This window comes from Schistocerca cancellata, chromosome 5, assembly GCF_023864275.1.
Source record: "Schistocerca cancellata isolate TAMUIC-IGC-003103 chromosome 5, iqSchCanc2.1, whole genome shotgun sequence".
NCBI classification, from domain to species: Eukaryota; Metazoa; Arthropoda; class Insecta; order Orthoptera; family Acrididae; genus Schistocerca; species Schistocerca cancellata.
The window spans coordinates 125232446-125763531 of NC_064630.1; the positions used below are offsets into that span (position 1 = coordinate 125232446).

Sequence of the window (531086 nt, forward strand, 5' to 3'; positions counted from 1 at the left end):
ATTATAGCTATTGTTGTGTTGGCAGAAGAGCCAACACCGTGTTACTAGAGGGACCGAAATGCACGCGTTTTAGCTCACGCAGGCTGGCGTGAAGAGGGAAGAACTATACTGACGTGAGGTCTGGAACATGACAAGGAATTAGAATTCCGAAAGCGGACGTAATTAGTTTGATACTTAACTTTAATCCATTAATGATGAACGTCGCTCTTGACGGTACATGATTCACAATATTATCTGTTCAGAAAATATTCTTGGAGAATATGGCGCCTTGCTAGGTCGTAGCAAATGACGTAGCTGAAGGCTATGCTAAACCGTCGTCTCTGCAAATGAGAGCTTATGTAGGCAGTGAACCATCGCTAGCAAAGTCGGCTGTACAACTGGGGCGAGTGCTAGGGAGTGTCTCTAGACTAGACCTGCCGTGTGGCGGCGCTCGGTCTGCAATCACTGATAGTGGCGACACGCGGGTCCGACGTATACTAGCGGACCGCGGCCGATTTAAAGGCTACCACCTAGCAAGTGTGGTGTCTGGCGGTTAACACCACAGCTATCGCACCTGAGTCCGATTGATTTGAAAGTGGGTGCAGGGTGTATGTGAAGTGGTGCAGCGGGAGAATATTTTGTAATAACTGTCTATCCTGAGTGTGAATAGTTACCTTCCTTTTCTGGGAAGCAGTTGTAGGTAGCGCTAGTGATGGACTGAGAATTGGTTCACCATTCTACAAAAAATGTTCAGTAGAAACAAGCAGTACCAATTACCTCAGTGAATCATTAGTTCGTGGATTAATATAATTCCAACAAAAACTATATGCCGTTTATGTTTCGTCATTTAAAAACCGAAAGTCATCAAAGCAAACTCTTTTCCACTCTAGAGCATTCGTTTGCAAACTGTGTGGCGCGCCCGCCGAGGGGGGTGTGGGTACGCATAAAAGGGGGCGCCACCGGGGCAAACGGTACCAACGCGTTACTTTATTAAAAAAAGTAGCTATTTAATACAGACAAATGTGGTAGTATTTACGACGAACTCTCCGCTGGGTTCCCAGTGTTTCCTATGTACTCTGGGATTCATTTTCGTCTAAGATCATCAGCCTGAATGTAAGCACAGTAACTGACCACAGCGAATCCGACCGCTGGAATTCGTAGCGTATGAGTACAGTAGGTGTGCGAAAACTTGACCGGTCGTCGTACGTCGGCCCGATTCGCACACTTCGAGCCAATTGTCTTCTGTATAGGATTGCTCGTACCTTCAACGACATATGTATTAATTGTTTCTAAGCAGCTTTGGCACTGGGGTCTTAGTTGGACTGAGTTGCTCAATCAGTAACGATCAAACAAGCAGTTTAGTCAAATGGTTCAAATGGTTCTGAGCACTATGCGACTTAACTTCTGAGGTCATCAGTCGCCTAGAACTTAGAACTAATTGAACCTAACTAACCTAAGGACATCACACACATCCATGCCCGAGGCAGGATTCGAACCTGCGACCGTGGCGGTCACGCGATTCCAGACTGAAGCAGTTTAGTCGTGTGTACTTTTAATGTGAACGTGAACTATTGACTTGTAAAGCAATTTTTTCTTATTTCGTCGTGAGTTTATCGAAAAAACCGGTTATACAGTGATGATTACATTGAATACCATTTTGTTACCGTACAAGACAATGGTGACGACGAGCCGCAATGTGATTGAGCAGTGATGCCGTGTGACCTTGTCATCTCGGGCGGCATTTGTGGACTAAACATAGCGCTTTAAAAGGTAAGCCGATGGTATGAAGCTGAAAAGTACTGATCCATTGCTCAGTTTTCTGAAAAAGCGATCCTAGCTTTCTATGACTTACCGCTACACATAGCAAAGTCTATTAAAATTCGTTTTGTCGGAGAAACACTTGGCAAACCCTGTTTGTTGAAAGCCGCTGATGTTCTTGGACCAGAAACTTCCACAGATAGCACTTTCAGACAACACTGTGGAGCGTCGCTTTGATGATATGGCCGAAGGCGTAACGGATCAGCTAGTGCAGGCCTTGAAAAAACCAGAATTTTTCGCAATACAGGTGCTGTAAATTGTTGCCAACTGTTAGTTTTCGTTCGATACACAAAAGGAAACAACTAAAAACGAGACGCTATTTTTTACAGAGGTAAAGACTACTTCAAAAGCAGTTCATCTAATGACAGCGATATCTGAATTCTTTTGCAACCCCAAACATGAATTGTGGCAAAATCTGATCGGCGTATGCAAAGACGACTACCTGTTAATGCTTAGACCTCGCTCAGGATTCGTTCAGATGGTCAGAGAAAAGAATCCCAACATTATTTAACTCACTGCGTTATACGCCGCCAAGTCTTGCCAACTACATCTACATCTACATGGATACTCTGCAAATCACACTTAAGTGCCAGGCAGAGAGTTCATCGAACCACTTTCACAATAGTTCTCTCTTATTTCAATCTAGAACAGCGTGCGGAGAGAACAACACTTACGTCTTTCCGTGCGAGCTCTGATTTCCCTTATTTTACTATGATAATCGTTTTTCCCTATGTAGTTCGTGGTCAACGAAACATTTTCGCATTCGGAGGAGAAAGTTGGTGATTGAAATTTCGTGAGAAGATTCCGCCAGAACGAAAAACGCCTTAGTTTTGATGACGTCCGCCCCAAATCCTGTATCATGTCAGTGACACTCTCTCCCCTATTTCGCGATAATACAAAGTGTGCTGTTATTCTTTGAACTTTCTCGATGTAGTCCGTTAATTCTACCTGGTAAGGATTCCAGGCCGCACAGTAGTAGTGCAAAAGAGGACACACAAGCGTAGTGAAGACAGTCTCTTTAGTAGATCTGTTATATTTTCTAAGGATTCTGCCAGTAAAACGCAGTCTTTGGTTTGCCTCCCTCACAATATTTTCTATCTGTTCTTACCAATTTAAGTTGTTCGTAACTGTAATTCGTAGGCATTTAGATGAATTTACAGCCTTTAGATTTTATTGATTTATCGTGTAACCGAAGTTTAACGGATTCCTTTTAACACTCATGTAGGTGACCTCACACTTTTCATTATTTAGGATCAACTGCCAATTTTTGCACCATACAAATATCTTTTGTAAATCGTTTTGCAATTTGTTTTGATCTTCTGATGACTTTATTACACGATAAACGACAATATGATCTGCAAACATCCTAAGACAGCTGCTCAGATTTTCTCCTAAATCGTTTATATAGATAAGGAACAGCAGAGCGCCTGTAACACTGTATTGGAGAACCCCAGAAATCACTTCTGTTTAAACGATGACTTTTCATCGTTTGTTAATTTATTTGGTATAAGTCTCTCAATTGTTGTCGATACTATTTCTTTGAATTCAAGCCACATCCAATATACACTTACATTGTTAATTTGGAAGAAGTGTAAATTGTCTCTCTGGAAGGCGTCAAGTGAATTTTTATCTGATTTTATGAACAGGCATATTTTTCGTTTATTTTTGAAGGATTTGGGGGTTATAGTGTTCAGCCTCGCTACGACAACCTTGTGTTCACTGGTCCCTGTATCCCTTTTGATGCCCTTCATTAGCTCAAGATTATTTGTTGCTAAGAGGTCAAGTGTGTTTTCATAATCGTCTACTATTTGCGTGGGCTCATGAACTAGATTCTCGAAATAATTTTCAGAGAATGCGTTTAGCACAATTTTTAGGCGTAGCTCCGTGTTTAAACATGTATTTTCGCCAACATATCGAGGGTAAATTAAAGTCATCACTAATTACAATTGTATGAGTCGGGTATGTCTTTGAAATTAAACTCAAGTTTTCTTTGAACCTTTCAGCAGTTGTATCATCTGAGTTGAGAGGTCGCTAAAATGAACCAGTTATTATTTTGTTGCGATTGCCCGGAATGATCGCTGTCCATACTACCTCACAGGAACTACCTACTTCAATTTCGCTACAAGATAAACGACTTCTAATAGTAACAAACACGCCACCGCCAATTGTGTTTCTCCTATCCTCTCTGAACACTGTTAGGTCCTTCGCAAAAATTTCAGCTGAACTTATCTCCGACTTTAGCCAGCTTTCAGTGCCTATAACGATTTTAGCATCAGTGCTTTCTATTAGCGCTTGGAGCTCTGGTACTTTCCCGACACAGCTACGAAAATTTACAACTGTTATACCGATAGTTCCTGAATCTACGTTCTTCCTGTGTTTGACCTGCACCATTTGAGACTGAAGCCCTTTTGTGTTTCTCCGAGACACTCTAACCTAAAGAGCCGCCCAGTCCACGCCACACAGTCCCTGCTACCCGTGTGTACTATAGGTCTACAACCAGCCCTGCCGACTACACTGCAAATGGTGAGTTCTGCTTTCATTTCACAAGCAAGACTGGCAGCCTTTATCACTTCTGTTAGCCGCTCTAACCCAGAGAGAATCTCTTCCAATCCAAAGCGACACAGATGATTGGTACCTATGTGAGCCACCACCTGCAGTTGGCTGCACCCTGTACTCTTCATGGCATCCGGAAGGACCCTTCTTCGTCTGGAACGACTCCACCCAGTATGCACACGGAGTGCACATTGGCTTTCTCCCCCTCCTTGGCAGCCATGTCCCTAAGGGGTCCAGAATGCGCCTAACACTGGAGCTCCCAGCTACCAATAATCCCACCCTCTGTGTTTGCCTGGGTCTTGCAGACTGAGAGGTTTCCTCTGAAACAGAATAAGCAACTGCATCTGGCTGAGGGGCAGTGTCAGCCACAGACAGCACTTGGAACTTGTTTGTCCGACTAACCTGGGAGGCCTTATGTGCGGCCCCCTGGCAAGTCTTTTGCCGCCGACCACGGGTGAGGAGTCAACCTCAGTGCGAGCAGTGACTGAGCTGGTCAGTGGTGTGGATCGATCGGCAGACTCAGTGATGCCCACCCATTGCAGCTTTACGCTGTGTAACCAAAGTCTTCAGAGCTTGGAGCTGAGAGCCGAGTGCCACCACCTCGGCAGGCATCTGCATGCAGCAATCACTGCCCCTGACCTTCGAAAAATACACTACACAGACAAACGAAGGACAATCGACATGCGCTAAGGAACTTTAGTGTAGACAGAGAGGAAAACGCAACAACTGTGTCTCATAAATTAGCTTAATACGCAGAGATTCAAAAACTGAGCTACCAAAGCACTCAGGTGAGGCTACATAATTCGTTCCTGATTAGAAACTTGTAATACGTATACATATGCCACAAAATCGGTTTACTTTCCAACACCATCGAAAACGCGATAACTGTATATTTTAAATATTAGAATAACACGCAAAACTCCTAGAAACTAAACTACAAAAGCACACATGTGAAACTGTACAATTCACTCCTGGTTAGGAACCCATGAAATGTCACAAAAGCGGTTACTTCGCTGTTGCTGCTTCTGTCTCAGCCGGCTGCTGCTGCCTGACTAGGTGACTAACGTCAACAAGCGATCACTAGCTTTCAAAAAAAAAAAAAAAAAAACTCAACGACGTCTTAAAATTATGCATCAAAACCGTAAATTGTGTTAAAAAAGAGTGCTCTTTATGGCCCATTGTGAAGATCTGGAAACAGGACACAAAAAATCGCTATTTCATACGGACTTACGCGGCATATCAAAATGAAATATGTCAGCTACATTATTGGAGATGAAGTGATTCAATTTTTGGAAATTCAAAACCAAACTGAATTGTGTGAGAAACTCAGAAAGCCAAGAGTTCAAATTATGTTGGCTTATCTGTCACATATTTTCGATTCATTGAACTCACTGAACTTGAAATTGAAAGGTGGAGATTCAAACATAATTTATTATTGATTGTGCACTGATAAGTTGTAACTTTGAAAAAGTAAAATTGTAGCCTGCAATCATTCCTGTTTTTTTCCAAATTATTTGTAATCCCGGAAGAAGCACTCTTTGTGAGGGTCTCTGAAGCAAACTGATACTACGATTAAAATAGCAAATCATGTGCAGCATGTAACTGATGAACTGAAACGCTACTTCCCTGGTTCGTGCGATAATAACATTTACAGACTGGAAACAGTTCATTTTCATCTTGACATACACGAGCTGTCGGAGCACCGCAAAAAAGTCTTGGAAATTATAAACGGTTCTGCAGCCAAATATGACTTTCAAAAGATGGATAAGTCATTATTTTGGGTAAAATATCTGAAAGTTTATCCCACCATAGCAAACCAAGCACTGCAACTGTACTTACCACTTTCAAGCCCTTATTTGTGCGAAAGGATGTTTTCAGCAGTTGTAGTGATGAAAACGAAATACTGAAGCAAACTCAACATTGCTAGTGATTTACGTTGTGTACTTTCTTCTATTCAACCAAGAATTGAAAATCTTTACTAAAGTATGCAAGCTCACCCATCACATTGATTTATTTGTTTTTTATTACCAAATGTATTTGCTAATCGTACATGCCTACAATAAAATATTTATATTGTAAAGTTCATAATTTTTTTCTCTTATTACTCTTAGCAGCGCGAATGGCTGCTGCAGAAACTTGTAATACGTCGTACAGTATCGCCTCCATTCGAAGCACTTTTTGTGAGCTGTCTTCTGTTCCAGACTGCTCGCATTCTTGCCGAACTATTAGCATTTGCTATTTTTCTTCTGTTCATTGCGGTGTATTCCAACGGACTTAATTATTTTCACAATATTTAGCACAAATAAGCGCCGCATTTGAAACTGGACATCTCTGTATGTATAGAGCCTGTAGAGAATAAATATATTTGTCGAAGAATTTTTAATTTAAAATCTCGATTTAGAAATTTATAAGGGATACAAATAAGTTTCTTAGTTTCAATGGAGATGTTGCAATAACTTACACAGGCGTAACAGGTACTCTCTTTTTCTCATTTGAATTATGACCAAATTGAAGAGTATGTAAATTTATGTTAATTCGGTTGAACTAATTGTTATTTTAGAACTGAAAAATTTTGGATATTTTTGGAGGGTTTTATTTCATATAATTTTGTGTAAAATACAATACAATACGCCTAAATCATTTTCTTCCCATGTTCATGTTAAGATGTTAGTCGACAAAGGAAAAGTGTTTCCTCCTCACCCGCAGAAAGTACACTAGGCACGTTTTTAGAGGCATGTCAGAACTAGTCTGAACATTTCGTATCGATAAACCTTTTATTCGATTGGCGCCCGTTGTCAAAATCTTACTGCTGTGGCACTAAAGATGCGAGGCAAGTGGGGCCGTGTCGTGATGAATTGCCTGGCGTTGGTAATTTAAATAATAAGGAAATGAGCAATTAATTACTAGTGGTAATAACTACGAGGGTTGACTGAAAAGTAATGCCTCCACCTTCGTAACTTTTCGACAACTGGCAGAATTGTTGTGCGGCAGGTACTGGCTTGTTCCGTAGCCTCTTCTCTACAACTCCAATTGGCGGGAAGCCTTAGCATTGAACGGTTGAGTTGTTACAGTGTAAAGTATGGAACCCTGCGCAGACGATCGGTCAATGTGATTTGAGCAATTTGCAGTCATTCTATTTTTGACATCAGAAGGCACAGGCGCCGACTCCATGGGGCCTGGGGGGGGGGGGGGGCGCAGAGCCTCAATTATTAGTTATTTTATGCTTTGCAAAATCACAGAATTATGTTCGAATCTTTTACTTTCCTTGTTTGACGATATTTTCCTTGATAATACATTCAGTAATGAGTTAAGACAAATAATTATTCCAGTAGTAAGCAGGTTAACTGAAAACGAGTGGTGTGAATCATGACAGTGTTACGGTGCTGCAGGCACACTTAGAATTTGTTCCAGTGCGCGCACCTTCGGTTAAAGTCTGGCGGCAGCGCTGCGGCCGCGGCGACATCAAAAGGACTGGAGCAGAAGCGCCTGGAACCTTCCGCCTTGTTGATGATACGCCAAGTCAACCTCCAACAATTACTGTGTCGTCAATTGTTTCGTCGTCTTCAGGCGAGAACCGTTCACAGCCGAAACCTGGACAATCCGCTAAGAGAAGATCATTTCAGAAGTCTTGTTTGATCAAATATACACTCCTGGAAATTGAAATAAGAACACCGTGAATTCATTGTCCCAGGAAGGGGAAACTTTATTGACACATTCCTGGGGTCAGATACATCACATGATCACACTGACAGAACCACAGGCACATAGACACAGGCAACAGAGCATGTACAATGTCGGCACTAGTACAGTGTATATCCACCTTTCGCAGCAATGCAGGCTGCTATTCTCCCATGGAGACGATCGTAGAGATGCTGGATGTAGTCCTGTGGAACGGCTTGCCATGCCATTTCCACCTGGCGCCTCAGTTGGACCAGCGTTCGTGCTGGACGTGCAGACCGCGTGAGACGACGCTTCATCCAGTCCCAAACATGCTCAATGGGGGACAGATCCGGAGATCTTGCTGGCCAGGGTAGTTGACTTACACCTTCTAGAGCACGTTGGGTGGCACGGGATACATGCGGACGTGCATTGTCCTGTTGGAACAGCAAGTTCCCTTGCCGGTCTAGGAATGGTAGAACGATGGGTTCGATGACGGTTTGGATGTACCGTGCACCATTCAGTGTCCCCTCGACGATCACCAGTGGTGTACGGCCAGTGTAGGAGATCGCTCCCCACACCATGATGCCGGGTGTTGGCCCTGTGTGCCTCGGTCGTATGCAGTCCTGGTTGTGGCGCTCACCTGCACGGCGCCAAACACGCATACGACCATCATTGGCACCAAGGCAGAAGCGACTCTCATCGCTGAAGACGACACGTCTCCATTCGTCCCTCCATTCACGCCTGTCGCGACACCACTGGAGGCGGGCTGCACGATGTTGGGGCGTGAGCGGAAGACGGCCTAACGGTGTGCGGGACCGTAGCCCAGCTTCATGGAGACGGTTGCGAATGGTCCTCGCCGATACCCCAGGAGCAACAGTGTCCCTAATTTGCTGGGAAGTGGCGGTGCGGTCCCCTACGGCACTGCGTAGGATCCTACGGTCTTGGCGTGCATCCGTGCGTCGCTGCGGTCCGGTCCCAGGTCGACGGGCACGTGCACCTTCCGCCGACCGCTGGCGACAACATCGATGTACTGTGGAGACCTCACGCCCCACGTGTTGAGCAATTCGGCGGTACGTCCACCCGGTCTCCCGCATGCCCACTATACGCCCTCGCTCAAAGTCCGTCAACTGCACATACGGTTCACATCCACGCTGTCGCGGCATGCTACCAGTGTTAAAGACTGCGATGGAGCTCCGTATGCCACGGCAAACTGGCTGACACTGACGGCGGCGGTGCACAAATGCTGCGCAGCTAGCGCCATTCGACGGCCAACACCGCGGTTCCTGGTGTGTCCGCTGTGCCGTGCGTGTGATCATTGCTTGTACAGCCCTCTCGCAGTGTCCGGAGCAAGTATGGTGGGTCTGACACACCGGTGTCAATGTGTTCTTTTTTCCATTTCCAGGAGTGTACATGGCTAGAAAATGAAGCATCTACCGAAAAAGTATTTTGCGCATCCTGCAAAGAAGCAGATGCGAAAAATCTGTTATAATTTTTTCAAAAAAAGAAGATGCATTTACTTCTGTAAGGTTTTCTAACTGGAAAAAGGCTTTGGAAAAATTCTGTCTTCATGAAAATAGAAGGTGGTCTGAAACTAAATTCTATCGCTAACCGAAGTGTGCCCTCGCAATTGAATGATATAGTGATATGAAGAAAGGCCGTTTAACTCTTGAGACAATTTTCACTGCCGGCCGGAGTGGACGAGCGGTTCTAGGCGCTACAGCCTGGAACCGCGCTACCGCTACGGTCGCAGGTTCGAATGCTGCCTGGGGCATGGATGTGTGTGATGTCCTTAGGTTAGTTAGGTTTAAGTAGTTCTAAGTTCTAGGGGACTGATGACCTCAGAAGTTAAGTCCCATAGTGCTCAGAGCCATTTGAACAATTTTCCCTACCGTGCAATTTCTATGCCGACAAGGACTAGCAATTAGAGGGCACGCAGATGTAAACTCAATTTTTTTCAATTGTTGGAACTCCGAAAGAATGACATACCTGAGTTTCAAGATTGGTTAGTGCGTTCGAAAGTCTGTTGAGAAAGGTATTGGCTTCAAACAAGAAGACTGAACATTTTTCTATTATGGTTGACGAAACAAGTGATCCTTCGATTCACGAACAAGTGCCATTTTGTATTCGTACTGTAGATGATTCCTTAATCGTCAACAAAGACTTTATTGGCTTATACAAGACCCCCATCACTGAATCACTAACTCTGTTTAGTATTTTAAAAGACGTTTTTGCTCGTTTTGATTTGTCAATGGATAACATAAGAGGACAGTGCTATGATGGTGCCTCAAATATGAGAGGTAAGTTCAAAGGACTAAAAAAGCTAGTTTTTGATATACAACCAAAAGCACGTTATGTGCACTGCACTGCTCACAGTTTAGACTTGGCAGTTGTAGACAGTCTCCCCCATCTTACGTCTATGAGGGATATTATGGTTTTAGCCAAGAACTTCATAAACACCGTAAGGGAATCCAACAAATGGATGGGGCTTTTCAGAAACAGGCGCAGTGAACGCGCCAATGACCAAGATGGTCTACAACCCCTTTGCCTAACTCGATGGACTATGCGAGCTTCTAATATCTTGAGAATATTGAAAAACTTTGAAGAACTTCTAGAGTTTTTTGGAACATTTTCTGCAGAGGACAAAACAGAGGCAGGTTACAAATGTGCAGGCTACATTGAGTCAATGTTACAATTCAAGACTTATTTCTTTTTATGTCTTTATTGCCATGCAATGAACCCAGTAGAGGATGTCAATGGAAAAATTCAGTGTCCTCATCTAAGTGTTGCTGATCTGGAAAAAATATATGATGGCTTGATTTGTATATCGAATGAAAGGCGTGACAGTTTTGAACACTTTTGCGAATTGTGTTTAAAAGAAATACCTTCACAAGCTGATGATCCTTCGCTTTCTCGGAATCGAAGTGTACCAAAGAAGTATGAAAACAACGAAGCCAGATCACCGCACACTTTCAAAACCCCAAAGGAATACTACTAAGCTATTTACATTGAAGTTTGTGAAACAGTGCAATCTTGCATTACTGACCGGTTTGCTTCAACTGGACTCACACAGGTCATTGCAGTTGAACAAGAGTGCTTGCTTTTAGTAAACAGAGGTGAAACAAATTTGGAAAAGTCAACTGACTTTTTCAAAAATGACCTAGACATTGAGAGACTTCGCTTACACTTGAATATGTTAGCCGATATCGCTAATAAAAAACAACTGGTCTTAAAAAACATGTGTGAGGTAAGGAAGTACATTACACAAGAGCCTGCAGTTGTAGAAATGGTATGTGAAGTGCATTACGCTTCTCCAAGTAGTTCCAATCACGACAGCAACAGCAGAACAGTCATTTAGCGCCCTTAAGACTTCTGAACTCATATCTCCGATCAACCATAGGACAGAAGCGGTTTTTTACAACTTGGCTGTTCTTCATGCCCAGCGGTATTTTTAGGATGAACTGGATATCCGACCAGTCATCAACGACTTCATATTCAGTAATCCAGTCAGATGGTCGACATTTGCACCTTTCTAAAGACACTCTAGCCCTAATAATGGCATTTAGTGCAATATTAAAAATATTTATAAAATAGAGAATTAAATACATACATAATGTTAAATTTTCACTTTCGAAATATCAGTACTAGTTTAGTACTGTATTACTAGATTACTATAGTACTGTATTAGTTATTTTCAAATACTTAAATATTTTTAGGCTGTAAGACCCAATTAAAACCCGCTATTTATATACTTTTTGCCTGAAAGTATTTGGCATACTGTATTAACTTTATTAACTGTATTAAAGCAATAACTTTGAGATATTGTTTTTATTTAATGAACCCTGAGTCTTATTCAAAGTAAGCTTAAATTATCTATTTCACTTATTAATCAAGTGCTATTGCTGTGCCACTGCAATATTTTATGTTTTATTCTTTTAATGATAGTTTAGGATTTATTTAAATGTAATTTCGGTCTTTTTAGAGCTATATATTCACTGCTCTGTAATAGTCTATAAGCACGATTATTACTGCAAATTAAATTAGCTTTCAACGAAAATACCGTGCGTGTTTATGTTTTGTTTCTTTTTTCAAAGCCAAAAAAAGTGTCAGGTTTGTCGAGTTATCGAGAGTCCAGTTTCCAGGGTTCTAATGTTGATCATAGACTCTAAAATGCTTTTAAAAACTTTAAAACTCACTATATTTCATCTAAATTTTGAAAATTTGCCCCAGTATCCCCCTCTCCCCAATATTTTTTATAAGCTGGCGCCCCTGGCAGAAGGTGTCACCCCAAGGAGATTCATCAGAGAATGAAAGATTGAGGCGGGAACATCAGACTTGCGTAACAGACAAATAGTTGGACGTCCTGTGACAGCAACCACCGAATTTCACAAGCAAAATGTTGACAGAGTGATTCAGGACGATCGTCTTATCACGCAGAGAGAAATTGCAAGCACAATCGGCATTTCACAAGAACGTGTGGGTCACATTATTGCTTTGCTTGGCTATCGGAAGATCTTTGCACGATGGATACCGCAGATGCTGACTCCTGAAATGAAAGCGCACAGACTTCAAATTTTCCAGGAACTCCTCTCCCGTTACGAGAATGAAGAAGTCGTTGAATGATGAAGACGTTGAATGATGAAGACGTTGAGAGAACTGTGAGACTGTGGTTGCGGAAATGGAGTGTCGACTTCTTCCGTGACGGCTTCAGAAATCTTGTTCATCGTTGGCAGAACTGTAACCAATTGGCTGGTGATTATTTGGCAAAGTGAATATTGGTAATTGAAGATCACATTCTAAGGAATATTTCTGCATTTCATATATATTAAGATATTCTCATCCAAACCTAATTAACATGACCTAAAATGCTCAACACGTTTTTGAAATGTCCTTCTTGTCTACTAATTGCTTAGTGCTACAACACCTTTAAAACAGTTTCATTTTTGTTGATACATTGTGAGCAACGTATTTGAAGATGAGCGTCTATCTGTATAACGCGCAATCCCGAATCTCCGTTTCTTCTGTGTCAAATTCATACGATCGCAGCTTTTTGGTATGATGCGCGTGTCGGTTTCAGCTCGGAACTGGAGACATAAACATTCCCCCTCTCACGTCATCCCACACTGCAGCGACGCTGGTACTCTCCCTCTTTCCTCCACGTGCGTGCCCTTGAGATAAAACACTAACTTCCATTGTTCGTACTGTAACAAATACTCCACCGCTCATAATCCAATGAATACATGAACATCAGTATAAATTTGTGTTGAACTGTGAAGTGTACTACTCATCGCACTTACCAGTATTGCAAGATGAGATTTTGTCCCAAAACGAACTGAGGAAACAATTTTTAAGAACGGCGTCGTTGTTATGATTGTTGGACGCGCAATTGTAGTGTGTGGCTTACCTCAAAGGCGAGCGTGATGCAGATGTGCAGTTGTTTAGCTGCCATGTTCATGAGAGAGGGAATGTTCACTTGGCTCCACATCGGTGCTGACAACCCACCTCCTACGAAACGGGACTAGAGCTCGTCGGCCAACCGAAACCTATTACCTACCAAGGGAAGTGTGCTCAATTTTAGACGACGATGAAACGTCAATAAGAACAATGCTGTAATTTTGTGTGGTTTCAGACTTCCTGCCCAAATTGATTGAAGGGAGGTTTTAATGTGTTTATGGATGAACGGTTCATTCTGTTAATTGCGAAATCAGCGAGCTTTATTTACACAGTTAACTGCTTTAGCAATGCTTTAAATATACGACAACAGTATGTTATAAGCTCAAACATAAACTCAACAGAGAACGCAGCAGGTAAGCGTAACAGAAATCCAAACGGTGTTTTTATCGATGTGGGAACGAATTCGCTTCGAAGCAACAGCGAGGAAGCGACTGTAAACCACACAAGGAACCTCATCCGAACAGCCAAAAGACTCTACTCGACTTACGGAATAATAATAAGCGGCGCTGTGGACAGGAGATCGGTGAGTGACAGCTATGTGCAGAGAATAAACAGCAAAATTAAGGAACAGTGCAATAAACTAGGAGTCGTTTTCATTTGCAAGTGCAAAGTGTCTTGCCAAAGATGGTCTACATCTGAATACGTTGGGCTAAAAAATATTCAGTAAAATGTACATAGATACTTGCCAGGTCATAAAAAATAAGGGAAACTGATAAGTAGTGATGGGGGTAAAAAAACTTGTGTAGCATTAAGGAAGACAAAACCAAACCATTATCTGCCAAGAAATGTGCTAACGCCAATAACTAACATTCAAAGTAGATATGTTATCCACTAGAATATAAATAGTTTAAACACTGAGCTTCAAGCAATAAAAGATCCAAAATACACGAATTGGAAATCATTCTGCCTGAATGATCAAATATTAGAGTTGTTTGTTTAAATGAGCACTGGTTTACTGAGGACCCAATTAAAATTTTGAACAAAATAGGGAACTTCAGATTATCAAGTAGCTTTTGCAGAAGAAACAAGTCATGTGGAGGCTCATGTATACTTCTACATAGTGATGTAAATTATGAGGCCAGAAATTGTTTTGATTATTTAAATGAAGAATGTGTGTTTGAAAGCTGTTATGTAGAAATAGTGGACTCACTAGTAAATGTTATAATAATCTCAATATACATAATTCCAGGGACGTCAACAACAGCACTGTTCTTATCTAAGCTTCAGATTATGCAAGAAGTCCTTCGTGGAGAAAAAAAAGAAAAAATTGTAACAGCTGCTGATTTTAATATTGATATCACATGTGATAGTAGCTACGCTTCAAGATTCACTGACTTAGTTACGAAATGCGGTTTCAATTTGAATTTCTTTCCATCTGCCGGAGACAATGGGTAATCAGCAACATGTATTGACAATATTCTAACTAATTATGTATATGAAGATGTGTATAAAGTTTGTTAGATCTAGGTATTTCAGGTCACTGCATATTGTTTCATTGAGGTTCCACAGGCAGCCAGGAACATTTCACGTATGAGAACCCAAATGAGCAGTAACTTTAACAAAGAAAACTTGCTAACATTTAGTGTGAAGCTAAAACATAGCCTTTTGATCATTGTAACTCAAGTGATGAAAACGTTGAGAAATTCCTAATTAGTTTTCTTGGTGCCTTTAATGAAACATTTCCATCTAGACTCTGCAGCAATAAAACAACAAATACATTAAAGTGGATTAACCAGGGCATTAAAATTTCCAGTGTAAGGAAAAGGCAACTGCACAGAGAACTAAAATATAATAAAGATATTGATGTCATTAAGTACGTCAAACTCTATAAATCCATATTTAAAAGAGTTGTCAGGGCAGTAAAACAACCGCCAAATAACAGGCTAATTTTAAATCATAAAAATAAGACGTGTTCTGTGTGGTCAGTCATAAAATCTGAGTTACGTGTTAAAGTCTGTAACCAAGAAATTTCAAAAATTGACATTGAATGAAATACTATTGTAAGTCCAACTCAAATACCAGAGTACTTTAATGAATTCTTCATAAATGTTGCAATGTCTGATGTATATGTAACAGATTATCACAACAAAATAAATCTCTTTGGCCTAGGTGAAAAATCGGAAAACTTTACAAAATTCTTAAAAGTTTCTGTGGAGGATGTAGAAAATGCTATTCTAACATAAAGAAACAAAAAGTCTGCAGATTGGGATAGAATACCCACCAAATTTATTAAAACGGTACGCCATAGAATTGCAACCCACTAGCTCAAATAGTAAATCAACATTTTGAAGAGGGCTGTTTCCCAGAGGTACTGAAATATGTGGAAGTCAACCTACTCTTCAAGAAGGGGTCAAGAGAAATCAGGGGATGTTAACGTCCTATCTCGATTCTCACAGCCCTATCTAAAATATTTGAACAACTTGCTGTTGCACAAATCCAAAGCTTCATTGCAAAATATTCTGTTATTCTAAACTTTCAATTTGGTTTTCAGCAGGGGAAAAAATCATAGATGCAGTAAGCAGTTTCACTGAGAAAGTAAGTACATCGTTAGACAAGAGAAATAAGGTGGCAGGAATTTTCTGCGGCGCCACAAAGGCGTTTGACTCTGTAAACCACGTATTGCTTGAAACTTCCTGGCAGATTAAAACTGTGTGCCCGACCGAGACTCGAATTCGGGACCTTTGCCTTTCGCGGGCAAGTGCTCTACCATCTGAGCTACCGAAGCACGACTCACGCCCGGTCTCACAGCTTTACTTCTGCCAGTATCTCGTCTCCTACCTTCCAAACTTTACAGAAGCTCTCCTGCGAAGGAGAGCTAGTTCTGCAAAGTTCGAGCCTCGGTCGGGCACACAGTTTTAATCTGCCTGGAAGTTTCATATCAGTGCACACTCCGCTGCAGAGTGAAAATCCCATTCTGGCCACGTATTGCTTGCTTAAAAAAAAAAAAAAAAAAAAAAAAAAAGGAGTTCAAGTGGCTCTGAGTGTTGTGGTTGGCAGGAGAGCCAACGCCGTGTTACTAGAGGAGGCCGAAAGGCACGCGTTTTGGCTCACGCAGGCTGGCGTGAGGTCTGGAACAGGACAAGGAAATTAGACTTTAGAAAAACGGACGTAGCTGGTGGAATACTTAACTTTAATCCCTTAATGATGAACGTCGGTCTTGACGGTACATGATTCACAATATCAATAGTAACTGATAATGGCGCCTTGCTAGGTCGTAGCAAATGAGGTAGCTGAAGGCTATGCTAAACTATCGTCTCGGCAAATGAGAACGTAAGTAGGCAGTGAACCATCGCTAGCAAAGTCGGCTGTACAACTGGGGCGAGTGCTAGGAAGTCTCTCTAGACCTGCCGTGTGGCGGCGCTCGGTCTGCAATCACTGATAGTGGCGACACGCGGGTCCGACGTATACTATTGGACCGCGGCCGATTTAAAGGCTACCACCTAGCAAGTGTGGTGTCTGGCGGTGACACCACATTCCTCCCCCGCAAATCGGCGTACGGTTGTGTTATAAGGCTTCAGCCCGCCGTGGGGAGGACCCCACGTTGACGTATGCGACGAGGTGGGGAGCCTAACAACGGGCGAGGCTGTGCCACCCGCACCCTGCCATTCGGACCGCAGGGAGCTAGGAAACGCCGGAAAACCTGCTCCAGGGTGCACGCCAACATGCGGTGTATGCGCCCGTAGAGAGACAGGAGGGGCCGAAGGGTCGACCTCCATCGGGCCGGGGCACCCGACGGGCGAAGACGACATATGGTCCGGAGCGGGCAAGAGTTCCATGACGGAGGACAACTGGTCACGGGGAGCGATCGGCGGCACGTGACCCAGGGAGGCGCCCGGCGGCTGCAGCGACGCGTCCACTACGGGCGTCGCCGGCGGGAGAACAGGCGGCGGCGGCAGCGCGTCGCCATGGGGCAAAATGGAAGGCAGCGTCGGTAACACCTGGGGCTAAGGCGAGCCAGTAGATGGGTCCCCAGGGCGCTGACCGGACGGCACCGTCGCTGAAAGCAGACGGGGAGCGGCAGATCCCGTGCGACGACAGAGGCGCAGCTGATTGAGATGCCGACGCACCTCACTAGAGGCCCCCAAAACCAGAAACATAGCGCGGCCGAGGCAGCGAAGAATGCGCCCTTCGAGCCAACACCGGGAACCTCGATAGTGGCGATAGTAGACAACGTCGCCTGGAGCAAAAGCAGGTGTCTGCCGCTGCACAGGAACCTGATGCGGCGGATGTAGCAAAGACATCAAGGTTCGATGAGGGCGACCGTGGAGCAACTCAGCCGGCGAGCGACCATCTCGGGGCTGAGAGCGATACGAGGACAAAAAGAGCAATAACGCGTCCTCCCGAGAATGTGACTCTTTTAACTTCAACATCTGTGACTTGAAAGTCCTGACCAATCGTTCAGCGGCACCATTTGACTGTGGCGAAAACGGCGCGGACATCAGATGTTGAATACCATTGGCCTTGCAGAATGACTGAAATTCTGCGGACATGAATTGTGGGCCATTGTCGGAAACAATAGTCTGTGGAAGACCTTCAATGCAAAAGATAGCAGATAACGCTTGGATGGTGGCAGATGACGTCGTGGAAGACATTCGGACAACAAAAGGAAATTTACTGAATGAATCTACCACAACCAACCATCGAGCATTCCAGAATGGACCAGCATAATCGATGTGTAAGCGTTGCCAAGGGGAAGTGGCTTTTGGCCATGCAAAGAATTTCCGCGGTGGTGCTGATTGTTGTTCGGCACACACCATGCAAGAAGAGCACATATTCGTAATCGCGGCATCGATTCCGAACCAAGTACAGTGCTGACGAGCAAGTTGTTTCGTTCTCACTACACCCCAATGTCCTTGGTTCAAAAATGGTTCAAATGGCTCTGAGCACTATGGGACTCAACTGCTGAGGTCATTAGTCCCCTAGAACTTAGAACTAGTTAAACCTAACTAACCTAAGGACATCACAAACATCCATGCCCGAGGCAGGATTCGAACCTGCGACCGTAGCGGTCTTACGGTTCCAGACTGCAGCGCCTTTAACCGCACAGCCACTTCGGCCGGCAATGTCCTTGGTGGAGAAGCTGTAAGATAGAGGACTATAACGAACGTGGGACCACGACCCTGGACTGATCATTATCAGAACGCAACAGCAAAACACCACGTCGAACAAAAAGTCTCTCCTTGTGAGCAAAAAATCGGCGAACCAAAGGGTCCCTGATCCGTGACTTTGACAAGGGCCATTGCGTAGCAACAAAACGCAGAACGGTAGCAAGGACAGGGTCGGCAGCTGCGGCTGTAGCTACACGACGAAAATCAATCGGAAACGATTCGACCACGTTATCGGTATCCGCATTAATGAAGATGCAAGCAAGTTCGGAGGAATCGAATGCCCTATCCTCTGCAACAGGCAAGCGGGACAACGCATCGGCGTTTCCATGCTTAGCAGTGGACCGATATAAGATATCGTAGTGGTACTGCGAGAGTAAAATAGACCAGCGAATGAATTTCTGCGCTGTACGTGGAGGTACAGGTTGGTTGGATGAAAAAGCGATGTCAAAGGTTTGTGGCCTGTGATTATGGTAAAGTGACGACCACACAAGAAATCCTGAAACTTAGTAACACCAAATACGAGAGCCAATGCTTCTTTCTTGATCTGTGAATAATTTCTTTGCGCAGACGAGAGCAATTTGGACGCAAAGGCAATAGGGCGATCGTGCGATCCATCTTTGTGCACAAGCACAGCACCGATCCCGAAATCCGATGCATCCACCATCAACAAGAGGGGCTTCTGGGGATCGAATGGCGTAAGGCAAGTATTGGAAAGCAACGCCGAATTCAGCTGGCGAAAGGCGTGTTCGCATCCCGTCGTCCAGACGAACGGAACACCTTTACGGCGTAAGCGATGAAGCGGAGCTGAAATGGAAGTGGCGTGTGGAACATATCGGTGATAATAGTAGATTTTTCCCAGCACACTCTGTAGCTGCTTAAAATTCTGCGGTGAAGGCAAGTCTTGTATGACACGGAGGTGCTTGGGACTGGGATGTATGCCTTGGGCATTGAGTACATGTCCCAGGTATGGCAAGTCACGAGCAAAAAGCACACATTTGTCCTTCCGTAAGCGAAGATCATTTTGTCGCAAGACCTGAAATAATGTTCTGAGATTGGCCAAATGTTCTTCTTCCGTCTTTCCGGAGATCACAATATCGTCCAGAAAATTTGCTGCAGTAGGGACCGACGCACAAACAGTTTGTAGATATTGCTGAAACAATGCAGGGGCGGATGCACACCCGAATGGCAGTCGTTTGAATTGATACAACCCAAGATGCGTGTTAACCACCAAAACACGCTGGGATTCTTCGTCTACCGGTGTTTGCAAGTACGCATCTGCGAGGTCCAACTTCGAAAAATATTTACCCGGGCACAGTTTGTCAAAAAGATCTTCCGGGCGGGGTAAAGGAAAAGTTGCACTCACTAGTTGTGGATTCACTGCTGTCTTGAAGTCCACACAAAGTCTAAATTTTCCTGAAGGTTTTGGCAAAATTACTAAGGGTGATGCCCAGAGAGAAGCCTGCACACGTTCAATTACACCTTGTGATTCCAAATCGTGTAATGTTTTTACGACCTCATCACGTAATACATGGGGAACATTGGGCGCTCTGAAAAATTTCGGTTGCGCATTTACTTTCAGTTCCAAATGTGCTTCATAGTTCTTAGCGCAACCGAGGCCCAGTGCAAAAATGTCTGCAAATTCTTCACATGGACGAGAAACACTGTCTGAAGGCACAGTCTGGGTCACTGATAGGACCTGATTTACTATAGACAAGTTAAACAACTGAAATAAATCGAAGCCAAGCAAGTTCACTGCAGAAGAAGAACGAAGGACGTAAAATGACACAAGTTTTGTTTGTCCTTTGTATGTTGCAAGAAGGCTGCACTGTCCTAACACAGGAATCTCTTGACCTGAATAGCTAGTTAACTTAACATTTGCGGCACGCAACGGAGGTGTGCCCAGCAGTTTGTAAGTGTCTTGATTGATCATTGAAACTGCAGCCCCGGTGTTGAGCTGGAATGGTATCACTTAGCTGTCAATGTCCAAGTCCACAAAAAGTTTATTGTCCTGCTGACGACAAGAGCGACTGTCTCGTGCAACGTGAACTGACACTGGTACATAATCACTTGCGACTTGATGGGATTTCCGGCAATGTCGATGCACGCTATTTGTGGGATGAACACAGTCACTGTTAGAGAGAGTGGCACTGAGCGGAGTGGAATGAACTACATGAATTTCCATGGGCGAAGTTTTAGGAGCCTGAGTATCCTTGGTTCAATTCCGATTCCAGCGCGAAGCAAAGGGCCTGGAATGGTTTTGAGCATCCGATCTGAGCTTTTTCTGGCAAACACTCTGAACATGTCCTTTTTTATTACAATAAAAGCAAATAGCTTGGCGTGACGGGCAATTCTCACGCGAATGTCTAGTAGTGCACCGCGGGCAGGATTTGAGCACTGCATTTGCTTGCCGGTGTGGCACACGTGGCTGAGAGCCTGGCGGCAGCGGCGCAGCCGGGCGCGAGGGCTGTTTACTGCTCTGTACAGCTCGCCCGGCAGGCCGGTTAACCTGACACACAGCTGGTGAAGTTTCAAATGATTCCTGAGCAAAGTCAAGTGTGTCCTGCCGATCCAATATGTCCATCACTTGTTGAAGGGAGGGATTGACTAGTTTCAAAATCTGTTCCCTTATATGAACATCAGAAACGTTCTGTGCAATTGCATCACGTACCATAGTATCTGAATAAGGGAGTCCACATTGACACTCAAAAGCACAATCCCTAGTAAGGCCTTGCAAGGTTGTAACCCACTCCCGATTAGTCTGACCTACCGTACGTTTTGTACGAAAGATACCTTTTCGCAACTACATTGAGTGATTTTTTGAAATATGCATCTAATGCAGACAAAATTTCTTTGTAGGACAGAGTTGCTACGTCGCGTCGGGGAAATAATTTGTCTATCACACGGTACGTTTGTACGCCGACCGATGATAAGAGATAAGGCTGCCGCTCGTTACCTTGAATTCTGTAGGCGGCGAGATGGAATCCAAATTGGCGTGGCCACTCTGTCCAGCTTTCCAGTGCAGCATCAATAGGTCAAAAAGTTGGTGCAACTGCGTGTTGTGGCTGCGTTAGCAGTGGAGCGGCTGCTGCCGCATCATTTTGCATCGCACGTTGACCCTGGACGAGCTGTCCAACGGCATCCAGTAAGGCCTGCATCTGCTGATTCTGTAAGCGATAAAATTCGGACAGTATATCTGGAGATTTTGGCGAAGCCATTACACAAGTAAATCAGGGCAACATCGATAAAAACGCTGTTTTGCGTCATCGTCAATGTTGTGGTTGGCAGGAGAGCCAACACCGTGTTACTAGAGGAGGCCGAAAAGCACGCGTTTTAACTCATGCAGGCTGGCGAGAGGTCTGGAACAGGACAAGGAAATTAGACTTTAGAAAAACGACATAGCTGGTGGAATACTTAACTTTAATCCCTTAATGATGAACGTCGGTCTTGACGGTACATGATTCACGATATCAATAGTAACTGATAATGGCGCCTTGCTAGGTCGTAGCAAATGACGTAGCTGAAGGCTATGCTAAACTATAGTCTCGGCAAATGAGAACGTAAGTAGGCAGTGAACCATCGCTAGCAAAGTCGGCTGTACAACTGGGGCGAGTGCTAGGAAGTCTCCCTAGACCTGCCGTGTGGCGGCGCTCGGTCTGCAATCACTGATAGTGGCGACACGTGGGTCCGACATATACTACCGGACCGCGGCCGATTTAAAGGCAACCACCTAGCAAGTGTGGTGTCTGGCGGTGACACCACACTGAGCTCTATGGGACTTAACTGCTGTGGTCATCAGTCCCCTAGAACTTAGAACTACTTAAACCTAACTAACCTAAGGACATCACACACATCTATGCCCGAGGCAGGATTCCAACCTGCGACTGTAGCGGTCACGCAGTTCCAGACTGTAGCGTCTAGAACTGCACGGCCACTCTGGCCGGCGCATGTTTGCAAACTTGAAAAGTAGGGCATTAGCGACAGTGCCCTACAATAGCTTAAATCCTACTTATCCAACAGAAAGCAAAGAGTTAGCGTCTCTACAAATGGTGCATATTATTTTTCTGACTGAAAAAAGAAATATATATCAGGGTGTTCCACAAGGCTCCATATTAGACCCAGTCCTATATCTCTGCTATGTTGATGACTTGCCATTAAATATAAGCTCTTCATCAGTTCTGTTGGCAGATGATACTTCTGTCTTAGTTGAAGATCAGGGTTCAGAAAAAATTCCCAAATCTGTGATCAGTACCCTCAGTACCTTAGAAACTTAGTTTCAGCTAAATGGGTTGAATCTAAACATATCTAAGACTCACATAATGCAGTTCAAAACCAAACAGTCAAAATGTGAACAGTTTAAGATTTTACACAATAACCAAGATATAGAAGAAGTTGACTCAGTCAGATTCTTAGGTTTAAATGTAGATAAAAATTTGAGCTGCCAGGCACACACCATTGAATGCCTAGCAAACAAACTGAGCAGCTTTTCATTTGCAGTTCAAATATTATCAACTGCAGCTAACATGGACACACGAAAAGTAGGATATACAAGCTACTTTGAGTCCATTGTTAGGTATGGTAATGTTTTTTGGGGTAACTCAACAATCATAGTGTGAATACTAAAAATACAGAAAAAAAATCATTCGAAATATGTGCATTGCAGATCACAAAGAACCATGTTGACCATTATTTAGAAAACTTAAAATATTATCACTGCCATCCTTATACATATATGAGATTATTACATTTTTGTACACCAGACATGAATTATTTGAGGGAAACCATTTTGTACATTTACATGATACTAGAAACAAAGAAAATTTTATGTTACCCACCCATCGCCTCAGAATGTATGCTCAGGGACCTCAATATATGGAAATGAAAATTTGTAATAGATTAAAAGGGAACACGTTGATGCAGATGAATTTAGGTTCACTTAAAAGAAAGCTATATGAGGTGCTGACACTGAAGTGTTATTACTCGGTTGATGTATTCATGCAGGACAAACTGGAAATTTGAGCTGGATACAATTCGTTACATATTCCAAGATATATCCTTATAGTGTTATTATTGATTGTAGTGCTATTAGTTATTAATGTAAAATTCATTGTAACTGCATTATAAATTTTTGACATGTCTCCTGTATGTAAACCAAATGGATTGACAATGTACGTCATGGGATCAATAAAACACAATTCCATAATGAAGCTCTGTCTGAACGAAGCTGCATAAATATTTAGTCAGATGTTGATAAGATTTCAAATTGGTACAAAGATTGGCGACTTTCTTTAAATGTTAAGAAACGTAAAATTGTACGCTACACAAGGCGAAAAAACGTTTGGTCCCATGACTGTAGTATCAGTGAGTCAGTGTTGGAATCGGCCAACTCTTACAAATACACTTTGAAGGGAAATGTAAATGGAATGATCACATAAACTGAGTCGTAGGTAAAGCTGGTGATAGACTTTGGCGACTTTCTTTAAATGTTAAGAAACGTAAAATTGTACGCTACACAAGGCGAAAAAACGTTTGGTCCCATGACTGTAGTATCAGTGAGTCAGTGTTGGAATCGGCCAACTCTTACAAATACACTTTGAAGGGAAATGTAAATGGAATGATCACATAAACTGAGTCGTAGGTAAAGCTGGTGATAGACTTTGGTTTATTGGTAGTTGACTGGAGAAGAACTATCAGTATACAAAGGAGATTGCTTACAAATTACTCACACGACCCATTCTGGAATATTGCAGAAGTGTGTGGGACCCATATCAAATACGACTTCAAGGGATATAGAACGTATACAGAGAAGGGCAGCACGAATGGTCACTGGTTTGTTTGATCAGAGCATGAATGTGACAGTGATGCTGAAGAAACTGAACTGGCAGACTGTTGAAGACAGACATAAACAATACCGAGGAAGCCCAACTTTAAATGACGGCTCTAGGAATATATTACTCCCTCTGCGTATCACTCTCATAGGGATGGTGAGGACAAGATTAGATTAATTACAGCACACAAGGAGACATTTAAACAATAATTCTTAACACATTCCATACGTGAATGGATCCCTAGTAACTGGTATAGTGGGATCCCCCTTTGTCATGTACTTCACAATAGTTTGCAGAGTATAGATGTAGGTATGTGTGCAATTTTATAATGTATAAGTATTGTATTTGTGGATGGTATATTTGTTTTTTATTTTAATAATAGCGACTACTCATATCGCTTTAATAAGAAAGGGTACTGGTGACACAATGAATAGAATGCAAGTTCAGTCATGTAATACGCGTTATATGACGAACATCTACACAAAGTTTGATTAATATCGGACCGGTACTTCCATTTTCGTCAGTGTAGTAATAAAATAAGCATTGCTACTGCGCACCTTATTTGAGTGCAACGTTTGGTTAAAAGAAAGAAGAGAGATACGGCGGTGGCCAAGTTTTCGACGACCCTGAAGGCATGGCCATTTCGACCGAAGGAGTTCGTCTCGACTAATGAAATATATCTCTCGGTGACAGCCCATTCCGCGACGTTCGTTATCTGGCGTGCGCGTCGTGGTGGGGGCAGAAGCAGAGGTGCGGACTACCTAGTGTAGAGAGACGCCGACGCTGAGGACTCTGCAGGTTACAACCAACAACCATGCAAGGCGGAGCGTTGGCACTGCTGATCGTGGGAACGGCCGTCTGCGTGCTGGCCGGCGCGGGAAGACCGCGGGGGTGGCGGGGGCAGCTGCCGACCGCCGCTGCACACCACATGCCGGAGTAAGTGCTGCCTCTCCAATACAAGTCACTACAAAACATTGCTGCCCATGCCCATGGTAACCAGCCAGCGCAGTAGCGTACATAAAAATGTCATATGCGAGCTCTAAACGCGCAGTGTATCAATCGTTCACTCGACGAAGTCACTCAATTTGGTGGCTGATAGCTGCTGCTGTTCAGACAAAAGTCGAAAGACGTTATGTGACTCTCAACGATATTCACTTACTACGGGTAAAGAGTATGTTCACTGAACATATCAGAGTACTTAAGACTGATGACCTCACTGTTTGGTCCCCTCTCTCAAACCAACCAACCAAGGTGTTTAAACTGCAATGACGGAGAAAATCACAACACCAAAGAGTAATTAAAGTAGAGTAATGTAATTTCGGGAATGCATTTGTTTAGGTAACATATTTGAGTGACTTACACAGCAATATCACAGATTAATGTAACCGCGAGACAAGTCATTGCGTATATGAAATGCTGGTACATTAATAACTGGTGTAACCGCCAGAATGTTGAATGCAAGCATATAAACGTACACGGATTTTGGTGTACTGGTGCCGGATGTCAGTTTGTGGGATGGAGATCCATGTCTGTTGCACTAGTTCGGTTAATACAGGGACGGTCAATGCTGGTTGTGGATGACGCTGGAATTGTCGTCCGGTGACGTCCCGAGCGTGCGCGACTGGAGACAGGTCTGGTGATCGAGCAGGCCAAGGCAACGTGTCGACACACTGCAGAGCATGTTCGGTTGCAACACCTGTACGTCGGCGAGCGTTATCCTGTCGGAAAATATCCGCTGGAATGCTGTTCGCGAATAGCAGCATAACAAGTCGAATCACCAGATTGACGGACAAATTTGGAGCCAGGGTGCTTGGGCTACCACGAGAGTGCTCTTGCTGTCATAGGAAACCGCACCCCAGACCATAACCCCAGGCGCAGATCCACTGTGTCTAGCACGAAGACAGGTTGGTTGCAGGGCCTCAAGTGGCCATCTTCTAGCCAACAAAAGACCATCACTAGCACCGACGTAGAACCAGTTTTCATCGGAAAATACCACAGAGCTCCACTCTGCCCTCCAATGAGCTCTCACTCGGCACCACTAAAGTCGCAAACGGCGGTAGTTGGGGTCCGTGGAATGCACGCTACATGGCTTCTGGCTCGCAACTGTCCTTGAAGTAACTGATTTGTAACAGTTCGTTGTGTCACTGTGGTTCCAACTACTGCTCAAATTGCTGCTGCAGATGCAGCACAGAGCTATATGCCGAACACAATAGTCTTCCCTCTCAGTATACCCACGTGGCCGTCCGGTGCCCGGTCGTCTAGCGATCGTACAATCTCGTGATCACAACTGTCAGAAGTCATGTACAGTAGCTACGTTCCTGCCAAGTCTTTCTGCAGTATCGTAGCAGGAACATCCAACCCTATTCCACGACCTCGTTCGAACTCAGTGAGGTGCTGACAGTGGCGTCTTTCTCGCCTTACAGGCATACTTGACTAAGAAACTTCCTAGCAGATTAACACTGTGTGCCGGACCGAGACTCGAACTCGGGACCTTTGCCTTTCTCGGGCAAGTGTTCTACCATCTGAGCTACCCAAGCACGACTCACGCCCCGTCCTCACAGCTTTACTTCTGCCAGTACCTCGTCTCCTACTCCGCTCCAGAGCGAAAATCTCATTCTGGATACTTGACTAACATCAACTCCCCCCCCTCCAATCTCAGATGTAATTTAACGCTACGACCGGTACAAACCTGATTTGCATCTTCATAGTGGCGCTACTAGACCCACTCTTAAGCTACTGGTGCGAAAGTTGACAGATCTTTCAGGTGTACATACATGCTTGCATCTTTAGTTTATGTCGTATAGCTCCGTCTTGGTGTTGCATTTTTTTTCGTCAGTGTACTTCTAACTCACAAGGAAACATCACCAACCTAACCTCATATTTTAAGGATAAAAAAGCACACTAGTAAGATATCAGCCACAGAAATCTGTTCCTCCCGAAAATTTGGGCCATAGTTCTGACAGTACGCCATTATAATCTGAATGTAGAGCTTTTAAACATGCGCGCACCTACTGTCACTCGCTTAGCAGCCTAAGGCACGAGAGCTGAGGCTCTACAGTGGAGTGAGTAAGACATTTGTGAAATATTGCTTTAACATGCCCTGTTCACTGAGTCAAAGTGTGCGATTTTTGACCTGTAGATAGCGCCAGAGATCTCTTTGCGATGAATATTTTTATGTTTCGATTCTCCAATGCAGTGTGAATGAGTGAAACGAATGAGTGTGTCATAAAGACGTAGCATAGCGGTGTTTAGTTATTAACATCGCTGTTGTGCGTTATTTTCTTGGATTTTAAACCTGACTCTGTTAAAGTGAAGTTCATTTTCGGGAGAAGCACTATTCTTCAACACGACTGGCATCATTAAATTGCAATCGAAAATCGTTAAATACATTTCATAATAATGCTTCAGTTGCTCAGGTTTATTCATTTTGATTTTGACGCGTATATGTAGCTGCAGACTATCAACACGAGAGTACTGTTAAAATAATGTTGGATTTGTATTACTTACCTGTTTTTCTGCATACAATAACATACGAAAAGATTTCAAAACACGTTGGGCAGATATATCCATCTCCCTCTTCCTCTTTCCTCGCCTTCGAAATCACGCGAATAGGAGCCAGGAGGCCTCTGGTTATTCCGATCCACAGTACTCTGCGCTCGGGCATTAGCCGGCTGTAACGATGCGGAGCGAGTGACAAACAACCCGCGCCCGCTAAAGCTTAAAAGCTGTACAACAGACGGTCAAATTACGGTCCACATTTTCGTGCGAGGTCGATTTCTGGGGCTGATATGTTGCAAATGTGCTTTTGTTCTTTAAAATATTGAGTCGAGCTGGTGACGATTCCTTATCAATTGCATACAATATTTCTCTAATCTTTAACTCCGAATGTTACGTTTACATTCGTTTATAAGTACGTAGACGTAATGAACACATTGTTTTCTGCTATCTAAGACTGACAAGGTTAGTTATGCACAGAAAGCCGTCGCTACGACCGAGGCCTATCGACTTCTACGGGTACAGATACTCCTTTAAGCCACCCGACAGATAGCCTTCTTACAAGGAACGCCTTCTTTGTACGGTCGCTGATGACCGCGCGGTTGAGTGCCCAACAAACCGAACATCATCAAGGAACGCCTTGAGTGCGAGGATCGTAAAAGGCCAGTGATGTGTACGGCATTCACGCCCCGCAATTTGTCTACTACGCAACCACAATGTTGGTACCTAATGGCAAAAAGAGGAGGGACTGGAGGTATTCACTGGCGAGCACAGTATGAGGCTACGAAGCAGTTGAACTGCTTAGTCGACGAAGAATAACGGTGCTAAAGTGTTGCAAAGCAGACCAATAGCAACGATAAGCAAAGTGAACATTTCATTAAACACTACTGGCCATTAAAATTGCTGCACAACGAAGATGATGTGCTACAGACGCGAAATTTAACCGACAGGAAGAAGATGCTGTGATATGCAAATGATTAGCTTTTCAGAGCATTCACACAAGGTTGGCGCCGGTGGCGACACCTACAACGTGCTGACATGAGGAATGTTTCCAACCGATTTCTCATACACAAACAGCAGTTGACCGGCGTTGCATGGTGAAACGTTGTTGTGAAGCCTCGTGTAAGGAGGAGAAATGCATAACATCACGTTTCCGACTTTGATAAAGGTCGGATTGTAGCCTATAGTGATTGCTGTTTATTGTATCGCGACATTGCCGGCCAGTGTGTCCGTGCGGTTCTAGGCGCTTCAGTTTGGAACCGCGTGACCGCTACGGACGCAGGTTCGAATCCTGCCTCGGGCATGGATGTGTGTGATGTCCTCAGGTTAGTTAGGTTTAAGTAGTTCTAAGTTCTAGGGGACTGATGACCACAGATGTTAAGTCCCATAGTGCTCAGAGCCATTTTTGTATCGCGACATTGCTGCTCGCATTGGTCGAGATCCAATGACTGTTAGCAGAATATGGACTAGGTGGGTTCAGGAGGGTAATATGGAAAGCCGTGCTGGATCCCAACGGCCTCGTATCACTAGCAGTCGAGATGACAGGCATCTTATCCGCTTGGCTGTAACGGATCGTGCAGCCACGTCTCGATCCCTGAGTCAACAGATGGGGACGTTTGCAAGACAACAACAATCTGCATGAACAGGTCGACGACGTTTGCAGCAGCATGGACTATCAGCTCGGAGACCATGGCTGCAGTTACCCTTGACGCTGCATTACAGACAGGAGCGCCTGCGATGATGTACTCAACGACGAACCTGGGTGCACGAATGGCAAAACGTCATTTTTTCGGATGAATCCAGGTTCTGTTTACAGCATCGTGATGGTCGCATCCGTGTTTGGCGACATCGCGGTGAACGCACATTAGAAGCGTGTATTCGTCATCGCCATACTCGTACTAGCGTATCACCCGGCGTGATGGTTTGGGGGTTGCCATTGGTTACACGTCTCGGTCACCTCTTTTTCGCATTGACAGCACTTACATTTCAGATGTGTTACGACCCGTGGCTCTATCCTTCATTCGATCCCTGCGGATCCCTACATCTCAGCAGGATAATGCACGACCGCATGTTGCAGGTCCTGTACGGGCCTTTCTGGATACAGAAAGTGTTCGACTTCTGCCCTGGCCAGCACATTCTCCAGATCTCTCACCAATTGAAAACGTCTGGTCAATGGTGGCCGAGCAACTGGCTCGTCACAATACGCCAGTAACTACTCTTGATGAACTGTGGTATCTCGTTGAAGCTGCATGGGCAGCTGTACCTGTAAACGCCATTCAACCTATGTTTGACTCAATGCCCAGGTATGTTTGACTCAATGCCCAGGCGTATCAAGGCCGTTATTACGGCCAGAGGTGGTTGTTCTGGGTACTGATTTCTGAGGATCTGTGCACCCAAATTGCGTGAAAATGTAATCACATGTCAGTTCTAGTATAATATATTTGTCCAATGAATACCCGTTTATCATCTGCATTTCTTCTTGGTATAGCAATTTTAATGGCCACTGCAAGATGAGTCAGCGGAAAACGTGGTGTCATATACACTTGACTTTGTGGACAATATACGTGTGGAGTACAATGATGACGACACGTGCTTAACACGTGAAAGTGATATTGAAACAAGTGTCGAGCCATGTAGTTCACCATCCTTGTCGGACAGTGAGCCACAAATCCCGTCTCCAATGAAAATTAGTTAAGGACAACCGTTGTCCAAGCAGCGGGTCCTAAACATAATTGCGTATATGGAGGATCATCCGCAGTATAGTAAACAAACAATTATGAACACCTTTCGAATAAGTCCGCAGCAATATAAGCATGTAGTGCACAAGAAAAATTACGGACATTCAAGGGAGAATAAGGGGTATTTGTTACCAAAACTGATGTCTGCGAGTTTCATGGATACTCGACACAATTTACAGGATGTGCAAGTTAGTGACTTACTACGTTATGCACGCCAAACTGGGCGTGACATACAGTATGTGATCGAAAGTATCCGGACACCTGGCTGAAAATGACTTACAAGTTCGTGGCGCCCCCCACCGGTAATGCTGGAATTCAATATTGTGTTGGCCCACACCTAGCCTTTATGACAGCTTCCACTTTCGCAGGCATAGGTTGAATCAGGTGCTGGAGGGTTTCTTGGGGAATGGCACCCCATTCTTCACGGAGTGCTGCACTGAGGAGAGGTATCGATGTTGGTCGGTGAGGCCTGGCACAAAATCGGCGTTCCAAAACAAAAGATGTTCTAGAGGATTCAGGTCAGCACTCTGTGCAGGCCAGACCATTACAGGGACGTTATTGTCGTGTAACCACTACGCCACAGGCCGTGAACAGATGCTCGATCGTGTTGAAAGATGCTAAGAACAACACGCACACACCCATGCCCGAGGGAGGACTCGAACCTCCGGCGGAAGGTTGAAACATCAATGTAGGCCTGTGCTGTGATGGTGCCACGCAAAGCAACAAAGGGTGCAAGCCCCCTCCATGAAAAACACGACCACACCGCAACAACACCGCCTCCGAATTTTACTGTTGGCACTAGACACGCTGGCGGATGACGTTCACCGGGCATTCGACATACCCACACCCTGCCATCGGATCGCCACATTCTGTACCGTGATTTGTCACTCCACACAACGTTTTTCCACTGTTCAATCGTCCAATGTTTACGCTCCTTACATCAAGCGAGGCGTCGTTTGGCATTTACCGGCGTGATGCGTGGCTTACGAGCAGCCACTCGACCATGAAATCCATGTTTTCTCACCTCAAGCCTAACTGTCGTGGTACTTGCAGCGGATCCTGATGCAGTGTGGAATTCCTGGATAGATGTCTGCCTACACATTACGACCCTCTTCAACTGTTGGCGGTCTTCGTCAGTCAACAGACGAGGTCGGCCTGTACGCTTTTGTGCTGTACGTGTCCCTTGACGTTTCCACTTCACTATCTCACCGGAAACAGTGGACCTAGGGATGTTTAGGAGTGTAGAAATCTCGCATGCAGACGTATGACACTAGTGTCACCCAATCACCTGACCACGTTCGAAGTCCATGAGCGGAGCGTCCCATTCTGCTCTCTCACAATGTCTAATGACTACTAAGGTCGCTGATATGGAGTACCTGCCAGAAGCTGGCAGCACAATGCACGTAATATGAAAAACGTATGTTTCTGGGGGTGTCCGGATACTTTTGATCGCATAGTGTAGATTACAGTGATTTCAAAGGTGCAGTGGATGGCTGCATAACTTCAAACTATGCTACACAAATGGAAGACTTACGATAAAAGCTAAGTGACAAATTGACGATGCAGAGTAAACCGTGGGATCAGCCAGAAAATTTTTGGATGACATAAACAAACTTATTCCGTGGTTCAGTAAGGAATTTGTTTTCACCTTCGACCAATCGGGATCTGAAGAGGAAATGCACGTAAATGGTACCCTGGAAATTAGAGGTACCAAGAGAGTTGTATCGAGATCGACGTAACATCAATACTTTAACGCATTCGTATACAATTAAGCTGACTGTTAATCTGGATGGTATAATGCCTGGAAAGTTATTTAATGTGCTGCGAGTAGTTGGAGGTACTCTGCCCCATATCAGTCATTCTCGTGTGCGTGATTTTGCAAAGGCAGTAGGAAACATTTACGTCACTGCAAGAGTGGGAAAACGGGCGTAAGAGAACTGCAACTATGGTACAAGCACTGTTTTTGGCCAGTAATTGGTTAAAATAGCTTGCTTTTGCTTGATCTCCGGTCTGCATTTAAAAATTAATCCTTGAGAGAAAACTATCTCTCCAGAAAACTGTGTGACATTGTAGTTCAAACCACCTGAAACCACTGGACAAATTCAGCCTCTGGATTTTTTTTCCGTACCTATAAAACATATTATCGCAATATCTGCAGCTACACCTTAAAGGATAGACAGTTTCACGATAAGCTCCACGACAGACTGTTTCGTATTCGGTTACATGCCATCACTTCCATCAATTCTCATCACTCCGTTACACCAGTATGTTTCTATATGCAAGCCTTAGGAGTGAATACCTAGCTGAACGAACTGCATGATTTGCAGTCCACAATGAGTTCTCCTTCGATCTTGCTTTGCGATCAGTGTAGCGCGCCATTTTCATTCGATGTTCATGGTGCAAGTTAATGGTTTGTTTTGAACGTTTCTTGTAAGCCAGTGATATTCATTTTCTAAAGTTTAATACACACATCCCATACAAAATTGGTCTCTGCACCTCCCCCCGAACACATTTTCTGTCTCCCTCCTGAGGCACATAGTCAGTCATTAGCGGCTAATATTTTTCCTGTCATACAGTTAACGCAAGACTTTCAAATGAACCTTACTAAAGATTGATTTTGCTACCTCGTACTCAAGGGGTTGACTACTTATATTGCGCGTATTGTAACTTAAACCAGAGAAATTCCCCCTCACACTCCCCTCAGATTTAGTAGTAAGAGTGTCCAGTGGACAGCTTGTCAAAAACTGAAGGGAGATTAAGCTTGAAAACAGGACGAAAGTGTGCTGAACTCTGGAAAAAAAGCGAAAACAAGTTCAAGATGTGCAACACCCAACTGATTGGAAGAGCCTCGGCGTCGTGGTTATACGGTCACGGTGTTGGATTGCGAACTAGGAGATCCGTGTTCAAATATCGGTTTTTTCCCTCGTCCCCCTTTTTTTTTTAATAAAATTATGAACTGTCCGTCCGATCTCTGATGTCTCTGTTCTCTTTTTGTATTCTTGGCAGTTGTCATACTATACATTGCGAACAGAATGAGTCGTTTGGTAAGAATATACACTTAATACGCAAAGAAACAGATACACCTGTCTAATATCGTGTAGGGCCCACATGAGCACGCAGAAGTGCCGTAGCACGACCTGGAATGGACTCGACTAATTTATGATGAAGTATTGGAGGGAACTGACACCATGAAGCCTGCAGAGCTGTCCCTAAATCCGAAAGAGTAAGAGGGTGTGGAGATCCCTTCTGAACAACACGTTGCAAGGCCTTCCAGATATGTTGAATAATGTTCATGTCTGGGGAATTTGGCGGCCAGCGGATGTGTTTAAACTCAGAAGAGTGTTCCTGGGGCCACTCTGTAGCAATACTGGACGTGTGAGGTGTCGCATTGTGCTGCTGGAATTGCCCAAGCCCATCGGAATGCACAATGGAGGTGAATGGATGCAGTGATCAGACAGGATGCTTACATACGTGTCACCTATCAGAGTCGTATCTAGACGTATCAGATGTCTCATATCACTCCAACTGCACACGCCACACACCATTACAGAGCCTCCACCAGATTGAACAGTCCCCTGCTACCGGCCGAGGTGGCCGAGCGGTTCTAGGCGCTACAGTCTGGAACCGCGCGACAACTACGGTCGCAGGTTCGAATCCTGCCTCGGGCATGGATGTGTGTGATGTCCTTAGGTTAGTTAGGTTTAAGTAGTTCTACGTTCTAGGAGACTGATGACCTCAGAAGTTAAGTCCCATAGTGCTCAGAGCCAGCCAGTCCCCTGCTGACATGCAGGGTCCTTGGATTCATTAGGTTGTCTCCAAACAACCGTACACGTCCATTCGCTCGATACAATTTGAAACGACACTCGCCCGACCAGCCAACATGTTTGCACTCATCAACAGTACAGTATCGGTGTTGACGGGCCCAGATGGGACGTAAAGCTTTGTCGTGCAGTCATCAAGGGTACACGAGTGGGCCTTCGGCTCCAAAAGTCCATATCGATGACATTTCGTTGAATGGTTCACACGCTGACACTTGTTGATGGTCCAGCACTGAAATCTGCAGTCATCTGCGGAAGGGTTGCACTTACGTCACGTTGACGATTCTCTTCCGTCGTCGTTGGTCCCGTCCTTACAAGATCATTTTCCAGCCGCAGCGATGTCGGAGATTTGATGTTTTACCGGATCATGATATTCACGGTACACTTGTGAAATGGTCATAAGAGAAAATCCCAACTTCATCGCTCCTCGGAGGTGTTGTGTCCCATCGCTCGTGCGCCGACTATAACACCACGTTCAAACTCACTTAAATATTGATAACCTACCATTGTAGCACCAGTAACCGACCTAACAAATGCGATAACACTTGTTGTCTTATATAGGCGTTGCCAACCGTATCTCTGTATTTGAATACTCATGTCCATGCCAGTTTTTTTGGCGTTTCAGTGTACTTACACGTCTCAGTACAGACGTTCCACATACTTGCTCTTACATATACCATAGAAGCGGTAGCATCCAATGTTGCTAACACTTAGAGGCCCTAACTGTGCGAAGTGGCCTTTTATTACACATAAAACAGTCTGTTCTGATCCAGTTCGGAGTAGAAAACAGTTTAAAAGAATTAACTTCTTGTCTCGGACTATTTTGGTAAATTTATCAGAGCTGAATGTGACGAGACTTTGTTAAATTTATTGTTACTTTACAACCAGTCACAGAGGAACAGGATTTTGAATCAATTTGAATACTATGTGGTGTTTATATGAGTGATTCAGTAGAAGAAACGAAGTACAGATGTTAACGTCATCGACACTCCACAGTTGTTACTGATGGATGGTCTGTCATGGTACAGCCATGGCCTCGCAAATGTAGTCAGCGTAAATGCGCTTTATGGTCACTCAGACGTCAATCACACATCTACATTTACGTTACTCAGCAGCTCAGACTTAGTACGCTACTGCCCATTAAAATTGCTAAACCACGAAGATGACGTGCTACAGACGCGAAATTTAACCGACAGGAAGAAGATGCTGTGATATGCAAATGATTAGCTTTTCAGAGCATTCACACAAGATTGGCGCCGGTGGCGACACCTACAATGTGCTGACATGAAGAACGTTTCCAACCGATTTCTCATGCACAGCAGTTTACCGGCGTTGCCTGGTGAAACGTTGTTCTGATACCTCGTGTAAGGAGGAGAAATGCGTACCATCACGTTTCCGACTTTGATAAAAGTCGGATTGTAGCCTGTCGCGATTGAGGTTTATCGTATTGCGACATTGCTGCTCGCGTTGCTCGAGATCCAATGACTGTTAACAGGATATGGAATCGGTGGGTTCAGGAGGGTAATTCGGAACGCCGTGCTGGATCCCAACGGCCTCGCATCACTAGCAGTCGAGATGACAGGCATCTTATCCGCATGGCTGTAACGGATCGTGCAGCCACGTCTCGATCCCTTAGTCAACATATAGGGACCTTTGCAAGACAGCAACAATCTGCACGAACAGTTCGACGACGTTTGCAGCAGCATGGACTATCAACTCGGAGATCATGGCTGCGGTTACCCTTGACGATGCATCACAGACAGGAGCGCCTGCGATGGTGTACTCAACGACGAACCTTGGTGCACGAATGGCAAAACGTCAGTTTTCGGATGAATCTAGGTTCTGTTTACAGCATCATGATGGTCGCATCCGTGTTTGGCGACATCGCGGTGAACGCACATTAGAAGCGTGTATTCGTCATCGCCATACTGGCGTATCACCCGCCGTGATGGTATGGGGTGCCATTGGTTATACGTCTGGGCCACCTCTTGTTCGCACTGACGGCACTTTGAACAGTAGACGTTACATTTCAGATGTGTTACGACCCGTGGCTCTATCCTTTATCCGATCCCTGCGAAACCCTACATTTCAGCAGGATAATGCACGACCACATGTTGCAGGTCCTGTACAGGCCTTTCTGGATACAGAAAATGTTCGACTGCTGCCCTGGCCAGCATATTCTCCAGATCTCTCACCAATTGAAAACGTCTGGTCAATGGTGGCCGAGCAACTGACTCGTCACAATACGCCAGTAACTACTCTTGATGAACTGTGGTATTGTGTTGTAGCTGCATGGGCAGCTGTACCTGTACACGCCATCCAAGCTCTGTTTGACTCAATGCCCAGGCGTATCAAGGCCGTTAATACGGCCAGAGGTGGTTGTTCTGGGTACTGATTTCTCAGGATCTATGAACCCAAATTGCGTGAAAATGTGATCACATGTCAGTTCTAGTATAATATATTTGTCCAATGAATACCCTTTTATCATCTGCATTTCTTCTGGTGTAGTATTTTTAATGGCCATAGTGTATTTGGGGGAAGAGCTAACCGTCAATGTTGGTAAGGTCATGGCCATTTTCACGTTATGTGATGAAGCATGGAGCACCGGACCTTGTTGCCTATTCGTGGTTTCACAATTCTACAACAACTTTTCCACAGACGCTCCACTCGCACTGATTTTTGTGGTTGGAAGAAAGTGCTACTGTTGTAACTGGCGCCCATCTGTATTCCTTTTGGCGTAAACAACGATATCTGGTAGCATATAGTCATTCGTGACCGACTATATTAGATACTCAAAGGTCACATTTCCACTTTAAAATTTTAGTTCTCACTAATTTTTTTAGCATTTTAAGTTTGTGTAGCAGAAACAGTAATTTGAAGTTTCATAAATTCATTTTTCATGTCTCAGCTATGTATATCATTTATCAGCACCTTGAGGCGAATTTGTTAGAACTATGTACAAACGTAAGTTACAAAATCGAAGGAAATACATGATGACCATCTGGATGACATCAAGCATGAAGGGATGCAATAATGCTCACGTTGGTTACTCCTGTCAAGGTACATTCAGTTATTACAGTGGATCCCATGGAAGACCAGATAAATGTCCCCCATAGCACAATACTGCCCCCACTCGTCTGTGTCGTGTCGCAATAGGTGGGTGTTTTCGGCAGCCATTCGCCTCTGAAACGATCTATCTTGACCCCGACCATTGACCATTGACAAGTAACATCAAACGTCCAGAATGAAATTTTCACTCTGCACGGAGTGTGCACTGATATGAAACTTCATGGCAGATTAAACGAGTGTGCCGGACCGAGACTCGAACTCGAGGCTTTCGCCTTTCGCTGGCAAGTGCCCTATCGACTGAGCTATCCAAGCACGACTAACGACCCGTCCACACAGCTTTAATTCCGCATAGGTTGCATGGGGGCTTTAATTTATATATATATATATAAGGAATGCAAATATTTTTTTGTGGCTGTCTGTCCGATTACGCAAGTCTCGTAAACGGCTGGCCCTGACTAGTATTAGTACGCAATCTGACTGCTTAGAATGACAACAAGAATGTAAGAAAATTTTCGTTAACACAGTTCATTAATTAAGTCCCCAGCAACTATAAAACCTACGAAACCAACAAAGCACAAGTGTAGCTGTTCTGTATGTGGTAGTATGACTCAACGCACATCTGGCACGGTTCTTCTTCAACAAGACAAGAATTTTTAAATACCAATTAAACTGACGTGATAAAAGAAAATTACAAATACTATAATTGTGCAAGAAAACCAAAATTCCACTCTAATACAAGAACACAAGCCAGATGCTTTGTTGACTGAACCTGTAATGACACATTATTCAGGACACTGAAAGAATAAAAGAACATAGTGTTGTATTACCTTCATATATATTGACGAAAAGCACTCAGATCATTACAATATCTCCATTGGAATAACATCTGCTATCTCTCCCATCAAATAACTGCATAAACATGGAACAACACTCTCCACTACCACATCTCACTCCAACTTCACGACAAGCAGTGTCCACCACAACTTCTCGGCAAGAACTGCTTGCCGCTACGTCTCAATAATCACTGCCAGTGGAGGCGGCGGAACAATACTCTCTGGCGCGATCTCTGGCGCTGTGGCTCAGTGTAGCCACCTTTCATATGCCCCTCCTCCACGGGCTAGAATTTGATGGTATTTTTGCCAGCATTGGTGGTGAAAATACCACCAAATTCGTCAAAGAAAATACAGAAAAAAATAAAAGATAATGTTAATATGTAAATATCATATAACTAGATAAAATTTTGGCTTTGCACTGACCTTTCAATAGCCTAATATATAAAATACAGTAAGGAATACAAATTCTTTCATACATATGACTTTACATAATAGTTTACACAAGTATTATGTGGTTAAACAGTTCAATCAATATCGTCAGCAATGACGAATATGTACAGGTAAGAGTCTCATAACTTTTCACAAACAGTAATACACAAAAAATCAGATTATACAAATATTCACATAAAATGCTTTCCCAACAGTAGTTGACAGTTCCAGCAGTAGCACCCAGCAATGTTGAATAGGTGCAGACACCATCAGGTGACATCATTTCAGTAGAAGCAGTCCATCAGTGGCACCCAGCATTGTGGAGTAGGTGCAGACAGCATCAGGTGACATCATTTCAGTAGAAGCAGTCCATCAGTGGCACCCAGCATTGTGGAGTAGGTACAGACAGCATCAGGTGACATCATTTCAGTAGAAGCAGTCCATCAGTGGCACCCAGCATTGTGAAACAGGTGCAGACAGCATCAGGTGACATCATTTCAGTAGAAGCAGTCCATCAGTGGCATCCAGCAATGTTGAGTAGGTGCAGACACCATCAGGTGAATCATTTCAGTAGAAGCAGTCCATCAGTGGCATCCAGCAATGTTGAGTAGGTGCAGACACCATCAGGTGACATCATTTCAGTAGAAGCAGTCCATCAGTGGCACCCAGCATTGTGGAACAGGTGCAGACAGCATCAGGTGACATCAGTTCAGTAGAAGCAGTCCATCAGTGGCATCCAGCAATGTTGAGTAGGTGCAGACACCATCAGGTGACATCATTTCAGTAGAAGCAGTCCATCAGTGGTATCCAGCAATGTTGAGTAGGTGCAGACACCATCAGGTGACATCATTTCAGTAGAAGCAGTCCATCAGTGGCATCCAGCAATGTTGAGTAGGTGCAGACAGCATCAGGTGACATCATTTCAGTAGAAGCAGTCCATCAGTGGCATCCAGCAATGTTGAGTAGGTGCAGAAAGCAGTCCATAATATTCACTATCACTGATCACACTGTTCATCAGCAGAAATTAAACATGTCCTAGTGGCACCAATCATGTAGAAAAAGTACAAGTAACAGTCCATAATATTTACTATCACTGATCACACAGTTCATCAGCAGAAATTAAACATTTCTAAGTGTCACACATCATGTTGAAAAGTGCAGGTAACAGTTCATAATATTCACCATCACTACTCAGACAGTTCAAGCATGAACAATAGTTTGAATACACATACAAATGCTTTTACACTAAACTTACAAATCATAACAAACACACAAATGATGTCAGATAATTGTCATATTAACTATTACAAATACACAAATACCAGTAAACCTATAATATTTATGGGTGTCAGTGCAAGCCACTACAAACAAATAAAATAATATTTAGGAAATAGGTGGGTAGGATTAGGAAAGGAAAACACACAAAACACACTCACTCATCTTTCATCCACATTAAGTACTACTGTGTAATTGAATAGTGTTACTGTGTAAATGCAATTCTGTCAAAGGTTTGATGTTCATCATGTGTATCAAGTGGTAGTGGCAGCAATGTATAACAGTCAATAATAGTTAAGTCAACGTCATAGTCATCATGTCAAGACCAATGTTTGCCAAGCCAAACAAAAATGTACGGTTGCTGAAAAACTGTCAAAGTGCCAAGATATGCAAATACTTTCTCTCTTCAAAAAAAAAAAAAAAAAATTTACTGCTTAGTGATTTAACAAAGTGTGTGTAGACAATCTTCCTTCCACTTTAGTGTTCTAGTCTGCTATCTTCATCCTCCTTGTTCCATATAGACCAACAAAAAAATATGCACCTCACTCACTTTACCTCTTATCCACCAAAACTCCAACAATCATCCACTTCACACAATCTCAATACCTCAATAATATCTCTTCAATACGTCGATACATATAAACCTTATCGCCAATATCATTTCACTTCCATAACAACTCTTTCCCATAGTCAGTCTCCTCGAACAAGTACGGATAAAATCCTAATGCAAACCTCATCATCCCATACAATCCGAAGACACACTGTCAACACACAACCTCTGTGTAATCCATCTGAGCCAAAATCTTCTACTCATTATGAATTATAAACAAAGAAATGCATACATGACCTCTAACAGACTTAGTTCGAATAACTCTCAGTAATTAAGTACGATTACGGAGTGTGAGTGATTATAATATTTCACAGTGTGTACACCATTTCAAGAATTATGGCAAACAGAAGCAAACATGTGGAGTATTTCTTGTGTCAGGTGTCACTTCCTATTTCAATTGCTCACGAAGAATGCAGTGTAATAACTGTCAATGGTCTAAACCTAGTGTTGGTATGTCATGTCGTTAGCTTCCTTCCTATTAGCATAAATTTATACAGCTTCCATAAAACCTCAGCTCATGTGACTTCTATGAAATTTCTTGTACTAATGTTGTTCGTCGAATTATAGCAGTTCATTTTCCTATCTTAAAAATATAAAGCACTGAGCGTAAGCAAAACAAGCAATAGCGAGTAAATATACCAGTAGAGAACAGAATGTCAACAAGTGGATGCAGCACAAATCTTACAACGAGGCTCTGCCAAGCGAACAATCTATAACTAATACCATAGTGTAACCTAAACTCTATGTTCATTCACAGTATATCAGCATTTCTATATACCAAATTAAAGAGTAGTTATGACGACAAACAGAGATGTATAAATATGCAATCCATACGCATAGCAGCAAACATATATCTTACGTACTAAACAGGTCATTAGCATCATACAATCATAAGCAAATAATGTTCATATGTAATCTTAATAAGTAAACATGAAGGCGCAAGCAGATAAATCACAAAGTATAACTTACATACCTAACCACATCAGCACAATTAATCAGGTGACAATTATAATTTAAATAAATAAGCACAGCAGGCACATAATAAAAAAAATATGACATCAGTGAAAAAGCAGTGCAGTCAAGCGATGCATAATATACACAAGTTACAACCCAGTTCATTAATAATCATTGTCAAAATCAGTTAACGTACGCAAGCACGTCGCTTCACAAGTAATTTCATAGAACATGTAATTAGCACAAAGTATGAATCACGTAATCGCGAGCAGTAAATTACGTCTAAACTACGTACCTAAGTGGAAATATGTTACCTGAAAAATAAACTCAATTAATAATTACCTTTTTAGTTTATTACTTTCTTCTTCGAAATGACATTTTTCCTGAAATTTTCTCGATAGCAAGTCATCTTAACGTCGGACACGCACAGAATTTACCTGAAGTTCTTAAATATTTTATAGAACCGTATCCTGAAAAATACTGAATGTTAATAACATAATTCATCAAGTCATTATAGCTTTATACTGATTTTATTCGGAGAAAGACTGTGTATTTGTTTACGGCTGTCAGTGCATTCGCACCGAGCGCTCGATCAGCCGTAGGCGCGTGACGTAGAAAGCAACTGTTAGCGGTCAACGACTGCCTTGTGCGGCGCGCAGACTTCACTGTTGCTTTGAGTATGTGCCGCCGCCAAAACACAGCGCGGTATCCTTGTACTCTCCGCATGTTTACATGTAGCTGTTAGTTTCTCACAAGTATGTCATTCTACAAAAATTTTTCAAAAGTATATCATTCCACAAAAATTTTAACGTTAGATATATGATGTATTCCCTTAGAGCGTCGTGATTTAAGAGTTTCTACTTCTACAGTGTTATCATGAATAATTTTGCGAATTCTATATGGGCCGTTATAAAGCAGAAAAAATTTGCGACACAAGCCTTTTCCTTTGTGAGACAAACGATGAGACTTAATTAACGCCTTCTGACCAACTGACAAGATTTTTGAACGACCAGGACGCTTAGCTGATTTCTCTCTTCTAGCAGCCGCAGATGCAATATTTTGTAGAGCCAGATTCACAACTTCAGAATGCCGCAGTTTCCGTGAAGGCGGAAAAGGAACGATTTCAGAAATGCGATTTGTCGGTGCTTTATTTTTTAATATCAGTATAGGCGGTAAAGAAGTTGAATCATTAGGGAGTTCATTCAGAATGTTTTGAAAAATATGAAGCTACTGATCCCACATTCTGTGATTCTGATGACAATAAAGACGACACAATTTATTGATTTCCTTCATCCATCTCTCTGAAGCGTTAGATTGGGGGTGAAAAAGTGAAATGAAAATTGGTTAATTTTACGACGCTGTAGAGTATGAAGCCAAATTTTAGAATGAAACTGTGATGCATTATCTGATATAACCTTATCAACATGACCCACTTCTTTAAGAAAATGTTTGATGAAAGCGTTAGATACTGAACGAGCTGTTGCTTTGCGTAACGGTGTAAAACACACATATTTTGATGTCAACTCCACTGCTACGAAAATGTACGCAAAACCATTAGTAGATCGAACCACTGGACCGAACAAATCGACTGCAGCCATGTCCTTTAATTTCGCTGGAATGATAGGAAACAACGGTGCTCTGTGAGAAACTGTTGGCGGCTTAGCCTTTTGACATAATTTGCATTTGGCCAGAACAGATCGAATACGTTTTTCCATATTACTGAAGTAACAATTTTCTCGCAATTTATGAAAGCATTTTCTGGGACCAAAGTGTGCATGACTGAAATGCGTATACCAAATCAGCTTATTAACCCACTCATCAGGAATACAAACTAACCAAACAGAGTTGTCGACCGATTTTCGTTTGAAAAGAATGTCATTGCGAATTAAATAATGCTGTCTAATCGCTACGCTTTCCTTTCTCCTCCACTTCTCCTTAATGTCCTTCCAGATTGGATCCTTATTTTGATCCTTAGCGATGTCCTGGAGCGAAGACGAAATAAAGTTCTCAAACGCAACACCTTGAATATACATCAAACAATAATTGTTTTCCTTGCAGTCCTCTTCAGCACTTTGTTTCAAACCCATAGGTGCACGTGATAAAGCATCAGCAACAATATTTGAAGAAAACAATGTAAACAATACTTAAGTCAAATTCCTGTAGGTACAACGCCCATCGTGACAATCTGCCATGAGTTAATTTTGTCGACATAAGAAATTCCAGAGCTCGATGATCGGTGTAAACCTTAGTATGTCTGCCAAACAAAAATGTGCGAAATTTTGTAAAAGCCCAAACAACAGCCAAAGCTTCAAGTTCCGTAATCGAATAATTCTTTTCTGATTTCGAGAGAACATGACTTCCAAATGCAATAGTCTTTTGTACTACAACGCCGTTTTCTTCTATCTCTTGAAATAAATGTGCACCTAGGCCTTTGTATGATGAGTCCGTCGCCAAACAAAAATCTTTAGATAAATCCGGGTGTGAAAGAAGTGGAGCAGCAACTAAAGCATCACGAAGTTGTTCAAATTCTGACTGAGCTTCCTCATCCCAACACCAATTAGATTTCTTTCCAGATAGTTCACATAAACGAGGTGTGGCCAAATTGTCCAATCTAACAAAGCGTCTAAGAAAATTACAGACACCAAGGAAACTACGAACATCACGTTTTGTGGTAGGAACAGCATAATTACGAATAGCGTCTAATTTTTCTGGATCAGGAAGAATACCTTCTGCAGAAATAATGTGACCGAGAAATTTCACCTGAGAACGACCAAATTCAGATTTTTCCAAGTTTACTGTAATGCCAACTCTTGCAAAGATACGTAACAATGAATCCAAAATTTTGTTGTGCTCACTCCAAGAACGTTTAGCAATAAGAATGTCGTCAACATATGAAGTAATATTGTCACGAAGATAAACAGGTAAAATTTCATTTAGGCTACGAATGAATGCCGCTGAAGGTACAGTAAGTCCAAACGGTAATTTCCGAAACTGGTAACAGTTACCAAAGGCTAAAAAGGCAGTATATTTTCTACAATCAGGGTGGAATTCTATTTGCCAAAAACTTGTGCGCATATCAATCGTGGATAAAACTTTAATTCCATGTAAATGTTGAAGAAGTTCATCTAAATTTTGTGGACGGTCAGTTTCAGGAATGATGATATTATTTATCTGTCTGGAATCCAGAACCAAACGAATTGACCCATCCTTTTTAAGAACAACGTGTAATGGGCTAGTATAAGGACTGACTGCAGGCTCAATAATGCCCTGATCTAACATGTACTGAAGTTCATTCTTAATCTTGTCTCTGTAAGCCAAAGGAATAGCGTACGTTTTCCCACGAAATGGTGTGTGTTCTTTTACTTTAAATAAATATTGTAAGCCTTGTACAGTTCCTTTGTGATGTCTAAATACTGTAGCATGTGAAGTCAAAATGTGGTGCAGCTCTTCTCTTGCAATGTCATCTGGCACTTCAGCTTTCTTAACCTTTTCATTAATTAATTCTTCGCTATTAATTATATCATCCATCGCGTCTCTGTATCTATTGTCATTGTCATGAATAAACACACTGTCGTCATAATGCTCAACGAAAACATCAGAAGTAAGAAACCTTAAACATTTTGTATCTGACTCAGATCTTGTTAAACACTCGAAAAATTTCAAACATTTCGGCATTCCGGCAACAGTCAAATTCACACTCCCTTCTTTAAAGTTCAAAATTGCCTTATGTGCGTTAAGAAACTCCATACCTAATATAATTTGTGTACTGAGCAATGGAACAATAATAAAATTAGCAGAAAATTCGTATCCTTGACAATTGAAATTTAGGTTGGTCTGTTGTTTAACTTCTACACCTTTTCCAGAAATCGCTCCTCGAATTGTAGTTTTAGAAATAGGTAACACAGGACAGGCAATAGTTCTTTCACATATACGAAAAACTGATTCACTAATGACATTCAATGGGCTCCCAGAATCTAAAACTGCAGTGAACTTATTCTTATCCACACATACTTCAATAACAGGATGTAAAAATGCGTCTACATTATTTTCCTTTTCGTCTAACAAAATGTCTCTCATGTCTTCCAGGCGTACGTAGTGTAAAGTCGTAGTGTCATTACTTTCTGAACCGTCTATATTGCTGCCAGAAGCCGAAGCTGCAAGTCATTGTCGATTGTTTGCGTCACGTCTTTGAGTATTCGCGTCATTCCGCGGATCCATTTCTATGATTTGCACTTGTCTGTTCTGTCACGTGGAGGATGCCAATTAGGTCCCTCCTGTCTGTTAGATACAAATTCTTGGTTGTGTCTGTTATTAATATTTCTGCTTTCCTGTCTGTCTGCATAACTACTTCTTGTGTAATTTCGACTGTCACTTCTGAAATTATTGTTGTATCTACTACCCTGGTTATTTCTGTAGTAAGAATTTCTATTACTGTATGAATAATTTCTGTCTTGATGATACCGATTACAGTTTCCGTATGATTGATCATTCCGGTAGGAATTACCGTTATTATAATTGTCTGTGTAATTTCTGTTAGAACGTCTGTTATTGTCATAAGGCTGGTATCTATTGTCCTGTCTGTTACGTCTGTCATTCTCTAAGTTACCCATATAACGCCCGTTCCGATCACTATCCCTTTTCTCTGAAAATCTATTGTAATTACTGTTACTGAAAAAGTTACAAGAAGTGCCGTCATCGTTGTCATACTCAAGTTCTTGCAACAAAGTCTTAAAAGTCTCAATGTCGTCTTTACATCTTCCGGCTAAAGCAATTTGTCTTATGGATTGTGGCAGCTTAGTTAAACAAATGCGAATTAATTCAGTCGGGCTGTAAGGGTTGGAAAGGAACTGATTCTTTCGAATCATGTCTTCAAAATGTTCCGCTGGCGTGCGGAACTCAGACTGTTTGAAATTACGCTGCATAATAAGACTGCGTTTGACTCTGTCTTGCGTGTTTTCGGACCAATATGCCGATAGAAATGCATGATAAAAATCATTTAGGCTATTACAATCTCTAATGAGTGCGCGCATCCGCGTCGCCGGTTCGTTTTCTAAATATCCACACATAAATTCCAGTTTGTGACTTAGTGGCCAATTTCGTGGGAGTGCGTACATAAATTGATCTAACCATGCACATGGATGTATGTCATTCTTAGAATTGCGGAAGATCTTAAATTTCCGAACAGTCAAAAAGTGTTTATAGTCAAAGTTTTCGCCTCGTGGCGACAAAGACCTACCGCGTCTGTCCCAGTCCCAATGTCGATTATTGTTAAATTCACGCGCCTGGCGCTCTCTTGTTGCAGCCCGTAAATGAAACAAATTATTTTCTTCAAACCCCTCTGGTATCTGTGATTCTAAATTTCCTTTGCCGTCTTTTCCTACGATTTCGCCTTCAATTTGTTTGACTTGCTTTTTTAATGCCTCAAATTCCCTTTTCACGCGTTCATTAAATTTTCCCTGATTTTCAACATGTTTATTTATGCTCTGGTACTCTTCGGTTTCTGAAAATGGCAATGGAGCTGTGTCATCTGAATCTCTGTCCCCATTTAAACTAAGATTTGTCAATTTATCTGAAATCTCCTCCACTCTTTCCGATAAGTCACCAATTTGTTCTTTCTGTTTATTTACGTCTTCCGTAAGTGTCGCGACTCGCGTTTCAGTATTAACGCATTTAGTAGTTAACTGTTCATACTGTTGTGTTAGGTTATTTAATCTGTCATTTGGTACGGATTCCTCGATTCTCTCAAATATTTCTTCCTCATCTTTTGCACGTTGTAAATTTAACTCTGAAAATTTCTGTACTATCACGCGATCTCTTTCTTCCTGTTCTCTATCCTCTTCCCTTTGTCTAATCTCTACTGCACTTAATCTATTATTGTGAGAATTCAAAATCGGTTGTACTTCTTCTCTGTTTCTTTCTTTAATTCATCTTTCATATTTTTGAAACATGTCCCTATTCGTGAGTCTAACCGTGTTTCCATTGTTCCCATCTGTGTTTTTAATTCAGATCGAAACTGCTCCATTGTTCCCCTATCTGTTTTTAATTCAGATCGTAACTGCTCCATTGTTCCCCTATCTGTTTTTAATTCAGATCGTAACTGCTCCATTGTTCCCCTATCTGTTTTTAATTCAGATCGTAACTGCTCCATTGTTCCCATTTGTGAGTCTAACCGAGATCCCAAATTTAATATTGCACTCATTAACTTCTCCGTGTTAACTTGTTCAAAATTCTTTTCGCCCCTAACATTTCCCGCACAACCAGTTTCGCTCGTCATAGCTGTAAAGCTATCTGTGTTCGATACTGTTCCAGAATCTTCTGTCGTTAATCTCGGATTCTGTGAATTTTCTGATTGCGAAAAATTTTGAAATGGTTCCGGACTATTTTCCCGACTTATTACATTGTTTTCCACTTCATTATCCATCATACTGTTGTCCTGTGTTGGCGAGTTCGTCATGTCAACAATTTCGTTATTCTCACTATTCATCATTTTTGCCTTTTTTATTGATCACGTAATCATTTACAAAATATACAAAACTCGTCACTATATGAAAATTACACACAATGACTCTTTATCTCCAACAATACCATTTACATGAAATGTTTCCCTCAAACACGATTAACGAACAATTGAAATAATTGCACTAGATTGTCAAACACGTATACAAGACAACAAAATTAAATTATGAAATACCATTAGAAGAATGACAATTACCAAATCTACACATGCAATCTAGACTACAGTTACTAAACTACAAATTACTACAACAATACTACTGTCTACTATTTTTACAATCAGAAGATTCCAAGGGACGATCCGAAGCAGCGGTCGCCACGTGCATGGGGGCTTTAATTTATATATATATATATATATATATATATATATATATATATATATATATATATATATATATAAGGAATGCAAATATTTTTTTGTAGCTGTCTGTCCGATTATGCAAGTCTCGTAAACGGCTGGCCCTGACTAGTATTAGTACGCAATCTGACTGCTTAGAATGACAACAAGAATGTAAGAAAATTTTCGTTAACACAGTTCATTAATTAAGTCCCCAGCAACTATAAAACCTACGAAACCAACAAAGCACAAGTGTAGCTGTTCTGTATGTGGTAGTATGACTCAACGCACATCTGGCACGGTTCTTCTTCAACAAGACAAGAATTTTTAAATACCAATTAAACTGACGTGATAAAAGAAAATTACAAATACTATAATTGTGCAAGAAAACCAAAATTCCACTCTAATACAAGAACACACGCCAGATGCTTTGTTGACTGAACCTGTAATGACACATTATTCAGGTCACTGAAAGAATAAAAGAAAGTACCTCCATATATATTGACGAAATGCACTCTGACCATTACAATATCTCCATTAGAACAACATCTGCTATCTCTCCCATCAAACCACTGCATAAAACATGGAACAACACTCTCCACTACCGTATCTCACTCTGACTTCACGACAAGCAGTGTCCACCACAACTTCTCGGTAAGAACTGCCTGCCGCTACGTCTCAATAAGCACTGCCAGTGGAGGCGGCGGAACAATACTCTCTGGCGCGATCTCTGGCGCTGTGGCTCAGTGTAGCCACCTTTCAAGGTCCCGAGTTCGACTCTCGGTTCGCCACACAGTTTTAATCTGCCGGGAAGCTTAAGATTAAACGTGATTCATCCGACCAAGCGACGCGTTTACATTGACCCACGGCCGAATTACGATGATCCCATGAGCCCTGCAATCGCAGTTGACTACGTCATTGAGTTGACATGGGGATTACGTAGAGCTCGACTGCTGCTAAGACCCACGTTCAACAAAGAGCGCTGAACGGTCTGCTCGAAAACACTGATGCCTGCACCAGTGCTGCACCTTGTCGCCTGATGTGCAACGGATCGCCGCCTATACTGCGTTATCGGATCGCCGCCTATACTGCGTTATAGAGCGGGCAAACCACCGACTTCCACATTCAGTGATGAGGCAAAACGCCTTGTTGCCTACTCGTGGTGTCATTATCGTACAACCAGTTTTCCACACATGCTCGTGGCAGGAACCCGAGAACAGCCGGTCAGTTTCTCTGAGATAATTGTTCTCAGGCGACAGAACTTAGCAATCTGCCTAAGTCGCTTATGTCAGTGGACTTCCCCAACTGCGGCTCATATTGTGGCTAGAATGATTCCCCATTCGTCCCTTCTTCGTTTGTGCAGGGTGTCCCAGGATGAATGGTCAATATTCAGGGGTATGACAGGAGCGTTAATTCGGAGCAGAAACGTCTACTAAACATGGGTTCTCACACTCATACTTTAAGATCTATGAGCACTTCCTCATCTTCGATACTGCGAAACAAATCTCTCCTACCATAAGCTTTTTGCCTTCCAGATTTTGGGGAGGAGGTGGTATGGACCAAACCAAGAAAAAATTGTCAAGTAAACATGGGCTGCAAAAGAGACGTTTCATGGTAGCGAAGATGAACAAGTGCTCATGATCTTACAGTATGCACTTTAGGGCCCTTGTTTACTGGTTTACTTGACACTTTTTTCTTGTTTTGGTCCATACTTCCACATCTCAGAATATAGAAACCAAAGAACTTGCAGTAGAAGAGATTGTTTCACAGTATCGAAAACAAAGAAGTGAGCATGTTATTTTAAACTGTGGAAAACTGCAGCCAAATTTTCAGATTTTGAATGAAATGATAAACACTGGGTGTAAAATACTTTTATTAAAAGCCACGACAGGTTTCGCGTCAACTGTGTACGCATCCTCAGATGATGTGCGCAAAAATTAACAAATAAAAAAATTTGTAGAAAGACTTCTTAATAAATAAGAGAACTCAAAGAGATTCTTTGTAACAAATCATAGCGGTAAGGCATGTAGTCCATGGTTAAAATGAAAGGGACAGCATAACCGTGCCACGAGCAGGAACGTGGTTGAGGCTGCCTCTCCTGCTGCCGCTCAACCACGTTCCTGCTCTTGGCATGGTACTGTTATCCCCTTCGTTTCAACTGTGGACTAACGCTTTACGCGCACCGTGTGTTTGTAGCTTGACGTGAGCGATGAGGAGTAGCTCTAAGCCTTTTCGCTACGACTTGTTACAGAGAATCTCTGCGACCACTCTTCAGCTATTACTGTATGATCCTATTTTTCAGTATCAATTTATTTTTCGGGTCATTGTTAATAATTCTTTGTAAAAAACATTTTCTTTGTTAATTTTCATACAGATCACCTGTCTTTGCGGCTGCAGCTGGTGCGGATTATTTCGTTCCTGTCATATCCCTGAATACTGGTGATCGCTCCTGGGACTCCCTGTATACTTTCCTTGTCGTTTCATATGCCCACAACGCCATAAGGCGCATTCACTCTCCCTATTGGCAGTGGCCGTTACGTTTTGGCTCATCAGTACATATGGCTGTTTCATAGCTTAAAGGATGATACCGTTAAGTATGTTTACTATTAAAAACATGCGTTAGATGCTGTAAGGTATCGCCAAAACAAGTCAGGTGAGAAAAAGTTCTAGTTTCAATTTAAGAACTGTCCAAAAGACATGATGTTTTCGTCATGTCTCAGCCACTTTCAACCATGGGCGCCATTCTGTATCGTTCGTACCGATCGGTGCAGTAGGTTAGCCTCGGCAGTGACGTCATTTTCGGTTCTTTATCCGAAGTTTTTATTCAGTAAGCTTCTGAGACCTGTTACCGATCGGTCCTCATGCCGATTTTTCAACTGTACCGAGAGGTTTTGGATTTCGGTATGGCCCTCTCGTTCGGTTCAGTGTGGTTTATTTAGACATAGAATTTGTTATTTTAAACATATTGAGCGGTTTTAGCTTCGGATTTAGTAATTGTGTTACTGAAGAATCACCAGGATGCATCTAGGTGGAAAGTGGGTTCATAAGTGACTATTTTCCTTCGTTTGAAATATGGTTTGTATTGTTGTTACTGTGAATAGTTATGATATAAAAAACAGCTTCAGTCAATATTCTCACAAAATACATGTTATTTTTACGTAATTAAGAGTTTAAAAATCATTAAATTTCAAAAGGTTGGCTCCGCTTCCGTTTATCACATGAGTGTTAGCTGAAATTACTAGTGACTTCATGTACTTTCTTTTGCAAATGGTTTACTCATTGATTATCCACACTGTGTATAGAAAGCAAAAACACTGACAACGCTTAGTATGTTGTGTGGTATGGCAAATTTATAAAATTTCAAGCGGAAACCCATGTCCTCAAACCATAGTTTACACGAAGCAGTGCATCAAAGTTTGAGAATATTAGCGAAAAAGACTCCCCCCCCCCCCATGTACCATGGACCTTGCCATTGGTGGGGGGCTTGCGAGCCTCAGCGATATAGATGGCCGTACCATAGGTGCAACCACAATGGAGGGGTATCTGTTGAGAGGCCAGACAAATGTGTGGTTCCTGGAGGGGGCAGCAGCCTTTTCAGTAGATGCAGGGGCAGCAGTCTGGATGACTGACCGATCTGGCCTTGTAACACTAACCAAAATGGCCTTGATGTGCTGGTACTGCGAACGGCTGAAAGCAAGGGGAAAATACAGTCGTAATTTTTCTCTAGGGCATGCAGCTTTACTGTATGGTTAAATGATGAAGGCGTCCACTTGGGTAAAATATTCTGGAGGTAAAATATCCCCCATTCGGATCTCCAGGCGGCGACTACTCAGGAGGATGTTATTATCAGGAAAAAGAAAACTGGCGTTCTGCAGATCGAAGCGTGGAATGTCAGATCCCTTATCGGGCCGGTAGGTTGGGAAATTGAAAAAAGAAAATGGATAGGTTAATGTCAGATATAGTGGGAATTAGTGAAGTTCGGTGGCAGGAGGATCAAGACTTCTGTTCAGCTGAATACAGGTTTATAAAGACAAAATCAAATAGGGGTAACGCAGGAGTAGGTTTAATAATGAATAAAAAAATAGAAATGCGGGTAAGCTACTACAAACAGCATAGTGAACGCATTATTGTGGCCAAGATAGATACAAAGCCCACGCCTACCACAGTAGTACAAGTTTATATGCCGACTAGCTCCACAGATGACGAAGAAATTGATGAAATGTATGATGAGATAAAAGAAATTATTCAGATAGTGAAGGGAGACAAAAATTTAATAGTCACGGGTGACTGGAATTCGATAGTAGGAAAAGGAAGAGAAGGAAATGTCGTAGGTGAATATCGAATGGGGATAAGGAATGAAAGAGGAAGCCGCCTGGTAGAATTTTGCACAGAGCATAACTTAATCATAGCTAACACTTGGTTCAAGAATTATGAAAGAAGGCTGCATACATGGAAGAAACCTGGATATACTAGAAAGTATCAGATAGATTACATAATGGTAAGACAGAGATTTAGGAACCAGGTTTTAAATTGTAAGACATTTCCAGGGGCAGATGTGGACTCTGACCAGAATCTATTGCTTATGAACTGTAGATTTAAACTGAAGAAACTGCTAAAAGGTGGGAATTTAAGGAGATGGATTCTGGATAAACTGACTATACCAGAGGTTGTTTCAAGGAGAGCATAAGAGAACAATTGACAGGAATGTGGGAAAGAAATACAGTAGAAGAAGAATGGGTAGCTCTGAGAGATGAAATAGTGCAGGCAGCAGAGGATCAAGTAGGTAAAAAGACGAAGGCTAGTAGAAATCCTTGGGTAACAGAAGAAATATTGAATTTAATTGATGAAAGGAGAAAATATAAAAATGCAGTAAATGAAGCAGGTAAAAACGAATACAAACGTCTCAAAAATGAGATCGACAGGAAGTGCAAAATGGCTAAGCAGGGATGGCTAGAGGACAAATGTAAAGATGTAGAGGCTTATCTCACTAGGGGTAGGATAGATACTGCCTACAGGAAAATGAAAGAGACCTTTGGAGAAAAGAGTACCACTAGTATGAATATCATGAGCTCCGATGGAAACCCAGTTCTAAGCAAAGAAGGGAAAGCAGAAGGTGGAAGGAGTATATAGAGGGTCTATACAAGGGCGATGTACTTGAGGACAATATTATGGAAATGGAAGAGGATGTGGATGAAGATGAAATGGGAGATATGATACTGCGTAAAGAGTTTGACAGAGCACTGAAAGACCTGAGTCGAAACAAGGCCCCAGGAGTAGAGAACATTCCATTGGAATTAATGACGGCCTTGGGGGACCCAGTCCTGACAAAACTATACCATCTGGTGAGCAATATATTCTAAACATTCTGCGTGGTGCCTGTTTGTTCTATATCGTGTCTCCCTACCACTTTCGCGCAACGACCCTCTGAGCGTGTTTTTTAGGGAATTGACTAGTTTGAACCTGGGACCTTTGCTGGTAAGGAGGCGTCAGACCACACATGACATGTAGAATTCAGAAGTTCAGTGAGACTAGCGATGATATAACCAAATACTTAATGATTTCAGCGTCAGTTCCACTGCACTCCCTGTAAAGGAATCTTAATACTAACTAAATTTAGTGGAAGGGGTTCAAGGCTTTCCTATTTTTAGTTAGCTGGTAAAATAACGTCGAAAAAGCAGTTTACCATTGGAAATTTTATTCTACTCACAAAACATCACTTATAAATTGCACTATTGATAAAAGGAAATGTTTTAATACAGGATGGTAAAAACCAACAGCGTTCAACAAAAATGTGAACGAATATTCCCTGAATGGGTTTCCAAGTTCTACAATGGATCGAAGGATGACCTATGCCATATGACATCTATAATCTAGGTTTAAATTAAGTTTCACAGAAGAGAAAACTATCAAAATGGTCTACAGTGACCCTCAATTATCTTTATTACTTATCTAACTTGTCGTAAATTACAGTGGCTGGTGTGGCTTCTCAATAACTATATAACAGAAAAATCATCGCGTTTCAGATTTTTACTTCAAGTGGCAAATGTGAACACCATGAGCTTTAATTGACGATCGACACTAGTATTACGCAAAAAGGGGGTGTAACACATGAGACTTCTGCAGTTCTGAGTGCAGCCATATGCGCTCAAAAATGCGGCATTGCGGACGTTCATTACCTTGTCGGTGTTCGTCAGGGGGCGCGGACAGCACAGCTCCGCTCACCTCGCTGTCTCGGAAGCAACTCCCCAGCAACTCTCTCCTAACGTCTCCTTACTATAATTTACCGAAGTTGGTTTAAAAAAACTATCTGGCTGTGTTTTCATCTGACCAATCAGGGTCTCAATGTTAACCTTAAGCTCCGCCTACAAAAATTCTGTCTATCCAATGAGAAACGTTATACTTTTCGTGGTGGGGCAATGTTTTTAAAGTTTGCAATGTAACAGACACGCGAAAAAGTCTCACGCTAAAACTTGCAGCTGGTGTGGTCCTTTTAGCGTTATCGTAAGATCTATACTGTTCTTCTGGAGGGCTCTATCTTTTAACATGGGCTGGGGGGTGGTCCTAACGTAACAGAGATGCGAAAAAGTCTCACGCTAAAACTTGCGGGTGGTGTAGCCCTTTTTGTGTTATCGTAAGATCTATACTGTTCTTCTGGAGGGCTCTAGCTTTTAACATGGTCTGGGGGGTGGTCCTAACGTAACAGAGACGCGAAAAAGTCTCACGCTAAAACCTGCAGGTGGTGTGGTCCTAGCAGTTAGCTGGCGACGTGGGTGTCCGTCCGTCCCTTATCGTAGGGCCTTCCAGCTTAACACGGTTCTGCTCTCGGCTTCTGTTCTCGTTTCTCCCCTCGGAACTGCGATTGTCTCACGGTGGGAAGGTATGACATGCATTTAGGCATTCTTGTGTTAGTCTGTGGTATTCCATTTGCTCACTCGTTACTCGTATTACTTTGGTTAATTTAATGTCACGATTTATTCGGAGCTATGTGACATACTACTGGATTTGCTTATCATGTCAGGGTTTTCCTGGAAGGTGTTGGATTTGCCTGACACCTTACAATATATGACTCAGGTGAAACACCCTCAGACTTCAAGAAGAATATAATAATTCCAATCCCAAAGAAAGCAGGTGTTGATAGAAGTGAAAATTACCGAACTATCAGTTTAATAAGCCACGGCTGAAAAGTACAATTCTTTACAGACGAATGGAAAAATTGGTTGAAGCCGACCTCAGGGAAGATCTGTTTGGATTCCATAGAAATGTTGGAACACGTGAGGCAATACTGACCCTACGACTTATCTTAGAAAATAGATTAAGGAAAGGCAAACCTACGTTTCTAGCATTTGTAGACTTAGGGAAAGCTTTTGACAATGTTGACTGGAATACTCTCTTTCAAATTCTGAAGGTGACAGGGGTCAAATACAGGGAGCGAAAGGCTATTTACAATTTGTACAGAAACCAGATGGCAGTTACAAGAGTCGAGAGACATGAAAGGGAAGCAGTGGTTGGGAAGGGAGTGAGATGGGGTTGTAGCCTATCCCCGATGTTATTCAATCTGTATATTGAGCAAGCAGTAAAGGAAACAAAAGAAAAATTCGGAGTAGGTATTAAAATCCAGGGAGAAGAAATAAAAACTTTGAGGTTCGCCGATGACATTGTAATTCTATCAGAGACAGCAAAGGACTTGGAAGAACAGTTGAACGGAATGGATAGTGTCTTGAAAGGGAGGATATAAGATGAACATCAACAAAAGCAAAACGAGGATAATGGAATGTAGTCGAATTAAGTCGGGTGATGCTGAGGGAATTAGATTAGGAAATGAGACACTTAAAGTAGAAAAGGAGTTTTGCTATTTGGGGAGCAAAATAACTGATGATGGTCGAAGTAGGGAGGATATAAAATGTAGACTGGCAATGGCAAGGAAAGCGTTTCTGAAGAAGAGAAATTTGTTAACATTTAAGTGCCAGGAAGTCGTTTCTGAAAAGTATCTGTATGGAGTGTAATCATATATGGAAGTGAAACATGGACGATAACTAGTTTGGACAAGAAGAGAATAGAGGCTATCGAAAAGAATGCTGAAAATTAGATGGGTAGAGCACACAACTAATGAGTAGGTACTGAATAGAATTGGGGAGGAGTTTGTGGTAGAACTTGACTAAAAGAAGAGATCGTTTGGTAAGACATGTTCTGAGGCATTAAGGGATCACCAACTTAGTATTAGAGGGCAGCGTATAGGGTAGAGGGAGACCAAGAGATGAATACACTAAGGAGATTCAGAAGGATGTAGGTTGCAGTAGGTACTGGGAGATGAAGATTGCACAGGATAGAGTAGCATGGAGAGCTGTATTAAACCAGTCTCAGGACTGAAGACCACAACAACAACAACAACAGCGGAAAAGTTTCTTCGTATTATGTTGGGTGTGCTAATCAGTAATGTAACCTACTGACAATCAGTTTAAGGCAGATACACCGACTGTAGCTCCGATACACTTAGTATGCTGAGCGGCACGGCGCACAGGTAATTTTTCGGGCAGGAAATCATGTTCGGATGTTCATGGTTCGAGAACTTGATGGGTATGGTGATGAGTGTGCGTTCCACATTTCTTTAAGAACCCCAACAAGACCACCAGGCTGCTGAAACTTTTTTTCCTCTGTTCTTTAGAGGAGAGCATTACTCAAAGAAGCGGCAAGAATTATCAGTTTACGAATGGGGCAATTTAGAACAATCAAATTGCCGCGATATGGAGAGAACGTGCATTGAGGATGCACAATGAAGTGCATCACAGGAAAATTCTCTTTAACCTATTGAATTCCATCCTCATTTTTATCTGCAGATCTGCGTGGTCTTAGGCCGTTGTGTACACTGGGGCACATCATTGTTTGGAAACAATCCGATCAGACCTTCACAGATTTAATTGCAAAATATTTAAAAAAGCTCCGGTAATGATCGGAATGAACACTGGGGCACTTAACTGAAGATAAATTAATGAAAGGAAACTAATTATTTCCGATCGTTCGTGTCCGAATAATCTGCCGTCAACCTCGCCTACTTTTCCCGTAACATGTGAACAAAACAGCATAAATGATTAAAAGACAGGGTAATGGCTTTAACGGAGCCGACAAAACAGATAGATTTAAATAACCTTTGTCATACTAATATCGATATACACTTACATCCGCTCAGCTACAGCTCCACCGACGGAAATACGATAGTACAAGCAGAAAATAAAAGAAAATCGTTTTCTTTATTTTATTCATTTTTTCTCAGCAGCTTTGCTTTCAACATTTTTACAACTTCTGGAAGTTCCAGTGCGTTAAATGCAATGTTTGAACATATATCAAAATCACAGTTCCTTCTGTAACTACATTATCAATTATGAGAACAAAAATTTAGAGCAAAAAAATAATTAAACACTTAACAGTGCAATAAATTGCAACACGGATTCAAAGTACAAAGTAAGAATGAAAATACAACACTTTTAGTTAAAAAATTCTTTACCCTATTTCAAACGTGGTTTACCCCAAAACTATTCCAAATTAGATCAAAATCAACAAAAGAAGCCATGGGTTATTCGAAGAACAAAGCCATCTAGTAGGACGAAAAGTAAACTGTACCTGTCAGTCTCCAACAACTCTGATGTTGACGCTACAGCCCATTACAAGATATACTCCAAAGGACTGAAGACAGTAACTCAAACATCAAAACAAGTGCATTGCAAGAAAAAGATAGTATATCAGGTAGCAAAATAAAGTCAATAAGGGATATAGTGAAGCAGAAAACTAGTAGAAGCAGAGGTAAAGAGGAGCAGAATTGTAACAGATGAGTACAGTGTCGCAAAACGTTTTAACAAGATTTCATATCTGTTACCGAAAACATGGAGTTGTCAGATTTAGTAGACATTGCCACATAATATCTCAGACTAGCCGTTACACATAATTTCACTCCAGCAGAAGTAATAGCCACCATAAAACCTTTACATTCGAAATATCCTAGTAGTTGTAATAAAATATCAAGAAAGTTTAATAAAGAGTGTTACTCTGAATTTATTAACATCAAGCTATGAGTGTAACAATTGGATTGAGGAAGAGGCCATTCTCGATTGTTCGAGCATAGACAGGAACAACCCTTTCCTGACGATTATCACCACTGACGGTCCTTTTGGCATCAACCACATGCAGTTCAGTTTTTCCAAGCCACACATGCCACAATCGCCCCCTTTATTTTCAATCCTTTCTTTTGACTGTGAGCTGGAGAAACTTTCTTTGGTTCATTCGTACGGAATGGACATTTTGATTGTTGGGCTTTGGATAAAGTTTTACTGGAGAAACATCTGTCGACAAAATGGGCATCCGTTTCCACTTTCCTTAAGGGTTAGCATCGCAGAAACCGACAGACATTAGTCTTTCACAAAAGCCTGAAGAGCAACACTATTTGTTTTTCTGACAGCATCGGTTATGTAGGCTGGACACAAGCATGTTTTCCCCATGACAGTCTACGAATAAAATCTTTTACAGTTGTTCAACCGATGGTTTTCTGTCTTTGCTAGTAATCGTTCGACGTCAATTTTATCATTTACATCTGATTTTGCTTTTAGTGTTTGGTGCGAGTTTTGTTGGTTGTCCAACTCTGGTGCTATCACTAACATTACCATCACTTCTATTAACCCTAAGTTTATCGGTTTTCGGATCAACACCAAATGACTGAGCAGTTTTGGTGTTAGACATTCCACTGGCATGGAGGTCTTGAGTATGGGGACGACCATCTTCACGTTTTGATCCCATTGTTCAGTGACGTCCTTAAAAAGGACGAAAAAACAAATAAGATTAGAGCAGTTTACAGACAAAGTTAAAAGTTTAAATAAGAAATGTGTAAATCCATTATACTGAAAAAATTAAACTTTTACAAGATTCTTTTTTATCTCCTTTACTAAAATTTAGAGACAATACTAATTATTTTTCTATCCTTTCAGTAGGTGAAAACATAAGAAAATGTAAAAAAAAAATTGAATGACAAATTTTCATTAACTTACGAAGCAGAGGTGTGTTAAATTTATGAAAATGATCTGCTTAGAAGAAGTGCACTACCACAACAACGCTTGCCAATAGCAGGCAAACAACTGTGGGAATGTGTTCTCTATGACTCACCAAGTAATACAGGCTAACATGTAGCTCATACAACCAGCACCGTGTGTTGGTGTAAAGTGGCACTATCTCAACAGAGCATAGAACCTTGGTGGCTTTGTTAGTAACAAGTGGAGAAACTTTCCATCCACCCTGTATGTTGTACAGAACTGAATATAGTATTTTTCTAAAATTTAGAGAAAGTTCATTTTCGAAGAATCACTTAATAATTCTTTGGAAAAGTCATTAACAATCATTTCTGTGGCTTTCTCCCTAACGAGATACATTATAACAGTAGTATTGTCTGCACAAACTACCAATTCTGCTTATTGAATGTTAAATGTAAGGTACTCTCACACATATGTATAATGTGTGTGCGTGTGTGTGTGTGTGTGTGTGTTTCAGTGACTATGCGCTTACTATTCAACCAGCAGAATTTCTGCAGGTCCAGAAAAATGTAGACACTCTTTGATAGATAACATCTTTGGAACAAATTGACACATGGTTACAATTTTGCGTCTTAGCGTAGTCCATTGTTTTCTCAGCAGATCTTGAAGCGCATTTTTCAGCGGAAGACTGTGCAGCAATGGATGAGTATGATTATCGTTTGAACAACGCAAGGCCGTGTTGAAGAGGTACTGGAAGCACGAAAACATGATGGAGTTGCAACGGCAATGGTGTAATGTGTACGGAACTCAGCCACCAACATGTACAACAATTTAAGGTATTCGGGATAAATCTGAAGCCGACGGTTCTGTTCAGGGTGTTCATAAGGACAGATCTGGCTGACCGAAAATATTAACAAGTCCAGTTTCCCGCCCTGATGTGTTGCAACATTTTACTAGGTCACCTCAAAAATCGGTGAAGCAGGTTGCACATGAAGCCGATCTAGACAATTCTGGAGGCTGCAAAGTGGAAAGTTTAAATTTCAAGATCGCTTCACGATATGAATGAGGAGGACCCGGTTCGAAGGATGGAGTGCTGCGAGTGATTTGAAGGCATGCTTCATGAGCATGAACGGTTTGCAGAGATGGTTATCTGGTATGTCGAGGCGCAGTTCAAACTGAATGGTAGTGTAAACCGTCACAACTTCGTGTACTGGACTCCTGAAAATCTTCAGTTTCACGTGGACAAACATATTAATCTACCGGGTGTGCGTGGTGTAGTCTGTCATCGCGCGGTTTGATTGGCCCATTATTCTTTGAAGGTATCATAACTGGTGAGGTGTATCTTCATATGCTGCAAACATCGATTTTTACCTTCAGTCTGAGACTTGTTTGGAAATGAAAGATTTTTACCTACAACAAGATGGCGCTCCGTCTCACTACCACAGAGATGTCACAGCCTACTTGGATGAAAATCTGTCTGGACGATAGATAGGTCGAAGAGGAGCTGTCAGCTACCCACCACGGTCTCCAGACCTTACATCTCTTGACTTCTACCTATGAGGGACCTTGAAAAATGAAGTTTATCAACAGAAGCCAGCTACACTAAACGAGCTGCAAGAAACCACCGAGGCGTCCTGTGCGGCCATCGCACCAGTAACACTGACAGCCATAGTTCGATCAACATTTCAGCGCCATCGGCTTTGTTGGCTGCTAATGGGGATCACTTTGAACGCAAGAATTGTAAATTGAACTCTAGGACACGGTTTGTGATTTCTCCCCAATTACTAAAATTTTCTACCCTGCTAACAATGTTCGAATTTTTCAGCACAACTTTTAGCATTGTTGTGTTAAGCATGATTCAGACCAGCTGCATGTAAAGTCATCGTTTCCATGAAGTTCGAGTTTCTCTAAGAGTGTGCACGTGGTCGGTGGGAACAAGCTGGACTTGAGCCGTTAGTTAACTGGAAGGAATAATGAACGAAGCGGGCTTGGCTAGGTATAATTGATGGTAATAAATACGTTTTGTCCTCGTGGAAACTTGAAATATGGTGCTTAAGTGGTTTTTTCCTACTTTTTTACTACGAGTTGTTATTCTGTTTTGTTTTTTTGGGAGAGACTGTTGGTGGGTGTTGCTAGAAACAACCTGGTGGCGATGTAATGATTGTTTGTGCTTTACGTTTTCCAATCTAATAGCCAGAAGTGAGTCTTTCTGAAAGTATTTGGATTGTTAGAGGGCATTTGTTAATGCTAAAGCGTAATGAGAATTTTAATCCTGTCTCGCAGTTAAAGCGAGGCTGGTGACTCTTTTCTAGACTTTCTGTTATTGTTTTCCCCATTTGATTAACAACGTGGTAAATAATATGCCATCTAACTCCTGTTCACTCTCTTTTGATGTCACATGCATCTCTCACTTAAATAAATATTTCTAGTCACAACTTTATTTACAAGAAGTTCGTGCAAATTTTATTTGAATGTGAAAGCATAAAAAAAGAAATGTATTTTGTAACTGTTTTTTTGATTTGTTGTATATTTATTCAATTTTGGAGTCTTTCACGTGATATTCGTCCTGTAATATAGTGGATACTTATTCCTTCTTACCCCATAACAAACATACTAACGTCTGGGCTTTGTCGCTTGTCACTAGCTTCAAATCAAGGTCATTCCAAATATCAAGTAGAAATTATTCACCGTGAAATGAATAAGGAAAATGCACGGTACTTTTGAATGGGATCTGTCTGTACTAGTGATGTAATGACGCTCAAAAATCAGTAGAGTGCTTTATGCGCGAACTACGCCATACCACAGTCACATGAGCTGCGTGTCTGTGTGGTTGGGGACAATAATTCTGTTCTGTGCATCAGAACTCCACGTACATAGCAGCTCAGTGATAACCACTAAGGACAGTGCCTCTACAGAACTACATTGCTACAAATTCGCATGAAATGACATGTGACTATTCACGTCCGCGTCCAAATGACGACATAATCCCCATATAGTTTGATACTATCTCGGCCTAAGGCATCCCTTTCATTGATATTTGATGGATGAAGACAGGTTCATTGTCTTCGCACTGCGTTTGGCCGTTTTATGAGCTAAACCATTACTAACCCATGAATAAAGTGAACCCTTTTTCATCTGCAGTCCAGTGCATACGTTTGGCTGCTCACTAAAATGCCTGTTTTTTTTTTTCACTTTTGGGCCTAACAAATACATAAATAGACAAGTATGTGCAAAAGTACCCAGTAACTGTTAAACGTTGGAGAGACCAGTAGAGTGCAAAGCTGTAGGAACAAACTAAGATTAGAATACCGGTTCCCAAAACAGCTTACGAATAGGTACGTAAAACTGGAAATAGTAGGAAGAGATGGACAGTATCAGGCTAATCGCAAAAAAATGGCGCATTTCCGTAAACATCAATCGCGAGTTGCAAGTTTTAATGTTTCTCGAGTATCGCTGCAATATATACCAATTTCCTTTTATTTTCATGAGGCAATCACTTAATATTTACGCCAAGCACATAATAAATTGGATCAATTTGCTCTCCATGATATTCGAAATGTACCATCCGGCATAACAGAGTAACAAGTGACGGAGGCACAAGGTAAACATGAGTATGTTATCGAGAGATTCACCAGATTACAGCAAAGCCAAGGTGACTGAATCTCCGGATGAAGCGTTGGGTAGTTAGTATCCTCTTTGTAGAGATAAGATGGTTTTGTCTGCCATGATGGATTAAGAAATGAAAGATCGAGTTATTTCACTACCTAACATCTGCATTTGAAAGACAGCTGAGCAAACACCGAAACTCTCCCAGTTACATGTTATTGCAACAGTTGTTGCAATCACAAGGCCAAGAACACATCTCACGTGTATGCCAGAAATTACTCTTTGTTACAGAATGTTGTTAAATCAGCACTTGCGTGTAATAATATTAGATACATATTTCTGATTGTTGCAGGTGACTACAAAAACTTTTCCTGACAAGAACATGGAAATTGTCAGTAATATTGTGTCTGTGAGTGCTGAAGCTGGTAGTGTGGACAAGTAACATACAAAAGTGGGTCCTCATAGTCTCTTCACCACGTGACCAACTAGGCGATACTAAGGTTGTTGCACAATTCTGGACACTATATAGACAAACGTAAACTGACGGAAAAAAGCCAAAAGTCCAAAAAATAATCAATGTAGAGTAATTAAATTTTTGGAATACATTTGTCTAGATAACATATTTAAGTGATTAGCTTTACACAGGTTAATGTAAATTAACTGATCACAGGTTAATGTAAGTGCAAGGTAAGCCATTGCAAATGTGAAATTCTGGTACATAAATAACCAGTGTAACCGGCAGAATGTTGAATGCAAACGTGCATCCATTGTGTTGTACAAGTTCATGATCTCATTTTGATGGATGCAGTTCCATGCCTGTTGCAACTGGTGGGTCACACAGCAATGGTCAATGCAGTTTGAGGATGACGCAAATAATAGGGTAAGAAGACACCACCCCACTCTGCATTGTTGTCAAATTTATTCAAGATGGAATGGGGGCACCACCCCACTCTTCACTGTTGCCCAATTTGTTCAAGATCACCCCACTTTGCATAATATCAAAATTGATAATCCCTCGTTGACCTGTTGTTCTGTTCCATGTCACTCCTCCCATTCCCCTTAACCTATTGTACAGTTCTCACTCCATTCTGCATGGTTGCCAAATTTATAATCCCCCTTAACATATTGCTCTGTTAAGTGGTTTTCCATGTCACCTCCTCCTCCGGTCGGAAATGCCCATCCTTTCTCCACTCCAGAAACCCTGCACATTTCTAATATCAAATTAATTGACTATTTAATTATATTGATAAAAAATTTGGTGGGAAATACCTCATACACTCTGATGACATTATGGGTTGTCCTCTCATAGTTAGGTCAAAATCGTTACTATCTCCACTGGGAATTACCCCAGCCCTAACCGCCCTCCCCCACTTCTCTGTCCTCTCCTGCACCTGGAAACTGGCGGGAAAATGACTCAATCTGTAATGGAGAGAAAGGAGCTCATGATACAAAATTGAAATCAGTGTCAGTTATGTAGCAGAGGATACACTGTTTATTTATAAAATTCAATTTCCAGGGGTTGTATCTCTCTATATCAGGGCTTCACAACATACGTGGTCACGGAGCAAGCTGTGAGAAGCAAGGAGCGAGCACGGAGCAGCATGAGCACGCTACCCCCACTACCGGACCAGAGCGGAGAGTGGGGAGAGTCACGTGGGGCACACAACAGCTGCCGCCAGTCAATGTAAATCCGCGGCCACCTGCAGGGATATCACTCACGAATTATTACTGTGACAAATGAAACAAATAAAGGAGAATGTACACGTGCCACATAATTTTATTAGCTTAGTGTATGCCTCTACATTCGTATTAATTTGTGAACTGTTACACAATAAAAGGTGTCACTGAAGTGTGGGATTCTCTGTTATCTTGTACTTTTTGCCCTTTACAATTGCGTCTATGTTCGGAGTATTTGTTCTTGTGCATCGTAGGCGCAGCGTGCAGTTTAAAATTCGATCAGACAATGCGTTTCTCAGGCGCGTCTTGTTACGTTTCATTGCAGAGAACAGTTATCCACAAACATCCATGGAACTGAACATTGATATTATTGTAGCCGCCAGTTTGTGCAAATGAGGAAATCTATCCTGAGGGAAGTGTCTGTAAAATTCCAAAATGTTTTTCTTGTTCTGAAATTTGCTCTGTATGCTCTGTCACACTGCAGGTCAATAATTTCTAGTTGCAGCTCAGGACGAATCTCTTCAATATTCGCTGAATATGGAAAGGAGAACAGATCAGAATCACTGTCTACTGCTGTCAGATCTTGAAAGCGTTGATCAAATTCTTCCTTAAGGGCAACTAAACTATGTGAATAACGTTCACAGTCTTTGTGAACATCTTGCTTGGATGATAATTTAGGAAAATGAGCTAGATTTCCTCTTTCCAGCTGACTCACCCAAAGTGTCAATTTCACTTTAAAAGCTCGTATTCGATCTATGAAATGAGTAATTAGCAGATCTTTACCTTGTAGTGAAATGTTCAAAGCATTCAGATGGCTAGTTAAATCTGCTAAGAATGCGAGATCACATTTCCATGTAGGCTCTTTCAATTCAAGAACACACATGTTATTTATTTCCATGAACATATTTATCTCATCTAATAGGGAAAAATTCGATTTAATAATTCGCCACGACTAAGCCAGTGGACTTCGCTGTAATAAGGCAGGCTACCATACTGGCTTTCTACATCCTCAAGAAAGCTTTTAAATTGTCTGTGTTGTAGCCCATGCTTCCTTATATAATTGGCTGTACGAACAACAACACTCATCACATTTTTTAGAGTGATACTCTTTGCACATAAGTTTTCCTGGTGGATCACACAGTGAACGCCCCTTATTTCATTCAGCACGGTCAGTTTTTGCATTTTCTCCTTCAACAGCGCAACGAAACCTAAGTTTTTCCCTGTCATCGCAGGTGCACCGTCTGTAGACACTGAAACTAAAGAATTCCACGACAATCCTATATTTTCAACACTTTCTTCAACACTACTTAAAATATCACCTCCGGTTGTAGTGTTCTTCATGGCTACTACATCGAGGAGCTCCTTCCTCACCTGAAGAAATATGGAAAGCTGCGCTGTTCCAGTGATATCAACACTTTCGTCCAGAGGTAGAGAATACGCCATAAAATCTTTATAGATATTTGCAAGCTGGCTCTGGACGTCGTCTGCCATGTCCTGTATGCGATGCATAATGGTCATGTCAGATAATGGCACAATCCGAAACTGTTCAACTTGAGATGGACACAAATGTTCCGCTGCAACTACCAAACATCTTTTATTAAATCGCCATCAGTGAAGGGGTCCAGTGATTTTGCTAAAAACAAAGCAATTTTGTAGCTCATTCTGAGAGCTGCCTCAGTTGATTTTTTCTTCGTCATCCAGATCTTCTTCGGATAGCTTCCTTTTAAGTTTAATAACTTCCTGTGCACGATCTGGTCCATCACATTTTCCACTTCCATAGTCTTTCGCGTGGTACGACATATAATGTCGCTGCAAATTAAATTTCCTAAAAGAATTCAGCGTTTTGTGACATACTAAACATTTTGCAACACCATCTTTTTCTGTAAACATACACAATTCCTCCCAATGAGGGTGGAACTGCGAAAGCATGGTTGGGGTTACACAACGGCGACTTGACATGATTCTTAACCAGCGAAGTGACTGTTATAGCTGATCGTAGTACTTTTAACGTTACACAGTCGGCGCGAATTCAATAGGCATGCTGCGGTCCTATTCATACACGCGCGCATTTCCCCTCCCTCTCCTCCCTCCCTACTCCGCAACCTTGCACCTGCTCGCGAGCACGTGCCTGAGCAGACGCGAGTACTCGCGCTCAAAACCGGCCAGTTGTTAAGCCCTGCTCTATATGGAGGGAAAAGCTCACATCTAGCAACTACATCTCATAATTATGTAATTACACTGCTGCAGTTGCAGGCATTGTTTGTTGGAAAATTTTCATATGTATGTTCACCGGGATCGACTGAGCTAGTGCACAATGCCACCACCAGAGGACATCCCACCCCCTATCCTTCACCTCCTCCCTCTCCACCCCTCACACAATATAACTGGCGGGAAAAATCGCTCAATCCGCACTCAGTGGACGGACTGAAAGAATCTCACGACAGGAAATTGAGTTACATTGCAGAAGATACAATAACATATTGTTTATTTATAAAATTCGATTTGCATACCAATATACAGGGGTTGGATCTCATTATTTGGAGGAAAAAGGACGTCCTAAGGGGTGAATAGCTTGGACATCGATAGCTGTAAGGGGCATGAAAGATTTTATGTGGAAACTATGTCCATTCATAAGAAGGATATAGTTTTACGTGAATTGATATTTCCAGGGCCACAGTCATCAGGAGGAGGCATTTGCACTACTTCGCTGATTGTCAAATGTCACCAGAAGGGCTGGTAAATATGTGGCTGGTTTCTTAGGATGACACTACTTTTTGTCTGGGTGCATGGTGGAGGTAGAGAGAGGCCAGCTTAAGATGCAAACTGACACTGATCCTTCCAGACTGGTGGGGTAGGGTACAACAATGCGGTTGACCTAACCATATTTTTGTCTGGACAGGTGAATAGCGAAATAATACTCAGTATGTGTTGCCAGCCTTCGTGATCGCATGTGTTACCAGTGTTCTTCGATTTTTACATGAAAATGTGAGAAGATTCAATATGTCGAGTGTTTGCACTGGACGATTATTCCCCCCCAACCCCCGCATAACAACTGATGTAAATTGACCTGTTGACAGCTGAGTGGTCACGGCGGTGGTCTCTGTGTCCTCTGAGCATCTGGGAGATAAACATGCCGCTGCCAGCATAGCCAATGCGTGGCGGTGGCTCACGGTGGTCTACAGAAGTTTCTGCAATCTCTGACATCTATTCATGATAGGTACTATGGAATGGATTGTGGTTTAAGTGTACGTGTTTACTAAATACCTTGTCCACATGGCGACAGTGCTATGTGTGGCGTTGAGTGTTTCTCAGTACTTCCCAGGGGATTCTGTCTTAGAGAGGAAAGTTGAAATGGTATTTGTTTAAATAACGGTGGATTTGTTGTTGATACTATTATATCACACAGTAGCCCCTTGCCCCCCCCCCCCCCCCATCTTCTACCTGGTGTAGCCGAGAGAACCAACTTGGAAATTCTATACTGGTAGTGCTTTAGAAAATACACATAGTGAACCTATATGTGTTTAGGAACCACACGATCATGACAGTATAAATTCCCATCGAAATATGAAGTTAAAACTATCATTCTATACAGCACTGCTTAAAATCGTGGCCTCAAATTCCCGATTGATCAATTTATTGTTTCCAATAGTCGTACTGCGAGCACACTCCAGTCAAACCCCTGCCCCATCTATTGCAAATTATTTAAGGACATAGCGCAATTGACTTGAAATTTGAAATTCTCACTACCATTTTCATCTACCTCCAATGTAATGGATTTCCCGCGAAACGACCTAACTGTGCCAGTATCCACCAATAGGAGACAAGGACAATCCAGAAGGAGGAACAGTAGGGCAGCTGAAGGATCGAATCCTGGATAGCCCAGAATTTCCCGCAAAAATGCCAGTCGTAGTATCCACCAGTGGGAAGCAAGGAAAAACTGCTACACACAGAGGGTATCGATTTAATTAATTAGTCAATTGATTTGATTGAGTGGGAGTAGCGCAAATGGACTATTTCCAAGACATTTACAGCCCAGCATTTGGGGGGGGGGGGGGGGAGGCACGGGATTTGCCAGGTATCAACTACTTTGTTCAGAACAAAAGAGGGGTTAGTGTGGTTACCGGTGGCATATGACAGACACTCGCTGGTCAAGGTGTAACCTCTTGAGAGAGACAGACAGACAGACAGAGAAAGAGAGAAGAGAGAGAGAGAGACCATTTGTTTCGACGGGAATTTCCGAGGCATCAGTATCAAAGAGTTGCAGTCACCTGATGCTTTGTCCAATGGGAAGTAACCCAAAGGGCGAGGGGGTATGGGAGGAGGGGATTGGAGGGAGGAGGGATTGAGAGGTTACTTCTATGAGTGTCCTCTGCTGTTGGCATTGTGAACTAACTCAGTCAGTATCCACACAGCAGGGCTAGCACATAGAGCAGCTGCGTCAACTGTCCTGGTGTGTGGAAGGTGTGTGTTTGGGACCAAAACAGGAAGTGAGTCTGGTATCAAATCTCAAGGGAAGCCAACATCCATTATCATGCATTCCTCCACATCCAACCATTGCCAGTCCACCACTTGGGACTCAAAGTGTTGCCAGAGGTCCAGTGCCTGTGGTGTGGTGCCGCGCACATGAATACATGGTTGGGAGGTTTTTTGCCACATATGTTTAGTGTGATCCGTAACAGTGTAATGTGTGGTGAGCATTTATGTTGACATCAATTTCATGACAGTAATCCTTTTCGATCAGAAAAAAGTGATTTACTTAAGTATTTAATCATGTCTTTTCGATGTATTTTACAGGACCTGCACCTTCGAAAATCAAGTAAACTGTGGAGAATGATGAGCTTTTCCCGCCAAATAAAGATATCCAACTCCTGTGAATTATGCAAATTAAATTTTATAAATAAACAATATATTATTATGTCCTCTGCAATGTAGTTCAATTTCCTGCCGTGGGATCCTTCCAGTATATCCACTCAGCACAGATTGAGCGATTTTTCCCACTAATTTTTTTGTGTGAGGGGTGGGGAGGGAGGAGGCAAAGGATAGGAGTAGGATGTTCTTTGGTGGTGGCATTGTACATTAGCTCAGTCGATCACTGCATGTCAAGGCGAAGACACATATGAAAATTTTCCAACAAGACAATGCCTCCAATCCACAGCAGTGTAATTACATAATAATGTAGTTGCTGGATGTAAGCTTTTCCCTCCAAATACAGAGATCCAACCACTGAAAACTGAATTTTATAAATAAAGAGTATATCCTCTGCTACATAACTGACACTGATTTCAATTTTGTATCATAAGCTTCTTTCTCTCCATCACAGATTGAGTCTTTTTCCTGCCAATTTCCAAATGATGGAGGGCCCAGGAGAGTGGGGGAAGGAAGTGAGGGCTGCGGGATTCCTTAGTGGAGGCAGTAAAAATTTTGACCTAACTGTGTCAGGAAAGTCCTTGACATTGCAAGAGTGGATGAGATATTTCCCTCCAATTTTTGATCAGTTTAATTAATTATTCAATTTAATATTGGAAGTGGTGCAGGTTTTCTGGAAGGGAGGAAGGCTGGGGATTACTGAGAGGGGGAATCGGTGATATGGAAAACCACTTAATAGACCAATAGGTTAAGGGGGATTATAAATTTGGCAACTATGCAGAGTGGGGTGAGAACAGAACAATAGGTTAAGGTGAGGGGTGACATGGAAAAGAACAATCAGTCATGGGGTATAATCAATTTGGCAACCATGCGGAGTGCAGCAGTGCCCTCATTCAGTCTTGAACAAACTGGCAACAGTGAAGAGCGAGGTGGTGGCTTCATTCCATCTTGAATTAATTTGACAACAATGCAGAGTGGGGTGGTACTCCCATCACCCTATTACTGGCACTGGAGTTGTTGTCTGATGATGTACCACATGTGATCAATTGGAGACACATCTGGTGGTCGAGCAGGCCAAGGAAACATTTCAAGAGGATGTAGAGCATGTTGTGTTACAACAGTGGTATGTGGACAAGTGTTATCTTGTTGGTAAACTCCGCCTGGAACGTTGTTCATGAATGGCAACCAATCGCCTTGAAGGTATTTCTGGCAAACATCAACTCAACAAGTCCAGTCTCAAAGCCAACTCATGACCGTTACAGCGTGTATTTACAGCAAACCTAACTTGCATCCTCATAGTGGCGCTACTAGCATCACTCTTATGCGACTAGCGCGAAATTTGAATAGACATCGTCTTTCGGAAGTAAAAACACATCTAGCAACTTTCATTTATGTCACACGACTCCTTCTTGGTGTTGCGTTTTTTCTTTATTTTGTCACCGTCTGTATATATTGGCACCAAATTGCATCACAATTAAGCTCAACGCCCACTGTTGACGTGTCAAACGTTGGGAAGGCCGTTACACCCCATCTTGCTAACATTTCACCCTTTCATTTGACGCTCTGCGCTGCAGGGCAGAACCATGACACCCAGCGCTGAAATCATGCATGTTACTAATGGGTGGTCGAGAAAAACATTTCAGGCACATTGCCACTCAGAATCGACATGAAAAGGCCTCAGGAGGTGGCATAAATGGCGTCAGTGAAATCACACCTTCCATTGAGGCACTGATTCCCTTGGTGGCACTGGACAAGACTCTGATGAAATTTGGTGGCAATGTGACATCATTCACCCACCTTACACTTCACGTGATCTTCTGAGCTGTGGCCTTTTTCAGATGTGTCAAGACCTTGCTGTCTGAAGAGTGCTGAACTGGAGGGTGACGTAACAGGATGCCACGCTTTAGTACCATTACAGAGGGAGGTTGTAGGCAGCTTAGTGCCAAATTCGATTGCCACCTTCCATTCAGTCACTGATGAAGGTGGAACAGTACTGCAGCTACTCTGCATGAGTGCAAATGGTCAGAGTACACAGAAAACGCTTTCCCCTCTCACACTACCCATTTTTTCCTTTTTTTTTGTGGCACTTGCCAAGTTCTGTAGTGGGATCTTACACCACTGCATGTGCATTTGTAATGCTCCTTTCTTCAGAGCTCCTGTAGCTTTGCACCATGTCCTACTTGCTTCCTCGTTTAGAAGCTGCACATTGTTAAGCCCCCTTTTTAAACGATCGAATTTATTGATTTATTGTCTGTATTGCTTAGTCAGACAGATGACTCTATTGCAGCGACCATAGTATTTCAGGCCAGTTCACACTGGTCGTCACGGCACTGTCACATCACAGAACTGTCATGTCAAGGTGTATTCACACTGCCCGTCACATCATGGCACGTCAAATCAATTCCAGTCACGTGATCTCAGCTCGCATGGCTATCCTCAACTGCTTTTTTTTTCCCGCGGGAATTGCAATCTTCACAAGATAATTTTCAACTGTTTTAAGTGCGAAGAGCACATACACAACGTGGTAGCTTATATACATGGATGCTGGAGTCCACTTTTGTACAAAAATGAAATATATTGGACTCAAAAGGTTTGCATCTTGTAAGGGTGGCTTGTATATCAGAGAAGGAAGACAGAAGGGCAAAACAACACAAAAAAGAGTGTGGGTCCAAAAAAAGTCACTACATAGGGCAGACAGGGAATTTCACACTACACAAAAATCTCTAGGAAGAGGAATCTTCATTTTATATTTTAGAATGTCGAAGGATTAACTTTTTCATTTGTACAATCAAACTACAACCAAAATTACTAAAAGAAACACAGTGTTACGAGCTGCCATCACATCCCATGAAAAATTGGTTTGTTTGAATAGGATTGGGGAGAAGAGAAGTTTGTGGCACAACTTGACTAGAAGAAGGGATCGGTTGGTAGGACATGTTCTGAGGCATAAAGGGATCACCAATTTAATATTGGAGGGCACCGTGGAGGGTCAAAATCGTAGAGGGAGGCCAAGAGATGAATACATTAAGCAGATTCAGAAGGATGTAGGTTGTGGTAGGTACTGGGAGATGAAGCAGCTTGCACAGGATAGAGTAGCATGGAGAGCTGCATCAAACCAGTCTCAGGACTGAAGACTACAACAACAACAAGGTTAAGTTTCGTTGTTAGTCCAGTGTAATTTTTTTTTTTTTTTTGTGACAGTCATATCTCCCTCAGTACCTTTCCCTTTAAGATTTATAGATTTTCTTTACTTAATGTATTTGGCGTTTAATAGTTCAAGTGCCTTATTTGTACTGGGTTAGCTAGTGAAACCATATACATATTGGCCATTGATGCCTGTTAAACTGTTTCACACACATCCAGTGAGGCACTTAACAATAAAGAAGCCTGCCACAGGCACATATTTAAACGATTTGCAGTGTCTGAAGGATTCAGTCCATTTCTTTGTTAACACTACAAATGCCTGCCAACATATAAATAAATTCCACCTACTAATCGATGTGATTCTACCCATATTACTTTTTTCACTTCAAGTTTCAGTTATATTGCAATGCATTTTATTATAAAATGTTACATAACTTACCGCTATGTATCAAAATCCACTTAATAAATGTAGTAAGAGCAGTTATGGGAACTGTCTGCTGTGCAGTTTGGCAAAGTGAGGTTATGAGGGGCTATCCTTTTTGTGAAAAAATCTAAATACAGTAACAAAATGTAGGAACAAGCAATGATAATAGACTTTATTAATGACCAAAACAAAATCCATAGTGGACATTCGTGTGAAAAGTCGTGTAGTGAATTCTCTGTAGGCCTACCCATGAGAACTGAAAGTATTGTATTGTATTGTATTGTATTGTATTTTATTGATCCAGGCAATCATAGTATTGTACAGCTGTACATATGATATTGGATAGGTCAAGAGAGCTATTTACAAGTAATTTTTACAAATTGATTTCTACATTATTTTGTAGCAAGGAAATTATCTATCTTAAACAAAACAGTTAATACAAATTTTTACAAATTGATGTTTACATTATTTTGTAGCAAGGAAATTATCTATCTTAAACAAAGCAGTTAATACAAATCATAGAACTGTAAGGTTGTACATATGATACTGGACACGTCAAGGGAACATATTTACAAGTAATATTTAATAAATTGATTTTACATTATTTTGCAATGAGGAAGTTAGCTATCTTTAACAAAACAGTAAATACAAATGTTGTATGGTAAAATACAAACAGCCAATACAAATGTAATAGTAAAGTAGTCCAGTGTATTTCATAGACATGCACAGTATATAGTAATCCAGTATATTTTATAGACATGCACAGTATATAATTTTCAGACCTAATTGAACATTTCTCATACTGTTTACATTTTTAACCCCTTTCAAAAAAATGATCAACTGCATAAAAACAATGGTCCAAGAGATATTTTTTTAACTTATGTGAGAAGGCTCTTGGGTTCTTTGTTGCTTTGATTTCATTGGGTAAATTATTATACATTTGTATCCCAACATTTAAAACACTTTTTTGGTAGCAGGTAGTTCTGGACTGAGTCATGTGTAGGTCAGATTGCTGCCTTGTTGCATAGTTATGAATATCTCCATTGAATTTTAGTGTGCAGTCATTGTTTAACAGGTATGACTTGACAAATGAGACGATATTATAAATGTAAGCAGAGGGCAGTGTCATAATGCCATTTGTTTTGAAATGTTGTCTGCATGATTCGTTATGTCTTAGATTACATATTATGCGTATTGCCTGTTTTTGCATTTTGAAAATATATCTACCTCCAGGTGAGTTCCCCCAAAATATGATTCCATACTGTAATGTAGAATGGAAGTAAGCATAATATACATGTGTGAGAACAGATTTTGTGACTGATTTTTTGAGTATTCTTAAAATGTAACACACAGTTGAGAGCTTTTTTGAGATATAATTTGTGTGAGTCTCCCACTTAAGATTTCCTTCAAGCCATATGCCAAGAAACTTGACAGAGTCCACACACATAAGCTCTTGGTTATTTAGAATCACATCAGGCATTTCTTGTTTTTGGGATGAGAGTCTGAAGTTGATGTACGTTGTTTTCTGTATGTTTATAATCAGTTTGTTCTCATTGAACCATTTGCTGAGTGACGACATAAGCGGTTTAATTTTTAGGTTGAGGTCCTCTGTATCAGTACCTGTTATTAGTATACTTGTGTCATCGGCAAATAGTGTGGTATGTCCTGTAGCAAGTATAGTTCCAAGTGTCTTCCATACATTTCAAAACACATACATTTAATTGCTCAAGAAAGTATATACGAGCAAACACATCAAACAAAGTCTAGAACTCAATATAGCGTCTTTTTAATTCATTATTTATCTTTTGTTTTCTTGCTGTGAAATAATATCAAAAATAATTTTTCCTGTCAAGTAATTCTGTCTTTTTAACTGTTGAAATAATTTTCATTAAAACATGTTTATCTATTTAGGTTCTTATTCATGCATACTGTAGGCTGTTTCTCTACAAAATGCAAATACCTTTTTGCTTTCAGATTTTCGTCTTTCTTGTAGGAGGTCACTGCAGGGATAATACCAAGGCCTTGTGCAACCTTTTTAATGTGTCATGAAAACAAAGCAAAGAACACAAGAAAGATTAAGAACAAACGAAAGCACAATATCCATTTCTACAAGACGAATGAGCTCAGCCAGAATAGGTTCACTTCAAGCGTTAGCAGACGCCGACACTTTCTGCTGTTACTGCGCATGTGCAGCGGCAACATATTCGGAAATAGAACTCCACACTCGGCACAATTATTGACGTCACAGAAACATTTGCTGCTAATATAGCGGGCACGAAAGGTGCATGCATTTGGAGTAATCGATTTTGACCAGAAAGCCGGTAAAACGGGTTTTAGCAACCTTTTCCTGGCTCCTGAAATACACTGCGGGAACAAACTTTTGCCCCAGAGGTCACCGTGGATCCTACACCCCTCAAGGGATGCCGGCTAACTTCCGGAATTCGTGAACTCCAGACGTCTCCATGGAATTCTTTACATTCAGGCCTTCCAGTGCATCCAAAACATGAGCAGAATGAAGGCGTTTTCATTGGCCATTTCCAGCTCCCAGTAATAAGCTTGGAATTTCTAAAGTCATTGGGGGAAGAAGCAACAAAACAGTTATTCAATTAGATGCAGTAGAATCTGACAGACTGGTGACTATCACCAGACTTCCAGAAAACTACCATCTACACAGTCCCAACGATAGCAAGGGCAGTTATGTGTGAGAACTACCACACAATCAACTTTACAGTCATGTATCCAAGACAAGAATAATATACTGAAGAATGGAAGGGAATATTGAGTATCTCTTAAATGATAGTCGGTTTGGCTTTAGGAAAGATAAAGGCTCCAGAGAGGCAGTTCTGACATATTTTGTCATAATGGAAGCAGGACTGAAGATAAATCGAGACCAGGATTTGTCAGTCTAAAAAACGCATTCAACAAAGTAAAATGGTGCAAGATGTTCGAAATTCTGAGAAAAATAAGATAAAGCCATAGCACAAGGTGAGCAATATAAAATATGTGCAAGAACGAAGAAGGAATAATAAGACAGGAAGACCAAAAATGGAGTGCATGGATTGAAAAGGGTGTAAACAGCGATACAGTCCTTCGGCTCTGCTGTTTAATCTACACGTCAAAGAAGCAATGATGAAAACAAAAGTAAGGTACAAGAGTGCAATTAAAATTCAGGCTGAAAGGATATCAATGATAAGATTCGCTGATGACATTGCTGTCTTCACTGAAAGTGAAGAATAATTACAGAATCTGTTGAAATGAGTGAACAGTCTAATGAGTACACAATATAGACTGAGGGTGAACCAGAAAAAGACAAAAGTAATGTGAAGTAGCAGAAACGAGAACAGTGAGAAACTTAACGACAGAATTGGTGATCATGAAATAGACAAATCTGGTGATCATGAAATAGACAGATTTAAGGAGCTCTACCTCCTCCCATGAATCATGCACCTTGCCATTGGTGGGGAGGCTTGTGTGCCTCAGCCATCCAGATAGCCATACCATAGTTGCAACCACAACAGAGGAGTATCTGTTGAGAGACCAGACAAACATGTGATTCCTGAAAATGGGCAGCAGTCTTTTCAGTAGTTGCAGGGGCAACAGTCTGGATGATTGACTGATCTGGCCTTATAACATTAACCAAAACAGCCTTGTTGTGGTGGTACTGCAAATGGCTGAAAGCAAGAGGAAACTACAGCCACAAAGTTTCCCGAGGACATGCAGGTTTACTGTATGGTTAAATGATGATGGAGTCCTCTTGGGTAAAATATTCTGGAGGTAAAACAATCCCCCATACAGATCTCCGGGTGGGGACTACTCAGGAGCACGTCATTATCAGGAGAAAGAAAACTGATGTTCTACGGATTGGAGCACGGAATGTCAGATCCCTTAATAGGGCTGGTAGGTTAGAAAATTTAAAAAGGGAAATGGATAGGTTAAAGCCAGATATAGTGAAAATTATTGAAGTTCAGTGGCAGGAGGAATGAGACTTCTGGTCAGGTGAATATAGGGTTATCAATACTAAATCAAATAAAAGTAATGCAGTAGTAGGTTTAATAATGAATAAAAAAATAGGAGCGCAGGTCAGCTACTACGAACAGCATAGTGAATGCATTATTGTAGCAAAGACAGACAGGAAGCCCATGCCTACTTCAGTAGTACAAGTTTATATGCCAACCAGCTCTGCAGATGACGAAGACATTGAAGAAATGTATGATGAGATAAAAGAAATTAGTCAGATAGTGAAGGGAGACGAAAATTTAATAGTCATGGGGGACTGAAATTCGATAGTAGGGAAAGGAAAAGAAGGAAAGTAGTAGGTGAATGCGGAATGGGAGTAAGCAATGAAAGAGGAAGCCACCTGGTAGAATTTTGCACAGAGCGTAACTTAACTAACACCTGATTTAAGAATCATGAAAGAATGTTATATGTGTGGAAGAGGCCTGGAGACACTAGAAGATTTCAGATAGATTATATAATGGTAAGACATTCCCAGGGGCAGATGTGTACCCTGACCACAATCTATTGGCTATGAACTGTAGATTAAAACTGAAGAAACTGCAAAAAGGTGTGCGTATTTAAAGAGATGGGACCTGGATAAACTGAAAGAACCAGAGGTTGTAGAGAGTTTCAGAGAGAATATTAGGGAACAATTGACAACAACAGGGGAAAGAAATACAGTGGAAGAAGTATGGGTAGCTTTTGAGAGATGAAATAGTGAAGGTAGCAGAGGACTGAGTAGGTAAGAAGATGAGGGCTAGTAGAAATCCTTGGGTAACAGAAGAGATATTGAATTTAATTGATGAAAGGAGAAAATATATGAATGCAGTAAGTGACGCAGGCAAAAAGGAATAAAAATGTCTCAAAAATGAGATTGATAGAAAGTGCAGAATGGCTAAGCAGGTATGGCTGCAAGACAAATGTAAGGATGTAGACACTTATATCACTATGGGTAGATACCGCCTACTGGAAAATTAAAGAGACCTTGGGAGAAAAGATCACTACTTGTATGACTATCAAGAGCTCACATGGATAACCAGTTCTAAGCAAAGCAGGGAAGGCAGGACGGTGGAAGGAGTATATAGAGGGTCTATACAAGGGTAATGTACTCGAGGACAATATTATTGAAACAGAAGAGGACATAGATGAAGATGAGATGGAGATACGATACTGCATGAAGAGTTTGACAGAGCACTGAAAGACCTAAGTCGAAACAAGGCCCCAGGAGTAGACAGTATTCCATTAGAGCTATTGATAGCCTTGGGAGAGTCAGCCCTGACAAAACTCTACCACCTGGTGAGCAAGATGTATGAGACAGGCGAAATACCCTCAGACTTCATGAATAATATAATAACTCCAATCCCAAAGAAAGCAAGTTTTGACAGGTGTGAAAATTATCGAACTATCAGTTTAATAAGTCACAGCTGCAAAATAATAACACTAATTCTTTACAGACGAATGGAAAAACTAGTAGAAACCCACCTCAGGGAAGATCAGTTTGGATTCCATAGAAATGTTGGAACACGTGAGGCAATACTGACCCTACGACTTATCTTAGTAGATAGAATAAAGAAAGGCAAACCTACATTTCTAGCATTTGTAGACTTAGAGAAGGCTTTTGACAACGTTGATTGGAACACTCTCTTTCAAATTCTGAAGGTGGCAGGGAGCGAAAGGCTGTTTATGGTTTGTACAGAAACCAGATGGCAGTTATAAAAGTCGAGAGGCATGAACGGGAAGCAATGGTTGAGAATGGAGTGAGACAGGGTTGTAGTCTATCTCCATTGTTATTCAATCTGTATATTAAGAAAGCATAATGGAAAAAAGAAAAAAATGGAGTAGGCATTAAAATCCATGGAGAAGAAGTAAAAATTTTAAGGTTTGATTGATTGATTAATTTATTCATCCATTTTCATCTACAGCTGCACAATGTGCAAGGGATATTTGGATTTTGTGTTAATTATTAACAGTTTTACATATAATAAATCTTTGTACATAATAACACACATTAATAGATCAATTAATGATGAATACTTAAATAAATGTTGTTACGCTATATACAGAGACATAAAATACAAATGTTCTTCTGAATGAGGCTACATTGAGTAAACACACAAAAATTTAGCTTTGTAGGTATTCATTTACTGCGTAAAAGCAGTGATCAACCAAATATGACTTCAGTTTTCATTTGAAGTGACCAATGTTTTGTATGTGTTTAATGGTATCTGGTAAGGCATTGTATAGTTTGATACTAGGATGGATAAGGCTGTTTTGAAATAACTTTGTGTTGGCGCTTTGAACATGTACCTCCAACTTTTGTCTTGTATCATAGCTGTGTATTGTGTGATTTTGAGTGATGAGTGGTCTTTTTGTATGTAAGTTTTGCTTTAAATACATTATATTTTCAAGTATATATATGCAAGGAAGTGGCAGGATCATCCTTTTTTGAAACAATGGTCTACATGATCTGCGATTATCTACTCCTTCCATTATTCTTATAATTTTTTTTTTAATTTTGAATGTTTTGATGGCATCTCCAGAATTTCCCCAGAACATAATCTCATACCAGAGGTGAGAGTGTACAACTGCATAATATACACACTGAAGGGTGTTGTAGCTGGTATAATTTTTTAATGTATGCAGCACAAAACAAGAAGTACTTAAGTTTTTGTTCATTTGCTCAAATGTGCTTTCCATTTCAAGTTGTCTTGTAGATGAAGTCCAAGAAATTTCGTACAGGCTGTTTTGGCAATTGTCTGTCGATACAGCTCTAGTTTGGGTGATATCAGATTTTTTGTTTTTGGTGTGTGTATACCCATAGCTACAGTTTTTCTGTGTTTATTATTAAGTCATTGTCATCAAAGTAACATGTTAGCCTGTCAGTGGATACTTTTAGGTTTTTTACAAGAGTTTCTTCTGAGTTTCCTGTAATGAGAACACTTGTATCATCAGCAAATTGAAATATTTTACTGCTGTCATTGCTTATGTTTAGGTCATTTACATAGAGTCAAGAACAGAACAGGACCCATTACTGATCCATGTGGCACTCCATATTTAACAGTCACTAGCTTAGAATTATATTTCCTAATGACATTGTCCCTTTCTTGATCTATTTCCACTTATTGTTCCCTGTTCTTAAGATAAGAGCTGAGCCAGTTGTTAGCTGTTCCCCTAATGCCAAGATTTTCTAGGTTTTGTAGCAATTTGTCATGATTTATGGTGTCAAATGCCTTTGACAAATCTAAACATATGCCCATGGTAAGTTTTTTGTTGTCTAATGCTATCAGCGCCTCTAATAGAAAGGAGTGAACTGCTGACTCGGTTGAGCGGTTTGCTTTAAATCCATGTTGCTATTCTGACAGAATGCCATTATCCTCTAAGAAGTCTGTTAGCCTCTTATTGAAAAGCCTTTCTAATATTTTTGAGGAAACAGACAGAAGTGCCAGTGGTCTCTAGTTGGAAATAGCATCATTGTTTCCTTTCTTGTATAATGGCTTTACTTTTGCTATTTTCAAACATGAAGGAAAAGTTCCTGTAGCAAAAGATAGGTTACATAGGTGGGTTAAGGGCTCAGTAATCAAGTCCCCACACTTCTATATAATGAAACCAGGTATATCATCTACACCTGCAGAGTGTTTCATTTTGAGACTTTTTATTGTAACCCATACTTCTTCTACATTTGTCGGGTACAGAAACATTGATCTGCTTGAGACTTTTTTCCCTGTTTCTGTATGCTGTTTGCAGCAAAGGACCTGGAAGAACAGTTAACAGAATGAACAGTGGCTTGAAAGGAGCAAAATGAGGATAATGGAATGCAGTCGAATTAAGTCAGGTGACGCCGAGGGAATTAGATTAGGAAATGAGACACTTACGGTATGGTAGTAGACGAGTTTTGCTATTTGGGGAGCAAAATAACTGATGATGGTCGATGTAGAGCGGATATAAAAAGTAGAATGGCAATGACAAGGAAAGCGTTTCTGAAGAAGAGACGTTTGTTAACATCGAGCATAGATGTAAGTGGCAAGAAGTCGTTTCTCAAAGTATTTGTATGGACTGTAGCCATGTATGGATGTGAAACATGGACGCTAAATAGTTTGGACAAGAAGAGAATAGAAGCTTTCGAAATGTGGTGCTACAGAAGAATGCTGAAGATCAGATGGATAGATCGTGTAACTAATGAGGAGGTTCTGAATAGAACTGTGGAGAAGAGGAATTTGTGGCACAACTTGACTAGAAAAAAAAATCGGTTGGTAGGACACGTTCTGAGGCATCAAGTATTCATCAATTTAGTATTGCAGGGAAGTGCGGAGGATAAAAATTGCAGAGGGAGACCAAGAGATGAGTACACTAAACAGATTCAAAAGGATGTAGGTTGCAGTAGTTACTCAGAGGTGAAGAAGCTTGCACAGGATATAGTAGCATGGAGAGCTGCATCAAACCAGTCTCTGGACTGAAGACCACAACAAAAACGACAAGGAGCTCTTCTATCTTGCAAGCGAAAGAAACCGTGACAAGTAAAGCAAGGTGGAGATAAAAAGTAGACTAGCACAGGGAACGAGGGCATTCTTGGCCAAGGGAAGTCTGCTGGGACCAAACATAGGCCTTAATTTGAGGACGAAATTTCTGAGAATGCATATTTGGAGTGGTAGTTGATCGTGGACTGTAGGAACAGTAACACAGAACTGCAGTGTCTGAGATGTGGTCCTACAAGAGACCAAACATAGGTCTTAATTTGAGTATGAAATTTCTGAGACTGTCCTACAGTGATATGGACGGCTGAATGCGTCCTGAGTCGCCAACATCTCACTGCCATGGATGAGTTACTTCCACATCTCGGATAATAAGAAAGCTTCGAGAATTTATCATACATCATATGTGCCACATTGCGTGCTATCATTTGCAGGCAACTTCGTTTCAATGTCGTGAATCATTTATGAGATATGACGATGGTTATGTCCACTTGATTCGCGATGTGCAATGACGTGATTGGGCGTGTCTTGCGGGACCGTCTTTCGGAAATAAAACCAATTACTCGGCAACGAAATGAGGTATCCTTCTGCTCTCAGTTTTAACTAAAATTTCGATATTATCTACGTTTCATTCACTGCAATGTATTAGCTACAGTCAACTATGCACAAAATCAGCGCAATGTGTTTTTACCTCTGCAAAATCTTTAAACTTTTGCACAATGTTTTCCGTAATTTGACGCAGCACAGTAACTACGGCATATAACGAATAGAAATTCAGTCCTTTATCAGTCGAAGTTATTAAATTGTGAGATGTGCAAAAATTAAATTTCTTCACCTATAGTTTTCAAAAATTCGGATGATAAGTACTACTTCACATTGCCTGAAACGCTGTCTCTCAACGAAGGCAATGAGTTATTTAATTTGATGCAGCACAGTAAGTATGATGGACAACGAAAAGAAATTCAGTTGTTTATCGAGTGAAGATATCAGACTGTAAGATGTACAAACATCAATTTTTTTTCACTTAATAGTTTTCGAAACATCGGATGACAAGTATTTCATATCGGTCGGAACATTGTCTCTCATCACAGGTAACTTTTTACTTAATTTGATGCAGCGCAGTAAGTATGACGGATAATAAAAGAAATTCAGTTCCTTACCGAGTGAAGATATCATACTGTAAAAAGTGCAAAAATCAAATTTTTTCATCCAACAGTTTTCGAAAAGTCGAACTATAAGTGTTTGATATCGGCAGGAACGCCATGTCTCAATACAGGCACCAGTATTTGGTGAACAGTGTAACCATTAACAAAAACATGCTCAGTACAGAATGCAAAAAGCTATCTGCAGTCGTGAAAGGGATAAACCATGATGGACGAAGGAAGGTGGACATACAAAACAGACTTGCACAGGGAAAGAGGGCATGCCTGGCCAAGAGCTGTCTGCTGGGACCAAACATAGGCCTTAATTTGAGGATGAAATTTCTCAGAATGCATATTTGGAGTGGTAGTTGATCATGGACTGTAGGAAAAGTAACACAGAACTGAAGTGTCTGAGATGTGGTCCTACAGAAGAACGTTGGAAACTAGAAACTAGGTGAATTGATAGTATGTTAAGGAATGAGGGTTTTTTTTTTTTTCGGAGTTGGGAAGAAAGGAACGTTTGGAAAACACTGAAAAGGAGAATGGGCAGAATGATAGGTCATGAGTTAGAGCGTCAGGGAATAACCTCCATGGTACTGGTGGGAACTGTAGAGAGTAGAAACTGTAGGGGAGAGACTTAATACATCCAACAAAGAGTTGAGGATTTAGGGTGCAAGTGCTACTATGAGATGAAGAGTTTGGCTTAGCAGGGAAATTTGTGGTGGGCTGTGTGCATCAAACCAGCCAGAAGGTTGATGACACAAAAAAGTGCTGCTTCTTGGCAGGACTTTTATAAATTTTCTGTAACCAGTGTCAGAAAAAACTGGACATCATGGGGAAACTACTTGCCCTCGAATTCAGACTGATAGGCTCTGACTGTAATGCATTTAGGAGCATCAGGGAAAGCCTGGCCTGTCATCTTCCCCCTGCAACCAGGAACTGGCTGAGGCGACTACAATGTTGCAAAGAGTAGCAATTACAATAGTGCATAGAGTAGCACACATGGGTCATGAGGAAAATATAAGTTATACATTCCCTAAATTACTGTGAGAATTCAACAATGATTCAGATTTCACAACACAATCTGTTTTCAACAGTCGAATCTACAATATTTTCAAGTATGTAAACCTTCATACTCCTTATTCCCATGAATTTCACCAGACTTTCAGCTTCAGTTATTGATACTATGGATGACAGATTAAGCCATACATTTTTTTACCCAATTAATGGGTCAGAGGTAGCCAGTTCTCCTGCAAAAAGTACTGTGTAAGCTTGTGAGTGCCCTATTTACTTACTATTGCAAATGGTTAGCAGTTTACATCCCTGCTGGTATGACAGTAAATTGTTCTGTCTGTGTGTTTGTTAAATTCACTCACCCTAGCATTATTTCAAAGTGCAGCCATATGCCACATCTCTTCCTTATATTACCTGCAATTTCACTATGCTATACAGGTGGATGGTGTGCTAAACAACATTCCACAAGTTATGAACTTGACTATATTGTAAAATTACTCAGTTATACCATTCCCAGTTCTATAAACAACACTTTATTAGCTTTATAAGTGGCTAAAGCAGACTGTTGGCAAGCCATTACAGTAGATATCAGCCTCAATATTTCATGATAGTTACACAAGCATCTCCGCAAACTGGCTGAAGGAAGACAACAATGTGGTGGATGTCCATGCCTCGTCACAGAACATGGAGCTTGGAGGACTGCCTGCTCTGTGAAGTAAGATTGACGGTCTTCTGTGGTTGATCTCACACAGTAAAGTGCTGGTGCAGCCACAAGTGTTCTACATTTAAGCCTTGTTGAACATAGGGCTCCACATTGTATGATCCCTACATGTTCCCATGTTGACCCAGTGACATCATCAATCAAGACTGTAGCTGGCTTGGGATCATTGGCATTGCACTGTGGGTTAATAGTAACATGTCACGTGGTTGGATGAATTATGTTTCCTGTTATACCAGGTTAATGGTCATGTCCATGATATGCTGTCATCCAGGCAAATGGCTGCTCAACACATGCATCAGGTCACGCACACGAGCTGTGGAAGACATTCACCTGGCATTGCATGGCGTCGTGACAATTGTGCACTACGTAAACATTGTTGCAGACCACCTGCATCCCTTCATGCTTGATGTCTTCCCGATGGTGATGACATCTTGTAGCAGGATAACTGTCTGTGTTACAAGACCAGAATCATGCTACAGTGGTTTGAGGAGCGTGGTAGTGAACTCACACTATAGTGTTGGCTACCAATCTTGCCTGATCTGAATCCGATGGAACACATCTGGGATGCTATTGGACATATAGGGGACCAGCACCTAATCATCGGTGTAGGAAACCAAGGACAAATTTGGAAAGGGGGCTCAAGTTCACAGAGAATAAATAAAAACTTAAACGTTTGCCAACATGATTGTGATCTTGTCAATGATAGTATAGGTTTTGGAAGAGCAGCTGAATGAATGGGTGGTATCTTCAGAAGAGTTTACAACATGAACATCAACAAAAGTAAAGCAAGGGTAATGGAATGTAGTCAAGCTGGACCAGGTGATGCTGTGGGAATTAGTAGTTTAGAAAATGGGGTGCTAAAAGTAGTAGATGAATTTTTCTATTTGGGCTCAAAATATATAGTGACCAAAGTAGAGAGGACGTAAAATGTGTACTTATATTAGCTGGAAAAGCATTTTGGAAAAAAAGCAGTTTGTTACAAAGGATATAAATTTCAGTGTAGAAAGTATTTTCTGAAGGTGGACTATATCACTGTATGGAAGTGGAACTAAAACAATAAACAGCTCAGACAAGAAAAGGATAAGAGTGTTTCAGTGCAGTGCTGCAAAAAAAGCTGAAGATTGGATGGTGGATAAAATAACTAATGAAGTGGGGAGAAAAGAAATATTTGACTCAGCTTGACTACAGAAAACTATCATTTGAAAGGAAACATACTGAGTCATTTCAGTATTGGTAGTTTGTGCTTCATATAGCGTCTATAAATTTCTAGACATCAAGGCTCTAGGAAACTTGATGTAACATCACATAACTTCAACGTTTTTGTATTAATTTCTTTTATCATTTTTTATGTTCATAAAATGTTAGCTTACTTGAAGCTGTTAAGTACTTTTCCTGTAAATAATCAGCTTTGGTTGACAGCTCTAAGTAGAGAACAGAGTTAATTAATTACATAAACAATCAAACTTCATAATTATTAAGTCAGAAATGACTATCTTTCAATGACAGTATAATCAAAGTTTGGCGATATTGGAGAATAACATTTTCAGTCAAAATATTTAATATTTGCATGTATATGAAGTTACATTCATTTCAGATGCAGGTTTCTGAAATATTTATTGTTCATGAAATAAAATATCCACAATATTTTTCTCTAGTAAATCTTCTCAGGTCAATGTTTATTGTCTGCAAGATACAGGGTTAAATTCCTCTATGAGTATGACTGCATAAAACACCAATATACTCTGTGTGAAATGGACATCTTCCATTAACCAATGTTTTCATTGCATCAGTTACAGGTCCAATTAGGAAGATTTTGATTTCAATATTTTTTAATTACTAATAAAGCACAATGAGGTTCTTGATAATGCAGATCCCACCTTCTCACTTCTGCTGGCTGTAGGTTCAAACATGGCAGTGGCCTGCACAGCTAAGTACCATTTTCACAGAAAACTACAATGCCACATTGTCACGTACAACTCCAAATGAAACAGAAAATAAAATTATTTGTTCATTTGGAAATAAATGTAACATAAACACATTGAAATAATATTTTATAAGTATTTACTTGATGTAACTCATATGGGGAAGACATCAGTGTTGCTATCAATAATTGTAACAGCACAAAATGTAGAGGATAAAAATTGTTGCATGTGGAAACTCATCTTAAGGCTTGACTACTGTAAGCAAGTTAAACTGGATGTAGGTTACAGCAGTCATTGAGAGGCAAAAAGGCTTGTACAGGAGAGCCCAGCCACAGACTAACATAAACAGTCACTACAGACACTGCTGTGAAAGTTATTATTATTTGACTGTTGGAACAACACTAGCATTCTCGTGGTGAGAAAGCCAGCTGTAAGCTTGATGTTTGTTTTTACTTATATGTGTACTTAATTAAATATATAATCACTATATTTTTGCATTCCAGTCATCAGTAAATTATCAAGAGATGCAAATTGATTGCGACATAAGCTACAGCTTATTCATGAAGAAATACTTTGGAATATGTGGACAGTTGCATCTAACTCAGCTGAATGCAATGTAATATAAACACAGCATTTTATGCTTGACAAGTGTATATTTCTTCTGCTGGCTGTTCTTAGTATGATAGCCACCTTTTTTGATGTGGAGTTTTTTTGTATGGAGTCTAATGATGCACACTTTTTTGCACTTTCTTACACTTCACTCTACTTTCTAATACACAAATATTTTTGTAAATGTCATTATTCTTTCTCTTCAAAAGATGGCTGTGTTGAAGTTCTTACCTTAGAGGTAGCAAGAAGTGGTTTCTTCTGTGTTGGGAAACTGTATTATCGCTTTTGACATTTAATTATCGTGTCTGTGTGGCTTTTTTTTCCAGCTACAGTTATGGTTGTTTATTTGGTACATTAAATAATGCAAGTATTGCATTCCATACAATTTTCCTACATGTCACATTCAGTGATTTTGCTGTTAATGTAGTTAGCAAAACTTCACGTTGTTGGGTAGATATACAATGTCTTTCTGCAAAGATTAAGATAACCTTATATTTACTAGTCAGTTTTTGTTCTTAAAGGAAAAAAAAACATTCTTCAGTAAATATTTGTATGTTACAAATGCATTATAATTAAACTGTTCTGTACTGTAGTGTGTCATAACTAACAGGGTCCTCAGGAAACTAAAGAGGGACAAATGCTGTGTAGTTTTTTAGCAACTGCCAATTTTTATTATACTTCATATGTTACTTTTTGTAAAAACTATGTTCCAAATCAATGTAAATGATACTATTTGCACTTATCTGATATCGTATTCAGAAGTGTAGCTTACTGTCCGTTTGGAGCACTGCTGTCTCAGTGTATAACAAAAATGAACAGGAGTGTTGTGACTGCATGCATCAGACTTGGTCTAACATAGACAGCTGAATCAAACCAGTCTCCAAACTGAAGACCACAACAGCAACAACACCACCACCTTATGGTTATGACCGAATGTTGAAACACAACCCATGACTTGTAATTGATTATACAATGAAGAATTTCATCGCATTACATTGTGTTGTTTGCAATTACCAGTAAAAATGCCATTCTGGAAACTGACATGTGTGCTTGCACTCTTGTCAGGCTGGTGCGGCAGCTGCACCAGACAGATGGGCCAGTGCAGCTGGTGGTGGACACGGATGCCGGTGCTGATGATGCGGTGGCACTGCTGATAGCACTGGGCACACCAGGTGTCTCTGTGGAAGCCATTACCTGTGCCAATGGCAACACAGCGCTTGACAATGTGGTCGCCAATGTCCTCAAGACGCTAGACACCGCGGGCAGGCTCGATGTAAGTACACTTAGGCCAGTTCCTACAGCCCATCTTCCCAGCATACAGCAGAACTCTTGCTCGATGCAACCTGTCTTTGCTGCACAGGTGGGAAGTCCCACATTTGGTAGCAGAACTGCTGCCTGTCTGAGTGTTCTCAATGTGGAACTTTTCATTTCCATAAAGTTTCTCACTCAGGGAGCAGTTGTAGTTGCTGCAAGTGTTGTAAATGTGAACAAATTCAAAATACAGAAAACAAAAGAATTGTTTCTATACAATATCTATTTCTGTCAATGACACCATGTTTGCACTTACTTTTTTTGGTTTCCAGTCCTCCAAGTAGTTTGATTTAGGCCATCATAACATTCTCTGCTATGCCAGCCTTTTCATCACAGAGTAGCACTTAAACATGATGTTTGCAATTACTCATTGGATGTATTCCAATCAATGTCTTCCCTCTCAGTTTTCACCCTCTACAGGTAGCCCTAGTATCATGGAAGTTATTCCCTGATGCCTTAACACATGTTTTATCACCCTGTACCTTCTTCTAGGCACACATTCCTTTCTTCACCAGCAACACAGAGAAGCATCACATTTCTTATCAGTTCCCCAAATTGTCAACATCTTTCTACAGCTCTGTGCCCTAAATACTTCGATTCTCTTCTTTTCCAGTTTCTCCACCTTCCTTGATCCACATTGATCCAATGCTGTGCTCAGGATAAATATTCTCAGGAATATTTTCAATATGTTCATGCCAGTGTTTTATACTAGTTGACTACTTTTATCTGGGAATGCGGGAATGCTTTCTTTGCATGTGCTACTCTGTTTTTTATGTCCTCCTTGATTTTTCCTTTGCTTCCAGGCAAGAGAATTCCTTTATTTCATATACTTTGTGGTCTCCAATTTTAAGTTTATCAGCAATTTCATTTCTGCTACTCCTCATTACTCTTGTCTTTCTTCAGGTTACTATTACACTGTATTCTCTGCTCAGCAGACAGTTCATTCCATTCAGTATGTCACATAATTCTTCCTCACTTTCACTCACTCAGTATGTCAGGTAATTCTTCCTCACTTTCACCTAGGACATAAATGTGAACAGAGAATCTTATTCATTGATATTGTTTTACCCTGAATTTTAGACCCATTCCTAACCTATGTCTTATTTCCATCATTACTTCTTTGATGTATAAATTGAACTGTAGGAAGAAGGACTGCATGCCTCTCTTATATACTCTTTGATCGGGGCACCTCAGTCTTGGTCTTCCATTCTAATTCTTCCGTCTTGATTCTGGTATATTACATGGCTTTCCCTATGGCTTACTCCCAATTTTCTCAGAATTTCGAACATCTTGTACATTTTACGTGGTCAAACACTTCTGATATGTTGACAAATCCTATGAATGTCTCTTGATTTTTCTTAAATCTTGCTTCCATTATCACACGCAGCGTCAGAACCGCAGCTGTAGTGCTAAACTGATCATCAGCCAGGAGCTCCGCAGTTTTCTTTTCTATTCTCCCATATAGTATTCTTGTCAGTAACTTGGGTGCATGAGACATTAAACTGGTTGTGCTCTAATATTCACACTTACCTGCCCCTATTATCTTTGGGATTTTGTAGATAACATTCTATCTGTCAGTATGTCAACAGGCTAATATATTCTACATGTCAACTTGAAAATTCACTTGATAGCTGTTTTTTTCAGTGATCTTAGAAATTCAGAATCAGTGTTATCTTTGCTTTCCTCCTGATTGGATCACAAGTCTTCCAAAGCTCTCTTAAACCCATACTCTAATATTGGTTCCCTTATGTCTTGTCTTACATTTCGACTCCCACTTTTTCTTCTATCATTTCATCAGAAAGCTCCTCCACCTTGTGGAAGCCATTGATGTATTTTTTTTCTTCACTGTGTTTAACAGTGGAATTCCTCTTGCATTTATAATGTTGACACCCTTGCCTTTAATTTCGTTGAAGGCTGTTATGACTTTTCTATATACTGAATTTGTCCTTCCAACAATCATTTTTCTTTGGTTTCTTTACATTTTTCCTGCAACCACCTGTTCAGCTGCTGTGATTGTACTTTTTAAAGACATCATTTCCTCTTCATATGAACTGTTTATTGTGGTCTGGCAGCATTTACAGCCTCAGAAAATTTCAAACATACATCATCATTCCTCAGTACTTCAGCATTCCACTTTTTTCCATGTTGATTTCTCCAGATGATTCTCTTTAAAATTCAACCTACTTTTCATCCTTGCTAAATTGCAGTCTGAGTCTGTGTCTGTTAGTTGGTATGCCTTACAATCCATTATCTGATTTTGGAATCTCTTCATTACCATTGTGTAATACAGTTGGTATCTCCTCATGTTTCCAGGCCTTTTTCAAGCATTCCTGATCCTCTTCTGATTTTTGAAGAGTTATTCCATATAACTGACTGAAGTTACTGCAGAATTCTACTAGACTTTCTCCTCTCTCATTTCTACTACCAAGCCCATATTCTTCCGTAACTGTGTCTTCAGTTCCTTTTCCTATGACACTGCTCCAATCTCCCATGATAATTAGATATCATGCTACGTTACCTGTTCATTCCATTCATATTTTCTCTATCACTTCTTCTGCTGCTTTTGGGATCAGCATGTACACCTCAAATAAGACTCCCAGGCTGGTCACAAACCTGGTCAATGTTTATTGTATTTATGGTAGTTGCCATTATAATAGTGTTCACTCAATTCCAAACAGCAATCGTTTTCTTGCATGGATATGTGTGTTCCATGTTCATTTCAACACAGTACATTTCTCATAATGCTGAGGGGTCAGGTTAATTTATATTGTTTAACAAGAATTGGTTAGGTTTTGGTGATGATGTCTACCAAGAGTATAATGCCTAACTAGAGTGTCATACCAAATTTAGTGTTCATAGCTTTTACTCCAGGGTCAATCTCAATCTCAACCAAATGTCAATAAAACACTTACAATTTCCAAATTATTACTCAAAAGAGCACAAAACTCAGACTCCTGCATGTCTAGTCATCCAGAATACAACACCTCTATCAAACTGATAGATCAGTATACAGTAAAGTTTAAATAATTGGAAAAATATTTTAAGTGGTCCTGCAAGGTGGGCAATGGCTTACTGATTGGCTGTGTCTGTAGAACACTCCTGTACTAATGGTCAAATAGACATCGTATCCTCACAGGTAGGCATTCAGCACTTAGTGACTGATATGGATCAAATGAAAAATCTTTGCTCTGAAAGACAACCACGTTGAAGATATGAAGAAGGCACATGGAGACACTCTGAGGCTACCACAAGATCAAGGAAAGAGCAAAACTGCATGTAGGTTTATTGTTGGCTTACTTACATTTATTTTTATATTTATCTTATATTCTATATTTATGCAGAAGAAAACCAACACACACACACACACACAACTCTTCATCAGGAGTCAGCTCTCCTTCACTGGTACCAAGGGCACAGTTACATTGTCCCAACCACCATCAACCATTTGACATCCACTGCTCAATAAAGTCTTCCTTCAGACATCTTCAGGCATTGCAGTCTTCAGTTTGTTGCTTCTACCAAGTTTTCTAATGTCACCTACCAGCTTCTGCAGTAATCCACCACATTACTGCTCATCTTATACTGGTGCCACTGTCATGGTTAGCTCAACATTTTGTGAGCTGCCAAGATGACCCACTGCCATTCAACACACCCACGGCATGGGGCTGACCGTCAGGTGGCGGCACGATCAAACACCAGAAGACCACACCGCCCTCGGTCCTGCACCTGCCGATGATGGCCAATGCCACCTTGAGACACTGAAAAAATTATGTTCATACAGGTATAACCCCAGAGCAGAGCAGTCTCTCTCTCATTTCACTATTTTATTTCCGCATAGTAACTTGACTCTGTTCCCTGGATGCGTTGTGATTTGTACTGTGGACATGGCCAGAATTTGTACTCTAGACCTATATGGAATAATGGAACTGTATTTGCATTAAAATGTTTAGAACTTCTTGCATGTTCTTATTTGTGTGGTTAATTACAAAATGAGGAGTGACAGGAGCAACTGGACCTTTCACAGATTTCTTGCTGATTTGATGATGGTGATCAATGCATCCCTGGAAGTTGTGCTTCAACATTTGTTGCTGCAGCAGCAGCAGCAGCAGCAGCAGGGAAGTCAGCAGCATTTGGAACTGCAACAGTAGGAACATATGGCATTGTTGGTCAGACTACTAGCAAAGTCACACCAACTGCCAGCTCAAATTGGTGATCCCTGATGTCTCAGAATGTTTCCTATCAACTGATCCCTGATCTATGCCACAGTTTTCTTTTTTTGTGTTCAGTACCTCCTCATTAGTTAACCTTCAGCGTTCTTCCATAGCACCACATTTCGAAAGCTTTTATTCTCTTCTTGTCTGAACTATTTATCACCCACATTTCACTTCCATCCAAAGATACATTCCAGACAGATATCTTCAGAAACAACTTTCTAATACCTAAATCTATATCCTGTGTCAACAAATTTCTCTTATTCAGAAACACTTTTCTTGCTGTTGTGAATCTACATTTTATGTCCTCTCCACTTCTGCTATTGTCCGTTATTTTGTTTCCCAAATAGTAAAACTCATCTACCACTTTTAGTGTCTCATTTCCTAATTAACTCCCTCAGCATTGCCTAATTTAATTCAACCACATTCCATTATTCTTGTTTTGCTTTTGTTGATATTCACATTATATCCTTGGAAGGACAGTCTCCACTTGGTTTTTGGCCTCACTTCATTTAGCGTGGGTAAGCAGCTTGTCTTGGCTACTGATGCATTCCAGTTTTGGATAGCAGCTGTGCTGCACCATTGCGAACTCGGTTCAGAGCAGCTGATAGTCTTCACCTCAAAGAGGCTCAAAGTGGCACAATGAATTATTCTCAAAGCAAGAAGGAGGCCCTTGCTATTATTTATGCAATCAAAAAGTTTCATGTATTTTTGTATGGTGTAAAGTTTTGTCTTGCCACAGACCAAAAGCCATTAGCCTGTCTTTTTCGCCTTGCTGCCCACCAGGCAAACAAGATGGCCCAAGGAATGCAATGATGGTCCATTTTCCTCAGCTGCTGCCGCCTTCATGATATTCACATCCAGCTGACACATCCAGCACACCAACACGGATGCTCTCTCACATCTTCCTATGGGTCCCAACCATGGCTTCAACTGGGAGGAAGTTCTTTGCTTTTATCTTTATGAGAAAGCTCAAAAGGCAGAGGATGGTTTTGCTATTTTGGGCTCTCATACCTCTCACACAAGTAGCCTGAATCCTATTTTACAACATGTGCAGAAACATATATATTAGGCGTGGCCTGAACACTTCCAGCCTTCATTTCAGATCCTGTCCATAATTATTTTGTGTTGTGCCACAAACTGAGTCATCGATGGGATCATCATGTTGACGACAAAACATGCCATGCCACAGGTAGTCATTCTTGGTTCCCTCCAGTGAAAAGTCCATTGGCTCTTATACCACAGTCACTGGGTGACTTAATGGACAAAGAAGCTTCCTTGCCTCTATGTCTACTGGCTGTGTGTCAAACAGAAAATTAAACACTTAATTGCTGTACATCCCAGGTGTACACGTCATCTGGCTGCCCCAAGGCAATGTTACTCACTGTGGCCAGCACCTAGACAGCCATAGAAACAGGTCTACCAGTATTTTGTGTGCCCCTTCTTGGATGCACTTTGGTTGCTTATCATTGATGCTTACTCCTGTTCCCCATACATTGCCAACCGTTGTTCTATGATGATGGTGTCTACTGTGTATGCCTGCTCCTGAATCTTCTCTATTGAAGGTCTTCCTCTTACCCTGATGACAGAAAACAGGCCACAGTTCACCTCTCAGATCTTTTAGCATTTTTGTTCCAAGTCTGGTATCCAATGTATCAGGGTGCCCCTGTTTAACACACAGATCAGTGGGAGAGCATAAAATCTTATTCAGGTCTTCAATATTAAGATGAAGTAGTACATCAGAGACACTCCAGCAGAAGCCATGCTTACGCATTTTCTAAGTTCTACAGGACTACTTCTATTAATGAGAAGAGCCCAGCAGAGTTGCTGCAGGGGTGCCTGCCATGCATAGTGCTTCACCTCTTACTGCTGAACCCTCACCTGCTTCGTGCACTTCTGCTGCTGCACTACACACTAGGGTCCCCCACCAGGGCTTCCACTTTTGGCCACCATGAGCAATGGATTCTGGCAATCTTCACAGTCAGAGAGGTGACAGGCTGGTGGTCCACCAATGCAACCTCCTGCTGTCAACATCTAGCCCCCCTCACTTGCCTCCATCCATTCAGGTTCCCCCATCTAGTCTTGCACTTTTGGCTGCAGTGAGCATTCATAAGAGTGAGCATACATAAGAGTGACAGGCTGTTGGGCCATTATCGCAACCAGTTATGCTCACAGGTGGTGGGTCGGACTCCAATGCCCCCACAATCACCTTCCAATCCGACCACCTCTTGGAACCAGATTTTCTGTCCTCTCCACAGCCTCTTGGAGCATCTCCACTTTCCTTGGTTCTGCCATTCTCCTGCACTGTACTCCCTCTGGTCTCCAGCCCCCTCATCTGCTGTCTATTCCAGCTCCTTGCTGGATCATCAGTGGCTGGTATTGAACGTGGTTCTAGCATGGACAGAGCTGTCAGGTGGACTGCAGGAGCCACCTCAGCATGTTCCTACTCCTGCCCCTGAGAAGCCGGACATTCACATAGCTCCAATCTATGTCAGCATTAGTGCCCGCCGGTGGCTGACATCACGCTGCAGGGCATCTGACCACAGCAGGATCACCACTAGGGTCACTTCCAGCCCTACCCTCCAGTTACCACAAACAGGGCGCTTCTGTCAGGGCCAAGGTTGGTGGTCTCGGTCTTTGAGACCAAGAAGACCACGGATGTTGCCTTCTTGTGTACCATGAGATAGTCCCCATTGTGGGGTAGCGAGGCCAGTGTCACACTGATTCACCTTCACTAACCCCCTTACCGCCCTCAAAGGGAGAGGAGTGTGTGTGTTACCACTCATCTTGTACCAGCGCCACTGCTGTGGCTACAATATTTCTCGAGGTGCTGAGACGAGCCACCACTATTCAACTTGCTCGTACCAGCACCAGACAGTATGACACCACCCACAAGGCAGCAGCACAATAAAAAATCAAAATACCACACTGCCTCAAGTTCTATACGTGCCACTGATGGCCAATGCCACCTCAAGATACTGATCAACAAACTAATTTCATGTAATTCTGGAGTAGAGCAGTCTCTCTCTCATTTCAAAATTATATTTCCTTGTAGCAGCTTGACTTTGGTTTTGGGGCATATTGTGATTTGCATTGTGGACTTGGTCTGGCTTTGTACTTTGTACTTATTTATGTGGGTAATTATAACACCTACCATTGCCTCAACCATTTATCATGTCTTAGAATCCTGTGAAGAACTTTCTTCATTCATGTAAAACCCATACAGCAGATGCATGTACCACAACCTCCATTCCATTCTCATTGTGGCCAATAATTACACCTTCCACTCCAGTTTTTCCCTGACATTTATTTCCCTGTCTCTTCTAATAATTCTCAATGTGTATCTGCTCATTTTTGAAAGGATTTCACATTAAAAGTCCATATCTAATTGCCTTAAGTAAAAACTGGTAATGCACAATGATTATTAACTTTACAGTTCAGACATGAAAAAATCTCCTGGCGATTTTTACTCTTTGTTCCTTTCTCTTGCCATTCATTCAGTCGATTTCCTTGACTGTCATGAAAACACAGTTTCATAACATGCTCCTATAGGGCTATAGTTAATGTGTACTATTTTGCTCATAGTGTGTATCATACATTATTTTATTCTTATTGCAATTGATGATCATGCCTACTTCCAAATTTGTTCTATCATGTTGCATCATAATGATGAGACTATTAATAAAGAATGAACACCTTGAGAATAAAACTGTACATATTAACAAAGATTCATCTGATTTGGCTAAATAGTTCATGCAATATTAATGTATTATTTGCCAATCACAATCACGGTCTATCTTTCCTCTCTTCCCTGCCTCTAGTCTTCACTCTCCTGGCTGGCTGCTCCTCTTTCTTATGATCCATGCGATAGTCAAGAATTACAGCACACAGCTACAAACAAGCAGTCCTCCAACATGGTCAGTGTTACAGATTCCAGTGTATGCGGGTGCCTCACAGTCTATTCTGGAGACACCTGAGTCAGACAACTACTTCGGCGAGGATGGGTTTGGTGACATCGAGTACCCAAATGCACCAGACCCTGCTGAGTACTTGCAGAAGGAGCATGCTGTTGATGCTCTCGTTAGGATAGTCTCAGAGAATCCAGGTAAGCTTATCATTCTTGTTCACTCAAGAACTTGAGAAATACACTCCTGGAAATTGAAATAAGAACACCGTGAATTCATTGTCCCAGGAAGGGGAAACTTTATTGACACATTCCTGGGGTCAGATACATCACATGATCACACTGACAGAACCACAGGCACATAGACACAGGCAACAGAGCATGCACAATGTCGGCACTAGTACAGTGTATATCCACCTTTCGCAGCAATGCAGGCTGCTATTCTCCCATGGAGACGATCGTAGAGATGCTGGATGTAGTCCTGTGGAACGGCTTGCCATGCCATTTCCACCTGGCGCCTCAGTTGGACCAGCGTTCGTGCTGGACGTGCAGACCGCGTGAGACGACGCTTCATCCAGTCCCAAACATGCTCAATGGGGGACAGATCCGGAGATCTTGCTGGCCAGGGTAGTTGACTTACACCTTCTAGAGCATGTTGGGTGGCACGGGATACATGCGGACGTGCATTGTCCTGTTGGAACAGCAAGTTCCCTTGCCGGTCTAGGAATGGTAGAACGATGGGTTCGATGACGGTTTGGATGTACCGTGCGTTATTCAGTGTCCCCTCGACGATCACCAGTGGTGTACGGCCAGTGTAGGAGATCGCTCCCCACACCATGATGCCGGGTGTTGGCCCTGTGTGCCTCGGTCGTATGCAGTCCTGATTGTGGCGCTCACCTGCACGGCGCCAAACACGCATACGACCATCATTGGCACCAAGGCAGAAGCAACTCTCATCGCTGAAGACGACACGTCTCCATTCGTCCCTCCATTCACGCCTGTCGTGACACCACTGGAGGCAGGCTGCACGATGTTGGGGCGTGAGCGGAAGACGGCCTAACGGTGTGTGGGACCGTAGCCCAGCTTCATGGAGACGGTTGCAAATGGTCCTCGCCGATAACCCAGGAGCAACAGTGTCCCTAATTTGCTGGGAAGTGGCGGTGCGGTCCCCTACGGCACTGCGTAGGATCCTACGGTCTTGGCGTGCATCCGTGCGTCGCTGCGGTCCGGTGCCAGGTCGACGGGCACGTGCACCTTCCGCCGACCACTGGCGACAACATCGATGTACTGTGGAGACCTCACGCCCCACGTGTTGAGCAATTCGGCGGTACGTCCACCCGGCCTCCCGCATGCCCACTATACGCCCTCGCTCAAAGTCCATCAACTGCACATACGGTTCACGTCCACGCTGTCGCGGCATGCTACCAGTGTTAAAGACTGCGATGGAGCTCCGTATGCCACGGCAAACTGGCTGACACTGACGGCGGCGGTGCACAAATGCTGCGCAGCTAGCGCCATTCGACGGCCAACACCACGGTTCCTGGTGTGTCCGCTGTGCCGTGCGTGTGATCATTGCTTGTACAGCCCTCTCGCAGTGTCCGGAGCAAGTACGGTGGGTCTGACACACCAGTGTCAATGTGTTCTTTTTTCCATTTCCAGGAGTGTAGGATGTTGCCTGTCACTAACCTTTCTGTTCTGAACAAGACAGTCATAGGATTAATCATCAAAACAGATGATAAGTGAAACAGTGGAGAAAATCATTCACACTCTTTTCCTTTTCCAGCTTAATTCATTTATTCAGTAGCCATTTGATGTCCCATTATTACAAATGATATGTTTTGCATGAGTATCTGGTGTTATTATGATTGTATAATTTCATTTACTTGGAGTTATTTACTGCTTTATTAGAGTGTGATAAAGCAGAATATAAACTCCTCCCCCCATGGAGTACGGCTGATTTGGGGGGGGGGGGGGGGCGGGGGGGGGGGTAAGCATGTTGAGTGCAGAATTTAATCCTCTAAGTGCCAGTGCATGGGGGAGCAACACAGGAGCACTATTCATCAACCGGATGCATGGGTGTGGTCACAGCTGGAGGCAACAATGTTTGTTGTTTAATGCAGGGTGGTGAAAAGGGTTAACGTTCCCCTGGCATGTCCACCACAGTGTCTGGAGCATGTGTGACTGGATCATCATGAGTATCCAAGATGGTTTCAAATGATGAATGGAGGCTACTGTTGGCTTGTCATGCAGTAAAGTGACAAATGTGTTGTCTCCCCTTTGGAGAACTTTGAGTGGTCCTGAATATGGTGGTTGCAGTGTTAATCTTATGTTGTTGTCTCTTAACCTTAGGTAGTCACAACATGCGAAGACATTATGCACAAAAACATTTGGTACAGCATAAGGTATTGTCAGCAGTGTGCAGATCTGTGAAATGTGTTTTAATGCTCTGCTGACTAGTTCCAGTAAGTACAACATGTTTGGTGGTTCAACAGGTTCAACAAATTCTGCTGGGAGATGTAAAGCTTCACTGTACAAGACTTCCACTAGTCATGCCTGCAAGTCCTCTTCGAAGGAAGTGCATATGCCCAACACCACAAAAGGAAGTGCATCACACCATTGTCCACCATGGCACATTAATGCTGCCTTAAAGAGTCCAATGTCACCACTTCACCAACCCATTCCTTTGGAGGATGGTAGGCCGTGGAGCAAAAGCACCTGATGCCACAAAACCTGCAGAGTTACGTGAACAAGGCTGACCCGAATTGACAGCTCTGACCAGTGATAATCCCACCCAGGCAATAAAATCTAGATATCCACAACTGAATGAATGTTTTACCTGTTAATTCTGTGGTGATTTCTGCCAATGGTGCTGCCTCCACTCACTGTCTCACACAATCAACCACTGAGAGAATATGTCTACAATCATTTTACTCCAGAAGGAGCACAATCAAATAAAAGTGCCTTTAGGGATGTCAAACTGGTCCACTGACACGCTACACATACTTGTGTCTTGTGTCCACTTTTTTCTTTACTTCTGGCCTCATGAAACAGATTGTTACCAATTTCGTTGAGGGACATATCCCGTCCCCGGTGACACAATTGGTGCAAGTGATTGAAGATGTGTTTCCGCATAGTCAAAGGAACCAATGGGTGAGCCCTGCCCTGCAAAATGATGCAGCAAATCTGATTCTCCAATCCGGTGAGCAAATGATGTTCAAGCTTAAGACTGGTGTTCACACTGTGCGAAAGTTCTTGGATTTGTGGGTATTATTCCTGTGCCACTGCAATATCCTCATAACCTATGTTCTTGTACAATGCATTGATTCATGACAGCCACAACATTTTTGTCTCCTCTGATATGCTGTCTGTCAGTTGTGAACTGATCAATGTAGTCAAGATTTTGAAATCATCTTGGTGAAAAGACACTGCCTGAGATTCTTATTGCTTCTGCTGGCAGGCAATGATCTGTATGGGAGCTGCGAGTTGTCTTAATTTATTACTACTTTGTGCTGTTCTAGCCTATTAAAAACCACGTGGAGGAGTTCCTCTTGTTCATCTGGGGAAGATGAGAAAACTAGGATGTTGTCTAGGTAAACAAATTGGAGTAATAACTTGTCAATGAAGCTCTGCTAGGTCTGTACAACATTTTCTAACATGTACAGCATAAACAAAAAGAGATGACAGCCATTTTTAGCACATCTTTGCTCAGCACAGGAATCTGCAAATATTCTTTCTTGCAGTCAAGCTGAAAATTGTGGCACCTGCCAATGTGTGGGAAAAGTCTTGGATATTCAAGATTGGATATCTTTTGGGTATTGGCTATGCATTCAGAAGCTGACAGGTCAACAAAGTATGTACAAGCCACCATGTTTTTGGTATTAAATTTATGGGTGAGGCACATGAACTGTCCAATGACTACACTATTTTTGCACTATTTCCACATGCAGTAACTCATCTGTCAGTTTTTAGCCACATGCAGTCTATGTGGCACTAGGTGCTGCAGTTTAAAATGCACCCGCCATCCTGGTGTAGTGTGTATACAATGCACAGAACTGTGTCTGACTCCCCACTGTGGACCATGTCCACGTAGCAATTGTTTGATATAAGCATCACATAATGGGGAGACTTGTACACTTTGAATACATACTGACTGACTTGAATTCTTCTTCTGCTGTCTGTATTTAAGTTTTAAATGCTGCATTTTCCTCCGATAGTTGAATTCTTTCACAGTTGACTGCTTGATATCTTGCAATCATGTCCAGCAGTATGAGATTCAGTGTGTGAAGTTCTTAGGAACTGGCATATCCATTTACAATTTCACATGAAGTGGTTTGCCTAAGTACTTTTGTCACTGAGTCCGGCACAAGGCGAAAACGGTCAAGGAAATCTGCACCTAAGATTGATTCAGTCATGTCTGCTATTATGAACAGCCATGTGCACTTTGTCGCCAGTCAGAAATCTACTATTAATTTAACAGTTCTGAACTGTCATACTGATATTTCATTATCTGCTGTCAGTTGTGTATGTGAAGATACTGCTGTCAATGGTGGAGATCTGCCTGGGATGACACTAACTGCTGATCCTGTATCTGCCAATAACCTTTTCTTTGACATGTGAACAAAGACGTGGAGTTGGGCAACGTCTGTAGGAATAGGCAAACTGGTGTGGCATTTATTCTCATGGTTTGGGCATCTTCATTTTGTTGGGTGGTCCAGTGCTTCTACTGTGGACCACTGTCAGAGTTTGAGAACTCGCAAGGACTTGAACAGTTGCGTGCTCTCCTGCTGAATCATGTATGAAACCAGCAAAAACAAGACCATGCCCCCACGTCAACTGTCACTCTGTCGTTGTTTACAGTGGGAATGGGGATGAGTTGCGTGCATCTGCATTTGGCATCCTGCACTCGGTTGTTGTCAGTGGTGCTTGTGCTTGGTCAGTGTCCAGTGTCATTGTGCGTTCATGGCTACTGTGGTGGGATGGATTGTTTTGAAATCCAAGGCATTGCTGTGTCTTGAAATTGCTTTTTGTTGTCTGTGTTGGACTGCATAATGACTGTCTGCCAAATTTAGCTTAATATCAATTGGGACCTGTTCCCTCTATATTAGCACTGACTGTAGTGAGGGAGGTAATCTTAATATCCAAACAGACCACAGTACAACATCTGGGATAATGCTAGGGTCCACTACTGCTTGCAGATGTCCCCAAAATTGCAAATGTGTTTGTGGGTCAATCTTATTTTCATACAAAACTTCACTTAGCTGTTTTTCCAGTGTTTTAACAAAGCACTGTAGAAGTGCACCTTTAGCTGCGGTGTATCTGCTGGTAATGTATGGTACACTTTTGACGTCACTGACTAAATACATGTACTCAGAGATGTTGCTCAATAATGCTGAAAATTTTGATGTGTCATCTATAATGCCATGGCTCTGTAGGATTGCTTCAGCAATATGGAACCACATGGCTGCCTGGTTGGATTGGAGAACTAATAGTAGATGAGTTTTGTAACTTTTGCTATTTTGGCATCAAAATAACTGATAATGGCAGAAGTAGAGAGGATATAAAATGTAGAATGCAATGATGAGGAAAGCATTTCTGAAGAACAGAGATTAGTCAATATTGAATGTACATTTCAGTATTAGGATGTCTGTTCTGAAGGAATTCGTCTGGAGTTTAGGCTTGTTTGGAAGTGAGATGTAGACAATAAACAGTTCAGGCAAGAAGAGAATAGAAGGTTTTGAAGTGCGATACAACAGAAGAATGCTGAATATCATGTTTGCCAGTTACATCATGTTTGCCAATAAGGAGATACTGAATAGACTTGGGAAGAAAAGAAATTTATGGCATAACTTGACAAAACAGGGATCGGTTGGTTGGACAAATTCTGAGGTATCAAGGGATCACCAGCTTAGTATTTGAGGAAGTGTGGGGGTAAATACTGTAGGAAGAGACAAAGATATGATTATAGTAAGCTCATTCAAAAGATGTAGGTCACAGTAGCTGTTCAGAGATGAACAGGCTTGCCCAAGATAGAGTAGTGTGGAGAGCTGCATCGAATCACTCTTCAGACTGAAGATCACAACAGTGATGACGATGATGACAACAACAACAACAACAACAACAACAACAGAATCTGATTACAATAAAGAAGTGGAGATATTATGTTAAAGTTGCCAGCATATCTTTAATATTTAACTTAAATTTAACCAATTATCAGTGAACTGCATAATGAAGTCCAGATGTAAAAAAAAAGGGTTGACTTTGGAGAGGAGCATCATGTTTGGCCTGAAGAAACAGGAAAATGAGTTGCCCATCAGATGTGTTATGAAAAAGACGTGTTCTGCAATTTCTATGTATGTTAATTTATTGCATAATTTTAGTGCCCATGTTGAAACTTTAATGTGTTTGATCCACAAGTGGTGTAAGAAGTAAAACACAGTGAGGAAGATTGCTGAAACTAGTTGCCTATTCTTAATTTCTTACAATTAACATGATAAAAGCCATTAGGGAAATTTCTGCAAAGCTGCAATTGAAAATCTGGGATACTAATTGCACAGTTTTGACTCCTATGAGATCTTCAAGAACAAAGCTAAGTATGTTGTGTTCCCTTATTTTATTGGGATAGAAATGGAGTCCATAGTGCTGAACTCATGTCAGGCATGATGAAACATGCAAATTTCAGTGAGACTTTCAGGGGAAGTCACAATTACCTTCTGTAGACTCAGATGGATACAATTCATGACTCACATGTCTTCTTCCCCAAACATAGCTTGTGCTGTCAAATGAATACTTTGTAATGAATATGTATGTCAACAATATCAAATATATGTTGCTGTTACAGACTTCAGTCTGAAGGCAGGTTTGATGCAGCTCTTTGTGCTAATATGTCTTGAGCCAATCTCTTCATCTCTGAATAACTACTGCAACTTACATCCATTTGAATCTGCTTACTGTATTTGTCTCTTTGTCTCCCTTTTTTAACTCCACATTGTCCTCCAGTATTAAATTGATGATTCTTTGATGTCTCAGAATGTGCCCTATCAACCAATACTTTCTTTTAGTCAATTTATGACACAAATTTATTTTCTTCCCAATTTCAGTACTCCCTTATTAGTTAGACAACCTACCCATTTAATGTTGAGCATTCTCCTCTAACAGCACATTTCAAAAACTTATATTCTTTTCCTGTCTCAACTACACGTCATCCATATTTCATTTCTGAACAAGGCTGCAGTCCAGAGACATACATTCAGAAATGACTTCTTATGAGTTAAATTTATATTGAATGTTAACAAACTCAGCCTTCTTGGTAATTTTTGCTTATTATCACCAGTCTGAATTTTCTATCCTCTCAATTTCAGCCATTACCAGTTATTTTTCTGCCCAAACTCTGCAACTCTGCATGTACTGCCAAAACTCATCTGATGTTTTTACTGTCTCATTTTGTAATCTAATTCTCTCAGCATCAGGAAATTTAATTCAACTACACTGTATTTGCTCATTGTATAGGTTGAATAGCATCAGGAACAAGATAAACTACCTTTTCAACCACTGCCTAACTTTCTTCATGTTCTACAGTTTTTATACCTGCAGTCTGGATGCTGCACAAGTTGCAGGTTGCCTTTTGCTCCATTTATTTTGTCCCTGTTACCTACAGAATTTCAGAGAGTGTAGTCCAACCAACAATGTCAAAAGCTTTCTCTAAATCTACAAATGTTATTTTTCCATCCTTCCATAAATAATTTGTGTCAATATTTCGCAAGCATAATTTATTAAACTGATGGTTCAGTGGTATTCATACCTGGCAGCACTCACTGTCTTTGAAACTGGAATTGGAATTATTACACTCTTCTTGAAATCTGAGGGAATTTCACCTGTCTCATGTAACTTGTATACCAAGTAGAATAGTTTTATCATAGCTTGCTCTCTCAAGGATCTCAATAATTCTCAAGGAATGTCATTTACTCCAGGGGCTTTGTTTCCACTTAGGTGTTTCAGTGGTACACAGGTACAAAATTTATTCATTACTTTTACAACATGCTGTATTGCACTGCTAGATAGGAAACTGATTCTTAGTGTGCTTGTAAGCAATTGTAGTGTTATACTGGGAAAGCCCACTTCCCACACCACAAGCACTGCTCACTCTCCAATTGGCAGCCCGATTATAACTGTCACTGAAGGAACCAACACATTCAAAATGGCTCTGATCACTATGGGACGTAACATCTGAAGTTATCAGTCCCCTAGAACGTAGAACTACTTAAACCTAACTAAACTAAGGGCATCACACACATCCATGCCTGAGGCAGGATTTCAACCTGCGACCATAGTGGTTGCGCGGTTCCAGAATGAAGCGTCTAGATCCATTTGGCCACAATGGCCAGCTCCAAAACATTCAAGTCACAAGTTACACCTGCCCAGTTGGGGCTATTGGTGAGTCACAGCTGCCACATGGGATGGTTGGGATGGAATGTTCTGAAGGAACAAAGACACTACAGGTGCATAAGTAACATCCAATGTTTTATGGCTGCAGAGTGTAGTGGCTGCAATGGAATGTTCTGAAGGAACAACGGCATTGGAAGAACACAATCGCTGACCACATTTGCTCACCCCTAATACAAATTACTTGGAGAGCAACTCTATTTGCTACTTTGTGTGAGGCAGAAGGGACATATTCAGCCTTACTCATGTATTCATAACAGAAATAGGCCACTTCTTTTGAACACTATGCAGAACTTTTATTATTGAAACACAGAGATGACAAACACTTAAAATTTTCCATTCAATAAAAACTTAAATCTTGACAGTCACATAATATTAGTGGTGTGTGTAGTATAGTGTGAATAAACTTATTTAATCAACAGTGCAAGAGACTGTGATGATGTAATGACAAGAGATTCTACAAAATTTGAAGAATATTTTACAGTATGAATAATACTCTTAACTTCTTTGTCTACCAAGAGGTAGAGAACTATATCTTTTTTAAATCAATGAGGTCCTGCCTTATCTTTCCAGTCTCCCACCACCTCCCAAAGTCCCACAGTCCAGTCACAGAGGAGCGTTCCCCTAGTAACTCAGTACCATCCGGGACTGGAGCAACTGAATTACATTTTCCACCAGGGTTTTGATTACCTCTCGTTATGCCCTGAAATGAGAAATGTTCTGCCCACTATCCTTCCTATCCCTCCTACCGTGGTATTCCGCTGTCCACTGAACCTACATAATATAGTCGTCCATCCTTACACTACCCCTGCTCCCAATCCCTTACCTCATGGCTCATACCCCTGTAATAGACCTAGATGCAAGACCTGTCCAATACATCCTTCTACCACCACCTACTCCAGTCTGGTCACTAACATCACCTTCCCATCAAAGGCACCTATCCCATCAAAGGCAGGTCTACCTGTGAAACTAGTCATGTGATTTACAAACTAAGCTGCAACCTCTGTGCTGCATTCTATGTAGGCATGACAACCAACAAGCTGTCTGTCCGCATGAATGGCCACCAACAAACTGTGACCAAGAAACAAGTGGACCACCCTGTTTCTGAACACACTGCCAAACATGATATCCCTCATGTCCTCACCCATCCAGCCCCCTCCCTGTTCCCATTTCTGCACTACACAGCCATCATTTCACTGCCACACCCAGTCTTTTAATTTCTTATATTTCTCTCCTTTACGTTACTTACCCCCTCCCCCCTCCACACCTCTCCTGCCCTCCGTCCAAACTGCAGCACTTGACTGTCTGCCACTCCCACCATACTATCCCTCCCCCTCCCTGCCCCAGCCTCCTCCTTACCCCAACCCAGTCACCACTCCCATCATGCACTGGTGCTGCTGTTCGCAGTGTGGTCTCAGCTCTCTGAGACTGCTGATGTGTGTGCAAGTTGTGTTTATGTGAGTGTGTGTGTGCGTGTGTGTGTCTACTGCTGACAAAGGCCTTAATGGCCGAAAGCTTTAATTAAGTGAATCTTTTTATTGTGCCTATCATGACTCAGCATCTCCGCTATATGGTGAGTAGCAACTTTCCTTCTCTGGTATTGTTACATTCCATCCTGGATTTTCCATTGTTTAATTCATATAGAGGGAAATACATTCATCAAATGCAATACCAGCCCACTAGGTACTGTAATACTGCATTGTTGTGTTAAAACATGGGCCATTGCTTTTTCTTGTGTACATTAATGATCTCTCATCAGTTACACTGCCAGAAGCAGAGTTCGTTTTGTTTACAGATGGCACAAGTATTGCAATAAATAGTATGTTGCGTGTAGTTCTAGAAAGATCTGCTAATGATATTTTCATGGATATTAATAAATGGTTTAAAGCTAACTCACTGACATTAAACTTCGAAAAGACTCACTATATGCAATTCAGAACCTGTAAGAGGTTTCCACCCAGCATATGCATAAAGTATGAAGAAGAGCAGATAGAAGAGGTTGACAGTCTTCAATTGCTGGGATTACAACTTGATAATAAATTCAGTTGGGAGGAGCACACCACAGAACTGCAGAAACGCCTAACAAATCTGTGTTTACAATTCAAGTGTTAGCTGACATAGGCAACATAAAAATGAAAAAGCTTGCATACTTTGCCTACTTTCATTCCATAATGTCATATGGGGTAATATTTTGGGGTAACTCTTCAAGTCAAACAAAAGTTTTCAGAGTCCAAAAACATGTAATACACATTATTTGTGGAATAAATTCACGGACGTCCTGTAGAAGCCTCTTCAAAGAACTGGATATACTAACTACTGCCTCTCAGTATAATTACTCCTTAATGAAATTTGTCCTAAATAATATATCTCTTTCTCCAACAAACAGCTCAGTTCATACATACAATACCAGGAACAAAAATGATCTGCACAAGGACATAAAAGCACTTACTTTAGTTCAAAAAGGGGTCCACTGCTCAGGAACACTCATCTTCAATAATTTGACAGCAAACATAAAAAATTTAGCTACAAATAAAGATCAGTTTAAAAGGAGCCTGAAAGTCTTGTTAGTGGCCAACTCCTTCTACTCCATTGACAAATTTTTTAATAGAAACAAATGATGTATTGTATATGCTCATACTATTAGTATTGTTATTTCAGCTTAAAAAAATTATGTATTGTATATACTCATACTATTAGTATTGTCATTTCAGCTTAAAAAACTGACATGTTCCACGTCCACGAGGATCTCCTCAGCACAGATCTATGGAACGAGAAACTAATCTAACCTAATCTCTAATCATGACGTTAGCTTGGATAATCTTTTCTTATGTTCTGCATCTACATATCCACTTAAAACATGGACACATTCTCTGCATTCTGATAATGAACAACATATGACTACATAAGTTATCTTTTCATATATGACCTCACAATGCATTAAAAAGGTACCCTACCAATGACAAGAATTTTATAGCTTACAGCCAAAGCCTTCTTTGGAAAAGGAACCACCCCACACACATTCATTAGCAGAAGAAAGTATACCTCATGCACACATGACCACCATCTCCAGTAGTTCAGATCGGAATGCTGGTCACTGTATGATAGACACGGAAGGCACTATCAGCACCATGTCTGATTGCATGAAAACCAAATGTGAACTGATGTCGAAAAGGTCAGTGTGGGGTCAGCATGCGACTTCATTAATTAAGGCTCTGATGGCAGCCATGATTGAGTCACAGTTGTGATGCGACATTTGTGCTCCTTGCTGCTCCATATTCCACACAGTTTTTAGATGAAGCCAATGGCTGCACTACACTGCAGTCAGTGTTGATGAATTAATAGCCACAGAGGCATGAGGAACTACCCATTGTTAATTTCCTATGGCATGGAAAACAACAGTATTTCATAAATAATGGGGCATTCACTGTTTTGGGGTCACCATTGTGGAAGTATACCTCTGTACAGTAGAAAGTGGCATGTAAGTAACACACAAACACCGATGTGTCTAAATAAACATTTATTAACTTCATACCCCAGGGATTCACACCTAGTGAGTTGGTTAAATTCTCCAGAGGTAAAACAGTCCCCCATTCGGATCTCTGGGCGGGGACAACTAAAGAGATACCAAAATCCAAAAGCATTAATGTAAGAAGGATAGCAACATGGAACGTCAACTCACTTCTTAAATGTGGTAAACTGGAAAACTTGAAAATGGAAATGAAATGAATGGATATTGATATACTGGGAGTCTCAGAAATGAGATGGTTGCGCACTATCCCCTGTTATCTTTAACCTATACATTGAAGAGGCACTGAAAAAAGTAATGGAAAATTCACAGACAGGTGTAGTAATTCATGGCCAACGAATAGATATGATAAGATATGCTGATGATATAGCTGTCCTGGCTGAAAGTGAAGAAGATCTTGTAGTCCTAGTGAATAGAATGGATAAAGTTATGGGGGAAGAATATAATATGAGAATTAATAAAGCAAAAACAAAAGTAATGGCATACGACAAAAAAGATCAAGTGAAAGTCCAAGTTCATGTAGGCAATGAACTGCTTGAACAAGTTGATAAATTTACTTATCTGGGCAGTAATATTACCAGGGATGGAAGGAGCAAGGCAGAAGTGAAAAGTAGAATTGTTCAAGCAAAGGCTGCTTTTAACAAGAAGAAAAACATCTTAACATCTAAGAGCATCAGCCTTGAAATCAAGGAAAGATTTTTGAAATCATATGTGTGGAGTGTGGCATGCTATGGGTGTGAAACATGGACTCTCGGGACAGAGGAAGACCAGAAGATAAATTCTTTTGAAATGTGGTGCTATAGACACATGCTCAAAATAAAATGTATCGACAAAGTCACAAACGAAGTGGTTCTGGAAAGAGCAGGTGAGAAGAGAAGCTTCTGGAGTTTCATTGTTAAAAGAAGAGTGCAATTTACAGGCCATCTATTAAGACATAAAGGACACCTGAACACAATCATAGAGGGATATGTCGAGGGAAAAAGACCAAGAGGAAGACCACGACTGAGGTACATGGATCAAATTGTGAAAGATGTGGGATGTAACACCTATAAAGAAATGAAGAGAAAAGCTGAAAGACGCACAGAATGGAGACAAGCTGCCATTGTAGAAGTTGCAAACCCATCCTTGGATTGACCACTACAGAAGAAGAAGAACTTCATACAATCCACCACATAACATCACTTGGTGCGAACTGGCATCCCGGGTGCAGAGGATCCATGCCCACACTAAGCAGCACTAGTCAGTGATTCCCTTTGTCTCAATAATTGTAAAAAATTGCTACTTGTAGCAAATGATCGCTTTGGAAGTCTTTGTGGACACAACACACGACATAGATAAATCCATTGATGCCTTCAAAATAGAGATTTATCAATTGACAATTATTTTGTGTCCTCTTGCTTTGTTGTCTTAACCGCAGACTATTTTTTACTGTGAGGTGGGTTGAGATCAAGATTATCAGAAAGCTTTTCACAGTTGTTTTCAAGATTCAGTACATCTTTTGCAAAGAGATGTAGTGGTGTATGTCTTTCCTGTTAAGTCAAACCCTTTTGAAAGTTTACTTTCACTCCACAGAATAGGATATTGATGTTCTTGACCTTTGTGCAATGTCAATGATATGCTCCCAGCTCCAACCATGCTGTGACTCATATCACTGGTCATACCTTTCCATTTAGCTCAGGCAGTACAACCATTATTGGATTCACAGAATAGTTCAGAGCTGCACGACAACTGAAATTCCCCCATTCCAACCTGACAAAGTGCCATTACGTTTCACAATGGCTGAGTGTATATTCACTTCACTAGGCACTTCCAATGACATTTCAAAATTTGTGATGTTAATCCGTAATCTCAAGGAACATGCAGAACTAATAAGTGATATTATCCTTTCCCCTTCACCACACAACAAGTACGATGAAGCAAAAACAGCATTATTACAATGACTTGCCCCCACTTCTGAGCAACAGGTGTGGCAAGTCATTTATGAGGAACAGCTCACCAAGGGAATGCCTTCACAATTCTGGAGTCATCTACATTTGCTAGTCAACCTCACACTAATGCTGGACTCAACCCTTTGGACATTAGGGATTGTGAAACTTCCATCCCAGCTACAGCTCACAATTACTGTGGTGCACGAGTTAGAGCCACTCAGAAGGAAGTTGGTGCTAGCAGACAGATTATATTCAGTGGCTCAACACAGGCAGAACATCGATTTTGGCACTCCTGCCTCCTCTGCTCAGTCAGTTGGCACATGCTCCAAAAAATCACGCTGCTTCCTGACATCATGCTAAGCTAATGTCGTGAACTCCCCTCCAAGTAACCAGGCATCCAATCCATGACATAGCTGGTCACTGAGTGATTTGTTTGGCTGGATGTCGGACACAACTGCTGCGACTGAATGTGCATGTGCCTCAACTGTCAATGAAGCAAGATGGGCTGAAACACGCAGGCATCACTTGGCAGTTTCGAAATACAATATGGGTGCTTCTGTCACTTATATCCAGATCTTGCAGGACCTCTACCACAGTCAGAGGGCTACAAATATCTCCTACCCATGACGGACAGACTTTCACACTGTGTAGAAGCTGTTCCTAACTTCTGTAGCACCTCTCACCATCATACCATGGCACCGCACAATGAAGATAGTTCTTATGTGCCTCAGGGACACATGGATGGAGGCTCTCCTATGTGTCCTCCCTGTCCCAACCCACTGGATCTTCCCTTGATAGTGCAACATGTCAAGGATCACACTAGAAATTCAATGGTACCTCATCTGTTTGCACACACAGCCCCCAAACTATTCACACATAAGAGACTGCTGAACTGCACACACATCACGCTATGTGATGATACAGTATGAATAGCATTATGACCATCCTACAACAACCCATTCCAAGTGGCCAGACTGGGACCTCACATATTTGATACTGATGTCAACAGAAGCACCACAGCAGTCTCAATCAACACACTGAAACTAGCATGGACTCTTATCACCAAAGACAACATGAATAACCTACAGAATCACGATGACCTGGACGTCCCTCATCTGAGTGAATTACGCCCTGTGCAACTAGAAACAATCATGACTGATGTAAGAGACTTTCATTTGGAAGAAACTGCAGTCAATTTAGTCAACAGTACCCTACACATACAAGCAAAACACACAGCTCCATAGATCACATCAAAGGCAATCACTACCACCTCCTTTGGACCATCCGCCTGCCAGTGATGATGGATTTCACAGCAGTGTTGTCACAACTCTCACTTGTCAGCAACCTATCAGCCTGCCCCTTAATACCATGACCAGTTTGTCTCCCCTGAACACACTGCTGAATCACACTATGTCAGCCAACAATTCAGTGCTGCTCTCAAAGTGGAAGAGCCATTCCCTCTTCCCACTATGGTCAGCCATATCACCATCCTCTTTGGTTTGATCTGTACCTGATGTACACCATCTGTGCACTACAGCAAGCGCCAATGATCATCAGTTTGCATACCTCACAGAAAATGGTTTTCCAGCCTCCAGTGCTTTTCACTCCAGGGGGAGGGGGAAGGATTCTGTGGGGAAGTCAAGACAAAGAGAATCACTGACTAGCACTGTGAAGTGGAGGTAAGGATTCTCTGCAGCCTGGATGCTAGTTCATACAAAGCAATGTTAGATGGTGGATGCCTCCTGTTTTGTCAAAGTTAACAAATGTTTATTAAGACATATCAGTTTTTGTGTGTTAATTACATGTCACATTGTAGTGTACGGAGGTATACGAGGTATACTTCCAGGCAATAATGCCTGGTTTTTCACCAGAAACCTCTTCAGTTATTGTTATTAAGATATTGTACTATCTCTCAATCATTCACAACAATGAATAGAACCATATTTTTATTTTACTGAAAATTAATCATAAATGCACGAGGGTTGGAACTATAATAGTGGCAACTATTTATTTACAGCTCGTACAAAATATATATGTGTTTCAAAGTTTTATTTACCTTCAAAGTAGTCACCAGCATTGTCTATAGCCTGTTGCCAGTGATGTAGAAGTCGTAGGATACTCTTAGCAGTGCCAGTTGTGTTGACAGTTTGAGCGGCGCGGTCTATTGCCCGATGAACTTGTAGCAGTTCTGAAGCGAATGCCGTGAAGTGTTTCCTTCAGTTTAGAAATCAAATTGAACTCATGAGGACTTAAGTCAGGGGAGTGCAGTAGGCAGTATAGCACTTAGCAGCCCCATCAGTCAAACAAATCAGTAACAGCTTGCACTGTATGTGCTTGAGCATTGTCCAACAAAATGATGGTCAGGTCCTGCAGAAAGTGTCATCACTTCTGTCTCTATGCTGTTGACTTTTGGAACATAATCTACAACCAGATTAGAGACAGAAGTGATGACAATTTCTGCAGGACCTGACTGATGGGGATGCTAAGTGCTATACCACCTACTTCACTCCCCTCACTTAAGCCCTCGTGAGTTCAACTGAATTTCTAAACTGAAGGAAACACTTCATGGCATTCGCTTCAGAACTGCTAATAATTCATCGGGCAATATACCGTGCTGTTTGAACTTTTAACACAACTGGCACTGCTAAGAGTATCCTACAATTTCCACATCACTGGCAATGGGTTATACACAATGCTGGTAACTACTTTGAAGGTTAGTAAAACTTTGAAACATGTATCTATTTTGTATGAACTGTAAATAAATAGTTGCCACTATTAAAGTTCCAATCCTTGTAGTAAGTTAAAATATATAAAAAGTTAGAAAGACTGCATCTCTGTAAGTGATATCACCCCACACATGTTGAATAGTGTCAGCTGCATGGTTTGTCAGCATACATAGCAGCTTAAGGAGGTAATATCTGTATACAAATAAAAGTTACCAATTTTAAATGCTAAGCATTGTAAATAGATGTGGATAATTCTAAATTTCATCACATACTTTTATGGACTGTAGTGGAGACCAAGCAACTCTTTAAATAAGAACTCGTACCTGAAAGCATTCCATTTCTGTATTACAAGATCATGTAAAATAAAGTGGTAGAAATAATATACAGATCACTTTTTTCTTCAAAAATTTAGACTTGATATATATGAAGATGGTATATGTTCTTTTGGACATGTCTGAAAGAACAGATACCGTCGTTGACCATGCAGCTCATTCATATATATGGCTCACCAGCCATTTGACCATCTTCTTCTATGCAGATGCACAAACAGTGCCCGAACTCTTACAGGAATTGGTAGTAAGGCCGCGAGTAATGAGTACAACGGGCAGGGGTACTATGCATATAGTGCGGGACAATAAGTTGCGGATGTGGGTCTCATGGGAGGCATGCCAGGGATAAGTCCCTGCAGTCACACTATCCTCTGTGTACTCGGTGGCTCAGATGGATAGAGCGTCTGCCATGTAAGCAGGAGATCCCGGCTTCGAGTCCCGGTCAGGGCACACATTTTCAACTGTCCCCATTGACTTATATCAAAGCCTGTATGCTGATAGGGGTATTCATTTCATTGTAATTTCAATTTTGACTTTTCCTTCCTTCCTTTCCCATTATTGGAACCCAGGGTGATATAATCTTCACAGTAAAGATTTCCTTAAGACATAAAAAAGGAAGTACATACCTCTAAATTTGTCACACTATTGGATATAATTTTGTTTTGCTACTTTCTATGATGTAAATAATGTATTAAATTAGTTATGTACTTCTCTTTGTGAGGACTAAATGTGGAAACACATGCCCTGTGTTTCACTTTTATCACACTGAACAGCACACTTAAGGTCACACAACACTGCCTGCCACTGGTAATTTAACTATCATTGAAGCTGGACAGTAGTCTGTGAAGCATAAAAGAGTAGGTTATAGAAGTTCCTTCTCTTCACTAATGACTCATTCCCTTTCCCGATATGTTTTTTTCATAATGAGAAGTACATAACACAATATACATGTACATATATTCTTTGCAAGTGCATAGCAAAGGGTACTTGCATGATACCACACATTAGGATTTCTTCCCCATCCAGCTGCAAATGGAGTGTGAGAAGAATGACTGGTTATATGCCTCTGAGCATACTGTAATTAGTCTAATCTTGTCTTAACAATCCTTACATAAATGATGTACAGCAGGTTGAACAACATCTCTAGATTCTTCACTTAATACTGCTTTTCAAAACTTTGTAAGTAGGTTTTGGTGGGATAACTGGCATCTATCTTTAAGCAATAGCCAATTCTGGTTTTTAAGCATATGTGTTTCAATCAATGACTTCCATGTCACCATTGCTGTTCATGACCATCCACTCTTCTTGATGCTGACTGTAAAAGAATGTTATGCTGGTATTCAGTAACCATATCTATGAAGCTTACTTCTGTACATCATTTCATTACTATTCAGAACATATCTCTCAATTTCCAGATATATGATTCTTGAGTCCAGAGAGGGAAATATATTTTCTCATGAGTTTCAAGATCTGAAGCTCTAACACAAGGTATATCTTGAATGTTGTGTATGTTCAAATTCAAAAACCTTATAAATCAAGGAACAAATGGTGTCTTCCCACATGAAACACCTACATTAAACCTGCTTTCCTGAAAAAGTGGAACAAATACTTGTGTGGAATATGACATAATTGTTACTTTGGAGAATGCTGTAATAAAAAAAAACATTTATTTCTTTTATCTTTTGCTGAACCAGATGAAAAGTGTATGTGCTAACATGATACAAGGTTCCTTATGCTGTGGCACACTGATCTGAGGATGGCTCTAGTGACAGCTGAAACCAATAATTCTAAAAGTAAAACTATTAATCATTGCCTGGTTAAATAAATGAATAAAAAATAATCCAAATATATTTTTCATTTAGAGTTCTTTCTTTAGTTTCAGTATGTGACATCTTCATCTGTTTTTATTGTTAATTGCTGCAATTCTGTGCTACTTTCCTCTCTTCGTGTATTCAAAATCTTACTTGAATGGATAAGTTAAAATGGCTGTTTTATCATCTCATTGAAACTGTTCACAGGGAACATCACACTACTGGCATTAGCACCTCTGACCAACATTGCTTTAGCAATACGAAAGGATCCTAGTTTTATTCAAAATGTGAAACAAGTGGCTGTTTTGGGAGGCAGTGTTGAGGGTAAGATATAATGGATTTGTATTTAAAGTACAACAGACAATCATGAAATAGTTGTAATTAGTACAGGTGTTGTACTAAAGCCAACAACAGCACAAAAATTTTAACAATCCTCAGATTTACACCCTTTTTCTTAAGTAATTAAGCAAAACAGGAAAGAGAGCAGCAAAGTAAGAAAATAGTTAAGGATAAGTCACGCAAAATTGGCATTTAAATAGCAACATACATATGAAACACACTGCACAAGGTTTAAGTTTGGAAAAAATAAAGTTAAGTTCATTACAAATAGTGTGAGGATACATCATCATTCACAGTAAAGAGGAAGCAATGAGTAACATACAAGCATATAAAAGGAATTACTCATACACAAGGCATGTGCAGAAAGTAAGAACCATTTTGGAAAAAAACTCATAAAAACATTTTGACTTGCAGACAGACACAACCAAAAAACACTTATACATTAACTATTGTCCAAAGCCTTCTGCAGAAAACAAAACACACACACATTCATTCACATACTGTGAGCATACCTCTTGCACACATGACTGCCATGTCTGGCAGCTTGGGCTGGAATGCCAGAGATGGTGGTCATGTGTGTGTGAGATGTGCTTGCTTGTGTGAATGAATGTGTGTGTGTTTCCTTTTTCTGAAGAAGGATTTGGCCAAAAACTAATATGTAAGTGTCTCTTCGTTGCGCCTGTCCACAACTCAGTGTGCCATCTTTATGGTCAGTAGCAATTTATCTTTTCCTTACATTGTTGATATTCCAACTTAAGAGTTTCCATTGTTTCATAAAAACATTTTTTCAAACCAAAATTTATTTCTACAAGAGAGAGCATTTCTTAAACTATTTTTCTACATATCTGCCACTATTGTTCAGACATGTGCCACAGTGGGGAATCAACTTATCTACACCCTCTTCATAGAAAGGTGTCACCAGTAAGACAGTTGCTGCTGCAGTAAGACAGTTGCTGCTGAACTCCATTTTTGCATTGTCATCACTGTTAAAGTGCCTTCCTACAAAATCACGCTTCAAATACAAGAACAAGTGGTAGTCAGAAGGTGCAAGATCAGAGCTGTGTGGTAGGTGATTGAGCAGTTCCCAACTGAATTACAGAAGAAAGTTTTGAGTGACAACAGCAGAATGGTGATGGGCTTTGTCATAAAGCAACACAATGTCTTGACTGAACATTCTACGCATTTGTTTTGAACTGCATCTGAGGTTTTGTCAGTGTTTCACAGAATCATACAGAATTCACAGTTTCACCTCTGCAAAAGAACTCAGCAAACAGAAAAGTCACAAAAAATGGTATTCAGTAGTAGCTGTCTTCACAGGCAGCACCTCTCTATGAAGAGGACAATGAAAAGTCAATTTCCTGCTACGACAAATGTTTCAACAATGGTGACAACTACACACATCAGAAACAGTTTTGCATCACCCCAGTTTCCAGAATTCCTGAAGATAGGTGTTGACTGTGGATATTGTATCATAGACACAGTCCCTTTGACTGTTCAGAGATGTTACTAAACCAGCCTAAAGATGTAAACAACCATGCATGAGCAGTGCTCATTAGACGGAGCGCGTCTGACAGCTGATTAGTTCTAGTCATTCCACCTGGAAGGAGGTACACGGCTCATGTTGTCTGTAGTTTAGCCATGCCTAGATGGTCAATACAGCAGTCTGATCACATCCGCATTGTCAGGAAGGGCTCTCAACAAGGGAAGTGTCCAGACGTCTCGGAGTGAACCAAAGCGATGTTGTTTGGACATGGAGGAGATACAAAGAGACAGGAACTGTCGACAACATGGCTCGTTCAGACCACCAAAGGGCTACTACTGCAGTGAATGACCACTATTTACAGATTGTGGCTTGGAGGAATCCTGACAGCAATGCCACCATGTTGAATAATGCTTTTCGTGCAGCCACAGGACGTTGTGTTGTGACTCAAACTGTGAGCAAAACTGTGAGCAATACGCTGCATGATGTGCAGCTTCACTCCCGATGTCCAAGGCGAGGTCCATCTTTGCAACCATGACACCATGCAGCGTGGTACTGATGGGCCCAACAACATGCTGAATGGACCACTCAGGATTGGCATCATGTTCTCTTCACCAGTGAGTGTCGCATATACCTTCAACCAGAGACATGTTCGGAGGCAACCCGGTCGGGCTGAATGCCTTAGACACACTGTCCAGCAAGTGCAGCAAGGTGGAGGTTCCCCGCTGTTTCAGGGTGGCATTATGTGGGGCTGACGTACGCTGCTGGTGGTCATGGAAGGCACCGTAACGGCTGAACGATACCTGAATGCCATCCTCCAACTGATACTGCAACTATATCGGCAACATATTGCCGAGGCATTAGTCTTCATGGATGACAATTCATGCCCCCATTGTGCACATCTTGTGAATGACTTCCTTCAGGATAACAACATCGTTCAACTGGAGTGGCCAGAATGTTCTCCAGACATGAACATTATCTAACATTCCTGGGATACATTAAAAAGGGCTGTTTATGGAAGATGTGGCCCACCAACCACGCTGAGGGATCTATGCTGAATCACCATTGAGGAATGGACCAACAGTGCCTTGATGAACTTGTGGATAGTATGCCGTGACGAATACAGGTGTGCATCAATGCAAGAGGATGTGCTACTGGGTATTAGAGGTACCAGTGTGTATAGCAATCTGGACCACTACCTCTGAATGTCTCACTGTATGGTGGTACAACATGCAATGTGTGGTTTTCACAAGCAATAAAAAGGGCAGGAATGATGTTTATGTTGATCTCTATTCCAATTTTCTGTACAGGTGCCAGAACTCTTGGAACCAAGGTGGTGCAAAACTTTTTCTGATCTGTGTATGTAGAAAAATAGTTTAAGAAAAGCTCTTTCCTGTAAAAATAAATTTTTGTTTCAAAAAAATTTTATTCTTTCACTTTCGTTTTCTGAACTTTACATTTACCAGCTTTTTCTTCTCCTCCTGCCTATTGTCATACCCACTCTGGATTTGAGACCATTACTTTCTTCATTTAAACTGAAGTATCATTCTCCCCTCCCATGCCCACAGAGATACGCACAAAAGCCAAGTAACACTCATCATTCTTACTACGTGCCAATCTATCACTTTAAACTTCCTCTACATGATGAAAGACAATTTGTCTTTATTTACAAATTAATGCCATATTTCAGAAAGTTCAGTTTATTATGTTGCATCACGTTATGATTATGCTCCTTTGTTTTTCTCCAGTATTATGCTTTAGTCTGTTATTCAAACTGATTTACTCTCTACATTAAATCTCTGTACTCTTAATGTAGCATTTTTCTCATGAGAGTCGTTTAGAACATAAATAAAGTCATTAGTTCCATAAGCCTGAGATTCAAAATTGTTTCTTGTTGCCATAGATAAGTTTATGGATACCATGTTCAGTGAGTAATGACTGTAGTAAGCTCTATAAAAACTGTGGCTTTATATGCTTATGTCTTTTTAAGATCTGTCTAGAGTGCCTACTTTCAGGTGTTGGTAACAGAAAACCAGGTGTTGAGTTCAACATATTTATGGACCCTGAAGCAGCAAGCATAGTTTTCAGTTCATTAGCTGAGAATACATCGGAAAGCAAACAAGTCTTATTAACACCATGGGAAACAGTTAATATGAGAAACTATATCACAATGGTAAGTAGTCACACATATAAAAAGTGCCAAATTTTACTCATATTTATCATATGCTTGTCCTCACAGTAAATGCTCCTCCCCACAGATCGGGGGTCAAAAAGTTAATGTGTTATTAGTATCCTGCAGGAGTGTCCATATTAAGGTCCCAAATTAGTACCACTTATTAAAGGTTACAATGCCCAGATGGTATTCGGAACAGAAAGATGGTTGAAACCAGAAGAGAATACCAATGAAATCCTAAATTCAGGCTGGAATATTTATTGTAAGGATAGCAACAATGTAGGAAAATACTGTAAGTAGCACTCTGTCTTGCTACTCACTGTAAAGAAGACATGTCAAGTTGCAGACAGGCCCTTTGTTAGGCCCAAAAGAAGTGAAATCATTTGTAGACAAATAAACCAAGGATTGAAGTGAAAGCATTTATTGACAAAATAAACTGAGGATTGGAAACTGGTCTCAACTGTGATACACATCATTCATACACACAAGCAAGCACACCTCATGCACACACGACCGCCAACTATAGCATCTGGGCCCAAGATGCTGGAGTTGATGGTCATGTGTGTGTGAGGTTTGCTTCTTGCTTGTAGAGTGTGTGTGTTTATTTATTTTTTATTTATATTTATTTATCTCTTGTTCCGGTGATCCATGTTGTGACAGTATCACAGGATATGGAACGTGTCAATTTTACAAGCTTTTGGCCAGAATTTATGGTAATACATAAAACAAAACAAAAACAGTAAACAGTAACTTAGGTCCCAATACAAAAAAAAATACATTTTAGATATAGATAGAGATTACAAAACAAAAAACAGTGAACAGTAACTTAGGTCCCACTGCAAAAATACGTTTTAGAGAGAGATAAAGATTACAAAATAATAAGTGTTACAAAGAAATAAATATTGCAAAATATATGTTTACAATAAAAATATTCAGTATTACAAATACAAATTTGGACATACATTTGCAATTTACAATACAAGAGATGTTAAACACTGTAGTTCAGGAACTCTTCTAATGTATAAAATGATCCTTGCAATAGGAACTGCCTTAAGGTTTTTTTAAACAGGAGATCATCATCTATCAAACACTTAATTCTTGAAGGGAGGGCATTAAAAATCTTACAGCCACTGAAATGGACACCTTTCTGCACCATACTTAGATTTGGCTGTTCATAGTGGATATCATGTTTCCATCTAGTATTGTGACTGTGATATGCACTATTCAGCTTAAAGATGGATTTTTCTTTCCTTATGAAGCACATCAATGAGAATATATATTGCGCAGTGGATGTAAGTATTTCAAGCTTCTTAAAAAGATTCCTGCATGTGGCTCTCGGATGGACTCCACACATGATCCTTATGGCTCTTTTTGTGTGTGTGTGTCTTTTACTGATGAGGGCTGTGACTGAAAGCTATATGTGAGGGTCTTTTAATTGTGTCTGTCTATAACTTGACATGTCTTCTTTGTGGTAAGGGTCAATCTGTCTTTTCCTACATTGTTGATATATCTATCTGGAGTTTCTATTGTAAGGATAGGTTAGCCATCAATGGCAATGGTGTATTTATTGTAGTGAACGATTCGATACTATCTAGTGAGGTTATCACATATTCTGAATGTGAATTAATATGTGTGAAGTTAGCATCAAAGGTCAGTCAAAAATGGTAATCGAATGCTTTTATACACCACCTGGGTCAGGAGCTATAGTGGTAGAGTCTTTAAGAGAGAACTTGCAGAATATTGTTAATAACTTTCTTTAACTTTCCTCCCCATGAAGTTGAAGTTAAATTAATAGTATCTAGTTACTTGAATGGAAATTTCCCTAATATTTTAACACAAGTATCTCCCACACTCCCGGGCATAAATTTAGTTACTATTTTGAATTCTTAAGTCAATAAAACAAAATGATTAGACAGTTACAGTTCATAATCACACTCTGTCTGCCTCTCGATGTTGAAGTCAGCACCTGGAATAAAATCTCTGTAGCTCTGTACAATTCTGGCAGATGTTGGCTCTGAAAATTCTTAAAATGGTCAGAGGCACAATCGTACTTCATGGGGAAGCTGTATTGGGTGCTATGACATACTCACTCTGCAGCATGGGAATCAGTGTCCAAATTTTGTATTAATTTCAATAAAAGTCCAAGATTTAATCTCTCAAAATAGAGCATAAATGACTGTGGTGCAGGCTCTACTGATTTCCCAGGATACAAAGTTCCCTATGAGTTACGACACACCAAATAATGTTCTGAGCCACAGACAAGGGAGAACTTAAAATAACCAAAAAATTAAACATTCCTTTTCCATTCATGACATTATATTTTTCCATAAATGATTTTTGTAGCTACATTTCAGCATACACCATCCTCTTGTATGAAATGAAATGTTATCATAATTAATTGAATTACATTCAGTATTCAAAGTGGCAGCTTACAACAATGCCGCTCATTACAGTTCTGCTGTGATCCTACTCTCTGCAATTCTAAAACAGAAGTAAGTCACTCCACTGTACATGTAATGTTTCACATTATATCCACAGAATTTTATAACATGACTCAGAGATAATCTGTCACTCACAGTTGTAATAAGTCTTTGAGCCATATAAATCACTTGCTCAGTTATGAAAACATTGACAAAAAAAAGGTGATACTACATTTATTGATCATGCTTTTGTAATAGAGGGATCACTTCTTCTTGCCAGGTATAGATTGGGAGAGTCATGCTATCAGAACTGGCACCAGAGACGGGGACCCACCTGACTTTATTCTGAATTGTTTGTCTGGAAATTACTTTGAGCAGACAGAGAACCAACTCATGAAGGTAATGTCTTAGACCTCATAGCAACAAACATACTTGAACTTATCAAATCTATTAATGTAGAGGAGGATAATAGTGATCATAAGATTGTGATAGCATCTATGACTGAATGTCAAGAAAACTAGGAAAATATTTTCGCTTAGCAAAAGTGACAGGATACAAATTGCAGAGTATGAGGGCAGACATCATCACATATTCAGTGCTAGGGATGACGATGCAGAGCACAAATGGAAAAATTCAAAAGCACTGTTCAATGTGCCTTACACAAGTTTGTTTCTAGTAAGGTCTTGAGGGATGGGAAGGAGCCACCATGGTTTAATAGCCATGTTAGAAAACTGCTATGTGAATGAAGAGAGCTACATCACAGATTCAAGAGAAGTCAAAACCTAGCTGACAAACAAAAGCTGAACAATGTTAAACTGAGTTTAAGGAGAGAAGTGTTCAATGACTTTGAAAGTAAAATTTTGACAACTGAGAGGTTTTGATCTTATTTAAAATCAGTAAGCAGTTCAAAATCACCTTTTCTGTCATTCTGTGACCATAATGGCACCAAAACAGAAAATGACAAAGAGAAAGCTGAAATACTGAATTTAGTCTTTCAAAACTTTTTCACTGTGGAAGAACATAACACGGTCCCTCCTCATACAAATTTTGAAGTGGTTGGTATTGAAGTAAGTGATCACAGGATATTTTAAAAATGTTATGTAAAAGAACTTGCTCCCCTTCCACCAGCAGTTTACCACAGGTTGCTAGAGCAACACAGGGGTTGTAAGACAGATGTACGTAATTACAGGTCTATATCGATGTCAGTCTGTTGAAGACTGAAGTGACATGTTTTACGCTCATGTATTATGACATTTTTTGATAATGGAAATCTTTTCTATAAAATCAACTTAGATTCTGCTAAACTACCCTTACAATAGAAACTCCAGATAGGAATATCAACAATGTAGGAAAAGACAGATTGACACTTACTATTAAGAAGACATGTCAAGTTGTACACAGACACAATTAAAAGACACTCACATATAACATTCAGTCACAGACTTCATCAGTAAAACACACAAACACACACACACACACACACACACACACACACATGCACACAACAAAAGCAAGCACACCTCACACACACACACACATGACCACCAACTCCAGCATCTTGGGCCCAGATGCTGGAGTTACTGGTCATGTGTGTGTGAGGTGTGCTGGCTTGTGTGTATGAATGGTGTGTATCACAGGTGAGACCAGTGTCCAATCCTCAGTTTATTTTGTCAATAAATGCTTTCACTTCAATCCTTGGTTTATTTGTCAGAGATCTTGCAATACTCAGCTTCCTCTGTTACTTCATGAGATCCACAGTACTTTCAGCAGCAGTGTTCATGCTGATGCCGTGTTCCTCGAATTCAGGAAGGCATCTGACATTGTCTTGTAATGCTGTTTATTGAAAAAAAATTATAAGTTTACTGACTATCGGGCCACATTGGCAACTTGATTCAAGACTTCCTTGCTCTTAATGAAACAAAATCAATGTAGATACAGATAATTTTGGGGTACCCAAAGGAAGTGTGATAGGACTGTTACTGTTTACAGTACATATAAACGATCTATCAGAATATGTCAGAAGCTCTTTAAAGCTGTTCATAGACGATGTGGTTGTCTATTGTCTATAAGTAGGTAGCAATGCCAGAAGATAGTAACAATTTGCAGAATAACCTACAGAAGACTAATGAATGGTGCAGGGACTGGCAATTGATCATGAACATAAATAAATATAACATATTTTGCACACATAGGAAAAGAAATACACTACTGTACTACACTACTGATAAGAAATTGCTGAAAACAGTGACAACTGTCAAATATCTAGGGCTCTCTATCCAGACTAAACTTAAGTGTAATGACCACATAAAACAAATAGTAGGAGAAGCAAATGTAAGACAGAGATTCATAACATGATTCTTAAGGAAATGTAACTCAGAAGAGGCTTATAAGGTGTTCGTTCAAATGATTCTTGTGTATTGCTCATCAATCTGGGACCCTTATAAAGTAGGACTGATAAAGGAGATACAGATGATCCAACTAAGATTGGTGTGTTTAAAAATGAAATAATAAAGTTTGTGCGAGAGTGTTATAGAGATGCTCAACAAACTACAGTGGCAAGATGCTACAAGGGAAGTACTGTGAGTTACAAAGAGGGTTACTACTGAAATTTTGAGAGAGTACTTTCTGGGAAGGGTAGGACGCCATATTACTTCCTCCCACATATGTCTCACAAAATGACCACCACAATAAAATTTGAGAAATTAGAGCTAATACAGAGGCTTATGGACAATCACTCTTCACACGTGCCATTCACAAATGGATCAGGGATTCGGGGAGAGGGCGGGGGTGTCAGTTAGCTACCAGAAGTACCCTTTGCCACACACCGTCAGGTGACTTGTGGAGTATTGATGTACATGTAGACATAGGTTTATGTGGATGTCATCTCGGGAAATTGTGTTCCACTCCACATCCACATTTCATGACAGTTAGCTGCTAATAATGCAGATTGAACTAGGTGTGGATCCATCAAGTCCTACACATGCTCAGTGAGGGACAGGCTATGTGATAATATTCATAGGATAGAGCATTTGCTAGTGTGTAAAGTGAGTGTGCAGGCACTGTCTAGCTGGAGAGTACACCTACTTGAAATTATGGGAATATCAACAATAATGGATTGGATGTTGTTCTGGTTGTTCTCTAAATTGTTCAGAGTTCCCTCAACAAACATAAGAAGAGTAGGAAAACAAAATAGACAGGGGAAGGTCATGCTGTCCTGGTCAGTCAGAGGATGTAAGACAGAGCTCCAAAAATTTGCCTTCTCCCTACTGCCCATAGATAAAGATCATAATGGACGTGATCCTTCAGTTTCTCCCATCATAATAGGTGACAAAAATATTCACGAGTGTTTGGCTGGATCTTGGTGTCCAATGGGCATAACATTTTGGGAAATGATTAGGCTGTCATTAACAGCTGTGCTGATGAAATCATCAGTACACCTGACGATCCTAACTTGTTTGTTTGCCAAGATTATGTGGTTGCTGGACATATAAATCTGGCTGTAAATCTCTGAATTATTTGTACATTTATTGTAAAGCAACTGTTACATTTATCCACTGGATTTACACAGTTGGACATTGATCTTCTGCATAAGCATTGATGTTGCTTTCATATGTTTTTTAATGTCACTAGACATGGCCTGCACTTCAACAGGTATGGAAAGGGGAGATTGGCAAAGCTTATAGGTGACAGCATAGGTGGGGTTGGTGGGATCACTCATGGGAAAATTCCTACAGTAGTGGGTGTTAGAGCTGCACCTTTTTTAGATTGAAGTCAGCTGATATGTATTCCTGCTTAAGGGAAGTCTCTCTAACAAAGGAACCACTTTTGACAAAGCTTAGGTATCCGAGTACTGAGGGAATTAGTATATTTCATCAAAATATACAAGGTATTAGAGATAAAGTTAGTGAACTGCTTATAGATGTTGACTCTGAAATTATTGGTATATCTGAACACTTCTTAAATAAGGAGATGATTCAGAGGCTTCCTTTACCAGGATACAGGTTGGCTGGCAGCTTTTCGAGGAGCTCTTTGCGGTGTGGGGGAGTAGCCGTGTATGTGAAAAACGGCATCCCATTTGAGTCAATTGATGTTTCAAAGAACTGCACTGAAAAGGTGTTTGAATGTTGTGCAGGTTTGGTTAAATTTAATGGAGCTAAAGTTCTAACTGTTGTTATTTATAGATCCCCAGACTTCGATTTCACAACATTTTTGCTAAAGCTAGAGGAGGTTCTTGGTTCACTTTACAGGAAGTACAAAAAGTTAGTTATATGTGGTGACTTCAATATTAATTGTATAAGTGATTGTGCAAGGAAGAGGATGCTGGTAGACCTCCTTAATTCATATAATCTTATGCAAACTGTATTCTTTTCAACGAGAGTGCAAGGGAACAGTAGAACAACCATAGACAACATTTTTGTTCACTCCTCATTACTAGAAGGGCATTCTGTTAGCAAAAAGGTGAATGGCCTTTCAGATCATGATGCACAAATTTTAACTCTAAAAGATTTTTGTGCTGCAACACGTGTTAAATATAGTCATCAGCTGTTTAGGAAATCTGATCCAGTTGCTGTGGAGACCTTTGTAAAACTTATCAAGGAACAAGAGTGGCAAGATGTTTATAGCGCTGATACAGTAGACGATAAATATAATGCTTTTCTCAAGACTTTTCTCGTGCTCTTTGAAAGTTGCCTTCCGTTAGAACGTTCAAAACAGGGTACTAGCACAAACAGGCAGCCTGGGTGGCTGACTAGAGGGATACGAATATCTTGTAGAACAAAGTGGCAATTATATCAAAACGTTAGAAACAGTCAAAATCTAAATGCAGCAGCCCATTACAAACAGTATTGTAAGGTGCTTAAAAATGTTATTAGGAAGGCAAAAAGTATGTGGTATGCAGATAGAATAGCTAAGTCTCAGGATAAAATTAAAACCGTATGGTCAGTCATAAAGGAAGTGGCTGGTCTGCAGAGACAGGTCAAAGATATAGAATCAGTGCGTAGTGGGAATGTCCGTGTTACTGATAAGTCGCATATATGTACAGTATTTAATAATCACTTTCTGTATATAGCGGGTGAACTAAATAGAAACCTAGTCCCAACAGGGAATCATATAGCGCTCTTAGAAAAAAGTGTTCCGAGACTGTTACCTGAAATGCTCCTCCATGATACTGACAAGAGGGAGATTGAGTTAATAATTAAATCACTAAAGACCAAGAACTCTCATGGATATGACAGGGTATCTAGCAGAATACTGAAGTATTGTTCTATGTATGTTAGCCCAGTACTTAGCCATATATGTAACTTTTCCTTTAGGAGTACTCGGTAGTGAAGCCACTTTATAAAAAGGGAGACAGGGATAATGTTGACAATTATAGACCTATTTCTATGCCATCGGTGTTTGCTAAAGTTATCGAGAAGGTTGTATATGCAAGGTTACTGGAGCATTTAAATTCACATAATTTGCTGTCAAATGTTCAGTTTCATTTTAGAAATGGTTTAACAACCGAAAATGCTATATTCTCTTTTCTCTGTGAGGTTTTGCACGGATTAAATAAAAGATTGCGAATGCTAGGTTTTTTCTTTGATTTAACGAAGGCTTTTGACTGTGTTGACCACAAAATGTTACTGCAGAAGTTGGACCATTATGGAGTAAGAGGAGTAGCTTACAATTGGTTTGCCTCTTACCTTAAGAACAGAGAGCAGAAGGTAATTCTCCGCAATATTGAGAGTGGTAGTGATGTTCAGTCCCAGCGGGGCACTGTTAAGTGGGGTGTTCCCCAAGGGTCGGTGCTGGGGCCACTGCTGTTATGATACGCCTTCTAGTATTACAGGTGATTCAAAAATATTTCTGTTTGCTGATGACACCAGCTTGATAGTGAAGGATCTTGTGTGTAATATTGAAACAGTATCAAATAACGTAGTTCATGAAATAAGTTTGTGGCTTGTGGAAAATAATTTGATGCTAAATCACAGTAAGACTCAGTTTTTACAGTTTCTAACACACAATTCAACAAGAATCGATATTTTGATCAGACAGAATGGGCATATTATAAGCAAGACGGAACAGTTCAAGTTCCAAGGAGTTCGGATAGATAGTAAGCTGTTGTGGAAAACCCATGTTCAGGATCTTGTTCAGAAACTAAATGCTGCTTTATTTACCATCAGAACAGTATCTGAAATAAGTGACACTTCAACATGAAAAGTAGTCTACTTCGCATATTTCCATATGCTTATGTCGTATGGTATTATTTTTTGGGGTAATTCTTCTGATTCAAAAAGGGTATTTTTGGCTCAAAAACGGGCTGTTCAAGCTATATGTGGTGTAAGTTCAAGAACCTCTTGTCGACCCTTATTCAATAGTCTGGGAATTCTGACATTGCCCTCACAGTATATATTTTCTTTAATGTCGTTTGTTGTTAGCAATATTAGCCTATTCCCAAGAGTTAGCAGCTTTCACTCAGTTAATACTAGGCAGAAATCCAATCTCCATGTGGAATGCACTTCCTTGACTCTTGTGCAGAAAGGAGTGCAGTATTCTGCTGCATCCATTTTCAATAAGCTACCACAAGAACTCAAAAATCTTAGCAGTACCCCAAACACTTTTAAGTCTAAACTGAAGAGTTTCCTCATGGCTCACTCCTTCTATTCTGTCAAGGAGCTCCTGGAAGAGCTAAAAAATTAAGCAAATTCCAGTGTTACATTGTTGATTTTCTTTATTTAAATTTACGACTTGTCACCTGAATATGTTTTTTTTTATATTTCATTTTATCTGTTTCAAATATCATGTTATAATTTCATGTATTGACTCGTTCCATGACCATGGAGACTTCTCCTTAATTTGGTCCCATGGAACACTAAAAAAATAAATAAATAAATAAATAAAATGTCATCGACCTGGCTGTCATTAGGTCATTATCTTCTTTTCTTCTTTTTCTTATAATTCAGCAGAGAACTACTTTGTTTTATCTATCATTCATTCACCAGGATATGTGTTAAACCTATCCCCATTTCATTTTCATTACAGTCATAATTGCTTCTTTTAGTCCAGTTTGTTCCTCAATATATTCATTTGTTTTTCTGCCTCTCCAGTAATTTTCAATATTCATCTCTCATTGACTTGTACTGAGTGAGGTGCCACAGTGGGTATTTGTCTGCTTTGAAACTTGTGTTTTGTATAGCAGCCCATTTTTAATCTTCTGAGTATTTCTTTTGTTGCTCATATAGGTGTTCTCTTCAACTGCTCTAAACAAAGAACCCCATTAACGGAACCTATGACTTCATTGTTAACTGATCAGTTTTGTTTGCATATTATTTTACTCTTATAAAAACTCAATTTTCAGTTCTACTTTTACACTGGTTCTATTAAGTTAGTCCTTTTTTAGTTAAGGAAATTTATATGCACTAGAAACTAAAGTACAATGTCATCAGAAGAACCAAGGTGGTTCTGGGATATTTTAGTATCACATATTACTTCATGTTTCTCCAAGTTTGCGGATCTGAGAGTGTCCTGAAGGCTGTTCAGAACAGTTTTGGTGATATGGAACCTGAATGCTTGACTCCTAGTTGAATTTCAAAAGTTCCATGATTTTGATCACTATAATGTAAGATGTAGCACTGTTATATACATTTTCAGTACATCATATAGTTGATTTGTTGAGCAGCCAATAGACCCATGAACAAAATTGGAAACATGGCTGCAATTTTGGGCAATGTCCTTACTAAGAACTAACTTAATAACTAAAACAAACAAACACACACACACACACACACACACACACACACACACACACACACACATATGCACACAACACAACACAACACATTGACCCGGTTGAATAAAATAAAAAAGTGTTGCATCTCAACTTTTGATAGAAAATGACTGGGTTTGAACTCAGATAATATAAGACTTTGAAGAATAAACAGATCTAATTATTGAGCCCTTGTACCTAAAATTTTTCATAGTCATACATCAAATTTGCAGTCTGCTTTGTTGTCAGTTTCATATTCCAGGGATCATACTGCATGATAAATTGTAATTATGTGGAGTAAGTCGTTTTACATTCTCATCATGAACTAATTTATAAATATGGCTTTATGCTAAATGTTTATAAGTTTTTTAACATTATTATAGTTTATTTTTTAATGTGCAGATGTGAGGTTTTAATTCCTACCCGTCACCTTTTACACATTGCAATAACAAAAATTCTTCTACAGAATAGGAGTTGTCAAGGAGAAACTTTTTCACTTTGTTTTCAAATTTTACTCTGCTGTATGTCAGACAATTTTATCATTGGGTAAATGTCCAAAAATTTTTATTGCAGCATTGTGCATCCTGTTTTGTATTAAAGACATCCTTAAATGGAGTAATAAATGTCCTTTTTCCCTTCTGGTATTGTAGTTATGTACTTCATTGTTCCTTTGGAACTGTAGTGGATTATGTACAACAAATTTCCATAAGGAAATGTATTGCGAAGCAGTAGTCAGAATGCTCAATTCCTTAAACAAATGTCTACAAGATGATCACGGGTGAGCATCATATATTATTCTTACAGCATGCTTTTGAGCAATGAAGACTTTTTCTCTTAAAATGAGTTACCCCAGAACATTATTCCATATGACATTATTGAATGAAAACATGCAAAATACATCAACTTACTGATTTGTCTTTCACCATGACTTGCAATGTTTCTAAGTGCAAATGTGGGTGAAATAAGTTGTTTTACATGCTCCAACATGTGCTTTCTCCAGTTTAAATTCTCATCAATATGGACACCTAAGAATTTTTAAGTTTACTCCCTATTTATTATTTCCTCACCATGTGCTACACTTATCATTCGTGTAGTACTCCTAGATGTGCAGAACTGAATAAGCTGTGTCTTTTTAAAATTGAGGGTGAGACCATTCACAGAAAACCAGTCAGTGACACTTTTAAGAACATTGTTTACCAGTTCTTTGGTTTCTGTATGTACTCTTAGATGTGCAGAACTGAATATACTGTGTCTTTTTAAAATTGAGGGTGAGACCATTCACAGAAAACCAGTCAGTGACACTTCTAAGAACACTGTTTACCAGTTCTTCTGTTTCTGTATGTATGCTTCGATTAATTACAATATTTGTGTCATCTGCAAAAAAAAGTAATTATGCTTGTTGCATATTAGACAGAAGATCGTTTACATACATGAGGAACAATATTGGACCTAAGACTGAGCGTTGAGAACCCCATATGTGATTTCTCTCCAGTCAGAATTACAATTTGGGAACATATTGATTGAATTACAAAGTACAACTTTCTGCATTCTTTTGGTTAGATATGACATTACCCATTGCTTGGTTATAACACCAATCCCATAAAACTTTGATTTATCTATGATAGTACTGTGATTCACACAGGCAAATGCCTTAAATAGATTGCGGAAAATACCAGCCAGCACTATTGTACACTCCTGGAAATGGAAAAAAGAACACATTGACACCGGTGTGTCAGACCCACCATACTTGCTCTGGACACTGCGAGAGGGCTGTACAAGCAATGATCACACGCACGGCACAGCGGACACACCAGGAACCTCGGTGTTGGCCGTCGAATGGCGCTAGCTGCGCAGCATTTGTGCACCGCCGCCGTCAGTGTCAGCCAGTTTGCCGTGGCATACGGAGCTCCATCGCAGTCTTTAACACTGGTAGCATGCCGCGACAGCGTGGACCATATGTGCAGTTGACGGACTTTGAGTCAGGGCGTATAGTGGGCATGCGGGAGGCCGGGTGGACGTACCACCGAATTGCTCAACACGTGGGGCGTGAGGTCTCCACAGTACATCGATGTTGTCGCCAGTGGTCGGCGGAAGGTGCACGTGCCCGTCGACCTGGGACCGGACCGCAGCGATGCACGGATGCATGCCAAGAACGTAGGATCCTACGCAGTGCCGTAGGGGACCGCACCGCCACTTCCCAGCAAATTAGGGACACTGTTGCTCCTGAGGTATCAGCGAGGACCATTCGCAACCGTCTCCATGAAGCTGGGCTACGGTCCCGCACACCATTAGGCCGTCTTCCGCTCACGCCCCAACATCGTGCAGCCCGCCTCCAGTGGTGTCGCAACAGGTGTGAATGAAGGTACGAATGGAGACGTGTCGTCTTCAGCGATGAGAGTCGCTTCTGCCTTGGTGCCAATGATGGTCGTATGTGTGTTTGGCGCCGTGCAGGTGAGCACCACAATCAGGACTGCATACGACCGAGGCACACAGGGCCAACACCCGGCATCATGGTGTGGGGAGCGATCTCCTACACTGGCCGTACACCACTGGTGATCGTCGAGGGGACACTGAATAGTGCATGGTACATTCAAACCGTCATCGAACCCATCGTTCTACCATTCCTAGACCGGCAAGGGAACTTGCTGTTCCAACAGGACAATGCAAGTCCGCATGTATCCCGTGCCACCCAACGTGCTCTAGAAGGTGTAAGTCAACTACCCTGGCCAGCAAGATCTCCGGATCTGTCCCCCATTGAGCATGTTTGGGACTGGATGAAGCGTCGTCTCACGCGGTCTGCACGTCCAGCACGAACGCTGGTCCAACTGAGGCGCCAGGTGGAAATGGCATGGCAAGCCGTTCCACAGGACTACATCCAGCATCTATACGATCGTCTCCATGGGAGAATAGCAGCCTGCATTGCTGCGAAAGGTGGATATACACTGTACTAGTGCCGACATTGTGCATGCTCTGTTGCCTGTGTCTATGTGCCTGTGGTTCTGTCAGTGTGATCATGTGATGTATCTGACCCCAGGAATGTGTCAATAAAGTTTCCCCTTCCTGGGACAATGAATTCACGGTGTTCTTATTTCAATTTCCAGGAGTGTATTATTTAATGCTTGTAAAATTTGGAGAGTGAACATCAAAATAGCATTCTCAGTAGAGTCACTCTTCTGAAACACAAATTGTGATTCGCTAAGGATATTATTGTTGCCAAGGTCAGACACTATTCCAAAATATATTACCTTCTTGAAAATTTTGGAAAATGGTGTCGGCATTGAAACAGGTCAGTAGCTGTTGACATCTCTCTTATCACCTTCCTTAAAGAGGGTTTAACAACGGTATATTTCAGTCTCGCTGGAAAAATGCCTTGAGTTAGTGATGCATTACGTATTTCATATACAACCGGGCTTATTATATGGGAACAAAGTATTGGTACTCTATTGGAAACACCACCAAAACCAAATGAGCTTTCATTTTTGACAGAATGTATAATTCTCTTGTTTTCAGAAGGAGATGTTGGTGATACCTTCATATGATTGAATTTTATGAAAGTTACTTTTTCCACATACTGCTCTGATTTTTCTCTTGACCTGTTTTCCCTATGCTTTCTTCTATGTTTAAAAAATGACTATTAAATATATTTGCTATGTATGACTCATCATAAACAGCCCTTCCATTCAGTTCAATACCATTGTTATCCTGTTCTGTGGCTGCTTATACCATCTCTTGTTTCACTACATTACATATAGTCTTAAGTCTGTTGTCAGAATAACTGACTTCAGACAGTATGTGCATTTATTTGATTTTTAAAAATAACCTTTCTTAGTAAATTTGAGAAGTTTTTGTAGTGTGCAACTACTGCTGGATCTCTATTTGTTCTTGCCAACAGATACATTCCCTTTTCCTTTCAAAAGGTACTTTAATCCCTCTAGTGAGCTATGGTTTTTCACATGGCTGTTTAATTTCCATTCTGATTAGCATATATGGAAAGCTATTTGTAACTAATGATATGGATTTATCATGGACAGATTAAATTTTATGTTAGCATTTGGTTCATTACAATTTCATTCCAGATCATCCCTTGTAAACTATACCTCAAAACATTTGTCCTGGAGCCATATTTGTCCTAGAGCCATCAACTATTCTGATTTCCACTGAGGAGTATCCATACTGTAATGAACTAGTTCTTTATCCCAACTAACTGTGCATCGTGATCAGAGAGAACATTTGTTACTTGGTAAACAGTTACAGTAAAACTTCGTTTATACGTTTTGCAACGGACTACAGAAAAAAAAACGTATAAGTGTGAAAAATGTATATATGAAATATAGCACCATACTATCAAATTAATTTGTAAACACAAATGAAAAATCCAGTAAATAAAAAGTTACATTCTACAACATGTTATATAGGCTTACTAGGTACCATACATAACAAAGATATAAAGAAAAATGTAAACCTCTACACAGAAGAAAATGCCATTTCATAAAAAAAAGTCCATAATTTTTGCTTGTTTTTTCTTTGATGAGGCAATAGCGTGCACTGTACCCTCAAAATGTGATAACTCTGTCATTATTTTGTCAGAAAAATTGTGGCGCATCACAAATTGTTTGATTATTTCTAACACATTTAATGCATCGTTAAATGCTGAGGCTCTTCTGTATCTCCCCTCACAGTCAGTTTCTTGCTATGGGAGCTGCAAGTTGAGGATGTTAAGTCACATGAAAATCCCTTTGGGAATGGATGAGAGTACATTTCAATATCTGCTCAAGAAAGCGGCTTCTCATATTATGAAGCTGAACACTCTCCTCGGAAATGCTACATCTGCGAAAGACAGACTTACCATAATACTGTGACTTCTAGCTACTCTAGTTAAAAGTACTGGTATAGCTTGCTGCAGTGCACATTGATGAAAATAATACCAGAATCATTTCAAGCTATTTATAAAGCACTGAAGGAGGAATGTGAAGGCAAATAAATTTAATACGTACTGCAGTCAAGAAAATTTTTTATTTCTACAGAAGTTGTAGATTTTCTCCTTTATATTCTCAGGGGTATATCCTGGCCATACTTCACAGCTAATAGCATCCACAATTTTTATTATAGCTCTCACTTTTTATTCTGTTTTTGTATTCGGTATGTTGTAAGCTACACAGTGCTTCATCTGCCTCAAATATTTCTATCAATTTGTTATAAATTTCGTTTTATATGCGATGCACCATGTAAATTTGGGAGTCATATTGATAAACATTGTGGGTCAGACAGCTGCAGCGATGCTAGTGCTCCAAGCAATTGATTTTTCCATGCAGTGAACAAGAAGAACACTTCCTTTCATCAGATCTAAGGCGAGGTGCTAGATCTGATCAAAGAAAATTTGACCAATGCCTAACTTTGACAAAGTTCCTTATTACACTATCAAATTTTATTATAGTCTAATATCAGCCTTTATCAATCCACTATCGGCAACAGACTCTGAAACACTGCATCATATTTTGTGCACACTGTGGATATTTTGCTGGGGGGATTTTTTCCCATATATAAATGAAGTTTTACTGTATTTTCTTGGTCTGACCTTCACCAAGGAACACATTATCAATTGGAATCCTAATTTCTTTATCCAACTGTGTTGGAATGTTAATTACTGAGATCAAAGTATAGGATCCAGATAAGATTTCCGGATCATTTTCCCTATCAGAATCCTTTGGAAAATCTACATTGAAGTGCCATGGGTCATTAACTGCTTGCTGCTTTCTGACAGCTAGCACAGTAAGGAATCCAGACTCCTCATAAACAGTTCAAAAGTTCACAGTGGGGTTTATATACAGGATGTACTAGTCAAAGATGTGAAAAAAAGGCACCTTGGAGCATGATGTTTGCCAATAATGTTGTAATCTGTGAACCCATCCAGGAGGCACAGACCAGCTTGAACAGTGGAGGAAAGCTCTAGAGGAAAGGGAAATGAGTATTAGCAGGGTGAAAACAGAGTAGATGTATACAAAGGATGCCAAAGATCTATATATTAACCTGCAAGGAGAACAACTGATGCTGGTCAAGAAATTTAAATACCTAGGCTCTTACATGCAAATTGATGGAGGACTGTAGGCCGAAATACAGAACAGGATAAATAGTGGATGGATGAACTGGAGGAAACTGAGCGAAGTACTGTGTGATAGAAGGTTAGCTGCAGAATGAAAGGAAAGCTTTACAAGTCTGTGGTGAGTACTGTGATGCTGTATAGTGCAGAAACTTGGCCAATTACAAAATCCCAAGAGAAAAAGATGGAAGTGGCAGAAATGAGAATGTTAATGTGGATGAGTGGGGTGACATGAAAGGATATACTAAGGAATGAGTACATCAGGGGAACAATGAAAGTAGGGCCATAGGGACGTTGATCCAAGAAAATGGGCTAAGATGATATGGACATAAACAGAGAAGAGGGGAGTACTGCATGGGGAGAAGAGTTGAAGACCTAGAAATTGAAGGATCAAGAAGAAGAGGAAAACTGAAACTGAGATGGAAAGATAAGGTAGTAGGGGACCTATGGGAGAAAAGGTGGCTCAGAGAAGACGCACTGGATAGGCATTAATGGAAGAGAAGGATCCAGCAAAGCAACACTGACCCCACATGACATGGGAAAATGCTGAGATGATGATGATGTTTATATGCAGTGAAAATCGAACCATTTTTCAGTATTAATTCTCAAGTACACACTTATATGTGCTGATCACTACAAAATCTAATTGTCTCAATATTTTTAAACTTCTGTTCCATCTTAATGTATGTACCAACACCTCCTTTTTCTCGTATTAGTTCTGCATGAGTAAGCTGCTAGAGAGTAATAATTTATATGTAATTTATTTAACCCTGTGTTTATATGGTGCTTAGATAGGATGTCTATGTTTTCAGAGCTGTCTAAATTTTCCAAACAGACAAGAAGCTCTTCTACCTTATTACCCAATCCTCTAATATTTTGACGAAATAAGCTAACTTTGTTTTTCTGTGCATGCTTAAGCATTTTGTGGGGCTCTTCTATTATTCTGAATTCTTTCAAAACAGGGTGCCTGAATCCTGATTCTAACCTAAAAGAGATGCATCTCTGACACCAGTAACCACAGAGATCTTGCTTGGTGTGATGGTGCCCCCTGTATATCATCTGCAATAAGCTCAGTCAACCTACCTTTCCCTCTCTTATTCATGTGTAGGCCACGTCTAGAATAACCTCATCTCCCAACTGTAGCAACAGGCACTGCACTCAAATGAGATATCATTTCAGTCAGCAGTAGCCTAATGAACTGTGTTCACCTAGGGCTCATCACGGCACTGCAGGAACTTCACAAAACTCACATTTGTACAGTTGGGAGATGCGGTTATTCAAAATATTAGAGGATTGGGTAATAAGGTAGAAGAGCTTCTTGTCTGTTTGGAAAATTTAGACAGTTCTAAAAATCTATCTAAGCACCATATAACCACAGGGTTAAGTAAATTACATATAAAATATTACACTCTAGCAGCTTACTCATGCAGAACTAATATGAGAAAAAGGAGGTGTTGGTACATACATTAAGATGGAACAGAAGTTTAAAAATATTGAGACAATTAGATTTTGTAGTGATCAGCACATATAAGTGTGTACTTGAGAATTAATACTGAAAAATGGTTCGATTTTCACTGTATATAAACTTCATCATCATCACAGCATTTTTCCATGTCATGTGGGGTCAGTGTTGCTTTGCTGAATCCTTCTCTTCCATTAATGCCTATCCAGTGCATCTTCTCTGATCCATCCTTTCTCCCATAGGTCCCCTGCTACCTTATCTTTCCATCTCAGTTTCATTTTTCCTCTTCTTCTTGATCCTTCAATTTCTAGGTCTTCAACTCTTCTCCCCATGCAGTACTCCCCTCTTCTCTGTTCATGTCCATATCATCTTAGCCCATTTTCTTGGATCAACGTCCCTATGGCCCTACTTTCATTGTTCCCCTGATGTACTCATTCCTTAGTATATCCATTCATGTCACCCCACTCATCCACATTAACATTCTCATTTCTGCCACTTCAATCTTTTTCTCTTGGGATTTTGTAATTGGCCAAGTTTCTGCACTATACAGCATCACAGTACTCACCACAGACTTGTAAAGCTTTCCTTTCATTCTGCAGTTAACCTTCTATCACACAGTACTCCGCTCAGTTTCCTCCAGTTCATCCATCCACTATTTATCCTGTTCTGTATTTCGGCCTCCAGTCCTCCATCAATTTGCATGTAAGAGCTTAGGTATTTAAATTTCTTGACCAGCATCAGTTGTTCTCCTTGCAGGTTAATATATAGATCTTTGGCAGGTACTGGCAGAAGTAAAGCTGTGAGTACCGGACGTGAGTCGTGCTTCGGTAGCTCAGTTGGTAAAGCACTTGCCCGCGAAAGGCAAAGGTCCCGAGTTCGAATCTCGATCGGGCACACAGTTATAATCTGCCAGGAAGTTTCATCTTTGGCATCCTTTGTATACATCTACTCTGTTTTCACCCTGCTAATTCTCATTTCCCTTTCCTCTAGAGCTTTCCTCCACTGTTCAAGCTGGTCTGTGCCTCCTGGATGGGTTCACAGATTACAACATTATTGGCAAACATCATGCTCCAAGGTGCCTTTTTTTCACATCTTTGACTAGTGCATCCTGTATATAAACCCCACTGTGAACTTTTGAACTGTTTATGAGGAGTCTGGATTCCTTACTGTGCTAGCCGTCAGAAAGCAGCAAGCAGTTAATGACCCATGGCACTTCAATGTAGATTTTCCAAAGGATTCTGATAGGAAAAATGATCCGGAAATCTTATCTGGATCCTATACTTTGATCTCAGTAATTAACATTCCAACACAGTTGGATAAAGAAATTAGGATTCCAATTGATAATGTGTTCCTTGGTGAAGGTCAGACCAAGAAAATACAGTAAAACTTCATTTATATGTGTGGTTTTTTTCCCCTCAGCAAAATATCCACAGTGTGCACAAAATATGATGCAGTGTTTCAGAGACTTTTGCCGATAGTGGATTGATAAAGGCTGATATTAGACTATAATAAAATTTGATAGTGTAATAAGGAACTTTGTCAAAGTTAGGCATTGGTCAAATTTTCTTTGATCAGATCTAGCACCTCGCCTTAGATCTGATGAAAGGAAGTGTTCTTCTTGTTTACTGCATGGAAAAATCAATTGCTTGGAGCACTAGCATTGCTGCAGCTGTCTGACCCACAATGTTTATCAATATGACTACCAAATTTACATGGTGCATCGCATATAAAACAAAATTTATAACAAATTGATAGAAATATTTGAGGCAGATGAAGCACTGTGTAGCTTACAACATACCGAATACAAAAACAGAATAAAAAGTGAGAGCTATAATAAAAATTGTGGATGCTATTAGCTGTGAAGTATGGCCAGGATATACTCCTGAAAATATAAAGGAGAAAATCTACAACTTCTGTTGTTGTTGTGGTCTTCAGTCCTGAGACTGGTTTGATGCAGCTCTCCATGCTACTCTATCCTGTGCAAGCTTCTTCATCTCCCAGTATCTACTGCAACCTACATCCTTCTGAATCTGCTTAGTGTATTCATCTCTTGGTCTCCCTCTACGATTTTTACCCTCCACACTGCCCTCCAATGCTAAATTTGTGATCCCTTGATGCCTCAAAACATGTCCTACCAACCGATCCCTTCTTCTAGTTAAGTTGTGCCACAAACTTCTCTTCTCCCCAATCCTATTCAATACCTCCTCATTAGTTACGTGGTCTACCCACCTTATCTTCAGCATTCTTCTGTAGCACCACATTTCGAAAGCTTCTATTCTCTTCTTGTCCAAACTAGTTATCGTCCATGTTTCACTTCCATACATGGCTACACTCCATACAAATACTTTCAGAAACGACTTCCTGACATTTAAATCTATACTCGATGTTAACAAATTCCTCTTCTTGAGAAACGCTTTCTTTGCCATTGCCAGTCTACATTTTATATCCTCTCTACTTCGACCATCATCAGTTATTTTACTCCCTAAATAGCAAAACTCCTTTACTACTTTAAGTGTCTCATTTCCTAATCTAATTCCCTCAGCATCACCTGACTTAATTTGACTACATTCCATTATCCTCGTTTTGCTTTTGTTGATGTTCATCTTATATCCTCCTTTCAAGATACTGTCCATTCCGTTCAACTGCTCTTCCAAGTCCTTTGCTGTCTCTGACAGAATTACAATGTCATCGGCGAACCTCAAAGTTTTTACTTCTTCTCCATGAATTTTAATACCTACTCCGAATTTTTCTTTTGTTTCCTTTACTGCTTGCTCAATATACAGATTAAATAACATCGGGGATAGGCTACAACCCTGTCTTACTCCTTTCCCAACCACTGCTACCCTTTCATGCCCCTCGACTCTTATAACTGCCATCTGGTTTCTGTACAAACTGTAAATAGCCTTTCGCTCCCTGTATTTTACCCCTGCCACCTTCAGAATTTGAAAGAGAGTATTCCAGTTAACATTGTCAAAAGCTTTCTCTAAGTCTACAAATGCTAGAAACGTAGGTTTGCCTTTTCTTAATCTTTCTTCTAAGATAAGTCGTAAGGTCAGTGTTGCCTCACGTGTTCCAACATTTCTACGGAATCCAAACTGATCTTCCCCGAGGTCGGCTTCTACCAGTTTTTCCATTCGTCTGTAAAGAATTCGCGTTAGTATTTTGCAGCTGTGACTTATTAAACTGATAGTTCGGTAATTTTCACATCTGTCAACACCTGCTTTCTTTGGGATTGGAATTATTATATTCTTCTTGAAGTCTGAGGGTATTTCGCCTGTCTCATACATCGTGCTCACCAGATGGTAGAGTTTTGTCATGACTGGCTCTCCCGAGGCCATCAGTAGTTCAAATGGAATGTTGTCTACTCCCGGGGCCTTGTTTCGACTCAGGTCTTTCAGTGCTCTGTCAAACTCTTCACACAGTATCTTATCTCCCATTTCGTCTTCATCTACATCCTCTTCCATTTCCATAATATTGTCCTCAAGTACATCGCCCTTGTATAAACCCTCTATATACTCCTTCCACCTTTCTGCCTTCCCTTCTTTGCTTAGAATTGGGTTGCCATCTGAGCTCTTGATATTCATACAAGTGGTTCTCTTCTCTCCAAAGGTCTCTTTAATTTTCCTGTAGGCAGTATCTATCTTACCCCTAGTGAGACAAGCCTCTACATCCTTACATTTGTCCTCTAGCCATCCCTGCTTAGCCATTTTGCACTTCCTGTCGATATCATTTTTGAGACGTCTGTATTCCTTTTTGCCTGCTTCATTTACTGCATTTTTGTATTTTCTCCGTTCATCAATTAAATTCAATATTTCTTCTGTTACCCAAGGATTTCTATTAGCCCTCGTCTTTTTACCTACTTGATCCTCTGCTGCCTTCACTACTTCATCCCTCAGAGCTACCCATTCTTCTTCTACTGTATTTCTTTCCCCCATTCCTGTCAATTGTTCCCTTATGCTCTCCCTGAAACTCTCTACAACCTCTGGTTCTTTCAGTTTATCCAGGTCCCATCTCCTTAAATTCCCACCTTTTTGCAGTTTCTTCAGTTTCAATCTGCAGTTCATAACCAATAGATTGTGGTCAGAATCCACATCTGCCCCAGGAAATGTCTTACAATTTAAAACCTGGTTCCTAAATCTCTGTCTTACCATTATATAATCTATCTGATACCTACTAGTATCTCCAGGATTCTTCCAGGTATACAACCTTCTTTTATGATTCTTGAACCAAGTGTTGGCTATGATTAATTTATGCTCTGTGCAAAATTCTACAAGGCGGCTTCCTCTTTCATTCCTTCCCCCCAATCCATATTCACCTACTATGTTTCCTTCTCTCCCTTTTCCTACTGACGAATTCCAGTCACCCATGACTATTAAATTTTCGTCTCCTTTCACTACCTGAATAATTTCTTTTATCTCGTCATACATTTCATCTATTTCTTCATCATCTGCAGAGGTAGTTGGCATATAAACTTGTACTACTGTAGTAGGCATGGGCTTTGTGTCTATCTTGGCCACAATAATGCGTTCACTATGCTGTTTGTAGTAGCTAACCCGCACTCCTATTTTTTTATTCATTATTAAACCTACTCCTGCATTACCCCTATTTGATTTTGTATTTATAACCCTGTAATCACCTGACCAAAAGTCTTGTTCCTCCTGCCACCGAACTTCACTAATTCCCACTATATCTAACTTTAACCTATCCATCTCCCTCTTTAAATTTTCTAACCTACCTGCCCGATTAAGGGATCTGACATTCCACGCTCCGATCCGTAGAACGCCAGTTTTCTTTCTCCTGATAACGACGTCCTCCTGAGTAGTCCCCGCCCGGAGATCCGAATGGGGGACTATTTTACCTCCGGAATATTTTACCCAAGAGGACGCCATCATCATTTAATCATACAGTAGAGCTGCATGTCCTCGGGAAAAATTACGGCTGTAGTTTCCCCTTGCTTTCAGCCGTTCGCAGTACCAGCACAGCAAGGCCGTTTTGGTTAATGTTACACGGCCAGATCAGTCAATCATCCAGACTGTTGCCCCTGCAACTACTGAAAAGGCTGCTGCCCCTCTTCAGGAACCACATGTTTGTCTGGCCTCTCAACAGATACCCCTCCGTTGTGGTTGCACCTACGGTACGGCCATCTGTATCGCTGAGGCACGCAAGCCTCCCCACCAGCGGCAAGGTCCATGGTTCATGGGGGGGCACACTGTAGAAATAAAAATTTTTCTTGACTGCAGTACGTATTAAATTTATTTGCCTTCACATTCCTCCTTCAGTGCGTTATAAATAGCTTGAAATGATTCTGGTATTATTTTCATCAATGTGCACTGCAGCAAGCTATACCAGTACTTTTAACTAGAGTAGCTAGAAGTCACAGTATTATGGTAAGTCTGTCTTTCACAGATGTAGCATTTCCGAGGAGAGTGTTCAGCTTCATAATATGAGGAGCCGCTATCTTGAGCAGATATTGAAATGTACTCTCGTCCATTCCCAAAGGGATTTTCATGTGACTTAACATCCTCAACTTGCAGCTCCCATAGCAAGAAACTGACTGTGAGGGGAGATACAGAAGAGCCTCAGCATTTAACGATGCATTAAATGTGTTAGAAATAATCAAACAATTTGTGATGCGCCACAATTTTTCTGACAAAATAATGACAGAGTTATCACATTTTGAGGGTACAGTGCACGCTATTGCCTCATCAAAGAAAAAACAAGCAAAAATTATGGACTTTTTTTTATGAAATGGCATTTTCTTCTGTGTAGAGGTTTACATTTTTCTTTATATCTTTGTTATGTATGGTACCTAGTAAGCCTATATAACATGTTGTAGAATGTAACTTTTTATTTACTGGATTTTTCATTTGTGTTTACAAATTAATTTGATAGTATGGTGCTATATTTCATATATACATTTTTCACACTTATACGTTTTTTTTCTGTAGTCCGTTGCAAAACGTATAAACGAAGTTTTACTGTAACTGTTTACCAAGTAACAAATGTTCTCTCTGATCGCGATGCACAGTTAGTTGGGATAAAGAACTAGTTCATTACAGTATGGATACTCCTCAGTGGAAATCAGAATAGTTGATGGCTCTAGGACAAATATGGCTCCAGGACAAATATTTTGAGGTATAGTTTACAAGGGATGATCTGGAATGAAATTGTAATGAACCAAATGCTAACATAAAATTTAATCTGTCCATGATAAATTCATATCATTAGTTAAAAATAGCTTTCCATATATGCTAATCAGAATGGAAATCAAACAGCCATGTGAAGAACCACAGCTCACTAGAGGGATTAAAGTACCTTTTGAAAGGAAAAGGGAATGTATCTGTTGGCAAGAACAAATAGAGATTCAGCAGTAGTTGCACACTACAAAAACTTCTCAAATTTACTAAGAAAGGTTATTTTTAAAAATCAAATAAATGCACATACTGTCTGAAGTCAGTTATTCTGACAACAGACTTAAGACTATATGTAATGTAGTGAAACAAGAGATGGTATAAGCAGCCACAGAACAGGATAACAATGGTATTGAACTGAATGGAAGGGCTGTTTATGATGAGTCATACATAGCAAATATATTTAATAGTCATTTTTTAAACATAGAAGAAAGCATAGGGAAAACAGGTCAAGAGAAAAATCAGAGCAGTATGTGGAAAAAGTAACTCTCATAAAATTCAATCATATGAAGGTATCACCAACATCTCCTTCTGAAAACAAGAGAATTATACATTCTGTCAAAAATGAAAGCTCATTTGGTTTTGGTGGTGTTTCCAATAGAGTACCAATACTTTGTTCCCATATAATAAGCCCGGTTGTATATGAAATACGTAATGCATCACTAACTCAAGGCATTTTTCCAGCGAGACTGAAATATACCGTTGTTAAACCCTCTTTAAGGAAGGTGATAAGAGAGATGTCAACAGCTACTGACCTGTTTCAATGCCGACACCATTTTCCAAAATTTTCAAGAAGGTAATATATTTTGGAATAGTGTCTGACCTTGGCAACAATAATATCCTTAGTGAATCACAATTTGTGTTTCAGAAGAGTGACTCTACTGAGAATGCTATTTTGATGTTCACTCTCCAAATTTTATAAGCATTAAATAATACAATAGTATGGCTGGTATTTTCCGCAATCTATTTAAGGCATTTGCCTGTGTGAATCACAGTACTATCATAGATAAATCAAAGTTTTATGGGATTGGTGTTATAACCAAGCAATGGATAATGTCATATCTAACCAAAAGAATGCAGAAAGTTGTACTTTGTAATTCAATCAATATGTTCTCAAATTGTAATTCTGACTGGGGAGAAATCACATATGGGGTTCTCAACGCTCAGTCTTAGGTCCAATATTGTTCCTCATGTATGTAAACGATCTTCTGTCTAATATGCAACAAGCATAATTACTTTTTTTTGCAGATGACACAAATATTGTAATTAATTGAAGCATACATACAGAAACAGAAGAACTGGTAAACAGTGTTCTTAGAAGTGTCACTGACTGGTTTTCTGTGAATGGTCTCACCCTCAATTTTAAAAAGACACAGTATATTCAGTTCTGCACATCTAAGAGTACATACAGAAACCAAAGAACTGGTAAACAATGTTCTTAAAAGTGTCACTGACTGGCTTTCTGTGAATGGTCTCACCCTCAATTTTAAAAAGACACAGCTTATTCAGTTCTGCACATCTAGGAGTACTACTCGAATGATAAGTGTAGCACATGGTGAGGAAATAATAAATAGGGAGTAAACTTAAAAATTCTTAGGTGTCCATATTGATGAGAATTTAAACTGGAGAAAGCACATGTTGGAGCATGTAAAACAACTTATCTCACCCACATTTGCACTTAGAAACATTGCAAGTCATGGTGAAAGACAAATCAGTAAGCTGATGTATTTTGCATGTTTTCATTCAATAATGTCATATGGAATAATGTTCTGGGGTAACTCATTTTAAGAGAAAAAGTCTTCATTGCTCAAAAGCATGCTGTAAGAATAATATATGATGCTCACCCATGATCATCTTGTAGACATTTGTTTAAGGAATTGAGCATTCTGACTACTGCTTCGCAATACATTTCCTTATGGAAATTTGTTGTACATAATCCACTACAGTTCCAAAGGAACAATGAAGTACATAACTACAATACCAGAAGGGAAAAAGGACATTTATTACTCCATTTAAGGATGTCTTTAATACAAAGCAGGGTGCACAATGCTGCAATAAAAATTTTTGGACATTTACCCAATGATAAAATTGTCTGACATACAGCAGAGTAAAATTTGAAAACAAAGTGAAAAAGTTTCTCCTTGACAACTCCTATTCTGTAGAAGAATTTTTGTTATTGTAATGTGTAAAAGGTGGCAGGTAGGAATTAAAACCTCACATCTGCACATTAAAAAATAAACTATAATAATGTTAAAAAAACTTATAAACATTTAGCATAAAGCCATATTTATAAATTAGTTCATGATGTGAATGTAAAACGACTTACTCCACATAATTACAATTTATCGTGTAATACGATCCCTGGAATATGAAACTGACAACAAAGCAGAATGCAAATTTGATGTACGACTATGAAAAATTTTAGGTGCAAGGGCTCAGTAATTAGATCTGTTTATTCTTCAAAGTTTTATATTATCTGAGTTCAAACCCAGTCATTTTCTATCAAAAGTTGAGATGCAACCAATTTTATATTTTATTCACCCGGGTCAATGTGTTGTGTTATGTTGTGTGCATATGTGTGTGTGTGTGTGTGTGTGTGTGTGTGTTTGTTTTAGTTATTAAGTTAGCTCTTAGTAAGGACATTGCCCAAAATCGCAGCCATGTTGCCAATTTTGTTCATGGGTCTATTGGCTGCTCAACATTTCAACTATATGATGTTCTGAAAAATGTATATAACAGTGCTACAGCTTACATTATAGTAATCAAAATCATGTAACTTTTGAAATTCAACTAGGAGTCAAGCATTCAGGTTCCATATCACCAAAACTGTTCTGAACAGCCTTCAGGACACTCTCAGATCCCCAAACTTGGAGAAACATGAAGTAATATGTGATAATAAAATATCCCAGAACCACCTTGGTTCTTCTTATGACACTGTACTTTTGTTTCTAGTGCATATAAATTTCCTTTACTAAAAAAATGACTAACTTAATAGAACCAGTTTGAAAGTAGAAATGAAAATTGAGTTTTTATAAGAGTGAAATAATATGCAAACAAAACTGATCAGTTAACAATGAAGTCATAGGTTCTGTTAATGGGGTTCTTTGTTTAGAGCAGTTAAAGAGAACACCTATATGGGCAACAAAAGAAATAGTCAGAAGATTAAAAATGGGCTGCTATACAAAACACAAGTTTCAAAGCAGCTTTTGATGTGTATGGAAAAAGAAGATTCACAGCCTGTGTACCTTTGCAGTTTCAGCTAAGACAGTGAGACACAGACCTTTATTGCAAAATCCATTCAGAAAATGAGGTTTGTTCAGCGTGCAAATTATGCTCGGGGCTTAATATCCTGTGGCTAACTAATTCATTACAGACTAGGTACGCAAACAAATTTAGGAAACTTCCCAGCATTTCCATTACGTGATTTAAAGAAACTACAGAAAACCTAAATCTGGACAGTGCTTTGAACTGCTGTCCCCCCAAATACAAATACCCACTGTGGCACCTCACTCAGTACAAGTCAATGAGAGATGAATGTTGAATATTACTGGAGAGGCAGAAAAACAAATGAATATATTGAGGAACAAACTGGACTAAAAGAAGCAATTACGACTGTAATGAAAATGAAATGGGGATAGGTTTAACACACATCCAGGTGAATGAATGATAGATAAAACAAAGTAGTTCTCTGCTGAATTCTAAGAAAAAAGAAGAAAAGAAGATAATGACAGCCAGGTAGATGACATTATAAAACATATGAAAGCAACATCAATGCTTATGCAGAAGATCAATGTCCAACTGTGTAAATCCAGTGGATAAATGTAACAGTTGCTTTACAATCAATGTACAAATAATTCAGAGATTTACAGCCAGATTTATATGTCCAGCAACCACATAATCTTGGCAAACAAACAAGTTAGGATCATCAGGTGTGCTGATGAGTTCATCAGCACAGCTGTTAATGCCAGCCTAATCATTTCCCAAAATGTTATGCCCATCGGACACCAAGATCCAGCCAAACACTCATGAATATTTTTGTCAAATGGTTCAAATGGCTCTGAGCACTATGGGACTCAACATCTTAGGTCATAAGTCCCCTAGAACTTAGAACTACTTAAACCTAACTAACCTAAGGACATCACACATACCCATGCCCGAGGCAGGATTCGAACCTGCGACCGTAGCAGTCCCGCGGTTCCGGACTGCAGCGCCAGAACCGCTAGACCACCGCGGCCGGCTAATATTTTTGTCACCTATTATAATGGGAGAAACTGAAGGATCACGTCCATTAAATTACACAAAGGGCAAGATACATGCCCTACATACTGTAGGCATGTACAAGGTGGACTGTGAGTGTGGAGAAGTATATTCTGGTGAAACTGGCAGTCCAGTAGCAACACGCATCCAGAGCACAAATGCCTCTTTTGTCTTGGATACTAAGGTACCACAAGAAATCGTTTGTACTCGTCAAGCAGCCAGGCAATCAAATATGAAAGTATTGGATCAGGGGTGCTATTTAAATATTGAAACACCCTAAATAAAAGAAATAAAAGTTCCAAGCACAGATTTTTTTCAGTCATGTTATGATATTATCATTTTTGGGAGTACTGCTTTTCTAAATATTTGTACATACAGTTTTACAAGCATTTACATGTAAGACCAATAGGAATTTACATTGATTTTGAAACTTTGTTTTTCAGGACTGGCGAAAGAATGTACTGGGAGTGGCAAATAGTTTACAGATTTCTTTCCTTAATAAAATAGAACATTACCAACTGGAAGCTAATGAAACATATTGGATATGTGCTGATGCACTTTCTGCTGCAGTTCTTCTTAATCCAAACCTGATCACAAAAGCTAGCTCGTATGGTGTATCCGTGGAAGTCCAGGGGAGATATGGACGAGGTGCATTCTTTGTGGATTATGCTGAATCAGAAGAGCTCTCCAAGAATGCCTTAATTGTACAAGAAATTAATGTTCAATCTTACAAGGAGTATCTTCTAACAACTCTAGTTTAAAATAGTCACTACAAATTAAATGAACATAGAGTAAGAAAATGGATGATGGTCACTGTGATGAAATGTGTGAACAACATATTTGTTATATTTTAAAATTATAGTGAAAGTAGCAACCAACCACATCTTCACACACACACAGCACTAAGTATCTAGAGCCATAAAGCTTGTGAACAATAATAGGCAAGTGAATATCATCACTTTTATGAAACTTAAACAATTTAAGCAGTGTACACTAGAAAAGTTCCTAGTAGGCACAAATGTTATCTGTTCTACATTTAATAAGCATCTGGAGTGACATCTCATGGCAATGATGGGAGCTGCAAGCTACTGTACCCCCATCTGCCTGATTGCAGTGTCAGTGTGGTGCAAGCTATGGCCATATGCCAGCCATCTGACTGCAGTGCTAGTATAGTACAATCTACCCACTCACAGAGAAGTTCTGTGTGTGTTATTGCAACTTTCCACCCAACCACCTCCAGTGTCAATCCAGAGTGAGCTTCATTCTCTGCGCGATGATCTCCCATATATCCTTTCACAACCCTTGAACATCAACTCTGTATCAAAAACATGTTGTTATCTGATACATCCTTCACCAGAAGTCATTTTGGAAGTCAATGGCAGCATATGCTGGCCTGGTTCTACAGTCGGGTGGTTTTATACCCGGATCCCATGCCCACAAACCTTTCTCGTGAATCACTCTAGTGAAAACTATATCAGTATCCCCACAGACTTTCAGTGATTAACTTGAACACACAGACAGAAACAACAACGTATCTTAATAATAATAATAATAATAATAATAATACATAAAATTCCTCTGCATTTGTCAAGAGAATTACAATACACAACTGAATTAAATATGATTTTATGTTTACTTTTAAATACAACATATGACAATGAAACACTGTAAATGATACTGTGATTGCAGACAATAGAACACACATTTGAACAGCACACAGTACACCACATCCTCCACTTCTTTTCATTATGACATTTGTTCCAAATGGTTTTTGACATTATAATTATTTCTGCAATTATTCCTAACTGTAAATCAACAATCTCAATTATGATATAAAACAATATGTAGTTTTAATGTATCCTGTAACAAAAAACCTAAACCAGTTTAATTGCAGTAACTGATACAATGCAACTGTCATCAAGTTCAGTAGCAAGAGATTAAGTAATTATACTATATATACTGTTCAATGTATTAGACACAATGCACATTACTCAGTGTTCTGAAGCAATCAAATTTTTCAATAGAGAATTGTCAAGAATGCTGTGCGTAATAATTTATTACCGGCAATAAAGTAAATCATTTTTATACAACACCCTTAGTTGGTACCAAATTGAAAATGACATTCTTACAAGATTTAACACAACCTCTAATGAAATTAATCATTTTCTTTGACAACACATTTTTTGTCTGTTCAAAATGCAGATTTATGTGACTTATTTAAATGATGTAAAATTTTTTAAAAAATTAATTCACTTCAAAAAGTATATTATATGCAAATGTATGTGTTATAAACAAAAAGAAGTAAATAGATAGTATTTTTGTGTAGTTAACAACATTTATTGATTGCGTGTTTGATAAAAAAGGATAAAAGAAATCAAATGGAAGTTTCACTTCATAGACTGGGGGCTTTGAAAAATATAATTCTGGTTCAGAAGATACATCATAAAACGAAACAGAACTGACTATCTGAATTTGTTTTCTTGGCAGTTGTTGAATCTGTTCACAACCTGGGTGCAAGCATCTATAAATAAGATCATGTGGTGTGCCAAATCTGAAGGATGTGGCAACTATTTTTGCCTGAGGATTAAGAACAGATCCAGTATATGAATACAAAATAGAAGTATGAAATGTAGTGATAATATTTCTACATTTAAAAACATTACCATTTCTATCCAGAGAACTTTCAGACTGAGGAATATTTTCAAATAATATGGGCACCCAGTCACCTGTATCCTCCACACTGGAATCTCCAAATGTAGCCACATAAAGATTGAATAACTGAAGTTCAGTTATATTTTCAGCATTGTTGCCAAGCATTATATGAAATACCTTTCTCTGTATTGAGGTACACGATGTCATATTACTGAAGTCAGATAAATGGAGATACATGACACATGAAGTTCTCTGATTTTCACCAAATGTCACAATGCTTCTGCTAGCATATTCATGAACTAGTCCACAAGAACCATCAGACAGAGGTCTAGCAATAGTCAGCCACCCCAGTGGATCATCACTTAGCATTATTGCTTCTCGATCAGGTTCCTGCTCCTGTGCAGATGGCTGAAAAACTTTCTTTCCAGCCATAATGGGCTTACCAAAAATATAACCTGGCCTGCCACTGCGTTGGAATGGTTTCCTCTGTTTACCAAACCAGGTGAACAAAATTTCAAAGTCCTGGGTAAAAACTTGTTCTGTTAATGTGATGTTGATGAGCCAGAAGAAAGCTTCCATTTTTAAAATTCCTTCACTACCATTGTGATGGACCACATATTTCACAGTTTGAACCACATTTGTACATCTGATCATGTCATTGTCTAAAGATGGAGTTTCAATTCCATCCACTTCGACACATTCGTCCATGTCAGTGGAAGTACCATCACAAAAGAATGGTATTATTTGAAGGCAGGTATTATTGGGACATGACTGAAACAATAAAAAAAGGCCAATGAATACACAATAAGTTTATAATATTAGCATGTTTACTACAATCATGTGTCTACATGACTAACTCACCGCTTCAAAACACTTAAAAGAAATCATTCAATTATTTACTGCTTCTGTTATATTACACTATTTTTACTGGCAGAAGGAAAATAAAATAATACTTAAATTTTTAAAAAAGTTATACAAATTTCTTGCAGAAAACAATTGACAGTTATTTAGTATGAACAATGCTTAGCAATTACTAAAAGCATGAGGTAAAAGAAAATACAGTTAAAAAGTTAATCCACTGTCTAAGGACTTACAAGAAGGGTTTAACTCTACAGTGATTATCTCATTACAAATGGGTAAGAGACATTTACATACATTTTTATTTTGCATTTGCATAATATAAAATTTATATTGACATCAACTGTAGAAACACTATTTTAAACCGAGCGAGGTGGCGCAGTGGTTAGCACACTGGACTCGCATTTGGGAGGACGACATGTCCAGCCATCCTGATTTAGGTTTTCCGTGATTTCCCTAAATCGCTCCAGACAAATGCCAGGATGGTTCCCTTGAAAGGGCATGGCCGACTTCCTTCCCTGCCCTTCCCTAATCCGACGAAACTGATGACCTCGCTGTTTGGTCTCTTCCCCCAAACCAACCCCAACCCCCCCCCCCCCCTCCCCCCTATTTTAAAAGAAGGTGAACAAGTATGAAAATAAACCACACTAAAAAACATTAACTGCAAATCATGGAGAAATATTTTTCATAGTTTTATGTGGTTACTTACAGCAAGATTCAGACTCGTTCCACATCATTACGAAATATCGTATTCATGATCCATGGAACTAGTATTAATCTAATCTAATCTAATCTAATCTAATCTAATTTCAAATGTAACTGTTACAGTACCAATTAACAGTAGATTGATTGACTGACTGATATGTTTATTCATCCATATAACAATAAAATTGTATGGATGTTGTCAATTGTGTCTTATGAACTAAAACATACATAGGTTCTAACAATGTTTACAATTCTATTCTTATAATTTTTATGGGACAATTCTTACAATATTTATAATTATGCCATATGCTGTCACTTTATATAGGCCTATGTGGTATTTGTGTCTACTAAATAGTTATCTACAATCATTCTAAATATTCATTTACATTGTAAAACTTTTGCTTAATAAATATGTTTTTAGCTTTTGGCTAAAGATATGAAGTTCATTTACACCTTTTATTTCCTGTGTCAATCAGTTATACAGTTTTAGGCCATTATATAAGATACTGTTCTGTGTTTTGGACTTTTTTCCTGTTTTGGTATAAGAAGTGGCTGGATCTAGTTTCATGGTCATGAATTGAGCTGTTTGTAGCATACAGATGAACATTTGGCCTTACATACATTACAGTCTGGAAAATGTATTCACATGGGACAGTCAGAATTTCTAGTTTTTTTGAATAAATCAGTACAATGGGCCCTATTGCTGCTATTTGTTATTATCCGTACAGCTCTTTTCTGCACCTTGAAGACAGACTGAATATTCCCATCAATTGTTCCCCAAAACATGGTTCCATAACTGAGGACTGAGGGTATGTATCCAAAATATGTCATTTTGAGGCATGAAATATTGCGCACTGGTGCAAGTATTCATAGAGAAAACATGCTGTGGATAGTCTCTTTGTTAAAGCTTTTGCATGTTCTGTCCATTTTAACTGCCTGAAATAAATATCAGCTTTTTTAGGCCTAAGAAGCTAGAAATTAACGATATGTATCTTATTTTCTGCAAACTTCCAGATTTATAACTATTATGAATATTTCAAAATCATAAAACATGGCTGCGAGACACCGATTGTGTAATTCACAACAGGTTGAAAAATCAGCCAACCAGTTGCAAATAAAGGTTTATTATCCCTTTATATAATAAACCTTTTTTTGCAACAGGTCGACTGATTTTCCAATCTATTACGAATATTAATTTTCCAGAAATTGATAATTTTCTATTAATACTTTGAATAAAGATGTGAGATGTTTTTGTGTCCACTTTGTGTGGACTCTTCTATTGCTGCATCACCAATGAACTGTTGTCTCCTCAGTTCATCTCCTTGTAGTCAAAACAAGTGACAGTAACAAAGTGATAAATTGTAACTGTAAGTATGGTATTGGAGGGTCTTTCGATCAATACATTCTAGTTCATTACACAGCATTTTTAGCTACCTAAGCACAAGATATGCTTTGTTGGTGCTCCACAGTTTTCACAATTTTGACCATGATAAACTGACTCTGCAGTGTTCATCTTTGGTACGTCAGTGTTGAATGTATCACAAATTCAGCTAAGTAAAAAAATCTTTGCAATTCACACACTGATTTACATATACAGGCTGACTTTTGGGTTTCCCTTTGTGTGAGATCGTGTATAACAGGTTCATAATTATAGGTTCTGATAATTTGTTGTTCATGTCATTCTCTCATAATCTTCAATTCACTGCATCAATACTGATGTATATCAGGATATATTGTGTATTTTTGACATTTACAAGTGTCTTGAAAAACACTTACTACATCATCAATTGTAAACTTAAATCACGCTTTTTGGCAATCTTTGTTAACAATCATCCACTTATATGTGTGGATGGATATGTGTGTGTGTGTGTGAGTGTATACCCGTCCTTTTTTCCCCCTAAGGTAAGTCTTTCCGCTCCCGGGACTGGAATGACTCCTTACCCTCTCCCTTAAAACCCACATCCTTTCGTCTTTCCCTCTCCTTCCCTCTTTCCTGATGAGGCAACAGTTTGTTGCGAAAGCTTGAATTTTGTGTGTATGTTTGTGTTCGTTTGTGTGTCTGTCGACCTGCCAGCACTTTCATTTGGTAAGTCACATCTACTTTGTTTTTAGACATAATTCATTATATAGTTATGTGAAAAACAGCTGCTTGCATATGCACATTTTTGAGAAGTTTTGTTCATTGTGCATTACTTATTTTGTAAAATATAGGCTTTTATAATTCACAGTTACTGTTCAAAGAATTGTTCATCACAAATTTCAGTGTACATTAATGTAAATAAAGATGCATTTTTGAGAATTTTTTGAAGTTACAAGTTTATTGCATTTATTTTGTAGTAATTACATGTTTTAGATTAAGATACTGTAGCATGTTATAACTAATATATTTTCATTAATTTAGTCTTAATTTTGAACAGGAGTGTATATATCTGCATTTAACACTGTTTGTAAGTTTGTTAGTGACAGCTCTCGGTTGATATACATCTACAGAGCGGCAAGTTAAGTGTTTATCTTTCTCTGTTTTCCTTATAGTGTGTTTATTAATGCATGTTTTTCTGTTTAAGAGGCTTATTCTCGAGTTTCTGTAAGTGTAAATTCATTCAGTTTGTAGCACAGTAGTTGCTTATTTGTTTTGTTTTGAAAGTAACCGTCTGTTCATTTAGTAAGCCAGTCAGTCAGGCTGCAGCTCTCAGAAGATATACTTCTACGGAGTGTCAAGTTAAGTGTTTATCTTTTTCTGTGTTTTCCTCATAGTATATTTATTAAATTTCAAACATGTTTTTCTGTTAAAGAGGTCTAATCTCACATTTTTATAAGTGTAAATTCATTCTGTCTGTAGTGCCACAGTTTCTTAGAGGAAACTTAAGTTCCCTAATATGTAAGTTTCCTTATCATATTTTGGAGGAGACTTTAATCATCCAACAATCAACTAGGAAAAATTTTATAGAAAACTTACGTTCACTAATATGCAAGTTCCCTAATCATATTATCATTAGAGGAGACTTTTAACCATCCAACACTCATCTGGGAAAATTACAGTTCTGTGAGTGGTGTGTGTGACAAGACATCTTGGGAAAAATTATTAAATGCATTATCTGAGAACTACCTGGAAAAGATTGTTCACAAGCTTACCTATCATAAAAATATATGAGATTGTATAGCAACAGACTGCCCACATAGAAATTGGTATCAGCAACAAAGAGGCTGTTGAAGCAAGAATGATTAGCAAATACAGTGGGCAACTAAAACAAGTAGAAGGATTTATATTCTCAGCAAACTATATAAAGAGGCAGTAGTGTCTTATCTCAATAAGAAATGCAGAACATTTAGTTCTGGAGAGAATCATGTAAAAGAACTGTACCTCAAGATTAGAAGAATAGTTGACCTGATAGACACATACATAGTGGAAAATTTCATGAGGCGAGGGCCATCCATGGTATATCATCATTGTATGAACAAAGCCTTCAGTGACTACCATAGCAGAATATTACTGAAGGATCTCTCACAAAACTCAAGAAAATTCTTGTCTTGTGTAAAGGCTGTACAGACATTCATGGACGAGACAAGGACTGAAATTAAGGGCAGCACAGCAAAAGTAGAAATACTGAACCTGGTTTTCAAATGTTTATTTATGTTTATTTTGCTGTTCATGTTGTAAATTAATGATCGCGCAGGCAAAATTAATAGTAACCTCAGAATTTTTGATGATGATGTAGTCATCTACAATGAAGTACTGTCTGAAAAAAATCTGCACAAATATTCATATAATAGAGGGAAACATTCCACGTGGGAAAAATATATCTAAAAACAAAGATGATGAGACTTACCAAACAAAAGCGCTGGCAGGTCGATAGTCACACAAACATACACACAAAATTCAAGCTTTCGCAATAAACCGTTGCTTCGTCAGGAAAGAGGGAAGGAGAGGGAAAGACGAAAGGATGTGGGTTTTAAGGGAGAGGGTAAGGAGTCATTCCAATCCCGGGAGCGGAAAGACTTACCTTAGTGGGAAAAAAGGACAGGTATACATTCGCACACACACACATATCCATCCGCACATACACAGACACAAGCAGACATTTTTTGACATTCAGTTAGATCTTGATGAGATTTCAAAGTGATGCAAAGATTGGCAACTTGTTTTAAATGTTCAGAAATGTTAAATTGTGCACTTCACAAAATGAAAAGATGACGTATCCTACGAATATAGTATCAGCAAGACACAGCTGGAATCAGTAAACTCCCACAAACCTAAGGGTAATGATCACAAATGCTAGGTTGTGGTAAAGCAGATAGCAGACTTTGGTCTGTTAGTACAATACTAGATAAATGTAACCAGCCTACAGAGGAAATTGCTTACAAACTACTCAAGTGTCCCATCCTAGAATATTGTTAAAGTGTGTGGGACCCATACCAAATAGGCCTGAATGGGGATACTGAATGTATACAGAGAAGGGCAGCACAAACTGTCACATGCTTGTTTGACTAGTGGGATGGTATTGCAGAGACATTGAAGAAACTGTACTGGCAGACATGTGAAGATAGATGGAAACTATTCTGAGAAAGCTTACTAAGAAATTTTCAAAAATTGGCTTTAAACAATGGTCCTAGGAATATACTATGACCCTCCACCCCTTCACAGTAGTTTAATTACAGCATTCACAGAGCCATTTAAACAGTCTTTCTGCACTCCATTTGTGAATGGAATGGGAAGAAGCTCTAATAACTGGTACAATGGGAAGTACTCTGTCATGCTCTACACAGTGGTTAATTGAGTATGGATGTAGATTAATGGTAGTATGGGATCTTGTACTGAAATGTGAAGGAGTAAAGTTTTAGATTGGTAACTGACCAATAGTGGCTGCTGTGTAAGAGCACAAGAGCAAGTGAACACCCCAACGTTTGCCACCTTGTGGATTTATTGTTTACTTTTCTTTGAATGGTGTTAAACATAACAGAGATACAATAGTCTGAAATACACGGCACTGAATCTACCATGCTATGCAACATTGGTACTCTTCTTGACTCTGTGAAACTTGGCATCAGTGTCACGAGCACACCTGCAGGTGTGCACATTTTAAGATGCTTTTGCACATTTGTCTTACAGGCCAAATACATATGGATTCAATAATCAATGTACTCAGTTCATAGCATGCACAGCTAGCCCTTCCACTCAACTACAAGTTTACGTCAATGCAACCAGTTGGTAGCACACTGCAGTAGACTTACCCATGTTCACTTGGAATAAATAATGCTGGACGTTGGCACACTCCTCATATATGCCAGTTCATTCGCTATGTACTATAATTAGATCGTACTTTAGTATATGTTATAGTTGTACTGACAGAAAAACCTATTTTGTGGGTTTCTGGATGAGTTACAGTATATCAAATTTTGGATTTTATCATACTGTGATCCATTTGAGGCACTGAGAACCATCATCGTCAATTCTGAGACTAGCATTTATTCATGCTTTTGACATCCGTTGATCTTATGGTGAATCAGGTTTATCTGTGCTGTAGGCCCACAGTGTATATACAAGTATTGGCGTTCACAAAAAGTTGTTTCTCTAATATTGCGTGCTTTTGGCCCTTGCAGCTCTCAGCAATCATTTGCACTCTAGTCAATTGACTATGTTGGTAGACATTACTACTTGAATTTAATTATTTCCAAAAACAGTAGTTTGTGTTTGGAAATGGTTAGTTACTGTGGAGGAATGTGCAATGTCAACATAAACTATGTTGAATCTGTTTTAAGTGCTAACAGAAAAAGTAAATTACCAGGAAAAATTAGCCACAAAAGAACTGCAGCCTCCCAGAACAGATCCATTGATCAAAGTGATGAAATCAAATAAGCGAGACTACAAGCAAACATTTAACAAAGAACTATACAATAAGCATAAGCTGTTGTATGGGTGCAATGTAAGAATGTTTGATTTTTTCAGCCCTACAGTTTATTTGGGAACTAATACAGGTGTTTGGGACATGGTACATTTACCAAAAAAATTAAAAAGCTTAGAAACACCCACTTACACAAAAATGTGAAATGGAGAGTAGCAAAGCTTACACATTTTGTTCTTGCTCTAAACTGCACTTGTACACAAAACAACAAAATTTCACAAAAAAAATTCCTTCTTTTGTCAGACAAGTAATGCATATTATTATTATTACTATTATTATTATTGACAGTGGCAGTAGTTGTATAAATTTGTTCATATGTGTAACTATTGTACAGCAGATGCTATTAATTTCACATTGAAATTGCCTGATTCCAAAAATTTGGGAACATCCAGAATGTGTATTCATGAGCCGTCACTGTCACTGACATTGAGACATCCAACAAACTAAGGCAAGGCTGTCTTGGAGGTGAGGAGATGTGGGTAAATGGAGGTTAAACAGTACATAGTGCATGCCAACCCTGTACATCTGCAAACATTCAGCATTTCAAGTGCGTCCTTCTCAGTGTAAGGTCTGAGTACCTGCCCCTCTATCCTAACCTTCCCAAAACTATCCCTTTTTTCTTCTTGATGAAGAAGGTAGAACAGTTATTTTTTTCTTTTTGTCTGTCTATCAAAAGTACCACTCCAGATACGTATTGGCCAGTCATTCTGTATCCTTTTAATTCTGTATCCTTTTAATTCTGTAGTTTTCCCAAGTGAATATTGCTTTTGATACAACTGCATACTTTCACCACGACAGTGTGATCTGCTACAGGAGTAGAATGACACTGTTATATTATGAACAGTTTTATCTTCCTAATGTTTCTTTGTGGGAACTATAGGTAGAAATACTGATATTTTTCTTCTTCTTCATGTGGCATTATGAGTCTGTGTGCATATTAGTCACTTCAACAACTTTTTTCAAATCTGCCTTCTCCAGTGTGGTTCTCTGCCATCAACTACATCTAATAGTTTTTATAACCTCTTCCATGGCACTTTATGGTCATCCTTTGTCTTCTTCCACTAAATCATGAATCATAAAAGCATTTGTTCTATATATCCACCATTATTATCTTCAACTGCTCCATGCATTAAAATGCAGCTCATCAGTACTCTATAATGTCCATGTTTCACTTCCATGTTTGACTAGTCTGATCATAACTTTGCATAATTGCAGTTTAGTCTGACTGTTGAATACCCTGAAGGCCAGTAACTTCTTAGACAAGTGGAAGCATCTACCAACATTTAAGACATTTGATTTCATTTCGGTTGACACAGAATTTGTCTTATTAATATCAGAGCCCAGACATTCAAAGTTTTACACAAGTGCAGAATTAAAGGTTGATGTTAATAATGTACTGGTATTGAGGTTGTTATTATCCTTCTTGCTGAGCTTGGTCTTAATTTCACTGGTAGCAAATACTGAATGTTAATTAGGTTTACCTGTATAGCTGCACTCTTACATAATTAAACCAGTCATGTTGTGTATGACTTGTGCACCTATGACTTAAAATGGATCATATTACTTTTTTTCTTTATTTGTTCTTTTTCTTTTATACACGTGATATATATAGACACACACACACACACACACACACACACACACACACAAAGTCAAAGGTATTGTTCCTATAAGTGGTAGCAGGCAGATGCATGACAAGATCTGTCATACCAGTATTGTTTAAAAATGTGTATTTCAAGCATACATTAAAAGTGATAGAAAAAGTTATTAAGAAAGAAAAGTTTTATTCATATGTTTACATCAACCACACCTGTCTGTCCATCTTTTTGCCCTTGCTGAGAATCCTGCATCCAGAGGTTCAGAGCAGACAAGAGGAATTAGCGCAAGCAGTGGAGGAGCAATCCAGCATCAGCATTGTTATAATCAGGACTACACACAATGGAATTAATGTGAAGAAGTACATAACTTAAATGATGAATGTTGATCTTAAATGTATTGACATTGGAGGTCTGTTGATATTAGTACCAATTAAAGTTCACCCAGGATAAGTGTACTTTCTAATTTCTTTCATTTATTCTTTCCAATTAACTTTTTTTAAATTATTCAAGCAGCAATTATTAATCAGTTTCCATTATTTATCCACTCACATATTCTGCCACTATTCAGACTGCAAATAAATTGTGAGTAACATACCAATGTTCAGCAATTGTTTGCAAAATGATGCCAATTTGAGTTAACACATTTCACTGATTCTGAGGGGTGCCTTCAAACAATCTAACTTCTCCCCCTGGAATGAGTGATTTCAACAGTCATAAGACAGAAAAATTTAGACTTATATTTTACTTTAGATTTGTACTTTGCAAAACTTATTGTCATCCAAATCCACCTGCCACTTTGCACACACTCTCATATAGAGGACATAAAAATAGGCGCCTCTGGTATAGTCAGACAACTGAAACAGCTGTTAACAAATAAGTCACTACGTCCAGATGACACCTCAATTCGGTTTTCTTTGGCACTGGCTGCTTGCTTAGCTTGCATTTATTGTGAAATCTTGTTCAGTACAAAGTTGCAAGAGATTGGTAAAAAGTGTATGTTACTCCCATATATATAAGAAGGGTAAAAGAATGGACCCACAAAATGACAGACCAATATTCTTAATATTTAATTGCTGCAGAATTCTTGAGCTTATTATAAGTTCAAATATAATAAATTTCCTTGATACAGAAAAGCATCTGTCCACAAACCAGCACAAATTTATAAATCATCAATTGTGTAAAACTCAGCTTGCCCTTTTCTCGCACGATATCCTGTGAACCATGGAAGAGGGACAACAGGCAAATTCCATATGCCTAGATTTGTGGAAAACATTTTACATAGTGCCCCATTGCAGCCTGTTAATGAAGGTCTGAGCATACAGATTAGGTTCTCAGGTATGTGAGTGATGCAGAGACTTTTTAAGTAATGGAACTCACACACTGTCCTGAATGGTGAGTGTTCATCAAAGATAAGGATATCATCAGGAGTGCCCCAAGGAAATTTGATAGGATTGCTCTTATTCTATACATACATAAAAGATCTAACAGATAGTGTGAGTTATAATTTGTGACTGTTTGCTAATTACACTGTAATATATGGTAAACTGTTGTTGTCAAGTCAGTGACTGTTGGAGGATACAGGATGACTTAGAATTTCTACATGAATGGCATCTTGCTCCAAATGTAGAAAAGTGAAAGTTAATGAAGATGAGTAATAAAAACAGCCCTGTAATGTTTGAATACTGTGTTAGTGATGTGCTGCTGAAAACTGTCACATTGATGGAATGTCTAGGTGTAACACTGCAAAGCATTATGAAATGGAATGATCACGTAAGGTCAATAGTAGTAAAGATGAATTGTTGACTTTGATTTATTGGGAGAATTCCACAGAAGTGCAGGTCATCTACAAAGCAACCACAGTGCACAACGCGTTCTTGAGTACTGCTTGAATGTTTTGGATCCCCATGAGGTTGTATTACAGAAAGACATTGAAGCAATTCAGAAGGATGCTGTTAGATTTGTTACTGGTACATTCATCAGACGTATTACGGAAATGTTACATGAAATCAAATGGCCACTCCCAGAGGGAAAACAATGTTCTTTTCATGAAACATTAGAGAACAGGCATTTGTGACAGACTGCAGAAAAAACGATTCTATTGCCTAATTCTAACCTCACATTAGGACTGCAGAGAGAAGATAGGAAAGTTAGGGCTTGTACAGAGGCAAACAGAAAGTCACTTTTCACTGATTCCATTTGCAATTGGAAAATAAAAGGGAATGACAAACAGTGACACAATGTTCCCTCCTCCAACATGCAACATAAAGTGTCTTCTGCAGTTTATTACATAGATGTAGATGTCTTATATGTTGCTTGTATTTATATGACTGCAGACATTTTACTACATTTAATTATGCTATTTTTTGTTTTATTAATTAATAAAACAAACACAAGAAATAGTGGTCAATAAATAATATACATAACTGTACCTCAAGAAATGTGTCAAGATGACTCTGGTTGACAGAAAGAGGATCAGCAATAATGGTGAAATGTTTATAATACCAGGCTGCACTCAGGCCATCATCAGCATCACAGGAGCTTACAATGCGAGTGCAATGGCCTGACCATTCCCTCAAATACTGAAGTGTATGTGTCACTTGGCAGTATTCGTTTGTTAACTTTGTTGGGAAACCTGATGAGAATTGGAAATTACACTCATGAGTAAGGTAAGTAATTTATTTTAAGTTAATAAAATAATTTAATAAATATGATTTTTATAGTAATCCATTAACATACTTAATGGATGCATTGTAGAATTGTGAAAGGTCCAAATTATATCAGCTGCCTTGTAATTTCCACTGAAATTGAAGACACTGTGATTTGCAAAATTCTCTGACCAAGGGTATGTGTTTCTTACAGGCAGAGCATTTTTAAAATCTTCTATGTTTGTGACAACCTGGTTTGAGAAAGAAATGGCTCATTATAATATTATAAAATTACACACGAAAGACAGGCATTACATGGAGGCTAAATAAACATATTATAGTTGAAAAACTTATGGTCTACAAATATATTTTTGATAGTTAAACACAACATAAAATAGTGGATTGCCAGGAACCTATTTAATTTTTATCTGTTTTTATACTGACTTGTGATATAACAAACTGTAACTGAAATCTACATGAATCAAGATCCACTGCTTTTGTATAGTTGCATAATATTTAATGAACCCTACAGTTGTGTATCTCATTTATAATACGAGGTTTGGAACTTAAATAGTGGCAACTATTTATTCACAATCAATACAAAAGAGTTACACATTTGCACCTGTTACTGTCCTTCAGAGTAGTCACCAGCATTGTGTAGAACCCATTGCCAGCAATGTGGAAGGTGTAGTATATGTTAGCAGAGCCTGTTCTGTTGATGGTGCAAATGGAGCAGTCTAAAATTATGGTGATTCTAGTGTATGTACAGTATTACTGTTCATTTCTGGAGCATCACCTGTGGTCAGCTTTGTGAAAGAAGTGGCAACACTTTCTGCACAATCCACCCATCATTTTGAACGACACTGCAAGCTGTTGCTGCTCTGTTCGGTCAGTGGGACTGGGAGTACTGTACCATCCACCATACTCCCCGGACTTAAGTCCTTGTGACTTTGATTTGATTGCAGAGATGAAGGAACCACTTTGTGGCATTCATTTCAGAACTGTTCCAGAGATTCGACAGGCAGTAGACCGCTCCATTCCCACCATCAACAGAACAGGCTCTGCTAACGGTATACTACGTCTTCCACATCACTGGCAACGGGTTCTACACAGCGCTGGTGACTACTTTGAAGGACAGTAACAGGCATGTAACTCTTTTGTATCAGATGTGAATAAATAGTTGCCATTATTTAAGTTCCAACCCTCATATTAGGGAAAAGGGTAATAAAGAACAGCAATAAGATACCAGAGCATATCATAAACCATTAAGAACTCTTGACTGATAAAGGTACAGCTGTTATTAGAAGATGCCACATGGATTTTCATTTTTAGAGCTATGTCAAGACACAAAACTCACTAGCAAACAACAGTAATCATTCTTTCCATTTTCAAAAATTCAGTTCTTCAGTTAAAGGTAAAGAGTAACTGCTTCTGTTTTGACAACAGGCCCTTACAGTAAACCATCAGCAGCTCTGCAACTGCCTCTGCAGGTAGCAGCTGTTACCTGATTTACAGTGTGCTTTCATAATCAATAACACAGAGAAAATATGACTGATCATGTTACTTTATTTTTCAGTAAATATGCCATAGGCTTTGATAAAACTTTACTAATCTTAAAAATTTGAGATTTGACATTTTACGAGTGAAAATTTTACTTTGTGTACAGTCAATAACTATAGGAGAATTGAGCTTCTACTTCTACAGCTACATTTATGCTTCAGATACCACTTTATGAGATAGGACACATATTATTAGTGGGTCTGACAGCCTCGCCATTCCATTCATAGATAGCAGTAATGAAGATTCTCATACCACAGGTATTGTGCAGCACATACACAGAGGACAGAAAGATAAGGAACTCAAAGAATATATAGCTCATACAGAGGCCTACTGACAGTTGTTCTTCCCATGAACCATACATGAATGGCATAGAAAAGAGGGGAAATGAAGGTCTTATCACAAATACCTCTCATCAGACACTTTAATGTGGTGTACAGAATATAGATGCAGATATAAAAAGAGGGCCTTTCAGTATGTATCCATTTTATATTTTACGAAACATATCCACAGATAACAAATCTGTTGTTATGCAAGGAGTAAGTATTCAAGAACACATTCTTTGCACGCTGAAAATTTTAATGTGGTGTACAGAATATAGATGCAGATATAAAAAGAGGGCCTTTCAGTATGTATCCATTTTATATTTTACGAAACATATCCACAGATAACAAATCTGTTGTTACGCAAGGAGTAAGTATTCGAGAACACATTCTTTGCACGTTGAAAATAAAACTACAGATAATGGTCTAAGAAGATAACAACCCCTCATCATGTGAAGAAGAGTTGAGCAAAGAACATGCGCAGAAATAAGATACAGAATACTGTAACTCAGCTGTTGAACTGGTTCTCTCCACCAGACAGTCAGGACATAACAGGACATAATGTAGTAAGAATGGCTATTTATGTGTTATACAGGGTACGCAGCAAACTTTTAGGGTCAAAATTGTATGGACGGTGCAGGATCCTAAACTGAGGTTTGGGACATCAGGTTTGTGCATAGTCTGTTGAAGAATAAAAGCTCAAAAGCTTAATACTCAATGCTTTGCTTATGTGCATATTTATGGTTCAATGCATCTTCTATTCGACCGTGGTCTTCTTCCCTAACAGCAGTGTTTACACTCACCATTATTGTATAATTAAAAAAAAATAAAAGAATAAAAAGCTTTGAGAATTCTTGATATATCCATAAATACTCAACTTCTTAATTACAACACCTTTTCTGAGGGCCTGAAGATGATGATTATGAAACTCACTGAAATGTTGTGACATGATGACACCACCACTTGGCTGATAACCTGAGGATATTTTATCCACGTGGATTCTGCAAGCAATGGCTGTGTAAAAATCAGCATGCCCTATTCATCTAGCAGAGCCAGAAGTCAGTAGTGGTATGATAAGACCTGGATGAAACATTCTGTGGTATATTAACATGCAGCTTGGAAAATCACTCAGGGGAGAGGAATGTTTACAACGGCCATAACATTTGTAACAAAGTTCCTGAATTTACTGTCCTTCACTCAAATTACTTCAGATCTGAGAGCCAGATGAAACCTGAAATAGAAAACATTTAAGCAGGCATGCAGTGTATATCAGAATGACATGTTACACACCATAACAGGGGGAGCATTCACTACTACAGTCAGTACAAATATTGTCTCTACTGAGGTTGAAACCATGAAGCTATCTGGACACAAGCAACTCGCTAAGTAACCTCAAGTTAATCATTGGATGTTTTTACCATACATCCAATTCTGCCCTAACAGTGGCAGAATCAGTCAAAGAAAGTCTACACTCAGAAGCACAGAAATACACAAGTCACTAAATATTAGTGTGAGGTGACTTTATCCTACCAAGTATACACTGGGACACCAAATGATTCACTATAGTGGCACACAAGGGTCGTCTTGCGAAGTAGTTCTGAACACGTTTTCTAAAAACTGTCTTGAGTAGCTAGTTCAACAACCCACACAAAATGGAAATATTTTATACATTGTAACTACAAACAGATGTGCCCTTCTTGATAGTGTCAGTAGAAAGACAGGATTTAATGGTTACTGTGTAGTCAAAGTGACAATGATTATGAAAGTTCATAAATCTATCAGGACTAGGAGAATATATATGCTGGAAAGAGCAGATCAGCAGTTGCTAGCATCCAATTTAGACAGTGAATGGACATCACTTAATTTCAATATGATAGACATAGAGAAATTACTGCAAAGTTTGAACTGATAGTGAATCTTGCTTTGGAGAACTTTTACAAGTAAGTAGATTAACAATGGAAAAGACACGCTGTGGTTTAATGAGAAAATTCAAAAAATGCTGAGAAAGCCAAGATTGTTGTTCTCTCGGGTCAGAAGAGAAAGTGAAAATGCTTACAGACAAAAGTTAGCAGAAATCTGTGTGTATATAAAAAGATCAATGTGTGAAGCATGCAACACCATCCACTATAGTGAAGTATCTTGGTGAGAACTATAGCAAATACAGGTCCTATGTAAAATCACTATGCGGATTCTGTCCAATCATTGGTTGACCAGTCTGGTGTGGCAATAGAAAGACGGTAAAATGAAAGCTGAAGTTTTAAATTTTTCATTTATAAAATCTTTCAATCAGTAGGATCATAGAAACATAGCACCATTTGACCATTGCACAGATTTCTGGATGGAGGACATGGAAATTGGCATCCTTGGAATAGAGAAGCAACTGAAAGAGTTGAAAACAAAAAAGTTTCCAGGTCCTTATGGAATCCCAATTCGTTTTCACAGAGAGTTCTCTGCAGCACTGGCCCCTTAATTAGCTTGTATTTATCACCATTCTCTCATCCCGCACACAGTCAAATCACCGGAAAGAAGCACAGGTGACTTCTGCATATAAGAAGAGTAGAAGAATGGACTCACACAAGTACAGAACCATTTACTTAACATCAATTTGTGGCAGATCCCCTCAACATGTAACATTCATTGAGATAGAAATAATACTGTCCACAAACCAGCATAAATTTAGAAAGCACAACTCATGCAAAACTCAGCCATGGATGAAAGGAAAAAAGCAGCTCCTTATTCCTAGATTTCCAATAAGCATTTGACATGGTGCCCAACTGCAGGTTGTTAATGAAGGTCTGAGCATACAGAATAAGTTCCAAGGATATGCGAGTGGCTCAAAGTCTTCTTAAGTAATAGAATGCAGCTGTCATACTCATCAGGAAAAAGGATATCATCAGGATTGCCCCAGGGAAGTGTGCTAAGACTGCTCGTTTCCTATAAACATAAATTACCTGACAGATAGGTTGAACAGCAGTCTATGACTGTTTGCTGATGATGTTTTAGTATACTGGGAAGTGTAGTCATTGAGTGACTGTCAAAGGATTCAGCATGGCATAGACAACATTTTTAACTGGTGTGAGGAATGGCAGAAAAATGTATGTTAATGTAGATGAGTATGAGAAACAATCCTGTAATATTTGAATACAGTGTTAGTAGTGTACTGCTTGACAAAGTCACATCGATTAAATATCTAGGTGTAACTTTGTAAAGTGGTACCAAATGCAACATGCACAGAAGGATGGTAGTAGGGAAGGTGAATGTTTGACTTCGGTTAATTTGGAGAGATTTTAGGAAAGTGTAGCTCATATAAAAGGAGACCCCATATAGAACACTTGTGTGACCCAGTCTTCAGTACTGCTTGAGAGGTTGGGATCCCCACCCAGTTGGATTAAGGGAAGACATCAAAACATCCCAGAATCAAGCTTCTAGATTTGTTACCAGCAGATTCAATTATCATGTAAGTGTTGAGTAGATGCTTCATGAACTCAAGTGGGAATCCCTCAAGAGAAGATGTTATTTTCACAAAATGTTGTTGAGGAAATTTAGACAGCATTTGCAACTGACTGCAGAACAATTATACTTCCACTAGCATGCATTGTTTGTAAGGACTCTGGAGACAAGATAAGAGAAATTAGGGCTTGCATGGGGACATATAGGCAGTTATTTTTCCCATCCCATTGCAAGTGGAATAGTAAAGCTAATGAATAGTTGGGGTACATGTACCTTGCACCATACACCATACAGTGGCTTGCAGAGTATGAATGTAGATGTAGATGAGTCATGACTATACAGTTACTGTTCAAGCAGCTATCAGTACAACAAAATACCGTATATACTCGAATAATCCGTGCCCTCAAATAATCTGCGCACCCCAATTTTGAGGAAGAGGAAAAAAAATTTATTTTTTGCTTTAATTTGTTTTATTTACAAAAAAATTGTTCCAACATTATGATGTGTTCAGAAGTATGTATAATAACTACTGGTTTGAAGCAACGCTGCTGTACCGGTTGATACATCATTAAAACGCAACCGATTCAGTGGCGTGCAGCTGGCCAGCTGGCAGGCAGGCGGCCAGCGGCGTGCAGCTGGCCCATTAGATGGGCGGGCGTCCAGGGAACATTATCACCGCCAGCCAGGACTCAATGCGTACGTACAATAGCAAAAAACGAACGTGAATTATCATGTTTAAGAATTTGTTAATACGGTATGTGCAATAAAATATTTTAGTCAATACCAGTACGTTTCCTCTCTTACCACTATTCATCACTTTCATCATCATCACTAGTGGGAGAATCATTGTCGTCTTCACCATCTTCCCATAGAGTGTCGTCCTCTGTTCCATCCAGTGAATTTGTGATTCGACATTTTTTGAAGGATTTTTCCACGAGTGGTTGTGGAATGGAGTCCCATGCACTTTTCACCCATTCACAAATCTGGGACAAATCCAGCCGTTTGATTTTTCCACTTGGTGTGAACTTATGGTTTTCATCAACCATCCATTGCATATATCGCTGTTTAAGTGCAGCTTTGAATGGCCGATTTACACACACATCTAGTGGTTGTAGGATGGATGTTAGGCCTCCAGGGATAATGACCAAATCAGTTTTCCCTTTTTGTAATTTGTCTCGCACTTCCTTAGTTGTATGTCTGCGGAAGCTGTCCAGGACCAACATGTTGGGTAAATTCAGTAACGCAAAACATGTGTCACCCAGTCAATTATAAGTTCATTGTCCATCCACCCTTTCAGATTCACTCTCACTAACACCAGTATGCCTTTTACTGATATTTTCAGAATAGTTTTCCTTTTAAATATCACGTAAGGTGGTAGCTTTCATCCATCGCCAGTTACACACAACATCACTGTACATCTTTGTTTCTCACTGCCGCCAGTTCGTATCATGATGCTGGATTCTCCTTTCCTGTTCACTGTGCTGTCGTGCGGCATCTCAAAATAGACTGGCGTTTGATCTGCATTACCAATTTGTGATAATATATAGGATGGTTTACGGCACAGATTTATCACATAACGATGAAAATTCACTATTTTTTCCTCGTAATCACCTGGAAGCTGCTCAGCGATAGTAGTTTTCCTCTGGAATCCTAAACCATTTCGGTTGAAAAATCTTGATAGCCAGCCCTGGCTAGCTTTGAAATTGGTAATGCCTAGTTCTTTGGCTAAAGACAATGCTTGAAGTTGACACATTTCACTAGCCACCGCACATCCGTATCGTCGCTTCTGATCTACATAATCGCACAGCCTTTTCTTGAGGTCCAGATGCTTCGCTTTTTGGCCTCGAAATGCCTGGCGATTACTATTAGATTTTTGAAGATGCGTTTTATTTTTTCGCCAGTCATGAATACAACTCTCACTGGGACTGATGACCTCAGAAGTTAAGTCCCATAGTGCTCAGAGCCATTTGAACCATTAGAACAACTCTCACTCACTTTCTTCCTGCTGCACGGTTTCCAATCTTCTCAGCTTCTTCAATAATTTTCACTTTTTCTTTAGCAGTGTACGAGCGATAACGAGAACTTGTAGCTATAATTAACCAGTTTCAAGACGTTAATACTTCACTCCTAATGTGCTACTGATGCGTCACAGACTGAGGCCACTACAATGCAATAGTATAATGGGATATATTGTTGAAGGTGGAGCAGTACCAACAATGTTTCGAATAATCCGCGCATCCCAGTTTTTCATCCTAAAATATGGGAAAAAACATGAGTGGATTATTTGAGTATATACGGTAATGCAACTTGGACAAAGACAAGAACATTAAAGAAAATGCATTTAGTGTCTTCTATCAAAACATCAGAAACCTAATAAAATCTCATATCCATTCATAAAATTGATAAAGTAGATGGAATTTCAGCAGATTTGTTCTGCATATCAGGTCATCATATATAAATCAATGAAATGGAACAGATTCATCTTGAGAGACACAAGCTAATATCATATCACAGTAGAACCAATAAAAGAAAGGCATAGTGGCTACATATGCAGAAAGTATAGTTAACCAAAGGGCCTTCAGGTTAACAAGTATTATGTTGAATTATGTTGAACATCTTTTTGAAGACTGTGTCACAGCAGTGAGTCAGAAATCACACAAGCCTGTAGTCCTGCCAGTTCACAGACAATGAGCATGAAGTATGTTACAATTCATAAAGCCAATAGAAACCACTTTAATAAAGTTATGAAAACTTAACTATTTGGAAAGACTTCAACAAGGTTTTTCTGTCAGACAGTACTGAGTGGACAAAGAGTTGTCCAGCTTTGGATTATTTTCCATAGTAAAAGAATTTGGAGGCTCAGCTACTACTACCAGGCCACTCCAATCCCCTGCCAATGGTTGTTTCACTGCTAACAGACAGTGATTTGTGATCTCCAATGAAGTTAACCTCAAACTTTGCAGCTCTACAACGGTCGAGTGTTATGCCATTACTTCAAAACAATGGACTCAGGTTTTGTGTTACCAGACTGTGCACGCCAACATGTGAAAGGTGAATCGTGTAATGATCGGTCAATCGTGTAGTGTTCAAAGGGACCCAAATTCGCACATGTGCTTTGATCCCCTACATGCCGCAACGTTGGTTACAGTAGTGCCTTGTGCAACACCGCCATTCTTTCAAAACACACACGCGGTCAACTGCTATCAAGCTATGCCAGTTTTGCCTTCCTCACAATTTAATAACGGACATTTTTATACATCAAGTTCGCCAGGCTCAACCACCAGATCTGTCATCCAGTTTCTCAACCAAAGGGGTTCGAGCACACCCGACAGCACTTAACCATCCGGGAACGTTGTACCACAAAAATGTGACCGCCAACAGGTTTCACCAGTGATTTATGGTCCTACCACATGGGGTGCATTTCCAATGTGCACAGAAGACTCTCACTGTTGCCACACCGAGTACCAAACCATCCCCTCCCCCCCTCACTCATTGGGGGCTCTGATTCTGACCATACAGCCAATCTCTCCTTCCGCAGTACCGTATGCGCTTACTGCACCAGACTTCCACGTCATTTCCAAGGCGGACAATTTACGTACTGTGCCTTTAACCTCCGGTCCAGTTTACGGGCCTAACTCATGCGCTGCTCATCTGTTCATTCCCACAGTACCGATCGTTCCTTCCATGTCGTGCCTCCGTGACTCATCAGGGACATTGCAACCGGCCATTGTTTGGGACGTGTTTGCTAGTAACATGCCCACGCCGGTAGTGCTGGGTTACAGGACAGCCTATCCTACCACAGGACAGCAGGCCTTCCAAGATACGCAGAAACCCACCCCCCCCACCCCCCCCCCCTGGCCGTCTGCTGAAGCTACCTCCTTTATACGAGGACAACCCCATTTCATCGTTCACACTTGTGGAGCTCCTTTTCGTGTTACATCAGGTGACTGATGACAACTCTAAATTTCTATGTCTCATCACACACCTCCATGACCACTCACCTTTAATTTGTGACCTCTTCCTTTTGCCACCACTGCCACCTAAATACAAGTTCACCAAGAAGGCAATATTGGACCGACTCACCTGCTTGCCACAGGAATTAATAATCAAGATCCTGTGTGAGGAACACCTGGGGGACCGCACTCCATCACAACTCTGGCGCCGCCTTCGGCTACTTGTGAGTGAACACACCATACCGGATGTTACCCTGTGGGTGGTATCATCTGCCAAGTTACCTACTGACCTGCAAATACACCTGCTACCACACTTCTTCGAGTCTATCGGCTCTCCCCTTCGCATCGCAGATCAGCTGTATGCACTACTGCGACAAAAACAACCAGCACACCTCTCACCGCTGGTTGGCACTATGCCGCCTGTTTATCAGCCATCTGCCGGCAGAGGCAGGGCTCATTCCACCTCCAAGCCATCTACACCACTGGACAGTACTTGTTCTCTCTATCCTCTTTCCAAGCACTCAAGAATCGCACATGCACCATATGTCCCGGTTTACATTCTGGAATAGATCAACATGGAAAAACCTCCTCCACTGTCACAATTACCGCCACCACCACATCCGGCTCATCTGTACTGTAGGTACTACAAGATTTTTGGGGAGGAGGCCAAGAAGTGCAGATTGCCTTGCCAGCACCCAAACGGCGACTGTAGGATCTAAAAGACGCCGAGTCCTGCGGGGAACTTCACAAGCGTCCTCAAACATTGCACTTCGTCCACTCATCCTCTCGGCCGAGCAGTCATTTATGCGTGACTGACATTTCGTCGCGGCTTGTTTTCCTAGTCAACACAGGCGCTGACATGTCCATCATACCTACATCATTGACTCCTCCCATTTTTTCACTGACAAAGTCACATCTACGTACTGTCAATGAATCAACATTACAAACTGTCGGCTCTGCTAAAGTTATGGTGCATCAATCTCCTTCTCTACGTTTCCCATGGACTTTTTACATCGCTGATGATGAACCAATTCTCGGTATGGATTTCTTGTCCCATTACAAATTCTCCCTGAACATAGTCCAAGGTTCAGTGCTACACCACCCTTGTGACACTCAGATACCGTGCTCAGGCACTTATGCTCGTTGTTCCGTTTATGTCGCGACGTGTAATTTGGTTCACGAGTGCTCCACCCTCGCGGACAAAATTGTGACCTGTATCACTAATCTACTGTCAGAGTATGATGCAGCAGTGCAACTCTGTCAGCAAAACGATGAGTTGAGGCAATGAATTGCTCACACTTTCGACGAGCTCACCGCAGCTCGTATCTCGCTGCTGCAGCTGCAGTTCACAGTTCCTTCACCTGATCGACCTTCATCAGCAGAAACCAGCATGGGCACTCATCAGATTAGTTCAAAAGCATTCAATGCATGTGATGAATCACGTTCTGTGATCTCTGCACCCACCACACACCTGCTACGTGCAGTGCCACATGTTTCAAACAGTGCTTCTAATGACAGTCGCGCACGTAATGCGAACAGGCCCATCGCGCAGGCAGCCGCCCCACATGTTGGTAAACATTCCCCCTCTCTCACACATCAACCACATGATTCGGCGGCCATCGTCATTCCCCGCGCAACACCAATGCCTCTTTTGCCCGTGCCGATTACTAAAGGCAAAGCTAACAACAGACAGTCACTGCACGCCCCGATCCGCTCGGTGATGTGCGTGCAGCTGACCTGTCCAAACAAGCGCATGCTGCACCTAAGTAATAGGCACGTGACTTTCATGCTGCCTTTTCCCACTCACGCTAATGGCTATGCCTCATCGCACCCCACTTCATGTCAGGACGTTACTCAGCCTTGTGTGCAGTTCTGTTTCTTCTGTCACTGACAGAATGACACACATGATAATTACCACTCCCAGCCCTCCTATTAGGCACATGGTTAGATGCCTCAACACCATTAAGTTGCGCGCAGCCCAGCAGCAAATTAACAAACTTCTGGAGGCAGGCTTTCTACAGTCATCGGACAACAACTAGTCTTCGCCAATTCACCTCGTCACCAAACACAACAGTTCTTTTTGAATGTGTGTTGATTACCGATGCTTAAATTCTTGTACCATCATAGACATTACCCACTGCCGAACATATACAATTTCACCCATATGTTATTGGGCACCACAATCTTCAGTGTGATTGTCTGTAAACATGCCTATCACCAGATTCCCGTAGTGCTGGAAGACATGCCAAAGACTGCTGTCATCACACCGCTCAGTTTGTTCCAATACAACTTCATGACATTCAGCTTGAAGAATGTGGCACAAACATGGCAACGTTTCATTGACTCAATCTTACGACAGTTCGAGTTCTGCTTTGCATACCTGGATGACATCCTCATTTTCAGCAAGTAGACTGAGGACCATGAAGATCACTTATCCCAGGTCCTCGAGACCTTGAACTCCAATGGCATCGAGGCCAACAAATGCAAATTACAATTGTGCGAGTCTTCTGTGACATTTTTGGGTTACACCATCTCTGCAGATGGAATACAGGCTCCCAAATCCCGTGTGCACGCTATCACGTCATTGCCACCCCTGGCTACATACAAAGAACTCCGACATTTCCTAGGTACTATAAATTACTACCGCCAACATCTACCTTCTGCCGCTGCCGTGCAGGCCCCTCTGACAGAGTCGCTGTCTGACGAACAGACTTTGAACCTTTAGCCAGTCTGCTGGACTGAACCTATGCTAGAGGCATCCAGGGCCGATATCAGCGTCGATAGGTCACATCGACCACGTAAAGCATGATCTTTGAATTGTAACTGCTCTGACGAGCCACCATGTTAATGTTCCAGTCAGCCTTTGTACCTTGTACAGTGTACACGTGTATCTTTCTTTGTGCTGAAATATATGTATGTATAGATATTTATGGGAATAGTTGGTTACGTATACAGTTATCCGTATTCCCATTTCCCATAGACCCAAAAAACCTTCAGTGATTTAGATGTAAGTAGATTGCAACTTACTTGAGACATGGCACATTAAGTTGCATATAGGCACAATTAAAAGACACTTACACAAAGCTTTTGGCCACAACCTTCATCAACCAAAGAGAAAAAGAAAAACACACTCCATTCATACACTCATCTCAGGCCAGAATGCCTGGTCCCAAACTCAACAGGACCCAAACTCAACAGGTTATTACCACCAGTATTGTTAAATGCTCCACTCTATTACCTTATGTACTACGCTCAAACACATAAAACACTTCAAGAATAAAGCAAAAACTATTTTGAACATTATAAGACAAGAAACAAACAAAACTAGCTGCCCAACTGAAATTGAGCCCCCACAAAATAGTGCTGGCAGAAATGGTGACACTTTCTGTTATAACCTTTAAATCACTAATAAATTGTGTGGATATACAAACGTAGAAACAATAGTGGGTTTCATGCTACCAACTCCGTATCTGTCACTCAACTGCCGTGCCGTGACATGCGGCTGGCGCCGTTCATAGCTAGGTGGCGCTCCCGAGCTCAGCCGAGCTGCAGAGCACCTCTATTGCCGTGTTCGCGTACTGACATAGCGGCACTTTTAAATCTCATGGCACTGTCATAACACTTTTCCCCCCTTGAAAAAAAAAAAGACACTCCCTTCCTTGGAGACACGGACAGTGCGGAGACATCCATGGCCTCTTGGGAGACCCCGAGAAGATCCCGCGGAGAAACATGAGAATATGGTCGAAAATGTTCAGGACGGAAGCTTGTGCGTGGAACGTGCCTCCTGGACAAAATGATGGGTGAAAACTCTGGAGCAGCATCCATAGGTGTCGTGGACCTGGGGGTGTGCTCCAGCGAGATGGGTCCCGGAGAAGACGGCATCGCGACTGGGGCCGGTTCCGGCGTACTCGAAAGCGGCAGCGACGTTGGCTGCAGCGACACGCACGGGAGATCGGCAGCAGTGACAGGACTGGCTTCTCGGGCTGGTGGAGGTGAAAGAAGGGGCTGTGGCACCGGCGAGGCCACCACTCGTGGGCGCATCTGGTCGTAATGGCGAACAACCATGCCGTCGTCCGTACGTATTTCACAAAGCCGGCGGCCGCCAAGAGCCTTGACCACCCGTGGAATCCATTTAGGGCGAGATCCATACCCTCGTGCCCACACGTCGGCGCCCACCAAGTATTTTCCCACACTAGGCGACGCAGTACTAGGCCTGACAGGGGAAGCAGGTGCAGTAGAGTGCGCGGTTGGCGGCCATGCAAGAGTTCAAGAGGGCTGCGATCACCCAGATGCGTGAAGCGATAAGAACTCAGAAATTGCAACAGAGCATCATCGGTAGAAAAATCAGTAAGGAATTTTTTCATCTGGCTTTTGAAAGTGCGGACAAGGTGCTCGACCTCCCCATTCAATTGGGGATGGAAGGGCGGTGCTGTAACATGATGAATCCCTTGTCCAGTACAAAAATCACGGAAGGCCTGCGAAGAGAACTGAGGGCCATTGTCCATGACAATCGTGGATGGAAGACCTTCTAGCGCAAAGATTTTGGACAAAGCCAGCATCGTCGCCGCAGTGGTGGGCGACGGACATCGAACAACAAATGGAAACTTTGAGAAGGCGTCAATCAACAGTAGCCAATAAGTGCCGAGGAAGGGGCCGGCAAAGTCAGCGTGCACCCGTTCCCATGGCTGCACCGGATCAGGCCACGGAGAGGGCATTGTACGGGGTGCAGCCAGTTGTTGAGCACACTGACCACACGCAGCGACCATGTGGGTGATGTCCGAATCGATACCGGGCCAATAAACATGCCTGCGGGCCAGGGACTTAGTCCGAGAAATCCCCCAATGGTCTTCATGCAATAGTTTGAGAACATCTTTGCGAAGAGAAGCTGGCACCACGACCCGTGGAGATGCGCCATCCGTGGCCAGACGAACAACACCCTCACGAACAGACAGACGAAGGCGCAAGGCATGGTAGTTGCGAAGGGGATCCGATGTCCGGCCCTTGGTCCTGTCTGGCCAACCCCATTGAACAAAACCGATCACCTGACGCAGGACCGGGACCCACGCAGTAGCCGACGTGACCTGCGAACCTGTAAGCGGAAAACCCTCGACCGCACAACGTTCTTCCTCATCAATGTGGAAACAGAGTAGTTCATCTCGATCGAAAACCGGGTCGGGGCCCATCGGCAAACGCGACAACGCGTTTGCATTGGCGTGCTGGGCCGTGGGGCGATAGTGAATCTCATAGTGAAAACGAGACAAGTATAAGGCCCAACGTTGCAGGCGGTGAGCTGCCTTATCTGGAAGCGACGCTGAGGGACTGAACAGAGAGACCAGCGGCTTGTGGTCGGTGATGAGGTGAAACTTAGAACCATACAAAAAAATGCTGAACTTTTTTAGAGCATAAATGATAGCGAGCACCTCCTTTTCGATTTGAGAGTAACGCCGTTGGGCATCATTGAGGGTCTTGGAAGCATAGGCGATGGGTTGTTCCGACCCATCCTCATACCGATGGGCGAGAACAGCCCCGAGGCCATACTGTGACGCGTCAGTCACCAGAAACAAGTGCTGACCTGGACGGAATGTGGCAAGACAAGGCCCCGACTGCAAATGAGCCTTCAGGCGGACAAAAGCCTGCTCACACTCGTTGGACCAACAGAAAGGAACGTTTTTGCGTAACAGCTGATGCAGAGGATGAGCCACCGCCGCCGCGGATGGAATGAATTTGTGATAATAAGCAATCTTGCCTAGAAACGCCTGAAATTCTTTGACCATAGACAGCCGGGGTAGAGCGGTAATGGCCGCAACGTGCTGACGTAGAGGACGTATACCCTCACGGGACAAGTGGAAACCAAGATACACAATGGAGGGTTGGAAGAACTGTGACTTGTCCAGATTGCACTTCAACCCAGCCGAATGCAGAACCCAAAATAATGAACGCAAATTGCGAAGGTGCTCCTCAGTGGAGGCCCCCGTGACAACAATGTCATCCAGGTAGTTGATGCAGCCAGGAACGGAAGCCGTGAGCTGTTCCAAAAACCGCTGAAAAGTGGCCGGCGCGCTAGCGACACCAAATGGTAACCGCTGGTACTGATACAACTCACAAGGAGTGTTGATGACGAGAAATTCCTTGGAAGACGCATCCAACGGCAACAGATGGTACGGCTCCGATAAGTCAAGTTTGGAAAAGAACTGGCCCCCAGCGAGCTTGGTAAATAACTCCTCAGGACAGGGAAGAGGATAAGTGTCAATGAGGCTCTGAGCGTTGACAGTGGCTTTAAAATCGCCACACAATCGCAGACTCCCGTTTGGTTTAGAAACCACCACGATTGGCGGTGCCCATTCGCTGGAGGTAACAGGAAGGAGAATCCCTCAAGCCGTTAACCTGTCTATCTCAGCCTTGACAGGTGCACGCAATGCCATCGGAATAGGGCGTGCCCGGAAAAACTTAGGGCAAGCTGTAGGTTTAAGAGTAATGTGGGCTTCAAAATCCTTGGCACGACCCAGACCAGCAGAGAACACGGACGAGAATTCAGAACACAATCCATCCAGCTGTTGATACGGAATATCCTCAGAAATGAGGTGCACATCATCATCATCAATGGAGAACCCAAACAACTGGAAAGCATCATAACCGAACAGATTTTCAGTGCCCGCATGATCTACCACATAAAACGTGAGGTGCCGAACAACAGACTTGTAGGCAGTGGAAGCATCAAACTGGCCAATGATAGGAATTTTCTGTTTATTATAAGTTCTCAGATTTCGCGTAACTGGAGACAAGGGAGGGGAGCCCAACTCCAAATACGTAAGAGAATTAATGTGAGTTACTGCAGAGCCAGTGTCCACTTGCATGCAAATGTCTTTATCCAGAACACGAACAGTAACAAACAACTAATTTGTTTGAGAAAGCACACAGTTAACATCCATTTCCGATGCCTCGTCCTCGTCGACAGGAACTTTAGGGGACTGACACACCGAAGCAATGTGGCCTTTTTTCCTACATGAATTACAAGTGGCCCAATGTTTTGGACACGCGGCCCTGTCATGCTGTACAAAACAACGTGGACAAGAAGGAAGTGTGGAACAGACCTGCTTCTGTGGCTGCTGTTTTCGCTGCGAGCGTGGCGGCCCAACGCGACGTTGTTGACGTGAGTGAACCGCCGCCACATCGTCGGTCCCCTGGGAAACAGGCAAATTGTCTGTGTCGAAAGTGGACTGTATAGCGCCTACATCACACCATGCGTCTATTTGTGCACCAGCAGCGTGAGACACTTCAAAAGATTGAGCGATGCTTAGAACTTCCGACAACGACGGGTTTGGCAGTTGTAAGGCATGTTGCCGAACTTCTTTATCAGGAGCAAGCCACAGAATAGCATCCCTAACCACTGAATCAGCATAAGACTCATGATGAGTGTCCGTGACAAACTGACATTTCCTACTCAGACCGTGTAGTTCTGCCGCCCAAGCCCGGTAAGATTGATGGGGCTGTTTACGACACCGGTAGAACACCACGCGGGCGGCAACGACGTGAGTGTTTTTTCAGTAATAGTTAGACAATAAGTCACACATTTCTTGGAAGGACAGAGAGGCAGGTTCCCGCAGAGGGGCTAACTGAGATAGCAGCTGATAGATCCGTGGGGAAATCCAAGATAGAAATAACGACTTACACATAGGAGCATCGACAACGCCGAAAGCCAAGAAGTGTTGCCACAAACGCTTCTCATAATCCTCCCAGTCTTCAGCGGCCTCGTCGTAAGGAGGGAACGGAGGCAGAGAAGAGGAAGACAGATGATGAGTAAGCGACGTCAACAACGCCTGAATAGCAGCCGTCAGCTGTGTTTGTTGTTCAATGAGCGCTTGCAGAAGCTGTTCCATGTCTGCCCAGACACGAACGCACAATTCCCCAACGCTGGAAAAAAAATATCTGACCTCGTCGCCAAAAAGTGTTATAACCTTTAAATCATTAATAAATTGCGTGGATATACAAACATAGAAACAATAGTGGGTTTCATGCTACCAACTCCGTATCTGTCACTCAACTGCCGTGCCGTGACATGCGGCTGGCGCCGTTCATAGCTAGGTGGCGCTCCCGCGCTCAGCCGAGCTGCGGAGCGCCTCTATCGCCGTGTTCGCGTACTGACGTAGCGGCACTTTTAAATCTCGTGGCACTGTCACAACACTTTCAACCCAAGGGCCCACAAATTCAGTGAACAGGCCTACAAGTGGTTCACAGCAAACATTTCAATGTTATGCAATTTTTTAAAAAATGACCTTTTAGCTCCAGTAGTAGACTTTAATGGTCATATGCCGAATGAAGCACAATATGAAAAATTTCCTAGGGTTGTAATGTGTCAGACTAGTTTACTTTTTTATTGCTTATATCAATTGAACAACCAAAAGCAAAAATCACATAAAGGATAATGTTTAACAATCACTATTAACTTTTGTCATTAATAGTTTCAATATTTTACCAGCTTTCAAATATTATTGTACTTAAAAAGTATACTGTTTGATACATAATATTATTATTTTATATACTACTACTATTTGGAATCTTCTTGTATTATATACAAAGTATTAACCAAATATCTGACTGTAATAACTTCTTTAGTTTTTCTCAAAGATTCAGTGAGTGTGTTAGTGCCAAAAATCATGACGTAATTAAACAAAAATTCTCCTGAAAAGCATCAATTATAATTAAGTAAACATTAATATATTTAAAAAGAAAGATGATGAGACTTACCAAACAAAAGCGCTGGCAGGTCGATAGACACACAAACAAACACAAACATACACACAAAATTCTAGCTTTCGCAACCAACGGTTGCCTCGTCAGGAAAGAGGGAAGGAGAAGGAAAGACAAAAGGATATGGGTTTTAAGGGAGAGGGTAAGGAGTCATTCCAATCCCGAGAGTGGAAAGACTTACCTTAGGGGGAAAAAAGGACAGGTATACACTCGCACACACACACATATCCATCTGCATATACACAGACACAAGCAGACATTTGTAAAGGCAAGTCTTTCCGCTCCCGGGATTGGAATGACTCCTTACCCTCTCCCTTAAAACCCATATCCTTTTGTCTTTCCTTCTCCTTCCCTCTTTCCTGACGAGGCAACCATTGGTTGCGAAAGCTAGAATTTTGTGTGTATGTTTGTGTTTGTTTGTGTGTCTATCGACCTGCCAGCGCTTTTGTTTGGTAAGTCTCATCATCTTTCTTTTTAAATATAAGTAAATATTAAGATTTTTACAGTAGATAATCAGCAGCTATATAAAAAAACTGAGGATGTGACAGTTTCTTTTCTCTCTCTCTCTCTCTCTCTCTCTGTCTGTCTGTCTCTTTTTATCCAAGGCAGCAGTTTCCTACTTTTTTATTTGATGACATTTAGGTGGCATTAGCATGAATAGCATTAAGCAGTACAGTGACAGTTTACTGTTAAACAAGTATACTTAATACATTTCTGTGCTGTCTTTGCCTTATATTAACATATACCTCAACTGATTACATACCTCTGAAGGTCCTCCTCCTTGATGGGATCTACAGAACATGATGAATGAATGAATGATGAATTTATGTCTACATCTAACAATAGAAAATTCAGGGTCAGCATATGGAGGAGGCTGGGGCAGGGAAGTGGAAGGATAGCAGGATAGAGATGGGGGATGGTAAAGTGCTGCTAGTGGGAGTGTGCAGGGATGAGGTGAAGTGAGGGGAGGTGCAGTAAGGAGGTTAGATGGAGATCGGGAGAGAGAATGGGGGTAGTGGAAAAGGAGAGAAAAAAAGACTCAGTGCATTGGTGGAACAGTAGGCTGTATAGTGGTAGAATGGGAATAGGGAAGGAGCTAGATGGGTTGGGACAATAACTAATGAAGTTTGGGAGCTGCAGGAGGATTACGGGAACACAGTATATACGAGGTGCATTCAATTTCTAAGGCCTCCGATTTTTTTTCTAACTAACTACTCACCCGAAATCAATGAAAATGGCGTTACTTATCGATGTAATTGCCCTGCAGACGTACACATTTTGTCACAACACTGACGCCATGATTCCATGGCAGCGGCGAAGGCTTCTTTAGGAGTCTGTTTTGACCACTGGAAAATCGCTGAGGCAATAGCAGCACGTCTGGTGAATGTGCGGCCTGGAGAGTGTCTTTCATTGTTGGAAAAAGCCAAAAGTCACTAGGAGCCAGATCAGGTGAGTAGGGAGCATGAGGAATCACTTCAAAGTTGTTATCACGAAGAAACGGTTGCGTAACGTTAGCTCCATGTGCGGGTGCGTTGTCTTGGTGAAACAGCACACGCGCAGCCCTTCCCGGACATTTTTGTTGCAGTGCAGAAAGGAATTTTTCTTCAAAACATTTTCGTAGGATGCACCTGTTACTGTAGTGCCCTTTGGAACGCAATGGGTAAGGATTACGCCCTCGCTGTCCCAGAACATGGACACCATCATTTTTTCAGCACTGGCGGTTATCCGAAATTTGTTTGGTGGCGGTGAATCTGTGTGCTTCCATTGAACTGACTGGCGCTTTGTTTCTGGATTGAAAAATGGCATCCACATCTCATCCATTGTCACAACCAACGAAAAGAAAGTCCCATTCATGCTGTCGTTGCACTTCAACATTGCTTGGCAACATGCCACACGGGCAGCCATGTGGTTGTCTGTCAGCATTCGTGGCACCCACCTGGATGACACTTTTCACATTTTCAGGTCATAATGCAGGATTGTGTGCACAGAACCCACAGAAATGCCAACTCTGGAGGCGATCTGTTCAACAGTCATTCTCCTTTGTATATGAGCTACACTTTCCTAAAACCTCTCCAAACAAACTGAAGCTGACCATTCACCTTTCCATCCACAGTCCTCACATGCTCATTGCATTTAAATCACTCTGCCGAGTTACAGCTAGACATTTAATCAACACTGTATTAAAAAATTACATTACTGTTTTTCGCACTCATCTGCATTAACCTACGAGGGCCGTTCAGAAAGTAACCTCCGGTTGATTTAAAAAAATACACCAAGTTAAATAAAAATATTTTAATATATACATCTTACAACTACATCTCTGCACTATTTTTCTACATAGTCTCCATAGCGATTGAGGCACTTATCGTATCTCTTCACAAGCTTTGAAATTCCTTCTGCATAAAAATCACCCGCTTGTGCCTGGAGCCAGCCTGTGACCGCATCTTTGAGCTCTTCGTCGTCATCAAACCGCTGTGACCCGAGCCATTTCTTCAAATGCATGAAGAGGTGATAATCACTTGGCGCCAGGTCTGGGCTGTAAGGTGGATGGTTGATAACGTCCCACTTGAAGGACTCAAGAAGGGCCGTTGTTCTGCGAGCAGAGTGAGGACGGGCGTTGTCGTGCAAAAAAACGATACCGGAAGTCAGCATACCACGGCGTTTGGTCTGTATAGCCCGTCGTAACTTTTTTATTGTTTCACAGTACACGTCTTGATTAATGGTCGTACCACATTCCACGAATTCAACCAACAACACCCCTTTGGCATCCCAAAACACCGTTGCCATCAGTTTTCTGGCAGAAAAATCTTGCGAGGCTTTTCTTGGTTTGGTAGGCGAATTTGAATGTGCGCACATCTTTGATTGTTCTTTTGTCTCAGGGTTCACGTACTTAATGCAGGTTTCGTCACCGGTCACGATTCTGTTTAACAATGGTTCTCCTTCGTCTTCATAACGTGACAGAAAGTCTAATGCAGAGGCCATTCTTTGAGTTTTGTGGTGGTCGGTAAGAATTTTGGGCACCCACCGTGCACAGAACTTACGGTAACCCAATCTTGCTGTCACTATCTCATACAAAAGAGTCTTAGAAATCTGTGGAAAACCAGTAGACAACTCCGACATTGAGAAACGTCGATTTTCACGAACTTTTGCATCAACTGTCTGAACGAGTTCGTCAGTCACCAATGATGGTCTACCACTCCTCTCTTCATCACGAACGTTTTCTCGTCCACTTTTAAATAAACATACCCATTCTTGGACAACTCCTTCACTCATAACTCTCGGTCCGTACACGGCACAAAGCTCACGATGAATAGCTGCTGCAGAATATCCTTTGGCTGTAAAAAACCTTGTGACAGCACGCCCTTCACATTTGGCGGGGTTTTCTATTGCAGCACACATTTCAAACTGCCACAAAAACTAAACTAGCGCAGGTACGACGTTCACTCGACCACGGCTTGATGCCGACTGACCTGTTGAGTGCGTGAACGCACAGATGGCGTCGCTACTCCCCCCACAACCCGCACTGTGACCGATCGGAGGTTACTTTCTGAACCGCCCTCGTATATTATCTACATTTAAAGTAATCTGCCATTCCTCACACCAACTATAAATTTTGTGTATTCCATCCTGTATCCTTCAAAAGTCACCCAATGACTATACTTTCCAGTATAAAACAGTAGTCAATTGCTGCTCATCTTATACATCAGCTCATTTACGTGTATCAAAAACATGAATTGTACTACCAAATTTCCCTGGGGCATTCCTGCTTATACACTTGAACATGACAATGTCTTGCGTTCTACTACTACTTAAGAACTCTTTGAGCTACTCACATGTCTGGGAACCTATTCTATATGCTTGGACCTTGTGCCTGCAGTGAGGCACCATGTCCAGCACTTTCCAGAAAGCTAGGAATATAGAATCCACCTGTTGTCCTTCATCCATGATTCACAGGATGTCATGTGAGAAAAGGGCAAGCTGAGTTTTGCATGAGTTATGCTTTCTAAATCCATACTGATTTGTTGACAGAAGATTTTCTGTCTCAAGGAAATTTATTATATTCAAACCCAGAATATGTTGATGAGTTCTGCCACAAACTGATGTTCAGTATATGGGTCTATAATATGTGGTTCCATTCATTTATCCTACTTATATACAGAAGTCACCTGTGCATTTTTCCAGGCACTTGGGACTTTGCACTACTCAAGAGATCACAATAAATGCAAACTAAGTAAGGGGCCAATTCCATAGAGTACTCTCTGTAAAACTGAGCTGGTATTCCATCTGGATCTTGCAACTTATTTGTTTTCAACTCCCTCAGTTACTTCGGTAAGCCAGAGATGCCTATTACTGTGTCCTCCCTATGAGAGTCTGTGTGATTATTAAACAATGGTATGTTTGTACAGTCATCTTGTGCGAATGATTTCTTAAATGCAAAATTTGAAACTCCAGTTTTCCCTTTGCTGTCTTCTGTTGTCACACCAGGCTGGTCATGAGTGACCACAGATAGAAACCTTAGACACATATAGTGATTTTACGTAGGGCCAGAACTTTCTTGGATTCTCAGCAAGATGTTTTGCGAAGATATATCAGTGGAAGTCAATGTGCTTTGTACATCAATCTTTTTACAGACATAAATTAAACAATGGAAAATCCAGGATGGAATGTAACAATACGAGAGAAGGAAAGTTGCTACTCACCATATAGGGGAGATACTGAACCGCGATAGGCACTGCTGATAAAGGCCTTAATGGCTGAAAGCTATGTTTGTGTCAATCTTTTTATTGTGATTATCATGGCTCAGAATCTTCGCTATATGGTGAGCAGCAACTTTCCTTCTCTCGTATTGTTATTTTTACAGACATAATTTTCTATTAACTTTTGCCTGTTGTCATTTGCACATTCTCTTTTGAACCAAGAGTGCAACAATCTTAGCTTCCTCAGAATTTTCTAAATTTTGTTGTTAAGCAATAGTGGGTCTTTTCTGTCCTTAACCCATTTACTTAGCACAAACTTTCCCTGAGTGTGATTAACAATCTGTTTAAACTTTGCCCATAATTCCTCTACGTCCATCATACTGGAACCAAATAATGTCCATTCATTGTCTAAGTGGGATGGTAACAACTGCTTATCTGCTCTTTACAACAAAAATACTTCCCAACCTTCTTCATGGTTTTATTTACTTAGTAGCCATTGTTACTATGATGACACAATGCCACTAATCCCCATCTCTATACTGAGACTGTCAACAAAGTCAGACCTGTTTGCAGCTCCAAGCTTTAAAATACTTCCACTGCATGTGATCAGCTGACAGACAACTCCCTGCTTCCACAAGGTATTATAAGTTGCAGGCAGGTCAATAAATACTGCAGTTGTTTTTAGTTGTTTCTGAAAACCAGTTTCTATGTAAGTTGTCAATGAAAGTACTTGATCAACAGCTACGGTTTAGTTAGAACCTGGCACATTCAACAGGAGTATTTCCAACTATCTTGATACACATTCTGTTATACAGCAGCCTCTCAAGTAATTTGTATATCATACTCAGAAGGGCAATAGGATGGTGACCAGAACATTCCGGGACTCAGAAATAAAGTTGATGAACTACTCATTTGTATCGATGAAATGAATTCATCTAACCCAATTGACATAATCTGCCTTTCTGTACATCAAGTGACCACTGGTATAGATATGTTAGACATTTCAGGATTTAAGCTAGCTTTCTACTTCTGCAGAGTAGATATGGACGGAGCAGGAGTTGCCACATTTATTAAAAACTGCCATAAATTCAAGAACATTGACATTAATAAATTCTGTTGCACAGCATCTAGAAGCACGTGCAACAGAAGTAGAGTTCCATAACAGATCCTATATAATAGTAACTATTTACCAAGCACCTGCAGGAAATTATAATCTATTCATAAATCATCTAGAAGCTCTTTTGGGTTATTTAACAGAAGAAACAAAGAAATTTTGATTGCTGGTGACTTTAATACAGATTTTCTAATGCAGTCTTCCAGTAAACATTTACTGCAGTTAGTAATGTTGTCTTTCAATCTAACTCACACTGTAAACTTTCCAACTAGGATCACTAAATCCTCAAGGACAGCCATTGATAACATTTTTATAGACAAATCAAAGGAACAAAATCATATCATAAAACCTGTAATAAATAGACTATCCGAACATGGCATGCAGCTCCTTGTTTTAGATGTAAATTCTAAGCAGATTATCAAGACTGCTAAATCTGAGTACAGGAGAGTAGTCAATAAACCAAAAATTGAGTGTTTTAGAAAACTGCTCAAAGATATGAACTAGAAAGATGTTTATAGTGCTCATGACATGAATGAAAAATATAACACATCCATAAACAATGTCAGTACCATGTTTGAAAACTGTTTTCTTCTAAAAGTTACTCAAAATAAACAGAAGTCTGTAATAAAACCATGGATTACACAAGGAATAAAGATTTCCTGTAAGACAAAAAGGAAAATGTATCTGTCAACCAAGAATAGCTCCAATGCTGATGATTTAGCTAAATACAAGGAATATTGTAAAATATTAAAAAAAGTAATTCAGACATCTAAACAAATGCACTACGAGAAGAAGATAGCAATGTCAGGAAACAAAATAAAAACAATATGGAATATAGTCAAAGAGGAGACTGGTAGAACCACAAAGGAACAGGAGCAAATAGCATTAAGGGTAGATGACACATTACTAACTGATGGGCATATTGTGGCAAATCTATTTAACAAGTACTTTATATTCGTTACTGATAGAATGGGATTGTCAGGATCAGTAAATAATGCCCTTGAATATCTGAAACTAGCCTTTAGAAATAGCTTCAGGTACATGAAAATGTCACTCACTTCACCAAAAGAAATAACTTCCACAATAAAATCTTTAAAAACAAAGCATTCTAGTGGTTACGATGAAATATCAACAAAGTTAATTAAGGAATGTTCTTGTGAGTTTAGTACAATTCTAAGTTACTTGTGTAACCAGTCAATTATAACTGGGACATTTCCTGACTGGCTAAAATATGCAGATGTTAAGCCTCTATTCAAGAAAGAGGATAAAGAGATACCATCGAACTACAGACCGATTTCACTTTTTCCAGCATTCTCAAAAATTTTAGAAAAAGTAATGTACAGGCAGCTTCTCAACCATCTGACCACAAATAACATATTATCATGAACACAGTTTGGATTTCTGAAAGGTTCTGATATCTAGAAGGCTATTTACACCTACAGTGAAAATGTACTTAATTCATTAAATAACAAGTTACAAGCAGCATGTATTTTCTGTGATTTGTCAAAGGCATTCGATTGTGTGAACCACAACATCCTTTTAAATAAATTAGAATTCTATGGTGTCACGGGCAGTGCTGGAAAATGGTTGAAGTCATACCTTGCTAACAGGAAACAAAGGGTGTCAGTGCAGGGGACTAGTGACTTAAGTCATCAGTCATCATCAGAATGGGAAGAAATTACATGTAGCGTCCCACAAGGATCCATCTTAGGGCCATTGCTTTTTCTTGTATACATTAATGATCTCTCATCAGTTACACTGCCAGAAGCAGAGTTCGTTTTGTTTGCAGATGACACAAATATTGCAATAAATAGTATGTCGAGTGTAGTTCTAGAAAGATCTGCTAATGATATTTTCATGGATATTAATAAATGGTTTAAAGCCAACTCACTGACATTAAACTTTGAAAACACTCACTATATGAAATTCAAAACCTGTAAGAGATTCCCACCCAGCATATGCATAAAGTATGAAGAAGAGCAGATAGAAGAGGTTGACAGTCTTAAATTCCTGGGATTACAACTTGATAATAAATTCAGTTGGGAGGAGCACATCACAGAATTGCAGAAACACCTTAACAAATCTGTATTTGCAATTCGAGTGTTAGTAGACAAAGGCGACATAAAAATGAAAACGCTTGCATACTTTGCCTACTTTCATTCCATAATGTCATATGGTATAATATTTTGGGGTAACTCTTCAAGTGAAACAAAAGTTGTCAGTGGCCAAAAGTGTATAATACATATTATTTGTGGAGTAAATTTATGGACGTCCTGTAGAAACCTCTTCAAAGAACTGGGTATACTAACTACTGCCTCTCAGTATATTTACTCCTTAATGAAATTTGTCCTAAATAATATATCTCTTTTTCCAACAAACAGCTCAGTTCATACATACAATACCAGGAACAAAAATGATCTGCACAAGGACTTAAAAGCACTTACTTTAGTTCAAAAAGGGGTCCACTATTCAGGAACACTCATCTTCAATAATTTGCCAGCAAACATAAAAAATTTAGTTACAATTAAAGATCATTTTAAAAGGAGCCTTAAAGACTTGCTAGTGGCCAACTCCTTCTACTCCATTGATGAATTTTTTAATAGAAACAAATGATGTATTGTATACATTCATACTATTAGTATTGTTATTACAGCTTAAAAAAAAAAAAATGACATGTTCCACATTCATGAGGATCTCCTCAGCACAGATCTATGGAACGAAAAACTAATCTAATCTAATCTTGAGGTTTGTGGGTGGGCTTGACACCAATGATCTTTGTCTGTTTCATAAGTCATGGAATAGATCCTGTGTGCAGAGTGATGGAGAAAATTTGGGCCAGCCATGTTTTAACATATTTACCAAGTGGAGAAGGAACTCTGGGTGTCTGACATCAAAACCTGAAGTTTTATCTATTTTAATGTCTTGTACAGTCATTGAAATGTCTTCAGGAGTGAATAGGAGAGAATATGATCTATGATGTGAACATTCTGCCATCATGGTTCTCAGCCCTCACTTCACTTGCATGGTATGAGGTAAGGATGTAATTGTTTTAGATGTTGAGATGATGTGTGTAGCAAATGTGTTTGGTTTTATGAGGAGGTTGTTTTGTTCCCTTTGTTCAAAATGCAGCTTTCCAAATCTGTAGTAGAGACCAGGCTTTTCTGTTTGATTGTTTAAAGTCACATTTCTCACCAGTGTCCTGCCATTTCTGGTGGTGCATGGTACCAAGACTATGCAGCAGGTTGTCTGCTATTTCTTGTTCTCCAGTGCAGATAAAATCCTCATACAGTTTCCCACTGATCTCAGACCACTGAGGGATGTACTCCTTCTGGTAACCTGTGGGATTAAACTTTAATTGCCATGTTTAATATTGTACCCCCAAATCTTTCACTGTTATTGCTCATGGTAGGCATCCATCCCATGATCTTATCGAGATCTTTAGAGAAGTCACACCAGTTTTCTTTCTGAAATTTTCAGTGTGGGTGGGGAGTGGAACTTACTACTGGAATCTGCAAACCTGCTTCCAGTATTACTGGGCAGTGCAGGCTGTGAGGAAAGTCACGTAGAACTCTCCATGTGATTGTTGTGACAGAAGGTTATCACTTCAAGATGCAAAATATAGATCAGGATTGTACTCTTAGCTCCATGCAACTGACCTAATGTGGATCGGTCCTTGGTATCAAAAATTAGGTGTAGATTGTGTTATTCTGCCCATAAAAATAAAGCTTCTCCATCACAGTCATTGGAATTATACTTCCATTGATTGGGGTGGCTGTTGAAATCACCCAAGTATATAGCTGAATGGAGAGTGGTTGAAGGGCTTGAGATGGTCACTGAACTGCTGAAGGTTTGTACATGTTCACAACATATAAATATCAAAGTTTAGAACAAATTTGTTGATACTGCTAGGGGTTCTTGTCCAGATTAGGAAAACATTCTCTGTTGTATTGGACACATGTGCGGTGATCCCATATGCTGGATGGTTGGTTGCACCAAGGAGATTGTATCCTCGTATTTTACCCCTGGTTTTGAGTTGGTCTACACCATCTGCATGTGTTTCTTTGATAGTAATCACATCAACACTATTTTCCAGGCAGAGTTTTGATAAATACTAGTATTTAGATCTGATAATGCTCCATATGTTAATCAGTAAAATTCTAATACTTGGTCCAAATATCTAGGTCTCCAATCTTTAAAAAAACTGTTGTTGATGTTAGGAGCCATTGAGATGTATTGTGCTAGGAAATCACAAAGACTATCTAACAGCCTATGTTGCTGCTTGCTTAGCTCCACCCTGGGGCACTCCCCAAGTACTCTACTATCCAAGCAGCTGCTTCTTTTGCACCTGTCACTTATCAAGGGGAGACTTACAGTTCTCCATACCATAATGCAGATCCATAAATCTGCAGCCAAGAATGTCAGAGAATTAACAGAGTCTTTGGATGTACCCTCATCTTGGTTCCAGACCACCAATGGTGGTCTGTGGGTTCAATAATGCAAATTGTAAGTTCTACTTGTACCCACGAGTGAGGCCAGAAGTCTTCACCACTTCTGCCAGTTGCCTGTAAGAACTGAGAATGGCCTCAGAACCCAAGTGACAGATGTCATTGGTGCTAATATGAGCTATAAATTGCAGATTACTGCACCCAGCACACTTGATAGCTGCAGGCAGGGCCTCCTCCACATCTCAGATGAGGCCTCCCGGCAAACATACTGAGCACACAATGGACTTCTCTCCAGCCCTGAGTCCTATTTCCCTTAGGAACTCCATTATACACATAATATTGGAGCATTTGATAACCAGAAATCCCTGTCTGGTCATCACCAACAGACAGGACACTATCCACTTACGGGGTGAATGGGTAAGACAGCCAACCTCCACATTCACTCTACTATACTAGGTCCAGCCTGAAGATAGCTGACCAGAGCAAAAAGCATCTTCAGCTGCTTATGAACTGTGACCAGGTACTCCTGCATCCACACACAGCATGCATCTGTCTTAGTAATATTACTACCTTCAGAGTTAACTATAAAACACACAGAGGAAGCTAAATAAGTAACTCACAACTCTACTGGCGTGCCACCAATGGAAGCTGGTGTCTTGCTGAGCTATGTAGCCAGCAATTTAAAATAAACAAAAGTCAACAGCTCCATAGTCTGGGTGATCTACACTTTACAGTTACTAGAATGTGAGACTACACCTCTTAAAAGCAAAAACACACAAGGAATTCATGAATTAAATTATGAAAGCACACAGAAAAAGCTAAGAAAGTAACTTTCTGCTCTCCTTGTGTGTCACCAACAGAGACTGAGGCAAGACTGAATGACCTCACAAAGCTGTCATTCAACCATTCCTTTGGTATAGCTTGCAGTCTAGGGCCATTACTAGATAGGATTAACAGAGAAGATTGAAAGAAGAGTAGAGCATTTCCTCGCAGGTTCATTTACTAAGTGAGAAAGTGTCACGCAGATGTTCATCCAACTCCAGTGGCAGAAGCTAGAAGAGTGGCACTGTGCTTCATTACATGATTTACAATTAAAATTATGAGAGTGTACATTCCTAGAAGAGTCAATCAATATATTGTTTCCTCCTACAAATACCTTGCAGAAAGACCACGAAGATTTTCCAGTTTACTTATGTACTCATATATCTTGTGAAAATATCATGAAGTGATTTGAGTTCACACACAGGCTAGCCAACTATCATTCTTCCCATGCACCATACACAATTTGAACAGAAAAGGAGGAAGTGACAGTGGTACACAAAATACGCTCTGCCACACATTGTAATTTGGCTCATTGAGTATAGATGTAGGTGACACTGTCCAAAGCTCTGTCATATTCTGATTTCAATACTGGATCCCGTATGTCCCCCTCTACTTTTAACTATGGAATTCCTTTTGTTCACTTAATACTGAGGCCTTTGCTATTAAATTCTCAGAAACATATACAGTGGCTCTCATTACTATGTCCCTCACTGCCACATTTTCCCACATAGCACATCCATTTTTGTACATAATAAGTACAATTCCTTTAAATGCATGTTAAAACAACTCATTTATATGCTCTCACTCCTGCTTTACGTGTTCAAATTTGGCAGTATCAGTACTGCTTGGCTGCTGCAACTTTGCTGCCAAATGTTCTGGGACAAAAGGGAGCAGCAAGTTTGCAGCTGCGGACAGAGGAAATGTCCAGGGAAACAGTGCTGTTCAGTGCTAGCAATTCTGCATGTCATACAGATCGATTGCTATGGTAGAAATGACATGCAAAAGCAGAAAGGTAGTTGGTATAGGTTGACAGTAGCTCCAGTGACACACCACTTCTACTGACACGTACCGATCAGAGGCAGGGACAAAGTTGTAGTGGTCAAAAAATAAACCAAATATTTATTAGCAAGTAACTCAGTCAAAGGTTTTCTTTGTTTGTTTACCATTTGACCAATTCTTATTCCCTGTTCTTTTTGTGTTGAATGATGTAACAAAACATCAAGGACAAAATTACATTGAGACAATTAACAAATGGAAAAACATGAACATTATTCATGATGTGGACAAAAATTCACACATGAAGCGTGTTGATGTTGCATGGAAATTGAACATTCCACCATCAACATTAAGTACAACAGTGGGTGAATGAAAAATAACTGAAGCAGTATGTCTGGAAGGAGGGGACAGCAAATGAAAATTAGTTCATGATGGTTAGTCTCACAAACTGGAAAATGTGCTACTGAAATGGATAAAACCAGCTTGTGCTTCAAATATTTGAACTGATGGTACTATGGTTCATGCAAACACAATAAATTTGTCACAAAGTGTGGGAGTCACAGACTTCAAAGCATTCAATGGTTGGATTGGAAGTTTAAAGAACTGACATAATTAACTGTATAAATATGTTTGAGAAGAGGCTGGAACCATAAATGTTGACACAGTTCACTCACAGACAAATACTCCTCCATTAGTCATAGAAAGATACAATCCCAACGACATTTTTAATGCAGGTGAAACAGGCTTAATGTTTCACCTTCTGCCTGACACATAATTCCTGAGTTCAGAGGAGAGAAATACCATGGCACAAAATTTAGTTAAGAGAGTCTATGTTAGTATACTGTAATGAAAGCAAACAGGAAAGTGGGTGCAACTAATAATTGGAAAGGCAAAGAGTCAATAATTCTTTAAAAATAACAGACATTTCCATGTACAAATACATCTAATATGAAAGCATGGGTAAAAACAACTATATTCGAACAATTCTTGCATGCCTAGGATGCAAGGTTGGGTGTTAGAAACAGGAAACTCATCCTGTTAATTGATCAGTGTGCAGCTCATACCCCAGATATGCTGTATCTACTTCTACATTTACACCTACATCTACATCCATACTCTGCAGACAATGTGAAGTACACGGCAGAGGACAAGTCCCACAGTAGCACTTATTAGGGCTTTCTTTTGTTCCATTCACACATGAAAACATGAAGAATAACTGATTAAATGCCTACATTTGTGCTGTAATTAATCTAATCTTGCCCACATGATCCCTATGGGAGTGATATGTAGGATGTTTTAGTATGTTCTTAGAGTCACCATTCTAAGTAGGTTCCTTAGGACAGTTTATGCCTACCTTCGAGAGTCTGCCAGCTCAGGTCTTTCAATATCTCTGGGGCACTCTCACATGGGTCAAATAAACTGAGACCATTTTTGTTGGCCTTCTCTGTACGAAGGGGTCCCAAAAGAAACCGGACTCCGAGGGTGCTGCCAGTCGTAGACGTAGTGCAGGGTTCTCGCACTAGATGCTGTTAGTAGAGACCTTCATGACAAACCTGTGCAGACGGTGTTAGTGTAGAGCTGAACATGCTAGAGTGGTATTGTGTTTCTCTGACTGTTGGTGGGTTACTCTGCGAAGTCGTTATGGCAACTTTAAAAGAACAAAGAGTGTGTGTGAAATTTTGTTTCCTGCTTAAAAAAACTGCAACAGAGACACACCAAATGCTTCACGAAGCTTTCCAGGAGGATGCTATGAGCTCCACACAGGTTTTTGATTGGTTTGGGTACTTTAAATGTGGTGAGATGTGTGTTGAAGACCAAGCTCATTTTGGACACCCTTCAACATCGCAAAACAAGGAGAACATTGAAAAGGTCCGACAAAAGATCAACGAGGATCATCGCCAAACAATCGACCAAATTTCAGCAGAGACAGCAATCAGTTGGAGCTTGTGCCAGTGGATTTTGAGTGAGGATTTGCACATGAGACGTGTTGCTGCTAAATTTGTTCCGCACCTTCTCACACAGGAGCAAAAAACCATCCCCATGAATGTGTGTCAGAACTTGAAAACAGAGATTGCACGTGATCCAAACTTATTGAACAAAGTCATTACAGGGGATGAGAGTTGGTGTTATGGGTATGACCCAGAAACCAAGCAAGTGTCAAGCCAGTGGAGGACTCCCAACTCTCCCATACCAAAAGAAACAAGGCAAGTGAGGTCAAATGTGAAGACGATGATCATTGTCTTTTTTGATGTTCGTGGAATTGTGCATTGGGAATTCATAGCCCCTGGCCAGACTGTTAACCAAAACTTTTACTTGGATGTTTTAAGGCGTCTGCGAGAGAATGTGAGGAGGAAATGCCTGGAATTTTCGCGATCAGGTGACTGGTTTCTGCATCACGACAACGCTCCAGCACACACGGCCTTATGAGTGACCCACTATTCGGTATCTCAGAGGTGGTCTGTCACTCCCCACACTCCATATTCACTGGACCTAGCCCCGTGTGACTTATTTCTATTTCCACAAATGAAAAAAACGCTAAAAGGGGAGCATTATGATGATGTGGAGGCGGTAAAAACAGCTTCGCAAAGGGCACTGGACAATATCAAACTTGAAGAGTTCCAAACACGCTTCCAACAGTGGGAAAAGAGGCTTGACAAGTGCATCGCATGTAATGGAGAGTATTTTGAAGGTGACTGAAGTAATTTTGTAAAAAGGTTCATCAATAAATTTTTTATGACAATAATCCGGTTTCTTTTGGGTCCCCCCTCATATATTGTCCTTCCCTGTATACATTCAGTATCCTCTTTTAATCTTATTTGGTATGAATCCAGCACATATGAGTCCGACACACTTCATCAATATTCTACGATGAGTCTCACAAATGTTTTGAGCTTGATTGGAGCAATTGTTTCTGCTATATTGTCCAGCCAAGAGCTTCACGGTCTAGGGAGCAGTAGTTATTATGAGCAGTAGTAGTTCAACAATAAGCCTGACTATTCGGACAGTGACATCACCCTGTACAGTAAATGCTTAGCTGAAGGATTTTTCTATGGCATTGTCAGCTCAAGAAAGAATTTTTTGTTACTACAATAATTTACCTCTGTGAAATAATCAGTAAGTCTATGTTTCGTTTTTGGTTCAATGAAAGTTATTGCTGAAGTCAAGTTCTGGTTTAGTTCCTTGGTTGGAGCAATAGTATCAGCTGCAGCTTCTACTTTGCCTACTCTTCCATAGATCACACAAGCTTTTCCATAGAGCATCTGGTCCTTATGTTTTAGATTAATGCACTGGCATATCTTAGCTATCATTTCTCTCAGATTGATTGACTCTGTTTGCTTGCTGCTTGTAATCAATTTTATTTTCAATGGTAGGAGGTGGTTTGTAAGTCCAATGCGCAGTGTCACTGAGATTCATGAATTGTTTTAGCTCTTCCACTACCCAAGGTGCAGGTTTTCCCTTCAGGTTTCAGGTCTTTGGGGGAGCACATTTATTGTGTAATAGAGTTAATCCATGACTTGCTCTTTCATGTCCAGTAATGGTATGGAAGTCATCTCCCAAATTATCTCTTGTGCCTCCACTGCAAGTTCAAGTACAATAATATGCTTAAAGTCTCTGTATGTTGGCACAGTTTATTCCTTGCATATTTTAAAGAGTAAGTCATGAATGTGATGTTATCAGCTGATATTTCATGCATGAATTTCTTTGCTTGTGGACTTCATGGCAAATATATGTATGGGAGCCTGACTATAGGCTATATTATGGGTAGGTGCAAGCTGAAATATGCTACATTTGAAGAAGAAACTACACACTTGAATTTCACAGTGAAGAGGCAGAATATTTATGTTAGCGTTCCTAGCATTATTTATATGCTTCTAAGTCGAATCGAATTTTGAAAGGTCAGTTTTGAAACAAGCTATCCTGCCTATTTTTGGTGGTCTGTAGAGGATGCACACTAGGCAAATTTTCTTAAGAGGTTTGAACATATATTTGACATGTCTGTCTTCATTACTATTGAATGGGAGTAGCATAGTCAGCGATAATTTAAAGCGTTCATAAACTACTACGCCACCTGCTTATCTGTTACTTCTGTGGTGTCTTTGGACAGTGGAGTCTATATTTAGGGAACTGGAGAGCATTCTCAGCCTGAGCCAGATGTCAGTGTTCATAAGATGAAAGACATGGATGTTGATATTCTGAAATATATGGCAAAGTTTGTCAAAATGATTTGAAAGTAATGGGCAACTATATCCTACAATAACAGTACAGACACACTTGTAGAACTAGTGGCTGCATGAGTAGACAAGGTAATACCTCCGAAAGCACAGGCTTTAGAGTTCATGTGCACTGCTTTTCTCCAGCCTTTATCTGCACCATTATCCTGACACCTCTTGCTTACATGCTAGGTAGCCCAATTTGGACATCACAATATTCAAAATTTTTATTTTTCAGCAGTGATATTCTCACATATAATCAGGCTTGTCTTTGCAAGTTTCTTAACCACAATGACTATTTCAGACCTTTTCATATATGATACATACTTCATGTTTGTGGATCTAGGTTTCATAGATCACAACATTCTACATCCTACTCTATAACTTCTGATTATAGAATGTGCTGCATTTACATTTGTTCTCACTTTAAGCTTTTACAATTTAAAATCACTGTGTTACCAGTAAATATTTTAATTTTACCTGTGTGCTTTTCAGTTCTGCACAACAATATGTTATCCACTTTTCCTTCACCTAGAAGAATTACAGGTGATGTTTGGTACCATTTTACCAAAACTACCATACCTCTGGAACAATGTGGGTCAGGAAGCCGATCAAGATAACCATCAGTCAATGCAGAAATTCAAGAAATCATTTCTTATGAACTGTCGTCACTGATGTCTGCTTCTGCCTCAGATGAAAGTATCCTCCCAGAAAGGCTAATTGAGTCTCAAGCTGTATTCAGCCCACCAGTGTCATCAGGTTCTGGAATAAGTCCTAATTTATTTCCATTGTCAAACTCTCTAATGCACAGTCTGAACCATGAGTTATTTGACAAAATTAAAAATGAATTGACCACCAAAAAGGCAGTCTGCCTCTCATCTGATGCGTGGACAAGTGAACTAACATTATCTATGCACTCACTGCACTTTTCATAGGTGGGAAGAATGAACTAAAGTCATACATTTCAGAGTGCTCCCAATTTGTGACGGACACACTGTGGAACTCATTTCAAAGTGGGTAAAGTCTCTTATCCAAAATACAATATCAATTTTAAAATCACTTCCATAATAACAGAAAATGTGTCAAATATGAAATTAACTGCCATGCTTCTCAAACTTCCATATATCCCACACTTTGCACAATATTTAAACCTCACTGCACAACATGCAACTCAAAAGTCCATACAGAAAACCATTGACGATGTCAAATGAGCTATCTTTTTTCAAGGAGAGACCCTTTGCTCTAAGAAAAAAAAAAAAAAAAAAAAAAAACGAAGAACAAATGTCCCAACCAGATGGAACTCCATTTTAGGTGGAAAATCGATCACCTTAACCTTAAAAGGTACAGATTGGGAGACAATGCAACAGGCTTTACAGATTTTGAAAGTTTTTGATAAAGTATTCAAGGAAGTGCCCACAGAGAAAACAGTCTCAGTTTCAAAAATTGAAAATATTGTCAAGATTAATGGAACGGCAACTAAAATCTTCTAAAGACAAAAATAAAGGATGTCCTCAAGAAACAGAGTCATTGGTTGATAATTTGCTTAAAGGGTTATCAGAGTGGTTTGGGATTATCTCCAACAACAAGCTGATCAGTCAGGCAATGTTAGTGGACCCCTGATATAAAGCCAAGGATTTTCAGATGACAAAATATTTCGGAATTGCTACATGAAAGCTATTGCAGAATGAAAGTGTTGGCTGCTCAAAACAGAGCTCATTTCCCAACCAGTTACCACTGTGACATGTGAGACTTCTTCAATCTGGGAGGAGTTCAATGAAACTGTTAGTCAGCTTCAAGCAAGTCATGACCCAGAAAGTCCAGCAGTTGTTGAACTGCACAAAGAAAAAGCTTTTCCTTAAATGAGTAGACAACAAGACTATTGCTGTGACAAGCACTGGATCAATTGGTTCTAAAACTATTAAGTATCACTGTAACATCGGCATCATGTGAACGAATATTTTCAAAAGCAGGACAAATGCGCAGTAAGAAGAAGAAGAAGACTCTCACATGAACTAAAATGGGTCAAATTTTATTCATAAACAATAATATTGATTAATTTTTCCTTTATGGGAACATGTATTGCAATACTGACTGTAGGTGATGACTGCAGATACACTTCAACTACAGTTGTAACAATTTTTATTTTTTTATTATTTTTTCAATAAAAGTATCAAAATATAACACGAATCTTCATTCTTAAAATTTTTCTACTTGATAAAAAAGTATTTAGAATTTGGTTATAATATTTATAATTTTTACAGGAGACAAAATTTAAAACATTTGTATCTGCCAATTATTAGGAACATAACACAAAATTGTTACTCTTCTTTATATGTTCTTTCAAAATAGGACCAAATTAGATAAAAATACAGGTTTAGATACCTGAACTAAAATGGCAATGTACCTTCCTTTTACTTATTTTTGTAAGTGAATGGTGAGTGCTGAGTCATGAAAAAGAGCTACTTCATTCCAATGAAGGTCCGATCCGATCTCTGAAAAGAAGTTTTTCTCATCTCTAATGAACAGCAAGGGAGCAAAACAGTATGCTGGAGCACACCCAAAGTTACTTCTACATCTGTTGATGACTCTCCAACTAAGATAACTTGCAGTGTCCTCCCCAACAAAAAATCTTCAATCCAGTCACAAATTTCACTTGATATCACATGCGATACTGCTTCTGATAATAAATGTAAGTGTGATACTGAGTCAAATTCTTTCTGAAATCAAGAAATACTGCCTCTACTCGAGTGCTCTGATCCATGGCTTGCAGTATGTCATGTGAGAATAGTGTGATTGGTGCTTTTGAAATACATACTGATTGGCATGGGGGAGGCCTTTTTTTCGAAAAACCTCATTATATTTGAGCTCAGACTATGTTTTAAGATGCTGCAGCAAATGGATTTCAAGGAAGTTGACTCCTGCTACCTTTTTGTAGATTGATGTGATCTGTGCTTTCTTACAACTACTGGGAACATTTTTTTGTTAGAGAATTCTATAACAGATTATAATAAACAGAGGGCTAACTCACCAGAAAAGGGTGGGGCTCAGACTTCAATCTGATATAAGGATTCCATTGGGCCCTGGGATTTGTCCAGTTTTAATGATTTCAGCTGTTTCTCAACACTACTGGCAATATCTATTTTACTCATCATTTCAATGGAACAAGAATTAAATTGGGGCAATACTCTTGCGGTTTGCTTCATTAAGGAACTTTTGAAAACAGAGGTAAGCATTTCAGCTTTTGCTTTGCTACCATCAATTTTAGTTCCTGTTTCACTTGCTAATGTCTACATACTAACTTTGGTGCTACTAACAGCCTTTAAAGATGACCAGAATTTCTTTGGATCTGTGAATGATCTTTCAACAGCATTTTGCTACAGTAGTTACTGAAGGCTCCATGCACTGCCCTCCTTACACCCAAACACTTTTCATTCAGCATTTCTTTGTCTACATCCCTATTATGCAATATTCTCTCTTTCTCATGGAATTCCTTTACAGAGACTGTATACCATATAGTGTTCCTCAGATCAGGAAATGTTCTACTGGGCAAATATCTATCCAGTGGATGGTCAACTATTCTTTTAAACTTGAGCCATAGTGATTCTACATGCTCCTGTCCAGAGCTAAAATTTTCAAGTTCCTCACTGAGATATGACACTTTTGCTTCTTAGTCTAGTTTGCTGAACATTTGAATCCTTCCATTTATTTAATTGCCCCTTGTACTTAAGTATTCATTGTTGCTACAACTGCCTCATGGAAATTGATACCAGTTTCAATGTGGACATCCTCAAGCAGGTCAGGTCTATTTGCTGCCTTAGATCCAAAATATTCTTATCATGAGTGGGGTTGTATACATGGAAGAACCCTGGAGATGCTAAAAGGTTTCAGATAGATTATATAATGGTAAGACAGAGATTTAGGAACCAGATTTTAAATTGTAAGGGGCAGATGTAAACTCTGACCACAATCTATTGGTTATGAATTGTAGATTAAAACTGAAGAAACTGCAAAAAGGTGGGAATTTAAGGAGATGGCACCTCGATAAACTGCAAGAACCAGACATCGTACAGAGTATCAGGAAGAGCATAAGGGAACAATTGACAGGAATTGGGGAAAAAATACAGTAGAAGAAGAATGGGTAGCCTTGAGGAATGAAATAGTGAAGGCAGCAGAGGTTCAAAAATGGCTAAGCAGGGATGGCTAGAGGACAAATGTAAGGATGTAGAGGCTTATCTCACGAGGGTTATCTCACAAGGGGTAAGATAGATACTGCCTACAGGAAAATTAAAGAGACCTTTGGAGAAAAGAGAAGCACTTGCATGAATATCAAGAGCTCAGATGGAAACCCAGTTCTAAGCAAAGAAGGGAAAGCAGAAAGGTCGAAGGAGTATATAGAGGGTCTATACAGGGGCCATGTTCTTGAGGACAATATTATGGAAATGGAAGAGGAGGTAGATGAAGATGAAATGGGAGATATGATACTGTGTGAAGAGTTTGACAGAGCACTGAAAGACCTGAGTCGAAACAAGGCCCCGGAGTAGACAATATTCCATTAGAACTACTGACAGCCTTGGGAGAGCCAGTCCTGACAAAACTCTACCATCTGGTGAGCAAGATGTATGAGACAGGCGAAATACCCTCAGACTTCAAGAAGAATATAATAATTCCAATCCCAAAGAAAGCAGGTGTTGACAGATGTGAAAATTACCGAACAATCAGTTTAATAAGCCACAGCTGCAAAATACTAACACGAATTATTTACAGACGAATGGAAAAACTGGTAGAAGCTGACCTCGGGGAAGATCAGTTTGGATTCCGTAGAAATGTTGAAACACGTGAGGCAATACTGACCCTACGACTTATCTTAGAAGAAAGATTAAGGAAAGGCAAACCTATGTTTCTAGCATTTGTAGATTTAGAGAAAGCTTTTGACTATGTTGACTGGAATACTCTCTTTCAAATTCTGAAGGTGGCAGGGGTAAAATACAGGGAGCGAAAGGCTATTTACAACTGTACAGAAATCAGATGGCAGTTATAAGAGTCGAGGGACATCAAAGGGAAGCAGTGGTTGGGAAGGGAGTGAGACAGGGTTGTAGCCTCTCCCCGATGTTATTCAATCTGTATATTGAGCAAGCAGTAAAGGAAACAAAAGAAAAGTTCAGAGTAGGTATAAAAATCCATGGAGAAGAAATAAAAACTTTTGAGGTTCGCCGATGACATTGTAATTCTGTCAGAGACAGCAAAGGACTTGGAAGAGCAGTTGAACAGAATGGACAGTTTCTTGAAAGGAGGTATAAGATGAACATCAACAAAAGCAAAACGAGGATAATGGAATGTAGTCGAATTAAGTCAGGTGATGCTGAGGGAATTAGATTAGGAAATGAGACACTTAAAGTAGTAAAGGAGTTTTTCTATTCGGGGAGCAAAATAACTGATGATGGTTGAAGTAGAGAGGATATAAAATGTAGACTGGCAATGGCAAGAAAAGCGTTTCTGGAGAAGAGAAATTTGTTTACATCGAGTATAGATTTAAGTGTCAGGAATTGGTTTCTGAAAGTATTTGTATGGAGTGTAGCCTTGTATGGAAGTGAAATATGGACAATAAATAGTTTGGACAAGAAGAGAATAGAAGCTTTCAAAATGTGGTGCTACAGAAGAATGCTGAAGATTAGATGGGTAGATCACATAACTAATGAGGAGGTACTGAATAGAATTGGGGAGAATAGCAATTTGTGACACAACTTGACTAGAAGAAGGGATCAGTTGGTAGGACATGTTATGAGGCATCAAGGGATCACCAATTTAGTACTTGAGGGCAGCATGGAGGGTAAAAATCGTAGAGGGGACCAAGAGATGGATACACTAAGCAGATTCAGAAGGATGTAGGCTGCAGAAGGTACTGGGAGATGAAGAAGCTTGCACGGGATAGAGTAGCATGGAGAGCTGCATCAAACCAGTCTCAGGACTGAACACCACAACAACAACAACAAGAGTGGGGTTCTGAACTATCTGTTCTAGGCAGCTTTCAGATAAGGTAATTAGTAATGTTTCACAGGATATATTGTCATGCCCACCACTAAAATATCTGTAATTATTCCAACTTATTGCCAGATGATTAAAGTATCCTCTGGCAATTAAAGTAGGTTTAGCGAGGTTCTCTCTAAAGTTACTGATTACATCAGGAGGCGAGTCTGCTGGTCACTAGAAGGATCCAATTACAATTTTATGCCCACCCTTGATACTGAGTCTTGCCCAAACAATCTCATATGCAGCTTCAATCTCTACCTCAGTGGAATTGGTTTCTCATTTACTGCGACAAATACATCACCTCCATTTCCCATGAAACTAAACTAAAACTCTACCCTAACTGACTGGCTGCCATGTCATTCTCAGCCCACAGGCGTCATTGGATGCAGATATGGTGGGTCATGTGGTCAGCACATTACTCTCCCAGCCATATGTCTCTTTACAACACTGGAACTGCTACTCCTCAAGTTGCCTCACAAGGGCTGAGTGTGCCCCACTTGCCAACAGTACTTGGCAGACTGAATGGTCACCCATCCGAGTGCTAGCCCAGTCCAATGGTGCTTAACTTCACTGATCTTATGGGAACTGCTGTTACCATTGCGGCAAGGCCATTGCCCATTTCCCCTTAGCCTACCGTTTTGGTGTACTATTAAATTTTTGCCAAAAATCTGACTACTATTTTAACCAGCTCTCTGTACCTATAATCATGCAAGGTTCAATCTTACTAAGGAATTATTCAAACTCTGACAGTTTGTTGTGAATGCTTTGGCAGTTAACAACCAGGATTTTAATGCTCTCACCTTTGGGGGCAGACAGGCACATGGGGATATTTCTTTGGAATCTACAGCGATACTTCTGGGTCTGCTAAGGCTATCATTATCTGGACCAGATGGAAAGCCACCTAATTTAAAAAAAAAACCTTGTATTGAGACCACACACAGTCAGTACATTGGTAACTGTCTCTGATGTGTAGTGCACACCTGACCCATTTAGGAGGACCCTACAGTTCTCAACTGTGGTATCGACAGCTAGGATGCCACGAGATAGCTGCCAGTTAAGTTGGCACTGTGACAGACGACGACGACAGTGCCCTCTAGCAGGCGCAGTTCAGCTCTATGAACACCACTGTAGATTCAGCCATTTGATCAAGAGCAGACTGTCGGAACACTTCGCTACAGCTTTGCACCTCAGGGGAAAGTTACGTATTACTCTTGTTGCTAAAGTAAAGGTGATTTTAATTCACACTGCAGTACTGAGAGACTTTCACTTTTTCCTGCTCCTATCCATGCGCCGCCTTCCAGGAGGGATACAAAAGTTGGTGATAAGGTTTCCCCTATCATTTCTGTTTTTGCTTGGTACTGCTTTCTTTTCATGCTAGCCTCAGTAAAAGACTCTCATTTGTGTAAACCATGGCTTCGCCACAGGAACAGGCTTCACTGTCTGATCTTGTACGTTTTCAGGCTCAGCAAATGATGTAGCTGCTTGCTGCCATAAATGGACTGGTCACACTACAACTGCAGCTACTTTGGAGCCTCTGATGCCACCACCTGTACCGATGCCGTCGCCGACAGTGCTGCCATTTCATGCCTTCAATCCAGACATTGAACGTTGGCCAGAATACATTGCCCAGCTTGTGGCACACTTCGCAGCATACAACATACCAGGTACAGAGTGGCTTGCTTTTTTCATTACCAACGCGGGTGTTGTGTTGCACTGTGTTCTCGTGAAATTGTTTCCCACCACCCGCCCAGAAACTAAAACAGGTGACGAAGTGATTGGCGCTTTGAACTCCCACTTCTGTGACAGTGTAAATGTGGTAGCTGCATGCTAGAAATTCTTTCACCTCCGGCATGGCCCTACCCAGTTGAATAAATCTTGGTTAGCAGACCTTCAGGGACTAACATCTGATTGTGACTTTAATTGCTCATGTGGACGCTCATATGCAGATATAATGATTAGAGACGCTATTGCAGAATGTGGCGGATCACCGTATCTGCGAGCAAATCCTCAAATTTTAAAACCCGTCTTTGCAGGAGGTAGTGGACTTGCTACACAGACAAGATACATTAGACGTGGCTACTTCCGCATTTGATGTGATCCCAGGTGTGTGTACAGTTAGCGTGGCACAACATGGGCCCTCCAGCCCAGTCAGCTGGCCCAGCCATGCCATGCCGCTCATGCGCACGTAAACATGGTTCAAACCTGGCACCCTCTCAGAAACTGAAATCACCTCCAAACTGCTTTCGTGCCAACCCACGGGACAGTTGCCCATCTCGTCAAGCACAGAGTTATTTTTGTAATAATAAGAACATTTAAAAGCTGTGTGCAGTAAGAGAAACACTAATTCACAACTTGTCTCCCGTTCGTGTGACTCGCATCGGCATCACCACAACGGCATCCGCCTTGATCATAATTCACATCAGCCTATGGACGTTAATGCCATATATTCAAAGCCTTCTGCTTCATGTGCATCAGCAGCTCATCATGTGAATCAAGTTTTGCCAGACACTTCCTCTCGCATTCAGAGCGATGCAACGAAACTTTTTGTGACTTTGCATATTTGTGGACGTTCTGTTCGCATGCAGCTGGACACTGGTGCATCAGTTTCTCTACTGAACAAATCAACATGTGACTTGCTTGGTTCACCCCCACTTTGTCTTTCGCATTCCATGCTGACTGCATTTACTGGACAGGAAATATCAGTGCTCAGCGTGTGTAGTTTCCAAGCCACGTACGGTGCAACGACCCGTGCAGTGTCTTTCCATGTGCTCCGCTCTAGTGATGCTACGAACATTTTTGGCATGGACGCATTTGAACTTTTTGGCCTCACAATTCAGGACAATGTACTTTGCATCAATGCTAGTGACCATGCAGACAGTGTTGCTGCACTATGCAATGATTTTGAACTCTTTCTCTGATGGCCTTGGTTGTGCCACAGACGTTGCAGCGCATGTTGTAATTAAAGACAATGCCATGCCTATTTTCCGGCGCGCACTCCTGGTACCGCATGCACTGTGTGATGCTGTAGCTCCTGAACTTAAGCATTTGCAGGCCAGTGGTGTCATTGAACCTGTTTCTGCTTTGCCATGGACTTCGCCTATAGTGTGTGTGATGAAACCAAACAGTTGTCTCTGTATTTTTGCTGAATTTTAAGTCTACAGTAAATCCCCAGACAGTGGTAGCTACGTTTCCCTTACCACGTCCTCAGGACATTTTTGATAAGCTTGGTGTGGGAAAAATTCTTTTCCATGATTGACTTGCGGGATGCATACTTTCAGATTCTGCTCGATGCACAGTCACAGTGCTATTTTGTGATCAACACCCACCTTGGATTGTTCAAGTTTTGCCGCCTTCCGTTCAGTTGTGCTTCGGCTCCTGCTACTTTTCAATCTTACTTGCAGCAGTTGTGTGCCACAGTCCCTGGTTGCTCAAATTATCTGGACGATATCGTTGTATCAGGTCGCACACCCCTGATGAACATTTGCAGAATTTGTGTGCCTTATTTACTGTACTTTTGCAGGCAGGACTAAAGTGTTACAGAGACAAGTGCAAATTTTTTCAAACTGAGATTCAGTATTTAGGACATATGATTAACGGACAGGGTATCCACCCCCCGCTGTCACATCTCAGTATAATTAGAGACTTGCCAGCACCCAGGAACTTAAAATAACTTCAGTCGGTGTTGGGCAAGATTATATATTATATTCGATTTATACCAAATGCAGCGCAGATTGCAGCACCTTTGCATTGCCTTCAGCGTAAGAACGTTCCTTTTGTTTGGTCTTCAGAATGTGAGGCTGCTTTCCACAAGCTCAAATCTGCTTTGTTGAGCGATCACTGTTTGATTCCTTTTGATCTCTCCAAACCAGTTGTTTTGGCTGTCGATGCATCTTCTCACAGCATCGGAGCAGTTCTCTCATGCCGCATTAATTCTGCTGATCGCCCAATTGCTTTTGCATCTAAGTTGCTCAATTCTGCCCAGCAAAACTATTCTCAAATCAAGAAAGAAGCTTTAGCTATTGTATATGGAGTCACTAAGTTTCATGATTTTTTGTATGGCCAAAAGTTCTATTTGATCACCGAACATAAGCCTTTGACGTCATTGTTCCACCTGTCAAAGTCAGTTCCGGCCCATACTGCACAAAAGTTGTAATGTTGGCCTTCGTTTTTGCCTAATTACAATTACGAAATTTTATTTTGGCCTACAGCCCAGCATGGCAATGCTTATGTTTTGTCTCATCTACCTATCGGTCCTGACTAAGTGTTTGATTTTCTGAACTGTCCTGCATGTTTATTGATTAGCAAGATAAGGAATTAGCTGATGGTTTTCTGGTGGATTTTCATCGCATTGCTTCCGCGACAGCCACTGATGCTTCTTTGCAGATTCTTTTGCAGTATCTTCGTACTCAATGGCCTCCATCTGCTATGCAGATTCGTGATCCACTTGTTCGGCGTTACTTCGCACGTCACAACCTGTCTGTACACCACGGTGTTATCTTGTTGCGAACTGATAATGATCAGTCTCATGTGGTTGTACCTCGTTTGTTGCAGTCGGAAATCCTCCGATTGCTGCATGCTAGTCATTGGGGTATAATGCAGATGAAGCAATTAGCGCGTCTTCACTGCACGTGGGTCAGCATTGATAAAGAAATTGAGAATTTGCTTGCTAACTGTCACTCTTGCGTGGAGCATCAATCTGCTCCCCACCAGCGCATCTTTGTGTGGCTGACTCCTACTGTGCCTTGGCAACGCATTCATATTGATTTTGCGGGTCTTTTCTGGGACACCCACTGGTTGATAGTTATTGATGCATACAGCAACTCTCCTTTTGTTGTACCTATGTCTTCTACTACATCTGCCAGTACTATTTGTGCTTTGACGTCAATTTTTTGCATTGATGGCCTTCCGGAAGTTATTGTCTCTGACAATGGGCCCCAATTCGTGTCCTCAGCATTTGAAGCATTCTGTGCTGCTAATGGCATTCACTATCTGACCTCAGTCCCATTCCACCCCCAGTCGAACAGCGAGGCTGAACAATTTGTGCATATGTTTAAGTCGCAGATGAGCAAGTTGCGCACCACGCACTCTCACGAGTACATGCTCTGGACTTTCCTTGTTTCCTATCACTCTCAGCCACACAGCACCCGTTTACCAGCGGAAGTGCTACACGGACGCGCCCGTCGGTTGCTCCTGCAGCTATTGCACCCACCGCCTCTCGCTCCCACTGCTTTGCCTCGTTCTGGCTTGGCTCCGCATGATTTGGTGTTCTATCATGTTTTCTCTGGCAGGTAGCACTGGGAGCATGGGCGCATTCTTCGCCAGCTTGGCCACACCTTATTTGTCATTTATGGTCCCTCTGACACTGTCAAGCGACACCAGAACCAGATCTGTTTGTGCCATCCTCGGTTTTCTGCTGCTGGTTGTTTTCCAGCAGAATTGGAGGCTTCGCAGCTTCTGCCTCCTCAGCCCATGACTCCACCGACGGTGCCTCCACCACTCGCGCCTCCGTGGGCATCCCTGCCGTCGGCGCCGCTGCTGGTCCAGTCACCTGCACCGGACGGACGCCTCTCGCCACAGTCACCGCCACCGTCACACCTCCGGCAGCTGCCACCACCACAGCTGCCGCCATGTTCCTCCATGGTGCAGGGGCCGATGGACGCTGAGGCAGCCGTCACGTAGCCGCCGACGTCGCTTATGGAGGTCGTTGCTCCACCTCCTCATCCGAGCATACCCAGTGGCGGTGCGCGGCCTGGACAGGTTTTCCACAGGGCGTTTTCTTCACCCCCCCGCGAGCAATTCGGGGTCGTAGGTAGACAGTACACCCCGGAAGTTCCGCTGTCCACCCCCTCAGCTGCGTCGCCCCTGGGTCCCTCCACCCGCCATCAGAAGCCATACTCAACGACAGTGCATCACTTCAGGGGGGAGGGATGTGGTACCGATAGCTAGGTTGCCATGACGTAGCTGCAAGTTAAGCTGGCACTACAACAGACAACGACAACAGCACCATCTAGCAAGCGAAGGCGCAGTTCAGCTCTACGAGCACCACTGTAGATACAGCCATTTGATCAAGATCAGACGGCCGGGACACTTTGCTTCAGCTTCGCACCTCAGAGAAAAGTTATGTATTACTCTAGTTACTAAAGTTAAGGTGATTTTAATTCACACTGCAGTACTGAGAGATTTTCACCTTTTCCTGCTCCTACCCACGCACTGCCTTCCAGGCGGGATACAAAATCAACCCTATAGGGAAAGCCTAGGAAATCACAGCATAGCTTGTCACAGAACCTTCACAATCTTTGTTTCAAGCCTTGCACTCCACTCAGGATCAGGGGGCCATGATCCGTTCTGGGGACTATGCTGCAGATCATGAGCTTTATTGGAACTCCATGGGCAAGGCTGGTATTCCCAACCTTCTCTGCTAGTCTGGAATGATCCAAGTATGATCTCAGAGCCACATGACAGGCATTGATCTTTCCACCATTGCCACAATCTGCAGTTGGTTGTGCCTGTTCATTCAATGGCTGCCACATTAGCCTCTTCAGCATGCTGAATGGGATTCCCACTAAGCACTCACAATGAGTGCACCTGTAGTTCTTTCCCATCTTTCCCATCCCTTGCTGCCATTTTCCTAAGGAGTTCAATTATTCACTGTTCACAGTAAGTTTGAATTGCCAATGATTAACAGACCCCTACTCATTTGTATTTGGCTTCTCTTGGACAGGACACAGCAGGCTTTCAGTGGATGAAGTGAGTCCCAGTGGCTCAATTTCAGTTTCAATGTTGTGTTTTTTTTCCTCCCAACTGTACAAGCCACCTTCAGCCACTAGACCAAATCATTGCAAAATGCCTGAAACAAAAATACACTAAGACTCTTGTACAAAAGAGGCTGACTTGTCCTTATACTACAAAGAGTGCTACAATGAGTATTACAATGAACCTGGCTGCTATACATTTTGTAAGAAATGCTTGGAATTCCATGCAAGAAAGCACAATCTCAAGCTGTTTCAAAAAGGCTCACTTTCATTGGATCCTTACAGAATATATCACACCAGAAAAGAAGAAGATGAACAATGGCAGCAAATAATGGGGCAAGAAGAAAACACCAACTGCCTTAGCTATATACATGTTGAATGTGACGAAGATGTTATCACATGTCAGTCCATGACAGTTGATGAAGTCTTGCAGGAACAGTTATCAAAGATACAAGAAGAGGATGAACAAGAACCTTTGCCACTTTCTATAGTATCAAAAGCAAATGAAGCAATGTATACTGCTAAGCATTGTGTGTTTTGACATCAATGAAGAAGTGACAAATATTTTATCTAAGGTACACAATACAATATTAAAATTAGGAAGAAAGGAACAGTCAATTAAGTTACGTTTTTCAAAGCACTATGAAGACAGGACTACATACTGAATCTTGTTGTATTATGGTGTAGTTAGGCTCTATTCAATTATCAGTAATGATTTACTAATGGAGAGATGGTAAATGAACAATGTTTGTTACTATTGATAAGTGTCTTATATACAATAATTTGTTTCACTTACTGTGAAATGCTAAAAACCTTCAGCCAACTGGAACGCAAGCTACACATGACATAAGAGTGGCACTTCAGCTTCTAACAACCAGAATATGGAACTACCTTGGCATTTAATGTTTAGTTTTATCCACGAAGTGGGACTATGTTTTAATTGCTGCTTAAAAATACATATAATTAATAGTATGGCACGTTAAATGTACACACTTAAAGTTTTTTTATAACCAGTGTACTGACTGACGATAGCATTTAAATGTTAATATAACTATTCTCAAAAAGAACCTTGCCTACCCTCTACAAAAAGCGGTATCAATAAGGTATCTTAAAATTATCACAGTCTCCAACTGTGTGGTGCTCTTTTCTTGTGCCAAGAAGAACTATATCAGCTCATTACCTTCATGGAATGAGGGATGAGCGCCAGCTGCTTGAAGAATATGACCATTTGAAGATACTCATTTGTATTATTTCTGGTTGAAGTTAGAGAGGATCCTTTTTTAGATTGGTTTTACTAATGTTTAAAAGTTATTTGCAGTCACTTTGCTTTTCACAGAAAAAAATTTCAAGTGTGGACACACAACTTGTCATACTTTAATTATGTATATTTTGTAACATCAATGTAAACTTGGCTCCACTTTGTGAATAGATACGAACATCATGGGAGGCTACTTCTCCATGATGTCACTATGACCTATGGACCCAGTTCTGCTGTTGGGGTGAGCTATCATCCATCATGGTCATTGCATTTTGAAAAATGGGGAACACCTTATTGGATTTTGTCATTTTACTTGAAGCTCTTATTTGATGGGTTTTATACTATTACGTCCTATGAATATATGCTGTTTCTAAATACCAGAACATTAAGGATCTAAAAAAAAATGTATTGATATGATTGTTACAATTAAATGTAAGGTAATGACTTTCAGGAGATGTAAGTCAAAGAACACGGTTATAAATTCTGTGTGGCATACTGGGCTGATGCACAGAATTAAGGAATCAAACATAGCTAGTTTGTATCCAGCTACTTCCAATTTTTTTAACCTTCTCTATTATTGAAAATTCTGGAACTTAATTACTTATTTAATAAAAGTATGTTCTGTAATATTCAAAGTTATGTATACATAAGAGTGCCCTCTCCCAGGAGTGAGCTGTCATTGTCAATAATTCACATTAAGCACAAAACATGAAATGCCAATAATAATTCAGAACACATTAATCATCTGGTAAAATACACTACCACTCAGAATAAAAAAACATAGACAAGACTGACACATTTGAGAAGGGGTTGAGATGTAGCTTAGTCTCAGCTGATCAGCCACGTATAAAATGTAAAAGAAAATTGGCAAGTTAGTTATTTAAAAGAGATTCCTTTTCCACACAAGAACATCTTCAATGAAAATACATACAAAGACAAAATCAAGGTTGCCACGAGATTCTCCAAGTGAAATTCCCTGATTTCCAGACAAGTTTTAGCATTTTTCCCTGACAAATTTTGAGATTTCAAGAGTAAGTAAAGACCTAAGTCGATAAAAAAATATAAGGACTTCTGTATTTCTAAACATGTGAGCATAAATCTTAAGTACTAACATTAACATCTTCTGTGATGTATTGTTTTTAGATGTTGAAAGCAAACCAAATGGTATATATGTTTCATTAAGACCACTGATGTTCTTTATTTCAATGAAGTGAAACACATTTGACAACAAAAATATGCATTTTGTTGCAGTCGTGAGGAAGGTTTAAAATACCTTAACTGCTTTCAGAAATAACCCTAAAAAAAGTAGGCCTCTTGAAAGAAATGTATAAAGTGGGGAAGAGTTGTGTAAACCAACATTATTGGTGACCGCAAATAAAATGTTGGTTCTACAATGTTCATTATTGTGTCATGTCTGTTAGTCTACAGGTATTGTGTGATTTTTCTTTCAAGAAATACGTGAGTACATAGTGTACAAATTGCCAGCTACTGCCACAATTTTCTTCTTCTTATGATACATATTTTTTAACATATAAACTACTTTTGAAGTGCCAAAATGTACTAGAATAAATGTCTGTAAAATGCTGCATTGTACAATGCACATCTACATCTACATCATACTTCACAAGCCATCTAATGGTGTGTGGCAGAAGGTACTTTCGGTACCACTATCTGATCCCTCCAACCTTGTTCCACTTACGAATAGTGCGTGGGAAAAATGAGTGTAGGTAAGTCTCAAATTTTATCCTCATGGTCAATACATGAGAGGTATGTGGGGGGAGGTAATACGTTGTCCGACTCCACCCGAAGAGAGCTGTGCCAAAATTTCAATAGTAAGTCTCTCTGTGATGCACAACACCTCTTTTGTAACATCTGCCAGAGTAGTTTGTGTAGCATCTCTGTAATGCTATCTTGCCAGCTAAACGATCCCAAGATTAAACGTGCCGCTCTTCATTAGATCTTCTCTATCTCTTCTCTCAATCCTACCTGATAGGGATCCCAAATAGATGAACAGTACTCAAGAACTGGATGAACAAGTACATTATAAGCCACTTCCCTCATGAATGAGTTACATTTCCTTAAGATTCGTCCAATGAATCTGAGTCTGGTGTCTGCTTTTCCCACTATCTGTGTTATGTGGTCAGTCCACTTAAGGTTGCTCTGGATAGTTACACCTAGATATTTTACGGCAGACACTGTCTCCAGCTGTTTGTCATCAATAGTGTAGCTGTACAGTAGTGTTTTTTTTTCCCCTATGTATGCACACTATGTTATATTTATTTACGTTCAGGGTCAACCGCCAGAGCCTGAAACAGTCAATTCTCTACAGGTCATTCTGCAAATTCTTACTATCTTCTAGCATTGCTACTTCGGTATAGACAGCTGCATCATCTGTAAATAGCATTATAGAGCTTCCGATGCTTTCTACTAGATCATTTACATATATTGTAAACAGCAGTGGTCCTTTCACACTTCCCTGTGGTACTCCGTATATTAACCTTACACTACTTTGCAGAAGCATGTGGGGAAAAAAAACTAAATTAATTTACTGTTTATCAGCAGCAGTAGCTGCTGCTGCACATCCTCTCACCTTGGTGGCTGCCGTTACTTGTGATGAAACACTCACAATTCCTGAAATCCATCGCCTGTGGCCTCTGGCCTGACGAGGAGCACCACAGTCTTGGGTCCATGGATAAACCGTGAAAATCTGCCACATTATGCTACACACAGACAGGCCCAGCCTGCGAGCAGATAGGTAAGACTAGATCCAACAGCAGGGCCCACACATTAGTGGGAAACTATGGGCTTCAGATTGGCAGGCCCAATCCATTAGAGGTACCCACAGATATGGCCTGCAGTTTTGGTTCATCATATAGCCAGCTATTCATGTGTCACAGACATCATGTTGATGAAATGAAACCACAGTGATCACCCACACAACAGATAACATGCGCAAATACTCCGAGAATCAATGCTAATGATGATAGGTAGCAACTCACCATAAAGATGATCGCTGAGCCAAAGACAGGTACATAGAAAGGACAATCACACTCTCATAACTAAATTTTTGGAAATAGCATCTGTCAGAAAACGAGAGTGCACACACATTAACACAATCACTCAGACACAACTCATGCACACATGACCATTGTCTCCGGCCACTGTGTCAACAGTATCTGAGAATTAGATCTGAACAAACCATTCCTCACGTCTCCCTGCCTCTCATCGGCAGCTGCTAGGCTAGCAGCACTGACTGCAAGCTGAGGGGATGGGTGGGATGGGGAGAAGCGGTAAGAATGAGAGAGTAGGGAAGCAGCGCACATACTCAGCTGTGCCTTGCCAGTGAAGAAGCGTGACATCTCAGTAAACAAAGAATTTCATGCTACTGAGACAAAAATGCGATTGTTCCAGGTTTTTTTTAAGTTTCCCTGATATGTTTGAAATTCCCCGATTTCCCTGGTTTCCAGAACTTGTGGCAACCCTGAAAATGCATTCTGGTATTCATATAGGAATGATCCTGCTGCTGTTTTTTTCTCATTGTTTCAGTTCAAGTGCCAATGATAAATTTTATTTCTGTCACAGTGAATTGTAATTTTTTCTCTTTGCAAAAAGTAGAACTTATTTTACACAACCATCACACTTTTACTAGTGGTGGAGCTTACTGTTAAGTAGTGTTTGTAATATGTGTATAAATAATGAGTAAGTGGTTGACAGGTTCTCACTTACCAAGAAAGAAAAGGCAGCAAAAGTTTCCAAGTTTGTAGTGAATGGAACAAATGAAGATATAATGAGCTGCTGCTTTAAATTGTGTGTAAGAATGGCTACAACAATCATGACAATACTCCATATTTACAATCTTTTTAACAGTTTCAGAAGAGTCTTGTAGTAATACTACATTTATTATTTTGGTATACAAAGTACACTTAGTTTTGTACACATAATTAGACAATATTAGATTATTTGTATGATCCTCAAGTGAATAAATAGATCAGTTATAACAAAATCAATAAACAAATAAAAATCAAAAAGTGAGGCAATGTATGACTTATCCACTGGTGAACAACCTATAAATACGTTTTCATTTTTTAATACTAATGTGGCTAACATAATGATCGTGAATTTTCAGACACTATTTCTGAAATGAACATAATCTGGTTATCCACACGTTACTTTCATGCTTGGAATTAATTAGGTATTGAAAACAGCCACCAGTCACGTTATTTCTAAAAATCATTAAGTCACAGCAGCAAATATACCAGACACCTTGAGCCACATTACTTTCCTTCTACACTTGGCATAAACCAGTAAACTGTTATTATAAAAATGTTTATTAGGTGGTGCCATTGTATCAACACCATCATGGTGCCAACAGTACTGCCAAATGAAACCCTCCTTCAATGGGAGATGTCCATCTGATTCTTACTTCTCAGTACTCCTTACAACCATGAAAGTTGATAGACATCCCCAACAGTTGAAATTCGGCTCTTACATGTCATATTGATGCCATGGAGAGGTATGACCATGTTGAGCCTAATATCTTCCCTAACATCACATGCCAGGTTCACCTCTAGACTACACTCTGACATAATGGCTTTCGCTGCATTCCAATTGGCTGATGACAGAACTGTACACACTCAACAAATTTGATTTAGCCAGTGTTGCTGTATTCAACACATTTCTATTTCTTGTATATTAACACTTAATTCTGAGATTTTCTGGTTGTGATGTTCTGAGCGTGTTCTTGAAAATGCACATTTTGAGTTATAATTGATAGTATGTCAGGAATTTTGGCTTTAAGGGATAACATATTACCTCAAATTCCCAAATATGATACCCTCAATGCTAATTTTAATTGACAAAAATATCAGATCATTACCAAATTAGTTACTTTTTGGAAGTACATTTTCCTTCTTACGATGTTCAAAATCAGTAGTAATGAGATTCCACTGTACTGCCATTTCCGTATGCTGAATCTGCCCTGACAACCATTACTTATTTGATTTAGTCACATTTTTCTGACCATCCTTTTTGCTTTACACTGAGGTAACAAAAGTCATGCAATACTTCCTAATATCCTGTTGGACCTCCTTTTGCCTGGCATAGTGCTGAAATTTAACATGGCATGACCCAGCAAGGTACTGGAAGTCCTCTACAGAAATGTTGATTCATGCTGTCTCTATAGCCATCCATAAATGAGAAAATGTTGCCGGTGCAGGATTTTGTGCACAAACTGACTCAATTACATCCCATAAATGTTTCATGGAATTCATGTCGTGTGATGCACGTGGCCAAACCATTTGCTCAGGCAGTCCAAAACATTCTTCGAACCAATTGCAAACAACTGTGGCCTGGTGACATGGCATATTGTCATCCATAAAAATTCTATTGTTGTTTCAGAACATGAAATCCATGAATGGATGCGAATGGTTTCCAAGTAGCTGAGCATAACCATTTCCAATCAATGATCAGTTCAGTTTGACCAGAGAACCCAGTCCATTCCACATAAACACAGCCCACACCATTATGGAGCCACCACTAGCTTGCACAGTGCCTTGTTGACAACCTGGGCTCAAGGCTTTGTGGCGTCTGTGCCACAATCAAACTCTACCATCAATTCTTATCAACTGAAATTGGGACTCATCTGTCAAAGCCATGGTTTTTCAGTCATTTAGGGTCCAACCAACATGATCATGAGCCCAGGAGAGGGGCTGCAGGCAATGTTGTGCTACTAGAAAAGGCAGTTGCATCGGGAAACTGCTGCCGTAGCGCATTATCATCAAATTTTGCCACACTGCTCTAATGGATAAGTTCATCATACAGGGTGTTTCAAAAATGACCGGTATATTTGAAACGGTAATAAAAACTAAACGAGCAGTGATATAAATACACCGTTTGTTGCAATATGCTTGGGACAACAGTACATTTTCAGGCAGACAAACTTTCGAAATTACAGTAGTTACAATTGTCAACAACAGATGGCGCTGCGGTCTGGGAAACTCTATAGTATGATATTTTCCACATATCCACCATGCGTAGCAATAATATAGCGTAGTCTCTGAATGAAATTACCCGAAACCTTTGACAATGTGTCTGGCGGAATGGCTTCACATGCAGATGAGATGTACTGCTTCAGCTGTTCAATTGTTTCTGGATTCTGGTGGTACACCTGGTCTTTCAAGTGTCCCCACAGAAAGAAGTCACAGGGGTTCATGTCTGGCGAATAGGGAGGCCAATCCACGCCGCCTCCTGTATGTTTCGGATAGCCCAAAGCAATCACACGATCATCGAAATATTCATTCAGGAAATTAAAGACGTCGGCCGTGCGATGTGGCCGGGCACCATCTTGCATAAACCACGAGGTGTTCGCACTGTCGTCTAAGGCAGTTTGTACCGCCACAAATTCACAAAGAATGTCCAGATAGCGTGATGCAGTAATCGTTTTGGATCTGAAAAATGGGCCAATGATTCCTTTGGAAGAAATGGCGGCCCAGACCAGTACTTTTTGAGGATGCAGGGACGATGGGACTGCAACATGGGGCTTTTCGGTTCCCCATATGCGCCAGTTCTGTTTATTGACGAAGCCGTCCAGGTAAAAATAAGCTTTGTCAGTGAACCAAATGCTGCCCACATGCATATCGCCGTCATCAATCCTGTGCACTATATCGTTAGCGAATGTCTCTCATGCAGCAATGGTAGCGGCGCTGAGGGGGATTGCAGCGTTTGAATTTTGTATGGATAGAGGTGTAAACTCTGGCGCATGAGACAATATGTGGACATTGGCGTCATTTGGACCGCAGCTGCAACACGGCGAACGGAAACCCGAGGCCGCTGTTGGATCACCTGCTGCACTAGCTGCGTGTTGCCCTCTGTGGTTGCCGTACGCGGTCGCCCTACCTTTCCAGCACGTTCATCCGTCACGTTCCCAGTCCGTTGAAATTTTTCAAACAGATCCTTTATTGTACCGCTTTTCGGTCCTTTGGTTACATTAAACCTCCGTTGAAAACTTACAGCAGAAAGACGACGTACAGAATGGCGCACCCACAGACTGCATTGTCTTCTATATCTTTCACATCACTTGCAGCACCATCTGTTGTTGAAAATTGTAACTACTGTCATTTCGAAAGTTTGTCCGCCTGAAAATGTACTGTTGTCCTAAGCATATTGCAACAAACGGTGTATTTCTATCGCTGCTCGTTTAGTTTTTATTGCCGTTTCAAATATACCGGTCATTTTTGAAACACCCTGTATATCACACATTGATTTCTGTGGTTATCTCATGCAGTGTTGCATTTCTGTTAGCATTCACAATTCTACATAAACGCCACTGTTCTTGATCATTAAGTGAGAGTCGTTGGCCAAAGTGTTGCCCATGGTAAGAGGTAATGCCTGAAATTTGGTATTCTCAGCATTCCTGACACTGTGTATCTCAGAATATTGAATTAACTACTGATTTACAAACTGGAATGTCCCATGCATCTAACTTCAACTACCAATCCACATTCAAAATCTGTTAATTCCAGTGGTGTGGCCATAATCACATTGGAAACCTTTTCACATGATCACCTGAGTGCAAATGACAGTGCCAACATTGCACTGCCCTTTTATACCTGTTGTACATGATACTACTACCATCTCTATATGTGCATAACACTAACCCATGACTTTTGTCACCTCAATGTAACTTCCTTGCACTTCCTAATGATTTCATACATAAGTAACTCATATTGATTTAATTCATTGTTCTCTGAACATTTTTGTATTTTCTTCTTTTGTTGATGAATTAGTTTGTATTTGTTAGTATTATTATCGATTGTTCAGCTGGATACAGTCGTTTTCATAACATAATATTTCGACAGCACTCTTGCCATCATCTTCAGGTGATACATGTACAATGAGTATCTTCACTACATCCCACCTCCTTTATACTCGCATCACCCCCCCCCCCCCCACCCCTTCCTCGAGTGCCACTCACACACTGCAATGAGTGGAGTCGTGGGGGAGATGACACTGCTGGGTGCTGGGAGCAAACTCTGGTCCCCCAGTACCCCTGTGGCCTACGTATGGCATGGAAGTCACTCTCAGCTGATGTGATTTTAGTTGGCTGAGTGTGATGGATCCCAAGCTTTATTGTGAGTGAACCCAATGGTTCTGTTGATCAGTCCATCAGCCACTCATATTTCAATAGCCTCCTTCAAAACACAGTTCCAAAATGACAAGGTCTCTCTTAGCACTTTTGCTTCTCATACTTCATGGGGTCCCCTGCAGCCGTATAGTGTACTGCAACCACATATTTTGTTGGTTGCTTAAGTTCGATGTCTTCTGTGTTCCTTGTATTTTTTTCAATTGTCCATACAGACTCCTGAATATACTCTTAACTGCATTTATGTGGAATACGGTAAACACCTGATTACAGAGCCCCAAGTCATCTTTCACTGTACTTAATAGTGCATGCATTTTCGGAGGACAGTAAACACCTTTAATGTTACGTCAAGCCAGGATTTAGCTGATTTTGTTTTATACTTTGCCGGTGTACAGCAGACATGTCAATCACTGCTCCTCATCTTAATCTGTCTGTTGGCCTCGTACTTTCCGCCTGAAAGCTTGACAATTTGTCTTGTGCTTAAATAGTTTGCACTCCCTTGGTAGGTTTTCTTCATCCAATATTGTGCAGTGTAATAAAACTAATTATGGAAAGATAAATGTATTAACCAATCTTGGAATTCATGAAGTGAGCGATACTACACTGAAGACAGAAAAACCAAAAATCCACTACTGCATAGCTATACAAAAAGTTTAAATGTCAACATTTAGAAATATTTAATGTAATTACAATGATGATTATGGAGTTCTCTAAAACCATAGAGAAACTGATCGTATTTTATTTACAAAATATATGTTCCAAACATTGTTTTGCATAAATAGATCAATACATGATAGTAATTTCTTTGCTACATGTGGTTAGAGGTAAATCTTTGTTCTTTTGTGCAGTTGGTTGTATGAGTTTGAAGGGCAAGGATGGAGAATGAGTTGTGTGTTTTTTATTGATTTGTATTTTGAAGTGAAGCAACTGAAAAAATATGTGTAATTCTGCAGAAAATCCACCAGAATTCATATTATTATTGAAACATCAACCCGATCACCCTATAGACAATTACAGAAAGATAAACCACAGAAAGCAAATGCACAACAAGCCATCAGTACACAACAAAGAAGGGCAACATAAAAGATGAGTATTTGTATTATTAACAGTACTGGTTATTTAAATTTGACTGTCCCTGTCACTTGCTGCAGTGTGTCACTATCTCAGCATGGCAAGTGCTGTGAAAATGTGATCATCCACCCAAGTTACTAACTTACTCCAAACATAGACATATTTCTATGCCATCAGTGTTTGCAAAAGTTATTGAAAAGACTGTGTATCTAAGGATAATTGATCATTTTATATCACACAATTTGCTATCAAATGTACAGTTCGGCTTTAGAAGTCGTTTAACAACTGAAAATGCTATATTCTCTTTTCTCTGTGAGGTACTGGATGGGCTAAACAACAGGTTTCGAATGCTTGGCATACTTTTTGATTTAACTAAGGCATTTGATTGTGTTGATCACAAAACATTGCTCTTGAAGTTGGACCATTACGGAATACAGGGAGTAGCTTACAATTGGTTCACCTCTTACTTTAGCAACAGGCAGCAAAAGGTCATTATTAACAATGTTGAGAATGGCTATGTTGCGGGGTCTGAGTGGGGTACTGTCAAGTGGGGGGTTGCCCAGGGATCAGTGTTGGGTCCACTCCTGCTCCTTATTTATATAAATGCTATGCCCTCTAGTATTATGGGTAACTCTAAAATATTTCTGTTTGCTGATGACACTAGCTTGGTAGTACAGGATGTTGTGTGCAACACTGGCTCGGTTTCAAATAGTGCAGTGCATGACCTAAGTTCACGGCTTGTAGAAAATAAACTAATGCTAAATCACAGTAAGACTCAGTTTTTACAGTTTCTAACACACAATTCAACAAAACCTGATGTTTTAATTCCACAGAATGGGCATATGATCAGTGAAACTGAACAGTTAAAATTTCTAGATGTTCAGATAGATTGTAAGCTGTTGTGGAAAGCCCACATTCAGGATTTTGTTCAAAGACTTAATACTGTCATTTTTGCGATTCGAACGGTATCAGAAGTGAGTGATCGTTCGACACAAAAATTAGTCTACTTTGTTTATTTTCATTCACTTATGTCATTTGGTATTATATTTTGGGGTAACTCTTCCCATTCTAAAAAGATATTTTTGGCTCAGAAACAGGCGGTTCAGTGTAAGTTCACGAACGGTTCGGTGTAAGTTCACGAACCTCTTGTCAACCCCTATTCATGAGTCTGGGTGTTGTGACATTGGCCTCTCAATATATATATTCCTTACTGACATTTCTTGTTAACAATATTAGCTTATTCCCAAGAACAAGCAGCTTTCACTCACTTAATACTCGGCAGAAATCAAACCTGCATTTGGATCGGACTTCCTTAACTCTTGTGCAAAAAGGTGTGCAGTATACTGCTGCATCCATTTTCAATAAGCCACCACTCGAATGCAAAAATCTTAGCAGTAATCCACGCACTTTCAAATTGAAACTGAAGAGTTTCCTTATGGGTCACTCCTTCTATTCCATTGAGGAGTTCCTTGAAAAATTAAGTTGATTCTTATCATATTGTTGATTGCATTTCCTTAAACTTATAGACTGACTTTTTTCAGGCTCATTAACATTTATTTGTATCTGTTATTACTTTTATGTTGTAATTTCATGTACTGACACGTTCCATGACCTTAGAGATTTGCTCCTCAATTTGGTCCTACAGAACTTGATGTGTAAATAAAAAATTTAAAAAATTAATAAACCAACATTGGGCAACAAGAGGGTGGAGATGGTCAGAGCAGGCCCTGTGTAACACTGCACGTAGCATACCCTCACAATGTGAAGAATGATGGCAGCTGGCAGTGTGGAGATACAAATCAGTGTGGGTGGCTTTCCTGTACATACTACGTCCTATAGTGCTCTCCATTCTGCACTTGACTAAGACATCCAAAAAGGGGAGTTCACCATTCTCTTCCACCTCCATGATGAATTTGATGCTAGCATGCAGAGAGTCAAATGCTGGAGGAACTACTGAAGTCTTTCACTCCTATGTGACCATATTACAAACATACCATCAACATATCAGAAAAATAGTAGACCTCAGTGCAGCTGTTTACAAAGCTTTGTCTTCAAAGTCCTTCATAAGCAATTTTGCCACAATTGGTAACAGAGAGCACACCATGGCAACACCATCCATTTTGTCATCATAGTCACCATTGAAGAGAAAGAATGTTGATGTGAGGACAAATTTGCAGAGGTTAGTCATTGTCAGGTCGAATTTACACAAACCAACTTGAGGAAATCAGCACAGTGCTCTATGGTGAAGAGTGATACCATACCAAAGCTCACCATAAGGTTCAGCTCATGAAGGCACAGTTCTTGCACCTTTTGAAAGAAATGTAGAGATCATGACATTTACTGACATAGGGCTTATATTGCCATTAGATGTTTGGCCAGCAGGTATGTTGGTGTGCTTTGTTGGTTACAATAGGACATAGAGAAACATCCTCTTTGTGAACCTTTGGTAAGCCACAGAGTCTTGATGGTGCAGTAGCTTGTGGTCAAAGCTTCTTGATGATTTCCTTCAGTAGTGACTGTCACTGAAGCTCAATAGTCTTCTTCTTCACTCTGTTGGTCAGATCTCTCTTCAATTATCGGTATGCTGCACCCTAGACTCCACACACACACACACACACACACACACACACACACACACACACACACTAAACTTACCAAACGAAAGCATTGGTATGTTGATAGAGACAATAACAAACACAAACACACACACAAATTTCAAGCTTTCACAACCCACGGTTCCTTCATCAGGAAAGAGGGAAGGAGAGGGAAAGACAAAAGGATGTGGGTTTTAAGGGAGAGGGTAAGGAGTCATTCCAGTCCCAGGAGCGGAAAGACTTACCTTAGGGGGCAAAAGGGACAGGTATACATTCACGCACACACACACATATGCATCCACACATATACAGACACAAGCAGACATATGTAAAGGTAAAGAGTTTGGGCAGAGATGTAAGTCGAGGTGGAAGTACAGAGGCAAAGATGTTGTTGAATGACAGGTGAGGTATGAGCGGCGGCAACTTGAAATTAGCAGAGGTTGAGGCCTGGTGGATAACAGGAAGAGAGGCTATATTGAAGGGCAAGTTCCCACCTCCGGAGTTCTGATAGGTTGGTGTCAGTGGAAAGTATCCAGATAACCAGGACGGTGTAACACTGTGCCAAGATGTGCTGGCCGTGCACCAATGCATGTTTAGCCACTGGGTGATCCTCATTACCAACAAACACTGTCTGCCTGTGTCCATTCATGAAATTGGACAGTTTGTTGCTGGTCATTCCCACATAGAAAGCTTCACAGTGCAGGCAGGTCAGTTGGTAAATCTCGTGGGTGCTTTCACACGTAGCTCTGCCTTTGATCGTGTACACATACTGGGTTACAGGACTGGAGTAGGTGGTGGTGGGAGGGTGCATGGGACAGGTTTTTCACCGTGGGCAGTTACAAGGGTAGGAGCCAGAGGGTAGGGAAGGTGGTTTGGGGATTTCATAGGGATGAATCAAGAGGTTACGAAGGTTAGGTGGATGGCGGAAAGACACTCTCAGTGGAGGGGGGAGGATTTCGTGAAGGATTGATCTCATTTCAGGGCAGGATTTGAGGAAGTCGTATCCCTGCTGAAGAGCCACATTCAGAGTCACCCCATTCCAGAAATCTAGAAGGATCTCCAGTCACTACCCAAAACCTTAGGCCCATCCCAGAACCTCTCCCCGGAGTCCATCTCTCTACTCGCCCCTACCGCTCCATGCACTCCCATCTTCTACATGCTTCCTAAAGTCCAGAAATCTAACCACCCAGGATGCCCCCTTGTGGCCAGTTGCTGTGCCCCCACTGGGAGAATCTCTGCTCTCACAGACCAACACTTTCAACCATTACCCAGAACCTACCCTCCTATATAAAAGATACCAACCATTTCCTGCACTGACTCTCCACAGTTCCCATCCCTATACCACAACATGCCCTGCTCATCACTATAGACACCACCTCCTTGTACACTAACATTCCTAATGCCCCTGGCCTTACCAGTATTGAACACTGCCTTTCCTTTCCCAATGACTGATGGATTCCAAACCAACAATCTCCTTTCTAGCTGCCATGACCAACTATATCCTCACCCACAATTACTTCTCCTTTGAAGGCATTACCTACAAACAAATCTGGTGTACAGCTATCTATGGGCACCCGCATGGTACCATCCTATGCCAACCTATTCATGGGCCATCTAGAGGAATCCTTCCTAAAAACCCAGATTCCTAAATCCCTCACCTGTTAAGATTCATTAATGACAGCTTTGCTATCTGGATCGAAGGTGAGGACATCCTATCCACATTCCTCCAGAACCTCAACAACTTCCCCATTTGCTTCACCTGGACTTACTCACCCCAACAAGCCACCTTACTAGATGTTGACCTCCACCTCAGAGATGGCTACGTCAGTACCTCCGTCCATATCAAACCTACGAACCACCAGCAATACCTCAACTTCAACAGCTGCCACCCGTTCCCTACCAAGAAATCCCTTCTGTACAGTCTAGCCACCTATGGTTATCGCATCAGCAGTGAAGGGCAGTCCCTCTCGAAATATACTGAGGGTCTCACTGAAGCCTTCACTGACTGTAATTATCCTCCCAACCTTGTACAAAAACAAATCTCCCATGCCTTATCTTTCCAGTCTCCTACCATCTCCCAAAGTCCTACCATCTGCCCACAGAGGGGCATTCCCCTCATAACTCAGTACCACCCAGGACTGGAGCAACTGAATTACATTCTCTGCCAGGATTTTGATTACCTCTTGCCATGCCCTGAAATGAGAAATGTCCTGCCCACTATCCTTCTCACCCCTTCCACAGTGGTATTCCACCATCCACTGAACCTACACAATATACTCGTCCATCCTTACACAACACCTGCTCCCAATCCCTTGCCTCATGGCTCATACCCCTGTGATAGACCTAGATGCGAGACCTGTCTCATACATTCTCCCACCACCATAACCATCACCATTACCATCACCACCACCACCACCTACTCCAGCCTGGTCATAAACATCACCTATCCCATCAAAGGCAGGGCTACCTGTGAAACCAGTTATGTGGTCTACAAGCTAGGCTGCAATCACGGAGCGGCATTCTATGTAGGCATGGCAACCAACAAGCTATCCATCCGCATGAATGGCCTAGCCTGGACCACCCTGCTGCTGAACACTCTGCCAAACATAATATCCTTCATTTCAATGACTGCTTCACAGCCTGTGCCATATGTATTCTTCCCATCAACACCAGCTTTTCTGAATTGCACCGGTGGGAACTTTCCCTGCAATCCATCCTACGTTCCCGTAACCCTTCTGGCCTCAACCTTCGTTAGTCACTGCCAGCCCTTTCCCTGTTCCCATTACAGTACTAACAGCCATCATTTCACAACGGCATCCAGTCTTTTTATTTCTCTCCTTTTCCACTACCCCCCCCCCCCACCCCACATCTCCACTGCCCTCTGTCTAAGCTGCAGCACTTCACTATCTGCCACTCTCGGCATACTATCCCTGTCTCTCCCCACACCAGCCTCCTCCTTACCCTCACCCAGTCACCACTCCCATCATGCACTGGTGCTGCTGCTCGCAGTGTGGATTCAGTTGCCTGAGACAGCAGTCATGTGTGTGTGTGCGTGTGTGTGTGTGTGTGTGTGTGTGTGTGTGTGTGTGTGTGTGTGTGTGTGTGCGCGCGTGTGTGTGTGTGTCTATTGTTGACAAAGGCCAATGGTCGAAAGCTTTAATTGTGTGAGTCTTTTCGTTGTGCCTATCCGTGACTCAGCATCTGCGCTATATGGTGAGTAGCAACTTTCCTTATAATATTGTTACATTCCATCCTGGATTTTCCATTGCTTGATCTCTGCCCATGAGATTGATTATGATTCATTGTTGCTCTTCTTGCAGCTGTTGTTCTCTTACTGCCAGCCAGTAATTCAAACTTGAACACTTGTTTGATATAGCACTGGGTCATGATCGGTCCACATTGAAATATGAGTGGCCGATGGACTGATCAATAGATACACTGCAGGCACCTAAAATCACAGTGATGGTTCAGAGCAACTTCTGCAGTCCATGCAGGCCACAGGAGTGCTGAGGGACCAGAGCCCTGTATCCCGCTCGTCCTCTCTCCCACTCTACCCATTTCAGCATGTGACTAGTAGTACGAAAGGTGTGGGGGGCGATAAAGCATAAAGGAGCAGAGATGTAGCAAAGATGCTCATTCTAAGGTATCACCTGAAGGTGACAGCAAGGTGCACTGTCAAAAATTGTGTTATGAAAATGGCTGCACCTGGCTGGACACCTGACAACAGTACAAATACTTGATTCACCAGGAAAGCCTAAGATCAAACATCAGGTTCTTCTAAAGGGAGGAGATGCATCAGACACTTTAGCAACTGGATAAACTTTGTGACAGAAAAGAGCGTCTTCTCAGTTCCCTCACCTTTCCAATGAGGTGCTGTGACCACAGGATAATACCAACATTAGCAAGGGTTGTCTATTGCATAAAAACTGCACTGCCCATTGGATCACAAGAATAGCTAGTCTGGCACTTGTAAGGGAAATGATTTGGTACACTTGGCAACTGGATACAACATCTAAGGAATTACTCGCACTCCAGTTATAGATGGCTGTTAACTCTTGCCTGATTCTTGGGGGGTGGGCTGATGCCATTTCTTTAGATCATGTGGGCTGATCTCGATGTAATACTACCACCGAACAAGTCTCCAAGTTTGAACACATAGCAGCAAGAGAACAACAGCCACAAGAAGAGCAACAATGAACCATAATCAACCTCACAGGCAAAGAGATTGATGATGCAGCAAACTCAGTTCTGGAAAAGGGACTCAACTTTGCATCAACACTGACTGCTATGCCTGATGCAGATTTCATCTAGCATGTAGAACCAGAAATTTCCACCCTCCCTACCACCAATGCAAAAGAGATACATCCAGAAACACATTGCGTGCTCACTAGAAGCATCCCACCAAGGATGAATGTCATGAAAGTGGAAAGAGCTGCCATTCGAGAACTATGGAATGGTCCTTAAATAGTTATTCTACCTGTGAACAAAGGAAATGCCACTGTACTGTTACTGGTGTCAGAGTACAATCACAAAATTTACAACCTACTCTAGGATCCAACATAAAGAAAATTGAAAGGAAACCAGACCAACAGAGTCAAGAAGGAGACTATAGAGCTTCGGCAACAGTCCCTGCCGAAGGAAATCGTTAAGAAGCTTTGACCACAAGCTGCTGCACCACCAAGACTCTATGGCTTACCACTGGTTCACAAACAGGATATTTCTCAATGTCCTATTGTAAGCATCATATGCACACCAACATACCAGCTGACCAAACATCTAATGGCAATATAAGCCCCTATGTCAGTAAATGTCAGCACCACATCAGGATCTCTGTACATTTCATTCAACAGCTGCAGGACCTATGCCTCCATGACCAGGACCTTACAGTGAGCTTTGGTGTGGTATCACTCTTCACCAGAGTGGAGCATACTGATTATCTCAAATTGATTGGTGGAAATTCACTGCTACAATGACTAACTGGAATTCCTCCAATATCTGAACTCTTTGCACACTAATATCAAATTCACCAAGGAGATGGAAGAGAATGGTGTACTCCTCTTTTTGGACATCTTAGTTAAATGCACAACAGACAGCACTATATGATACAATGTGTACAGGAAAGCCACCAACACTGATTTGCTAGCTGCCATCATCCTGCACAGCATGAGGGTGTGCTACATACAGAGGTACACAAGGCCTGCACAATATTGGATGAAGAAAGCCTACGAAGGGAGCTTAAAAAATTTACACACATATTTCAAAAAGAACAGATACAGCAAGCAACAAATTGAAGAGCAATCAGGCAGAAAGTACAAGACTAGCAGACAGAAAACGACGAGGAGGAGGTAATGGTGTATCTGCCTTATGCCTACAGCGTATCAAACAAAATCAGCTGAATCCTGGATAAATTTAACTTAAATATGTTTCCCATCCATCTACAATAATAGATGCCCTATTATGCATGGTGAAAGATGACTAGGGGCTCCATAAAGCAGGTTTTTACCATATTCCAAGTAAATGTGGTAAGGCATATATTGGGGAGACTGTATGGGCAACTGAAAAAAGATCCAACGCACAAAGGTGACATACCAAACTTCAGCAAACAACAAAAATCTGCAGTTGCAGAACACTGCATGGCTACAGCAGACTCTGTGAAGTATGAAGAAAAGGAAGTGCTAAGACAGAGCTTGTCACTTTGGGTCTGTGTTCTGAAGAAGGCTACTGAAATACAAGTGGCTGACAGGCTGATCAACTGACAATGGGTTCACTCTCAGTGTTGGCTGAGAGCGACATCTGTGCCCAACACAGGCCACAGGGGTACTGAGGAACCGCAGTTTGCACCCAGCATCTGGTGGCACCATCTCCCCCCACCACTCTGCCTATCACAATATGCAACTCGCAGTGGAAGAAAGGGTGGGGTACGATAAGAGCATACAGGAGGTAGGATGTAGCCAAGCTGCTCGTCGTACCTATATCAGATGAAGATGATGGCAAGGTATACTATTGAAATATTGTGTTACAAAAACGAATGCATCCAGCTGGATATAGTATAAATAGTTGATTTGCTAGGAAAGCCTAAAATCACACATTGGTCTGCATTTCTTCTGTCACCCACAATTTCTTTGTAGTCACCTTTCTCATGCCCTTTTTTTTAGATGAACTTTCCTCCTCAACTGAACTACCAAATATCAAACAATGGAAGCTCCAGGTAGGAATATCAACAATGTAGGAAAAGATAGATTGATTATAAAGATAAGATACTAAGTTGCAGAAAGACACAATTAAGAGACACTTACACACAAGCTTTCGGCCTCAAGCCTTTGTTGGAAAAAGAGAAACATACACCATTCATTCACACAAGCAAGCACACCTCATGCCCACATGACTGTCAACTCCTGCAGCTTGGGCCAGAAAGCAACGATCACATAGGACGGAAGCAGAAATATCGAGGGGAAGGGGAAGGGGAAGGGGAAGGGGAAGGGGAAGGGGAAGGGGAAGGGGAAGGGGAAGGGGAAGGGGAAGGGGAAGGGGAAGGGGAAGGGGAAGGGGAAGGGGAAGGGGAAGGGGAAGGGGAAGGGGAAGGGGAAGGGGAAGTGGAAGGGGAAGGGGAAGGGGAAGGGGAAGGGATAGCAGTGTGCAAGTGGCGGAAGATAGGAGCACTGTCTGGCAGTGTATGCAGGGACTGGAATGGGTGGGTGCAACAAAGAGGTTGGGAGACAAGAATGGGAGGAGGTAATAGGACATATGGAGTGGAAACTGTTGGGTGGAGGGAGTCGGGACAGTATGTTAGGTTGAGTCCAGGATAATTAAGAGAGCAGAGAATGTGTTGTAAGGATGACTTCCTCTGCGAAATTCAAAAAAGCTGGTAATGGAATGGAGGATCCAGATGGCTCAGATAGTGAAGCAGCCATTTAAATGAAGCATGTTATGTTCAGCTCTATGTTATGCCACAGGGTGGTCTACTTTGCTCTTGGCCACAGTTTTGCAGTGGCCATTCATCCTGGTGGACAGCTGGTTGGTAGTCACACCAATATAAAAAGCTGTGCAATGATTGCAGCAGAGCTGGTAAATGACATGGCTACTTTCACAGATGGCCCAGCCCTTAAGGAGTAGGATAAACCTGTAACAGCATTGGAATAGGGAGTGCCGAGTCGGTGGATTGGGTAGGTCTTGCACCAGGGTCTTGCAGAGGGATATGATCCTTGTGGCAAGGGGTTGGGATTGAGAGTGGCATTGGGTAGGTCTAGGATGTTGTGGAGGTTGGGTAGGTGATGGAACACAACTTTAGGAGGGGTGGGAAGGATCTCAGGTAAGATGTCCCTCATTTTAGGGCATGATGATAGATAATCAAAGACCTGGTGAAGGATGTGGTTCACTTGTTCCAGTCTGGGGTGGTACTGGGTGATGAAGGGGGCACACTTCCGTGGCTGCTTCTTAGGGTGGGTGGGGAGCTGGGGTTGTGAGAGGAAATAAGATGGGAGTTCTGTCTGCAGACTAGGTCTGGGAGATAATGCCTACCTGTGAAGGCCTTGGTAAGAATCTCAGCATATTGGGCAAGGGGCTTCTTGACATAGCAGATACACCATCTCTGTGTGGCGAGGCTGTGTGGGAGGGATTTTTTTGGTGTGAAAGGGATGGCAGCCGTCGAAATGCAGCTACTGTTGGTGGTTTAATGGGGACAGAGGTGTGGATGGAGCAATCAGAGAGGAGGAGGTCAATGTCTAGGAAGGTGGCATGCTGGATTGAGGAGGGCAAGGTGAAATGGATGGGAGAGAAGGTGTTGAGATTGTGACGGAACAGTGATATGGTGCCTTGGCCCTGAGTCCAGATTATGAAGATATCATCAATGAACCTGAACCAGGCTAGGTGTTTGGCATTTTTGGAGGCTAGGAAGGTCTGCTCTACATGGCCCACAAACAGGTTGGCATGGGAGGGTGCCATTTGAATAACCATGGCAGTGACCCAAATTTGTTTGTATACATTTCCTTCAAAGGAGAGGTAGTTGTGGGTTAAAATAAAGTTAGTAGGTGTATGAGAAATGAGGTAGTGTGTTTGGAGTCTGAAGGATGATAGGAAAGGGAGTGTTCAGTAGCAGTAAGACCATGGATATGTGGGATATTGGTTTATAAGGTGACATCAACAATGATGAGTAGGAATCCAGGAGGTACAGGGGTGGGATGGTGGAGAGTCTTTGAAGGAAGTAGTTGGTATCTTCAATGTGGGAGGCTAGATTGTGGGCAGTTGGTTGGAATGCTGGTCACTGAGGCTGCAATTCTTTCAGCAGGGGCACAATAACAGCCCACAATGGGGCATCCAGGGTTGTTGGGTTTGTGGATTTTGGGGAGCATGTAGAAGGTGGGTGTATGGGATGTCATTGAGGTGAGGAGGGAAATGGATTTAGGGAAGAGGTTATGGGAAGGGCCTATGGCTTCAAGCAGGGATTGGAGGTTGTGTTGGATTTCTGGGATGGGATCACTATGGCAGAGTTTATTTGTGGAGGAGCCAGATAATTGGCGGAGGCCTTCTGCCAGGTAGTCACTGTGATTCATAACAACAATGATGGAACCTTTGTCTGCAGGTAGGATGATTAGGTCAGGATTAGTTTTGAGGTTGTGCATGACTATTCTTTCTTCTGCTGAAAATTTGGTGTTGTGAGGAAGGGACCTAGGGATGGATGGTGAGGCTAAGTTGGAGGTACGGAATCCCTGGAAGGTGACCAGCAGGTATTTAGGTGGGAGAGAGGAGGTGGGAGGATTGTGGTTGAATGGTGGTATGAACTGGGAGAGGCAGGATTCAATGTTGGAATTAGGTTGTCTTTGGTTGGAGGGATTAACAACAAATAAATGCTTCCATTGAAGGAATTGGGAGAAGAAGAGTAGGTCCTTGACAATTCCAGCATGGATCAATTTGGGTGTAGAGCAAAAGGTGAGACCTCTGGATAGGACTGAAACTTCTGTGGAACTGAGGGTTTTGGTGGAAATATTAACAGCAGTGTTACAGGACTGTTTCAGCTGTGGATTTGGTCAAGAGTTGTTACGTAGTTTTTGGGGATGTGGCAAGTAGAGAAGGTCAGCTAGGCAGGGTTTAGGTGCTATGAGGGTTGGATGAGGAGGAACGCCATGACTAGGATAGGGGCAGTAGGATGTCAGCATGTTGGATAACTTGTGTGGATGGTGTATGGAAAGCTCCTCCTGGTGCTGTAGACCAAAGGATTCATTTTCAGATGTATGAAGCATGAACTGAATAGTAGCAGTATATTGCAGAGGGATCAGAGATGGTTCTGGGATGTCTGTGCCATGGAGATGCATGTGTTTTTGCAGTGCCAGGTTTGTGAGAGACAGGGCTGGGGGTATCTAAAAAGGTGAGAGTCACTGTGAAAGGAGTCTCCTCCAACTTATGACAGCATATTGTCCCCACACCCTCCACCCAACAGTTTCCATCCCCTCTGTTCTATCAGCTCCTCCCCATTCTCATCTCCCACTCTCTTTGTTTGCCACCCTCTGCCAACACACCCACCCATCTTTCCTCTTCTTTTTGCTCTGTTTTCCCCTCCTCCCTGCTCCACAATCTGTTGACGCTGTGCCTATTGGCATTCTAGACCCTGAGAACTCTGCCGTACAGGGTCCTCTCTTGCCCCACCTGTGCACTGTTATGCCTTCACTTTCCCCTTGCCCTTGCTCTTCCCTGTGCCCTCCAGACTGCTGCTTCCATCCCATGTGACATTTGCATTCTGGTCCAAGCTGCCAGAGTTGGCAGTCATGTGTGTGAGGTGTGTTTGCTTGTGTAAATGAATAGTGTGTGTTTCTATTTTTCCAGTGAAGGCTGAGGCCAAAAGTTTATATGTAAGTGTGTTTTAATTGTGCCTGTCAATAACTTAGTGTGTTATCTTTACATAAGTAGCAATCTATCTTTTCTTACATTTTTGATCTACCTAACACGGTATTCATTATCACAGTCTCAGGGAAAATTCAAATGCACACCTTAATTTCTCAATAATCCGTAACCCACATATTGGCTTTGCCCTTTCCTGAAAAGTTTCTTACATCTAAATTATGATCCAAGTTTATAATTGCTACTAGGTTGTTGTTGTTGTGGTCTTCAGTCCTGAGACTGGTTTGATGCAGCCCTCCATGCTAATCTATCCTGTGCAAGCTCCTTCATCTCCCAGTACCTACTGCAGCCTACATCCTTCTGAATCTGTTTAGTGTGTTCATCTCTTGGTCTCCCTCTACGATTTTTAATGTCCATGCTGTCCTCCAATGCTAAATTTGTGATCCCTTGATGCCTCAGGACATGTCCTACCAACCGATCCCTTCTTCAAGTCAAGTTGTGCCACAAACTTCTCTTCTTCCCAATTCTATTCAATACCTCCTCATCAGTTACGTGATCTACTCACCTAATCTTCAACTTTTTTCTGTAGCACCACATTTCGAAAGCTTCTATTCTCTTCTTGTCCAAACTATTTATTGTCCATGTTTCACTTCCATACATGGCTACACTCCATACAAATACTTTCAGAAACCACTTCCTGACACTTAAATCTATAATCGATGTAAACAAATTTCTCTTCTCCAGAAACGCTTTTCTTGCCATTGCCAGTCTAGATTTTATATCCTCTCTACTTCAACCATCATCAGTTATTTTGCTCCCCAAATAGAAAAACTCCTTTACTACTTTAAGTGTCTCATTACCTAACCTAATTCCCTCAGCAGCACCCGACTTAATTCGACTACATTCCATTATCCTTGTTTTGCTTTTGTTGGTGTTCATCTTATATCCTCCTTTCAAGACACTGTCCATTCCATTCAACTGCTCTTCCGAGTACTTTGCTGTCTCTGACAGAATTACAATGTCATCGGCGAACCTCAAAGTTTTTATTTCTTCTCCCTGGATTTTAATACCTACTCCAAATTTTTCTTTTGTTTCCTTTACTGCTTGCTCAATATACAGATTGAATAACATCGGGGAGAGGCTACAACCCTGTCTCACTCCCTTCCCAACCACTGCTTCCCTTTCATGCCCCTCGACTCTTATAACTGCCATCTGGTTTCTGTACAAATTGTAAATAGCCTTTCGCTCCCTGTATTTTACCCCTGCCACCTTTAGAATTTGAAAGAGGTATGCCTAGCAATTCAGTATCTTATTTTGGAATCTCTGCCTCAACATGACAGAATGCTGCTAGTTTCCTGTGACTACTTTTCCAAGTACACCTTGTCCCCTCATGATTTTTGAACAGCACATTTGCTAAAATTTACTACAGAGCTCAAAATGTCTTCTCCTCATTCATTTCTATCACCAAGCTCACGTTCACCCATAACTTTGCCTTTTATTCCTTATTCTAATACAGCATTCCATTTCCCCATGATTATTAGTTTTTTGTCTCCCTCTAATGCTAAGCTGTCTGTTCAGTTCCCTACTTGTAACACTGGAATTTAATACATCAGCTATTGTTGTTGGTGTTGGGTTGGTTTTGAGACTCTTTCTATTTCATATCTGCAAATGAACCAATTGTAAAAAAAATTCTTAAGACTGTCTGAGGTATAATGTTAATAGCACACATTCACCTCAGATTCTATACTGAATTTGCAGTTCAGTTAGCCCCTCTTCTAACTATAATCTATCATAGATCCCTCAAACTGAAAACTGTGTCCAGTTCTTGGAAAAAGCCACAGGTCACACCCGTCTCATAAGGGTAATAGAAGAGAGCCACAAAACTACCGTCCAATATTCTTGACATCAATTTCTTGTAGAATCTTAGAACATATTCTGAGCTCAAACATAATGACCTCCTCAATGCCAACCAGCATGAATTTTGAAAACATAAATCATGTGAAACCCAACTTATACTTTTTCTCACATGATATACTGAAAGTTTTGGATCAAGGCAATCAAATGGATGCAATATTTCTTTATTTCCAAAAAGCATTTGGCTCAATGCCCCTCCTTCACTCATGTCAAAAGTACTATCATATGGAGTACCAAGTGAAATTTGTGACTAGTTTGAGGGCTTTTTGGTAGGGAGGACGCAGCATGTTACTTTGGATGGAGAGTCATCATCAGATGTCGAAAGACCTGGGGTGTGCCCAAAGGTAGTGTGTTGGGACCCTTGCTGTTCAAGTTGTATATTAATGACCTTGCAGACAATATTAATAGTAAAATCACGTTTTCTGGAGATGATGCAGTTATCTGTAATGAAATATTACCTGAAAGAAGCTGCATAAATATTTAGTCAGATCTTGTTAAAATTTAAAAGTGGTGCAGAGATCAGCAACTTACTCTAAATTTTCAGAAATGTAGAATTTTGCACTTTACAAAATGAAAAAAGGTAGTATTTATGACTAAACTATCAATGCATCACTGCTGGATTCAGCCAACTCATACAAATACCCGGCTGTAAGACTAGGGATATGAAATGGAATGATCACATAGGTTCATTCATGGGTAAGGCACATGGTAGACTTTGGTTTGTTGGTAGAATACTGGGGTAGTGCAATCAGCCAACAAAGGAGATTGGTTACAAATCACTTGTGCAACTAGTTCAAGAATGTTGCTCAAGTATGTTGGACCCATACCAGATATGACTAACAAGCATACTGAATGTTTACAGAGAAGAGCAGTATGAATGGTCACAGGTTTGTTAAATCTGTGGGAGAGCGTCTCAGAGATACTAAAGGAACTGAACTGGAAGACTCCTGAAGATAGACATAAACTATCCCGAAAAAGTACTACAATCCCCTACATATTGCTCACATAGAGATCATGAGAATAAGATTAGAATAACTATGGCCGCACAGTGTCATTCAAACAATCATTCTTCTTGTGTTCTATATGTGAATGGAACAGGAAAAAATCCTAATAACTGGTACAGTGGGACGTACCCTCTGCCATGCACCCCCTGGTGGTTAGCAGAGCATAGCTGTAGATGTAGATGTTGATGCTACTGGAAATAAATATTATTGTAGTAAAACATCAGTCTTACCTTTCCCTCCATATATTTCAAATGCTTTGGAAGGTTTTCTTTCACAATGCAAAACAGGCCATTACTAGTAGTAGTTAATTTATATTTTGTGTTGTTTTTATATATAAACTGTGTTCTGTAGCAATATCGAGGATCTGGAGGCAATGGAGGTTTTTCTTCACATCTGAGGAAAACTAATCGGTCCTCCTCTGAACAGTCAGCATCACAACAGCAGTTTATGTCACAGGAATTTAACTGCAAAAGAAAATGTGATATTAAATCATCATTCAATTCTCTTTACATCATCATGTCTTTATGATTATACATGCACACTTAAAGACATTAAACAAAATTTACATACAGATTTTCATCTTTCTCAAAAGTACAAAGTGAATTGTGTGTAACAGTGCAATAATACTTCATAATGTGGGGAAAAGACATAAGGCAGGAAATTAGGCATCTTCAGATAATCAGGGACTGGGTGCTCACTGTCACATCATTATCATTATCATCATAATCATCATCATCATCATCATCATCATCACAAAGTTTTTTTGAGTAATGGCCTTAATCTGTTTTTGTGCTTGACTTCAACTAGACTGGAGAAAAGGTAGTTGGTTCACAGAAGACCTCTGCTCAAAGTACCTGTCAGTCATTAAAATATTGTGTGCAAAATCACACTCATGGAATTTCCAAAGTAAGGTACCTGGACCTCACTAGGTTTGAGACACTGCCACAACTGTTGGAGAAACATTTAAATGCAGCTTCAGTTTGATTGCTTGGCAAGAATCCAAACATGTAACATCAGTGGCCCCTAATTTCTGTGTGTTAGGCAGTGACAAGTAATGAAACAATCACTGTGAATAGTAAGGAGAGATATCCTTGAACGTAATCCTGAACATACTATCTCTCAAATGTCTTGCACAAAAACTAATTCTCAGGATTTTTAGAATGGAGATAGAGATTATTACAATGGTGACTACCAACTTCAAGAGCCTATGAAGATGGAAAGATCAGTTTCATTTTTTCATAATTCAATTTTATATCTAACAATTACATATTCACTTTATATTATGATTATACGTCCAAAAATATATTTTTGCTTGCAGTTTAGAGAATTAAGAGGTTGTTGTATTGTTGTTGTGGTCTTCAGTCCTGAGACTGGTTTGATGCAGCTCTCCATGCTAATCTATCCTGTGCAAGCTCCTTCATCTCCCAGTACCTACTACAACCTACATCCTTCTGAATCTGCTTAGTGTATTCATCTCTTGGTCTCCCTCTACGATTTTTACCCTCCAAAGCTAAATTTGTGATCCCTTGATGCCTCAGGACATGTCCTACCAACCGATCCCTTCATCTAGTCAAGTTGTGCCACAAACTTCTCTTCTCCCCAATCCTTTTCAGTACCTCCTCATTAGTTACGTGATCTACCCACCTAATCTTCAACATTCTTCTGTAGCACCACATTTCGAAAGCTTCTATTCTCTTATTCATCATCATCATCATCATCATCATCATGATTTAAGACTGATTATGCCTTTCAGTGTTCAGTCTGGAGCATAGCCCCCTTATACAGTTCCTCCATGATCCCCTATTCAGTGCTAACATTGGTGCCTCTTCTGATGTTAAACCTATTACTTCAAAATCATTCTTAACCGAATCCAGGTACCTTCTCCTCGGTCTGCCCCGACTCCTCCTACCCTCTACTGCTGAATCCATGAGTCTCTTGGGTAGCCTTGCTTCTCTCATGCGTGTAACATGACCCCACCATCTAAGCCTGTTCGCCCTGACTGCTACATCTATAGAGTTCATTCCCAGTTTTTCTTTGATTTCCTCATTGTGGACACCCTCCTGCCATTGTTCCCATCTACTAGTACCTGCAATCATCCTAGCGACTTTCATATCCGTAACCTCAACCTTGTTGATAAGGTAACCTGAATCCACCCAGCTTTCGCTCCCATACAACAAAGTTGGTCGAAAGATTGAACGGTGCACAGATAACTTAGTCTTGGTACTGACTTCCTTCTTGCATAAGAGAGTAGATCGTAGCTGAGCACTCACTGCATTAGCTTTGCTACACCTCGCTTCCAGTTCTTTCACTATGTTGCCATCCTGTGAGAATATGCATCCTAAGTACTTGAAACCGTCCACCTGTTCTAACTTTGTTCCTCCTATTTGGCACTCAATCCGTTTATATTTCTTTCCCACTGACATTACTTTCGTTTTGGAGATGCTAATCTTCATACCATAGTCCTTACATTTCTGATCTAGCTCTGAAATATTACTTTGCAAACTTTCAATTGAATCTGCCATCACAACTAAGTCATCCGCATATGCAAGACTGCTTATTTTGTGTTCACATATCTTAATCTCACCCAGCCAGTCTATTGCTTTCAACATATGATCCATAAATAATATGAACAACAGTGGAGACAGGTTGCAGCCTTGTCTTACCCCTGAAACTACTCTGAACCATGAACTCAATTTACCGTCAACTCTAACTCCTGCCTGACTATCCATGTAAAGACCTTTAATTGCTTGTAAAAGTTTGCCTCCTATTCCATAATCTTGTAGAACAGACAATAACTTCCTCCTAGGAACCCGGTCATATGCCTTTTCTAGATCTATAAAGCATAGATACAATTCCCTGTTCCACTCATAACACTTCTCCATTATTTGCCGTAAGCTAAAGATCTGGTCCTGACAACCTCTAAGAGGCCTAAACCCACACTGATTTTCATCCAATTGGTCCTCAACTAATACTCGCACTTTCCTTTCAACAATACCTGCGAAGATTTTACCCACAACACTGATTAAAGAGATACCTCTGTAGTTGTTACAAACTTTTCTGTTTCCATGTTTAAAGATTGGTGTGATTACTGCTTTTGTCCAGTCTGATGGAACCTGTCCCGCCTCCCAGGCCATTTCAATTATCCTGTGTAGCCATTTAAGACCTGACATTCCACTGTATTTGATGAGTTCCGACTTAATTTCATCCACCCCAGCCGCTTTATTGCACTGCAATCTATTGACCATTTTTTCCACTTCCTCAAATGTGATCCTATTTCCATCATCATTCCTATCCCATTCTACCTCGAAATCTGAAACATTACTGATCGCATTTTCACCTACATTGAGCAACTCCTCAAAATATTCCCTCCATCTGCCCAAGGCATCCACAGGATTCACCAGCAGTTTTCCTGACCTGTCCAAAATACTTGTCATTTCCTTCTTACCTCCCTTTCGAAGACTGCTAATTACACTCCAGAATGGTTTTCCAGCAGCTTGACCCATAGTCTCCAACCTGTTTCCAAAGTCTTCCCACGATTTCTTCTTTGATGCTGCAATTATCTGTTTGGCTTTGTTTCTTTCTTCAACATAACTTTCTCTGTGTACCTGGGTTCTGGTATGTAGCCATTTTTGATACGCCTTCTTTTTCCTTTTACAGGCTGCCTTGACTGTATCATTCCACCAAGCTGTTTGCTTCATCCTACTTTTACACACTACTGTTCCAAGACATTCTTTAGCCACTTCTAGTACTGTGTCCCTGTACCTTGTCCATTCCTTTTCCAATGACTGTAATTGACTACATTCAACTAACTGGAACCTTTCTGAGTTCGCTGTTATGTACTTGTGCCTGAATTCCTTATCCTGAAGTTTCTCCACTCTTATCCTCCTACATATGGACCTGACCTCCTGCACTTTCGCCCTCACAATCCCAATTTCACTGCAGATTAAATAATGATCAGTATCATCAAAGAATCCCCTGAATACACGTGTGTCCCTCACAGCCTTCCTGAATTCCTGATCTGTTATTATATAGTCAATGACAGATCTGGTTCCCCTGCCTTCCCAAGTATACCGGTGAATGTTCTTATGTTTAAAAAAGGAGTTTGTGATTACTAAGCTCATACTGGCACAGAAATCCAAGAGTTGTTTCCCCTTCCTGTTGGCCTCCATATCCTCTCCAAATTTACCCATAACCTTTTCATACCCTTCTGTTCGATTTCCAATCCTGGCATTAAAATCACCCATGAGCAGAACACTATCCTTGTCCTTTACTCTAACAACTACATCACTGAGTGCCTCATAAAAACTATCCATCTTATCTTGATCTGTCCCTTCACAATGCGAATATACTGACACAATCCTAATTTTCTTGCTAGACACTGTCAAATCTATCCACATCAGTCGTTCGTTTACATACTTTATTGCAACTACGCTGGGTTCCATTTCTTTCCTGATGTAAAGCCCTACACCCCATTGTGCTATTCCTGCTTTGACTCCTGACAGGTAGACCTTGTATTCTCCCACATCTTCTTCTTTCTCACCCCTTACCCGAATGTCACTAACAGCTAAAACGTCCAGCTCCATCTTACTTGCAGCCTCTGCCAGCTCTACCTTCTTCCCAGAGTAGCCCCCATTGATATTAATAGCTCCCCATCTCATTACCATTTGTTTGCCAAGTCGTATCTTAGGAGTCCCTGGTTTGTCAGTTAGAGGTGGGACTCCGTCACCTCCAAAGGTCCGACGCATTTTGCTCTGATTATTGCCAGCATCATATTTAAAGTACCAGGGAAGCAGGTTGCTAGCCTTACTTGCCCTGAGTCCCATTGGGTTTTACCCCTAACGGCTGAGGGACTAACTGGTGGATTTGGTAGTCTTTGCCATATGAGCACAAAGGTGACCACGACTCAGAATATGTCCGAGATGCCCAGCCTTATTCCAAAGTAACTGGTATCCCGACTGTCGGGACCACTTACTTGGCCACTCATATGTTGCCCGTGGTTCATGAACTAGGACATGACTACAGGAACCCACACCATGAACCACATTCTCTTATTGTCTAAACTATTTATTGTCCATGTTTCACTTCCATACATGGCTACACTCCATACAACTACTTTCAGAAGTGACTTCCTGACACTTAAATCTATATTCGATGTTAACAAATTTCTCTTCTTCAGAAACGCTTTCCTTGCCATTGCCAGTCTACATTTTATATCCTCTCTACTTCGACCATCATCAGTTATTTTGCTCCCCAAATAGAAAAACTCCTTTACTAATTTAAGTGTCTCATTACCTAACCTAATTCCCTCAGCAGCACCCGACTTAATTCGACTACATTCCATTATCCTTGTTTTGCTTTTGTTGATGTTCATCTTACATCCTCCTTTCAAGACACTGTTCATTCCATTCAACTGCTCTTCCAAGTACTTTGCAGTCTCTGACAGAATTACAATGTCATCGGCGAACCTCAAAGTTTTTATTTCTTCTCCCTGGATTTTAATACCTACTCCAAATTTTTCTTTTGTTTCCTTTACTGCTTGCTCAATATACAGATTGAATAACATCGGGGAGAGGCTACAACCCTGTCTCACTGCCTTACCAACCACTGCTTCCCTCTGATGTCCCTCGACTCTTATAACTGCCATCTGGTTTCTGTACAAATTGTAAATAGCCTTTCGCTCCCTGTATTTTACCCCTCCCACCTTTAGAATTTGAAAGAGAGTATTCCAGTCAACATTGTCAAAAGCTTTCTCTAAGTCTACAAATGCTAGAAACGTAGGTTTGCCTTTCCTTAATCTTTCTTCTAAGATAAGTCGTAAGGTCAGTATTGCCTCACGTGTTCCAACATTTCTACGGAATCCAAACTGATCTTCCCCGAGGTCAGCTTCTACCAGTTTTTCCATTCGTCTGTAAATAATCTGTGTTAGTATTTTGCAGCTGTGACTTATTAAACTGATAGTTTGGTAATTTTCACATCTGTCAACACCTGCTTTCTTTGGGATTGGAATTATTATATTCTTCTTGAAGTCTGAGGGTATTTCGCCTGTCTCATACACCTTGCTCACCAGATGGTAGAGTTTTGTCAGGACTGGCTCTCCCAAGGCCGTCAGTAGTTCTAATGGAATGTTGTCTACTCCCGGGGCCTTGTTTTGACTCAGGTCTTTCAGTGCTCTGTCACACTCTTCATGCAGTATCATATCTCCCATTTCATCTTCATCTACATCCTCTTCCATTTCCATAATATTGTTCTCAAGTGCATCGCCCTTGTATAGACCTCTATATATGCCTTCCACATTTCTGCTTTCCCCTCTTTGCTTAGAACTGGGTTTCCATCTGAGTTCTTGATATTCATGTAAGTGGCTCTCTTTCCTCCAAAGGTCTCTTTAATTTTCCTGTAGGCTGTATCTATCTTACCCCTAGTGAGATAAGCCTCCACATCCTTACATTTGTCCTCTAGCCATGCCTGCTTAGCCATTTTGCACTTCCTGTCAATCTCATTTTTGAGACGTTTGTATTCCTTTTTGCCTGCTTCATTTACTGCATTTTTATATTTTCTCCTTTCATCAATTAAATTCAATATTTCTTCTGTTACCCAAGGGTTTCTACTAGCCCTCGTCTTTTTACCTATTTGATCCTCTGCTGCCTTCACTATTTCATCCCTCAGAGCTACCCATTCTTCTTTTACTGTATTTCTTTCCCCATTCCTGTCAATTGTTCCCTTATGCTCTCCCTGAAACTCTGTACAACCTCTGGTTTAGTCAGTTTATCCAGGTCCCATCTCCTTAAATTCCCACCTTTTTGCAATTTCTTCAGTTTTAATCTACAGATCATAACCAATAGATTGTGGTCAGAGTCCACATCTGCCCCTGGAAATGTCCTACAATTTAAAACCTGGTTCCTAAATCTCTGTCTAACCATTATATAATCTATCTGATACCTTTTAGTATCTCCAGGATTCTTCCATGTATACGACCTTCTTTTATGATTCTTGAACCAAGTGTTAGCTATGATTAAGTTATGCTCTGTGCAAAATTCTACCAGACTGCTTCCTCTTTCATTTCTTAGCCCCAATCCATATTCACCTACAATGTTTCCTTCTTTCCCTTTTCTTACTGTCGAATTCCAGTCACCCATGACTATTAAATTTTCGTCTCCCTTCACTACCTGAATAATTTCTTTTATCTCATCATACATTTCTTCAATTTCTTCGTCATCTGCAGAGCTAGTTGGCATATAAACTTGTACTACTGTAGTAGGCATGGGCTTCGTGTCTATCTTGGCCACCATAATACGTTCACTATGCTGTTTGTAGTAGCTTACTCGCACTCCCATTTTTTTATTCATTATTAAACCTACTCCTGCATTACCCCTATTTGATTTTGTATTTATAACCCTCTATTCACCTGACCAGAAGTCTTGTTCCTCCTGCCACCGAACTTCACTAATTCCCACTATATCTAACTTTAACCTATCCATTTCCCTTTTTAAATTTTCTAACCTATCTGCCCGATTAAGGGATCTGACATTCCACGCTCCGATCCGTAGAATGCCAGTTTTCTTTCTCCTGATAACGACGTCCTCTTGAGTAGTCCCCACCCGGAGTTCCAAATGGGGGACTATTTTACCTCTGGAATATTTTACCCAAGAGGACACCATCATCATTTAACCATACAGTAAAGCTGCATGCCCTCGGGAAAAATTACGGCTGTAGTTTCTTCTTGCTTTCAGCTGTTCGCAGTACCACAACAGCAAGGCCGTTTTGGTTAATGTTACAAGGCCAGATCAGTCAATCATCCAGACTGTTGCCCCTGCAACTAATGAAAAGGCTGCTGCCCCTCTTCAGGAACCACACGTTTGTCTGGCCTCTCAACAGATACCCCACCGTTGTGGTTGCACCTACGGTACGGCTATCTGTATCGTTGAGGCACGCAAGCCTCCCCACCAACGGCAAGGTCCATGGTTAATGGGGGGAGGAATAAGGAGGTATGATAAATAATATGGAGTATTTTTAATTATGAAATTGTGTAATCAGACTCCCTATGATGCAAAATATTGTCCTGAGGTAACTTGGGCATGAATTTTTGACAAATGAGTCAAAGAAAGTCTTATTTAAATAGATCACTGTAATTAATAAAAATATGAATCTTACTATAAGTTACGACACTGTTCACATAGAAAATATTTATTGAAATGGTTGTAGTAGTGTGCTGAAGATGAAAACAGGGAGTAACACAGAGAGACACATTGCGATCAACATAATAATATCAGCTCCCTCAGGATATTTTCTCACTATTTGCATAATGGACAAGGTTGCGCATTGCACACTGCCTTTTTGCAGATGTGAGATTTTGCACTTCTTGATGACATTTATGAAGGCCTCAGGCTCAATTACTTCAGGAGTATGTTGAATAACCCCATCCACTGCCACTGTTAAACATTTTTTTAACTTACATGGTTGGTTTTTAGACAATCATCAATCTCATTATGAAACATTAGCATCTACAAAACTTCATATATTAAAAGAAACAGTGTCCCTTTTTAATGAGTGCAGGTGAAACATGCAAACTGGTGTTAAATTTCCTATCAGTTTCCTATCAGGGTTTATTCAAGTATTACCTCCCCAGAATTCTCCATGACGAATGAGATGTCAGCATTTTCCTTGAGCTTATGGAGAACATAAGCTCCTTTTTACTTTGGGATCAATGCCCCTGTTGGTTTCAATCTCTACTGCAGGGGCATTTATGTAGCACTGGATTTACAAAAGTGAATATATAAATTCCGCCATGCCATTTTAAAACGATGAAAAAACATTTTTTTAACTATTTGTTTCTGTTTTGCAGGCAATGGATAACATGACAGGTGTCATTCAGCATGATCTACTGCAGTCAAAAACTACTTGAAGAGATATTATCCTCAAGTGATGATTCTCTTTTTGTAATATTTCAGTGTTACATAATTACCTGGATAGAGGATTATCCCTCTCCCCTTCCTGTGGGTGCAATCATTATTTTGCCCATCCACAAAGCCATAGCATCTCCCCTATTCAAGTTCTTGCTCTTCATGAATAACAGCTTTCTGGTCTATTATTTACCAAAATATCAGTTAGCTGTTGTGGTGCACAGAACTTATTACTTGTCAAAAAATACCTATTGTTCAAAAAAGTTTTTCTAAGTGTCATTACAAATAGTGAATACTTTTATAACCCTGCTTGCTCACTAAGTGTGCATCAAAACAGGGTTATAAACCCTAACTGCCAATTTTTACTTCACTATCTACTGCCTGGTTAAGGGTTTGAAGTGACTTTTCCTCTCCCCTGATCTTTGTTTTCATCCTTTTGAAAATGCCTAAAGCTTAAGATAGCTTCAACTCTGAGTGTATGTCTGTCCTCTTTCAGTTCCTGATGACTATAAGCTGATTTTTTTTTTTTTTTTCATTACAGAAATAGTTAGCCTACATTTTTTTTCTTTCACAATGTTTGAGTAGGTTGTTACGTTCAAGGGCAGGGAGTACAACATCTGGGTCCCACCATGGTTATGACACTTATACAGTCAAACACTCCATCTCTCATAAAATGGACATCCTGCAGGACTGGCATGTTATGTGTGTAGGACATTAATGCACTGCAGATGGCACACAAGTGGACAGCCATGACTGTGCAGATACAGGTGGAGGAGGGGATGGATATTGAGAGGGAAGACAAAGAGGTGGCAGGGGGGGGGGGGGGGCACAGAAGGGAGAGACAAAGGCATGGGGGATGGACAGAGAGAGGAGTGGGGGGGGGGGAGATGGATAGACAGAGGGGCAGGAGGAGATGGACCGCGAGAGGGGGAGGGGGAGAAGCTTATGTCCACAAATCAGCATGGTTTTAGAAAGCATCACTTCTGCAAAACTCAGCTTGCCCTTTTCTCATGTGACATGATATGCTGTGGACTATGGATGGAGGGTAACAGGCAGATTCCATATTTCTAGATTTCCGGTAAACATCTGACATGGTGCCCCACTGCACGCTGTCAACAAAGTTCTCAGATGTGTGAGTGGCTCAAGGACTACTTAAGTAATAGAACCCTGTATGTTGTCCTTGATGGCGAGTATTCATCAGAGACAAGGGTATCATCAGCAGTGCCCCAGCGAAGTGAGATAGCTGTTGTTCACTATATACATAAATGAAAGGGTGGGCAGCAATCTGTGGTTATTTTCTGATAATGCTGTGGTGTACAGTAAGGCATTGAAATTGAGTGACTGTAGGAAGATAAAACATGACTTAGACAAAATTTCCACTTGGTGTGATGAATGGCAGCTACCTGTAAATGTGGAAAAATGTAAGTGAATACGGATGAGTAGGAAGAAATATCTGTACTGTTGGGATACAGTATTAACAGTGTCCTGCTCAATGCAGTTACATTTTATAAATACCTGCGTATAATGATGCAAAGTGATATGAAATGGAACGAGAATGTGAGAACTGTGGTAGGGAAGGCAAATGGTCAACTTCAGTTTATTGGGAGTATTTAAGGAGACCACATATAAGATGCTGGTGTGACCTTGTCTTGAGTACGGCTCAAGTGTTTGGGCTCTGTACCAGGTCAGATTGAAGGAAGACATCGAAGTAATTCTGAGGCAAGCTGATATATTTGTTACCAGTAGATTCAAATGACACTTAAGTGTCACAGAGATGCTTCAGGAACACAAATGGGAATCGCTGGAAGGAAGGCAACGTTCTTGTCAAGAAACATTATTCAGGAAATTTAGAGAAACAGCATCTGAAGCTGACTGCCAAATGATTCTACTACTGCCAACACAAATTGCGTGTAAGGATCAGGAAGATAAGATATAAGAAATTAGGGCTCATGTGGAAGCATATAGATAGTCATTTTTAACCTCGCTCTATTTGCGAGTGGAACAGGAAAGGAAATGACTAGTAATGGTACAGTGTAACCTCTTGCATGCACTGTATGGTGGGTTGTGGAGAATATATGTAGATGTAGAGAAAGAGAGGGCAGAAGAGGAGATGCATAGGAGAGGGGGGGAAGAAGGAGACAGGTTGAGAGAGGGGTGAGGGGCAGATGGGCAGACAAAGATGGGAGGAGGAGATGGATAGAAAGAGAAGGGGGGGGGGGGGGGCAGAGAACAGCTGGACAGAAGAATGGCAGAGGAGGTGATGGGAAGAGAGAGGAGGGAGGCAGAAATGAACTAATGGAAGACTGGAATAAATAAGTACTCAGGCAGTACTGGGTTTCTGGGCTAGTATCTTAATATTCTGCAAAAAATTTCCACTGGAAACATTTTATTTTGGCCAAATTCATTAAATTTCTTCAGACATGTTCTTTTCCAAATAAATCTCCATCACAACTATGAAATCTTAAGACATCTCTCAATTAAATTATTTGCAGGCTCCCAAGTCCTTAACTAGAGCTTGTGCGAAATTCTGAATAATACATGTACTCAAATATTACACAGCTCTCAGAATCCACTATGTGAATGATTTGCTTCAGAATTAACTTCCTTCTTCATCTTCTTACATTGCACTAATGATTAGTTTTCATAAATTATTTTTGTGGTGAAATTGTTACTCAATAAATGTAAACATGAAGATGACAAAACCAGAAAACATGCACAAAAATATTTGCCCTGTCTCAGGTAAGACTGATTTCAGGATTTTATACCTGATGTTTTATTCCCAGCTCCAATACTATAAACACTGCAGTATTATTTCTGTTTTGGGTATGACTGTTCAGACTTCTTTCAACTGCAGCATCTATCTTTTCATGCAACAACACAGGCAGGAAGGTAGAGACAATGATTAAAAAACTATTTTCACTAGGACTGCAACTTACTTACCTCTAAATCACAGGCACAATTTTCCTCAGGAATCCATCGTGGTTTTTCACTCACTGGCAATACACTTGTAGTGACAGCCACATATGAACTTTCTGTTGACTTGCTACTTGATGGTTCTGATACCAAAAGAGTGTTCTCTAAAGTAACTGGAAGGGTATGATTTTCCACTTGTGTAACATTATTCAGAGTCAGATTCTGATCATGGCCTTCAAAGTTTGTTGAAACTATAGTTAGTGTGGAATTTACATCTCCTAGTTCTAATATTTCTGTTGTACAGAGGGTCTCATTGTTATTACAAATTTCACTATGCTCATAAGAAAGATAATTAGTTGGGGAAGACAATAAATCTTGCATTTCAATGGGCCTAAATAAACATAGATTGAAAGTTAACAGATGTAATAATGTATTCAGAAAGACCATTGTAAACTTTTTATGTCCAACAATTCTAAAGGAAGCAACATTCTTATTTTCTGATGACTATTACCATAACTCATATGAAGAGAATATACATTTGTAACTAACATTCAACACCAAACTTATCAAAGTGCCTTAAGATAATTCCCAGTTCCATGTGAACAATCCCCATAGTTTCAGTCTGCAACCTATATCTGTCATATCCACAATAAGCAAGTTCAACATTCTTCAACTGCGGTCCACCCCCAACAAAATATTGCCGTATTTGGTCACGAAGGGTACCTGAAAGATAAAGTAAGTCATAGTCAAAGGATATTCTCAAGTGAAGTGTACGTAAAATTAAAAAACAATTTGATTTTATAATTTTCAAACAGAAATTTCATGAAAATTCAGATCAGAAAACTGTATCTTGATTCTGTAGTACTGTTTTCTGATAATGTCACAAAGAGTAGGGAGGTTGTAGGAAAAATATGAAAACTATGGGAAAGATTATACAGAAAAGTTACTACACTACAAAGAATAAGTGCAAATGTGTAATGAATGCATGGTGGTCTGACAGAATATTCAGCACATTGTAACACATGTGACAACAACAAACTGATCCACAACAATTTTGTATATATTCAGCCACAGTAGGACCACATTTCATCATTTGGCATTCAAAGAAAAATTGTTTGGGGGTCCACTGGACACTGGCTTAACCTTTGGCCTTCAAAATTTTCTTGTGTTACACTAATCTACATAAATACTTTGGAATTAACCCTCAAGTGGCTGGGCCATTTTTCATACACATGTAAAGAATGACCATCTTTATGTTACAAAGGTAATTATGTATCAGCAAAACCAAAGTTTAATCTTAGTTTTATTAAACAATGATCAAATAAACTTACATAATATGAGCTAAAGCACTGTTTACTTAAACTTTCATTGCATCAGTCTGTTGCCATAGACAGGTGTTACCCCACAGCAATGAACCATTAAATGGCACAGTTGCATCAGATCCCAGCCAACAATTTATTTGATTACTAATAGCTTTCTAGTAGCTAGCTTCAGTATAAACTTTGTGATATTTTTGGCAAATTATTTGTCTTCAATACGTAGCCTATATCCATCTGAACATTCATTACAGCATCTTGACAAACACTGAAGGAAGAACTTTTTGAGATTTTTGGGGAAAAAAAGATGCACCTTGAAGCAATTACCCAAATGGGACAGAAATCAGTAGATGTGATGTACATGTGCAGACAAACTAATGATTACAATTTCTGAAAAACTGGATGATTTTTTCAAGAGAAAGAGCTTTGCAAATAAAGTAAGCCAGTAACACATTTGTCCACATCTGGCTCTCATGCAAGCAATTTTTTTGCTTGGCATTGATTGATAAGAGCTGTCAAATGTCCTCCTGAGGGATATCAAGCCATATTCTGTCCAGTTGACACATTAGATCATCAAAATCCCAAGCTGGTTGGAAGGCACTGCCCATAATGCTCCAAACATTCTCAATTAAGGAGGTATATGTCAATCTCGCTGGCCAAGGCAGAGTTTGGCAAACACAAAGGTAAGCAGCAGAAACTCTTGCCACATGCAGGCAGGCATTATCTTGAAATGTAAGGCCAGAATGGCTTGCCATCAAACTGGGGCATAGAATATTGTCAACATACCACTGTGTTGCCAGGGTGCCACAGATGACAACCAAATGGGTCCTGCTTGAAATGAAATGGCACCCCAGACAGTTTTACTCCCCTCAAACTGACTGTAGGCCAAATGTGCCTGATACCCATACGAATGGGTTTGTTGATGTAGAGAGGTCAATGGTAGTTGGAGCAAGAGGTATTGTGGGCTCAGTGCCCTTTTTGTGGGCCACCTATTAATGCTCCTTGCAGTCACTCAAGTGCCAGTTACAAATCGGATCAATGATAATGGTGAATCAGGAGCTGTGAGTGCCTTTCTGATGATTGCTTGTCCTTTCGTTCTGTCATCTCTCTCAGTTGACCACTTCCTTCTTGATGCTGTGCTCATCCATGGTTCACCCATTCCTGTCAACATCATCAAATATTTCATTGCTCCTATTCAAATGCCAAGCAATTCACTGATTACTCCAACTGGCTTCTTTGAACCCAACTACACGTCCTCTCTCAAATGCTGACATCTGAGTATATTGTTCAAGTGCCTGTCTGCAAGGCACAGTTGGTACCCAGCTGAGTACACAGAATGAAATTAGCAAAGACTTTATGCCCAGGTATCAAAATGTGTCACACATTCACCCATTGGCAGCCAATGTTTACAGTTTTGCATAACTCCTTTCTGGTGTGTCATTTTTTCATGTCTTAGAGTGTAGTATGTAAGGGTGTCTCTCTTAAGAGCCATCAGGTGGAGGGGAGGAGTGGAGAGGAGGCTGTGAAGCAGCCATTGAAATCAAGTATGTTACGTTCAGCTGCATGCTGTGCCACAAGGTGGTCTACTTTCTCTTGGCCACACTTTGGCAGTGGTGATTCGTCTTGGAGGACAGCTGGTTGGTAGCCATATCAATAGAAAAAGCTGTGTAATGATTGCAGAAAAGCTGGCACATGACATGGCTGCTTTCACAGATGGCCAGCCTCAGATGGGGCAGGCTACACCTGTGACTGCACTGGAATAGAAAGTACTGGGTGGGTGGATTGGGCACATCTTGCAGCTGGATGTTACACAGGGTTATGACCCCTGTGGCAAAGGACTTTGATTGACTGGGACTGGGAGTGGCATAATGATGGACTAGGATGTTGATGAGATTGAATGAGTGATGGAACAACACTTTAGGGTAGAAAGGATCTTGGGCAAGATGTCCCTCATTTCAGGGAATAATGACAGACAATCAAAGCCCTTGTGGAGGATGTGGTTCAGTTGTTCCAGTCTGAGATGTACTGGATGACGAAGGGGGTGCTCCTTTGTAGCTGATTCTTGGGTGTGATGGGAGGATTGGTGTGTGTGGGAAATCTGTTTGCAGGCTATGTCTGGGAGAGAATGTGTGTCTGTGAAGGCATTCATAAAACATTCAGCAAACTGGGTAAGGGAGTTATTGTCACTGCAGATATGTCCTACCCGCATGGACAGGCTTTATGAGGGGGATTTTTTGGTTTAGAAGCGATGGCAGCTGTCGAAAAGCAGGTAGTCATGGAGGTTGATGGCCTTAACTTGTGAGAGAGGTCAACAACCAGGAAAGTGGCACAGTGTGTTGAGGCAGACTGGGTGAAGCTGATAGGAGAGAAGGTTTTGAGACTGTGAAGGAATGAGGACAGGGCGTCTGGGCTCTGAGTCCAGATCATGAAGATATCATCAATAAACCTGAACCACACCAGAGGTTTGGGTTTTTGGGAGGCTAGGTAGGTTTCCTCTAGATGGCCTATAAACAGGTTGGCCTTGAAGTGTGCCATGGGCCAGGACTTTCCATTGTTTGATTTTGAGTAACGGGTTTCCTTCCACCCCACAACCCAGTGATGTTTTCCTTTGTTACTGTTCCCTAAAGCATTGCTCTACCAGTGTCCATTCTTTCCCTTCTTTCCTTTTTTTTCCCCAAACCAAGCATGCTCTGATATCCAAGCCACACTGCCTATGCACAACACACAGCTATGTGATAGCACAGATTGTTGGTGCAGCATCTCATGCTCCAAAATCTTCCTGCCAATAATTATAATTACCGCTACTGGTCACATTTGCTCCCCCATCCTCACATATTTTCACATGTTATTTTCCACATCTTCCTGTGTCACATAAATTTGTGAACCTCAACATAACCAGCTCAATTTCCCCCTCCCCCCCTCCCTCACTCTCTCTCTCTCTCTCTCTCTCTCTCTCTCTCTCTCTCTATCTCTCTCTCTCTCTCTTCCCTTACCCCAACACACACATACTCAGATAACCTCACTTGTTCTATCCTTTTTCCCATGTTTTTGTATGTTGTTTATGTATATGTTGGTATTTTTATGTATTTGTGCACATTTTTGTGTATCTGTGTGTATCTTTACACAGCTTTTTCTTTTAGCTAGTTCCCCATCAGAACCACCTAGTGCCTCAATTTGCACATTTTCTACATCATTTTCCATTCCCCAACGCCATCCCTACCACAATGGATCCCTGACCCATCACTCTGCATTAGTCCAGAAAAGTATTCCTTTCCCTGTCTAAAACTCAGCCATACAAGCTGTTCTTTAAATGCTGCCTAAAACACGGAATCTTCCCCAAACAATCTAACCATACAAATTACTTTCTCTGAATCCGACACCTCCTTTCACAGTGAGCTTCACCCTTTTCAGATTCTGCTGTTCCCTGTCCCTTAGAAACCTAGTACTGCAGAAAACACTTCCATGGCACAGATATCCCAGAACCATCTCTGTTACATCCTCAAGAGCACCAGGATGAGCAGTCCAGACACCACCTCCAGAAGTTATCCAGTTTGCTGGAATCCTGTCTTTAGGCACCACTATCCAATCCTATCCTGACCAGTGTTCCTATTCATCAACTCCGCACAACATGAAGATATCATGCCTCCTGTTTAGCTGACCTTTTCAGCTTGCCATATCTCCCTACCAACACTCCACTATATCCAGAGCTGAAACATTCCCAGAACACTGTTGTTAACTTTTCCACAAAAATCCTCAGCCCCATAGAAATTTCAGTTCTATTCAAATGCCTCACCTTTATCCTTACACCAAAATTTCACCATGTTGGACTTGTCAAAGACCTACTCCCTTTCTCCCAACCCCTACAATGGAAACACTTCTTTGCCACCAATATCTTCAACCAAAGCCAACTAATCTCAACAATGAACCCTGCCTCTCCCATTTCATATAAATATGCAACTGTGATCCTCCTCTCCTACCACCTAACTACCCCTTGGTCACTTAGCAGGAATTCCTTACTTCCAACGTGGCCTCACCATCCTTCCCCAGGTCCCTTCCTAAGTACACCAACCTTTCAGCAGAAGCAAGGACAGCCAAACACAGCTTCAAAATAGATCTTTACGTAATCATCCTACATGCAGACAAAGGTTCCACCACAGTCATTATGAATCATAGTGACTACCTAGTGGAAGGCCCCTCTCAAATGTCTGACCACTCCACCCAGAAACTCTGCAATAATAATCCCATCCTAGAAGTCCAACATTACCTCTACTCCCCACTTACAGCCTCATGTCCTTCCCAGAACCTCTCCAACGGATCCATTTCCTTCCTCATTCCTACAACATCCCACGCACCCACCCTCTAAATGCACCCCAAAATTCAAAAACCCAACAATCCTAAATTCCCCATTGCTCCTGGTTATTGTGTTTCCACTGAAATTATTTTGGGCCTCATTAACAAACACCTTCAGCCAATTGTCTGTAATCTAGCTTCCCACGTCAAAGATACCAACCACTTATTTGACTGACTCTCTGCCATCCTCACCCCTTTACCTCCTAGATCGCTACTGGTTACTTAGCGTTGATGCAATTTCCCTACACATCAACATTGACCATGCTCATGATCTTGCTGCTATTGAACAATATGTCTACCAATGTCCTTTAGATTCCAAACCCACTACATCATTCTGGATACATCTTGCTGACTTTATCCTACCAAACCACTGTTTCCCCTTAGAAATGAAGGTACACTAACAAACTGGCAGCACAGTTCTGGGCATCTGCATGTCAGCCTCCTCTGCCAAGCTGTTTATGGGCCATTTAGAGGAAACCTTCCTAGTCTTCCAAAACCCCAAACCCCTGGAGTGGTTCAGATTCACTGACAATATCTTCATGAACTGGATTCATGACCCAGTCATCTTATTCTCATTCCTTCATAACCACAACACCTTCTCTCCCACTCCTTCACCTGGTCCTCTGCAACCAGCTTGCCATCTTCCTGGACGTTGACCTCCTCCTCACCGATGGCTCCATCTACATCGAATGCATCAACCATCAACAGTACCTGTATTTCAACAGCAGTCATCCCTTAAACACCAAATAAACTCCTCCATAACAGCCTGGCCACCCAGGGGTGATATATCTCCAGTGAAAAGAACTCCCTTGCCCAGTATGCTGAGTGTCTCACCAAAACTTTCACAGACAGGCATTCTCCTCCAGCACTGATCCACAAACAGATTTCCTGTGCAGTATGAACCCCCCCCCCCCCCCCCTCTTCCTCCAACCCCACCCAAGAACCAGCTACAAAGGAGTCCTTCTTTATCACTGAAAACCACCCAGGAATGGGACAAGTGAACCATATCCTTTGTAATGGTGATGATTATCTATCATTATGCCCTGAAATGAGGGACATCCTACCCAACATCCTTTCCACTACTTTCCACCCCTCCGTACCAACCTGCACAACACCCTAGTCCATCCCTATGCCATGAACAATCCCAACCCCTTCCCACAGGGATCATATCCCTGTGGAAGACCGAGGTGTAAGACCTGCCCAATCCACCCACCCAGCACTTCTCACTCCAGTCCCGTTATAATCTTATCTATTCCATCCATGGATAGGACACCTGTGAAAGCAGCCATGTTATATACTAGCTGCTGCAATCATTGTGTGACTTTTTATATTGCTATGACCAGCAACTAGCAACCAACTGTCCATGAGAAAGAACTGCCATAGCCAAACTGTGGTCAAGAGCAAAGTGCACCACTCAGTGGCATGACATACATCTGAACACAACATACTTGATTTCAATGTCTGCTTCACAATCTGGACCTTCTGGATCTAACTGTCAACCACTAGTTTTTTCTGAACGGCATGGATGGGAGATATCCTTACAGCTCATTTTCTGCTCCTGAAATCATCCTGGACCTCAACCTACAGTAACCTACTGTCCCCACAAGATCCACCCAGGCTCCCTCTGTCCTATCACCTCCTCCCAGTTCACATCCCCTCACCTTCATTGTGCATCACTTTCTGCCTTTATAGCACTATTCCAACAGCCAGTTGCTCAGCATAGCACCTCAGTTTTCTGAAAGTCAAAAGTGTGGTGCTATGTTCTGCTATCACAGATTTTTTTGTGTGTTCCAAGCATACATGCACGATGTGCATGATTTACTTCTCACAATACTGTATTGGTTGACACATTCACAAGAGATGCAGTCTGTCCATTCACAAGAGATGCAGTCTTGTCTCAGGTACAGTCAGTTTTAGTGTGTCTTTTGCATATTCAAGACACTATTTCAACTTAGGCAGCGGACAGAAAATAGTTTTATGTTGTTTTCTTTAAGCAGCCTCACCAATTTTGGCTAGTATAGAAAGAAAGAGAGCCATCTGCCTTCTTCCTCCTCTTCTTGGGTAGCTGCATCTTTTCCCTTCTTGAACATGTTACTAGTATGTGCTTCACTGTACTCATTTTTGTGGAACACTTCCTTCAACTATTGTGGTTCAAGTGGTAGGCTTTCCTTTTCGCAGTTGATGTGCTCTCAGTGTACCAGGATGGTTATTACTATCTGCCACTGTGCTGGATGGTGGCAGCTTGTTGCATGTAGGTACAGGGCTGTGTGTGTCTTCTTCCTATTTATTGTTTGGTGGTCTGTACCACCTGCCCTCTTCTTTTTTTAGTTTGTCCAAGAAAGGGAAATAACCATTCTCCTCTCTTTTCATAAAAATGCAAAGCTTTGATGGATGCTATTTAGGTAGTCCAGAAACTAATCCAACACTTGTCTGCCATGCTCCTACATCACAGAAGTATCATCAACCTAGTGGAAATAGCACTTGGGTTTTTGATGAGAGCTTTCAAGGGCCACATCTTCAAAGTGTTCCATGTAAAGATTAGTAATCTCAGCAGCCAATAAGGATCCCATGGCCATTCTATTCAACTGCTCATAAAACACTCCTTGGCACTTGAAGTAGGTGGCTCAAAATGTTGATTAAGGAGTGTCATAGAATTAAAGCTTTATAGTCACATGTCCATAAGTGCTTTCACAAGATTGACCAAGTTCTTCATGTGGTGACTGCAGTGTCCCACAGGGTGTTTTAGAAGAATTGCCAGAAGTTTGGCTAGTCCATAATTGTGTGAGTTATTCATGTCTAGTATTGCCTGCAGAGGCACATTTTCCATGTGGTTTTGGAAAGTAATACTTGCATGTGTCACTGGCACACTAAGATACAGCTGCTTTTTCACCATTTCTGATATATCTGAGCTCTTCAACAGAACCACCATTTTACTGGTTGTTGTCAAAGCTGAATCCTTCTTGAGCCTCCTGCAGCCTAGGTCCTGTAGCCATGAGCCAGTTTTATCCTGGTGTCTTTCACGTACATCAGACCGGTTGCATTTCCTTTGTTGGCTGAAGGACCATACTGTCAGCACCATCTCTCAATGTCAGAGAGACTTCTGATTCACTGCTGCCTTGTTTGCTTTTGCGAGATGGAACAGCTGTTATACTGACTGTGACAGGATGTCAGTGTGATTAGAGCTGTGACAGCAAGAAAGTGATATCTCTTCTTGTTTTCACACATTTGTTTATGAGTGGAAGGAGTACTGTTTGTGATCATGACAAAAGACCATCTGTTGATAAACAGCAAGAAATTGCTACAGAAAACACACAAAACAATTTATTAAAACTGGAATTTCTGGTATCACTAAAGTCAGACAACCTTCCACAGATTTCTCAGAATATATTAAATGAGAGTGTGGCCAAACAATTAGGGTACTGCACAACTCCTTTCTGAGAACAAACGAACTCCATGGATGACTGATTCTATGGACTTCCATTGTTGTTGCAATACTGAAGGAGAACTCATACAAAACAGATCCATCATCAGTGATGAAACATGCATTCTTTATGTCAGTTCATGTGCATAACAGTACTCAACAGTGCGGGATCATACCACTTTGCCCAACAAACCAAGAAAATCATGCCAAACTCTGTCAGCCAGAGTCATTATAGCTACTGTTATTTGGGACACTAAAGAAATCTTGTCTGAGAGTTTTATGCAATGCAGAAGTACCAGCAATTCTGAAGCATAAACATGAACACAAATACAGAGAAGAGCCTTCAAAAGACATACTTTGGACTACCAGGGGCATGTTTTTGTAGGACAATGCTCAGTCACACTCTGCCTGAGAAGTACAAGAATGATTGCCCCAGTTCACATGGTGCGTGCCTGAATATTTGCCCTATGGCCCGGAGTTGGCTCCAAATGAATCCCACCTCTTCATTCATAAGAAAAAGTGGCTAAGGGGCTTGGCTCCCAACACTGATCCTGATGATGAATTTCAAAATACTGCCATAGATTAGTTGCATCTCACATGGCAGGATTTTATACTGATGTTATTTGTCAACTTGTTAATCAAGTATGACAAAAGCTTCAGTCCCAATGGTGGTTATGTAGAAAAGTGATACAAAGGTGTAATTTTAAATCTCTACAAAATTTGTTATAACTATTCAAGTACTTTATTTACAGACAAACAGAAGTTACTTTCCAGATAGCCCTCGCATGTGCAGTTCCTTACTCAAAATACCATTCACAATAAGAAATCTCAGTCAGCCAGATACCAAAATGAGCTCTTTTACAACACATAAGTTTAACATAAGAAAATAATACTACTAAGCTAAGTGGTTGTGAAGCTTTATAGTGCATGATATGCATTAGAGAAGTTCAGTTTCAACAATGCTGACTAGCCAAGGCCTGTACATCATTTTTTTATGGTTACATTTACCTACTGGTCTCCAAGTTACACAGTCAACAATGTGGGTACCAGCTGATGCAGGAACATGACAAAATCCATATCCATAAAGTTCACTGCGTCCCCAGTGATCAAGATGGTACACTTGAACATGAAATTTAGGCCACCCTGCAAAATAGCATATTCTCCAGCAAGACTTGTGGTCATGAAAATAGCTTAACATCTTATTGCCTTTTCACCTTGCCAGCAAGATTACTTGTACAGAAGCCACTGCAGAATAGTAACACTATAACCATTTACCTTGTATTCCTTTTGTAGCAAAGTGAATGTCTACTGGATGAGACCAATAAGCTTTCTCGTCATACTGTGGATTGTCAACATGAGTCTGCCCTTCTTTCAGTCCTGATATCAACCGCCATCCATTACCTGTAATAATGTGCAAGCCACACATCTTTGAAAAGAGTGTGTCTTAAAATTTTTAAATTAAAAGTGGCCTGAATTATGTTCACATGTAATAATTTTTCGCATATCAATTTTTATAACTTATTGTTACATTACCCCACATACACTGAAAATGCAAGAGAACATAAATTGCTTCAGATCATATCTTAGGGTAAAACAGGACAGAATATTGCTCAGGGTAAGGTCTCATTGTTGAAACAAAAAGGGGAAATTAAGTACTGACTTCATAAAAGCATTGCTTGGTGGCAGATAAAAATTCAGGTTGTCACTTATCATTACCTGTATCCATATACTTATTCTTTGATGTTTTCAGGGGCAAAGGGAGAGAGTGTAAATAACAGAAAAATAAGACTGTGTGCACCTTTCCACACAATATGCCTCAGGATAATGAAAATGGAAAGGTTTAATTCACTGGCTAAAAGTAATGAATTTGAAGCAGTATTTATGCTTCACATTACACTCAATGAAATTTGATGTTGAGCAGTGGTGCCATTGAGTTAGGAGACTGTTCTGTCTGGTGCCACTGGCTCAGGTGTAGTGTCGACTATCCCTCTTGCAACCCCACTGCCAGTATCTGTGAGGAAGAGTTGGTATCTGTGCATTGTGTTCTTGGAAGGTCTTTGCTTGCCGATATATATATGGGGTTCGCTGGTCCAAGTGAGGAGGCATGAAGTTTGGGGATTGGCGGTAGCATAGCAAAAAGAGGTGGTCACAAGGTCCAAGCAGCTGAATCCATGAGCTACGCAAGGAGGGTCTGCACAGAGCGAAGATACTGGAGTACTTCACCGTGGTCAGTGATGACTACAAATGGCAGGCTGACATCCCATTGGTTGGTTGGCAACATTCATGTCAGACGACCGCTCATGGCCTGGCTAACCTCTTCTACCTGGCTTTCATCAGCACCACACGGTAACCGCCGCGATGCACTGTGGGTCTATGGAACTGCTTTTTGCTAAATGGGAGTAACATTCTGTAATCCTTATGGTGATTTGTGTCATTGTCTACCTGCCCTCCTAGTTATTTTCTGGTTTTTACTTGGTCAGCTCTTTGGTAATAAATATAGGCCATAGTATTGTACTAAGACACTAGTTGCCACTTGAAAATTTGTTCCACTATTATATTGGCTTTCCTTTCTGGTTTATACTCAATGATAAATGTTTGAATCAATCGGTTCCTGGTCATAAATACAGCCAGAATAATTGTACTAAGACACAGGTTGCCATTAAACAAAACAGGTGTCTTGTGATTAGATTTAGATGTTAACCAGTTCCATTCTTTGATTGTAATTGCATTAGTTGTAACTGAACAACCTGTTGTACTAAGCTGTACGTTTCTATCTTTGAAAGACTGGGTCATTATTGGTGTATTTTTAGCTGGATCTTGTGGTTCCACCGAGTGAGTTCTCTTGTAATAAGTGTTCACAAGTAATGTTTTAAGACATTCTGTCAGAGCAGTCCTAATAACTGGCAGTCAGTTTAGCTTTGAAAATATTAACAGTCAACTGTCATCAGGGCTTTAGTCAAAATAAGATTGTCAAATGAAACGGGTTGGGATACAGTCACACCTTGGTTGCCGATTGAAATTAAGAGGTTGCTTGCTTTGAAGTAAGCCTTATCATTGTCATATTGTTTCTTAATCTATTTAACCTTTAAGCACAGGTGCGCATCTTAACCCCAAACCTCTAGACAAACAGCTTTCAAATTAAAAGTTATGTCATCTGTTTTGAGTAATTGAATCACTCTTGTCATCACTGGTGCTTATATAGTTTTCATGTGTTGCAGAAGGGCATTTAATAAGAGAAACTGTGTCCAGCACGGTAGTAAACACCGCTGTTTCACCCGATAATGGGCGGCCTGCAGGTCTGGTCATCTTGTAATTATTGTCATATTGTTTGTTGTTTTGATTTCTCTTGCAAAAGCTTAGTCATTTTACAAATTTGTTCATTTTGAAAAAAATGATTATTTATTGTTAAATAAACAGGTTGTGCGAAAAGAAAGTTATATTGGTGGGTCCACCCTTCCACGTTTTCCTTAATTCCAGTAAGTCCCACGTCTCAGACCTGGCAAACCCAGTTGATGTAATCTCTGAGGATCATGTGATCACTTGTATAGACATGTTGCTACAAGTATCCCATTCCATTATGACAGGTGCAGCAACAATAGATAAATAATTCAGATGAATGAACAGTCTCTTTTGCAATTACATGACTGCAACAGACGGTTCACTCATCTGAATTTTGCTACAAGATTTAGGTTAGTATCTCACTTCTGTAGAGCAGGAGAGGAGAAAGGTGCCGCTACATTCATCAGATATCGTCATAAATTTAACAACACATTTATTCACAACTTTTGCTTAGAGCAGCATTTGTAAGCATGTGTGGCAGAAGTAGAATTTTATTACAAGTCCTTTATATCAGTAAGTGCATATTAAGTACTTGCAGGTGATTTTAAACTTATCGCAAATCACCTTGGCACTCTATTGACCTATCTAAAAGTAAAAAAGAAAGAAACAGTAGGTTCTGGTGATTTTAAGTAGATTTCCTTAAAAACTCTTCTAGCAAGAATTTATTGCTATCTGTAACATTATCATCCAACTTAATTCCAACTGCAAATTTCCCAACCAGGGGACATAATTGCTCAAAACTAGGCACTGATAATATCTTTTAGAACAGTCTACTGAATGGAACGAGATTACAGAACAAATAGCCAGTGGCTTCTCATATCATGGCATGCAGTTCATTTTATATGTTACTAATGATTGTGGTACAAAATCTACTAAATCTGAGTTCAGTAAGACAAAAATTGATTACTATAGGAATGTCCTCCAAGACTTGAATTGGACTGATGTGAACAGTGCTTACAGCCTCAATGAAAAAAAGTTGTTTTCCCCAAAAGCTAGCCCAGATTAGCCAAAGACTACAAAGTAGGCATAGAATACTCAAGGAGTGCAGGTACCTCACAAGATAAAAAGGAAACCTATCTGTCAGTCTAAGATCAATTCTGAAGATCCAGAATGAGATTTTCACTCTGCAGCGGAGTGTGCGCTGATATGAAACTTCCTGGCAGATTAAAACTGTGTGCCCAACTGAGACTCAAACTCGGGACCTTTGCCTTTCGCGGGCAAGTGCTCTACCATCTGAGCTACCGAAGCACGACTCACGCCCGGTACTCACAGCTTTACTTCTGCCAGTATCTTGTCTCCTACCTTCCAAACTTTACAGAAGCTCTCCTGCGAACCTTGCAGAACTAGCACTCCTGAAAGAAAGGATATAGCAGAGACATGTCTTAGCCACAGCCTGGCGGATGTTTCCAGAATGAAATTTCACTCTGCAGCGGAGTGTGTGCTATATGAAACTTCCTGGCAGATTAAAACTGTGTGCCCGACTGAGATTCGAACTCGGGACCTTTGCCATTCGCGGGAAAGTGCTCTACCATCTGTGCTACCGAAGCACGACTCACGCCCGGTACTCATAGCTTTACTTCTGCCAGTATCTCGTCTCCTACCTTCCTAACCTTACAGAAGCTCTCCTGCGAACCTTGCAGAACTAGCACTCCTGAAAGAAAGGATATAGCGGAGACATGGCTTAGCCACAGCCTGGGGGATGTTTCCAGAATGAGATTTTCACTCTGCAGCGGAGTGTGCGCTGATATGAAACTTCCTGGCAGATTAAAACTGTGTGCCCGACCGAGATTCGAACTCGGGACCTTTGCCTTTCACGGGCAAGTGCTCTACCATCTGAGCTACCGAAGCACGACTCACACCCGGTAGAGCTCTTGCCCGCGAAAGGCAAAGGTCCCGAGTTCGAGTCTCGGTCGGGCACACAGTTTTAATCTGCCAGAAGTTTCAATTCTGAAGATGATCATATAGATAATTATAAGATAATAATAGTGAAGATAGTAATAAAGACACCAAAGCAAATGCATCAAGAGAAAAAGATGTAACACAGATATCAAAGCAAAAGCATTATCAGGAAAAGATAGTTACACCAGGTAATAAAATAAAAATGGTACAGGATACTGTGATGAAGGAGATGCTGGAATCAGAAACGCAACAGAGCAGATAGCATTGTGAGTTATAGGAGTGCTGAGGGTGGTTGACACCTGCACCATGCGATTTCTGGGATGGCTCATTGTGGGCTGTGATTCTCTGCTGGAGGAGGAGGAGGAGGAGGAGGAGGAGGAGGAGGTGTGCAGGTGAAGGAGGTCCAATCAGGGTTATGAGAACTTCTTTACTGCAGCTCATTTACAATCTTTGGCTGGGAACTGCAATTAACAATGGCAGTGAGGGGAATATCATGGCATTTCCCGGCGTGTCAGCCCTTGGTCATTGACTGTGCACCCAACTGTTGTTGATACTACTACTACTGTGTCACCAGATTCTCAGATTCCCCAGTCAAAGAAGGTGTGGCTGACAGCAGCTACTGCAAGATCACTTGGCTATATCACACCTGAGTGTGGGACTGCACTTGTACCCAGATGCTTAGGCAGAAAGCAGTGGTGGCAGATTCATTTGTGTCCTCGGCACAGTGCTGACAGCACAGGCTCAACATCACATAGCTGTCCAGCTGTTCAATAGCTGATGAGTAGGTTACAGTATGTTAAATCCTGCTGCTTCCCACTGACTGTGGTGTTTGTGTGTCATACCAAATTATCTGGAATAGAGGCAATAACATTGTTGTAACTGGCAGCAGGTTACTTCCTGGTGTCTTGCCTGGTTTGTCATGTAGTGGCCTATACATGGATGATGTGTTGGTCCACTCAGCACATAGTCCACTGACTGGCACTTGACCAACTCCAGAGTGGCGTGATTGTGATCCTGGTATCTCACCTCTCACTCCAAATCTCTTTATAACTTTTTTCCCAGAGAATACATGGTATATTGGTAACAGATGAGTGGAGTGTTTTGAAACATTTTATCAAGAATTTCGTAACTGTTACTGGAAAGGCAGGGTTATCTCTTTCAGCAGAAGCTGCCATGGAATTTCTCAGACAAGCCATTAAAAATAACTTCAGCAATATCAATATGAAATAAAGCGTAAATTGGATTTATATACTGGAACCTGCAATGTGAAATCTAAGTATACCACAGGAGCCTTTGAGAATGATGATGGATCAAACAACAAAACTCAAGCATAGCATCACAGCACTGCAAGAAATAAGGTGGATGGAATGGGATTTTAGAAAAGAGAGACGCTACTATAGTTCACAGCAGCAGTGAGAGGAAGAACAAGTCTGGCACAGGGTTGTGGTACATCACCAACTAAAGCATGGAGTAACTGTGTTTACCTATTTGCCCAAGATTATCAACACTAAGTGCAAAGGGTAAATTCTTCAATTTTCTATAGTTAGCTCCCACACAACAATGGAAGAAACTGAGGAAGAAGAGAAAGAAGTATTCTGTGTAAAGAGCATACAACAGCTGTTTAGGTCATGACACTAAAATAATATTAATGTACCTGAGTGTTGTCTGTTCTGTCATAAAGTCTGACCCAAATTCCTAACTTATCACATGCTGCACTGCAGTTTCCCTCATCCATTACAACTCCTGCTTGCAAATTCTTGATTCCCATTGGAGTTTGAATGATATACATGTTCAAAAGAACAGACAACACTCAGTTACATTAAAATAAACAAGAGCGATGGCTCTATGGCATATATTTCATTGTGGATGCACAATTATTGTTCAAACTCATATGAGAATCAAGAATTTCTGAGGAGGAGGTGTAATGAAAGAGAGATGATGTAATGCAGCATGCAATTGAACTTTTTGGGAACTTGGGTTCACAAGGAGGCAGGTAGGGGTGGCTGAGATGGTTAAGACAACTGTTCTAGATAAGTGGAGCATCCGGGCTCAAGTCACAGTCTGGCACAAATCTTCAACTTTTGACACTGCAATACCACAAGGCCCTGAGTGGCTGGAAGTCACAATTTTCCAATATGCCAAAATTTTTTAATATAGTGCCTTTAGAACCAGCTGAAGTTAAATAATATTACCAGGAGAGGACAATAAAGGTATTCAAAAATGCTGGGGAACTTGGTAACATTGAATACCATGGAAAATAATTAAAGATGCAGTGGAAACATCAAAAAGTGAAACACTGGGAAGTGAAGTAACGCATATGAAATCCCCCATCGTTTGATGCTGGATGCAAAATAGTAACAGAAGAAAAGAACAAGGCATATAAAAGCAAACTACAATCATGGTGTACAAAAAGGATAGTGCAAACTATAAAGAGAAATATACAATTGAAAAGAAGACCCACCAAAGAAGAAAGAGAGGGTGGAGGACAGCAAACATTGAAGAAATTGAGCTTCACAGGAGTAAGAATGAGGCCAGGAAATTCCACGGAGAAATAAATGTGGCACAGAAACCTTTTAGTTGTAAAGCAATCCTTGTAAAAGATGGAACAGGAAAAATTTTAAGCAAAGGGAAAGAGAGATTTGTGAAAGACTGCACTGACATTCGGACAAACTCCCCAAGTAGCATCAAGAGATCCAACAGAGGTACACCAAGAAAATGACTCTGACAGCAAAGATCCCCCAACCCTAGAAGAAATAAGGATTGCCAGAAAGAAACTGAAAAAGAAGGCAGCAGGAACAGAGTATATCCTGGCAGAACTTTTTAAGCAAGAAGCTAGTGAACTGGAGTTGTTCTTAAAGATGGCTACTTAGTATCGGAAAAGAGGAAAATGCCCCAGCAGTGGAAAGCAGGAATAATATACCCCATACATAAGAATGGAACTCAGTTAGAATTTGACGACTATAGGGGGATCACATTACTTAACTTGGGGTATAAAGTATTCTTCAGTGTATTATTTGACTGCCTCCTGCCAATAATTAAGAGAGAGATGGAGGCATAGCAATGTGCATTTCTTCCAGGAAAGTCAACAGCATGACCTTTACTCGAAGGCAAACTCCAGTGAAGACAATCAAATTCAGAACTAGCATGTATCACCTCCTTATAAACTCTGAAGCAGCATATGGTAATGTAGATAGAAGGCAATTATATCATGTCTTGGTTGAATGGGGAATCCCTAGAAATTTGATTAGCCTAATGAGAATGACAATGTATGAGATATGAAGTAGCGTAAGAACTGGAAGAATTATATGATATTGCAGTGCATGTGTTATTCCAAATTATGATGCAATGTTCCTCCGGACATGCATGTCCAAAGGAACAGGCACTATATCAATTACAGCCATTATGAAGCACATGAAATGTATTTGCAATTGTGTTTACAGACAACCATCACGTGTATAATGGAATGACAACAATGAGAATTTGTATTGGACTGGGCCTCAAATCTGTATTTCCCACTTATTGCAAGTGGTCGCATTACCATTTGGTTATCCAAGCATGACTCACAGCCAGACCCAAACTTCCATATGACATCAATTGTGTGTCTACAAGGTGTACTCATACATCCATTATGTATATTCCTGTACAGGAGAGACATTTTACTTGAAAGGCTCTCGCCCATTGCTGGTGGTTAAATACGATATTGCAGTGCCTGTGTTATTCCGAATTATGATAAAACTTTCCTTAGGATATGCATGCATGTCTGAAGGAACAGGCACTGCAGAGACTACAGTCATTATGAAATACATGAAATGTATTCGCAGTTGCATGCATGCATGTCCATAGCAATAATGCATCATAATTCACAATAACACAAGCACTGTGACATCGTAATTATCTGCTGACACTGGGCAAGCAACTTTCAAGTAAAATGTCTCCCCTGCACAAAATATACATAATGGATGTATGAGTATAGGTTGTAAGCACATAGTTCATGACATACACAAATTTGGGTCTGACTATAAGTTATGCTCAAATCGTATTTATCTGCTGACACTAGGCAAGCAGCTTTCAAGTAAAATATCTCTCCTGGATGAAAGTATACATAATGGATGTACAAGTACAGGTTGTAGGCACACAGTTCATGACATATGGAAGTTTGGGTCCGACTATGAGTCGTGCTCAGATAGCCAAATGGTAAGATGACCGCTTGTGATAAGTGAGAAATCCAGGTCCAGCACAAATTTTCTTTGTCATCATTCCATTATACAACTGAAGGTTTCCCTATTCACAACTGTTAATACATTTCATGAACTGGAAGAATGATGTCTGACACACTAGCCATCAAAAACAGGGTGCAATAAGGAGATGTGCTGGCCTGTCTCCTTTTAAATGCTGTTAAATTCTGCCCTGGAGAAGGTGGTGAGAGATGCAAACCTTCGGAGCAGATAGATGATCTTCTATAAATTACAGCAGATACTTGATTATGTATATGACACACATATAGTGGAAAGACCCCAGCAGGTAATGGAAAAGACATTTATCATCCTTGAACAGGCTAGCAGGAACATGTGATTAAACATCAACCAGCGCAAAACAAAATACACTCTAAAAAATAAAAAGAGCACCGAATTATCCAAATGTGTGCAGACAAAGGAAGGATCACAATTTCGGAAGAATTGGATGATTTATTCAACATAAAGGGTGTCACGAATTGGACAAGTCAATAATGTGATGGTCCACTTCTGGCACTTATGGAAGCAGTTTTTTGATTGACAGATTTGCTGGATATGGTGCCAGATTCTGTGCAATAGATAGGTGCATTAGATTGTCAAAACCCCAAGCTGGTTATAGTCCTGCCCATAATGCTCCAAACATTCTCAACTGATGAGAGATTCAGAGACCTTTCTGGCCAAGGTAGGGTTTGGCAAGCATGAATACAAGCAGTAGAAACTATTACGATGTACAGGTGGCAATTATCTTGCTGAAATGTAAGCCCTGGATGAGTTTCCATGAAAGGCAAATGGGGACATAGCATATCATCAACATACCACTGTTCTGTTAGGATGCCACAGATGACAACTAAAGGGGTCCTGCTGTGAAACGAAATGACAGCCCAGGCCATCTCTCCTGGTTGTCAGGCCATACGGCAGGTGACAGGTTAGTCTCTCACCACAGTCTGGAACATCTTCAGACATATCTTCGCTCGTCATCAGGGCTCAGTTTGAAGCATGACTCATCACTGAAGAAAATTCTACTCCAGTCAACGAGATTCCATGCCAAATGTGTCTGATGCCATTGAAAATGGGCTTGTTGCTGTACAAAGGCCAGTGGTAGCAGGCGCAAAGGATGAGCCACCTATTAATCATTGTTGTGGTCACTGAAGCACCAATTGCATGTTGGTTGGATGGTGGTGATGAATCCAGGGCTTTGAGTGCCCCTCTCAGTCTGTCATCTCTCTAGGTCAACCGATCCCTTCTTAATGTTGTGTTCAGCCATTATTCACCCATTGCTGCCAACATCGTTGTATAGTGCCACTGCTCCAATTCAAATGTTGAGTGATTAGCCTATTACTCAACCGCCTTCTTTGAGCCCAACTGCATGCCCTCCTCTATCAGTTGCTAACATCTGAATATATTAAACTTCCTGGAAGGTTAAAACTGTGTGCCGGACCGAGACTCGAACTCGGGAACTTTGCCTTTCGCGGGCAAGTGCTGTACCAACTGAGCTACCCAAGCACAACTCATGCCCTGTCCTCACAGCTTTAATTCTACCTGTATTTTGTGTCCTACCTTCCAAACTTCACAGAAGCTCTCCTACTGCAAGGTTCATAGGAGAGCTTCTGTGAAGTTTGGAAGATAGGAGACAAGGTACTGGCAGAATTAAAGCAGTGAGGACAGGGCATGAGTTGTGCTTCGGTAGCTCAGCTGGTAGAGCATTTGCCCGCAAAAGGCAAAGGTCCAGAGTTCAAGTCTCAGTCTGACACAAAGTTTTAATCTGCCAGGAAGTTTCATATCAGCACACATTCCACTGCAGAGTGAAAATTTCATTCTGGAAACATGCCATGTCTCTGCAATATCCTTTCTTCCAGGTGTGCTAGTTCTGCAAGGTTCACAGGAGAGCTTCTGTGAAGCTTGGGAGGTAGGAGACAAGGTACTGGCAGAATTAAAGCTGTGAGAATAGTGTGAGTCATGCTTGGGTAGCTCAGTTGGTAGAGCACTTGCCCACGAAAGGCAAAGGTCCCGAGTTCAAGTCTCAGTCCAGCATACAGTTTTAATCTCCCAGGAAGTTTCATATCAGCACACACTCCACTGCAGAGTGAACATTTCAATCTGCATATATTGTTCAAGCACCTGTCTGTGAGGCACGGTTACTGTCCAACTGAGTACACAGAATGAAAGATGCACAGACTTTACGCTCAGGTACCGACATGGACCCTGTTTACTATCCTTGACAGCTGCATGGTGAAATTGCACTGCAGTGTCACCCATCATTTGCCAAAGTTTGCAATTTTACATTTTCTGTGAATACCTGTTGTGTTGTTGTTATGGTCTTCAGTCCTGAGACTGGTTTGATGCAGCTCTCCATGCTACTCTATCCTGTGCAAGCTTCTTCATCTCCCAGTACCTACTGCAACCTACATCCTTCTGAATCTGCTTAGTGTATTCATCTCTTGGTCTCTCTCTACGAGTTTTACCCTCCACGCTGCCCTCCAATACTAAATTGGTGATCCCTTGATGCCTCAGAAAATGTCCTACCAACCGATCCCTTCTTCTGGTCAAGTTGTGCCACAAACTTCTCTTCTCCCCAATCCTATTCAATACTTCCTCATTAGTTATGTGATCTACCCATCTAATCTTCAGCATTCTTCTGTAGCACCACATTTCGAAAGCTTCTATTCTCTTCTTATCCAAACTATTTACCGTCCATGTTTCACTTCCATACATGGCTACACTCCATACAAATACTTTCAGAAATGACTTCCTGACACTTAAATCTATACTCGATGTTAACAAATTTCTCTTCTTCAGAAACGCTTTCCTTGCCATTGCCAGTCTACTTTTTATATCCTCTCTACTTCGACCATCATCAGTTATTTTGCTCCCCAAATAGCAAAACTCCTTTACTACTTTAAGTGTCTCATTTCCTAATCTAATTCCCTCAGCATCACCCGACTTAATTCGACTACATTCCATTATCCTCGTTTTGCTACCTGTATGGATATCAATTTGCAACCAATTTGCGTAACTCCTTCATGGTGCACTCTTCATCCCACTTTTTTCCTTCATTCTTAGAGTGCGAAAGGCTGCTGGAAATCCACAAAAGGAGAACATGCTGACCTCAATAATGGTGGAAAACCATAAAACTAAACCTTTAAGAGACTTGAGCAGTATCTGAGTTTGTCGGCCACCAACTCAAATGACACTTCCTATGAAATCAAATGGAGAATAATAGCAGGCAATAGAGCCTATTTAGCTAAACAAGACTCTTATCACCAAGGCTCCTGACCTGCACCACCTAGTTACTCATCTACAAAACTCTTAGATCAATCCTCACACATGCCTCCAAAACTAGGGTGGGTGTGCCTCAATTAACGCATAACACAGCTCCCTCCTAATCTCTTCTGCAACATCAGGATGCAATTTAAAAATATCCTGTTCAATAGAACGAATAAAAGCAATCACTGGCATACGCTTGGGCATTGGTGCAGAATTTAAACCTTTCTCTAGCACAAATAAAGCTGTGTCATCAAAGGTTTTCTCCATGACATTTATCACAGAATATCAAGATATAGTATTAGACCACAAGCCACAAAAATTTCAAACTTCAGCAAACGATGGTCAGATACAGAATGAAATTCCCAACAAGGCTGCAACCATGAATTATCATCCAGCCAATCCCAAGAGAAATCCAACATTTTTCAAGCAGTCACTGAATTTGTTGTAACAGCGACCAGAACAGTCGCGGGGTTGAAGCGATGGAAACGTGGCGGGACCCACGGAGCGGCCCGCGAACAACAACACAACAGGAGAGGACGGACATGAACAACGAAGGGCCTCACGACAACAACAAGAAGGGACAACAGAGTCAAGAAAACCAAATAAGACAACCACGTCCACTCGTAAAGAAAACACGAAAGTAAATACACTATCTTACGCGAGGCAATATGTCCTGAGATGTACGCAAGGTTAGACTGGCAGGCTGAGTGACAGGCAGGCACTTAAGTACTCAGGGATGCTGCTATTGGCCGCTGCAACCACATGTTCCACTGTGGCACCCTCACTCTAAATGCGGGCCAGAGGTGCGTGCCGCCACAGCTTACGGAGCGATGGTGCAAAGACCTCTATGAGTCTTCGACGTCCCTGACGTCTGGCGGGGATTCAAATTCCGTGGTGCACAGTACCAGAGAATTAAGTCAAAACAATGCCTTGGAAACAAAATCCAACTGTGGATCCTTTTCTTTCAGCATTGGTCATCTTCTTTGGTCTGTGTGGTGGTGCTAGTGTGTACAGAGAGAGAGAGAGAGAGAGAGAGAGAGAGAGATTTTATTTTTCCAGAGTGTCTCTGCAAACAGAGATTTTAAATTCACACGCTGCAGTTTTGCCTTGAAAATGACAGGTTGTGCACCTGTCGAAATATCAGCAGCTGTCGAAATATCACCAGTTGTCGACAACTTCACCTGGTTGCATTCTGCTAATTTATTTGAACGCTGTAAAAGCCAGGGGAAACTCTCATTGTTTAGCTATATGGGAAAGAAATGTATCCTTGATTGTGAAGGTTGGACAAACTCTGCAGCAGTAGAGCAAGACTGCAATGTGCATTGTCATTTTGGTGAGGTATCATGATCAAAATATTGTTGCAACATTTGCCAAAGTTGTGCATCATATTAATTCTCCTGCTGCCAATCGCATCAAAAACTGCATTGGCATCACTCTTGTTTGCAAAATGATTCATGACACTCTTTGACAGTTGGATTTTGTCTCCAAGGAATTGTTTTGGATTCAGTTTAATGACTGCTACGAAAATGTTGGCTTTTTCTTAGCATTGGCTGAACACTGCTTAATGTTCAAAGTCTGACTGGAAATTTCATTCCATATCTTGCCAGCATTTGGTGAAGTTTGCACATTTCTGTGTGCCAGGGTCTAATACTTTATCTCAGCAACCTATGATAAATCTCATGGAGAAAGCTTTGGAGGATGCAGCTTTACCAGTGCTAGGAAAAGGTTTAAATTTTACACTGATGCCCAAGCATTTGCCAGTGTTGATTTTATTAGTTCTATTGAACCGGCTGTTTTCCAACTACCTCCTGAGGCTGCAGAGGAGGCTAGGAGGGAGGCACATCTTGTGCTGACTCAGGTACATCAACTCAAGAATAATATAAGAACAGCAGAGAGGGCTGCTTTACATTCACGTTGAGTTGATCTGGATATTATTTTACCTGTGGGCAAGAGCAATGCTACAGCTGTTCTGGGCATGCAGGATCATGTTTACTCTCTGATTCAGCACATCACAGCGTCAGTGCTGGCCCCACAAACAGTGTTGAGAAAAAGTCTAACATCCTCTTGAAGAAAATTCCTTGTTGCAGTAGACTACCAAAAGTCGTACTACTTACTACGATGTTCCCCTAGGTTATATGGCCTTCCAAAGATCCACAAAGAAGGGGTTCCTCTTCATCCCACTGTCAGTAAGACTGGTGGCTCAAACATATCATGTAGCAAAACACCTTGCTACTCTTTTGAGCTCACTAGTTGGTCAATGTGAACATCACATCAAGAATTATCAGATTTCTTATGTCAATTAGAGGGAATGTGTCTGAATGACTCTGATATTCTAGTAAGTTTTGATGTGGTCTCTCTCTTCATTAATATTCCTCTGTCTGACTGGTTATGGTTAACTGAGGTTAGGTTTGATGTTGAATTAATGCCCTCATTTCAATGTGTGTTGACTTTCACTTCCTTTTTATTGAATGACGAGACCTATTAGCAGAAAGATGGAGTTGCCATGGGAAACCATTGTCACCTGTTATTGCAAATTTGTTTATGGAGGACTTTGACAAATGTACCTTTGAGTCATCGGCTTTGAAACCTGCTTATTTTTTCAGATATGAAGACTTTGGCCTCATGGCAATGAGAATTTGAACAACTTTTTAGAATAGCTGAATTCTATCCACTTGAATATTCAAAAAACAAAGATGATGAGTTCAAGCTTTCACAACAAACAGTTGCTTCATCAGGAAAGAGGGAAGGAGAGGGAAAGACAAAAGGATGTGGGTTTTAAGGGAGAGGGTAAGGAGTCATTCCAATCCCGGGAGCGGAAAGACTTACCTTACGGTCTTCTTTGGTCTTACCCCCTAAGGTAAGTCTTTCTGCTCCCGGGATTGGAATGACTCCTTACCCTCTCCCTTAAAACCCACATCCTTTCGTCTTTCCCTCTCCTTCCCTCTTTCCTGATGAAGCAACTGTTTGTTGTGAAAGCTTGAATTTTGTGTGTATATTTGTGTTTGTTTGTGCATCTATTGGAATGTTTCCCTCTATTATATTCATATCAATCACTTGAATATTCATTTATTGATAAAATTATTTAATTGGGTGGATAAAAAATCTACTCACCAAGCTGCAGCAGAACACACACATAAAAGACTTGTGACTGGCAAGCTTTCAGAGCCAGTGGCTCCTTCTTCAGACAGAAGGGTTGAAGGGGAAGGAAGAAGGGTGAAGGAAAAGGACTGGAGAGATATAGGAAAAGGTGTAGATTTTGGGAAAGTCACCCAGAACCGCTGGTCAGGGGGTGAGAAGTAAAGACTGATTGTTAGGAACTGCATCAGATGAGATTTGAAAACCTGAGAGCTTAAAGGTAGAAGGCAGGGTAATATGCAAGACAGAGATTACAGAGTTTTAGTAAACATCGTGCACGAGTTAATAAGAGTGAGAAGCTAAGTGCATTGTATGTAACAGAGGTGGGAGGGGGCGGTGAAAAATAGATAGGAAAGACAATGAAAGATGTAGAAAACTAAAATGGAGTGAAGCAAAGAATAGTTACAGTGAAGAAAAGCTGAGAAGGAAGAAATTAACGTAGATTAAGGCCAGGTGGGTGGCGAGAACCAAGGACATGTTGTATGTGGAAAAAAATGGCTGCCTTCCCTTCCTTGATGTGTTGGTCAGGAGGAAGTTCATGGCACATTGTGACATGCTGTGTATAGGAAGCCTACTCACACTGATTTGTATCTACTGGCTGATAGTTGCCACAATCTGGCTCAGCATAAAAGGGTACTTCATACCTTGGTTCACAGGACCCTTTTCATTTCAGACCCTGAGAGTTTGTCAGCTGAGTTAATTCATCTTGAGGTCACATTTTATCAGAATGGATATAGTGAAGGACACACCAGACACATGTTGCACTGTTGACCACCTGTGCACCGGGTGAGTGATGATAATACTGAATTGGCACCGAGATCTACAGCCTTTCTGCCTTATGCAGGGAGCATCTCCAATGAGATTGGTTGTATTTTGCGTAAATATGATGTGAAATATGTTTTTCGACCTCAATCTAAGATTAGTGTCCTTTCAGGTCCCATTAAGGATGACCTTTGTTTTTGTAAGATGGGTGTCTATTACATGTCACATGTTGGTCAGACCATTAGGATCACAGAGGACCAACGGACTGAGCATAAGTGTCCAACACACTTAAAACAGCTGAGCATATCGGCTATTGCAGAACGTTGCCTTGACACGACTGATGGTATGGAATGCAACAACACTCCCAAGTAACCCCTTGAGTGCAAGGTCATAAAATGCCAATGATGTTTCTAGCATACAGCACCTCACATACTGTCTACTGTGCAACCAAAATATTGGTTGCTCAGGGCAAAAAGCAGTGGCACTGGCAGTATCCAATGGCTAGCAAAGTGTGAGGCTACAGAATGTAGTTGAACTGCTTAGTCAACGAGTAACTTACGACAGTGCTACAGTGATACCAAGCAGAGCAACTGCAATGATAAACAAAGAGAACTGTTAAATCTTCAAATTTAACACAGATGTTTCGGACAACACAACAACACATGTAAGTCACTGAGTAAGTGGACTTGTGTACAAGTCGGCATTCGATTAAACACTGAGTCTCAGTCTGGCGGCCGCTGCTCGGCTGGCCGCTTAGCTGGCGCAGCTGCTGCATGGCTGGCAGACAGCGCCGCACGTAGAGGACGTGCGTAATTGCGCGGCGGCACTTTGAATAATCGGCGAGTCACAACACTTTTCCCCCTTTTGAAATTATTGCATTGGTCTTGATGGAGGTGTCCTGGAGATGGCTAACGTCCATAGGCGTTGTTTGACTCGCCGTAAAGTCTCAAGGAGGAGGCTTCCCGTACGGACGGAAGTGTCCCCGATGATAATGGGTCGAGATGACAGGAGACGTAGGGGTTGAATCTGCTGGGGCCCCATGCACCAATCTGCCCGCTGCGGCAAGTCCAATTGATATGACAGGAGACATGGGTGATGTGTCGGTGTCCGTTGGAGGAGGAGGCGAGTAGATGTACTCTGACAGAGGATGGTCCTCCGGTTCCTGCATGGGCACGTCTCCTGGTGGCTTCCGTTCTGGCGCTGGCATCGCGATGACGGTGAGAGGGCTGCGTTGTGAGTATTGAGAGATGCCAAGATCCCGAGCATCAGGTAGAGCCAAAGGTGGTGTGGCGGCATTCGGAACAGGCGTTGCTGGCACCCGAGGCCGAAGCTGGTCCGAATGACGCACTGCAACATCCGTGTCTGTCTGGATTTCATACAGGCGTCTGCCACGGTGTCGTAAGATGCGGCCCGGGCTCCATTTTGGCCACCTGCCATATCCCCGTACCCAGACGAGGTCGTTGGCGGTGAACCGGCCAAGTGAAGGCACCCGCAGCCGTGAGGTGGGAGGCCGCAGAAGATGAAGTAGCGTGCGGGGCTGTCGGCCATGTAAGAGCTCAGCCAGGCTGTGATTGCCCATGGGGGTGAAACGATAAGACGCCAGGAACTGGAGAAGCGCATCATCAGCAGCATAAGAAGTCAGAAGTTTCCGCATCTGAGCCTTAAATGTGCGGACCAGTCGTTCAGCCTCACTGTTGGATTGTGGATGGAACGGCGGGGCCGTGACATGCATAACGCCGTGACGAGCACAAAAATCCGCAAAGTCGGAAGAGGCAAATTGTGGACCATTATCAGTAACAAGAGTAGAGGGGAGGCCTTCCAAAGAAAAAATGCGGGTGAGAGCACTGGTGGTTGCTGCGGTGGTAGGTGACGTGCAACGGACAATGAAAGGAAAGTTAGAGTAGGCGTCAATTACGAGAAGCCAATAAGTACCTAAAAAGAGTTCCGCAAAGTCAGCATGAATGCGCTCCCAGGGCTTCTCAGGCGAAGGCCACAGTGACAAAGATGACTTCGGGGCAGCGGCCTGTAACGCACAAGGGCCGCAGGCAGCGACCATGTGGGCGATTTCGGAGTCGATGCCAGGCCAGTACACATGACTGCGCGCCACAGATTTTGTGCGAGAGACACCCCAATGCCCCTGGTGAAGGAGGCACAAGACCGAAGCACGCAAAGATGCAGGTACCACAACACGCGGCGAAGCATTGTCAGTGGAAAGGAGGATAACACCATCCCTAGCCGTGAGGCGGTAGCGCAAAGTGTAGTAGTTCCGCAACGGATCAGAAGTCTTAGCGGACGGGCGATCTGGCCAACCCTTCTGAATACAGCGTAAAACCCGGGAGAGGGTAGGGTCAGAACCCGTAGCAGCCGCCAGCCTGTCCCCAGTGATGGGGAACCCGTCCACTGCCCGCTGCTCGGCCACATCCAGGTGGAAACACAAAAGTTCGTCCCTATCGAATGCCTGATCAGGACCCATGGGAAGGCGAGACAAAGCATCAGCATTTGCATGTTGAGCCGTTGGCTGGAAATGAATCTCATAATTGAAACGGGACAAGTAAAGAACCCAACGCTGGAGGCGGTGTGCAGCCTTGTCGGGAAGTGACGTTGATAGATGAAACAAGGAAACAAGTGGTTTGTGATCTGTAACAAGATGAAATTTGGAGCCATAGAGAAAAACACCAAACTTATGAAGAGCATAAATGATGGCCAAAGCTTCTTTCTCAATTTGAGAATAATTTTGTTGGGCATCCGTGAGCGTTTTGGAGGCATAAGCGATGGGTTGTTCCGAACTGTCAGAAAAACGGTGCGCAAGGACTGCACCGACCCCGTATTGAGAGGCATCTGTGGCAAGAACAAGATGCTGGCCAGGTCGATAAGTAGCCAGGCACGGGGCCTGTTTCAGCATAGTCTTTAATTTCTGGAAAGCCGCATCACATGACACGGACCAATGAAAAGGCACGTTTTTATGCAACAGGCGAAGCAACGGCTGAGCCACCGACGCCGCAGACGGTAAAAACTTGTGATAGTATGCTATTTTCCCCAAAAAGGCCTGCAGTTCCTTAACAGATGTAGGGCGAGGAAGGGCGTTGATCGCAGCAACAGTGTGTTGTAGCGGACGAATACCATCCCGAGAGAGTTGAAACCCCAAGTACGTGATAGATGCCTGAAAAAATTGTGATTTCTGAAGATTACACTTAAGACCGGGAGTCTGTAAGACCTTAAAAAGTGTGCGGAGATTTTGAAGATGTTCTTCAGTGGTAGAGCCAGTGACAACTATGTCGTCCATGTAATTGATACACCCCGGGACAGGGAGCAATAATTGTTCCAAGAATCGCTGAAAGAGAGCAGGGGCGCTAGCAACCCTGAATGGCAAGCGTTGGTATTGATAGAGGCCAAAAGGCGTGTTAAGGACCAGAAACTGCCGGGAAGCAGCGTCGAGAGGAAGTTGATGATAAGCTTCCGACAGGTCAATTTTAGAAAAATACTGTCCTCCAGCGAGTTTAGTGAACAGTTCTTCAGGACAGGGCATAGGGTAAGTGTCGATGAGGCACTGAGCATTTACAGTGGCTTTGAAATCGCCACAGAGATGGATATCACCATTGGGCTTAGCAACTACAACGACAGGAGAGGACCACTCACTGGCAGTGACAGGAAGCAAGACCCCTGAAGCAGTGAGACGATCCAACTCCCGTTTTACCCGATCACAAAGGGCCACAGGAATGGGCCGAGCCCGAAAAAACTTAGGCCGAGCAGTAGGTTTGAGCGTGATATGAGCTTCAAAGTCGTTTGCACGGCCTAACCTAGCAGAAAAAAGGGACGAAAATGTCGTCGACAAGGAATCCAGTTGAGCATAAGGAATAGCGTCAGAGACAATATTGACAGAGTCATCTATGGAGAACCCAAAAACACGAAAGGCATCGAAACCAAAAAGATTTTCTGCATTGCTCTGGTTGACCACAAATATGGGAACAGTGCGAACGATGGATTTGTAAGATACCTCAGCATTAAACTGTCCCAAGAGAGAAATCTTCTGTTTATTGTACGTCCGTAATTGCCGAGTGACAGGGGACAGGAGTGGAGAACCCAGCTGAAGATATGTCTAAGAATTAATTATAGTGACAGCAGAACCGGTATCCACTTGCATGCAAACATCTCGACCAAGGATTTGGACAGTGAGGAATAACTTCCCTGAAAGGGAAGAAGTGCAATTGACAGACAACACAGAATCAGAATCAGCGTCATGTTCATGAACATCTTGTATGCGGTCGGATTTACAAACAGAAGACACATGACCTTTCTTTTTGCAGTTGTGACACACAGGCCAACGTTGGGGACAATCCTCGCGTGAATGTTTCGTAAAACACCGCGGACATGAAGGAAGTTGCCGGGGAATTTGCTGCAGTTTCTTAGTGGGTTGTTTACGGCTAGGACGAGGCTGCGCGTGGGAGCGTACTGCGGGCACGTCGGCCAGCGGGGACGCACCGCACGCGTCGTCAACAGCGCACAGAGGTTGTATGTCCCCGACGTCACCCCACACTTCTATTTGCGCCCCAGCGGCGCAAGAAATTTCAAAAGACTGCGCAATGGAGAGAACTTCATCTAGAGTCGGATTCGCCAACTGAAGGGCACGTTGCCGAACTTCTTTGTCGGGCGCCAACCGGATAATAGCATCCCGTACCATGGAATCGGCATAGGATTCTTTGTGAACGTCAGTAACAAATTGACACTTTCGACTGAGGCCGTGAAGTTCAGCAGCCCAAGCGCGATAGGACTGATTTGGTTGTTTTTGACAACGATAAAAGGCAACACGAGAGGCTACCACATGCGTTTGCTTTTAAAAATAGACAGACAGAAGGGAGCACATTTCAGCAAAGGACAAAGGCGCAGGATCCTTCAAAGGAGCCAATTGCGACAACAACCGATACATTTGAGGTGAAATCCAGGAAAGGAACAGAGACTTACATGGTTGTTCGTCCGTGACATGAAATGCCAAGAAGTGCTGTCGAAGACGTTTTTCATAATCAGACCAGTCTTCCGCCATCTCGTCGTAAGGTGGAAAAGGAGGTACAGCCAACGACGAGAAATGCCCCGCATTTGACGCCGCGACGAAATCGCGAATCACTGCTGTTAGAAGCATTTGCTGTTCAAGGAGATTTTGCAAGAGCTTCTCGAACAGTAGCCATGGAACCCTGTGAGTCAACGGTGAAAAGGAAAAATCCACTACCTCGTCGCCAATTGTTAAATCTTCAAATTTAACACAGATATTTCGGACAACACAACAACACATATAAGTCACTGAGTAAGTGGACCTGTGTACAAGTTGGCATTCGATTAAACACCGAGTCTCAGTCTGGCGGCCGCTGCTCGGCTGGCCGCTTAGGTGGTGCAGCTGCTGCATGGCTGGCAGACAGCGCCGCACATAGAGGACGTGCGTAATTGCACGGCGGCACTTTGAATAATCGGCGAGTCACAACGAGAACATTGTATTGTATCTACAACAACACCTGCTGAAGTTGACATTTTGACAGAAAGGAACCCAAGGAATTTTGCTGGTGAAAAAGAAATGGCAAATTAAATATTAGTGTTTCTGCAAGATGAGTCAGTGAAATGTGTGGTGTATGTATGCTCAACTGTGTAGACAATGTACATGTAGAGTACAATAATGACAATATGTGCTTAACAAATCAAAGTAATACTGAAACAAGTGATGAGTCCTGTAGTTCATCACCCTTGTTTGACAAGGTGACACAAATCTTGTCTCCAGAGAAATGTAGTAAAGGACTATAGTTATCCAAGGTAAATGGAAGATCATCTGCTGCTTGGATAATAAAAAAATTATGAACAGATATTGAATAAATACGTAGTAATATGACCACATAGTGCATAAGAAAAACTATGAATATTTAAGGGAGGACAATTCATACTTGTTACAAAAACTGGTGTTTGTGTGCTTTGAGGATGCTTGATACATTTTACAGGATGTGCATGATGTTTACCTACTATGTTATGCATATCAAATTGTGCTTGAGACGAATTACAGTGATTTCAAGAGAAGTATTGGATGCTGGCATAACTTCAAACAGTGCTACAGAAGTGGAAGATATAAGATAAAGAAATTTCAAACAAAGCATCATCTTGATGGCACACAGTAAACTGCAGAACTGGCCTGAAAATTTGTAGATGAGATAAACAAATTTATCCCATCATTCAGCAAGGAATTTGTTTTCAACTCCGACCAATTGGGACTTGAAGAGGCAGTGCATAATAAAGGGAAGCCGGAAATTAAGGTAGCAAGAGAGACACACCAACATCAAGTAACATCAATGCTTTAACACATTTATGTACTGTTAATTGGCTGGAAAGTTATTTCTCATGCTGCAAGAAGTTAGATGTGCTCTTCCCCCTACAATTCTTTCTTGTGTGCATGATCTTGCAAGAGCAGTAAGGAATATTTAGGTCATAGCAAGAGTGGGAAAAGGATGTGGATGTAAGAGAACTACAACTATGGTAAATCTACTGCTTTTGGCCAATGGCTGGACAAAATAACTTGCTTTTGCTTGATTCCTGGTCTGGTCCTCTGAAGCATTCTGCTATTTCTATAGTTGATACAGGAGACCTGTAGGGCAACCACCTACAGCTTGTTGGCTACATTTTTATCATATTTTCATTCACATTAGTCTTCATTTATGCATTCGATGAGGCTGGATTTTAAAGCATTAAATAAGTTAATTCCATTGGTATGTAATCTATATTTCTAACATATCACCTTCTGTGTTGAATGGAGAATGCTGTTGCTGTTCACATCGATAAAACATATGAGAAAAGAGGCTTACTAAAACAGCAACACCAAAATGCAATTAAAAGTATTTTCATAGTCTAATTACACACTGACTTACCATAATGTATCTGCCATTTGCAGAATAAACTATGCTTTGGAAAATGACTTGCTCCAACAATTTGTCCAATTATATGAACTTCTGCCATTTCATGGCACCACTGCAACAAAGAAATACAGCATTAAATATAACCTTTCCATATGCTTTTCTGACTGGGAATGAAGACTGAAATGAGAGAATTTAAATAAATACTTTTAGACGTAGTATTGGGAAACTGTTGAACTAAAGTATTAAAAAACAAAGACAACAAATAAGAGACATGATAGTTGTACAGGGAGCATAAGCAAGTATACACACACATGCAATCACTTACTTTGCATATGATTATACTCTAGGTTTGCTGTTAGAACTAGTATGCATCATAAAGATAAGCTGTATGTATTTCCTGTTCTCCATCTCTGGTTTTGATTAGCTGAGCTTTCTAGTAAATCTCAAAATGTAATCAAAGTTTTTAAAAAATATACAGCAAACATGTCATTTTATTCCAGAATGAGATTTTCACCCTGCAGCGGAGTGTGCGCTGATATGAAACTTTCTGGAAGATTAAAACTGTTTCGTGTCATTTTATTAACATAAGTTTTAACAGCCCATGTGAGAGACAATATACCACTTTCTCTAAACCTGTCATTCAAGAATTTATGGCTTTTTTGGCTTCATCCAGTATTTTATAAGACTTTGAGATAATTTCTTCAAAATTCAGAAGTTTAATAAACAGCTTGAGACTGGATGACACACAGTAAGATGCATTTACTAAGCACGAGCCATCAGCAAAACTGTACAATCTCACAAAAGGAAAAGATAACACTGGAAACTCCAGGTTGGAATACCAATAATGTAATGAAAAGAGAGATTGCTACTTCCGTAAAGATGACACATTAAGTTGCAGACAGGCACAATTAAGAGACACTTACAGATTAGCTTTCGGCCACAACCTTCATCAGAATAAGAAAGGGGAGCACACATACATTCATTTACACAAACAAGCATGCCTCACATCCACATGACTGCCATCTCCAGTGGCTTGGACAAGTATGCAACTGTCACATGGAATGGAAGTAGTAATCTGGAGGGGGAGGGAAGGGAAAGGAGTAGCAGTGTACAGGGGGGGGGGGGGGGGGGGAGGTAAAGAGAAGAGCAGTACTGTCTGGTGTGGCACAGGTGAGGGCAAGGAGGTGGTGAGGACGTTCAGGGGGGAGAGGGAGGGGGAGGGGGGGACAGAGTGAAAAAGGAGAGGAATGGGAAAAGATCAGCACATGCATTGGCGCAGGGCAGCAAACATAGAAGTTGGGAGATGAGAATAAAAAGGAGGTGATAGGACAAAGGGGCTGGAAATTGTTGGATGGAGGGTGTGGGAACAGAAAGTTACCATAGGTTAATAGGCCTCAGCCGACAGCAACATACTGTTCTCACACCCTCCACTCAACAGTTTCCACCTTCTCTGTCCTACCACCTCCTCCCTATTCTCTTCTCTTACCCTCTTTCTGTGCTGCTTTCTGCCAATGCACCCATCCATCTGTTCCCAACCCTCTCCTTTTTTGCTCCATACTCGCCCCCCACCCTCCCCCCACCTACTCACCTCCCTGCTCATCAGCCTTCTGACGTTGCACCTGTTGGCAGTCGAGCCACTGCATGCTCCACCAGACAGTGCTACTCTTGTCTGCCCCTCACCCATACACTGCTATCCTTTTCCCTTCCCCACACCCCTCCAGCTTGCTGCTTTCATTCCACGTGACAGCTGCATTCTGGTCTAAGATGTCGAAGATTGTAGTCGTGTGCATGAGATGTGCTTATGTGCTTGCTTGTATGAATGAATGTGTGTGTGCTTCTCTTTCTTTTTATGATGAACATTGTGGCCAAAAGCTAATGTATAAGTGTCTTTTAATTGTGCATGTCTGCAACTTAATGTGTCATCTTTATGGTAAGTAGCAGTCTACCTTTTCTTTACATTGTTAAACAGAAAAGAAAGCCAGACATTAGATTTTGGGCTGATGTAAATTTCAAGTAACTCTTTCTTCAGAGGAAAAATATAGATGACAAAAAGGGAAAGGTAAAGGAACAGTTTATGGTGATGGAGAGAATGAAAAGCATCAAAAGAGAGAAAAGTTGTGGGCTTTTGAGAAAATGAACTAACTCTGACTGGTGTATGTTTAGCAGAAGATCATACACAAATATTAGGGACACAGATGGGCGCAAAACTGACACTTCAGGATCCTGTTATCTCACATTCACTGCATAAACAATGCTGTACCACTTCTGGCATGCCCTCGCATGAGGCATACTATCATTGATATCATTTGGTCTTTGTAACTCTTTTATTTCTAACTTCAGCTTAGATGTTATGCTCTGTGCCGTTAAACCACTTTTAAACACAATGAATGAAGGACTATGTGAGCATTACAACTAAAGTAATAATGACTTCCTCTGATAAATTAAAGCTAATACAGAAATTTGAAGCAGCAAGATAATTCCCACTAAGCAACTGCGAGTTATATCTTCAGCATAACTTTGTGGTGCATTTCAAACTTAAGATAGATTCTAGCTAACTGAAGTTTCTGTTATCTGATAGAAAACTCAGTGTCGTATGATTCTAACTAGCTCAAGTTTCTGTTATCTGATGGAAACCCAGTTTCATAGTTTCTACATACAATGATCTTACTGTTGTTCTTATAGTGCTGATTCAAATTGTACAGTGAAGGTTAAGATATTACCCACTGGTGACCTGTAATATCAGCATATCTGAGAGGTCATGTATCATCTGGACTACAAATAATATTCTATTTGTACATGGTGGATGATACTTCCAGAACCATTATTTCCCCTTTTCCCACTTTGTTCATGAATGGTGTGTGGGAAGAATGACTGTCAGTACACCCTTGCGCTGGTCTCACGCTCACTAAATCAAATACTGGTGAAATACAGGACACTTCTTTGGAGATTCTCTATTTCTTTGGTTAATCCCACTTGTTCAGGGCCCAAAACTGATAAGCAATAATACAGAATTGATAGAATGAGTGTTTTGCAAGTTAATTCTTTTCAGAGGTGAATTACATTTCCTTAGGTTTTTTCCAGTGAATTTCAGCATGCTTTTCCTAAAACAAGTTGTTTCGTGTAATTATTTCACATCAGATCATTCCAAAGAGTACTCCTTGATATTTTATGGCTTGTGCTTTTTCCAGTGACATATCATCAATAATGAAATGAGCCTTGCTATGTGTTTATCCACAATATGTCATATTTATTTGTGTTGAGGATCAACCATTAGTTCCTGCATTAAGCATTGATCCTCTGTAGGTCCCCCCACATTTTTTATATACAGCAGCATTGCCCATAAATACCTCATGGATCTTCCAACATTTTCCACCAAATAATTTTTGCTGACCAGCACGAAAACACAACATGTAATAAACGATTTGCAATTATCTATTTAATCAAAGTGTAGCACATTATTCTATATTTTTAGATGAGGTATGTTATTGGCATTGTTCTGTGAGCAAACAATGAAGTGTTGATTGTTTATTGCACTAGCTTTGTTTTTCCCCACAACCAGAAACTCACATTACTGAATGTGAGGCAACAATGTTTTCCTGCTCTTGTAGTACTTATTGTTGTACTTTGACTGTCCCCCTTCCAATCACTTGTGTTTGTAGGATCTTTCTGTGATTATCATAATCAGCTTTGTTGGGAATACATGCTGTTAACCCATGAGATGCACCAAAAGTTGCTGTATTTGTGGAAGATGGTATGTATTACGTTGTACAAGTGTTAAGAACTAAATCTTCCACAGTTTCCTGAACCATAAGAAAATAGAGGAAAATTGGAGGTTATGTAGGGAAATCAGGATAAGGCCTGAGAAGAGCAACAACAGCAAGAGATTACCATTTCTGGCAACTTCAAGTTCTTTGAATTTTCATACCAACACTATTAAAGCATGAAATTGACTCCACCAAGACCAATAATTCTCACTTGAACCAAGGTTCTGAATGACTTTTTCAAACTCTCCCCATTTCCTAAATCTCACCAATCCTTTTTCTTCACCCCTCTTCCTTCCACTTTCTTCCCGTCAGCCAGAAGAAGGAGCCACTGGCTCCGAAAGCTTGCAAATTTGTATGGGCTCTCCTGCCACCACCTGATGAGTAGATTTTTTATAAGTTTAGCGGAATTATTTCTTCTGTTACTCATGATTTCTTTGCAGTTACACTTCTTTTCCCCCATGAATCATGGACCCTACCAAGATGGGATGGCTCGATTGCCTGAGCAATACAGATAGCTGTTCTGTAGGTGCAGATACAAATTTAGAACGCAGTTTAGTAGAGATGAAGAGCAGATTGAAGTTTAAGAGATTGGTCAGGAAAAAATCAATGCACAAAGAAGTGAGATACAGAAGCACTAAGGAGTGAGAGAAATGCTTGAAGTTCTCCCAGGCTATAGAAACTGCAATAAGGAGTAGGCAGTTCAGTTGAAGAGGAATGGACATCATTAAAAAGGGTAATCACAGAAGTTGGAAAGAAAAATACAGGTACAAAGAAGGTAACTGTGAAGAAACCTTTGATAACTGAAGAAATACTTGTGCTGATCGATTAAAGAAGGAAGTACAAAAATTTCAGGGAAATTCAGGAATACAGAAACAAAAGTCACTTAGGAATGAAATAAATAAGGAGTGCAGGGAAGCTAAGGTGAAATTCCTGCATGAAAAATGTGAAGAAACTGAAAAAGAAATGACTGTCAGAAGGACTGACTCAGCATACAGAAAGTCAAAACAACCTTCGGTGAAAGTAAAAGCAGGGTAGTAACATTAAGAGTGCAATGGGAATTTCATCGTTAAATGTAGAAGAGAGAGTGGATGGATGGAAAGAGTACATTGAAGGCCTCTATGAGGGGGAAGGCATGTCTGATGAAGTGATAGAAGAAGGAACAGTAGACAGTATAGAAGAGACAGGGGATCCAGTATTAGATTCATGATTTAAAAGAGCTTTAGAAGATTTAGGATTGAATAAGGCAGAAGGGATAAATAACATGCCATCAGAATTTCTAGGATCACTGGGGGAAGTGGCAACAAAATGACTATTCACATTGGGGTGTACAATGTATGAGTCTGGTGGTAAACCATCTGACTGTCAGAAGAACATCATCCACACAATTACAAAGGTTGCAAGAGCCAACAAGCGTGAGAATTATCACACAATCAGCTTAACTGCTCATGTATCTAAATTTCTGACAAGAAAAATATACAGAAGAATGGAAAAGAAAATTTAGGATGTGTTAGATTATGATCAGTTTCGTTTTACGGAAGGTAAAGGCATCAGAGAGGCAATTCTGACATTGCAGTTGATAATGGAAGCAATACTACAGAAAAATCAATACATGTTCATAGTACTTGTCAACCTGGAAAAAGCATCCAATAATGTAGAATGGTGCAAGATCTTCAAAATCCTGAGAAAAATAGGGCTAAGCTATAGGGAAAGACAGGTAGTGTACAATATATCCAAGAACCATGAGGGAACAATAGGAGTGGAAGATGAAGAACCAAGTGGTTGGCTTAAAAGGAATGTAATAGTTGTAGCCTTTTGCCCCTGCTGTTCAATCTATATGTCGAGGAATGAGATTAAAACTGAATGTGAATGGATATCAATGACAAGATTTGCTGAAGACATTACTATTCTCAGTGAAAGTGAAGAAGAATTACAGGATCTGCTGAATGGACTGAACAGTCTAATGTGTACAGGATATGGACTGAGAGTAAATCAAAGAAAGATGCAACTAATCAGAAGTAGCAAAAATGAGAACAGTGAGAAACTCAGCAACAGGATTGGTGATCTTGAAGTAGATGCAGTTAAAGAATTCTGCTACCTAGGTAGCAAAATAACCCATGGCAGTTGGAGCAAGGAGGACATAAAAAGCAGATTAGCAATGGCAAAAAGGGCATTTCTGGTCAAGAGAAGTCTACTAGTCTCAAACAAAGGCCTCAATTTGAGGAAGAAATTTCTGAGAATGTACCTTTGGAGCACAGAATATTATGGTAGTGAAACATGGACTGTGGGGAAACCAGAAAAGAAGAGAATTGAAGCATTTGAGATGTGTTGTTGCCAAAGAATGTTGAAAATTAGATGGACTGATAAGGTAAGAAATGAGGTGGTTCTCTAGAGTATTAGCAAGGAAAGGAATATATGGAAAACACTGACAAGACAAAGGGATATGTGGTAGGGCATCTCTTAAGACATCAGGGAATAACTTCCATGGTACTAGAGGGAACTGTAGAGAGTAAAAACTGTAAAGGAAGATAAGATATTGGAATACATCCAGCAAATAATTGAGGATATAGGTTGCAAGTGCTACTCTGAGATGAAGAGGTTGGCACAGGAAAGGGATTCATGTCAGGCTGCAGCAAAACCCCATCAGAATACTGGTTACTCAAAAAAAGTGCAACCACAATGGAGTGGTATCTGTGTGGATGCAAAACAAAGAGGTGGTTCCTTAGGAGAGGCAGTAGAGTTTCCGGTAGTTGCACGGGCAATAGTTGGACGATTGACCGATTTGGCCTTGCAATGTAGTCAACAGGGCCTTACTTCCCTAGTACAGGGAATGGTTGAAAAGGGGGGGAGGCTACAGCTGCTGTTTTCCTGAGACCATCCAGCTCTTCTGTGTGGTTATATGATCATCACATCCTCTTGGGTAAAATATTCTGGAGGTAAAATTGCCCCCCCCCCCCCTCCCCCTAGTCAGTTCAGATCTGCAGCTAGGGACTCAGGAGGATAAAATAATCAACACAAATGAAACTGGTATTCTACAGGTCAGAGCATTTAATTTTAGATCCCTTAATAGGGTATGAAAGTTAGGTAATTTTAAAAGGAAAATTAATAGGTTAAAGTTAGATATAGTAGGACTTAGTGAAGTGTGGTGACAGAGAGAACAGGACATCTGGTCAGGTCAGTACAAGATCATCAACATAAAATCAAACAGGCATAATGCAGGAGCAGGTTTTATAATAAATAAGAAAATAAAAATATAGGTCAGCTACTATGAAAAACACAGTGAACATTTAATCAACCAAGACAAACACAAAAAGCCAATACCTGCTACAAAAATATAAGTTTATGTACCAAAAACAACCTTAGGTGATGACGAGATTGAAAGAATGTATGATGGAATTTTAAAAAATTATTCATTTAGTTAAAGAAAAGGAGAATTTAATTGTGATGGGGCAGTGGAATTCAATAGTAGGAAAAGCAAGAGTATGAAAAAAAGTAGGAAAAGCAGACTGGGGGAAATTATTAGGCAATGTCTGATTGAAACTGGGAAAGAGAATACAATAGAAGATGAATGGGTAGCTTTGAAAGATTAAATAGCAAAGACAGCAGAGAATGAAATACCAGCAGGTAAAAAGACAGTGAGGAGTAGAAATTCCTGGTGAACACAGGAGACATCGAATTTGTCTGATACAAGTGCAGAAAATAAAGTAGGTGAAAGCGTATACAGGTGACTAAAAATGAGAGTGGCAGAAACTGTAAATTGGGTAAGCAGAAATGGCTAGAAGACAAATGCAAGGCTGTAGAAGCTCTTATAACTTGTGGGAAGATGTACAATGATTAAAGAAACATCCGTGGAAAAAGAAGCAACTGTTTGAGTATTAAAAGCACACATGGCAAGTTAGTACTAAGAAAAGAAGGACAACTGAAAATTGGAAGAAATATATAAAGGGGCTCTAAGTGGGAGATGAACATGAAGAGAATATTACAGAAAGGGTAGATGAAATAGATGAAGATGAGATTGGAGATCTGGAAATAATTTGACACCAGACTGAAAGATTTGAATCAAAACAAACAAAGCTCCTTTAGTGGATGACATTCCCTAAGAATTATTGAGATACTTGAGAGAGCCAGCATGCAAGATTATTCCACATGTGTGCACGATATATGCCACAGATGAAATACTGTCAGATTTCAAGGAGACTATAATAACTCCAATTCCAAATAAAGAGGGTGCTCACAGGTGTGTATATTACCAAACCATCAGTTTAATAGGTAAAGGACAGTTAAACACTCTTTGAAATTCTGAAGGTAGCAGAGATAAAATGCAGGAAGCAGATTATCTACACTTGTGTAAAAATCATAATGCATTTATAACAGTTAAAAGGATGTAAAAGAGAAGTAGTAGTTGAGAAGAGAGACAGGCAGGGTTGTAGTCTATTGCCAATGTTATTCAGTCTGACACTGAGCAAGCTGTAAAGGAAACCAAACAAAAATTTGTAGAAGTAATTGAAGTTCAGGAAGAAGAAATTAATATTTTGAGGTTTGCAGATGACATTGTAATTCTGTCAGAGGCAGAAAACGACTTAGAAGATCAGTTGAAAGGAATGGATAATGTCTTGAAAACAAGAAGAGCATGAAAAAAGTAAAATAAAGGTAAAAGAGTGTATTGAATTTAATCTGCTGAGGCTGAGGATATTACATCAGGAAATAAAAAACTAAATGTAGTAGAGACGTTTTGCTATTTAGGTAGCAAAAAACTGATGGTGACTAAAATAGAGTGATTACAAAATACAGACTGGCTGTAGCAAAGAAAGAATTTCTGAAAAAAAAGAAATTTTTTAATGCTGAATATAAACCTAAAGTGTCAGGAATCTTTCCTGAAACCATTTGTCTGGAGAGTAGCCTTTAAGGAAGTAAAAATGGAAAGATAAGCAGTTCAAATGAGAAGAGAATACAAACTTTTTAAACAAGGTGCTATAAAATAATGATGAAGATTAGACAGGTACATCACATAACTATTGAGAAGGTACTGACTCTAACCGAGGAAAAAAGAAATCTATGGCATAACTCACCTAAAAGAAGGGTCTGGTTGACAGGATACATTCTAAAGCAACAAGGAATTAGCAAATAGGTATTGGAGTATTGGAGGAAGTGGGTTCCAGACTGAAGCACCTAGAACCACTCAGCCACAATAGCCGGCCATTCCTCTTCAACTGAACTAGATACTGTGGTACTCATTACAATACCTACAGCCTCAGAGAACTTCAAATGCACTTCTTGATTCCTCAGTACCTTACTCTCCTACTTCTTTACGCATTGAGTCTTCCCAATGATTCTCTTAAACTTCAACTAGCTCTTCATCAAGTTTTTAAATTGTGATGTGAGTCTGTGCCTAAAACTGGGTGCAGCTTACCATCCAATAGCTGATTTCAGAGCCACTGTCTGACCTTGATGCCATCCAGCTGGTACCTTCCTGTGTCTCCTGGCCTTTTCCAAGTATACCTTCTCCTTTTGTGAGCCCTGAATAGTGCATTTGCCTCTGCTGAATGAAACTTATTGCAGAACTCAGAGAGTATTTCTCCTTTATCATTTCTAGTACTGGGTCTGTATTGTCCCGTACCTGTCTTCTACTTCTTCCCCTACTATAGCACTCCCCCTTTACAGGTACATACTGAGTTAGGCATTAAACACCTTCATATGCCCTCTCTGCGTTTCATCATCTGCTTGTACCATCAGCATGTATACTTGAACTGTTGTTGTTGGGATTGCTTTGCTCTTGATTCTGATGAGAATAGTCCTATCACTAAAGGCTTTGCATTTTTCTTTTCAGATTTCCTAGCTACCCTACTCCAATAACAATTCTGACATTCCCCTGTCTCAATATCTGAATGGGGGAATAATCTGAAATATTTTGCAAAAGAAGGAATCATCGTAACTCTTTTTCAATTACAGGCTACATATCCTGGTGATACGCATTATGTATCTTCAGCGTAGTGGTTTCCATTAACTTCTGCTTCCTTATGCAATTAAAAATAGAACATGTTGTGTCATTCTTAACAGAGGAAAATCTACTGACATAAAAACAGCTTGGGGTGTATCCCAAGGGAGTGTTGTTGGACCATTACTGTTCACGAAATATGCAAATGACCTACTGGATAATGTCAGAAGTTCCATGCAGTTGTATGTGCATACTACTGTTGCATACATAGAACACACAATGCATGAAAATTGTAGTGAAATGCAGATAGGTCATTCATAAAGGGATAGGCAGTTGACCCTCAACATGAAGAAATGTAACATATGAGGTCTGTTCAAAAAATTCTGCAGCATTCGTAATTTCATGCCAATGGTGTGTTGGAGCGAAATGCAGTTGGCATCCTGCACATGCCTGAGTATAGTGTGTAATTGTTAGAAGTTCCATTGTTGTATGTCTGTCAGTTATTGTTCAGTGCTGTATTGAGTAGAACATTGTGTCACACAGTTTGCAAATTTCAACATCGTAGAGTTAGAGGAGCAATGCGTCTGTATTAAATTTTGCATGAAATTCAAGAAAATCTTTACAGAGAGGCACTAATTGATGAAGGAAGCCTACGGTGATGAGTGCTTAGTCCATACTCGATGTCATGAATGGTTCACACAGTTCTCCAAGGCCAAAAAAAGCTCATAATATCAAGTCAAATGTTAAAGTCATGCTGATAGTTTTCTTTGACTTTGAAGGATTAGTTCATCATGAATTAGTGCCACAGGAACAAACTGTTAATCAATGGTACTATCAGAATGTGTTGCGACACCTACAAGAAAATGTGAAAAGAAAACGGCCTGAAATATGGCAAGACAATTTGTGGCTGTTGCTCAACAATAACGCATCCACACATCCATCCCTGTTGGTGCATGATTATTGCACAGAAAACGAAATCACTGTGCTGCCTCATCCACCATACTCTTCAGACCTGGCCCCTGGGGACTTCTTCTAAAGTTGAAAACCCCATTGATTTGGATGATAGAAGAGATAAAAGGACATTCACGGACGGCACTTTGTGTGATCCAGCAAGAGACATACCAAGACTGCTTCTGGGAAGTGGAAATGACATTGGAAGCTGTGTATCAATCGTGGAGGAGAGTATTTCACAGGAGACCATGCACAATAAGTAAATGATATGTGTACACCAAAAAAAAAATTTTTTTTGAACAGACCTCATATTGCATATAAATAGATAGAGATACCCATTACTGTTTGATTACAAAGAGAGTACAGAGCAAGTTAAAGTGGAAGGGTCATATAAACCTAACTGTATGAAAGGTAGATGCCAAGGTGAAAGTCACTGGAAGAATCCTTACAAAATGTAGTCCACCTATGAAGAAGGTAGCTCACAAAACTGTCGTTTGGTGAAAACTCAAGTATTGATAGTCAGTCTGAAACCCACAAGATTGATAGAGGAAACAGAGACAATCCAAAAAAGACCAATCATTTCGTCATATGTTCGCTTAGTAAGTGCAAAGGCATGATGGAAATTCTCATGCAACATCACTGGCAGATGCTACAGCCACATACGGTTTACAGTTAAAATTGTAAAATATATATTCCTAGAAGAGTCAACAAGTAACTGTTTCCTCCAACATATATCTCACTAAAAGACAATGAAGGTAAAATTAGAGAGATTGAAGATCACATGGAGACATATCAATTATCATTTCTCCTGTGTATCATTTGGAACTGAAACAGGAAATGGGGATAGTGACAGTGGTACACAAAGGAAACTTCATTACACAGCATATAGTGGCTTGCACATTACAGATATAGATCCCATTCATTATTGTTGATTCTTCTGTATCAAGAGGCAGAACTGCCACCCCAAGTACAAGAAGGCATAGTAAAACCTCCACCCCATGTGACAAGGCAGTTGGCAGAATGAGGATGACTCCCAATGCTGGAAGTCTCTGCCATAATTGACGATAAATTTCTAGCAAAAGCTAAGCAGTAGTTGGGACTTAATACAGGACCTAAGATGTTTTGGTTAGTAGTCAGGGACAATAATACACAAGCAGTAAATGGTTCCACATTTCTACAACAGACTGGTGTGACTGATATTGCCCTTTAATTATGTGCATTTGTCCTGTGACCCTTCTTGAAAATAGAAATGATCCTTGCCTTTTTCCAATCACTTGAAACTCCTCACTGCTCCAGTGACCAGTGGTAAATTGTTGTTAGAAGTAGAGCAAGTTCTTTTACATGAACATGGGCTCATATAGTTACCTACTATGAGACTGCACAAAATACTCATTCATTCATTCAACATAATGTTCTGTGCACCCTATCAAGAAACAGATCCTCCCTTCAAGAGATGTGGAACAAGTCAAGGTATAAATTAACAAAAGGGAAGTAAATCACAGAAACTTAACCTGTACACTCAAACAACAATAAAGAGCAAGTTAAGTAATGCATAACTTGCTATGACTAAGAGCCTGAGACATCTATGTTGGTAGTGTCCATGATGTTGATCAAATTCTTCAGTTTCTAGATGTATACAGGACATGTCAAAATCATTACCTTTGAGAGAAAAATAATAATTTCATTTCTCTGGGAGAGTAGGCAAATAAACAGAGAATAAATTGGAAGCTAACAGCAATGAAGAAGTAAATTTAGTGCAATTAAAGGCACAATAAACAGGATGTAAGAAAGTGGGAGTAAGAAATCCAGAATTACTATTTCTGATTTAAGCAAAATGAATCATTGCTCTAAGGAAATAAGGAATAATACCACAAAACCTCTCACAATTAATATTTCTTAAGCAACACACATCAATGAGCCAAAACATTACAACCATATGTTTAATAGTGTGTTGCTCCACATTTGGAACACAATACAGCAACAACAACTCTACATGGCATGGGTTTGGCAGGTCCTTGGTAGGTTTGTGGAGGTACATGTCTATACACAGGTCACACAATTTCCATAAATTATAGTCTAGTGGTTTGTGGGAGCAGAGTAGGTGCCCAATAGTGTCACAGTGTTCCAGTGGATCCAAGTCATGTGAATTTGGTGGGCAAGACATCAACACAAGTTCACAAACATGTTCCTCAAACCACTGGCCTTGTGACATGGATAGTTATTATGCTGGAGCAATCACATTGCCAAAGAATTCAAGCAGAAATGAATTCAGGTGCTCCATAACAATGTTTACCCACATGTCAAGCAATTACTACCACATGTTCCATGGAAGTCCAGCCGTATGCCCCCCCCTAGCATAATATCACCCCCCACCAGCATGCACCTGTAGCACAGTCCACGTATCAAGCAGCCTTATGCCTGGGTGATGGTATTTCCAGAAACAACCACTGACCGGGTGTAATAACAGATGTGATTAATCTGACTATGTGACATGTTTCCAATGGTTCACAGCCCCATCTCAATGACCCCGTGTCCAATGCAATCATAATTAATGATGCCATTGGGACATGAACACAGTGGTTGCCTGCTGTGGGGAGTCATATTCAACCATGAGAACCTGAGTGCTCTAAAACATTTATGCCTGCACCTGCACTGTTAACAGTCATCAAATCTCCCGCAGATTGCTGCCTATCCTGCTTTACAGAAGGTATGTCTCCAGTCTTCACATGCTGTTACAAGATGAGGAGGTTGCACACCTTGTCACCTACTCACGGTTTCACCGATCTTCAATCACTTTCCACACACTGCCTTGCCTCTACATTCTCGAGGCTCTAAAATTTTTCAGAAAGCACATAGTGCCAACTGACCCCAGAGTCATAAAAAATAATGAAATCCATGAACACAACACCAGGAAAAACGCAAATCTGCATGTTATATGTACAAACACTCAACTGTGTAAAAAGGGAGCTTTCCACATGGGCCTCCGACTGTTCAACAATCTTCCCACCAGTGTTAAGTCCATCAAAGACAATATAAAATTTAACAAAGCTATGAAGTCATATTTGTTATGTCACTGTTTTTACTCTGTAAATGAATACTTAGAACAGTAATCTTGCTATTTGTGTTAAATTGAAAACATTGAGCAATATAATACATTAGGATACTATAGGCCTCTGCTAATATATGTTAATAATGTTAACTGATATTTTCCGACATCTGCAACATACTGTGTACCATCAGATCACATGGAATAAATAAATAAAATAAAAAGCGAACAGCTGACCAGCTTCATCATTACTGAAATATTCATTCCCTGGTGCTGGTGCACAACAATCTACTCTTTGTCGAAGTCATTCATGTGTCAAAGTCATTCATGTCAACAGATTTTCCAATTTGCAACATGTATCATCACTAGAATGAATTCCCACTCATCTCTGCTCTGTTTATACACTTTCCTTATTATGTCACATGACTGCAATGTCACCAGGCTGAATTCAATCTCGTGGTGGGTGCTGGTTATAATAATTAGACTCATTGGAGTTAATTCTGTAATAATATTTGAGAAAAGATGGATTTAAAAGCTGTACCCATTCATCCACATTCGGGGAGCTGTGTGGGTAGATGTCATGAAGGAAGGTTCGGCCACCGAGCCTGGAAGTTGTTGAAGCAAGCTGGGCGTCATACTGGGCGTGCTGGTCGTGCGGCTACAGGTAGGCCGGCGGTTTGCAGGTGGAATGGAGTGATGACGACAATGTCTCCAGTGGGCGTGGCGAACACATGAAGCATGTCCAGGTTGACGTCAGGTGGGAGGGGAACACATTTCACCAGGTGGCAGGGAATGGCAGAGGTTGTGTCATGAGCACTGGATGAAGAGAAACACACGACGAACAGTGTATAATCGTGCAGTATTATTGAGATGTCGTGAATTATGTCCAGGGGGACAGGCACAAACACCTCGAGCGAGGGCACGTTCAAGATGGGGGGAAGGGGGGGGCGGGTGTGAGAAACCTCGACAGGGCAAGGCAGGCAATGGCGGAGAGGTCAAAGGGACCGGCAAAGGGCCTGGCGGCGAGAGCGTGGTCGTAGGTAAGACCGAGGTGAGGAGCCTGTGGTCACTCGACGGAGTGCGTGAGACCGGGGTAGAGGGCGAGGTCAGAGGAGAGCTCAACGATCGGAGCTGGAAGTTACTCGATCAAGTGTGTAAGTCCGACATGGAGGGAATGTTCAGAGCGTCGTGAGCCACGACAGTGAGTGGCGTGGTTGTGGCCTGAAGGGGAGTAGAAGAAGGCTCACCATGAGCAGGCTTAAGTCTGTTGAGAGAGACTGTAACAGCTGAATCTTTCATCTAGATGTCATAGGTATTGGCTGAGCGCCAGAGAACTCGATATGGGCCGGTATATGGAGGTTGGAGCGGAGCATGGACAGTGTCATCTCGAAGCATGACGTACTCGCAATTGTCCAGAGATTTTGGAACGTGAACCTTAGGGCAGGAATGGCTGGCGGGCGGAGGGATATGGAGGTTGATGAAGTGGCATCTGACACGGTCCACGAAGGAAGGTAAGTCAGACTGAGGGAGAGAAGTGGCAGGGCTCACAAGTTCGCGAGGGAGAACAATGTTCTGGCTGTATACGAACTTGGATATTGTGCCTTTGAGGTCTTCCTTATAGATCGCACGAATGCCGAGTAGCACAAGGGGAACGGCCTCTATCCATGCAGAGTCGTAACACTGAAGAGCTGCCTTGAAAGTCCGGTGCCAGCACTCGGCTAGCCCGTTACTTTGCAGATGATATGCAGTGGTATGGATGCGCCGGATGCCACAAATGTTACAAATCTCGTTGAACAGGGCCAACTCAAATTGTCTGCCTTGGTCAGTCGTGATGATAGCTGGACATCCGAAACACGATACCCATGACTCGACGAAAGCTCGAGCAACAGTTTCTGCCGTAATATTGGGGAGGGGGACAGCCTCGACCCAGCAAGTTGTTCAGTCCATAGACGAGAGAAGAGGGGGAGAGAGGGCCGAAGATATCAATATGAATATCCTGGAAACGCCCAGGTGGGATCGAAAAGATGCTGGGGGGGGGGGGGGGGGGGGGGTGCTTGTGTACTTTGCAGTGTTGGCACATGACACAGGAGCATGCCCATTGCTGGCAGTCCTTGTTGACATTTCTCCACACAAAGCGCTCCGCTATGAGGCGGGCAGATGCACGAACACCGGGGTGGGCTAAATTATGCAAAGTGTTGAAGAAAGCTCGACAGAATGTGGTTGGGATGAGGGGGCATAACGTGTCCATACTGTTGTTGCACCAGATCTCACTAGAAATGCCAGGGAAGGTGGTGTGGACAAAGTGTAGTAGGTTGTCCGACCTAACATTTGCAGAAATCGGCATTGGTCCCGTACTGCATGGAGATCCATGAGAGGTAACTGCACAGTTTATGAGGGAGGGCACATGTGGCGGGAACAAAGGCGTTTGATAGCCAGATTCATGTGCACTCCTAACCTCACTTATTGTTGCAGGCTCGAAAACATCCGGCGAAATCGGCGTAATTGTCGAGTGAGAGGCATCGTGTTGCAGTCCTGGCGGGTGTACATCGCCCGTAACACGATGCATGTCGATCACAAAGTCCGGCATTAGGCACTGGGCTGAAGTCATTGTTTGAATGCTGTGTCGATGTAATACACACGAAAATAACTGACGCGGAGGTGGCGGACACAGTAAAACGGCGAAAACAGAAGACGTTACAACTCGGGGTCACCAGTGAGGGGGAAGTTCAGGTTAGTTACACCAAACAAACCCCATTTAGCAGTAGTTCATTTATTCACCTAAACACATCCAAGGCTCACAAAGAACTAAACATGGTGGAAGAAACCAAAGACAATGCTCAGAGTTCAAAGACGAACACATATCGATGCTGGTGTCGACCTCATCGGCGCCACAGTCTATTATCATCTCATTGACAGTTATTGAGCTTTAAAAGTTCCCTTCCTAAAACTTGTGTTTTATACATTGCTATAAATCTGAGATCAGAAAAGGGGACACAGAATTTACAAATCAAGAGCTTACTCTGTTGCTGCTTGGGATCATCTCAATCTATTTTTGGGATAAAATGTTTCACGGATTTGCAGTAAACACGTGAGCATGACCAGTAAATACATAGTCTCTTTGCATTTCTAGATTTCTTTACTTTCCTTCAATTATCATAAGCTCCTAGTTGGCCTTTTGCATGAACCTACACAGTATGGAATGATATTTAGATGAACTGTATAACTTGCTCCATCCCAGCATACTGCTATCACCGGGAGTGGCAAGCCATCGATATGTAGGTACTCCTTGTAGACAGCACTAGTATAGTTAAAATGCAGTGTGCCAAGGCTAAAAGTGGTATTCCACTGCCTTATGGGTCAGTAATGTAAACTGTTGCTTTCTATTTATAGTTACACATACTTCTTTGCTTAGAGGAAAGTAAGACAATATAACAATGAGTACTATGTTACTGATTTATACAGGGTGAGCACAAAGACTTGCCCAGATTGCCAGATTGTAAAAATTTGTAACAGAATAACCGCTTGACATAATAAGTCACATTTGATGGCATTACATAGGTTAGTCTTACTAGTTGTTGTACCAATAGATGCGCTAATGCTCCACAACACCAACGTGGTCTGTTAGGTCACATTAGTTGCTGGCGAAACGGCGTCGAAGCAGGAGAAAGTGCAATGTGTGCTTTGGTTTCATGAAACGAAATTGCCCATCAGTGTTCAGCGTAAATTTCAGGCTTCTTATGGACACACCCTCCTGATGTTAAATCAATAAAGCGACGGTATGCAAAGAAACAGGCAGCATTGAAGATCGTCCTCAAAGTGGCAGGCCTCGTGTAAGTGATGCAACTGTTGATCGTGTTTGGTAATCATTTCAATGGCGTCCATCTAAATCAAGTCGTCAAGCAACATGTGAGCTCCAAATACTGCAAGCAAGTGTGGTGAAGACTCTTCATGAAAGGCTTAGGTTACATGCTTACAAAGTGCAAATTGTGCAGGCCTTGGAACCAAATGATTTGCTGACGCATGCTGAATTTTCAACTGAGATTCTCAGCAGGATTGATGGTGCTAACGATTACTTAAGTTGCATATGCTTTACCGATGAATCCACCTTTAATGTCAGTGGAAAGGTAAATAGGCATAATGTCCGTATATGGGGTTCAGTGTCTCCACATGCTACTGTACAGTTACAGCGAGACAGTGGAAAAGTGAATGTTTGGTACAGCCTCATGTATAACACGGTTCTTTGGACCGTTTTTCTTCAGGGAAAAATCCATTACTGCTAACATTTGCTTAAATGTTTTGCAACAGTTCATTGCCCCACAGTTAGAAGAATATCAACCATGGATAATTTTCCAGCAAGATGGAGCATCCCCCGCCCCCACTGGGCTTTGATAGTGTGTGATTTCCTGGATGAAACATTTCCAGATTGGTGGATTGGAAGGAATGGTCCAACACCCTGACCATCCCACTCTCCAGACATTAAGCCCCTTGACTTTTTTTCTGGGGCTATATCAAGGACAGAGTCTTCCACACACCAGTTGCTGATATCAGCGAGCTGAAGGCTAGGATACAAGCTGTTGTGGGTGCTGTGACAGAACACATGTTACAAAACACCTGGCGGGAACTAGAATACCATCTCGACATTCTAGAAGCTACAAAGGGAGCACAGTAACACTAACCTATGTAACGGCATCAAATGTAAATTATTATGTCATACGGTTATTCTGTAATAAATTGTTAAAATCAGGGCAAGACTTTGTGCTCACCTTGTATAATGGGACTGGTCCATTCATAAAAGTCCACATCTGCAGTCTCTCTTTATTCGGATCCCCAGGCAATTATATACTTCTCCAAAGTCCTTTAGTTCAAACTGTTCCTTATTTTTTTCTCTCTTTTTTCTTTCTTCTGACTGTTACATAAAAAAGCAGTATGTTATCTGGCTAAACTTCATTGATGAATATGTCTCTTGCTTGATTTTTCTGATAAATGCAGGAGTCAGCTGTAGACCTGCTGGAATTTAAACTTACTAAAGCTTTATCCAATTTGATTTTCTAGCAAAAAAAACTGCTTTCTTAAGTCTTTTAATATTTTTGTCTTTTATTATTTTCATTATATAATCAAATGTCTGCTTGTGTCTGTGTATGTGTGGATGGATATGTGTGTGTGTGCGAGTGTATACCTGTCCTTTTTTCCCCCAAGGTAAGCCTTTCCACTCCCGGGATTGGAATGACTCCTTACCCTCTCCCTTAAAACCCACATCCTTTCGTCTTTCCCTCTCCTTCCCTCTTTCCTGATGAAGCAACCATTGGTTGCGAAAGCTTGAATTTTGTGTGTATGTTTGTGTTTGTATGTCTATCGACCTGCCAGTGCTCTCGTTTGGTAAGTCACATCACCTTTGTTTTTAGATATATTTTTCCCACGTGGAATGTTTCCCTGTATATTATTCAACCATGGGAATTTTAACATAAAATTGTTCTTTCAAGTCATCTTACAAAAAAATTTGTAACTACACCAAAGTGATCAATGTCCAAGTTGTATCTAGTAGCTAGCATCCACAAATATCTGAAATGTATCACATCACCAGTAAGTAAGACTTGGGCACATCCCTCAACTGTCAGACAAGCTTATTGTACATTATTTTCCCTTGTAAGTCTGTTTTTGTCTTAAAAACCCACTTTGCATCAAAAGCTTTCTGGTCTTTAGGTTGGATTGCTGATTTGCACATTTTATTTTCTGCATGTGAGTTTAATTCTTCGTAAGTTGCATGAAGCCATGTGTCTGAGTCCTCAGATTAGAATGCTTCATCCAAAGTTGACAGTTCTGATACTCATCAATCTTTAGTATGACAGGACACCTAACAATCCATCTTCTTTGGTCTTGGTATTCAGAAAGGTCTTCTGAGGAGTCAAATTTGTTGAGATGGTTCACAGTCTTCTTTCATTCTCACTGAGCCTCATTTTTGTGAGATGCAATTGTTGGTCCTGGCTTCCCTTGAGCCATCCTGCACATCAATGTTTTTAGTTCTGACTCCTTTAACTCATTAACGAGGCTTCATAGACTTCTTTCAGTTTACTCCATGCTTCTTTCACCACCGGAGTCTTCTGTAGGTACACATTAATAGAAGGCTCAACTGCCAAAATTTTTTTAGCCTTTTTGGTAATAATTTCAGATTCATCTCTGATCAGATATGTTGTTGTTGTTATTGTGGTCTTCAGTCCCGAGACTGGTTTGATGCAGCTCTCCATGCTACTCTATCTTGTGCAAGCTTCTTCATCTCCCAGTACCTACTGCAACCTACATCCTTCTGAATCTGCTTGGTGTATTCATCTCTTGGTCTCCCCCTATGATTTTTACCCTCCACACTGCCCTCCAATACTAAATTGGTGATCCCTTGATGCCTCAGAACATGTCCTACCAATCGATCCCTTCTTCTAGTCAAGTTGTGCCACAAACTCCTCTTCTCCGCAATCCTGTTCAATACCTGCTCATTAGTTATGTGATCTACCCATCTAATCTTCAGCATTCTTCTGTAGCACCACATTTCAAAAGCTTCTATTCTCTTCTTGTCTAAACTATTTATCGTCCATGTTTCACTTCCATACATGGCTAAACTCCATACAAATACAGGGTTATTACAAATGACTGAAGCGATTTCACAGCTCTACAATAACTTTATTATTTGAGATGTTTCCACAATGCTTTGCACATACATACAAAAACTCAAAAAGTTTTTTTAGGCATTCACAAATGTTCGATATGTGCCCCTTTAGTGATTCGGCAGATATCAAGCCAATAATCAAGTTCCTCCCACACTCAGCGCAGCATGTCCCCATCAATGAGTTCGAAATCATCGTTGATGCGAGCTCGCAGTTCTGGCACGTTTCTTGGTAGAGGAGGTTTAAATGGGGTTAAGTCGGGAGAGCATGGAGGCCATGACATGAATTGCTGATCATGATCTCCACAACGACCGAACCATCGGTTTTCCAATCTCCTGTTTAAGAAATGCCGAACATCATGATGGAAGTGCGGTGGGGCACCATCCTGTTGAAAGATGAAGTCGGTGCTGTCGGTCTCCAGTTGTGGCATGAGCCAATTTTCCAGCATGTCCAGATACACGTGCCCTGTAACGTTTTTTTCGCAGAAGAAAAAGGGGCCGTAAACTTTAAACCGTGAGATTGCACAAAACACGTTAACTTTTGGTGAATTGCGAATTTGCTGCACGAATGCGTGAGGATTCTCTACCGCCCAGATTCGCACATTGTGTCTGTTCACTTCACCATTAAGAAAAAATGTTGCTTCATCACTGAAAACAAGTTTCGCACTGAACAAATCCTCTTCCATGAGCTGTTGCAACCGCGCCGAAAATTCAAAGCCTTTGACTTTGTCATTGGGTGTCAGGGCTTGTAGCAATTGTAAATGGTAAGGCTTCTGCTTTAGCCTTTTCCGTAATATTTTCCAAACCATCGGCTGTGGTACGTTTAGCTCCCTGCTTGCTTTATTCGTCGACTTCCGCGGGCTACGCGTGAAACTTGCCCGCACGCGTTCAACCGTTTCTTCGCTCATTGCAGGCCGACCCGTTGATTTCCCCTTACAGAGGCATCCAGAAGCTTTAAACTGCGCATACTATCACCGAATGGAGTTAGCAGTTGGTGGATCTTTGTTGAACTTTGTCCTGAAGTGTCGTTGCACTGTTATGACTGACTGATGTGAGTGCATTTCAAGCACGACATATGCTTTCTCGGCTCCTGACGCCAATTTGGCTCACTGTGCTCTCGAGCGCTCTGGCGGCAGAAACCTGAGAGTTTTTCTACGTATCTGTAGTGTGTCATGACCATATGTCAATGAATGGAGCTACAGTGAATTTATGAAATCGCTTCAGTCATTTGTAATAGCCCTGTACTTTCAGAAATGACTTCCTGACACTTAAATCTATACTCGATGTTAACTAATTTCTCTTCTTCAGAAACGCTTTCCTTGCCATTGCCAGTCTACATTTTATATCCTCTGTACTTCGACCATCATCAGTTATTTTGCTCCCAAAATAGCAAAACTCCTTTACTACTTTAAGTGTCTCATTTCCTAATCTAATTCCCTCAGCATCACCCGACTTAATTCCACTACATTCCATTATCCTCGTTTTGCTTTTGTTGATGTTCATCTTATATCCTCCTTTCAAGACACTATCCATTCCGTTCAACTGCTCTTCCAAGTCCTTTGCTGTCTCTGACAGAATTACAATGTCATCGGCGAACCTTAAAGTTTTTATTTCTTCTCCATGGATTTTAATACCTACTCCGAATTTTTCTTTTGTTTCCTTTACTGCTTGCTCAATGTACAGATTGAATAACATCGGTGAGAGGCTACAACCCTGTCTCACTCCCTTCCCAACCACTGCTTCCCTTTCATGCCCCTCAACTCTTATAACTGCCATTTGATTTCTATACATATCGTAAATAGCCTTTTGCTCCCTATATTTTACCCCTGCCAACTTCAGAATTTGAAAGAGAGTATTCCAGTCAACATTGTCAAATGCTTTCTCTACATCTACAAATGCTAGAAACGTAGGTTTGCCTTTCCTTAATCTAAGATAAGCCGTAGGGTCAGTATTGCCTCACGTGTCCTAAAATTTCTACGGAATCCAAACTGATCTTCCCCAAGGTCGGCTTCTACTAGTTTTTCCATTCGTCTGTAAAGGATTCGCGTTAGTATTTTGCAGCCGTGACTTATTAAACTGATAGTTTGGTAATTTTCACATCTGTCTACACCTGCTTTCTTTGAGATTGGAATTATTATATTCTTCTTGAAGTCTGAGGGTATTTTACCTGTCTCATAAATCTTGCTCTCTAGATGGTAGAGTTTTGTTAGACCTGGCTCTCCCAAGGCTGTCAGTAGTTCTAATGGAATGTTGTGTACTCCCGGGGCCTTGTTTTGACTTAGGTCTTTCAGTGCTCTGTCAAACTCTTCACGCAATATCATATCTCCTATTTCATCGTCATCTACATTCTCTTCCATTTCTATAATATTGTCCTCAAGAACATTGCCCTTGTAGAGACCATCTATATACTCCTGCAACCTTTCTGCTTTCCCTTCTTTGCTTAGAACTGGGTTTCCATCTTAGCTCTTGATATTCATGCATGTGGTTCTCTTTTCTCCAAAGGTCTCTTTAATTTTCCTGTAGGCAATATCTATCTTAACCTTAGTGATATGGGCCTCTAAATCCTTACATTTTTCCTCTAGCCATCCCTGCTTAGCCATTTTGCACTTCCTGTCGATCTCATTTTTGAGACGTTTGTATTCCTTTTTGCCTCCTTCATTTACTGCATTTTTATATTTTCTCCTTTCGTCAATTAAATTCAATATTTCTGTTACCCAAGGATTTCTACTAGCCCTCGTCTTTTTACCTACTTGATCCTCTGCTGCCTTCACTACTTCATCCCTCAAAGCTACCCATTCTTCTTCTACTGTATTTCTTTCCCCCATTCCTGTCAATTGTTCCATTATGCTCTCCCTGAAACTCTGTACAACCTCTGGTTTAGTCAGTTTATCCAGGTCCCATCTCCTTAAATTCCCATCTTTTTGCAGTTTCTTCAGTTTTAATCTACAGTTCATAACCAATAGATTGTAGTCAAGAGTCCACATCTGCCCCTGGAAATGTCTTACAATTTAAAACCTGGTTCCTAAATCTCTGTCTAACCATTATATAATCTATCTGAAACTTTTTAGTACCAGATATGTTAAGCACTGTTATGACTGTTTGTGTTGCAAATCAGTTGAGCTTCAAGAGCTGGTAGATTGTTAAACACAGTCAGACCAAGGAGTTGGTGTGTGTTGAGGGGAAGGCTTGTTAGACATGAGGTGACAAGCAGCGAGCCATTAAGCGACGGTGTTCCAGGTACCGGCTTGACCAGTGTGAGTGAAGAATGAAAGCCATCATGAACTGACACCTGAAATATTAGGCTGAAAATACTATACATTTAAACAAACTGTTAAAATTACTACGGAGAATCCAAAGAGTTTTTTTTTTTTTTTAATTGTCAGAAGCTCTAGACTCCAAAAAAATTCACGCCAAGATGGTACAACTTATGGATTTAGAACTATTATTTTTGAAACATTTATTATTCACAATTGTTACTGCTGTTTACAGACAAGTTAAGGACAAGTATGGCACACCAACAGAAAGGAACTGGTGTTTGTTACATGATGAGCAAGAGTGGTGATACAATATTACACATCTAAATTATTAAACAAATTATTATTTATTCTTGTTGAAACATTTACCAAAACAGAGTTCTCCACATCTGGATAAATTATTAGCAGCAGCATGTTCCATTTCCAATAAGTACCATGCAGTAGCTATTAGTGCAAATAGATTTTGTTCTTCTTCTGCATTTCAAGGCTTAGGCACTTGTGTTTGTTCTGAGGATGATGTTGTTTGGTTTGTGGGGCGCTCAACGGCGTGGTTATCAGCGCCCGTACAATTACCCAATCTTTGCTCAGTCCAATTTCGCCACTTTCCTTGATGATGATGAAATGATGAGGACAACACAAACACCCAGTCATCTCGAGGCAGGTGAAAATCCCTGACACCGCCGGGAATCAAACCTGGGACCCCGTGCTCGGGAAGCGAGAACGCTACCGCGAGACCACGAGCGGCGGACATTGTATTTGTTCTGTCTTCACTTTTCACTTCCACTTCATTCTGGGTCTTCCTATGCCCCTTCCTCCTCTTGGCTGATACAGCTTGGCCAGATGTGGGATTCTTTCTGCACTCATTGTTTGTAAGTGATTTTTCCATAACATTTTATTTGTTCGGTCTTCACATCAACATTATAAATATCTCCATTTCTTATAAGTTCTTTCCTGGTAACACCTCTCACTTTCCTAATAAATCTTGTTTCTGTTGCTTGTAGTTTGCTTTTATCATGTCTTTTAAGGAACCATGGCTCACTTCCATACAGCAATACAGCTGTACCCATTGTTTTATAAATTTAAATTTTGTTGTGGAATGTTTTGTTCATCATTTCACACACTGACTAATATTTGTTAACCTTACTTTCTATGTCCTTGTCCACAATAACTTAAGTTGCATCCTAAAAAATTAATGCTGGAAACCTGCTTAAGTGGTGTATTACTGTTTTTGGCTGGGTGGAGTATTTCCCATGATGAGTCTGAATTTTAGTTTTCTTTGTTGATATTTGGTGGTTATTTTCTCTTTTTCCTAATTGATGTAATTAACAAACTGCTTTTTGTAGTTTATCTTCACTTTCTTCCAAAATGGTAACATCATCTGCCTGCATAAGGATACCATACTTATTTCTATTAATCTTTCAACCCAAATTTACTTCCTATATCTCCAGTTTTTACTCAAATGACTTATATTTACATTAAATAAGATTGGTAACAGGCTACAGCCTTGCTTGAGTCCCTTATTGATAGTTATTTTTACAGTTCTATTATTAGCAACTTTTATGATTATTTTTGTGTCCATGTATAAGCTTCATATAGCTTTAATAAGATGTCTAGAACATCCAGCTTCAATCATTATGTCCCATCATTTCTTCTTGTACACACTCTCAAAAAAGTTTTCAAAGTCAATGAAAGCTACAAGTGTCTCTAAACTGCATTCTCACCATTTCTCTATAACTCTTTTTTTTTATGGCACATACATTTTCACTGCATGAATGGCCTCTCCAATATCCACATTGTTCTTCTAATATGAGACTATCTGTTTTGGTTCTTAAATGATTACTGATTATTTTTGCAAATATTTTATAGCCTGAGTTTACATGGCTAATTCCTTTATAATTTTCACAATTCACAATTGGTTTTGTTACAATTATTAACATGAACAGTGTTTGGTTTGACCAATATGGTACTGTAACAGTATGCAAAAGTGTCACACATTTAACTTGAGCTCAGTACAAGTGTAATTTCCGTAATTTTTGTTAAAAACTATTTCAATATTGAACATGTAGATATGTAAGAATTTATGAGTATGTCTATTATATATATACATAAATTAAATGGAATATGAAAAAACTGTAAACCTTACAATATTGTGGCCTAGGGAAACATGTGTTGTATACAGCAGTAAGTCAGGTGGCCCAGGTTTTAAATAAGCAAGCAGGCTAAGCCCTGAGACTTTTTGGCCTATATCATTTGCTGAGGTGCTTCACTGTTGGTTCGTGGTAAAACTGATGAGATGTTGGGTGGTCAGAATGTCACATGTGTTTAGAGTGCTTTGTATCTGCACTTTGTGGACTTTGCATAAATTTCTGTTATCACACTGAACTTTTAAAAGCTCCATGTGTGAATGATAGTACTTTTGGTAGTGATAGACTTTGATAATAGTATATCTGAGAGTGTGAGTAGAACTTTTCATACACAGCTGTTGATAACAGTGACTTATTTGGGGTACAAACTTTAATGATAAATAGCGCACTGAAAATTACCTATCACTCTGCTTGCTACTCATTGTTTATTTGTTTTCAATTGTGACTGAGAAACTCGTATTCATAGTATAGTCGTATGACCACAGTTCATACATGATTTATTTGGAGGTTTTCTGTCTAACTTGAAATAAACACTGCAAGTTAATATGTGATTCAGTGCATTTCACCAACATTATTTATCCCTTGGGATACATTTACCTATATCATGATTACATAACTTCTTACTTGCATAGCAGCTTAGTTATGAAGTTTTATTATTTGACAAACTATTCTGCATGTCACGTGAGATTTATGTTGTTTGGGCCAAAAAGTGACAGTAAGCAATCAAACCCCTACTGAGTCACATAGTTTTCTAAGTTGCCTGCTTGTCCAGCCGGAGAGTGATTATTAGGTTTGCTTTCAGTCATAGCACACAACGTCAAATTAAAAGCCATACTTAATCTCCAGGTATTGTCACAACCTGCTGGATTTTCCTCTTCCTTTTAGGTTCTCAGTTAATAGCACAGAGTTAGCACTTGAGGAAGTCATAGCATTCACATTCTGTATTAGTGTCTCGAAACAAATTTTCTTGATGTAATGAAACATACACATAATGTGGGTGCAGAAAGTAATTGCATTTGTGCCAGTACTTAAAGTAGCTGTAGTGAGTTCCGATAGGTTCGATTATGACAGGGGGCTCTCAGCTTCAAAGCAATGCCTTCACCAGTCTGCTCCTTGCACTTGGGACATCAAATCAGTGTCATTGTGCACCTCTGTTTATTGCCAGTCTCTGAATCATCACTTAAGCTATGTTACGCAATAAAGTTTTTCTTGAAACAGCAGATCTCATGCAGTTGATTGTGCAAGCTTACAGTGATACAGCCTTATCATATACACAGCTTTTGCAGTAGTTGAAAGCATTTAAGGAAAGCTGGGAAGAGGTAGTTGACAAATCCTATGCTGAACGGCCATCAGCCAGTATAGCCAATGGCGATTTGGCCTGTGTGTGTGATCTGTTAAATGCTGACTGGTGGCTTAGTGTCCACATGATTGCAGAAACTTTCAACATTCCCAAAACAATTGTGCACAAACTGGTGAAAAATAAATCGCACATGAGGAAGGTGTGTGCAAGCTGAAGCTGGTTCCCAAGCTTTTGATGGACGATCAGAAGAATCACCACGTGACTGTCATGAGTGAACTTGTTGAACGCGTAGAAAGTGTTATTACCGGCAACATGGTGTTTCGAATATGACCTAGAAACAAAATGAGAAAGCTGCAAGTGGTACACCTTGGGATCCCCATCTGAGAAAAGCAAGAATAAGCAAGTCAAAAGTGAAAATAATGTTGATTGTCCTTTTCAGTGCCAAAGGCACAACGCACAGAGAGCTTGCTCCAAGCCAAACCATGAATGCTGTCCATTACTTTGACGTGCTGAAAGAATTGCGAAAATCAGTTGTCTGAGTGAGAAAGGAGAGCTCCACGAAGACAACACTGCAGGCTACACTGCTCTGCACTTTCGTAAGCACCTGGCAAATGACAACTTGGGATTGCAGCCACAATGTCCCCACAGTTCTGACATGGCTCTGGGTGAATTTTCTCTCTGCCCAAGCATCAAGACCACCCCCTCAAAGCAATCCATTTTGGGTCAATGAAGCTGTCCAAGGTGCCATGTCAAGGGCCCTTGCCAACACCCCCAATTGCAGCCTTCCAGGATGTGTATCATGCATGGCACAGCCACTCGAAAAAATGTGTACATGCCCAAGGGAACTACTTCAAAGAATATTAAACATTTGTAATGATATCTAAAATAAAATCATTGGTTAAAAAAATTGCACTACTTTCTGGACACACATCGTGCTTGTCTTTGTTTTGCATGCTACTAGCAATGTGGATGTACTAGGTCCATAACCTGTTGTTTTTCATTGCTTCAATAGACGGTGATTACAGAACTATTGTACAATATAAAAGCACAGTAAAGGTAGAGCAAAAGGTCCATAACTAAGGCTGTATCAATGGTACCAAAGATGATTTTTTAATAGAGACATGGATTCTTATCCATAACTGTTAACAGCTATAAAATGAAGGGGCTAATCTGTTCACTCTGGATGCAAAAGGTAATCTGGTATGAACTGGGGAGGGGGGGGGGGGGAGGGGGGGGGGCTTAGTCGCACCTTGGTGAGGATTAGGGGGAATATAAGGATATATTCCAAAGCTGGATCCATATGTTTGTATTTTGCTGATGTTAAATATCCATGAAGGAATCATCTTGATAATTCACTTTCTAGGGAAGAAATATGGATGGGCTGCTTATCTAACTGCAGTGTAGACATCATGATGAGTCAAAGACTGCTACTTTCTTGACTACTTGTATTATGGATCATACAGAGGAAGACTGACTACTAAATGACAAGACTGACATAATATTCCTTCTGAGGCACAAGATCAGCAGGCAAACTTATTGTGTTGAGATTTAGAAGCACAACTGCTATGAGCATTACACTACTAATATTTACCAATGTTACCAATAATAATAATAATAATAATAATAATAATAATAAAGATTTTATTGTCTTTACGCCATTACAGCAATTGACAACGTCAAATGAAGATACAATTTATAATACAGTGTGATAAGGTATTAACTACTGAAATATTTTAGCTTATATTACAATAAATGTACAGTGGGTCATCTGTTGGATTACATCATTTTACAGTTGAAGAATTCATTGATATCATAGAATGGGTGGGCAATAAACCATTCATGCAGTCTTTCTTTGACTGTATGTTCAGGAAGATTCTGTATAGCATGTGGCAGCTTATTAAATAGTTTGTGCCCTGTGACTTCATAGCTATTTATTGATTTTGATAATCTGTGGTAAGGTGTGTATATGTGTTTGATGCTCCTTGTGTTGTAACAATGTACATTTTCTCTATGTTTCACATAGACATTGTATATATAGAGGTTTATTACTGTCATAATTTTTTGTTTAGTAAATAAGGGTTTGCAGTGAGCCTTATGTGAAGAATTTGTAATTATCCTAATGGCTTTGTTCTGCAATAATAGGATATCATGTATATGACTACAGTTACCCCACAAGATAATGCCATACGATATTATGCTTTGGAAAAATGCAAAATAAGATGATCTGATGTATGTTTCAGGTACACGGTTTCTGAGTTGTCTTAATAAATAAATTACTCTAGATAGCTTACTACTAATATAGTTTACATGTTAGTCCCAGGATAACTTTTTGTCTAAATAAACTACCAGAAATTTAACAGAACTATGGTCATCAGATAGTGGCTTGTCTCTTAGAGTGAAGATTATCTGCTGAGTTTTATTTTCATTTAGTAGGAAACCATTTGCTCTGAACCAATATGCTGCGTCAGTGAATGTATTTTCAGCACAGGTTTTAAGATCATTAAGATTGTTACTGCTATGAAGAAAAGTCGTATCATCTGCATACAATACAGTGGTGGATCTAATAAATGAGGGGAGGTCATTGATCATTATCAGAAACAGGAAAGGGCCCAGTACAGATCCCTGAGGCACACCTATTTTAACATTTTCTATGTTTGACTTCTCCTTACCAACACAAACTACCTGTTTACAGTTGTTGAGATAAGCTTTTAATAGTCTGAGATTGTTTCCTTTGATGCCATAGAATTCTAGTTTCTCTAGTAGTGGCGTGTGCTCAACACAGTCGAAGGCCTTGCTTAGGTCACAGAATGAGACCTGAGCAAAGCCTTTGTTCTCAAAAACTTTGAGGATGTAACTGACTACCGTGTTGATGTAATCAATGGTCGACAGATTCTTCCTAAACCCGTATTGTGTACCATTAATAATTTCCTAGATTCTCAAAGTGAGATGATAATTGTTGGTACATGATGCATTCTATTACCTTGGAGAATGCGGGTACTATTGAAATAGGCCTGTAGATGGAGAGTCTTTATCTCCCTTTTTGTATACTGGGACGATCCTAGCCAGTTTTAACTCATCAGGAAAATATCCCTCAAGTAAGCACTTGTTTATGCAAACACTTTTTAGCAGGTTGCATGATATGCCATGTATATCTAAGCTATCGGATGATTTCAGTTGTTTTATGACCCCTTGTACAAACCTAGGCGATACTTCAGAGAAGGTTAGTATGCTTGCATTTAGTGACTGTCTACCCCAATTTTGGGAGAGTAACTCTGATGGGCTAATGTCTGGTTTGACTATTGCATCTCCTATTTCTTTCACTGAATTAATAAAAAACTCATTGAGTGTTTGAGATGGGATATTAATTATGTCTTTTTCAGTATCTGTGGCAGCACTGTTAATTACTTTCCAAGCGGTTTTACATTTATTGGTGGAATTATGTATACTGTTGGCATTGTAGGTTTTTCTGGCTTGCAGGATGGCTTTTTTGTATTCATTCCTGCATTCCACATAGGCTGATTTGGCATAGTCAGACTTCATACTATTGTATATGTTGTACAGTAACAAAACTTGTTTCTTTAGATCTGTCAGCTGTTTAGTGTACCATATATTTTGCCTGTTTTGAGATCTGGATTTGCGGCTGCTGTCCATTATTTTGAGTTTCTTTATGGGAATACTATGGTTAAATAGGGTCAAGAATGCATTAATATCTATCAAATATTATTTTAGCTGGCAGGTAATTACTTGATGTGTAATGTCCATCAACACTACAATGCACAAACCAGTCTCTGTCAGCAAGGGAATTACGAAATGTGTTAATTTTATCCTCAGTTACGGGTCTGGTAATCACAACTGTTGCGACAGGTCTGTTTGCATTGCTCCTATTGAGGGGAATTTTACTTGCATAATTTACAGATACGGAGTCATGGTCAGAGAATGGGAACACTACAACTTCGCATGTGTTTTCAGTGGTCTTGAAGTTTACAAAGATGTTATCTAAACATGCTTTATTCCTTGTGGGCCTGTTATTGACATGATGTAAATTGTATTGTCTTAGTAAGTTTTCCAGATCTGCAACACTACCCTTACATTTAGTAACATCAAAATCAATATTCAAATCACCTCCTATTGCAATATCATAGTGTAGCCATTTAATATTACTTAATTCACTCAGTAGCATGTCCATTTTTTCTAAAAATATGTTAATGCTTCCCTTTGGTGATCTGTACATGGATACTACTATTAGCTTATGACTATTGATTATTATCCCAGCTAGCACTCAAGCTTATTTCAAGGTGGATATTGAGTTTACGTTCAGTTGAGAATTCAAGATTGAAAAATCAACCTGTTACACAGCTTGTTTCAAGGTGGGTATTGAGTTTAGGTTCAGTTGAAAATTCAAGATTGAAAAATCAACTTGTTACACAGTTTACATCAAGCTGTAAAAATTTAGCTTGAATTAAAATAATTTTCCCAAGCTTGAAATAAACTGTAATTTCCCTGGAAGGCTGTACAGCAGATGCGCGCGCAGCATAGCTTCCATAGACGTCCACGGGAAGCGCCACAAGCGTTTATAAGCCGTGACGTAAGGGTGTTGTGTGTGACGTCATGACGGCGTGGAGTTTGGTTTGAGTGTGGCTGTCTCCAGTTCTGTTTTATCTTATTTTATTTACTTTTCTGAGCCTTGCTATGTTTACGGCCATTTTACCTTTGTGACGCGCGTTAATGGTTGTGGTTTGTTGACAAGTTTGTTTTATACTAGAAAACAGTTCGGTACGTTAATGTTACAAATGTTAAATATTACGTAACGTAAAGTTACGTTTATGGCCATTTTACCTTTGTGACGCGCGTTAATGGTTGTGGTTCGTTGACAAGTTTGTTTTATACTAGAAAACAGTTCGGTACGTTAATGTTACAAATGTTAAATATTATGTAACGTAATTAATTAGGTTCAATAAATTCAGATTAATATTTATATAGCTTAAAACAAGCTGTAAATACCAGGCTGTATTCCACGTGTGTAGATACAGCTGGAGCCAAGCTTGATAAGTCAAGCTTGAAATATAGCTTGAACTCTGACAACTTTGATGTTTATTTCAAGCTAGAATCCAGCTAACAGGCTTGAATATTCCAGCTTTGATCAAGCTTATATACTTTAACTTTACAGCTGGAAACAAGTTTGAAACCGGCTTACTGTGCTATCTGGGATCCCCGTAACTTCAAAGTGCTGTTCATCACACAAAGAATTTAGGTCTCGTTTGGTTATTGTACACTTGAGTGACTGGTTGAAATAAATTGCCACACCACCTCCAATGTGCTCTTTCCTACAGTAGCTATTTACTATACAAAAATTGTCAAATTTGGTAACTGCAAGCTCATTCTCATTAGCCCAGTGTTCACTCAGAGAGGCAGAGAGGTGGCGCAGTGGTCAGCACATTGTACTCGCATTCAAGAGGATTAAAGTTCAAATTCCCATCTGGTGATCCAGAGTTAGGGTTTTTGACCTAGCCCAAATCTTCCATCCTTTACAGATGGTCATGTGTCTTGCCAAACTCATCAGACACTGGCAGTCAGTGTACCCTGGGCAGGGTTGTTGGAGATTCTGCTGCAATACTGGAGTTGGTAAACCCACACTGAGGTGAGTATCAAGTACGTGTAACATGACAAAACTGGTAACGTAAGGGAAGGGAAGGGGACAGCTTGATTTTAAATGTTGCTTCATGAGTAGGTCTAAAAAAAGAATGAGGCCATTAATATTAATTCTAATCATGTATACATGCCCTATAAACTGATTCATTCCACATCATTTCAATAAAAGAATCATTCAAATGATCTATGGGACATGAAACTAACTAACAAAGGGTCAAGTGAAATATTCAGTACTAGTTATTGGCTCTGACCAGTTACATAATGTTAATGGTTGTTGTGACGGCACCGTCAGTTGGGTTGTTAGTTCGTGAAGCCAAAAAATGTGATAACAAAAAACCTGGTTGTAGTGACAGACTGATCTATAGCTTAGGTCAAGGTCAAGGTCAAGGTCAAGTTCAAGTTGGAAGGTGTCTAATTGTGAGTTGCCAAAACCAACAAATGTGAAAGCAAAAGCCAGGTCATAGGGACACACTGATCTGTAGTTTATACCATTTGAAAAACTGACACTGATATGAAGTTATAAGCATCATGTTGTTTATCGTGGTTCTCTACATCACTGGTCAAAGCCACCAACTAGTACTGAATATTTCTCCTTATGTGGCAAGAGGTCATAAATGTAGATTATGAGAATGTATTTAATGGTGGAATTGTACACTACATTTAAGAAAGAAAATAAGTTCATACAGCATAAAATAAAAAGAATACTACTGTAAATGAACTATAGTATTATTTAATAAGGGAACTTAACCAAGAATAAAATAACATGGCATACCTGAACCTTTCTACCGTCTGCCTCTAGTGCAAATCAACAAATAGTGAATGTACGAAATTAACAGAATGAGTTTGACAGTATGCATGAAATTCAGTTATATGATGACTTAATTCATGTACAAACAAACAATGAAGTCATAGAACTGGATGACGGTAAAGGTATTGTTAAGATGTTTCATTTCTAATTAAGCAACTCAAAATTAAAATCAAAGCAATGGAAAAAAATTCCCTCTGAATTCCAGGTATGGGGAGCAAGATGGCGTCATAAGAAGTTCCCGATAAAGAACAATGAGTGTGTGGCGAAAAGGGTGGGGGGAGGGGGGGGCAGAGCTTCTCAAAATAACAACCTTTTTTCTTCCTCTTGGCTGAGGTAGTTTGAATCCAGTTTTTAAACATCAGTAATTTATATGGATAATATTCTTATAATTAACACACTTTGACATATTGATAATTTTACAATTTGTGGTTTACAAAACTCAATAAAATTAAATTCCAATGCTAGATTCAAAACACAGAATTCCGTGAAATTTCTCTGATTTTTCCAAGTTAAAATGTAATTCCCTAAGAATTTCAGGTTTTACAGAAGAATCACCACCCTGATTTACAGGAAAGAATATAAGAAAGTTATAATAGCAATTAAGAAGCTTGTCAATGAGTCATGTACCAGAAGAAGTAGTAACAAAATAAAATAAACTTAGGAGATAATAAACAGGAATACAGGTAAACAAAAAAGAAGGAAAAAACTTTAATTTGCTGACATAATTAAAACTGGAAATCTGTATATCATTACTTTGGAGTCCCGTCATCACCACATGACATTTTATTTTTAAATTTATTAATTACATTTTGTATCTCTAATGCTGTTTCAGATTATATAAATGTGGTCTTAACCTTCATGGGGAGTTGCACTATTGGGCTGAAATCACATTTAGTGAATTAGGTAGTCTGCAGTGAGTCCTCCTCAACAGTTTTAACTTAACTTTTAATAATAAAGTTGTAGTTTTTTCTTCTTTTTTGTTTACCTGTATTCCTATTTATTATATCCCAGGTTTACTTTTTTTTTTACTACCTTTCCTGACACACACACACACACACACACACACACACACACACACACACACACACACACACACACCTGTCTAGCCAATTTACAAAACTGATATTATTAATTACTTATCTACATCAGTGCTGTCTGGCTTTTAGGACAGTCTAAGGTGTTTGATGTCACTGACTATAATTTATTGCAGTAATTTATTACAGTAATAGACACATATAGATGATCATGAGGCAACCAATTTAAACTTATATAAGCAGATACATGAAAAAGGACATCCATATGTCAAATAATTACACAAAAAATTCAGATAACAACATATATAGTAGTACAGTAATGACATAGATGATTGCATAAATAATAGTGCAGTAATGACATAGATGATTACATGAACAAATTTAAAGTAATTCATCTAAAAAATATTCTACCAACAAGTGATATGCTATTCTACATAATCAGTTCTATTAGAAACGCATGAAATTAAATATAATGTATGGCAACTATAGCATTGTATCAGTAATTTTTTTAATAAACTTCAATGCTTATTTGAAGCAAACCTGAGTTTTCACAAATAAGCTTCCATTTGCTAGCTATTAACTATGTATTCTCCCCTCTTCACGGTTCCATAAACAACTGATAATGAATGTGTATTGCCAGTTTTGAGTTGCGTGACATTTGGACTTCCAACACGACAATCTTTCAGATGGGTAGGGTATGAATGGAAAATAGACTAAGGAAGTTCTTTGATAGATTTCACGAGATACGAAATGAAATGATCGTATGGTATTATTGGTCGAGAAAACACATGTGCGGTAGTTCGATCGCCTAGGGCGATTCTCTTTATTTGACGCCACTTTCGCGAAATGCGCATCGATGATAACACGGAATTCTGTCCCTGAGCGAAGAAAATCCCGACCAAGCCGGGAGTCGAGCGCGGGTTTTAGGATCTAGCACCAGCAAAACAACCAATAGACCACGTGTTGCGAATATGAAATGCGAAAAGAATTAAGCGTCAGCCCAATGGCAGGTTGGTATTATTGAACGTATCTGAGTTTGCTGCACTAGTTACGATGGACAATTATTTTTAATACTGTAATATGATATAATTTGTATTGTAGCCTATTACCATACGAATACCTTGGATTTTCGACCGTTATTATCCAAACTTCATTTTATTGCGCGATTTCTCCTATGTCAAAAGAATATCAGGATGCTTTAAATCGCACTTGGAAAGGAATCCTCTCAAATTATATTTCTGTTACAGTTTGTAGCAGCAGACAAAAAACATAACACTGGTGTCAAGATAACACGAGTAAATACGTGCAGCCCGTTGTAAAGTTAAGCTGCTATTGATCTAGCAAATTTGACTATTTGCAAAATGCACTAGATAATAACAACAACCCACAATGGGAAAAACTGTATTATACTAAATGATGACGATACTTTATTTTGTGATGCTAAGTTTGATGTAGTGTATCGTGTTTAAACAAATAATATTATTACCAATAATTATGACGAAGATTCATTTTTAGTCTTCAACTTACGGACCTCACCTCATTTTCTGATGTCTGCTTATCCTATTATTATCGGTAGATAATGGTTAGGATGTATTCGACAACTCCACAGCTTTGTTTATACTCCAGAGTAGGTTGCTATGGCAACTGACCCAACTGCTGGCTTTCACAAAACGCAATCGGAGCTGGCTTGATCAGGTGATTCAGAGTGCGGAAGACAAACTTTCACGAAGAAGTGCTTGGATAACACAGAATACGAATTGTATGTATACAGCGTTAAAACTTACGCATACAGCTACATAACACTTTATAACTGATTAGCAGGCCTGTTTCTAATGACGGAGAAAATACTAAGGATTTTCTTCTGCACATTCATTTTTAGGATTCAAATTTAGCACTTCACTCCTTTTTTCATATCTGTTGCTGCTCCTGTTACTGATAGTAATTGTTACTTAGTATACCACAACGGCAAAAAATTGTTTACATTCCCGAGTTGGTTGCTATGGTAACAGCCCCTTACTGCTGAAGCTGAAGTTCGTAAAGGCTCCCACACAGCAGCAGCACACACGACCGACGAATTCGCAGCGATCTGTCGCATGCAATTGGTCGCTTGCCCCGATCCAAAACGATCCCGCCACACATGAGCGAGCTCACCCGGTCACTAGATAATAACGCTACAGTTCTAAAATGGAAACTGAACTGCTGTGTGTAGCGGCTACCGTAGTTGTGCTGCGTGATATACTAATTCTCGGAAAAGAAAAACCAGGACCAAAAACTGACCTTTCAAGAGAGAAAAGTTATTCATACAAATTTACTTAAGGAATTAAGATTTCAGCCAAAAGATTGGCATAATTACATGCGTATGACGGAAATCACTTATCTGGAGTTAATAAAAATTGTTACCCCAGAAATATAAAGAAGAGACACAAATATGAGGCAATCATTATCAGCTCATGAGCGCCTCACAGCAACGTTAAGATTCCTTGCAACCAGAAGATCTTATGAATATCTTAAATTCTCAGCAATGATATCGCCCCAGTCTTTGGGGAAGATAATTCCAGAAACGTGCAGCCTTTCACAAAACTCGAGGAAATTATAAGGCAATATGCATAAGGAAACTTCTGTTAACTCACTTTTTATTTCTAAAATGCACAATGCAAAAAATTAAATATTACACTGTAGGTTCAAAATCGTACACAAAATTGTTTACCTCTGAATATGGAGAAATTTCTTCACCTGTACTTTTATTTATCACTGTAGTATTTTGTCTCACAAGTTTGGAATGGAAATCAAGTTTCCTATTTGCCCTGCAAATAAAACATTGTTTTTAATTTTTTCAGTTACAGCCTTTGCATACTTGACATTTTATATGCAACTTTCTTTTCCATGTATACGGTTGTTGGTAAATTATTGCATCAAGAAAGAAGGTTTCACAAAGTGGTAGCCATAATAGGGGCCCATGGCCTCATCCAAGGAGAAGTTTGACACCAGAGGCTCTGTGATGTCTTGAAATTTCTTATTTAGAAGTGAAATTAATGGCCGAACCTTATAAACTTTATCTTCTTTTTCAATGCTGTCATTATCATTGACGTGGAAGAAACTGTGAATTTTGTCAAAAGAATTTCTGGAGACAGAATTCGAAACGACATTGTTAGTGTCAGATCTGATCTTCCAGTACATATGTCTATGCATGACCTTAAAATATCCAGATAACAGCAAAATAGCGATGTATTTGTAGATGTCATCATGACTTATTTGTATGTTGTGCCCCTTTGAGCAGCACATTTTACTGTCTCTCTCGTCAGAATTTCAACCGAATCAGAATCAAAAACTTTACTAAAAAGATCTATTGGAGTCAAGTTTGATGTGCAGAGATGTTCTGTTATGTCAGGTGTAGGATCAAAAGATACCTCAAATTTGTGTGAAGAGTCTAGTCTTTCTTCTATCCAGTGTCGTGCTTTCCTAACTCGGGACCGCGATCGTGATTCGGAACAGCAAGGATTTTCCTCCTGAGTGGAAAAGGATGTAACATTTTCAACAAGGCCATCAATATTTACTGATCTCCATCTTTTGTCCCTTTTCCAGCTTTGCTACAATAGTTCCGTCAGTTATTGCTGACAATCAGAATCTGGAGGAACAGTCGGAAGAAAGGTTTCCACTTTGCGGCAATGAAGAATGTGTCTTCTCTAAACAAGGAACAATGGCAGGTTGTTGTTCTGCATCACTACCTGCATCATCTTTATCAGTGTCCTCGCCATTATTTGGTGGAACATGTACAAATTCAGGCTCCTGACATGTATCATCATATGTGTCTAGAACCATTTCCAAGTCCCTCTCCTTCTCCAAATTATATCTAAAATAAATAGGACCAAGTGTGAAAAAATGACCCCTTACTACCCACTGTATGATATTTCATATGTAAAGATATAAGCCAGTACCACAACAAAGCAGATAAAATACTATCTTCCAATTTGTGCTTATATATTTCTTTTCAGTATTCAAATTACTAATGTGTAATAATATGAGCAACATTATGAACCTGCACATCATAATTTTATAATTACTTACCGCCTGTCCATGACAAGAAGCAGCAGAGTCAATAGCATTAGAATAAATGCTTTCCACCATGAAATAAACAATCTTGATCTCCAGTTCTACTGTCAGTTTCAACAATGGCCATAATAGAAATATTTCAGTTGTTGACAAAGAGCTTCTGAAAACAAATATACCTGAGAAGAGCAAGCGTATGATAAATCATACGATGGGATATAATGGGTTAAGTTGTTCTCTGTGCTGAACTGTACCAGTCAACTTCCCCCGTCGTTTCTTTGTCCCTGTCCATGTTTAAACTCAGAGGAGTGTTCCTGGAGCCACTCTGTAATAATTCTGGACATGTGAGGTGTCGCATTGTCCTGCTGGATTTAGCCATGTCCGTCGAAATGGACATGAATGGATGCAGGTGATCAGACAAGATGCTTATATGCGTGTCACCTGTCGGAGTCATATCTAGACATATCAGGGGTCCCATATCACTCCAACTGCACACGACCCACACCCTTACAGAGCTTCCACCAGCTTGAACAGTCCCCCCTGACATGCAGGGTCCATGGATTCATGAGGTTGTCTCCATACCCGTACACATCCATCCACTCAATACAATTTGAAATGAGACTCGTCCGACCGGTAACATGTTTCCAGTCATCAACAGTCCAATGTTGATGTTGACAGCCTCAGGTGTAAAACTGTGTGTCGTGCAGTCATCAAGGGTATGCGAGTGGGCCTTTGGCTGCGAAAGCCCATATTGATGATGTTTTGTTGAATGGTTCACTTACTGACACTTGTTGATGGCCCACCATTGAAATCTGCAGCAATTTGTAGAAGGGTAGCACTTCTGTTACATTGAACAATTCTCTTCAGTCTGTTGGTCTCGTTCTTGTGGGATCTTTTTCCGTCCGCAGTGATGTCAGAGATTTGATGTTTTATCAGATTCCTGATACTCACAGTACACTTGTGAAATGGTCGTATGGGAAAATCCCCACTTCATTGCTAACTCAAAGATGCTGTGTCCCATCACTCGTGTGCCGATTATAACGCCACGTTCAAACTCACTTAAATCCCGATAACCTGCCATTGTAGCAGCAGTAACCGATCTAACAACTGCGCCAGACAATTTTTGTCTTATATAGGTGTTGCCGACCACAGCGCCATATTCTGCCTGTTTACAAATCTCTGTATTTGAATACGCAGGCCTATACCAGTTTCTTTGGTGCTTCAGTGTATATCTAACTTCAGCCTGTCCATTTACCTTTTCAAATTCCCAAACCTATGTACCAGGTTAAGTCTTCCCTTGCACTGAGTGAATCATAGAACCATTATAGCAAGGCCATTTAGCTAAGTGTTATAAGGCCAGATAAGTCAATCGTTCAAACTGCTATGTCCAAAACTGCTGAAAAGGCTATTGCCCCTGTTCAGAAACCATAGATTGTCCCCTCCACAGATAACTCTTCATTGTGGTGTATTTATGTAGAGCTAGTATTAGTGAGGCACACAGGCAGCCCACACCATCTCAGCAAGGTCAGTGGTTCTTGTATTTACACTAAAATGCATCATATCCTAAATAAAGACAATACTGAAATCATCATATGCAATTACTTATCCACTATTTTTACTAAATATTACCAGCACTCCTGATTAAAACAAGTTAAAATATTTACTGGTGGAGGTCTATACACAGTCTGAACTGCTGTCATAAATGTAACCAGGTTTATTACTGAAGCAATACATTTTTTGTATATATAGCAACAGCCCCTTTCCTCAAAGTGCCTACAGTAATATGATACCACCTTGTATCCATCTAGGAGCATCTATTCAGTTTCTATGAGTTCCAAATACTGTCTTGTACATAACACATGTCTAGAAATATATTTTTGATTTTTCAATTTCCTTTAGTGATAAGAGAAACTCACTGTCCATCCAATACAGTTTGTATCACACAAGAATAATCTCGGATATAGGATATCCTAATCACATGTTGTGGCAGTTTTGTGACCTCACAATGTGGAGCCTTGTTTTTGCAAGTGATATTAATGTTCACATGTTTGCAGTTATGAAGTGTCAAATAGTGTCTTCGTGGTAGGAAGTTTGCACTGAGAAAATTTACTGTACCACTCTAAATACATTGTAGACAGATTGAAAATTTCGTACAAACTATGAAGGTGCAATGTACCCAATGAAAAAACATGGTACTTCATAAATTAGAATCTAGAATTTAAAAACATCAAAAGTTTGTTCTGTCAACAACTGCTTATATACTAATGCATATAGGCACCTGTTTGTGGTGAAAATTTTTGCCCGATTTCACCATTTTTAAAAAGTTATTTCAGTATATTTTTTGCTAGTTTTTTTCCCCATTTCATCAATAATTTCGCTAAATTTTATTTCCACTTTTCAGCAGTAAAAGGTAAAGGAAATACATTACTGGCACATTTGCAGTGAAAAATCTTTTAATTTACATAAATTGAAAAATCACAAAAATTATAAATCTTATTAAAACACAAATACCAAATCATGAAATTTGGAAAACATTTATCCTGTCCTAGTCTATGTACACAACACACAAGTCAGTCTGAGAAAGACAAGGCTACCATGACTTCCATATTACTGGGAGTCAGAGCTGTTCTCCTGTCAGACATTATATTGCAATATCTAGAAAATGATCTCTCACTATCAACATTACTGACTGGGCTCCACAAGGCCTTCACTGCAGCTTCCACAAAAAGTCCATACTCTGCTTTCAGGGAAAGAAGAATACCAATCACATCAACATCTTCAACTTCTCTACAAGAACTAGCTACTAAATCCCTAAACAATGTATATGGTACAAGAAATTCTGACGTTGGAAGTTCTTGTAGAATGGGAATTTTCTTTATCAGCTGAGAGATTTCAGCACTGTCTAAATTGCCTTTTATTATGTTTCTCGGATCAAACAAATTACCTATAGAAGAAACGACAATTTTTCCTGTATCACACGCCATCAGGTGGTTCAATTTTGTAAAACTTGCTCTACCTACAGACTGGAAGAGTGATGTTAACTGTACTTGCATATGCTCTGGTAGTTTAAGAAGTGTTTCTGAGGTTGTCTCGAAAAAAAAAATGCATTCTCTAGTAACTTAATTATATAGTGACAGCCCCTTTCCTCAAAGTGCCTACAGTAATATGACACCATCTTGTATCCATCTAGGAGCATCTATTCAGTTTCTATGAGTTCCAAATACTGTCTTGTTGTACATACACATCTCTAGAAGTATATTTTTGATTTTTCAATTTCCTTTAGTGATAAGAGAAACTCACTGTCTATCCAATACAGTTTGTATCACACAAGAATAATCTCGGATATAGGATATCCTAATCACATGTTGTGGCAGTTTTGTGACCTCACAATATGGAGCCTTGTTTTTGCAAGTGATATTGATGTTCACATGTTTGCAGTTATGAAGTGTCAAATAGTGTCTTTGTGGTAGGAAATCTGCACTGAGAAAATTTACTGTACCAATCTAAATACATTGTAGACAAATTGAAAATTTCAGTACAGGCTATGAAGGTGCAATGTACCCAATGAAAAAACATGGTATTTCATAAATTAGCATCTAGAATTTAAAAACTTCAAAAGTCTGTTCTGCCAACAACTGCTTATATACTAATGCAGTGTATAAAATTGCTTTGTGACATGCTATTCAATGATCATGAGGAAACCAGTGAAGGTTAGTGAAAGGACAGCTCTGAAGCACTCTAAATTTAATATTATAAAATAGCAATACTTAAAAAAATCAGATTTTAATAAATGATGTCAGCATATGCTTCACATAAGAGAACATAAACGGTGAAAATTTTCTCTCTTGAATGTTGAAGCGCAGTGAAACTTACATGTAATACTTTTATCATATCAATCGTATCTAGTGTGAGAGAATAATCCATGATTACAGTCAAAAGGATGAAACAATTTGCTCAGTATGTCACAAAGTATTTGCAAAATCTTTACTCTGGTTGATTGCATCCCACTTTGTTTATTTGTAAACAAACTGTTTGGTGAACCTAATAAAAGTAAAATGAAATTCTAAGATGTATTGCATTAAAACAGCAGGAACATCTCTTTAATAAATGAAGATTATAAGCACCTTTCAATTAAAAAGCACTGCATTCTCACTATTTCAATAATTCATTAGTTTTGTAATAAACAAGTAAACTAAATTGTCATGTGCTTTTGTATCACCGTGAACAGATGTATACATGTGACAGATGAAGTAATCCGTGGCAAAAGTATAATGATAATCAGAGAGCTTATCTCAGTTTTAAAATGCCTCCACAAAAGTTCCACAGTGAAAACATACTTTTTCTCTAATGTTCACATGAAAGAAGATGTTTGACACCTACACCAATGTATACATCATCTAATCAATTTTAGCCTTCTAGAAAAAAGAAAATAGTAAAAGCATTTGCATTGACTTGTGCTTGTGTCAGTGAGTATGTTTTGCTCCCTCCGTCACTTGATTTAGAGTCAAATCTTGATATTTAGTTTTCTAGTTAGGAGGGAATAAAATGATTATCAATAACACTGTTTTTTAATACTGATCAAGAATATTATTTTACTAATGGCATACATTCTCACAAAAAAAAACCACACACACACACACACACACACACACATCTACAGTGTAGTCAGCCACAGAAACACACACAAAATCTTTGAAACAAGTACATATTTAAAAAAGGAAAATGGCTTTTCCTACAAACACTTGCAAGAGGAAAATATTCATAATTTGTACTATATGATAGATACCAAAAATCAATATGGCTGTTCTCCTCCAATATGTCACACTTAATCACAACCAGCCGTATAAGTACATGAGTAATATTACTGGAAATAATAACTCCACTTACGTTTGAAGGAACAATAAGCATGTGCCCAACAACCAACAATTAAAAAGAACTACAATTACAGTCCACCACAAAGTACTCCACCACAATCACCATTAAAAACATTACAATACTCTCCAAATATATCAATTTCATTTCTAATACAAATGTGATTCACCTGATATTGTCAATATTTGGCAGACATCAATCTCATTAACCTGACAAATAAACAGCAATTACAAGTCTTTTAACATTTCTTCTTCAAATTATATATTACAAAAATATTATATTCTTCAGTAAGTACAACAGCCCTGAGCTATAACTTTTGGAGCACAAGAAGTCAACAAGTATGTGAGCCGGCCAGAACGAGAAGGCCACATTAATGAAACCACAAAATGTCATCCACAACATCCTTTCATTGTACAGATACTTGAATACTGTTCTGCATTATTTATAAATTTTGATCTAACATTTTCAATTCTATTCATTTTTTTAATTGTCTGGCAATTAGCAAGAGACAAAATGCAGAAACAACAAACAGGCCAACTGGTATCGACGACCGAATGCAGTGTTCCTTATCTGAAACAAAGGATTAAAAAAAAAGATTAAAAACTACAGTCCAAACAAATAATGAAATCATTTTAATTTAGATGTTTCAACAATGATAAGAGTACCATTTGTTTAAGTTTCTTATAGGCTTGTGAGAGAGAGGCAAAAGGAGCTCTGCCCTTGGACAGACATTACCTAAGAAAGAGCAGTCATGTTTTATTGGGGTATATGTTTATTTTTATTGTTAAAGGGCATGGCGAAAAGAAATGCTTCTGATTTTTTTAGGTGATAACTCTTAAAGCTTTTTAAAGAAAACAAACATTATTAACATTCAACATCTTTGTTCTTCATGTAAACATATTTGCAGCCCTCTACCACCAGAGGACTCTGAATTGTAGTGGTGTGTAATGTAACTAAGTCGGTGCATGAGAAACAACATGCTGTAATCGAGTTTGAAATTTGAGTAGTTCATCCACACATGGAGCACCCTCTTCTTCAGTATGAAAATGACCAACCACACATAAGCACTGTGACATCTGAAAACAATCGGACACCTTGGGTTCACTGTCATCGATCATCCACCATACAGTCCCAACTTGGCCCCATGTGATTTTCATCTGCTTGCAAAACTTAAAGAACACCTTTCAAGACTTCACTTTGATAGTAATGATGCGGTGCAAGCAGAGGAGAGGTTGTGGCACTGTCAACAAAGTTAAACATTCAATAGTGACAGTATCAACAAACTAGTCTCTTGTTGAAATAAATGCTTGCAACGCCAGGGTGACTTCATTGAGAAGTAAATATGTAGTCATGATAAATAAAGATGTAGAATGTTAATGATGTTTGTTTTCTTTAAAAAGCTTTAAGAGTTATCACACAAAAATTCAGAATCATTTCTTTTCACCATGCCCTTGAACAATAAAAATAATTATAAATATGAATTTAAATTGTTTACCTTTCTTCTACTTCTACATCGACAATCTGAAAACCACTGTGAGGTGCATGGCAGAGGATACGTCCCACTGTACCAGTTATTAGGCTTTCTTCCCATTCCATTCACATATGGAGAGCGAGAAGAATGACTGAATACTTCTGTGCATGCAGTAATTATTCTAATCTTATTCTCATGATCCTTATGTGAGCGATATGCAGGGGGATTGTAGTACATTCCTAGAACAATCATTTAAAGCCAGTTCTTGAAACTTCGTTAACAGACTTTCTCCAGATAGGTTCATTTCCTTCACTATCAATGTGACATTCTCCCATGGATTAAACAAACCTATGACCATTCACGATGCCCTGCTCTGTGTACGTTCAATATCCCCCGTTAGTCCTATCTGGTATGGGTCCTGCACAATTGAGCAATATTCTAGGATGTGTCACACAAGTGATTTCTATGCAATATCCTATGCATACTGATTGCACTTCCCCAGTATTTACCAATAAAACGAAGTCTACCAACTGCATTACCCAGAACTGAGCCTATGTGATCATTCCATTCATATCCCTATGGAGTTTTACACCCAGGTATTTGTATGAGTTGAATGATTCCAACAGTGACTTGTTCCTATTATAGCCAAAGGATACTATCTTTATTCGTGTTCTGGAGTGAACAGTTTTACAGTTCTGAATATTTAAAGCAAGTTGCCAATCTCTGCACCACTTTAAAGTCTTATCAAGATCTGACAGAATATTTATGCAGCTCCTTTCAGACAGTACTTCATTATCAATAATTGCATCATGTTACTATTAATACTGTCTGCAAAGTCATTAACATACAACATGAAAAGTTCGTAGAGATTCGTGCTGCTGTAAAAAGAGCGACGCGCGAAGCATACAACCACTACCACCGTCATACCTTAGCAAAAGATCTTCCTGAAAACCCAAGTAAATTCTGGTCTTATGTAAAATCGGTAAGCGGGTCAAAGGCTTCCATCCAGTCACTCACTGATCAGTCTGGCCTGGCGACTGAAGACAGCAAAATGAAAGCTGAAATTTTAAATTTAGTATTTGAGAAATCTTTTCACGCAGGAGGATCGTACAAACATACCGCCGTTTGAGTCTCATACATATTCCCGTATGGAGGACAAAGTGATAGACATCCCTGGGGTTGTGAAGCAGCTTAATGGGTTGAAAATAAATAAATCGCCAGGTCCTGATAGCATTCCAGTTCGGTTTTATAGGGAGTACTCTAAAGCATTGGCTCCTTACTTAGCTTGCATTTATCGCGAATCTCTTGCCCAACGTAAAGTCCCGAGCGACTGGAAAAAAGCGCAGGTGACGCCTGTATATAAGAAGGGTAGAAGGACGGATCCTCAAAATTAGAGACCAATATCCCTAACATCGGTTTGTTGCAGGATTCTCGAACATATTCTCAGTTCGAGTATAATGAATTTCCTTGAGACACAGAAGTTACTGTCCATGCATCAGCATGGCTTTAGAAAGCATTGCTCCTGCGAAGGGCAACTCACCCTTTTTTCACATGATATCTTGCGATCCATGGATGAAGGGTATCAGACGGATGCCATATTCCTTGACTTCCGGAAAGCATTTGATTCTGTGCCCCACTGCAGACTCCTAATTAAGGTACGAGCATATGGGATTGGTTCCCAAATATGTGAGTGGCCTGAAGACTTCTTAGGTAATAGAACCCAGTACGTTGTCCTCGATGGTGAGTGTTTATCGGAGGTAAGGGTATCATCTGGATTGCCCCATGGAAGTGAGACCACTTATAAAACACTAATACGACCTATTCTTGAGTACTGCTCAAGTGTTTAGGATCCTTATCAGGTTGGATTGAGGGAGGACATAGAAGCAATTCAGAGGCGGGCTGCTAGATTTGTTACTGGTAGGTTTGATCATCACGCGAGTGTTACGGAAATGCATCAGGAACTTGGGTAGGAGTCTCTGGAGGAAAGGAGGCGTTCTTTTCGTGAATCGCTACTGAGGAAATTTAGAGAACTAGCATTTGAGGCTGACTGCAGTACAATTTTACTGCCGCCAACTTATATTTTGCGGAAAGACCACAAAGATAAGATAAGAGAGATTAGGGCTCATACAGAGGCATATAGGCAGTCTTTTTCCCTCATTCTGTTTGGGAGTGGAACAGGAAGATGCTAGTTGTGGTATGAGGTACCCTCCGCCACGCACCGTATGGTGAACTGCGGATTATGTATGTAGATGTAGATGTAGATGAAGGGACCCAATACACTTTCCTGGAGTAAAACTGAAGTTACTTCTACATCTGACAATGACCTTCCATCCAAGGTAACATGTTAAAGAGTCCTTCCAGCTAAAAATTCCACAATCCAGTTACAAATTTCACTTCATACCCCATATGATCGAACTTTTGACAATAAGCATAGATGTGGTACTGTGTTAAAAGCTTTTTTGGAAACCAAGAAATACTGCATCTACCTGACTGCCTTGATCCAAAGCTTTCAGTATGTCGTGAGGAAAAAGCAGGTAGGGTTTCACATATCGATGTTTTCGGAATTCATGCTGGCTGGCACTGAGGAGGTCATTCTGTTCGAGATCCTCATTACATTTGACCTCAGAATATGTTCTAAGGTTCTACAACAAACTGACATCAAGGATATTGGACAGTAGTTTTATGGATTGCTTCTACTATCCTTTCTGTAGACAGGTATGACTTGTGCTTTTTTCCAAGAACTGGGCACAGTTTTTTATTCTAGGGATCTGTGATAGATTATAGTTAGAAGAGGTGCTAACTCAGGTGCAATTTCAGTACACAATCTGACAGGGATTACATCAGGCCCTGGAGCTTTGTTCAGTTTTAATGGTTTCAGCTGTTTCTCTCTGGGATTTTCCTTTGTAAAGTAACATTTGAAAATGGAGTTAAGCATTTCAGATTTGGCTTTGTTATCCTCAATTTCAGTTCCTGTCTCATTCACTAGGGCCTGGACACTAACTTTGATTACGCTAATGGCCTTTACATATGACCAGAATTTCTTTGGGTTCTGTGGAAGTTCATTTGACAATATTATGTTATAGTAGTCACTTAAGACATCACACTTAGCTCTCTTGGCAGCCAAACGCGTTTCATTCAGCATCTCACTATCTACAGCCCTGAGCTTTGTTTTACATCTACTATGCAGTGATCTCTGCTTCTTTAGAACTTTCTTTACACTGACTGTATACCATGGAGGATCTCTCCCATTATGGACTGTTCTACTGTGTACATCTCTATCCGGTGCATGGTCAACTATTCTTTTAAATTTGAGCCATAGTTCCTCTATATACACCTGCCCTGTGTTGAAAGTTCAAGTTCCTCACTGAGATATGAAACTACCGGTGTGTTCCCCCCCCCCAGTTTACTTATATATTTTGCTGCTTGGTTTAGTTGTCCTCTATACTTTGGTAAGCACTGTTCATACAACCGTGTCATGGTCTCTGATACCAGTTTCGATGTGGACATCCTCAAAGGGGTCAGGTCTGTTTGCTGCCATTAGGTCCAATATGTTTCCATCGTGAGTGTGGTTCCTAACTATCTGTTCTAGGTAGGTTTCAGAAAAGGCATTTAGTACTGTTTCACAGGATGTCTTTTCACACCCATCACTAAAAAACTATAAGTATCTCAGGAGATCGTTGGATGATTCAAGTGTCCATGAATTATTACAGTATGATTAGGGAACTTATGTACATGGGAACTAAGGTTTCTCTAAACTTCTTGATTATATAAGGAGATGGGTCTAGTGGGTGATAGAAGGATCCAATTATCATTTTATGCCTGCTCCTGATACAGAGTCTTGCTCAAACAATCTCACATGCAGCATCAGTTTCTATCTCGATGGATTTGAGTTTTTCGTCTACTGTGACAAATACACCACCTCCATTTCCTGTTTGCCTGACCTTTTGATATACACTTAAATTTTCCCCAAAAACCTCACTGCTGTCAATTTCGGGTTTCAACCACCTTTCTGTACCTAGCATTATGTGAGTTTCACTGCTATTCATGAGCACTTCAAACAATGGCACTTTCTTGTGAATGCTTTGGCAGTGTACCATTAGGATTTTAATACTTTTGCCCTTGAGAGAAATTTCTCTCAACTTTACTCTCAAACTTCTGGATTTCTTACAGCTATCATTATCTGGATTGGATGGAGAGTTGACTACTCTAAAAAAACCTTTGTGTGCATCCCACATACAGACAGCTACCTGAGTAGCAGCCTCTTATGTGTATTTCACACCTGACCCATTTAGGGGGATCTTACAGTTCGCAAACCTATGGCACAAGTCCAGGAAGTCACAGCCTAGCTTGTTACAGAACCATCAAAGTCTCTGGTTCAGTCCTTCCACTCCACTAAGAATTAAAGGGCCACACTCAGTTCTGGGGACTATACTGCAAATTGCCAGCTTCGCTGAAACACCATGTGCAAGGCTAGTCTTCTCAACCTTCTCTGCCATTCGCTGGAGCCCAGATGACAGGCATCATTGGTACCAACATGTGCCACAAGCTGCAGTTGGTTGCACCCTGTTCCCTTAATGGCTGCTTCAACAGCCTCTTTAACATGTTGAATGAGGCCTCCACGTATACTCACTGAGAGAACCTGGTGTCTCATGCTGCAATTTCCCTACAGGGTACCATTATTTGCAATATGTTTCAACTGTTGATGATTAATAGACCCCAACCATTTTGCATTTTGCCTCCTCTTGACACTGGGCGACACAGGTTCCTCCATAACAGGTGTAGTGAGTCTCACTGGCTCAGTTTCAGTCACAATGAGTTCCTCAAATTTGTTGATTAGAGGGATCGGTACAACATCCTGAGTCCTCCCCTGTCCCTGTCCACCCTGTAGAGACCACCTAAACCTACAGTTGACACATCACTTTACATGCAGTCAAATGGATGAGTAATGACAGATCCTGTACTTTCTACAGAGGAGACAAGATCCACAGGAGAGGATAGTACTTGAGGTACCTCTGGTACTGGTATCCAGGTATATGTCTCTTGGGAGCTTTTCCAACACACCGATTCGCAATAGCTGCCAGTCATTTGACAGTAGTCAAGGTGATTTCCAGCTGCTACACACATCAACCAATTCATTCCATAATTTGAGAAAGCATTCACAGTGGAGCTGCATTTTAGCTGGTGTGATGTATTATAAGGCAGTGAGCAAATAACTGTAAATTAAGCCTGCTGATTATTTTTTAATCTGTTGAACTAAAAAGTTGCTGATTCTAATTCCTATACACGAAAAGAGGTTTCTATTATGACAACATAAAAGCCTGCAGTAGAAATTACTAGTTCCCTAAAACTTTTTATGTTAATTATAGTTGTTTGCAAACTCAAATACAGAGTTATTTGTGATAGATGCCAATAATATATAGGGCTACACCTCTTTAAGGGAAAACTAGAGGTAATACAATATGCTAGAATATCTGGTACCGCAACTACATCACAAATGCAGATTTACTACAAACTGCTTGTGGATTGTTGTTGTTGTTGTTGTGGTCTTCAGTCCTGAGACTGGTTTGATGCAGCTCTCATTGCTACTCTATCCTATGCAAGCTTCTTCATCTCCCAGTACCTACTGCAACCTACATCCTTCTGAATCTGTTTAGTGTATTCATCTCTTGGTCTCCCTCTACGATTTTTACCCTCCTCGCTGCCCTCCAATACTAAATTGGTGATCCCTTGATGCCTCAGAACATGTCCTACCAATCGATCCCTTCTTCTAGTCAAGTTGTGCCACAAACTTCTCTACTCCCCAATCCTATTCAATACCTCCTCATTAGTTCTATGATCTACCCATCTAATCTTCAGCATTCTTCTGTAGCACCACATTTCGAAAGCTTCTATTCTCTTCTTGTCCAAACTATTTATCGCCCATGTTTCACTTCCATACGTGGCTACACTCCATACAAATACTTTCAGAAACGACTTCCTGACACTTAAATCTATACTTGATGTTAACAAATTTCTCTTCTTCAGAAACGCTTTCCTTGCCATTGCCAGTCTACATTTTATATCCTCTGTACTTCAACCATCATCAGTTATTTTCCTCCCCAAATAGCAAAACTCCTTTACTACTTTAAGTGTCTCATTTCCTAATCTAATTCCCTCAGCATCACCCGACTTAATTCCACTACATTCCATTATCCTCGTTTTGCTTTTGTTGATGTTCATCTTATATCCTCCTTTCAAGACACTATCCATTCCGTTCAACTGCTCTTCCAAGTCCTTTACTGTCTCTGACAGAATTACAATGTCATCGGCGAACCTTAAAGTTTTTATTTCTTCTCCATGGATTTTAATACCTACTCCGAATTTTTCTTTTGTTTCCTTTACTGCTTGCTCAATGTACAGATTGAATAACATCGGTGAGAGGCTACAACCCTGTCTCACTCCCTTCCCAACCACTGCTTCCCTTTGATGTCCCTCGACTCTTATAACTGCCCACTGGTTTCTGTACAAATTGTAAATAGCCTTTAGCTCCCTGTATTTTACCCCTGCCACCTTCAGAATTTGAAAGAGAGTATTCCAGTCAACATTGTCAAAAGCTTTCCCTAAGTCTACAAATGCTAGAAACGTAGGTTTGCCTTTCCTTAATCTACCTTCTAAGATAAGTCGTAGAGTCAGTATTGCCTCACGTGTTCCAATATTTCTACGGAATCCAAACTGATCTTCCCCGAGGTCGGCTTCTACCAGTTTTTCCATTCGGCTGTAAAGAATTCACGTTAGTATTTTGCATCCGTGACTTATTAAACTGATAGTTCCTTTTGGATTGGAATTATTATATTGTTCTTGAAGTCTAAGCATATTTCGCCTGTCTCATACATCTTGCTCACCAGGTGGTAGAGTTTTGTCAGGACTGGCTCTCCCAAGGCCATCAGTAGTTCTAATGGTATGTTGTCTACTCCCATGGCTTTGTTTCGACTCAGGTCTTTCAGTGCTCTGTCAAACTTTTCATGCAGTATCATATCTCCCATTTCATCTTCATCAACATCCTCTTCCACTTCCATAATATTGTCCTCAAGTACATCGCCCCTGTGTAGACCCTCTATATACTCCATCCACCTTTCTGCTTTCCCTTCTTTGCTTAGAACTGGGTTTCCATCTGAACTCTTGATATTCATACAAGTGGTTCTCTTTTCTCCAAAGGTCTCTTTAATTTTCCTGTAGGCAGTATCTATCTTACCCCCTAGTGAGATAAGCCTCTACATCCTTACATTTGTCCCTGCTTAGCCATTTTGCATTTCCTGTCAATCTCATTTTTGAGACGTTTGTATTCCTTTTTGCTTGCTGCATTTACTGCATTTTTATATTTTCTCCTTTCATCAATTAAATTCAATATTTCTTCTGTTACCCAAGGATTTCTACTAGCCCTCGTCTTTTTACCTACTAGATGCTCTGCTGCCTTCACTACTTCATCTCTCAAAGCTACCCATTCTTCTTCCCCTGTATTTCTTTCCCCCATTCCTGTCAATTGTTCCCTTACGCTCTCCCTGAAACTCTGTACAACCTCTGGTTCTTTCAGTTTATCCAGGTCCCATCTCCTTAAATTCCCACCTTTTTGCAGTTTCTTCAGTTTTAATCTACAGTTCATAAGCAATAGATTGTGGTCAGAGTCCATATCTGCCCCTGGAAATCTCTTATAATTTAAAACCTGGTTCCTAAATCTCTGTCTTACCATTATATAATCTATCGGAAACCTGTCAGTATCTCCAGGATTCTTCCATGTACACAACCTTCTTTTATGATTCTTGAACCAAGTGTTAGCTATGATTAAGTTGTGCTCTTTGCAAAATTCTATCAGGCGGCTTCCCCTTTCATTTCTTAGCCCCAATCCATATTCACCTACTACGTTTCCTTGTCTACCTTTTCCTACTACCGAATTCCAGTCACCCAAGACTATTAAATTTTCTTCTCCCTTCACTATCTGAATAATTTCTTTTATTTCATCATAGATTTCTTCAATTTCTTCGTCATCTGCAGAGCTAGTTGGCATAGAAACTTATATTACTGTAGTAGGCGTGGGCTTCGTGTCTATCTGGGCCACAATAATGCGTTCACTATGCTGTTTGTAGTAGCTTACCCGTACTCCTATTTTTTTTTATTCATTATTAAACCTACTCCTGCATTACCCCTATTTGTTTTTGTATTTATAACCCTGTAGTCACCTGACCAGAAGTCTTGTTCCTCCTGCCACCGAACTTCACTAATTCCCATTATATCTAACTTTAACCTATCCATTTCCCTTTTTAAATTTTCTAACATACCTGCTCGATTAACCCTAGGACTCACTCTGGGGTCATAGGTGACCCCAATCATCTTTACTATGGATAAAATAATATTTCTATTTCTTGTAAAAATCCAGAATTTTATGACTTTTACCACACAGTATTGTAGTTCTCTAACAAAAATTTTTAGAGCGCTTGACGCAACATTTAAATCAATAATTAGCAAAAACTACTGTTGGGGTCAATTATGACCCCAGATGGATTATATGTAACATTCATAGAATGTATAGATTATATATCAACTATCAATCTCTTTCTTAGGTATTTTGAGTTGGTAACACTGAATTCAGGTGTTATTCAGAACTAACCTCAAACTGGAAGTTCGTTTGTACGTTTGCTGTACGTTTGTTGTTGCAGTGTAATTTCAGCATGGATGGAATACGTTTTGCTCCTGGCTATAGTGTAGAACAATAGCTATGGAAGACTTATTTCATAGCAGTAGTGATTCAGAAGGTAGTGACGCCAAAGATGATGGAACAGAGACACAGGTAGACCAAAGTGATGAAATTTGTTTACATGAATTAGAAGAAAATGATATTCTTGCTGAAAATGATGACAGTGGAGAAGATGAAAGTGCAGTACTGGTAAGCAGGGGTCGGGATATTGCATGGAGTAAAAAAGAACCATCAATTCGTAGATTTCCAATCCGCAACATACAACCATTTTCAGCAGGTATTCCTAGTACAGTTAGTGTTAGCTCAGCTGTTGACTGTTTCAGGCAGTTTATTACTAATGAATTGCTGGATATAATAGTTCAGTTCACAAATCAACAAGGAAATGAATTGAAAGTGTCTGGAAAATTTGTTGACTGGCGTGATACAGACAGATGCGAGCTTCTTTCATTTTTAGGCTTGCTGATTCTGTATGGCGTACAGAAGAGCCGGGGGAAACCTATTGGCGAATTTTGGGACTCTGAATACGGCACTCCTCTATTCCGTGCTACTATGTCGAGGAGGCAATATCAGGACATTCTGCGTTCACTTCTTTTTGACGATCACATCACAAGACTTGAAAGGAAAGAGAGGACTGGAAATAAGGCTGAAGCTGTACAGCAAATATTTGATTTGTTTGCCGTGCAATTTCAAACATCATTTATACCTTCCAGCAACATTACTGTTGATGAACATCTTTGCGTATACAGAGGTCAGTGCAGTTTCAAGGTCTACATTCCTTCAAAGCCAGGAAAGTATGGCATCAAGATATGGTGTGCAGTAGACTGTGAACATGGTTATCTGACAAATCTTCAAATGTACACTGGAACGAGTGGTGATGTGAGAGAAGTGAATCAAGGCAAGAGAGTGGTCTTAGATTTAGTGCATCAACCGGCTGGCAGTGGTAGGAATATTAGCACTGACAATTTTTTCACGAGCTATGACCTTGGCCAAGAATTGTTGAAAATGAAGTTGACACTTTTCTTGTAGAACTCTACGTTCTACAAGAAAAGAAGTCCCAAAAGAGTTTTTGCTTTCGAAAACTACGGAAGAATGCACTACCAGATTTGCATACAGTGGTAAAACCCTATTAGTTTTGTATGTTCCAAAAAGAAATAAGGCTGTGCTACTCCTGTCAACACAACATCAATCATTTGAAGTGCCCAAAGAAAACAACTTGAGACGAAAACCAGAAGTAGTGTTGCATTACAACTCAACAAAATCAGGTGTTGATACGCTAGATCAAATGAGCTCTTACTATTCTGTGAAAAAGGGTACAAAACGTTGGCCATTAGCAGTATTTTATGATCTTGTTGATCTAGCTGCACTCAATGCCTACAGACTCTTCTGTGTTGCTGTTGAAAAAACAGAGAGACATCTTTTTCTAATGAAGTTGGCCAAACAAATGGCAAAGCCCCAAGTGGAACGTCGTTTGAGTTTACCACAAGCAAGGAACAAGGATATTATTAGCAGTATCAAATGGTGTGGATTTGATGATCTGTTAGACAATGGACATCCAGACATAATACCCGACAATCAGAAGAGAAAGCGAGGCAGATGCTCCAGATCAAAGGACACAAAATACAGTTCAACATGCAAAAAGTGTAACAAATTTGTTTGCAAGGAACATTCTGAAATAGTTACTACTTGCAAAATATGTGCAGATGACTATGGTACGGATTCCGGTTAGAATTATGTTCCCTGTTGAGTTGTTCATCACATTTTCTGTAAATTTGAAGCCATTGTGAAACATTTATGAGTGAAACAAATTATGACTTAGAGTAATATTGTAACTTCTGATATGTAATTACTCTGCCATATGTAATTTAATTCTACTATGTACATACCTGTTAAAAAAGCTGTGAAATGTGTCTAAATAATAAATAAAATGTAAACAAGCAGTATTAAACGACAGTACGTTGTTCTCTGAATGATTAGTACACACAGTCAATTATATATTGATTGGAGTGGGAAATTTTAGCAGAGTGAGTCCTAGGGTTAAGGGATCTGACATTCCACGCTCCGATCCGTAGAACGCCAGTTTTCTTTCTCCTGATAACGACATCCTCCTGAGTAGTCCCCGCCTGGAGATCCGAATGGGGGACTATTTTACCTCTGGAATATTTTACCCAAGAGGACGCCATCATCATTTAACCATACAGTAAAGCTGCACGCCCTCGGGAAAAATTACGGCTGTAGTTTCCCCTTGCTTTCAGCCGTTCGCAGTACCAGCACAGCAAGGCCGTTTTGGTTATTGTTACAAGGCCAGATCAGTCAATCATCCAGACTGTTGTCCCTGCAACTACTGAAAAGGCTGCTGCCCCTCTTCAGGAACCACACATTTGTCTGGCCTCTCAACAGATACCCCTCCGTTGTGGTTGCACCTACGGTATGGCTATCTGTATCGCTGAGGCACGCAAGCCTCCCCACCAATGGCAAGGTTCATGGTTCTTGGGGGGAGGGCTTGTGGATTATGAACACGAAAATGGTAACTTCCAAATATTCTCAAAATGTGTATTTATTTGCGCTGATATGCAATGAAATTCAGGGATGATGTATTCTTGGCACAACTGCGAACCACAAACGCTGATCTGCTATGAAATAAGCCACATATTCAAAACACTCATTCCTGTAACTTACAAAAATATAGTTTCATAAGAGTCCAAAAATTCTCAAAAATTACATATTTCTCGCATCATTGTACAATAAAATTAGAGAACAGTTGTTTAGAATAAGAACAGGCCTACTGTTCTCAAAACTTTTAAAAGAGCACAATTAAGTTCAAGCCTATAATTGACAATAGTAGTACAAGTTTACTGTGGCACTTACGAATGTTCAAGATTTCACAATATATAACAATACAAACAGGTACTGATACAATCAAATAAAGATTATGCAGAAGCTACACAATCAGTAACATAAGTGAATCTAGAGCTTCAAATTGGCACACAGTTCTTGTTCATGAAGGGAAAATTCTGAAGTCGGCTTTTATATGAACAAACATGCATATTGCACAGATTTTTCACTTAGCTGATTCTGTGCCACTTCTACAATGGCATGCCGGAAAAGAACACTGCAGTGTGAGTTTATGTCAGTGAAAATCTCTAAAATGAGCAGCACCAACAAAGCATGTCTTCTGCCTGTTGCAGCTGACAATGCAAGATGCCACTGAATATTTGCCACCTACATCAGTAAAAAACCCAAAAGTGAAATTCAGAAAAATTCAGTTCCATGGGTGCAGGCTGGGTGGTTTTGGGTGTGTGTGTGTGAGAGATTACATATTTGCACTGGAAGAAGAGTGATAACTCAAAACTTAGTGAAATTCTATGTACTGTTGTGTGTTTCTATGTACCACACACCAATAAGCTACAGGTGAGTTGCTGCCTATCCTCAGCTTTGTTTATTGTTTTCTGGATTATGCCACAGTAAACTTAAATTATAGGTGTTGACATTCATCTCTGACCTAGCTTCTCCTTAAGTTTATTCTCATTTGTTTTAGAGGAGGAAAGAGATTCAAGAGTGCTGTAAGAATATGCTTAAGAAAAAAAATATATTTTCATCTACAGTATGTTGTGGTCTTCAATCTGAAGACTGGTTTGAGGCAGCTGTCCACACTAACGTACTCTGTGCAATTATCTTCATCTCTGCATAACTACTACACCATACATCTCTCTGAATCTGTTTATTGTAGTCACACTTTGGTATCCCTCTACAATCTCAAATGGACAATTCCTTGAAGCCTCAGAATATGTACTGTCAACAATATTTCTACTTTACAATACAGAGAGAGAGAGAGAGAGAGAGAGAGAGAGAGAGAAGAAAAGAAAAGAATAAAAACAAGTTGTGACATAAATTTCTTTTCTCCACAATTTGATTACCTCCTAATTAGTTATCTGCTCAATTTACAAAAGATATGTTTCGCAAAACTCTTCTCACTCTCCGTCCCATGAGCTCTCCCTAACATCATGACAACACTTGGTAATGATTCTGTTGTATCACATCTTTTTACTGTGAACATTTGATAATCATGTCACATAAAAAATTTATTACTGGTTTTACATCTTAGTCTTTGGCTGTAGATGGGTCTAAAGATGATTTGACAATGATTGTTGCACTATGATCATCAACTCTCTTTAGGACATTTTATTTTGGAAAGTATTAAAATTTGGGTATCAACAACTGTAAGTTGCCCTTGATCAGAAACGTCTGAAGGAAAACCAATTTTCAGTTCCACAAGTAACATTATAATATGCTATTCATGTGAGTAAAGGCAGGCTACAAAGTGTTTTCCATACGGTATTCTGTGATAGGATAGACACAAGCTTTTACATTTAAAAAAGAAAGACTCATAATTGTAATACGTTCTTGTCAGAGAAAGTGGTTTCAACATCATTTCTACTTGTTGTTTTTACCAGTTTTGCTCCAGAATAACAGTTCTATCTAAATCATTATGGAAAAGTATTCCCTTATGTGAAACAAGTTCATCTTGAATGACATATTTACCAAAAGAAGTTCTGTCAACTGATAAACACCACATTATTGGAGAAAATGTAAAAAAAAAAAAATGGTACTGGAGTGTAGCAAATTAAATCAAGAGATGCTGAGAGAATGAGACACTAAAAGTAGCTGCTATTTGGGGAGCAAGAAATTGACACTGACAGAAGTAAGGAAGATATAACCTGCAATAAAAACAAAATAGTTTCTCGATAAGAGAAATACATTAACATCTGATATAAATTTAAGTGTTAGTATATCTTCTCTGAAACTGTTTGTCTACAGTCTTGGCTTATATGGAAGCACAGGCAAGAAGAGAAGAGAAGCTTTTGAAGTGTGGTGATGTGGAAGAATGTTGGCTGGGAAAGCATACATTCACATGGAAGAATATTGCGGGTTAGATGGATAACTAATGACAGTTACTGAATCAAACTGGGGAGAAAAGAACTGAATCACACTTGACTAAAACAAAGGATCGATTGAGCGAGGCTAGTAGGGATAGACTATGTATGGTAATAGCTCTGTTTACCAGTACTGTTTCCCAACACTTTTGGAGCTCACTCTCGAAGTGTGCGCACCAATACTGTGCATGTAAATGCAAGACATAACAAATGCCAGGAATGCACTCTCACTTCTTGCTTGCAGGTGTGCACTTGTTCAAAAATGCTCATGTAAATGTGTGATATAACTAATGCCAGGAGTGCGTACTCAATGCAACTCGCACGCTTTAATACTGAATCCTAAGTCAAATGAATGCAGTAGTTCTCTGAAGGAGCTGACTGTTCTGTAAGACTACTATATATCCTGACACAACCAAAGACTTTGTGGTGAAAAAGATTCACAATATACACGTTTCCTTTCCAAAGGAATTAAGGAAAATTTATCACTCAAGGAGGAGTGGTTTGTCTGAGGAAGATTTGTAGATGCCAAACCCATGGTATTTTAATTTGCTAGAGTTTACACAAAATCAAAAAGAACCAACCAGCAACATTTAGTAATACTGACTGCGACACTAACAATGAAGAGCAAGAGTGTTGGATGAAATTTCCAATTAAGCCTGGAAAGGACAGATTGGTTGGTTGGTTGGTTTGAGGAAGGAAACCAGACAGCGTGGTCATCGGTCTCATCGGATTAGGGAAGGATTGGGAAGGAAGTCGGCCGTGCCCTTTCAGAGGAACCATCCCAGCATTTGCCTGGAGTGATTTAGGGAAATCACGGAAAACCTAAATCAGGATGGCCGGACGCGGGATTGAACCGTCGTCCTCCCGAATGCGAGAAAGGACAGACATAAATAAAGGTGAATTTTTATTATACTGTATATATAACATTTTATTTAATTGATTATGCTACTACAAGTCCTCTTAAATATCATCATGCCATGGTGTTTTGCTACCAGTACTGAAGTACACCATATAATTATAGCAATTCCAAATGACATCTGCCTCTATTTTCATTGGTCTTATTCATTTGCTCATAAAGGTAGCTTGTGTCAATATCAAGAGCGTAATTAACCTCAATTGTATTCAAATGTGGCAATGTTCACAAGTAAAGAAATTTTAAAAAGATCATCATCATTCTCAGGGAGCTCACATGGTACAGACATATGTCCATAGCAACCTCTGTCCTCACACCACCTTGTAACCCACACTTCTCTCTCTTTATATTTTTCTTTGTGGAAATAAATATGTAATATGGCACAAGCAAACTCTGATGGGCCAAAACTGAATGCTATGGCATCAAGAGAGTGGTAGTTATACCACCATACAGTCTTTAAGTGGACTAATTATTAACTAGGGAAATAAGAGGAAGGTAGATGCTTTGGAACTGCCAACACAGAGGAAATGAAGGAAAGTTGTGTGCACACTCCATCGATGTTAATGGATGCTTTTGGCATTGAAGCTGGCCCATAACAAGGCACAGACGGCCACTACCTACAATATTGCTATTGTCAGAAGTGTCAATAACACTTTTTTTCCCCAGGCTCTACACTGGTGGCATTATTTCGAGACATTTCATTGGAATTCATTCATTTTAATATTATGAGATGTAAGTAATTTGAGGTATACTACATCAATGAATTACACTTCTTTTTTTATAATATGCATGCTAAATATTTATAATTTTTAGAAAATGTGGCATGTTCTATTTTTATTAAAAATAAATAAATAGTTACACTTAACTGATTAAAATTTAAAATCTTCACTATTTTTCATGTCCATGCAATTGCAACTGTCATAGAATCTGCCATCTTTCTCTACAAGATGTCAATGTGCCTCAAAAGATGAAAATACAATCCTGCAGACTTCAAAGGTTGAAATTTCTCATCAGATGATTAGAAAAACTTTCGTGAAAGTGGTTGTGAATGAGGACTCTGCGAAAGAAGCCTGATCTTAACAAAATGCAGATGCGGAAATGTATGATACTGGCTTTAGCACACAAGGAGTGGATGCAAGAAGATGGGTCTAGTGTCATCTGGAGTGATGAGACTAGGATCAGCACTTTTGGATGCGATAGAATTAAGTTTGTCATCAACCAGGAGAAGACATGTTGCCTGAGTGCAGCACTGCCACTATGAAGCATCCTATATGTCATAGCTGGCAATGCCTGACAAGACATGACACTGGGCATCTACAAGTGTTACAGGGCAATATTAAAGCCAGTGTTGGAACTGCTGCCCTCTATCAGTGAATTATTTCAAAGTAACAACCATCACGGCATGTTTTAACAAGACGGTGTGTCATGTCACCATGCCAGAATCAATTTGCTGAGCATTGCATTAGTGTGGTGACTTGGCCTATCAACAGTCTCGACCTCAACTGACTAACTTCCAAAGCTGAAAGTTATGGTTTCACAATGGAATACCAGTAACAAAAGGGAGTTGCTATAGGCCACTGTCAATTCATTGTTCCGAATGATCAAACCAGAAGATCTCTGACATTTGGTAGACCTGATGGTGGACAAATTGAGGCACTAATTAAATCAAAAGGATATCCCACAAAATACTGAGAAAAATTGCAATCAGTTATGTACCAAATAATTCTAACTATTTGAAATAGTCAGGTTGTGATTATTTTATTTGATTTTAATTATGTTTAATTGATTTTTTTATTTTTAACTCAAATTTTCACCCAACAGACAAAAGAGTGTGTTCCCTGAAAGTTTGTAATAAATTATAATGTATATTTTTACAAAAATACACTGCTGAATGCAATATTCAATGAATCTGTACAAAGTGTCCAGTATTAATGCCACTACTGTAGTTAAGTACCCCTGCAGTGTTGTGGGTTAGAGCAGACCCACAGTTATTCACTGTTTGTCATAAGAGGTGACTAAAAAGAGTCTTGTAGCTAGGGAAGCTTTCACATTGACGACTCAGCTATTATTAGGACGCCCTCATTTCCACCTCATATTTCACTATCTTTCCTTCAATCTTTTTCATTTAATTTGTTGTGGTTCCCTCTCAGGGTTTGACCTCCACTTTTCTAAAGTTCACAGAAGTGTGGGCCTCTTGGGGAACACCTCGCTGTTGTTGTTGTGGTCTTCAGTCTGAAGACTGGTTTGATGCAGCTCTCCATTCTACTCTATCCTGTGTGAGCCTCTTTATCTCTGAATAACTACTGCAACTTACATCCTTCTGAATCTGCTTGCTGTATTCATCTCTTGATCTCCCTCTATGATTTTTACCTCCTACACTTCCCTGCAATACTTAATTCATGATCCCTTGATGTCTCAGAATGTGTCCTATCAAACAATCCCTTCTTTTGGTCAAGTTGTGCCACAAATTTCTTATCTCACAAATTCTACTCAGTACCTCTTTCATTAGTTGCATGATCGACCCATTCAACATTCTTCTGCAGCACACATTTTGGAAGCTTCTATTTGCTTTGTCTAAACTGTTTATCATCTATGTTTCACTTCCATATGTGGCTACACTTCCAACAAATACCTGCAGAAAAGACTTCCTAACACTTAAATCTATATTTGATGTTAACAAATTTCTCTTTTTCAGAAGTGCTTTTTTAGCCATTGTGGGTCTACATTTTATATCTTCTCTACTTATTTGGCTAATTAAACGGATAGTTCGGAAACTTTCACAACTTCCAGCAACTGCTTTCTTTGGAATTGGAATTACAACATTCTTGATGGTGTACAGCAACTGACCACAAATTGATTTCACGTTACTTTATTCAAAAAGTATCAATACCGGTTTCAAGTTTTTTATTTGGTTTGCTGACCAAATAGCAAAACTCATCTACTACTTTAAGTGTCTCATTTCATAATCTAATTCCCTTAGCATCTTCTGATTTAATTCAACTACATTCCATTATCCTCATTTTAATTTTGTTGACATTCATCTTATACACTCCTTTCAAAACACTGTTCATTCCATTCAATTGCTCTTCCAAGTCCTTTGCTGTCTCTGACAGAATTACAATGTCATTGGCAACTGCAAAGTTTTTATTTCTTCTCCCTGAACTTTAATTCCTACTCCTTTTTCTTTGCTCTCCTTTACTGCTTGTTCAATGTACACATTGAATAACATTGGGGTTAGGCTACAACCCTGTCTCACTCGCTTCTCCACCCCTGCTTCCCTTCCGTGCCTCTTGACTCTTATAACTGCCATCTGGTTTCAGTACAAGTTGCAAACAGCCTTTTGCTCCTTGTATTTTACTCCTGCTACCTTCAGAATTTCAAAGAGAGTATTCTAGTCAACACTGTGAAATGCTTTCTCTAAGTCTACAAATGCTATAAAAATATGTTTGTCTTTTCTCAACCTATCTTGTAAGCTAAGTCGTAGGGTAAATATTGCCTCATGTGCTCCTACATTTACCTCGAATCCAAACTGATTTTCCCTGAGGTTTCGCTCTAATTTTTCCATTCTTCTGTAAAGTATTTATGTTGGTATTATGCAACCATGGCTAATTAAACCGATAGTTTGGAAACTTTCACAATTGCCAGCAACTGATTTCTTTGGAATTGGAATTACAACATTCTTGATGGTGTACAACAACTAACCACAAACTGGTTTCATGTTACTTTATTCAATAAGTACCGTTAATGGTTTCAAATATTTTACAATTAATCAGACAGTTTTTTCATGCTTTCATCAATACATATTATACATTGGTTTCCTGTGAGTTGCCATAGGACAAACAATAATTTACAAATTATAAATGTGTAACTAAAATGGTTGCACTAAACATGTAACCAAAATGGTTGTGCTACATGTTTGTGTTATAATGGAACTTACGTGAAATGTCCATCTGGTGCATTTGTATTAGTTGTTTTATTGCAATGAAATACATTCTCAAGGCTGTTTGTATTTTCACACTCAAAAATGTTGCGCTGTATCTTAAACCACTGTTGTTCAGTCACAAAACGAATTTTCAATGTGCACCACATATTTTGGTTTATAGCACATGAAGACAAACACACAGTTTGCAAAGTACATCAGTATCAAATATGCTACAATGCAGATGGTTTTTTTAAGGGGGGGGGGATGTAAATTACAGTTATGTTAGATTGAAATAGTGTTTCACATTAAATCTATGGCATTAAATGCAGACAGAAACAATAAATACATAGGATTTTGTGAATTGCAGCTCTATAAACTTATTTTATACAACGACAGAGATACAAGTGTGAGCAAGAAGTGTGTGAATTCTTATAGCTTATTTGAACATAAATGATTATAATACATTAGAATTTATTAGTATTTAGTGCCCTAAATAACACTGACTATTGTAGGTACATACAAAATTATAAGATTTGTTACCTGATCTGCAGATAAGTGCAAAAAACATAATTTATATTGTACACAGAAGGTGCAAGATTTTCAGGAAAGGTGAGTTAGCCAATTCAGTCTGTTCATTAAGGATGTTATCAGGGGAAATATTTTTGGTGTATTCCTTCTAACATATTCATAGAGGCTCCTTTTTCTGCTAAATTTAATATTTTTTCATTTTGCTTTCAATGTTTTTTACTGAATAGTTTTCTTCTGTGATGTGGGCTGCAAATGTAGATTTTTTTGCAGTTTCCAAGTCTTAAGGTGCTTTTTGTACGTAATCTCAAAACTTCTGCCTGTCTGATCAAAGTAGAATTTTGGGCATGAATCAAATTGGAGCTTGTAAATTCCTTATTTACTGTAGGGTGCCTTGGAAAGATGTACATCATGGCTCACGTTTTGCTGTAATTTATTGTTAGTAGAGAAGCTGAATTAATATTTTTCTTTTTAAGTAAGTTTGCAATCTGGTTTGATATTGGGCCTATGTCTGATGACTTTGTTAAACAACATAAAAATGTTAACCTAAGTAGCAGTAGTTTTATCTACAAATAAAAGATGTCACTGTATATTTCAAATGATGAATTGGGAAAAAAATTGTGTCTTATAATTGGGTAAATACACTATTACATAGTCTTACCGTAACTGACAGGCAGACATGCACAGCCACAGCTTCTAACACAGTGGTTAGCGTCATCTGCTCATTGAAACTATCTGAGTGTGCAGGGCATATTAATGCGCATTTTAGAATATGATTTGGTGTTGATAATAGGAGGGAGATGGAGTTCTGAGAACTGTCTCTCCTGAAATGCCACACCAACTGCATAGTAAGTGACCATTAATTGATGGAGTTCTGCTAGGTTGTGATGATTGCCATTACAGTTTCTTTGAAGGACCATCATATTGGGATTAGAGAAAGCAGCGAACGGAAAGCAGAAGTACAAATTACTTTGCTGCTGAGCCATGTTCCACCTGAATGTGTGTCTCTCCATCAGTGTTCATGAACTTGACTTCTGGGGTGATCGGGGTTGGATCATCCAGAGAAGCAGAATTCGGTTTAGCTTTCGATTTATCCTCATTGCCCCACTGATGGACTGGTGACCACCAGTACTGTGGGTTTATGGGTCGAGGGAGCGGATGTTCATTCTCTCAACTGAAAAACTAGCACTGACATGCCCCAAAAGTAGTCTCGTTGTTGCAGTGGGAGGATAGGTGTCCAAACCTCTGGCATCTAAAGCATCTCACAGGAGGAGGAAAATATGGCCTGATGTCACACCTATAAACCATGACCTTAACTTCCTCAGCTAACACATTTCCATCGAATATGTAATAAAATGGGACACCTGCAGTTGTCCTTTTGGTGTTGTTTATTATATAGCTACCAGTTTCAGTGACTCAGTACATCATCATCTTGAGTCACTGAGGCTGGTAGTTATATAATAAATAACATTGAAAGGATGGCTGCAGGTGTACGATTTTGTTACTTAAGTGAACAGCCAAAGGCTTTTAAACCTTCGATCAGAAGGATGGATGTACAAAAAATTTCCAACTAAGGCTAGCATGAAAGTTCCAGTGTCCACCCTAGTCTCCTTAGGTACTCCCTGGATGCAATGAATAAAATGGACTCCACATCACTCCAGGTTAGCAGAGTGTTCTTCATCTGTCTGTACTGTAAGATCCTAATTGAAGATGACACCTTGAATCCTGTTGAGTTTGTTTTGGGGAAAGATAGTAAGTGGTGGACCCTGAAGCTTTCACATGCCTGAAGTGCTTGTGATTGGTTGCATTCAGTGTTTTGATCAACAAAGACCTGTTTCTTGTCTTCTCTGTTGCAGCAGATTTTCTGAACTGATCCTCAATATTTTCAACAAAAAACAGTGGCATTATTGTTGCAGAAAATTTTTCATCAGTTCTGGAGCATACCAAGAACTTTCCACCTCAATTACTCTTGCTTTTTACCTACTGAGATGGCTGTGTTTGCATGGCCTCCGATATGGGTGACTCTGATCCATTTCATTGCATTTAATCTGCCCTCATATCATTTCCAAGTAGAGGCTGTTCCCATGGGCAACTACCTCACCAAGGCAAAGGCAGCTGGTATAGTAACTGTTGACTGAAGTCCTGATGTAAGATGAGATAAAAGAAATTATTCAGATAGTTAAAGGAGACAAAAATTTAATTGCAATGGGGGGACTGGAATCTGATAATAGGAAAAGGAAGAGAAGAAAAAATGGTAGGTGCATGTGGACTTGGGGAAAGGAATGAAAGAGGAAGCCGCTTCATAGAATTTTGCTCAGAGCAAAATTTAATCATAGCTGATACTTGGTTCAAGAGTAATAAAAGGACGTTTTATACATGGAAGAGACCTGGAGACACCAGAGGGTTTCAGATTGATTATATAATGGTTAGACAGAGATTTAGGAACCAGATTTTAGATTGTAAGACATTTCTGGGGTAGATGTGGACTCTGACCTCAATTTATTAATCATGAACTGTAGATTAAAACTGAAGAACTTGAAAAAATGTAGGAAATTAAGGAGATGGGACCTGGATAAGTGGAAAGAAGTAGAGGTTGTCGAGAGTTTCAGAGGGAAGCATCAGGCAACAGTTGACTATAATTGGGGAAAGGAATACAGTAGCAGACGAATGGGAAGCTTTAAGAGATAAAATAATGAAGGCAGCACAGGATCAAACAGGTAAAAAGATAAGGCCTAGTAGAAATCCTTGAATAACACAAGAGATATTGAATATAATTGATGAAAGGAGAAAATCTAAAAATGCAGCAAAAGAAATAGGGTAAAGGGAATACAAATGTTTAAAAAATGAGATTGACAGAAAGTGCAAAATGACTAAGCAGGAATGGCTAGAGGACGAATGTAAAGATTTAGAAGCATATTTCAGTAGAGGAAAGATAGATACTGCCTACAGGAAAATTAGAGAGCTCTTTGGGGAAAAGAGAAGCAGCTGTATGTATAGCAAGAGCTCAGATGGAAAACCAGTCCTAAGCTGAAAGGTGGTAGAAGTTTATAGAGGGTCTATACAATGGAGATGAACTAGAAAGCGATATTATAGAAAGGGAAGTGGACATAGATGAAGAGGAGATGGGAGATTTGATACTGCGAGAAGAATTTAATGGAACTCTCAGAGACCTTAATCAAAACGAGGCCCCGGTGGCAGACGATATTCTGTCAGAACAAAAGATAGCCGTGGGAGAGCCAGCCATGACAAAACTCTTCCATCTGATGTGGAAGGTGTATGAGACAGCGGAAATACTCTCAGACTTCTAGAAGAATGTAGTAATGCGGTTTTGTTGTACATAGACATGATTGGAGACCATGGCTGTTATATAAAATAAATTGTTGATAGTGTACAGCAACCAGCCACAAATTGCTTTCAGATCACTTTATTCAAAAAGTACCATAACCAATTTCGAAATTTCTGCAGGAAACAGCAAAAGTCTACATAGGTGCCAATGGTGTACTTATATGTTTTGTGCTACAATGTTGCCAACGCTGACAGTGACGTATGATGGGAATGAAAAGGGGCTTGTCAGCTGCTGTTTCTACACAGCCAATGAGATAGTGGGGGCGGTCAATATGTCTGAAAGAAAGAGACGTTGTCACTTTCTCATGTCAGTATGGGAGCAAAATTCGATATATATATTCAGATAAAAAAACAGCTGTGTTTTCAGGTTCCAAGGTAACCACAACCTCAAAAATCGCAACATATTTGGAAGAAATAGCCAAATAATTGTGATAATGAAGATATAAATTTCACAGCTTTGCCATGATGATTAAAAATAGAAATACCACATATGAATGGTTATTAAGTGAAAATGTAGAAAATAAAATGATCTGCAAATTAATGTAAACCATTTCTTTTCATTTATTTTATTTCTCCTTATATTATCAAAATGCAGACAATCAATAAATGGTATAAATTTAGAATAGGTATTACGTTAACTTTTCAGACAGATACTTTATGTCAATAAAACAGTTTGTAATTTTGATTAGTCAGAATAAGTTAAAAATAATTTTTTTTCAAAAACCTCTTGAAAAAGGGCATCATCTCATAATCAGGGTTGTCTTATACTCAGGTAAATGCAGTATTGATCTACACCCAGACAGAACCATACCGTATTACAAGCTGGCAGAGCTGGTGGAACAGCTGCCTCCACCTTTCCTCCTACTGGGGGACTTCAATGCCCGCAATCCTCTGTGGGACTTGTAATGAGACACCCTTTTGTAACATGACTTTTTTTTATATAGAAATATGCAATGCCAAAAAGTACTTTAAATCTTGTATAGGTTAAAATTATCTCAGCTGTTTCACTAAAGGAATTTCATACGATTTTGTATATGATGTAATCAGGCTAAAAATGTATAAAAACAAATTAATTTGTTACAATCAATACAGCTAAAATTATTCTTCTTTCAGAAATTTTGAAATTACGAAATATCTGGCATACTTAAAATTCATATTATTAATAGCACAATCCAACACTAATTATTAAATTTATTTCTGGACTCATTTATAAAATTCTGATATAACTTGGTGGAAATTCTTCTTTTGTCAAGAAAGTTTGTAAACTCTTTTGCTTTGTACACTCTTTGGAATATTGAGAGTACCAAAGAACATAAGGAGTAGCATGCATGCTTCTAATAGAAACAGACAACAGGAACCTAAAAACCAAAATTTCAGCTTCATCAATTATTCAGTTCAATAGGAACCCAAAAAAAAAAAAAGAATTTCAGCCTCAAGAATGTATCCCTAGATGCGAGAACTGCAGCCAACAACAAGAAGAGAAAATGAAGATACATAAAAAGTTTTTCTTTCAGAAATAATGAAGTGACTAAGAAAAAATTTAACAGTAATGTTTGGGAGGGTAAGATTACAAGTGTGGACGTCAGCCTGGATCAGTTGACCAATAATGAAGTCTTATCTGTTGCAGAAGTAGAAAGAACAGTGATTTGTGTAATTTAGTGTTTTCATACATACGGAAACTACAATCACTCGACAAAAGAAGACCTTGAGCTGCCCAACAAAGTCTTATCAACAGTAACGAGATAATATCAGCACTGACAGACCAGACAAAATGAAAGAGGACTTTATAACTACGATGAGGGACATCAATAAGAAGAAAGATAAGTACAAAGTATTTGTGAAATTAATTTTTTTGGTGAACTCATGTGATTGCTAGGAAAATGAATAGAGACAAGGGTAGCAGTGATGAAGTGAAAGCTGTAGGACCCAGCCAAGACATGTTTGAACCAAGTGAAAGTGTAGTCAGCAAAGAAACAATGAAAACTGATATTTTGCAGTTGATTTTGGCAAAATTAGAGGAAATGAAGACAGACAACAATAGCAAATAGAGTGCAGTCAACTATTAGTTAATCGAAATGCGAACTGAAAACAATAGTAAAATGGACAGGGTACAATACCAAATAGACCAACTAAGTAATCAGATTTCAGAACTAAAAAATGAGTTGTTAGAGGTATTAAAAAGTGTAAATGAAAAAGTCAATGTCTTTATAAATTTATTGTTTTGAAAAATGAGTTACTTGCCCAGTCTCCACAACAAACGAAGAATGTTGATGACATCAGAGTTGAACAGAAGGCCATCGCAGAAAAAATGGAACAGAACTTTAGTGGTTTAGATCAAAAAATTTTAAATGTTGAAAACAGTATGCTAACTAATGTAAATGCTCTAGATTAAAATATTTCAGTAGTCCAGGAAAACTGTATTCAAACAATAGTACTGCGTGATCCAATATTCCTATCAAAAGTTTTCCCATCAGGCAATTTACATCCATTTTCTACACCACTGTAGAGATATTTTTGTGTTGGGCATGAATGGCTCCCAAAAGATTAAATTTGTTAAAAGATGTCTTGAAGACGAAGTCTGTCTGGGTAAATCTCAGTTTGTGGGAAACATACCAAAGTTTCGAAAAAAGTTTTTGGATAAAGTTTGGTCAGAAGCTGAACAGGGGAGAATTAAAAGTGAATTTCTGAATGGTCCAAATTATATGAATAGGGGCGGTAATCTGTAAGAGTCAACTTAAGAAATTAACAAATCTTGACAAACCAAATGACATTGATTGATGCACTAAAAAGGAAAATACCAGAAAAATTGCAGTGGGATTTAGTACACAGACCTGACAATTGCCTTGAACAATTTTTATGATATGTTGACAGGGTGGATAGGGCAGTAGAAAGAAGCATGTACCATAATAATCAAAATGATGGAGATCACAATGGTAATAACTACAGAAACAGATATAGTGGTAATTTATATCAGGGTCAAAATGGTAATAGAGACGGAATAATAGGGATAACCATGGGCAATTTAGTAGGAGAAACAATCATATAGGTAACTGTTCAGGAAACGGCAGTCCGCCTCAATGAAGGCCCACAGTTTCGGGGCAAGGAGACACCACAACCACAGGACCCCCAATTTACACTTACAATTAGACAATAATAGCATTATTAATAATGTGGCACAGGTATCTGAAGTTAAACAGAAGGAACATCAGATTTCTCATTTATGTTTTGATCAAAAGTTTTGGGATACTGAGTTTGATTCTAGTGATGTAGGTACTAATCACAAACCAGAATGTGAGAGTAATGAGAATTTTGATGTAGTGTGTACTAATGATTTCTTCTCTTGGTCAGAAAATTGTTATTGATATATGTAAAACAGGTGATGTTTGTACTGGATCTGAGTCAGACGGTGGAATGAGGGCTGTGTAGTGCTGGAATGGGAACAGGAAGGGGCTGGATGGGTGAGGGCAATGACTAACAAAGATTGTGGCCAGGAAGGTTACGGGAACGTAGAGTATATTGCAGATTGCAGGGAAAGTTCCCACCTGCACAATTCAGAAAAGCTGATGTTGGTGGAAAGGATCCACATGGCACATGTTGTGGAGCAGTCACTGAAACAAAGGATGCATGTTGGGCAGTATGCTCAGCAACAGGCTGGTCCATTTGTTTCTTGGCCACAGTTTGTTGATGGCCATTCATGCGGATAGACAGCTTGTTGGTTGTCATGCCCACATAGAATTCATCATAGTGGTTGCAGCTGAGCTTGTACATCACATGACTGGTTTCACAGGTAGCCTTGGCTCTGATGGGATAGGTGATGTTTTTGATCAGACAGGAGTAGATGATGGTGGGATGATGTGTAGGACAGGTCTTTCATCTAGACCTATTACAGGATTATTTGCCAGGAGGCAAGGAGTTGGGAGCAGGGGTGGTGTAGGGATGGACAAGTATATTGTGCAGATTCGGTGGACGACAAAATACCACTGTGGGAGAGTTGGGAAGGATAGTGGGCAGGATATTTCTCATTTCAGCGCATGACGATAGGTAGTTGAAATCCTGGCGGAGAATGTAGTTCAGTTGCTCCAGTCCTGGGTGGTCCTGTGTGGTACATTTTATTTTTGTGTGTTATTACTTTTATGTTGTAATTTCATGTACTCACATGTTCCATGACTTGGAGATTTGCTCCTCAGTTTGGTCCTACGGAACTTAACGTGTAAATAAAATAAAAATAATACTACGTATAATCCTGCCACCTATCATAACTTCATGAAGCTATAAAGGCTGAATCAGAAATATTCCATGACATCCCACAAACAAATTCCAAGTGTTTTCAACCAAAACTGGCTGAGAAAAAAAGAAGCGTGTTGCATTACATATTGAAAGTCCCTCTTATGAATGCCTTTGCTATACATTTTTCCCCTTCTCTCCTGAAATATGTGGCACAGGTTCCTTTGGCTTCAAGGTGCATCAGATCTGGCAGTTGTTACAATCATTCTAAGAAATAACTGTCTGCATGTGCTTTAAATCCATTAATAAAATTGTTGGGGATTACATGAGCCCTGTTTAGTACTGGGCTCTGGGTTCCTTGAGATGGGAGATGAAAGCAAGCATGTAGAAAACAATATACATAGGCATATATATAGGTTTCCAGCACATATTGTGCCCTAATCTGGCCTCAGGTCTTCCTTTAATCAGTATGTCAAGCAATGGGAACTGGTTCTTTTTGTTCACTGTCAACTGTGAAATGGATGATTGGGTGCTGTGAGTTCAGATGCAGTAAAAAGTTCATGATAGTTTTGTCCAAGTGAATGTCTCATATATGATACTTCTGGAGAGTTAAGGGAAACATTGCAGAAATTTCATTCACTGTTAATTGGTGGTCTTCACAAACAGTTTCTTTGATTTTTTGCACCAACTCATCAGTCAAAATGGAAGATCTTCCACTCCTCTGTTCGTCATGAACATTTGTTCTGCCTCCACTAAACTCCCTACGTCACTTGAACACATTCGTTCTGTTCATAACACCTTCACCTTACACAGTTTTGATTCGCGAAAAGATTTCAGTAGGTGTTATTCCTTCTGTGAGTAGGAAATGGATCACAGTATGTGGCTCACAGTTGGTGGAATTTCTTATTGACATCTTTCACGCACCTGGACACTACAGTGTATGTTTAAGTACTACTGTGTTACTGAAATTTTCGTTCTGGTCAGGGAATCCCCCCTCTACCACTCAGTGTTGCCAACTGTCCAAAAAAATTACAGCCTTTTATGATTAAAGAACACTTATTTTCTGAACATGCCTCGTATATTTCCTAAAGTGCCCACCATTCTGTCTGCCACGAAAGACCAAAACTTTCATGAGCTCTCTGAAGACAACCTGAGACTATGAAAACTGTGAGTGAACAATTGTTGGAATATTTATGTAGGTCAGGGGACTATACAGAAGAGGTGCACAGCTGCCACACTAATAAGCAACAAACAAACAAAGTCAGCTATCAAAGGGCACTGCCTCCTCACAGGAGGTGCAAAACTTAAGGACAAAAGTAACTTTTGCATTATGTGTCACTGCCAAGTAACTTAGCTTAACAAAACTTAGATCATGCACAGAAAGAACTGCTACAACGTAGTGTAGTTGGTAACTGAAAGAAATACTGAATGAGACGAACAGAAATGACACTTTTATTCAAAAACAGTAATTACACAAAAGTCGCCACGATTCTTGATGGTCAGTGGACATGGTTCTTAATAGGGCCATGCATGCTCTGCAATATGTTTCCATGCGGGCCACAAGATTGGTAAGGAATTCTTGTGTTAGTGCATTCCATTCCTTCCACACCACACTTGAAAATTGCTGGATGGTCTATGGCACGTGTGGACATCCTGCAATACATCTCCCAAGGCATTCCCATACATGCTCAATGGGATTTAGGTCATGGGAACAGATAGGCCAGTCCATTTGTAAAATCTCCTCTTGTTACAAAGCTCCTCCACCTGCTCTGTGTGATGCGGTCACAGATTGTCATCCACAAAAATTAAGTCAGAATCTAATGTACCCCTGAAAAGACAAACATGGGGTAGTAGTACAATCTCACATGTTCCCATCTCACACCATGTGAGGATACATCCAGCACTGTTGTACATAATCGTTTTGGTATGGTGCAGGGAGGCATAATGTTACATGGGCGTACTGACTTCCAAAACTTTGAATATGGTTCACTCAGCACTCAATGTTATTGTGACACTGTACTCCTTCCCCAAGCATATCTTTTCAAGGTGCATTCCACACCACAAATGGAAGACCTCTTGGAATGAGAGGAATTTGACAAATGGTCTGGCCTGCCCGTTCCCCCAACTTAAATCCCATCGAGCATATGTGGGATGCATTGAGGGAATGTAAAACAGCAAGTCCACAAGTACCAACAACCAACCAGAATTTGTCAATTGCAGTAATGGAGAAATGGAATGCCCTGCCACAAGAACTCTTTACCCACCTTGTGGTCAGTATCAGAGCATGTGGCACATTATGCATTATAATCCGCAGTGATCACATGCTCTATTAAGAGCTATGTTCCACCATTTCTTATGTCCGAGGGACCATCATGAATAGCAATGACTTCAGTGTAACTATTGTCTTTGAATAAAGGCGTCATTTCTGTTTACCTCATTCCATATTTCCTTCAGCTACCTTCTGTACTATGCTGTAGCAGTTCTTTCTATGTATGCTCCACGTTTCATTGGGTTATGTTACATGGCAATGACATACCATGCTAAAGTTATTTTGGCCTTAAGTTTTGCACACCAGTGTAGTATGATGTAGGATAGGGTCAAGGTTTTACAACGGGGCAATATATACTCGGACTGTGACCTAAAGAAGATGGTGGACATATGGTTACATGACAGGCTTATAAATAAAGGCAGCAGTTTTCAACCAGTGGTTTGGTAAACTGACCACATGCCTCTCCATACCTGCATCCAGTGACACCTGTGTCTGAGGATGACATGGCAGCCGGTCAGTACCGTCAATACTGTTGGGCCTTCATGGCCTGTTTGGGGAGAGTTTTTAGTTTTCAACTAGTCAAGTGTAGGACCCAGCTTTTGGTGTGCTCAGGGCACACAAAATTCATTTCAAAGATGACGTTTGTGCCACAACAACTAAAAATGAGTGACAGTTTCATGAAAACATGGATCCTCTGCTCCAGAATTGTTCTGTACATATCAGTGGATGTGCAGAGACTGAGGGCCATGATTTGTGCCCTGATGGTTCACTTACCCCTCCACCTTGCCAACAAAGATATGCACAGCCACCGAGTGCCTACAATCATCAACAGGAGGCCCAATGACAATACATCACCTATAGTATCATTGATTTCATCATGATATAAGATATGGAGGACATTTCTTTGTAGTCTCTCTGTATCAAACATCCACTTCCATGTATTGCTCAATACCTAGGTTGTATTTCAGTGAATGATGTTAATGCATATTCTAATTTCCATGACAACCTTGATAACTGAATCTTGGCTCCAACATTTCTGCTGGTGTTAGGTGCAGCACTGGGATACACTCTGAATGGACTGTCCCTGGCATATGGCCATATATACCCAAAAAATTATAAGTACCTGGGACTCTGATACTAAGGCTATCCTTCATAGAATAGAACTTCCCTCTAATTTTGTTGTGCAATCAAAAAATGGTCTTCATTCCTTGTCTGTTTCTGATATGTCCTCTGGCCCTGGATGCTGCTCCAAAGAACAGTAAAAAAACCTGTGATGATTTTCTTATATTGCTTGAGTATTTTTTACCAGCATATTTTAGAGAGTGCTTACCCACAGTCACATCGCCAGTAATCATTCTATCTTTTGCCAGGGTAATGTAAATTGTGCTCGATGATGAATAGTCTGCATGAATCGGATTTTGATACACTGAGTGAGCAAGCTTGCAGATTTGCTTTCACTGACTTATAACATCTAATGAATCTAACATTCCTTCTTCCTCCATCTAAACTGCCCAATGTTATTTTCCTTTCAATGACACTTCATGGACTTCTTAGCAATCTTTAGAGATGCTTCTTTTTTTTTATATCAGCTGTATTTTTTCTTCTTTGTTTCTAATTATACTATTAGGAAACATCTACTTATTTTATCTATCTTGCTGCAGCTAAGAGTGGATATATTCTAACTATAGTCACTACCTTGGTGTCATATTGCAAACAGGTGTCAGTTCTGAGTACTAAAGTTAGTACAAGTTTTCATTCAACTTTCAAATTTCTGTACAGACAGAGACAGAAAGTTGGGAAATTAGATTCACTAAGTAATTGACTCTTCTTAGGAGGCACACAGTACAAAGCAATTAACGGAGCTGTTGATCTGAACAGTCAACAGTTGTGGACCACAAAAGGATACTACTCTTTGAAACAGATGTCTGTGCAATTCTAACAACCTTATGTAATAAAACAGAACCTATAACATATGTGCTTTGGAGAGAAGATTTTTGCAGTAGCAGCTGATTCAACAGAGATTGTCAAGTGAGCAACATCACTTTTTCTGTAAGTTGCTCTGTTAGTCAACAATATTTGTCACTGTACCTGTTTTGCTGACTGGACACATTGACAACAAACTCATAAAATTTTTGACTTCAGCTTATCTTCCACAATAAATCATATTTTCAAAAATACACCAGCAATCACAAATATAAATTAGGAGGACAAAAGGGATATCTCTATTCATTTTCGCACAAAATTTTAGTCAAACTGATACAGCCATAACAGTATTTGTCTGGTTAGCTACAACAATGGGAATTCCAGGATGGAAAAAATGTTGCTACCGTCACAGATGGGCACCTTTAATGGTGTTTTTACGGGTCAGTTTGGCATTGTAAATAATTTAAAGTAAATTTTTCAATTTTAGCCTGTGTCTTTCTCTTTCATAAAGGAATCATCTAACGACAAACACTATCAAATCTGCCTCCAAATTTATATTTATGAACGTTATTATTATTATTTCTTTCCTTTCTCAGACATTATGTCCGGTTAAAAACAGAAAGTGACGCAGATCTTGATCAAGCGTGACTTCCTTTTAACTGTACGGTATATGTTACATTGCATTTAGGAACTTTCGGGTAATTGAACATGTATCAATAATTACAGATTTCTGTAGTTGTATATATACGTTTGGATGCAGCTGTATTGCGTTGATGTACTGGTGGATATTGTGTGGTATGACTCCTGTAGTTGATAGTATAATTGGTATAATGTCAACTTTATCCTGATGCCACATGTCCTTGACTTCCTCAGCCAGTTGGATGTATTTTTCAATTTTTTCTCCTGTTTTCTTGTGTATATTTGTTGTATTGGGTATGGATATTTCGACTAGTTGTGTTAATTTCTTCTTTTTATTGGTGAGTATGATGTCAGGTTTGTTATGTGGTGTTGTTTTATCTGTTATAATGGTTCTGTTCCAGTATAATTTGTATTCATCATTCTCCAGTACATTTTGTGGTGCATACTTGTATGTGGGAACGTGTTGTTTTATTAGTTTATGTTTTATGGCAAGTTGTTGATGTATTATTTTTGCTACATTGTCATGTCTTCTGGGGTATTCTGTATTTGCTAGTATTGTACATCCACTTGTGATGTGATCTACTGTTTCTATTTGTTGTTTGCAAAGTCTGCATTTATCTGTTGTGGTATTGGGATATTTAATTATATGCTTGCTGTAATATCTGGTGTTTATTGTTTGATCCTGTATTGCAATCATGATTCCTTCCGTCTCACTGTATATATTGCCTTTTCTTAGCCATGTGTTGGATGCGTCTTGATCAACGTGTGGCTGTGTTAGATGATACTGGTGCTTGCCATGTAGTGTTTTCTTTTTCCAATTTACTTTCTTCGTATCTGTTGATGTTATGTGATCTAAAGGTTTGTAGAAGTGGTTATGAAATTGAAATGGTGTAGCCGATGTATTTGTATGAGTGATTGCTTTGTGTATTTTGCTAGTTTCTGCCCATTCTAGAAAGAATTTTCTTAAATTGTCTACCTGTCCATAATGCAGGTTTTTTATGTTGATAAATCCCCTTCCTCCTTCCTTCCTGCTTAATGTGAATCTTTCTGTTGCTGAATGTATGTGATGTATTCTATATTTGTGGCATTGTGATCGTGTAAGTGTATTGAGTGCTTCTAGGTCTGTGTTACTCCATTTCACTACTCCAAATGAGTGGGTCAATATTGGTATAGCATAAGTATTTATAGCTTTTGTCTTGTTTCTTGCTGTCAATTCTGTTTTCAGTATTTTTGTTAGTCTTTGTCTATATTTTTCTTTTAGTTCTTCTTTAATAGTTGTATTATCTATTCCTATTTTTTTGTCTGTATCCTAGATATTTATAGGCATCTGTTTTTTCCATCGCTTCTATGCAGTCGCTGTGGTTATCCAATATGTAATCTTCTTGTTTAGTGTGTTTTCCCTTGACTATGCTATTTTTCTTACATTTGTCTGTTCCAAAAGCCATATTTATATCATTGCTGAATACTTCTGTTATCTTTAGTAATTGGTTGAGTTGTTGATTTGTTGCTGCCAGTAGTTTTAGATCATCCATGTACAGCAAATTTGTTATTTTGTGTGGGTATGTTCCAGTAATATTATATCCATAATTTGTATTATTTAGCATGTTGGATAGTGGGTTCAGAGCAAGGCAGAACCAGAAAGGACTTAATGAGTCTCCTTGGTATATTCCACACTTAATCTGTATTGACTGTGATGTGATATTTGAATTTGTTTGGATATTAAGTGTGGTTTTCCAATTTTTCATTACTATGTTTAGGAACTGTATCAATTTAGGATCTACTTTGTATATTTCCAATATTTGTAGTAACCATTATTATTATTATTATTATTATTATTATTATTATTATTATTATTATTTATCCTTAGTTTCCCAATTGTTTAGTCAACCACTGTTACACACAACTTTCCCCACTTGCTTTTACAGTCCAGAACCTTAGAATACTATTATTTGAAACACCAGATTGTAAAGGCAACACTTTTAACATGTGAAATAAATTCTAGAATCAATTACACATACCTATTTCCTTTTCAACAGCCTCTGGTTCCCAGTTTAGACTTCTCTCTATAGCCATCTTCCATCTCGAGTACCTCATATCACGCTCTGTAAGATATATTGGAAATATTGTTACTTCAGTTACATCTCTGATTTAACTATGCAAATTATTGCACAAAAATAAAACAATGGTTTCATAATAAAATTCAATCTGCAACAAGCTAACTTCACAAAGAAATCTAATGAGCCAAACATTATGACCATCACCAATGCCCACCATGAGATTGAATGCCAGCTGGTGGCAATGGAGGCACTTCATATGTTAAGTATATATGCAGAGCATAGGTGAAAAGGAATCATAATAACAATGGTACAGGACACAAATGGAAAATATACTAACATAAGAAAGTTTATGTTGGTAAAGGGCAGTTTGTTATGGCCTCACATCTGGGAATAAGCATCTTGCAAATGCCAAATTTGGTAGACTGTTCATGTGCTACTGTTATGTACATTTATGGAAACTAGTGAAGGGCAGTGCAACCATAAATAGGCAACAAGATGCATTTCCACATTGGAGGTTTGCCCGCTCTGTAAAGCAAGACAGCCAGCGATCTGCAATTCTACCTCATGGTGAGTTGCGGTGTTACAATCCTTGAAGTTTCAAAAACAACTATGTCGAAACTAAAAGTGCTAGCAGTGCTGTAGCAAGCATGGTCGTGAATGTAACAGTATGTGTGTGATACTCCTTGGAAAATAGCAACATTAAGTTTTCTGATTCCTCCAGCATTTTAGAGAGAGAATTCATTGAATTCGTCCCTAAAGCCAACAGACAGGTTCCTTGTTGCTTCTCCATGATGACACCACAGCTCATAAAGTAAAGACTGTGCATTAGTTTTTGGCCAGTAACTGGATCAAAGTCCTAGATCACCCATTGTATTTGCCAGATTTGGCCCCAGCCGACTTCTGGTTGCTCCTCAAATTGAAGTTTGCAATGAAAGGACACTGTTATGGTGCAGTTAAGAACATCCATGGAAATGGTACTGCAGTACTAAATGCAACTCCAAAAAAGGACTACAATGATTGCTTCAAAACACTTCTAAAACAATTTCAGCTGTGTTTTGATCTTGGGGGAGACTATTTTGAATAAATACAGTGATTTTGTGAACAGAATCCATGGCTTTTATATTTCATAGTCTCAGTTCTAACAGAACTGCAGCAGGCATGGTATCACTGTGGTATCACTGTGGACCAATGGAAACATGTTACAGAAATAATTCAAAAGCCAAGATTGCATAAATACTGTTTACTGGATAACCAGTTTCAACACACTAAAGGTGCCGTCATCGGATCTGAATGTAGCTTAACATTTATAAACCATTTAGATATAACAATACATGAGGCAGACCAGCTGATTTAAAATCATTGTCACAAAAAATAAAAAACAACTGCTCTCATGGTCATTCTGTTCCATCAGATATGTAAAATCAAAGTCACAAGATAATACTATTTGGTACATGACTGCTGCTCAACTAACAAAAGTCAGCCGTTAGTCGAGCAGCAGTCATGTATCAAATAGTTTTATTGCATCACATGTATGTTTGAGGTGATTTTTAAATTTTATAAAGAGAAAAAGCTTGGAATAATTTTAGTCTTTTATTGTCCTGCACACAGACAACAACAGATATATGCACTGAACAACTGACATTTCTTGCTGCTTCAGTGAGACAGTGTTGCCCTCTTCACTCTAAGCAAAAACCAATGTGGCATCATCTTGTAAACATATACACTTGGACTTTCATGACAACAACCACCTACACAAGTGCTATTGCCGGAAAAGACTTCCCTTCAGTTGAGGCTGCTACTTTTGTTCTAAAGGCTACTGTTATACTTCCCACTGCATTACACAAGCCCTATGTCACAATTACAACATGTCTTATGACTCAAATTAAACATTGTGTAAATTTCCAATATGTTAATGGCTAATAATAATAGATAGTTCAGTGCATCCAAATGACATTGGGAATCGCTCGCAAATTATCAGTTCTGGCTGCATGCAAATTGTGTTTACAGTGTTTCAACTGAGTTGGGTTGAAAAGCTTAAACACATACAAAAATAAAGTTGTAACAACATTATCACGATGCACATCAAACAATTCTATTTGATCAGAAGATTACAAAACAGTAATAGCACTTTTTCTAGGCAAGGTATTATGAAAAACAATAACAAAAATTCCTGGATGGAACAATATGTAAAGTACAGGAAAGGCAATCACTCACCTATAGCTGAGTGATGTGTCAATATTATGAAAAGGAAAGTTGCTACTTACCATACAGCGGAGATGCTAAGTCGCAGATGGGAACAACAACACGACTGTCACAAATTAGCTTTCAGTCAGTATGGCATTCATCAAAAATAGATGACTGAATGGCTGACAGACAAACAGACAGACACACACGCAAGCGCGCGCGCACACACACACAACACACACACACACACACACACACACACACACACACGCACACACAAAACTGCAGTCTCCGGCAACTGAAGCCACAATGTGAGTAGCAGCAATAGTGCGTGATGGGAGTAGCGACAGGGTGGGGGTAAGGAGGAGGCTGGAGTGGTGAGGGGGGGGGGAGGATGTAAAGTGGTGGTAGGGGACAGTAAAGTGCTGATGGGGAGCATGCAGGGATGAGGTGGAGAGAGTGTAGGGCAGCTATGTACAGTCGGGAGGTTATACAGAGGGCAGCGGTGAGGTGGGGGGGGGGGGGGGGGGGGGGGGGTAGCGGAAAAGTAGGGAATAAAAACACTGGGTGCGATGGTGAAATGATGGCTGTGTAGTGCTGGAATGGCAACAGGGAAGGGGTTGGATGGGCAAGGACAATGACTAATGAAGGTTGAGGTCAGGAGGGTTACAGGGACATAGGATATACTGCAGGGAAAGTTCCCACACGCACAATTCAGAAAAGCTGGTGTTGGTGGGAAAGATCCTTATGACACAGGCTGTGAAGCAGTCATTGAAACAAAGAATGTGTGTTGGCAGCATGCTCAGCAACAGGTGGGTCCATTTGTTTCTTGGTTGCAGTTTGTCTGTGGCCATTCATGCGGACAGACAGCTTGTTTGTTGTCATGCCTACACAGAATGCATCACAGTGGTTGTAGCTGAACTTGTAGATCACATAACTGGTTTCACAGGTAGTTGGGATAGGTGATGTTTTTGACTAGACTGGAGTAGGTGGTGGTGGGAGGATGTACAGGACAGGTCTTGCTTCTAGGTCTATTACAGGGCTATGAGGTATGAGGTAAGGAGTTGGGAGCAGGGGTTGTTTAGGAATGAACGAGTATATTGTGGAGGTATGGTGGATGGCAGAATACCACTGTGGGAGAGGTGGGAAAGATAATGGGCAGGACTTTTCTCATTTCAGGGCACGGGTGTGGCGCATAGAAACACTCGACAGAAAACTATTCATGCAAGATTTTGAGTTTTTGCTCTTTCTCTAGTGGAAGTACACACATTCACACACACAACCACACAGACACCCAACACACATGCCCATGACACCAGAAGACTGACTGTTGGTTATCGATAGTAGCTGCCTTGGCAGATGGAGGTAGGGAACCACACATGAGGTGAGGCGAGGGTAATGGGATAGTGCGAGGCAGATCTGTTGACAGCTGACACAGCAGCTGCACAGTAAGATGATAGGAGTTCAGTGGATAGAGGTACAGAGAGGGAGAGGGGGAGGGGGAGATGGATGGGAGGAAAGAAGAGGAAGGTGGAGATGAGGAAGATGGCAGGGAGTCAAGGCAGAGAGGGAGAGGGATGGTAGAGATGGGAAAGAAGGAGACAGGGAGGGGGACAAAGGTGTGAGGAAGAGTGGTAGTAGAAGGCACTACACGATCTAGGTGGGGAAGGAGTGATATGGACAGTAGAGAGAAGGGAAACAATAATGTTAGGGGAACAGATCAGCAGAGGTTTAGGCAAGGGTGATTATTCGAGCACAGAATGTGCTGGAAAGACCTGCCTCTCACTGTCCCAGTATCCCCTCCTCATCTTGTGCGTTCTTACCCACCTTTATCTGCCAGGCAGCTGCTATCGATAGTCAACAGTCAATCTTGCTGTGGACACAGGCATGTGCGTTTGGGTGTCCATATGATTGTGTCTGTGAATGTGTGTACTTCCACTAGAGAATGACCAAAAGTGAGTATAAATAATTTGCTATTGCATGTTTCAATGCACCAGACATCGGTCAGCCATATGTGAATGGTTACCTTTCCTTATTCAGAGTATTATGAAAGTTAGTGAAATGTTTTATCAGTTTTTTAATCAGTTAATACTAATTAGAACATTGTCTTTTAATTGAAACTAGTTGTCAGAAGCAAGGCATTATGACCTCCTGCTTCAATTTTAATACATGTATTGCTTCAAGAGGCTTTTCAAAAAAGTGTTGAAATGAAGATGAGCACCATTCTCAAATCACACTTTGCAGGATTAGTTGATGGAAGTCATTCCCCATGAAACCTACTATGCCACAGTAAAACAGGGGTTCTTCTGATTTCCAAAATGTGTTCATAAAGCAAGGAATAATTTCTGAAAGAGAAACCAAATACAAAATACTTTAATCACATGAAGAAAGCTGATTACATAAATGTAAGTAAAGAAAGCACTATAAAAAGGGACGGATCATTTCAAGCAATTTTGTGTAGTGGCTGAAAGTATCTGTTACGTTAGATCAGAAATGATTTTTATTACATAGCATTTAGGTTATACAAAGCAGTTTTCATTTGAAGCGTTTGATTTGGAATTCAGTAATTGGTGGCAGCTGATTTCAGATTCTAGAAAATCATGAGGAGTTGAATATAATTATATCACAAATTATTCATGTCACAAGGCCACAATCAATGGTTTGGGAAGCATAATAGTCAACTTGAAACACACAGCCTGGAATCAAGTACTATGTCAAGACATCTATTTATTTTTCTTTTCCGCCAAACCTCTTTCATTTTCTCATAATGATGTCCTTCATCTCACCACTTGACACCAGTTGTTTTTCTGTTTGTTTTAGCTTCCTGAGGATCTTTGAATTTCCTGACTTCTGGTCTGAATTTGTCTCTGTTGAGTAAAGTCTCCTGTTCAATCTTAATTTCTTCTAAGTTTTCTTTTGTTCTGCCTCCCCACCCATTTTCTTTGCCTGTTTTCCTGTTTAGGAAGTCTTCGTTCGGTCTCATTAGATGTCCACAGAGTGTAACACGTCTTTCCCTGATCTCATCTGGGAATAAGGAATATTTCCTTATTTGGTCTCAAAACACCATTGCCGTCTTTGTTCTTGATTGGACCTAATATTTTTCGCAGGAGTCTTCTTTGTGTCTTCTCTCAATCTTCTAGTGTCTTTTGCACCTGGATTACAGTAGTGTTTTTGATCTGCACAGGACTTCTGGTTTTACAACTGTACTGTAAAGTCTTTATTTAATATCCTTAGAAAAACATTTTTGTTGTACAGATTTCTCACTTTCACGTATCTTCTTTTCATTCTACCAGTCCTGATTTTAATTGCTTCTTTTTCACTTTTTATATTTAATTTTCAGCCATATATTTAAAGTTTTTATTATATAGATGACACCATAATTGGTTTTTGAGTTTCTTGGTGATTTATTTTCATTGGTCATATATTCTGTCTTTCCAAACTATATTTGTAGACCTGCCTTCTCAGCTATTTTCCTCAGAAGTTCTAGTCTTTTCTTTGCATTCTCTCAGGCTCTATCTCCTTATAACAAGACTGTCTGTGAAGGCAAAACAATTTATTGCTTCTTTCGATTTACCCAACTTTAGGTAATTATCAGCTTTTTGTTTGTCTTCCTCTATTTTCCATTCTCTTATAACTTTTTTCCAGCACACAGTTGAATAATAACAGTAACATGCTGTCTCCTTGTTTTACTCCTGATAGAAGTTGAAAGGGAATAGAAGTTGTTCCAAGAAAGCTAACTTTAGATATCGTGTTTGTGAGAGTTTGCTCACTTATTTCCAAAGTTTTCCTATCTAGTACAAATTCCTTTGGAGCCTCTGTCTACTGAATAATAGGCCATTTTACAATTGACAAATATTAACACTATCATTTTATTTGATATTTTCATATTTGTAATTATATGAATAAAATAGAGGGAAACATTCCACGTGGGAAAAATATATCTAAAAACAAAGATGATGAGACTTACCAAACAAAAGTGCTGGCAGGTCGATAGACACACAAACAAACACAAACATGCACACAAAATTCAAGCTTTCGCAACAAACGGTTGCTTCATCTTTGTTGCGAAAGCTTGAATTTTGTGTGTATGTTTGTGTTTGTTTGTGTGTCTATCGACCTGCCAGCGCTTTTTTTTTTGGTAAGTCTCATCATCTTTGTTTTTAGATACATATTTGTAATTATTTATTTAAGGTTTAGAATTAGCTTTGGACAGGATCTGTTACTTCTAAACTCCACTTAATACTCTCCAATCTGTTTATCTAATTGAGGATTTAACATATCCAGAAGAGCTTTCAGTGAGAGTTTGTTTCATTAACACAATCTTCCAATTTTTTGGAATTGTTTCAGTGACCCCTACATTATCTTTTTTTTTTTTTCCATAATTGTGACACCCAGATTGTCACTATCTTTTCGGATTTCTGTTGTGAGGCCACTTTCATCTGTGGCTTTGTTGAATTTTAATTGTTTGATGTAAACTTTAATTATACTTTGAATTTTCATTTTGAATATTATCATGGAATAACAGCTGTTTGGTTGATTTTTCACAGTTCAATAGCTTTTTGAAATAAGCTGCCATTACTTACAGTTTTCTTCACTGTTATGTGCAGATTTCCATTCACTTGGCTGAAGTTTTTTTTTTTTAGTATTCACTTCCTTCTGCATCTTTTGAAAATTGCATTCCTTTTGTTTCATATTTTCATTATTAATTCCTTTCATCTTATTGGTTTGTTTCATGATTTTATGTTTTGGAATAAATCTCATGTGGGTCTCAGTGGGGTAGTGATTGAATTAACTTCCATTTCTCTCTTGACTCTAATGTTCCTGATTTCTGGAAAATTATATCTGTAAATGGTGACACAATCAATCTGAAACTCTTGCAAATTGGGATTTGGTGATATCCATGTTTTTTACTTTCTATGTATTTTTCTAAAGTGTGTTGTCATGATTTTATAAAATGACTTGTAAATATCTACTAATCTTGAACCATTTGTTGTAGTTCCTTTATGAGGTGTATAGTTTCCATTAACTTTTCGGAATGATTTCAGGTTACCCAATTGCACACTGAAGTCCCCCATCAAGATAATTACATTCTTTTCTGAACTTTCAACAGGCTGTTTTCCAGATCTTCCCAAAAGTTTTCTACTTTGCCTCAGTTTTTCTTGTTGTCTTCATTTGTTGGTGCAGGGCAACAGAATATTGAGCAATATTTATTCTTGAATTTTATTGTTATAACAGTGTCTTTCACTGAAGGATTAAAAATCAACATTTTGGATTATACTTTATTGAATTGTGAAGGCAATTATTAAAATTCAGAGACTTGAGTTGCAAACTCTAACTGCCGGTTTACCTTTAAAAAATCAGTAGTTCTCACAATCTACTGTTAGGTCACTAGCACACCTTGTTTCTTGGATGGCTGGCAGCAGGATGTTCTTGCTGTTCAAAAAGTACTTTGTTTGTTTCAGTTTCCCAACTTTGAGGAGAGAGTTAATATTTATGGTTGCATGGCTCCAAAAGAGTGATTTGCACATGTTCAGTAAAAGAGAATCGTTTCACAGTAGCAAAGGTGCACAATATGGTTCCATTATCTTTTATATTTTCCTAAAAACACACATTTTATAAACAAGACAACTATCATAACATTTAGTGAATTAGCAAAATCTAACCTAGGCATTTTTCAAACTAAACTGTAGTTTACAAAATCATAGTATGCTAGTATTCCAATCTTTACATACAGTAGCTCACTCCACCCCAAAATAGTCATTCTGTGGGAGTCACTCACTATGCTGACATCTCCATGTTCCTCTCGTGAGCAAAATGTCCGCAGTTAGCTATCAAATACGCAGCGATTATGTAATATAGTCATGAGAGTTTGTCTCGTAAACTGTACAGAAGTATGTTACCAGTGATGTTCACTTAATATATCTGCAAGACTCAATATGTGAACTTCGATGAGATGCATGATTTTGTATGAATAATTTTTGGTGAATATATTTGTGGATCTATGATATTTTGAACCAGCACCATAAATTTTACTACTTGGATATTTATTCATTTCTGTGACTTTATCAAAAACTAGTGTGTGCACTATTCCAATACCACGCAGCCATTGTGTTCTGTTAATATTGTGTTCATAAAGGACTATGACTCCCTAGTGTGATTATGTTGTTAATGCACTTTCATGTATAGACAGACTACTTGCATATGATGTCTGATGTTAAATTGGATCTGGAAACTGTAATGTTTGTGGTGACAATTAACAAGAAAAAAAGCTACCTCACATGACAATTTGTGTCTGTACATCATTAGTACAAATCCTGGAAATCAATTTACAGCTGTTCTACAACACTTTGATCATCAAGACTCCAAGAGCATAATGGACAATGCAGGAAAGCACCATCACAAGCTCACGTCGACGTTATGGCCACCAAATTTGCCTGATCTGAACCCAATGGAACACACCTGGGTCACTACTGGGAGCTGTGCACCCACTAAACACAGAACTGTAATTTATGGGAACTATGTGACCTGTGCATAAACATCTGGTGCCACATACCTCCGGAGAGGGTGTTAAAAGTTAAGTAGAGAGAAAGTAAAAAATGGAGAGGTAGAATACAGAAGACCTTGTAAAATTCTTACCAACAGAAGGGGAAATTGACATTGAAACTAAAAACAGCAGCAAAAGGAAATATACCATGGATCCCTACTTGTCACTGGTGATGCCACCTCCTACAAACCAACATTCCTCATGCCCACAGCCTTGGTGCTATTGAACCCCACCTCCGTTCCTTGCCACCCATCCTCATGTGGTATTCTATCACCCACCCATACTACACAACAATCCTGGTCCATCCTTATGCCACTCCCACTTCCACTCCCTTGTAACAAGGGTCATATCCCTATGCAAGATCATGGTGCAAGGACTGCTCAATTCACTCTCCCAGCACATTCTCCTCTACTCTTGTCACAGGCTTATCCTATCACATCAGAAGCAGAGCCACCTGTGAAACCAGCCATGTCATATATCAACTCGTTGGAATTTCTGCACAGCATTTTATGTGGGCATGACAAGTCCTACAAGAGAGTTCAGGAATTTAAATACCTGGGAGCACTTTTCACAGAAAACTTGTTATATAAATCAGGGGTGAATGCCAGGATCCAAGAAGGAAACTGATCCTCCTACATCCTAACACACTTGGTTCAGTCCAGATATCTCTTGAGAAAGTTCAAGATTTGGTCATATAAACCACTGACTCAACCCACTGTACTATATGGCTGTGAGATGTGAGATTATATTTGAGACAAAAGTATTGTGGAAGATGTTCTAGCCAGTCAAAGGAGAATTGAGGATCAGCCACAACCATGACCTAGATAAACAGTACCGAGGTGAATATATAGCAGGAATTGTCAGAAGCAAGAGCAACTAAAGTGAGCTGGACTTGTGGCTCGGATGACTTTAAGACCTCAAAATGATAGCAGAGTATGTCAAAACTGGCTGTTTTAAATAAAGAAATATTTATGCAATCTTGACTTCATTTTTTTATTTTTTTATTTTTTTGCAATGCAGGGGGTTCTCTCCTCGTTATGATCTTCTTACTCACTTTGGAGGGACCTAACCTTCATACCAGACTTCTCCTGTGAAATGACTACTGAAACGTAGTAACAGGTGCTAGTAGGTTCACAAACAAGGGTTTATTTATCCAATTACAAATTGGTTTAACTTCTGATTGACAATAACTTCTTACAGCCAATAACAAGTACAGACTTTCATTATGCTTCTGAGTCAAATTCAGTTCTATGTTATGTCTCCCTGGTTACCAAGTCCCATGATTGCAGAACTTTGTCGTGGATGGAGCTCTGTGCCACACTGTACTGCTCTGCAGACTCTGAGCCCCAACTGCTCTGATGTCACAAGCAGCCATTTGGCGCCCCCGCAACATCTCCAAAATAAATTCTCACATAAATCCAAACAGAACCTAATTTCCTTTTACCTATATCTAATATTACTTAAGCCTGGTCTTTCGGAACTCAGTTCCCAGCATTATAAATATTTCTATAAACGCAAATACACATGTTCTCACAATCTCAATTCAGCAGTAAGGGTGCACATCACCAACTGTCAATGACCACCATGCATATTTGCACCCCTACAGCAAGTAAAACAGGTCATTCCAACTGTTTTCTCAAAAAGAGAAAATTCAATCGGATGGAAGACTACAGGTGGCCTCCGCACAGGAGGAGACACTGGGAAGGCCAAGTTGGAGGTAGAGGAATGGCCTCCATGAAAACCTGCAACAGTCAGCAGTAGATGTGGACAGATGCCAGATGGATGGAATTATTTATACTCAGCCACAACTTTCCTTATGATGTGTAAAAAAAACAAGAAGAGATAGAGAAAGATTAGGGTATGAGTTTGTCAGCTGCATGTTCCATGGATCATAATTTGTGATCTGTCACTATGATGCCAAACAAATCAGTTTTACAATACACTTCTGTGAAGTAGAAAGAGTTATCAGAGGATATGATTTCAGTTTGTGTTTGAAGGTAATTCTATCTTAAGTATTACAGGATTATATTAGCACCTCAATTCATCTTAAAGTGTCATAACTGACATAAATTTTGCCAAGAGAAGCATATGGAAGCATGCCCGGCAGAAATACAATTTCATAATAAATCTTTCATAATAGTAAGCATATACTCAGCACCTGCAAGTAATTTTAATCTGCTCATAAACCACATTGAAGCTCTGTTGACCTATTTTAAAGTAAAAATAACAAAGGAATAGTGGTTGCTAGTGATTTTGATGTAAATTTTCTTAAAAACTCTTCCAGTAAGAATTAATCCCAGTTTGGTAACATTATCATTCAACTTAATTCCTACCATAAACTTGCAACTAGGGCAGCTAATTTTTCACTAACAGCCATTGATATCTTTGTAGAAACAACTAATGAACAACATTATATTACAAAACCAATAATCAATCATCTCTCAGATCATGATGTGCAATTCCTTTTGTTAATTTGAATACTGAACAGGATATAAAATCTACTAGATCTGAGTTCAAGATGGTAGCCAGTACACCAAAAATTGATTTTCAGGACACTCCCCAAGAGGTGAACTGGACTGATGAATACAGTGCCCATGGCACAAATGAATAATACAACACTTTTATTAATTAAGCCCTTACTTTATTTGAGTACTATTTTCCCCCCAAGATACCCAAGATTAGACTAAAGTCTACAAAGAAATCATGGACAACTCAAAGAATAAAGACATCTGCAAACCAAAAAGGAAATTGTATCTGTCAGTCACAAACAGGTTTGATGTTGATGTTACAGCTCATTACAAGGAATACTGAAAAATATTAAATACAGTAATATGAACATCAAGCAAATGCAATGAGAAAAAGATAATCACATGAGATAACAAAATATATGCAATATGGAATACAGTGAAGGAGGAGACTGCTAGAACCAGACTTGAAGAGGGAGCAGGTAGCATTAATAAATGAGACATTGGTAACAGATGTGTACAGTGTTGCAAAACTTTTTGACAAGCATTTCAAATGTAGTGCACCTGCTGTTGTTCAGTGATTGTCTGGAGGTGGACATTGTAGCCTAGAAGTTTTTGAGGCCACTGTTACTTGTTTATATTAACCATCTGACTTGACCACATTACTATATCTTGAGGCCACAGGCGTCTTTCTCGATGATGCAACATCTGCACCATCTGGAAATCTCCAACATCAATCACGACAAAATAATTCACATGAAGCTTCATTATTGTGTCTGTACTTCACTTCCATTACATGCGTTCCATATCATATTGTATTACAGCATATGACTTCTGCAAAGTTCACAATGCAGACTGACTTTGTATCTGTCGTCTCTGGTCTTCCATTCACAAGTGATGTCACGGCCACTGTCATGCCAGGCAATGTTACTACCACTACTGTATTATTTAACTGATTCTCTCCACAATAGTATGACTGCAACTTCCTGTCATTCTGCTCACTGACCAGAATTCTATATTTAAACTTGTTACACACTATCTCTTATTGAATAATAAACTGAAAATTTATATTTGTGGTTTGTAACTACTACCTGGACGGCTTTTTTTTTATGTAAAAATGAACTAAAACCAAATTTGTTCCATGTGATGTATGGAATTAATGTATTACAACCTCATTAAAAGTGTAATATTTCTTCTTTGGGAAAAAATGTTGATAATACACTTTCTACAACAACAGTAAAGATAAAGTTATGTAAACACATAGGTGAAATGCAATATAAATTATTCATGCTTTCACACTAGGAAATATACAGTTTATTAACTTTAAGGTGGCAGAGTTGTGAGGGGAGTGCGGGGAGAGGAGGAAGCAAGCATTGGCTGGCGAGAGGAGGGGAGAGGAGAGGAGTCATTGGGGGGGGGACAAGGCACGCCTACCAGTTGCAGTGCTGGCACTATAAATTGCGCGTCATGCTTACACGAAAGCAGACGAAAGGCTTGGAAGTAAAACTTGCTTTAAATGTTGTTCGTAAGCGAAACTGAAATCGTCATGTACATTAAAATTTATATATATAAAAATGAATGTATGTATGTTTGTCTACTATGCGCTCACAAACCATGAAACGGGATCACCAGTGCACAATGTCTGGACGTTCTAACAACGCATTCCTCTTGTTTTCCACCTTACGCCATATGAATCCCATAGACAAAAGTACTTTTATCAGTGAGACAATACTCCACTTCCAGCCTATTTTGTCATGCAAAACTGGAAGCAGTGTTCGCAGGCTCGGCACAATCTTCCGCACTGAATACAATTCCGCTATCGTGTGGAATGACACGCTGATTGAAATCATCAATCATTACTTCGATTTCTCCAATTCTTTTCCTAAGTTAAAAGAGAGAGAAAGATTTATAAGAAAATGCCTTTTGCACCGCATGTATTTTTTTAATTTGGAAATGTACTGTAATATGACTGTGTTTCGAAATAATACAGCAACCAGTGGTGTTTCCATACAAAGCAATACGGTAGCAAGGAAAAATGAAATATAAGGTAATTCGGGCGAAATAGGGGGCTCCTTCAAAGTGACCGCGAACAAAATATTTGAAATGGAAACTCACCTTTTCTTGCCAGGTGTTTGTGGTGATACACCAGGATGATTCTTGAAAAACTGTTTGAATCTTCGAATGCTACGCACGCTTTGTCCTGCATATGTAGCAGCTCTCACTGAAGATTTGTAAATGGGGTGAAGCAATTTTTTCTGCTCCCTTTCCCTTTCGCAGCATTCAATCACACGCAATATAACTTTGTGAGCATCGCTATGTAATACTAGTTTCCTTCGAACCGTAGGCCTACCGGCAGGGGTCATTGGCGACTCCCGAGATGGGCCAGCAACTGCCTCTTCACTCATTTTGATAATGTTTAGCACAACTGCACAATAAAAACACGCAGAACAGTACAGAGCAAAACAATAACGAAGCAGACGACAATGGCTACCTTGTACAACACAGTCAGCTACGTAATGTTGGCAACAGTCGAAACTGCGTGCCTACCGAAGCATCCTGACGTTTACTGACTTCTACCGATTCAGGACTAGGGAGAGGTCTGCCATCTAAAAGTTTACACACTGTAATCTAATTCAATAATGAAGGCATGAAAATACTTTCACTGGCTACAAAACTATACATTTGTTTTCTAACTAATATGCCTTTTAGAGAATCTAGTTAGCCCAAAATCTCATTATGATCACTGAGTACTGTATTGTATCACTCGATAATGGAGTTAAAGAATGGAAACAACAAACAAAAACTGAGGAAAGACACACATACAGTAAATTCAAGGTGTTTATTAGCTTTTGAGAGAGAGAGAGAGAGAGAGAGAGAGTTAGTTTGAAATTTATAGGAATACTTACCGTCCTCTGATATTGATGGCTTGAACACATCACTGGGAACAGACTGCACCTCATGCAAATCCCATACTTCTATCCCTTCTGCACTTCCAGCAGCTATAGCAGCTCCTAAAGCAGTTGCCTCAGTCATCAGTGGTCTGACTGCAACACATATTTTATGAAGGTTTATATTTCCTGTCAAACTTGTATAGCAAGCCATAGACAGAGAACAGAAAAATTATCTGTGGTAGTATACCTATTGTGGCATAGCCATTTATACCACCCATACGGAACAAGACAGCAATTACCTTCATAGTTGCAATGAGTCATATCTCCATTGTTACATGTTTTCTCACGTGAGCCAGCTAACAGTTTCAGCCGTGAGATGTCACTACCATCCATGCAATGGAATGTTACATACATTATACTAAATTAAATTCCACGTATGCCATATGACAAATGGAACAGAACCTGGTGTGACAGTCCATTATGCCAGTAGATAACAATAGTGTTAATTTCAGCCAACAATAGTGTTAATTTCAGCCAACAACAGTGTTAATTTCAGCATCACATCTGTAGTAAACTTAGAGATATAGAAAACCACACAAAACACATTATTTAGAACTTTCAAAAATCAGTAATGTCCTGTGTTCATAAGTAGTAATGAACAGCCAATGAAGGAATTTAATGAAATTTCTAGCTTTCCAGAAACAAGGATAAAGTTTTCTGTAAAACACTGTACTATTTCCATAACAATTTTTATTCTTATTGACATCATGTTTTTTTCATAATTTAATACCAATTGCATTTGTTCTGTAACTTGGGTGATTGAACAAATATCTGACATGCAAATAATCGTAATTATCGAGAATTAAAAGATCCCGAAGTATTGTAAAGTATTATATAATGAACTTGAATGATGACTGTGCAAATTCCAAATTTTTTTGTTTGAATTGTAGCTTTATTTCAAATAACTTAATTTCCACATGGTGTGTTGTGCAGCCATAACCTAGTGAATGTTGTATTTTAAACTGTAACTAGTGTGGACTTGGTGGTGCGAAACTGTACATAAAATTGACAATATAACAGAGTATTCGTTCTATGAATCTCTCTCTCTTGATAATTAGCCAGAGTTGAAACAGAAAATATTTTTCACCCTGTAAATACATTTAGTGCAGCTTATTTCTATTACCATTTTTCTAGTCGAGAAATATTATTCATCACTTCAGAGCAGATGTGTGCTGTAAAACATCACTGAAAGCTGGGTGGAGCATTTATTAGTGTGCTGCATATTCTGCCATGCCAGTATAAATTTGTAAAATTTTTCACACTGAGAATTTTCACACGTGAATAAATCCAAACTAAGAGAATGTGTATAATGTACATGAAAAATTAAGAATGCAGACATGTACATAGGCTAGGAAGTACCTACTCCTGTATGACTAAGGCTGTCAATGTTAGTCCAAGCTCAGGTAAGGAAGAGCTGTCAAATGAAGTAGAAAGGGAAGTAGATTGAGGTCTAACATTACAACAGCAATGAGTTCATCAGAGAGGTGCACAAGTCATCCAAAACTCAACTCATGCTTTTCTCATACAACTTTCTGAAAACCAAGGAACAAAGCAGTCAGGTAAATGCAATATTTCTTGACTTCCAAAAAGGATTTAATTCACGACCATACCCATACTTATTAATGAAAGTATGATCATGTGGAACCATCAACAGATCAAAAACCGAGTTTAGGCATGTCGAAGGGAAGAGTGCTTGCTGTCCATACTGTGTATCCATGACAAGGCAGACAATAATCATTTCAGACCTTCTGCTCATTAAGTGGACAATATAATGAGGTACTGTCTGAAAAGCCGTACAAATATTCAATCAGATCTTGATACGGTTTCTAAGTGTAACAAAGATACATAACTTGCCTGAAATGTTCATAAATGTACAATTGGGCACTTCAGCAGACACAAAAATGTAGTACCCTATGACTACAATATCAATGAGTCACAACTGTAATCAATCAACTAATACAATTGCTTGGTTGCAAGAATTTGTATGGATATGAAATGGAATAATCACATTGGGCCACTCACAAATAAAACAGATGGCTGGCATCAGTTGATTGTCAGGATACTGGGGAAACACAGAGAATGCTTAATAAACACTTGTGTGACTCATTCTAGAATATTACTCAAGTGTGTGAAGCACATTCCATATAACATTAATGAGGGTTACTGAACATGTACGAAGAAGTGTGGCACGAATGGTCACAGGTTTATTTAATTTATGGCAACCATCACAGTGATGCTGAAAAACTTGAACTAACAACTATCCTGAGAAAGCCTACATACGAAGTTTGAGAAACAAGTATAAACTGAAGAATCAAAAAATATACTTTGTTTATTTAAATTTTATTTTCATGAACCCACCAAAATGATGGCTTTTGCAAATTTCACAAATACTAGAATTACAATAATTATACTTACAAAATATGTTACATATGTTCTTAGCATGTCTTATACCTGTTTTGTACATTTCAAACAATGGAAAATTTGGGCTAGAACAACAACAATATGAATTAGGATAGATCGCTGCTCACCTTTTAAAGGAGGTGTTGAGTGGCAGGCAAGCGCACACACACACACACACACACACACACACACACACACACACTCACTGCTCACTTGCATATGGCCACTGTTGTCTCCAGACCCTGAGACCTGACTGCCTCTTGCCTCAGTACCTGGAGATGACAGTGACCATACACTGTGTGTGTGTGTGTGTGTGTGTGTGTGTGTGTGGTCAATGACTTTGTCAGATAGCTTAACAATATCCAGCAGTCTACCTTGAAATGTGCCTGCTGCTGAATGCCTCCCAATGCAGTGAGTAGAAATCCTTCCTAATTTATACAGTCACTGGAACATATTGCCCGCCATGTACTAAAATTCATTGAATGAATATAAACATATTTATATCTGGAAATATTTTCATTTCATTTTGAAATCAGTACCTTTATGCGTTCTTAGAGAGTTTGGTAGCATGTTAAACCAAATCAAACCACTAATGCATGGGCTTGGATCTATCATTCTGTCCTTTTAATTTTGAACTTAGGTTGGTTATTCTTCTTTTTCTGCCTGGACTTATCCTGCATCTCCACAGGGTTGGCATGTTATTTTGGATTTGGTGCTGGTTATGGGAGTGGGTGATCATTTGCCATTCCTGAGCCACCACTCCCCCCCCCCCCCCCCCTCCTCCCTCCAAGGACAGAGCTTTCATAAAGCTTCTCTCTGCATCTAGAGTTCTCTCGTGTGCAAGTTTGAGAATATTTTCTAAATGTTTGCAAATCACACAACTGTGTTTGAAAGTGTGTACCAGTCTGGTATTCAGCTAGTTGGATGTGGAAAATGCCTAGAAACCACATCCAGGCTGGACGGCACACCAGCCCTCATCATTAGTCTGCTAGGCAGATTTGATCCAGGATTGGTGCACCTCCCCATGCCTCAGAAGTGGGTGCTTTAATGTGCATGGTTATCTGGGGAGGTCTAATTAATTAAGTTGGTCCACCCTTAAAAATGTAACTAATTTAAATATGAATCAAGAATATATTGTTAAGTATTTGTGCTGCGCAAATACTTCATTATACAATTCTTTATGGCCAAGCCTTATTCCCCTTCGCTGTGTCAACAATATTCTGCTGCCTCCTTTATATATCACTTCCATAGCAAACATGAAGAAAAGGTGACTCTATTTACAGCAAATGCAGAGGCACTGAAACACTCATTCTTCCTCCACTCCATACACAAATGAAATGGAAAGAGGCTTTAATATGTGGTTCAAAAGAAAGTACCCTGCATCCTGCATTTTGTTGTAGTTTGAGAAGGGCAGATGTAGATCGAAGAAGAGTAGGGAAGGAAATTAACCACATCCCTTCCAAAGGAACCATCCTGCATTCATCTAAGCAATTAACATAAATCAACTTAAACACGAATGTGGATGGTCATATGGTGGATTTAACCTCATTCCCCCAAAATGTGAACCTGCTGTCTTACCACAGCACCACTTAGCCTATTATCAAATGAACTGAGATTGTGAAAGCAAGTGCCAGATGCATCTTCGACAGTAAAAGGAGCAAGAGATCCTGATTAGTTGCAAAAGACAAATTGTAGCAAAATATCAGCTGTACTGCAGACAAAGACAACTACACAAAAATCAGTATGTAATACTAAGATATATATTCTGTTAATAATGTTGTGAATGTAATTAATGTAAGCCCAGAACTTAACATTATCACACAAAATTTTTGCCTGTTACAACACGGATCATGGTGAAAGTTCAGCACAACATGTATGGATGTTGAAGAAGAAAATTGTGTATGATAAAGCAGAACCCTATATTTTCTTGATTATTTGTAGAAGTGATTTTGTGGAAGTTCTATGGGACCAAACTGCTGAGGTCATCAGTCTGTAGTAGGGCGCAAGCTCCCTCAGTAACTAAGGTAAAATTTGTTTATAAAACACATTTAACGAATTTTTGTCAGTTATAATTTAGAAATAATTACTAAATGCTGAATGAGTGGCAATCAGAGCAACACAGCTTAGTGTACTTCACTGGGTGAGGACCATCACTGCACTGGTCAGACTGTCACGTTTAGCCAATGACCAGTAGCAGTAGCAGTAGTAGTAGTAGTGTAGTAGTAGGAGGAGGAGTGGTATTAGTAGCAGCAGAAGAAGAAAATAACTTGCAATAAACATGTTGACATGTTGTACTACAGTTAGTTGCCCATTTGTATCTATACTGAGTGGCTGTATGTCATATGACTTATTTGGGAATCATATAACACTGATCATGATACCAACACATTTTTAATTTTGCTACTCCTACAAAAAAGTGGTAAGAAATATTTTATGGATGAAGTTTGAAAATAAATTAAGTTTTATGACGAATTTAGTTGCTAGAATATCCAATTTTCTTTAAGAAAGGAAAAGAACAGTTTTTTTTTTTTTCATAAAGCTATGAGACATGGAAAAGCAGAGGTTATATTTTGGAACAAATCATCATGTTTAATGAAAATAAAGACAACCTGAAATATTAACAAGGTTTTAGAATAAACTTAAATTTTATCTGAAAACAATAGAAGGAGAAAGTACACACAAGTATTGTATACATTACAGACTACGAAAAATAATTTAATAAATTTCTGAAGCTGAATGATCTTCGGCACTGAATATAAAGCACACTACTGTAAGCACTACAGCAACAGTGTAAACAAATAATTAGTAACAGCTATCTTACAGGTATGTTACCATATCAATTGCCACATTCTCTGCATACTTGATAAGAAAATTTTTCTCAGAAAAATACCTGCATCAAAAGTATAGAATGTATAATGATGTTTATGTTACACTCATACTCGGTCTTGTAGCAGCACAGTATATCACAGCAATGTGAGCAGGTTTGAATATGGCAGATTGATTTGTCTAAAGGAAATACATTAGTCACAGCTTAACATTTCTATTTGTGCAGAGCATGCTGCTGCAACTCTTATGGGTGCTATCAACCAGCGGACAGAAGAGAAACGTACAAAGCAGCTAGCATGTAGTGGATTATACACAGTGTTCACAACATGTGACGTCCATCATTTTATTCACATGCTCACAAAAGACTGTACTGCTTCACCAGTAGAGTTAGTTTGAGACTGAAATACTGTATCAAGTGTGTACCAATCTACATCGACAATTTGATGCTGTCTGCTGTGGACCAGGCTTCCGTCATGCATTCTACAGTTTAGGCTTCCACTGTCCAGAGATAATCAAACCTCAAAGATTTGCTTAGTAGGAAAAGTGAGACAACAGAAAGCTATACACACACATCTCGCTTCAACCCATTCTTCACACTTGGCTCTATGTTGTATACTATCACGCTGACTACAATCAAGCAACATGCATTGCTGAGCAGCAAAACACACACAAAATGTGGCAGTGTGAGGCACCAATGGAGCAAAGATTAATTTGGACTCCTATGTACTGAGACAATCTGATCATCATCATCATCACACACTTCTTGATGCCATAATTCCATGTGCCAGAGCATGGTCACATATGATGAGAAATGAGGAAGTCTTCTGTGTAGAATAATGGTCTCACTGCTTCTTCTGGCATGTGTATTCACCTGAGACATCACCTACTAAACATTTATTGTCAAGCAATGTATTTACCACCATACTCCAGCAACTACTGGTAATCTAGCAAGGCTTTACAGAATTGTTCATAAATCATGTGTACTGAGATTCCCCTGTGACACAGCCAAACCCTCTTTGTACAGTGCGCAACAGGCCAAAATAAGTATAGTGTACCCCATACAAAGCTGCTGTAGCAACTTACCTACAGAAAAATGTTAAGCTGAATAATAAATTAAAATATAATGAAAAGGAAAGTTGCCACTCACCATATAGTAGAGATGCTGAGTCGCAGTTAGGCACAACAAAAAGACTGTCACAAATATTTGTGACATTTATTTGTGACAGTCTTTTTGTTGTGCCTATTTGTGACTCAGCATCTCCACTATATGGTGAGTGGCAACTTTTCTTTTCATAATACTGTTACATTCCATACTGGATTTTCCATTGTTCGATTAATAAATAAAAAGATTTTTCTTAAAACTGAAATTAATATGAAAATTTTATTTTAATGTTAAAGAAGTTTATGGGGGAAGCAGAAGCTTCCAGCTTTTCTGAACAGAGAAATGATGCATAAATCTGCAGTACATGCCATAGACAGTAATGAACATCCACAGCATCAAAGTTGGCTATTAAGAAATCAACAGCAGCCATTTCATAAACCAATCATTGCCAAAAAGCACAAATAATGCTGTGCCTTTGTTTCTTGTACTTCATACTCAGCATAAGATTGGTTTTTAGACCAGTTGAGTTTATGGTTTGGAGGTAACTAGTTGATAGCTGCTGAAGTATGGTTGTCTAATTAGTAACAGGAAAGCAGTTTCTTTGGGGTGAATTGGATCCATCTTGCTGGGTTCATTAGTTCAGTACCAACTAATGTGGTTTAGGATTTTGTTTCTCCAAGTTACAGATAGAAGAGGAGTAACTTTCACAGTAACAGTCTGTGTAAAAAGAAAAAAAATACTATTGGGGGGAAAATGGTCTTCTACATTGATACTTCACAAGCCACCATACGGTGCATGGTGGAGGGTACCCAGTCATTTCCTTTCCTGTTCCACTCACAAGTAGAGCAAGGGAAAAATGACTATGTATATGCCTCTGTATGAGCCCTAATTTATCATCTTATCTTCATGGTTGTTACGTGCAATGTATGTTGGCAGCAGTAGAGTCCTTCAGCAGTCAGCTTCAAATGCCAGTTCTCTAAATTTTCTCAATAGTGTTTCTTGAAAATAATGGCTCCTTCCCTACAGGGTTCTCATTTGAGTTCTCAAAGCATCTTCATAACAGTTACATGTTGTTCAAACCCGCTGGTAACAAATCTAGCAGTCCACCTCTGAATTTTTTTGATGTCTTCCTTCAATCCGACCTGGTATGGATCCCAAACACTCAAGCAAAACTAAAGACTAGGTCCACCAGCATACTATATGCAATCTCCTTTACATGTGAACCACTCTTTCCTAAAATTATTCCAATAAATTGAAGGTGACCATTTGCCTTCCCTACCACAGTTCTCAGATGCTCATTCCATTTCATATCACTTTGCAACATTACACTCAGAAATTTAAACAACTTAATTGTGTCAAGCAGGACAGTAGTAATTCTGTAGCCAAACATTACAGGTTTGATCTTCCTGTTGTTGTTGTTGTGGTCTTCAGTCCAGAGACTGGTTTGATGGAGTTCTCCATGCTACTCTATCCTATGCAAACTACTTCATCTCCCAGTACCTACTGCAACATACATCCTTCTGAATCTGCTTAGTGTATTCATCTCTTGGCTTCCCTATATGTTTTTTACCCTCCACACTCCCCACCAGTACTAAATTGGTGATCCCTTGATGCCTCAGAATGTGTCCTACCAACCGATCCCTTCTTCTAGTCAAGTTGTGCCACAAATTCCTCTCCTCCCCAATTCTATTCAGCACCACCTCATTAGTTACATGATCTACCCATCTAATCTTCAGTATTCTTCTGCAGCACCACATTTTGAAAGTATCTATTCTCTTAACTAATTATCGTCCATGTTTCACAACCATACATAGCTACATTCCACACAAATACTTTTCTCCCTACCCATCTGCATTAACTTACATTTTTCCACATGTAGAGCTAGCTGCCACTCATCACACCATGTCTAAGTCTTCTTATATCTTCCATCACTCAACTTTGACAATTTACCATACACCACAGCTTCATCAGCAAACAACCACAGATTGTTGCCCACCCTGTCTGCCAAATAATTTATGTATATAGAGAACAGCAGCATTTCTATCACACTTCTCTGTGGCATTGCTGACAATACCCTTGTCTCCGATGAACGTTCGCCACTGAGGACAACATACTGGGTTCTCTTATGTGAGAAGTCTTCAAGCCACTCACATATCTGCGAACTTATCCCATATGCTTGTACCTTCATTGTTGTTGTTGTGGTCTTCAGTCTAGAGACTAGTTTGATGCACTTCTCCATGCTACTCTATCCTGTGCAAGCTTCTTCATCTCTCAGTACCTACTGCAACCTACATCCTTCTGAATCTGCTTAGTGTATTCATTTCTTGGTCTCCCTCTGCGATTTTTACCCTCACGCTGCCCTCCAATACTAAATTGGTGATCCCATGTCGGCTCAGAATATGTCCTATCAAGCAATCCCTTCTCCTAGTCAAGTTGTGCCACAAATTTCTCTTCTCCCCAATTCTATTCAATACCTCCTCATTAGTTATGTGATCTACCCATCTAATCGTCATCATTCTTCTGTAGCACCACATTTCGAAAGCTCCTATTTTCTTCTTGTCTAAACTATTTATCGTCCACGTTTCACACATTCCTGACACTTAAATCTATACTATATGTTAACAAATTTCTCTTCCTCAGAAATGCTTTCCTTGCCATTGCCAGTCTACATTTTATATCCTCTCTACTTCGACCATCATCAGTTATTTTCCTCCCCAAATAGCAAAACTCATTTACTACTTTAAGCATCTCATTCCCTAAGCATCACCCGATTTAATTCGACTACATTCCATTATCCTTGTTTTGCTTTTGTTGATGTTCATCTTATATCCTCCCTTCAAGACACTGTCCATTCCGTTCAACTGCCCTTCCAAGTTCTTTGCTGTCTCTGACAGAATTACACTGTCATCGGCGAACTTCAAAGTTTTTATTTCTTCTCCATGGATTTTAATTCCTATTCCAAATATTTCTTTGGTTTCTTTTACTGCTTGCTCAATATACAGATTGCATAACATCGGGGATAGGCTACAAACCTGTCTCACTCCCTTCCCAACCACTGCTTCCCTTTCATGTCCCTCGACTCTTATAACTGCAATCTCGTTTCTATACAAATTGTAAATAGCCTTTCGCTCCCTGTATTTTACCCCTGCCACCTTCAGAAGTTGAAAGAGATTATTCCAGTCAACATTGTCAAAAGCTTTCTCTAAGTCTACAAATGCTAGAAACGTAGGTTTGCCTTTCCTTCATCTTTCTTCCAAGATAAGTCGTAAGGTCAGTATTGCCTCATGTGTTCCAACATTTCTACAAAATCCAAACTGATCTTCCCGGAGGTCGGCTTCTACCAGTTTTTCCATTCGTCTGTAGAGAATTCGCGTTTTGCAGCTGTGACTTATTAAACTGATAGTTCAGTAATTTTCACATCTGTCAACACCTGCTTTCTTTGGGATTTGAATTATTATATTCTTCTTGAAGTCTGAGGGTATTTCGCCTGTCTCATACATCTTGCTCACCAGATGGTAGAGTTTTGTCAGGACTGGTTCTCCCAAGGCCATCAATAGTCCTAACGGAATGTTGTCCACTCCCGGGGCCTTGTTTCGACTCAGGTCTTTCAGTGCTCTGTCAAACTCTTCGGCAGTATCATATCTCCCATTTCATCTTCATCTACATCCTCTTCCATTTCCATAATATTGTCCTCAAGTACATCGCCCTTGTATAAACCCTCTATATACTCCTTCCACCTTTCTGCTTTCCCTTCTTTGCTCAGAACTAGGTTTCCATCTGAGCTCTTGATATTCATACAAGTGGCACTCTTTTCTCCCCGCGTGACTGCTATGGTCTTAGGTTCGAATCCTGCCTCGGGGATGGATGTGTGTGACGTCCTTAAGTTAGTTACGTTTAAGTAGTTCTAAGTTCTAGGGGACTGATGACCTCAGTTGTTAAGTCCCATAGTGCTCAGAGCCATTTGAACCATTTTTCTTTTCTCCAAAGGCCTCTTAATTTTCCTGTAGGCAGTATCTATCTTACCCCTAGTAAGATCAGCCTCTACATCCTTACATTTATCCTCTAGCAATTTTGCACTTCCTGTCGATCTTATTTTTGAGACGTTTGTATTCCTTTTTGCCTGCTTCACTTGCTGCATTTTTATATTTTCTCCTTTCATCAATTAAATTCAATATTTCTTCTGTTACCCAAGGGTTTCTACTAGCCATCGTCTTTTTACCTATTTGATCCTCTGCTGACTTCACTATTTCATCCCTCAGAGCTACTCATTCTTGTTCTACTGTATTTCTTTCCCCATTCCTGTCAATTGTTCCCTTATGCTCTCCCTGAAATTCTGTACAACCTCTGGTTTAGTCAGTTTATCCAGGTCCCATCTCCTTAAATTCCCACCTTTTTGCAGTTTCTTCAGTTTTAATCTACAGTTCATAACCAATAGATTGTGGTCAAGAGTCCACATCTGCCCCTGGAAATGTCCTACAACTTAAAACCTGGTTCCTAAATCTCTGTCTTACCATTATATAATCTATCTGATACCTGTCAGTATCTACCAGATTCTTCCATGTATACAACCTTCTTTTATGAATCTTGAACCAAGTGTTAGCTATGATTATGTTGTGCTCTGTGCAAAATTCTACCAGGCGGCTTCCTCTTTCATTTCTTACCCCCAATCGATATTCACCTACTATGTTTCCTTCTCTCCCTTTTCTTACTGTCGAATTCCAGTCACCCATGACTATTAAATTTTCTTCTCCCTTCACTACCTCAATAATTTATTTTATCTCATCATACATTTCGTCAATTTCATCATCATCTGCACAGCTAGTTGGCATATAAACTTGTACTAAGGTAGTAGTCATGGGCATCATGTCTATCTTGGCCACAATGATGCATTCACTATGCAGTTTGTAGTAGCTTACCCGCAGTCCTATTTTTTTATTCATTGTTAAACCTACTCCTGCATTGCCCCTATTTGATTTTGTATTTATAGCCCTGTATTCACCTCACCAAAAGTCTTGTTCCTCCTGCCACCGAACTTCGCTAATTCCCACTATATCTAACTTTAACCTATCCATTTCCCTTTTTAAATTTTCTAACATACCTGCCTGATTAAGGGTTCTGACATTCTACACTCCAATCCATAGAACGCCAGTTTTCTTTCTCCTGATAACGATGTCCTCTTGAGTAGTCCCCGCCCGGAGATCCGAATGGGGGACTATTTTACCTCCGGAATATTTTACCCAAGAGGATGCCATCATCATTTAACCATACAGTAAAGCTGCTTTCCCTCGGGAAAAATTACGGCTTTAGTTTCTCCTTGCTTTCAGCCATTCGCAGTACTAGCACAGTTTTGGTTAATGTTACAAGGCCAGATCAGTCAATCATCCAGACTGTTGCCCCTGCAACTACTGAAAAGGCTGCTGCCTCTCTTGAGGAACCACACGTTTGTCTGGCCTCTCAACAGATACCCCTCCGTTGTGGTTGCACCTACGGTACGGCCATCTGTATCGCTGAGGCATGCAAGCCTCCCCACCAACGGCAAGGTCCATGGTTCATGGGGGAGGTATTAACAGTAGTCCCCCAAAAATGCAACTGAAAGTACAAAAGGGCGATGTATGCAAAACTCTCTATAGGGAGAGCATCACAAAGAGATGACATTTTAGGTGGCACAACCTTTTTGTACACAAACCTTGTGAAAGATAACCTGAGAGTGAGCTTTTCCGTGTACCATCACCATAAACACATATTTGGCTCTATTTTAACCATCTCATCTGACGATGGTGCCATAAATTCCAAAAAGCACAAAAAAATGAACACTTACAATGATTATTTTGTTCTCAGTTGCCATTCGTAAACACAAATCGTTACTCTTCACCAGTAATGTCTATATTTAAAAGATTAATGAAGTTATGAGCTTCTTCACAATCTTTTTGTCATCCTTAAACTCTCATAAGTTTCAGAACTCTTGAATGTTTCTTGCATGTATTGCTATGCACCCCAACAAATTGTATGAAATGTCTAACATTGTAACAAAAATCCATCACAGCTGCTCTTCTTATATTTTACTTACCACTAACAGTTCTGAGCAATGGCTCGTTCTCAAGTGGTACCTGGACATAAACAGGCTATTATCGACATGTACATCCACATATCTGGATACAAATGTACAACTTTGGTTGCTTCCACAAGATTTACTTGTGGTATAAGATCTTAAATATTAGTTTTCAATTACGATCTACGTTTGTTTCATCATGGTTGTGCATGATTGTTACAATATCAATTTGTGTGTCAATGATATAGTTTTTTTTTTTTTAATTTATACCTTTGATATAAATCAATATTATAATATCCCTGCATAATTATGACAAAACAAAACTAGGTCATAACTGAAGAACAAATAAAAACCATACACTCTCTGACACAAAAAAATAAAAGATCAAAGTGAATCACTCTGAATATGATGAGGAAATGAAATGAATGATTCAGATGGAAAGGGTGGCATAAAGCTGTTGCCTTCTCTCCTGAGGCAAGCTGGCTCACGACTGTTGTAAAAAGTCATTGATATCCTGGATAATGACACTGGGATTGATTTGATATGGAAGCTCGTCCCATGTTCTACCCGGGAACATGTTGAGGATATTGCTGGTGATGGAAGTACTTCTACATCAAGCAGACAGTTCATAGAGACATGTACTATGTGTAGTTGAGCATTACCCTATTGAAATACGGAACCCTGATACTGTTCATGAGAGGTGACAGATGTCAATGACATACTGTTATGCCATCAGAGTTTCCTCAATCACTACCAGAAGTCATACCTGATGGACCCCCTCCACCATGACAGCAAGAGTAACGCCAGTCTCTCTCCAAAACAGTGGAAGAATGGGACCTCTACCACGGTCACCACTGTATTCGCCAGTGAACATAATGTGGTGTCACTCATCAACAGTCCACGATTCAGAGTCATGAAACCATTCCAAATGTGGCCATTTGTGGTATGGTGTTAATGGTAGCCTATGCAAGTGAAGGTAATTCCTAAGTCTGTTGGCTGTTAGTCTCTGACCAATTGTGTGGGATGACACAGAATGCTGCAGAGAATCCATTACTTACTCTCGGACGGCAGGCACAGATGTGAAGTGGTTATGCTGCGCTTGGTGTGCAATATGGTGTGTGTGCGTGTGTGTTGGGGGTAGGGTCATAGAGGGGGGAGGGGGGAGACTCGTGCACCCACTGATAATAATCTGGTTATATCTAGATATCACTTGAGAATGAGCCATCGCTCAAAACCATAGTGGCAAATAAAACATTAAAAAAACAACTCTGATTGATTGTTACACAATAGTATAAACTTCATACATTTTTAAAGTCTGTCTCAATTTTGAAATGGTGCTGAAAAGCTTTATACCAACCAGTGTTCCTGAGTTTATTAACATTTATTTTCTTTGAGATGCCACAGCAAATATGAATGTTAGATATGTAAATGAATGTCAACTATATTAATTGATCTACCTTCTTCTTCCATTCCTTCACAATTCACTCTTGCTAAAATCTGCCAAATCATTTACAGCTCTTGTGTCCATGAGTAAGACATAGTAATTAATATTATGATTTAAGGAAGGAAAGAAAATTACGGTTTCTGTCTCTCTATGACCAGTTTGACAGAGACAGAACACAAACTGAGAGTGTACAAGGATGGAGAATGAATTTGGATGTGTCCTTCAGTGTATTTGTCCCATTTTAAATGTACACCAAATGTAAATGTATAACATAACTGTCTACAATTATCATTATTATGCTTTGTGTACTGAAATCATTGTAATTGTGCCTTGTAAAACTTGACTTATTCCATATCATAGCAATGAGCTTACTGAATGGACATATGTAACTGTAATAGCAAAATATATACAACCTGTTGTTCCTTCAAACACAGGGCCATTGTAAATGGAGCACTAGTACACATATTGAGTGGAACAAACATTGACACAAGGGGCATTCACGGATATATAAACCAATATGCTACAGTATTTCTCACGAACATGAATGTAGTGTTTCATATTGCCTCCAACTAGATTTGTACAGGAATAGTTATCTAGTCATCACAGTTGGAGCTGAAGCTTCAAAACTGAATTTTACAAACTTTACTGGACATCAACACAATAGCAAAAACTAGCTTCCTCATACAGACACATGCAAATTAAGCTTCAGGGTATCCACAAATATGACGTAATTTACAACACAAAACAGTTCGATGTGGTACATACCAACTGGGATTCCACACAAATCTGCCTGCAGCTGCATAATTGTATCATTTACAGTTAAACCACCATCCACAAGAAGTCTTGTTAGTGGAATTCCACAATCTTTATTCATAGCATTTAAGATGTCTCGTGTCTGAAAGCATACTGCTTCCATAGCAGCCTTCACAATATCTGCTTTAGTTGTTTCTTCTGACAGGCCGCATATAACACTGAAATAATAATAATATTCATTTTCTTCCTTCATGTTAATCTTACACTCAAAGTTAGAAAAGTTACAAAAAAGAGAATTCACTTAAGAAAACTGTAAATGACAAGGAGGCAATATGGCTGGACTTCACTTATCTTCAGGATATAAAGTACTATTATTCCTGAGAGACAAAATAAAAGTCCAAAAAATTATTTCCTAGCTTCTGTAACCTTTAACTCCTTCATCGAGGAGGAAATACAGACAGGTTTTGGAAGGTTGGGCTGCAAAGTCAAGTCACTCAGACCCCAAGATGAGACAGACCAACCTGATGCCACACTTCTAGCTTCAGCTGCCAGAGGCTGCAGTCGTGTGTGCGAGTTGCATTTGCATGTGCGCGTGTGTGTGTTTGTGTGTCTGTTGTCTATTTTTGACAAAGTTTATATTGTGACAGTCTTTTTGTTGTGCCTATCTGCGACTCAGCATCTCTGCTATATGGTAAGTGGCAACTTTCCTTTTCATAATATCGGTACATTCCTTCCTGGATTTTCCATTGTTTGATTATTAGAGGGCTAATTGGTCTAGAAACTAAAATTTAAATTTAACCTTTGGTGAAAACATTCATTGACAAAATAAACCAAGGATTGAAGTGAAAGCATTTACTGACAAAATAAACTGAGGTTTCAACTGTGAATTTAGAGATGTAGTGTCAGTATCTAATCCACGTATACTGGCACAATGATTCAATGAACAAAGATTATTTACCCAGTAAGGCTCAGTCATACCTGGACTGTTTCCCATCACAACACATTTGGGAGGAAGAAGCCACAAAGTACCTGCTAAGTAGACTTTGAAGAGAGAAGAAATAACCTCTTATGAAAACATTTATTCTTGCCATTTTTGGTCATATTTCATTGATATTTGATGGGGATCACAACATAAAAAACTAAATATGTCTCTAGTTTCATCACAGTTCTATTTGTCTAAGAAAATATGGTACAGACTTTGTGAAGGAACAAAAAGTTAAGAATATGGGTAATACAAGAGTAATATGTAATGGAGGAGTTTAATATACATGAGCCAAAAAGAATTGGCAGCTACTAATTCTTGCTATGGGTGAGGTCAAGGTACATAGAAAACTATGGTGCACAAGCTCATGTCTCAATTTACTGACATCATAACAAAACTTGTAACCTGACTGGTACATGTTTCTAGATAAGAATGGCTCTCAAGGACTCTCAAGAAAAGCTTTAGTTTCTAAATAATTTTGCTGTTTCTGGAACAGAAAGTTGTATGAAAAAGTAATTGAAAGAAGTGAGTGTGCTGTGTTTTGTCAAACATCCACAACTGATTCCTATGTACAATGATTTGTTAATAAATACATACTGAATTACATGTTTGGAGCTAGAAGAATACTATGAATTAAACGACACTTTTCTACTCTGTAGTGGAGCACATGCTGCAATGAACATTTCTGATAAATTAAAAATATAATAACATATAATGTTTGTAGGTGTATGGGATTTTTGCCGTTGGGTATCTGTCTCTTTCTTTATTGTTGCAGTATGGTATCAATTATTTCACATTGTAATTTTTGTGATGTGAGGTTAACTTAATTCTTTTTTGATTCCTTTTTTGAGATAAATATGCTGAAATAATGAATGTACAACTGATTCTGTCATGTCCAAATGCAGCCATGGAACAATTTTATTCTTTGTGTTCATGGTATAAAATTGTAAAGTTTTAAGATTTTGTGTCATTTTATGTAAATCTGAACTCCCGTAATAACCACACCAAATTTTAAAATGTAGATCATCAATTATAACAAAGACTGATGTTTCAGTATGCTTGATGTATATCCTTATAGTATCTTTATCAAAAGTAATATTTTGTATTCAGAAATAAGTAAATACAGATTTGTTGAAGACTTGAACCAATAAACAAATCAATGTATTAAAACTTAAAATTTTCCACATTCAATATACAAAATTTCAGAAATGGAAGAGCCCACAGAAGTAGGGTGGGAGTGTCCTCTCATAGCATTCAGTATGCACATTCCTGTCAGCTGATTCCATTTTAGTCCCTAAAAGCTGTCTGTGTAGAATCAAAGTTGCTGGTTGTCTGTTGTGGTGTTGTTGCCACCACTTACATCAGCACCAGGTTAAGTCAGTAGATATGAGCAATAACTGGACTATTTGCTATAAGTATTGATCACTTGCTTACTCTTCATGAGCTCACAACCACCACTGCTCATTCTGCATGATGTACCTTATAAAATGTTGGCCGATGTAGGACCCTCAGTGTTCCTTTACCCATCACTACTCCTGAGGAGGGAAGAAAACTGACAAGTTGCCATTGGGTGAAGCAGTGATCAGTAATAAAACTTCCTGGCAGATTAAAACTGTGTGCTGGACCGAGACTCGAACTCAGGACGTTTGCCTTTCGCGGGCAATTGCTCTACCAACTGAGCTACCCAAGCACGACTCACGCCCTGTCCTCACCGCTTTACTTCTGCCAGTACCTCGTCTCCTACCTTCCAAACTTTACAGAAGCTCTCCTTGCAGAACTAGCACTCCTGAAAGAAAGGATATTGCGGAGACATGGCTTAGCCACCCCCCAGGCTGTGGCTAAGCCATGTCTCTGCAATATCCTTTCTTTCAGGAGTGCTAGTTCTGCAAGGTTCGCAGGAGAGCTTCTGTAAAGTTTGGAATGTAGGAGACGAGGTACTGGCAGAAGTAAAGCGGTGGGGATGGGGCGTGAGTCGTGCTTGGGTAGCTCAGTTGGTAGGGCAATTGTCTGCAAAAGGCAAACGTCCCGAGTTCGAGTCTCGGGCCGGCACACAGTTTTAATCTGCCAGGAAGTTTCATATCAGCGCACATTCCGCTGCAGAGTGAAAATCTCATTCTAGTGATCAGTAATGTTTGTGAAAATTCGTGTGTGGTATCCAACTGTAGGCTGATGCAGACAACATTCTTCCATTGGAGCATTTTTCTTCAGTAATGCAGCAGAGCAAGACCCAGCAGTGAAGACAGGAGTGCCGCAAATACTGGCTTTGCTTGGTGGGTATGTGAATTGCAATGATGACAAATTTTTATTAACTGGAGAATTCGGATAATCAGTCATGACAGATTCACAGCAAGGTGTGGATTTACAGATTTACAGAGCAATAACACTCAGAAATTCGTCAGTTAAAAGCAGCTACGAGAGGTAGAAAGGATGCGGGTCAAGTAAATAGCTGCCTCGGAGTATGACCAATGAAAGTGCACAGTTCTAGTTTTTCGTAAAAGATCAGATAAGTATGTTCACATGCTTTCCGTAAACTTGAGAATGCAGCAAATTTAGGATCTTGGATAAACTCTGACAAAGTAACTGTGGCCAAATTGTCAATCCAAGATGAAGTACTTGACTTTATTATACTTGATTCTATATGCAGTCATGCAGTTACCTATTACAATTTTAAACAGTCATGCTACAAGAGGAAAAACACTGCGAGGTTTTACATGACGCAACTGCATAGTATGCTTATTTTGGACAGAGAATCCACCCAGTAATTTGTGAATTGCATTAGAAAAACTAATGCTAATATGTATGAGCTCACGAAGACAATTCATACAATGGGACAAAACTGTTAGAAGCTGGACAAATGGCATTGGATACATTTTCTGAAAGGGCTGCAGGTTGAACTCGACTGAGTAGTATGATTGACATGTTGTAAAACAAATGAAGAAGCAATATAAACAGAAATTCAATTTCTTGAAGAGCTACAGAGACCTCAAATTAATCAAGTTGTGGGAAATCAGCTATCATGAGAACAGGCAATAAAGTACAACTTCTCATATGAAAAGCATTTGACGTTTACCTGCAGAGTAGAAGGACACGCAGTTTGAAAGTGTTAGAAGGGAACACAAGACTGAAAGTGAAGAGCTTTTGGAGGAGTACACCAAAGGCTGATGGGACAAACGGCCACTCCTTTACCACTGCCTCCCCCCCCCCCCCTTTCCCCAAGAAATATTAGTTATTGTGAGCTCCACTATTCCAAAGGCCTACTTGCCAACACAATTTACCAGGGGCAAAATATGTTTCCTTTTTTGGATGTGGTGCAAAATATTCAAGGACAAAAGTTGGTGGCAAGCAACCTGTACAATTGAAGGGTTAAATGGCAACCACATGCACAATTGTGGAAAAGTTCTGACTGTGACAGGCCAAGATGATTATATGATGGAAATGCTTGTGATAAGGAGTAGAGAAAAATGCTTTGAAGGTATATTAAATTTGGATTTCATGGTAGCTAACCACACTCCGATCAGTATAGAAGAAAGAGAATCCCGTTCGCTCATAACAATTATTGTGAACTCTAAAGGACAGACTCAAAGGAATGTTAGTGCTACTAAGGTAACGCACAAATCAAGTAGCGATGCAGTTATGCTGTTCAGAATCCCTGTACATGTGGCTGAATGTGAGTGCAACCCGCTGCAAACAGGAAAAACTCTGTATACTGACATGAAGCTGAAATAGTATGGGGGAAGTAATGTGTTGTTAACAGACATACTGAATGGTAACTTGCTACATCAGAGTCATTGCTGTGCAGCAAGAACTGTCAGTGTTATTAAAGAAGAGCCAAATAAGAATTGCATATTCCAGCAAGCATTACTAATATGAGTAACACTAAAGTGGAACTACCACAAGAAACTATTGTTGCGGCAATACTGAATACAGAACATAAGATGAAACTGAAGTACCTATTAACGAACAAGACATGTAGGTTGTTAATTATTGTCCACCTTAAGACAGTGTGAAAAAATTAACTGACAAAGCAACTGAACCATTTCACTCATTTATCACTCAGTGCTACTTGCCTTCTCCGATATGTTTTGAGAACAGGACAATCTTCCAGCAACCCCTTTAGTTCAACAAAGGATCCATATAGGAGAAACAGTACCCATCACTCAATGAGCAAACAGAATTCCATATAGACACTTATTCTTGGTCGAACAGCTGGAAGTGGGATTCACTAAGCCCACAGAACCACCAGATCCAACGTGAACATCCCTCATAGCAATTATCAAGAAAAAAAAGTAACATACAGGGGAACAGCATTACAGGTTTCGCGCTGATCACAGGAAGATGAATGCTGCAGTGTAACCAGATATTCATCCGATACTAAATCTCATACACTCTTTGAATTATCTTGATTTGTGCAAAATCTTCGGTGAATCTGATTTAAGCAGCAGGTACATCCAGATGACAGAGCTAAAACACATTTTTTTATAACTACAGGTGCGATACTGTCCTCAGAGGATTCGCATCCACACAATTTCTGGTTTACCACAATAATGTTACTAAGAGCAGTATTGGAGAGACTGAGCAGTGCAAATCATTCCCTATCCATGTAAAAGTTTCATTTTGCTGTAACTGAAGTAGAATATTTAGGACATAGGATAACAACAGATGGAGCTGAATCTAATTTAAAAAGTTGTGACGAATATCCAGAATTGACAAATGTGAAAGAACTGCAGGCATTTCTGGGCCTTGTAAATTTTTAACGATGAGTTATTCAGCATAGCATATCCAATCACTCAACTGCACAAAGAAGGAGCAGGTTTTACTTAGCAGTCAATGAAAGCTCTGAAAATAGCTTTGACAATAGCTCCCATATTGGCTACTAGTAATTTTGCAGTCAGGGTGGTCTTTATCACAATAAATCAACAGAGAAGAGTGCCTAATTTCATTCACTCCTCATCTCCTGAAATCAGCCAGATTTAGTTACTAGACAACAGACAAGTAATTAGTTGCAGTTGTCTATGTCATAAATTACAGGTTAGTTTTCTTACCCGACTGATAATTCACTGTAGTAACAGTTCATGCAGCACTGAAATAGCTTCTAAACCCTAAGGATCCCAGCAGCAGCCTTGCATTGAAATGAGTACCAACTGAAAGTAGTTTGCTGACCTGGAAAGCTGCACAGCAATGCAGATGGATCAAGCAGGAAAATATTCACAGTTGGCAGGGAAGAGGAATTCATTAACACACAAGTTTCAACCTGGAAACAAGATCCTAAATTTGAAATTGTTGATGGAATACTTTACAAAAGCACAGCTAAGGAGAAAATGTATTTTTATACCTGAATGCCTATAAGAACAAGTGATAAAATAAGTCATAACATTTCACTGACAGAGCACAGTGGCAAAAGAGCTACTAATTTGTCAGTAGCCCAGAACTATTGGTGGCTGAACTGGAAACCAAAGGCTAAAGGCTTACAGTTATGTTTCATACTGTGATTCATGAAATATGCAAAATGATGTGGCCAAAACCAAAGCACCTCTGTAAGAACTCCCATAAACAAAGCAAATTTTTTGAATGAACAGGTTCCTTAAACGGGTCCCTTACCAAAAACCAGAGAATGGAAATCATTACAGCTTGACTATTTTTGGTCATTTCTTGAGATACTTATTAATGACATCTATCCTGGACCAAAGTGCTAAGAACTGTGGCATGTGTGATTATTAAATACAAGATTTTGAAATATGGCACACCTTCCATGATTAGTGACCAAGGCTCCAATTTTACTTCCAAATTACTACAGCAAATTTGCCTGTTGCTGAAAATTAACAAGCTACGGACAATGCATCATTAACAGGAATGGACAGATCGAAAGAATTCATTAAACCATTAAGAAAATTGTGTTGGCAGTAAGCACGATTCTTGGGACATAGACACACCATACATCTCAGCAAATACAACACAAAGATCCACAATGGCACACACTCAGCCCTTACCAAATAGAGTACCTCACCATGACCTCGCCATTTTACTTTGCAACATCAGCAAGAGGCAGCATCAACGAACACATCAGACACTTAGTCAGTAAACTAAATGACATATGAAGTACACAAAGGCTTGAAACCCACAGGCATTTCTCCAGCAGGCCACTCAACGTGACCATGGAGCTGTTATACCTAAATATTGTGTTGAAGACTTTGTTTATTCGTTCAATCCAGGAAGTTTACACTGCATGGAAATCACCTCCATGGTTACATTATAGGTCCAATCACCATTTTGCTCTATCATAGTGCATTTGAATTATGTAAAGCCACATTAGAACAGCAGTATACTAAACCAGCCAATGAACCAGAAGAATTACCCCTAGGCAGGCCCCAGAAGTAGCTGAGATGGCCACAGAATATGTCAGATGGTGACAAGCCAGTGAGTCACTGAGCTGAGGTCTGATATTCATTGCTGACAAGCCAGGATGCCACCAAATGATCCGATCCAGAATGCAGGCACGAGCAGCACTTTGTCACAATATCTACTACACCAGAGGTAATGCTAAGTGTGTGTATATCACAAATAGTGCACAAGTGTATAAGTGTGTATGTTCAAAAGTGATCAGGTGTGATCATCTCTCATAAGCAATAAGCTGACAAACTGAGTCAAACTATAACAATTCATTTCTTCCAGAGAACTGATTCACTTTCCTCGATTCCATAACATTACATTTAAGTACAATTCTTGTTTGCAAAATATCTAAACTGCACACACATTCACCATGAAATTATGGCAGTATATGGATCAAACACAATGTTGCGCCCAGCTGTAGTGAAACGACGCCAACAATGTGACAAAGGCAGCATAGATATGGGTGATGCTGATCGAGATGGAAGGATAGATATCAACATCAACCATAGACAACAATTTCCAGGTGATCGAGGGATGATTCACAGCAATTTTAGATTTTCGGATGATGAGGACATTCACACAGTGGTTCCCCAATGGCTACATGGCCGAGGACCAGCTTTCTATTTTCAAGGAATTGAATGATTAGTAGAATGTTCAGATTGTTGTTTTACAGAGACTAGGTGAATATGCATCTGTGTCACTTTAAATACTATGCAGCATTCCATAAAAGTGTAAAAATTACTCGACCTATCATAATAGTGCGTAACTTATTTTGTGAAGTCACCTCGCAGAAGTACACAGGATGATAATGGAAATGGCAAATCATCACACTTCAATGAATTTTTGTGGACTCCAAAGAAAAACCTGATCAAATAACAAAACTAATATTATGCTAACTGTTCTCAAATATTTGGTAATATATGAAATATAAGGCTGAGACAGATGGGAAAAAAAGTAAGTAAACCGTTTATTATTTCAAAAGTAATCACAATAACTGTTAATACATTTATCTCACTCTGATACAAGACTGTCATTGCCTTCATGGAAAAAAATTGTGGTTACCTACAGAAACAGGATTGTACTCAGTAATGCAACTCTTCATCCAAAGCAAATCGATGGCCACCAATGTCTTTCTTCAAAGCTCCAAAATTCAAAAATCACATGGGGAGAAATTGGGACTGTATGAAGAATGTGAAAGAGCTTACCAGTGAAACTTCTGCATTCCATATTTTTGGATCCCTAAGGAAAGACATCTGTGGCTGTCAGTTTCCTTAGGACAAAGAAGTGCATGCCTGGGTACAAGTGTGGTTCCACAGGCAAGGGCAAACATTTTTCCATGAAGGCACTGACCATCTTGTCTCACAGTGGGATTAATGCATTAACAATTACGGCAATTACTTTAGAAATAATAAACAGTTTACTTACTTTTTCCCTATTTGTCTCATTTTCATTTGACTGTCCTTATACACTGTGTATTGATGTAAAATGCATTCAGATTCAATCCAAAATGTGTAGGTGAGAACAAATTTAAGCCTACAAGAACTCAAACCTAGATGCTTGCCTTTCACAGACAATGAGCAACCTCTTAAACTATCCAAGCATTTCTATTTTATATATCAGCCAAAAGTTTCAATTTGCCATTTGTTTTCCACTGTACGTTTCCAGCTAATACGCTGCATGATTAATACCTCTAGGAGAAAGAACACAGAAGAGTGTCCTTAAGTCATTATTGCAATCTTGTAAAAAGGACAAAAAAGGAAAACAAATTACTTCCATCACTGTTTTCCTTTTTTCCCATGTCTCATTTTGCTAGCTGGAAATCCAATGAAATGCATAAACTTTGTGCAACAGTTTCTTTTTTCCTGATGAATCATGCAGAAATATCATGCCAGTCACACAAGCTTACTCTGAATACTTATTTCCTACCATAGATACACACATATGTAATGAGAAACTGATTGGACTGGTAGGCCATCGACTTTGTGCAACAGTTTCTTTTTCCCTGATGAATCATGCAGAAATGTCATGCCAGTCACACAAGCTTACTCTGAATACTTATTTCCTACCATAGATACACACATATGTAATGAGAAACTGATTGGACTGGTAGGCCATCGACTTTCTTTGTGGTAAGGGAATGTCTACCTCAAATGACCATCAACAATAACTATAGATACACACTGAAATATAGTAGCATATAGATATCAGAGAGAAAGTACATCAGATGTAATAGTGTGCCCAGACACATACAATATCTCATTTCTAAATCCTATGTTTGTCATAGCTGACTAGTTGTCCATGTGTTTACATTAGTAACTGACTGTTTTACTGGGAGTTTGTAGACATAGCTGAACACACACACAAGTTTGATAAACTACTTATAATAATTAAAATTAACTATCACCATCGAGTGATCAGCCATGAGATGGACCCACTACTTTTTTTTTCTCTCTCTCTCCTCGACCATCAGCAGGTTTGTTTCATATTTTCAAGTACTTATTATTTCTGTAAATTATAAGGAGACAGAATGGATGGCCATCACTTACATTCACATACATTATGAAAAGTTGGGAAGGAGGATAATGTCATTCACATCCCAGATCAAATGGAACCCCTCCATTCTAAGGGCAAAGAAAGGCAAAGATGATAGGTAATTCATCTTTGAAAGGTTTTTGTCATCTCTCTTTCTCCCAACATGTGCATCCCTCTCAAATCAGAGTCTGAGTGACTAGCTTCTCCAAAACAAATAACTGTTTTCTCTCTGAGGAAGGAACTAACAGTTCTGAAAGTTAGGAATAGTTGGAACTTTTAAATGTGTCTAGCAGCAGTACTAGAATTTTGCCTTGTGAAAGTATGTGCTGGATAACTATCCCGTTACCCTACAATTTCCTCATGGCTTCTCATTATTATTATTATTATTATTATTATTACTATCAATACATATTTATCCCTTAAAGGAAAATATAGAAAAACCAAAAGGAAGTATCGCTTTTGGGGAAAAAATAAAAAACGTCACAATAAATTAAAAGAACAATACGAAAAGATAATCTGAAGAACTGGTATTTGAGGGTTTTACCTGCGAGCATCCTTTCGCCAATATGGAGCATAAAGTCCAGAGAATGCTGGAACAAAATAAACTTCACGATGAGCTGTCATTTCTTTAATCATATTCTCGGACTCAGCAATATCTTTCAAAATACCAATGTTATCTTTCAGCCAACTAAATGCAACACCTGCAATGGCAATGGCGCCTTCCAGGGCATAAACTGGAGGAGTATTTTTTCCCATGCGGTAGGCTACAGTTGTCAAAAGGCCATGACTTGAGTGCACTACCTGTAATAAGTACAGACATTTTTACAAAAATATTGAAAATGATAAGTGATGCCATGGTGGAATGGTCTACGGATAAGATGGGTACAGAAAGTTGGAAAAACATTTGTTTCAGGTAAAATCCATCATTGTATATCTGACAAACCATAATTACATGTCTGGTCATATATGAGATTACATCTACATTAACTATTTTCCATCATTCTTCATTATACAAAAAAAGGATTCAGTATCCGTACCCACATAATTTTTGCTTTTTTTAAAATACAATTTGCATGTACACCTACTCTGCAAACCACTCTGAACTGCATGGCAGATGATACCTCCCACTGTACCATGTATTACGGGTTTCTTCCCATTCCACTGAAGTACAAACCATAGGAAGAATGGTTGCTCAAGTGTCTCTGAGCACTCTATACAAATCCTAATCTTGTCCTCATGGTCCCTAAGGGAGCTATACTTACACAGTTGTAGTACATTCCTAGATTCCTCACTAAATATTAGTTTTTGAAACTATGTAAGTATGCTCTCGTGAGACAGTTGCCATCTGCTACAAGCATCGTCCAGTTGAGATTTTTCAGCATTTCTGTCACACTCCTCTATGGATCTCAAACACATGTATCTATCAGTGCTGCCCTTATTTGTACACATTCTGTGTCATCTGTTAGTCCTATTTTGTATGGCTCCTACACAACTGAGTAATATTTTGGATGGCTTGCATAGCAGTTTAGTTAGCAATATACTTTACAGTCTGAATGTGTTTTTCCCTGTATCCTACAAATTAACAAAGGCCTACCACCTCCTTACCTAAAGTTGAGCCTATGTGATCATTTCATGTCATATCATCAAAAACATTGAATGTAGTTGCTGGATTCCAGTTGCGTCTTGTTGCCTTGTTGATATTGTAGTCATCCTACTTTTTGTGAAATCCATAATTATATATTTCTGAACATTTAAGGTAGGATGTCAATCTTAGCAACACTACTATTACTACTACTACTACTACTACTACTACCTCTCTCTCTCTCTCTCTCTCTCTCTTCTCTCTCTCTCTCTCTTCTCTCTCTCTCTCTCTCTGTGTGTGTGTGTGTGTGTGTGTGTGTGTGTGTGTGTGTGTACCTATGTCCCTCCCTAAGCAGAACTCATACAGCCATCATACTACATATAAGGTTTAATGTACCATCATAATCAAAAGTTACAGTAGCATCACATCATATTATAAATTGATCTGCTCTTCCAGCAAACAGGCATGTAAAATATGATTATTCTCAAAAGATTCAAGCAGAGCAGTATGGTGATAAAAGTTGGCCAACAGCACTGATGGTGACCAGATGTTGTTGTAGGTAGCTTGTTGCACTGTATCTGTTTGTGCAGCCAATAATGTGATCCAAATCATCTTTTTCATCACCTTCAAATAATGGGGATGCGATCAGACCAATATACTGTAGATGGTTCCTATAACAGCAGTGGTTAAACGCTAGGTGCTTTGTAGTGTTCGTGAGTCTTCTGGTGCACTGATTTTTTTTTTATGTCGGAAGTTAGGACTCAGATTGCGTTCACTTGGCCATAATCTTTGCCTTTGTATATGGATGTCTCTTGCCATTCTATGTTCTACTTCTCTCTGACTGTTGATTTAATTACATTTAAAAGATCTGTAGCTAATAATTCCATATGCCCCTTGCTCTGCATTGACTGCTGCTTTGGTTAGCTTGTTTACTGCCTCACAACCAGGTATCCTACAGTGTGCTTTTACCCAGCAATTGGTAACTTACTGGTTCCTATTTGTGATCTGTATCATCATATTCATGATGTCATACACTGTAGTATGGCTGGATTTTTCACTGTGTAAATGTCTTAATAATTCCAGCTCTAATCTGAAATCAGAAAGAATAATGAACTCAAGAGTCCAAGTGCTTCATGGCATACTGAACGGCTTGAAGAATAGCCAAAAGCTCAGGTGTCACAATCACAATTTCCTTAAGGAGCTTGAATTTTATTTTAATATGACAGCTGCTATCCAGTAAGCACAACCACATCCACCACCACCTTTATTCTCTGAAGCATTGGTATAGATGAATCTTACATTGTTATGTCTGGAGAGCTAGTCAATCAAAATGCAATTACTTTAATAACCACAGCCAAAGTCTAGGTCTGAAGACCACAACATACACTTGTATGGTAGTCTTCTTCAAAGAACAGTAATTATTGTGCAGACGCACTTTATTTGGGAAATGAACTGGTATCCATGTACGTGGCAACAGGAGGAGAAAGACTTCCACTGATCCAGAATCTGCACAACCGCATTAAGGTATACATGATGTAATATACGATCCTGACCAAGCTGTGACAATATGAGTAAAAATTTTGCTCTCAGATATTCGCAACATAGGTGTAGGGAATGGTTATTTGCTTAACTAGAAGAGTGTTGGGTTAGTGTAGACTGCATTGTCTCCAGCACTGAACTCACATTTGTCAAATTCTCTCAACACATTTCTGGAGCTAACCCAAAACAAAGACACCATAATCATGTATGGATGTACCAAAGCATGAAACAGTCTTAGTGCAATGTGTGCATCCACTCCCCACCTCAAATCCATGAGAGCTTGCAATATAGTAGTGGACTTTCTGCAGTTTGCGACAGGTTCTGTAATATGTATGTGGTACAATAAATAACACTGTTCCCTGTGTGTTTGTTTTTTTATTATCTAACTAGTAAACCCCAATTCTTTACAGAGTCGAACTCCCATGTATAAAACTGTTTCAAATGTTTGATTACATTACAAATAAGTTGATGTGTTAAATTATGCCTACAGTTTGTTGGAAGTCACTAACTGCTCTCATTATGAAACACTGGACGAATTTAAACTGGGTAATCTGCACTCAATTTTATGCAAAAGCTAGTGTTTATGCCTCTCTGTGCTCCAGACATAATATCTCCTGAACTGCGCCATACAGTGAAATAAATTTGCAGGCACATTTAGAGGTATACGTAGATACTGTCTGCAAACTGTGTTGCAAATACAGTTAGTAGTAAAGAAGCAATAAATTAAAACATCATGGATGATGCCAAGTCTGACTGGACAACCAGTGAAACAGTAAGTGATAAACCTTTTCCCTTCCATAATCTGAGGGGGGGGGGGGGGGGGAGTCAGCAAAAAAAGTTTTTGCAAATGTTTGAAATTATGTGCAACCTTTGTTGGAAGTCACTAAGTGCTCTCATTCTCAAAAACTGGATGAGTGGAGTCCATGTATTTGCATGCCATCAGTTACCCTGCCTTAAAACAAACATATAGTTTCTAGCTGTAATACTTGTCTTATTGTGTTAAAAGTTGAACATAAGATTATACCTCTTAATGAGTGGATCATGGCAGCATTTTAAATTTATAAATTCAGTCAATAATTATGTGAAGTTTGGAAATTGAATTTTTTTAGTGCTAGACTGCAACTGGTGTTGGGTACTGGGTTCTGAGATGGCATTTTAATAATGAAGACTGTGACTAGTTTTTGTTGTTCACTCCACTATCAGGCTCCTCAATGGCAAATGGTTGTCAAGTAATCAATGAGAATCACAACCATAACAGGACTGAAAGCCATCAGCATCCACAGAACTTGTCATGTGTGGTGCATCTGGTGCAGTGTAACATTATGATGATGATTCCTGTTTATTACATAGCCACTATTTGCCCTACAGGGATCTGAGCAAAATATTGGCTGCTGCCTTGACTGGTAGTACATACAAACCAAACTCCAGTGCTTCCAAGGGACAAATCCTGTATCTGGCATTGAATAGAACTGAAGACCTGCTAGATGATATATCAAAACCTCTCTTCACCAGATACATGTTTAGTCTAGACATAGCTTGATATCTCTTCTGGAGCCACCAGGAAGTGAGTCACTCGCTGAATAAATACACAGGTCATCAGCATACTGTAAACTGTTATTTTTTAAGTTAAATTTGGATGTAGGTCCAATGTCAATACATTGAACAGCAGGGGAGAGACAACAGCTTACTGGGCTAACCCTACACTTGTCATTCTCAGCCCCAGTTATTTGCATTTCTTACTATCAGCGATCAATGGGAAAGTAACTAGATAAGTTTGCTCATGAAGCTAGTGGGAATATTCTTCCTCTACATATTGGAAGCCAGCACTTTTTAGGGAATGTTTATACTGCAGCCACACTGCCGACACCTTGCTGGTAGCACATCACACCTCGCTGCTCGCAGGAAGCCTTGTTGCATTTACGCTGCAGGCTCACTGCTGGCACATCACTGCTCATTGGTTGTGCAGGCACCTTAATTCTCACAGACTATTTGTAACACGCTTCTGTTCAGATGACTAGTTGAATGGATTAATTGTATTGTGTGAATCAAAACATATATCTCAACATAGTCTGACAACAGTAATTGTGGTTAGTAGTGCCAAAAATGTGTTTATTAAAATGCAGAAAGAAGAGATATGGATCCACCCTTTGAACATAGACCGTCCACACTGCAGATTATCAACAACTCAAAAATTATCCAGAGCAATTTTTCAGATAGTTAAGAATGTTACAACACATTTTCCACTTTATTTCAAATATTATTAGGTCATTGTTGTTGTGGTTTCAAATATTATTAGGTCATTGTTGTTGTGGTCTTCAGTCCTGAGACTGGTTTGATGCAGCTCTCCACGTTACTCTATCCTGCGCAAGCTTCTTCATCTCCCAGTACCTACTGCAGCCTACATTCTTCTGAATCTGCTTAGTGTATTCATCTCCCTCTACGATTTTTACCCTCCACGCTGCCCTCCAATACTAACTTCGTGATCACTCGATGTCTCAGAACATGTCCTACCAACGGATCTAGTCAAGTTGTGCCACAAACTCCTCTTCTCCCCAATTCTATTCAATACCTCCTCATTAGTTATGTGATCTACCCATCTAATCTTCAGCATTCTTCTGTAGCACCACATATCGAAAGCTTCTATTCTCTTCTTGTCCAAAGTAGTTATCGTCCATGTTTCACTTCCATACATGGCTACACTCCATACAAATACTTTCAGAAACGACTCCTGACACTTAAATCTATACTCGATGTTAACAAATTCCTCTTCTTGAGAAACGCTTTCCTTGCCATTGCCAGTCTACATTTTATATCCTCTCTACTTCGACCATCATCAGTTATTTTACTCCCTAAATAGCAAAACTCCTTCACTACTTTAAGTGTCTCATTTCCTAATCTAATTCCCTCAGCATCACCCGACTTAATTTGACTACATTCCATTATCCTCGTTTTGCTTTTGTTGATGTTCATCTTATATCCTCCTTTCAAGACACTATCCATTCCGTTCAACTGCTCTTCCAAGTCCTTTGCTGTCTCTGACAGAATTACAATGTCATCGGCGAACCTCAAAGTTTTTACTTCTTCTCCATGAATTTTAATACCTACTCCGAATTTTTCTTTTGTTTCCTTTACTGCTTGCTCAATATACAGATTGAATAACATCGGGAAGAGGCTACAACCCTGTCTTACTCCTTTCCCAACCACTGCTTCCCTTTCATGCCCCTCGATTCTTATAATTGCCATCTGTTTCTGTACAAACTGTAAATAGCCTTTCGCTCCCTGTATTTTACCCCTGCCACCTTCAGAATTTGAAAGAGAGTATTCCAGTTAACATTGTCAAAAGCTTTCTCTAAGTCTACAAATGCTAGAAACGTAGGTTTGCCTTTTCTTAATCTTTCTTCTAAGAAAAGTCGTAAGGTCAGTATTGCCTCACGTGTTCCAACATTTCTACGGAATCCAAACTGATCTTCCCCGAGGTCGGCTTCTACCAGCTTTTCCATTCGTCTGTAAAGAATTCGCGTTAGTATTTTGCAGCTGTGATTTATTAAACTGATAGTTCGGTAATTTTCACATCTGTCAACACCTGCTTTCTTTGGGATTGGAATTATTATATTCTTCTTGAAGTCTGAGGGTATTTCGTCTGTCTCATACATCGTGCTCACCAGATGGTAGAGTTTTGTCATGACTGGCTCTCCCGAGGCCATCAGTAGTTCAAATGGAATGTTGCCTACTCCCGGGGCCTTGTTTCGACTCAGGTCTTTCAGTGCTCTGTCAAACTCTTCACGCAGTATCTTATCTCTCATTTCGTCTTCATCTACATCCTCTTCCATTTCCATAATATTGTCCTCAAGTACATCGCCCTTGTATAAACCCTCTGTATACTCCTTCCACCTTTCTGCCTTCACTTCTTTGCTTAGAACTGGGTTGCCATCTGAGCTCTTGATATTCATACAAGTGGTTCTCTTCTCTCCAAAGGTCTCTTTAATTTTCCTGTAGGCAGTATCTATCTTACCCCTAGTGAGACAAGCCTCTACATCCTTACATTTGTCCTCTAGCCATCCCTGCTTAGCCATTTTGCACTTCCTGTCGATATCATTTTTGAGACGTTTGTATTCCTTTTTGCCTGCTTCATTTACTGCACTTTTTATATTTTCTCCTTTCATCAATTAAATTCAATATTTCTTCTGTTACCCAAGGATTTCTATTAGCCCTCGTCTTTTTACCTACTTGATCCTCTGCTGCCTTCACTACTTCATCCCTCAGAGCTACCCATTCTTCTTCTACTGTATTTCTTTCCCCCATTCCTGTCAATTGTTCCCTTATGCTCTCCCTGAAACTCTCTACAACCTCTGGTTCTTTCAGTTTATCCAGGTCCCATCTCCTTAAATTCCCACCTTTTTGTAGTTTCTTCAGTTTCAACCTGCAGTTCATAACCAATAGATTGTGGTCAGAATCCACATCTGCCCCAGGAAATGTCTTACAATTTAAAACCTGGTTCCTAAATCTCTGTCTTACCATTATATAATCTATCTGATACCTTTTAGTATCTCCAGGATTCTTCCAGGTATACAACCTTCTTTTATGATTCTTGAACCAAGTGTTGGCTATGATTAAGTTATGCCCTGTGCAAAATTCTACAAGGCGGCTTCCTCTTTCATTCCTTCCCCTCAATCCATATTCACCTACTATGTTTCCTTCTCTCCCTTTTCCTACTGACGAATTCCAGTCACCCATGACTATTAAATTTTCATCTCCCTTCACTACCTGAATAATTTCTTTTATTTCGTGATACATTTCATCTATTTCTTCATCATCTGCAGAGGTAGTTGGCATATAAACTTGTACTACTGTAGTAGGCATGGGCTTTGTGTCTATCTTGGCTACAATAATGCGTTCACTATGCTGTTTGTAGTAGCTAACCCGCACTCCTATTTTTTTATTCATTATTAAACCTACTCCTGCATTACCCCTATTTGATTTTGTATTTATAACCCTGTAATCACCTGACCAAAAGTCTTGTTCCTCCTGCCACCGAACTTCACTAATTCCCACAATATCTAACTTTAACCTATCCATTTCCCTTTTTAAATTTTCTAACCTACCTGCCCGATTAAGGCCTCTGACATTCCACGCTCCGATCCGTAGAACGCCAGTTTTCTTTCTCCTGATAACGACGTCCTCCTGAGTAGTCCCCACCCGGAGATCCGAATGGGGGACTATTTTACCTCCGGAATATAAATTAGGTGAAGAAAGTTAATTTCCAAAAATCATTACGGCTAACGAAGAGGTTGTCATGTCAGGAATATACTACAGCCTCCTGCATACAACTCCTACAGTGGTTGCAAAGACAAAATTAAACAAATTACAGCTTGCATGGAGGCATTTAAGAAGTTATCTTTCCCCAAACTCCATAGGCGAATGGAGCGGGAAGAAACCTTGACTGAGAAGTACCCTCTGAGATGCACTTCACAGTAGTTTGTAGAGTATGTATGTAGATAGACAAGTAAAAGCAGATATATGGTGTGCAAAGAAACTGCATAATGAGGAGAAGTCAATCATGGCACTGCTAAAGTGATCTTAAAAGCAGCCAGTCACGACTTAAGTTCCAGGACGTATGGTGATGGTCACAGTGCGGTACACAAACCACTTTGATATTGTCGCCTTGCGAGGATTGTAGTGAGCAGTGCAGCGAGCAGTAATGGTGCAGGTTAAATGGACCGGTAAAATGCAGTGGGTTTGATTAATCATCGTCGACCCACACTGCGAGCGGCGAGGTGGCAGCATAAATGCTCAGCCCTCCCATGTTCTCTTCAAAAAACAAAATTTGTTTTGGAGAAAACGTTGTGGTGCTCATACCACCACTCAAGTGTATGTTTCAACATCCTTTCCAGTACTTTCTATGCACAGCTATGAAGCATTTTTGGCTGACATGATGTTACTTCATTAGGTGGTTTACCATGTTTTCCTATTGGCACTACTTTTTATTTTTTTCATTCACGGATATCAATTCCTTTGCTCCAAATATTATTAAAAATACTACAAAAATGGTTCCCCCTCTTTCTGTGTTAAGAAAGAGAACATGCAGTAATGTATACTGTTAGTCCTGGGGCACTATTTCTCCCAAGTAAAAGTGAAGCATTCGTTCAGCAAATGGTATCCTTCCTCTTTGTACTCTTCAACTGAGTCTAATGCCAAAAGTTTCAAAAAGTCAGTAACTAGTTTCTCCAGAAGCATTTTTGTAGTACTGTTGTTCCAAGCACTACGTATAACTCTTATTCATTTCCAGATGGTTGACCTGGGTACATCTTTGTTAAGGTAGTCACAGACGTTTATTCATGCAGATTTCTTCTTAGTTTTGAATAGTTGCTTTATTTTCGCCTGAAGTCTAATTTTATGTAAGTTTCTTCTGAAGGATGCCTTCTGTGCAGTTTTAGTGGTTCCCTTTGTTCCCGCAGTGCTTTTTATTGCATTCCTCATCTCATTATATTGATAAGTTTCCATTTTTCAGATCAAACACTTTATTTTGATTTATAGACCCATTGCAGCTTCTTCAGCACAAGCAATAAAATTAGCATATTCTATCCTTGTTCCTTCAAATTCTGAAAATCATTGTACCTTTCTCAAAAGCAGAGTAGTGTACTTGTTCCAGTCTTCTTCCCAAACGTTCCAAATGTAGGTTGGCCATGTGACACCACATACCACCTGTGTCACATCTGAGAAAGTTGGGTAGATGATAAGATCCAAGGGCTTTTGCGGCTACCTCCTGTATAAAGTCTAATGCTAAACATGGTGAGCAAATTATACAATATACTCAGTTGTTGTTTGGTTGCCTTTTTGCTTTGTAATCTGCACAACTGACATTAAATTCATTCCACTCCTATTTGGTAGGTTTGAACAACAAGCAAATATTACGGTGATGTTTTGGGAACTCGAATGGGAAACCCTGGAGGAAAGGTGACATTCTTTTCAAGGAACACTACTGAGAAAATTTAGAAAACCAGCATTTGAAGATTCTGCACCTCCAACATACATTGCGCATAAAGACCACAAAGATCCAGTGCGCTATATTCTGAACGAGCTAAGCCATTCTTGAAGTCTTTCAATATCCAACTAAATACTGGTCCAGCTTTTTTTTTCTGACAGTACATAACTATAAATATCTGCAGTGTCTGCAAAAAGTCTGAGGTTATCACTAATACTGTGTGCCAGGTCATGAAGATACAACATTTATTCATTCATTCACTGTGTTCTATGGAACCTCATCAAAGAGAAAAACCATCAGAGAGTGCAAATAATCAAGGCATACATAACATTACACAAAGACATCATAGAAATTCAATCTCTACAGTATTAGCAGGAAACTTAATCTGAACTGTATTAACAATAAATGCAGTATCACTATACTGCTTAGTGCTATTCACATTTATGGCATCCAATTTAGTTAAAAAAATTAGTAAGAAAGCTGCTACTACTACGGAAAAAAAGTGCAGCCTCCTTAGTGAATCCAATTTATAGTACATTATTAATTGTCTTACAGATTTATAGCAAACATTGCTAATTATCATGTAGTTAACAGGCTTTTCAGTCCCTGAATCTAGAAGTACAGATAATTTGTAGAAAGAGTGGCCAGTTGTGTGTGTTTTTAATTTTCTTTTGATTGATTGAGAGGGGTTATGGGACTAAACAGTGAGGTCTTCAGTCCAGAAATTCAAAAGTGGGCGGATCCAGTCAGATGGATCAAACTATAAAACAAGGAAGCTAAAAACACACACAGTAGAAGGCATAAAAGGGTAGGCCAAATCTAAAAACTGGAAAAACAGAGGGACAAAAGAGTGGTCTTTGCATGGGGGAGTGGTCATGGGTCCCTGACCCAGAAAATATGAGGAGAGGTCCCAAACACAACCACCCTGCCCCTGCTCTAGGAGGAAAGCAAAATCTTAGAACTGAAAATAAAAACTACTTTCATGGAGGAAACTGAGGACCAGTTCAGCCACCCATGGCAAGTAATTTGGGAGGTCATAATTAGTATGAAGGGCCAAAAGAAGGGGACATTCCACCAATACATGGGTTACTGTCGGTCTGGCTCCACAAGTACATTGTGGGCCTGGCTCGTTACCCAAGAGAAAATACTGAGAGCAGTAGTGCACCAGATGTCATTCCATTTTTAGGCAAAAAGAGATTTGCTGTGAATCTGCATATCTGCACCTGGAATAATGAAAGGGAATGGGGGATAATTATCTGCCTCTCTAAGCAAATGGTGAGCCAGTTCATTCACTGGGATGCCCGCATGACTTGGGATCCGGAGAAAGACAACTGAGCAGTCAGACCACCAAGGGCAGAGAGGTGGTCATGGAGAGCAAATAGCAAAGGGTGGCGAGAGTAGCATTCGTCTATAGCCTGCAGACTGGCCATTGAGTTGGTACATATTAAAACACTGTGGAGGGAAGCCTGATTAACAAAATGGAGGGGCCTGTCAATCGCTAGCAGCTCTGCTGTGAACACACTACATGATCCTGGAAATAAATGAAGTTCCTTGCAAGTAACAGATATAAAAGTGTATCCCACCTTATCTATCATTTTAGAACCATCAGTACAGAAGATGGTAGCACCCTGGAACTCCTCGAGGACAGAACATACATGATGCTGGTATTCATAGAGGCAACAGAGCCCTTAGGACCCTGGAACCGGTCGGTCCTAATCCGTGGTCGAGGCACCATTCAAGGTGGGTTGCAGTAGGAAATACACAGGGGACTTTCCAGTGACTGGAGATGAAGATCCTGACAGAGGGAAGTCAGGAGCATTCCAACTAGCAATCCCACCTGAGGGCGGGTATCAGGAGGGAGGCATCCCTCATTTGCAATGAAGATGGGGTACATGGGATGGTCACGGAAACATTGAACAGTGATTGCATAAGAAACCAGGAGTTGGCTCCATCATATTTGTAGAGGGGGAATCCCTGCTTCTGTGAGGAGGCTGTTGACGAGACTAGTGCGAAAAGCACCAATAGCCAGACGCACTCCATAATGATGAACAGGGTCAACTAGTTTCAGAGTGGAAGAAGCCACTCACTCAGCCATAAACCTGACAACCATAATCTAGTCCGAACAAAACCAGAGCATGGTAAAGATGGAGAACAGAAACATGGTCTGCATCCCAAAACATTTGGGCCAGGAGCTGGAGAGCATTAAGCTTCTGCATGCATGTAGTCTTCAGGTGACAAATATGGGTCAGCCAGTTCAGCTTTTTATCCAAGAGAAAGCCCATGAAATGGAACTGTGCTACAAAATATATGCGCTGGTCACCTAACTGGATCAGTGTGTACTGTAGGTCTATGGTAAAAATGCATAACCACATTTTGGAGGGAGAAAACTGGAAGCCATGGGAAAAGGCCCACACAGAGACCTATGGGATGGCACCTTGGAGCTGGTGTTCAGCAGATGCTACCAAGTGGCAACTGTACCAGACGCAAAAATAGTCAACATACAATGCCCAAAAGAAGGTACAAGCCCATTGATGGCAATGAGCTGGAGTGCGACACTTAACACAGTACCCTGTGGGACAACATTCTCCTGGGTCCGAGCGATGCTGACTGAGGTGCCAACTCAAATCCGGAAGAGCCGGTCGGATAAAAACTCACAAATAAAAATTGGAAGTGGGCCACAAAAGCCCCAGTCATGGAGGTTAACTAAAATGTGATGGCACCAAGCCACATCATACGCCGTATGTACGTCAAAGAAGACTGCAACGAGGCATCAGGGGTTAGTAAAAGTCTTGTCGGACTGCTGTTTCCAATTTGGGTAAATGGTCAGTTGTAGATCGTCCTTCCCACAAGCCACACTGATATGGGGATGAATGGTAATTTTCTTTTGAATTGTTAGAGATTCCTAATTTCTTGCTTTACATTACATGGGAACTTGAATCTACTACCACAATATGTAACACCATTCTGAATCCTGAAATTTATCTTTGTGTCTTGTATTATGACTGTGAATATCTCTGTTTAGCAGAATCTTATTTTCATCATCATCAATAAAAACCATTAAGGAGTAACTGTACTATGAAGTGTAAGAATTCAAAAACCCTTACTAATGCTTCTGCAAGATGTACAGTTATCTTCTTTACACCATATTGTTACTGCTCACTTCTGCTAAACAAACAATTCATTTACTTTAGGTGCACTGACCCAAAAGATAATTCCATAAAACAACAGGGAGTGAAAATACGCAAAATAAGCCAAAACTTGAGACATAGCAAGTCAGAAACTGTCCACCTGGTATGTATTCTACTCCCACTGATAACCAACTTTTTTTCCTAATTTTGCATTATAACTAACACAGTAGCACACGAAATATGTAATATGTACAGAAATATTCCAAAATACTATTTATGCAAATTTATATTTACACTTATTATTCAGATAATTAATACGAATATATAATGATTCCAGTAACATAAATGTTTTTTGCTGTATCCTGCTGTTAGTGCATGTAAGTGTGAGTACACCGAGTGTAGTGTTGCTGCAAGTGTGAACTTAAATCAGCTGCCAACTGTATCAGAGCAGACCGGCCAGTAAAGGTCACCTATGGGAAGTGCACAGACGACAGAGTCTCCATCACGCCACCTACAGGCAACTCGCGTCTACATACATGTAGAGCAGCACTGACTCACGCACACTACGTTCTTCCAGCTGGTACTGTTCACATCCCTTGTTCTGGGTATCACTCATGATGCACCTTCTGCATGATTCTTTTGTCTTGTTATGTGTGAAGACATGTGAGGCATATTTCTGTTGCCCCCAGGGGCTCGGCATTCATTTGCTGGGTATGGGCTTCGCGACCCCTGGGTTCCTGACCTGGGGACTGGTAAGATCTGCCAGTCCCCCGTCACCATAAGGTCAGGGCATGCTTCAGTGACCACCGTGCGGCGCAGCGGAGGAACGTTGTGTCACAGGGAATGGGGATCTTGGTTTGATTGTGCGGATTGCGAGGATGGAATAAACCTCTATAAAAAAAACCTCAATCTCAAGGTGTGCTGCGCGCTGAGGAGATGTATGGCTGTTGAGGTGGAACAGTCGTTAGCGGGCAACCTTTGGGGAACCTGCCACACCTCAGTTGTATAAGGCTTACTCAGGCACATGGAGCTCTGTCTGAGTGGACCCTTATTTCCCTAGCTGCTCGTGGGACCGAGATGGAATCCTCGAAATCTTCTTCTTCTCCTCCCAGCGGGAAGGGTGTACCGCTCGGGAGTTCTCACACCCATTCATCAAAAAGAATGAGGGAGACTACTCCTCGTGATAATCATCTTGTTGTCAGTAATGGGGCTCAAGGAGTCATGAATCATAATGTCTTTGTAGTAATTTAGAGGAAGGAGGGGACGTTTGAAAAAGTGTCCCCCTTGTATATCCATAAAGGCTTAGAAGGGCTGGCTGGTACCCTAAAGTCTACTAAGCGGATGCACAATGGTTCCTTGCTTGTTGAGACTAACCAGGCAAAGCAGGTGGAACTCCTTAAGAAGTCACAGAAATTGGGTGAGTACGACATCATTGTTGAGTTGCATAAATCCCTTAACTCCAACAAAGGTGTGGTAGCCTGCCGTGATATTATGGATAAAGATTTTGCTGAACTCAAACAAGAATGGGCACCACAGGGTATCATAGATGTGGACTAAAGGACACGCAAGAACAATGGAGAGACTGAGAAGACTGCCACTTTTATTGTGACCTTCAATTCTCCAACGCTACCTGAACACATCATGGCAGGTTTCCTCTGACTTGGGGTTCGGCCCTATGTACCTAACCGTATGTGATGCTTCAAATGCCAGTGCTTTGGCCCTACAATGCTGAGTTGCGGAGGCGAAGCAACTTGTGGGATGTGTGGAAAGGCAGCCCATGGAAGCTGGGATGGACTGTCCATTTCCAGCAGTCTGTATTAGCTGCTCTGGAAGCCACCCAGTTTGGAGCCAAGCCTGCCCTGTTTTTGCAGAGAAATGCAAAATTCAGTAAATCAAAGTGACTAAGCGGATCCCATACGCAGAAGCCAAAAAGGACTATCAGGTGATGAAACCCTCTCAACGTCCAGTGTTCCCTTCTCCACCTCTTGCACCTGTATGCGTCAAAGTAAAGTGAAAGACATAGCGATTCAAACAGCTACAATGGAAGAGACCAGTAATGCTTTCACAGTGCACAGCCCGATGGCAGAGTGTCCCTCAACACCAAGTTTCTTCGAAGAAAAGTGGCTCTCACCGCCTCCTTTCCCCCTCATCCTTGCTGGGAAATGGGGCAGGGAAAGGATCCCAACATATGAGTTGAAAGCTGACCCGGGTGCCATCAGAAGTCATTCTGGCACATCTGACTGATGATGAGGACATCATGGATTTTGATGCCTCATCACCAGACCCAGTCAGCCCCAAAACCCCGCCTCACTCTTCAAGTGTCTCACCACCTTGACATAAAGACAGGGGTAAAGCAAGACCACATTGATGAAATGGCTCCCGCACTTCAAAGGAATATAAATGGGTACAGGACTCATCTGGAAGAACTGAGACTCCTTGTACAGGACAGACCCTTTTGCCTCTGCCTTCAAGAGACTGTACTTGGAGGTTATCACCTTTATAGAAGCGACGACCTTGCTTGTGACAAGGCAAAAGGTGAGGTTGCAGTGTTCGTAAAGGATACTTTTCACTCCTCACCTATTCCCTTAACAACAACACAACAAGCGGTTGCTGTTCAGATAGTGGGCCATGTTGACATCATAGTGTGCTCTGTGTATGTATCACCCCATGAGCCTCTTGATAGTGGGGTCCTCACTCATCTTCTTGATGAACTACCCCAACCCTTTCTCCTTTTGGGGGACTTCAATGCACACTATGGGGTTCTAACACCACATGCCGCAAGGGTTGGGTACTTAAGGATATGCTACACACAAAAGATCTTATACTGCTGAACATGGGTCAAGCCACACATTTTAGCACCGCTACAGGTTCGTCTACAGCCACAGACCTCTCCTTCTGCTTGCCTGCCCTTGGGGACACTGCTCAGTGGACGATGACCTTCATGGTAGTGACCATTTCCCAATCTGGATCCATCTGCCTGATGGAGCATATCCTGAAAGAAAGCCACCAAGATGGTTATTCAAGAAGGCTAACTGGATGCTTTACAGGCAGTTAACTGTTTTCGAGCTATGTGATGGCATCCAGGACTGGGTGGATCACATTACAGCTGTGATTCACCATGCTGCTGATGCATCCATCCCAAAGTCTGTGGAAGTGCCTAGGAGGCGACCTGTCCCTTGGTGGAATGATGAGTGTCGTCTTGCAATTAGGAACAGGAGGGCAGCAATGCACAGATTCAATCGATGCCCTACAGATGAGAATCCTGAAAACTTTCGAATGGGGCATGCAAGGCGAGGAGAATAATTCAGGAGAGTAATCAGAGGTCTTGGCAAGAGTTCCTGAACTCCATCAATAAGTCCACACCCGCATTTAAAGTATGAGAAGCCATCACGAGGATCTCAGGGCACAACTCTCAACCGCCAATAGCAGCTGTATGAATACAGGTGTCTCTTGTAACATCGACAACGGATGTAGCTCAGACAATGACTGAATCATATAAATCCATTACAGCCGATTCCAGCCATCCCACCTTCTGCCAATATCGAGAGGTACAGGAGAAGGCTGATCTTGACTTCCGTTCCACCAACATGGAAGAGTACAACCAGCCTTTCTCTCTGTGGGAGCTGGATTCTGCATTGTCAGTTGCTTGTGATACGACCCCTGGAAACGACCTGATAACCTACTGCATGTTACAACAGTTGGACTGACGGTTCTCCTTCAGCTCTTCAGTAAAATTTGGATAACTGGTGACTTTCCCAACTCATGGAAGGAATCTATTTTAATCCCAATTTTCAAACCAGGAAAGGATCGGACAGACCCGGGTAGTTATTGTAGTATTAGCCTGACAAGCTGCATAGGAAAGACACTGGAGCATATGGTCAATCGGCACCTAGTGTGGGTTCTGGAAACCAGGTCCCCTCAATCCCTCACAGTGTAGGTTCAGGAGCTATCGCTCCACTCTCGATAACCTGACCCTGCTCGAAGCTGCAATTCGACAAGCTTTCCTTCATAAGCAACACCTTATCGGTGTTGTCTTCAATTTGAAAAAACCTACAACACTACTTGGAGGCATAATATTTTGTCACAGCTCCATCAGTCAGGATTCCGTGGATGTCTACCGACCTTCATACGGTCCTTTCTCTCCGACGGATATTTTAGATACAGGGTTGGGAATGTCTCATCTGACCATTTTAAGCAGGAGAATGGTGTCCCTGAAGGGAATGTCTTAAGTGTCATGGCTTTCGCCATCGCAATCAATAGTTTTACAACCACATTACGACATCCAGTACTATGTTCCTTATTTGTGGACAACTTCTCCATCTTCTGTGCATCCTAGTTGTTTGTGTGTGTGTGTGTGTGTGTGTGTGTGTGTGTGTGTGTGTGTGTGTGTGTGTCACATGTAAAATGACTCGTTGCAGATCATTAAGATTTTTGTGGCAATGATCCAGGGAAAATGCGAAACTAACCAATAACAACAACCACAACCACAACCACAACCACCACCCCTTTAATGGCTTTAGGGAAAAGAACTCTTTCTCTCTGGCTCATTGTCCCATAAGACTTCATTCTCATCTTTCTCATAATGCAGATGCCATTAAGCAAACTCCTTAATCATGACTGGAAGATATTATTTAATTTTATCTTCCAAACTGTTCGGTTGCTGCAATGTTGTTTTCTTCAGAATTTTCCTTTTCAGTAGCTTATATCCTCTGCCTTTATTTGTGAGGCAACCCCTTGTACTTCAAGTCCAAAGTTCTTAAATATTTTTTATTCCACTGCATCTTACTTTTCTCCTTTCTTGCACACCAAATATGTCAATGAACTGTTTGAGCAGACACTCATCTTCAGAAGCGGTTTCCGCGTAGCTTGTTTGGCCAGCCTGTCGACAAGTTCGTTGCCTGGGATTCCGACGTGACCTGGGGTCCAGACAAACATCACTGAATGATTATACCATTCCAGGGCATAGATGGACTCCTGGATGGTCACCACCAAAGGATGACGGGAGTAGCACTGGTCGATAGCTTGTAGGCTGCTCAAGGAGTCAGTACACAGGAGAAATGACTCGCCTGGGCATGAGCAGATGTGCTCAAGAGCACGAAATATGACCGCCAGCTCTGCAGTGAAAACACTGCAGCCATCAGGCAAAGAGTGCTGTTCTATGTGTCCATGAACATAGGCAAAGCCAACGTGACCATTGGCCATTGAGCCATCAGTGTAAACCACTTCATGGCCCCAGTACATGTTGAGAATCGAGAGGAAGTGACAGCGGAGAGTCGCAGGGTTAACTGAGTCCTTAGTGCCATCTGAAAGGTCCAGGTGAAGCCGCGGCCTAGTTGTACACCATGGAGGTGTACATGAATGGACCACAAGTATAGGTGGTAAAGGGAAGGACTACAGTTCAGACAGAAGGGATCGCATGCGAACCACAATCGTTAGCCCTGACCTAGGTCGCCGATGCGGGAGACGGGCTGCCGCGGGTGGGAAAAGGAGACGGTAATTTGGATGCGCAGGAGAACAACGAACGTGTGCAATGTAACTGGCGAGCAGTTGTGCTCGCCTAACCTTCAATGGAGGGACTCTGGCCTCCATCAGGACACTGGTCACTGGACTTGTTCTAAAGGAAGCTGTTGCTCGGTGAACACCACAGTGGTGCACTGGGCTGAGTAAAAGCAATACCGAGGGTGCCACTAGACCATAAACCACATTCCCATAGTCAAGGTGGGATTGAACAAGGGCTCTGTAGAGCTCCAGCAGTGTAGAGCGATCTGCACCCCAGTTAGTGTTGCTCAGGCAGCGGAGGGCATTGAGGTGCTGCCAGCATTTCCACTTAAGCTGACGAAGGTAAGACAGCCAAGTGAATCAGACATTGGAAACCAGTCCTAAGAATCGATATGCCTCCACTACAGTGAGTGGATCATCAGTAAGATAAATTTCTGGTTCCCGATGAATGGTACGACGCCGAAAGAAGTGCATGACACATGACTTCGCAGCTGAAAACTAGAAACCGTGGGCTAGAGCCCATGACTCCGCCTAGTGAATGGCTCCCTGTAGGCACCACTCAGAAACACCAGTACTGGAGGAGCAGTAAGAAATGCGGAAGTCATCCGCATACAGAGAAGGTGAGACGGATGGCCCTACAGCTGCTGCTAGACCGTTAATGGTCACTAAAAACTGAGAGACACTAAATACGGAGCCCTGCGGGACTCTATTCTCCTGGATATAGATGGAACTATGGGAGGCACCAACTTGGACACAGAAAATACGAACTGACAGGGAATTTTGGATAAAAATCGGGAGCGGGCCTCTTCGTAAATCAAAAAAGATGGCAACCAGGTGTTGGCATCTGGAAAAGGCTGTGCGGATCGCAGACTCAAGGGACACAAGATTATCAGTGGTAGAGCAACCCTGGCAGAAGCCACCCCGAGATGAAGCCAGTAGGCCACGTGACTCCAGAACCCAACCCAGCCGCCAACACACCATACATTCCAGCAGCTTACAAAGATTGTTGGTAAGGCTGATGGGCCAATAGCTATCCACATCCAGCAGGCTTTTACTGGGTTTGAGCACCGGAATGATGGTGCTCCCCCCCCATTGTGATGGACGAATGCCATCGCACCAGATCCGGTTGAAGATGACGAGGAGATGTCACTTGTAGTCAGATGAGAGATGTTTAATCATCTGACTGTGGATCCGATGTGGCCCAGGTGCCAGGGCACTGAGGAGCTCCCACTCCGTAAATGGGGCGTTATAGGATTCACTGTGGGGTGTAGTAAACGAGATGACTTTCCCTTCCAGCCACCATCTGAGAGTGCTAAAGGCTGGGAGGTAATTCTCCAACGCAAAGGCTTGAGCATAGTGCTTAGCAAAGTGCTCGGCAATCGCGTTTTCGTCATTAGATAACATGCCATTTATGTTAACACCGGGATCACCTGTTGGGGTCTGGTACCCGAAAACACGTTTGATCTTTGCTCACACTTGGGAAGGTGACGTATGGCACCCAATGGTCGAGACGTATCTCTCCCAACACTCCTGCTTCCGTCATCTGATAAGATAGTGAACGCAGGCACGGAACCATTTAAAGGCTATGAGGTGCTCGGGAAGGGTGCCGCTTATGCCGCTGTAGAGCTCGCCGACGATCCTTAATTGCTTCAGCGACTTCCGGCAACCACCAAGGGACTGCCTTTCACTGCAGGGACCCTAAAGGGCAAGGGATCACATTTTCTGCCGCAGAAATAATAGTTGTAGTCACCTGCTCAACCATCACGTCGATGTTACCGCATTGGGGTGATTCAAAAGTGGCAGCAGAAGTGAAAGTTCCCCAGTCTACCTTGTTTAAAGTCCATCTGTGCAGGCGTCCATGGGCCTGATGCTGGGGCAGTGACAGGAAGATGAGGAAGTGGTCACTATCACACAGGTCGTCATGTGCTCTCCAGTGGATAGATGGGAGAAGGTCAGGACTTCAAATCGAGAGATCAATAGACGAATATGTGCCATGTGACATACTGAAATGCGTGGGGGCACGTGTTTTTAAGAGGCAGAGGTCGAGTTGTGACAGTAAATTTTCGACATCTTTGCCTCAGCCAGTAAGCACGGTGCCACCCCACAAGGGGTTATGAGCTTTAAAATCTCCCAAAAGAAGGAAAGGTTTAGGGAGTTGATCAATCAGTGCAGCCAATGCGTTCAGGGGTACTGCACCATCTGGAGGAAGATATACATTGCAGACAGGTATTTCCTGTGTCGTCCTTATCCTGAGAGCCACAGCTTCAAGAGTGGTTTGAAGGGGCACAAGTTTACTGCACACTGAGATCAGGACATACACGCAAACTCCACCTGACACTCGATCATAGTCGCTAAGGTTCCTGTAATATCCCTTATAGCCACGGAGGGCAGGGTTCTGCATTGCCGGGAACCAGGTTTCCTGGAGGGCAGTGAAGAAAGCAGGTGTGAAGCTTAACAGTTGCCATAGCTCAGCCAGGCAGTGGAAAAAACTGCCACAATTCCACTGGAGGATGACATGATTCTGAGGCTGGGATGGAATGGAACATCCAATGAGGCAGTTTACGCCTCAGGGTCACCTGCTGCTACCGATTTATTTCCTGAGCAGTCTGTATCCATGGTGTCTGACGGTCCAGTGAGATCTAGGTCCTGAGCGGATGCCAGAATCTCCACCTCATCCTCAGAAGCAAAGCTTGTAGGTAGCAGCAGTGTGGGTGCCACCACAAGTCCCTTAGTCTTGGGCATCTTCTTTTTGGATTTCTCTTGCTGCTCCTTGGGTTTCTCTGACTGGTAGGGCTTGACTGATTCAGTCTCGGGGACTGAGGATGATCGTGAAGCCGTACTACCAGCTACTTTTTGGCACTTCAGCCACTGCCGGGAGTCATCTTTCCCACTAGCAGAAACCTGGGAAGGGAGTGAACCAAGGGACCCCTTCCTAGCGAGAGGTGCCGAAGAAGACTTACTCTTGTCCGGGGCACCAAGTGGTTTCGTATGTCATATACAGGTCAAAGCAAAATTGCAATGAGATATTGGCATTTAGGAAAAGCCTTTCAGATTGTTGTTTCCCATCTAACCAGATCATCGGTTGTGGATCACCCCTCCCAGAAACCACACTGATAAGAGGGAGGGGGGGGGGGGGGGGGGGAGAAAAGGCCCAATGATTCGAGAGCAGGGAAAATCATTGTGTTACCATCCTTTCAAGCAGTTTCCTGAGCTTGTTTGTTAGGCCAACAGGTCAGTAGCTGGCAATGGATGTTGGATTTTTGCCTGGTTTAATGATTGACATATGACACCATCCTGCCATTGTAAAGAAAAATCACCTACTAGCAAAATACGAGGAGTGATCAAAGAGTAACGGGAATCTTTTAATTTTGATGTCTGCATACATCCCTTTTTCAAATTTTTCATCTTGTTGATACACATGTTCTTGGTGTACGTTTGCATTGTCAGATGTTTTGAATATTTAGTTTTGTTGACAGTCGAAAATGTTATAAGTGTTTTTGAGCGCTGGAAAATTTTTATTTTGAAAAAGATGGATCAAAAAATTTGCATTAAATTTTGCTCGAAAAAAGAAATAAAGTGCAGCAGTGCATTTGAAATGTTGACTATGGCTTTGGTGAATCTACTATGAGCAAGGGAAAATTTTATGAGTGGTATAAACATTTCAAGGAGGGATGAGAATACTTTGAAGATGATGACCACCTTGGAAGCCCTGAAAGTTCAATTACCGATGACGATGTGAAAAAATGAAGAAAATGCTTGTAAAAGATCGTCAAATCACAATTAGGGAGGTTTGCTGATGATGTCTACATATCCTCTGGCTCATGAATAGCAATTTTTTGGATATTATGGGCATGAAACGTGTAGCAGCAATGTTTGTTCCAAAATTGTTGAATTTTGCATAAACATCACTCAGGAATTGCTGAATGAAGTCAACAATGATCCAGAACTCCTAAAGAAAGTTATAACAGGTTATGAACATGTGTATAAACAAGGCCAATTTAATGCCCATGCAACACTAGGCACTGCTTGAGGCACCAGAGGCAACACAACTACAAGATTTCTGTACAGGACATATCAGAGTAAGTAGTGGCCACTTGGGGCACCAAGCTGAGAGGGGTGCCAGGGGCACCCAAGTACAACATTTTTATACAGTGCATGTCACAATTAAGAGTGAAAACTGACATGGGTGAAAGAGTATGAGGGAAACGGAGGGGAGGGAGGGAGGGGGGGAGGCAACTGGTAAGTCACTTGTGTGGAAAAAGTTCTCAAATTGGCGCAATTGCTACAATGGAAACTGCCTGAAGAGCCAAGCCCAAAAAAAATTTGACTACTTCAATCACATGTGAAGGTTCTTCTCAATGTTTTCTTCAATTACAATGATATTGTGCATCATGAGTTCCTGCCTTATGGTCACACAGTCAGTAAGGAATACTATCTAGAAGTTATGTGCCATTCGCATGAAGCAATCTGAAGAAAATGACCAGAACTGTGGTAAAACCACTCGTGGAAACTCCATCACGATAATGCTCCTGCTCACACCTCAGTGCTTGTTCTGTGATTTTTTGACAAAAAACGAAACTGTTTCATTGCCTCGACCACTGTATTCACCAGACATGACGACTCATGACTTCTTTCTATTTCCGAGCCTGAAGAGAACTATGAAAGGATGTTGTTTTGCCACCATCGGTGAGATAAAAACAGACTCGCTGAAGGAGCTGTGTACTGTAATGAAAAGTGAGTTTCAGAAGAGCCTCCAAAATTGAAAAAAAGCACTGGCACATGTGTATTATACCTGAGGGGGATTACTTTGAAGGAGACCAAGTTGTTGATGATGATGGATAAATAAAAATTCTTTACGAAAAACAAACCTTCCATTATATTTTGATCACGCCTTGTATGATTGACAACCTAATTATGAACCGAATCAGGGCCTGACAATTCAAGTGTTTAAAGCATTTCCCAGTCACTGAATGGTAAGAGAATGATATTTACACTGACGGAAAGTGGGTTCCAAGTTGTTCAATAAGAACCAACTTCATATTGGGATAAATACCACTATACAGGAAGAGACCCAGAGCAGTTGTTGCTATTGGACTACCCGGCAGACTACAGAAGTTGGCCTACATCTGCAATGAAGAGGCAAATGTTCCCAAAGAGGAGATGCAGCAATCACAGCACTCCTTTTACTGCATTTAATTAGGCAGTGAGCCTTTGCAAAAAGCCATTTAAAAGTGATGAGGGTGGTCTACAGGCATTTCGCTTGAGATGTTGCATGTGCATTTAACAGTTCTGAATAGTTGGTGCTGGCCACCAGTGGACACGCCTGTAGGAAGAGGGATAGAAATTCCAGTCGTGTGGATGATCTGAGAAATCTCTCACAAACTCGTCAATGAAATTGGATGGATACAGCCGAGGCATACATCTTCCATTTGGCTCTTCACAGAGCCCAACATGGCAATTTGACCATCAGGTGGTGACAAGGAAGTTACAGGATCACAGCCACAAGATTGGGAGAAGAGATCATAAAGTCAATAGCCAAAAAGGTGCCATGGGTGGCATTAAAGCAGGTAAAATACTGTCCTTTAGGAGAGACAGATCTATATTGGAAAGAAGTTGGTCAATCAGAACACTTCTGCCAGATGACATGGGTATACCACCTGATCTCAGGAATTTTATGCTGCATCCACTTCTCATTTGATTTACAAATGTGTTCCACTTCTCATTTGATTTATAAATGTGTTTTGCTTACATTATTTCTTCACAGGAGCTGGTCTGCACTGAAATTTCCATGTAGGGGTAAAATGGGGGACTGGTTTGATGCATCCTACCACAAATTCCTCTCCTGTACCAATCTTTCATCTCAGAGCAGCGACTGCAACTTGTGTCCTCAATTATTTGTGGGATGTATTCCAAACTCTGTCTTCCTCTACATTTTTTAGTCTCTACAGCTCCCTCTAGAACCAACAGGAGTTACACCACGATGTCTTGACAAATGTCCTGTTATCTTGCCTCTTCTTATTGCTGGTGTTTTCCATATGTTCCTTTCCTCATCAACTCTGCAGAGAACCTCCTGATTCTTTAACTCATCAGACAATGTAATTTTCAATATTCTTCTATAGCAACACTTCTCAAATGCTTCAGTTCTTTTCTGTTCCAGTTTTACCACAGTTCATATCTTACTATCACACAATGCAGTGCTCCAAATGTACATTCTCAGAAGTTTCTTCCTCAAATTAAGACCTATGTTTGATACTAGTAGACTTCTCATTGCCAGGAACGCCCTTTCTGCCAATGATGCTCTACTTTTTATGTCCTCCTTGCTTCATCCATCATGTGCTACTTTGCTGCCTACACAGCAGTATTCATTAACTTCATCTACTTCATGATCACCAATTCTGATATTAAAGGTTCTCACTGTTCTCATTTCTGCTACTTCTCATTACTTCTGTCATTCATCAATTTATTCTCAATTAATATTCTGTACTCATTAGGCTGTTCATTCCATTCAACACATCTTGTAATTCTTCTTCACTTTCTCTGTGGATAGCAATGGCTTTAGGGAATATTATCACTGATATTCATTCATTTTGAATTTTAATCCAATTCTTGGAACTTTCTTTTATTTCATCACTAATTCTTCAATGTGTCACCCATCTTTTTCTATATATTACCCCTATTTTTCTCAAACAGTGGAAACTTCACACAGGAATGTGGAGGAATGAGTTGCCAGATTTGGAGGTCATGTGTGCGTGAGGTGTGCTTGCTTGTGTGTATGAATGGTGTGTGCCTCCCTGTATCTCTTTTGCTGATGAAGGCTGTGGCTGGAAGCTTTGTGTATGTGTCTTTTAATTGTGCCTGTCTGCAAATGAATTTATCTTCCTTACAGTAAGTAGCAATCTGTTTAGTCCTACATTGTTGTCCCTATTTTTCTCAGAATTTTGATCACCTTGCAACAGTTAATGGTTTTTCCAGGTCAACAGATCCTATGAAAGTGTCTTGATTTTTCTTCAGTTTTGCTTCCATTATCAACTGCAACATCAGAACTGCCTCTCTGGTCCCTTTAACTTTCCTAAAGCCAAACCGATCACCATCCAACAGGTTCTCAATTTTCTTTTCCATTCTTCTGTATATTATTCTTGTCAAAACTTGGTTGCATGAGTTGTTAAGCAGGTTGTGCGACAATCCTTACACTTGTTGGCTCTTGCAGTCTTGGGAATTGTGTGGATGATTTTTCGAAAGTTTTGATGGTATATCACCCGTCTCATACAGTCTACAACCACATGAATAATCATTTGGTTATCACTTCCCCCAATGATTTTAGGAATCCCAATGGAACATTATCTATCCCTTCTGCCTTACTTGATCTTAAGTATTCCAAAGCTCTTTTAAATTCTGATTCTAATGTTGGATTCCCTATCGACTTCTTTTTCTTCTATCACATTATCAGACAAGCTCTCCGCCTAATAGGGAGGTATTCATTGTACTCTTTCCATCTATCCACTCTCTCTTCTGCATTTTATAGTGGAATTTCCAATGCACTCTTAATGTTACTGCAGTTCCTTTTAATTTCAATGAAAGTTGTTTTTTCTTTCTGATATGCTGAGTCAGACTTTCCAACACTCATTTCTTTTTTGATTTCCTCACATTTTTCATGTAACCATTTCTCGTTAGCCTCCCTGCACTTCTTATTTATTTCATCCCTAAGTGATTTGTATTTCTGTATTCCTTAATTTTCCTGAACATTTTTGTATTTCCTTCTTTTGTCAATCAACTGAATTATTTCTTTTGTTACCCATGGTTTCATCGCAGTTACCTTCCTTGTACCTACATTTTTCTTTCCGACTTCTGTGATTGTTCTTTTTACAGATGTCCATTTCTCTTCAACTGAACTGCCTACTGATACATTCATTATCACAGTACCTGCAGCCTAAGAGAAACAGCCTCGGAGAGCTTCAAGCATATTTCTTCATTCCTCAGTACATCCGTATCCCACTTCTTTTCATGCTGATTCTTCCTGACTAGTCTCCTAAACTTCAGCCTACTTTTCATCATTACTAATTTGTGATCTGAGTCTATATCTGCTCCTGGGTACGCCTTACAATCCAATATGATTTCAGAAATGCTGCCTGGTCATGAAATCTTCCCATTATCTCCCAGCCATTTCCAAGTATACCTCCTCCTCTCATCATTCTCAAACAGAGTTTTCAATATTACTAACTGAAATTTATTACAGAATTCTATTAGTCTTGCCCCTCTCTCAATGTTACCACCAAAGCCCATACTGTCCCATGACTCTTTCTTCTACTCCTTTCCCTATAACTGAATTCCAATCCCCAAGGACTATTAGATTTTCATCTCCCTTTATGTATTGAATTACATCTTCAATATCCTTATAGAATTTCTGTGACCCTTCATCTTCTGCTTGCGATGACAGCATGTATATGTGAACTGTTATTGTCTGTGTTTGGTTTGTTGATTCTGATGAGCACAACCTTGTCACTGAACTGTTACGGGTTATGATACTGCCTTCACTCATCTGACCGGAAATGCTCGTCTTCTTTCCATTTCATTTCATTGACCACCACTATATTTAGACTGTTGTTGTTGTTGTGGTCTTCAGTCCTGAGACTGGTTTGATGCAGCTCTCCATGCTACTCTATCCTGTGCAAGCTGCTTCATCTCCCAGTATCTACTGCAACCTACATCCTTCTGAATCTGCTTAGTGTATTCATCTCTTGGTCTCCCTCTACGATTTTTACCCTCCACACTGCCCTCCAATGCTAAATTTGTGATCCCTTGATGCCTAAAACATGTCCTACCAACCGATCCCTTCTTCTAGTCAAGTTGTGCCACAAACTTCTCTTCTCCCCAATCCTATTCAATACTTCCTCATTAGTTACGTGATCTACCCACCTTTTCTTCAGCATTCTTCTGTAGCACCACATTTCGAAAGCTTCTATTCTCTTCCCTCCATCTGTATGGTTGCAAAACTGGGGACTGAGGGGAGTAAAATTCTGCAGTTCGTTTGGTTTCGCTTTCGTCCTGCAGAATGGCCAAGGAGTGTAAGTTCTTAGGGTTGTAACAATATGCAGTGAAGAGTTATGGTCTGAATTTCACAACCACTGGCTGAAAACTTAGGTTACTTTATGGTGCCAGATACCTTCCATGATGCATCCTGCTCTGAAAGAAGGGTCTCCCACAGGTGTCATCTAGTCAGGACAATGACCATCTATCTGGCTATAAGATCACTACCCAGAGTACTGGTGCCCTAAACAGACAGGTACCTACTCCTCGGCATGCGCAGGGAGGCAACAGTTTGGGCATGAATAGTGTGTTTCCTGTGTAGTTAGGGGTTACAACCTTACAGTTACCAGATGACCACCAACTGGTTACCATGCTGAGTACTGAGTGACCTTCCCCAGACACCCCACATGCCTGTAAAAATATTTTGAAAAGGTGGAAATCAAACCCAGCTGTGGGGACCAAACATGAATTAATCAAAATAGAAAAGCCATAACTGATGTCCTGTGAGCAAGCTGTTGTCAGCAGCAAATCTGAAAGGAAGAAGTACTGCAATGTCTTGTGGCCCCCTATTCGCCACACTTGTACTCACAAAACAGTTGTAAGCCCCCCTGGAGGCTATTTCACATTAAATTTTCTTACAGCTGTTCCTGTATTATACAGTAAGAAGCATCCAGTTCCATAAGTGTTCTTGGCTTGACCTTGATGTAAACACATTTGACCAACAAGAGCAGACTGCTGGTCACCGAGACACTGAAATAAAAAAAAAGAAGAAATGTTACACCCCGTGTGGAATTATACATTACATCCATTAAAAAATATTAAGTAAAGGGTGAACAACACAAGAATCACTTATCAGTGTTCCCACACAAAAAAACATACGAGTTTTCGTAAATTGGTTTTTGTTTTTCAGTGAATCCTCCTTCCAACACTATCTAGGCAAAGAACATTTTAGTTCCTTTAATTTTTCCAATGTTAAAAATAAAATAAATAACCTCTTAAAATTAAGAATACGTGATTTATATTTTGAACAAATACCTTTCCAATTAGACATCAGAAACTCGAGGTTGGAATAACAACCATATAAGGAAAAGGTAAATTGCTACTGACTGTTACGATGACAGGTCGAGTTGCAGACAGGCACAACGAAAAGACCTTACATATTACCCATCAGCCAAAGCCTTCATCAGAAAAGGAAACACACACATTTTCATTCAAATAAGTAAGCACACCTCACATACACAACTACCATCTCCAGCAACTCAGACCAGAATACTGTTGTTGAGTAGAACAAAAGCAGCAATCTCGAGGGGTGGGGAAGGGAAAGAGGAAGGGGAAGGGATAGCAGGGTATGGATGGGAGGGGGGAGGGGGGGGGGGAGTGCTGTCTGGCGGAGCTTGCAGGGACCAGACTGCCCACACGCACAGCATCGGGAGGCTGTGGGACAGGGAAGTGGGGAAGGGGAGGGGGGGGGGGAGAATGGAGAGTGAAAAAGGAGGAGCAGGGGAGGGTAAAGATGGGTGGGTGCACTGGCAGAGGGCAGCACACAAAGAGGGTGAGGGAATGAGAATAGTGAGGTGACACGACAGAAGGGGTGGAAACTGTTGGGTGGAAGGTGTGGGTACAGTAGGTTACTATAGGTTGAGGCTGTGATAATTTTGGGAGCAGAGAATGTGATGTAAGGATAACTCCCATCTGTGCAGTTCAGAAAAGCTGGCAATGGAGGGGAAGATCCAGATAGCGCAATTAGTGAAGCAGTCTTCGAAAACAAGATCCTCCTCTCCACCACCAGTTTTTCCGGACTGCACAGACGGGAGTTATCCTTACAAATATTCTCCACACCCAAAACTATCCCGGTCTCAACCTACGGCAACCTACTGTCCCAACACCCTCCAACCAGCAATTTCCATCTCCTCTGTCCTATCACCTCCCTATTATTGTCCCCGTACTCTCTTTGTGCTAGTTATCATTTAGCTGGACAGAGAAAATACCAAGCATATACGCCAGGAAAGTAGATATTGCATCTGTCTTAAAAAGAACAATATTCTGCATGTTATAATCCATACTCATACCAAACTACTGCAACTCATTAATTTGTAAAACTCGTAGGACAAAACGTACAAACCTTACTTACTTGTATGTAAAGTTGGTCACACAGTTTTGTGTTTACCCCCAACGCAGTCAGTACAATCTATTAAATTAATTTGGGCACACATTAAAAGCTATCTGGTGGAAAAGAACAAAACCTTCAAGATAGCAGACACTGAATTGGCTGTGGATGAGCAGTAGACAAATCTCCCCTTCAGCTTGGGCAGAGTGCAGCACTCTGAAAAGCTTCAGGCAGAAGACTTTAATAGGGAGGTGAAGATGGATATAAGCCTTGAACCTATTACCATATATTTACTGTCAGATGGCTCAGACATAGACTCAGGCAGGGATGATGACGGAAGTCCAACGTAGACCTTGGAACAAAGAAAGGTAATAATGGTTCTTTGATTTAAAGGATTATGGCTTAAAAAATGTTTTTGTCTGTCAACAAATCTGCTGCATAAATAGTGTACGAGGAATTCCTAGCCTGTATTGTTTAGGAATTTGTATTCTATGAAGTATATAATTTTCAATGTCTTTCGTAAGTGGAAGTAGAAGCTAGTTAGTTCATTGTGAAATTTAAGCTGTTTACTATTCTACAAACAACTTGCAAGAAGGTGGCCAGATAAATTTGTCAAAAACTATGATATTCTGACAGATAACACCATCATTTTCAAGGCACGAATTGGTAAATGTCTTAAAATTACAAGGAGAGTTACCCATTTGGATATCGGTGGTCTTCTACACTATAAGGCACATATGTCACACAAACAATGATTTCATCTACATCTACATCTATACTCCGCAAGCCACCCAACGGTGTGTGGCGGAGGGCACTGTCATTACCTCCCTTTCCTGTTCCAGTCGCGTATGGTTCGCGGGAAGAACGACTGTCTGAAAGCCTCCGTGCGCACTCTAATCTCTCTAATTTTACATTCGTGTTCTCCTCGGGAGGTATAAGTAGGGGGAAGCAATATATTTGATACCTCATCCAGAAACGCACCCTCTCGAAACCTGGCGAGCAAGCTACACCGCGATGCAGAGCGCCTCTCTTGCAGAGTCTGCCACTTGAGTTTGTTAAACATCTCCGTAACACTATCACGGTTACCAAATAACCCTGTGACGAAACGCGCCGCTCTTCTTTAGATCTTCTCTATCTCCTCCGTCAACCCGATCTGGTACGGATCCCACACTGATGAGCAATACTCAAGTATAGGTCGAACAAGTGTTTTGTAAGCCACCTCCTTTGTTGATGGACTACATTTTCTAAGGACTCTCCCAATGAATCTCAACCTGGTACCCGCCTTACCAACAATTAATTTTATATGATCATTCCACTTCAAATCGTTCCGCACGCATACTCCCAGATATTTTACAGAAGTAACTGCTACCAGTGTTTGTTCCGCTATCATATAATCATACAATAAAGGATCCTTCTTTCTATGTATTCGCAATACATTACATTTGTCTATGTTAAGGGTCAGTTGCCACTCCCTGCACCAAGTGCCTATCCGCTGCAGATCTTCCTGCATTTTGCTACAATTTTCTAATGCTGCAACTTCTCTGTATACTACAGCATCATCCGCGAAAAGCCGCATGGAACTTCCGACACTATCTACTAGGTCATTTATATATATTGTGAAAAGCAATGGTCCCATAACACTCCCCTGTGGCACGCCACAGGTTGCTTTAACGTCTGTAGACGTCTATCCGTTGATAACAACATGCTGTGTTCTGTTTGCTAAAAACTCTTCAATCCAGCCACACAGCTGGTCTGATATTCTGTAGGCTCTTACTTTGTTTATCAGGCGACAGTGCGGAACTGTATCGAACGCCTTCCGGAAGTCAAGAAAAATAGCATCTACCTGGGAGCCTGTATCTAATATTTTCTGGGTCTCATGAACAAATAAAGCGAGTTGGGTCTCACACGATCGCTGTTTCCGGAATCCATGTTGATTCCTACATAGCAGATTCTGAGTTTCCAAAAATGACATGATACTCTAGCAAAAAACATGTTCTAAAAGTCTACAACAGATCAACGTCAGAGATATAGGTCTATAGTTTTGCGCATCTGCTCGACGACCCTTCTTGGAGACTGGGACTACCTGTGCTCTTTTCCAATCATTTGGAAACTTCCGATCCTCTAGAGACTTGCGGTACATGGCTGTTAGAAGGGGGGCAAGTTCTTTCGCGTACTCTGTGTAGAATCGAATTGGTATCCCGTCAGGTCCAGTGGACTTTCCTCTGTTGAGTGATTCCAGTTGCTTTTCTATTCCTTGGACACTTATTTCGATGTCAGCCATTTTTTCGTTTGTGCGAGGATTTAGAGAAGGAACTGCAGTGCAGTCTTCCTCTGTGAAACAGCTTTGGAAAAAGGTGTTTAGTATTTCAGCTTTACGCGTGTCATCCTCTGTTTCAATGCCTTCATCATCCCGGAGTGTCTGGATATGCTGTTTCGAGCCGCTTACTGATTTAACGTAAGACCAGAACTTCCTAGGATTTTCTGTCAAGTCGGTACCTAGTATTTTACTTTCGAATTCACTGAACGCTTCACGCATAGCCCTCCTTACGCTAACTTTGACATCGTTTAGCTTCTGTTTGTCTGAGAGGTTTTGGCTGCGTTTAAACTTGGAGTGAAGCTCTCTTTGCTTTCGCAGTAGTTTCCTAATTTTGTTGTTGTACCACGGTGGGTTTTTCCCGTCCCTCACAGTTTTACTCGGCACGTACCTGTCTAAAACGCATTTTACGATTGCCTTGAACTTTTTCCATAAACACTCAACATTGTCAGTGTCGGAACAGAAATTTTCGTTTTGATCTGTTAGGTAGTCTGAAATCTGCCTTCTATTACTCTTGCTAAACAGATAAACCTTCCTCATTTTTTTTATATTCCTATTAACTTCCATATTCAGGGATGCTGCAACAGCCTTATGATCACCGATTCCCTGTTCTGCACTTACAGAGTCGAAAAGTTCGGGTCTATTTGTTATCAGTAGGTCCAAGATGTTATCTCCACGAGTCGGTTCTCTGTTTAATTGCTCGAGGTAATTTTCGGATAGTGCACTCAGTATAATATCACTCGATGCTCTGTCCTTACCACCCGTCCTAAGCATCTGAGTGTCCCAGTCTATATCTGGTAAATTGAAATCTCCACCTAAGATGAAATCTCCACCTAAGACTATAACATGCTACGAAAATTTATGTGAAATGTATTCCAAATTTTCTCTCAGTTGTTCTGCCACTAATGCTGCTGAGTCGCGAGGTCGGTAAAAGGAGCCAATTATTAACCTAGCTCGGTTGTTGAGTGTAGCCTCCACTCATAATAATTCACAGGAACTATCCACTTCTACTTCACTACAGGATAAACTACTACTAACAGCGACGAACACTCCACCACCGGTTGCATGCAATCTATCCTTTCTAAACACCGTCTGTACCTTTGTAAAAATTTCGGCAGAATTTATCTCTGGCTTCAGCCAGCTTTCTGTACCTATAACGATTTCAGCTTCGGTGCTTTCTATCAGCGCTTGAAGTTCTGGTACTTTACCAACGCAGCTTCGACAGTTTACAATTACAATACCGATTGCTGCTTGGTCCCCGCATGTCCTGACTTTGCCCCGCACCCGTTGAGGCTGTTGCCCTTTCTGTACTTGCCCGAGGCCATCTAACCTAAAAAACCGCCCAGCCCACGCCACACAACCCCTGCTACCCATGTAGCCACTTGTTGCGTGTAGTGGACTCCTGACCTATCCAGTGGAACCCGAAACCCCACCACCCTATGGCGCAAGTCGAGGAATCTGCAGCCCACACGGTCGCAGAACCGTCCCAGCTTCTGATTCAGACCCTCCACTCGGCTCTGTACCAAAGGTCCGCAGTCAGTCCTGTCGACGATGCAGCAGATGGTGAGCTCTGCTTTCATCCCGCTAGCGAGACTGGCAGTCTTCACCAAATCAGATAGCCGCCGGAAGCCAGAGAGGATTTCCTCCGATCCATAGCGACACACATCATTGGTGCCGACATGAGCGACCACCTGCAGATGGGTGCACCCTGTACCCTTCATGGCATCCGGAAGGGCCCTTTCCACATCTGGAATGACTCCCCCCGGTATGCACACGGAGTGCACTTTGGTTTTCTTCCCCTCCCTTGCTGCCATATCCCTAAGGGGCCCCATTACGCGCCTGACGTTGGAGCTCCCAACTACCGGTAAGCCAACCCTCTGCGACCGCCCGGATCTTGCAGACTGAGGGGCAACCTCTGGAACAGGACAAGCAGCCATGTCAGGCCGAAGATCAGTATCAGCCTGAGACAGAGCCTGAAACCGGTTCGTCAGACAAACTGGAGAGGCCTTCCGTTCAGCCCTCCGGAATGTCTTTCGCCCCCTACCACACCTTGAGACGACCTCACACTCTACCACAGGTGAGGGATCAGCCTCAATGCAGGCAGTATCCCGGGCAACCACAGTCATAGTCCGATTGGGGGATGCGTGGGACGAGCTGGCCGTCCCCGACAAACCCCCATTCGGACCCCCACAGTGATGCCCATTGGCAACAGCCTCAAGCTGTGTGACCGAAGCCAACACTGCCTGAAGCTGGGAGCGAAGGGATGCCAACTCAGCCTGCATCCGAACACAGCAGTTGCAGTCCCTATCCATGCTAAAAACTGTTGTGCAAAGAACGTCTGAACTAATCTACAGAGAGCGCAAACAAATCGACACAAAATTTAAACGGTTATTAAAATACAAGATTGCCTAGTAAATGCAGTAATGCTGCCACTTGTGCACTGCTGACACACTGCTCGGCGGTGGAAGGAGACTGCGCGATTTTACACTATTCAGGTACTAAAACGCGATGCTACAACTCTCAAATACTATAATACCCCCTGAAATTTACGAATTAAACAATGCAAGTACCAAAAACACGCAAAGAAATTAAGAATTAAACTATGTAACAAATGAGTGGGCAGGAGTATACGACTTGCTGCTGCAGCTGCTTATCCAACGGCGGCAGGGAGCACACTGACTGTGACCAACCGACACTGGCCGTTCAAAACAAAACAGAAGACAGACGACTACGCGATTTTACACTATTCAGGTACTAAAACGCGATGCTACAACTCTCAAATACTATAATATGCCCGAAATTTATGAATTAAACAATGCAAGTACCAAAAACACTCAAAGAAATTAAGAATTAAACTATGTAACAAATGAGTGAGCAGGAGTATACGACTTGCTGCTGGAGCTGCTTATCCAACGGCGGCAGGGAGCACACTGACTGTGACCAACCGACACTGGCCGTTCAAAACAAAAACAGAAGACAGACGACTACGCGAATTTACACTAGTCAGGTACTAAAACGCGATGCTACAACTCTCAAATACTATAATACGCCCGAAATTTACGAATTAAACAATGCAAGTACCAAAAACACGCAAAGAAATTAAGAATTAAACTATGTAACAAATGAGAGCTAGGAGTATACGACTTGCTGCTGCAGCTGCTTATCCAACGGCGGCAGGGAGCACACTGACTGTGACCAACCGACACTGGCCGTTCAAAACAAAAACAGAAGACAGACGACTACGCGATTTTACACTATTCAGGTACTAAAACGCGATGCTACAACTCTCAAATACTATAATACGCCCGAAATTTATGAATTAAACAATGCAAGTACCAAAAACACGCAAAGAAATTAAGAATTAAACTATGTAACAAATGAGTGAGCTAGGAGTATACGACTTGCTGCTGCAGCTGCTTATCCAACGGCAGCAGGGAGCACATTTCAGTTTGTGTTTGAAATAATTTTTTTTGTATATTACATTTTTACTTATTATACGGTCCAAATCACACTAAAATGACAAGTATTGTAATGAGAATTGATAACCTTGTTAGACAACTTCTCTTCACAAAGCTGCATCAGATGTCTCGCCTTATGGGATGACATCAACTACGACTGTGGAGTAGTGAATGCAACTTCACTGACACATCTCTCATGGGTAGGCGACTGACTGAATTTGGTTTTAAAATGTATTATTCCCATCACAGATTTGAATGTGTAACACGGTGTACCATAGGCAAATGACCCTGATTGTTGTTTGGCAACAAGGATTTCGTCCATTCTTTGCATCACATTTACGCAAACTTCATGCCCTTCACACTTCCCTATCGCTCTACCTCTGTGCGGAAGCACCCTCCTACATGACAAGAACTATCGTTACAATTGACAAGTACAGTGCACATGACAACACTCTAAAGTCCAACTTACACAATTCCATAGCGCTGTCAGTGATGTGAAGTACTGCACCATTTTCATACGAAAGCACAAAGATCTTTGCACATGTGAAAATATAAAACTGATGCACCTGATTAAAGTCTTATAACACTCATCAGTAACAGTTTTCTCCTGTCATAGGTGGTCTACATAAACCATACACTGAATTTGTTTGCTATCTTTTGTTAGGTGACAAGGGCAAAGATTTCCAATATCAATGGAACATTTCAGTACTCGTACGTCATTTGGATTATGCATAGAGAACTGCATGGAATACATGTTCATCAGTGATGAGTTGTCACAGAAACTAAGTTGATCATGTCAAAACACGTCAAGACAGTTCCAAGATTTTTCTATTCAAACATTGCACTTTTGCTGTTTATTACAGTTAATATGGTTCAATCATGTTTAAAACCAATTTTGTTGTAAATGTTGGTACATGGTGCTGTTGATACAGCTATTGCCTTCAGTGTGACTTTTTTGGAAACATGAATGTATAATATCAAATTCCACCTATCAAAGCACCATTTTCGAAGTTGGCAGTGTTTTTTACTGTACTTAGTAAATAACAACAAAATTTCCAAATCAAGATAAAGCTCTTTCTGTATCCCCATTGATTTCAGTCATTGAAAATACTGTACATACAATCACTGCATAGACAATATGTTTATGTTTATCCTTTTCCTAAACAACACCTACAAACAGTTTGCTTCATAGCATTATAACAGAAAATTTATCAAACTTATGTTTCATAAAATGGGTGAATATTATAAAGCCGAATTTCTGAGATGTCCCAGGCAGTTGGTGCTTCCCTTGCATACATTTCGTAAGTCAGCATATTGTTATTAAATGATGTTGTTGTTGTTGTTGTTTTTTTTTAACACAGTCAAAGAAGTTTTAAAATCAGTCTGTGTACATGACAAAGAAATTATGAAGAAAAGAAAAAAATACAATAAAATAAGTCTTTGCAAAAGCAAATCAAAATAGCAGGTAGTCATTCGGGTTCTTTAATTTAGTGAACTGGTTGATTGGTTGGTTGGTTTCAAAGACATCAAAACAATTCATGATGAATGCAGATTGATATGGCTACAGTTAATGAACAGAACTGTAATGAATTATGTAAAATCTTCCTCACTGTAACCTATTTTCACTATCCTAGACTTTAATCTCATGTGTATGGCTACAAGACAACACAAAAGTGGCACTGAAAATATATTTAAGATTTATTAAAGAACTGGGCATTTTCATATTACAGTGGTATCAGTTTAAAAACATTCTATTAAGAGAATTAGCTCATCATTTAAGGGTTACACTGGTTTTTAAAACTGTATCCCAGTAACAAGAACAAAACAGACTTTTTCTGGAAGATAATTCTGCTCTGAAACCAGCCAGATCTTATTCCAGAATTTCTGTTTTTACGTGATAATTTCTGTAAGTGCTTAGATCAGCACACACTGTGTGATCAAAAGTATCCGGACATCCCCAAAAACATACATTTTTCATATTAGGTGCATTGCGCTACCACCTACTGCCAGGTACACCATATCAGTGACCTCAGTAGTCATTAGACATCATGAGAGAGCAGAATGGGGCACTCTGCAAAACTCACGGACTTCGAACGTGGTAAGGTGATTGAGTGTCACAGAAATTCCAAACTGCATCAGGATCCACTGCAAGTACTACAACAGTTAGGCAGCAGGAGAGAAAACTTGAGATTTCATGGTCAAGCAGCTGTTGGTTGGTTGGTTGGTTGTTTGGGGAAGGAGACCAGACAGCGTGGTCATCGGTCTCATCGGATTAAGGAAGGATGGGGAAGGAAGTCGGCCGAGCCCTTTCAGAGGAACCATCCCGGCATTTGCCTGGAGTGATTTAGGGAAATCACAGAAAACCTAAATCAGGATGGCCGGACGCGGGATTGAACCGTCGTCCTCCCGAATGCGAGTCCAGTGTCTAACCACTGCACCACCTCGCTCAGTCAAGCAGCTGTTCATAAGCCACACATCACATTGGTAAATGCCATACGACGCCATGCTTGGTATAAGGAGTGTAAACATTGGACGATTGAACAGTGAAAAAACATTGTGTGGAGTGACGAATCACAGTAGACAATGTAGCGATCCGACAGCAGGGTGTGGGTATGGCGAATGCCCGGTGAACATCATCTGCCAGCATGTGTAATGCCTACAGTACAATTCGGAGGCGGTGGTGTTACGGTGTGGTTGTGTTTTTTATGGAAGGAGTTTGCACCGCTTGTTGTTTAGCATGGCAATATCACAGTACGGGCCTACATTGATGTTTTAAGCACCTTCTTGCTTCCCACTGTTGAAGAGCAATTCGGGGATGGTAATTGCATCTTTCAACACAATCGAGCACCTTTCCATAATGCACAGCATGTGGTGGAGTGGTAACGTGACAATAACATCCCTGTAAAGGACTGGCCTACACAGTGTCCCGACCAGAATCCTATAGAACACCTTTGGGATGTTTTGGAACGCTGATTTCATGCCATGTTTCACTGACCAACATCGATAGCTCTCCTCAGTGCAGCACACCGTGAAGAATGGGCTGTCATTCCCCAAGAAACCCTCCAGCACCTGACTGAACATATCCCTGCAAGAGTGGAAGCTGTCACCAAGGTTAAGGATTGGCCAACACCATAGTGAATTCCGGCATTACCGATGGAGGGCACCATGAACTTGTAAGTCATTTTCAGCCAGGTGTCCGGATAATTTTGATCACATAGTTTATGTATATTGAAATAGGTTTTGCTCTCACAACAAGAGCTGAGAATATAAATGACAGAGAAATCAATTCCTATGATGATCTGCCCCAGGAACGTTTTATAAGGTCTAATAGAAAATGGACAACACTGCAACATTTTGTGATTATTATTATTATTATTATTATTAGAACATCAAGGCTATCTGGGAAGATATCAAAATGATCAAACAAGACATGTTATGTATCATGGTTCACATATGATATTGTGAAAGTTCTCTGCCTTAAGTTTGTCTAAAATGTTCTTGTCGACTTTTTATGAAACACAACCATGGAAATGTTCATTAATAATTATTTCATTATTTTATCGTCTTATAAAATTTTTATTTTTTTATTTTTCCTAGTCTGAAAAATCTAGTCTTGTAAATATATGAATATGAATCCATGAAATAATTCCTCCACAGCTTGCACAAAGTTTTTGAGGATACCCAATTTAATGTGCAGAGGGTGCAGGTACACATTTTTGTGGCTAAGAAGAGGAGTGATATGAGATCAAAGTTTCATTCTGAACACACCATTTACTTTCAGAATATGTTTTTTCTCCCCTCTTCTGCCCCCCTCGTGTGAAATGCAGCTCAGCTTTGTGTACCAAAGCTACACACTCAGCCAAAATGCATTATTCTGAGATTTCACATACATGGTATTCATATTTCTTGTATTGTTTGAGTGTGAGTAACAGTTTAAAGTTTTCTAATGTCTCCTCATCGTTAATTACATGACCAACCAGAACAGCAGGAGATTTTTATCATTGTGGAGAAGTCTTGCTTTCATACTACCTAAGAGGAGGCATAACTCAACACTAAAATTATGCTCAATAAAGCTCCGTAAAAGATGCAATATCATCACAAAATACCACATCATCTTCCTTAGAGAAATATTCAGAAAAAAACAACTACTTACCAGAGCTAACTCTCCAACAAAAAGAATTTGTCCTACTTAAAAAGATGGTAACATTTACTTTGAATTAGCAAAAAGATAATAAACCTCCATAATTATGAAAACAACCAATCATTTCCAAACACTGTTGACCAAACTTGCAATGATGAAATGTAATCTGCACCTAACATAACATTACAACATAATATTATTCCGTTTTTTTAAACAAAGCACATCGGCAATGTTGCCAAACCTTCAATTGCTCGAGGGGGATTTCTGAACTGTCATGTATGAGAGCCTTAAAGTGTTTATTCGTCAATTGCATCTGCTGAAAAATTACATTAAGCTGGAGGAGAATAACCCACATTCAGTATTTTCAAGGATTTTGATAGGTTGGGGACAGCATGTCAAAAGAAAACTGAGCATCATAGGCAATAATTGAATTAAGTTTAGAATTTAGCCATCATGATTTAGTTAATGTTACTGATTAGTGTAAATGTATCCCGTATAGAAGAACGAAATTAAGTGCATTCCACTTGTCTCCCAATTTTCTAAAATATTTGTAAACATTGCTGTTTAAGTGACTCTCATAAATAACATGTTACAAAGACCAATTATTTAAACAAAATATCACAGATATCAGTGGAAAATGCACAGAAAACTGATTTTGGTGAAGTATTTTTGGCAGAGCGTGTTCTCTTGAGATTAGTTTAGCTGAAGTGGTAGGGACCGCCAGTCTCGCTTGCAAGATGAAGACAGAGCTCACCATCCGCAGCATCATCGACAGGACCGACTGTGGTCCTTTGGTACAGAGTCAAGTGGAGGGTATCAATCAGAGGCTCAGGAGGTTCTGCGACCATGTAGGTTGCAGATTCCTCAACTTGTGCCATCGAGTGGTGGGTTTCTGGGTTCTGCTTACTAGATCAGGAGTCCACTACACACACACAAAGTGGCTACACGGGTAGCAGGGGCTGAGTGGAAGGGACTGGGCAGTTCATTTAGGTTAGAGGGTATCAGGAAATTACAGGAAGGGTCTCAGTCTACAAGGGCGCAGGGCATACACAGGAAGGTACAGAGAACAAAAACTGATATTGTAGTAGTAAATTATTGTAGCTGTGTTGGAAATAAACAGAGCTCCAAGCGTTAATAGAAAGCACTCAAGCCCGAACTGTTGCAGGTACAGAACGCTGGCTGAAGACGAAGATGAGTTCAGCCAAAATTTTTTCAAACGACCCAACCATGTTCAAAAAGGACAGATTAAATACAGTCGGTGTTGGAGGGTTTATTGCTATCAGAAGTAGTTTACTTTGTAGTGAAATTTAAGTAGATAGTTCCTGTGAGTTAATATGGGTAGAAGTTATACTTGACGACCAGAATAAATTAATAATTGGTTCGTTTTACTGACCCCAACTCAGACGATGCAGTTGCTGAACAATTAAAAGAAAACTTGAGTCTCATTTCAAATGGGTACCCCAGTTCCACAATTTTTGTCGGTGGTGACTTCAATCTGCCCTTAATATGTTATGTAAAATACATACTAGCTGGCGATAGGCATAAAACATCATCCAAAATTTTACCAAATGCTTTCTCAGAAAATTATTTCAAACAATTAATTCAACAGCCGACTCGAAGTACAAATGGTTGCGAAAACGTACTTGTTCTGTTAGCAACAAATAGAGAGCATCATGACGGATACAGGAATTAGTGAACACAAGGCAGTTGTAGCGAGACTGAACACCATAACAACCAAACCCACCAAAAATAAATGTAAAGTGCATCTATTTAAAAAAGCAGATACAAATTAATAGACACCTATCTAAGAGACAGTCTCCACTTCTTTCAATCTGACTATGTAAGAACAGACTACACAGGGTTTGAATTCAAAAAAACTGTATTAATGACAATTGAGAGATATATACCACATAAATTAATAAGCAATGGTGCTGATCCTCCCCCTCATACACTAATGCAGAGGCAACGAGAAAAGAATGCCTAATTTAAATGAATGCAAAATCCACAAGATTGGCAAAATTTTCCAGAAACTCAAAGTTTAGTGCAAACTTCAATGCAAGATGCTTTTAACAGTTTCCACATGAAACTCTGTCTCAAAATCTGGCAGAAAACTCATTGAGATTCCAGTCACATGTAAAGTACACCAACGGCAAGACGCAATCAATACCATCACTGCACAATAACAACGGTCATGTCACTGATGACTGTGCCACTAAGGCAGAGTTACTAAACACGGTTTTCCAAAACTCGTTCACTAAAGAGGACAAAGTAAATATTCCAGAATTTGAATCTAGAACAACTGCCAACATGAGTAACTTAGAAGAAGATATCCCCAATGTAGTGAAGCAGCTTAAATCAGTTAATAAAGGCAAGGCTTCTGATCCGGATTGCATACCAGTCAGGTTCCTTTCAGAGTATGCTGATACAATAGTGCCATATCTAACAATGACATAACACCGCTCGCTCATCGAAAGATCTGTACCTAAAGACTGCAACGTTGCACAAGTTACACCAACACCAAAGAAAAATGAAAAAACAGGAGTAATCCAATTAATTACAGACCCATATCACTAACATCGATTTGCAGTAGAGTTTTGGAACATATTCTGTGTTCGAACATACTGAATTACCTCAAGAAAACAATTTATTGACTAATAGTCAGCACAGATTCAGGATAAATTGTTCTTGTGAAACACAACTAGCTATCTACTCTCACAAAGCAATGAGTTCTATCGACTGGGGTTGTCAAACTGATTCTGTATTTTTAGATTTCCAGAAGGCTTTCAACATCATTGTTCACAAGCTTCTTTTGTTAAAATGACATGCCTATGGACTATTGCCTCAGTTGTGTGACTGGATTCGCGAGTTCCTGTCATGTAGGTCACAGTTCATAGTAATTGACGGAAGTCATCTGGCATTCCCCAAGGAATTGTTATAGGCCTTCTGCTGTCCCTGATCTGCATAAACGACATAGGAGATAATCTGAGTAGCTGTCTTACATTGTTTGTAGAGGATGCTATGATTTGCCATCTTGATAAAAACCAACTACAAAATTATTTAGACAAGATATCTGTACGGCGCAAAACATGGCAATTGACTCTCAATAAAGAAAAGTGTGAAGTTATCCACACGAGTACTAAAAGAAATCTCCTAACTTCTGGTTACACAATAACTCACACAACAAATCTAAAGGCTGTAAATTCAACTAAATACTTGCAGATTGCTACTAATAACTTCAGTTGGAATGTTCACAAAGATAGCATTGTGGATAAAGCTACCCAACGACTGCAATTTATTGCTAGAACACTTAGGAAATGCAACAGGTTGACTAGAGAGACTGCGTACACCACACTTCTCTACCCTCTTCTGGATTATTGGTGTGTAGTGTGGAATCCGCATCAGATGAGACTGACGGAGGACATCAAAAAAGTTCACAGAAGGGAAGTTCGTTTTGTATTATTGCGGAACAGGAGATAGAGTGCAACGGACTTGATGTGTGAATTAGGGTGGCAGTCATTTAAAAAAAGGCTGTTGCAGCAGAATCTTCTCCTGAAATTTCAATCACCAACCTTCTCCTCTGAATGCAAACATATACAGTTGGTTGCCAAATCCATAGCAAGAAATGATGATCATGACAAAATAACAGAAATTGGAGCTCACACAGAAAGATTTAAGTGCTCCTGCACGCTGTTAGTTTAGATTAGATTCAGTTTTCATTCCATAGACCCAAAAGAACTGTAGAGTAGTAGGTTGAAGGTAGTTCGACGAACCCTCTGTCATGCACTTAATTGTGAACTGCAGAGTAATCATGCAGATGTAGATGTAGAAGATAAATACAGTGACTGAAAAATTTAAGAAACATTCATGGACACATTTAAACCAACCTACCCCTGAAATAGGCACTCCTTCCAAAGGGGAAGCAGCAACGTATCCATAAATTTCTGATGAACTTCTGATTTCAGGCAAGATTTCTTTTGGTATACCAAAAAATCTGAAAAAAAGGTAACAACAAGTTTATTACACTAAAATGGCACTTAAAAATTATAAGGCAAATAAGCTCACATGGAGAAATTAGCACGATGCTGGCAAAGATATCTTAATGAGACTACATCAATAAAAAGGAACCAGGTTACTATCAGAGGTAACAGCTAAGAATCAGAATTTTAGGTCTTCTGTCACACAGTTCCTTTCTCCCTCACGAGTCCCCCAAACCCTCACCAAATGTGATACGTTTGACAGCAGGTTGTGCTGCTTGAATTGCCTACATGAAGGTTCAAATTGCCAACATCTTATAAATGTTTTCTGTTAAAGAGAAGGTGACAGAGATAATTAGCAAGTTCTTATAAGTTACAAATACAAGCTCCTACAAGTTCAGGTATTCTATCGGAGATTTAGATGGTGGTAAAAGTGCTCAGATCTACAGTTAGCTATGCTGTAGTCAAGTTGAAATGCCAAGAAACCATTAAACTTAATTACTGTTTAGTATGACTCAGAAATTAACTGATAGTGCCATCAAACTCTTCGACATAGTTTATGAACAAACTTTCACACATCCTTTTCATTAACTGCAGAGGATTTCAAATGCAATATAGATACAAACATCAATGACTGAATAAACCGCCACAAGTGAGAGGGTACAATTTTCAATACCATGCTAACGCCCCGAAAGTACCAGTCATGATGATAAATAGAAGACGCATGTAATTACAAACATGGTTTTATTTAAAGATGTTCCTGGCAACATGGCTGCGAGTTACAAAATAAACTTGCTATAATATTTTGGCAACTGAAATCAGCTTAGAGAAACTCAGAAACAGCATCTTCCCTGAAGATAGTGGTCGAACGAACTGCTGAAATATCACATCATGTTGACTTTGTGGTAGACATGTGCATGTGTGGAACTGGCAGATGTATAAGGAATGATATTTAGTTGAGAACATTATAGCAACAGTGAAATTCTATGGAAATAGATATTTGGGGCTGTATTTCCTTATTTTGATTCAGACTATTTGTTTCTGTCAATTAGAAAATGAACACAAATGTTTGTAAAAACATGCAACATGTTTTTCGCTTTGTGGCAACAATTTGGAATCTGACTTCTCCATATCAGTATTATAATGTTGCTACCCATTCTACCCACAAAGTAAAGGTCACTGAATCAGTGTCTGAAGGGTATCAGCTGGACTGACTGTCTCCATGAGTCTCACTGCGCATCTTTTTGGATATGAACTAGTATGGAGGTTGCCACTCAAAAATCCAGTGAGAACTATTCACTCAAATCAGAAATCTGACACTAAGTGTATCACAACTCAATGGAATCCTACAGATTAAACACTGTAATAGTGACAAAAGGAGGTCTTACTATCAGTTATATGGATGTCCTCTTGTGAATGAACAGAACTGGGTTAGTAGCTGGAGGTGTTTGGCCATGTATTGAATGTCTTTTACTCTTAGTGCCACCATTTGTCTGCTATGGCTCAAGCAGTATCCAGTCCCTTACATTTGAATTCATCACAATTCATTTCTTATACTGATGACTATAAAGACGAAGAGCATCAAGCTTTTTAACCTTAAAATCAAACAAGTCTTTTGCAGAAGTTGAAAGACCAATACAAATCTTTTACAATTGCTCTAAAGCACAGTATAATGAGACCCATCTGAAGGGGCAGCAGATGTGCGGCATCAGTATTCCAAAGAGGAAATTTAGCACTTTATGGACTAGCGGGGAAAAAGAAAAATAAGTCAATAAATTGAAGGCACAGGAGAGCAGTTCAGTGCTAAAGGTGAGCACAGAAATAACACACCAAGTATACGAGTACCGTATCTGCAAAAGAAAGTACACTACTGGCCATTAAAATTGCTACACCAAGAAGAAATGTAGATGATAAACGGGTATTCATTGGACAAATATATTATACTAGAACTGACATGTGATTACATTTTCACACAATTTGGATGCATAGATCCTGAGAAACCAGTACCCAGAACAACCACCTCTGACCATAATAACGGCCTTGATATGCCTGGGCATTGAGTCAAACAGAGCTTGGATGGCGTGTACAGGTACAGCTGCCCATGCAGCTTCAACACGATACCACAGTTCATCAAGAGTAGTGACTGGCGTATTGTGACAAGCCAGTTGCTCAGTCACCATTGACCAGACATTTTCAATTGGTGAGAGATCCGGAGAATGACCTGGCCAGGGCAGCAGTCGAACATTTTCTGTATCCAGAAAGGCCCACAGAGGACCTGCAACATGCGGTCGTGCATTATCATGCTGAAATGTAGGGTTTTGCAGGGATAGAATGAAGGGTAGAGCCACAGGTCGTAACACATCTGAAATGTAACGTCCACTGTTCGAAAGTGGCGTCAATGCAAACAAGAGGTGACTGAGATGTGTAACCAATGGCACCCCGTACCATCACGCCAGATGATACGCCAGTATGGCAATGACGAATACAAGCTTCCAATGTGCATTCACCACGATGTCGCCAAACACGGATGCGACCATCATGAAGCTGAAAACAGAACCTGGATTCATCCGAAAAAAATGACGTTTTGCCATTCGTGCACTTAGGTTGATCGTTGAGTACACCATCGCAGATGCTCCTGTATGTGATGTAGCATCAAGGGTAACCGCAGCCATGGTCTCCGAGCTGATAGTCCATGCTGCTGCAAACGCCGTCGAACTGTTTATGCAGATTGTTGTTGTCTTGCAAACATCCCCATCTGTTGACTCAGGGATCAAGACGTGGCTGCACGATCCATTACAGCCATGCCGATACGATGCCCGTCATCTCGACTGCTAGTGATACGAGGCCGTCGGGATCCAGCACGGCATTCCGTATTACCCTCCTGAACCCACCGATTCCATATTCTGCTAACAGTCATTGGATCTCTACCAACGCGAGGAGCAATGTCACGATACGATAAACCGCAATCGCTATAGGCTACAATCCAACCTTTATCAAAGTCGGAAACGTGATGGTACACATTTCTCCTCCTTACACGTGGCATCACAACAACGTTTCACCAGGCAACGCCGGTCAACTGCTGTTTGTATATGAGAAATCGGTTGGAAACTTTCCTCATGTCAGCACGTTGTAGGTGTCGCCTCCGGTGCCAACCTTGTGTAAATGCTCTGAAAAGCTAATCATTTGCATATCACTGCATCTTCTTCCTGTTGGTTAAATTTCACGTCTGTAGCACGTCATCTTCACGGTGTAGCAATTTTAATGGCCAGTAGCGTATGTTAAAGCATGAATAGAGCTGTACGACATGTGAAGACTGTTGCAATAATTCTAAAAAAAAACTATACCCCCTCTTTTCATATTGCAATAATCCTCTGAGGATTATTACATTAAAACATTTTTATTTTATGTCCTCAAAAGTACACAGAAGATAACCATCTACTTATTACCTACAAAAACAAGAATAGGAACAGTAAATTGCTTTTGTCAGGATAAAGAAAAAATGAGCAAATTTTTGAAGAGTAGGAACAATCATTCAACATTCTGAATCATGAGTGTCATTAGGTACAGTAATATTTATTATTGGCCAAAATGATATAAACCTGAAAGCACATGAGAGATTTCAGTATAGCTGCCTTTTTTAACTGTGTGTATCTGTTATTTTTGTTTTGGTAGCACATGAGTAAACAATTTTCCCAGCTTATCCTTTAACACATTTCATATTGCATGGAACTGAGTCGTAAATTTCGCATACAAAAACTAGGACCAGATACAAGCTAATTCAGGACATCTGGAAACAAGGTAACTGCATGCAAAACAGATTTCTCAAGTTTACCACTGGAAAATAATGTGTAAGTTCCATCATATTTCTTGGAAACAATTATTCGACATACTCAGGTGGCTTTAATAGTGTCTTGTAGCAGTAACTATCAAAACCACAAACACTTTCCTTTGTGTTTCTTTCTATCTTGTGTATGCAAGAACCCCTGAGATTAAATAGTATGGGGGCTGATGCTGCAATACATCCATATGATCACTGAACAACATGGGAAAGTATCCACTAAACAAGGCTTTCAAAATGAATCCGTAGCCATCACTCTAGAAAACAGAAATATTAACTGTAGAGATAAGCAGCTGTGCAGTAGCTTCCATCAACAAACGACAAAATTCTCTCACAGTGATCCACCACATTCCATAATAAATCAATTAAGACTGTAATAGAAGATTTTTTTCAGTCAGTTTCGCATTTCTGTGAGTGTTGAGGAGGGGGGCAGATTACTGAACATATAATAATGAAAATGGAGTAACACCGGCACAGACACAATGGATGGTACAAATGTCCAATACATTTCAGGTCACAGTAATTGTTCTACCTCAGACTATGAAATTTACAGAAGGCTCATCTCCAAAAAGGACAGCTGGACTTGATGGTGGCCATGAATAACACAATCACTACTACCAAACCTAAATCAGAATCATATGACAAGTTCATTAACCCATCAAAAATGTTCCCTAAAATTTCCACTAAGTTTGCAGGTATGCTTGTGTCTGAAGGTTAACATAAGAGACAAATTATTTACACACAGGTTTTTCTGTCTTTTCAAAGCAAATCATTTTGGTGAAGCATTCCCATGACTGGAGGAATCTACTGTTTGCCATAAACATAAAGGTGAACAAAGTTAGGAAAGAAAAGCTCATGAGCCACAGCAGTCAAAAAACTTGGAGAGTAGAAAACTGCCACAATATCATTGTAACCAAATGACCAGTGCACATTAATGTCAACACCAACAGAATTGTCCACAGGCTTCCTTCAAACGGTACACCAGAGTAAAACATTTACAGCTGGAACAAACCGAAATAAAGAAGACATGGAGAGTCACTATGAAGAAATTAGAATAAGCTACATGCTGGTGCAAGAGTTTCAAAGAAGTTTGTATTGATGAGATCCAGGTCAATCAAATCAAACCTTTCTACCCTAAGGTCCAGAAATACACTCCTGGAAATGGAAAAAAGAACACATTGACACCGGTGTGTCAGACCCACCATACTTGCTCCGGACACTGCGACAGGGCTGTACAAGCAATGATCACACGCACGGCACAGCGGACACACCAGGAACCGCGGTGTTGGCCGTCGAATGGCGCTAGCTGCGCAGCATTTGTGCACCGCCGCCGTCAGTGTCAGCCAGTTTGCCGTGGCATACGGAGCTCCATCGCAGTCTTTAACACTGGTAGCATGCCGCGACAGCGTGGATGTGAACCGTATGTGCAGTTGACGGACTTTGAGCGAGGGCGTATAGTGGGCATGCGGGAGGCCGGGTGGACGTACCGCTGAATTGCTCAACACGTGGGGCGTGAGGTCTCCACCGTACATCGATGTTGTCGCCAGTGGTCGGCGGAAGGTGCACGTGCCCGTCGACCTGGGACCGGACCGCAGCGACGCACGGATGCACGCCAAGACCGTAGGATCCTACGCAATGCCGTAGGGGACCGCACCGCCACTTCCCAGCAAATTAGGGACACTGTTGCTCCTGGGGTATCGGCGAGGACCATTCGCAACCGTCTCCATGAAGCTGGGCTACGGTCCCGCACACCGTTAGGCCGTCTTCCGCTCACGCCCCAACATCGTGCAGCCCTACCTCCAGTGGTGTCGCGACAGGCGTGAATGGAGGCACGAATGGAGACGTGTCGTCTTCAGCGATGAGAGTCGCTTCTGCCTTGGTGCCAATGATGGTCGTATGCGTGTTTGGCGCCGTGCAGGTGAGCGCCACAATCAGGACTGCATACGACCGAGGCACACAGGGCCAACACCCGGCATCATGGTGTGGGGAGCGATCTCCTACACTGGCCGTACACCACTGGTGATCGTCGAGGGGACACTGAATAGTGCACGGTACATCCAAACCGTCATCGAACCCATCGTTCTACCATTCCTAGACCGGCAAGGGAACTTGCTGTTCCAACAGGACAATGCACGTCCGCATGTATCCCGTGCCACCCAACGTGCTCTAGAAGGTGTAAGTCAACTACCCTGGCCAGCAAGATCTCCGGATCTGTCCCCCATTGAGCATGTTTGGGACTGGATGAAGCGTCGTCTCCCGCGGTCTGCACGTCCAGCACGAACGCTGGTCCAACTGAGGCGCCAGGTGGAAATGGCATGGCAAGCCGTTCCACAGGACTACATCCAGCATCTCTACGATCGTCTCCATGGGAGAATAGCAGCTTGCATTGCTGCGAAAGGTGGATATACACTGTACTAGTGCCGACATTGTGCATGCTATGTTGCCTGTGTCTATGTGCCTGTGGTTCTGTCAGTGTGATCATGTGATGTATCTGACCCCAGGAATGTGTCAATAAAGTTTCCCCTTCCTGAGACAATGAATTCACGGTGTTCTTATTTCAATTTCCAGGAGTGTATTTATTAGATTTCCACACAAATATCATATGCATCAGTTTCCTAATGTCTAGATAAAGGCCCATACAATGTCTGTATTGAAGCTGAATACGCTTACAGACAATCCAAAAAGATATTGGCCAATATCTTCCTGAGCCACCTAACCAAGATCATTGAATGCCTGATTCTGACTCAACTATCAGAACAAATAGATTTTTTTCTTCATAACAGAGCCAGCTGACTTTGGACCTATAAAGTAGAAAGGAAGACAAGTTGTTATCCCAAATTCTCAATCTAAAGCTGTACACTAAGGATGGCTTCAAAGAAAAGAAAATGACAGGAGCTCTGAGAGTGAGTTATAATAAATATATCATACAGTCTTACTGAAGAGACTACACTTTCTCAGGTAGGAAAAAAAACACTTAACAAAGGTAGCAAAACACCAAGAAAACAGGCTTCCATCGAGTAGAACAATGGCACCCACCCTTATTCCATGTGTATAAAAATGATCAACCTCTGCTGGAAGTTACCACCTCTGCTAGAAGTTACCAGAAGCTTGTTTATGCTAATGATACGGTAACTGGAATCCAAGGATATGTTCTCGAAATCACTGAGATAACCTTAACGAAATCATTTGATCTAACTCAATGTATTTTCAATTAGCAGAAGCCTAGGTACCACAAAAAACAATTCCCACTTGAGGAAGCAGGAAGAACTTTATGTATAAAACAGAATGTTGTCATACTGGATGACTAATATACATAAAAGTACCTGGTGTATATTTGAATCATATGCTGACTTTTAAACACCACTGTATCAATATCATACAGTATGCCAAGAAACTGCATCATCAGAAAATTAATGAGCTGTCAGGTAGTATACTCAACAACATGCACTGATGACATCTGTACTTGCCATGTGATATTTCACATTGGAGTATGCTATCTCTACAGTGTAAGTCAACACTTGTCATTTCAAATATGACACCAAGATTTATCACAGGTTGCCTAAAATCAACTCCATTGCAAAAGGATAGTTTCTCATGTACATATCCCCTTCTACAAGTGAAAATGCTCTGAGAAAGAATGAGCACAAAGTTCTTCCACTTAGACACTAGCTTCAGACAGTGTTGATCCCAGCGAATATGCTGAAGAATCTTTTTTTCGTAATTACAAAAACATTTTTACACATCACTCAACATTTATTTCCATATACAACCTGGTACAAATACATATAAATTAGGTGTTATAAATCTGGAAACAGATGAGTCCAATATAAGCTAAGGCACGCAAGTCATGAGAAGAAAACCTATCACATGCCACATCCAAGCAGGAGTCCAGTAGTAGCTGATATTGGCAAAGTCTGAATAGTAAACTAACATAACTCTAGTAATTGCACCATTTCTCACAGAATGCACATGCTGGCATACACAAAGTGAAATGATTTACAGCAGACTGCAGCCAGTCTATAATTAACCTTGGGAGCCAGCTCACATAATGCACTGCTGGAGATATTACACCAGGCAGCTTACAGTATACCTGCTGGATGTTCCAGAACAGGGTTCCTAACCCATGGCCCACAGGTCACACGCAGCCCACAGCAAGTATCAATGTGGCCCAAGAAGTTAGCATCTGTCACAAGATCGAAAAAAAAAAAAAAACCCACAAAATTCTGTTTATATTAAGTTATGATATTAATATTTTCATATGAAATTCACATGATTGAAGTGGTGCAACAACAGCTGCTGCTGCTGCTGCTGCTGATGATGATGATGATGATGCAGCTGGATGCAAGAAATTGCAACTGTCACCAACTGGCAGCCGTAAACAACTAAGGATCCCTAGATCCATTGTGGTATGGTCCAAAAACATACATATACACCCTGTGGATCTGATGTGGAACAGTGTGGACGTATCCTCCTCTCTCCCTACAGGTGGGAATAGCAGAGTGCAGAGGGTCCAACGAGGGTGGCCATGAAGCAGCTCAGCCAGACAACAGCTTTGATGGGTGTTGCTCTGTATATGTTGCTAGAAATCTTCAATATAAGGGAAAGATAGGCTGCTACTGCCCCCCCCCCCCCACCTCCTTCCCCGATGATTCAGCGCCCTTTTATAAGGACACTGTGGGACTCCAATCCCACTGAACATGATTTGCCCCCATTAAGTGAAGCATAATGACAATTTTTGCTCCAATATACAGGGTGGAACAACTAGTGCCCTTTCAAAACCTTTTGGCGAAATTTGAATGATGTGATAATGGAGGAGGGGGGAAAGTGATGTTGACACACACATGAATTAAATGCTGCAAAGGGTATCTCTAGTAAGCCCCCCCCCCATATTGCAGCACTCTCAGTGCCACCCACCACCCACCCACTTTAAAATGTCCCTGTACAAAAATGGGCATTTACAGACTCTTAGGTGCTGGTTTGAAAGGCAACCATTTCAACAAAAATCAGTTTAGTGGTGCTCCATCACTGAACTAGTTTCCGCTGGCCACAAACAAAATCTAAGGATGCTGAAAGGGATGCCTGTCATGCCAGCATCTTGGAATCATTGAATGGCCATCGCTGTACAAGCACATTTTTGAAGTGCCCGGCAAAGAGTGCAGGTGGCACCAAAGATGTTGCCAAAATGGGGGAATTGTGAGGGTGGGTGGGGGAGGGGTGGGGGGAGTGTCTTAGGAGGATCCTTTTGCAACCTCCTCCCCCTCCTCCTCCTCTGAGATCATCTCATGCCCCAGGAAGATGCAAAACAGCAGGATGGATAAAGCATAATCATTGTTTGCTGCTTCGAATCACATTCAAATTTTATTGAATGGTTTCAAAAGGTCCCTAGTAGTTCCAACCTATACACTGGAGCAAAAATTGCCATATTGCTGCAATTTCAAAGGGGTCCACCACCTTTCAATGGGGTTTGAGTCCTTAGAGAAGGATGAATCATCCAGGAGATGTTAGCAGTGTCAAAGGTTGTCAAGAATGTTGTTCTGTTGCTCATCACACTGTGAACTGTTGTTTCTGAAGGCAAGAAAGGGTGGGAATCAATAACCCAAGAACAGGTGGTTTCGACATTACCCTTTATACCTCACCAAAGTCTTTTCTTATCGATTCCGAGGGCAGAGTTTCTGAAATGTTTTCCTCAGCCACCCATTAGAAAACAATGTGATTTCACACTGGGCATCACAATTCTCACTTCCATCACAGAGGCATCAAGAGAAGGTGTGAATTGTGGGCAGGCTAGGTGTGACAACCTTCCCATCAAGTGAGATAACCACGCTGGCGGGGACAGAATTGTGGCAAAATTTATGCAAATGTGAAATCATTAATCTGCCTTACATCTCACATGAACTTCTGAGTCTGGGTCATCTTTAGCATGTGTCAGTATCTCCCTATATGAAGCATTGGTGAGCCTGAGGATGACGTTGCAGGGTGTCACACTATTGAACCATTTCTGACGAAGGTTGTAGGTACCACTGGTGCCAAATTTCAAACTTCTGCATCACAATGGGAGACAATTATATCAGAAGTGATCCACTATACTACTGTCCAATATCATAGATAGCCAATTGTTGTAGAATCTTAGAATTTATTTTGAGCTCAAACGTAATGAGGTATCTTGAACAGAATGACGTCATCCATGCCAACAAGCATGGATTCCAAAAATGATCAACCATGTTAAACCCATTTCCCACTTTTCTCACATGATTTAGGCACAGTATCTCTTGATTTCCTAAAAGTATCTGACTCACTACCACATCCATGCTTATTATCAAAATTATGATCTATGGGGTATCAAGCAAAATTTGTGGCTGGACTGAGTATCTTTTGGTAGGGGGGATGCAGAAAGCGATCTTGGATGTAGAGTCATTGACAAATATAGAAGTGAATTTGGGTGTGCCTGAGGAAATTGTATTAAGATCCCTGCTGTTCATGTTGTATATTAATAACCTTACAGACAGTGTTATTATACCCTCAGACTTTTTGCAGATGATGCAGTTATCCATACTGAAGTACTATCTGAAAGAAGCTGTAGAAATATTCAATCACACCTTGATAATATTTCAAAGTGTTGCAAGGATTTGCAATTTGCTTTAAATATCCAGAAATGTAAAATTATGCACTCTTCAAAATGAAAAACCAGAGTGTAATATGACTGTGAGTCACAACCAGAAATGGTCAAGTCACATAAATAACCGGGTGTAACAATTTGTAGGGATATAAATGGAACAATCACACTGGTTTAATAATAGGTAATGCAGGTGGCAGACTGTGGTTCATTGGTAGAATACTAGGGAAGTACAATCAATCTACAAAGGAGGCTGCATACAAAACACTCATGTGTAACAACCAAGTGCTTTACTCAAGTGTGTGGAACCCGTACCAAATAGAACTGAGAGTGCATATTGGACAAATACAAAGAAGCGTAGCATGAACTGTCACAGGTTTTGTTCGACCCATGGAAAAGTGTCACAACGAAGTGGAAAGAACTGAACTGGCAGCTGCTTGAAGGCAGACACTAGCTATCCTATGAAAACCTACTTAGAAATATTCTGGACCCAACTCAAAGTGATGGAGCTAGGAATATATTACAACCCCGTACGTGTCACTTGCGTAAGGATCATGAAGACAAGATGAGACTGATTACAGCACACAAAGAGGCATTTAAGCATTCATTCTTCCCACACTTACATGTGACTGGATCAGGAAAAAGCCCTAACAACTGGTACAATGGAATGTACCATCTGCCACACACTTCACAGTGGGTTGCAGAGTATAGGCGTAGATGAAGATGCCGATTTATGGTGTCATATAGTGTGTCACAGTAGTAAGATTACAAGATTGACCATTGTGAATTTCAGTTATATCCAACTTAGAAGCTAGTTTGGAGCTGGCTTCATAGTTGGAGCATTACTGTGGACAATTGGAATTGCAACTGCAACAGCTGAGAGGCCTGTTGTTTTGAACACTACTGGTTGACAAAACAGTTCTATCTTGCTGTTTTCATGAGCAGCCTGATGAGCAATAAATCTGAATCCTTGGTGGTGGATGAGAAACTTTGGAAATGTTACACTTTGTTGATAAAGTCTGCTCTGCTGCTCGTGAAATCTCAAAGATTGGTTCAGTTGGGATCGGGCTTGTACAAGGCATGTAAACTAACACCTCGCTCCGGTGCTAAACAAATCACAATGTCTTGATTTAAGGATTCAGTCCATCATTGGCTAAGTCAAGCATGTCATTAGAAGAAAAACCTGTTACAACGTAAGCATGACTCCAGTGGCACTGAATACAGGCAAAGCCCACAAAGCAAAATAAAAACAGTCCAAGAAATCTAACAGTTTGTAACACACTATCTTCATTCCCCCACAGACTCAATCCCTTCTTTCCCATCAACTTCACCTGGCCCTAATTAGCCCAGCATGTCATCACCCTCAACATTGACCTACGCCTCCCCAATGGCTCCATGAAGACCACTGTCCATATCAGACCCATGAACCATCAACAAAACCTATATTTTAATATCAGATGTTCCTTCCACTAAAAAGTCTGTAACATAAAGTCTGCTCACCCATGGACAGTACATCTGGAGTAACAAGTAAAATCCTACCCAGTATGTTCAATGTCTTATGAAGATTTCCACAGACCAATATTAGGCCTACCTCCAAACCTATTCCACAAACAGATCTCATATGTAATATCCACATGGACCTCTAATCCTCTGACCAACCCCCATGAACTACCTGCAATGAAATGACACCCTCATTACTCAGTATTACCCCAGCTGAAACAACATAACAGCATCCTTCAACTAATCCACCATACAATCCTTCGTATCTCTCCAAAAGTGGTATTCTACCACCCACCCAGCCTATGACATATCCTGCTCTGTATTTATGCTGCACCTACTTCCAACCACGTATCACAGGGTTAACATCCCTGTGGAAGACTTAGGTGCAAAACCTTTTCAATGCACCCACCCCGAACATCCTGTTCCAATCCTGCTCAGGCATATCTTACCCTTTAGAATGCTGGGACATCTGTGAAAATAGCGTATCATATAAAAGCTTTTCTGTAGGTTTTGCACAGCCTTCTGTGTGGGCATGACCGCCATCCCATTGTCCATTCAAATGAATGGCCACTGGCAAACTTTGTTCAAGAGCACAATTGATCGTCCACTAGCAGAGCATAATGTGCTTGATTTCAATGGCAGCCACGCAACCTGTAAGTCTGTATCACCCCGAACACCAGCTTCTATGAATTACATAAATGTGAACTGTTCTCACAACACATCCTTCAAGCCTAACTGCCCTGGTCTTAAACTCTGCTAACCAAAGCTTCAAATGAGTCAAAATATAAAAAAAAAAGCTTCAAATGAGTCAAAATATACCATACGCCATTAACAATTTTTTACCAAGCACTATTTCAGTAATTTCTTTGTACCACGCCAATCTTCCATATACAATGAAATACATACATTTAATTTTTTAATTTCAGAAAATTCTCTTTTACAAAATCTTGGGAGTGTACTTAATGCTGGTCATGTTTAAGGCATATGTTTCCTTCATTCTTCAAATGTACATTAGCAGTGCATAGTCGATGTTTCAGAAATCATTATTATTTATTGTTATTGAGAAACCAAAATACATATCAATATAAGACTTACTTGCAAAGAGTGTTGTCCCACTGCAGTGTGCGAATATTCATTAACATTGTCCTTGAGGCATTGGTAACATCAGTTATGTGAAGACCACCGTTAGGCCCTCCTGTAAGATTCTATGAAATAAAATCAGATTGACAAACAAGGAAAATAAACTGAAAACTCTGCATTGCATACAAATAGTACACAATATTGGATCAATGGAAAGATACAACTTTCAATGGAATTAAGGGGGTTTAGTAGTGAACTAGGGCACATTAATAAAGATTACACAACCTATACAATTCTGTTTATATTGAATATCGGCATAGTTTTCCATGCACATTACAGCTAGTTTAGGAAAATGAGCCCTTAAAATGCAGAAAAGAGTTAGTCCACTCCAAACAGACTTGTCACTTTTTCATCTACATGCTATCTGACTCATGAGAGAAGGGAAATAGTAGAGATAAATTACAGACCATAAACAATGAATAAATTTTCATCTCCCAAGATCACTAAAATCATTTATTCATACAAGTTACCGCTTTCAGTAATTCTCTTTTGTTATATGTGCAATATCTCAGAAACAAACTAGACATTCTACAAATATTCATAGAGGGACACTTGCCACATGTACTAGTAATAACGGAACATGGGCTAAAATGCAGTGAAATAATATATTATGGATTAGAAGGTTACATTCTAGCAAATAGTTATTGTAGGCAAAACCATAAAGGTGGTGGTGTGGTAGTTTATGTTAATAAGGATATAGAAGCCAAAAATATTCCTTTTTCGAACACCACACCAAAGAAGGATCAATTGAAATGACAGGTATTGTACTCCACAGTAATGATCTTAAGTTACCAAAGCATAAAGTGATTGGAGTGTATAGGCCACCGAATGCTGATGTTATGCAGTTTATGGATAAACTTTGTAGTGTTACTGGTCAGGCCGGTTCTAATGACCTTACTATATTAACTGACTTTAATATAGATGCAAACTCCAATAGTATAGTAAACTTGAGACTCAGTGATATACTGACCTCATACAATCTTGTAAATATAGTGAACTCTGACACCAGAGTGACAGACATGTGTTCCACTAGAATAGATTATGCTATAATCAACAAAGATGCTATAGATAAGGTAAACTACAGTAACTTAGATTTTCTTTATTCTGACCACTTCTGTCAGGTGATAGAATACAACAATTCAGTTGTGCATAAAATAACAAAAATTGTGCTACAGAAACGAATGCTGAATACCTCAAATATTAATGCTCTTAAGGACAAACTAGCGAATGAGAAATGGGATTCTGTGTACCATGTAAAAGGGTCGGATGAGAAATGGGATGAATTCTACTCAACCCTACTGGATCATTATGAATATAGTTTTCCAGTCAGAAAAAACCCATAGGTAGTTAAAAATGGAAGTAATCCTAGACTAAAACTCCCAACAAATCTGATTATGCTCAGGCAGTAAGTACATGATCTAAACCAGCTTTATAAAGCTACTACTATGCAGGTTTTCAAGGAAAAATACAATAGGGCTAAGCACACTTTTAAAACTGAAATTGTTAACCTAAGGAAGCATATTAACAGCAAAACAATAGAACAGTCTGACAACATAAGCAAAGCATCTTGGAAACTGATTGACAAATACTGAAAAGGTCCCAACAAGATGAACGAGGAACTGCTCAGCACAAGACATGATGGTAACATTATAAAAGACCCAGATATTATATGTAATATTTTTAATAACTACTGCGTTTCTGGTGAGCAATCAACCCATATTATAGATCCACAGGTAGAGACTCGATGCCATCTCACCCAGTGTACCAAATTTGAATTTGTGGAAGTGAATGAGCAGTAGGTTCGCAGGGCAATATACTTGCTAAAGAAAAAATTTTCATCTGGCTGGGATGGTGTATCCAGTGCTATTACTAAAGCGTGCTTAAAAGAAATCTCTAAACCCCTTACTCACCTGATTAATTGCAGCATTAGAGAAAACATGTATCCAACAGTTCTAAAAATGAGTTTAGTGAAACCAGTGTATAAAAAGGGAAGTAAGGAAGATGTCTCCAACTATAGACCAATGTCATTAATTCCCACTTTTAGTAAGATATTCGAAAGCATTATTCTTTCTCAGCTAAGTGCCTTTTTCACAAAATATAAACTGCTTGTAGATTCGCAGCATGGCTTCAGAAAAGAGCTAAGTACATCCACAGCAGTTACACAGTTCATCCATGAAGTTTACTGTTGGACCAGAAGATGCAGACTGCAGGTATATTTTTGGACCTGACAAGAGCATTTGATACGGTAAACCATAGCGTACTTCTTAAATAGCTAAAATCTTATAGTATTGGGGATCAAGCCATGAATCTTCTAACCACATACCTGCTGAATCATAAGCAAAACACTAAATTGTCATACAAACTAGATAATAAAATCATGAATTCCCAGTCCACCAGTGAACCTGTATTACAAGGTATACCACAGGGCTCAATCCTTGGACCCTTTCTCTTCCTTATTTATATTAACGACATTGCACAACCCAGTAACTCCCATATTGTAAGCTATGCAGATGACACGTCAATCTTATTCTATGGGAGTGAATCTAATGAGCTAGAATCTCTTGCTACTAGTGGTGTAACAGAAGTAACAAAATACTACAATGATCAGGGTCTCAAGGTGAATGACACCAAACCTCAACTATTGACATTTAAAACAGGCAGTTCTCACCACAACAATATGAATAGTGTTTGTAATATCTCTGCAACATAAAATGGTAACTGTAAATTCCTGGGTGTGTATGTTGATGAAAATTTGCAGTGGACATACCACATTAATTTCATATGCCAGCTCGCAATGATAGTTTCTAGCCAAGCACTGAAATTAGTATATTACGGAACACTTTACCCCTTTCTCAATTACGAAATTGAAATGTGGGGCTGTGCAGCTGATGTACATTTAAAAAGAATACTACTACTACAGAAAAGGGCAATAAAACATTACATAGGATGGGACATAGAGATTCATGTCGTGAAGTGTTTGTGCAGCACAAATATCTGACAATATATTCTCCGCACATCTTTAAAATAGTTGTATTTTTTATAAGTCAACCAACAGAAGCTATCAAGGGCAGTAATGTACGTGATCACAACACTAGAACAAAGTATAACTATTTCCGTAACAGAACAAAGTTAAAAATGACTGATAGAAGTCCATATATCAGTGGTATGATTTGGTATAACAAGCTACCAAACTCTCTAAGAATGTACACGGGAAATGTTTTTAAAACAAAATTAAAATCTTTTATAATAGAAAAACGTTTATATTCTTTCAACGAAATTTAAGATAGTGATTGTAACATGAGGCATTAGCATATCAGTTGTAATGTGATAAATGTAAGAAATAGACATAAGAAGCAACAGCTACAGAATATAGTGAGTGTAAATATAACCATAGTACAGGGTTATTACAAATGATTGAAGCGATTTCACAGCTCTACAATAACTTTATTATTTGAGATATTTTCACAATGCTTTGCACACACATACAAAAACTCAAAAAGTTTTTTTAGGCATTCACAAATGTTCGATATGTGCCCCTTTAGTGATTCGGCAGACATCAAGCCGATAATCAAGATCCTCCCACACTCGGCGCAGCATATCCCCATCAATGAGTTCGAAAGCATCGTTTATGCGAGCTCGCAGTTCTGGCATGTTTCTTGGTAGAGGAGTTTTAAACACTGAATCTTTCACATAACCCCACAGAAAGAAATCGCATGGGGTTAAGTCGGGAGAGCGTGGAGGCCATGACATGAATTGCTGATCATTATCTCCATCACAACCGATCCACTGGTTTTCCAATCTCCTGTTTAAGAAATGCCGAACATCATGATGGAAGTGCGGTGGAGCACCATCCTGTTGAAAGATGAAGTCGGCGCTGTCGGTCTCCAGTTGTGGCATGAGCCAATTTTCCAGCATGTCCAGATACACGTGTCCTGTAACTTTTTTTCGCAGAAGAAAAAGAGGCCGTAAACTTTAAACCGTGAAATTGCACAAAACACGTTAACTTTTGGTGAATTGCAAATTTGCTGCACGAATGCGGGAGGATTCTCTACTGCCCAGATTCGCACATTGTGTCTGTTCACTTCACCATTAAGAAAAAATGTTACTTCATCACTGAAAACAAGTTTCGCACTGAACGCATCCCCTTCCATGAGCTGTTGCAACCGCGCCGAAAATTCAAAGCGTTTGACTTTTACTATCGGCTGTGGTACGTTTAGCTCCCTGCTTGCTTTATTCGTCGACATCCGCGGGCTACGCGTGAAACTTGCGCGCACGCGTTCAACCGTTTCTTCGCTCACTGCAGGCCGACCCGTTGATTTCCCCTTACAGAGGCATCCAGAAGCTTTAAACTGTGCATACCATCGCCGAATGGAGTTAGCAGTTGGTGGATCTTTGTTGAACTTCATCCTGAAGTGTCGTTGCACTGTTATGACTGACTGATGTGAGTGCATTTCAAGCACGACATATGCTTTCTCGGCTCCTGTCGCCATTTTGTCTCACTGCGCTCTCGAGCGCTCTGGCCGCAGAAACCTGAAGTGCGGCTTCAGTCGAACAAAACTTTATGAGTTTTTCTACGTATCTGTATTGTGCCGTGACCATATGTCAATGAATGGAGCTACAGTGAATTTATGAAATCGCTTCAATCATTTGTAATAGCCCTGTATTAAGTCAGATGTTTGCAAAAGCCATCATTACGATGGCTCCATGCAAAGAAAATGTAAATAAATAAATATTTGGATCTTTGTTTACATCGTTACATAGCCTTCTCCTTGACTACAGTAAGTGGTGTTATACAATGTATGTCCATGTTGGTATCATGAGTTATACTAGAAGTTGGTATATCAGTTTTAAAATAACAGTTATATACACACATATTAGTGTACTGCTTTACAAGTGTGTGTACATAGCTGTTTGCACAGTAATGTACTGAAGGAGAAGGTTATGCAATGATGTAAACTTAGAACCAAGATGGGAACAGAGAATTGCCGAAACTGGTCATCTATATGAAAAAATTATCTTAGCTATCTCGGCAGCTGAAAATTTATTCAGTGTTCACAACACTACAGATTGCCCACACTCACAATGTCAGAAGTGTACAAGCATTGAACTTACCATTACTCAAAATAGGCAGAAAGATTAAAAACCTACCCATATGAGCCAAGTGTCCACAGTGCCAAATAAACATGACTTATTCTTAACTGCCTCTCGTACTTCAGGAACATTGTCCATCATCCATTTCAGTTTCAGAGCACTGAAATAAGTGCTTACTGGAAGCCCACACAAAGGTTTGAAGTAGTCTTGATTCCTGTCACGTACATTTTTTAATAAGTCATCAACTGTCTCTGTATTTCTTACATCAAGCCAGACTGTAAAGTCAAGAGTTCAAGAGTCAATCAGTTTTTGTATGCAATCGTGCAGACAATACTAAGCACATAAACAAACATCAAACAACAAAATTCGACATTATCAAATTGGAGAACACAGTCTGTTTTGGAAAAATTTTCTTTCTTCTTCTTCTTCTTCTTCTTTCTTTCTTTTTTTTCTCACAGTTATCTTGATCTGCATTGGACTTACAATCCAGTTGATGTCATGTGACTTTATTGACATAAACTTGTTGTCAAGTGACTGAGATGGGTATTAAATGAGTGTTTGATGTGTTACTTTTGTAACAAGATACTAGTTCTAAGATGGCTCATAAGAGATTGTTATGGTAAACCATTGTACGTCTTTTCCTATGCAACCAAGAAAATTGTGAATACAGAGTTATGATCGATAATAAAGGTGAGCTAAATAAACTCAAGATAAAATCCAAACTTTGAGAGTAACAACCAACATGGAAACATTACAGCATTACTGACAATAAATTCAACTTCTGAACCAACATCGATCTGAAAAGATAACGCTGAACATCAACACATTTTTCAAATTTTATGAGGTTTTGGGATTGCAGACGGATCATGTTGACTCTTGCAACAACATTTCGGCTGGCAACCATCCAGCCATCTTCAGGTGACTGTCCGTCACTGGAGACTGCTAATTCCCGATGTCAGCTTTATAGAAAAAATTGGCACAGAGACACATGCACATTGGCAGCCATCGCAGGAGCATCCCCTATTGAAATCCACACCATCTACAATTACTATTCCACTTGTGGGACACAGGCAAATGCACATTGGTAAAACTAAAAGTCCTCCCTCTGTCAGAATGCACGCTCATGTCACTTGAAACAAACGTCAGATGTCACCAGACATGTCCTTATGAATTTAATGTTTTCTCTCAGAAGAAATTAAGGAGATCACCAGGTCCCAAGCCTTGTCCAGATGGAAGCCGCCATCACGATTTATATGATCTTGTGCTAGACGTATTTCCTCATATTCTGTAATTACTGAATCCCTAAAGGATTTTCCGGGGCCAAGATTTTTGTGGTCAAATAATCCATAGAGTGTCCTGTGGTAATACAATGTTCAGCTGCAGCCAACTTACTGGACTGGGAATGGTGAGTGTGGCACCCACTTTCAATGCACCTTTCATGTACTGTGCATATCGTCTGACCTATGAAGCTTTCCAACAATGGCAAGAAAGTTAGTAAATTCTGGCTTTCTGCAAATTTACAAAACTCCTTGCCAGTGTTGCAAACTTTACACAGTTCATACAATACACAGAGTACATGAAAGGTGCATTGAACATGAATGCCACACTCGCCTTTTCACAGTCCACTAAGCTAGCCATAGCTGAGCACTGTATTACTGCACGGTGCTCCATGGAGTATTCTGCCATAAAAATCTTGGCTCTGGCGTAATCCTTTAGGGATTCAGTAATTAAAGAATCTGTGGACATACACCTAGCACAAGATCATATAAATTGTGGCGGCATCTTCCAGCTGGACAAAATTTGGGACTCTGTGATCTCATTAATTTCTTCTGAGAGAGAGAATTTCTTTCATGACACACATGGCGACATCTGGTATTTGTTTTTAGTGATGCAAGGGCGCATTCCCATAGAAGGAGGATATGCAGTTTCACCGTACACCTGAGTGCAACAGATGGAAAAATATTTGTAGAGGCTGCAGATTTCGATACACTCCTGTGACAGCTGCCAATGTGCTTGCACCTCAGTGCCAACTTTTGCTATAAAGCTGACACTGAGAACTAGCAGTCTCCAGTGGCGAGTGCTCGCCTGAAGGTGGTTGGATGGTTGCCAGCTGAAATATTGTAGCAAAAGTCAACATGATCTGGTTATAGTCCCAAAATCTCATAGAAGCTGCAGTATGCTGGGAAAACTTCAAGAATCACATTCCTGAAATGGATTTTTTTCATCATTTTGTTTTCACGTCTGTAATTTCTATGCAATTGGACTGATGTTGTAAAGACACAATTTCCAGCGTTATAAAATACCCATATCTTATTAGAAAGAAAAAGAGAATCACTGTAAACCTGGAACTATATAACACCAGAATGAAAAATAATACTGAAAACAACAACAATAAACATAGATCACAATAATTTGCTTCACTTTAAAAAAATCTCTGTAATGGACAAGGAAAAAGGAAATTGCCAACTGTGGTGTAAGAGAAAATAGGACATTGTCACACCAATATTCTTACTGCCCCGAGCAAATACAGGTGAAAAGCTGAAGTGATTACAATTAAGGCATGTCAAGTCAGTTGATTTGAAATTTTATACCCTGTTTTTCTCTGACATAATTGTATATTACATGATTGATTGTTTATTCTGTTGTGTGTCAAGACCAAAAGTGATTTAAGTGATTTAACACACTGATGGTAGAATCTACATTGCGGCAGCCACAGGTGATGTATTTGCCCACTGCCACATCTGAAGCAAGAAAATCCTAGCAGGGACTGTTGCTAACCACAGATTTTTCTTGGACACTAACTCATACAATTGTAATTAAATGAAAAAATGAAAATCTGTATATCTCTAATAGAAATGTAATCATGTAGTGAGTCAGATTTTCCATTGATGGCATTCATACAGTCTTTTGTACTACCATAGAAATAAATGTGCTATGAGTTGAAAGTTAATTTCACTATATACTTATTTTCAGAATAGGAAACATAATTCTACTTTAAGAAAGTGATTTAACAACAGTTCATATGCTGTACATGCACGCAATTCCAAACAAATCACAGAAGAATTTTGGAGTTTGGTTCATTTTATTGAGAAAGCTAATGCAATCTGAGATAAATGAGTTCTGGTGTGGATTTCAGTGAATATATATATAAATAAAACATCTTAGACTGATACCCATAAGAATAACCCATTTTTACAACAATGAGTGATTGCAATTTTTTCCCAATCCAGTCAAATCCTGATAAAACAGAGCAGTGAGTTTAACAGGGAAATATTTCAATAATTTACTTCACAAATTTGTTTTTGGCTAACGACTGATAACTGATATCTGTATATCTGGGCATGGTCACACTTATTTAATTAAAAAGGCAAATTATTTTAAACTCAATACTTTCAAACAGAAGCATTACATCGCACATGGTGACACACACACACACACACACACACACACACACACACACACACACACACACACACACACACACAGAGAGAGAGAGAGAGAGAGAGAGAGAGGACACTGGAGAGACTAAAACTGGAGAATCCACTGAAGAGGGCTCAACTGAGCTGATTGGGCGCGGAGGCAGGCGAGTAGCCGTACAGCAGTAGCCTGCAACCATTGACGACTTTGGTAAGAGACAAGGGATAGGCCTGCTAAAAACACGGACTGCAGATGGTGACAACGAGACATTGCGACTTGGCGGTTGCAGCTCAGAGCAGATGATGACAACCAAACATCGCAACCTGAAGGTGGCAGTCTGGCATATTTTCTGTCTGGGGCCCTACACCATGTTCCAGCTAACAGTTTACCACTAACCTTATCCGGTGAGTTCAGTTAATGTAGGCAGTGAAACAGATGTGCAGTCTCGCATAAAACTATAAGGCAAAGTGTTTTGAGTGTCTGACAAGTTAGTTTAGTTATTACATATTTGCACTGTAAAGTATATAAACTACAATTAGTTATCATGTCTGAGGAAAGCTTTCATGAGGAGAACACTGGAAATTGTTGCCTAAAATATAGTATCAAAATCACGGTTACATTTCCAAACCATTTCTTTTGTGAACTGGTACTTTCTTCTTCCTATTTCCAGCCATATGTTTTGCGAATGCATTGGACACATTACCTTTTTTCCCACTCCACTAAGTCTATAATGTGGTGGTTTTGTTCTTGACCACTTTTAGATTTAACAAACAACACCCATATTTGTGCACCTGTATCAATGATAAGGACAGACTGTCTAACCATTGATTTTACCTAGCAAATTTACCTTTGCCACCTGAGCAAGTCCAGTCTTATTGGATTCACTTTGCAGAAGGGCAGCAGGGAGCAGTGGCAGGATTACTCCCATTCGTTTTTCCCAGATTTGCTTTCCTTTGAGCACTCAGCAGCCTATTTGCTTAGTCTAGAAACTTGTAGACATGGGCAATTTGCTCTCTAGTGTTCAATCTTTCAATAATAGGCACATGCCAATGCTAAACACTCAGGAGCCTTGTAGCCCGGCCATCTGCAACAAGTGCAGTGCACTTCAGCAATGAATGCACATCTACTGGGTTTACCCGGGTGGAACAGCGGATGAACTGCCAGGACTCCTCACGTAGAAATGCAAGTTGTACTTGGCAAAGCACACTTCACCTCAGCTCTTATGTGTGGGTCAATCTCATAAACAAATACATCTACAAAGCGAGCATCTGCTTTGCTGAGTGGTAGCTCATTCTCTTCATCATTGTCCCACGGTGCATACATACAGCGTGATACTGCTCTCTTTCGGTTAGCAAAATGCTCTAAATCATCTCCAGAATTTTGATTCAGGATGGAAAGGTTTTCTCTACAGCAGGTAATATGCTTATCTCTGCGTCTACCAATTATCCCTTTTGCAACAATGTCAAATGCGCTGGTATTTTGCAGTCTTTCCACAGAATTTACATAAGCACATGCCTCCAGCAACTCCTACCAACAATTCATAACCCCATGCCGAAATTTTCTCTGCCTCCATTAAATTCTGTATGAAAGTGTAGACTTTTTGCCTGGTTTACCAGAGTAAGTGGGAACCCACAAACCCATTGCAACATCAATTACCAAGCAGTATGGTACCAGGCATGGGAACCCAGGATATGGGGAAGCAAGGCTAACAGCAGGCACAGTGCTGCTTTGTGGCGTCACATTCAATAATGCCTCATTCAGACGCCTTCGCAGATCTTCATTCTCCACTGTGAGTTCCAGCCTTGCTTGCATTTCTGGATCCATTTCCAGCTAGCCCTATGACCTATAGTTCAATTCTTTTATCTTGGCGGCTCGCGCATGCCCGCCCAGACGCAGGAGATAGCTGCGTTGCCAGTTGCACACGACGCACGCGTCAAGAGAAGCAACGCCATAGTATAGCATAGTTCGCAAGCTTATGTTTAGGGGGGAGCGCGCAGTTCATGAAGTAAAGCCATCACGGCCGCATTAACCCTTTCGCTGCTACAAAGACGTGCTCCCTGCATTCCGCACTGGGCGCGATTTTGTCACTGCACTGCTCGCCTGTGCAGACACATCGTGTTCCCACTGCTTTGACACTCTTTATCATTCGATTCCACAAAAACTATTTGGCCCAAAAATTTGATTTTTACACATCTTCTTGACTCATAGCTTCCCCCCATAAATGACTTAATTTTGTTTCTATGTTCAATGCAGTTATTATGCAGCATTAAATATAGTAAACCATTGCACGAAATTTTGAAGAGTTTGCAAAGGTAAAAGTCCATAGAGTATACTTTCCATATGGTCGATTTTAGTTGCAACAATGTTGAGAATGAAATGTGGAAAAGATACCTAAATTTCAAATAAAATTTACTGTATAACAATATCTCATTTAATTTAAGTACCACATAGGTGTCTTATGTAATATTGAGAAATATTCCATCTTTCACGAATGTAACAAAAGTTTTATTTACACTGGGCACGTGAAATTTAGGTATCTTGTCCACATTTCATTCTCAACATTGTGGCAACTAAAATCGACCAAACGGAAAGTATACGCTATGGACTTTTACCTCTGCAAACTCTTCAAAATTTCGTGCAATGGTTTATTACATTTAATGCTGCACAATAACTGCGTTGAACATCGAAACAAAATTTAGTCATTTATGGGGGGAAGGTATCAGTCAAGATGATGTGTAAAAATCAAATTTTTGGGCCAAATAGTTTTTGTGAAATCGTATGATAAGTGTGTCAAAGCAGTGGGAACACGATGTGCCTGCACAGCCGAGTAGTGCAGTGATGACAAAATCGCGCACAGCGCGGAATGCGGGGAGCACGTGTCTGCAGCAGCGAAAGGATTATTGAAGAGACAAAGCACTAGAAATTTCACAAAACGACATTCAAACGAATAAAATTCGTGAAGTAAGACACTTCGATATTGTTTTTAAATAAAGAAAATATTATGCACCACACTAGGTTTGAACTCTTAACCGTTTCCTTCGTAGTCGAGCACCTTAACCGTTGCGCCATCGCAGCTCTTCACCTAGCACAGCTCCATGAGGACTGTAACATGTCACGCAAAATACTGACAAACACTATTGGTGCGACTATGAATTACTCATGCTTCGTCGCAGTACAACAGGAAATAAACAATTACCGCTGTTCTTTATTGCGAAAAAGCAGTTCGTGAGATTGATACAAACACCTTTCCTTGCTATCGCCTGAATTAGGAGTCTTATTGCTTGTTTGATTTAATTAATTAATAGAATATGAAGCAGTTGGTATAAATAATGCTTTTTCCAAACTTTCTACAAAAGAAAGTCTGCTATCAAGACATTGCTTTTGTTCTATTACTTTACTTATGACTGAACGTTTCTGAAACTGGAGACGCTCGTCCGTGCTCTGCACTGCAATCGAGATCCGGCAACGTCGTTCTCTGTTCATTGGCTGATTGTGTTTTGTGACGTCAGATGCGCAGAACGAACCTAAAGTCGGCCGCCAACATAAATGACGCGCACTTTAGTGGTGGACATCCCTTTGAACTACAAGCATCAAACAAACAACCAAAACGTCTTTGGTGGCAGCTATTGGTGATATCTCTGGCAGTATTGGCCCAGGTGGCATCATCTCCCTAAAAGCAAAGTTGGTGACTTATACTTGCTGATATATGAAATAACATGGCAGTGTCAAGCAGCAGCACATCGTTTCCTACGCTAGGGTGGGTCATAGTACCCGCACCATGGCCTTGTGTAAAAGTGACAGAGGAGGCTGGGAGGTTGGATGGCGTCATACAGAATCAGTGACAACAGCTCAAGGTAGACTGTGGCATGCAGCCTGAAATGACTGCACTAACCCCTCGTCTATTGCATCGCAGCACAGAGCCAGACAGCCCTACAAAAGAATTTCACACATCCACTCGTGGCTTCGTAATTTGTACGTAGAACTTCAAATCTGAAAACTGGATGAATTCGGAATTCTGATTCTGATGCCAGTTTGTACACCCCCTCAGTGGTGAAGTTAGAACTGGAAAGTGGTGTGGGCCTGTAATTAATATACAGTACTCAGGTTTAGAAAAGAAATCAGTTTCTTTGCAAATAGGGATTACATGGTGAGGATTGCCAAAGGCAATATAATGGTAAGAGAGATTCAGGAACCAGGTTTTAAATTGTAAGACATTTTCAGGGGCATATGTAAACTCTGAACACAATATATCAGTTATGAACTGCAGATTAAAACTGAAGAAACTGCGAAAAGGTGGTAATTTAAAGAGATGGGATGAGGATAAACTGAAAGAACCAGAGGTTGTAGAGAGTTTCAGAGAGAGCATTACAGAACAATTGAAAAGAATGGGGGAAAGAAATACAGTAGAAAAAGAATGGGTAGCTTTGAGAGATGAAATAGTAAAGGCAGCAGAGGATCTAGTAGGTAAAAAGATGAGGACTAGTAGAAATCCATGGGTAATGGAAGAGATTTTGAATTTGACTGATGAAAGGAGAAAATATAAAAATGCAGTAACTGAAGTAGGCAAAAATGAATACAAATGTCTCAAAAATGAGATTGACAGGAAGTGCAAAATGGCTAAGCAGGGATGGCTGGAGGACAAATGTAAGAATGTATCACTAGGGGTAAGATAGACACAGCCTACAGGAAAATTAAGAGAGATCTTTGGAGAAAAGAGAACCACTTGTATGAATATCAAGAGCTCAGATGGAAAACCTGTTCTAAGCAAAGAAGGGAAAGCAGAAAGGTGGAAGGAGTACATAGAGGGTCTATACAAGGGCTACGTACTTGAGGGCGATATTACAGAAATGGAAGAGGACGTAGATGAAGATGAAATGGGAGATATGATACTGCATGAAGAATTTGACAGAGCACTGAAAGACCGAAGTCGAAACAAGGCCCCGGGAGTAGACAACATTCCATTAGAACTACTGATAGCCTTGGGTGAGCAAGATGTATAACACAGGTGAAATACCCTCAGACTTCAAGAAGAATATAATAATTCCAATGCCAAAGAAAGCAGGTGTTGACAGGTGTGAAAATTACCGAACCATCAGTTTAATAAGTCACAGCTGCAAAATATTAACAAGAATTGTTTACAGACAAATGGAAAAACTGGTAGAAGCCAAGCTCGGGGAGGATCAGTTTAGATTCCTTAGAAATGTTGAAACACATGAGGAATACTGACCCTACGACTTATCTTCGAAGATAGAGTAAAGAAAGGCAAACATACATTTCTAGGATTTGGAAACTTAGAGAAGGCTTTTGACATTATTGATTGGAATATTCTGTTTCAAATTCTGAAGGTGGCAGAGGTAAAATACAGGGAGCGAAAGGCTATTTACAATTTTTACAGAAACCAGACGGCAGTTATAATAGTCGAGGGGCATGAAAGGGAGGCAGTGGTTGGAAAGGGAGTGAGACAGGGTTGTAGCCTATCCCAGAGGTTATTCAATCTGTATATTGAGCAGGCAGTAAAGGAAACAAAAGAAAAATTTCGAGTAGGTATTAAAATCCATGAAGTAGAAATACTAACTTTGCGGTTTGCTGATGACATTGTAATTCTGTCAGACAGCAAAGGACCTGGAAGAGCAGTTGAACGTAATGGACAGTGTCTTGAAAGGAGGATATGAGATGGACATCAACAAAAGCAAAATGAGGATAATTGAATGTAGTCTAATTAAATCACGTGATGCTGAGGGAATCAGATTAGGAAACGAGTCACTTAAAAGTAGTAAATGAGTTTTGCTATTTAGGGAGCAAAATAACTGATGATGGTCGAAATAGAGAGGATATAAAATGTAGACTGGCAATGGCAAGGAAAGCATTTCTGAAGACGAGACATTTGTTAACATCAAGTATAGATTTAAGTGTCAGAAAGTCACTTCTGAAAGCATTTGTATGGAGTGTAGCTAAGTATGGAATTGAAACATGGATGATAACAAGTTTAGACAAGAGAATAGAAGCTTTAAAAATATGGTGTTACAGAAGAATGCTGAAAATTAGATGGGTAGATCACATAACTAATGAGGAGGTATTGAATAGAATTGGGGACAAGAGGAATTTGTGGCACAACTTGATTAGAAGAAGGGATCAGTTGGTAGGACATGTTCAGAGGCATCGCGGGACTACCCATTTAGTATTGGAGGACAGTTTGAAGGCTACAAATCATAGAGGGAGACCAAGAGACGAATACACTAAGCAGATTCAGAAGGACGTAGGTTGCAGTAGTTACTTGGAGATGAAGAAGCTTGTATAGGATAGAATAGCATTGATGATGATGATGATGATGTTTGGTTTGTGGGGCGCTCAACTGCGTGGTTATCAGCGCCCGTACAATTTCCCAACCTTTGCTCAGTCCAATTTCGCCACTTTCCTGGATGATGATGAAATGATGAGGACAACACAAACACCCAGTCATCTCGAGGCAGGTGAAAATCCCTGACCCCGCCGGGAATCGAACCCGGGACCCCGTGCTCGGGAAGCGAGAACGCTACCGCGAGACCACGAGCGGCGGACAATAGCATTGAGGGCTGCATCAAACCAGTCTGTGGACTGAGCACCACAACAACAACAATATATTCTTCATCGACTTGTAACAGAGGCAGTGCCCAGCATTTCAAAACACTTGCAGTCTGAAAAATCAGTACCAATCAGTAGTGATGTACCACAGTAATTTTCAATTATTGGCACTTTATATGCTTTCTGATTTCTTTATGTATGTAATTTCTTTATTTTTATATCCATAGCCTTTATTGATAGTTAATCTTATTTGTTACAACAAATAAATCAAATATTTATGCTCATAATAAGCAGTTAAGGCTGAAAGTCACAGACATGTTTGATTGCAAAGATTATTAATAAACTCAATTAAATGGAAAAGAAAGACCTCTATCAGGCTCATGTGATGCTATATGCATTACACCAAACAAGTTCTGGCATGGGGAAGTATATTACCAAACAACACACTATCAGTCATATAGGAAGTTCATAACATCATGAAATAAATCATGAAAAACCTATTAAAACATTTCTCAAACAATTACACTGCAGTGCACCTGATAACATAGCAAAATACTGCATATGGTAGAAAGTAGATTAACAAACCTCCATCAAAATAGTTCGCCAAAGACACAATGAGATGCCTGAGTTCAGAAAGGAAGTGTATTTAATTGTAGGTGCTTATGGTTATTTTTAGGAGGGTTGCCCAGAAAGATTAACTGTACTTCTGCGGCAACAGATGCTTCAAGACTTTGCACAAGTGTTTGTGAATGTTCCCCACAGTTTCTTTCACTGCAGTGAGAAATTCAATGACAGCATATTGCCTATAATGTACATCACCTACAGATGCCATTTTGAAACCGTCCTGCGGCTACTCTACCTGTCGGAAACAACAAACAATTAGCGTGCTCACTCAGGAAACTCCAAATAATACACACATAATGTTTTGCTTTCACAGCATTGTTTTCAGCTAAGAAAAAAATGTGGTGCATTGCTTTCTGAGCAACTGCCATAGATAATGTAAAGACTGTTGTAGTTTATAAAAAGATGAGAGATTAGGAATTGCATTGTCTCTCATCCAACTTCAAAATTGGCACGAGTTAAAATGATACATGTTTTTAAACTTACCTATTGCATTGTACAAAGGCTTTCCAGTTTTTGGGTCCCATACTATGGTTGTCTCCCTCTGATTTGTTATTCCAATGGCCACAATGTCGGCAGGATCAATGTCCAGCTTCTTCAGATTCTCTACAGTCTCATTTATACATTCCTTCACCGCAGATAAAATTGCTACTGGATCCTGTTCAACCCATCCCTCACGAGGGCAGTCTTGTGCTATACGGATCTGGTGATATGTTAGAACTTCTGCAGTCCGCGCAGAAAATACCTGTATATGAAAAACTCATAATAGGACATACCCAATAAATTGTAATTGAGAAAAAAACAGTAAATCTTTTGCCAATAAAAAACCAATTATACACATCTGATTTCCAGAGTCCTCAAATTTAACTCATTGTGTGTGAATAAAATACTGTAGTCATGGGTGGAAACAAATAATGTAAGGAGTAAAGATGTATAGCTGAGTCACTGCGCGCGCGCGCACACACACACACACACACACACACACACACACACACACACACACACACACACACACAGAGAGCGAGAGACCAGCTTGTTGAATTAGCTCACAGAAAATTGATTGATTGTGATTGACTGATTGATTGACTGAGACAGAGAGAGAGAGAGAGAGAGAGAGAGAGAGAGAACCATGGGGGGGGGGGGGGGGGGGGCACGCACGCACGCCTATCTACACTTCAATCATTGAGTGAGTGATTACGATTACTGCTGCCACATCAAATGGAATCAATCTAGCAGGACATCTGCTCAACACATTCCCTATTTTCCTGTTGTCACTATATTCACAGCACAGGACTCAGGTGCAATAAAAGCATGTTATTTATGGCAAGGATCTCAAATGCCTTTACTCTCAACATAAGAAAGAACATGTTAATCTACACTCCTGGAAATTGAAATAAGAACACCGTGAATTCATTGTCCCAGGAAGGGGAAACTTTATTGACACATTCCTGGGGTCAGATACATCACATGATCACACTGACAGAACCACAGGCACATAGACACAGGCAGCAGAGCATGCACAATGTCGGCACTAGTACAGTGTATATCCACCTTTCGCAGCAATGCAGGCTGCTATTCTCCCATGGAGACGATCGTAGAGATGCTGGATGTAGTCCTGTGGAACGGCTTGCCATGCCATTTCCACCTGACGCCTCAGTTGGACCAGCCTTCGTGCTGGACGTGCAGACCGCGTGAGACAACGCTTCATCCAGTCCCAAACATGCTCAGTGGGGGACAGATCCGGAGATCTTGCTGGCCAGGGTAGTTGACTTACACCTTCTAGAGCACGTTGGGTGGCACGGGATACATGCGGACGTGCCTTGTCCTGTTGGAACAGCAAGTTCCCTTGCCGGTCTAGGAATGGTAGAACGATGGGTTCGATGACGGTTTGGATGTACCGTGCACTATTCAGTGTCCCCTCGACGATCACCAGTGGTGTACGGCCAGTGTAGGAGATCGCTCCCCACACCATGATGCCGGGTGTTGGCCCAGTGTGCCTCGGTCGTATGCAGTCCTGATTGTGGCGCTCACCTGCACGGCGCCAAACACGCATACGACCATCATTGGCACCAAGGCAGAAGCGACTCTCATCGCTGAAGACGACACATCTCCATTCGTCCCTCCATTCACGCCTGTCACGACACCACTGGAGGCGGGCTGCACGATGTTGGGGCGTGAGCGGAAGACGGCCTAACGGTGTGCGGGACCGTAGCCCAGCTTCATGGAGACAGTTGCGAATGGTCCTCGCCGATACCCCAGGAGCAACAGTGTCCCTAATTTGCTGGGAAGTGGCGGTGCGGTCCCCTACGGCACTGCGTAGGATCCTACGGTCTTGGCGTGCATCCGTGCGTCGCTGCGGTCCGGTCCCAGGTCGACGGGCACGTGCACCTTCCGCCGACCACTGGCGACAACATCGATGTACTGTGGAGACCTCACGCCCCACGTGTTGAGCAATTCGGCGGTACGTCCACCCGGCCTCCCGCATGCCCACTATACGCCCTCGCTCAAAGTCCGTCAACTGCACATACGGTTCACGTCCACGCTGTCGCGGCATGCTACCAGTGTTAAAGACTGCGATGGAGCTCCGTATGCCACGGCAAACTGGCTGACACTGACGGCGGCGGTGCACAAATGCTGCGCAGCTAGCGCCATTCGACGGCCAACACCGCGGTTCCTGGTGTGTCCGCTGTGCCGTGCGTGTGATCATTGCTTGTACAGCCCTCTCGCAGTGTCCGGAGCAAGTATGGTGGGTCTGACACACCGGTGTCAATGTGTTCTTTTTTCCATTTCCAGGAGTGTATTTGTTACAACATCCTGACTCTGCTCAGAGTTTCTTTTCCATAACTTGACATCTAATCTACCCAACCCAATCTAAAATACTTTCAATGCAGCACTGAGTGGGCAACAATAATATCTTGAAAGACAAACATTAAATTTTCTCCTTCTGTCTTGAACAGCAACAGGTATATATTTTTTCATAAATTACTGTATAAATATTCTCCTACACTGTACAGACCCGAAAAACACCAAAACAAATGTTCAATTTGAAACTGAACAAGAACTCTGACATCTGCTCAGTTTAACTCAAAAAAAGAAAAAAAAGAAACGCAGTTTATGCAATACCCAGCTTCCCAAATTTTTCTCTTAACCTTGTTAACAAGAGGTGTCAAGCTAAAAGAATTTTTCTTGATCTTGCTAAGGCATTTGTTATAGTTACAGTATTCTGCTGCAAAACATTTGTACCTAAGAAATAAGGGTAATTTCTCATACTTTCTTTAAAAGTCATCTTAAAAACTGAAAGTTAGCTGCTGAGTTCTTTGGATCATTATTGTGATCTCTCACTATGATATGGAACAATTCAATTTTACATTTATATTGCATATTGTTCCCAGAAGTGTGACGGGCTCAAAGACTTTTTAAGTAACAGAGACCAGTTCACTGCACTCAGTGGTGAGTGTTCATCCAATGCAAGGGTATCATCAGGAGCGCCCCAGTGAAGTGTAATAAGACCACTCCTCTTCTCCATATACATAAATGATCTAATGGACAGTGTGAGCTGCAATCTGTGACTGTGTGCTGATAATGATGGGGTGTAGAGGGAGCTGCCATAGCTGAGTGATTGTAGGAGGATATAAGGTGACTTAGACAAAATTTTAGTTTGTGTGATGATTGGCAGCTAGCTCTAAATGTACAAAAATGTACAGGGTGTTTCAAAAATGACCGGTATGTTTGAAACGGCAATAAAAACTAAACGAGCAGCGATAGAAATACACCGTTTGTTACAATATGCTTGGGAGAACAGTACATTTTCAGGCGGACAAACTTTCGAAATTACAGTAGTTACAATTTTCAACAACAGATGGTGGTGCAAGTGATGTGAACGATACAGAAGGCAACGCAGTCTGTGGGTGCGCCATTCTGTACGTCGTCTTTCTGCTGTAAGCGTGTGCTGTTCACAACGTGCAAGTGTGCTGTAGACAACATGGTTTATTCCTTAGAACAGAGGATTTTTCTGGTGTTGGAATTCCACCGCCTAGAACACAGTGTTGTTGCAACAAGACGAAGTTTTCAACGGAGGTTTAATGTAACCAAAGGACCGAAAAGCGATACAATAAAGGATCTGTTTGAAAAATTTCAACGGACTGGGAACGTGACGGATGAACGTGCTGGAAAGGTAGGGCGACCGCGTACGGCAACCACAGAGGGCAACGCGCAGCTAGTGCAGCAGGTGATCCGACAGCGGCCTCGGGTTTCCGTTCGCCGTATTGCAGCTGCGGTCCAAATGACGCCAACGTCCACGTATCATCTCATGCGCCAGAGTTTACACCTCTATCCGTACAAAATTCAAACGCGGCAACCCCTCAGCGCCGCTACCATTGCTGCACGAGAGACATTCGCTAACGATATAGTGCACAGGATTGATGACGGCGATATGCATGTGGGCAGCATTTGGTTTACTGACGAAGCTTATTTTTACCTGGACGGCTTCGTCAATAAACAGAACTGGCGCATATGGGGAACCGAAAAGCCCCATGTTGCAGTCCCATCGTCCCTGCATCCTCAAAAAGTACTGGTCTGGGCCGCCGTTTCTTCCAAAGGAATCATTGGCCCATTTTTCAGATCCGAAACGATTACTGCATCACGCTATCTGGACATTCTTCGTGAATTTGTGGCGGTACAAACTGCCTTAGACGACACTGCAAACACCTCGTGGTTTATGCAAGATGGTGCCCAGCCACATCGCACGGCCGACGTCTTTAATTTCCTGAATGAATATTTCGAAGATCGTGTGATTGCTTTGGGCTATCCGAAACATACAGGAGGCGGCGTGGATTGGCCTCCCTATTGGCCAGACATGAACCCCTGTGACTTCTTTCTGTGGGGACACTTGAAAGACCAGGTGTACCGCCAGAATCCAGAAACAATTGAACAGCTGAAGCAGTACATCTCATCTGCATGTGAAGCCATTCCGCCAGACACGTTGTCAAAGGTTTCGGGTAATTTCATTCAGAGACTACGCCATATTATTGCTACGCATGGTGGATATGTGGAAAATATCGTAGTATAGAGTTTCCCAGACTGCAGCGCCATCTGTTGTTGAAAATTGTAACTACTGTAATTTCGAAAGTTTGTCTGCCTGAAAATGTACTGTTGTCCCAAGCATATTGCAACAAACGGTGTATTTCTATCGCTGCTCGTTTAGTTTTTATTGCCGTTTCAAATATACCGGTCATTTTTGAAACACCCTGTAAGTTAATGCAGATTAGTAGGAAAAACAATTTCACAATGTTCAAATACAATATTAATAGTGTGTTTCTTGATGCAAATGTGTCAATTAAATATCTAGGCATAATGCTGCAAAGCAATATGATATGGAATGATTCTGTAAGGACTGTTGTACGTAAGGTGAATGGCCAACTTCACTTTATTGGGAGAATATATAAAGCAGACTGCACATAGAACACTAATGTGACTAATTCTTGATTACTGTTCAATGTTTGGGATCCACACTAGGTCGGATAAAAGGAAGGTATCAAAGCAACTCAGGTGCAGGCCACAAGGTATTTTACTGGTAGGTTCGATCAACATGCAAGGATTATATAGGTGCTTCAGGAACTCAAACGTAAATCCCTGGAGGGAAGGAAAAATTCTTTTTGAAGAACAATGTTGAGAAAATTCAAAGAACCAGCATTTGAAGCTGACATCAGAATGATTGTACTGCACCAATGTACAATTTGCCCAAATAAGACAGTCATTTTTCCCGCACTCTATTTATGAGTGGAATGGGAAAGGAAATGGTTAGTTGATGTGCTAGGTACCCTCTGCCAGCATACAGTGGCTTGTGGAATATTTATGTAGATGCAGAGGTTTAGAAACCCTAAACCTTACAAGCCCTTTTCCTTTAGCTACTGACTCTGAAAGCCTGCACATTCCCATAATTTAATGTGTGTTTTCTCCTGACACCTCTCCAAATATTTATTTATGCGTTTATTTTTCCTAACAAGATTTAAGTCTTCAGCCTATTCCTTTATCTTACAAGGAAGAATCTTCCACCACCAGGACGACGACGACAACAACAACAACAGTTGTATTGAGTACAGTCTGAAAAAACAACATTCTTGACAAGTGCAAATAACGATATGTTAACAGATATGCATGACAGCAGGGCATAAAGAATGAAAAGAACTTAATTGGTTTGAGGAAGAGCAAGGAATAGCCTAATGTTAGCAGAAGAGAGAGAAAGGACAATGAGGGGGACAGAAATACATAGGGGAATAGATAAGTGGAAGCATGTTGTTAATCTGATATAAATACTGGTTCGCTGTTGCTCAAGACAATAGGTTGGATATACTGATGGGGAAACTACATGGATGATAACAGGAAAAGCTTTAGGCCTACTCTCTTCTTGAATGCAGTGTGTATTTGGAACAAGTGTAGGTTACCAGGTAGTCTGTTGCTCTGAGACATGGCTGGAATGAAGGCAATGGAGAGAAAATTGGTTTAGAGAAGTAGAGCAAAGATGCTGGCTCTACCAGATCTAATATTACGGTTAATAAATAACTATAAGTATTTGACATTTAGGAAAGGTGTTGAGGACACCAAAGACTAAAAACAGAATGTGTGTGTAAATCACATCACCTATCTGTTTGCAGATGTATACTACATTTATACACCTGAAATGAGCATATGGAGAACTGATATGTTCAAACAACCAAATGTCACATCATCTCACACAAGCACATAGGGCTCAATCAAGCCATCTGAAGTTTTGCTTATTTATGTGGTGTTGAACTACATTGTAGTAGTAGAGATTCAGCAAGAATAATGATGGGGCAAAATTTGGTTTTATTTTAGATGGGGCTTTTTTTTATGTCTCAGCTGCATATAGACAGGAAAGAAAGATTACCTGCATGCAGTTTTTTCTTCTCAGATTACATGCTCATCCAGGATTATTGCGAGATCTACTATTGTTTCTTGATAGTGTAATTGGGTAACTTCAGAGAGTATGGGAAGACCTGCTTTGCAGAAATGTTCACTGATCAATAGTCATTGTGATTAAGGACAACTGTGGCTTACTAGGGTTCAGTTTTGAGACCAAGGTTTTGTGCTTGTTATACTGAAAAAGTGTCATCATTCATGCCTAATATGGTAGAAGCCATCTGTTCTTAGGTTTGGCAACAGATACAATTGTATGTCACCAACACACAAGTGATAGTTACAAGCTGGCCGTGTGGCATCACCCGCTCTGCCTGTGAGTGGAGATGTGGCCACTCCTTCAGCAAGGTCCGAGCAGGCACATGTGGGGAGGGGTTTATTAGTGATTGGGAGCTCCAATGTTAGGCGGGTGATGGAGCCGCTTAGGTAAATAGTGGAAAGGTCGGGGAAGAAGGCCGGTGTTCACTCTGTCTGCTTGCCGGGGGGTCTCATCCGAGATGTGGAGGAGGCCCTGCTGGCGGCAATAGAGAGCACTGGGTGCACCCGACTGCAAATTGTTGCTCATGTCGGCACCAATGACTTCTGCTGTCTGGGCTCAGAGGTCATCCTCAGTTCATATAGGCGGTTGGCGGAGTTGGTGAAGACAGAAAGTCTCGCTCGCAGAGTGGAATCTGAGCTAACTACTTGTAGTATCGTCCCCAGAACCGATCGCGGTCCTCTGGTTTGGAGCTGAGTGGAAGGCTTAAACCAGAGGCTCAGACAATTCTGCGGAGATCTGGGGTGCAAATTTCTCGACCTCCGCTATCGGGTGGAGAAATGTAGGGTCCCCCTGAATAGGTCAGGTGTGAACTACATGCAAAAAGCGGCTACAAGGGTAGCGGAGTACGTGTGGAGTGCACATGTGGGTTTTTCAGATTAGAGAATTCCCTCCCTAGACCCGACAAGACACCTCCTGAGACGCGGCAAGGTAGGAGTAGGCAAAATGCAACAGGGAATAAAAATATTAATGTGCTAATAGTAAACTGCAGGAGCGTCGATAGAAAGGTCCCAGAACTGCTCTCATTAATAAACGGTCACAATGCCCACATAGTACTAGGGACAGAAAGTTGGCTGAAACCAGATGTAAACAGTAATGAAATTCTAAACTCAGATTGGAATGTATACCGCAGAGACAGGCTCGACAGTGAAGGGGGAGGTGTGTTTATAGCGATAAGAAGTGCAATAGTATCGAAGGAAATTGACAGAGATCCAAAATGTTAAAGCAGGCTCAGACATGGTAATTGGATGTCTCTATAGGTGCCCTGGCTCAGCAGCTGTTGTGGCTGAGCACCTGAAGGATAATTTGGAAAATATTTCGAGTAGATTTCCCCACCATGTTATAGCTCTGGGTGGAGATTTTAATTCGCCGGATATAGGCTGCGAGACTCAAATGTTCATAACGGCTGGCAGGGACAAAGAATCCAGTGAAATTTTTTAAGTGCTTTATCTGAAAACTACCTTGAGCATTTAAACAGAGAACTGACTCATGGCGATAACATATTAGACCTTCTGCTGACAAACAGACCCGAACTATTTGAAACAGTTAACGCAGAACAGGGAATCGGCGATCATAAAGCGGTTACTGCATCGATGATTTCAGCCATAAATAGAAATATTAAGAAAGGTAGGAAGATTTTTCTGTTTAGCAAAAGTGACAAAAAGCAGATTCAGAGTACCTGACGGCTCAACACAAAAGTTTTGTCTCAAGTACAGATAGTGTTGAGGATCAGTGGACAAAGTTCAAAACCAACGTACAATATGCGTTAGATGAGTATGTGCCAAGCAAGATCGTAAGAGATGGAAAAGGGCCACCGTGATACAACAACCGAGTTAGAAAACTGCTGCAGAAGCAAAGGGAACTTCACAGCAAACATAAACATAGCCAAAGCCTTGCAGACAAACAAAAATTACACGAAGCGAAATGTAGTGTGAGGAGGGCTATGCGACAGGCGTTCAATGAATTCGAAAGTAAAGTTCTAGGTACTGACTTGGCAGAAAATCCTAAGAAATTTTGGTCTATGTCAAAGCGGTAGGTGGATCAAAACAAAATGTCCAGACACACTGTGACCAAAATGGTACTGAAACAGAGGATGACAGACTAACGGCCGAAATACTAAATGTCTTTTTCCAAAGCTGTTTCACAGAGGAAGACTGCATTGTAGTTCCTTCTCTAGATTGTCGCACAGATGACAAAATGGAAGATATCGAAATAGACAACAGACGGATAGAGAAACAATTAAAATCGCTCAAAAGAGGAAAGGCCGCTGGACCTGATGGGATACCAGTTTGATTTTACACAGAGTACGCGAAGGAACTTGCCCCCCCCCCCCCCCCTTCTTGCAGCGGTGTACCGTAGGTCTCTAGAAGAGTGTAGCGTTCCAAAGGATTGGAAAAGGGCACAGGTCATCCCCGTTTTCAGAAAGGGACGTCGAACAGATGTGCAGAACTATAGACCTATATCTCTAACGTCGTTCAGTTGTAGAATTTTGGAACACGTATTATGTTCGAGTATAATGACTTTTCTGGAGACTAGAAATCTACTCTGTAGGAATCAGCATGGGTTTCAAAAAAGACGATCGTGTGAAACCCAGCTCACGCTATTCGTCCACGAGACTGAGGGCAATGACACGGGTTCCCAGGTAGATGCCGTGTTTCTTGACTTCCGCAAGGCATTCAATACAGTTCCCCACAGTCGAACAAAGTAAGAGCATATGGACTATCAGACCAATTGTGTGATTGGATTGAAGAGTTCCTAGATAACAGAACGCAGCATGTCATTCTCAATGGAGAGAAGTCTTCCGAAGTAAGAGTGATTTCAGGTGTGCTGCAGGGGAGTGTCGTAGGACCGTTGCTATTCACAATATACATAAATGACCTTGTGGATGACATCAGAAGTTCACTGAGGGTTTTTGCAGATGATGCTGTGGTATATCGAGAGGTTATAACAATGGAAAATTGTACTGAAATGCAGGAGGATCTGCAGCGAATTGACGCATGGTGCAGGGAATGGCAATTGAATCTTAATGAAGACAAGTGTAATGTGCTGCGAATACATAGAAAGAAAGACCCTAATCATTTAGCTACAATATAGCAGGTCAACAGCTGGAAGCAGTTAATTCCATAAATTATCTGGGAGTATGCAATAGAAGTGATTTAAAATGGAATGACCATATAAAATTAGTTGTTGGTAAAGCAGATGCCAGACTGAGGTTCATTGGAAGAATCCTAAGGAAATGCAATCCAAAAACAAAGGAAGTAGGTTACAGTACGCTTGTTCGCCCACTGCTTGAATACTGCTCAGCAGTGTGGGATCCGTACCAGATAGGGTTGATAGAAGAGATAGAGAAGATCCAACAGAGAGCAGCAAGCTTCGTTACAGGATCATTTAGTAATCGCGAAAGCATTACGCAGATGATAGATAAACTCCAGTGGAAGACTCTGCAGGAGAGACGCTCAGTAGCTCGGTACGGGCTTTTGTTGAAGTTTCGAGAACATACCTTCACCGAGGAGTCAAGCAGTATATTGCTCCCTCCTAGGTATATCTCGCAAAGAGACCATGAGGATAAAATCAGAGAGATTAGAGCCCACACAGAGGCATACCGACAATCCTCCTTTCCACGAACAATAAGGGACTGGAATAGAGGGAGAACCGATAGAGGCACTCAAGGTACCCTCCGCCACACACCATCAGGTGGCTTGCGGAGTATGGATGTAGATGTAGAAGATATCACAAATGGCACAAACCACAGAGGTAGTGATGCTAGTTCTTTTCTAGTTACTAAGGTAGGATTTCGACAGATTTTCAGAGGATCAAATTCATGACTTTTCCATTACCTCTTTATTTAAATTCATGACCCCTTGAAAATGCATGTGTACAATGACAAACACACTAGTTTTTAATGAATGTAAAGGATAATACTTATGACTCAAGCTAGCTACAGCATTCATTTCATTCACAGAAAACTAATAGGGTCTACTGTTATGCCATTTACCTTTAGAGGATTGGTGTGTGTCATAGAAACACGTAATGAAATGGTTAACAATGCCTTCTGAGCTAATGTTAACTGTTTTCTAGTATGCATTTCTGTTCACCATGCACCATGCTCGTAACATCTCATGTGGCACAAAGAAATCAAACTTTAAAAGAAAAACAGCAGATACAACAACAAGCTACCATGTACTAATAAAGCATGGGAAGTATTTCAGCCAGCAAGAAAGTAATTTTGCTCTGATCATCATTAATGCCTTTAAAATGAGATTAAAATTACAGTAGTTTTATATTAATAATTGAAGACCTTTAAAGAAATAGCTTTTCATAAAACACGCGGGTTCAAGAGACTTACATAGAAGAGGGAGTGAACAGAATTAAAAAAACAGCTTTTCCAACTGATGCTCTTCCACTAACACATTAGACTGCAGCGCTGTTTTGGACAGAGCTATATTTTACATGTTGTTTCCAATATGTGAGTACACCTCATACAACTGTGTGTTAATGACGCCATACCTCCAAATTTCTTCCCCTACCCCTTAAGGTTCCAAACCGCAGCTGAAGAGACTGTGTTGACATGTCTTGCACAGATGAACACGGAAGTTCCTTATAGGTAAAAATACTTCTTAAGAATTCTGTTGAATCTTTATATTACCGGTATTGTTTATTACATTGACTGTTGGATACAACATTTTTGGAGTTAGAATTAACTTTCTACTCCCTTTAGGAACCACACTTGATTGGCACACAAAAAATTCATGACCACTCACTGAATTTCATTACGGCCACGACCAACAAACACCCTGTAATGGCATCTTCTGCCACACAATAGGTAATATTTAATGTTTATCAGGAGAGGTAAGTCACATGTAAATCTCATTAATAGTATTACAGTGCAAGTACAATGGGCCCCATGACTTCGTTGAGTTTTTGTATGTTTAGCTCCTTTCCAACACCACTGGAACCAATGCCAGCAACTGTTTGTACTTCAATAGCATGCCATTTAAAATAGTGCTAAAATTACCACTACTTCAATTGGTTAATGAATACTTGAAAAATAAAAACTGAACAGTTCAACCTTCAGTTTGCAACTGTTGATATTATTCACTCAGCTTCTGCACTACTGAGTATTGTGTGAATAAGAATTTTTTGCAGAACTAATTTTCTTGACATACAAATGAAATAAACGATGGCCACACGAAACCTTTACAACGAGTGAGAGTTGGCTGTTTCCTTTAATAACTGTTTACCTCCTTCCTTGGAACATCGATAGTTATTACTATTACTGTACAATCCATTTGTACAAAGTCTTTCAAACACAACTCTGCTGCAAAACTGAATGTACGTTCTGTGCAGTGTTCTTGCAGCAAGAAATGGTACAGTTAAGATCTTTCATTCTGGAAACATCTTTCTAGTCCAAATTTTACACTTTTCATTAAATGTACTGTGCTACAACAGACAACATTAGTATCACCATAATTCTACTTGCTTGAACACCTGGGAACTATTTTTTTTTCAAAATGTTTCTTTGCTAATCGCTTTCACTTAAGTAACAGTTGCCCTGTACATCCCTACCATATTTTTCAGTGAACAAACAGCAAACTACTTGTTAGCTTGTTTGTTCAATTTATGAAACAGACAAAACTTTCCAGACACTTAGCCTGAGGCCTTGGTTAGGTTGGAAGGAATTTTGACTGAGAGTTGGCACAGCCAACATATGTAACTCCAAAATAAAAGTTTTGACAATGGAATGCACCACATTTAGTACATTTTTTGCTATAAAATTTATAACCGAAAGGTAAATTTAAAAAAGCTATATTAGGTACCAGACAAACTACGAACATTACAGGAAAGGGGGTGGACCACTATCTAATGTTTACCAGGTATTCTGACAAAGTTATTTTACATTTTAACATTTTTGACATAGGAATATCAGTTATTTTGGATTCTCACTGAATATTTTAACTACATTTACAAAAATTTTCTGTTAATTGAAAAACATTATCCAGCAATTCCTGCTCAAAACTAGTGAAGCTCCCTCATAGTGTGATCTTAAAGAAATATCTATCGTTCACTTTCATGCAAACTAATGCTGATGACTTTAGTATATTTACATTTCAGTTACCTGGCATACTGTCAGTTGGAACATCAACCAAGACATTACACAAAATAGACATGTACAACAGTCAAAAATGTTTTGTACCATTGTTTGGTTATGAAAAGATCAACTAAAATCACACATATTCGCATTACTGCTTGAATGAAATTTAATACAGACACTTATCAGCACTACAATATTTTATTGTTACTTCATGAGAAACAATCACTTAAGTGTTACAACAAAAACTGTGTTGCAAGATTATACTTAAGTATCCTATTAATGCATTCACAAACACGAGACTCGTTCTCAAAGCATATATGGAACAAGTCTATTTAGCACAGCTAAAAGCAACTATTAATGTAAAGAAAATAGTCCTTGTTAAGGGTATTGTGATATATCAGAATTGGTTATAGCTCTTGGCTGTTACATGAGAACCAAGAACTGACTTTATAAGGCAGGACATGAATGTACATCAGTTTATAAGCTTCAGTTCTGCAGAAGTCTTCACACTTCAGACTTACTGTTCAGTTTTTCAGGTTAAACATTAAAACAATACATAAGAAGTACCTTTATTTGGAAGGAATCTGGGGAACAATGGCAATACGAATTCTAGGTCACAAATAGGCACACACTCATAGATAATGGAGAAAGTAAAGACAAAATTAGAGGAATAATTACTGAATTTCAATGGAAATAAACCTATCAACGTACCAGAAAACGGGCGCTGCTTGTTCCTTCGTCTATTGCCCCAACCAACGGGCCAAATCTACCTCGTACTGGCATTTTCTAATTTTATTGTTTCTAGACACAAAAGTGTTAAACGTCTGTGAACAAAATACAGTTTCTGTCAATGCTGTTGTAAGTTTTTTTTTTTTTCATGATTAAAATTAGCAAAAGTAATGTATTTTTATTTTGTTCTTACAGTAATTAAATCGTTAATACTAGCATCTGAAGCGAGTTTTCTGCTACGGTACGTCTCCCATTGGTGTTTTTCTTCCTGATGCAGTCAATATTACACCGCTACTGCCCAACAGCTTATCTTCAGAGAAGCTGGTAGGCAAGAATCGTTTATCTATATTGTGTCAGTGTCCTCACAAACAACACTGACAAAATTTGTCTGTGGCAAATAGGAGAGAATGAATGACAACGTGGAACTGTAAGAAGCTGCGTAAACAAACTTAATGCTGACATCTTTAATTTTTTAATATAATTGCTAACATTAGCCACCAGATCGGATAGTATTAATTCAGATTTAAGCATTAAATTTATTCAGACTACACAACAATACCTAAATAACAACGTCCCGATAAGAAAACTGTAATGAACAGTACTGCAGTACTTCTAGTCTCTCGTGATGACTCGGCTCAACGTTATGAAAACAATATTGACTTTCAGTGGAGATCACCCTGCGATGATTTGTTTTTATTTTACTTTTTTCCGTATCTACGTGTTTCCCAGCTTTAAGAATGAGTATCTCATTCGGTCATCACTAGTTCAGAATTCCCACACTAGCAGCTATCAAATCACATCTCGATTACATGGCATTTTCCAGCAGTCGATTGCATTACAATTCCTCTTGCTCCGCACCAAAGTAAATCACTTTAAAAATTGCTTAAACTGAATTACGCCAGGCCTATGGCTACTTTGCTGTGTTAAATCCGTGCTTTCGGAGGTAGTCAGCAATCCCGAAAATATTTGTTGGCGACTCAGTGACAGTGAGTCTAGCAGAAGGACTGTGCGAAGTTGTGTGCGAGAGTCCGGAACATCCAGCAGCGTTTGATCCGTGTTTTTTTTTTTTTTTTTTTTCATTTACAACGATCCGATTGCGCAAAATGCTGTGCATGCAATAAATCGCTGAAAATTTGGAATGTTCACAAGACACAAGCTCCAATTTACTGCTCGCTCACCACCTGCTGCAACAAGCGACTGCGCCCTGACAGCTTCAAAGTTTATTTCATTTATTCAGAACTTCATAATGGCGAAAATACTGTTGTGCTCTGATCCACAATCGTGTCGCAAAAAAAAAAAAAAAATGCAGAAACGGAAAGACTAATCACAATTTTCTACACCAGGGACGGCGACGAATTCGGACCACGAACCGTGCCCTTGCGATTTTGGCCGCGTGGTTTGAGGCGCCATGCAACGGATTGCGCGGCTCCTCCCGCCGGAGGTTCGAGTCCTCCCTCGGGCATGGGTGTGTGTGTTGGTCTTAGCATAAGTTAGTATAATTTGGTTAAGTAGTGTGTAAGTCTAGGGACCAAGAACCTCAGTAGTTTGGTCCCTTAGGATTTCACACACATTTGAACATTTGCACGAGTGTCATAACACTCAGCTTATAGCACGTTCTCTCACCACAGCGGCACGGTGTCTCGGTCTGAGGAGGGGGAAAAGAGATAAAAGGCGAACGCTCCCATTTAAATGGAAATTAAGTCGCACTACAAAAGACTTGGATTTATATTTCCAATTTCTCAACAACATAAACCACAAATGACATTAAACTTACAGCATTATTTAATTACTTTTGGCGCGCTGAAGACACGATAGAATTTTCATGTGGTACAAACTGTCGGCTTACGGACAGACACAGACAATTTCACAAATTTTCGCATTCAGGTGGCCAAGTAATTGTGACTTATGTTGGTAGAGCACTTCCCGTAAAAGGCAAGGATCCCGAGTCCGAGTCTCGGTCCAATGCACAGTTTTAATCTACCAGGAAGTTTTGTGACATATTTAGTTTGATAATCGAGAAAAGGTCTTCCACACACATATGTTGAAAGAACTATTGTAGTACTTTTGTACATCAATATGAAGACATGGTAACTCTATCTCAGGAAAAGAATGTAGATGTCCTGGACAGTTTTAACGTAAAAGGATTTGTCCTCAAAAGGCGGTTACATTGCAGATCAGTCAGTTACATCTGCACATGCACAGGAATGCTCTCAACTGAAACGGTAAACGGTCTAGAAAACAGCTCAAACACAGGTGTAAGATTGGCTGTGTCTGAAAATGTTAAAAAAACTACCGTTTTAATTCTTTCAAGGCCACAATAATTTCTTTAAACCACGCGTTTTATAAAGGCCAGTGAGCTTCAGGGACTGTACTGTGTCTGTCAGAATGTGTTCCTTCTACGATGTAAGCGTGGGGACGTAGAACGACTGGCTCTACCCCAATAACATGGCTGCCCTACCGCAGCAAGAACAACTGTATATTCCAGATCAGTTCTCCATAGTACTTGCTCTATGCTACACGCGATTTGTATACGCTACGAGAGTAAAAGTATTCATAGTAAGTGACGGGAGTGCGAGTGATTATTTATCGTCGTAATTACCACGCCCGCTCCCCACTACCTACAGTGGTGGCCCCGTTACTTCCTTTTCAACCGCGCCGCGAAATACCGAGTTATACATGCGCCCGTAGGCCCGATCACCATGGGATACAAAATTCACACCACGAAGAATACGCCCCACGACGGTGTTTCATCGCCTGGCATCACTACAGACGATGTATTTGTGCACCTATTTGGTATTCTCGCCGATTCTCAGACGATATAACCAATGCAACTGTGGTTCTCGAATGGTCACATTGTTTCAACAACTGCCGAACCAGGACATCGTTAGCTCTCGCCAAACGGACGAACTCTCTACATCGCAAATCATGTACAATGTTATCAGTGAAGGTGATGAGACGAAGCCTGCCACTCCCTTAATTAACTGTGCTGCATCAACAGCGATCATACTCTGTGAACAAGTGCTACTAAATGAAAATGTTCAAATGTGTGTGAAATCTTATGGGACTTATCTGCTAAGGTCATCAGTCCCTAAGCTTACACACTACTTCACCTAAATTTCCTAAGGACAAACACACACACCCACGCCCGAGGGAGGACTCGAACCTCCGCCGGGACCAGCCGCACAGTCCATGACTGCAGCGCCCAACACCGCTCAGCTAATACCGCGCGGCGAGTGCTACTAACATACCGATCAGTGATAAAGAGTTAATGAACTACACCACACTCATTTTCATGCTAATGACTCAGTTCATATTGACATTCCGTGTGCAATGTACCAAATTACGGACACCCTCCAGAGTACCATAACTGTTGACAAACAATGGCCACCATATTCCACTGCAGGGATCCGATATTTACGGGTTATTGCGGACAAATCCGCCCTGCAAGTGACCTTTCTGTGCCAGTTTACCGATTCCTCTTCTTTCTTCTTGTTTGTGATTATTTATCGTCGTAATTACCACGCCCGCTCCACACTACCTACAGTGGTGGCCCCGTTACTTCCTTTTCAACCGCGCCGCGAAATACCGAGTTCCTGAAATCTCTCGGTGAAAAGACACAGTAAATATAACAAGTTCCGTAGTGGTACAATGAAATTATGCAACATTTAGTAATCTCATTGTCTGTTTATTGGTATTTATGGAAAAGAAACACTCTCATACTCTCATGCACCATCAAACTTCGTGTAGAATTTTATGTGTGTAATGGACTTTACTGTTTTGCGAACCATTTCAATGAATTCATTACAGTGTTTCTTGGCAATGTAATCAACAACGTCATCAATGTCTCTATTAAAACTGATCCTCGGTATTTTAAATAACCTTTGGATTAGTTTTTGTCCAAATCAGCACTTGTTTCAAAATTAATTTCAGCTTCACGGATTAAATCCAAGCATATTTGTAACTACTGTTCGCGATTTACTGAACAGCCCGATCCCGCACTGGCACATAACTTATTTCAAATCTAGTGCGCAGTTTTCAATATTTCCCTGATGGGCTAAACAACTCTTTTACAATGACGTGATCTTACATAAAAATCAAACTGGAAATGGATTTATCTCCATCCGATTCAGAATCATAAAATAAAATTCACCGCACCAGCAAGCGAACTACACGTGCACTTTTACACTCTCAGTAAGTCGTCGTCTCAGAGCTGCACATAAATTCACTCTCCTTTTCATGCATAGAAAAACCAAAACACCTTTATATTAAATATTTCCCATTCTGAATAGACTTCGAGAGTTTATATTTCATAATCAATAAAATTTTATCGTCTGAGGGAAACTATTAATATGCCAAAACGGATTTAGATCACAATTAATTCATGTCTGGACGATGACATCACAAATCGACACTTGCTTGAAATGAACGCAATACAAGTACCAAAATTACTGTCCGTAAAGTAATGTACTGATTTTTTACAACAAATTTGCTACCCCTTATATCGCTACACCAGTCCGTGTTTTTCCACGACCTACGCCTGAACTTTACGTTCTTCACGATATTGTAAGTCACCCAGGCGACGTCACACTTTTAAATCCTTGCCGCTACCCACGTAACGTCATCACGACGACCACGACACCGACGGCAGTCGCGCTGTACTCAGGGCCATGCCTGCCACATGGCGTCACTCAACAAGTAGGCACACCATGTCTACCTGCAACCGTGCAGGGTTTTCACTCCTCGCAACCACCGCATATCAATAAGGCGAGCCTGACTGCAACTACAACCTCGCACAGTGGGGACACAAGTATTACCTACAACAGCTGCCACATTGGGTGACACACTGATGCACCATCTGCGATGATCGCCACCAACCAGGACCCGTCCATCACACCGCATTCCTCGGTACCCCACTACGACACCATCCTCCATGATGCCAAAACACCAGCCGCGACACCCGTGCCATGTCCCATGATAATCGGTCACGATACCCACATAACTGACAAACCTGCTGCAACTACCATGACTGCCACTTCCATCAGCACCACCAGATGGTGTTGACGAACCTACAACATATACTTCGGATGATTACAACAACCTCATACTGGTCCCGGCTCCTCACCACCAGGCATGTTACCACTGGCCATACACCAAACTGATGCTCTGCAAGTATGATTCACACTCTGGGAGTGCATGATCCAGTCGGCCGGGATAACAGACGACTATGACAAGTGTTTGGTGCTTTTGAACCACCTCCACACCAACACCGATCTTATCAGCGATAAGAACGTTTCTGACACATTCTTGTGTTTGAGTTCAGTAGACGTGTTACAGTAGCGGAGGCACCCAAAAACATTTTCGTTGTGTATGGGGATAACGCCATTGGACAGAGCACAGCAAGAAAATGTTTTTCTCGTTATGACATAAGTGACTCTTCACGTGCAGCAAGATTTTCAGCGTTTGATGAAAATCGTTTAAACCCATTAATCCACAATGATCCACGTCAGTGCACAGGAACTAGCAAATGTGATTAACTGGGATCATTTCACCGGCCTACGACATTTTTTTGCAATGTAGAAGGTTTAAAAATTTGGTGTATGGGAACCACTCACTCTTAAGCCAAAACCACGAAAAATCAGCTTGTGAACATATGTACATTCTGCTTATTCATCAGCAACTGGCTTATGACAACATCAACCATTGCTGGCCGATGTAGCCAAGTGGTTCTAGGCGCTTCAGTCTGGAACCGCCCTGCTGCTACAATCGCAGGTTTGAATCCTGCCTTGGACATAGATATGTGTGATGTCTTAGTTAGGTTTAAGTACTTCGAAGTCTAGGGGACTGATGACCTCAGATGTTAAGTCCTATGGTGCTTAGAGCCATTTGAACCATTTTTAAACATCAATCATTGCTTTGCTGTATCATAACTGGTGATGAGAAATGGATTCTTTGTGCTAAAATAAGGAAAAGAAAGGAATGGTTGAGTCGAAACAAAGCAGCAACTATCTGTAAAGAGATCTGAATGCATCCATACAAGATATGCAACTTGTGATAAGCAACAGTGTGGTGTACTACGAATTGCTTGCCTGAATTCTGGCCTTCACTGCTAACATTCATTGTTAACAACTGAGACATCTTGATGCATTCCAAGAACAATGTACAGGAAGACTGTGTGAAGTGATGCTAGAACAACGGCTGCCTCATTCTGCTAGACTGACAAAAACGCGCTGTACAGAAGTTGAGCTGGGAAGGCATTCTGCATCCAACTTATTCGCCTGATCTTGCACTCTCAGATGTTAACCTTTCCGATTCTCTATCGATCAGTCTCCAAGGAACTTCCTTTCTGGATGAAAATGTGCTTTGAATATGGCTCGACCAGTTCTTCACCTCAAAGTCACATGATTTCCACAGTCACAGAATCGAGAAGTTACCCAAACATTGTCGGACAGTTGTAAATAGTGAAGGAGAATATATTATTGGTGAAGAAACTCTCTTTTATATGTATCTGTTGTGTTTATTAAACTGATGGAGAAACGCTAGGAACTTATGTACCAACTTAATATATTTGATGCTAACAAATTTCTCTTTTTCAGAAATGTTTTTCTTGGTATTATCAGTCTATATTTTGTATCCTCTCCACTTCAACAATCATCAGTTATTTTGCTGCCAAATAGCAAAACGCATCTCCTACATTAACAGTCTCATTTCCTATTGCAATTTGCTCAACATCATCTGATTTAATTCGACAACATTCTATTATCCTTGATTTGCTTTTGTTGATGTTCATTTTATGTCCTCCCTTCAAGACACTGTCAATTTCGTTCAGCTGCTCTTCCAAGTCCTTTGCTGTCTCTGACAGAATTACGATGTCACTGGCAAGCCTCAATGTTTTTATTTCTTCTCCCTGAACTTTCAACTGCAAAGTTTTCTCTTGTTTCCTTTACTGCTTGCTCAATGTACAGATTAAATAACACTGAGGATGAGTACTACACATAATTAAAGCACACATAATAAAAGGGCACATATAATATATAAAGATTCCTCCACATCGTTTACAGTCAAATATGGAACTAAACATTGTTAAGTTACGTACGAAATTTCACATAGTAAAAGAATAGAAAGTAGAAATGTCCCAGTGTGGTTATCAGCAAAATATGCATAGTAGGCAAATTATTAAGTTATTTGCATATTCATTATATACATAATACACAATACCACAGGGGCCAAAAAGAGGTAGAAGGAACTGACAAACAAATGGTGTTATGAGTTATTTAGTAGGTTAGGTCTATCTCTGAAAGATTTTCAAAGTCTTTAAGAGTGTAAGAAACTTTTTCTTTCAGCAAATTTTTGGATCTTATTTTTAAAGATGTTAAGAGAGGCAGGATGTGCCTGCCCAGGTAATGTGTTGAATAGCTTTATCCCTACATATTCATAACTGCCTTGTGTTTTTTCAGTTGAGTTGTAGGTATGTCTATCTTTAATGTTTCATGAGTATTATGATAATGAATGGACTGCCTAAGGTTGTAACTGTTTAGATTTTCCTTTATGTGCAAAAGGCAACCGTATGTAAAAAGATAAGGATATGTTCTTATCTCTAATTCCTTGGCCAAAAAAAAAAAATTTCCTTGCCCCAGGAGAATTACCCCATAGAAGAATTTCACAAATTACGTGGCAATGAAAGAAGACATAATAGGACTTAATCAGCAGTTTTTCTGAAACAGATGTCCATTTTCTTTCAGTAGACAGATAATTTGTGAAAGGTTTCGAGATATACAGGGTATCCCAGAAATGTTGCGGCAAACTTCAAAGGGTTGTACAGTGTATCTTGCGGAACACCCCTTCGACAGCAAACGTGACTGCATGCTGATGGGACGTATGTGGAACATCTCATAATGTTATTTGTTATTCAGCGATCGTGACTGATTGCCACGATTGGAGAAGATGGAGCTAGCTGCTGTATAGACAGGCCTTGTCTCTTATGAATGTGATTCTCGGCTGCCTCAGTGGATGATGGTTTCTGACATAGGTTTTCATCTGCAGTTTATTTTTCTCTTGTATATCGAAAAACATTGTAGGTTTTAAAGGATTCCAGAGGAAAATAAACAGTGAATGGAAACCTATGCCCAAGGCAACAGAGCATCACATTCATAGTAGACAAGGCCTTCCTTTGCAGCAGCTAGCTCCATCTTCTCCACTGGCTAGAGTTGCAAACAGTTACATCACTGAATAACAAAAACAAATTGCAAGACCTTCTGCCTACGGTTCATCAGTGTACAAAGTCACGTTTGCTGTTGTAGGGATGGCCTAGTGGTATATTCTGGCACCTGTAACTTCGACACTCTACAGCGCCTTTGATGACTTTTCCAATCACAGGTTCCTATCGTCACTTTGTTTTTCAAGACGCCCTTTACAGACCCTTGAAATTTGTCGTAACATTTCTGGGACACTCTGTATAGTATATTGACACTCCCAAGTTAATTTTCTACCTAGGTACATGCCAAAGACTTTGGTAGAAGCGGACCCAACATCAACATTGGATAAGCTGAAAGAGATACTTACTGTCTTTTCATGGTTAATAGCTAACTCATTGACTACAAACCACATGTTGGATAATTTGAAGAGCTCTTTAGTTTGTTCCTTCAGTTTATTTAAGTCCTTCCCAGAATTGATAAAGGTTCTATCATCTGCATAAAGCACAGATTTTCATGCCATATTGCGGGACAGGTAGTTTATAAAAGTTACAAACAGTAGTGGCCCAAACACTGATCCTTGGGGAACACATCCAGTAACATGTAGAAACTGTGAGTTTTGACCATTGTAGCTTACAATTTGTTTCCTTTTATTGAGACAGGATTTAACGAGGGAGAGTTCTAGGTCCCTAATACCAAAACACCATAGTTTCCTGGCTAACATTCTGTGTTTTATAGTATTAGATGCCTTACTTAAGTTTGCTTGTGTGGCTTCAGCTGACAATTTGGATTCAAAAGAGCATTTCACAATGGAAATAACATTTTCAACAGCTTTAACTGTTGATAGCTTGTATCGAAATCCATATTGAGACTTAGTTAATGTACCGTCTTTTGACAGATGCATGCAAACTAGCTTTTATATACGATATTCGAAATAGGTACGAGAGAAAGTAGACAATAATTGTTATTGCGGGATTTATCACCCTTCTTGTGTAAAGGACTGACTACTATTTTAGACATTCTGGATAAATACCACTAACAAACATACAGTTTATAAATGTGCAGAGAGGGAATGATATTAAGTCCATTTTTTTAATCACAAAATTTGAGAAGCCACTTAATTTTAATACTGATTTAATTACATCCCATGCTTCCACATTTCTTCAAATATAGGCTGGCACAGTGTCAGCCAAAAATTTTGTGAAAACTGGTTTACATAATTATATTGTGAATTAGGTTTTGGTGCAATATTCCATCTCTTCTTATGAGGATGTGAGAAATTAGGGTTTGCAGCATTGATAAAAAAGATTAAATTTACTTGCAGTGACATTAACATCATTTGTATCTTTTACACAACGTCTACCTGTATCTAATTCTACTTGAATGACCCTCCACAAAGACTTGCATTTGTTATTGGAGCTTTCAATGTAGCTATAATCTGCCCTACATTTGGCTAATCTGATTTGTGAACTGTAGTGTCTCTTGAGGCTAATGTGTGCTGCTTTATCAACGCAGACCCATTGATCTTAATTTCTGTAAATGATGTGTGGCCCATTAGTGTACAGTTGTTTGGCAATACTTGCTTACTATAGGTTTATTTCCTTTGGTAACCACTGGGCAAATGGTATCGAAATTTCCAGGCAGCATACTAACAAACCTGCTACAAGCATTCTCAACATTGCTGGAAACATATATTATTTTATTCCATTTAGTACCTTGTGCTTCTTCATGCAGCTGTTTACACTTTCATCACTGGACACATTGAGTTGGTTCACGATCTATCTTTGTTTCATTAAATCCTAGTTTTACCCATAAACCTTTGTGACCTGTCAGGGAGTCAACTTTAAGTAGCCCCAGTTCAAAATCGTCTTTATATACACATGTAATAAAATTCTCAAGACAAAAGAGTTGTCTTGTGGGACTGCAAATTGCACTGAAGAGATTATGAGATCTATAATATACAAACTGGCAATGGCAAGAAAAGCGTTTCTGAAGAAGAGAAATTTGTTAATATCGAATATAGATTTAAGCTGTGGTAATTCTCTTCCTTTAGGTGTATGGCAAACGAATAAAAATCACCAAAACAATGTACATTGAAGAACACTTTTATTAAATATCTGCATGACATATACACAAAGCTTGAACATTCAAGAGAACAACCATGCAAAGGCAAACATATCAAAGATCCTCAATGAAAGAGTCTACAAGTCAGCCTCAAAGATGGTATTTCTTGGTTCTGTTTGGTGCCTGGTGGGAGCTTCAAGGATTTCAATTGGTGTACGTGAGTAGTTGAGGCGTGGTGTTGTGTCGTCGGAAGGTCGGCGAAAATGAAGACAGTGCTGTCTCGAACCTCGATGGAGAGGTGGTCTGCGTTGATATCTGCGATGTCGACGATAAACACCGTATTGAGAGGGGGTGAAGGAGTTGAGAACGTGGTGTCACACTAGGAAGTGAAGTCATCGCACACTCCAAGCATTGTGTCTCATGGAGGAGCATTGTTGACTGTAACGAGCAAACTTGTGGGAACAGAGAGCTGTAGATCGTCTGTTAGTGACTAGTCTGGCTCTACCCTACTTGATGAAACTATTAGGCATTTGCCATTTGAATAAAATATCCAGTGTATTGTTTCCTCGGTCGAGGAATTTAGAAAACAGCTAGGATTCGAATTGGTGGCCCTGGCCAGTTGTTACAGATGAAGGGCGACCAAAACTAGAAATCCAGGAGTTGACGATGGCGTGGGCGACCGAATCAGTCACAAAACTGGACAGAAGAATAGCTCGGACCCACCTCCTTATCCAGCAGATGATTGAGAGTATATGTCGAAAGCCCTGTGAGGAAGGGAGAAGACCCACGATGTTGATTGCACATGATGTAGCCATTCTTTGAGAATGCTAAACTGTCCTAGAGGAGGCTGTGCATGTCGTCCAACTTTACTTCTCTGGCAAGGTACAAAGGCCCACATCCAATCACGGCAATCATTCTTAACCGCTGGCCAGAAGAATTGTTCGCTAACCAGTAGTAGCTTTGATGCCTGGGTAGCGAGAAAGTCTAGGGAGTTGAAAACCACTCGTCACAGAGGGGGAGATACCACCAGTCTGAAACTACATGTTGAAGTTGCGCACGCAATGGGGTTGGCTGACCCAGGTAGTTGGTGTGGTTCGAGGATCAGTGCGCATTTTGTCTCCTTTAGCATGTCTGCCAACTCAGTGTCGTCGGTTTGCAGGTGGGCCAGCTTGCCCAAGTCAATGGGGAACGCGATAATGTTCACCTAGGACAAGTAATTGGAGACATGAATGTCAGAAATGCATATACAGTGTATGTCTGTCAAATACTGGCTAATTAGGTCTATGTGCCACAGGCGTTGTTGATGGACATCTTTGTTCAGGTTGCAGATGGCATCTGCAAGTGGCTGATAGTCAGAAAGGTTGTAAACTCATGGTCTTCAATATCATCAAGAAAACATCTGAGTGCCTCATAGTCCACAAGGAGTTTGCACTCGAAAGTAGACCACTTGAGCTGTGTTGGAGTAAGTTTTCTGGAGATAAATCAGAGAGGTTCTTTAGTATCGCCGGTCTGTTGCTGCAAAACCATACACATTGATTCATCACTTACTTCAGCAGTGACAGAGATGGGAGTGTCAGCTACTGGATGAGGGAAAGTGACAACATGGATGAGGGCAAACTTCAGGGACTTAAATGCTTCGATAATGTCATTAGTCCATGGAACTTATCTTGAACCCGAAGTGTTTTTACCGATCAGGGCTTTGATGTGCGTTACCTGGATGAAGGCATCATGAAGGAGGTGAAACTGTAGAAGTTTATAATATCTAGGAATCCTCTCAATTCACGACAATCCATTGATGGAGGGCGGTTATGGACAAACTCGAGGTGGTCGGAGTTGGACATCTGCCCTCAGCTGATACCGTACAGCCAAGAAAAGTTACACTGTTGCAAGATAGTTGAGACTTCTCGTGGTTAATTTCGATACCATTATTGTGGTGTGTGTCCTTGAATTGTGTCAAATGCTGTTTGTGTTCCTTGTGAAGGGGTAAAAATCAAGATGTCACCTATATAGGCATATGTGAGAAGGATGATGAACAATAAAGAATAATAAACTGCTGCGTCTGGGCCAGATTTTTCAGATCATGTGGCATCGAACAGTATTCGAATATTCCAAATGGGGTAATGAGAGCAGTTTTCAGATGTCCTCTTTCAACATGGGAATTTGATGGTAAGCTTTGCGGTAATCAACCACATTGAACAAATGTGCACCTTTGAGCAATTAGGTGAAGTTCTGGATGTGTGGGATCGAATAATTGTCTATAATAGTGCGAGAATTCAGAACCCTGTAATCCCTGCCTTTGTGTAATGCCCACATCAAGTAGTTCACTAATAGCTGATTTAACGTGGTGCAGCTGATTTTGCGACTGAGGGGGTAAGCTTTGTGTCCTATTGGGGATTCCTCCTTCAGTGTTGGTTCAGTGACAAGGAACATTAGCAAACGTACCCTTGTCTGCATTGCATGAGCACATGGGATTAATGTCATTGTTCGTCCAAGGGAGTAGGGTGGACTAGGAGTAATCACCATAGAGCAAAACATCACTGATCTTGGAGTTGTGTGGAGATTGTGGCGCCGATGAAGGAATGAGTGTGGCTGTCGAAGTGTCATCAGAGTGTGATTGGTGCTCTACAAAGACATAGTTTCTGATGAGCTCCCGCCAGTTGTGCAGATGCTGTGTCGATTAACCAGCACGGCACAACGTTTTGCACTTGTAGAGCATCAGAAGCAGAGCACTCAAGCATAAGCTAGAGCAGTGATGTGGTGAGTTGAGCCATTAAATTGGAGTACTCACAGAGCGAGGTAAGGAGGAGGTCCTTAAAGGGGAAAAATGGAGTAGAATCGAACAAGCCCAGAATGAGGGAGCTGGAGGTGTGATGGAGCAATGAGGTCGACTGAGTATCAATTGATAACCCTAAGTGTTTAAGGAAATCTGTACACAGTAAAGGTTCGTCCACATCTGTGAAATGGAAATCCATAGAAAATGAAGAATGGGAGTAATGTGGACCTGAAGCTCTGCAGCAGCAATGATGGTGACGTTAGAGTTGTTAGCCGCATATAAGGTTAGCTCGGTTGGTGATGTTGGCATAACTTGCGAAGTGATATGAAATGGAATGATCATGTGAGGACTGTGGTAAGGTAGGCGAACGGTCGTCTTCGGTTTATTGGGAGAATTATAGGAAAGTTTGGTATACATGTAAAGGAGACCGCATATACAACGCTGGTGTGACCTATTTTTGAATATCTGAGTGTTTGGGATCCATACCAGGTCGGATTGAAGGAAGACATCGAAGCAGTTCAGAGGCACTCTGCTAGATTTGTTACCAGTAGATGCGAAAAACATGTAAGTGTTATGAAAATGCTTTGGGAACTCAAATGGGAATCGATGGAGGGAAAGCGACGTTTCTTTTCAAGGAACACCATTGAGAAAATGTACAGAAATGGCATTCGAACCTGGCTGCCGAACGATTCTACTGCTGCCAAATACATTACATGTAATCACTAAGATGATAAGACACGAGAAATTAGGCCTCATACGGAGGCATATAAACAGTCGTTTTTCCGTCGCTTTATTCCCGAATGGAGAAGGGGAAGGAATGATTAGTAATGGAACATGGTATCTTCCCCCAGACACCATATGGTAGCTTACTTGCATCTAGATGTAGATGTAGATGTGTGAGCAGGGCCAGTGTGATGGGAATGACAGTAGCCTCTGCACCTCTATCAAAAACAAATTTTTTATCCATCACATAGATATGGCCACTGGAAGAGGAGGTGGTGTTTGCTGAATGTTCTTTCATAAGATGCACTGTGGAGGCGGCGTGGACCTGAGCACCTAAACTGGTCTGCAAGCAGAGTTTTGGAATGAGCAAGGAAGTAGGCAGTACCACAGGGCGTCGTTGAGGGTAGTGTGGAACCAACAGAGGTGGTACCTTAAGGTAGGGGTCGGGGAGGGGGGGGGGGGGGGTAGGACCTGTGTGACATCTATTGGATTCCACAATGAGTCAGCTGAGTGCTCGAAGGGGCTTGGGTAGTGCTCTGGAACAGTCAGATGGTAGGTGCAGACAGTGCTTGAAGACTGCCACCAGATGGCTGACTGTCCTCTTGAAGTGCCATGCATGCTCTTGTGCATCCTCAGCAAGCTTGATGAGATGGAAACGGTGGGATGAAGTCGTCAGTAGTACCAACGCTGGCCTCCACACGCCCATCATGGTTGGAGAGTAGGTGCCTTTGACGATGAGCGCTATTTACTGGTCTGCAAGGAGTAGTTTAGACTCCAGAGAATCTGAAGCATGAGAAGAGAACTGACGTTGCAGCTGGTATAGTTGCTTGACGAACCAGAAGGTCCACAATACGATATCAGGCGTGAACTGCGTATCCACACAGCCCAATACCAAAGCCCAATTTTTTTCATAGATAATGTGAGATTAGATTAGATTAGATGAATATTTGTTCCATAGATCATGAATACGACACTTTGTAATGATGTGGAACGTGTCAGGTTAATAAAAGATGTCTATACAAGATATTACATTACACAAAATATTGCATGACACTAATGTTTAAGTTTTTTTCCTTTAATTTATATCTAAAAATTCAGCCAATGAGTAGAAGGAGTTGTCATCTAGAAATTCTTTTAATTTATTTTTAAATGTTAGTTGGCTATCTGTCAGGCGTTTGATGCTGTTTGGTAGGTGACCAAAGACTTTTGTGGCAGCATAATTTACCCCTTTCTGTGCCAAAGTCAGATTTAACCCTGCATAGTGAAGATCATCCTTTCTCCTGGTGTTATAGCTATGCACACTGCTATTACTTTTGAAGTGGGTAGGATTATTAACAACAAAATTCATAAGTGAACATATAAACTGTGAGGTTACTGTGAGGATCCCTAGATCCTTAAATAGATGTCTGCAGGATGACCATGGGTGGGCTCCAGCAATTATTCTGATTACACGTTTTTGAGCAATGTATACTTTTCTACTCAACGATGAATTACAAGAGAATACGATGCCATACGAAAGCAGTGAATGAAAGTAGGCATAGTAAGCTAATGTACTGAGTTTCTTATCACAAAAATTTGCAATAACCCTGATAGCATACGTAGCTGAACTCAGACATTTCAGCAGATCATCAATGTGTTGCTTCCAGTTTAACCTCTCATCAATGGACACATCTTATCTAAAATAATTCCATGATTTACACAATCAAAGGCCTTTGAGAGATCACAAAAAATACTAATGGGTGATGTTTGATTATTCAGAGCATTTAATATTTGATCAGTGAAAGCGTATATAGTATTTTCTGTTGAAAAGCCTTTCTGAAAACCAAACTGACATTTCGTTAGTACTTTATTTTTACAAATATGGGAGGCTACTCTTGAATACATTACTTTCTCAAAAATTTTTGATAGAGCTGTCAGAAGAGAGATTGGGCGGTAGTTGTTGACATCTGATGTATCCCCCTCTTTATGCAATGGTTTTACAATGGCATACTTCAGTCTATCGGGGAAAACACCCTGCTCCAAAGAGCTATTACATACGTGGCTGAGAATCCTACTTATCTGTGGGGAACAAGCTTTATGTACCTTGCTGGAAATGCCATCAATTCCGTAAGAGCTTTTACTTTTCAATGAGCTTATTATTTTACTGATTTCAGAGGGAGAGGTTGGTGGAATTACAGTTGTTTCAAACTGCACAGGTATGGCCTTTTCTATTAGTAGCCTTGCCTCTTCTAGTGAAGATCTAGATCCTATTTTCTCCACAACATTTAAAAAATGATTATTGAAAATATTTTCAATTTCTGATTGTTTGTTAGTACACTTGTCATTCAGTTTTATGGCACTTAAGTCTTTCTGTGCTCTTGGTTGCCTTGTTTCCCTTTCAATAATATTCCAAATTGCTTTAATTTTATTATCAGAGTTACTGATCTCAGACATGATACACATGCTTCTGGACTTTTTAATAACTTTTCTTAGTACTGCACAATAGTTTTTATAATATTGAACAATTTCAGGGTCAGTACTCCCTCTTGCTGTTAAATACAGTTCTCTTTTACAGTTGCAAGATATTCTTATTCCTTTAGTTAGCCAAGGTTTTTTATATGTTTTCTTGGAATTATGTTTAACTATTTTCTTGGGAAAACAGTTTTCAAATACCCTTAAAAAATTTATCGTGAAATAAGTTATATTTCAAGTTTGCATTGGGTTCCTTATACACTTCATCCCAGTCTAGCTGCTGTAGGCTTTCCCTAAAGTTTGCAATATTTATATTGTTAATTGAACACACTGCTTTGAAAGTCTGATTTGATATACTGCATGGAGCTATGTCATGTACTGTAACTGGCTGTGCACCATGATCTGAAAGACGATTCTGAGCAGGATGAGCATTTATGTCCTTAAACTTATCTTAGTCTATAAAAAAGTTATCTGTTAATGTACTTCTGTTCTTTGTTATCCAAGTAGGAAAATCAATTGAAAGAACTGAGTAATACTACAAGGTCATTCGTCCTATTACACTCTTTCAGGGAATCAACAATGAAATCCCCACAAATGATAATTTGCTTCCCCCTGTCTGACAGATAGCACAACAAAGCATCCAAGTTTTCTAGAAATAGCTGGAAATTCCCTGTGGGGGACCTATACACTGTTACAATTATGAAAGTGCCATCATTTAGTTTAAGTTCAGTGGCACATGCTTCCATATGTTGCTCTACACAAAATTTTTAGTTTCTAAATTTTTTACACTGTGGAAGCTTTTGACATATATGGCAACTCCTCCTCTCATCATATTGTCTCTACTTACATGTGCAGCTAATTTGTACCCATTGATGCTAACCTTTCGCATATCAGTGACAATGTGATGCTCAGACAGGCATAGTACATCTATTACATTCTCAGTTTCTATATCTTCTAAACCAAGCAGAAGCTCATCAATTTTATTCTTCAATACCCCAATATTTTGATGAAATACACTAACATTATTTTTCACTTTACTTTTGTGAGTATCTTGAACTTTTTTAAGATCTTTAGTACTTGCCTGGCTGAGTTTCCCACTGGACACTGATCTTACACTAAAAAAGAGTTTCCACCATGAGATGTAGTTCCTCCCCCCTTTAAATTTCCTGCTATCAGCCCAGCCAATTTACCCTTCCCTTTCTTGTTGAGGTGTAGGCCATGTCTAGTATAGTCCCACCTACAGAGTGAATCAACAGGAACCACACCAATGTGTGATGCTGCACCAGATCCAAGTAGCCGTTCCAACTCCAATTAACTCGCCTGACAGAAAAGCTCAAATGAGGTCGGTCGTGGCGCTCCAGAACCGATACAAACCCAACGCTGGTATGACTCGATGTTGATGAAATCTCTGCCAGGTCACACTCTATGCTGTACCCCAGATCTCTGTCAGTACTGTTGCCTGGCCCACCAACAGTAACAACGGTATCCTCCTTAGTAAAGCCTGTACATAGTGAACCCAAATCCTCTGTAACCTGCCCCAGTCCAGCACTAGGTTTGAAAAAACTTGTTACCTGGTATTCTGACCCTAATTCATCATGCAGAAGTTGGCCCACACCCCTAGCATGCGAACTACCTAGCAACAAGACTTTCTTTCTCTTTGCAGACTTCCCTACATTCTTACTCAATTTGCTGCTGAAATCTTGTTGAGCCCTGTCTACATCTACTTCTGTGAGAGGCTCATCAGTTTCTGACTGAAGCAACAGGTCAAACCTATTTTGTACATTAATATCGGATAATATCGGATGGAGGACTCAATAGACGCCCAATTATCGATGCTTTGGCTGAGTATTTCCTTAGAGTAGGCAGGCAGAGAACAAGGTCACTGATAAGGTCTGTGTGATCAGGTAGATGGCTCACTAGGCAGAGTCCTCAACTGCAATGCTGTGCAGATCGAAAAGGTTTACAATCAGTCCGAAACAGGTTGGAGGGTTGTCTTTCAGAGGGGGGCACAGTTTAGGGAACCTGCTGGTGAGAACATTCGTGACAGAGGAAGCTGAATCGATGGACCCTGAGGCCTTGAGGGAGACGAGGCACTGAGAGTGAAATCTTGGCTGAGCATAGGTGGTGTCTATGAGCAGCATCACTCGATGACATCACGGAGGGAGGGGGAGGAAGGGGTCGAGAAGGTAACCACACATGTAGCAGGATGTGGTAGGTGTGTCGTGGCATGACTGTGCTCATTAAATTCATCGACGACTGTCAGCTGTGGCACACAGTCTGTAACTTCAGCGCACAATTCGTCTAGTTCGTATAAGATCGTGAAACTTCAGTGAAGCCAAAGTTATTCATTTCTTTTATCAACGTCTCCTGGCATTGTAAAATTACTGAAAGGTAGTGTTTATGACCTGTAGACTCCTCCCAATGTCTGAGTGGCAAAACGCAACTATTGTTAGCGAATATTTATTAATAACAATTACTTGATTCGCGTCAGAATAAACGTTATTTTTCTTTGCTGACGTCACGAGCGATTTCTACATCGGAACCTCATCCCATTGACTCTGAAAGTGCCAGATGGGCAACTGCCTCTGCTAGCCAGTGTAGGAAGCTATCAGTCACTGCTTGCTCTGTACTTACTGCAGTGCTGATACATTAACTTCACGTATGTGAAATAGCAAAAATGGAAATAAAGTAAAATGAGATCTTGTCTGCAAATAAGGGGTACCTCACCACACTTTTATGAGGGACGTTTCATAAATAATGCACTTGTTGGTGTTACTGTAGATTGTTTGGAGCAACAACAATTAAATTTATGTTGGAAGTGCTTGGGAGGTTGAGGAAGAGGACGTGTTTTTGTTTTTTGCTGTGTACTATATCTTTAAATCAGCGAGAGGTAGCAAAGGACCCTGCAGGGGTCTCAGGTACTGTGACAGTTGAAGACCAGTGATCGAATATCAAGATCGAAACTTCGCACGACAAAACCCTGACAGAAATCCACAATGCATTAAGTGAAGTTTGCAGTGAGTTTACGGTAGAATGTATTACAGTTTCACGTTCGGTTAATCGTTTTCGTGGTGGTCGTATGAGTATAGACAATAATCCAAGACCTGGAAGGCCAAAAAGTCAACAGATAAAAGAAGTGTCAAACTTGTGGCAATGCTCTTGAAGAAGATCGTAGTGCAAATTGTGAGGAACTCTCTGAAGCCACAGAAATTCCCCAGCATCGATATACCGTATTCTGACAAATGATTTGAAGAAGAGAAAAATTTCTGTAAGATAGGTCTTTCACTGTTTGACTGGTGAAGGGAAGCAGAAACGCCTGGACATTGCAGCCTTGCTCAAACAACGGTTCGACTGTGAAGGTCAAGGGTTCTCGTGTAGAAATGTTACTATTGATGAAACGTGGATTAAAGATTTTGAACCAGAGTTGAAATCACAGTCCAATGAGTGGAGAGATTCAGATTCTCCACGTCCAAAAACATTTTGATGCACTCAGTCAAAGCTCAAGCAAATGATGGCTTTTGCTTCTGATTACCAAGGAATCATCATGACAGTAAGAGCCCATGGTCTACAAGTGTTCAGCAGTGTATTATCGTAATTTTGTGCAAAACTTGCGCAGAAAACTGCACAAAACACGACCTCAGTTGTTCGAGCCTGGGCCAATCATTCTCCATGACAATGCTCACCTGCATATTGGCAATGCTGGAGCCCAAAAACTGTGAGAATACATATGGAAAGTATTGCCGCATCCTCCCTACAGCCCAGACTCGAGTGTACCAGACTTTGACTTGTTCCCAAAGTTGAAAAAACATAAGTGTCGACGTCGTTATCTTTATCTGGAGGCGCTTTCTACCACTGTTACCTGAGCCACAAAACTGGTGTCGTGGATGGGTTAACAGAGCTTCTGAGACGTTGGGATTCAGTCGTAGAGAAGCAGGGAGACTATATTGAAAGACTGTGAAGAGATATTGAAAACAATAAACGAGTAAATAAAAAAATAGTGTGAATTATTTGAGAAATCTTCCTCTTTTAAATAACTGTAGCATACATACACAAAGCGTGAACATTCGAGAGAAGAACCACACACAGACAAGCATATTACAGATCCTCGATCAAAGAGTCTAAGAGCCTGCAAGTCAAATTCAGAGATAACGTTTTTTGTGGTTATTAGCCGCCAAAAAGCGTTAGAAAGTCTTTTCTGAAAATAGTTAATGTGGGGGTACTCAATAGAAATTGTGAAAAAAGAAGTTTGTGGCGCAACCTCACTAAAAGGGGCACATTTTGATACATCAAGCGATTGCCAATTTAGTACTGGAGGGAAGTGTGGAGGATAAAAATTGTATACAAAGATCAAGATTTGAATGCAGCAAGCAGGTTCAGATGGATGTAAGTGGCAGTAGTTATTCAGATATGAAGAGGCTTGTATGCAGTAGAGTAGCATGGGGAGCTGTGTCAAAACAGTCTTTGGACTGAAGATCACAACAAGATCAATAACAACAGCATGTCAAGCAAATTAATATTTCTGGGTGTCTTTTTTCTTACATCAAAATTTAAATCTTAAAATATTAATGACATGTGTTTGATACGCTTTTCTGTTTAGTACACTGGACTCGTATTCAAAAAAATGACAGTTCGAATCCAGGTCCAGCATCCAGATTAAAGGCTCAGCTAAAGACAACAATCTATCAGCACAAATGTCTGTGTGTGCAATATATCGCTGCAAATTTGGTGTGTTCGCAGGACACAAGTTCCAATCTACTGCTCACCTGTCACCTGTCCATCTAAAAAAGAAATTTCAGTGTCAAGCTACTAGGCTGCCGGGACCTCCAAGTTTATTTTCTTTGCTTAGAAATTAGTGGTAGACGAAATTCTGTTATAGTTTATGTTCACATCTTGTATTGCAAGAAAATCAAACAAAATGCAAGAAACAGAAAGACCGGTCAAAATGGTCTAGACAGTAGCAACTTAAGCGACTACATTTTTGCACATAAATTTACTTTGCGAGTTGCAGCTTGAGCCTGACGACTAGCATAATTATTTTTGGCTGGATTTGAAAACACATAATTATCTTTTGATGCTCGTAGCCCCTCGTATAACGTGGAAAACTTTTGTATGAGGAGAGTAATTACTCCACATGAGATGCTGATACAAACGTTAAGAGTCCTGTCCTACAAAGGGCTAGAATTTCGAAATAAGTATTGAGTGAAATCATACCCAACCCATGTGAAGCTCTTAAAGCTGTGGTGAAGGAGGTTTTGTGAAGGCAAATAAAGCATCGGTACTTCAATAAAAGGATGTACGTTGGGTGTGAATACACTGTACACATTATTTTCGAAAATAAATTGAACACATATATAAAATCTACAGTAAAATGCATACATAGAGTTAACACGCATTAATTGAACACCTATATAAAATCAACAGTAAAATGCATACATAGAACCAAACTCAACTGTCAAAGAACAAAGTTACAAAGATAACACATTTACAAAAGATCCCTCAACTTTAATGCTCACCTTGTTTCGACTTGTGTCGGTCTTATTGCCTGACGTCGTCACATCAGCCCCTCTCAGTTTTGTGTTTTTAACGGTGGAGCTCAGTAAATAAATTTTCTCCGATTTGAATCGAGGCACTTCACATTATCTGTCTGAAATCTTTGAGAAAAACCGGGAGCCTCCTGAATGTGTGGAAAGCGACAAGAAACCCACCTACTAGCCCACGAAAATATGACTAGTGGAAGGGAAGGGGGAGAGGGTGAGACTGATCGAGGCACTTGTGGCACCCACGGGGCATCTGTAGAACCTGAAAAATCCTCTGCATAAGATGGCTTCAATCGGTCGATTGACACAGTATCTCAGTGTCCATTTACACCTCAAAGGGGCCCTATATAAAGGGAAGAGTAGAGGCTTGACAGTCCCGTCACTCAACCAGACAAAAATACATGCAAGTAAATCTTTGTAACAGAAAACAAGTTTTGTACTGTGATGTACGATGTTCAGCGGCAAAATTAATTGCATATGGGATTGCAGCTTCTGTAAGAAAGTTCAGAGTCTCCAGTACGAAGGCCAGGTAGGGGTATGGTGGAAAAAAAATTCACATGGGACCCTAAACGTCTCTCTGTAGACAAGCTGGCCCACAGAGAACCCGATATCCTCTTTTACAGTGGTGCAAAGGCCTAAAAGAATCATAGGTAATGTGTCAGGCCAAGAAACAGAAGACCATCTTAGGGCGACCTTCAAAGTATGGTATAGGCACTCTATAACGTCCTGTTACTGGTGGGATTGTATCCTCCCCCTTTACTAATCGGGCTATCCTGATTGCGATTAAAATATGAGCGTGGATCGCATGTATGCTTAATGGATTTTTACTAATTGGATAAGGCTATCTTTCCTGCAGAAATAATACCGATAAGTAGGAGGAAAGTGTACAACAGAACCTTCTGATGGAAAAGTCTACTAAAAATAAACAGTAATTAAACCAAACAGGGTTATAATTAGGAAAAATGAAAGTTACTTTTTGCATTCACTCACGAACAACATTGGACAGGAAAGGGGTACCACTTAAAAGTGAAATTATTCATTAATAAACTAGCTGTAACTATTCAATTTGTTTCTTATGACACTCGGTTAGCATATAAGGAAAAAAAGGAACAAGGACCCTGTTTGGTAACAATGTCTGAGGACAATGAGGGCACAATCGCCCTTAGTTTAACTGATTATTATTTAAATACATTTTATCAATCAATCAAATCACGTTCAGTTGTGCTGCTGGGCTAGCCATTAATACTTCCGGGTCTAGTGTAGCAGGGGATACAACCCGTCGGCTTTGAACAATGACGTCACAAGTCGCCAGAGAGCATGTATTACAAAGATGAAAGAGCTGAGAAGAATGTTCAGAAACAAAGGAATGCAAGAGAGAAAAACTGTACTTCACATATATAAGGGCCAGTAGTATTTTCACGTTAACGATATCGAGTGTTTGTATCTTAGTATTTCTCCACAAAATACAATGGAAAGAAATGAATGAAATTACTAGCAAAGAATACATCACATTACATGTATGTCAGTTGTATCTCGAAAGTCTTTCGAACTGTATTGCTTAAGTGCAGTATGGGATACAAGTTCAGCATAGTCGATTTCTTAGTTTCAACTAGCATTGCTGTCCTGTTGTTCACTTGAACTATGTATCCCCTGCTTCACTAAACCGCAAATGAAACCCGATACAAATTAAAAGCTCATTCAAAGTGTGTTGCTTAAGTACAGTCCGGAATACGAGTTTGTCGTAAGGCGATTTCTTCGTTTTCACTGGCATTACTGTCCTGTTCTTCACCTGAACGATGTATCCTCCGCTTCAGTAAACCCTAAGTGGAACACGGGATACAAATCGTAGATGTGCTGTTTATTTCGTCTCTGCTATTACTAACATAAAGTAGGATCAGTTTATTCTATCTCGTGAGATTTCTTTTTTTAAAAAGCCAAAAAACACTTATAAGCTACTGAAGCATCTGTATCTTAGGATCAGTTTATTCTATCTCGTGAGATTTTTTTTTTAAAGCCAAAGAACACTTATCAGCTACTGAAGCATCTGTATCTTCTAATGGGTGCGGGAGTTCTGACTCACACCCACACACCTCCCCAGGACTCGGAACTCCCGCACCCATTAGAAGATACAGATGCTTCAGTAGCTGATAAGTGTTTTTTGGCTTTTTTAAAAAAAATCTCACGAGATAGAATAAACTGATCCTAAGATCAGATGCTTCAGTAGCTGATAAGTGTTTTTTGGCTTTTTAAAAAAAAATCTCATGAGATAGAATAAACTGATCCTACTTATGAATAGGTGGAAATACACGTACGTTACATTTGCAACCTGTTTCATTTTATATGTTTTGATTGTTTATTTAACCTTTGTCATTCACTTGTCTTTTGCTGTTATGTTTTAGTTTAGTTCTTTTATTGATTGCTTAATAAAGTAGGATCAGTTTATTCTATCTCGTGAGATTTTTTTTTTAAGCCAAAAAACACTTATCAGCTACTGAAGCATCTGTATCTTAGGATCAGTTTATTCTATCTCGTGAGATTTTTTTTTTAAAAAGCCAAAAAACACTTATCAGCTACTGAGGCATCTGTATCTAATATCAAGCGATCGCTTTTAGATTCACATTCAATTATTTTAATGATAGCGCTTATTAGAACACAGAACTGCTTTATTATCTATGCCTCGAAGTGAAGACATTACTATCTATGGTCCGCCGCTCGTGGTCTCGCGGTAGCGTTCTCGCTTCCCGAGCACGGGGTCCCGGGTTCGATTCCCGGCGGGGTCAGGGATTTTCACCTGCCTCGAGATGACTGGGTGTTTGTGTTGTCCTCATCATTTCATCATCATCCAGGAAAGTGGCGAAATTGGACTGAGCAAAGGTTGGGAAATTGTACGGGCGCTGATAACCACGCAGTTGAGCGCCCCACAAACCAAACATCATCATCATCACAAACTATCTATGACTAAGGAATGACGTCATTGTTCAATGCCGACGGGTTGTATCCCCTGCTTCACTAGACCCATACTTCCTACCTATGAACAGCCTTACTTCAGTGCTGTGCATACGGAAAAACTCGGAGCTGACGACGAATCTGTGTTGCTGGAACTGCTGCTGTTGTTGAAGATGGTAGCATCTTGTGGAGCACAGCTAATTACAGGAACGGGAAATCGTAATTAATACTCCCTCTTCCGCCCATCCACTGTACTTACTCCTGCTACCAGACATCTGGCCGGAGCGCGTACATGATGCCGCCAAAATGGTACACTCCACTGCGAGAGTGTTAACATCACACTTCTGCACACTACAAGTGCTGGAATCTCTCTCTCTCTCTCTCTCTCTCTCTCTCTGTCTCCACGCGCTTCGTGCAACAACCACTTACCCAAAGATTTTACAACGCACAAGCACTGCTATTATCGTTGCCAGTCGATGTAAATAACAATTCCTTATGATTTTTCCCAGAGCTTATAAGGTTCACAGGAAGACACAGATAAATACAAGGAAATGTCAACAGACGGTTTACCTAAATTTACACATACAGTGAAGCAATGTCCTTACTTATTAAAAGAAAGCATTTAAATTACAAATATTTACATACAATTCAGCAAAAAAAATTACATAGCAGGTGCCATGCATCCTGCATTTTCGATGTTACAGGACTACACCCACACAGATGCATAATCTCGTCATGAAAAAGGCACTCAAATTGCCTACCTCCATCAGTACTAATACTCTGACAGATGTTAAATCATGAAACCCAAGAATTCCAGTTGACGGAAGGCGCAGAAATATCTTCGACTGGAGTCTCAGGTCATCTTGTGAATCTGTCTGTTATTGCCACTAAGTAGCGGCAACCACGAGAGGGAGAAGGGCGCCAACAATATACAAGTGGATGTGTGAAAATCTCGCTGAAGCGAACAGAAACAAGGCGAGCAGTTTTTTAAGATCGGCATTTGTAACAACACTTCGCCCATTGCCGACAGTCCTTTTGCAGCCAGGGCCAGATGACCTTATCAGCCACTAATATAGTGCTAGCCTTGATACCTGGGTGAGTCAAGTTGTGAAAAATGTCAAAAATGGAGTGTTGCCATTGACCAGGAATGAGAGGATGAACCTAATTGCAGAACACGTCACACCATACATTTTAACAAGAACCTTACAGTGAAAGGATTTCAAGATGCAAAACAATTAATGAGGGATCCTGCTGACATTGGAGAAGGAAGGGATCTGATTCTTAATCAACAGCCAGAGAAACCCAGTCAAAAGTTGTAATCGATGCACAATCCTGAGACAAACCGTCGGCGACGACGTCCAGGTCAGAGATGTGTCAGATGCCAGCAGTAAATTTTTCAATGAAAGCTGCCTGCCGATATTGACTTGGTGAGTTGAGCTCTGTAACTTTGTGGAACACTGATGTAAGGACCTTGTGGTCCATGACCATATAAAAGATTGTTCCTCAAGTCACAACCAGAAATGCTTGATGGCCAAGTAAATGGCTGACAGCTCCCTGTCAAAGGTGCTCCAGTCTTACTGTTGCAGGGACAGACCTTTTGAGAAAAATGCTAGAGGTTGGCAGAAGAAGAAACACATTGCTGCAAAACAGCGTCGACAGCTGTCTGTCGTGATTCAACCATTAAAGCGATGGGTGCCATCACAACTAGATGTGTGAACAATGCAGCATTAGCAAGTGCAGTCCTCATGGGCCTGAAAGCAGTTATGCTTGCAGAAGTCCATAGAACATGTTGGTTTCCAGTGTGATTTTGCCAGAAAATAAGAGGTTAAATATGTTTTTGAAGGGCATCCAGGTGATGCAGATGATGTCTGCAGTAATTAATTATCTCCAAGACGCACGAGAGATCTCTGAAGTTGATCAGTGGTGACAGCTGCATAATGCTGTTCACCTTTCCAGGCAACAGCATGATACCAGCATGCAAGACCGTGTATCCGAGAAACTGAATTTTGTGTGTGGCAGATGTGCATTTCTCAATTTATAATAATGCCGCAACTCTGTAACCTCTTGAACACTTGATGCAAATGTTGGCAGTGTTCCTCGTGGCTCTTTGAGAAGATCAGAATTTCTTCAAAATAGCAAAAGGTGAACGGCAACTCATGGGGTACCTCATGCATAAAGAGCTGCCAAGTTTGTGCAGCAGGTCGTGTTTGGCACTTGTGATAGTACAGGCATTTAACCCTCTGTAATCGCCACACAGACACCAGCAACCATTCCTGTTTTTATCATGTATACTGGTGAAGCCCATACACTGTGAAATCGTATCACCAAACCATCGGAAAGCATCTCATTAAGTTCTGACAGAGTCACACAAAATTTATCCAGAGGCAGGTGGCTGGGCATAACAGGGACAGGATGACCAGGAGTAGTGCGAATGAAATGTTGAGTTGAATGGCAGCAGCTACACCTACCCAAGACTGGGTCTGTAAGCACTGGTGTGACCTACTGGCATAATATAACAAGCGACCTAGCATGGTAGAGTGAAAAGAGAGCGTGGTATTCTAACTATACACTTGGTCACTGATCAGACATTATGGAAAAATAACATGAGAAATCAGAGCCCAGGACAGCACCACTAACAGCTGCTATAATGAAGACCCATGTAGTGTCGAAGTTCTTGTCCAAGTCCAGAGTCAAATTTATCCTTCCTAATGTAGTAATCAGCGAAATATTGGCATTAGCGAGAATAGGTATTGGTCTGGTGGAACATGTGATTTTGGGTACACACTTATCTCTGACCCAGAGTCAACTAGGAAAAGGTCACTCATTAGCTTGTCTTTCACAAAAATTGTAACTGAAAATATCACTGCAGAAACTGGTTAATTTATTTCTTATTTGTCTAACCACGTATTTGTTATGCTCAGTGTTACAAAATGTTGTAAATTTAGGATACATGTGACCTAAGAAACAGTGTATATTACAGTATGAAATGTCAGAATGAAAATAAATAAATAAATAAATAAATGTGCTCCAACCCAGGATCGAACCCTCGATCTTCTGTATGCTAACCCAAAACTCACTAAACTGCACAAACCATGCAGCACCTCTAATTGGTGCTGACAGAGGTAGTTACCATACAAGTGGTTACTGTGTTGCCAGATTGCTTCTCTTTAACACCGTTTTCTGTAAGATGTAGTAGCTGGATGAAATTTTGTGACAGACATTTTTTTATTGTTGGCATGTGAGGAGTCGCGCTGCAAACCCCGAGTGCGCAAATTTTGCTTCACCCTGTATATGGTTAGGCTGTTTGGAGGGTGAGAGGGAGGGGAAAGGGAAGATTCCATGGTTTAGGCAGTATTTTTTTGCCAGGGAAAGGGATATTTTTCTAAGCTTGTGCAGAAAGGTGGTGCAGGGGTCCATTGTAGCAAGGATGGCATTGGGGGAACGGCAAATGATAGAGGAAATGGGCAGATTAAGGCATCATGCATCATACCCGGGCCGGTGAAACATGTCACTTGACAGCTCACGTATGGTTGGCTACACTGCAATTGCGAGGTTGCAATAGCTGCCACCACACACGCCCACAACTCCGAAGTACGTTTTGTAAATCTAAGCTACAGTCAACATTTATACGTAAGTGGAACAAAGTACATTTTTCTAAGAATGAAGAGAACGACGACAGAGACTAAGCGTTGGATAGTATTGAAACTGGGGAATAAAAACACCCAAAGTTAATGACAATATCTAGGAAAAGTCGTTCCAAATTGTTACAGTAATAGCTGCATGTAAAACGTCATATAATAATGTAAATCTAAGTATACCAAATAACACGCTATCCACACTCATAGAAAGAAATAAAGCAAAACATGCATAGCCTACCCGATTGCAGAGAGAAAAAGAATTAATTCTGTATACATTTACACTCATCAACTTACGATGTCAACGGCGCAATTCCATGCAGTTCTCCTTCACTATCATCGGAATCGGCACCAATACCGTTGTCATCATCATCATCATCATCATGAAAAATCATTAATTGTTCGTTTTCATTTATAATGCCATATATAGTCTGTGCTTCTCTTATGAGTTTGGCAACATGGTCTACTTTTTTCCTCCATGAGGTAGCATCTACATTCGTAGACCTTCACGTAGCAGTCTTTCCACTTCTGTTATAATAAAAGTCTTGTTGTTACTTCTAATGTATGCCTTGACTTCACCCCAAACCAATTCAATTGGATTAAAATGGTAGTGATAATTACCAATTGCCCCTGTTCGCTTGCAATTTCATCTACAATGTATTTAGGCGTCACAGGCTTATTTTGTTTCACGAGCGAGTATAACAGCAGCTTTGTCATGCTCATGCCTGCAGCAATGTCTCTCGCCTGCAACCACTGCCCCATAGTTTCTTTACGGTCATTAGTGGTCAGAGTTTTATCTAAAATCACGGAATGGTATGGTGCATTGTCCATCACAAAAACTATCGGAACACTAAACTGGAGCAAACAATTTTTAAAACATGCTATAAACCGTGGAAGGTCCATATCCTCATGATATTCACTGTTTTTTTTTTCAATTGGAAAACTTGAAGTCCTTTAGGCACAAAGCCGTTTGAAGATCCTGCATGGGCCACAATTAATCGGGATCCTCTTCCTGTTGGCTGATTACCGCTGCTATTCGGAGTGTCATCTGTCCAGCATTTCTTGACTGATTCTTCAGCATTGACCCTGGTTTCATTTCACCATATGACTGATTGTATGCCCTTTCCTATAATTTTGTGTAAGAAAATGGTACGAGCTGCAATGACATGAGCTTTTTCTAGTAACAGTTTTCGTCCATCTAACTTTTTAAAATGGAAGACCATACATTTTAATATCATCTTAAGTGACTTTTCCCCCCTGAGAAAAGTTCACTTTCTTTTAAAGAAATTAGCAACTTCGCTATTGTGGGGTATTATTTCCTTTTATAGTATCCATATATGGACTGACAAATTGCATCGGATTGGAAAGAATCAATATCTGTAACAGGACGAGGCTCCTTTTTTTTTTTTCTTGCCCGGAGTAATTAAAAACACACTGTTTCTTCCACAGGGGCTTTCTTCCACACTGTTTACTTCACTGTCTTTTAAGTCTTGAAGTAGCACCCCTTCCCTTATAACTGTTCTTTCACTGAGTCCTAGAGTTTTTGAGGTACGCTCCAAAACTTTATTGGCAGCAATCGATGCATGCCCATGAACAGAAACAAATTATTTTTCTTGCTCGTAAAACTCACAGGTACTCCGTAGCAATTCCAAAGCCTGACTATTTAATGGCACTCCGCGGCACAACAGATCACTTGGTGAATGACATCGTTTTGGTGACATTGTTTAACAAACAAAAACTGTAGTCGGGGCGGTAACACAACACAACAGCAGGCTTTCGCGCACTAACATACAATGTTTACACGGAAGCCGGCAATGTGGTAGTGTCGACGCCGGAACCGGCTTTTGTTCGGTACAGTTATTGGTTCAGAAGACACGGTGCCTCCCGTTCCTCACTTGTTTGTTAGTTATACTACCAACTCTACGGCACTTGGGGAGTGACCTTGAAGTGACATATTTCAGCGGCCAGGGTTTAGGTCAGGGCTTCACAACATACGTGCTCGCGGAGCAAGCTGTGAGCAGCCAGGCGTGAGCACGGAGCAGCGCGAGCACGCTACCCCCACTACCGGACCAGAGCGGAGAGAGGGGAGAGTCACGTGGGGCACACAACAGCTGCCGCCAGTCAATGTAAATCTGTAGCCACCTGCAGGGATATCACTCACGAATTATTACTGCGACAAATGAAACAAATAAAGGAGAATGTACACGTGCCACATAATTTTATTAGCTTAGTGTATGCCTCTACATTCGTATTAATTTGTGAACTGTTACACAATAAAAGGTGTGGGATTCTCGGTTATCTTGTACTTTTTGCCCTTTACAACTGCGTCTATGTTCGGAGTAATTGTTCTTGTGCATTGTAGGTGCAGCGTGCAGTTTAAATTTCTATCAGACAATGCGTTTCTCAGGCGCGCCTTGTTACATTTCATTCCAGAGAACAGTTGTTCACAAACATACGTGGAACCAAACATTGATATTATTGTAGCCGCCAGTTTGTGCAAACGAGGAAATCTATCCTGAGGGAAGTGTCTGCAGAATTCCAAAATGTTTTTCTTGTTCTGAAATTCGTCTCTGTATTCTCTGTCACACTGCAGGTCAACAAATTCTAGTTGCAGCTCAGGACGAATCTCTTCAATATTCGCTGAATATGGAGAGGAGAACATATCAAAATCACTGTCTAGTGCTGTCAGATCTTGAAAGCGTTGATCAAATTCTGCCTTAAGGGCAACTAAACTATGTGAATAACATTCACAGTCTTTGTGAACATCTTGCATGGATGATAATTTAGGAAAATGAGCTAGATTTCCTGTTTCCAGCTGACTCACCCAAAGTGTCAATTTCATTTTAAAAGCTCGTATTCGATCTATGAAATGAGTAATTAGCAGATTTTTACCTTGCAGTGAAATGTTCAAAGCATTCAGATGGCTAGTTAAATCTGCTAAGAACGTGAGATCACATTTCCATGAAGGCTCTTTCAATTCAGGAACACACATGTTATTTATTTCCAGGAACATATTTATTTCATCTAATAGGGAAAAAAATCGATTTAATAATTCGCTGCGACTAAGCCAGCGGACCTCGCTGTAATAAGGCAGGCTACCATACTGGCTTTCTACGTCCTCAAGAAAGCTTTTAAATTGTCTGTGTTGTAGCCCATGCTTCCTTATATAATTGGTTGTACGAACAACACTCATCACATTTTTTAGAGTGATACTCTTTGCACATAAGTTTTCCTGGTGGATCACACAGTGAACGCCCCTTATTTCATTCGGCACGGTCAGTTTTTTCATTTTCTCCTTCAACAGCGCAATGAAATCTGATTTTTTCCCTGTCATCGCTGGTGTACCGTCTGAAGACACTGAAACTAAAGAATTCTACGACAATCCTATATTTTCAACACTTTCTTCAACACTACTTAAAATATCACCCCCGGTTGTAGTGTTCTTCATGGCTACTACATCGAGGAGTCCTCCCTCACCTGAAGATCTCTATTAACACCTCTAATAAATATCGCAAGCTGCGCTGTTCCAGTGATATCAACACTTTCGTCCAGAGCTAGAGAATACGCCATAAAATCTTTACAGATATTTGCAAGCTGGCTCTGGACGTCGTCTGCCATGTCCTGTATGCGACGCATAATGGTCATGTTAGATAATGGCACAATCCGAAACTGTTCAACTTGAGATGGACACAAATGTTCCGCTGCAACTACCAAACATTCTTTTATTAAATCGCCATCAGTGAAGGGGCGCAGGGATTTTGCTAAAAGCAAAGCAATTTTGTAACTCACTCTGAGAGCTGCCTCAGTTGAGTTTTCTTCGTCGTCCAGATCTTCTTCGGATAGATTCCTTTTAAGTTTAATAACTTCCTGTGCACGATCTGGTCCATCACATTTTCCACTTCCGTAGTCTTTCGCGTGGTACGACATATAATGTCACTGCAAATTAAATTTCCTAAAAGAATTCAGTGTTTTGTGATGTACTAAACATTTTGCAACACCATCTTTTACTGTAAACAGATACAATTCCTCCCAATGGGGGTTGAACTGCGAAAACATGGTTGGGGTTACACAACGGCGACTTGACATGATTCTTAACCAGCGAAGTGACTGTTAGTGACTGATTGTAGTACTTTAAACGTTACACAGTCGGCGCGAATTCAATAGGCACGCTGCGGCCCTGTTCAAACGTGCGCGCGCATTTCCCCTCCCTCCCTACTCCGCGACCTTGCACCTGCTCGCGAGCACATGCCTGAGCAGACGCGAGTACTCGCGCTCAAAACCAGCCAGTTGTTAAGCCCTGGTTTAGGTGGTTGTTGAGAGGAGCTGGATGACAGAAAAATACGCACAAAAATATGTACAGGCAAGCAAAACCATGCACAATTACGTAGAAATACATACAAACACTTGAAAATATTCTGCACAAATAGGAAAAAAGCGTACAAAAACGTGGAAAAAAAGGAACTTGGGGTCCTGAACCGGTAGAAGTCAGTAGTTGTCATTAGGCTTTGGCCGGCAGTCATTTGTTTTTTTGGCAGTAGCCAAGTAGCTGACATATTGCGTGAGCTACCTACTGTCATCAGCTTTGTTATTGTTTTGCACTGAACTGTTTTGAGTGTTCTTTATTGTGCAGTACCACACATTATCAAAATGAGGAATGAGGGAGTCAGGTAGCCCTATCGTTACAAGGAAATCAGCTGTATTTAGTGATGCACACAAAATTATATTGTGTGCAACTGAAAGCTGCAAAATGGAAAGTGAGATAAAAGAATTACTCCACCCCCCCATTTACAAATCTTCTGCGAGAGCTGCTATGCACGAAGGACAAAGCATGTGTAGCATTGGAAGGTTTACACAGTTTCCAAGAATCTCCTGGTGAATCACCGCAAACTCCTGGAAACGACAGATCAGTTTTCATTTCTGATAGTGTGCTCAAGATAGTTGCCAAGGAGCCCTCCATTTCGTCTGAATTACTTTATATTGTACCTTTCATTACTGCGGTATTGCTTTGTATGGAAACACTACTGGTTATTTTATTATTTCAAAAAACATACATATTACAGTACAGTCCCACAGCTGATGAAATTATCATTAATACAGACATATAAGATGTAAGTAAGGAAGACTCAGACAAATAAACGAAAAATCATCACAGTATGAGTGAATGACCACTTGGTTTGAAATGCTTTTACAAAAGTATGACAGCTTCAATAAATGCCATAACTAGCCTGCCTTTCATTGTGTTGTACATTCTAATTCTACTTCACAATGTTTCCTTTCCTCACGATAAGGATACTTAGTAGCTGCAGTTAGGATCTTTATTAACCATGTTAATGTATAAGACGACTTCAGTCTCATTTACAAAAACATTTAAAGTGACTTTAACTCCCATGTGTGACTTTGCTTTCAAGGTAGCATGACGTGCAGTATGTAGTGCCAGCAGTGCAGGGGGAAGCCTGCCTTGTCTCCTCTCTCGCACCCATGGCTCCTCACCCACACCCGTCACAAGAAGTACTTCTTGTATCTGTAATCGATATGTTAAGAAGAACCACAGGGCTTTGCCCATCCGACTTCCTGAAATATGTTTGGTGGTGGATCTGGATATGTCTTCAGGATTGTCCCCTCATTACCTGAAGATAACTTCCTGGCTTGCTAGACAGAGATAGCAGGTTGGAAGAATTGATTTATGAGACACTGTTGGCTTGTGTAAGTCAGACAATAATAACCACAACAGGGTAAGTTGGGATGGGGGCTCTAGTTCTTCTCAGACCTCTTCGGTAATTCGACTTTCGCCGGGAACTGGACAAGGCACCCCATGTTGCACAGGATGGCTGCTGCTTCATTACCACATGCTTCTAGTGAGAGGGACTATGATCTTGTGTTGAGTTCCCTGAGCAGTCCTTTGATATCTTGCAGCTCCTTTTCTGACCTGGTGGTGAGTTGTATCCTTTTCTGTCCTGGTGATGAGTTGTGTGATAAGATAAAAGAAATTATTCAGGTAGTGAAGGGAGACGAAAATTTAATAGTCATGGGTGACTGGAATTCGAGAGTAGGAAAAGGGAGAGAAGGAAACATAGTAGGTGCATATGGATTGGGGGTAAGAAATGAAAGAGGAAGCAGTCTGGTAGAATTTTGCACAGAGCATAACTTAATCATAGCTAACACTTGGCTCAGGAATCATGAAAGAAGGTTGTATACATGGAAGAGTCCTGGAGATACTAGAAGGTATCAGATAGATTATATAATGGTAACCAGGTTTTAAATTGTAAGACATGTCCAGGGGCAGATGTGGAATCTGACCACAATATATTGGTTATGAACTGTAGATTAAAACTGAAGAAACTGCAAAAAGGTGGGAATTTAAGGAGATGGGACCTGGATAAACTGACTAATCCAGAGGTTGTACAGAGTTTCAGGGAGAGCATAAGGAAACAACTGACAGGAATGGGGGAAAGAAGTACAGTAGAAGAAGAATGGGTAGCTCTGAGGGATGAAGTAGTGAAGGCAGCAGAGGATCAAGTAGGTAAAAAGACAAGGGCTAGTAGAAATCCTTGGGTAACAGAAGAAATATTGAATTTAATTGATGAAAGGAGAAAATATAAAAATGCAGTAAATGAAGCAGGCAAAAGGAATACAAACGTCTCAAAAATAAGATCGACAGGAAGTGCAAAATAGCTAAGCAGGGATGGCTAGAGTACAAATGTAAGGATGTAGAGGCTTATCTCACTAGGGGTAAGATAGATACTGCCTACAGGAAAATTAAAGAGACCTTTGGAGAAAAGAGAACCACTTGTATGAATATCAAGAGCTCAGGTGGAAACCCAGTTCTAAGCAAAGAAGGGAAAGCAGAAAGGTGGAAGGAGTATTTAGAGGGTCTATACAAGGGCAATGTACTTGAGGACAATATTATGGAAATGGAAGAGGATGTAGATGAAGATGAAATGGGAGATACGCTACTGCGTGAAGAGTTTGACAGAGCACTGAAAGACCTGAGTCGAAACAAGGCCCCGGGAGTAGACAACATTCCATTAGAACTACTGACGGCCTTGGGAGAGGCAGTAATGACAAAACTCTACCATCTGGTGAGCAAGATGTACGAGACAGGCGAAATACCCTCAGATTTCAAGAAGAATATAATAATTCCAATCCCAAAGAAAGCAGGTATTGACAGATGTGAAAATTACCGAACTATCAGTTTAATAAGTCACAGCTGCAAAATACTAACGCAAATTCTTTACAGACGAATGGAAAAACTAGAAGAAGCCAACCTTGGGGAAGATCAGTTTGGATTCCATAGAAATGTTGGAACACGTGAGGCAATACTGACCTTACGACTTATCTTAGAAGAAAGATTAAGGAAAGGCAAACCTACATTTCCAGCATTTGTAGACTTAGCAAAAGCTTTTGACAATGTTGACTGGAATACTCTCTTTTAAATTCTGAAGGTGGCAGGGGTAAAATACAGGGAGCGAAAGGCTATTTACAATTTGTACAGAAACCAGATGGCAGTTATAAGAGTCGAGGGGCATGAAAGGGAATTAGTGGTTGGGAAGGAGTGAGACAGGGCTGTAGCCTCTCCCCAATGTTATTCAATCTGTATATTGAGCAAGCAGTAAAGGAAACAAAATAAAAATTCCGAGTAGGTATTAAAATCCATGGAGAAGAAAAAACTTTGAGGTTCGCCGATGACATTGTAATTCTGTCAGAGACAGCAAAGGACTTGGAAGAGCAGTTGAACGGAATGGACAGTGTCTTGAAAGGAGGATATAAGATGAACGTCAACAAAAGCAAAATGAGGACAATGGAATGTAGTCGAATTAAGTTGGGTGATGCTGAGGGAATTAGATTAGGAAATGAGACACTTAAAGTAGTAAAGGAGTTTTGTTATTTGGGGAGCAAAATAAGTGATGATGGTCGAAGTAGAGAGGATATAAAATGTAGATTGGCAATGGCAAGGAAAGCGTTTCTGAAGAAGAGAAATTTGTTAACATCGAGCGTAGATTTAAATGTCAGGAAGTTGTTTCTGAAATTATTTGTATGGAGTGTAGCCATGTATGGAAGTGAAACATGGATGATAAATAGTTTGGACAGGAAGAGAATAGAAGCTTTCGAAATGCGGTGCTACAGAAGAATGCTGATGATTAGATGGGTAGATCACATAACTAACGAGGAGGTATTGATAGAATTGGGGAGAAGAGGAGTTTGTGCCACAACTTGACAAGAAGAAGGGACCCTTTGGTAGGACATGTTCTGAGGCATCAAGGGATCACTAATTTAGCGTTGGAGGGCAGCGTGGAGGGTAAAAATCGTAGAGGGAGAGCAAGAGATGAATACACTAAGGAGATTCAGAAGGATGTAGGTTGCAGTAAGTACTGGGAGATGAAGAAGCTTGCACAGGATAGAGTACCATGGGCAGCTGCATCAAACCAGTCTCAGGGCTGAAGACCACAACAACAACAACGATGAGTTGTAATGACTGTCTGAGTGGTAACCTCCATGGTCACCAGCTCAGCCTGAATTGCTGCCCATGAAGTCTCCTGTTTCGTCTGCGTCACTGCAGCCACTACAATGGTGGCTGGCTTCTCCATCTTTGTGGCTGCCTCAGTATGCATTGGTGTGGTGGTTTTGTTGCAGCATCTTTTGTCGTTGCAAATGTCTTGGTAGTGCATATTTTGGCACCGATTTCTTTGGTAACAGCATGGTTGCCAGCATGACTCCTGCCACCAGCGGTGCAGCCATCCACTCCATCAGCTCAATGATAATGACCTGTGCTGCAGCACACTGTTTTTTGTCTTCTTTCTGCGCCTTCCCCTTCACTTGTGTTTCTGCTTGGCTGTGGTCTCCCCATCTATGTCCTCATTTTGTCCAGAGAAGGCTGGGCAGCCACGTCAGTTTGCGATACGAGGCTCACCACAACAGATGCATGCTGGTATTTCTTCTCTTTTTCTGCCACAGGCGCAACTATCATACCATCCTGAGCACTTCACACATGTCAGAGCATTGTGGCAAAACTTAGCCACATAGCTCTCATTCTGGTACCTGAAGAACTGGCGTTTATGGTCCAGGCCTAGAGAAAGAGCTTCTACTTGGATCTGGGAGCTTAAGAGGTTTTCCAGTGTGAAGATGCCTTCTGTCATTGGTCCTCCCACTACAACAGTGGCAGCTTCCTCCAATTTGTCCAGATGTGCAAGCTGACTGCTGCATTCCCAAAACCAGAAAACAACAGCTCTTCCTTGACTGTTGCCTTGTGACATATTTAGGGCAGTCCATTGAGGAGCGCCTTGGTCGTCTTTTTATGCGTCTTTGGTGACTTCTTATTCTTTCCAGGTGCCTCCACAATGTGGATGGTAACAGTGCTCTTGAGAGCACTGTGATTGGCCATGTTTGGCACTTGCAGTACGATTGTGGCCTCAGAGTTGACAGACTTGTGTTTGCAGCAGCAGACTATCTGATCATACACTTCCGTCCAACCTGTACCTCTGCAGGTCTTCTGTGGTCTATCAATCGGCAGTCTCGATGATCTGCATGACTGAAGGCCCCTTCACCGCATCAGTTTTCTTCTCTTTGATTTGTCTGCGCATGCTGTGGCGTGAAACACAACAAATCTGCATTGAGTCATGAAAATGACATACAATAATCAAGCTCGCCACAGCACAGTCATGCCGTCACAGCTCTTCATCAGCCTTGCTAGTGTAGCACGTTGCAAAGACCATGCATCCACCTCGCTGGCTTTCGCTAGAAGTAGGATAGAATGGAAATAACATGGGGTCTGTATAGCAACATCCCTACCATGCCATCTGAGCTCTAACCAAGTGACCAATGAAAAGTCAGCACTGATAGGCCAGACGAAAAGTGCAGTTTCACCTCGGGCAGGCTGGAATTTGTTTTATCACCAAAGTTATTTTGGTGCATTGAAGATTTCTCACATTTCACTCTTGGTAGGATAATTATTTTATAACTAAATATTAGTTAATGATGCAGTGACAGTAAAAATCATTAGGAGATTCTAATATGAACAGTAACTTTGATATGAGTTCCCACTGTTCAATGCGGCCATGTGGTTTGAGGCAACATATTACTGTCTCAAAGGAAACAGGGTTTATGGATTGTTATGTGCCAATTTTTTTTCTTCTTCGTCATCATCACATCTGTGATGCATTCAGAGCCTGCTAATGATATTTGTATTCTTAATTGTCACGAATATTTTAAAGTTTCTTTCCCAAGTATGTCGCATTTCTGTGGGTGTGTTTGGGCAGGAAACTGAGAGTACAGCTTAAACAAACTGTAAGTGAATGAGTGGCAGTGGCATTTAGAGAGAAAAGTGCTTAAAAGTGGACTCCGATCCCATTTTTTATTTAAAAAAATATAAAATACTAAAAAAATGTATTTTAAGAATATGTAACATTTTCTTTAAAATATTATGCATCGTTTACATTTTAGTAACAGAAAATATAGCGACAAGTTATTCTGAGAAAGACTATTTTTAAAAAGAACTTTATATGTAGTGAGTTTCAAAAATAGCTGCCACAGTTGGACCCCTTGTAAAAATAGCACTAGACAAAATTAGAAAAAGGTATGTAATCAGAGAAAACAATCTAGTTTCAAATTAGGCATAATATAACATCTTCCAGGAGGCTATAGAATTTCTCAGCATTTTATTTAGTGAACTGAATGGAACTGCTATATTATGTACCTATAGACTAAGTACTTTCTGACAGTTTGGTTTACTGTAACATAAAGGAAAAGACTAACCCAAATGTTCCCAACATAGTTTTTCTTCGAAAAGACGTTCAGTGTTATTTTTCTCTGCCAGTTGCACAACCATTCTTTGCAAGTCATTGCGAGTAAGCATGAAGAAAGAAGCTTCCATGTTGTTGTTGTTGTGGTCTTCAGTCCTGAGACTGATTTGATGCAGCTCTCCATGCTACTCTGTCCTGTGCAACCTTCTTCATCTCCCAGTACCTACTGCAACCTACATCCTTCTGAATCTGCTTAGTGTATTCATCTCTTGGTCTCCCCCTACGATTTTTACCCTCCACGCTGCCCTCCAATACTAAATTGGTGATCCCTTGATGCCTCAGAACATGTCCTACCAACCGGTCCCTTCTTCTTGTCAAGTTGTGCCACAAACTCCTCTTCTCCCCAATTCTATTCAATACCTCCTCATTAGTTATGTGATCTACCCACCTAATCTTCAGCATTCTTCTGTAGACCATATTTCGAAAGCTTCTATTCTCTTCTTGTACAAACTATTTACCATCCATGTTTCACTTCCATACATGGCTACACTCCATACAAATACTTTCAGAAATGACTTCCTGACACTTAAATCTGAACTCGATGTTAACAAATTTCTCTTCTTCAGAAACGCTTTCCTTGCCATTGCCAGTCTACATTTTATATCTTCTCTACTTCGACCATCATCAGTTATTTTGCTCCCCAAATAGCAAAACTCCTTTACTACTTTAAGTGACTCATTTGCTAATCTAGTACCATCAACATCACCCGACTTAATTCAACTACATTCCATTATCCTCCCTTCAAGACACCATCCATTCCGTTCAACTGGTCTTCCATAGCAAGACAATACTAAGCCAACTCTGCTTCAAGATTTTTACCAAAAACTGTAGGTCCACCTCTTTTTGCTTTTGCTGCTTCTTCAGGTTTACTGTACTTCATGTTGGACACCCTTATAAATGATGTTTTAGGAATATTAAACTGTTTACTGACCTTCTTCCAACTTACCTGTTTTTGAGCTGCATCGGTATCATTGGATAGTATTCAACCCTCCCTATCAGCAAGAGAATTCAAAGGGAATAAAGATGTGTTTTAATGTAAGCAGATTAAAATGAAAAAGTAAGGGATCCAGTTTAAGCAACTTCAGGGGCCCAGTTTGTGTGAGTGAAGCGAACATTTTGTAACAGGGTAAATTTCAAACCAAACATCTAAATCAAATGGTTTAATCACAATCATTCAACTTAAACCTTACTATTCAAGAACACACATATGCTGAAAGGTTTTCCTACTAAAAATCTGGGACAAATTGTCAAAAATGCGAGGTGCGACAATGAAGTAATGAGACTGATTTTCTTTGCAAGATGTGGCAACCCTGCAGGCTTGCATAGGCACAATATCTTTGACCTTGGTCTATAAGCTGCTTCTAGTCCAAGCGGCACATCAATGCAACTGCTCAGTCGTGAGCTGTGATGTAATAAGTTAACGTGTTTGTGTCTCGTCACGGAAATGGGACTGCATAATATTGCACAATGGTATGCCATTTCTTTTTGCATTAAGTTGGGTGAAAGTAAGCTTCAGAAGGCTTTTGGAGAGGAGGTTATGTCAAGAGCTCAAGTTTTTCATTGGCATAAAATGTTTAGTGAATGCAGAATAAATGTTGAAGATTAAGACCGCAGTGGACGAACTTCAACCTCACAGACGGATATCAACTTGGCCAGGGTGCGTGAACTTGTATTGTCTGATCGAAGATTATCCATGAAAATGATTGCAGAAGAACTGAACATCAATTTTGAAACAGTTCATCTAATAATAACTGAAGATCTTGAAATGAGAAAGATTTATGCAAAAAATGGTCCCCAAAAATCTCACACCACAACAGTGAGAAATGGAAAAATGTGGTAGCTGATCTGTTAGAGCAAATGGAAATCAGTCCAGAATTTTTGAGCAGTGTTATCACTGGTGATGAAAGTTGGTTTTTTTCAGTACGATCCAGAGACAAAATGCCAAAGTTCGCAGTGATGCTCGAAGGAATCAACAGGACCAAAACAGGCTCGCATGTCAAAGTCAAAAGTGAAATGCATGCTTGTGTGCTTCTTTGATTCCAAGGGAATTGTTCATAAAGAGTGGGTGCCTCCTGGAGAAACAGTTAACCAATATTACTAAAAAGAAATTTTAGAAAGACTTCGTAAAAGAGTTCTTTGTGTCCATGCCAACATTGCTGATAATAGGATTCTGCATCACGATAATGCACCATCCCATACTCCTCTGTCGGTACAGCAATTTTTAACTTCAAAACAAATTTCAATACTACCACATCCACCTTATTCACAAGATATTGCTCTGTGCAACTTTTTTCTATTTCCAAGAGTCAAAACAGCGGTCACGGGACTCCATTTTCAAACAACACAAGATGTCCAAAAAGCTGTGATGAGGGTCTTGGGTAATGGCAGAAGCGCTGGAAAAAGTGTGTGCGATCAGAAGGGAGCTACTTTGAGGGAGATAACACTAAACTTGTCTAAAACGGTAAGCAACATTTTTTTTCACATCAGTCCCATTACTTTATGTCGCACCTCGTATATGACAATGTACGAGGTGCATTCAGGTTCTAAGGCCTCCGATTTTTTTTCTCTGGACTGGAGAGAGATAGAAACATGCGCATTGTTTTAAAATGAGGCCGCATTCATTGTCAATACGTCCCAGAGATGGCAGCACCGTACGGCAGATGGAATTTTACCGCCAGCGGCGAGAATGAGAACTGTTTTAAATAATTAAAATGGCGACATTTTCCTTACTTGAACAGCGTGCAATCATTCGTTTTCTGAATTTGCGTGGTGTGAAACCAATCGAAATTCATCGACAGTTGAAGGAGACATGTGGTGATGGAGTTCTGGATGTGTCGAAAGTGCGTTCGTGGGTGCAACAGTTTAATGAAGGCAGAACATTGTGTGACAACAAACCGAAACAACCTGGGGCTCGCACAAGCTGGTCTGACGACATGATCGAGAAAGTGGAGAGAATTGTTTTGGGGGATCGCCGAATGACTGTTGAACAGATCGCCTCCAGAGTTGGCATTTCTGTGGGTTCTGTGCACACAAACCTGCATGACGACCTGAAAATGCGAGAAGTGTCATCCAGGTGGGTGCCACGAATGCTGACGGACGACCACATGGCTGCCCGTGTGGCATGTTGCCAAGCAATGTTGACGCGCAACGACAGCATGAATGGGACTTTCTTTTCGTCGGTTGTGACAATGGATGAGACGTAGATGCCATTTTTCAATCCAGAAACAAAGCGCCAGTCAGCCCAATGGAAGCACACAGATTCACCGCCACCAAAAAAATTTTGGGTAACTGCCAGTGCTGAAAAAATGAAGATGTCCATGTTCTGGGACAGCGAGGGCGTGATCCTTACCCATAGAGTTCCAAAGGGCACTACGGTAACAGGTGCATCCTACGAAAATGTTTTGAAGAGCAAATTCCTTCCTGCACTGCAACAAAAACGTCCATGAAGGGCTGCGCGTGTGCTGTTTCACCAAGACAACGCACCCGCACATCGAGCTAACATTACGCAACAGTTTCTTCGTGATAACAACTTTGAAGTGATTCCTCATGCTCCCTACTCACCTGACCTGGCTCCTAGTGACTTTTGGCTTTTTCCAACGATGAAAGACACTCTCCGTGGCCGCACATTCACCAGCTGTGCTGCTATTGCCTCAGCGATTTTCCAGTGGTCAAAACAGACTCCTAAAGAAGCCTTTGCCGCTGCCATGGAATCATGGCGTCAGCGTTGTGAAAAATGTGTACGTCTGCAGGGCGATTACGTCGAGAAGTAATGCCAGTTTCATCGATTTCGGGTGAGTAGTTAATTAGAAAAAAAATCAGAGGCCTTAGAACTTGAATGCACCTCGTAAAACTTTTTCCATGGACAAAGTACGGTATATAATGATGAACTGATAAGTAATAAGTGAAGTGAGTGACTTGTGCACCTCTCTACAGAGTGATAGAAGCCTAAACTACTATTTACACTTTGTCCCACTGCACTTCAAGAGAATGTATAACTGAGAGACGCAGGTGTCTACAGGTAACAAATCTAGCAGCCTGTCTCTGAATTGCTTTGATGTTTTCCTTTAATCCAATCTGGTTGGGATGCCAAACTCTTGAGTAGTACTCAAGAATGGATCACACTAGTGTTCTATATGTGGTTGTCTTTTGTAGATGAGCTATGCTTTCCTAGAATTCTCCCAATAAACTGAAGTTGACCATACGCCATCCCTTCTACTGAGCTTACATGCTTATTCCATTTCACATTGCTTTGTAACGCTCTGCATAGATACCTAATTGACGTAACCAAGTCAAGCAGCACACCACCAATATTATATTCAAACATTACAGAATTGTTTTTCCTGCTCATCTGCATTAACTTAATTTTTTTTTACATTTAGAACAAGCTGCCATTCATTACATTACATAGAAATTCTGTCTAAGTCAACCTACATTCTTCTAGTCACTCAATGATGACACTTTTCCACATTACACCATCATCAGCAAACAGTCACAGATTGCTGCTCACCCAGACTGTAATGTTGTCAATGTATATACACAAGAAGATTAGTCCTATTAAATTTCTCTGGGACACTCCTGTCAATACTTTTGTGTCAGAACACCAGCCATCCAGGGCAACGTGCTGTGTTCTATTACTTAAAAAGTCTTCAGGTCATTCGCATGTCTGGGAACCTATTTTGTGTACTTGGGCCTTCATTAACAGTCTACGATGTCAAAACATTTTCTGCAAATCTAGGAATATGGTATATGTTGGTTGGAATTCATCATTAGTTTGCAGGATATCATGTGAGAGAAGGGCCAGCTGAGTTTCACATGAGTGATGCTTTCAAAATTCTTGCTGACTTCTTGTTAGATGCTTTCCTGTTTCAAAGAAATTTATTGTATTTGAACATTGAACATGTTTAAGGATTTTGCAGCAAACCAATGTTATGGATATTGGTTTGTAACTTTACCCTTCTTACATGCAAGAGTGACCTGCAATTTTTTCCCTGTCACTTGAAAGTGCTAGGCAAGAGATTCACAATAAATCCTAGCTACGTAATGGGTCACTGCTGTAAATACACTCTGTGAAATCAAACTGGGATTCCATTTGGACCTGGTGACTTATTTGGTTTCAACTCTTACAGTTGCTTCTCTGTGTCAGGAACTCCCTTTCCGTCCTCAATGCACTTACTCAGCACATATTTCTCCAGAACATGGTTTTCATAATAATTCTGTGTTCATCACATTGAAACTGAATGAAGCCCATTCCTTGTCTAAGCAGGACGCTAACAACACCTTACCTTCTCTTTCAATGTAAATACTCTCCTAGCCTTCTTGATGTATTTGTTAATTTTAGTAAGCATCATCACTATGATGACATCATGTTCACTAATTCCTGTCTCCGTATTGACACTGTTGGTAGGTCAGGCCTATTTGTAGCTACCAGGTCAAAAATATTTCCATTGTTTGGGGGCTGTTGAACTAGCTGTTCAAGACAATATTCAGGAAACATGTTCAGAGCTACTTCACAAGACAGTCTGTCTGAACCACCTGCAATGAATCCATAGATGTCCCAGTCTATACTTGGTAGTTTAAAGTTGCCTCCAACTAATATTGCATGATAAGGATATTTTGGCACTGCTGAGTATAGACTTTCTTTGAGCAATTCTACAACACTTACAGCAGAATCAGATGGCCAATAAACAAATCCAATGATTAACTTTAGTTCTTCTTGGCCAGATGCTCATGTGGAGATAACTTCACAGTCAGATTTAATTTCTACATCAATAGACACAACTCTTTTGTTGCTCACATTGAACAACCCCTCCCCCCCCTCCCCCTCACCTGTGGCATCTAATTTAGGAACTTTATTACAAATGCTTTGGCAATTTACTGTTAAAATTTTCATATTTGAAGTATCTGTATTTTGTATGCAATCTGATTTTGCTTTCTGTGTATTGACTGAAGACCACTCATCAGAGGACCTCAAACTATTGCCTAGTCTTTCTTTTTCTTTCAAGAAAAAAGCAACATCAATGTGTGCTCTCCACAAGCACTCTGTTACCTGAGTGGCTGCTTCCTGTAAGGGGAGTCCTACAATTCTCTACCCCATAACACAGGCCCAGAAGTCTGCAAACAAGACTGTCATAGAATAGATGAAGCCTCTGTCTGAGACCTTCCATCTGGCTCCAAACCAAAGAATACCAGCCAATTATGGGTATGATACTGCAAATTGTGAGCTCTGCTTGCAACTCGTGAGCATGGCCAGTCATCTCCACCACTTCTGTCAGCTGCCCATATGAACTGAAGATGATTTCATAATCCATGCAACAGGCATCACTGGTGAAGACATGAGCCACAACTCGAAGATGACTGCACCCTACACCCTCGATGACCACAGGCCAGGCCTCTTCCATGTCTCGGGTGAGACTCCTGGCAGACATACCAAGTCCACATGACACTTTTTTCCAGGAATGGATGCTGTTTCTCTAAGGGACTTCATAATGCACCTAACAGTGAAGCTACTTAGAACTAGCAAAGCTCTCTTCCTGTGTGCCTGTTTAGACCTTCGGAAGGCGTAACCACTTGTTCACTCACAGTCTGAATGGGCGAGACCAGATGGCCAGTCCCCATATTTTATTTACTTTTATTTTACACATTTAGTTCCATAAGACCAAATTCAGGACCAAATCTCCATTGTTGTGGAACAAGTCAGTGTAAGAAATTAACATAAAAAAGGTTAATAATGGATAAAATAAAATTTATGTGAATCCTATGCAGACGACAAGCTGCTGGGTGTTTACTAACATAATCAACAATGGAACAAAGGAATTTGCTTAATTTTTCCCCAGGAACTCCCCAACAGAATAGAAGGAGTGAGACATGAGGAAATTCTTCAGTTTGGATTTGAAAGTGTGCTGATTAGTGCTAAGATTTTTAATTCTTGTGGTAACTTATTGAAAATGGGTCCACAGAATACTGCACGCCTTGCTCCAAAATAATCAAGGAGATGCGAGCCAAATGCAGGTTGGATTTCTGCCTAGTATTAATTGAGTGAAAGCTGCTAATTTGTGGGAGCTCATATTGTTAGCAACAAATGGCAATAAAGAAAATATATATTGAGAGACAAATGTCAGAATTCCCAGACTCCTGAACAGGGATTGACTAGAGGTTCATGAACTTTCATGATGTATTGCTCAAATTGCCTTTTTCTGAGCCAAAATATACCTTTTGTGAAAGGGAAGAGTTACCCCAGAATATGATTCCATATGTATTAAGAGAGTGAAAATAAGTGAAGTGGATTAATTTTCATGTTGTACTATCATTTATTGCAGATATTTTTCTAATCGTAACTATAGCAGCATTCAGCATTTGAACAAGATCATGAACATGGCTGTTCCTTGATAGCTTACCATATATCTGAACATCTAGGAATTTGGATGATTCTGACTCACTAATTGTATGGCAATTGTGTGTAACCAAAATATTAATTATAGTTGAATTGTATGTTAGAAACTGAAAACTGAGTCTTACTGTGATTTAGCATACTACCAAGCTAGGTGATCAGAAAAAAGAGATATATTTTGTATCACGTGTGTGTGTGTGTGTGTGTGTGTGTGTGTGTGTGTGTGTGTGTTGCGCGTGCACATGCGTGCACGTGTGGGCACAAATTCCTATTAGTGTTAAAACTTGTTCATCATGGTCTGTAAGACTATTTACCCTCTTACTAATAAAATTCCTCTTTTACTTATAAAATTAATACTAAAGTCACCAGATATAAGTAATTTGTGGTAGTTTCTATAAAGTGGCTTTCTACACCGAGCAACATGAATGTGTTACAACCAACCACTCACAGTGCGGTGAGTGTGGTTCCCTCGCAAGGTGCTTCAGTTGCAGAGCCTGTGGGTGAAACAAGTAACACCTGACATGTCCCATGTAAAGTGCCAGATTTTGCATTGTCACTACACCTTGAGGCAGCAGTCCACAGATGGCTGACCACAGCCAATAGTGTCTTCAGCTGTTTGCGAACTGTGGCCAGCTCCTTCTGCATCCACACACTGCGTGCACACACAATATCCATCCTACTACAACTAAATTAAGAATTAATTTATAAAAGCACACTACAGAAAAAGCTAAATATGTAACTTACTACTGTCTTAGTGTGTCACAAATGGAGGCTAGTACCTAACTGAGCCGTCTCCAGTGATCCCTGGCTGTTCAAAACAAATGACACTGCTGTACAGACTGCATAAGTCTACACTACACCATTTCTAAAATGTGAAACTTCACCTCTTAAATAGGCAAACACACAAGGAATTTAAAAATTAAACTGACAAATAGCAGTTATATTACACTTGATGTTTATGTTTCTTTTGTAAAGCCTTGAGAATCGTAATTATGTTTAATATAAATAAGCACTTAAGCACTTTTACTGTCAAACAAAACCTGTTCATAGTTTTGAAAAACTCGATAATAACAGGCAAGATATTGTGAGTTAGCAACTTCCTGTCTCCATCTAGTAGTAGTAGTAGTAGTAGCTTTATTCATCCATAGATCTCTTTTTACAAGGATATAGGACATGTCAAAGTATTTACAAGTTTAGACCAATTTAAAATAAGCTAATTCATATACACATATATTTACAAACTTATAGTTAGAGACAATCACTAGATTTACCCCTGGTATACATTTTTTTTAAAAAACTTATTAAATAATGTAATGACATACTATTCACTCATATCTCACTAACAGTCACTGCACACACTATACACACATTGTTTGATAACACTTCACTTCACTCACTACACACACACACACACACACACACACACACACACACACATACACACTGGTGATCTCTGGGCCGTTTTCTGTACCACAACTTCCCATTTGCTATCCTGAAAAACTGAATCAGCATCCCTCTATAATGAGTGAGATGTTGAGCTCAGAAAGAGGAAGAGGTGTTAGTATTGTGCAATGCATATCTTGGGGGTAAGTATTTCTGGAAAGGAAAAAAGAAATAAAAAATGTAATATGAAAGTGTTATGTAGAATATTGGATGTTTTATAATCATTATTATTATTATTTATTTGTATAACATTTTTTTGGCAAACCCCTACTCTTTTTTTATCTAAGTAATCCTTCAATGTACAGAATGTATTGCATAACAGGTACTTTTTAGCTGTCTTTTTAAATAAGTGTATTTTTGCAATTTCTTTAATCTCTTCGGGTAATTTATTGTGCAGTTTTATTCCTTGGTAGAAAATGCTGTTTTGAGTTTTATGTTTATTTTTTCTTGGCAAATGTAAGTTAAGTCTAGCTCTTGTTGCATGGTCAAGGACAGAGCAGTTTGTGCAGTAATTAACGATGTTATTTTTGATGTGTACAACTGACTGGTAAATGTATTCACATGGAACAATTAAAATCCCCAGTGTTTTGAGCAGTACAATGAGCTCGACTAGTATTTTTGGTTATTATTCTTATGGCTCTTTTTTGAGTTTAAAAATTGTGTTCATATTTTGTGCGTTTGTTCCCCAAAAAAGAATGCCATAGCTAAGAAT

General features: G+C 40.4%; 4 protein-coding genes across 9 annotated transcripts; 1 reads left to right on the top strand and 3 right to left on the bottom strand.

The window, feature by feature from the left end:
- Nucleotides 1-25206: 25206 nt before the first annotated feature.
- Nucleotides 25207-148449, top strand: LOC126187798 (uncharacterized). The gene is made up of 6 exons (XM_049929078.1): nt 25207-25330; nt 88130-88337; nt 96517-96691; nt 115457-115573; nt 119084-119241; nt 147859-148449. Exons 1-6 carry the CDS (start codon nt 25209-25211, stop codon nt 148174-148176), a joined length of 1098 nt encoding a protein of 365 aa, XP_049785035.1. The 5' UTR covers nt 25207-25208; the 3' UTR covers nt 148177-148449.
- Nucleotides 148450-149072: 623 nt separating this feature from the next.
- On the bottom strand, nt 149073-246937 carry LOC126187793 (tectonic-1). 2 transcript variants are annotated; one of them, XM_049929067.1, is made up of 5 exons: nt 246518-246937; nt 234911-235144; nt 161865-162024; nt 161558-161760; nt 149076-150838 (listed from the first exon to the last, which is right to left on the bottom strand). In XM_049929067.1, the coding sequence occupies exons 1-5, from the start codon at nt 246935-246937 to the stop codon at nt 149660-149662; spliced, it is 2196 nt and encodes a 731-aa protein (XP_049785024.1). In that variant the 3' UTR covers nt 149076-149659. The 2 variants fall into 2 exon arrangements, with proteins under 2 accessions (XP_049785025.1, XP_049785024.1); XM_049929068.1 differs by lacking the exons at nt 161558-161760; nt 161865-162024 and having other exon boundaries at nt 149073-150838.
- Nucleotides 246938-247024: 87 nt separating this feature from the next.
- Nucleotides 247025-315659, bottom strand: LOC126187799 (B9 domain-containing protein 2). 5 transcript variants are annotated; one of them, XM_049929079.1, is made up of 5 exons: nt 315160-315659; nt 279102-279201; nt 256853-256978; nt 256586-256720; nt 247025-247213 (listed from the first exon to the last, which is right to left on the bottom strand). In XM_049929079.1, the coding sequence occupies exons 2-5, from the start codon at nt 279187-279189 to the stop codon at nt 247035-247037; spliced, it is 528 nt and encodes a 175-aa protein (XP_049785036.1). In that variant the 5' UTR covers nt 279190-279201; nt 315160-315659; the 3' UTR covers nt 247025-247034. The 5 variants fall into 5 exon arrangements, with proteins under 5 accessions (XP_049785036.1, XP_049785040.1, XP_049785039.1 ...); XM_049929083.1 differs by having other exon boundaries at nt 315155-315659; XM_049929082.1 differs by having other exon boundaries at nt 315110-315659.
- Nucleotides 315660-319983: 4324 nt separating this feature from the next.
- Nucleotides 319984-483442, bottom strand: LOC126187794 (glycerol kinase-like). Its single transcript, XM_049929069.1, has 13 exons — nt 482990-483442; nt 482624-482818; nt 482413-482525; nt 469124-469382; nt 458096-458313; nt 452903-453012; nt 439771-439873; nt 424502-424612; nt 396653-396909; nt 386220-386425; nt 371589-371726; nt 357451-357534; nt 319984-323112 (listed from the first exon to the last, which is right to left on the bottom strand). The coding sequence occupies exons 3-13, from the start codon at nt 482482-482484 to the stop codon at nt 323018-323020; spliced, it is 1653 nt and encodes a 550-aa protein (XP_049785026.1). The 5' UTR covers nt 482485-482525; nt 482624-482818; nt 482990-483442; the 3' UTR covers nt 319984-323017.
- Between the last annotated feature and the right edge of the window lie 47644 nt (nt 483443-531086).

Bases quoted from the DNA above. Each gene is read 5' to 3' on its own strand.
- LOC126187798 (XM_049929078.1), top strand. From the start codon at position 25,209: ATGCAAGGCGGAGCGTTGGCACTGCTGATCGTGGGAACGGCCGTCTGC. The intron at 88,338-96,516 runs GTAAGTACACTT...TCAGTGTTACAG, and splicing joins ACACCGCGGGCAGGCTCGAT to ATTCCAGTGTATGCGGGTGC. The intron at 115,574-119,083 runs GTAAGATATAAT...GCCTACTTTCAG, and splicing joins TTTGGGAGGCAGTGTTGAGG to GTGTTGGTAACAGAAAACCA.
- LOC126187793 (XM_049929067.1), bottom strand. From the start codon at position 246,937: ATGGTCTTTCTGAATACATTATTACATCTGTTAACTTTCAATCTATGT. The intron at 162,025-234,910 runs GTAAGACTGATG...TTCTCAAACCAG, and splicing joins TGAAATATATGGAGGGAAAG to GTTGTCACAAACATAGAAGA. The intron at 150,839-161,557 runs GTACAGTTATGT...TTATTGTTTCAG, and splicing joins ATCTTGACACATTTCTTGAG to TCATGTCCCAATAATACCTG.
- LOC126187799 (XM_049929079.1), bottom strand. From the start codon at position 279,189: ATGGCAGAAGTTCATATAATTGGACAAATTGTTGGAGCAAGTCATTTT. The intron at 256,979-279,101 runs GTAAGTCAGTGT...ACATTATTACAG, and splicing joins CAAATGGCAGATACATTATG to GTAATGGATGGCGGTTGATA. The intron at 247,214-256,585 runs GTAAATGTAACC...TTTATCTTTCAG, and splicing joins TGTAACTTGGAGACCAGTAG to GTACCCTTCGTGACCAAATA.
- LOC126187794 (XM_049929069.1), bottom strand. From the start codon at position 482,484: ATGCCAGTACGAGGTAGATTTGGCCCGTTGGTTGGGGCAATAGACGAA. The intron at 396,910-424,501 runs GTAAGAAAATTT...TACTTATTACAG, and splicing joins TGTATAATACAGGAACAGCT to GTAGTGCACTCAAGTCATGG. The intron at 323,113-357,450 runs GTATGTGTAATT...CCTTTGTTTCAG, and splicing joins GGCTGTTGAAAAGGAAATAG to ATAAGGAACACTGCATTCGG.